Here is a 576,716-nt window from a genome sequence, read left to right on the forward strand (position 1 = left end):
GTTTGTCATGTAGAGGAGTAGCCAATACAATAAACATATACAGTATTTAGCCTATAGTAGGCACTCTATAAAAGTTACCCTTCCCTACATTAATCCTATGTGTAAGGCTTTGCATGAAGTATTTTTTTGTACATGTAGAAGTAATACAGCTCTGCCCTTTTGGAACACGCCCTTTGGTGGGAAAGTTGACAGTATGTAACTATAATACAAATCAAGCTATGATAATTGTTGTAATGAGACATTTTTAAAAAGTAACATACTTCTAAAAAGCATTTAGTAGCTATATAGTATATGGCAAATATTCATACAACTTTTTAAATAAGTTGTTAAATCAATTAATAATGTAACCAGGATAAATTATGTTTGTTTAATCTAACAATGGAGTTACAGTTATTAACTTCTATTTCCAAATGGAATACTGGAAAATTTACCCATTATAGTTGAGAATTATAATGTAAAACACAAAAAGTTCTTTAAAATTTCAGTAACAAAGTTCTTAGAACTTCAGTAATAAAGCAAGCCTTCATTTTTGAGTGGAATATTTGGGTACACATTGACCTTCTTGAGATTTTCAAGGCGTCAAGGGTTCTCTTTCAGGTACTGCAGAGTAGATTGTAACATTTTTCTTGGTAGTATCTGAACTCAAGATTCTAGGGGACTTGGAGAAAGAAACATTCTACTTATATTTCCTTCTTTTGAAGAATTTAAAGAATGACAATCTTCATGTGTGTAACTTTATGGCCAGCTCTTGAAATATTCCAGATCCAATTATGATATTTTGTGTTATAAATATAGAAGCCCTGTACTTCAGCATTTTATAGAATACGAGGTTATCCTGAATTTTAAAAGCAGTTCATTAAGAATAATATACTTCTCATTAAATCAAAACATACCTGTGTATTTATAATAATCAGAATTGACTTTAGATATCCTCTAGTGAGTTTTATAACTCATCAATGAACATGAGTTTTTCTTTGTTCTTCAAAGACCCAGGAACTCAGAGATGCCCATGGTACTATCTTTATCATGACATTTACTGCTATTATTTCAGCTACTGACGTTCTCATACAGGTTTCGACATATCTACAGACATTTAATTTCGTTCTCTGGCAATTCCATTTCAGTGGGCAATTGTATAATATTAAATGCTTAATGATTTGATCTAATAATATATAAACACTACATTTGAGGAAGAGTTATATAAGAGAGAATATCACATTGCCTTCACAAGAGTTCTACAGAAGCTGAACACACACGCTTTGCAGTATATATATTTTAGTAAATATACAAACTCAAAATATTTTCACTCTCTGTGAATCCATGTTTTGGTTCCACATTTCAATTAGAATGTGAAGAGCAAAATGGGGTCAAAGGGAGAACAAGTTAACAGGTGAAATCTCTGATAAGTTGAAGGCTGTAGAAGAAAAACTAAGGTGATTGAATAGTTCCCACTGTACCCAGCAGTCTGTCCTTCACAACTCACCAATTTTGAACTCTTTCATCAAGACCTGCAATAAGTGTTTGTTCATGAGAGAATTTTTGAGGAAAGCCTCAATTACCTATTTCATATCGATTATTTCATATTTGAGAATTATTGTTAATAAAGTAAAAGCACAGTTATTTTTCATCTACAGGTGAATTTAAATAAAGAAATAGCCTTATACTGGCATAAGAAATCTAGACTAAAATCATATGGAATTGAGATCTAAAAATTATTGTTTTAATAGGTTGAAGCATAGCATGGTTTTAAATAATAGAAGGGAATGGATATGATATCCATACAGGTGAAGTTCTCCCACCCCGAGTTGGAAATAAAACTATAGGAGACTGTATATTGGGAATTACATTAATGATTGATTTTAGGTAATAATGTAGATTAAAACACAAATGAACTAGGCAGAGTGGAGCAGTGGTTCTCAAAGGTGTGTTCATCAGACCACCAGTACTAGCAACACCAAGGAATTTGTTAGAAACGCTCATTACCGGCTCCATCTCCTACTTACTATTACACATCTGAAACTCTGGGTCTGAGGCTGGTACTTTGGATTTAACCAGATGACTCTAGTGCAACTAACGTTTGAAAACAATTGAAGTAGAGAGGAACAATGGGATTGAATTTGAACAAATAGGGTAGCTGTGTGAAAGCTCAAATATTCTTGGTATATAAAAAAAGCTAGATAGTATTTTGATGAATTTAGGTATCTATCTCCATTTACTTAATTAAGGCAGGTCTATGTGTTTGAGTATGTTTAAGTGATACTCTTTGGTTCCTGATTCCTAATATTTTAGAAAAGTATAGTGAGAAATATAAACATTATTTTACCAACCCAATGATTCAAACCTTTCCTGTTTTCTGCAAATAATTCTCAGACAGATTTGAGGTGTTATATTTACTCTAAATATCAAGTATATAATGATAAAATTACAATTCATTTTAACTCTTTTTTATATTTACAATTTATGAGTTTAATGTTTATTTTGGTAGTTTTGTGAAGGGAAATAATATCTTCAGATGAAATTACTGATACCATCTTTGCTCTGCCAAAGGAAACATGTTTTAAAGGGTTTAGCAATTTGTAAAAGAATCCTTTATATATCTTTAAAAATATGAGGCATGAGAAATGAAAACAGAACATTAGACTAAGGATTGGAAGCCTTGAGATACAGTTTGAACTTTGCATTAATTATCTAGTGACATTAAGTAATTTATCTGACCTTGCATAATTTATAAAAAGATGATGGACTTCTAGGTCCTTTCTATAATTCGAGTTGTAGAGAATTTGAATACAATACCTCCATTAATATACAGCTCAATATGGCATTCCTTAGAGATTATCTTAATCAAGCTGGTTTTACATTCAGGATTCTATACCTTTTTATACTTTTTTCTTTTATATTCTCCTTGTATGATTTGTGAACCCCATGTTCCGTACCAGGTAGCTCACATAGCTGTTGCCTGTCTCATGATATAATACAGCTATTTTATTCCCTTTTCTCAGACTTCACAAAAACTTTGTTCAAAGTGTCAATGTGAAGAAAATAACTCAAACATGTACATTTAATATTATTCTGAGAATAAATCCTAAGATTTCTCTGAGGATTTTTTAAATGTAGCCTTTTACATACCAATTAAAATTACAAGCAAGTTTTATTGCTTACAAAAGCTTCATTTAATTTTTACAGCTATGTTTGCTTTTTGAATTAATTATGTGGATGGTATTAAATTTTAAACCCATTACATTTTTATATGTAAATTACAATTCTCAGCCTTATTTGGGCATCTGTTTGCTTTTAACCATCCCATCATATATGAACAACAATTTGAAATATTTTTACTAAGAATGTCAGTGTTAACTGAGATATTCTTGGCAGATCCATTTTCCTTCCACCTTAGCTACTGTCAATCTTCTATTTTGGCTAAGAATCTTTTCTAATATTGTGCCTCACTCAAATTAGCAGGACTTCTTCTTATCCAGTTTTTATTATGACATTATTAGTTGTACCCAAAGTTTTAGAGACATGTCTTGGATAATTTTTAAAACTCTATATTTATGCCACCATTAAGTGAGTTTTAATGATCTTATATATTTAATTTAATTAGCATGAAGAGCTTTCTCATACTTAATAAAATCAAAGCTGACATTAAAAATAGTCAAGGTAGGCTTATATTTGAATATACAATTCAGCTAACTAGTGAATTATTGAATTAAGTCTTTGTCACCATCAGCAATTAGGTGTAGAATTTTTGAGTACTTAAAACCTGTATAGCTCAATATGCTCAGTTAAATTTATCATGCATTGGAAATAACGTTACACATGTAAAATGCCTCCGAATTTCAGAAGTCATAAAATTTTAGAATGAAAGAGTCCTCTGTGAGTCACCTCTCTGAGTTCTTCTCTGTTTACACAAGGTCACTGTAGCCTTGAAGAGTTAGAGATTCAACCACGGCTGTACATCTTGAAAGTGGCAAAACTAATAGAATCAAGATTTTCTGCCACTCATCTGGGAGTTTCTCCTAAGGATGTGATAATAGCTTCTGTGTTAAGTTGCCCTTGCCCCTGTAACACTGTTTTAATGTGGCTTTTCTGTGCTTTTCCTGTTGAGTAGGTGTTTTGCATGTAAGACTCTGTGCTAGATACTGAGGATATACACCACTTAATGAAACAGTGAGCCTGTAGTTTACAAGGTGGATTTAAGAGTAGTACCTATTGTTACAAATAGACACCAAGTGTCATTTATGTGAAACATTTCGATTACTGCAAGAATGTGTTTTTAATCTCTTATGAAACAATTTTTAAATGTTAAAACTTTATCTCCAAATTTTGTGAGAGCTTAGGGATTAAGTCACAATTAATAACTGGCATGAAAGTGAAATTAAGAACTAAATATAAAAGAAATCAATACCAGATATCACATTGACTATGAGTCATGTCTGAAATATCAGTCTTAACAAATGCAAAAGTTTAGTTTGTGCTCAAGAACACAATTACAGTAAAAATCTCATTCATTTTTTCCTAATATTTCCTATTCCAACCTTTTATCATATATTGAAAGTTAGTGAAATTGAGTCAATAATATAGTCAACATATTATGTAAGTGAGACAAGGCAAACTGATATTTTAATTACAGTGACATACACAATGAAAGGTAGATCTACAACATCTATACGGATTTTGGTTGGCATCTATTAGCAAAGGAATTTAAGTATTATAGTTGCGTTTTTAATGAAATCTCCATGTAGGACTTGAACCCATGGGAAGTCCATCCAAATTTAGGAGGTCTGATAATGCAAATTGGAGATATGAAATAGTTGCAAGATTTGGGATATAAAATGAGTAAATTTACTCCAAAACAGTACTTGGCTATTATTTCTTTTCTCTCAGTGTAGATAACTTAGGATGAGTTAATCATTAACAGAGTACTTTATTAGTGAGGCTTATTTTTCCCAATTAACACTATAATTTAATAAAGGTTTTTAAACCTTTAACCCGAATTAGTTATAAATACATACCAAGTAGGTATTTCTATAAAGAAACAAAAGACAAGCTCTTTGTCAATTATCTTTTAAATATTGAAGCATTATATATTTGCAATATTAGTATATACAGAACATTGCATAAATAAATAAAATATAATCTACTTAGAATTAAGGACATTTGGAATTTCAGTTGGCTCTGAAATGAAATTATATATCATTTAAGATAAAAGTATAAAATGAAGTTATATATCATTTAAGATAAAAGATAAAAGAGTGTAGATAATTAAAGACTTTCTGAATCTAAATAAGGTATGCAATGTATGAATTGACGGTAAGAATTCATACTGTGCTCACAAGAGACCTAAAAATTTCAGAGGCAGTCTTAGTCGTTTGAAGTATTTAAATGAGAAATTATCACTTTCAATGCTCGAAAAATGTGATACTGTGTCAAATGTATTATTTAAGAAAATTATTTTTGACATGTAATATGACTCTTGCCTTAAAGATTTAGAAACTGTGCATATGGTAAAATTCACAATATTTTGAAAACCAAGTTTGTTCATGAGTTCAGTATGGAAAGAACATTACAAAAGTATACAAAAATATATTCGATTTAGGGATTTCTAGTTTTTATTATTTAAAAGACTTTGATATTATACTTTACAATTATAAAAATATTCCCTTTTTATAATTTAGAAAATTAAATATTATTTACAAAAGAAATCTGAAACTGCTAACTAAAATACCAATTATACATTAGAACAGTAATATAAAAAACATCTTAAAATGATTCATTGATAATGCAAAATTTTAATGCCAGTACTTCCATTTTCTATTCCTTAAATTTATTAAGGAAGAAAGCAAAAATGTTCAACTCAATTTTGACAACAATTTATTTCAAAGATTAGGTAACATGGAAATAATTCCTAAAGTGTTTTCAACATTCTATGTTGAAAGTTAAATATATTTCCATAACAGTTTTATTATTTACCAGGACATATTTATATTTCTCTTACCTTCCCCTTTCTCTTTCTATCTGTCTTTCTCACTTCTCTTGTAGTTCTGCCAGTGGACAAACACAGTGTACTGTTGATTGTATGGCCTGGCCTGTAGTGCAAATATCCATGTTAAGTAATTGAAACTTCGATAAACCTTTCAAAAGTGAACTTTGACAACTTCATCTTCATTTTTTTACTACAAATAACAAATATACAATAACAAATGAATTCATTTTAGCTGAGAAAGTATATTTGTATTATCTTCTTGGTTTGACATTTACTAAACTAGATTGCATCGAAAGAAACCAAGTTAGAAATTACAAGTGTAGTTAAGGAGCTCCTTGGCTTCACAACCTCCAACTGACAAAGGTTTGGAATTAGTGAATTGTTTAGTTTTGTTCTAAATAAATAATCAGCTTTTCATACATAGGTTTGCTGCCTGAAATTTCATATAGATAACAAATTATATTATTGCAAGTTACTATTATAAAATAAATCAAAATCATTTCAAAATCTTGTTGTATTTAAATGACTCCATTGTAAGGCAGAAATGAAATATACGTGTGTTAAATATAGCGATTCATTCATTTATCTTTTATAGCTCTCAAATTTTTAACAGAATTAACACTCATTTTATTTGATCTAATAATTTCATTTCTATGTGTATAAGATCTTTCTACGAGAAAAGTTATTTAAAATGTAATTATTGTATTTAAAATATGGCAGGTGTGACTAAAAGCCCAACAAGAGCTCTTGAAATAAAAAAATAGATTTTTAAAAACAATTTCTATACTTAATAAAGCCTCAGGCAATATTTCTTAAAAATGTTATGGAATTAAATTCTACTCAGACAATACATTATTAATTGCTTTTTTAAAATTCACAATGCTGAACATTTTTCTGCAAAAAGTATCATCTATTTGACTGCAGTAAATGGCAAGAGGCAAAAAATGTAATAAAATACAGACGATAATACAATGTCAAAATAGTGCTGAAACGAACAGAAAACACCATAAAGGCAAACTTTCATTATGCATTGTTTTTAATTTTTTTACTCTGGTTGCAATTTTTACTGTTTTTATGAGACTGAGAAATAATGGACTGAAATGGAAAAAAATTACAGCATGTAATTTTATACACACACACACACACACACACACACACACACACACACATAACTTAGGCTGGTTTCTACCCCAAACACAGCAATATACTCACACCTTCATAATCATTTTTTTCAGGGAATCTCAGATAAGCATATTTGAAGTTATAATTCACCTTTAATAAAAAAATTTTTCATGTGAATGTGTACAGTAATATTAATTAACAGAAAATTTATTTCCCTTTAACATAAAGCAATCTCTTTTACTTTCAGAGAATTTCTTAAAAAAAGCACTTATATTCTTTGATCAAGCATTGTTTACATAATTTGCTACACTTTAATATTTAACCGAGTTGTTTTCAATGCTTTACACATATATCCCACATTTGATTAAAATCAGATCAGATCAGTATATGTGACCGGAAACGGAAGTTGACTGTTGTTACAAACAAGAAAGATGAAATTAAAATCTGTGTTAGGTTTGAGGACAACACTCATGCTAGATTAAAATTGACATATAGGCTTAGCAAATGTTTGTATTGTTATGTATAATTTGCATAATGATCTTTCTTTTTTCATAATTGGTGCCCACATTACTCAGATCTGATAAACTCAGCTCCAAGCCCCTGATTTTGACAATCTATGTGAATATGCTGTTAAGCTTGATAAATTTATTAATGCTTTCTTAGACTTTTGTTATCTTTTTTCTCCAGATTGTTTTATTTATTTATTATTTTTATTATACTTTAACTTCTGCGGTACATGTGCAGAACGTACAGTTCCGTTACATAGCTATACACGTGCCAAGGTGGTTTGCTGCACCCATCAACCCATTACCAACATTAGGTATTTATGCTAATGTTATCCCTCCCCTAGTCCTCCAACTCCTGACAGGCCCCATTGTGTGATGTTCATCACCCTGTGCCCATGTGTTCTCATTGTTCAACTCCCATTTATGAGAGAGAACATGTGGTGTTTGGTTTTCTCTTCTTGTTATAGTTTTCTGAGAATAATGGTTTCCAGCTTCATCCATGTCCCTGCAAAGGACATGAACTCATCATTTTTTGTGGCTGCATAGTATTCCATGGTGTATATGTGCCACATTTTCTTAATCCAGTCTATTATTGATGGACATTTGGGTTGGTTCCACATCTTTGCTATTGTGAATAGTGCTGCAATAAACATACGTGTGCATGTGTCTTTATAGTAGAATGATTTACAATCCTTTAGGTATATACCCAGTAGTGGGATTGTGGGTCAAATGGTATTTCTAGTCCTAGATCCTTGAGGAATTGCCACACTGTCTTCCACAATGTTTGAACTAATTTACACTCCCACCAACAGTGTAAAAGCATTGCTTTTTCTCCACATCCTCTCCAGCATCTGTTGTTTCCAGACTTTAATGATTACCATTTTAACTGGTGTGAGATGGTATCTCATTGTGGTTTTAATTTGCATTTATCTAATGACCAGTGATGATGAGCATTTTTTCATGTCTGTTGGCTGCATAAATGTCTTCTTTTGAAAAGTGTCTGTTCAATATCCTTTGCCCACTTTTTGATGTCTTTTTTCCTTGTAAATTTAAGTTTGTTGCAGATTCTGGATACTAGCTCTTTGTCAGACAGACAGATTGAAAAAATTTTCTCCCATTCTGTAGGTTGCCTGTTCACTCTGATTATAGTTTCCTTCACTCTCCATAAGCTCTTTAGTTTAATTAGATCTCATTTGTCAATTTTGGCTTTTGTTGCCATTGCTTTTGGTGTTTTAGACATGAAGTCTTTGCCCATACCTATGTCCTGAATGGTGTTGCCTAGATTGTTTTCTTCTAGGATTTTTATGGTCCTAGGTCTTACATTTAAGTCTTTGATCCATCTTGAGTTGATTTTTGTATAAGGTGTAAGGCAGGGGTCCAGTTTCAGCTTTCTTCATATGGCTAGCTAGTCTTTCCAACACCACTTATTAAATAGGGAATCTTTTTTCTATTGCTTGTTATTGTCAGGTTTGTCAAAGATTAGATGGTTGTAGACATATGGCATTATTTCTGAGGCCTCTGTTCTGTTCCATGGTGTATATATCTGTTTTGGTACCAGTACCATGCTGTTTTGGTTACTGTAACCTTGTAGTATAGTTTGAAGTTACGTAACATGATGCCTCCAGCTTTGTTCTTCTAACCTAGGATTGTCTTGGCTGTGCGGTGTCTTTTTTCATTCCATATGAAGTTTAAAGCATTTTTTTTCCAATTCTGTGAAAGCCAGTGGTAGCTTGATGGGGATAGAGTTGAATTTATAAATTACTTTGGGCAGTATGTTCATTTTCATGATATTGATTCTTCCTATCCATGAGCATGGAATGTTTTTCCATTTGTTTGTGTCCTCACTTCCTTGAGCAGCGTTTTGTAGTTCTGCTTGAAGAGGTCCTTCACATCCCTTGTAAGTTGTATTCCTAGGTATTTTATTCTCTTAGTAGCAATTGTGAATGGCAGTTCACTCATGATTTGGCTCTCTGTTTACCTGTTACTGGTGTATTGGAATACTTGTGATTTTTGCACATTGATTTTGTATCCTGAGACTTTGCTGAAGTTGCTTATCAGCTTAAGGAGTTTTGGGCTGAGATGATGGGGTTCTCTAAATATACAATCATGTCATCTGCAAACAGACAATTTGACTTCTTCTCTTCCTATTTGAATGATCTTTATTTCTTTCTCTTGCCTGATTGCCCTGGCCAGAATTTCCAATACTATGATGAATAGCAGTGGTGAGAGAGGGCATCCTTGTCTTGTGCTGGTTTTCAAAGGGAATGCCTCCAGTTTTTGCCCATTCAGTATGATATTGGCTGTGGGTTTGTCATAAATAGCACTTATAATTTTGAGATACGTTCCACTGATACCGAGTTTTTTGAGAGATTTTAGCATGAAGGGGTGTTTAATTTTGTCAAAGGCCTTTTCTGCATCTATTAAGTTAATCTGTGGTTTTTGTCATTGGTTCTGTTTATGTGATGAATTACATTTATTGAGTTGCATATTTTGAACTAGCCTTGCATCCCAAGTATGAAGCTGACTTGATCATGGTGGATAAGCTTTTTGATGTGCTGCTGGATTGGGTTTGCCAGTATTTTATTGGGGATTTTCGCATCTATGTTCATCAGGAATATTGGCCTGAAATTTTCTTTTTTTGTTGTGTCTCTGCCAGGTTTTGGTATCAGGATTATGCTGGCCTCATAAAATGAGTTAAGGAGGATTCCCTCTTTTTCTATTGTTTGGAATAGTTTCAGAAGGAATGGTACCATCTCCTTGTTGTACTTCTGGTAGAATTCGGCTGTGAATCTGTCTGGTCTTATGCTTTTTTTGTTGGTAGGCTATTAATTACTACATAAATTTCAGAACTTGTTATTCCTTTATTCAGGGACTTGACTTCTTCCTGGTTTAGACTTGGGGGGGTGTATATGTCCAGGAATTTATCCATTTCTTCTAGATTTTCTAGTTTATTTGTGTAGAGGTGTTTATAGTATTCTCTGATGGTAGTTTGATAAGTGGTGATATCATCTGTATCATTTTTATGGCCTCTATATAAGATTCTTCTCTCTTTTCTTCTTTTTTAGTCTGGCTAGCCGTCTACCTATTTTATTGATCTTTTCAAAAATCAGCTCCTCGATTCATTGATTTTTTGAAGGGTTTTTCGTGTCTCTATCGCCTTCAGTTCTGCTCTGATCTTTCTTGTTTTCTGCTAGATTTTGAATTTATTTGCTGTTGGATCTCTAGTTCTTTTAATTTTGAGGTTAGGGTGTCAGTTTTAGATCTTTCTAGCTTTCTGTTGTGGGCACTTAGTGCTATAAATTTCCCTCTACACACTTCTTTAAATGTGTCCCAGAGATTCTGGTACATTGTGTCTTTGTTCTCAATGGTTTCAGTGAACATCTTTATCTCAGCCTTCACTTAATTATTTACACAGTGGTCATTCAGGAGCAGGTTGTTCGGTTTCCACGTAGTTGTGCGGTTTTGAGTGAGTTTCTTAATCTTGAGTTCTAATTTGATTACGCTGTAGTCTGAGAGATTTTTTTTTTACATTCTTTTATTTGTTAATCTATTTAATCACAAACATCTTTTTTTTTTATACTTTAAGTTCTAGGATACATGTGCACAATGTGCAGGTTTGTTACATATGTATACATGTGTCATGTTGGTGTGCTGCACCCATTAACTCGTCATTTACATTAGGTATATCTCCTAATGCTATCCCTCCCTCCTCCCTCCAGCCCACGACAGGCCCTGGTGTGTGATGTTGCCCTTTCTGTGTCCAAGTCTTCTCATTGTTCAATTCCCACCTATGAGTGAGAACATGCAGTATATGGTTTTTTGTCCCTGTGATAGTTTGCTGAGAATGATGGTTTCCAGCTTCATCCATGTCCCTACAAAGGACATGAACTCATCCTATTTTATTGGCTGCATAGTATTCCATGGTGTATATATGCCACATTTTCTTAATCCAGTCTATCATTGATGGACATTTGGGTTGGTTTCACATCTTTGCTATTGTGAATAGTGCCGCAATAAACATACGTGTGCATGTGCTTTATAGCAACATGATTTATAATTCTTTGGGTATATACCCAGTAATGGGATGGCTGGGTCAAATGGTATTTCTAGTTCTAGATCCCTGAGGAATCGCCACACTGACTTCCACAATACAGTCCCACCAACAGTGTAAAAGTGTTCCTATTTCTCCACATCCTCTCCAGCACCTGTTGTTTCCTGACTTCTTAATGATCGCCATTCTAACTGGTGTGAGATGGTATCTCACTGTGGTTTTGATTTGCATTTCTCTGATGGCCAGTGATGATGAGCATTTTTTCATGTGTCTTTTGGCTGCAAAAATGTCTTCTTTTCTTTAGGAATGTTGAATATTGTCCCCCACTCTCTTCTGTCTTGTAGTGTTTCTGCAGAGAGAGCCACTGTTAGTCTGATGGGCTTCCCTTTGTGGCTAACCCAACCTTTCTCTCTGGTTGCCCTTAACATTTTTTCCTTCATTTCAACCTTGGTGAGTCTGATGACTATGTCTCTTGGGGTTGCTCTTCTCGAGGAGTATCTTTGTGGTGTTCTCTGTATTTCCTGAATTTGAATGTTGGCCTGTCTTGCTAGGTTGGGGAAGTCCTCTTGGATAATATCCTGAAAAGTGTTTTCCAACTTGGTTCCATTCTCCTCGTCACTTTGACGTACACCAATCAAACGTAGATTTGGTCTTTACACAAAGTCCCATATTTCTTGGAGCTTTGTTCATTCCTTTTTATTCTTTTTTTTCTAATCTTGTGTTTTTTCTTTATTTCATTAAGTTTATCTTCAATCTCTGATATCCTTTTTTCTGCTTGATAGATTTGGCTATTGAAATTTGTGTATGCTTCACGAAGTTCTTGTGCTGTGTTTTTCAGCTCCATCAGGTCATTTATGTTCTTCTCTATACTGTTTATTCTAGTTAGGATTTTTTCTAACCTTTTCTCAAGGTTCTTAGCTTCTTTGCATTGAGTTATAACACATTCCTTTAGCTCGGAGGAGTTTGTTATTACCCACCATCTGAAGCCTACTTCTGTCAATTTGACAAACTCATTCTCTATCCAGTTTTGTTCTCTTGCTGGATAGGAGTTGTGATCCTTTGGAGGACAAGAGTCGTTCTTGTTTTTGGAATTTTCAGGATTTTTGCGCTGGTTTCTCCCCATCTTTGTGGATTTATCTACCTTTGGTCTTTGATGTTGGTGACCTTCGGATGGGGTCTTTGAGTGGAGGTGCTATTCCTTCCTGTTTGTTAGTTTTCCTTCTGACAGTCAGTCCCCTCTTCTGCTGATCTGCTGGAGTTTGCTGGAGGTCCATTCTCAACCCTGTTTGCCTGGGTATCACCAGCGGAGGCTGCAGAACAGCAAAGATTGCTGCCTGATCTTTCCTCTGGAAGCTTCATCCCAGAGGGACACCTGCCAGATGCCAGCCAGAACTTTCCTACATGAGGTGTCTGTCAGCCCCTACTGGGAGTTGTCTCCCAGCCAGAATACATGGGGGTCAGGAACCCACTTGAGGAGACAGTCTGACCTTTAGTAGAGCTTGAAAGCTGTGCTGGGAGGTCTGCTGCTCTCTTCAGAGTCATCTGGCAGGCATGTTTAAGTCTGCTGAAGCTGCGCCCACAGCCACCCCTTTCCCTAGGTGCTCTGTCCCAGAGAGATGGGGGTTTTATATATGATTCCCTGACTGGGGCTGCTGCCCTTTTTCAGAGATGCCCTGCCCAGAGAAGAGAAATCTGTCGGTCTGATTTCTTGCTGAGCTGCAGTGAGCTCCGCCCAGTTCGAACTTCCCAGGACTTTGTTTACACTGTGAGTGTAAAACCTCCTACTCAAGCCTCAGCAATGGTGGATGCCCCTCGCCCCCCCAAACTCGAGCATCCCAGGTTGATCTCAGACTGCTGCTGTGCTGGCAGCGAGAATTTCAAGACAGTGGATCTTAGTTTGTTGGGCTCCCTGGGGGTGGCACCTGCCAAGCCACACCACTTGGCTCCCTGGCTTCAGCACCCCTTTCCAGGGAAGCAAACAGTTCTGTCTCGCTGGGAAAAAAAGAACTCCTGCAGCTAGTTCGGTGTCTGCCCAAATGGCCACCCAGTTTTGTGCTTGAAACCCAGGACTCTGGTGGGGTAGGCACCCAGAGGGAATCTTCTGGTTTGTGCATTGTGAAGACCTTGGGACAAGCGCAGTATCTTTGCTGGAGTTCCTCAGGCTCAGTCCCTCACGGCTTCCCTTGGGTAGGGGAGAAAATTCCCTGACCCCTTGTGCTTCCCGGGTGAGGCCATGTCCCACCCTGCTTCAGCTGGTCCTCCATGGGCTGCACCCACTGTCCAACCAGTCCCAATGAGAAGAACTGGGTACCTCAGGTGAAAAATGCAGAAATCACTGGAGCTGTTCCTATTCGGCCATATTGCCAGCCCATATTTTGTGTTTTTTTTTTAATATGTAAAATAAAGATAATAACACTTCCTACTATTTTAAGTGCTATTTTTCAGTCTGAATAAAGAAATGAAAATAAAGTGCTCATCACATGATTGACATAAATACTTCGCCATTATTAAATACTATTATATATTGTTTCTACTCACTCCACATCATGTCCCTCAAAGAGCTTATCCACGTCTGAGATGTCAATTAGAAACTGAATGGGAAAAAAACACGAATTGTGGACTAATCAGATTAGGATCCCCAATTCTATATCTTCAAATGATAGTATTATATTTTGCATAGCAAATACCTTCCTGGGCACCCTTTTTGTCATACTTCAAATGATGTACAAGTGAAAAAATATTTCAGTTGCTCTCTAGTTTTAAATATCTAATCTGATTCTGAAATATGCATTTTCAGCTGTAACCGTTTATCTTATTTCTCACCTGGCATTTCCTAATATTTGAATGCCCCACAATTTCCTCAATATCGCCAAAAGTTGAGTTCATTTGCCTCCAATGCTCAAGGTGACTTTTATTCCCAAATTCGTCATTTCTATCACTAACGTGCATGTTCTGCAATCATGAGATTAAAAATATTTCTCATGTTTGCTCTTTTTCCTTTTCATAACCCATATTTTCATAAAAATAATAGATTCATTATTTTTTTAAATTATTTGATTTGACCCTTTTTTTCACTTTTACCTTAAGACAAGTCTAGATTCTAGTCACTTTATGGTTGGATTATTGCAATTAATTATCACTAACTTTCCTGCTTCTAATTATATGCTACCTGCAGATTTACCTGGCACAGTGTTTATTTTTATTTTTCAGTCATATTGAGGTATAACTTACAGGAAGATCTACTATTTCTAGGTTTTCAGTTCTATACGCTTGACAAGTGTATATAATCATGTAAACACCACCACAGTCAAAATGTAGACTATTTCCATCATCCGCAAAAGTTTCTCTGAGCCCCTTTGAAGTCAATTCTTATCAAACCTTAGCTTCATCAGGCAGTCAAGGCTGTGCTTTTCAGCTTTACTGTTACATATATCTGTAATTCATTATTTTCATTACTGAATACTATTTCATTTTATGCATGTAACACAACGTACTTAACCAGTCCTGACAGGATATACTTGTGGGCTGTTTACAACTTTTGGTATAAATATGGCCACAAGGTATATTTGTGTACAAGTCTTTATGTAAAATTAAGTTTTAATTTCTCTTAAGTAAATACCTAGGAGTAGGATTGCTGGGATACATAGTGAATTTATATTTAACTTGATGTAACAGAAAAACTGCCAGTTTTTATCTGATGTGAGGTAAGAATTAATTTTCATCTTTTTGCACATGTGTGTTCAATTGTTTCAGCACCATTTCTTGAAAATCTTATTGTAGATAAAATTACATAGGAAAATCTCTACCTTCATTGCCTTAGGGTCTCATATGGGTTTGAGAATTAAATTTACTTGACATAGATTAATAGGAAGAAAACACAATACAAGTTTTACATGGCATAGGGGCCCTTAAAGAGAAAGAAAGACCTGAAGAATCAATTAGAGTCTGATACCTACATACAGAATTGGACAAAGAAGAGTTAGTTGTGAAGAAGCAACAAAATTATGTGGGAAGGTGTAAAAGACAACAGTTATCTTAGCAGAGTCTGTACAGAATTCTCTTGGTTTTGAACTCTCATCTTTTAGGATAAAGATGCTGCCTTTTCTTCTAGCATGGGAAGAGCATCTTTCACATAGGCGTTTCATCTTCTACTTTTAGGAAACAGCACAAAGGTCAGAGTAATCTTTTTGCACCTGCTGTTTTTCAAGTGTCTTTAACTAAATAGTCAATCCTAGGGTGGCATATTTTTAATTCTTTCATGATTACTTCTCCACTGAACTAACTCAGGAGCTTGTCAAAAATCAATTGATACACATGTGAGTCTATTTCTGGAGTCTCTTCTGCTCTATTGTTCTATATATCTACCTTATTCCCAGGGTCATACTATCATGACTACTCTTATTTTAAATATGTTTTAAAATCAGGTAGTGCATTTACCTCAATATTATTTCTTTCTTTTTAATGGTTTTTGCCTATTCTAAGTTTCTGGGTTTTCATATAAATGTGGATTTTAAAAATTTTTAGGATTTAAACTTTTTTAAATTTTTAATGAAATGTTTATTTGTATTATATATACACATATATAGATAAATTTTGTATAATACTTATATACACAGTCTATTAATTTTATATAAAACATATATATACAGTTTATTAAAAATTTAAATGCAATTTGTAATAAAATTAGATTTTACTCATTTGTAGTCACTGCTGAATTTTGCTCTTTATTCTCCAGTATAATATATATAGACACACACACGCAAAAATATACACACACACCCCTTTGTCTATCCATGACACCCAGTGCCAAAAGACTATTAGATACACACCTGAAGTCAAACTAAATTTGACTGCAGTCCCAAGAAGGGTACAAAATTGACCTGCAGCCTCAAGAAGAATGGATACCTTAGGAAACTGACTTATAGAAAAGGAGTCAATTTAGGCTATGTCTTAGGAGGGCATTTAAGAAGTAAGGGTTTTTAAGCAGTGAATGGTCTCCAGAAAGTGGGCAATTTGGGGATAATGGCCGGATTATTGCAATGAATTATCACTAACTTTAATAAAATGAATATACAGGTATTCATTTTATTTAAGACACAGGAGCATGACTAGAATTGTAATTGGTAAAGAAGCAGTGCTTACTAATTTTAGACAGTACAAAAAGGGGTTTGTGGAGTATATTTTCTGTTTGCATAGCTTAATTTTGTTCATCTTGGGTTAAGATAGGATTACAAAGTATTCTCATATTTGAATAATTTCACCGTGGACAATAAGGATCTTGTCTAATATTGTTGACACTCTACAAAGCTGTTCATGCTCAGTGGAGTACTGTATCCTGTGTCTACTGCCAGCTTTCATGGCCATTTTTAAACTTGTTATCTTGTCTTTCTTACTGTCTATGAATGTAATATGTTATTATTGTTACATGACCCGATTCTTCAAGAATTGAGATAAAATATAAATTGTATACTAGAATATTTTAAAGTAATTTGAATCTTTAACATAGGCTTCCTTAAAACTTTGTGATATTAAAGTTTGCAATGACATATTTTATAGCTCCTACTCCCCAAATTTCAGTCACATTAACTATTAAATACATCTCTTTTTTCATCAATTTTTCCATGACAGTCTATAACATTTTGTAAAGCTAAACGCCTTGCCTACTAAGATTCTTGAAAAATAGTATTTAATTATTTAGATAGGGAGAAAATAATAGTTGTATTTGTTGCAGCTAAACTGTTTTGATTTATGCTATATTTTATATTTTAGTCAGGAATTTATTTTTTAATTGAAACAAAATTAAAATAAGCTTAATAAAAATAAAAGTTATTTCTTAGTTAGATATCTTGAAATGATACTAAGACAATTCAAACTATTGATTTTAGATGGCAGCAGCTACTTCTCGAAGGGGTTCAAGAACTATCTCATTAACCCATGTCTTATTTATGCCTTACTCTGCTTGTCTTCCTTTTGTTGACAGGCTTTATCCAAATCATAAGGAAGATGGTCAACAACCCACGATTCATATTCTCATGGCATAGAGAACCCAGGAAATAGATAGCTTATTTCCTCCAGTATCTAGGCATTAGTTTTAGTGAAAGAACCTAATTGTCCTTAATTGACAAATCATATGCTCTCCCCACTCATTCCTCCAAAGTAACCACATCTTGTTATTTGTTAGACGTGTGAAATTCTTAACCCTGGGTATACAAAGCCAAGTGTGGGGTGACAATTACACAAGATCAGTCACATAAACGGTAAAATAAAATGATATTTTTATCTTAGAAGTAAATCATAGATAATGTAAAAGTGATTTATATTTCACCTATGAAGCCTCTTCTACAGTTATTCTTTTTAATTTTTTCAAAATAGTTTTGAATAATGTTAATTTTGATATTGGAATTATTCCATGCTGGTGAAGGAGAGTGAGCAGATAAATCCTAAAAATCCTTTAAGAATAAAACCTTTTTATTTTATAAAAAATCTTAAATGTTTAATGTCTCTTACATGGGCTCTAACCTTTCACTCCTCTCTTCACGTACTCATATGGACATAAACATTATTTTTCAAACAATGTAGCAGACACTCGTGATGCTCGCATGGGTCCACTTGATTTCATAAGAACTGTGGTAAACAATTTCAACTATTTTCCCAGTACTCAGTACATAAAACTTCCAATAAAGACATTTCTCTGTTTTACAGGTTGAAACTTTGCCAGAGATGAAAAAGGTCTTCAGTCTACCTACAAGCACGACCTCCAAGTATAGAAGTATTAATTTATCTGAGGAAACACTCAATAAATAGGGAATAAAGCCATTAGAAGAGCCAGCCTCCCAATCCTTTAGTATTACAATTGTTAATCACTTTTTCTTAATGAATTTTAAGCAAGTTTGAATTACAGTTGCCCACAGCTGAAGCCAACTAATTAAAATTTCTCCTCTTTAGCCTTCCCCTATGCAAAATTTCTCAAAGTCAGATATTTGAAAAATCTCAAATGATTCCACCAAACATAGTCATGAATATTTTTATTTAAAGGCAAATAATAAATTGCCTAAAAAGAAAGAGTGCAGACAAGCATTGCGGATCTGAGAGACATCCGGACACAGACACCTTTGGCACATGCATGAGGTTTGCTTCCAGATTTAGGCAAAATGATCTGTATGATAAATCTTGATTTCACAAGAGTGTAAGGGCCTAGTTCCTAGTGGAGTCTTTTTATGTCCCCTGGGCCTTTTAGTCAAGCCAGGTTGTCTAACCAGGCATGGTAGGTAAACACTATTTGTAAACAAATCATCCCTGGGAGTCACTAGGATGTCATTATAAATGTTACTGCCCTTACCATGGTAAGATAATAAAAACTATAGAAACTTAATCAAGTTGTAGCCTCAATAGTGGATGCTGTGATGGATATGGCACTTTAAGAAGAACTAATCAACATACTTTCTGTGCTGCTATTGATCTGGATCATATCTTCTTTTCCAAAAGGATCGCAATCAGTTTGATTTCACATAATCATGACGACAACACAATATCATCCCACAGTGATTTTTATGTAGTCATTTTTGTCACTATATATACTTCAAAGACTTGATTAACTTGATGTTCCTCAGAACTTTGTTTTGCACTATACTGTTGGCAGCATACTATTAGGCTCTATTATCAGGAAGTGGAAGAAACTCTGGAAGCACTAGAAGGAAAAATGTATGCTACAGATAGAAAAAAAATCTCCACAGGGTATCAGTGTTTTTAATTACAGCAAAATTTTCATGGAACTAATAATATGGTGGCAGGGAATGGTATATCATCTAATATTCAAAATTATTTATTGTACCCTGCATGATCTATTGCTAAGAAAGGGACCCAGTCATTATTGGGGCCCGTTTGTCAACATGTATTTCCCCTCTGCATACTCCTCTGATTCATGTATCAGGTGACTCCGAAGGCTCCCATATTTGGGTAGCGATCACAGCAAGTGAGGGTTCCACATAATATTCAGAATATATTGCAAAATTTCTGTCATTTGGCTCATATGACAGAGCAGATCCAATAGTGCTAGAGGTGTTCATCATTGATACGGAGGTAGAGTGGAGTCTATGGCAAGTCTCATTAAGAGATTTGCAGTGTACACACTTGGGTTTTGCAGTACACCAGCAAAAAATTCCTCATTGTTCAAAATGCAGCTCCTGTGGCTAGTGGAGCCTGAGCACCTGACTGTGGGAAATGAAGTGACTTCAGTCAGAGCTGCACCTAGTAAACTAGATATTATTGGGTTCATCCAAATCATGTTGGACAAATGCAGTTGCAATCACTAGAAATTTTTCCTGGACAGATCCTGGGGGTCAACATATGGGTTCCCAGATCTCCATGGAAATTTTGAAATTTTTATCTCAGCTTACACATATGGATTAATGGTGGTTCCTACTACAATATAATGGAAGAAGAAAATTATTGGCTTGGTTCACAGATGGGTCAGCCTAACATGTGTGTGCAAGTCCTACAGCTCCAGTCAGTAGTGGTCCTAAAAGGTAGTAGAGCCTTTATTAGGCAGAACTGAGAGATCTGCTAGATCGTCCATCAATATAGATGAATAAGTGACCTGGTATCACTATATACACCCTACTGGGCAATGAGAATCATTTTGTTAACTAGACAGAATCTGAGGAAGAGTTTAGAAATTCAGAAACAAAGTAGTCTAGAAAATAGGAATATGAAGCAATTTATAGAAAACAGGCACAAAATTGGTAGATATTTGTATTTCATGCCAATGGTCACTAAATATCATCCACCACAGAGGAAGCACTGGCCAACTGGATGCATCATTGAAGTAGAATGGTTTGTCTTATAAGGATTATCCAGCCTATGTTCTCTACCCGCCCAGTGCTTGCACAGTGAGTATGAATATGGTAGCCAAGGGGCAGAAATGCAGGCCATTGATGGTTTTAATAGCAAGGGATGCATCTGATTAAGACTGCTGGCAAGTGCCAATGCTAGGCATTCAACAGTCGGCTGCTGAGAAGAAAGTAACATCTTGATATTGCACCATCTGTTGAGAAACCCTGCCAGTCACTTGATATCAAGTCAACCGCATTGTTCCCTTTCATTCTGAATGCGGTAGCAGTTTTTCTTATGATTGGCACTCAATTCAGTTATCTATCACCATATCATTTTGGGCTTCTTATGCTAGTGAATAAGTAGGCAAAGAAAAAAGAATTGCTCTTTGACTACTTTGACAATGTAATTAATTCTGATTATTATTAGGAGATAGTGTTGCTGAAATAAAATGAGATTAAGGTGGAGTAAATATGGAAATTGAGCCACTCACTTGGACTTCTATTCTGGTAATAACTCTAAAGGAAGAATTATAAAAACAGGTACTTCGACATCCCAAACAAGAAGACGTGAATTATCTCAATAGTAGACCAATCTAAGCTAACTGAAGAGCTGGAAAAAGGGTGAGGGAACTCTAAGTTGGATGACAGAGAAGGCAGATGACACATACTATTTTGCCTTGGGAGCAGGTACAGCTATGAGGTCTATAGTTTACTTAACTAACATCCTTTAATCTATATATCCATCTGCCATCTATCTATCAATCAAGAACCACAAATTTGAAGAGTCATTGACACTGTAGATTAAATGTGAGGCACAAATGAATCTACGGATACAATGAATGGACTAAAGCATACATCTCCCTGTCAATATCACATTACATCACATATCTGAACCCAGCACAGCTGTGGTGAGCATGTCTATACTCCTTGCCAGCATCTCACTTAAAGAATGTACCATGACAGCCCTCTATCTGTTGCTTTGAGGCTTTCATTGAAACCATATGTATTAATTATCTATTGCTGTATAATAAATTACCCCATAACTTAGTGACTTACAGCAACAAACATTTATTTTTCTCTCCGTTTCTTTGAGTCGGAAATCTGAAACAGCTTAGCTGTGGCTTCAGACTCAGAAGTCCCTCCTAAGCCTACAGTCGAGGTACTCAGAGCTGTGGTTATCTCAAGGCTTGATTGGGAAATGATCCACTTCCAGTCTGGCTGTGAATGGGATTCAACTGTGGAATGGTAGGCTTCAGTTTTTCAATGGCTGTTAGCCAGAGGACTCGCTCAGGTGTTTGTTTGGGTCACAGTTTGTTTGTTTTGGTCGCGTTGGTCTCTCTATAAGGCAGCTCTCATCACAGTAGCTCACATTATTCCATCAGAGTGAGCAAATAAGAGATCAAGAGAAGTGAGTAAAATGGAAGGCAGAGTATATTTACAAACTAATCTTGGAAGTAATATCTAGTCACATTTTTGGCAGACAATTCATCAAAACTAAGTCACTAGGTTCCTCTCCTTGCATTGCCTATAAAATAACTATCGAATATTAATAACTTGAAAATACAGTATTAGGATAGGGTTAAGATAGTATTTGGAAATAATATTGTAGTACTCATGCACAAAGAAAAATCAGTACAAACTGTATATATACACGTTTACATAGAATTGAATGATCAGTCTCCACATCTCCTCAAAATTGCTTGGTAAGCAAAGCTAGGTTATAACATGAATAGGGAAGACTAGTAAGCTTTTAATGATGGAATTAACTTTGTCATTATTATATCTTAATTAACCTTCTGGTATACTTAATATTACTCAGACTTCAGTTATTTTACATAGTTTTTTAAACTATCACTTGATTGTGTTATCAAACAGAAATAATTCTAATACTTAATAAGTATATTACCTTTGATTTTTAAATCAGTTTTCAATTTGAGTCTTTGTGTCTGCAATAAATGTTGTTATTGCTTATTTTCAACCTTGTCAAAAACCATTATAAGTGTAACTTTTGAGGTTATACAACCTGATAAATAAATGTTGTAACAAACTTAGTGAAAATAAAATATAAGTTTTAATTGGTTTCCTATTTCAGCATGCATGCAAAATAGACATGGAACAATTTTATTATCTGAGCCAAAAATTGGGACATACAGTTCAATGTGTTGTCTCAAGAAAAGGAGAGGGAGAATATTATAATCAGTTCTGTACTGGAAAATCTGACACATGTTCTTGTCCTGTGTGTATATACAATTCTCTGAAAGATACTTTTAGAGCATTTTTCTTGAGTTATTTTCTCATATTTACTGTGTCATTTTCTTCCACTAAAATTGCAGTAAATTTTACTAAACTCAGTGCATTCCTAGGAATCAAAAAGACAAAGAATATAAATTTAAAAATCAATAGCTATCATGCTTCCAAGTTATAACCATGCAGAACTTGTCCTGTTTGACAAGTGCTTGAATTTTAAACTGATGAATTGGGTTGCAAGAACATGAGCTCATAAAAATCATCCTTTTCCTGTTTCTATCTCGCACTACCATATAATCAACATTTCATCTTTCTTTTTTTCTCTATTATTTCAGTGCTTTAGAGAAAAGAAGCAAAAGTGTTTATGTTAATTTCTTTTTTTCACTGTTCCAGCAGAGAAACTCAGGACATGACTTATAGAGCCAACAACTACCAAAAAAAAAAAAAAGAAAAGAAAAAGAAAGAGAGAGCAAGAGAGACTGGTGCAAATAGAAATTACATTTAGTTTTTAAGAAATATTGTAATTAGCAACATAGGGAGCATCTGGGGACACATTTTTTTCTCCTACTGCCATTGGTTTTTATCTCTCTGCTGCCATTTCCCTTCACTAGAGTCTCTCTGTTATTACTATTGTCTGAATTCTGTACATAATTTCTTTCACACTGTGTTCATATGACTATCATTTTTTTTTCTTTGAGACACAGTTTCATCCTTGTTGCACAGATTGGAATGCAGAGGTGCAATCTTGGCTCACTGCAACCTCTACCTCCCACGTTCAAGCGATTCTCCTGCTCAGTTTCCTGAGTAGCTGGTATAACAGGCGCCCACCACCACACCTGGCTAATTTTTGTATTTACAGTATAGCTGGGGTTTCACCATGTCGGCCAGGCTGGTCTTGAACCCCTGACCTCAGGTGATCCATGCACCTCGGCCTCCCAGACCACCAATAATTTTGATGTTTCAAACACTAAGTGGCTGTGCTTCATATTTTTGTGAGACAGAATCCACCTGTGGCCCTTCACTATTCGTATTCTTAAACTTCTCATTTCCCTTCCTCCTGAATCTCTGTAACTAAGGATTGCCCCCTTTTCTCTGAGGTTTTGAAAAGACTGACAATTGATAAAATGGCCTCAAGAGATTGTAAACTAAGCACATTAATTGCCAAGTGGTTAGAAGTTGCTAAATTTTGAGATTGTGGGGTTGATCAAGAAAGAGACAGGACTGCATGAAACAAAAACATACAACAAACTTTATTGGGTGGAGCTTGGATAGGGTTCTATGAGAAGGGAAGTCCCTACCAGAAAGAGACATTTCAGAGACAGCAGCAAAAGGCCACTGCTCAGAAGGGGAATGTGCAAGGGATCTGCCTGGAGAGGAGAGGAGCGGAAAGTAGAGGGGTCTTGATGTGCCTAGGTGACATAGCTCAGCATCCAGGTAGGGAGTACCTGGGTCAGACAGCCCCAAAGTGCAGCAGCAGTTTGGGCTTTTAAACAATATATTTATAGCCACAGGGTTTGTCTAACCTATGGTTGGCAAATACTGGGTGCAGTTTTATGGGGTATGCAACGTTTGTAGGCTATAAATGGCTAAAAATATGTTTATTCTGACTATTTTTAAAACAATTATATGTAGAAATTGGGTTTGGTGCTGGTGGTCTTTGGGTTAATATAATCTAAGCTGCCGTGAAGAGGCAAACAAGATGGGGCTCATTTTAGAGTAATACACAGGCATCGTCTCTGGTCCATTTATATAACAGGGTATTCCTGTTAAAATAAAATGTTCACCACAGAATTATTTAGGGGTGGAAGACACATATAGTATTTGACATATTTATTAATGCAAGAAGCAAAAAAGGAGGTAGAGGGTAAAAATGAATTCTGGGTGCTATGATTATGCAATGAGATTTTAGTAAACTTTATTGGAAGTGTTATGGACAATAAAGGATGAGGTAATTGCAATGGAAAATAGAAAATAAGGAGATTATTGATTAATTCAGGTTACAAAGCCAAGCTTCTCATGCTCTTATCTCTCCCTTAAAAATGTCTAGAAAGAGACACTATTTATGTAGCATATTATCTCACCTATCTACTCAGTTCCTAATTACATGTGATCTGTTTTTCATTATCTCAGGATTCATGGAACATCTATTGATCATCGATTACCACAACATTATAAAATTTAAAAAAAATCCTCAACTTCAGCAAAAGTACAGCTAAAGAGTACCATTAATTCACTTGGGCTGGGGCTGGGCATGACAAAGAATATGTATTGTTATTGGCCACCAAATAATAAATCTTGGGAGGAAGATAGGAAGTTTTTGAGGGAGAATTACCAGGGTGATAAGTTGACCTGTGTAATTCAGATTTAGTGCATGTCTTAATAATTTCTGTTGTCATGAACAAGATTGCTGTGTAACTAAGAAACTTTCTTTACAGGGGAGGAAAAGCTGAAAATACGTATTTATTGGCAGATGACACCAAATATGTCAATACAGGATGGTAAGATATAAGTTTTTTTCTAATTATATTGAATAAGATTTTATTAACATCATCCCATGGACATCGATTTCTTAAGAATAATATTTTCTATATATAAGCAGTTCATTGTGCTCTGTGGTGCATTAGATCCACACAGGATAATTACAATTTGGGCTATGAGAGGTTAAGAACAAAACCACACCTGTTTGGTAAATGATTATTCTAATTTTGAGATAGAAGCCCAGGCTTAGTATTGGGTCCTAGTAGAGACTGAATGCTTAAATATGTCGTACAAAATGGCCATAAACTTCAGCTGCTCTTTGTGAAATGGATGTTTTCTTACTCAGGAAGCCATAATGCATCCATGGCCAGTAACAAAATATATTCTGACTAAAGCTGGTTGATAAATCACAAATAAGTTGCATTAGCAGGTGAATTCTTAGTGAATGTATTCTTGCTGCACTGGCAATGAAACCCTCATCTATGGACACTTGGGAATTCATAATGTACAGGGAATGAACTAGAAAAAAGAATTCAAGACTAATGTACAGATTTTCAAAATAGTATACTTATGTGAGCTGAAACACCACTACTTCATGGTGACCCTGATGGACAATAGGTGATATGGTTTGGCTGTGTCCCCACCCAAATCTCAACTTGAACTGTAGTTGCCATAATCCCCATGTGTTGTGGGAAGGACCCGGTGTGAGGTAGTTGAATCATGGGGGTGGTTACCTCCATGCTGTTCTCTTGGTAGTGAAGGAGTTCTCACAAGATCTGATGGTTTTCTAAGAGGCTTTTTCTTCACTTTGCTCTGCACTTCTCCTTGCTGCTGCCATGTGAAGAAGGACATGTTTGCTTTCCCTTCTGCCATGATTGTAAGTTTCCAGAGGCTTCCTCAGCACACAGAACTATGAGTCAATTAAATCTCTTTTCTTTGTAAATTACCCAGTCTTGGATACGTCTTTATTAGTAGTGTGAGAACGGACTAATACAATGGGTAAAGAAAACTTTTCTGGAAAAAAACAGTAATTTTACATAGGATTCACTTTTCCTGGAAGGGAAGAAGGACAGTAATAGGAATCTATATCAATTAACAAGAAGGAGTTAGCTGTTTGTCTGCATTAAAAAGGAATTGAAAAAAAAAAAGAAGATTGGTGATGAAGTGATTAGGAAATAAGTGGATGGACCTTTTGTAATAGACTCAGATTTAGAAGATTTTTGTATATCATGAGAATGCTCTCTCTGCATCACATTTCAGTCAAGTGACAGGATGATCTACCCTTTTTCCCAGGCACCTTAGTTTTGCTCCATGAGCTTGTGAACCTACAGGTATAGCACTAGAATAACTAGCTCTGGATGTGGTCCACAGTATGGACTTCCCCTCAGGAAGGCTGATAGAATTGCTGCCACCACCGAAAGCCAAGAAACCATCAGCAAAGATATATGTCAGGTTCCTGATATGGCAAACTTTCTATAATATACCAGATATCTGTTAGCATGTTGATTACAGTGGACATTGATTACAAAAGGGTTGACATTCTTCAGAGAGCAACACCATTTGTAGATCACTGAATGCTGTAATCACTATCTTTGTATTCAACATAACCTTGGCTCTGATAAAATAATTTACTTTTCAGCCAAAGGAAGTAAAGCAATGGTCTAATACCCATATGTTTCATTATTGTTTCCATGTGCCACATCATCAGAAACAGCTGACATTACAGAATGATGGAATGGCCTGTTCTATTATTATTCTATTACAGTGTAGTGGAAATGGTATCTCTGTTACGATACCATCTGAAAGGCAATGACCTGCAAGATTGTGCAGTCTACCTATGGGATGCAGAACATGCTTTAAATTAGTGACGATGTACAGAATGTTCTTTCTCCCACAGACAGAATACACAGACTGGGAAATATTTCACCTGATGAGCCACTGACAAAATGTTTGCCTTCACCCCAGGACTACAGATGATCTAATGATTTGAGATCTATGTATCAAACAGAGACATGTTTCTACCAAGGAACACAGTAACGGTTTATTGTACTAGAGACTGAGATGAAGGCTTCTTGGACTCCACATATTACTGGATCAATAAGAAAGAAAGGGAGAATAATTTTAATTGCAAGAGAAAATAAGAATGATGCCACAAACAGGTACAAAGAAAAATACGTCTTAGACACTGAATCCTTTCTGTTACCTCCTACTGACCAGTCTGATTTATTATTAGAAATAATGAATTTCTAACTTATTATTAGAAATTAATAAAATACCAGAGTGGTAAAAAATTTAATGGAAGACATCACTGTAATAATTGCTACATATAAGACCTAGCAATGCATGCTAAAACTCATTGAGTCAATGTTTTAAAAACATTAAGATATTTGCATACTTTTAAAAGTTCTTCTTCTAAACATTGATTAATTTCAAAAAGAAAATTGGTAATTTCACAGTAAAGAAACCTGGCAGACACCACCTTATCCATATGATCAAAGTTAACATCTCTTCTATTGAGACATATCAATGACGTGTAACTTTCTGTGTGACCCACTAAGAAGAGCAGATTACTTACGTGGTATTTTTATGAAAATGCATAATCTCAATATGATCATGAGAAAATAATAGGCAAGATAAAATCAAGGAATGGTTGAAAATATCCATAATTTATATTATGCAGAGCTATGTTACTGTTATTTTCACTTTTATTTTTATTTTATTTTTATGAGTACATAGTAGGTGTATATTTTTATGAGGTACATGAGATATTTTGATACAGGTATATAATACATAATAATCATGTCAGAATAAATGGGGTGTTATCACTTTTTAAGTGTAAATGTGAGAAGGAATGCACATTTCAAAATTGAGGAACAAAAGATGTGTACTCTGATAGTTACTCTACTCAACACCAATTCTAGACACTTCTAATTTGCTTTATTCTACTATTGAGACTTTTCATAAAAGCAAGCAATACATTTATCACATTATCCTGAAGGTTGGCTGCAAATGTACCCTTCTGATATTTGGATGTAGAAGGGAGCAGCCAGAGATGACAGCTGGAAGTTCGAAACTTCTTGTAAGCATGATGATAGAAGAACCTATTCTCTCTGAGTTTCTCTGTGAATATCTACTTTCTAAAACCATGGCTGTGAAATAGTGTATGGTGATAGTACTGATGCTTTTCACTCTCACAACCGTGTTGTATTTTGGGCTATACTTTCTGACTGTGATGCCCTGGGGTGCATAGCCCCTGGTTGTGTAAATGCACCATTAGAAGGCTTTAGTAAGAACAATTAAGATCACTTGATAATCCCATAGATTAATGCAAAAGTTTAAATGCAGAGGACAATAATGCTAAAATGGTGAAGGGATCCAACTAAATCAGTATATAATGTGGAGCTTGTATTCCTGTACCTCAGAAAGAAAGTACTAAAAACATGAAGCTAAACAGCTGTTGTGCTGCTCTGAGTTTACCTAAAAATTCTGCAATTAGTTACATATGTGAAATATTTTGGAGCTATACTATTCTGTTACGCAATAAATATGTTGTCTGTCCTAGTTATTGACTATATTAAACTAATAGGATATATATACATATATCTCTATATATCCTATTTTATATAAATATATAAAATTGGAGAAAGAAAGATTTTATTTATTTATTTATCTATTTTTTGAGATGGAATTTCACTCTTGTTGCCCAGGCTGAAGTGCAATGGCGCGACCTTGGCTCACTGCAACCTCCGCCTCCTGCATTCAAGTGATTCTCCTGCCTCAGCCTCCCAAGTACTGGGATTACAGGCACCTGCCACCACACCCAACTATTTTTTTTTGTACTTTTAGTAGAGATGGGGTTTCACCATGTTGGCCAGGCTGATCTCGAACTCCTGACCTCGGGTGATCCACCTGCCTTGGCCTCCCAAAGGAGAGAGATTTGTTAAGGAGTTGGCTCACGAGATTGTTGGGGCTGGCAAGTCCTAAGTCTTCAGGGCGAGCCAGCAGGCTGGAAACTCAGGTAAGAGCTAAAGGTAAAGTCTTCAGTTGAAATTCTGCAGGGCAAGCCAGGAAGACTGGAATGTCATGGAGCATTTCTGTGTTGCAGTGCTGAACCTGAATTTCTTTCTCCTCAGGAAACTGATGTCTTTGAGGCCCATCCACATTATAGAAAGTAATCTGCTTTACTCAAAGTCTAGTAATTTAAATGTTAATCACATTTGAAAAACACCTTCACAGCAATATCCAGACTGGTATTTGATGAAACAACAAAGTACCACAGCCTTTCCAAGTTCGCACTTAAAAGTAAGCATCACAATTGTCCATTAGATGCTGAGTTTCACAGTATTGAGTACAAAATTTTGTACTAAATTATATTGGGATTCTAACTCTTTTCATTCTACTTCATAAGCTAAAATTGTTTAAGAGTAAATTATAGATTATCCTATATCTCCAACCAGAATGTGATAGTCCATCCTTGTGTTGTTACCAGAGGCTGGGTAATTTATGAAGAACAGAAGTTTAATTAACTCATGGTTCTGCAGGCTGTATAGAAAATGTGGTGCCAGTATCTGCTTCTGGTGAAGGCCTCAGGGAGCTTACAATCACGTGGAAGATATCACATGGCAGATATCATATGGCAAAAGGGAATAAGAGGGGATGTTCCACACTCTTTTAAACAATCAGATAGCTCATGAACTAACAGAGTGAGAACCCTCTCATTACAATAATGTTGGCTCCAAGACATTCATAAGGAATCCGCCCCCATGACCCAAACACCTTTGATATAGTTTGGCTATTTATTTGTCTCTGCTCAAATATCATGTTGAATTATAATTCCCAGTGCTGCAGGTGGGGCCTTGTGGGAGGTGTTTGGCTCCTGGGGCAGAACCCTCATGGCTTGATGCTATATTCATGATGGTGAGTTCTCACAAGATCTGGTCATTTAAAAAAATGTGTGGCACCTCTGCCCAAGCCCCCACCACCTTCTGTCTCACTGGCTCCTGTTTTTGCCATGTGATGTGCCTGAAACTCCTTTGCCTTCTGCCATGATTGGAAGCTTCCTGAAGCCTTCCCAGAAGCAAGAAGATACCACTATGCTTTGTACCACCTGCAGAACCACGAGCCAATTAAACCTCTTTTCTTATAAATTACCCAGTATTACTTTTTTTTTTTTTTTTTTTTCAGAGTCTCACTCTGTTGCTAGGCTGGAGTGCAGTGGTGCAGTCTCTGCTCACTGCAACATCCGCCTCCCGGGTTCAAGTGATTCTTCTGCCTCAGCCTCCAGAGTAGCTGGGACTACAGGCACACACCACCACACCTGGCTAATTTTTGTATTTTTAGTAGACAGGTGGTTTCACCATCTTGGCAAGGATGGTCTCTATATCTTGACCTCATTATCCACCTGCCTCAGCCTCCCAAAGTGCTGGGATTACAGATGTGAGCCACTGTGCCTGGCCAGTATTTCTTTATAGCAGTGCAAGAACAGACTAATCCAATCATGTTTCACCTTTAACACTGGGGGGCACATATCAACATGAAATTGGAGGGAGCATCCAAACCATATTATGGAGTCAGATCTGTATCCTACAACTTGACTAGACAAAATAGGACTTAGATTGTTGCATTTCATCCACTGATGAAGATAATATGTGAGCCTGTTGGAATATAAAATACAAATACTAGCACTCAAAACTTATCAGGTAAAACAATCAAAATGAAAATTCTCTCAATTTTACGCTGGGAAAGTCTTTCATTAGAGTTTACTGGCAGGCAGTAATCTACTTCTGTACTGAAAATGTTTTGGAATACTGTATTTTTTTATTGTGAGACCCTAGATGTTTCTTTCAGAAAAATAAACTCCAAGTCTGGCAAACATTGGAGAAAACTGACCATTAATACTTAAGTAAATTCATTATGGAACTAAAATATTATATGCCCAAATATGGAAAAAGACCAGGATTTTGTTTTGTTTTATTTTTTGTTTCTTTAAAACTCTGAAGTGATTTGAGTTCAAGCAATCAAAGCAAGTTATTTGTATGATCATAAATGCTAGGGTCTCCATCATTGTGCTTATATTCCACAGCACAAAAAGTCGTGACAGGAATGAATACAATGCTTTCTGATGAGGAGGTGAAACTGTGGCAAGCAGGTGGCAAGAGGACAAAAGTCAGTGGAGATGTGTTCTGCGGTGTGGTTAAAGTAGTCTCGGAATCTAGGCTAAAAACAGAATTAAATGAAAACAGGAGAATGTTGAAAACCTTGGAAGACATATAATTTAGTGAGGTTGAAATAACTGTACAGATGGAGGGTAGAATCATGGTATCAGTAATGTTAGGAGAGTATACTCACAAAGTGGAAAACTGGGAGTAGAGCAAATTTAGCTGACGCTGGGATGAGGTCACAGAGGGAGTAGCAGAAATTGAATGCCTGGACCTGAGAATAAACGCTTGTCCAACAAACCTGAAGCTCACCTTTAGCAGTGAGGAGCCAAACCTCGAGCTGGAAAAGGGACTATAGAGCCAAGTGAAGCTTAGCCAAGCCTACAATAGTAAGTCTTCACCTCCCCTGGAAATATAACAGGGGAGTTATAAATACTTATTACATGGAAATATGATGACAATATCTAGGTGACAAAAGAATAGCAAAGAGGGGTAATATATATGTGCAGTGGATTTGGGGCAGGGGAGGTAGGTGCAAGGAGATTCTACAGTAGTGTGGGAATGGGTAGGAAAACCTAGAGGAGGCTGGGAAAACGATGACCAAATACTATATATGGTAAATATTTGACAAATGGATGCCTGTGATAACATGGAAGACAAAAATTAAATATAATAAAATTGGGCCATTACAGTAAAAAATTCATGAGGTAATATATTAAAATTTTGAGCGGGTTGCTTTTAGCTGATAAGGAACTATAAGAAAAATGTTTCCAGAAAAAAATTTTCTGGAAAAAGTACTGGGGCAGGATAATAAACAAAATTTAGGGAAAATATAAAGATCTCAGATCTTGGGGATTAGAAAGTAAATTTATATTTTTTAAATTACCAATTAGATTAGTTTTCTAAGACTGCCATAACAAAGTACCATAAACTAGGTTAACTTAAAACAATAGAAACTTATTGTTTCACATTTTTTTTTTTTTTCGAGACGGAGTCTCGCTCTGTCAGCCAGGCTGGAGTGCAGTGTGCGATTGTGGCTTACTGCAGACTCCTGTGTGCTCCATGAACATGAAATGTAGTCTTCTTTACAAGAATATTTAGTTCAAATAAAGCTAATAAGCAAGTAAAAACTTCTACTTCCAAGAAAGAACAAAGTGATGCCAATTAAATCTATCCATCTAAAGTTACTGCTAGATTTACATATAGTAAACAAAACATTATTTTAGTGATAACTATGATATTTTAAAGATGAATCCCATTATTTTCTCTTATAAATGCAGTCTTTCATCTTATAAGCTTTAATTTTTAATATGGGAGACTTTGTTTTAAAAACATGAAAAATTGGCCTGGTGCAGTGGCTCAAGCCTATAATCCCAGAACTTTGAGAGGCCCAGACGGATGGATCACTTGAGGTCAGGAATTTGAGACCAGCCTGGCCAACATGGTGAAACCCCGTTTCTACTAAAAATACAAAAATTAGTCAGGCGTGGTGGCATGCACCTGTAATCCTAGCTGTTCAAGAGTCTGAGGCATGAGAATTGCTTGAACCTGGGAGACTGGGAGGCGGAGGCTGTAGTGAGCCGAGATCACCGCACTGCACTCTGGCCTGGGCAACAGAGCAAGACTGCATCTCAAAAAAAAAAAAAAAAAAAAAAAAAAAAAAAAAAAAAAAAGAATAAAAAGAAAAGAAAAATATAACATCAATATAAAAATGCATATTTTTAAATAAAGAAATTTGGTCAATAAAGAGGGATATCTTCGAGAAGCACTAAGTTGTTCATAAAATTATAAAACTTATGATCTCATTGTTATCTAGAGTAAAATGTTTTTGCATTTAATCCATACCTGACAAACTTGAATTGTCACTATATAAAGATCTTGTTAAATTGTATTACCATAAGCATTTAACTCTTTTGGATAAAAAACAATGTTAATTGGGGAGAAGGAGATTTACAGGTGAAATTTAAGGGTTTTTTTTAGCAGAAAATTTGAAACTTCATCAAAATAGCTTTTAAAAAATTAATTAACGAAGAAAAATTATACACATGTATGGGGTACGTGATGCCTTGATATATGTATACATTGCAGAATGGCTAAATCAACTACATAACATACACACTACTTTACACTTCACATATTATTTTTGTGGTGAGAACACTCAAAATCTACTCTTATAGCAATTTTCAATTATACAATATGTTGTTATTAACTATAGTCACTATGTTGACTATAGTCACAATAAATCTCTTGAACTTATTTCTCTTAACTGTAATTTGTACCCTTTCTTCGACATCGTCCCAGTCCAGGCCTGAGTTCTCCGGCCATAGTGACCACCATTCTACTCTCCGCTTCTGTGAGTTCTTGCCTTTTTGAGATTCCACATGTAAGTGAGATAAGTGCCTTTCTATGACTAGTTTATTTCATTTAGTGTTATATCTGTTCCTCAAAGTCTAGCCTTTCCTCATTGAAGGCGAACAATATGATGCCAAAAAGTGTGAGAATTCTGTGGAGCAAACAACTCTGGAAATTTAAAAAAATTTTAAAAATTACACATGGCCCTTTTCATTTCAATGACAAATTATGAATTGTAGTGTTTTGTTGTCAAAATTTATTATTTATGAAAACATATATTAATTATGGCTCTGATGACATCTACTAATAACACATCACATGTTGGTTGTAAAAAAAACCCATCACATGTTGGTTGTAGAAAAATCTTAAGTCCCTTATTCTAGGAATGATTCTATTGTCTCACTAGATTAAATAACAGAAAATAACTCAGTTATATTTAACAGTTTCTATGAGGTTGTTTTCTTAAAGGGTCTGGGTTTGGTTCCCAGAAAATGATTTTTGCAATGAATAAAAGTAAGAAGAAATCAAAGAAGCATCATAATCAAATAAATATAAAAAACTTTATTTTAAGATAGAATAAAGTTGGTTGGGTGCAGTGGCTTATGCCTGTAATCCCATCATTTGGGGAGGCCAAAGCAGACAGATTGCTTTGAGTTCAGGACTTTGAGACCAGCCTGGGCAACGTGGCGAAACCCCATCTCTACTAAAAATACTAAAATTAGCCAGGCATGGTGGCACACACCTGTCATCCCAGCTACTGAGGAGGCTGAGGCTTGAACTTGGGAGGCAGAGTTTGCAGTAAGCCAAGATCGCACACTGCACTCCAGCCTGGCTGACAAAGCAAGACTTTGTCTAAAAAAAAAAAAAAAAAGAAAGTAGATTGTTGGAACTTAGAAGATCTGGTCTCTAATTTGTTCTGGATCTATCATTCACTACCTTGGTAGCTTCAGAAAGTATTCATCTATAAAATAAATGATTGAAAATATAAAGTCCTTATGTCCTTATCATTTCATAATTACATATATTTTTATTGTTAATGTGAAAAAATCTAGATTCACAAAGGTACATCCGGAAATGTGGATTTGCAAAAACTAAAGTACTATTGATAATATGAAATTAAACCAGACATAGGCGTGGGCAAGGACTTCATGTCTAAAACACCAAAAGCAATGGCAACAAAAGCCAAAATTGACAAATGGGATCTAATTAAACTAAAGAGCTTCTGCACAGCAAAAGAAACTACCATCAGAGTGAACAGGCAACCTACAGAATGGGAGAAAATTTTTGCAACCTACTCATCTGACAAAGGGCTAATATCCAGAATCTAAAATGAACTCAAACATATTTACAAGAAAAAAACAAACAACCCCATCAAAAAGTGGGCAAAGGACATGAACAGACACTTCTCAAAAGAAGACATTTATGCAGCCAAAAAACACATGAAGAAATGCTCATCATCACTGGCCATCAGAGAAATGCAAATCAAAACCACAGTGAGATACCATCTCACACCAGTTAGAATGGCCATCATTAAAAAATCAGGAAACAACAGGTGCTGGAGAGGATGTGGAGAAATAGGAACACTTTTACACTGTTGGTGGGACTGTAAACTAGTTCAACCATTGTGGAAGTCAGTGTGGCGATTCCTCAGGGATCTAGAACTAGAAATACCATTTGACCCAGCCATCCCATTACTGGGTATATACCCAAAGGACTATAAATCATGCTGCTATAAAGACACATGCACACGTATGTTTATTGCGGCACTATTCACAATAGCAAAGAGTTGGAACCAACCCAAATGTCCAACAACGATAGACTGGATTAAGAAAATGTGGCACATATACACCATGGAATACTATGCAGCCATAAAAAAGGATGAGTTCATATCCTTTGTAGGGACATGGATGAAACTGGAAACCATCATTCTCAGTAAACTAACACAAGGACAAAAAACCAAACACCACATGTTCTCACTCATAGGTGGGAATTGAACAATGAGAACTCATGGACACAGGAAGGGGAACATCACACTCCGGGGACTGTTGTGGGGTTGGGGGAGGGGGGAGGGACAGCATTAGGAGATATACCTAATGCTAAATGACGAGTTAATGGGTGCAGGAAATCAACATGGCACATGGATACATATGTAACAAACCTGCACATTGTGCACATGTACCCTAAAACCTAAAGTATAATAAAAAAAAGGAAAAAAAAAAGAAATTAAACCAGAAAACTTAATTAAAATTTATTTATTAAAGGAATATTTCAAAAAGGGCACCTTTGTGTATTCTTTTCTGATAACTGCTCTTTGTTATCGTTCAAACATGATGGTAATCTGAAGGAAAAATGTAGAAAGATTTTTTTTTCTTTTTCTTAGGTCTGCATTCAGGCAATGTCAAAGACACTCACTTTTGTCTTCAGTGTCATGTTCAAACTGCATGAAGCAAAGTTCTCTAAAGCTACTTAATTTGATTTTTTAAAAACACAATAGGTTTAATATAATAGCTGCTCAATGGGACTGAGTAGTCAACCAGGGATTCTTGATATTCTTGATAGATGTGTTTGTATGTGCTTGTAAGCTCCTGGGCAGAGAAAGAAGACATCACAGGAATAGGAGTTATGAAAGATTAAAATTATAATAGTAATGCACAACACAATTGTTATGAAATAGATTCAAACAATAAAGGAATCTGTGGTCTACATCCACTTGCTTCCCCAAAGGGAATTTTGTTCTTATAAGATGACATGCACACCACCACATCCTGTTTTACACAGATAAACATTTTATACAGGTACACACAGAACATACAGGTACTTATACACATTTTTACATTTATGAGATCATTAAATACACATGGTTGTTAACACATGCTTTAAAACTTTTATTTTGAAATTTTGTGTAACATTCTGCTTTGCTGTTTACAATAGTTCCATGCTATTCTATATCATGACATATTATTTGAAGCCTCTCATTGATTTATATTTATATTGTTTCTAAATGTTTATAGAAGCAAAAAAAAAGTTTTTAAAAACCTGCATGTTTGTTTAACAAGAAGGTACTTTTATAGGAAGGGTTTCTCAGTATTGTAATTACTGTGCATGAACATTTTGAGTTTTAAGGTCAGCTGGTTAATGATGAATTTCCTTGTAGAAATGATTTAAATTTCCTGGTTCACCAGCATTTGATCAAATTCCTAGTTTCTCTATATTTTAAAACTTTTGCAAAAGAGTGAGCAAAACAGAATTCTTATTGTTCATATTTGCTTTTTCAAGTAACCTTGAACATTATATAAATAATGTTAATAAATATAATAACTACGAATTAAAGATATTTGTTATTATATCCATGTAATTTATAAATCTACATCTAATTTGCCTGGATATAATCATAGCCTTTTTTTTCTTTTGGATTATGCATTCTGGATACCAGTCTTCTGTTGGTTAGGTGCAAAATTTTCTCCAAATCTTTCAGATGTATTTCATTTTATTAATACTATTCATACTTATATAAAAATGTTAATATCTAATATGTCTTATTTGCATAAAGAACACACTAAATAGAAAATAATTAAATTACTTAATACACCTGATATAACTTCTTTAAAATCTTTTTTTGTAAAAAAATTCCCTCTCCTATATATCTTCATAAGAGTAAACAATGTGCTTACATCTTGAAGTTATAGATTGACTTTATTGTACGAGGTGAGAAACCATAGCTCACATACATGATTTTCATTTCATTTCTTTCCCAAAGTTAAATCGTTATATCAATGTTTATGTTTTTGTTTACTATAAATACTTAAACCTTTATTTTGTTCTTCAGTATTTTGATTCTATCTATGTATGGTGATGGTATTAGTATTCTTATTTGCTTAAACTTTTATGGCTCTCCCACTGATAACCACCCCTCAGTGATGTCTTTATGTTGACATTCTCAAGATTTTACTATTTTCAGTATGTTCTGGAATCATTATTGAGATTCCTGAGCTTTGTTTATCAGTTGATTCCAAAGGTGAAAAAAAAACAAATTTATTATATTTATTATTAAATCCACATAATATTTGTTTCTCTTGGGCCAACTAGTTAATCATAAATTGACTTTTGTTATTCAAAGGCAAAGGTAATAGCATCAGGGTCAAAACATTTTCTTAATCCTTGCATCAATCGCTTAATGCCATGTTATATTTTAGTTTACTTTTAGTTTTAGTTCACTTTAGTTTAATTTAAATCTCTAATAATTAAAAAAATATTTTCCTCAATTCTACTTTTTTCAGCAGTCATCTACCTTCTATATTGAGAATTTCCATTCTCGATACCAATCTGCATCCACAGAATCTTGGTATGCTTCAGAACTATCAAGCAGTGACTTCCCTTCACCACCTCCTAGTTTTCTCCAAGTATTTCTTTCATGTTTTTCATTTTTTTAAGTACATGATGTCATATCTTTCATATAAATTATAAACAAAAAACCTTTCAGCCTTGTATGTCTGCAAATGTTTTCTTGTTTCCTGACACTCATTTTGCAATTTGAATGAATACATTTCTGGAGTGAAAATTATTTTTTCTCATCCCTTTGAAGGCCTTTGTTGTTGTACTCAGTATTACTGAAATGAAGTCTAGTGAAAGTGCAACTACTGAAACTTTCAAATGAATTGATTTATTTTTGTTCCTCCTTCATAAAAATTTAGAATCCACTTGTCTTTGGAATGCTATATTTCCCAAGGACGAGTCTAATGTAGTTAATTTATTCTGCTTATTATTGGATGAGTAATTTACATTTGAAATCCTATGTATTACTCTAGCGAACTGAATTTTTTTTCTCAGAATTTCTCCAATAAATTTTTTCCTCTTCATTCTCACATATCTTGCTTTCTGGAACTAATTTTACATTCCTGTAACTATAGCTGGGATTTCTCATAACGATTAGCATTTATTTTATAATTTTTATCTATTTCTACTTTTGTGCTAAATTTTGTGAATATTCACAGACATTATCTCTATGGCAAAAAAAAAATAAAAAAAAAATCTCTCTTTTCATTTAGTCTGTTTTGCTAACCAACCCATCTATGAAGGATTTTATTGTTGTAATTAAACTTTCTTCCACTAAATACACTAATTATGGTAGTATAACTAATGTTTATTGTAATGTAACTTGCTTGTTACTACAATTAGTAATAAAAAGGTACCATACATTTATGATTTATCACAAAAAAGTTGTGGTTTATCACAAAACAATTGTCCACTGAAAATCAGTTGAGAGTTCTGCATTTCAGAAAGACAGTGGCTTTTTCCATTACATGGCTCAGTCATTCTTTAGATCCTAGAGACTTTCAATGGGTCCTCTGCATGTGTCTGACAACGACAAAGAAAGGGGTATATGGAGGCCCTCAAAACAGGTTGGAGTCACAGGAGCACGGGAGAAGAAATACAATTTCTGATTAGGAGAAGTCTTTTTTTAGATTTCTTTTAACTTTTATTCTAGATACAGGGGCACATGTACAGGTTTGTTATATAGGTAAACTCATGTCATGGGGTTTTGCTGTATAGATTATTTTGTCGCACAGGTACTAAGCATAGTACCAAATGGGTACCATGGCACCAATATTTTTCTGACCCTTGCCCTCTTCCAACCCTCCACCCTCTAGTAGGCCCTAGTATCTGTTGTTCTGCTTTTTGTATTCATGTGATGTTATCATTTAGCTCCTACTTATAAGTGAGAATATGTGGTATTTGGTTTTCTGTTCCTGCATTAGTTTGCTAAGGATAATGATATCCAGGTCCATCCTTGTTGCTAGAAAGGACATGATCTCACTATTTTAATGGCTGCATACTATTCCATGGTGTATATGTACCATATTTTTTTATCCAATCTACCACTGACGGGCATTTAGATTGGTTCCATATCTTGGCTATTGTGAAAAGTGCTGCATTGAGCATACATGCGTATGTATCTTTATGACAGAATGATTTATATTTCTTTGGGTGTATACCCAATAATGGGATCGTTGGGCAAATGGTAATTTTGTTTTTAGTTCTTTGAGGGATTGCCACACTGCTTTCCACAATGGCTGAACTAATTTATTAAATATACTCTCACCAATAGTCTATAAATTTTCACTTTTCTCTGCAACCTCACCACTCTGTTATTTTTTAATTTTATAATAATAGCTGTTCTAACTAGTGCCAGATTCTCACTGTGGTTTTGATTTGCATCATTTCTGACATTGAGGATTTTTTCATATACTTCTTGGCCACATGTATACCTTCTTCTGAAAAGTGTCTGTTCATTTCTTTTGCCCACTTTTTGATGGGGTTGCTTGTTTTTGCTTGTAAATTTACTTAAGTTCCTGATAGATTTTGGATATTAGGCCTTTGTTGAATGCATAGTTTGCAAATATTTTTCCCATTCTGTAGATTGTCTGTTTACTCTGTTGGCAGTATCTTTCGCTGTGCAGAAGCTCTTTAGTTTAATTAGGTCTCACATGTCAATCTTTGCTTTTGTTGAAATTGCTTTTGGTGTCTTCATCATGAAATCTTTGCCAATTTCTATGTCCAAAATGGTATTTCCTAGGTTATCTTCCAGGGTTTTAATAGTTTTAGGTTTCATATTTAAGTGTTTAACCCATATTGAGTTGATTTTGTATATGGTGTAAGGAAGTTCAGTCTCTATCTTCTGCATATGGCTAGTGAGTTATACCAGAACTATTTATTGAATAGTGAGTCCATTCTTATTTTTGTCAGTTTTGTTGAAGATCAGATGGCTATAGATGTGCAGCATTATTACTGGGCTCTCTTTTCTGTTTCATTGCTCTATGTGTCTGTTTTTCTATCGGTACACGCTGTTTCGGTTACTCTAGCCATATAGTAGTTTGAAGTCAGGTAATACAATACCTCCAGCTTTGTTCTTTTTGCTTAGTATTGCCTTGTCTATTTGGTCTCATTTTTAGTTTCATGTGAATTTTAAAATACTTTTTTTCTAGTTATTTGAAGAATGTTATTGGTAGTTTGATAGGAATAGCATTTAATCTATAAACTGATTTGGGTAGTATTGTCACAGGATGCTTGGGGTGTTGCCTTTCCAGCCAGAAACCTCTGTGGCCCATGGTGCCTTTGCTTGAGTTTTGCTCAGGCCTGCTGGACTCATTCTGTACACTTGACCTGGTAGATTGTGCTTGGCTCGCACTGCTGAACTACATTCCATGCCTGCCAAGGGTAAGCCAGGAGCAGAGCAGTGAGGGGTGTGTGAGCAAGCAAGAATTGGGTCCAGCCACTGCACACAGCCTTGCATGCTGGCTGCAGCGGGGCAGGCAACTCCAGGCACCAGCATGGGTACTGGTGCCCTCTGAGCCTGTAGCTGAAACAGGTGCACTGCAAGCAGCTTCCACAGAGGCCACCAGGGAATGCGGTGGAACACCTGGAAGCTTGAAGATGCCAGAAACTACAGAGCTCCAAAGAGGGTGTCACAGATGTGTCTCCTAGATCTGGGCCACAGCTCCTTTCTCCTCTCTTCTCTCTTTCTTGTCACTCACAATGTGGTGAGCAAGAGGCATTTCAGCTCTGGTTGTGTTACAGATCTTTCAGTGGTGCCATTTTGCAGGTCCCAAGTTCTTGTCCTGTGCCCAGGTAGAATGAGGCATGCAGACAAGTAGAGAGTGAGAAAAGTGAAGAGGTGCTTTATTGAGTGACAGAACAGCTTAGAGGAGATTCACTCTGCAGGCACGTCATGTGCATGAGTGTGCAGATCTCAGCAGAGAGGAGACCACAGTGGGTATCTCCTCCCCAGAGGCAGGTCATCACATCGTCTGCTCAGCTCTCAGCAGAAAGGAGACCCAGTGTGGGTAGCTCCTCTGTGGGGAAGTCCTGTCATCTGCCTGAGTCTGGCTGAGTCCAGTGGTTTTTATGGGCTTCAAAGGGGAGGAAGTGCCTGCTGATTGATCCATGGACAGCCATGGGTGGGCCCAGAGAAAGCATCGTAAGTTCTCACTCACGTCTGCAGAACTGGCAGCCTGGCCCCCAGGACTCAAGCTTGAAAGAAACAACCTAATGTGAATCTTAAAGAACTAAAAAAGCAAGAGCAAACCAAACACACAGTCAAAGATAATAAATAATAGAAGTCCGACAATAAATAAATAAAATTGAAATGAAGAAAACACACAAAATGAGCAATGAAAGGGACAGCTGGTTTTTTGAAAAGACAAACAAAATCTATGAACTTTTAGCCAGACCTATTTTTTAATATAGAGAGAAGACCCAAATAAATAAAATCAGAAAGGAAAAGGGAAACATTACAATCAATAGCATAGAAATCCAAAGGATCATTAGTGACTACTATAAGCAATTATATATCAATAAAGTAGAAACTCTGGAAGAAATGGATACATTCCTAGACATATGAAACCCACCAAGATTGAAGCGTGAAGAAATCCCAAATCAGAATAGAACAATACCAATTAATGAAATTGAAGTTCTAATAAAAAGTCTCCCAGCAAAGAAAAGCCCAGGACCTGATGGCTTCACTGCTCAATTCTATGCAACATTTAAACAAGCACTAATACCAGTCCTACTCAAAGTATTCCAATAAATAAAGGAAGAGGGAATACTTCCAAACTCATTCTATGAGGCCACTATTACTCTGATACCAGACAAAGACACATCAGAAAAGTTAAACTGCAGGCTAACATCCCTGATGAACATTGATGCAAAAATGCTCAACAAAATACTTACAGATCAAATTCAACAACACATTAAAGAGATCATTCATCATGACTAAGTTGAATTTATCCCATGGATGGAAGGATACACAATATATGCAAACCATTCAACATATGAAAATCAATCAATATGATGGTAGATCTTATTGTTACCTGGAAATTATTGAATTGGACCAAAGGGAGTTTGATGTTCTTTAAAAAATATTTCTATCATGCTGTAGTAAGGAGACAAAATACCCTTTTCCCCTCTAGAGAATCAGATTATTTCTTTTTTGAATGATGATAAGAAAACCTAGGCAAATTCTCACTATATAGCTCTGTTCATAATATTCATTTAAGGCAACAAAAGTTCTTACCATTAGAAGAAAAGTCTACTGTTGCAACTTACAATGATTTAAATTATATCTAGTTTTATTTGGTTCATGAAATGGTATCTTTCTGAAGTTATTTTAGGATAGAACTTAGGAAACATGGTGATTTGGGGTAAATATTTTAGTTTCACAAGTTATGGTTAACATATTATGTCCTTATGTACATTTCCTAAAAAATTTTCTAGAAATGAGTAATGGTAAATTTTTTTCACTGTTATATTCATTTACAAAAGTATCGTTTTCTGTTCTTATTCATGAAGTGGACAGCATTTCTCTTTGTGGCCCTGTTGCCTTTTTTTTAAGAAAACGCAGATATTGCCCACTTCTGGTGATTTTCCTTGCCTCAGACATGCACTTGTGGTTTATGTCACTCATTTGGCCCTAGTTCATATCATTAGTTATTTTTTGAAGTTTGATTTCATTGAATCAACAAGGTATTTTAAACTATTTGATGTCAGGGCTTATGCTGACAATGAATTCAGAAATGGGAGAATGTCATGGATAAGAATAATAAAGAACGATTTGATAGATAAATCTGTATTTAAACTGGATCTTGGGAGATTCATCTAGGTAGAGAGGAGGAAAGATGTTTACATGCATGTTGGCACTAATGCAATAAATGCACATAAATAGTGATAGGTTCTAGGGATGTCACTGCTTTTTAAACAGTGTATGAGCAGATGTGGGTTTAAACTAAACTGATGTTATTGATCATTTTAGTTTAAACCTAATAAAAATATTTAAGGTTTAAGTTAGAGGCAGAATCTGTAAAAGAAATTCTTAAATGTGGAGAGATTTGAGCCAATCCACATCTATGTTATAGTGAAACTCTAAGAGTCTACATTCCAGGATTTTGCCAACTCGGAAGAGCAGAGGTATTGCCAAAATGAAGCACAGATTAAGTGAATCAAATGTAAAGGAGACTGATGAATAAAAATCTCTGCTTATTAATCTAATGATAAGTCATTAGACCTAAGCAATGTAGCATTATCCTGGTGGATTTCAGTATGTCTACCCAGGAAAACAATTGATAACTTTATATTAGTTTCAATAGTAATTGTGACTTATACCATGTACTTCTTCACTTTAAATTGGAAAATAGAAATTCAATTTTGGATCAGTTTTAATGCACAAACATAACAGATCCTAGGATGTTTAAATACATTTAAAATATCTTGCACATGAGGGAGGGAGATTGGGAACATGAGAATCATAGTAGTTCTCACCAAGGTATGTTTCCCTAGGGAAAATTATTGAATTCCTGCCTTTTTAACTTTAAAATTGGCTGAGCATTATAGACTGGATTAAGAAAATGTGGCACATATACACCATGGAATACTATGCAGCCATAAAAAATGATGAGTTCATGTCCTTTGTAGGGACATGGATGAAACTAGAAACCATCATTCTCAGCAAATTATCACAAGGACAAAAAACCAAACACTGCATGTTCTCACTCATAGGTGGGAATTGAACAATGAGAACACATGGACATAGGAAGGGGAACATCACACACTGGGGCCTGTTGTGGGGTGGGGGAGGGGGGAGGGATAGCATTAGGAGATATACCTAATGCTAAATGATGAGTTAATGGGTGCAGCACACCAACATGGCACATGTGTACATATGTAACAAACCTGTACATTGTGCACAGGTACCCTAAAACTTAAAGTATAATAATAATAAAATTTTAAAAAAAGTAAGGTTATTATTTTTTGAAAGATGGCCTCATACTATGAAACAGAGTTTAGACCAAGAAATACTGTAAGCCCTTTAATTTATGTGTTACTAAAGCACACACATAGTAATGAGTTTGTCGTCATTGAAAGTTACCAGTGCTCAGAAGTGGAAAATATGAAAATGCATTGCTGAGGATTTTACTGGTAAAGAAAGGCACTTAGGCAGCATGCACTTCAAAAGTGTTCTTACCTAAGTGTGTCATTTCTGGTTGAATTTTTGAATTAAAAGTTCAGAATTTTTCATATTTTTTTCTATCATCTATTGAAATATTGAGAAATTTGTTTTAGAAGATTGATTATATAAAGGTTACTTATGGAAAAACTTTTGGACTACCCCTCTCTAGAAATAGGATGATATATGTGTATGTGCATGTGTGTGTGCATGTGCATGCACAAATGTGTGTGCACTTTCTGAATATTCTTAAGGGATGTTTATCATTCCAATATATAGATTAGACCTTTTTTTTTTTGAGACCGAGTCTCGCTCTATTGCCCAGGCTGGAGTGCTGTGACACGATCTCGGCTCACTGCAACCTCCAACTCCCGGGTTCAAGCAATTCTCTGCCTCATCCTCCCTAGTAGCTGGGGTTACAGGTGCTCACCACCATGCCTGGCTAGTTTTTGTATTTTTAGTAGAAATGGGGTTGCACCACGTTGGCCAGATTGGTCTTGAACTCCTGACCTCGTGATCCACCCGCCTTGGCCTCCCAAAGCTTAAATTTTTAAAGCATATCACTCTAACCACATGCAGTGGCTGTATTCTAGGTATTAGCTAGGGCATATAATTTTGATCTTAAATTCCATTCAGTACCTTCTACATTCAGCTAGAAAGGAACAGTTTCTGGTGTTAATCATATCAGAACTCTGCTTCATGGGGACCTTGCAGAAATATCAGCTAAGAAAAAGACCCTTTCCTAGTAGAGGATTAGGAGATTTTATTGACCATTGCTTTCCAAAAGCATTTTACAAGACAAACACCAAAGTGCCTTAACCTTTCCTGAAAACATACAGTTTAATGAATACATATGGTGTGAAAGACAACACTACTTCCAGCACCACTCCAAAACATTGCTTCATCATCTTCAGTTTTAATCTCTTTCACAATTTTATAGCTACCCAAATTGGTAGGATTAGATAGCATAATAGATGTGCTGTGTGCAAGGAAGGGAGGAGTGTATGTGTATTAGTTTGTTTTCATACTGCTACAAATAACTGCTCGATGCTAGGTAATTTATAAAGGACAGAGGTTTAGTTGACTCACAGTTCAGCATGGCAGGGGAGGCCTCAGGAAACTTACAATCATGGTGGAAGGGGAAGGGGATGGGGAAGCAAGGCACCTTCTTCACAAGACAGCAGGAAGGAGAATGAATGCAAAAGGAACTACCATACATATAAAACCATCAGATCCTGTGAGAACTCACTCACTATCTTGAGAACAGCATGAAGAAACCACCCAAATGTTTCAATTACCTCCACTTGGTCTCTTCCTTGACATGGGCAGATTACGGGGATTGCAATTCAAGATGAGATTTTAGGGAGAGGAACACAGCCAAACGATATCAGTATGCATTGGTAAAAATCATCTTCTTAGGAAAGAACATCACCACTAATTTTCAATTGTCTGCCCTTCTCTGTCTTTTCACATGGATCCATCGACTTACTGTTTTTGCAGACCTTATTTCATCTACAAGAAATTTTTAAAGATTAGGGCAAGAAAGATACAGGCGATTAGCACAGACGCTTTACTTCATTAAATTGGAAGAAAACTGAATAGAAATCTACACGAAAATACCTAAGCGATCATACTTCTATTCTTTATTAAGGCAATTATTAGCTAATAAAGAAAAGAGTTAAGTCTGCTTGACATTCTTATAATTAACATTAGGCGTTTAATATTATATGCAAATATTTAGTTTATAAAAAGCCTACACATATGTAAACTGAGTTTACCAATGTATATCTATTCTATGTGCAAAAACAGTTTTTATTTATACTAGTTATCCGAGGCATTTATACCTAGAGTGGAATATTCTATGTATCTATAACAATAAAACTGTTTTTTACTTGTTTGTATTTTAAACTGTTGCCAATTCCTATTGTCTCATTGTACCATATTTTAAAATTTAAATGATATGTTAACATACAATATCAATATTAATACATACATAGGTATGCATATATACAATGCTATCTATCTGTGCAACACATATACTCTATAGTACCCAAAAGCTTTCCATAATATAAAAAGGTTTACATATTGCATGTGATTAAAATGTCTCCTAAATGTCTTTTAATGTATAGGTACCCCAACCCTCTTTGATTTTTGTATAATTCATCTTTGAAAGAAATAGATTGTATATGTGCTAGAAGAGTTTCATGTTTTGATTATTGCTTATTGCTTTCTTCTTGTGAAACATGACTTCCTAATGTATCTTTTGCAATCTGTTAGCTAGATCTAGAAGCTAAATGATATGAAAGTTCCATGTTTTGCTAAAAACCCTTCACTGATGCTACCATGTTTTTTAACAAGAGATTATTAATATACAGTTGATTTTCTCCTAATAATGTTAGTTAATGTATTATGAAACATTGGAATTATTGCTAGACACACGTTCTAGAGGTTTGCGAAAATGGTGATATTCTTTTTTATGTGTATCTTTTGTTCTTTTAACTTTTCTAAGTGAAGAAGAATGTTTTGTTAATCTCAACCTCCTTATTAAGGTATTATTTAAATTTAGTAAAAGTCAAGATGGCAGAATAGAAATTTTTAGCACTCATTGCCCTGAAGAAACAACCACTTGAACAACTTCCCATGCAGGAATGTATCTTCACAAAAGTTATGAAAATCAGGTGAGAGATTACAGCACCTCGGAGTAAAACCAAAATAAGAAAAATAAAGAAAGTAGGAAGGCCAGTTTTACATTACCCAGTCACTCCGTCCCTAATCCCAGGCAGCACAGCATGAAGAGAGATACCTTCCTCTTTAAAAAAGAGAGGGAAATGAGCATGAGACTTTGCCTCAGATCTCAAAACCAGGCCTACTCCAGTAAAACCCAGTGCTGGGAAGGCTTCCATGGCCCCAGGTCCAGACTAGTAATGCAAACTGAGTCTGTTAGCTCAGAATACTCAGATATTGTAATGGGATTGTGTAAATCACTTATAAACTTAATATTAAGATAAAAAGACAAAACTATTAAAATAATAATAGCTACAATAAAAAAGACAAAACTATTAAAATAATAATAGCTACAATAATTTACTGAGGGATACATAAAATGTTTGTAGATGGGGGTGGAGTAAAAGTAGTTTTCTATGCAATCAAAATTAAGCTGTTATTAATTTAAAATAGCCTGTTATAACTATAAAATGTTTTATGTAAGTCTCATGGCAACCACAAAACTAAAATATATTATAGCTACACAAAAGACAAATAAGAGTTAATCAAAGTGTAACACCAGAGAAAATCACTCAATCACAAATGAAGACAGAAAGAGAGAAAGGAACAAAGAACCTACCAAACAATCAAAACACAATTAAGAAAATGGCAGCAGTTAAGTCCTTACCTATCAATAATTACCTTGAATGTAAATAAATTAAGTTTCCAAAGAAGACATAGTGTAGCTGAACAGTACAAAAAAAGAAAAAAAGATCCAATAAGAAGCTGACTGCAAGAGTCTTACCCATAAGGACACACATATAGTCTGAAAGATTCTCACCACAAAAATGATAAATATGTGAGGCAGTGCATACTTTAATTAGCTGAAAGTAATATATTATTATATATAATATACATTTTATTGTATTATAAATATAATTTATATGTATATTATATAGATAGATGATCTTCTGTCTACTGTTGCAGTCAACCTCTTGCATAATTGTTCTGGCTAGGAATTGCAGTACTATGTTGGCTGCGTGAGGTTGCATGACATGAGAAAAAAAAAAGACATCTAAATAGGAAAGCAATTAAAATTTTTTTTGCAGATGACATAATCTTATTACAAAATAACCTAATAACTCTATTAAAAAACTCTTAGAGCTAATAAAAAATTTGAGTAAAGTTGCAGGATATGAAATCAACATACAAATATTAGTAGCATTCTACACACTAACAGCAAATTAACAAAAACTGGTTAAAGAAATTGATTCAGGAAAACAATTCCATTTATAATAGCTATAAAATGTTAAATATTTAGGAATAAATTTAACCAAAGAGGAGAAAAACTTTACACTGAAACTATAAAATGTTGATGAAAGAAATTGAGGAACACATAAATAGATGTCAACGTACTGGAAGGAAGTATAATATTGTTAGAATGTTCATGCTATGGAAAGCAATCTACGTATTCAAGAAAATTACTATCTCTAGCAATGGAATTTTCCACATAAATACAAGAAGCTATCCTAAAATGTATGTGGAATTACAAAATTTACATGGAATAGCAAAAGTAATATTGATCCAAAAGAAAATGAAGCTAGAGGAATCACTCTATCTGATGCCATAGTATACTGCAAAGTTTTAGTGATAAAAACATCATAATAGTGTTATAAATAGAACCATAGAAAATGGAACAGAATTGAGAGGTTAGTAAGAAATCCACATATTTACATGCAGTTGGTTTCTGATAAAATTGTCAAGACCACATAACAGGGAAATGAGTCTCCTCAATAAATGGTGGTATAAAAACTGAATAGCCACATAAAGGGGAATGAAGGTGTACTCTTATCTGACATAATTTACAAAAGTCAACTCAAAATGGGTTAAAGTCTTAATAAGACATGAAATTCTAAAACTACTAGAAAAAAAAAAGGGAAAAGATCTGTGATATTGGTCTGGGTGGTGATTTTTTGGGAGGTGTGACCCCAGAAGCATAAGCAACAAAAGAAAAATTGACAAATGGGATTACATCAAACTAAAAACCTTCTGCACAGCAAAAGAAACAATCAACAGAATTAAGAGACAACCAATGAAATGAGAAAAATATATGCAAACCATTCATCTGATAAGGGATCAATGTCTAAAATATATAAGGAAATCAAGCAACTTTATAGAAAGAAAACAAGGAAACCCTGAATAGAAATCGGCAAAGAATCTGAATAGGCATTTCTCAAAAGACGTACAAGTTGCCAACAAGCATATGAAAAAAATGCTCACAATTACTAAACATCTAAAACCATAATGAGTTATTTCATCACATCTGTTAAACTAGCGATTATCAAAAAGACTACAGATAACAAGTGTAAGAGAGAATATGGAGAAAAGAAAACCCCTGCATACTCTTGATGAGAATGAAAATTAGTACAGACAGGGTAAACAGTTTCAAATTTCCTCAAAAAATTAAAATTAGAACTAACATGTGATTCAGCAAATATACTACTGAGTTATATCCAAAGGAAATGAATTCAGTATGCTGAATAGATATCTGCATTCTTATGCTCATTACATTATTCACAATAGCCAACATACAAAAACAAAGTCCTCATTAATGGATGAATGAAGAAAATGTGTTACATACACACAGCAAAATACTACTTTGCATTTAAAAAGGAATTCTGTCATTTGCAACAACAAGGATGAACTTAGAGACATTGGATTAAGTGATGTAAGCCAGGTACAGAAAGACAAATACTGCATGATCTCACATATATGTGGAATCTAACAATGTTGAACTCACTAAAGCAGGAAGTAGAATGGTGGTTACCAGGAGCTGTGGGGCAGAGGGTTGGGGAGATACTGATTAAAGGTTTCAAAATTTCAGTAAGATAGGAGGAATAGGTTCAAGAGACCTATTGTACAACATGATGACTACAGTTAATAAAAATGTATCCTTGAAAATTACTGAATAGATTTCAAAGGTTCCCATCACAAGCATGATAAACATGTGAGGCAGTGGATACTGTAATTAGATTGATATAGCCATTTCACAATGTGTACATTACAGTCATGCAACATTTAACAACAGAAATACATTTGTAGAAATGTCTCGTTAGGCAGTTTTGTTGTGTGAGCATCATAGAGTACACTTACACAAACATATATGACAGCCTACTACAGATGTCGGCTATATCGTATAGTCTATTGCTCCTAGGCTAAAATCTGTACTGCATGTTACAGTGTAGGTAATTGAAACACAATGGCAAGTATTTGTGTATCTAAACATAGCTAAAAATAGAAAATGTACCATAAAAATATGGTAGAAAAGGTAAACACAATGTATAGCTGTATAGGACACTTACTGTGAATAGAGTGAATAGAACTTGCAGGATTGAAAGTTGTACTGAGTGAGTCAGTGAGTGAGTGGCGAGTGAACATGAAGGCTTAGGACATACTGTAGACTTACAAAGGCTATTCACTTAAGCTCCATTAAATTGATTAAAAAAAAATTTCTTCACTAATAACCTTAGCTAACGGCAACATTCTTTTTTTTTTTTTTTTTTGAGACGGAGTCTCGCTGTGTCGCCCAGGCTGGAGTGCAGTGGCGCGATCTCGGCTCACTGCAAGCTCCGCCTCCCGGGTTCACGCCATTCTCCTGCCTCAGCCTCTCCGAGTAGCTGGAACTACCGGGGCCCACCACCATGCCCGGCTAATTTTTTTTTTGTATTTTTAGTAGAGATGGGGTTTCACCGTGGTCTCGATCTCCTGACCTCGTGATCCGCCCGCCTCGGCCTCCCAAAGTGCTGGGATTACAAGCGTGAGCCACCGTGCCCAGCTGGCAACATTCTTACTTTATAAGATTTTCAAAACTTCTTGAGTCTTTTCTAATAACATTTAGCCTAAAACACAAACATATTGTAGAGCTGTATACAAATATTTTATTTCTTTATATACTTATTCCATAAGCACTTTTTCAATTTTAAAAATTTTTATTTTATTTTTTACTTTTTAAACATTTTTGTTAAAACCTAAGACACAAACATGTATATCAGCCTAGGCCTGCACAGGGTCAGGATAAATATCACCGTCTTCTGCCTTCACATCTTAGCCTACTGAGTCTTCAGGGGCAGTAACACACATGGATCTGTCATGTCTTATAATAACAATGCCTTCTTCTGGAATACTTCCTGAAAACCTATTGTACATATGTCTGTTGTTGACAAAAAGATCATTATGGAGCTCATGGCTGTATTTCAAAACACCATGATGTATATGATAAATGCATACAATTTGTTGTCCATTTAAATACAATTATTAATTTAGAAGAGGACAACATAACATTATTGAGTCTTCCAATTAATAAATACATTATATATTATTATTTAGGTCTTCACTAGTCTTTCCAAGCAATGTGTTGTAGTTCTTAGTAAAAATATCTTATGCATTTTTTTGTGGAATTTATTGTTTGGTATTAAAAGTATTTGATGCCACTATAAATGATATTTTTAAATTTAATTTTTCAATTATTGCTAACCTATAATTTTAAGAAAAGTTTATTGATCTACAGAAAAGAACAGCTCCATCTTTTCCCAGTATTTATGCGTTTTATTTACCCCACTGAATTTGCTAGAACCTAAATTATAACATTGAAGAGAAGTTTTAAATTTAAACACTTTGGCTTGCTCCTGATTTTAGGGAGCAAGAATAGTTCATCAGTAAATGTGATGTTAGCATTACATTTCAGGTTTAAATCATATTAAAGTTTTCTTCTGTTTCCAACTGGTTGAAATATAAAATGGCAATATTTTAGCTCTATCCTGCATTTCTAGGTACACCACTTTATGAAATAAAAAATCTCCCTCATTAGTTATGTGGTTACCTTAAGGGAAATTTCATATAAAAAAATCAGAAAGAGAGCCTGAATATTTCTCTTTTTTTGTTCTAGTTACAAAAGTTATGTTTTAATTCCTTTCATCCTCTGAAGATCATCAAATAATTCCTTTTTTAAATATATGTATGATCTTCTAGATTTTAATATATTTGATATGATTAACTCACTGTGGTTGTTATTCTTATTGATGCTTGGGTGTTTAAATCTTTGACAAGTGGGAAATCTTCTTATTGGCTCCTGAGTTCTCTGGAGAAAAATCTCAGCATACATATGCATATATATAGCACACATACACACACATATGTATACGTTTTAAATAAATGTATATAAATATATACATATATGTATATATACATATATATTATATACATGTACAAGAGATCGATATACATGTACAGGATATCTATTGTACAGCATGATGACTATATTAATAAAAATGTATCCTTGACAATTACTGAGTAGACTGTAAAGGTTCTCATCACAAAAATAAATATGTGAGGCAGTACATACTTTATGTAATTAGCCTGATATAGCCATTTCACAATGTATGTGAAATATGTATATATTTCACAGATTTCTGTTAGCACAATGTGTTACAGGCTCTTCATATCCATTTCATTTCTCATAAATAAAATCAGCTACTTCTCTAAGGAATCTTGGTTACTAAAAATGAGAAATTATATTTTTCAAAATTGGAATTTTTGTATTAATAATAGAAGTGCTATTATTACTGGGTTGTCCATTTTTTCTAGGCTTCTATAGTGATGAAGAGTACTCATTTGTGTTACTATTAAGATTTCATTTATGTTAAACTCTTAATATTTTCTCCTCTTAAACAAATGCTAATCTATTCTCTTACAGTTCTGGGGCTCAGAAGTTCTAACACCAAGATGTTGTCAGGGCTGCATTCCTTCTGGTGGTGGTAGGAGAGTATCTCTTTCTTTGACCCTTCTAATAATTCTAGAGTCTACCTGCATTTGTTGGCTTTTCTCTTCTAAAGAAAGTCTTTTAACATTTCTTTCAAGGCAGGCCTACTGACAACAAATTCCCTTAATTTTCAATTGTCTGAGAAAATATTTCACCTTCACGTTTGAAGGATAATTTTGTAAGATACAACATTTTACATTGTTTTATTTTCTTCCCTTTCTCCCTCAGAACATTTTAGATATTTTACTCCAGTATGTTTTTGCTTTCACGGTCTTTGCTCCTCTATAGGTAAGATGCTTTCCCTCTGTTGTTAAGAGGTTTATAATAATGTATTACTTATCATACACCTAAACCAAACTACACATAGTTTCTAGAGAGATCCTTTATTTTTAGTGTTTTCTAAAATTTTCTTGGAAGTTCCACTGAATGTTTCTACACACTAAAATATAAGAATTAAGAGTTAAAATAGGAGTTTTACTGCTGAAAAGGGGGACAATATTGCAGAAAAAAATGTTCAAGGGAAAAGACTGATTTAACAGTCAGTAACAAAATACAACTAGAAAGATTAAAATAGAATCCTAAAAAAAAAAATGTTGCCAAAATTCAGGGAGTTGTAGAGAAGGAACTGGAAGTCCCCAGAAGTGGCAATGGGAAGGAAGAAACCTACAATACCTGAGGCCTAGCACTACCGGAAGTCTGAGGACAAAGATCATTCACCACTTGACAGGCCTATCGGGCAGTGTCCTCAGGGAAAGTTGATTTTAAATTGGAGCAAAAAGGGAAAAAAAATTAGCCAGAGTCTGACAAAAGAAGGGATTTTTCCTACAACAGTGGTTGAGTTTTAGAGCCAAGTATAGGGCTTTGAAGCTGAGAAAAGGGTGAAAGATCAAGTTAGAATGAGAAGTGCCTGCAACAGCATGGAGATTAGAGTGTGGAAGATGAGGAGTTATCCTAGCCTGGACTTTTTGCTGTGAACAACATACATAGGAGTCAGGAGTTTAGTCATATAAATCTTGAGATAGATGGTGATGGTAAAGATCACCATCTATCTTTGAGGGGGATGAAAAGTGTGTATGCATTGATAGGAACAATTGGATGTTTTGAAAAGAGTAATCAAAAAGATATCTTGCAGAAAAGCTTGCCAGAGCCGTATAGTGAGTAAATGGTAAAGTGGGGCAAAATGCTAGGTCTTCCTTCTCTGGATGTTATTTATAGCCCAACAAACTAAATTTCAATTAGTGGCAGGTTGAACTGGTTCCCTTTCAATTAAATGAAAGAATAAACCCTTATAAAGCAAAAATATATTATGTACTCTTCATATGGCTGATTAGCTTAAAAGCATTTGCCCTACTTCCATGCTTTATAAACAGGTAACAGTTTATCATTGCACATTTAATGTATAAATTATAATCTAAATATAAAATTAAATCTCATTTAAATTTGATTACTAAGCAAACTGGTTATCTCCTGGATGTTAATAACTGTAAGTACTCATTCAGTGATAAATGAAATGCATATACAAATACCTTGAACTGCAAATTTTACTTATTTGAGAAACTTTTACCAATAGCTGAGAATGATGCAATTTATGATTAACTCGTCCTCTAAGACTTTAACAATATATGTATAAGTTATACATCTGTAAAATTAGGATGTTATTTACTTCTTGAATATTTTATTGCCTATTGTACAGCAGTCATATTGTGTTTAGGTAAATAAAGCCACTTATATAAATCATTTTTATAAAATTTATATATTGATTAAATATCAAGGTTATATCTGTTTATGGTAGGCAAAATTCCAAATTTGTCACCAATATTTGTGCCTTCTAATTCTAAACACTACATAGTCTCCTCACCCCTTTGTGAGTGGACCTACACTGTGGAAATAATGAAGGACCACTCCTGGGATTTGATTACGTTAGATAGCACAGTTGATTAAGAAAGAAAGTGAGAGAGATTATCATTGGCGGTCATAGATACTTACATGAAACTTTAAAAGTGACTACCAGTATAAGAAGAATTTGACATGAGGTAGAATCTCTGTTACTGACTTTGAAGATGAAGAGGGTGATGTGGGAATGATGAGAGTCACATCTGCAGCCTTATATCTCTTAGCAGATAGCTGGCAAGGAAGCAAGAACCTCAGTCTCACAAGCGCAGGGAAATAAATTCTCGACAACTATATGATCTTGGAAGAGGATCTTGAGCTTTAGATGAGAAAACTTCCTGGCCAACACCTAGACTTTGACCTTATTAGGCTCTAAGGAAAGAATCTAGTCATTCCATGTCCAGATTTCTGTCCTCCAGAATTTTGTGCTAATATATGGGTGTTGTTTAAGTTTCTAAGTGTGTAGTAATTTGTTATATAGCAACAAAAACAAATATCCTTTTTTAAAAAATAAAGATTACACATAAAATTTTTTTCTTTCAAACTTTTATTTTATGGTCAAGGGGGAACATGTACAGCTTTGTTACTGGGTAATTTGCGTGTTGTGGGGATTTGGTGTACAGATTATTTTGTCACCCAAGTAATGAGCACAATACCTGATAGGTAGTTTCCCAATCCTCACCCCCCTCCCACCCTGCTCCATCAAGTAGGTCCCAGTGTATATTGTTCCCTTCCTTATGGATTAAATATAAGATTTAATTTAAAGGGGAAACATTCCTTTAAGTCATTCAACACAGAAGAAGGTAATCAGTGTGAAAAAAGAGCAAATAATTCATGTTGCTTATTGTATCAACTCATAATAGCATCACAAACCTTGATATTGATTTGTCATTCCAATTGACAATTTTCATTAGCCATCACGCTTATAAGAATCATGTCATAAGAAAGCGGAAGAGTAGGCACTTGATAATAGAGTAAAACGTAGTCTATTTCTAAAGAACTATTTTTCTTAATTTTACAAATATGTGTCAAGCACTTAGTCATATCAACATTTACAATGCTATGGGTATAGTAGTGAATAAAATCTGCAACATCCTTACTCTCATAAAACTTATATTCTAGAAGTGAGAAGAGAGCCAGTGAACAAGGAAACAAATTGAAGGTTAAACCTTCAGAAAACGACAAGTCAGTAAAGACAACAAGCAGAGTAATGTGATAGTGATGGATGGAGGTATTAAGATTGTATGTGCAGAACAAGCCTTTCTAGGTAGTTGACATTTAATAGGAAGTCTGAAATGATACAAATATCATTCACGCAAGAAATGCATGGAAAAAATGTTTTCAGAAAATAATAGCATGGATAAGGACCCTAAGGTAGAAATAAGCTTAATGTTTTCTTAACAAGGAAATAGGCCACTGGGACTACACTGTAGACAATAATACAGAGAAGTAAGAGCTGAGTTCAGGAGAGGTGTAAACCAGATCATATATGGCCTTGAACCCTAAAGTAAGGAACAAGAATTTAAAGTGCAATGGTAAAAAATATAAGGGGTTAGGCAAGGAAGTGGCTTGTGACATGCCTTGAAGAAATCATCTATCAGATTCCTCATAAATCCAGGAGTTACTTCATCACATTTCAATATGTTGTTTTAAGTTTTGCTACAACATTTTAAAAGATTTTTACCTGTGTTTTATGTTTTATTCTTTGTTTTTCTTTTTAGCCACACTCCTATTATACCTGTGTTGCTGTTTCTTTTCCTGAGATCCCTCAAATATAAGCCTTGAAAGCATATAAATAGAAACTTAGGATCTATTTGTAAAGTTTTGAGAATATATAAAATGTTATATATGTATTACTTTATTTTAAAATTGTATTCAATTATTTTGACTTTTTTTTTTTTTTTGAGACAGTGTCACTCTGTGGCCCAGGCTGGAGTGCAGTGGCACAATCTCAACTCAATGCAACCTCTACCTCCCGGGTTCAAGTGATTCTCCTACCTTAGTCTCCTGAGTAGCTGGAATCACAGGCACCCGCCACCACGCTGGCTAATTTTTGTATTTTTAGTATAGACAGAGTTTCGCCGTGTTATCCAGGCTGGTCTCATACTCCCGACCTCAGGTGATCAGACCACCTCGGCCTCCCAAAGTTCTGTGATTACAATCACGAGCAACCATGCCCAGGCTAATTATTTTGCTTTTCATTAAAACTTAAATATGCATGTTACACTGGTTGTCAGAATATTGAAAAATAATTATATGATTATCTTTAATTTACAGGACTTAATAAAATACTGGTATTGAAAAAAACTTTTGTATAGTACAGGCAGTGTTTGGAATATTTTTGGTCCCATTATTGGAAATGATAAAGAAGAAATATGTTTGCAAGAAAGTCAAAATATTAAATTTAATATATTTTTAAATTAAAAGTAAGTTAGTGTATGTTATTCTTTTTCTTAATGAGTTACTTATTTTATCTGCTAAAATTATACAGTGTCAAATATATTGTTTATAATGAGAACACACATTACCAGGACAGTGCAAAAAAATACGAACGTACTAGTGTGGGGGGAGCAATTATTGGGTGAGAGAAGGGACAAAGTTGTAGCCTTACATGAAGTTAAATCCTACATTGGCTCTCTAATGAATCTCAACCCATTGAAGTACTTGTTTCTTGGAAACGTCCATTTGAATTTGTCACAATCACACATTCATTGTTTTGGATTAAATAGCTTATTTATTGTGTCTTTTCTTATTTGGAATGTTTTTAAAGGTATGCTAGTCTGATAAAGTTTCACCTAGATATCATTAATTTTAAAATTATATATACATTTAATAACCATTATATACAGTTCTATTGTTCCATTAAAAAGGAAGTATATATAATTTAGTAGTGTGTATATATAATTTAGTAGTCTCACCAAATAAGACTACCCAGATTCAGATTTTTATCTCAGCACACACTAGATCTGTTGAGTTGATCAAGTTACATGGCCTCATTATGATGGGTTTCAACTTTATGAAATAGGCATAATAATGGTACTACTTCCTAGAGTTAGAGGAAATAATTTTGGATGGATACATAAGTGGTTAGATATATAGATACATAGACAGACAGATAATGCTTAATATGCACCTGGCAAAAGCTAAACATTTATCAAAAGTTTGTGGTTATTAATACTATTGTTATTCTATGGTTTAACCTTCACTAATTGCTATTAAAGCAATCATTTTTATTAATAAATTACAACTGCTGAAGTTAAAGTACATAAAGAAAACAAAAGCAAATCTTTTCTGTCAGTTCATCGATAAATTGAAATTTTATAAATATAACCCATCTTCTAATCATTAATAAGTATCAATTAAACTGACATCATAAGAATTAAAGTAAGACATTTCAAGTAAACAAAAGCTTATATATTCTCTTTAGACTATATTTGGCTTTATCCCTTCAAACTTATAAGGATTCAACTTTTTTTTTTAAATCTTGATTTATGCCTTAGAGAACAAAGTATAAGCCAAGGATAATTCATTGACCTGACAAAAACTACAGCAAAAAGAGAAAAAAGTCAATGGGATTCGGTGATCGTTTATCACTCATGGTGACTGGGTTTATCTCTGGGCAAAAATCAATAATGTTGAGGAAAAAAAATCTCAGATGGAAGAATGCACTGAATGTCTACTAGTTAATGTATCCATCTGCCTTTCTTTTACTTCTTTTTTTTTTAAATCTAGTGTGTTATCCTTAATGAAGCCCTAGTGTCTTTATATATGAATAATACAGTTTATCTTTGAATAATGACAGAAATAAAATGAAAATCAATATCCCATCATTAAGTCAATTTCCCATCAAGTCGCCCATATATCTAGTCATATTTATATTAGTAAGTTAAATTTGACAAGATATTTTATTGTTTTAACTACTTTTTAATATCAGAATTAGAGCTCTGTTCATAAAATTATAGGTCAACTGGATCTTAATAAAAATTTTCATTAATCTTTATTCTGATGATAATTACTCAAAATATAAAGAATATAAATTGTTACTGCACATTTAGTCATGGAGCTTTGATTAAGTTCATTCTGCATTTATCCTATAAGATAAAATTCTCACATTCTCTTAAATTTTTTTTAACATGTATACTATATAAAAAAGGGAGCATCAACAGTTATTCACCAACCTTAACATACTGGGTAATTTTTGCATGACATAAAATATGTTTTTCTTTCAGTTACCTCACAGTTTTGGAGCTGGTCATACCTAGGATTGTACCTGAAAGAATTTTTTCTTAAGTAACTTAATACTCTCAGTTTTTATGTGGGTAAACAGGTAATGATGATTATAATGTATTGATTCCTTCATAAATGCCATATACTAGTGTCAATCGTTGGCATATAATACATTATTCAAAGCATACAAATGATTATGAACAAGACACTAATATATTCTCTACTTTGCAAGTGAGAAATTTGGTGGACCAGGTCCAAATTTTTATCTTACCTCCTATTTTCAAACCACTCCAGAGTGTACATCCCAAGTGTTAGATAGGCAGCCAATAGAAGTGGCTGCTTAACCTCTAAATTTAAAAAGAAAAAAAAAACAGAATAAAATAACAAGAGAATGTGAGTAGTTGTACCAGTATTAAGGTTACAATCCTTGTTAGAAACTGTGAAGAGTGTGATATTTTACCCTACTTGCAAGATACCAAGTTATCTTGCCACTGGTATGTACAAGCCAGTAGAAGGCACAATATTTATGAGTTAAAGATGAGGGATAGTTTATTGGTCACAGCAATAGGAATAGTCAGAGTAACAGCTTTTTTGGTCAGTTCCTCAAGTCCCAATTTGCGCAGGGTGTCAGCAAATAGACTAAGTGATATCTGCACACAGCGCATTACAGGAGAGGAATCTGTGTTTAGGAAACCTACATTTTAAAATGGGTAATATACATATCAATCCTTTGATATGACAGGATAAATGATTTCTATTTTTAAATGCTGTTTGTTGTAGGAAAATCATTTGAAAGACAGCTTAATACAAAGGATAGAACAGTGCTTTTCTTCACAAAGTATATAAAAACATGAGAGACCTACAGGAAATTGTTTCCCAACAATCCCTTTTTCAGTTCTCTAATATGAGCCAAATTTCAGATCTAAATCTGAAATCAGAACCCATTGCCTGAAGTGCTGGCCAAGTCCCCAAGAGAAAGTCCCCTTTTGTAACACATGTAATGTTACAAAACTATGGTAAGTTATACCAGGATGGTTCCCAGAGTCTTTCTGGAAAAGGACCTAAAACTGTTTACTAAGATTACTGTCCACTGGGAGAAATATCTCGAAAGCCTAACATTTCTAGGACTAATAAGTTTACTTTGATACACAAACAATCTTGGCCCACTTGTTAAGATAGGGGCCTACAGAGGCCAGATAATAAATGGAATCTTTGCTAAAGTTTGACTTACAATATGTTCACAGATTCTGTGGTCATTTACCCTGTGAGTAAGTACTTAATTTGAAGTAATGTACTTGGAATTAGGAGTAAGTTACTCACTGATCTGTATTGGAGGAGTTATCATAGAGAAGAAGGACAAAAGGAAACCTCTTAAAATATCATCCACCACTGCTGGTCAATAAACTAAAAACAATACAGTATACTCACTGGGAATAAGGGAAGTTAGTGCTAACTATGGAAACCAGATGCCTTCTGGAGAATTATGTTAGCTTACCATAATATTAAATGAGTAGTAGCTTTGATCGCAACTGCTGGGCCAGATGTAATATCTTTGCCACAGCAGATTAATAATACCCATGATTAGTCATTTGACATTGATTTAGAAAATGTATTATTTTTCACTCCATTAAAATAGAGGATCAAAAATAGTGTTTTTTTAACCGAAAATGGATTCAATATTTATTTAAAGTTTTGCATTGGGGTTACATTAACTGTCCTATTCTGCATTACAATATACAGTAGAGATCTAGACTTCTGGATATCCTATAGAACATTGCACTGATTCATTATTTTAAAAACACTGTGAAGACTTGATGTTTGGTTCATACCAAAAAGTATTTGAAACAGGTCTCAAGTAATTTAGAGGTTTATTTTGCCGAGGTTAAGGATCATGACCCATGACACAGCCTCAGGAGGTCCTGAGAATATGTGTCCAAGGTGGTTGAGTTACATCTTGGTATTGTACATTTTAGGGAGACAGAAGTTACAGTCAAAGATATAAATCAATATGTGTAAGCTACACATTGGTTTTGCCCGGAAAGGTGGAGCATTTTGAAGCAGGTGCTTCCAGGTCATAGGTGAATTCAAAGATTTCCTGAGTGGCAAATTGCTGATTTAAGCTCTTCCTGAAGAGTTTGTCAGCTTGAGTTAAGATAAGTGGGGGTTGTGGAAGCCAATGTTCTTGTCATGTATATAAAGCCTCCAGGTAGCAGGCTTCAGAGAGATTAGATGGTGAATATCTCTTATCAGCCTTAAAATGTGTCAGACTCTCCAGAAAAGAACTAGTAAGGGAAGGAGATTCTCTACAGAATGAAAATTCACCTTCCTCCCCGCAAAGAGACAGCTTTGCAGAGCCATTTCAATATATGTTAAAGAAATATATTTTGGAGTAAAATATTTTGAGTTCCTTCAGGGCCTGCTATACGTCATGTGATGCTATACCAGAGTCAAGTTGGAATTTGGCTTTTTTTTTTTTTTTTTGAGACGGAGTCTTGCTCTGTCACCCAGGCTGGAGTGCAGTGGCGCGATCTTGGCTCACTGAAAGCTCCACCTCCCGGGTTCACGCCATTCTCCTGCCTCAGCCTCCGGAGTAGCTGGGACTGCAGGCGCCCGTCACCATGCCTGGCTAATTTTGTTTTTGTATTTTTAGTAGAGATGGGGTTTCACTGTGTTAGCCAGGATGGTCTTGATCTCCTGACCTCGTGATCCACCTGCCTCGGCTTCCCAAAGTGCTAGGATTACAGGCGTGAGCCACTGCGCCCAGCCAATTTTTTGTATTTTTAGTAGAGACAGGGTTTCACCGTGTCAGCCAGGATGGAATTTGGCATCTTATTGCTACTAAGAGTCTGTTTTGTGAGTCTTAAGATCTCTGTTTTAATGGTAATGCTGGTCTAAACTACAAAGACAGGAGGGTATAATGAGGCCATCCCTTCCCATCATGGCCTGAACTAGTTTTTCAGGTTTTGATGGGATGCCCTTGGCCAAGATGGTGGCCCATTTAGTCTGTTGAGGGGTCCAGAATTTTATCTTTGGTTTGTATCTGCTACAGTGAGCAAGAAGTGGTTAGTACACTGGGGGTATTCTTAAGATATATGTTCCCAAGTGTGGGAGACCTTTTGTAGGTCAAGATGTAGCCAGTGGGCTGATTCAGGTTCTTAACTTCACCGCACAAAAGAATTTGTAAGTGAGTCCAAAGTAAAAGTAAGCAAGAGAGTTTACTGTAAACCAAAAATACACTCATAGCTGATCAGAGTAGGATGCTTAAAGGTGAGGCAGCCCCACCTGATGCTGACGGATCTCCCTTTATGGGAGATTTATATGGTTATTCATAAAGAGGTGGAAAGGAGTGTTGCTATCAAGTATGTTATGGGTGATTTCTTAGGCCTCCATGTGCAGTGACTGTGCATGCTAGTACATACATCACATGTCTCATTAATATTTTACATCTCCACACCGGGTTGTGTTTTTTACTATTATAATGAGCATAGGTCAGCTCAAGGACACTAATCATGGGTTTCTGTGCTTGCGCAAATTTGGGGATTTTCCCTTTTGCTCCCCTACCTCCTTTCTGCAAGATGTTCTAACCATGAGCCAGGATGCTGTCTGCGCACTGTCTGGTGGTCTGTTCTCTTCATCAATTGATATGTTTCTTGTTTCTTGTCAAGGAAGGCTATGACCACCCTATCTAACCTACCTCACAGAGACTGAACATTGTAATGAATTTTTAGATTCCCAGTGGTTAGGGGTTGCTGGGACAGCCTTCACAAAGTTAAAAACAACTTGTTTCATCTTAGATCTACTAACACTTACCCAACCCCACCACCCCTAACCACACATCTAATATCTGATGGATAGGCCTTTTCAGGTTCTAGAACAAACATATTTCAAATCCCAGAAATAGCGCTTCAGCCTCTACTGGGTGAAGTCTGCCTGCTTTGACTGGGATCCAGAGAAGAAATTGACACCACAGCAAGTCAAGGTTGTGCTACAGTTAGCCCTGCGACTTGAGCCATGTGATCTAGCAGACCCCATGATGTTTGATGTGTCTGTGATGAGAGAAGACTCAGAATGGACGTTACGGCAAGTTTCAGTGGAAATATCACAGTGTCTAGAAGAAGTTTCCGCCATTCAGAGCAGAGACTTATACCGCTTAAGTGATGGTTTCTGTCTGGGCGCAGTGGCTCACACCTGTAATCCCAGCAGGTTACGCCAAGGCGGGTATATCATTTGAGATCAGGAGTTTGAGACCAGCCTGACCAACATGGCGAAACCCCCTCTTTACTAAAACTACAAAAAATATTAGCTGGGTGCTGTGGCAGGTTTCTGTAATTCCAGCTATTCAGAGGCTGAGGCAGGAGAATCACTTGAACCGGGGAGGTGGAGGTTGCAGTGAGCCGAGACTGCGCTACTGCACTCCAGCCTGGGTGATAAGAGTAAAATTCCGTCTCAAAAAAAAAAAAAAAAGCCACTCAATGAACTAAAAGTAGAAGAGAACTGCCTCCGTCTGATAAAGGCCTCTACAAATGACCCACAAATAACATCATATTGAATGTTGAAAGAATAAATGCTTTCCCCCTCAGATGAGGACACCACTTCTATTAAACTTTCTACTACATGTTCTAGCAGGAGAATTAGGTAGGAAAAATAAATAAAAACCATCTACAATTGAAATGAGTAAATAATCATATTTCTATTAGCAGATGGCATAATCTTGTATAGAGAAAATCCTAATGAATCAACAAATAAATTATTAGACTATATAAATAATTTCAGCAAGGTTGCCTCATACAAGACCAATTATCAAAATGTTGATTGTATTCTTACGAATACACCTACGATGAATGATCCAGAAATCAAATTAAGAAAATAATTCCTTTTACATTAGTTTCAAAAATCATAAAATATTTAGAATAAATTTAATAAAACAAGTGAAATGCTTATACACTGGGTGCTACAAAACTTAATTCCAGGAAATTAATACATTGAAAAAGAATTGCATGCATAGAAAGACATCCCATGTTTGCATAGCCTATGTTTGTTGACTTATTATTGTTACGATAAGAATACTTTTTTTTGTTTGTTTGTTTGAAGGAGTTTCACTCTTGTTGCCCTGGGTAGAGTGCAAAGGCACGATCTCAGTTCACCACAACCTCCACCTCCTGGGTTCAAGCGATTCTTCTGCCTCAGCCTCCCAAGTAGCTGGGAATACAGGCATGTGCCACCACACCTGGCTAATTTTGTACTTTTAGTAGAGACGGGGTTTCTCCATGTTGGTTAGGCTGGTCTGGAACTCCCAATTTCAGGGGATCTGTCTGACTCGGCCTCCCAAAGTTCTGGGATTACAGGTGTGAGCCACCGTGCCTGGCCCAAGAATACTTTTTAAGTTGACCTATAGATTCACCACAATCTCTATAAAATCCCAGTTGGAATTTTGCAGAAATCGACATGCTGATCCTAAAATTAATATGAAATATTAAATTCAAGAGACTCAGAACTTTCAAAATAATTTTAAAAGAGGAATAAATTTGGGAAACTCACATCTCTCAATTTCAAAGCTATAGTAATCAAGACAGTGTTATACTGTCATTAAGATAGACCTGTAGATTAATGGAATAGAATTTGGAGTCCAGAAATAAAGACATACATTTACAGTTAACTGATATTCAGCAAAGGTGTCAAAACATTTCAGTGAAGAAGGAAAAGTTTTTCAACAGATGCTGCTGGGATGACTGTATATCTACCTGTAAAATAATGCAATTGAACCCCTATTTCTCACCATGTGCAAAAATTTACTAAAAATGGAACAAAAGGCCAAGCATAGGATACAAAACTATAAAAATACTAGAGAAAAATCTAGGGGTGAATTTATATCACCTTATATTGGACAGCAGTTTTTAAGATGTGACATTAAAAAGCACATACAATAAAAGAAAAAGTAGATGAGTTGGACTTAATCAAAATATAAACCTGTGCTTCCAAAGGAAAAAAATAAATAAAATGAAGAGACAACACACATAATAGAAGATGTTTGCCTATTATACATCTTAAGGAACTTGTATCTAGAACCTATTAATATTCTCTCAACTTAGTAATAAAAAGACAAAAACCCGGCTGGGTGTGGTGGCTCAAGCTTGTAATCACAGCACTTTAGGAGGCTGAGGCGGGCGGATCACAAGGTCAGGAGATCCAGACCATCCTGGCTAACAAGGTGAAACCCCATCTCCACTAAAAAATACAAAAAAAATTAGCTGGGTGTGGTGGCGCGCACCTGTAGTCCCAGCTACTCGGGAGGCTGAAGCAGGAGAATGGCGTGAACCCGGGAGGCAGAGCTTGCAGTGAGCCGAGATCATGCCAGCCTGGGCGACAGAGCAAGACTCCGTCTCAAAAAAAAAAAAACAGCAAAAACCCAATTTTAAAACTGGGCAAAAAACCTGAATAGACATTTCTCCAAAGAAGATATACAGCAGTAGCTAATAACCACTTACAAGACTTTTAACATGCATGCTACAACATGGATGAACCTTGACAACTTTATGATAAGTAAAAGAAGCCATTTATAAATGAGCACATGTAATATGATTCAATTCATATGAAATGTCTAGAACATGGAAATCTGTGGAGACAATGACTGAATAGGTTTGTGGTATATCGGGGAGTGATGAGGAGTGACTGCTAAGCAGTTTGGGTTTCTTTTTAGAGGTGATGAATATTGATTGATTGTGGTGATGGTCGCACAACTCAATGAATGCACTAAAAACCACTGATTTGTATTATTTAAATGAGTGAAATATATATTATGTCACTTATTTCTCAATAAAACTTTTACAAAAAATGAAGAATGAAAGAAAGGAAAAAGAATAAGAAACAGCTCTTAGTAGAACTTGTAGAGGCAGCACAGTTGAATATGGGACACCAAATGTTGTAGATTGTATTGTTTCCTCAAGAAGATATATTGAAGTACAAACTCTGGTTCCTGTAAATGCAACCTTATTTGGAAATAGGATCTTGCAAATGTACCTAAGGCAACAGGAGAAAATCCTCTACAACCAGCTGAAACAGGTGGAGAAAGCCAAAACTTGGTTTATGAATGAATAAGCCCAAGAAGTACATGCAAGCTTAAAATGGATGGCAATTAACATTACAGCCTCCTTCAGAGATGACTCTGAAAGTTAGTGGGAAACAAAAATCTTTCAAGTGGGTATAGCTGTGAGCATTCTGCCTAGTCTTCCTCTTGGTTTAGAAGGATGTGTCCAAATGTGAGAATACAGATAGATTGCTTGGCAGTGACTAATGGCTGGACTTTTACTCAGGAGTCTGGCAAGGGAGGGATTGGAATACTGGAAATAAGGAGGTCTGTATTATTAGTCAGGGATCTCCAGAGGGACATAACCAATAGGAGGGTTTTGTGTGTGTGTGTGTGTGTGTGCATGTATATACACAATTACAAAAGTGAAGTCTCATGATAGGCTGTCTGCAAGATGGGGAATGAGAAAATTCAGTAGAGAGAAAGCTAGGTAACACAACAAACTGAATGGTCATCTTTCACTTGCTTTGTTCTAGCTGTGCATGTTGACAGCTGATTGAATGGTGCCCACACACACACTGAGAGTGGGTCCTCCTCTCCCAGTCCACGGACTCACACACATCAGTCTCCTCTGGAGACACATCCAGAAACAATAGTTCATCAGCCATCTAGGCATCCCTCAATGGAGTCAACACTTAATATTAACCATCACAAGATCTGAAGTGGTTATGTCAATGGACATATGGAAGTGGAAAGACAGTAAGATTTTTATGTATTAGTGCCCAACAGAAACCATTCATCACAGAAGAGGTAGGTAGATAGGTAGATAGAAAAAATGATTGGGCCAGTGAAGGTTAATCAACCTTCATCATTGACTTCCTTAGAACAGGCATGGGGACCACATGAATGTGATGACCATTGGGGCAGAGAAAGATGCCCAACTAAATGAACTTCCATTTACCAAACAGAAGGCTGATTTAGCTATTGTTACCTCTTAATGCCCAACTCCTCATCAGTAGAGATTAGCATTGAGGCCCTGATCCAGCACTATTCCTCAAGAAGAATAAGCCACTTGCAAACAAGTTAATGAAATTGACTCGTTCCATTCACCAGGGTTTTATTTTTATGTGGATGTTGGTTTACCTTTTCTACCTGAAGGCCCTCAGTTATCATCATTCTCCAGGGGCTTACCAAATGCCTGATCTCCAGGTATGGAATTCCACACTACAAAATACCCAGCCAAGGAAACTACTTACATCAAATAAAGTGGTAGTAAACCTATGGCCATATTTATTGGTCATATTACCATAGCATATCATCTAGAGGCAAAGAACCTCATTGAAACTCTAACAGCCTTTTAAATGTGTAGATGAAGCGCAACTCAGAAGAAACAGGATAAAACAATGAGGTTACCTTTTAGGGTGTAGTGTATGTACTGAATAAGGCAATTCTATATTGTGCTATGTCATAGCAAGATTATGAATCTGGGAACCAAAGAATTCAACAGGAATAGTTCCACTTATCATTACTTCCACTGACCCAATGAAGAATATTGTATTTCTTGTCTACAAAACTCTGGAATGCACGAGGTTTGGAAGTTCTGATCTCCAAAGAGGATAAGCTTTTACTAGGGAAGAAAACTAAGGGTACCATGGAATACAAGATAGAGGTGCTTTCATAGTCTAACAGGATTTCTTATGCATATAAAGCCAAGAAGAATACTATATCGGTGAGGTATTTGACCCTAATCAGCAGGAGGCAGGGAGAATGTACATGGAACTCAAGTGATTTATGTAAGCACCCACTTGTATTTTTTCCACGAGTGTAATTGTGAAAAAAAGACAGGTAGCAACTTAAGATTAAGAAGGATATCATTATCGCCTGGTGCAGTGGCTCATGCCTGTAATCCCAGCACTTTGGGAGGTCGAGGAGGGCGGATCAAGAGGTCAGGAGATCGAGACTATCCTGGCTAAAACGGTGAAACCCCGTCTCTACTAAAAATACAAAAAATTAGCCGGGCGTGGTGGTGGGCGCCTGTAGTCCCAGCAACTCGGGAGGCTGAGGCAGGAGAATGGCGTGAACCTAGGAGGCGGAGCTTGCAGTGAGCCGAGATTGGGCCACTGTACTCCAGTCTGGGTGACAGAGCAAGACTCCACCTCAAAAAAAAAAAAACAACAAAAAAAAAGAAGGATATCATTATCAATGATTCAGATAATTCAGGTATAAAGGTGAAGATCACAAAACAGGTAAGCCACTAAGACTTACCCAAGAGAGCATGAGAAAAATGTAAAATCAATAGGGAAATTTAAAATAGAGAAAGAAGAGAATTGGTTATGGTCTGATGATCAAGTGTAGCAACAGAGTTGAAGTTCATCCTACCAACTCCTCCTGAGTTTCACATTGGGAGGAAAGACCCACAGGAACCGTGGAGAATTTGCTCCCCAAGTCTATAATGAATTTATATCTGCACAGCACAAATGGTGAACTGTGGTAGTTATAAAAATGTATGCCATAGATTTCCAACTATAGGGAACATAATTTATCAAGTGCTTCAGTTTCTGTAGATTGAAATCTATGTTCACTCCTTCACTGAGAACATATTTCCTCTTCAACTGCTTCTGGCAGAAGGCTGGTTTTAGCTTATAGCTTGTGTCCTAGGGCAAGTCCATTCCTTGGAGGCACAGGTTTCATCTGCTAAGTGACCTCTGGTTGAGAAATCCCTGATGACCTCGTTAAAATTTCCGTAGACACTATGAATATTTAACTCTCTTCCACCCACCCATCTCCTTCGCTCTATTCTTTATTCAGGGTCAGACTTGCATGGGGAGATGCCTACTCTTCAAGTTCCTTCCTACCTATCTCTTTCACATGTTCTCTCATAATACAAACTCATGCATATTAATCAAGTCTTGGCATCTGCTAACCAGAGCACCTGGATTACATATACACCATGGAATACTATGCAGCCATAAAAAATGATGAGTTCGTGTCCTTTGTAGGGACATGGATGAAACTGGAAAGCATCATTCTCAGTAAACTATCGCAAGGACAAAAAATCAAACACCGCATGTTCTCACTCATAGGTGGGAATTGAACAATGAGAACTCATGGACACAGGAAGGGGAACATCACACTCTGGGGACTGTTGTGGGGTGGGGGGAGGGGGGAGGGACAGCATTAGGAGATATACCTAATGCTAAATGATGAGTTAATGGGTGCAGGAAATCAACATGGCACATGGATACATATGTAACAAACCTGCACATTGTGCACATGTACCCTAAAACCTAAAGTATAATAAAAAATAAAAAAATAATAAAAAAAAGACAGTAATTATTATTACTAGTAGGTGTTAAGTGGATGCTAGATTGCCTTTCTTTTTTAAAAAAACACTGACTCAAGAACAAGAAATATATGTCTGCATTTTACTTCTATGGTTTCTAAACTGTTTTCCATGTAATTATAAAATTACTGATCCCATTGTCAATTATAGATTTCTGAAATTCTTATAATTTCTGGCACAGCAGTTTACAGGGCTGCAATTTCTCTAACCATGCTTAGGTATCTCAATGAACATATCTTCCTCTAACCACCTACACATTCTTTATATTTATATCCATGTTCAGGTGAGATATTAGTTTATAATATTAATTTAATATGTATATCTCATTTATATTTCAGGGTGATGTTGGTCTCATATAACTCAACTTTATAGAATTCTCTGTGAAGTATTATTTCTTCTTTAAATCCTTGATAGAAATCATCAGTGAAGCCATCTGAGTCTTGACTTTTATTTGTGGAAATTTGTTAAATTTGTATTTAACCTCAAATTTAATTTACTTAATAGATATATGGATATTTGAGTCATCTATTTCTTATCAAGTCAGTGTTGGAAGTTTATATCTTTCAAATATGTGCATTTCTTTTAAAATCAAATATATTAGCATAAAGTTGTTCATAATATTAACTTATTTTTTTTCCTAATATATGTAGGAGCATTATTGATGTCCCCTCTTTCATTCTTGATGTTGGTAATTTATATCTTCTGTAGCTTTTTTGCCTGATCATTGCCACTAGAGTTTTATCAATTTTATTAAATTTATTTTAAAAAACAGCTTATGGTGTAATTAAATTTCTGTATTCTTTCTCTCCTGCTTTTTTGTAACTTGCTCTTTTTTAAAAATTAGTACAGTGGAAGATGACATTGATTCAAGGTCTTCTTTCTTTTTCAATATAAACACTTGTGCTATCAATTTTCTTTTAAGAACTGCCTTACATACCTTAAAACACAACTTTTGACATTCTGTATTTTTATTTTGTTATCTTCAAAATGCTCTCTAATTTTTTCTTGATTTTTCCTTTGGCCTATCAGTTATTTGAAAGTATGCAGTTTGGTTTCAATGGATTACAGCACTTCCAGATATCTTTATATTTTTTGATTTCCATTTTTATAATATTGCTGTCAAAGAATATACTTTGTATAATATTCAACCCTTAAAATGAATTTACACTTGTTCGTAGCTCCGAGTGTGATAAGCGCACCTGAAAATACTGAATATTGTACTACTTTTCAGTAAAATGTTTTATAAATGTAATTTAGGTCAAGTTCAAGTGTTTCATACATAGAGTTTCTAACATTCTATTAATTATTGAGAGTGGCGTGCTGAAACATCCAATCTTTAAGAATTTGCCTAATTTTGTTTTTCACATGTCAGTTTTTGTTCCATTTATTTTTAAATACTTTCATTAGGTACCTGATTATTTAGGAATTTTGTTTATACTTGTTTCAGTCAGTTTGAGATGCTATAACAAATATACCATAGACTGTGTGGCTTAAAATAAACAAGTATTTATTTCTCATAATTCTGGAGACTGGGATACCCAATACTAAGGTTTAGTTTCAAGAGATTAGAGTATTTCCAGAAATCTTTATATTTTTTGATTTCCATTTTAATAACATTGTTTTCAAATTACATACTTTGCGTAATATACACCTCTAAAATGAATTTACACTTGTTTGTAGCCCAGAGTGTGAACTACCTTAGTATATTAGTGCGCCTGAAAATATTGAACACTGTACAGCCTATAAATATACATTATAGACTGTGTGGCTTAAACAACAAGTATTTACTTCTCATAATTGTGAAGACTGGGATGCTCAATATCAAGGTACCCAGAGATCTGCTGTCTAGTGAAAACCCACTTCCTTATTTGCAGTTGGCTGTTTTCTTTCTGCCTCCTCAAATGACAGACAGCAGAGAGAAAGAGAGGGAGAGCAGTTTTCAACATATTAATTTTCGGAGAACACAAACATGCAGTCAATAAAGTTCTTCTCCTAGCTCACCAAATATATGTTTTTCTCAAATGCAAAATACATTCATTTTATCCCAGTAGCCCTAAAACACTTAACTCTTTCCATCAACAACTCTAAAATATGAAGGCCAAAGTCTCATCTAAATATTATGTAAATCAGTTGTAGGTGAGATTTGAGGTAAAACTTATCTAAAAGTTAAATTGCTTTATAGCTGTGAACGTGTGAAACTAAACAAGTTATGTGCTTCCAAAATACAGGAGTGTGAAAGGCCTAAGATAGATATTCCCATTCCAAAAAGAGGAAATAAAAAAGAAGAAAGGAATGATGGGTCTCAAGCAAGTCCCAAACCTACACAGTCAAAGTCTATGAAGTCTTATCTGAGAATAGTTTTATTTCTCCTGATGCTCTGCCTTCTAGACCCACTGGGGGAATGGTCCTACCTGCATTGCTTTAAAGGGTAGGTGTCCTGCACCTGCAGATCTCAGTGGCACTGGTGCTACCTTCTGAAACTCAGGTGGAGATAGCCTCACGATCTAACTACCTCCCAAAGACCTAAACTCTTAGTACCATCATATTGTGAGTTAGTATTTCAACATATGATTTTGGGGGAACACAGCCATTCAGTCCATAATCGTTGTCTTATTGAATTGACACTGTTATGATTCTTAAATGACATCTTTATCTCAGGTAATATTTGTTGTCCTAAAATTTACTTCTGAGTACTGGATTAGAAACATTTATATGGGTTCTGATGAACCTAAACACTCTGAATTCCGAAGTCCCATCAAACCTCCCCTAGCAGAAACAGCAGATAACAGTCTCATTTAAGAAAGATTAGATGCCAGAATTTTTCTGGAGATTTTAAAGGAACAGATATATTGATGTTACTTATTCCTGAGTGTTTATTGGTTTGTTCACTGATGAGAGTCCCTGGGAATGGTCAAGAGCACCGGGAACCATAATCCCCCTGAGTTCCCTATGAGAACTCAGAGGAGTTGGTAGCATTGACGTCTCTGCAAAGATTCCCTTTTGGTCATCCTCAGAGAAGTCCCTGAAGTGTAAGTTTCTTCTGGCAAAGAGTGGGTCTTCAATGCAGGTGAATATGTTATGACAACAAAATGTACTGAATGTCCACTCTGTGCAAAGCACGGTGCTAAAAAGTGCGATTGATTAAAGATGCCTGTGTTACAGAGTCCAGTCTTCATAGACTCTATGAATAAGTTCAACTGTACTCATAAATAAGATTTAATACAAGTCAGAATGAGGAAAGACCTTGAATAGGGGGCTCAGGTAGAGGAAGAGGAGTGGGATCGACTCTAACTGACCATCATGGAGAAAGTTTCTTATGAATGCTCTGTTTGGTCTTAATCTTAAAAATGTATTTACAATTTTTAGATTCAGTGAGAAAGGCCAGAGCAACTTGATCAAAATCCTGAATGAAGGATATTATTTCATGGATGTTTACAAAAACCACTTTATTTGAGAGCTCACTTTCTTGGGCTATATGGTTGAAATTATCCTGGGAAGCTCTATTACGATGACATTGTGGGGAGCTGTTTTCAGAACACAATTGTCCATTCTTTCTTTACAGGAGTATTAACAAGCAGCTTAATATGCCCTAATGAGCCAACAAAAAAATAAATTATATATATATATAATGTTAATGTGTATGATTAAATATAATAATTAAATCATGTAAAAATAAAAAATAATAAAATTTACTTTGTGTGATCTTAATATAAACAATCTTAGGAATAGCAAAGAAGAGCTTTTCCCTCTTTTTCCTCTTAATCTATTGGCATTTTTATATTTAAGGTGGACTTTTCATAGATAGCATACAGCTGAAGCTTACTTTGTTTTAGCTTTTAAGTTCAGGAGTACATAGGTAAACTTCAGGTTTGTTGTACAGAATATTCATGGGGGTTTGTTGTACAGATTATTTCATCACCCAGGAATTAAGCCTAGTACCCATTAGTTATTTTTTCTGATAATAAGATAATCTCTGCCTTATAATTAGACTGTTCAGACTATTTATATTTGATATGACTGTTGATCAGCTTGGGTTTAAACTCTCCATCCTGAAAGCTGTGTTCTCTTTGTCTCATCCATTGTTTCCCTTTATTGTTTGCCTTCTTTTCATGTGATTACAGATTTTTATTCCATTTTTCTTTGACTCATTACACTTACCCCTTGTTTTATTTTAGTGGTTGCTTTAGTGTTTAGAGTATAGATTTTTATATCTTCATGTTCCATGTACATAGGTTACAAACCCCAACTACATTATTATTATTTTTGTCTATAAACCCCAAAACTTAAAAGACATTGGAGTAAAAATCCAATTATTTTATATAACTACCATTATTATTGCCTTTTATTCCTTTAGAGGAAAACCAGATTTCCATTTGATATGTTTTTTTTGTGAGTGACTTTCTTTAAAATGTCTTATATTGTAGAACTGTTAGTGATGGATTATTTCAACTTTCGTATTATTTTTTGAGACAGGGTCTCACTTTCTTATCCAGGCTGGAGGGCAGTGGAGTGACCTCAGCTCACTGCAGCGTCCATCTCCTAGGGTCAAGCAATCCTCTCATTTCAGCCTCCCGAGTAACTAGGATAACAGGCACCTGCCACCACACTTCACTATGTTGCCCAGGCTGGTCTTGAACTCTTGGACTCAAGGAATCCACTCACCTTGGCCACCCAAAGTGCTGAGATTACAGGTGTGAGCCGCTGGTCATTCTCTGTATGTAATATTTATTTTGATTAGAGTTGTTCTTAACATTTTTCTGCTTTTCATTCATTTTAAGCAGTTTGATTATAAGTATTATGTATCAATCTTCATATTTCTTATCATTGGGATTCCTTGGACTTATTGGAGTTGTAGGTTATCAATTTTCATCAAATTTGAAACATTTTCAGATATTATTTTATGAATTTTTTCTGTCTGTTTCACTTCATTCTGTCATCCAATTACTGTGTCCGTGGCATTTTTATGTTGATTCAGAACTTATTGATGCTCTGTTGTCGTATATTTTAGAAAATCTTATCGAGGTATAACTATCATGCCATAAAATGTGTATTTTTTATGTGTATAATTTAAAATTTTGGTGAAATTAACAGAGTTGTGAAACTGTTATCACAATCCAAATTTAGACTGTTTCCTTCACATTCAAAAGATCCCTCATTCACATTTGTAGTCACTTCCCACTATCAACCCTAGCACCAAACAACAATCTATTTTGTGTCTCCACAGGTTTTCCTTTTCTGGATACTTTATATAAGTGAAATTCTATAATATTTAAAATGCCTGGCTTTTTCACTTAGCATAACATTTTTGAAGTATCTACATATTGTAGCATGTATTAGTATTTTCCTCCGATCGTTGATGCCAGGTTTTGTGTAGCCATTCATCAATTTATGGACTTCTGGATTGTCTCCACTTTTTGTCTATTATAAACAGGTTGCTATAGGGTCAGGCACAGTGGCTCACACCTGTAATCCCAGCATTTCGGGAGGCCAAGGTGGGTGTATCAGTTGAGGCCAAGAGTTTGAGATCAGCCTGGCCAACATGGTGAAACACCGTCTCTCCTAAAAAATAAAAATAAAAAAAAAATAAAATAAAATTAGTCAGGCATGGTGGCGGCAGCCTGTACTCCCAGCTACTAGGGAGGTTGAGGCAGGAGAATCGCTTGAACCTGGGAGGTGGAGGCTGCAGTGAGCCAAGATCACACCACTTCACTCCAGCCTGGGTGACAGAGTGAGACCCCATCTCAAAAACATAAAAATAAATAAATAAATAAATGGGTTGCTATAGACATTCGTGCACAACTATACATGTGAATATTTGTTTTTCATTTAGATAACTTAGGAGTGGACTTGTTTTGTCATATGATAAACATATTTTTAAACATCTTAAAAACTGTCAAATCATTTTCTTAAGTGGCTACAGCATTTTATACTCCCAAAAGCAGTGTATGGGGCTCTAATTTGTCAAAATCTCATTGATACTTGTTATTGCCTTTCTTTTTTATTTTAGTATCCTAGTGGGTGTGAGGTAGTATTTCCTGTAGTTTTGACTTGCATTTTCCTTAAGACTAATGTCATCTAACATTTTTGCATGTACTTGTGATATTATATACAGTCGTCCCTCAGAATCCGTGGGGGATTTGTGTCAGGACCCCCACAGATAACAAAATTTAAATATACTCAAGTCTCCAGTGTAAAATGGCATAGTATTTATGTATAACCTATATACATCTTCTATACTTAAATAATCTTTAGGTTATTCATGACACATAATACAATGTAAATGTATGTAAATCTTTTTTACTGTATTGTTTTATACTTACATTAATTTTTATTTTAGGTTCAGGGGTATATGTATAGGTTTCTTATATAGGTAAATTTCGTGTCTCGGAGCTTTGGTGTACAGATTATTTCATCAATCAGGTAATAAGCATAGTATCAATAGGTGGTTTTTTGATCTTCACTCTTCCACCCTCACCTTCAAGTAGGCCTTGGTGAGTGTTATTTCCTTCTTCGTGCCCATACTTACTCAATGCTTAGCTCCCATTTATAAGTGAGAACATGAAGTATTTGGTTTTCTGTTGCTGTGTTAGTTTGCTTAGGATAATGACCTCCAGCTCCATCCATGTTGCGCAAAGGACATGATCTCATTCTTTTGATGGCTGCATAGTATTCCATGGTGTATATGTACAATATTTTCTTTATCCTGTCTACCATTGTTGGGCATTTAGGTTGATTCCATGTCTTTGCTATTGTGAATACAGTTTTGATGAACATACAAGTGTGTGTCTTTATGATAGAATAATTTATATTCTTTTGGGTATATACCCAATAATAGAATTGCTGGGTCAAACAGTAATTCTCTTTTAAATTCTTTGAGAAATTGCTAAACTGCTTTCCACAATAGCTAAACTAATTTACATTCCCATCACCAGTTTATAAGGATTCTCCCTTTCTCTACAACCTCACCAGCATCTGTTATTTTTTAATTTTTTACTAATAGTCAGTCTGACTGGAGTGAGAAATCTATCTCATCGTGGTTTTGACATCGATTTCTCTAATGATTAGTGATGTTGAGCATTTTTTCACAAGCTTGTTGGCCCTATTTATGTCTTCTTTTGACAAGTGTCTGTTCATGTCTTTTAACCACTTTTTAATGGGGTTGTTTGTTTTCTCTTTGTAAATTTCTTTAAGTTCCTTATACATTATGAATATTACACCACTGTCTAATGCAAGTTTGCAAATATTTTCTCTTATTCTTTAAGTTGTCTCTTTATTCTGTTCCTAGTTTCTTTTTCTATGCAGAAGCTCGTTAGTTTAATTAGGTCACATATGTCAATTTTTGTTTTTGTTGCAATTGCTTTTGGTGCCTTGTCATGAAATCTTTGGTCCTTTGTCCAGAATGGTATCTCCTACATTATCTTCCAAGGTTTTCAGAGTTTTAGGTTTTTCATTTAAGTCGTTAATCCATCCTGGGTTGAATTTTGTATGTGGTATAAGGAAGGGGTCCAGTTTCAATCTTTTGCACATCACTAGCCTGTTATCCTAGCCCCATTTATTGAATAGGATATTCTTTCTCCATCGCTTGCTTTTGTCAGCTTGTTGAAGATCACATAGCTGTAGGCTTGTGGCCTTACTTCTGGGCTCCCTCTTCTGTTCCAGTGGACTACATGTCTGTTTTGGTACCAGTACTATGCTGTTTTAGTTAATGTGGCTTTGTATTATGGTATAGTTTGAAATTGGGTAACATGATGCCTCTAGCTTTGTTCTTTTTGATTAGGTTTACCTTGGCTTGTTGGGCTGTTTTTTGGTCCCACATACATTTTAAAATAGTTTATTTTCTAATTCTGTGAAGAATGTCATTGGTAATTTGATTGGAATAGCATTAAATCTATAAATTGCTTTGTATAGTATGGCCATTTTAACAATATTGATTCTTCTAATCCATGAGCATGGAATACTTTATCCCTGGTGTCATCTCTGATTTCTTTGAGGAATGTTTTGTAATTCTTGTTGTAGGATCTTTCACCTCTATTGGTAGTTGTAGTCCTACATATTTTCCTCTTTGCGTGGCTATTGTGAATGGGATTGTGTTCTCGATCTGGTTTCAGCTTGGATATTGTTGGTGTATAGGAATGTTACTGAGTTTTGTACATTCATTTAGTATCCTGAAACTTTGCTGAAGTTGTTTAGCAGCTGGAAGAGTGGGGCTGAGACTATAGTGGTTTCGAGATGTAGAATCATACAATATGCAAACAATGATAGTTTGACTTCTGCTCTTCCTACTTGGTTGCCCTTCATTTCTTCTCTTGCCTGATCGCTCTGGCCAGGACTTCCAGTACTGTGTTGAATAGGAGTGCTGAGAGTAGGTATCCTTGTCTTGTGGTTTTCAAGGGAAAGCTTCTAGCTTTTGCACATCTAGTATGACGCTGGCTGTGGGTTCGTCATAAATGGCTCTTAATATTTTGAAACATGTTCCTTTAATGCCTAGTTTATTGAAAGTTCTTAAAATGAAGAGACATTGAAATTATCAAAAGCCTTTTCTGCATCAGTTGAAATAATCTGTGTTTTTGGTTTTCAGTTCTGTTTATGTGATGAATCACATTTATTGTTTTGCGTACAATTGAACCAACTTTGCATCACAGGGATAAAATCTACTTGATCATGGGAGATTAGATTTTTGATGTACTGCTGGATTTGATTTGCTAATATTTTGTTGAGGATTTTGGCATCTATGATCATCAAGGATATTGGCCTGAAGTTTTGTTGTTTTTGTTGTATGTCTGATAGATTTGGGTATCAGGATAATGCTGGCCTCATAGAATAAATTAGGGAGGAGTTCTTCCTCCTCCATTTTTTTGGAATAGGTTCAGTAAGAATAGTACCAGCTCTCTTTTATATATCTGGTAGAATTTGGTGGTTAATTTGGGCTTTTCTTGGTTGGCAGGCACTTTTTTTCTGATTCAACTTCAACTTCAGAGTCTTTTATTAGCCTGTTCACAGATTCAGTTTCTTCCTGGTTCAGTCTTTGAATGTTGCATGTGTCCAGGAATTTATCCATTTCTTCTAGGTTTTTTAGCTTGTGTGCACAGAAGTGTTCATAACAGTCTCTGAGGGATTTTTGTATTTCTGTGATGTCAGTGGTGCCATCCCCTTTGTCATTTCTGATGCTGTTTATTTGCATCTTCTCTATTTTTTTCTTTATTAGTTAGTGGTCTACTGTTATGATTTTTTATTCAAAAATCCAACTCCTGTATTAGTTGATCTTTTGCATAGTTTTTCACATCTCAATTTTCTTCAATTCAGCTTTGATTTTGGTTACTTCTTGTCTTTTGCTGACTTTGGGGTTGGTTTGCTCTTGTTTCTCTAGTTCCTCTAGTTGTGATGTTAGGTTGTTAATTTGAGATCTAACTTTTTTATGTGGGCTATTAGTACTATAAACCTCCTTTACAACACTACTTTAGTTGTGTCCCAGAGATTCTGATGTGTTAAATCTTTTTCTCAGTAATTTCTAAGAATATCTTGATTTCTGCCATAATGTCATTATTTACCCAAAAGTCGTGCAGGAACAGGTTGTTTAATTTCCACGTAATTATATGGTCTTTAGCAATTTTCTTCTCATTGATGTCTATTTTTATTACTCTGTGGTCAGTGTGGTTGGTAGGATTTTGTTACTATTATTATTATTTGTTTTTGAATTTGCTAATTTGTTGTTTTATATCCAATTGTGTGGATAATTTTAGAGTATTTGCCATATGCGAATGAGAAAAATGTGTATTCTGTTATATTGGGGTAGAGTGTTCTGTACATGTCTATTAGGTCCAGATGGTCAAGTGTCAAGTTTAAGTTCTGAATTTCTTTGTTAGTTTTCTGCCTCAATGATCTATTACTGTCAGTGGTGTGTTGAAGTGTCTTGCTATTAATGTGTGGTTACCTAAGTCTGTTCATAGGTCTCTAGAACTTGCTTTATGAATCTGGGTGCTCATGTGTTGTGTGTATATAGTCAAGATAGTTAGGTCTTCTTGGTGAATTGAGCCCTTTACCATTATGAAATGCTCTTCTTCATCTTTTTAAAATATTGGTTCGTTTAAAGTCTGTTCTGCCTAATATTACAGTAGTAACCCCTGCTTTTGTTTTGTCTTGGTTTCTGTTTGCTTGATCAATTTCTCTTCATTCCTTTACTTTGAGTCTATGAGTGTAATTGCATGGGAAATGGGTCACTTGAGGACAGCATATCATTGGGTTTTGCTTCTTTATCTAACTTACCACTCTGTGCCTTTTAATTGGGGACATTTAGCTGGTTTACATTCAAGGATATTATTCATATGTTTGAGTTTGTTCCTGTCATTATGTTGCTGGTTCATTATTATTAAGACTTGTCTGTGTGGTTGCTTTAGTTGCTTTATAGTTTCACTGGTCTATGTACTCAAGTATGTTTTTATAGCAGTCAGTAATTTTCTTTCTTTTCCATGTGGAGGATTCCCTTCAGGACCTCTTATAAGCAGGTCTGATAATAATGAAATTCCTTTGCATTTGGTTCCTCTGGAAAGTTCTTATTTATCCTTCTCTTGTGAAGCTTAGTTTTGCTGTGTATGAAATTCTTAATCGAAAATTGTATTGGAAACTGGCACAAGACAGGGATGCCCTCTCTCACCACTCTTATTCAACATAGTGTTGGAAGTTCTGGCCAGGGCAATCAGGCAGGAGAAGGAAACAAAGGGTACTCAATTAGGAAAAGAGGAAGTCAAATTGTCCCTGTTTGCAGATGACATGATTGTATATCTAGAAAACCCCAGCCCAAAATCTCCTTAAGCTGATAAGCAACTTCAGCAAAGTCTCAGGATACAAAATCAATGTACAAAAATCACAAGCATTCTTATACACCAGTAACAGACAAACAGAGAGCCAAATCATGAGTGAACTCTCATTCACAATTGCTTCAAAGAGAATAAAATACCTAGGAATCCAACTTGCAAGGGATGTGAAGGACCTCTTCAAGGAGAACTACAAACCACTGCTCAATGAAATAAAAGAGGATATAAACAAATGGAAGAACATTCCATGCTCATGGGTAGGAAGAATCAATATTGTGAAAATGGCCATACTGCCCAAGGTAGTTTTTAGATTCAATGCCATCCCCATCAAGCTACCAATGACTTTCTTCACAGAATTGGAAAAAACTACGTTAAAGTTCATATGGAACCAAAAAAGAGCTCGCATTGCCAAGTCAATCCTAAGCTAAAATAACAAAGCTGAAGGCATCACACTACCTGACTTCAAACTATATTACAAGGCTACAGTAACCAAAACAGCATGGTACTGGTACCAAAACAGAGACATAGATCAATGGAACAGAACAGAGCCCTCAGAAATAATGCCACATATCTACAACTATCTGATCTTTGACAAACCTGACAAAAACAAGCAATGGGAAAAGGATTCCCTATTTAATAAATGGTGCTGGGAAAACTGGCTAGCCATATGTAGAAAGCTGAAACTGGATCCCTTCCTTACACATTATACAAAAATTAATTCAAGATGGATTAAAGACTTACATGTTAGACCTAAAATCATAAAAACCCTATTAGAAAACCTAGGCAATACCATTCAGGACACAGGCATGGGCATGGACTTCATGTCTAAAACACCAAAAGCAATGGCAACAAAAGCCAAAATTGACAAAGGGGATCTAATTAAACTGAAGAACTTCTGCACAGCAAAAGAAACTACCATCAGAGTGAGCAGGCAACCTACAATATGGGAGAAAATTTTCACAACCTACTCATCTGACAAAGGGCTAATATCCAGAATCTACAATGAACTCAAACAAATTTACAAGAAAAAAACAAACAACCCCACCAAAAAGTGGGCAAAGGATATAAACAGACACTTCTCAAAAGAAGACATTTATGCAGCCAAAAAACACATGAAAAAATGCTCATCATCACTGGCCATCAGAGAAATGCAAATCAAAACCACAATGAGATGCCATCTCACACCAGTTAGAATGGCCATCATTAAAAAGTCAGGAAACAACAGGTGCTGGAGAGGATGTGGAGAAATAAGAACACTTTTACACTGTTGGTGGGACTGTAAACCATTGTGGAAGTCAGTGTGGCGATTCCTCAGGGATCTAGAACTAGAAATACCATTTGACCCAGCCATCCCATTACTGGGTATATACCCAAAGGACTATAAATCATGCTGCTATAAAGACACATGCACATGTATGTTTATTGTGGCACTATTCACAATAGCAAAGACTTGGAACCAACCCAAATGTCCAACAATGATAGACTGGATTAAGAAAATGTGGACATATACACCATGGAATACTATGCAGCCATAAAAAATGAAGAGTTCACGTCCTTTGTAGGGACATGGATGAAACTGGAAACCATCATTCTCAGCAAACTATCACAAGGACAAAAAACCAAACACCGCATGTTCTCACTCATAGGTGGGAATTGAACAATGAGAACACATGGACACAGGAAGGGGAACATCACACTCCTGGGACTGTTGTGGGGTGGGGGGAGGGGGGAGGGATAGCATTAGGAGATATACCTAATGCTAAATGACGAGTTAATGGGTGCAACACACCAACATGGCACATGTATACATATGTAACTAACCTGCACATTGTGTACATGTACCCTAAAACTTAAAGTATAATAATAAAATGAAATAAAAAGAAAGAGAGAAAGAAAGAAAATTGTTTTCTTTAATAATGCTGAATATAGGCCGCACTTTCTTCTGGTGTAGAGTTTCTGCTAAAAGGTCCATTGTTAGCTTGATGTGGTTCCCTTTGTAAATAACCCATCTGTTCTCTGTAGCTGCCCTTAACATTTTTTTCTTTCATTTCAACCTTGGAGAATCTCATAACAAGGTGTCTTGATGATGAGCTTCTTGTGTAGTATTTCAATGGGGTTCTCTGCATTTCCTGAATTTGAATGTTGGCCTTTCTAGTGAGGTTGGGACCATTTTCATGGACAATACTCTGGGGTATGTTTTCCAAGTGTCTTGCTTTCTCTCCCTGGCTTTCAGGGACTCAAATTTGGTCTCTTTACATAATCCCATATTTCTCAGAGTTTTTTTTCATTCTTCTATATTGTTTTTTCTTTACTTTTGTCTTACTGAATTATTTCACAAAGTAGGTCTTCAAGCTTTCAGGTGCTTTCTTTAGTTTGGTTGATTCTTCTGTTATTACTTGTCATGGTTTTCGGAAATTCTTGATGTGAATTTGTCAGCTGTATCAGCTCAGTCAGGTTCTTTCTTAAAATGGCCATTTAATTTTTATCTTCTGAATCATATTAGTTTGTTCCTTAGAATCACTGGATTAGGTTTCAACTCTCTCTTGAATGTCAATGAATGTCATTCTTATCCATAATCTGAATTTAATTTCTGGCATGTTAGCCATTTCAACCTGGTTGAGAACCATTGCTGAGGAATTAGTGTGGTCATCTGCAGGTAAGAAGACACTCTGGCTTTTTGAGTTGCCAGAGTTCCTGTGCTGATTTTTTCTCATCTTTATGGGCTGATGTTCTTTCAATACTTGAATGTGCTGTCTTTTGGATTTTTTTTTAGTTTTATTTTGTTCGATGTCTTTGGGAGTTTGATTGTGGTATAAGGTGAATTCAGTAGACAAGCTTTCTTTCTTATAGATTATGGAGGGGCCAAGACTCAGCTCTGCACTCCTGGGCTGTGGACTCTAAAACTTGGGGACTGGTAAGAGGCCCCCAGATTTGTTCTCCGTCCCCTCACATTTGGGAAGCTGCTGTGCCTGCTGTGTTGGAGAGGTTGAGGTATTCCTGGATTTCTGACTGCAGCACTCCAAAGTGAGCTGCCAGCCAAAGTGCTTCATTGGGTGGTGGCAGCAGGACTTATGCTCATTTGCTCATGCTCCTTCGCTCATGTCAGCAGCAGCAGTAGCACCACCATGGCGAGTGCACGGGACCCTGGGAGAGGCCAGCATACACAGGGGCCCTCAGGTCAGACTGGCCCTGTCTCACGGGCAAAATTGCCCTGTTAAAGTCTGAAAGGTCCCTTAAGGCTAGAGTCTCATAGCGGGGAGAAAAGCAAGCCTTCGGGGATGGGCATCCCTGTCCATGCTCCCTTGCAGACGTTTTTGTCCCAAATCCTCTGGGCTCCACATGGGCTGAAGTCCTGCTCTACCAACTCTCTAAGCAGTTCTCACCCTCGGCTCAAGTGTTGGGTTTCATGGGGTCTCTCGCTACCAGGATTCCAGAGGTCAATGGAGAGAGCAGGTCACTCCTCACTGCTCAACTCACCTTCTTCCCCGGAGTACCTGGGGGCCAGGAATGAGTCCTAGTGTGTGGTAGCCTCAGACAGGGTTCTCAGCTTCCTCCCAGTTCAGCCCAGCATCTGTACCCTTTCTCTGTCAACCCTCAATGCCTTCTTTATGAACAAATGCTAGGAATGCACTAGTCTTCCCAGTGTCCCAGTACTATGGTGGCAGATGTTCAGTTGGATGTCCAGTTAGTTACTGCGACTAGTTGGACACCTTGTCTCAAATCTCATTGTATTATTATTATTACTATTTTTAAATTTTTAATCCATGGTTGGTTGAATATATGGATGTGGAACCCATGGCCCAACTGTATGTTCTTTGAGGAAATGCCTATTTACATCTTTTGTTTATTTTCTTGTCTTCATATTTTTGTGGTAGAGGTTTTTTATAAAAAATATATAAACTGTAGAAAATTTCTCATTTGATATATTTCCAAATACATTCTCCTATTCCTTGGTTTGCATTTTTACTTTCTCAGTGCTATGTTTTGAAGTGCAAAAGTTTTACATTTGATAAAGTCTTATTTATTAATATTGAAATCACTTATGCTTTTGTTATTTCTAAACAAAAAATTATGACAACACAAGATCATAGCAATATTTTCTTTTGTTTTGTTCTAAGAGTTTTAAAACTTAAATCTTATATTTTTGTCTATGATTCACTTATAGTTAAATTCTACGTAAGGTAAAAGTGCAAATTTACTTTTTAACTTGTGAATATGCAATTGTCCCAGCACCTATTTTAAAATATTTTATTTCCCCTATTAAATACCTTAGCCCTTTTGTCAGAAATAAATTTCTCATAGATGTAAGTGTTTACCTCTTTACCTCAATATCATCAGATTGCAATTTCCAGAATTTATTTCAATTTCTGGACTGCCATATTAATATGTATATACATTTTTTTTTATGTCATAGTAAGTTTTGATATCAGGAAGTATATGACCTAAACCCTTGTTCTTCTCATTTGTCTACTTCTGGTTTCTTTTTTTCTTTTCTTTTCTTTAAAAATCTTAAGATTGGCCAGCTGTGGTGGCTCAAGCCTGTAATCCCAGCACTTTGGGAGGGTGAGGCAGATGGAGCACTTGAGGCCAGGAGTTTGACAACAGCCTGGCTAACTTGGCAAAACCCCATCTCTACTAAAAATACAAAAATTAGCTGAATGTGGTGTAATCCCAGGTACTTGGGAGTCTGTGGCGCAAGAATCGCCTGAACCCAGGAGGCAGAGGTTGCAGTGAGCCAAGATTGCTCCACTGTGGTCTAGCCTGGGTGACAGTGAGACTCTGTCTCAAAAATTAAAATTAAAATTAAAATTAAAAAAATAAATCTTAAGGTCATCCTTTCTATTTCTGATGGTGCATTGGATTAAGTTGGAGAGAATTTCCACTACAATAATAATGAGTCTTCCAACATGACAATCTAATGTGACTTTACATTAGGTTTTTTTTTAAGTATTTTAGTAAGATTTTGTAGTTTCTAGCATATATAATTTCACTTATTTTGTTAAGTTTATTTCTCGTTATTTTATTCTTTCTGATGTTCTATTGTTAGTGGAATTATTTTCTAAATTTTATTTACATATTTTTTATCATTATTATATAAATATACAATATACATGTTGACATTGTATTTTCTGACCTTGGTTAACTTCTTTGTTCTAGTAAATTCGTCATTATGTATAATACCAGTTATACGTTGCTGAATTTGGTTTAGTAATATTTTGTTGATGATTTTTACATTTACATTCATGAGCTATATGGATGTATATTTAAATATTCTTGAGATTTCTTTTTTCTGGCTTTGGTGTCAGAGTAATAATCTCCTAGAAAATGAGTATTTGTTCATTTCTTATAGAAGTTTTTTACTACATATTTTATTTTGAATGGTTTCTATTACTATGTCTTTAAATTTATTAATATTTTCTTTGACAGTGTCTAATCTGTTTTAAATCTCACCTGGTAGATTTTTTCTTAAATCTCAGACATTGTAATTTGCATCACTAGACGTTTGATTTCAGTCATTTTCACATATTCAATGTTTCTACTTAACACTCATGTTCCTATATCTTCTTGAACATATGGTAAATTATAATAATCTTGATATTCTTGCCTACTAATTCCATCATCTAATTCTTTTCTGTGTTTGCTTTTATTTGCTAATTTTTCCTTTGTGGGTCATATTTTCTTTTTTTTTCATGCCTAGTAATTTCTTTATTGGAGGGCAGATACTATGAGTTCTACCTTGTTGCTTGCTGAATAGTTTTGTATACTTATAAATGTATTTTGATGTTACTTGGGCATAATAAGTTACTTGGAAATAGGTTAATCCTTTGAAACTTGCATATTAATTTTGTTAGGCAAGATAAAGGCAGGCTTTCATCAGAAGCTAATTTTCCTCAAATACCAAGGCAATAACTTTCTGAATACTTACTTACCTGATGTCTCGTAAATTATGAGGATTTGTTTCCCCAATTACTGGTAAAATTACAAATCATTTCCAGTCTTTGTGAAAGTTGGGGATTGTACCAGCTTCTTCTTTCATGTTTTTCTTTCCCCCAAATATATATAATTTCCTCATATGCATATCCAAATGACCATTTAACTGAGGACTGGATGAGAAGCTGTGCAGATCTCTCTGCATCTCTCTCCTTTTGTTATCATCATCTGCAAACTATAGCCATCTGGGACTGCCAATACCATCTCTCCATCTCCTCAACTCAAGCATATTGTCAGGCTCCTTCAGATTCCCCCATTGTGCTGTGCCAACCGGAGACTTTCACCAGACAGTAAACAGGGACACAAATGGTGATTGCTCACCTTGATCTTTTCTCCTCTGTCAGGTCACTTTGTATACTGATGAGCATTCAAAGTCTGTGCCCTGGTGCTTCTATTTTCTTTAGTTTTTAATTATTTCGGGGGCTAGTCAAATCTGTTCTCTTCCACACATTTTAAAATTTAGCCTGCATCGCCAAGTCAATCCTAAGTCAAAAGAACAAAGCTGGAGGCATCACGCTACCTGACTTCAAACTATACTACAAGGCTACAGTAATCAAAACAGCATGGTACTGGTACCACAACAGAGACATAGACCAATGGAACAGAACAGAGCCCTCAGAAATAATGCCGCATATCTACAATGATCTGATCTTTGACAAACCTGACAAAAACAAGCAAAGGGGAAAGGATTCCCTATTTAATAAATGGTGCTGGGAAAACTGGCTAGCCATATGTACAAGGCTGAAACTGGGTCCTTCATTACACCTTATACAAAAATTAATTCAAGATGGATTAAAGACTTGCATGTTAGACCTAAAACCATAAAAACCCTAGAAGAAAACCTAGGCAATACCATTCAGGACATAGGCATGGGCAAGGACTTCATGTCTAAAACACCAAAAGCAATGGCAACAAAAGCCAAAATTGACACATGGGATCTAATTAAACTAAAGAGCTTCTGCACAGCAAAAGAAACTACCATCAGAGTGAACAGGCAACCTACAGAATGGGAGAAAAGTTTTGCAACCTACTCATCTGACAAAGGGCTAATATCCAGAATCTACAATGAACTCAAACAAATTTGCAAGAAAAAAACAAACAACCCCATCAAAAAGTGGGCAAAGGACGTGAACAGACACTTCTCAAAAGAAGACATTTATGCAGCCAAAAAACACATGAAGAAATGCTCATCATCACTGGCCATCAGAGAAATGCAAATCAAAACCACAGTGAGATACCATCTCACACCAGTTAGAATGGCCATCATTAAAAAAACAGGAAACAACAGGTGCTGGAGAGGATGTAGAGAAATAGGAACACTTTTACACTGTTGGTGGGACTGTAAACTAGTTCAACCATTGTGGAAGTCAGTGTGACGATTCCTCAGGGATCTAGAACTAGAAATACCATTTGACCCAGCCATCCCATTACTGGGTATATACCCAAAGGACTATAAATCATGCTGCTATAAAGACACATGCACATGTATGTTTATCGTGGCACTATTCACAATAGCAAAGACTTGGAACCAACCCAAATGTCCAACAACGATAGACTGGATTAAGAAAATGTGGCACATATACACCATGGAATACTACGCAGCCATAAAAAATGATGAGTTCATGTCCTTTGTAGGGACATGGATGAAACTGGAAACCATCATTCTCAGTAAACTATCACAAGGACAAAAAACCAAACACCGCATGTTCTCACTCATAGGTGTGAATTGAACAATGAGAACTCATGGACACAGGAAGGGGAACATCACACTCCTGGGACTGTTGTGGGGTGGGGGGAGCGGGGAGGGACAGCATTAGGAGATATACCTAATGCTAAATGACGAGTTAATGGGTGCAGCAAACCAACATGGCACATGGATACATATGTAACAAACCTGTACATTGTGCACATGTACCCTAAAACCTAAAGTATAATAATAAAAAAAAAATTATCAAACTCTTTTTTTTTTTTTTGAGACTGAGTTTCACTGTCACCCAGGCTGGAGTGCAGTGGTGCAATCTTGGCTCATGGCAGCCTCCACGTCCCTGGTTCAAACAAGTCTCACATCTCAACCTCCCAAGCAGTTGGTATTACAGGTGTGTGCCACCATGCCTGGCTATATTTTATATTTTTAGTAGAGATGGAGTTTCACCATGTTGGCCAGGTTCCTCTTGAACTCCTGGCCTCAAGTTATTTACCTTTCTTGGCCTCCCAAAGTGCTGGGATTACGGGTGTGAGATTGCACTCAGCATTTAGCAAACTCTTATACCATAATTCATCTTGTTCCTGCCAATGTGCAGAAAAACACTGAAGAATAAAAAATGTATTTTCCTTTAAAAATTTAAGGCAGTCATGTTTATTCCAGTCTACCTATAAATAGAAATGCATAAGAGATTATATGCAACTTGCTGAAGGCTTCCAGTGTTATTAGTGACAGAGACAAGATATTAATTCAGCACTCCTTCTATTAACCCACCATTCTTTGAACTGTTAATGAAATTTCCAAGAATCAAGTGAGTTCCAACTAACAAGACTTTCTGACAATATAATTTTAAATTTAAGTTGGTCTAAATTAAGTGCATTTATGGATGAAATTCTTGTAGGCTTTTATATTTTAGTTTTCAAAATAAAATTTACCAACTCTCATGATGTTAAGACATTGAAAAATGACACTAAAATTGTTAACATAAGAAGCAATGTATTTTGGGGGAAAATTAGAAAATTTTATTTTTCTTTCTGAGTTACTAATATTAACATCAAAAAGTAAGAGGAGGAGTGAAGAAGTAAAACAAGTGAAGGATTTGCTTTACAATGTACCAATTCAATACTCTTAAGTATTCAAATGCAAAAGGACATCAGAAATAACCATCATAAACATTGCTTTTAATTAGCAACAGGCACGTATATTGTGATGATTTATTATATTTGTTTCCCAACCAAGTATGTTATTATACATCCCATTCATCTTACTCATTATGGCTTAACTTTGGGAGCATCAAATAATTTACCTTATGACTTGTTATTATAATAATTAGCTATTAGCTTACAGTAAAGTAAGTTCTAAGGATTAACAGATATATTGTTTGCAGCTGTTTTGAGCCCCAAATTTATTATAATCAATGTCAAAAGACCAAGAAATGGAGATGAATAATCTGAGAGAAGAAGGTGGCTTCCATAAGATCTAGACGTCATGTTCGTATAATAACCATTTTTACAACTAAAACATAAAGCCCCATGTGCCTGGAATTAAAACGAACTCTAAGGGCAAATCAAGCCTAACTCAGTACCTAGGTTTGCAAACACACAGCTATACCGGATAACCTGTTTGAGCAGACCTGATTACTGTGTTATCCTCAGGTTCATCTAGATTAAGACAAGATGTTCAGGAGGTTCTTAGTCACATTAGAAAAGTAAAAACATTTAATAATGTCCTAGTAGGTGCATAAGAAACCTCAATTAAAAGGATAATTTTATAATAAGAAATTTCCCAATCCATGATCAATAAATCATGATCATCTAAGGATTAAACCAGGGTAGAATCCCCTCAAACAATGAACTTATTTGAGAACTTTGAAAAGTATCAAAATTAAAAAATATCAGGATCTGTGTTTTATCCAAATAATGTGCTTTTGCCAGAACGACTACAGGGCTATCATATTGTAATATGAAGAGACACTTCATCATCTGTAAACGACTATGAAACTATTTAAGGGACTTCTTGGCTAGAGATGAGGAAAGATTTACTTCATGGCAAGCCCTAAATGAATTATTTTTTTAAGTAGTTACATATTTAGCACAGTAAAGGCCAACTGTAGTTATAGTCATTTTTCAACAAAGCCAATTAATTTTCTACTGAAGAATGAATTAATTTATATTTTAAGTTTATTAGTAGAAGGGAGATTTCTTCAATATTTTCAAAACTCTGAACAATGAGGAACCCTCTCCTGCTTTCTTAGGAGGGATAAATAATGTGAAGTTTATTGAAAAACTTCATGTACAACAGCAGTCCCCAACCTTTTTGGCACCAGGGACTGGTTTCGTGGAAGGCAACTATCTGGATGAAACTGTTCCTTCCACCTCAGATCATCAAGCATTAGTTAGATTCTTATAAGGAGCATCCAACCTAGATCCTTCACTTGTGCAGTTCACATAGGTTTCACACTCCTGTGAAAATCTAATGCTGCCACTGATCTGACAGGAGGGAGAGCCCAACTGGTAATGTTTGCTCCGCGACCTGCTCACCTCCTGCTGTGCTGCCCAGTTCCTAACAGGCCACAGATCAGAACCAGCGGCTGGGGACCCCTGACAAGATATAGTCACTGTTTTCCTAAGAGTGGGCTGACTTACAGTCTTTTTTATACCCAAAGTGATTGACAGTTATGACATGCTATTATATATTTTCCTTTCTCATTTTGATTTCTGGGGTTGGTGGTAGACAAAAACAGCTCCTTCAATGTCCAGTAAAATTATTACAAAGCACCAAGCACGCACAATCTATCATGACATAAAACAGAATATAAAAACTTCACAGATATGTTATGCTTTCTAATATGTCATATTAACTATCTCCTGTGGATGGACTAACCTAAGCTTTGTGGTACTATATCCTTTAAGTTGCAGTTTATGTTTTCTTCTTAGCTGAACTTATGTAAGATCATCTCATGGAAAATAGTCAAGAGCCTCGTACACCTGAGATATCAATGTCCTAGTTTCCCAGGCAAAGAAAAATTAATCTGTTCTCAGTAAATAGTTATTTTACTATTTAAAGTATACACAGTAATTTATCATTGTCTTCTTAAGAATTAAAATTGTTCTCATAGAACATATTTATAATGTCCCTATTCTACAGATGAGTAAACCTCTGAGTCTTAAATGAATTTCCCAAGATCATGCAACCAATAGGCAAATAATTTTATTTTTAAATTTTGTTTTATTTGTATAAGTTTGCAGAGTCCAATCATAATGTGGTTACATTGATACATTGTATAGTGGTGAAGTCATGTCTTTTAATGTATCCATCACTAGAATAACATACATTATACCCATTAAATAATGTCTCATCTTAAGGCTCTATGCCCCATATCCTATTCACAAAATCTAATAGTTGTACACTATTTTGGTACAACTTAATGTTGTGTGAAGATGGATTGTGAACTGTCATCTTTTATTTTTTAACAACATGGAGTATCATGTATATCCATTACGAATAAAAGTATCAATGTTTATTATACAGCATACATCATCATCATGTTAATTTCTTCCTTTTTTTTTTTTTTTTTTTGAGATGGAGTCTTGCTTTGTCACCCAGGCTGGAGTTCAATGGCCCAATCTCAGCTCACTGTTACAACCTCTGCCTCCCAGGTTCAAGTGATTCTCCTGCCTCAGCCTCCTGAGTAGCTGGGATTACAGGCACCCACTACCATGCCAAGCTAATTTTTGTATTTTTTTTAATCGTTCTTTTCTTTCTTTTTTTTTTTTTAATTATACTTTAAGTTCTAGGGTATTTTTACTAGAGCCAGGATTTCACCAGGTTGGCCAGACTGGTCTCAAATTCCTGACCTCAGGTGATCCACCCGCCTCAGCCTCTAAAAGTGCTGGGATTACAGGCGTGAGCCACAGTTCCTGGCTCATCATATTAATTTCTATGACATTACAAACAAAACAAAACTTTTAAACTAGGACATTTGAGATTATGGTCATACTTTTATATTGTTTCCAAAAAGAAACTGAGTAGCATATTCACAGCAAATTTATTACCTTTCTTTTTTCTTTTTTTCTACAAAGATCAAAACTGGGACTAATAATACCCAGTTAGAATTACTTTTTGGCCATGTAGCTTTTTAAAAAATGAAACATAACAATTTACTTCTAATTACTAGTTTTTCTTAGAATTATGAAATAAGTTTCTTTTAATACATAAAACATTTTAAAAGCTGGTTTTGGTATTTTCCCTTTTTCAACAGTTACTTGGAAAGAGTGTGGAGATAGAAAAAATACCGTACAAATGGAGAGAAGACGACAGAGAATGAGATGAAACTATAGAAAGAGAAATGTCAGATTGCGTAAGTTTAATGAAGGGCTTGAAGTAACTGGAACACTGCTCGTTTTTAAAAAAGCAGCTTGAATGATAGAAAATATTTTATTCATTTATTCATTCATTCATTTGAGGTCTATTTATTGTATCTTCCTTAGACAGCTGACTCTGCTGTGGAGATAGAGGAGTGGATGGAAAAGATGGTGAAAATTTTAGTTGAGCTTTTCATGCTACATTTTTTAAATTTTATGTATTTTTATGTTATTTTTGAGACAGAGTCTCACTCCATCACCCAGGCTGGAGTGCAGTGGCGCGATCTTGGCTCTCACTGCAAACTCTACCTCCCAGGTTCAAAGGATTATCTTGCCTCATCCTCTCCAGTAGCTGGGATTACAGGCCTGCGCCAACACACCCAGCAAATTTTTGTATTTTTCGTAGAGACAGGGTTTCACCACGTTGGCCAGGATGGTGTTAAACTACTGGGCTCAAGCAATCCGCCAGCCTCGCCCTCTCAAAGTGCTGGGATTACAAGTGTGAGCCACCGCGCCAAGCCTCGTGCTAAATTTAGAACGTCTTCTGAATACTTACGATATGTGCAAAAGCTTACTTGTATATTCACCTCTTTGTTCTAAAGCAAGTCTGAAAATATTTGTATCAAAGCTCAAAAATAATTTTTTAAGCCATTATTGAATAGTAGAAAATAATGAATTGTTCACCCCCAAAATGGACTCTTGCTTTGATTTTTTAACTTATTGGCTATTAATAACACCAACATGATTAACATTAACAGAAATTTCTTCCTCAAGTATTGCATTAGTTTAGAAAATATTACTATTGCTCCAGAGTAGCATCATTTAAATGTTAAGCAACTGACACACTCTAGAATTATTGTCACAGATGGCATGATAGCATTTAGGCCTAATAAAGCTGTCAGCATATATCCTTTAGAAGATATGACTATGTTACTACAAATCAGACACTTGGAACTTACAAGTGCCATCGTCTAACTTCCTTATTATTTAATTATTGAAATAATGCTAACAACTTATTCTTTCATCATACTCTAGGGCCTTTTCAAGTATGCAGAAAGTGTTTGAGAGATGCATATGCATCAGGTTTGTGTCAACCCATGATGAGCTACCTGTTTTGTTAGATATTTAAGGGAAGATATTTTCAGAAAAATATCCTGGCATATGGTATAACTACTGAATCCATCATAATGCCACTTTTCATATTGTTTTATGGACAGTGAAAAAAGGCACATTTTGACTACAGGGAGCAATAATTCACTGAGGGTTCTGTTTTTAACTTAGACTACACACTAAATTATGAAGGCAGATTGTTTCTTGGTGTATGCTGAAATTTATGGCATGAACGTATTTTTCTGTAAATGTCCTTTCAACTGAAAGATGTTATACAAAACTCAGAGGGGTTCTTGTCAAGGTGTGGGTGGGGGAAGGGTGATAAATCATTTATATGGAATTCTGACTGATGTTGTTTTAAACAATTATAGAAAATATTTTAACCTAGATTCAATAAATGTGCCAATGAAAATAAATACAATTGGTGCAGGTAGAGCACGGACAGCTTACATGACATAAATTTAGTCTCTAAGATGTTCTTTTATCTGCCTTCATCCTTCCCACCCTGTGCATTCATGTCCAACATTTTTAACTGAGCACCAATTTCTTTTACTTCTCAAAAAGTTAAACGACATAAAATGCTAACACTCTCAGCAAAGGCAAATTTGCACTTAATTTCACACTACTCTGTAACTGTATGATAGCATATCATATCCTAATGGATTGCTGGTGAGGCTTTACCTGTAAAATCTAAACATTGATAAGTCTACACCAAGAAGTGGCCAATGCTACTAAAAAGTTCACTGATCATCCCACTTTGCATTTAGATTATCAGAAGCAGTGAATAAAGTATCACATTTTTTTTTATGAAGGCAGGCAGAAAGAAAAAAATAGTTTCGAGCTTCAATTTTATTCCTTGATGATTTTTCCAATGCCTTCTTCAAACAAGTTCCTTTTTACTCAATTATATTCTTCAATAATCGGTTTAAGTGACATCAATAATGGAATAAGAATTTATAATACGGAATCACTTTGGAAAAATTTCTGGTTTCTCCACTTCCCATTAAGCAAATACAATAACCTGATCCTTGCCAAGTTATACTTCCTTGATTCATTGCCTCAAATTGAAATAACTTAAGCTGTTTGGAAATATTCTGCATTGGTCAGAAAGCCTCATACCACACGTTTTCACTTACAAGTGTGAGCTAAAAAATGCATACTCATGGACATAAAGATGGCAACAATAGACATGGGAACTACTGGAAGGAAGGAGGGAAGGAGGAGGGAAAAGGTTAAAAAACTAACTATTGGGTACTATGCTTACAACCTGGGTGATGGAATCAATAATACTCCAAACCTCAGCAGCACCAGGAATTATATGTAGGTAGCAAACCTGCCCATGTATCACCTGTGCATGTAGCAGCTCTTAATTTCAAAATAAAATTTGAAATTAAAAAATAAAACCTCATATAAACATATTTTGAAAACAGTTAAGTGAATATATTAATATCTTGAAAATCATGTTTGTGTACTTAAAATCAGTGCATGAAACAAAACAAAAATATATATTCAACATCAACAAGATATAAAGTATATATCTTGAACTTCAGAGGAAAACCTTCAGAGCAGTAAAGAAAAAAAGCAAACTCTAAAACCTAATACTTTTCAAATCAATAATTAAAACCTAAGCTTACACTAAAACATCTGCCCATACCTCAGCCTGTGTTGTTAATCTTGGACCAATGAGAGCAAATGGGTAGATAATTAATTTTATTAATTTCACTTCCAAAATTAGGTTACACATTTTTACTTTATATTTTACCATTTTTTCTAAATGATTTTATTTACAATCAGAAATAATTGATATATAGTATAAAATACATAGCAATAGTGCATTTTAAATTAATTTATACAAATATTTTTACATATTTATAGGGTATAAGTGATATTTCATTACATGCATAGACTATAATGATCAAATCGGTAGGTTGGCTATCTATCACCTCGAGTATTTATCATTTCTATGTGTTGGTGACATTTCAAGTCCTTTCTTCTAGCTATTTTTAAATATACAATACATGAGAGTTAACTATAGTCATTGTACTCTGCTATCAAACATTATAACTTATTTCTTCTCTCTAACTTCACGTTTGTACTCATTAACCAACCTCTCTTTACACCCCGTTCCCCCACACACCTTGCATAGCCTCTGGTGTATATCATTCCATTCTCTATCTCCATGAGATCAAATTTTTCAGCTCCCACATTCAAGTGAGAATGCATTTCTTATTAACTATGTTGCGGCAGATGGGATAATCTTATTCTGTTTTTTGACCAAGCAGTATTCCATTGTGTAAATATACCATAAATGCTTTATCCATTTGTTCATTGATAGACACTTATATTGATTTCATATCTTTGCTGTTGTGAATGGTGCTGCCATAAACATGAGAGTGCAGATTATTTTTATATACTCACTGATTTTACTTTAGATAAATAGACAGTAGCAGAATTGCAGGATAGTATAGTCATTCTATTTTTAGTTCTTTTGAGAAAACTTCATACTGCTTTTCATAATGGGTGTAATAATTTACATTCCCACTAACAGTGTAGAAAAGTTCCATTTTCTCTGCATCCTCACTGGCATCTATTATTTTTTGTCTTTCTCAAAATAGTCATTCTAACTGGGGTCAGATGATATCTCATTATGGTTTTGATTTGCGTTTCTCTTATGGTTAGTGATAATGAGCACTTTTTTGTATACCTTTTGTCATTTGTATGTCTTAAGAAATGGCTATTCATGTCTTTTATCCATTTTTGAATGGAATTATTTGTTTTTGTTTTCATTTTTACTATTCGGTTGTTTGAGTACCTTGTCTATTCTCAATATTAGTTTCTTGTCAGGTGAATAGTTTAGAAATATTTGTCTTCAATTCAACAGGTTTTCTCCATAAAATCTTTGCCCAGACAGATTCTGAAGTGTTTCCCCTAAGGTGTCTTCTAGTTGTTTTACAGTTTCAGGTTTTACATCTTGAGTTGATTTTTGTATATGGTTTTATTTTTCCACACATAGATATGCAATTTTAAAGAGTGTTGTTTCCCTGATGCTTGTTCTTGGTGTCTTTGTCATAAATCAGTTGGCTGCAAATATGTGTATTTATTCCTGGGTTTTCTATTCTATTCCACTGGTCTATGTATCTATATTTAGAACAGTACCTTGCCCTTTTGTTTACTATAGTCTTGTAATATATTCTGAAGTCAGGTAGTGTGATGCCTGCAAGTTTGTTCTTAATGTTCAGGATTGCTTTAGTTATTTGGGCTCTTTTCTTATTCTATTTGAATTTTAGAATTTTTTAAAAATTCTGTGTAAAATAACATTGCTACTTCAATAAGAGTTGCATTGAATCTGTAGATTGCCTTAGTCAGTCTAGCCATTTTAACAAACTGATTTTTCCTATATATGAGCATGGTATGTTTTTCTATTTGTTCGTATCCTCTTTATTGTCAGTGTTTTGTAGTTTTCCTTGAAGACTTCTTTCATCTCTTTGGTTAAATTTATTTCTAGGTATTATTTTTAGGAGGCAGATATTGTAAATGAGATTATCTTCTTGATTTCATTGTCAGCTAGTTTATTAATGATGTATGGAAATGCTACCAGTTTTTGTACATTGATTTCAAATCCTGCAGTTTATTAAATTTATTTACCAAATCTAAAAGTCTTTTGGTGGAGCAACTGAGATTTTCTAAATGTAAGATTATATCATCTGCAAAGAGAAATAGAAGCTATCATCTGCAAAGATGATATCATTTGCCTAATTGCTTTGGCTAGGACTTCCAGTACTCCATCAAATAGAAGTAGTGAAAGTGGGCATCTTTGTCTACTTCTAAATCTTAGAGGAAAGGCTTACAGCCTTTCAGCATTCATTATGGTGTTAGCTGTGGGTTTGTCATCTATGGCTTTTATTATGTTCAAGTATGTTCTTTCAATGCCTAGTTTTTTCATTTTTATCATAATGGGATGTTGAATTTTAACAATGGCATCTTTGCATCTACTGAGATGATTATATAATTTTTGCCTTTAATTCTGTTGATCTGATATATCATATTTATTGATTTATGTATGTTGAATCATCCTTAACATCTTAAGGATAAATTCCACTTGAACATGTTGCATTGTCTTTTTTATATTCTATTAAGTTTTGCTTGCTAATATTTTGTTAAGCATTTTTGCATGTATGTTCATCAGTAGTTTTCTGTGTAGTTTTATATTTTTCTTACATATTTGTCTGGTTTTGGTATCGGTAATGCTGACCTCACAGAATAAGTTAAAAAGAATTCCCTCCTCTTCAATTTTGTAGAAATAATTTGAGAAGAAATGATGTTAGTTCTTTGAATACTGGATAGAATCTAGCAGTAAAGCCATATGGTCTTATATTCTTTTTTGTTTTGTTTTAATAATTAAGTCTCAGTATTCGATATTCATTAGTTTAGGTTTGCTATTTCTTTCTGATTCAATCTTAATAGTTTGTGTGTGTCCAGAAATTTCACTATATTCTCTAGATTTTCCAGTTTGTTAGTTTATAGTTGTTCACAATTGTCTTCAGTTATCTTTCGTATTTTTGTGGTATCACTTGCAATGTCTTATTTATTTATAATTTTGTTTATTTAGGTCTTTTATCTTTTTATCTTAGTCTAGCTAATGGTTTATCAATTTTGTTTATATTTTCAAGAAATCAACTTTTTACATGCTTTGTATTTTTTGTCTCTATTATTTATTTCAGGTCTGATTTTTATTATTTATTTCTAATAATTTCGGGTTTAGCTTCTTGATCTTCTAGTTCTTTTAGGTTCACTTTAGACTTTTAATTTGGAATCTTTCTACTTTTTTGATTCAGGGGTTCATTATTCTGTACTTTTCTGTTAGCACTGCTTCTACTATATCCCATAAATTTTGTTATTTTGTGTTTCAATTTCTTTTTTGGGGGAAGTATTTTTATTTTCTCTTTAATTTCTTCTTTGATCCAATGGTTATTCAGGTTTCCCAGGTTTGTATTTGTACAGTTTTCCAGGTTCCTCTTGTTATTGATTTCTGGTTTTATTCCTTTATGGTCTGAGAAGGTATTTGATATGATTTCAATTTTTAAAAAATTTGTTGAGACTAGTTATTTTTTGTCCTAACATGCAATTTATTCTAGAGAATGTTCAATGTGCTGACGGGAAGAATTAAACTGTGTAGCTATTGGGTGAAATGTCATCTTAATGTCTGTTAGGTCCATTTAGTGTAATATGCAGTTTAAATTCAATGTTTCTTTGTTAATTTTCCATCTAGATAATCTGTTTAATACTTTGAGTGGGTATTGAAATTTCCTATTATTTTGTATTAGAGTCTCTCTCTCCCTTTAGATCTAATAGTATTTGACATGTATCTGAGTGCTCCAATATTGGGTACATATATGTTCAGAAGTAGTATAAACTGTTGCTGAAATGATTTCTTTATTATGATAACTTTGTCTCTTTTTACTATTTTTGACTTGAAATTTTTTTTCCGATATATGTACAACTGCTCCTACTCACATTTCATTTCCGTTTTCATGGAAGGCCTTTATTCCTCCATTTACTTTCAGTCTATATATATCTTTACAATTGAGATGAGTCTCATGTAGGTAGCATATAGTTGGGTTATTTTTAAAATTCATTCAGCCGGTCTCTATCTGAAGTGGAAAGTTTAATCTGTTTACATTTAAGGTCATTATTGTTATGTGATGGCATATTTCTGTCATTTCGCTAATTAACTTCTGACTGTTTTATATATATTTTATTCCTTTTTTCCTTATTATCTTTGTGGTTTGATGATTTTCTGTGGTGTTAACATTTAAGTGTTTTCTTTTCCTTATTTATGTGTGTGCTTTATCAGTGGTTTCATACTTTTGTGCGTTTTCATGAATTTGGATATCATTATCCCTTTGCTTGTAACTGTAGTCAGACTCCTTTAAGCCTTTCGTGTAGGTTCGATCTAGTGATGATAAAGTCCTTCAGCTGTTGCTTGTCTAGAAAAGCCTTTATTTTTGCTTTATTTATAATGGGTAAGTTCTCTGGGCATAGTATCTCTTGCAAGCTCTTTTTGTTTTGTTTTATCTCAATGCTTTGAATATATCATTCCATTCTCTTTTAGCCTATAAGGTTTCTGCTGAGAAATCTACTGTAGTCTGATAAGTGCACTATTATAAGTGACTAGACATTTTGATCTTGCTGTTTTTAGAATTCTCTGTTTTTGACTTTTGATAGTTTGACTATAAAATGCTATGAACAAAACTTTTTATTTGCATTGGATCTGCATTGTAGACATATAAAGGAAAATAAGGCTTCCTTTATCTTCCATGTCCCCGGAAACTATGCTTGGGCATTGGGAGAGGGAAGAACCAGAGATGGCAGCCCTGTCCTTAGGCTCCTCAGGGATACTTGTGAGCTCTGGTTGTGGTAGGCAAGGGTGGATTGATCCCCACCCCTGCATGTTATAACATTTTATAGTTAACATTTACTTCACAGATATTATCTCAAATCAGAGTAAATCTACAATGTTACTGATAACTAATATAAGGCTCTTAGAATGTTATATTAAAGCCCTTACATTTTCCATTTATCCATACTAAACATTATGTCAAAAGGGTTAACAGGGATAAAAACTGTAAAAGTAAATAGAGTTAGTATTAGCATGTTTTTATGAAAACTTAGTAATCAAGTTTACAAAGATAAACATATGTTCAATAGTTCAGTATATGTTATTTGTTTTCTTAATTCTTTTCATTATGATTAAAGTTTACCAATCTAAAGTAAACTTAAAGCAGGGTTCTGATAGAGTATCCCTATGGCAGTTTTCATTATAAGTTTATATTTATTTTCATTTGTATTTTTCACACTATGTAATGAGAGTCTTTACAAGCTGGAATAGCTTGTACTTTTGTAATATAATAAAATATAATAAATATATTTATTTATTTTCTTACTTTTGTAATATAATAAAAGCTTAGGTTATGTTCATTCTAAGTTCCTATGATAGAGACACATCACTATTTGATGATGATGCATTTCATTTGTTGGTGATTGATTAACAAATGCACAGATTATATAATTTTAATACTTCAGAGCAAAATCTCAATTACGTGTTAAAATAATATGAACTTTAATTTTAAAATATCAAAATACTATTCTTATTATAATCTTCATCACATGAAATAAAATTACATTCAAAATTTCAATTTAAAATAGATGATAAATTTTAAAAAACATTATTAAGATTTATTTAAACTTCTTGCATATCATTATACTCTCTCTTATACTATTGGAGAGTAGGCTCTAAACATTTATAACTTTAGCATAGTGTTTTACTGTGGACATGTGAACTCTTAAGGAAATTTTGTTTTTCTAATGATAAAGCTATAAATAATATAACTATCATTTTCTCTAAGAATAGTGTGATGGGTTTAAAAAAAAACGTGATTTTCCAGAATATTTTTGTGTTTCTAATTTCAAGGGCATGACTGATATTATGTGTCAATTAAAAAACAGCTCTTCAGATCCAAATCAACTTCACAAAAATACGTCTTTTTTTCCCAGACACATAACAATATGCTATTTAAAAGGATCAATTAAATGCATATTTTAATTTAATTATTATAGTCTTATAAGAATTTCCCAGTTTCTCTTTCAAATGATGTAAAACACTTCCAGACACCAACTTTGTTTTTAAGTCATAGGGGACTTCATATTTCTAATCTTCATATTTCTCATCAACTAGCATTTTTATGGTTCTGCGAATGTACCTCAGGCCTAAATATCCACTTAGGAAAACAAATAGTTCCTATTTAACATATGTGTCCCCAATTTTTCCAGGACTTCTTGAAGAGTACAGTATCTCTGTTACATATGTTGCTGGATTGCCTTATCAAAATCAATATCAGTTAGTCTCTGAGATAATCATTATTATATCAGCACGGCATCTTTTAGAATAGATTTAAAGCCAGGGTTGATCTTTCTACATTTTAGTCATATTCTCTGTTTTGAACCTCTGATATTGTATATACAACCCATGTCAGAGTTGTTTTAACAAGCTACATTTTCTTACCTTAAAGTCATTATTCTAACAAAATTCTCATTGTAAGAATATACTCTGACATTTTTCCACTAACAGAAACATTACCCATATTCAATATTTTCTGCATTAGAAACCTCATTCATATTGAATGTAATTTCCTCCATTAATCTTTTCCTTATGCTCACATAAAATTATTGTTTTTGTTTTTGTTTTTAGTGCTTGTATTATACTTTGCATGGCTAATAAGCATTTAACATATTTTTATGCTATTGTAACATACTATGCATGTCAGATTCTCTCACTTGACTATTAGCTATTTGAGGCTATAAACCATTTTTTATTGTAATTCACAGCAATATATACAGTGCTCTTTATATAGTGGGATATTATAAAAATAGTTGTTAAAATAACATATTTCCCAAATTACTAGTTAAGCTACTTCAAGAGAGGCATTGCACGTTATTCTTATTCAACAGAAAGTGAGTAAATATTAAATAAAATTTTCCAGAAAATGTCAAGATGTCGAGTCAAAATTTAGTAGTGAAAGTTTCTATAAACAAAAATTGAAAATTAATTTTTTTAACCAACAAAAATGTCTATAGAAACATGTAGAACAAGGAAAAGTGCATTTTTCTAAAATGACAGGCCAAGGCAGAGGAAAGCTCTGAATCTTTGAAGAAGGATGGTCCTGAAAGTCCAATATCAACAAAAGGCTTTAAGGTAGAAATGACAGTTAAGATAATAGAAAGACTTTGGCATGATTCCCTGGATTATGTTCTTGTCATGTAAATGGAGACTGGCCTGAGAGGCACACACCAAATGTCCTTATAGACTACCCTTCTCCTGTCTGCTAGTTGAGCTAGTTTACACCTGCTGCTGTGTCATTAAAAGCAAGATGTAAGCATCTACCATGAATCATAGCAAGTTGTGGTATCCCTAAAAACCTCAAAACTTCTAGTACACTGCATTTTAACAGATGCCTAATAAGTACTTATTGGATACTGAATATAATCAGTGGAAAGACCTGGTAAGAAATACGAAAAATAATGCTCTCATATCTATGATAAAAGATCTCTATTCAAGTTAAGGTGTGGGAAAAAATGATATTATTTCAAGACAGGAAAGATAAAAAATATTGATGAATAGTTTTAAATTAACATTTACATTAACAACAAAAAGACAGGGAACCAAATAATCAGTAAAATAAACCTTTTTCATATCATTGAAAGAAAGATATTTTACCATTAGGTTGATTTGCTTTTTAAACTAGTAGATAACGCCAGTTTCTTTATTTTTGACATATCAAGTTGTTGATGAATGACAATTTTCACCTCCCTTTTTCTATTCAAAGCAAAAAGATTCATTTATAATTTATACAGTTATGCTCATGTGAATGTGAGATAGAGATATAGCTGCTTTCATTAAATAATAATGCTTCAAATTGCTTCATATTTTTTCTTCCAAAAAATTCAAACTGTTTGACGATTACTGTATCATTATTATTTTCCAGATGACTCTTTCTTTTTTTCTTTACTTTACCTTGGAAAACATTACCTTGGAAATACGCTAAGGCACAAAAATGCTTCATAGAATATAAATTAATAGGTAGAGACAAAAGAAGAGAGAAGTTAAATTATTTGTTCTAAATCACATATATAATTAGAAGTAAAGCTTGATAAATGCTGTATTTTTTTGCTTGTGTTTAGGAATGTTATTTTTAATGCATACAGTTAATGCTGAAGTTATATTTTGTCAACTGTTACTGTGCTGCAGATCTTCTGTCTCTCTTTTGAACTCTGATCAATGGAATTTAAAGATTTCATGACAACTTGCCCCACTGAAAGCAAAAGTTTTTATAGTGGTAAGATAAAAAAAATGGCATAAGTTCTATCAGCACCTCCAAACCTTAGCTTGCAATGGTGTAAATTATGACCCAGATATAAATACTGAGAAATTAAAGATGATACAAGAAGAAATATGCTATTCAAGTACTCTATTGATCACCTAACTATACTTTTAAAGCTATTACCTTTATTCTTGTTGCAAGGTCAACGTGGAGACACCTCTTAGACCTAGATATTTTTTATTTCTCAAAGAAAAAATGAACATAATTTAAAATATGGGGCCTGGAATCTTTGGAATTACTTCAAATTGTTGTAAAAACCAAAATTTTCAAGTAACTATTGAATTTTCAAGACTATCTAATTAAACTAATTATTAAAACTCACCTTGACTCATTTTGACTACTACACTTATTACTCTGAGAACCACTCAAATGGGAAGGACAGTGTACAATATTGTGTTACTCAGGTCTGACCACAATTTTTTATTTGTATAAATTTATGGAGTACAAGTACAATTTTGTTACATGCATATATTACACAGAGGTGAAGTCAGGGCTTTTAAGGTTTCCATTACCTCAATAATATACATTGTACCCATTAAGTAATTTCTCATCATCTACTCCCCTTCCAGGCCCTCACCCTTCCAAGTCCCCACTGTCTATCACTTCACACTCTACATCTATGTACACACATAATTTAGCTCCCAGAGCATGTCTTTCTGTGTCTGACTGGTTTCATTTAAGATAATGGCACCAGTTTCACCCATGTTGCTGCAAAAATATGATTTCATTCTTTTTCATGGCTGAATAGTATTCCATTGCATATATATGCAATGGAATAAATATTATATATATTTTATATATATGCAATGGAATACTATTCAGCTGTGAAAAAGAATAAAATTATATATGTAAATATATATATAAAACGTTTAATATTACATTTTAAAATCCAGTCATCTGTTGACAGACACTTAGATTGCGTCCATGTCTTTGTCATTGTGATTAGTGCTGCAATAAGCACACAAGTGCAGGTATTTTTTTGATATAATGATTTCTTTTCCTTTGAGCGGATACACAGTATTGATAAAGTGAAATTCTTAGATTGAATGTTAATTCTACAGTTAGCTCTCTGAGAAATTTCCATACTGTTTCCCATAGAGGTTGTACTAATTTGCATTCGCATCCACAAGAGCAGAAGTGTTCTATTTTCTTTTGTTGTTGTTGTTGCTAAGACAGAGTCTCACTCTGTTGCCCAGGTGCAATCTTGGCTCACTACAACCTCTGCCTCCCGGGTTCAAGCAATTCTCCTGCCTCAGCCTTCTGAGTACCTGGGATTACAGGTGCACGCCACCACACCCAGCTACTTTTTGTATTTTTAATAGGGACAGGGTTTCACCATGTTGGTCAAGCTAGTCTTGAACTCCTGACCTTGTGATCTGCCCGCCTCGGCCTCCCAAAGTGTTGGGATTACAGGCATGAGCCACTGCTCCTGGCCAAGTGTTCTATTTTCTTTGCATCCTTGCCAACAACTTTTTTTTTTTTGTCTTTTAATATTGGCCTTTCTGACAGGTGTCAGAAGGTATTTCATAGTGGTTTTAATTTGCATTTCTCTGATGATTAGTAATATTGAGAATTTATTCATATGCCTTTTGGCCATTTCTATGTTTTATTTTGAAAAATGTCTGCCTCAATTACTCAGGAGGCTGAGGCAAGAGGATCACTTGAGCCCAGGAGTTCTTGGCTATTTTGTGCTAAGCTTGTAGGTGTTTGCACTAATTTCAGAATCAGTATGGTGACTTCCTGGGAGTGAACACCACCGGCTTGCCTAAGGAGGGCTGAACCAGTCCAGGTTGGAAACAACAATTTTTTTGTGTGTGATCCCTGTCTTATTTCCTCTAAACGTTTAAAAGTATAGAAGTTTTAGTGTATGTTATAGTGAAAATAACACGAAAATGGTAGCATGATGTGCTGGAAAAGCAAACACGGACATCTAAAGACTCATTAACTATATGCTTCTTTGCAAGTCACTTAACTTCCCTGAATCATGCTTATTCCATTGATAATGTGGGAATAACAATTACTGCCTTATTTATCACATTGTGTGTATGTGAAAATTAAATATCAGATATGAAAACATTTTAAAATTATAAATTCACATTAGAATGTTACCTGTTATAAAAATAGTTCACTCAGACTTATCTGGTTTATGGATCAAAATTGAAAAAAAAAGACTGGCATTTATTATAAATTTACCAATGAAGCTAATGCAGATATTAGTTCTTAGTCATAGAGAATTAATATCTGAGTTTTCAACCTTTGTTGTTGTTAAGTGTGAAGAATCTCACGACAATTTTGAGATTTTTCACAAGGTCACAGAGAAAATTATTTGGGGAATTATCTGTAGATTCTGGGTGTTGTGATTTGCAATTCTCTATTTTTCAACTACATGTTTGTCACTACTTATATTTTCTTTTTTATCATTGTTATATTTTTATTTTTCAAGAAATAATAATTTTAAAATGAAAGATTTCATAAGGCATTCCTCACCAGTCAGATAACTAATAAATGTTCAACATAAATTGTAAATCAATTTGATTGTCCTGTAAATCTTATTTCCATGCCCCTTTTTCCATTGATGGGGCCAGATAATTTTTTTAATAAATTAGTATATATAAAATTATTTTAAGCAACCATAGTCTACTAAAGGTAATCATTTATCATTATAATTTTCTTGTGACTAATAAAAATCAAATAAATATCATGAGTATGTAAATAAAATCTTACTTCAAAATATTGCATAGACCTATTATTAGGTGTTGTATTCATGCATGAGAAATGTATTCTTTTAAGTCATTGCTGTTTTATTGGTGTTTAAATGTCACCTCCCACCCTAGTACAACGTGAGTAAGTCTTGATGTAAGTTGAGAAACAGTTACTTAACTAGCACACGTGTTAAAAACTATTAATTGGCAATTAGGTAAGGGAGTCAAAACACTGGAGAAGAAATGGATAAAGAGGGACTTATGGAAGAGCTCTGGGACCAAGAGCAGGGCAGGAAAGCTTAATAAAATAATAGACTGGATTAAGAAAATGTGGTACATATACACCATGGAATACTATGCATCCATAAAAAATGATGAGTTCGTGTCCTTTGTAGGGACATGGATGAAGCTGGAAACGATCATTCTCAGCAAACTATTGCTTAAGGACAAAAAACCAAACACCACATGTTCTCACTCATAGGTGGGAACTGAACAATGAGAACACATCGACACAGGAGGGGGAACATCACACACCGGGGCCTGTTGTGGAGTGCGGAGAGTGGGGAGGGATAGCATTAGGAGATACCTAATGTTAAATGAAGAGTTAATGGGTGCAGCACGCCAACATGGCACATGTATACATATGTAACAAACCTGCAAGTTGTGCACATGTACCCTAAAACTTAAAAGTATAATAATAAAAAAAATTGTCACTTGCTTCCGCATATTTCTATTCTGACTAATAATAAAATAGCCAAAATATATATAGTGCTATGTGCTACACATTGCGCTAAGCTCTCTCCTCTCTCTCTCTCTCTCTCTCTCCCTCTCTCTCTCTATATATATACACCTTCCATATTGCTGTAGGGGTTTATATGTATAATATATTAATGGTATAATACTATTATAATGGATACTATTATACCATTATAATGTGTACTATTATAATGTGTATGTTACTGTTGAGGAAACAGAAGTCATTAAATTTAAGTAGCTTGCTCAAGATTGCATGATTATTATATAGCACAATTGGATTTTGAACTCAGGAAGTATAGCTCTAAAATTTGTGCTATCAACAAATAGAATACAGTTTCTCCACATTATATTTACTATGTGGAAGGCAGAATTAGACAATTCTAAGATGGCCCTAGATATTCCTGCCCTTTCCTATACATGCCTTGGAAAATTCTGTCTCCTGGTGAATATGGTGGAATATCACTCCCATAATTAGACTATTAATAAGTTGACTTTGAGTCAATCAAAAGAGAAATTATATGGGTGTCACTAACCTAATCAGGTGAGTCCTTAAATGGGACTGAGCCCTTACTGAAACCAGGCAGATTCCACAGTAGGAACATTCTCCATTGCTGGCTTTGAAGATGAGGAGTCTACGTGTTGGAGAATAGAAGGCAGTCTCTAGGGTCTGAGAGCAAACTTTTGTTATCAGCCAGCAGAAAAAACAAAAACAAACAAACAAAAAAACAACACCTCTACCCCGCAACTCCAAAGAACTGAATTCTGTCAATAATCAGTGCTTTTGGAAGAAGATCTCCAGCTCCACATGAAAATGCAGCCCAGAAAGCATCCCTTTTTCAAAACTGGTAGACACTTAACTGAAGACACTGTTAACCAGAGCCAGGCCAGGGTTTCTTTTTTTTTTTTTTTTTTTTTTTTTTTTTGAGACGGACTCTCTGTCACTCAGCCTGGAGTACAGTGGCGCGATCTCGTCTCACTGCCACCTCTGCCTCTCGGGTTCAAGCAATTCACCTGTCTCAGCCTCCTGAGTAGCTGGGTTTACAGGCACACACCACCATGCCAAACTAATTTTTGTATTTTTAGCAGAGACGGGGTTTCACCATGTTGGTCAGGCTGGTCTCGAACTCCTGACCTCATGAGCCACCCTCCTTAGCCTCCCAAAGTGCTGGGATTACAGGCGTGAGCCACCACACCCAGCCCAGTGCCAGGGTTTCTGACCTACAGAAACTCTGATATCATAAATAAATATTATCTTGGTCCATGAAGTTTTAACTAATTGGTTACCAATAGAAACCAACATAATATGTGTGATGTGTGGAACAGATAGGAGTAGCCTTATTTCAATATTCTCTTCATTGAGGTTTGCTGCCCATGTATTCAGTCTTTTGGGGGAATACAGTCTCAGAAATGAATGTCTGCTGGGTCTACTTATTCATGTAGCTCGCTAACAATGCCTGAAAAACTAATTGTATGATTGAAAGAGAAGAAGGGCCCTACCACGCCCTGGGAAAGTCACTTACTACTCACTCCACGTTCTTTCAAGTAGTTTGTGTGCTACCCAGGTCTGCCTCTTTTGTTTATTCCTATGCTTATGAACACCTATATTAGTTTACTAGGGCTGCCATAACATAATACCAGACACTAGCCTACTTAAATAACGGATATTTATTTCTTCACAATTCTGGAGGCAAGAAGTCAAAATCAAGAGTTTGGAAGATTTGTTGTTTTTCTGAGGTCTTTTTGGGTTGCAGAAAGCTACTTCCTTTGTCCTCAAAGAGGTGTCAGTAATAGCTAGGATTCTACAGAAAAAGATAACCAACAAGAAGGAATGTATTATATATATTAATTAATATTAATATAACTAATATTATATCATAATTTTTAATACAATTAATCAATAAATATATCATATAATATATAATATATTAATTGGCTTACATAAAGATGGAGGCTAATATATATTTAATATAATTAGTATATAATATACTACTATATTAATATATAATGTATTAATTGGCTAATATATATATATCAATTGGCTCACATAAAGGTGGAGGCTAAGGAGATTTATGATCTGCCATCTGCAACCTGGAGACTAAGGAGAGCCAGTGGAATTGTGCCAGTCGAAGTTCAAAAGCATGAGAACCAGAAGAATTGATGGTGTGAACAGATGGTGTAAGTTTCAACTTCAGTGCGGGATAAGGCCAATGATCCAGCTTAAAAAAACAGGAAGAGAATCTGAGTTCTCCCTTATCCCACCTTTTGTTCTATTTAGGCCTCCAATGGATTGCATGACACCCACTTACATCCGGGAGGACAATGTGTTTTACTCAGTCCCCTGATAGAAGTGCTAATACCATCCAGAAATACTCTCACAGACAAACCGAGAAATAATGTGTAACCAAATGTGTGGGTACTCAGTATCCAGGTGAAGTTGACACATAAAATTAAGCATCGTTAAGTTCAGACTTCGTCACCTTGGCACTCATGCATACTCCTTAAGCCTTACTTAATCTACAAATAAAGACAATAGCAAGGTCATAATTCTGCCCAACATGATAAAACTATCCTGTGTACAACTTAAAATGCATTAACTCCTTTCCCAGAAGAGAAGATACAGCCTTTGAGTAATGTTTACTGTTCTTCTTCTCCTTTACATTCCTTAGGTACTATGATGTAAAAGTAGTATCATTTAAATATTATGATAATAAGCCAATACATTTTATGTTACATGACGAGGGAATAAGGGAGGAAGGAAATCAAAGATATTTCTATGTATGTGTGTGTGTGTGTGTATGCAAAAGAAAAAGGAATACAGGTAACTACTACAATCCTTTATTCTATAACTGGTCACATTGTTATAGCAGGTATTTACAACTACCTTCTTCCACTACACATTCTACATTCCCTTTCCTGTATCAAGTACCTCAACTGATTGTGGTTTTTCACCTGGTGAGAAGACCCGAATTTTTATTTCCTTTTTTTTTTTTTTTTTTTTTTTGAGACGGAGTCTCGCTCTGTCGCCCAGGCTGGAGTGCAGTGGCGCAATCTCAGCTCACTGCAAGCTCCGCCTCCCGGGTTCACGCCATTCTCCTGCCTCAGCCTCTCCGAGTAGCTGGGACTACAGGCGCCCGCCACCACGCCCGGCTAATTTTTTGTATTTTTAGTAGAGACGGGGTTTCACCGTGGTCTCGATCTCCTGACCTCGTAATCCGCCCGCCTCGGCCTCCCAAAGTGCTGGGATTACAAGCGTGAGCCACCGAATTTTTATTTCTAAAAGGTCTCAGCCATTAGTAGACCTACCTGAATTTAGTTGTTGAAATTTGCCATTGACCTTAATCAGTGGGAATGGTAATACTAAGATATGCCCTAAAAAAATCCCCTATATCCAAGACCTACTCTTCTTTACCTGCACTATGGAATAGCACAGTTCTCCAAAAGAACCATGAAATCAAGATCAGGCATCTTAGCCAGCACCATAACTCCCTTCTTTTTCTGTTGATTCAGAAGCATGAAGAGTAGAAAATTGCCAGGCAAGAGTCTGAATTTCCAGTTCAATGGAATGCTTCCCAGTGGAAGCATACATGCAGATTGGCCGAAAGAAGGCAGTGTAGCTGAAGTGGGGATCACAATCATTTGGACCATTTTTTAATGTAACTTACTTGTGCCTTCAGGAATTACACATATACCGCTTCCATTCAATGATGGAGTGTTGCTATACACACCTAAATTTATGGCTTGATGGGTCAAAGAGCATCCACTTCATGATGGGCATCTCAGGTTGCATGGTGACTTGGTGACAAGAAAATTTGGGGAAGATATAAATGAATAGGCTTCTCTGAACATGACTCCTCTAAAATCCGGGAGGCAATATGAAGGATGGAATGTAATACCAGTATTCAGATAAAGAGTATTTAATTCATTCAAATGTATGTGAAAGGTATTTCTATGACATATCTACATGTCTGTGATATTTGACACTGCTAATTAACATGGAAATATTCAGCACAAAGTTAAGGTTCTGTTGGCTATGTCACGGCTTGGCAACTAACAGTTCTATGAGTTGTGTCTCATTTTATTGTGAATGGGCAATTGAAAGCTGGGTAAGACAATAGAAAAAGGTCTTGATTTTTTAGGATTCAAGTCTTACATTCTACAAAAATCTAACTATATATACCTTTCAGCAAAACTCATGCTTTAGATATTGTGTAGAGCACATGAATATTTCTTTTTAAATCCTTGTTTTAAAATTCTGATCTGCTCCTAATCAGCTAAATGATTTTAGGCAAGTGACTTTTCAGAGTTTCAATTTCATTACATATAAAATAGGATTTAAGGGTACTTATTTCTAACAGATATTATGAAAATGAGATAATGGAAAGATGCATAATATGATGCCTATACATTATATGTGCTCAAATTATTTCATCCCTATATAATCCTAAATATTTTTGTGGTTTTGCATATTTTCACATAATTATTGATAATTTTGCTTTTAGCTTTTAATGGTTGGCATAATAATGAAAACGTTGTCACAATAGATAAGCAATGGCATTGGCACCCATCTTTTTGCCTCATAAAATAAATGAAATGCCTATTAAAAGAAAAACAGCAGAATAAAAGACTACGAAAGACTGTAAAACTCTCAGATTAGTGGGGCCTAAGGAGAAAAAACTAAAATAATACAATATGGAATTCTACATTGAATTCTTAAACAGAAACGAAATACAATGAGAGATCATTGTTTCCTTAAAAGAATGCTGAGAAAATGAGTGAAATTCGAATAACCTCTGTAGCTTAGTTAGTAGTTTTGACTCATATTAATTTCCTGGTTTTGATACACATACTATGATTATATAAGGTGTTAAGATTAATGGAAGAGGGGTGAACGTATATGAGAATATTCTGTACTTTCAAAAACTTTTATCTGAGCCTAAAACTAGTTTAAAATAAAGCATTTTAAAATATATTAGCAAAAACACCTAAAAAATCCATAGCTTTAAAGGAAAGTTATTTTAGAATTTAAACTATGTTTGTTAAAAGAACATGGCTCAGGACACTTCCTTGACCTCACTCTAAGATCGGTTTACTGTATCAATATTGTGCAGACATTCTATAATACATTTCTAAAATGTGTTGAAAAAGTAACTGGTGTGCTCCTCCTAATATATAACTACTTTGAATTACACAGTATATACACAGGTACACATGCATTTTATGGGCAGTTCCATGGCTACTATGAATCATTATGGTTATAATTTGAGCCAAAGTCTAAATTAAATAATCTGGAATCTTATAAGATCTGTGAACTCTGGGAATTATTTCACCCTACAAAATGCTTTGTAGGGTGACAAGCCAGGACTTTTTTTTTTTTTTTTAATGAAAACCATGTAATTTCTATGTAACTAAATATAATTTTAAGCTTTACTAAATGCATAGACATCTAAGTAAGTGAGATATTTTAGGTTTCTTTGTACGTAGAAATATTGAGCAATTTTAAGATCTTAGTATCTGTTACTTCACCTTTATGCTTGCATTTGTGTTTACTTTTGTGTGTGTGTGTGTCTTTGTGTAGTTATGCTATAAATCAGCATGAGAAAATGCTGCAACCACTTTTTGGGCTGTGTCTCCCCCCAGAGGCCCACAGAGAGGAATCTGTCTGAACATTGTTTCTGGTAATTTTTGGTTAGAGTGATGAGTACAGATAGACACAGTGTTTATAGGTTTTTATAGATTAATAATATCATTAGTCTGGTGATAGAGATGCATCCAAATTTCTTGGATTTTCTTGAAGAAAAATGATCAAATAAACGAATAAAAATTACTAGGGCTTTGTATATAACCTGTGATTTTGAGGATGATTGAAGTTTAATCTTAATTAATTTCAGAGTATATTCTTCCATGGTTCCTGATTTTGCGTTTTTGACAGCTTTTCTATTAACCTTAAGGTAAAGCTATCCTAAAATGTAAGACAAAACATATGGAACTTGCTCACTTAACAGTTTTTGTGGTAAAATGTTTTGGAAATAAACATTCCTAGAGTCATAGTATGCTAATATTAAATGTTGTTTTAAATTGATTACTTTTTATACAATTTCAATTTCCTAATGATATAGCCAGAAAAGTAAATATTTTCAACAAATCCATCTCTCTAATCACTATTATCATTTAATGGTTACTTTGTGAAGGAAAATCTTTCCTTAAAAACACGTTGATGTATGAAGTGTGGGTTATAATACATCCTGCATTTAGCAACAATTGTATGAGTGTTTTAGTCCAAGAGTCTCTGTCATGTATTGAATCTTGATTCACTTCATGGCATAACATAACTTGACTTTACTTTTTATTAGTTCTCTTATCATTACTCCCTCAAACCTCCTGAATACTGAGTAGAGGCCAGCCCATCAGATCTGCCACTTTAGAATCTTAGGCATTTCAAAAGCAGCACTGAAAAAACAGCAAATCAGGTAGTACTTTCAATTTTGCACTGAGTAAATTACTTTTTAGAGGGGGACCAAATAGCTCCTAGGATAGGTAATTGGATGCAGAACCTCTAACCTCCAGGTTGGCCTTTGCACCTAGCCTGGGTTAGTGGTGACAGAAAGCCATTAGCCTCTGACTGCTGTTTGCTGACCTGTGTGAAATGAGTTGATGGCTCCCATTCAGTTTCTAGTGGACAAGTGCATGGATCACATTTGGCATCCTTGTTGGTAGTTCCAGAAAAATAGAGATGGATTGAATAGGCTTTCAGGTTAAACTACTGACCCACCAGATTAGGACTGACTTTCTTTGGAGAGGAATTTTGCTCTTTCCTGGCCCACACTTCATGCTTACTTGTTAGGTACTAATGAAGCACTTAACGTGCTAAGAAGTATAATCCACTACTTTTAATACGCTCAAATTTTCCATAAGACTCTGAATTGATGAACACTTGATATTATTTTCAAGCGTTGTTTTCTTATTGCTGGATGAATGCTTTGGAATCAACATAAAATTTTATAACTATTAGTAAAATAATTTAGTAATCAATAAATATATAATAAGTAATAAAATAAGAAAAATTGTTTTATTTTTAAAATTACTATTAAGTATACAATTACGTATTTTCACCAGCCACTATAATTTGAGCAGTATCTTTCCCTCAGAGAGCGGAATTACAACTCCAATTTCCTTGGCTCATGTTTTGGCCTCAGCTGGAATAATTTCTCCTTTCTATGGCTTCAGGCTCCATACTCTTACACCAATCCCAAATTACAGTTCAATTTTCATAATAAACCCATCGAAGAATACTCCAATCACTCAAATTTAATTCCCTGTTTGCTTCATTTATTTGGTATTTCCTTGATTATCTAGCTGAGTAGAAATCCCACAATGTAGGCATTGGCCTTGTAGGATAAAATGTTATGCCATTTTTCTAGACCATTTATTTCTCACATAATCATAGAAGCCTATAAGCATTGTGACTTTTATTGATGTCACCTTTCCTTTAAATAGATAGATATAAGTATTACCCTAAGGGATGTAAAAAGCCATAGAAAGAACATATACCAGAAGATCATGCTTCTGTGTTTTTGTTCACAGAAACTTAATAAACCGAGGCAATATATAAACTGATAATCTCCCTGGATGCCACTTGCTTCATTTATAAAATAGACGTAAAGCGGCTGGGCGCAGTGGCTCATGCTTGTAATCCCAGCACTTTGGGAGACTGAGGCAGGCGAATCAGCTGAGGTCTGGGGTTCGAGACCAGGCTGGTCAACCTGGTGAATCACCTGAGGTCAGGAGTTTGAGACCAGCCTGGTCAACATGGTGAAACACCGTCTCTACTAAAAGTACAAAAATTATCCGGGTGTGGTGGTAGGGCCTGTAATCCCAGCTACTCAGGAGCCTGAAACAGGAGAATCCCTCAAGCTTCGGAGGCAGAGGTTGCAGTGAGCCAAGATCACGCCATTGCACTCCAGCCTGGGCAACAAGAGTGAAACTCCGTCTCAAAAAACAAACAAACCAACAAATCGATAAAGCATAAGTATTTCTTGTCGAACTAGATGGTTATGAGAAAAAAAATTAGGTGAGAATAGGTTGTGGGGAACAAAACTTTGCAAATAGTCAAGAGTCATATATATTTCAGAATTTTATTATTGTCTAAGTAATAAATATTTATTTATTTGATAATGCATCTGTTATGAGTTGAATTGTGTTCCCTCAAAAATTCATATGTTGAAGTCCTAACCCCAAGTACCTCAGAATGTGTCCTTACTTGGAATCAAGTTGTTGAAGGTTTAATTAGTTAAGTTTAGGTGAGGTCATACTGGAAGAGGGCGGGCCCTTAATTCAATATGACTGATGTTCTCATAAAAGGATGAAACTTGGACACAGACACAGACACAGGGAGAATGTAAAGATGAAGTCACAGATTAGGGTAATGCTTCTACAAGACAAGGAATTCCAAATAGTGCCAGAAAACCCTCAAAAACTAGGTGAGAGGCATGGAACAGATTTTTCCTCACAGCCCGTAAAAGAAACCAGTGCTGCCAACACCTTGATTTTCGACTTCCGGCCTCTAGAACTGTGAAATAATAAATAGCTGTTGTTTAAACCTCCCAGTCAGTAACATGTTTTTACGGCAGCCCTACAATCTATTCAGCATATTACATGAAATGAGTTATTTGTAAATAAATAATATAACCGCCAAGGAAAAGGATTGCTGCTTTTGTAAAACTTTGTTTCGAAGGACACTAAGAAGAAAATGAAAAGACAAACTACCAAACGAAAGAACATATTTTCAAATCGTATATGTGATAAAAGACTTGTATCTAGAAACTCAACAAATCAAAGACAAATAACCCAATTAAAAAATGGGCAATGGATCTAAATAGGCATTTCTTCCAAGGAGATATACAAATAGCCAATAAGTATATGAAGACATATTCAGTATCATTAGCCCACAGGAAATGTGACTATAACCACAATGAGATACTGCCTCACACCCGCTAAGATGACTAGAATTAAAAATGACAACTGTAACAAGGAGAGTATATGAAGAAATCAGAACACATGTACACCGTTGGTGGAAATGAAAAATAGTGTAGCCAAACAGTGTGGCAGTTCCTCAAATGATTAAACATAGAGTTACTATATGTTTTTGGGGATGTACCAAATACAAGTGAAGACATATGTCCAAACAAAAATGTGTTCGTGGATGTTTCTAGCAGTATTATTTATAATAACCAAAATGTATAAACAACCCCATTTATCAACTGATAAATGAAGAAATATAATGGGATATATCCATAAAATTGAAACTTATCCAACCATAAAAAGAATTTAAGTACTGATATACGCTATAACATGGATGGAACTTGAAAACATTATGCCAATCAAAATAAGTCAATTACAAAGAAACACGTATTAGCTCACTTATAAGCAATAACCAGAATAGACAAATGTATAGGGGGAGAAAGTAGAGTGGAGGTTGCTTAGGCTTTGGGGAGTGGAGTATATGGTGGTGATAGCTAAAGGGTACATACAATGTTTCTATTGAGATAATGTAAAATAGACTGTAATGACAGTTGCACTTACTTTAAATATAATAAAAATTAAATCGCATAGTTATAATAACAAAAAGTTATTTTAAAAGGAAATACTCAAATACATTAGTTTTCCCATTTACCTGATTAATGGTGTCAGTGAAACCTCACCTATTTATCTGGCTTTTTTTCTCTGAATTTCTCCCATTTTTATCAGTTATATGGCCAATTCAATTTAGGGTTTCAATTAGGGTTAATTAAAACTTTTGTGTAGTAGACAAACGCAAGGTTGTAGTGAGCATTTATGGAGTACATGATTCCTAAATGCTATACATGTACATGTAATTTTTTTTTCATTTTTAAATTTTATTTTAGGTTTAGGGGTACATGTACAGGATTGTTATATAAGTAAACTGTGTATTGTGGGGATGGTGTACACATTATTTATTCAATAAGTTAATAAGCATAGCACCTGATAGGTATATAAATTTTTTGATCCTCTCCCTCCTCCCACCCTTCACCCTCAAGTAGGTCCTGGTGTCTGTTGTTCTGCTGTTTGTGTCCATGTGTTCTTGTTGCTCAGCTCTCATTTGTGAGAATATATGGTATTTGCTTTGCTGTTCCTGTGTTAGTTTGCTTCAAATAATGGGCTCCATCTCCATCCATGATGCTGCAAAGAACATAATCTTTTCTTTTTATGGCTGTGTAGTATTCCGTGCTATGTAGGTACCACATTTTCTTTATCCACTCTACCATTAATACACACTTAGGTTGGTCCCATGTCTTTCCTATTGTGCATAGTGCTGCAATATACATGTGCATGTCTTTATCATAGAATGAATTATATTCCTTTGGGTATATACCCAATAATGAGAATGCTGAGTCAAATGTTAATTCTCTTTTAACTTATCTGAGAAACTGCCATACTGCTTTTTATAATGGCTGAAGTAATTTATACTTCCACCAGCCGTGTAAAAGTGTTCCCTTTTCGCCACAACCTCGCCAGTGTCTTATTTTTTGACTTTTTAATAATGGCATTCTAACTGGTGTGAGCCAGTGAACTTGTATTAATATACTAAATCTTCAAAACCATGCTTCATGGCAGAAGGCGTTATAGTCAATTTTTTTTTTTTTTTTTGTAGAGAAGGAAACTGAAGCCAAGGGCACTAACTTCTTGTTTAATGTCATTCAACAAATAAGTGATGAAATTGGGATATGAACCAAAATATTCTGGTTTCAGAACACTTGAGATTAATCACTAGGCAAAACTTTCTTTCAACTTGAACTGACAGAATGCAATAGCTTTGCTATAAACATGAGCAATGAATAACTTTCCATTTCAGAACATAAAAAGAAAAGCAATTCTCATTCATTAATAACAAATTAAACTTCCAAGACTTAATATTAACAGATATACTCACATATATAGAATATATATGAATATATATTCAACTCTAATTAAATATATATGAATATATACATATATATATATATTCATGTATATTCAAATTGAATAAAATAATCTAAGAAAAGACAGTGAAAGGCCTAGATGGAAACTAAACCAACTAAACAAAAATATAGGATTCAAGATATTCATAATCTTGGATGGAAAGAGTTAATACTACATACTGTAATTTCCTCCAAGTGAATTTTACATATACGTCGAACTAAAAAATTGTTATTTCTATACATCTTATATGTCTTATAAAAGGAGAAATATTTGCAATTTCAGATGGTTTTATATAGACATATAAAATATATATAGACATATAGGATATACATGAATATATATTTATTCAATTCTGATTAAATATATATTCATGTATATTCTATATATATTCAGATTGAATAAATATATATTGAACATATATACATATATATAGAGAGAGAGAAAGGGAGAACCATCTGAAATTTAAAAATACTTTTAGGATTTTTCAATTGATTAAGGAAAGCTTATCTTCCAGATGACCCACAAGAGAAAATATACAGAAAAAGAAACAAGAAAAATTGGTGAAAAAATTTTAAAAACTATGAAATAGGACTAACTATATAGCAAACATTTTATAAAGCTTAAACTATGAGAACGAAGTGGTTTTCGTAGAAGAATACAGCGGTGGATAAACAGAAAAAAAAAGAAAGAATCAAAAAAGAAACCAATTTTTATATAGTAATTTAGAATATGAAGAAGATGGCATTTCAAACTAGCGTAGAAATGAGTTAACAGAAATTATGTTGTGAAAATTGGAAAAATAAGTTAGAATTCACAAAAAATGTTTTTGCTTAAAAAGTATATATGAATTGAAAATTTGATTAAAGGGTCCGAATGTAAAAGTCAATGCTATAAAAGAACTAAAAGACAATATTGGATAATATTATTATTAACATGGTGACTTAAGTAAGACACAAAACTGAGAGTTGCTAAAGGAACATTATTAGAATTCTTAGTTTTCAAACTTGTACAAAAATAAAACCATAAGCAGTTGATTGAGAGAAAATACATTATAGTGGTGAATAGGCTGACTTATTCACAAATATTCATTTTCCCATTTTTATGACTCTTGTCATGACTTGGGGCATGGCCAGGCGACCTGCTTTGATAAGTAGTGTTTGAAAAGATTTAATGCATATGCTTTTCAAGTAGGGGTTTTAAATGCACTTATGTGATCACACTTCTTCTCTTGCACTTTTGCCACTAGCAGGAGAAAACTTTCCCAGGTAGCTAATGGTTTCTAGACTGAGGCATGAGGATGATTGCTAAATCTGATCTCCAGACTACAGTCCAGCTCATTTATGACCAAGAAAAATTTATCAAACCCAGGCAACTTGCAGACCTATAATCAACAAAAGTAATGGCTGTTTTTGTAAGCCACAGAAACTCAGGGCTTGTTTACTTTTTTTTTTTTTTTTACACTAGAAACCTGTTACATATGTACAAAATATTCAACACATATGTACAAAGTATTTAAAATAATATATACAACAAAGCTCCTACAAACCAACAGAAAAAACTAACTGTATAAAAAACTTGGCTAAATATAAAGAAAATATTACATCTTTCTGTAATATTTGAATATGTTAATGTTACCCCATTTGTTTAATGCTTGGGCAAATGTTATAAAAATAAAATGTGCAAATTGGGCAGATATGGGTATTCTAAAACAGTGTTGTGAAATGTTAAATTATATGAGCTTTTGAGGATGTAAATTAACATATGCTATCAAAGTATCAAATATGCATATTATTTGACCCAGCAATTTACTCCCAGGAATTAAGAGTTCAGGAATATATGCATTTATATCCAAATATATATTTAAAAATATCCTTTGCAATGCTGTTTTTCCTAAGGCAAAAAGAGGAAGGGAAAGGTTTATACATAGAAGGAGATATGAGGTAGACCTTTGAGAAACTGCGTGGAATTAGAGATATTATGTTGTTTCCAGGTGCGGTGGCTCATGCCTGTAATCCCAGCACTTTGGGAGGCCAAGGTGGGTGAACCACCTGAGGTCAGGAGTTCGAGATCAGCCTGACCAACACGGTGAAACCCCATCTCTACTAAAAATACAAAAATTAGCCATGCATTGTGGCGTATGACTGTAGTCCCAGCTACTCGGGAGGCTGAGACAGAATTGCTTGAACCCAGGAAGCGGAGGTTGCAGTGAGCCGAGATTGTGCTACTGCACTCCAGCCTGGGTGACAGAGCAAGATTCTATCTCAAAAAATATATATGTATATTTCCTCACAAAATATTATTTTGTGAGGAAAAAAATTACATAACAATATATCTACTATGACTTATGTACTATGATTCTGTTAAGAAGGAACTATATGAATATAAAATGTTAGAGAAAAGTTAGAAAGTTACATTAAAAACATTTAACAGTGTTTACCTGAGAGAAGTGAAGGAAAGTAGAGGATATGGAATATTGAAATAGAAGTCATAAATGTGTACTCTATATTTTTAGGGTGATTTTTTTTCTTCCTGAAAACATAAAAGAAATATTAAAAATTTAAGTTGTTAAAAATGTAAGTGAGAAAAAAGTAAAAATAGGAGGGAATATTCTCCTCCTTATTCCTAAATAGGAAGATCATTACCTCCTAGACTCATTAAAGTGATATTTAACATATTGATTTCATGACAGCATTAGAATGAAAATATTGAAACTTATTAGAAACTGGCAAATTTTAATTCATGTGGGATTTATTAAACATATTTAAAGCTGAACAATTCCAAATATAGAAGTCATCAATCTGAAAAGTAAGACTGTAGATCATTTGTTTAAGGAAATCAGTCATGGTATTACAAAGACAATCTAAGTAGCATTTTTACTTTGGAAATTTCATTCCTGAAAGTTCTATGGGTAGCTCTGGACTAAAGAGTCATTATAAAAATAGGCTTTTTGGTAATCCTGTCACTTGATTGACTGTAAAATTAATAACACAATGGTGAATATATCTTCTTAAATGCCATCTGTTTTTTGGTTTTCAAGAAAGAGGCTAGAAAATAGAATGAAATTTCTCTAGAATGTGGAAGTTACATTAAAATGTTGCAGATATTTTTCTCACATTAAATATTCAACTTTACTGTGGATTCCCTCATAGTTTTCAAATATTATCTTTTTTGACATCATTTTTCATAATGTGCTCCTGATCATAAAATCTTGGTACTCCTATTAATGTCTCAGGAAGCTGCTAAATTGTGCCTCTAATTTATGCTTTCTGGAAAACAAAGTATCTTGTATTATACTCATGGTAGTTAATGTCTATATTTCAAGATTATACTGGTTTTTATGAATCATGTTTTATATCATTAATAGTTCATATATGGTTACTCTTCATTAAAGTTCATAATTTAAATTTATTTTTCAAAGATGTGAAACGTCTGTGATTCAAAATACAATGATTGTTCTTGTGGCTGTATGCCTTGGTTTCTAAATTCATAAATTTTATGGCTCTATTTCCTTTGAGTGTCTGTATAATAGCTCCATCTCCATTAAGATGTATTTAAAAGAGGATATACTTACAAAAACAGGATGAGTAAATTTTTTTTTCTTTTTTTCTTTTTTTTGAGACTGAATCTAGCTCTGTCGCCAGGCTGCAGTGCAGTGGCGCGATCTTGGCTCACTGCAACCTCCACCACCCAGGTTCAAGTGATTCTCCTGCCTCAGCCTCCCAAGTGGCTGGCACTACAGGTGCGCACCACCACGACCAACTAATTTTTATATTTTTAGTACAGACGAGTTACTGTTGGCCAGGATAGTCTTGATCTCTTGACCTCATGATCTGCCCACCTCGGGCTCCCAAAGTGCTGGGATTACAGGCGTGAGCCATCGTGCTTGGCCAGAATGAGTAAATTTTTTAACCCATCCTTTTCATTTTGACAATATATCTTCTCTGAAAATTCTTTGGAAGATTACACAATTGCTTCTGCATTTTGAAGGAAATATTTGAACTAAGGAATATGTATAATTTTTTCTTATAGTTTGTGACACACTATGTGTTAATTTTTGGGCAAATATTATTTCTCAAGATCAATAGTGAGTCTTTCTGAAACAGAAATGCAGAGGCTTTTACCAAGCTGTGTTAAGTTATCAATTATTCACACCTCATTATTCCACTGGTATTTTTCTAACAGAACATTTAACACTAATTCTCAGAGACTATTTCTTATAAGACTCTGTAAAATATCAATTTAATCCCTTCTAATAAATTTTATATTTCCAGATTACAATTGAATATGTTTTTTGTTTGTTTGTATGTTTGTTTTGAGACAGAGTCTCACTCTGTTGGCCAGGCTGGAGTGCAGTGGCACGATCTTGGCTCACTGCAACCTCCGCCTCCAGGGCTCAAGCAATTGTCCTGCCTCAGTATCCCGAGTAGCTGGGATTACAGGTGTGTGCCACCACACCCGGCTAATTTTTGTATTTTTAGTAGAGACGAGGTTTCACCATGTTGGCCAGGCTGGTCTCAAACTCCTGACCTCAGGTAATCCGCCCACCTCAGCCTCCCAAAGTACTGGGATTACAGACGTGAGCCACCATGCCTGGCCTGAACAATGTGTGTTTCTTTTTTTATACTACTTTAAAAATATGCCTTAAAATTATGCTTGGAATATAATTCATATAAAGATAATTTTGACTTTCTTGGTCCCTGCTTTATATGAACGGAGAGATTAATTTAAATAAAGTAAGTTGATATTGCTTTTAAATCTGGAATCTTGAGGAAGCAATTTTCACTATGTGAACCACATCATCTATAAATGAATGAAATGAGCTATGGAACATATACAGTTGGACCAGATTTGGTTATCCTATGAATACTAATAGCAGTTAAAATATTATTTAAGAATTTCATTTCCACCTAAATAACAATATGGCTAAGTAACAAAAGAGTTACAGTGATCAATGTCTAAAATATTTTTATTTTATAACATTTTATGTTGTCTTAATTTCTATTGTAATTGCATAATGTGGTGTATTAGGCAGGGTTCTCCTGAAAAACAGAAGCAATGCAATATAATCAAATATGCAGGTATTTGATTATCACTTGAAAACCACTCTTTAGTGAACAGGCAACCTACAGAATGGGAGAAAATTTTTGCAAGCTACTCATCTGACAAATGGCTAATATCCAGAATCTACAATGAACTCAAACAAATCTACAAGAAAAAAACAAACAACCCCATCAAAAAGTGGGCAAAGGATATGAACAGACACTTCTCAAAAGAAGACATTTATGCAGCCAAAAGACACATGAAAAAATGCTCATCATCACTGGCCATCAGAGAAATGCAAATCAAAATCACAATGAGATACCATCTCACACCAGTTAGAATGGCCATCATTAAAAAGTCAGGAAACAACAGGTGCTGGAGAGGATGTGGAGAAATAGGAACACTTTTACACTGTTGGTGGGACTGTAAACTAGTTCAACCATTGTGGAAGTCAGTGTGGCGATTCCCCAGGGATCTAGAACTAGAAATACCATTTGACCCAGCCATCCCATTACTGGGTATATACCCAAAAGATTATAAATCATGCTGCTATAAAGACACATGCACACGTATGTTTATTGTGGCACTATTCACAATAGCAAAGACTTGGAACCAACCCGAATGTCCAACAATGATAGACTGGATCAAGAAAATATGGCACATATACACCATGGAATACTATGCAGCCATAAAAAATGATGAGTTCATGTCCTTTGTAGGGACATGGATGAAGCTGGAAACCATCATTCTCAGCAAACTATCGCAAGGACAAAAAAACAAACACCACATGTTCTTACTCATAGGTGGGAACTGAACAGTGAGAACACATGGACACAGAAAGGGGAGCATCACACACTGGGGCCTGTTGTGGGGTGGGGGGAGCGAGGAGGGACAGCATTAGGAGATACACCTAATGTTAAATGATGAGTTGATGGGGGCAGCACACCAACATGGCACATGTATACATATGTAACTAACCTGCACGTTGTGCACATGTACCCTAAAACTTAAAGTATAATAATAATAATAATAATAAAAAGAAAACCACTCTTTAAATATTCAAGTATTGACAAATGACAAAATAATCTGAGCTTTGGTTAGAAATATGTACATCCTTAGGCAGGTATATATTTATTTAGTAAATTAATTGAAAGTTCATAGTATATGAAACTTAGAGAGTGGCAAAAATATAGAAAGTGTCTGAAAAGTGTGAAATATAGAAAAAATGTGAAATAAATCCTAGATTCAAGGATGAAAGTTTTATGAGAAAACGTAAGTCTTTGATAATGTGTTTACACATAAAACATTGATTTAAAATGAAAGAAAAATTTGGAGGCTTAATCAAATGGAAATACTATATGCAAATAGTCAGCAGGCTATAACTGAAATGTAAGAATAAAACACAAAATGAAGTTTAATACTGAGCATTATATCCCTTTGCCTAATGCACATACAAATTTTTCACGTTTAAAATAAGGCTTTTTAAAATTTATGTATGTATTTATTTTTTTGAGACGGAGTCTCACTCTGTTGCCCAGGCTGGAGTGCAGTGGCGTGATCTCGGCTCAGTGCAAACTCTGCCTCCTAGGTTCAAACAATTCCCTGCCTCAGCCTCCCGAGTAGCTGGGACTACAGACACCCGCCACCACGCCTGGCTAATTTTTGTATTTTTAGTAGAGACAGGGTTTCACCACCTTGGCCAGGCTGGTCTTGTACTCCTGACCTCATGATCCACCCACCTCAGCCTCCCAAAGTGCTGGGATTACAAGCGTGAGCCACTGCACCTAGCCTAAAATAAGGCTTTTAAAATGTATTTAATCACTTTAATAATCATTACTGGGTCATAGGGACAAATATGATGGCTAATTCTTACTGAATTTTCAAAAAGTTGTTTTTAGTTATTGGTAGCAACATGTTGTTGCCCTCTCAATAATTATTCATTCTATTATTAAGGAACATATCTATACACATACGAGGGTATACTGTATTTACACATACATATGGACATATCTATATAATTTCATAAAAACTTAATGATGCTTATCAAGTTCAGTAAGAAACATTTGTCAAATTCTAGGTATAATCCATTTTAATATTATACTTTAGGTAACAGAAATAAGGGGGTTTGTTTTGTTTGTTTTTTTGTTTTGTTTTGTTTTGTTTTTGAGACGGAGTCTCGCTCTGTCGCCCAGGCTGGAGTGCAGTGGCGCGATCTCGGCTCACTGCAAGCTCCGCCTTCCGGGTTCCCGCCATTCTCCTGCCTCAGCCTCTCCGAGTAGCTAGGACTACAGGCGCCGCCATCACGCCCAGCTAATTTTTTGTATTTTTAGTAGAGACGGGGTTTCACCGAGAAATAAGTTGTTTTATGCTAATTTGGCAAAGAGACAACAGAAGATAGAAAATAAACAAAGCTTAAGCGAAATAGTTTACTTTGTGACAAGGTAGTTACAGAAACCCTACTATCTATGCCAACTCATATTCTATTCAATCTAAAATTGGTATAGCCAAAGGGATTATTAGATGTATTTATAAATGGAGGTAAGAAATGTGAAGAAGCATTTATTGGGCACTGAAACATACTAAGTGCTTTACTTATTTATTTTAATTTTAACTTCAGTTCAACACAAATGACTGAAATTGTACTCATTTTAGAGTTCAGGAAAACTGGTCTCAGATCCATTAACTACACTACTAAAGGCCATGTAACTACTTAAAAATTGTAGAAGATAGTGAGTGAACACAGCTCTCTCTAATTCCTAATGTGATTCTCAATGTGGTGTGGTTCTGCAGCTGATATTGAATTTAGATAGGTTTTTAAATAAATCTCAGACAATTACTCAAAACTAGGAAAAATATTTAGAGAATCTCTGGAAAGAGACAGCCATAACTTTAGACACATTGGAGCAAATTGCTTGAAACTGAAAACAAAAATTGAATGGAGAGTATAAACATCAGTTGCTTTCTAGCCTCATCAAAGGTGATCCCTTAAGTCATTTGTGATCTCTATATTAATAATACCTGAAATCGGCACCAACACTGTTTTCAAATGTTCACTTCTGGACCCAGGATTGGATCTCACTTCTCAACTATCTTGAAGTCAGGGGCAGCAGAGTGACTTCCTGGAGCCAGTGAAATGTGACTTAACATGGCACGTATCATTTTTAAGTGAAACGTAAGAACTAGTGCCTCATGCTGGGCACGCACACCCCTCCCCACCAGAAGTCTGATGGGTGGAGCTGTATGCTGTGAGATACACCATAAGTCCTGTGGCCACAAGAAACTTTCCCAGGCTGCAGCCACTGGGGCCTCCAGAGCACGGCGGTTCATACTGGGTAATAGCTTCTTGCTATATGCCATTACTTTCTGCAGGAACAAATATCAATGCACTAAAATCCTCCAGCCTGCTAAAAATGGACTGTGTCCAATGACAAACAGAAGAGAACACTTTCCACTGCTTTAAGAGAAACCATAATATTGTTATTTTATAGAGTTTTAAACAAAACAAGTTTTTGTTTTCTAATACTCACAGCACTGATTTGGGATGAGGGAAGAAAGCGCTGGGTAGAGAAGGGCAGGTCCCTGGCTAGGGCTTCACCCCAGGTCCTGTGCACACGGATATAGGTGAGGACAAGCGCTCCTGTTTTCATGCCCAAGTTCGCATTTTCCAAGACCACCTGGCCTGCCACGTTCCCTATCCTGTGCCTGTAAAAACCCCAAGACAGGCAGGCGGGCACACAGGTGGCTGGACGTTGAGAGGAACACATTGGCGGAAGAACACACAAGCAGCTGTAAGGCACGCACGTTGAGAGGAGCGCACGTTGAGAGGAGCGCACATTGAGAGGAGCGCACATTGAGAGGAGCGCACGTCGAGAGGAAAGCAACGGAGAAAGAACACACAAGCAGCTGCACACATTGGCGGAAGAACACACAAGCAGCTATACGGCACGCACGTCGAGAGGAGCTTACGTCGAGAGGAGTTTACGTCGAGAGGAGCGCACCGGAGAAAGAACACACCAGCTGCTAGACGTTGAGAGAAACACACTGGCAGAAGAGCACACAGGCAGCTGGATGTCGAGAGGCGCGGAAGAACACAGCAACAGGCACTGGTGTAGATCAGCGGAACGACGTGGAGTTTGGCCCGGGAGGTTAGAGAAGACTTTGGCTGCTGGGCAGCCCCACTATAGGGGAAAACCACCTTCCCACTGCGTTCCCCTTCTGATCTCCCCATCCACCTCGCTGACAGCTACCACAACTCAATAAAAAACCTTGCACTCAATCTTCAAGCCCACATGTGATCCAGTTTTTCCCGTGCACTAAAGCAAGAACCTGGGATACAGAAAGCCCTCTGTCCTTGTGATAAGGCAGAGGGTCTAATTGAGCTGATTGACTCAAGCCACCTGCAGACAGCTAAGCTGAAAAAGCATCCTGTAACACACGCCCACTGGGGCCTCAGCAGGTGTAAACATTCACCCCGAGAGGCTGCATGGGTCCGCGCCCATGGTGCCCATGATTTGCCTATTCTCCTGCTCCGGCTAAGGGTCTTGACCAGTGGGGCACTGAAGAAGCGAGCCACACCCGCATCGAACGCCCTGCGAGGAGGGTAAGAGAACTTTATCTGTTTTACCACCAAGACCAGTAGCTTTACTTCGTTGAACTCAAATATGAATCAAATTGTGTTTCGTTTGGGGAATAGCTAAGGACTGGGTATTGTCACTTCCTTCTTCTTCTAGAATGGATTTATTGTTGTTGTTGTTGTTGTTGAGACACTTTTTTTTTTTTTTTTTTTTTTGAGACAGAGTCTCGCTCTGTCGCCCAGGCTGGAGTGCAGTGGCGCGATCTCGGCTCCCTGCAAGCTCCGCCTCCCGGGTTCCCGCCATTCTCCTGCCTCAGCCTCTCCGAGTAGCTGGGTCTACAGGCACCGCCACCACGCCCGGCTAATTTTTTGTATTTTTAGTAGAGACAGGGTTTCACCGTGGTGTATATAAATTGTTTTTAATCTTGACTTACCAGTTCATCAGACATTATCATGTAACTTTGAATCCCAATAATTAACGTGGCCTGTGTATTTCTCAGGAGCTACCTAATTTCCCATGTAAATAAGTTGTTGCTAGGTCTGTTCTACCAGATATTCAGAAATTTACAGAAAAGTGGAAACATTTGCATTAGATTCACACCACATGCATGTTTCTATTATGGCTGACACTGATTTTTTTCCAGTCCTGTATTATCTTCAGTGAGTACTGTTTCACCAGCTCCGTATCTTGTTTTCTTGTTGCTAACCTCTCTATTCTGTTCTTTGCTGTTTATCATCCATAGGATAAAAACAATCAAAATATTTAAATTATTTTTCAACCTTTCTTCCCACAGCACCCCAAAACCAATTATCTGTTTCTTAAAAATTAAAAGCCATAGACGATTGTCTAAACCAGTCGTGTCCTGCCAGGCGTGCACACATGGCTTGCAACACAAATTCTTTCTCGTATTCTCAGTGTGAACCTCAATGTTTTATGTGCTGTTCTGCTACATATCCTCCCATCTCTAATTTCAAATACAACTTTCTCTTTAAAAATCCTTAGTGTTCCCAGGCAGCATTAATCACTTCTTATTCTGTGCTTCATTACATTCACCATACATAATATGATTATTATTATTTGTTTGAATGGCTGTGTCAATGAATAAAATCTGAGCTACTTATTGACATGAACCCTGTCTTTTTTTATTATTGTAGTCCAGATTTTATTGTGAGTGCATCGTAAGTACATACTATATTTCTGTTTAATAAATGCTAAGGATTTTCTAATTAGGATACCTGCTATAAAATATTTTATTTCTGTTTCTTATCTCCAGGACCTGCCTTAAGTAAAGATAACTAGTATTAAAAGATTGTATACAGCGTCATGCCCCTTATCGAACCAAATTTTTTCTTCATAAATGATCTTTCCTTTCCACCTCCACCCCTTCCTTCATAAGGCACTTACTTAAGAATTTTCTATACAATATTCTTTCCTTAACATAGGCCACTGCTCTTTAGAAGGGATGAGATAAACTTAGGTAGAGATGGGTAAAAGTAAATGATAAAGTGCATTGTTTCGTCCATTAATATTTTCTTAAATATATAATGTTCAGGTAATAGAAGAAAACTATGCTGACGGAATATAGGACATGACTGAGCTGTTTGATGGTTGCTTTTGTTAAAAAAAAGTGAGCCTTACTCAAAGCTCCTGAAATTACATCCTGTAGAGTAATGTAAACTCATTAGCTTGCTCATATTCCAGAATGTTTAAACAATTTCTGTATTGCCTTTACTAATTATTTGTTATAAAGTTTGAGTATTACCATATATTTTTTCTATCATCTTATTTGGCTGAATATGAAAAATGACACCAAAAGCAAAATATAGGAAAAGGATGCCAAGAACAATTATTATTTGTAGAGAGTTCTTTTTGGGGGAATATTCCTATATACCTCCAACAATGGAGATCATCCAGAGTTGACTGCATGACTAAATATTATCTTGGGTTGAGTTTAATGATATGCAATGAGGTCTAGAGCTTGAAATAAATTGTATTTGAAACAACAGGCAGAAAAATTAGGTGTGTTAGAGAATATATAGTGTTAGAGAGAGTTCGATATAGAGAAAGCAAGTGATATTTTAATGAGTTAAGTTTATGAATTTATCTTTCTGCCCAAGGACGGTACATATGCTTTTTAATTTGTATTTTTTTGTCCCAATGTCATGTCTGCAACTACACGCAGCTAAAAGACACTGCCTTTCCAGCTAGGTTTCGTTGTTACAGGCAATGAAATGAAAGGCTTTCCAGAACAGCCTGTTAGTGCCCTCTGTTGATGTTTTCAAATTTTCAGATCACTTCAGGAAAAGAAACCAGCATGATTTTTTTAATGCTTCTGAAATAATTTTCTTCAGAGGTAATGGGAATGAAGTTTTACTGTTTTCGTGATGAACTTTTTCACCCCTTAAAATGTGGATATGTGCAAAGGTGTTACTATCACACCGACTTTCCCTTCATCAGCTGTAGTTTTCCTTGGCTGGATGGACTTTATAAAAATAGAAAAGACACAGGAAGTTAACAAAACTGCAAACACATTATGAAATTTCACAGATTAGTGCACAAAACATAGGTTGTTGAATAAATATCTGGGTAAATTCTAGTCAGTGTTTGCAGCCTGCAGAATAATCAAATGCTACCTACATCTTTCAAAGTGATTCTTTGAAATTATTTTATCATATGTGGAAAGAAGTTATGCCTGTACACTTTATTCTGATACCACATTGATCATTACTCATTTTGGCTTTTTATTTTCTCCAGGTTGCATGCTTTAAAAAATCTGGGTCTGAAATATTTATTTAGTATTTCATTGATTGTTTTAAATGGGTGTGCCTATTTGGTCTACAATTAGATATGTAAATAAAGTTGAATCAATTTTCTAAGGATAAACCTTGCAGATACAAGGCCTGTTGATTTTCATATAATGAACTAATACAGTCTGTGCAAAATTACTTATTTGATAGGCATTTTATTCTTTACCTCCCCCAATCTTTTTTTTCTTTTTAAATTTCTCTACTGTTTTATCCCAGTTGGCAGCTCTTAAACATTTTAATGAAAATTTGGAGATAATGCAATTTAGCTGTATTAAGAACTTTGCCTTTATTTAGGTGATAAACATTCTTTCTCATAATGCGGTGAGGCAAATTGAGACGGTGAGCAGGAGTAAGGACAGAATAGGTACATTTCTAATGTCTAATGAGTCATCTCTTCTTTTTAGTCCTTCTTTATTATATTTGAAGAGCCTATTCAGAGCACTAGAAATACTCATTTTCAATATGCCAAAACAAAAACCACATCCAAGAGCCAAATACAAATTATCTGAGGTTTTTCTTTTTGTTTATGTATGAGATTACAAAGCCAGCTCTTTCACTGTATTTACAGGTGTAAGAATCTAAAATTTTAACTCTGATTTTACAGGTTATTTTATAAATAGTTATGAATCTAGTCATTTACTTGGTCAAAATATCTGTAGGTTGTACTCTGTATTTTACTCAGAGATTCCTTAATTATTTTTACTCTCAAAATAGTTATTTTTTAACAGTACTGGCTGCTAATTTGACTGCAAATTCTATGTATATAACTCTAGGTATGTTTTTACCAAACTAATTTGTCCAGTACCCCAACCTTTATATTTTATTTAAAATTTATTAATTTATAATTAAGCAATGTAATTTATTATAACATTAATAATTTATAATTAAATTAATAATTAATACTTTATTTATTTATACTTCTGTCTCTGGGAGAAATAATTCTGATGTAGAAAAAGAAGTATGGAGATATATATATGTATATGAAATATATATTTGCTTTTATTGCACTTAATGAATTTTAAATGCTTTTAAAATTATGTCCAAAACTCAGTAGCATCTGATGTAGTAATTTTTAGCCAAGTAATATTGGAAACTGTAAATGGAAAGCAAAATTTTGCCTCCTTGAAGGCTGTAGTGTTTTTATTTTAGTTTAGTTTATTTAAAAAATGGCCTCTGAAATTCATTTGAATCTGGTATTATGAAAATTTGCCTGACCTGCACTACGCATGAACTTCATAATTCCAAATAAAAAAATCTATAAATGAGTAAGAGCACTTGGAATGTAGTACAATGTTAGATGCAATGGTGAGGTATTCAGAAGCTTTATCATAGTGATTCAGTAAAACTACTACTACTGCTACTACTACAACATACAAACACACACCACACATACATACTCACAAAGAGAGATCTTAATCTAATCCACTTAAGTGTTTTCAACTTCAGCTTCTCACTTTCACAATGGTGAAAAAAAGGAGACATGAGAAAATTAGATGAAAATTAAATCTTTCTTATGTTTCGTGTTAGGTAATCATTCAAAAATATCCTAAATTATAACTGTATAAATTAAAATATACTGTAGATACAAGAAAAGATAGTAAGATAAGTGCAACAGTGTATTAATACCAGAAACTATATATATTCTTGTACAGTTGAGACCACAGAGTTGAAATTTCAAATGAATCAGGAAGGAAATAATAAAATGTATTTGAGTGAGAAACAAAACAGTATTGAATATGTTTTTGAATGCAGATGAAATCAGCTCCTGATTTTAACCAATGAATCAAATTAAGTTTTCAAAGCATTAACACTTTATTATAACATATGAAACAGTAAAATTGCTTAAAGATTTATGGATAATTACTTACATAATTCTGAAATAAAGGTTTTTGTAAGTATGATTCCATATGTAAGCCCCATGAAAAATAATGTGGCATATTTGATTATATGAATTTCAAAACTTTTGTACAGCAGAAAAGAGAGAGAAACATACGGTTAAAATAGTTTCAAATATATATGATAGGTGAATTACAGATATATTTCTTAAAAAAAGATTTAATGAATAAAATATATAAAATTAACACTCTAAAATAAAACTGAGCAAAATTGCACAATAAATAACAGGGTGAAATATATGATCTTACTAGTATTCGAAAATTAAAATAAAAGCAATGCTTAATTGTTTTGCCATTGAAAAACAAAAAACTAATGTTTTCTCTTACCAGTTGTATGGAGAAATGAACATTCTCATATATTCTTGTTTGGAATTTAAATCTGTACATAGAAAATCGGTGGTGATGATAGCTACAGGAGACACAGATTACTAGGCAGATAGGGGTAGGTCCCCAGTGAAACCCAACCTTCAAGTCAAAGTCAGTTTAAAGCCTGAAAACTGAACAGCCAGTTCTGGGTGGAGTTCATGACCAGAGTGAGAACTTTCTCAATGCCTTTTAGCCAATCAAATGGTGCTTTTGTTCAGGCCTGCCCATAGACCAATCAGCACACACTCCCCCATTCTGAGCCCATAAAAACCCTGGACTCCACCACACAAAAGCTAAAGAAAACCTAGGCAATACCATTCAATTCCTATTCTTTGCATAGGAATGGGCAAAGACTTCATGACTAAAACACCAAAAGCAATGGCAACGAAAGCCAAAATTGACAAACGGGATCTAATTAAACTAAAGAGCTTCTGCATAGCAAAATAAACTATCATCAGAGTGAACAGGCAACCTACAGAATGGGAGAAAATTTTTATAATCTATCTATCTCACAAAGGGCTAATATCCAGAATCTACAAAAAACTTAAACAAATTTACAAGAAAAAAAATAACCCCCTCAAAAAGTGGGTGAAGGATATAAAAAGACAGTTCTCAAAAGAAGACTTTTATGTGGTTGACAAACATATGAAAAACAGCTCATCATCACTGGTCATTAGAGAAAAGCAAATCAAAACCACAATCAAATGCCATCTCATGACAGTTAGAATGGCGATCATTAAAAAGTCAGGGAACAACAGGTGCTGGAGAGGTTGTGAAGAAATAGCATGGTTTTACACTGTTGGTGGGTGTAAATTAGTTCAACCATTGTGGAAGACATTGTGGTGATTCCTCAAGGATCTAGAACCAGAAATGCCATTTGACCTAGCAATCCCATTACTGGGTATGTACATGAAGGATTATAAAGCATGCTACTATAAAGACACATGCACATGTATGTTTATTGTGGCACTGTTCATAATAGCAAAGACTTGGAACCAACCCAAATGCCCATCAGTTATAGACTGGATAAAGAAAATGTGGCACATATACACCATGGAATACTATGCAGCCATAAAAAAAGATGGGTTCATGTCCTTTGCAGGGACATGGATGAAGCTGGAAACCTTCAGCTATAGAAAACTATTGCCTAGGTTTTCTTTTTTTAATTCATAAAATTTTTTTCACGATTTCTGTAAGAAAATAATAAAGAATTTATAAGAAATTATTCCACATATTTTTGTTTACATGTTGCTACAACAGTGATTAATATGAAACACTTTAAACATTGATTACAAAGAATTAATTTTTAAATATATATTAATCAGAAGCATTCCACAAATTATATGTTAGAATATTGGGTAATCTGCACAAATGCTTATTAAAGCTAGTCATTAAGCCAAATGTACATGGTAATCCCACACTTTTTAATATATGTGTGTTTCTGTGTGTGTATATATTTGTGTATGTACCCACACATAATTATATATACACATAAAATATTTTAAAATTACATATCAAAAGGTTGACAATATCTCTCACTGAGTTGATTTTTTAAATGTTTCTTTGTTGATATTTTTTAAATTTTGTAAACATCTTTTTTTAAAAATAGTACTGTTTTTAAAAAATATTTAATATCCATCCCCTTTGCTCCTTTCCAGCAGTAGGTCCACCTTTTAGTACTTTAACATAGTAATGTATTCTATATGTGCTGACAAAAAGAATGACTTCAAACAGAAAAGAAATGGCAAAAAATTGATATATAATTTTTTAATTCATGTTTATAAAGTAAGCATTAAAGCATAGTAAGTTGAAAAGCACCAATAACTCTACAACATAATAATTTTGGCTATGAATTATACAGAAAGCTTGTGTGATACAATGCAACATTAAGAATAATGATCTGTTTCTAAATCAAATGCAGTATACGTTCTTTTTTTCCACATTGATTGCTATTACAGTGAAAACTTCCTAGTGTTTTACAGCTATTAGAAAGAACACAGTTTCTGAACAAAAAAGTAATTTAAGGTTTTCTCTTAAGATTTATCACACAATGACAATAAATCTTTTTTGTTTACCATTTCTAAGAGATTTTATCTTTGCTAGTAAAACTGTTTTTTATTTTTCAAATAACTTTGTAATAAAGAATATGTACCATGAGCTCTATATGAATAGTCTGGAAACTCTTTGTCCGTGCATTCTTACCAGAAAAAAATGTTATGGCAATACCTATAATATGCATACGTCTGGTTTTTTCCTTCATTTGGTCATATTGAGTATCGTGTATGCCTGCTGATATATCTCAAACAGCATTCTGCCCTAGTGATGTTTATCTTATAATAGTTGTATATACAGCTGTCAATCTATCTGTTAAATGTGAAAAAAGTTAATTACTTTTTTAATACATGACACCATTATTTATTCATCTGATAAAATAAAATAGTGACAGTTTGTAAATGTCACATTTAATGAATTTCCTTCAAGTATGACCCCTCTATTGTTCTAATATTATCACTTTAAAAATGTCATACACAGAAGAAAAGATGAAATTGTAACCTTTCTGTGTAATGCATCTTTCTAAAGAAAACGATGCTACATTTTTAAAATAAACATCTAAATAAGATTGACTGAATTCATTTGGCTAGGACATGCACAACTGAAAGCAGAGATTGTTTTTCTTTAGTTTTAAATTTGACAAACTGTTAAGATGGGTGAGATTTTTCTCCTACTTTATAAGCCATCTTGTGGTGAGGGTACTTTCAGAGCTATCTAAAGAGAAAGCAATCAGGAAAATGTAGATTGAATTTATGGATACATAAACTTTGTATGGGAATCCAGAAGATGGTGAAATAGGCTTTATCTAACAGGAACAGCAGTGGGTCTGTAAGTATGAGTTACTTTCTTCTTGTCTGTTCTTCCCCATTGCTTTATTTCTTTTATTTCCAACTCTCATTAGTGAATTTGTTTGCTCAGTGTCACCTGATTTGAAACAAGTCATAACTTACTAGCCATCCTATAAAGAAACCAATTTTGGTTTATGCATTCAAGGGTTTTGGAGAGGTGAGCAGAATTTAGTTCTATGAAGGGTGAATGCCCACTAAAAAAGCTATGGCTATAAATTCTTTCAAAACTAGTATAAAGAAAAAGACTTTAAAAATTTCTAATGTGGTTTGATGTGATATTTGTTTATTATGACAGTAGTACTGACATATTCCTTTGTTGTCTACCTTTTCTTTATCTTTCCTTTACTAACACATTTAAAAAAGTAAATGAAGAAAAACTGCTTTCTACCAGTGCATTCTAGACATTTCTAGTAGGTTTAAGCGTATTAGACAATATATTTCACCTGTAAAAAGAGCAATTTCATATGACTTAGCCTAATACAATGCATCAATGTAATCCTTTAGTAGAGAGAGTGCTCTATTGGTATTTACTCATTATTCTTATCAAGCTATAAAGGAACTCTTTAAAAAGTGGTGAGCTACTGACAACTTTTTTTTTTTTTTTTTTTTTTTGACAGGGTCTCACTCAGTGACCCAGGCTGAATGCAGTGGAACAGTCATGGCTCACTGTAGCCTTGATCTTGAGGGCTTAAGCAATCCTGCCACCTCAGCCTGCCTAGTACTGGGACTACAGGTACGTGCCATCACGCCCAGGTAATTTTTTATTTTTGTAGAGACGGGGGCCTCGCCATGTTGCCAAAGCTGGTCTTTAACACCTGGACTCAGGTGCTCCTCCTGCCTTGGCCTCCCAAAATGTTGGGATTACAGACGTGAGCCATCATGCCTGGCCTGACAACTTTCCTTTTTGTAAAATGAAGAAGCATTGGTACATGAATAATTAATGCCTCTTTATTCAGAATATCTCTGCTGTTTCTCCACTTTTCAGAAACATCAAATATATTCAGCTCGCGTCTCTCTTCAACCATGTAAAATTATTTCAACAACTATCAGCAATTGAAGGTGAAACTGGCATGTCTGTTTGTTCTTCTCTTCCTGGTGTCAAAGACTCTTAAAGCATGCATATAAAATTGAAAGTAAATAAAATAATCAAAAATACTAACATTCAAACATTTACAAATCATTGTTCTTACTATCCCTTTTTTCTCTGGACTTCTCATAGAAATAAAAGTAGGTGTCCATCAAGTGTTAAGTGAATAAATAAAAAATTACCAAATTTTTATATTTGGTATATCTTATATTTCCATATCTATACAAAGAAACCTTATTTGGTAATAAAAAGGTATGAAGTATTGATGTGCTAAGTCAAAGATTCCAGTCCAGTATTGCAGCACTGCATTTCTATAAAACATCCTGAATATGCAAATCTATTAAGAAGGAAGTAGGTTAGTGGTTGCTTGTGGCAGGACAGGAGGGGGATATGGCATAATAGCCAAATGGTACAGCATTTATTCTTGAAATGATGAAAATTTTCTAAAATTGACCATTGTGATGGATGCCCATATGTGTGAATATGCTAAACACCATTACATTCTAATTAAATGAATTGTATGTTTTGTGAATTATATCCCAATAATACTTTTTAAAAATGAAGATTAGATTATATCATACTGTTACCAAAAATGTTTGTAAGAAGTAATCATGTCTTCCCAGGAAGACAGATTCCTTGAAAGTATGAGAACATGGAGGAGCTTATTTTCTTTGATGGACAATTTCACATAGTCCCTGTTTGTATTTGGACAAAAAATTGACAAGGAAGTAAAATTATAATCTTACTTAGAATAACAATACATATTAAAAATTATAAGAGCAAGATAATATCATAACATATTGATAGTTTTTTATTTTATCAAACATCCTTCCAGAATATTATTTTATTTCAATTTTGAAAAGTTCATTTTGAACTTTAAGTTTGAAAATGTAGTTAATTCACTCATTGAAAAACTATATTTTAATAAATTAGATATTCACCAAGATGAAAGCCTAAAATAGCATATGACCTAATGAGAGATAATAAGCAATGCATTACTTAATAAATATATTACAATAAATTGCAGAGAAGCTCCATGGAGTGCATAAGTAAAAGACGTGCCGCATTAGCTGGGCATTAACATAGGAAGAATTGGACAGAATGGAAATTAATGAAGAATTGTGGCAGATAGGCTTGAATGAGCAAAAGCAGTAAATTTTGATACAGTGGAGGTAAAATCAGACATAGTTTACATCGCCCATAGAGCAAAGATAGAAGGTTAAAAATGGAAAATTGTTGGCTAGATAAATCAGGATTAAATGGGGGGAAATTTTCAAAGTTGTCCTAGGGAGATTGACTTTTATTCCACAGTCCATAGAGAACAAAGGAAGGCTGTTAAGCAAGAAAGTAACGTGTTCACAGATATGCTTTGTAAAAGACTGGTATGTTAAGATATCCCAGAGGCAAGAGAGGCTACAGAAAGACAGATATTTGTCAATATATTGTAATAAACTGAATGGCAAATTACTGAATTTCTAAATTAATGTAGTAATCACAGGGATGGAAAGGAAAGATATTCTGTGAACTTTCAGAAATGAATAATTGAGAGATGTGACGAACAATAGAGAGACACAGTGAAAGTGATCAGAAGATTTTAAGTCTAATAACAAAGGTGGTGGGGCTATTAACAGACAGAAATTTGGTGATGGCAATGGTGTGTGTGTGTGTCTGTGTGTGTGTGTGTGTCTGTGTGGGTGTGTGTGTTAGAGAGAGGGAGAGAGAAACGAGTGAGAGAGCTGGAACAACTTTTCAGTATACTTATAACAGAAATTTCAATGAGAAATGCATAAGTGACGGAAAAATGGAAGGCTAGACATATAGTAATGAAAGTAATTCACAGAAATAGGTGGGTTGGAGTATTAGTTTATATTTCTCATGCACAAAAAATAAAAGAAAACTGAGAATTCATTCTCCTATTGAATGGATGTAACAGAGGAAAAAGATAATGCAGTAAATAAATTAAAAAGAACAGACAGGAATGTGGAAGAAATTCTAGGACATTATGTAAACATTACGCCTGGTCCAGCCAATCCATGGGCCCTATGTAAATCAGACACCGCCTCCTCAAGCCTACCTATAAAATCTGGTGCACTCCTATTCTGGGACAGATTTCCCTTTTGGGAACCCCCTCTCTCCCGTAGGAGAGAGAGCTCTTCTCCTTTCTCTTTCTTTTGCCTATTAAACCTCCCTAATCTTCTTATCCTTAATCTTCTTGGCATGAGACAACGAATGCCCTGGGTATTTACCCCAGACAATGATGCCATTTCAAATACATGATTGTATACCAATTTCCCTTATAATTCACTTTTACAATTTCAAAAACTAAATTATTGACCATAGAAATTGTAAAATACTTGAAAAATTGACTTTATGTAAGCATGTTGAAGGTAAATTATGTAAAGAAACTGATAGAGAAATAAAATTGTGCTATATTATAAAGTCTTACTATGAACATTTCTATGAACACTATGGGTAGAATATTTTCCATATATTAAATATTTTTAAAAATTGTTTTTGAAATAATATTCAGAAACACATATATAAATTTTCAATGTAATTTAGTTATCTCATACCATAAAAAATTTTAGACAAATAATGTTAACACAGAAGTTTGAAAAGCATTGTCTCATATTTATGTGCTTTATATATGACCATTTAATAGTATATGATAGTGGCTTACTAAAACCTTATAGAATACATGCTTTTTAATAAATGTACCAACTGGAATTTAATTTTTTACAAAAAAGAAGTTTATCTACATGTGAAAATATATTTTTATGGAAAATATTTCATAATTTTTTTTACTAGATGATGATTTTAAAATAGAAATTTCATGGTTGACCTAAAGTTTGATGTCAAGGGCAAACATTTCTGACTGGATTTTAAAATTCCCCAAATATTATTTCTCTGAAAAGTAGAGGAAAGTCTCAGAAAAATTTGAAGTCATGAATGTATACAATGTGGCATGCCTAATTTATGTCAGGGTGACATCTATACTTTAGATGTTTTTTATTTAAGAATTAGTACATACACCATTATCACTGTCTCACTTCTGACAAAAACAATTTTCACAGGAGCGACACCAAAACCTCAAACACACATTTCTGGAGGGAGATGTAGTAGTAAGTTAACCCAAGAGCAGAGGATCCTTTCCTACTATCCTGAGACACTGTGATCCCAAGACACTTTTACAACCTCCTCATGGCACATGCTCAGCCTTCTGTTTTGCTAGAAACCAGATGACATCACTTTTTGTTTCTATGAAAAAGTCTAATTATTAAATCACATGCATTTTGTGTGTGTGTATGTGTGTGTGTGTGTCACGGAGTTTTGCTCTTGTTGCCCAGGCTGGAGTGCAATGACGTGATCTTGGCTCACTGCAACCTCTGCCTCCTGGATTTAAGCAATTCTCCTGCCTCAGCCTCCCGAGTAGCTGGGATTACAGGCGCCTGCCACCACACTCAGCTATTTTTTTTAATTTTTAGTAGAGCTGGGGTTTCACCATGTTGGCCAGGCTAGTCTCGAACTCCTGACATCAGGTGTTTGGGAGGCCTCAGCCTCCCAAATGCTGGGATTACAGGTGCGAGTCACCATGCCCAGCTGATCATTTTGTTTAAGTTTAGAATTGTTCGAGGTGATGTACCTAGGTCAACAATCGATGTGTAAACTATGCCATCAACACTATACAGGCTTCAGAATGGAGACTATACTAGGCATAGGAAGTGATCTATTTGGATGGCTATATATATCAGCTGGACAGAGAGAACTATATAGCCAAGACTTAAAGAAAGGTGGCCAACTAAAGAGAATACCTATGGGGCCCAGAAACCCTTCAGATTACAACTTAGCTTTAGTCAGAAATGTTACCTCAATCCAGCCCAAGAGTTCTTATAAAATGACCATGTATTTCTGTTGTAGGGATAGCAATAGGTTACCTACTGTGTGGTAGCTTATATTAGTGTTCAAAAAATAATCACTCTTCTCCCTACATAGTTCTTCATAGGCAAAGTGTAGTGCTCACCCTCACTGATAGTGAGTTTTGTTTTGTGCTTTGGTTTGGCCAGTTATATGTGGGCAGAAGAGACAGCATATACCAGTTATGACCCCAGGTATTACCTATTTGTTTTACTTACTTGCTTATTGTTCCCAACTTCTGCAATGAGTAGATGCCCAAAGTAGCTTTTATTCCTTAAGTTTAGGCCCAGAAGAAAATACATGAAGCTGACTCACAGCCTGAAACAAAGATGAATTGAACCATAGCCAGAAGCAGAGCTTCTCCAGCCAATCTGTGTAATTGTTTATGCCACTGAGATTTTATATATGTTTGTTGTGTTGTTACACAGCAATAGTTAACCTATATACCCAGAGACAATGACCTTAATGTATTTTTCTCATGTTTGATCAAAGACTAAGAAGATGGTGTGAGATGTTCAAGAAATAGTATAAATGTAGGACACCTTCTACACTGCACTGCTGTTGACTGATATTTTCTGATGCCATGATTAGAACTTCTCACATATTGGAGGCATTCAGTCTGTTACCTATACCTCATTTTATGTTATTGATATTACAATGATTTCTTCAGTAGTACGTTCTCAGCCCGGGATCTAAACTTAGGAAATTGTCATGGATTTTTAAAGGGTCAACTTGAAAAGAAGAGATTCTAGAGAAGAGATTACCATTTTTTCTGAATGTAAGAGGGATACTTTGACTGAAAATCCTTTAAAGAAAGAGCCAAAAGTTTCCCTACCAGCAAGAGGAGAGAATAAATAATTTAGTAATTTCTATGAAATAACATGTTAGCCTTAACTCCTACGCCTTGATATACTTGAGAGAGTCAAATACATACTTAAGTCACAGTCTTAACAAGTCCTATGCAGGCCCAAGTATGAGAGTTTAAGTAAGTCATGATACCCTCTTGGTTAGAACCTTTAATGGCCTCCAATTGTGTTAAAAGAGAAGAAAAAGGGAGCCCCTTTCCTTGGCTATCAAAGCCCTGCAACACCTGGCCCCTGCCAGCTTTTCCTACTTTATCACTAACCAACCATTACCTCCATTTCTCATTATGCTTCAACCTAATTGTCTTTATTTGTATTCCTCAAAAATTAACAAGCTTTTTCTCACCTCCAGATGTCATCCTTATTGTTCTGTTTGTCTCAATTGATCTTCCCCCACCAGCTCTTCATATGACTGGCTGATTCTTATTCTTTAAACCCATTTCAAATGTCATCTTTTAAGAGATGCCTTCCTTGCTACACCATCTAATGACACCTTCTCCAATTTCATCCTGCATTTAAAAAAATTTTTATTTATTTGTATTTGATTAGTTTTGAGAGAGGGTCTCATCCTGTTGCCCAGGCTGGAAGGCAGTGATATGTAGCTCACTGCAGCCTTAACCTCCTGAGCTCAAGTCATACTCACACCTCCCAGAGTGCTCAAGTCACACTCAGCCTCCCAGAGTGCTGAGATTACAGGCATGAGCCTCAGGCCTAGCCTACATCCTGCTTCTTACCGTGTCCATTCCCTACTAGTATATAATAAAATAGGCAATTACTTTGTTTATTTTTAAATGTGCTTACTGCCTATCTCCCTTATTAAAATATAATATAAGAAGAATGATTTGTCTTATTTATTGATAATCGATAGATGGATATCGTAATATGGCATACTTCAACTTAAAATTAAGAAATTAAGAAGATATTTATTTCATTGGGGCTCTCCTACACCCATGAATTCCTCATTGATACACATGTTAAATTATATTCAATGATTTATATATACACCGAGAGCAAGAATCACACTTTCAGCATATTAGTAGTCCATGTAACAAGTCACCTCAGAATTTAGTGTCTGAGAACAATGAACACTTATTATGTCTGGGTTGCTGTGGGTCAGAAATCTCGAGGCAGCTTGGGTCGCTCTGACTCTCAGTCTGTTATTTGTAACCAAGCTTTCAGACGGATGGTTACTTTTCTTAGGACTGGGTTGGCATTGAATGATCCACTTCCAAGCTCACTCACGTGATTGTTGTCAGACTTCCGTTCTTCAAGGGCTCCTGGACCTCTTCACAGGGCTATATGAAGCTCTCCATAGGGCTATTCACACATGGCAATTTGTTTTTCCCAGTCTGAGAAATGGGACACAGAGAGAATGTGACAGGGGACTCTGACAGTGAGAACAGTCCTTGCCTTTTTTTTTTTTAATTCCACAGGTTCATATATACCACAGGTTAAATTATGTCTAAAACATATTTGTAGTGCCCAGTGAAATCACACCTACAGTTGATTACAGAGCGAAAGAGAGAGAGAGAGAGAGAGACTTTCTGTAGCCTAATGTCAGAACTGACATTCTTTCACATTTGCCAAATTAGAAGCTAGTACTAGGTCCCTTGCACATTAAAGGGAATGATATTACAAAAGGCATCAAGATCAGGAGGCTAGGATCATCTTAGAAGCTGCCTTCCACAATCAAGAGTATTCTGGTATTGGTTAGCAGCTTATCCTGGATTAACTCTAAATTTCTTTCAGTGCTAGTATTTTTCTATTAAATTTGTCATCACAATACTTGGAACACCAAAAAGATACGGTGATTATTTTGCAACCCCTGCTCTAGTAGAGTCAATTGAATGCAGGAAGACTGAAGAATCCAAATATGCCAGTCACTTTCAGTTATATATTCATTCACTGGACAAATGCTGGCTACGTATCTACCGTGCCAGGAACATGTTAAATTATGCAAATATACTGAAGAAGAAAAAAGTGTCTGTACTCATGGAACTTAACTACAGTGGAGAATAACCATGTTATAACCACATTAATCAAATGTTTAACTGCATTTAAACTTTGCTAGATAATGCCAATAGAGCACTTTTTTTTTAACTCCACAGATTCCATTCTAATGCAGAGTAGAATCACAGGTATGCTTGGTTAACTTATAAGTAAGTGTTTAAGGCTTTCCTCAACATTCACATTATAAAGATGTTATGCTGTATCATTATTTGTTGCATTGATAAACCAACAGCAAAACAAGCTGTGCTAGATAACATTGCCTTCATATTGGTTTGTGACTAAACGTTGTTTGATGGACTGTGAATCTCAGTTCACGGATTAAAGGTATGACAACATCAAATAGCTCTGAGGCTTACATAAAGTATCATCAAAATTCATAGTAAACACAGCAGGAGAGACTACAGATGTGTAGAAACTCATTGTCAAGAAAGTATTGCCATTTTGCCTGAAATTGATAAGGCCTATATAACCAGATCAAGGTAAAGCTCCTTCCATCTCCTTAATATTTTTTAAAGCTTACAATATGTGAGGAAGGAAAAAAAAATCTTCAGACATAGAATTATGAATCACGGAGTTATTCAGCAGACGGCCTATATAGTTTGTTGACTTATAACATAAAACTTTGTAAATTTCAGAGTATGTTATTTCTTATCATCATTGCTTGGGCTGTCTCTTTTCCTGGCCAATTTTCCAGGAGTATTCCCAGAAGAATAGAATGAAACTAGCCCGGTTGAACTTTTTCTGTGATGTGTTTGACAGAAAACAACTTTTGTCTTTCAAAGGAAAGTAAACAATTGCTGAGGGATTGAACCTGTTTCCAGGCTCATTACTGTGCATATTAAGGACTGAAAGAATGACCTAGGAAATCTTTCAATTGCTTGTATTTTTAATACAAGTTGCCTTCATTTTTTAAAAAGTTTAATGACTTGGGATTTCATTTCCACCAAATAATGAGAGCTGGTGCAGGACTGCAAATTGTGTCTTGGATATTGCCATGCACTGCTGCACTTGATAATTTATTCAGAGTCCTGGAAGAAAGCGTTTTAAAAATAACTGACATTGAGGATGCCAATAAACATCGATGCCATGCGCGTGCCAGCTGTGAAATCATTAGTAGGTGAAACACCCTACAGTGCAAACAGCTTCAAACTGATTTGAGGGATGTACTTTAGCCAAAGGCATAAATGAATTCATGAATTCGCCCTACTTACTGTTCTCTGTCTCAGTTCTGTCTTTTAAAATTTTTATTTATTTATTTCTTGTATTCATTTAGGTTGGTGGATATAGCATCTGAATAGGCAGAGTGCTCTATTTTTTCTTGATGAAAAGAGAATTGCTATTACAGTCTGTTAGCCAAAAATTACCGTAACAAATCTGCCCTTCCAATTAGCTGGTGCATGAAAAGATTAGTTGAAATTTGGCCTGGAACTTTTTATTAAGACTAAATAGGAAACCATGTGTATATATTGGTATTAGTTTGTGTTATGAGACACATAGACACACATATTTTATTTCTGCCATAAACAATTATGAGAAATAATTAGGTTGCTCTATGTATCCACAAAGGACAAAAATAGGACCTATGGACACAGACTAAACTCATTTTGAATAATGGAGAATTTTCTAATGATATAGCTGGCTGAAGAGAGGGTTTTGTTCTGTTTTTGTTTGTTTTCCCATAGCTAGTAAGTTTCCTCTCCCTGAAATAAATAGATGCTGGATACCTACTGGGTAGCAATGGTGTACTGATAATGTAGGCTTCAAATAGCAGGAATATTCTGCCAGAAGAATTCAAGGATATTTTTCAGCCTTTTGGTTTCTATCATTTTTCTGCATATAAAATTTCTCCAGGCTAATTCTAGCTTTATAATATGAGGAGAGGTAAATTGAAATATGAGAGAGAAAAGTGCAACATAGAATTTCCAACACTGTAACTGGGAATATTTAGTTTCCTCTCTTTAAATTAAAAGTCCTTTGGAACAAAAAACACTGGAAAAGCCGCTAAGAATTTGGGCCTTTTGGATGATTTTTGCAATAATCATTCAACATCATCTTTATTTTTACTTAACTATGATATCTCTTCCTTCTCTTCTTTTCATTTCTTTTCAAAAGTATCCAAATAAGCAAATAAAAATTTTAAGAGTATTTTTGTGGAATCACAATATCATCAGCTAAATGTAACCAATTTCACAATTCATAGTATAATAATTAGCATTCTGTTATATTGAATGACTTCTTAAAACATTTCTTATTACATTCATCTGATTTAACTAACAAGTTGCAACATGTAGATTTGCTGAAATTTGACCATTTTGAGTTACAAATATGCCAACTTCATATACGTTATGTTGTAGTAACAAATAAGGTATTACTGGTGTAAGACAGTTTTTTCCTTACACAAAGACTGACAAAGAACATTGGGGTTTCTCCTGCAGGCTCTGCAATTTTGTATTCTCAACAGCAGACCATTATTCTCAACAGCCATGGAAAAGGCAAGGTGTAGATGGTAAAATAGCTCTTACATTACTCAGCTTAGAAATAGAACATGCTATTTCTGTTCATAGCTTAGCCAAAACTGGTGCCATTGTCTCATCAAAATTGCAAGTAATGTCAGGAAATGCAGGCAAGGGAGCACCACAGTTTCAGTTTTGTAGGTCTAATATATGTCATAAATTTCATGCCAGATACAACTGCTATTGATGCTTTTTTCCTGATAGAACCCCGACTCCCTGATAAACACATTCATAGGTAGGTGCTATTATTCTCTTAGTGTTGCAGATGGAGAAACTTGGGACAGAGATAACCAAGGTACTATATCTTATAAGTGATGGAGCCAGGATTCAACCTCAAACTGTCCAGCAAATGGTAGTCTGCAATCCAACATGAATTTATTAAAAACCATGTTATGTTGTAGAGAGGAGAGTGTAGGGAGCTACATATAAAATGACCTGGACTTAAGTCCTAGCTTTATCACCAATTAGTGACTCTAAAACCCACTGAAGAATTCTTTCTACCACTTCTCTCATCGGTATAACAATTGAGGGATATTAGGTGATCTTTAATATTTTTCATCTTAAAAATCCTATAAATTTACTGCACTAGGCTAGTAAATTTTTTTTCTCCCCCAAATTGCACCTCCCTCCACAGAAATTTAAAAGGGTAGCTGATGTCCACAAAAACTCTGGTATGCAGGCTCTGAAGTCACAGTCTGTGCAGTTGAGTCCAGACTCTATTACTTGCCTGTGGTAGGCAGAATAATGGCCCCACAAAGATGTCCATGTCTTAATTCCTGGAACCCGTGAATATGTTATGTGGCAAAATGACTTTGTATATGTTATTAAGGATCTTGAAATGAGGAGATTATCCTGGTTTATCCAGGTAAGCCCAACATAAGGACAAAGAACCTTATAAGAGAAGGAGGTGGAAGAGTCAGAGTCAGGGAAGCAGATGCGATGATGTAATCAGTGGTAGGAGGAATGCAGAGTCAAGAGCCAAGGGATGGGGGCAGCTACTGGAAGCTGCAAAAACAACTAAATGAATTATTTCCTTCAGCTTCCTCTGATCCATTTTAGATTTGAAACCTCCAACATTTTAAGATAAGACATTTGCATTGTTTTAAGCCATTAAGTTTGTGGTGACTTGTTATAGCTTTAATCCAAAACTTATTCATTGCCTAATATTATACTACCCCATGACTCATTCCAGGGCTATCTGCTCTTTTCTGTCTATGTGCTTTCCCTCAGCGATAACGTCAACTATCACAACTATCAATGCCATTTCTATGAAGTTGAACACTTCTTCCAGCCCAGGCTTTTATGTCCAGCTTTCTAGTTTATACCTCATCAATGCTGATACTCAAATTAGATTACACATGGCCAAAATACTCTTCTCCTCCCAGGACTCCTTGTCTCAGAAAATGAAACAGTTATCTTCTCAGTTGCTAAAGCCAGTTATTTAAGAATTATTCACGATTCTGCTTTTCCTGCCATCCGCTATCTAACTAAATTTGCAAGTTCTACAATGTTATCTCCAAAATGTGTCCCTTCCTTTTTGTTTTACTGGGCTCAGCCCTAATTATTTTTTACCTGAGCTTCCACAGTAGGCTTACTCACAGGTCTCCCTGATTCCACCCCTGCCCCGTTCTGATCCATTCCACATACGGTATTTTGAGTGATGTTTATTTTTTTAATGTTATGCCAAATTATGTCACAAACTATGTTTAAAATTATTGAATGGCTCCTCATCCTTCTAAAACAAACCCCTAGCCATTTACCCTGGTATATCTGGACCTTTCCTAAGTACCAAATTATCTATTCTATTTTAGTATCACTTTGTTCTTAAACATCACACTATAAACCCACTGGTCTTCTCTATGTTGTTCCTGGAGCCCTCTGACTCTGAATTTATTCCTACTTAGGGTCTTGGTATTGCTCTTTCTCTATTGAAATGTCCTTTCTACTTTTCTGAAGATGTGGCTTGTTCTTTTCAGGTTTGATTTCTCAGCTTATCTACTCCTCTTTTGCACTTGTATTTATAATCTCTGTTTAGGTTCGTTGGCCATCTGAGGGCTACTGTCTTCACTGGCGCCTTCAGGACTCCTAAGCAAAAAGTTTAATTAGCTGCCTCTCTGTTTCTTTAGACAGAAATTTTCTCCATTCCCATGGTTGAGGATACACTGGTTCTGACAGTAATGCTGGGCTTTTTCTTTTTTCTTCTGTTTGAGTTTGTTTTTATTATTATTATACTTTAGGTTCTAGGGTACAAGTGCACATGTACAAACTTGAAGGTTTGTTACATTTGTATACATGTGCCATGTTGGTGTGCTGCACCCATTAACTTGTCATTTATATTAAGTATATCTCCTAATGCTACCCCTCCCCAGTGCTGGGCTTTTTCTACCAACAAACAGCTCTTCCTCTTCTTCTCTGATTTGTACTCTGTTTTTCCATGTGAAACATCATACTGAAGGTCGAACATGTCTAGGAATACTGCCCCTTTCAGGGAGAGGAGACACAGATCGTGTACTTTCTAGTCTACAGTATCCATATTGCCTCTCATAGATATTGTATTCTCTCGTTTTCCATTTTTCAAATACTAATCAGTATCTGGTATTTTCTTCTTTGTATATTGATTTGTCTATCTCACTCTCACTTTGTCACAATATTGGAGGCTTCAGGAAGCAAGGACATTGTCTTGTTTAATGTTGTATTCTCTGTGACTGACATAGTGCCTAGCACATTAAATATTTGTTAAGTAAAGATATATGTTTGGTAATTGGTGACTAGGCTTCCCGTAAATTCAGTTGTATCAGAATTTTACAACCGAAGTTGGGAGGGGATGCCCTATTCAATGAATGATGCTGGGATAACTGGCTGTCAATATGTAGAAGAACCTGGACCGCTACCTTTCACCATATACAAAAATTAACTCAAAATGGAATAAAAATTTAGATATAAGTCCTTAAATTATAAAAAATATCCTGCAAGAAAACTTAGAAAATACTATTCTGGACGTAAACCTTGGAAAATAATTTATGACTAAGTCCTCAAAAGCAATTGCAACAAAAACTAAAGAGCTTCTGCACAGCAAAAGGGACTATCAACAGGCTAAAAAGGACACCCTACAGAATAGGAGAAAATATTCACAAACTATGCATCTGACAAGAGTCTAATATCCACAGTCTAAAAGGAACTTTAATAATTCAACAAGCAAAACACAAATAACCCTATTAAAAAGTGGGCAAAAGACATGAACGGGCACTTCTCAAAAGAAGACATACAAGAGGCCAACAGATAGGAAGAAAAAATGTTCAACATCACTAATCATCAGAGAAATGCAAATGAAAACTACAGTGAAATACCATCTCACTCTAGTCAGAACAGCTCTTATTAAAAAGTCAAAACATTCTAGATGCTGGCAAAGCTGTGGAGAAAAGGCAACACTTATACACTGTTGGTGGGGATTGAAATTAGTTCAGCCACTATAGCGATCAGTTTGAAAATTTCTCAAGGAACCTAAAATAAAACTATCACCCAACCCAGCAATCCCATTACTGCCTGTGTTCCCAAAGGAAAATGAATCGTTCTACCAAAAAGGCACTTGCACTTACATGTTCACTGCAGCACTATGCACAATAGCAAACACGTGGAATTAACATAGGTGCCCATCAACAGTGAGTTGGATAAAGAAAATATATATTCACCTTTAAATACTAGGCAGCCAAAGAAAGAATGAAATCACATCTTTTGCACACACATGGATGCAGCTGGAGACCACTATCCTAAGTGAATTAACACAGAAACAGAAAACCAAATACTGCATGTTCTCATTTATAAGCAGGAGATAACCACTGGAAACACATGAATATAAAGATGGCAACAATAGACACTGGGGACTACTTGGAACAAGGGCTAAAAAGCTACCTGTTGAGTACTATGCTTATTACCTGGGTGATAGGACCATTCATACCCCAAACCTCAACGTCATGCAATATACCTATGTAACAAAGCTGCGTGTGTATCCCCTGAATCTACAATGAAAGTTGGAATTATTTTTTAAAAATAGGGAATAAGTTCAAGGGATCTGTTGCATAGCTTGGTGACTATATTTAATGATGTTATATTGTATTCCTGAAAAACGCTAAGAGAGTGGATATTAAGTGTTCTCACCACAAAAATAACTATGTGAGATAATACACATATTAATTAGCTAAATTTAACCATTCCATAATGTATATATACTTTAAAAAATCATGCTGTACACAATAAATGCATATAATTTTATATGTCAATTTAAATAAATACTTTTTTAATTAAAGGAAAAGAAGAATTGTACAACTGAAAGAGGATAAGCAGTTGTTTTGTTCATGGGTACCCAACAACAGATTGTGGGGATAAAGGGTCCCATGGACTTTCTCAGTAATAATTAGTTTTCCAGCCAAGCCTTATAGAACTTGCGTATAATCTTTAGAGAGAGGGAAGCTGCCTGGAGAAAATAAGAAAATCTTCATTTTTTGGGGGGAGTGAGGGCCAATCTGTATATCTGTGAAATATGCAGGCAAATGATAATAACTTTGTGCTTAATTTGACATAAAAATGGGATTAGGCATTCTTCTTGAGTCTAAGTTAAACAATTTGATAAGGTGGGCACATTAACGGTTGCTTTCTTGGTAAATTTGGGCAAGTCATACTTGCAGTTAATTACAGTGTGATTGCTGAGGATTACACTGTGAGCAGCAAGAAAATACAGATGGAAGTGAACAAGACAGCCACACAACATGGCATAAAGAAAGAGGACTGACCACTCAGCCAAACTGTGCTGATGTGTCAATGTGTTTTAAAACTATATTTCACTCTCTGATTTGTACTTTTGCTTTCAATACCTTTGAATAGAGAGAATAATAATTTCTTTTCCCTGGTGCCATTGCTCTAATTTACAAATGGTATTGTGTAGGATGATAACTGATATCTTGGTATCTCAGATGCTTGAATAGATAAATTGTTATTCTTATTAATTTTCTGCCTCTGTAGGATGCTTTTATGCTTCTTATGTAGATGATTGACTTGCATAATTACATGCGTGTCTAAGCACTGCTTTTTGAGAGATGACATCAATGAATTTAAAGATTTTTAGATTGTCTTTCAGAATTCTTTCAGATGCCTTCCCGTGTATAATTAGCTCTGCTTGTGCTGAACAAAAGTGGGCCAAATTTATGCTAAGTATCATGATGCTATTTTTCTTTGACAATATATAGTGATATAAAGCATTTATATGTCTGCTCTCTAGTTTTCCATCATAATTTTTCCTCTTCAGAAAGTCAATGCATTATTCTATTCATCCTTCAGTCTTTCCACCCACCTACTCACCCACCCATCCATTTATTCAGTCAAACTTTTTGGAGAACTCCCTATATAACAGACATGGAGGTTTGCTCTGGTGATTTCAATTAGGATGACATGATCTTGTCATTGGAGAGGTCACAGGTTGTAGAGATGTGAAACACACTAATGGATAATTTGAAAGTGATGTGATAATTGTTTTAATTATATAAAAAGCACTTCACATAGTTCCTTTTTCCTTAATGCTTGAAGAGCTTTATTAGAATTAAAAAACGAGGAGCCCTTAATGTTAGACATTAATTAGACATCTAGAAGACTAAAACATGTTAGATAATTTAAAGAAAATACAATGCTTGGCTTATGTTTATTAAAATGGGTATTAACATTTGGGAGCAAAAAATAGAAATTTATTATCTTGCTCAGTGCTCTTGTAAGAGCTCATAAGATATGCTTTACACTCTGCAACCATTATAATGAGAAAAAGCAAGGGAAGATTATTCTAAAGGAGGAAAAGAGATTGAAAAAATTTGATAGTAAAATGTATATTAAAAAGGAAATGCAACTGAATATAGATGAACTCTATCAGTAACAAGAAAATGATATCTTTCCAGCTTAATTTACTTTGGCAAACACTTGCATGTATGCAATGGGAATATAATCTAAACACCTTATTAGTATATGTATCTCTTCTCTGCAGCTTGCTTTATCATATGCATAGATATATAATGCTCCCAGGAATAATTTATGGTTAAATGTGTTTTATTAGCTGTTACCAAGAAAACCAAAGGGAGAAATACATATTCTTCAGTACTTTGAACATAATCTTTTTTAAAAAAATAATGTTCATATTTAGGAGACTCACTGATAATTTACATTACTTTCTATTGTAATCACATGTGATGAAAACAAATTAGGAAATATAAGGTAATTTAAAAATTTTAGTCTATTTACCTTACTTGTATCATGTCATATTGGAAAGTAGTTAATAAAGTACCTATACAAATTGAGAAATTGTGTGATTATGACCCTTAGTCACATTGAAAATATAGTTAAAATTATATTATGATCTTAAAAGGACCTAAAAATGGGGGGAATAAAAGATAAAAACAATTCTATCTCTTTACTTTTTAGGAGAGTTCATTTTAATTAAATAACATAATTTTCTGTTTTATACAAAATTTGTAGATTTTGATTTCTCAGTGCTTTAAAAATGCAATGCTTATTTGATGTTAATACTCATGTGAAATTTAACTACACAGAAATATTGATTCACTTACCATAATAGAAACAGCCTTTAAGATTATCCTACTGTTTTTCTTTTATTGTTTCTCCGCCATCCATCCCACCCAGTTCTTGTCAGAATGATCAGATATCTATCAGTCTTTACTTACTTCTACATTTAAGTAGAGGCACTTATCTATGGACCAAATTCTTTAGCACTTCTTTTTGACGGTCAATTTACATGTATTTTAAATGCTAATAAGCATCTGCTTTCAGCAATTAGACTTACCTTATCAGTGACAGGAGGGAAACAAAAGAAGTCCTTTGATAGGACATTTTGTGTAATATGCATAGTTCACTGCCTGGAACCATTTCAGTTTATGTTGATCTGTAATTAGCATTATACAGTTTAAATTCTGCGTATTGGAAAAATGTTACATAACAACAATTATTTAATTTTATAAATTGACTAAATTAGTCAAAACAGAGTCTCTCAAGTTATAGTCCATACACAGTTTGGACATTATGGTATTAAAATACTTGGATTGGTGTATATATTTTATAGATTTATTTGATAATAACTTTTATGTTTGATTTGGCTTACTACTTGCAGAAGAGTAGGTATATCTAATTATACTAGATAATCTAGCTATACTTAGTTTCAGATATCTAAATATTTACATTGCATTATTGTAAGAATAAAGCATCCTGGGTGTTCATGGTAATCTATGTATTTCAGGTTTTGGATTAAAAACGGTTTCAAACACTCAAAAAATTCTTTTATATCAAAAACCGTGTTCTCACTTATTTTTTATTCTTAAATTTTAATCTGTTAATATGTTTTTAACAAGAATAAACTACCTTAAAATCATGCACCTTTTAGAAATTTGGTTTCAGAAATGGTATTTATTGGTAACTTTTTGGGAAAATGCTATTGTAAACATTTTGGTTATCTCTTGATCTATAAAAACTACTCCCAAAACTTGAGGGTTTAAACAGTCATTTTATTTTTTCTCTTTTTTGGCATCAAAATTTTGGAGAAGGTTTGGCTGAATGGCTTAAGATAGAGAAAAGACAGAGATAGAGAAATTAGAGGGTTTATGTGTCATAAACTGGAGTGCCATTTCCACAACGCTTTCTCACATATCTAGGTGTTGGTGGTTACAGCTGGAAGGCTAGACTCAGCTGGACCCCTCTCTTTTCATGGTCATTTCAGGTCTTTCCATATTGTCTTTTACATAGTATATCAGGGCTCCCAGATACCAATGCAGAAACTGCCAGTCACTTCAAAGGTTAGCTAGAATTGACATTGTGTCAGTTTCACTACATTGTTGAACAGAGAGGTTACATGTTGTCCAAATTCAAAGGAGTGAAAGAAGATTACTTTCCTCCATGGACAGAGTGGCAAAGAATTTGTGGCTGTTTTTTCTCTCTCTCAACAGGGAATCTCAAAAGACTTGTCAAGTTTTAAAGTTTGGCAGAAATTCTGTTAAATAAAATCAGCTGAAATGTGTGTAATAAAATATAGTTAAAAGTAATTATCATACTGTATGTTATTTATTTTTTTGTCCAGAAACATTAAATCCATTTATTAAGATTTTGCTTCTTTTATTTAATGTGAACAAAAATATCACTGGAAAGAGTTATCTCGTGGGTGTTTATTAGAGAGTGCATTCATGCACCTCTGATATTATCCTGGCCACTTATAAATGCTTATCATTAGTCACATCGACTGGCAAAGTAATGACAGCATAGTTTGACTTATATAAGCTCACTAATGCATCTCATAATATGTCAAAATCTTAGTGATTCCAATAATAAAATTGTAGCTTCTGAAGCTCAAGGGGACCTTAAAGTTCTTTTAGTAAAAGACAACTGATGCCTAGTTATCTTTAAAGAATTTAAGTAAAGAATACGTTTTCCTTGTTCCCCCAAAAACATACATATCAAATGTAGCACATTTTCTCAATTATTAAAGACAATGAATTGATTATTATAAAATTATCAAATCTACTCATATTCAAGTGCAATTATCTGAGCTGTATTATATTTGTATGTAGAGTACAAATATTGGATTTATACTCTACATACATTATCTCATCTAAATTTATAACACTAAAAAAGATATGTACTATTTTTCCTTTTTTAGGTGACATTTGAAATCACTAAGATTATTTAAATGTTACTGCCGGGAAATAATTTTACGTTAGAGAAAAACACCATGGATAAAAATAAATTTTATTTGTAACAGAGAAAAATGTAAAGAAAAAAAAAACAGGCAATGCTTTGCAACTATTTTTCTACCTTTCATCCTGGAAGGACTTTTAAAACAATAGTAATAATAATAACACTAAAAGAAAAAATAAAGATCGATTCAATTATTAGGGAAAATATACATAGCATTTGCTGCCAGAAAAGGAAAATCTTATAGACTACAATGACCAAAAGAAACATAGTTTAAACACATACACAAATACACACACACACACACATATATGGTTAGGCTTTGTGTCCCCACCCAAATCTCATCTTGAATGGTAATCTCCATAATTCCCAGGTGTCAAAGCAGAGGCCAGGTGGAGGTAATTGAATCATAAGGGCAGTTTTCCCCATGCTGTTCTTGTGATAGTGAGTGAGTTATCAGGAGATCTAATAATTTTATGAGAGGCTCTTCCTGCATCGCTCGGCACTTCTCCTTCATGTCACCATATGAACAAGGACATATTTGCTTCCCCTACTGCTATGATTGTAAGTTTCCCAAAGCCTCCCCAACTATGCTGAACTGTGAGTTAATTAAACTTCTTTATTTTATAAATTACCCAGTCTAAGGCAGTTCTTTATAGCGGTATGAATATAGACTCACACACACACATACATACACACAGAACTTTAAGAAAACACAATAAGTGCAAAGAATAGGAACAAAAACAAAAAATTATTGAATATACATGGCCACCCCTGCCTACACCCACACTGACATCAGTCATAATGCTGAAACTTACATGAAACTTAGTAAACCGGGACTGCAGATGATGTTCCAAAATCCATACAGTTAGGCAAAGAGAAAATACATTGTGAATTCAGCATTAATTGACACCATAGCTATTGTTTTTTCCAATTACAGATCATTGCTTCTCTAAATATAGCTCTCATTCTTTGCCTATTTTGTCTAGTCGAGTTATAAGTATTGATTCAATACTAATAAGTGGCCACTTTCTAGAACTACTTTATTATCTATTTTTCTTCCCTAAAGTTTTATTTTATTTATTTATTTTTCTTCATAAAGAGCTACTTGCTTAGAGACAGAGGTAAGAAGAGAAATTGATAATAATAATGCCATGAAGCAGGCTTATGTTTATTTACCTAGTGATTACAATCTTTCCAAAGATTATTGCAAGGAGGTATGTGTATTTGTTGCTGTGCATATTGCTTAATATTCTTTTATATTGCTTAATAATATCCTTTGGTTGTGCTTAATATCATATCATAGACAGCTTTAGAAATTCTAAAGATTTAATTACAATCTATACTCTTTCCTTTTTTGTTTCCTTTGTCTCTAATTACATTGCAAAAGTTCTATATAAAGGTTTTTATCATGTTATCTGTTATGTCTCTTGCAAATATTTTTGATCAATTTGTAACTTTTATATTTATTTCTATTTATTGGTATTTAAATTTTATGTACAGAAAATTTGAACTTGTATATATCCACTAGCTCTTTTCTGATATATGCCTTTGGTATCATTTCTTCAGACATTCAATGTTAAATAAAGGTAATATAGGTAGTTCGCAAGTGAAAGTGGATGTACATGAGTATTAAACATCGGAACTTAGAGATTCTACCTACATGTAAACTCAGGGTGCAATTCTCAATTATTAACTTTGATTTGTCAGTTGATCCTGAATTGACGGTCCTGAACTTGCAATTTGTCCTTTTTTCTTCTCCCTTTCATTCTTTTTTCCTCCAAATATTCATTGATTGCTTTCTACGTAATAAATATTTAATATAACATCAGAAGATGTATAAGACACATGCTGTAATCCTAATGCACATAAAAGAATAAGTTGGTATTACTTTATCTCTCTTTCTTTCGATGTCAAAGAGTAATGGCTCAGAATGGCAGTTTTAAGATTTGTGGTTCTGTTGAACACATCGTGTTCTTGGTAGCTATTTTGGAATAGATTGTAGGTGACGTCAACTATTTTTCTTTTTTTATTAGTCTGTCTCTGGCTCTGATGAGGTATTTGAGTCTTTGCCAGGTTTATAACCTCTGTGTATCTACTTACAAACTTGGAAAATAAGGAATCTTTATTTATTCAGTCTTTATTTATTCACTACTGCTGCTAAAATTTCTAATCCTGAAACTGCCATGAGGGTTATGATATATTAACTGCTATCACATACTTTATGAGATTGAAATAGAAATATAATTGTATCACTTTTATGCTTCCAATGATCTATTTAGCCCTTTCCATATAATTTTATTAGCAGTCCTCAAAATCAAAAACTGTTCCCAAATACTAGAGCTTACTTTGACCCTGTGATATGGTTTAGCTGTGTCCCCACCCAAATCTCACCTTGAATTGTAGTTCCCATCATCTCAACATCTGGTTGGAGGGATCTGATTGGAGGTAATTGAATCATGGAGGCAGTTACTCCCATGATGTTCTCATGAATGTGAATGAGTTCTCATAAAATCCAATGGTTTTATAAGGGGCTTTCCCTCCTTTGCTTGGCACTTCTTTCCCTTACTACCATGTGAAGAAGGACGTGTCTGCTTCCCTTTCAGCCATGACTGTAAGTTTCCTGAGGCCTCCCAAGCCATGCTGAACTCTGAGTCACTTAAAAAAAAAAAAAGATTTCCTTTATGCTCTACCTAGTCTTGGGTATGTCTTTAGTAGCAGCCTGAGAATGGACTAATACAGTAAATTGGTACCTCAGAGAGTGGGATGCTACTATAAGGATACCCAAAAATGTGGAAACAACTTTGGAACTGGGTAACAAGCAGAGGTTGCAACAGTTTGGAAGGCTCAAAAAAAAGAGGAAAATGTGGGAAAGTTTGGAACCTCCTAGAGACTTGGAGGGCTCAGAAGACAGGAAGATATGGGAAAGTTTGAAACTTTCTAGAGACTTCTTGAATGGTTTGGACTAAAATGCTGATAGTGAGATGGACAATGAAGTGGTCTCAGATGGAGATGAGGAACTTGCTGGAAACTGGAGTAAAGGTGCCTTTTGTTATGCCTTACCAAAGAGACTGGGTGCCATTTTGCCCCTGCCCTAGAGATCTGTAGAACTTTGAACTTGAGAGAGATGAGTTAGGGTATCTGGTGGAATACATTTCTAAGTGGCAAAGCATTCAAGAGGAAACAGAGCATAAAAGTTTGAGGCCAGGCGCAGTGGCTCACGCCTGTAATCCCAGCACTTTGGGAGGCCGAGGCTGGTGGATCACTAGGTCAGGAGATGGAGACCATCCTGGCTAACACAGTGAAACCCTATCTTTACTAAAAATACAAAAAAAATTAGCCGGGCGCAGTGGTGGGCGCCTGTAGTCCCAGCTATTTGGGAGGCTGAGGCAGGAAAATGGTGTGAACCCAGGAGGCAGAACTTGCAATGAGCAGACATGGAGCCACTGCACTCCAGCCTGGGCGACAGAGCCAGACTCTTGTCTCCAAAAAAAAAAAAAAAAAATTTGGAAAATTGGATTGAAAAGAAAAACCCATTTTCTGGGGGGAAAATTCAAGCCCACTGCAGAAATTTGCATAAGTCAGGAGGAGCTGAAGGTTAATCACCAAGAAAATGGGAAAAGTGTCTCCAGGGTATCTCGGGAACCTTCATAGCAGCCCCTCCCATCACAGGCCTAGAGGCTTAAAAGGAAAAAAATGACTTCCTGGGCTGGGCCCAGGGCTCACCTGCTCTGTGCAGTCTTGGGACATGGTGCCCTGTGTCCCAGCTGCTTCAGCTCCAGCTGTGGCTACAAGGGGCCAAGCAAGGTACAGCTTGGGCCATTACTTGAGATGGTGCAAGCCCCAAGCCTTGGCAGCTTCAATGTTGTGTTAAGCCTGTGGGTGCAGAGAAGTGAAGAATTGAGATTTGGAAACCTCACCTAAATTGTATAGGATGTATGGAAATGCCTTGATGTACAGGCAGAAGTTTGCTTCAGGGACAGAGCCAACATGGAGAAACTCTTCTAGGGCAGTGTGGAAGGGAAGTGTGAGGCCAGAGCCCCCACACAGAGTTCCCACTGGGGCACTGCCTAGTGGAGCTTTGAGAAAAAGGGCACCATCTTCCAGACCCCAGAATGATACATCCGCTGACAGCTTGCACTGTGCACCTGGAAAAGCCACAGGCACTCACTACCAGCCCGTGAAAGCAGCTAGGAGAGGTGCTGCACCCTGCAAAGCCACAGGGACAGAGCTTCCCAAGGCTGTGTGAGCCCCCCCTTTGCATCAGCATGCCCTGCATGTGAGACATGAAGTCAAAGATAATTATTTTGGAACTTCAAGGCTTAATGATTGCCCTACTGGATTTCAGACTTGAATGGGGCCTGTGGCCCCTTTGTTTTGGCCAGTTTCCCCCATTTGGAATGGGTATATTTACCCAATGCCTGTACCCCCATTTTATCTAGGAAGTGACTAACTTGCTTTAAATTTTATAGACTCATAGGTGAAAGGGATTTGCCTTGTCTCAGACGAAGCTTGGACTTTTGGGTTAGTGCTGGAAAGGCCTAAGATTTGGGGAGACTATTGGAAATGAATGATTGTGTTTTGAATTTTGAGGACATGAGATCTGGGAAGGGCCAAAGGTGGAATGATATAGTTTGGCTTTGTCCACACCCAAATCTCATCTTGTATTATAGTTCTCATAATCCCTATGTGTGGTGGGAGGGACCTGGTTGAAGGTAATTAAATCATGAAGGTGGGTATCCCATGCTTTTTTCATGATTGTGAGTTCTTATAAGATCTGATGGTTTTCTGAGGCCTCCCCAGACATGCTGAACTGTAAGTCAATTAAATGTCTTTTCTTCATAAATTACCCAATCTTGGGCATGTCTTTATTAGCAGCGTGAGACTGGACTAATACACCGTAAGTGCTAATTATACTTGTAATTTCTCAATGGAGAGAGTAGTTTTATGTGTATATTTGATCCTGATTTCAAGTGGTTTCCTTTTCATGTTGCTGTTACGTGTTGCTGTTGGAAGCTGGTCACTCAAAATCTCAGACTTGCCCAATGCTCTTGCTCCTCCTCATCCTTGCTTAGGCCACAGGTCTTGTTAGCTCTTGTTCGTTTATGGTTAGCATGTATTCCCAAACCCAAATTTAATGACAATATTACTACCGCAACCATATGCTGGCTGAAACTCGTTCCTTTCTGTAAATCTCTGAGCCCTGAAATGATGTTTAAAATCAGTAGAGATGATTGTCTTTTGTGATATGCCTTGTTTGAAGGTTTTTTTTTTCTTTTTCACATTTTTACTGGTACTTACCATTTGAGACCATCTCAATTTATCAGAATTTGCAGCAATAGTATTACTCCAAAAAGAAGAGATCATCGTAATTCCTGAGACAGCACCCTGGTTTTTACAAAAATTTGCTAACCTCAGTGAACAGCATGCATATTGTAGTTGATAACTTCACAAGACATTTTGTTACTATTTTTTCTCAGATAAACATTTTGTGACATCTAATACGTTTAAATTTGCAGTATTGAGGAGTTTTTTTCACAAAACTATAAAAGAACAATGTACAGGAAGCTTGTCCCCAAAACAAAGGAATATCTAGAAGCATTTTTTGGAGAAAAAAATTATTTCTGGGATTCCAGCTACATATGAAAGCTGAAATTATTTCATTTTTTTACATGACTGATACAGTTTGGCCGTGTCCCCACACAAATCTCAAACTGTAGCTCCCATAATAACCATGTGTAGTAGGACGTACCCAGTGAGAAGTAATTGAATCATGAGGGCGGATTTTTGCCATGCTGTTCTTGTGATAATGAATAAGTATCACGAGACATGATGGTTTTATAAAGGGGAGTTCCCATGCACATGCTCTGTCTCTCACCTGCAGTCATTTAAGATGTAACTTTGCTTCTCCTTTGACTTCCACCATTATTGTGAGTCCTCCCCAGCCACGTGGAACTGTGAATCTATTAAACCTCTTTTTCCTTATAAATTATCCAGTCTCAGGTATGTCTTTATTAGCAGTGTAAGAACAGACTAATACAGTGACCTCAAACACTCACATGCATGGTGTGCATCTGAAGATGCAGTGAGTTATTTTTATACATTTATGGACATAAATTACACAGTCACTTTTTCATTTGCGTAAGCGTTACTCTCCACTAGTAAGATACACTTTTGTAATTCACAAGTATAATTAAAATCTGAAATTAAATCTTCATTGGAATTAGTGCATTAAAAAAATTAAAAGACTGTATAAGATTGGAAGTTGTTGATATATTACATTATTCCTGGATGACTTAAAATTTATCCTCTATCACTATATACTCATATTTTTGTAGTCTAAATTTATTTCTCCATGTCATTACTGCCTTTATCAACCCCAGTTACCATCAGGCTCACATCAGTTGAGCACTCCAGGCATAATTGTATAATTACAATTTTATGTGAATTATTAAGATCTGGGTTCCCAGCTCCAAATACATCTTTATATATTTCACATGATCATTCCAGCATTGGAATCTGCAAATGTCATTTCTTCTTTGTCAGCTGGCTACCTCTTAAGATCTGCAAGTAGAGTGCAGGGAGTGAGGTTGGAAGGCTGGAAGAGTGAAAGGAGACTTGCTCCTTCCTCTTGTCTTCTGTCCTTGCTGTTATTGCTCCACCAATAACCCTTCTCCCTGACTTCAATACACTCATATCTGGAGATCTTGCAAGTTTGGTCCCAGACATGTCAATAAACTGAATATTACAATAAAGCAAGTCGCACATTTTTTTTTTGGTTTCCCAGGGCATATAAAGTTATGTTAACACTATACTGCAGTCTATCAAGTGTATACAATATTGCTTACAAAACAATATACATGCCTTCCTTAAAAATACTAGATTGTTAAGAAATGCTGATGATCATCTGAGCCTTCAGGGAATCATAATCCTTTGGCTGGTGAATGGTCTTGCCTCAATATTAATGGTTGTGGACTAATCAGACTGGTGGTTGCTGAACGTTTGGGTGGCTATGGCAATTGTTTACAATAAGAAAGAAAGAGGCAAGAAAGTTTGCCTCATTAATTGACTCTCCTTTTTACAAAATATTTTTCTGTAACATGGGGTGCTGATAGCATTTTACTCACAGAACTTCCTTAAAAATTGGAGTCAATTCTCTCAAATTCTGTTACTGCATTATCAATTAAGTTTACGTAATATTCTAATTTTTTTGTTGTTATTTCAACAACGCTTACAGCCTCTTCAACAAAAGTAGATTTCATCTCAAGAAACCACTTTATTTACTCATCTGTAAGAAGTAAGTCCTTATCCATTCAGGTTTTATCATGAGATTGCAACAAATTCAGTCACATTTTCAGGCTTCTTTTCTAATTCTAGTTTTCTTGCTATTTCCACCACAACTGCAATTAATTTCTCCATTAAGTCTTGAGCCCCTTAAAGTCATTTAAGAGGGTTGGAATCAACTTCTCCCAAACCTTTGTAAATATTGATATTTTGACTTTCTCCCATGAGTCATGAGTATTCTCAATAGAATATAAATTGGTGATTTTTTTTCCGGCAGGTTTTCAATTGACTTTGCCCAAATACATTAGAAGAATCAGTATCTATGGCTGCAATAATCTTATAAAATGTATTCTTAATAAGACTTGAAAGTCAAAATTACTTATTTTCTTATGGACTGAAGAATGGATGTTTTGGTAGCAGACATGAAAACAAAATTAATCTCCTTGTACATCTCTATCAGAGCTATTGGTTAATTAGGTGCATTGTTCATGTGCAGTAATATTTAGAAAGAAATATTTTACTTTTTCTGAGTATTAGGTCACAATAATGGGCTTAAACTATTCAGGAAACCATGCTGTGAACAGATACACTTTCATTCAGGATTTGTTTTTCCATTTATAGAACACAGGCAGAGTAGCTTTAGCATAATTCTTTAGGGCCCTAGAATTTTCAGAGTGATAAATGAGCATTAGCTTCAACTTAAAGTCAGATCTACATTTAGCATTTTACCCACAGCACTTCTTTCAAATTGAAGTCAATTCTCTCAAATTCTGTTACTGCATTATTAACTGGGTTTATGTAATATTCCAAAATTTTTGTTGTTGTTTCAACAATGCTCACAGCATCTTCAGCAGAAGTAGGTTTCATCTCAGGAAACCACTTTCTTTCCCACTGTGGGTAAAATTCATGTAGGAATTTTATGGTTGGAGAGGAGAAGTCAATTCCTTGCTTCAAAGCTTCAAAGGACAGGCTGACTTTTTTTTAGGGGTTAATGTAGATCTGAATTTAGAGAAGTCCCATAGAGGACTACTTCATCTATAATGAAAATCTATTGTTTAATGTAGCCACTTTTGTTACTGGAAAGTGGTCCCAATCCAGACCCCAAGAGAGGGTTGTTGGATTTCATTCAAGAAAGTATTCAGGGTGAGTCCATAGAGTAAAGTGAAAGCAAGTTCATTAAGAAAGTAAAGGAATAAAAGTATGGCTCCTGCATAGGCAGTGCAGCCAGAGGGCTGCCGGTTGCCCATTTTTATGCTTACTTATTGATTATGTGCTAAACAAGGGGTGGATTATTCATAAGTTTCCTAGGAAAGGGGTGGGCAATTTCTGGAACTGAAAATTCCTCCCCCTTTTTAGACCATAGAGGGAAACTTCCTGATGTTGCCATGGCATTTGTAAACTGTCATGGCACTGGTGGGAGTATAGCAGTGAGGAAGACTAGAGGTCACTCTCATTGCAATCTTGGTGTGTTTTAGCTGACTTCTTCACTGCAACCTGTTTTATCAGCAAGGTTTTATTACTTGTATCTTTTGCCAACCTCCTGTCTCATCCTGTGACTTAGACCCACTGACTGGGAGTGAAGCCCAGTAGGTCTCAGCCTTATTTTACCCAGGCCCTATTCAAGATAGAGTTGCTCTGGTTCAAACACCCATGACAAATTCATCAATGGTCTTAGCTAGATCCTCTAAATTGCTGCAGCTTCTACATCAGCACTTGTTGCTTCAACTTGCACTTTTATGTTATGGAGACAGCTTCTTAAACATCCTGAGCCACATTTTTTTCTGCAGCTTCCTCGCTTTCTCAGCCTTCATAGAATTGAAGAGAGTAAGTAGGATTTTGCTCTGGGTTATGCTTTTTCTTAAAGGAATGTTGTTGCTGGTTTGATATTCTGTCCAGACCACAAAAACCTTCTCCATGTCAGCAATAAGGCTGTTCACTATTTTAACCATTTGTGTGTTCACTTGAGTAGAATTTTTGGTTTTGTTGAAGAACTTTTCATTTGTTTCCTTTGCATTTACAAGTTAACTAATGGTACTGAAGCAGGAAATATAAGAAAGAAAAACAAGTAAAAGGAAAACAAGTCCTTCCCTGACCAGGCTGACTCACTGCAAAGTCCAGCTGGAGCTATGATAACATTATCTGAAAGGCCAGGCAGGGGCCCTGAATAAATGGGCTCCAAGTGCAGAGACAAGAAAAACAAGTTCTTATCAGTTTCCCCCTGCAAATCTCTCCCCATGCCATCATTCTTTGTTCTGCTCTCATAACTAGTTTGTAACTATTTCTGAAAGTTTGCAAGGATTTTGTAAGTTCCTGTTTTCCCATCTGTGCAGGATGATAAAGGTCACAAGACATGACTGATTTGCAAGACCTGTCACAGTGTGATTAACTACCCGAGTTCTGCTTCTGCAAGTGTGTTTTCCCGCCTCAGGCTTCACCCCACAGACCTGACCTAGCCCCTGTCAAATGCTTGTATAAAAGTCAAGCCTTGTCTTTGTTCCTTGCTCAGCCTTTGGATGTTAATCCGCTGAGCCAGAGGACACCTAAATAAAATCCTCTTGTCTCACCCAGTGGTCTCTCTGGTCTCCTGATTCCTGCAACAGTACAAGAGGTCTAGTTGTTGGCCTATTTCAGCTTTGGATGTGCCTTACTAGGCTTAATCATTTTTAGCTTTTTAATTTAAAATGAGAGATCTGTGAATCTTCCTTTCACTTGAACCTGTAGAGGACATTGTAGGGTTATTAATAAAAGAACTTTAACTGAAATCTCATTCATTTCTAACAGCGAAAGCCAAACATTCCTGACCCTGTATTGCAAGAAATAGAAATGTAGTATGTTTAGCCATAGATTATTTCTGAGACTCTTTTATAAAGCCTTCCATGGAAATAAATTGATTGTGAAGAAAAAAGATTCTTACACAGCTTTTACTTATTCTGCTTAAGTTGGATATCTACATTTGTACTTTTCCCTCTTTTTCTTGGGAAGTGTTGTGTAAATTATTTCAAGAATAACAATAGCTTATTTATTAATATTGTATCTACAAAACTAAAACTTGTCAGTTAATAAAATTTTAAGATTTTATTATTTGGAATGACACAATAGAATAGTTTTAAAGTCTATGTTATCAATTGAAAAGTGTTTTTTTTCACATTTTAATATAGTAGTACTGTTATAATACATTTAAAAGGCTTCATTTAATCAGGAATATTCTAATGGGGCCCAGCACTTTCCTTATTATACTTAGGCTTCATGCAAACCGCAGGTTGGATTAGAAAGAAATCAATAATTCCACTCAAGGGTTTTCTATTTTACAACAAGAAAAGACTATTGAGTGTGAATTGTAAAGTTCAACAATAATTACTTGCTAATTTTGAGGTAGTAAGCTCTACCTATTTAATAAACATATTGCTTAACTCACATTTTTTTACTATGAGAGACAATAAGGATAGAAAATTAAATAACACCTCCTGCTGCTGTAAAGCTTAAAATATAGCCAGAAAGCTAAATATAGAAAATAGAAAATATAGAATGGATTAAATATGGCAATATTTTAATAGTGAAAATAACTGATATTGATAATTTAATATATGCCAAGCATATTTCTAAAACCATTGAATAAATTTTAATGAAATAATTTCCACAACCCCATGATGTGTGTTAATATTTCCTGTGGAATGATGGCAACAAAAAATTTGACTCTTTAGTATTCTCATATTGTGGATTATGATATCAAGACACAGATATATCGAATTCTCTCAAAGTCACACAGTAAGTGAGTAGCAGAGCTTGGTTTTCATACAAGGAGCCTAATTTTATGGTCTCCCTTTTAAATTTGATGAAGGCATAGAAAACAACTAATTTATCCTGGGAGAGTCAGAGAATAATTCACTAAGGAAATGTGTCTATAAATGTATAAATAATAATTTGATAAAAGAAAAATCACACAAAGAAAAATCATCTAGAGACAGAAAGGATATATGCATAAAAACAAAAAACCAAGTATACCATTACATTCAGAGATTAGTGAGACATTGAGAGAATAAGGAGCAGCGGAAGATAAAGCAAAATAACTGAAATAGAAACATATTATGGGAATTCTTATTGTGTTATAATTTATTATAAAAATTTCCAAGGAAGGAATGCTGAGAGAGGTCGGAGGTTAGGAAGGAGAAAATCTGAAAACCAATCGAGGGGGGAATTGTGAGGTGTGTGAGATGATACAGTGTAAAACAATGTGCAACAGTCCATTATAAGGAAGAGCGAGCCAAGACTAATGAAAATATCATTCCGAAAGTTTATGAGTCCTGTAACATCTAAGTTGAGACAGTTTTCAATAATGTGGAGCATCTTGTATGGATTTTGTTATGTTCAAATCAGAAAGTCTAAAATTAATGTGGCATATAGAAATATAATCTTTAGAAATTAATGAGAAAATAATTGAAGAATGGAAATTTTTTTCTCCCATTTTTATACCAAAATGTGAAGTCAGATGAGAAAACATAGATTATGGTATACATTGTCAGTATAGATATTTTAAATGACATAATTATCGTTTCCATTATGGCTCCTTTTATAGGCAATGTATTTTAAACATATAAGCAGATAATACAAGGATTCAAAAGATCATCAAGCTCAAATATTCAATAACACACCTAGCTTTCTATACTTATACTTCCTATAATTCAAAATGTAGGATTTGATGGCACTTATTATAAGGGGAATAGATAGAAGCACAAATTACGTGTTCATATCCAAAAAGTATTATATGTGCATATATTATATTTCATATGCACACATATAAGTTATGTATATATAAACACACATATAGTTTACATATGTACACACAGATAAAAAACCTCAAGGTAATATTCAAACAAAAAAAAGATAAAAAATGAATGACAAGGTAATAAAAGGAAGCACTAGACAACCCAGGTTAATTGTTACTGCAAATAAATGAAAAAACTAATTTTAGGTATTCTTGGTTGCCAAAGCATAAAAATAATTCTTATTATTTAACATAAGCAAATTCATAAATTAATTATGTTTATTTGAGAATGATTAATTGAATGAATCTATAAAATGTAGCTTTGAAATACTTATTCTACTTCTGTTCTAATACAATAGAATTTTTATTTTGATTCATTGAATTTTTTGTCAAGTATTCAGGAAAATTTCAAAAACAGTAGTTTTATGAGGATGAAGCAAAAATTATTCTTATTGCTATTTTAAATATTACCCTCAATAAGCTTATAAAAATAACCAATTGTTTTTAGGAATGCAAGGTGAACTGGCATGTTATATTCCAGGCATGTAAATATCTGAGATCATAAGATGATAATATAATGCATCAAACTCTAGAGATAGTAAGGGAAAGCATGCCACATAGAATTTCAATATACATTGTTTCAGTTGAGCTTTGAGGTGTTAGTAGGTAATATAGGATTCCAAACAGATAATTAATTAAAATGACATTTTTTGAATGTAAAAGTTTATGTTTTACACAATAGGTACATAGGTGACCAAGTTACCATTTTTTTCTATAAAAGTAAAGTTTTCAATGCTATTCAAAATAAAAATAAATATATTGTACTTACATATGATAAAGTGTAAAATCTTAAAAAGTTAATATTGAAGAAATAAAATACCCCCAACATACATATCATGTCTATACACTTATAAAGTTCCAAAAACAATTAAACGTCATTATTTAGAATATAAATATGATTATTTTTATTTTTATTTATTTTTTATTTAATTAATTTTTTTTTTTTTTGAGACAGAGACTCACTCTGTCACCCAGGCTGGAGTGCAGTGGTGTGATCTCGGCTCACTGCAAGCTCTGCCTCCCGGGTACATGCCTCAGCCTCCCGAGTAGCTGGGACTACACCTGCCCACCACCATGCCCGGATAATTTTTTTTTTTTATTTTATTCTTAGTAGAGACATGGTTTCACTGTGTTAGCCAGGATGGTCTCCATCTCCTGACCTCGTGATCCACCCGCCTCGACCTCCCAAACTGCTGGGATTACAGGCATAAGCCACCTCACCCAGCCACATGATTCTTAATTAAGAACAAAATAATACTATTTAGAAAGTCTTAAGATGCCGAGAGGAGGTTGTCATTGGCAAGAGCATCTGGAGTCCTCCGGGATGTTGGGAATGTGCTATTTCTAGATAGAGGTGATAGATAATATCATAGTTTAGTTTGCAGTTACTTTAAATGAATTTTACATTTTCTTTGTGTATATTTCACACAATTTAATAAGGAAAAAATAAAGGTTTAATTATATTATCTGCATAAAAGTAGAATATTTAAGTATTCCAATGCCAAACCAAGGCTTTTCTATATAAATCTTTTATGATCTTAAAAAGTTTTGGAACATATACTCAACTGCAACTTCAAACATCCACTTCAAAAAGTATAGAGGAGAGTACATTGACCAAGAAAACTTCAGTAGCATTTGACTCCAATTTTTGGGTAAAACTGCTAAAAATAAGTGTAACGTGATGTTAATGTTAACATATTATTTTTTGTGTAAAAGTTGATATCTAATATGTTTATTTCTTCATGAAATGCATTGTTAAATATCAAATTAAATGTTTTAGAGTGTCAGCACAGGCAGTGACATATTTTGGCAAGGCTATTGTTAAGTTCTTGTACTGGATACTGTTTGAAAAAAAAAAAAAAAAAAAAGATATTCCTGAAGCCAGTTGCAGAATACAACACTAGGACAAACTAGACCAGAGGATTTTTTTTCTTATCTTTCCTTTTTATAAAAGAATGTGGGTAAATGACTGTTTTTTCTGAATTCTGACAATTTGTCCTTGTGCATAGGCATATATACTTTTTGTCATTTAACAGTAAAAATTAATATCTTGAGAATCCATGTGACCCATCTAATTTGTTGAGGTGTTGTTGAAGAAAATATCTCTGAATGAGCAATTGAATCTTTAGATTTACATATCCTCACAAAGTATTCTGGCCCATAAGTTGTTACAATCTATGAAATTATAATTTTAAAAAAAATCAGTGAATGCCCTAAATAATTTAAAGTTGTTCTTAATAGCCTTCTAATGTCTGAAAGAGCACAAACAATCTAAGGTCACACCTCAAGGAACTACAGAAACAAGAACAAACAAACCCAAACCCAGTAGAAGAAAGGAAATTACCAAGATCCGATCAGAACTAAATGAAATTGAAACAAATAAAACAATACAAAAGATAAATAAAACAAAAAGCTGGTTCTTTGAAAAGATGAATAAAATTGATTGACTGTTGGAGGCCGCACAAATGTTTTTTGTGATTAGGTACCTCTGAAGCCTGTTAGTAGTAATATGAACCTGTGATCAACTAAGCAGCTGACCAATCATTACCTCCTCCTCCTTGCTCTTGTTACCCAATAAATAAGAAGGGCTGTGGGATCTCAAGGGGGGATGCCTTTGCTCACTAGAAGCAGGGAGTGCTCTTCTTCTCCCCATGTTGCCTTTCCTTAGAACAGTTTCTTTTGTTTTAAGTTTTCATTTCTACGTTCCTCCCTTCCTTCAGTCTTGTAATGACGGTCTCAAGTGGTAACAGTAGTAACTGCTGTAATGATGGTCTCAAGTAGTAATAGTGGCAGCCAGCTACAATAGACCATTAGGAAGATTAACCCAAGAAAAGAAGAGAGAAAATCCAAATAACCTCACTAAGAAATGAAACAGGAGATATTACAACTGACACCACTGAAATACAAAAGATTACTCAAGGCTACTATGAACACCTTTATGCACATAAACTAGAAAACCTAAAAGAGATGAATACAATCCTGGAAAAATGCAACCCTCCTAGCTTAAATCAGGGAGAATTGATACCCTGAACAGACCAATAACAAGCAGCAAGATTGAAATGGTAATTTAAAAATTACCTACAAAAGAAGTCCAGGACCAGATGGATTCACAGCAGAATTCTACCAGACATTCAAAGAAGAACTGGTACCAATCCTTTTGACACTACTCCACAAGATAAAGAAGGAACCCTCCCTAACTCATTAACTAAGCATCACCCTAATGCCCAAACCAAGAAAGGACATAACCAGAAAAGAAAACTACAGACCGATATCCTTCATGAACATAGATTCTAAAATCCTTAACAAAATACTAGGTAACAAAATCCAACAAAATATCAAAAGCATAATCCACCATGATCAAGTGGGTTTCATACCACGGATGCAGGGATGGTTTAATATATGTAAGTCAATAAATGTGACACACCACATAAACAGAATTTAAAACAAAAATCACATGATCATCTCAATAAATGCAGAAAAAGCATTTGACAAAATGCAGCATCGCTTTATGATTAAAATTCTTAGCAAAATTAGCATACAAGGGACATACCTTAATGTAATAAAAGCCATCTATGACAAACCCACAGCCAACATAATACTGAATGGGGAAGAGTTGAAAGCACTTCCTGTGGGAACTGGAACAAGACAAGGATGCCCACTCTCACCACCCCTCTTCAACATGGTACTGGAAATCCCAGCCAGAGCCATCAGACAAGAGAAAGAAATAAAGGGCATCCACATCAGTACAGGGGAAGTCAAACTGTCACTGTTTGCTGACGATATGATCATTTATGTTGAAAACCCCAAGAATTCCTCCAGAAAGCTCCTAGAACTGATAAAAGAATTCAGCAAAGTTTCTGGATACAAGATTAATGTACACTAAACAGTAGCTCTTCTATGCACCAACAGTGACCAAGCAGAGAATCAAATCAAGAACTCAACCCATTTTACAAAAGCTGCAAATATGTATATATATCTATCTACACACACACACATATATGTGTGTGTGTGTGTAGATATATCTACATACACATATATGTGTGTGTGTGTGTATGTGTAGATATATATATATATACTTAAGAATATATTTAACCAAGGAGTTGAAAGACCTCTACAAGGAAAACTGCAAAACACTGCTGAAATTGTAGATGACACAAAGAAATGGAAACACATCCCACGCTCATGGATGGGTAGAATATTGTGACAATGACCATACTGCTAAGAGCAATCTACAAATTCAACAGAATCCCCATCGAAATACCACCATCATTCTTCACAGAATTAGAAAAAACAATTCTAAAATCCATATGGAACCAAAAAATAGCCCACATAGCCAAAGCAAGACTAAGCAAAAAAGAACAAAAGAAGGCATCACAATACCTGATTTTAAAGTATACCATAAGGCCACAGTCACCAAAACAGTGTGGTACTGATATAGTAATAGGCACATAGACCAATGGAACAGAATAGAGAACCCAGAAATAAACCCAAATACTTACAGCTAACTGATCTTTGACAAAGCAAAAAACCAAAAAAAAAAGGACACCCTTTTCAACAAATGGTGTGCTGGGATAATTGGCTAGCCACATGTGGGAGAATTAAACTGGATCCTCATCTCTCACCTTATACAAAAATCAAAATGGATTAAAGACTTAAACCTAAGATCAGAAACTTTAAAAATTTCAGAAGATGACATAGGGGAAAAATACCCTTCTAGACATTGGCTTAGGCAGGATTTCATGATCAAGAACCCAAAAGCAAATGAAATAAAAACAAAGATAAATAGCTGGGACCTAACTAAACTAAAGAGTTTTGCATGGCAAAAGGAACAGCCAGGAGAGTAAACAGACAACCCACAGAGTGGGAGAAAATCTTCACAATGTATACGTCTGACAATGAACTAATATCCAGAATCTACAACGAACTCAAACAAATCAGTAAGAAAAAAATCAAACAATCCTATAAAAAAGTGGGCAAAGAACATGAATATACAATTCTCCAAAGAAGATATACAAATGGCCAATAAACATATGAAAAAATACTCAACATTACTAATGATCAGGAAAATGCACATCCAAACTACAATGTGTTATCACCTTACTCCTGCAAGAATGGCCGTAATAAAAAAAAAAAAAATAGAAAAACAGATGTTGGTGTGGATGTGGTGAACAGGGAACACTTCTACACTGCTGGTTGAAATGTAAACTAGTAGAGCCACTATGGAAAACAGCGTGGAGATTCCTTAAAGAACAAAAAGTAGAACTACCATTTGATCCAGCAATCTCATTACTGGGTATCTATCTCCCCAGAGGAAAAGAAGTCATTATTTGAAAAAGACACTTGCACATGCACGCATGTTTATATCTGCACAATTCACAGTTGCAAAATCGTGGAACCAACCCAAATGCCCATCAATCAATGAGTAGATAAGGAAACGGTGGTATATATATGATGGAAGACTATGCAGTCATAAAAAGGAATGAATTAACAGCATTTGCAGTGACCTAAATGAGATTGGAGACTATTATTCTAAGTCAAGTAACTCAGGAATGGAAAACCAAACATTCTGTCTTCTTACAGATATGCGTGAGGTAAAGTATGAGGTTGCAAAGGCATAAGAATGATACGATGGACTCCAGGGACCTGGGGGGAAGAGTGGGAGGGGCGAGGGATAAAAGATTACAAACACGATGCAGTGTATACTGCTTGGGTGATGGGTGTAAAATCTCACAAATCACCAGTAAAGAACTTACTTGGGTAAACAAATACCATATGTACCCCAAAAACTTATGAAAAAATAAAATTAAAAAAAATTAGGTGAAACTCACCATAGCAATAATCAATTACAAAGAGTTGTGGTCAGGTGCGCTGGCTCATGCCTGTAATTCCAGCACTTTGGGAGGCTGAGGCAGGCGGATCACAAGGTCAGGAGTTCAAGACCAGCCTGGCCAATATGGTGAAACCTCATCTCTACTAAAAATAAAAAAATTATCCGGGCGTAATGACGGGTGCCTGAAGTCCCAGCTACTTGGGAGGCTGAGGCAAGAGAAGAGCTTGAACCCGGGAGACAGAGGTTGCAGTGAGCTGAGATCGTGCCACTGCACTCCAGCCTGGGCGACAGAGCGAGACTCTGTCTCAAAAAACAAAAAACACAGACAAACAAACAAAAAAAGAAGAGTTGCAACTAAAACTACCTATGTCTCAGTGAGTTATTGGAGACTCAGTCATGCAGCTTATTAAGGAGAATCAGCATAGTGACTTGAATGGATACAGATTATTTACAACTCTTCATTGTGTGTGTGTGTATGTGTCTGTGTGTGTACATTCACAAACTCTGTGTGTACATTCACAAACATTCACATACTATATTTCAGGACTTTAGAAAAATATGAAAGAAATTTCATATTACTCAACCCCTAAAATTTTGCCACAACTATAAAATTTATTTCAAGTAAAAAAAAAATTTTATTGAATTGGTTTCATTTCCTTAGTGACATTTGAATGGTATTTATGTCAAGTGCATTGGACAAATAAAAAGATTATCATTTATTATTCCTTAATTTAGGTCTAATTAATTATTTGACAATGTTGAAATGCTGATTTTTTTTAGAAAACTTATTTTTAATATTTTAAAATCTTGTTTCTATTATAGGAAAAATAAATTATAGGAATTTTATAATTATTAAAAAGTCATTATGTTAATTACCTGATTTTGAATTCACTTAGATGTATTGTGGCTATATGCTTCACGTTTTCTTATAGTTGCACATTGTTTATTCAAAGCATTATATAGTTCTCACTCAAAAGTGGGAGTTGAACAATTAGAACATATGGGCACAGGGAGGGGAACATCACACACCAGGGCCTGTCGGGTGGTGGGGGGCTAGGGGAGGGATAGCATTAGGAGAAATCCCTAATGTAGATGACGGGTTGATGGGTGCAGCAAACCACCATGGCACATGTATACCTTTGTAACAAACCTGCACGTTCTACCATGTATTCCAGAATGTATATATATATATACACTATATATATACACACACACACATATATATACACACATATATATACACATATATATATACATATACACATATATACACATATATACATATATACACATATATACACATATATACACACACATATGTGTGTGTATATATATGTGTGTGTGTATATATATGTGTGTGTATATATATGTGTGTGTGTATATATATATGTGTGTGTGTGGTTTTTGAGGGAGCAGGAGTAACTCTGTTACTGCCAGAGTTGACATTAAATCTGTTTGTGGGTTACATTTCAGTCTAAGTGGCATGAATCATGTAATGATGGAGAAAGTTACTCATTAAAAGTTGCTTTAGTGATCTATCTTGCAGCTGCCTTGGAACATGATTGTGGGTTGCAGTTTCTTTAAATAAGTAGTCATGCTTGTATTTTCATGCAGAGAGGAATGGCATGGCTGTAACAAATAAAAAACTAAACTGTAGAAACCACAACAAAAAGCATTACATAGATGTTTCTGGCAACTTATTCAGCATTAAAATACGTATACTTTCATCCATTTAATTTATTAAAATATATCAAAATATCTTTATATACATTACGTCTAATGTAATTTATATGTATACATATACACAACTGTTAGAATGCCTGGGAAGTAAGTTTCAGGACATCCAGAGTCCAAGCATTGGCAGAAAGCTTATACTGTGCTGGAGGGCTTCTCAGCTCTCTACAACAGAAAAGCAAGTAATTTACAAGGACCCTTTCTGATCTTAGCCTTAGCTTCCTGCTGAGAATTGTGACTTCTTCGCTTTTCACTTTCCAATTGTGCACGATTTTCTGATTTGCGGTATCTGACCAGAAAGTATAAAACAAAAGGACTTTCTGGAAAATACAGTAACAGGTTTTTTCCTGTAAGAAGGAGAAAAAAAATACATAAGGGCATTAAATAGAAGATAAAAAATATATGGCCCTTTAAATATTAAACATTTAGAATAATTATTATTTCCTGGAGGTATATTTTTAATTACATCTTAAAGGTGATTAATTTGATTTACTGCCTTATTCAAACTTATTATGAAATTTTATTCTTAATACATAACAGAGACGCCTGGTTTATTGCCACACTTTAAAAGACAACGAACAAGTTATGTGAGATAGACACACAATTATTTTAAAGTTAAATATAAATCATTGCCATAATGTTGTTAGAAGAATATTATACTAGAATTGGATTTTATCATAATATGGAATGGGTGAATGTGTCTTGTTCATTTTCTTGTGAAAGCCAAATATAATATGTTTTGCCAGTATGTTTTGTCAAAACAAAAGAAAAAATATTTTAGTTTTGTTGAAGTAAATATTCCTTTGTGATTCTGGATAAATCTTCTGATTTTATGACAGTGAACTAAGAGTATACTGCAGTCTTTCCATTTCATGTCACATCTTAGAAATAACTAAAAGTTTTAAAAATAAAGAAATGGATACATTAGTAATCAAAGAGGAAAAATCTTGAAGGGCCAGAAATCGTGAGTAATCATTGAAAAACTGAAAACTGTTGAAATACATAAGCCAAGGTAAAAACTTAGGTTTACGTCTATGGAATGTAGGATCCACACCAAGGGGGTTCTGGGTGTGCAGATGATGACACAAGGATTAAGGATGGGGGCAGAAAAAGCCCAAATGTTACTTGAGTTGGTTACTGTAGTGAGAGATATTAGTGAAGAGAAAGGAGATCTGTTCACTAGGCAGAAACAGTGTTTAGGAGCTTGGATGAAAGGCAGAACAAACCGTCTGATGACTGGTAACATGAGCTTTTTCATGACACTGAGGATATGGGGTTTCTGCTTCTTAGCAAGTGGTAGTCCATTCTCATGCTGCAAAGAAAGACAAACTGAGACTGGGTAATATATAAAGGTATTAATTAATTGACTCACAGTTCAGCATGGCTGGAGAGGCCTCAGGGAACTTATAATCATGGTAGAAGGGGAAACAAGCAAGTTCTTCTTTGCATGGTGGCATCAAGGAGAAGTGCTGAGCAAAAGGGAGAAAAAGCCCTTTATAAAACCATCAGATCTCATGAGAACTTACTATCATGAGAACAGCATGGGGGTAATGATCCCCATGATTCAATTACCACCCACCGGGTCCCTCCCACAACACCTGAGGATTATGGGAACTACAATTCAAGATGAGATTTGCATGGGGACACAGCCAAACCACATCACAGGGTAAATAAAATTCTGGACTTATGGACATGGATGTTAGCTTTCTTTCCTGGAATTGTCAATGAACTTTATATATAAAGATAGTCTAGCAGTCAATCTTAACAGGTCAAAAGCAAAAGGCCGATGAGACAGAGAGACATTTTTCAAAACCCGCAAATAAGTATGTCACTCTTTGGGGAAGTGTTAAAGGATTCCAAATTTTGTCTTCTCAACATAGAAACAAACATCAAAATTGTGGAAAAGCATTTCCCCCAATCAACATAGACTAGATGTTTAAAAATTGCAACATCAATTGTGTAGCGGTCCCAGAAGGAACACTATTGGGAGGAGATGAAAAGTAATATTTGAATAAGAAAAAGCCAAGTATGTCCCAGGCTGAGAAGACAGACAAAGGTAAAACCACATGCAAATATATACATCCATATATGTATATACGTATTACACACACACACAAGCATATACATACATGTACACCACATGAGAGTTTAGTTTCAAATCAAGCAAGTAAAACAAAATGCTAAGAGTTAACAGGGAAATGCATTGAGGATTTGTGGGGCAAATAGGTAAAAGATTGCCTACCTATTACAACAAACTTTTCTTATCAATTTTTATTTTTTAATCTTTTATTTTTAATTTTTATGGGTACATTGTAGGTGTATATATTTATGGGGTATATGAGATATTTTGATTGAGGCATACAATGTGTAATCATCACACAGGGTAAATGGGGTATCCATCACCTGTAGCATTTATCATTTCTTTGTGGCTTTATCAATTATTGGCACAAAAGGAGAATAGAATAGTATTCAAAGTGCTGAAGGGGAGGTAGATTTGAACATAGACTCTTTAAATTATAAAAAAAACAAAAACATCATTGTAATATGAGGCAAAATGATGACATTTTTTACAAAGCTGGAAAATATAAAAGCTTATGACCTGCAACCCTTTTTTGAAAGCGTTGTTAGAGAATATCCCCTAGCAAGAAAAAGAAAACAATGCCACACTGAAAAAGTTATTGACCATCTTTCCAAATATACAGTAGGAATGGCGAACTCCTTCAGTGTTCATCTGTAGTCTCCCTAAATAGCTCCCAGAATCTTGAATTAGAGGTGTTCGGAGCATACTTCCTTGGTCTGTTTTCCTAGAAGTATAGGTTGCCTTTAAATTTAAATTGAATTTTCAGCCAAGCTGTCAATATTACATATTTTTTTGTAAACAGGGTCATACTGAATTTGCATCATGGTATTTAAATTAAAGCATTTTGTCAGTGCTTTGTATTATAATAATGTGCAAGAAAATATAATAAGAAATATAAATTATATTCTAAGTAAGATTTTTCTTAATATCTGGAAAAGGAGGCCATCAGTGGATAGCAAGGAAAAATATTCATTCAAATATATATCCCTAATATCCCAGCTTATAACTACGATTTTATTCTGCTTAATTTTTCTTATTAGTAGTTATCACTACTGGAGGTGTTAGTATATATTTGTTACTTTATTTATTACGAGTCTCTACAACTGCAATGTAAGTTCCATGGGACACATACAGAATATCTCTAGCCCGTGACAAATCACAATGTCCGAAGAATAGAAATCACTCACTAAATATTTAGTAAAAGAATTAATAAATTCGTTAGTGAGTAAGTGTCCTGGAAAGAAGTGTTGATAAACCAGTTTATTTATTTTCTTAATTAGAATATACATTGCAAAAAACACACAAAGATTGATAATTTATTTGTGAACTAGAACAAAATGCATCCAGACAGAAATATCACATTACATTTGAATAGTATTGTTGCCTGTTATTAAAGTATGACCCCCTATCACAGGATCAGGAGTAGAAAATGATTATAGTATGTTCTTCGCTTTGTAGAAATTGATACTCAGAAATTTAAAATAGCTGTGTGTGTGTGTGTATGTGTGTGTTTCCGTGTATGTGTATATGTACACAGTTATTGATATTGATATATAGATATTCAAGAAGAGTTGAAACCAGAAAGTGAGTACCAGGACTCTTAAATCCTAGCATACATTTCTTCTTTAAGTTGTCTTTTAAATACAAATTTTGTTTTCTTTCAACATTGCTTAATTTGTGTAAATAGAAACGTAAGAGAAGCTTTGCCAGGTGACAGCTGAAGCCATAGTAGGAGGGGCATTATCTTAATTGCACCACTGGTCTGACTGATAGAGACCAATAGTGGCTAGATTCATTTGAGCAATTGTTTATGCCATTCTCACAGTCCATCTGGGTACTAATGGGAATGGTGATGCCAGTGCCATGCTAATGACAATCAGAGTTCTGCAAGTAATAACACTTTGGACTGATCTTTTGGGCAGAGTTATTTGCAGGGTATGCAAACGGAAAGTCCTTTATTAGTATTCTCAAGTTCTTCCTTCCTCTCTCTGTAACCCCTCAGCATCATTGTTCCCTCTTGAATATTCACATGCATGTCTTAAGTTACTTTTTCCCCAAAAACAACTCTGTGAAGTAAATTACATTCAGGGTTCTTAGTCACGGAAGGCTTTTATTTTTTTCTGTGATCGAGGGGATGTTACCAACAGGGCAAACACTGAAAAGCAACTGCTTTCAAACAGCATGCCACAGAACATAGGGTGAATACATTTGATAATGAAAGATTTAGTAATTTACAAATCGTTTGGTATATTGACAATCTCTAGGAGGTTTTCTGTTATTGCCACTCTTCACTGCATCTGTTTGTTTTGTTGTCTTAGCAATTAACCTTATAGCTTACATATAAAGGAAAAAAACTAAGCTGCAAGTTTCTCATGCTTTTATGATTCTGCGAGAGAGATTTTGAAATATTTGACTGCTATACAAACACAATAAAGGTTTATCCGGGCTATGCTTCCTAAAGGTTCATCCCGAAAACCTATAAATTATAACAAAAATGATAATTTTATTAGGATAAATGAAGGTTTATTCCAAAAACCTATAAAATATAACAAAATGATAATTTTATTAGCATAAATGAAGGTTCATTCCAAAAACCTATAAAGTAAAATAAAAATGATGATTTTATTAGGATAAATGTATGCCTAGTGTTCAGTCCCAACTTAAATAGACACACACACAAAAAAAGAAATAGAAGCCATTTGCTTGGAAAGATTATAAGCAGTGATATATGGACTATAGTCAATTAAGTATATTGAATATACCCTCATAATTAGAATTCTTTTATATTGAATGAATTGCTTAAATTTATAATTTACATTTCAAAGATCAAATTATTTTAAACTGGAATGAATAGAATATCATATCGTTATCTATCAGCTGTAGCATAACATTACACTTTTGCAATAAGCTAAGAAAACTTTTTTTCAAGTCATGAAAGAAACATTTAAATTCTTTCAGCATTTACTGAAAGAAACAAAGAAAGTAACGTATTTTAGAAGCTCACTTATTTATGTATGATATTATTTATAGATTCTTTTCAAAAGGCATGGCATCTCTTTGGAATTTTAGTTATTGCATATATAATCAGGTGAATATTTAATATGAGAAACATTCCAGAGAAAGCAACGTGTTTATTAATGCCATCTCTCATCCAAAATAAACTCTTCTATAACTTTGCTGTAAGATGTGTCTAAGCCCTCTTTGAGGTTTTTCTGGTATTAGCAATTGTTTTTTATCTGCCACCCATCAGATGCATTTTATTTTACTATTAAGTTATTGTTTTTCTTTAAGAATATCTATTTCAAGCTTACTTAATGTATCCTAATATCAAAAAGTACTTTGTAGTGAATTTTGTTCTTAAAACAAAGTAATGCTTTGTAAAGTGAAAAGCGATATTCTGATTTTTGAGCAGTTTAATTTTCTTGTACTGGTTATCTGTAGATTGTTTTTCAGGACATAATAGTTTACTGTTACACTTTGAAAGAGATTTGAAAGCATATTTTAAACTTGGTTGCTTGTCTGTATAAAAATGATTGTATTCCTTCTCATTCAAATCTGTCATTAAAGATCACAAATATTCCCTCTCTCCTATAACTTTCTTCTATGAAAACAAATTCTATAAAAGTCTTCATTTTCTATATTTGAGGGAAATTAATATAATTGTGGAAGTTCCCTTTTAGAATTTTTCTTACAATTAAAAAAAATAGATGTCAAGCAATGGTGAATATACTGTGTAAAAAGCAGCCATATAATGTTTTAAGTTATGGTATTGCCATAAAAGACTTATAACACTAATTTGTCTGAAATATAATCAAGGGAATTAGAAAACAATATTGTAATTTTAAGATATGGAGATATTTCAGAAAATTACATAAATAACTTCACAACTCCACTGACATGACTAAGTAAATTCTTGCTGTGCCTCTTTGAATAAAAAAAAGTTAGTGTTACACAAAGGTAAATATATAAACCTTGCTCTGCTTTGAACCTCTGATTCATTTTGTTTTAAAAATTAATATTTTATGCTAGGTGTGTGTATCGGCAACTTTCTGCCTATTCCTGACCAATAATGAGTTTCATATGGAACATTGCTAAACTTATAAAAGATTCAAACATTGAGCCATAACTAAAGGACACATGAATTGTACTATGTATAATTCTGAATGTAAATCAAAATAAGTGTATATATATATATATATATGTATATATTATAGGTATGCCAAGTATTATAATTAATGCTGATATTAACCACCATAATTAGGTTATCAAGCACCAATCTCACTGTATTGTTTATAGTCCATGTATTGTGCCCCTATATTACATAAGTGTCCAATAAATATATGCTGATGGGTGCGCAGGTAAAGCAAATATAAGTAAATGAAAATCTACTGAAGAAAACACTGAAGAGTCTGAATATTTTGTATTCACTTTTATTGGATTAAAAAGCTACCATTTATTGTCCAGGCATGGTGGCTCATACCTGTAATGCCAGCACTTTGTAAGTTCGAGGCAGGCAGATCACTTGAGGCCAGTTCAAGACCAGCCTGGCCAACATGGCGAAAACCCAGTCAATCCTGAAAATAAAGAAATTTGCTGAGTGTGGTGCCACCTGCCTATAATCCTAGCTACTCAAGAGTCTGAGGCAGGAGAATCACTTGAACCCGGGAGGTGGAGATGGCAGTGAACAGAGATCACGCCACTGCATTCCAGCCTGGGCATCACAATGAGACTCCATCTCAAAAAAAAAAAAAAAAAAAAAAAAAAGGCTATTTCTCTAGTAGAATAACTTTCTATAAAAATATGACTGTTTAATATTTCCAATAATTTGGAGCATTTATGATATTAATTTTCTAGGTGTCTTTTCACTCAGAAATATTCTCAGTCTACAATGATCTTCCTCAAAATCATCCACATTAAGGAAATTGGTATCAAACAGGAGTATTAAGCTTTATTCTGTCATAAGGAATGTGCCAATCAACATTAATAATCATCTCATGCAAATTGTAGAGAAGGGAATCACCAGCAGCAAACATATCTTAGTTTTCATACTTGATTTTTTTAAATTCACAAATTTGTTACAGTATATAAGAAAGTTTGAATCTTTCCTCAAGTAGATTACATGTAGAATCTGAAATGAATGTTGGAGCCATGCTGTGGAAAATAGGTTGAAAAACAAACAGAAATGAATGACCATGAAAGAGGCGTAAACCTGTAATCTTACATTGCAAGGGGAACCTAGTTTTGCAAATAAATTACATACAGTCAATAGCACTGCTTGCCATGGACTAGGTTCCTTATGTTCTTTTGGGACTTGTTTCTCAATCTCTTCTTAATGGAAAAGTATGTTGATAATCCTTACATCCACAGGTCTCGTCAGAGTGCCTCTAAGAAGAAACATGACATAGTTGCTATAGGCAAGGGGTTGACTGCATCAGAAAAAGTCAAAGTATTTCCTCCTTTTCATTTTTTCTTATGTAATGCTATTTGGCTTGACTTATTTCTATAATAAATTATTTTTTGTGTTTTTGTTGAAATTTTTAGTTGATTCCTGTTTCTTTAGTAAACTCATTTGTAGGTTCTCAGAGAAATCTTACTTTGAAGCTCTATATGGTTCAAAAGCAATATTTAGTTTACTATAATTTAGTTAAGATTATATTTAAAATATTTTAAATTGAGGCTTTTAAATAAAACCTGATAGGAGAAATGTTTTACTTAAACACGAAAAATTTCAGAACATTAAATATTTGATAAACATTTAATTTTTTATTATACTTTAAGTTCTGGGATACATGTGCAGAACATGCAGGTTTGTTACAGAGGTATACACATGCCATGGTGGTTTGCGGCACCCATCAACTCGTCATCTACATTAGGCATTTCTCCTATCCCCCACCCCCCAATAGGCATCAGTATGTGATGTTCTCCTCCCTGTGTCCATGTGTTCTCATTGTTCAACTCCCACTTATGAGTGAGAACATGTGGTATTTGTTTTTCTGTTCTGTGTTACTTTGCTGAGAATGATGGTTTCCAGCTTCATCCATGTACCAGAAAAGGACATGAACTCATCCTTTTTATGGCTGCATAGTATTCCATGGTGTATATGTGCCACATTTTCTTTATCCAGTCTATCATTGATGTCATTTGGGTTAGTTCCAAGTCTTTCTTATTATGAATAGTGCTGCAGTAAACATATGTGTACATATGTCTTTATAGTAGAATGATTTATAATCCTTTGGGTATATGCCCAGTAATGGGATTGCTGGGTCAAATGGTATTTCTGGCTCTAGATCCTTGAGGAATTGCCACATTGTCTTCCACAGTGGTTGAAGTAATTTACACTCGCACCAACAGTGTAAAAACATTCCTATTTCTCCACATCTTCTCCAGCATCTGTTGTTTCCTGACTTTTTAATGATCACCATTCTAACTGGCATGAGATGGTATCTCATTGTGGTTTTGATTTGCATTTCTCTAATGACCAGTGATGATGAGCTGTTTTTCATATGTTTGTTGATCACATAAAGGTCTTCTTCTGAGAATGTCTATTCATATTCTTCACACACTTTTTGATTGGGTTGTTTCATGTAAATTTGTTTAAGTTACTTGTAGATTATGGATGTGAGCCCTTTGTCAGATGGATAGATTGCAAAAATTTTCTCCAATTCTGTAAGTTGCCTGTACACTCTGATGATATTTTCTTTTGCTGTGCAGAAGCTCTTTAGTTTAATTAGATCCCATTTGTCAATTTTGGCTTTGGTGCCATTGCTTTTGGTGTTTTAGTCATGAAGTCTTTGACATGCCTATGTCCTGAATGGCATGCCTAGGTTTTCTTCAAGGGTTTTTATGGTTTTAGGTTTTACTTTTAAGTCTTTAATCCATCTTGAGTTCATTTTTGTATAAGTTGTAAGGAAGGGGTTCAGTTTCAGTTTTCTGCATATGGCTAGCCAGTTTTCCCAACACCATTTATTAAATAGGGAATCCTTTTCCCATTGGTTGTTTTTGTCAGGTTTGTCAAGGACCAGATGGTTGTAGATGTATGGCATTATTTCTGAGGCCTCTGTTCTGTTCCATGGTGTATGTATCTGTTTTGGGACCAGTACCATGCTGTTTTCATTACTGTATCCTTGTAGTATAGTTTGAATTCAGGTAGTGTGATGCCTCCAGCTTTGTTCTTTTGGCTTAGGATTGTCTTGGCTACATTGGCTCTTTTTTGGTTTCATATGAAATTTAAAATAGTTTTTTTCTAATTCTGTGAGGAAAGTCAATGGTAGCTTGGTGGGAATAGCATTGAATCTGTAAATTACTTTGGGCAGTATGGCTATTTTCTCTATATCAATTCTTCCTATCCATGAGCATAGAATGTTTTTTCATTTGTTTGTGTCCTCTCTTATATCCTTGAGCGGTGGTTTGTAGTTCTCCCTGAAAAGGTCCTTTACATCCATTGTAAGTTATTTTCCTAGTTATCTTATTCTCTTTGTGGCAATTGTGAATGGGAAATCACTCGTGATTTCACTCTCTGTTTGACAATTATTGGTGTATAGGGATGCTTGTGATTTTTGCACATTGATTTTGTATCCTAAGACTCTGCTGAAATTGCATATCAGCTTAAGGAGATTTTGGGCTGAGACAATGAGATTTTCTTTTCTTTTCTTTTTTTTCTTTTTTCTTTTCTTTTTTTTTTTTTGTGATGGAGTTTCGCTCTTTTTTCCCAGGGTGAAGTGCAGTGGAACAATCTTGGCTCACCACGCCTCTGCCTCCTGGGTTCAAGCAATTCCTCTGCCTCGGCCTCCTGAGTAGCTGGGATTACAGGCATGCACCACCACACCCAGCTAATTTTGTATTTTTACTAGTGACAGGGTTTCTCCATGTTGGTCAGGCTGGTCTCGAACTCCTGACCTCAGGTGATCTGCCCACCTCAGCCTCACAAAGTTCTGGGATTACAGGAATGAGCCACCACATCCAGTTTTGATTTTCTAAATACACAATCATGTCTTCTGAAAACAGAAACAATTTGACTTCCTCTCTTCCTATTTGAATATCCTTTTTTCTTTCTCTTGCCCAATTGCCCTGGCCAGAACTTCCAATACTATGTTGAATAGGAGTGGTGAGAGAGGGCATCCTTGTCTTGTGATGGTTATCAAAGGGAGTGCTTCCAGCTTTTGCCCTTCAGTATGATATTGGCTGTGGTTTGTCATAAATAGCTCTTATTATTTTGAGATATGTTCCATCAATACCTAGTTTATTGAGAGTTTTTAGCATGAAGTGATGTTGAATTTCATTGAAGGCCTTTTCTGCATCTGTTGAGATAATCATGTGGTTTTTGTCATTGGTTTTGTCTATGTATGGATTACGTTTATTGATTTGAGTATGTTGAACCAGCCTTGCATCCCAGGGATGAAACCGACTTGATCATGGTAAATAAGCTTTTTGATGTGATGCTGGATTTGGTTTGCCAGTATTTTATTGAGGATTTTCACATGGATGTTCATCAGGGACATTGGCCTGAAATTGTCTTCTTTAGTTGTTTCTCTGTCAGGTTTTGCTATCAGGATGATGCTGCCCTCATAAAATGAGTTGGGGAGGATTCCCTCTTTTTCTATTGTTTGGAATACTTTCAGAAGGAATGGTACCAGTTCCTCCTTGTACCTCTGGTAGAATTCGGCTGTGAATCCATCAGGTCCTGGATTCTTTTTGGTTGGTAAGCTATTGATTATTGCCACAATTCAGAGCCTACTATTGACTTTTAAGTCAGCTGAAGCTGCGCCCACAGCCACCCCTTCCCCCGGTGCTGTGTCCCAGGGAGATGGGAGTTTTACCTACAAGCCCCTGACTGGGGCTGCTGCCTTTCTTTCAGAGATGCCCTGCTCAGACAGGAGGAATCTAGAGAGGAAGTCTGGCTACAGTAGCTTTGCTGACCTGTGGTGGGCTCAGCCCAGTTCGAACTTCCCAGTGGCTTTGTTTACACTGTGAGGAGAAAACCTCCTACGCAAGCCTCAGTAATGGTGGACACCCCTCCCTCCACCAAGCTCAAGCATCCCAGGTTGACTTCAGACTGCTGTGCTGGCAGCGGGAATTTCAAGCCAGTGGATCTTAGCTTGCTGGTCTCCACGGGGGTGGGATCTGCTGAGCTAGACCACTCGGCTCCCTGGCTTCAGTCCCCTTTCCAGAGGAGTGAATGGTTCTCTCTCACTGGCATTCCAGGCACCACTGGATTATGAAAAAAAACTCCTGCAGCTATCTCGGTGTCTGCTCAAATGGCTGCCCAGTTTTGTGCTTGAAACCCAGGGCCCTGGTGGTGTAGGCACCCAAGGGAATCTCCTGATCTATAGGTTGTGAGGACTGAGGGAAAAGCGTAGTATCTGGGCCAGAATGCACCATTCCTCACGGCACAGTCCCTCATGGCTTCCCTTGGCTTAGGGGTGGGAGTTCTCCAACCCCTTGTGCTTCCCAGGTGAGGTGACGCCCCACCCTACTTCAACTTGCCCTCCATGGGCTGCACCCACTGTCTAACCAGTCCCGGTGAGATGAGCTGGGTACCTCAGTTGGAAATGCAGAAATCACCAGCCTTCTGTGTTGATCTCCCTGTGAGCTTCAGACCAGAGCTATTCCTATTTGGCCATCTATAAATCAAATACTGGCACATTTCAGTGGTGAGTAATGTTATAAAGAGTTAATTGGTATCAGAGGTAGTTACTTTTTCATTATGCTTGTTTACTAGGTAGAATTCATTCATTCGGAACTTAGCAGACAGTTGTCTCATTTGTACGACAATGAAAGCCCTGATTAATAAAACTAGAATAATCTTAATCTTAAATTTAAAATTTCAAATGATATATTAAAACAAAAACTGAAATACATGCATTAGGTAGCTATAGATAGCAAAGTACATTTATAATGACATAAATTGTAAATTTCGTATAAAAGAGGTGATAACATTTCAATAAATAAATGTCATAAATTTTGATGACTAAAAATTAATTATGCTATCTGGAGTGAGTGAATAAATGAATCATTCCAATTCTATTTGAGTGTATAAATAAAGAGAAATTGCACAAATAAAATGAGATAGCCTGGGGCCACATAAAGATGTTTTGTTCAGCAGCAGACTACATGTGATGGTAATCCCATAAGATTATGATGGAGCTGAAAAATTCCTATTGCTTAATGTTTATTATACAATATTTTTGTAAACTATTACTTTAGAGTATACTCCTTCTACTTACAAAAATGAACCGTTAACTGTAAAACAGCCTCAGGCAGCCTCCTATCTCCTTTAGGAGATATCTCAGAAAAACACATTATCGTAGGTGATTCCAGCTCTGTGTGTGTTAATGCTCCTGGAGACCTTCCAGTGGGACAAGATGTGGAGGTGGAAGACAGTGATATTCATGATTCTGATCCTGTGTAGGCCTAGGCTAGCGTGTGTGTTTATGTCTTAGTTTTCTAATAAATTTTTTTAAAGTAAAAATAAATAGTTAAAGATTTAAGAATGCTTGTATAATAAGAACATAAAGAAAGAAAATATTTTTGTACAGCCATACATTGTGTTTGTTTTAAGCTAAATATTATTCCAAGAGTCAAAGGTTAATACAACTAAAAGTTTATAAAGAAAAAAAGCTATAGCTTTCCTGTCCTGCAAGCTCCATTCATGGTAACTTCCGTTTACAAGTGTACCATTTTTATTTCGTATATAATATTTTTTTACTGTATCATTTCTATGTTTAGATATACAAATACCACTGTGCTACAATTGTCTAGAGTATTTAGTTCAGTAATATGCTGTACAGTAATATGCTCTATGGGTTTGTAGCCTAGGAGCAATAGGCTGTACTATATAGCCTAGATGTGTAATAGGCTATACCATCCAGGTTTGTGTAAATACACTCTGTGATGTTCACACAATCAGAAAATCACCTAAGAATGCATTTCTCAGAATGTGTTTCTGTTGTTAATCAGTGTATGACTGTATATCTAATGTTTCCAAATTTATTATTATTAATTATATTTATTATATTTAATATGTTACCCCATTCTCCAGTTACAACTGTATATCAACTACAGGTAGTTCCAAAAGTTAAAAACGGAATTAACTGAATTACATTTATATATTCATACAAATTAATAAATGAACACACTACTATAGGTTACACATGCACATTTATGGGAGGGAGTCAAATTCGTCCGATAGGCTACCAACATCAGGAGCAAATCAGATTCTTTTTAAAATGACAAATTCCTGGGAACTTTTCCAGAAAGAATAAACCAAATCTATATGTAAGGGTTCAGGAATGTACATTTTAACAAACTTCTTAGGTGATGTTTGGTACTTTAAAGTTTAAAAATTTCTGCCCTAGTTTTTACTTTCAATTTTAGAAAAGTGTGTACTGGCATAGGGATATGTGGGGTTTCATTTACATAAAAGCAATTTAAGTTATGATCCTGTTCATTAATCAGAAATAATTAGAACTGTTAGTATGCATTAGCTGTCTAACTGAGCTCAGTGCTCTGCATGAATTATCTTAAATGTCCATAGAAAATTTGAACTGCTTAGAGGGGTTAAGTAAAAAAAGTTCAAGGAAACAAAAAAAAGATGGTGGGGACCTAGGGTCAAAATCAGATCTATGGGACTCCTAAGCCCTTGCTTTTTCTACTATTTCACACTGATTTGAATTACTGGGGAAAGGGGATTTAAGCATTTGGATATTGTGCTGAATGTTTTATCTTTGCTCTCCACATCCAGTTTTTTTTAATCTTTATAGATTTAGTGAACACAAATGCATTTGTATTTCATTGATAAATTGTGTAGTGGGAAATTCTGGGCTTTTAGGGTACCCATTACCTGGATAGCATACATTGTACCCAGTAGGTAATATTTCATTCTTTACCTCCTCCCATCCTGCCATATTTTGGAGTCTCCAAAATCTATTACTCTTCTTTGTATGTCCATTGTTTAGCTCTTACTTATAAGTAAGAATGTACCATTTTTTAACTTTCTGTTTCTGAGTCATTTCACTTAGGATAATGCCCTCCAGTTCTGTCTATGTTGCTGCAAAAGAAATGATTTAATTCCTTTTTATAGCCATGTAATATTCCTGGTGTGTATATGCATGTGTGTGTGTGTATACCCACTGCATTTTCTGTATTCAGTTATCCATCAACAGACACTTAATTCCATGACTATGCTATTGTGAATAGTATGGTCATTAACATACCAGTGAAGGTGACTGATATGGTTTGGCTGTATGTCCCCACCCAAATCTAACCTTGAATTTTAATAATCCCCACATGTCCTGGGAGGGACTGGTGGGAGGTAAGTGAATCATGTATTGTTCTCATGATAGTGAAAAAGTGTTATGAGATTTGCTAGTTTTATAAAGGAGAGTTCCCCTGCACATGCCCTCTTGCCTGCCATCATGTAAGATGTGACTTTGCTCCTCATTTGCCTTCAGCCGTGATTGTGAAGCCTCCCCAGTCATGTGGAACTGTGAGTCAATTAAATCTCTTTTCTTTATAAATTACTCAGTCTCACATATATCTTTATTACCAGCATGACAACCAACTAATACAGTAAATTGGTACCAGTTAAGTGGGGTGTGACTGTAAAGATACCCAAAAATGTGGAAACAACTTTGGAACTGGGTAACAGGCAGAGTTTGGGACACTTTAGAGGGCTCCAAAGACAGGATGATATGGGAAAGTTTGGAACTTCTAGGGAATTGAATAGCTTTGATCAAAATACTGATAGTGAAACAGAGAATAAAGTCCAGGCTTAGGGGGTCTCAGATGGAGGTGAGGGACTTGTTGGGAATTGGAGCAAATGTGACTCTTGTTATGCCTTAGCAGAGATTGGTGGCATTTTGCCTCTGCCCTAGAGATCTGTGGAACTTTGAACTTAAGGAAGATGATTTAGGGTATCTGTCAAAAGAAATTTCTAAGCAGAAAGCATTCAAGAGGTGATTCGGGTGCTGTTCAAAGCATTCAATTTTACATATTCACAAATATACCACTTGGAAATAGAATTTATGTTTGAAAAGAAAGCAGAGCATAAAAGTTTGGAAAATTTGCTGCCTGATGATGCAATAGAAAAAAAAAACCTATTTATTAGGACAAATTCGAGCCAGCTGCAGAAATTTACATAAGTAATGAGGGGCTGAATATTAATCTCCATGACAATGAAAAAAATGTCTCCAGGGCATGTCAGAGACCTTCACAGCAGCCCTTCCCATCACAGGACTGGAGGCCTAGGAGGAAAAAATGGTTTCGTGCAACCAGCCCAGGACCCCTGTGCTCTGTGAAGCCTAGGGACTTGGTGCCCTGCATCCTGGCCACCTAGGCTGTGGTTAAAAAGGGCCAAGATACAGCTTGGGCCATGACTTCAGAGAGTGCATGCCCTAAACCTTGTCAGCTTCCACATGGTGTTGAACCTACAGGTACACAGAAGTTAAGAATTGGGCTTTGGGAACCTCTGCCTAGATTTTGGAGGATGTATGAAAACGTCTGGGTGTCCAGGCAGAAGGTTGTTGCAGGGGCCTGACCCTCATGGAGAACCTCTGCTAGGGCAGTGCAGAAGGGAAATGTGGGGTTGGAGCCCCTACACTGTGTCTGCACAGGGGTACTGCCTAGTGGAGCTATGAGAAGAGGGCCACCATCCTCCAGATTCCAGAATGGTAGATTTACCGACAGCTTACTCTGTGCACCTAGAAAAGCTGCAAACTCTCATTGCCAGACTGTGAAAGCAGTTGGGAGGGGGCTGTAGCCTGCAAAGCCACAGGGGTGGAGCTGTTCAAGGTCATGGGAGCCCACCTCTTGCATCAGTATGACCCAGATACAAGACTTGGAGTCAAAGGAGATCATTTTGGAGCTTTAAGATTTGACTACCTCACTGGATTTTGGACTTGCATGGGGCCTGTAGCCCCTTTTTTGGGGCCAGTTTTTCCCATTTGGAACAGGTGTGTTTACCCAATGCCTATACCCACATTATATCTAAGAAGTAATTTGCTTTTGATTGTACAGGCTCATAAGCAGAAGGAACTTGCCTTGTCTTAGAGGTGACTTTAGACTGTGAACTTTTGAGTTAACGCTGAAATGAGTTAAGACATGAAGGCATGATTAGTTTTGAAATGTTAGGATGTGAGATTTGGGAAGGGCCAAGGGTGGAATGATACAATTTGACTAAGTGTCTCCACCCAAATCTAAGCTGGAATTGTAATAATCCCCATGTGTCATGGGAGGGACCTGGTGGGAGGTAGTTGAATCATGGGCACAGGGTTTTCCCATACTGTTCTCATGATAGTTAATAAGTCTTATGAGATCTGAATGGTTTTATAAATGGGAGTTCCCCCACACATGCCTTCTTGCCTGCTGCCGTGTAAGTCGTGACTTTGCTTCTCATTCACCTTCAGCCATAATTATGCCTTCCCAGCCATGTGGAACTGTGAGTTAATTAAATCTCTTTCTTTTATAAATTACCCAGTCTTAGGTATGTATTTATTAGCAGTGTGAGAACAGACTAATACAGTAACTTTTTACTATAATGATTTCTTTTCCATAGGTTAGATGAAACCTAGGAGTAGGAATGCTGAATCAAATAGTAGTTCTATTTTTAGTTCTCTGAGGAATCTCCATACTGTTTTCCATAGAGGTTGTACTAATTCATGTTCTGACAAGCAGTGTATGTGTCTCCTTTTCTCCGTATCCTTCCCAACATTTGTTGTTTTTGGACTTTTTAATAACAGCCATATTGACTGGTATTAAGATCTTAATAGCTCATTGTAATTTTAGTTTGCATTTCTCTGATAATTAATGATGTTTAGCATTTTAATAGGTTTTTGGGCCACTTGTATGTTTTTCTTTTGAGAATTTTTTTTATGTCATTTGCCCACTTTTTATTGGCTTATTTGCTTTTTTCTCATTGAGCTTTTTGAGTTCCTTGTAGATTCTGGATAATAGCCCTTTGTTGAATGCATAGTTTGCAAATATTTCTCCCATTCTGTAAGTTGCCTACATACTCTGTTGATTGTTTCTTTGGCTGTAAAAAGCTTTTTAGTTTAATTAAGTCCAATTTGTCTATGTATGTGTTGGTAGTGTTTGCTTTTGAGGACTTAAGTCATAAATTCTTTGCTTAGGCCAATGTCCAGGAGAGTTTTTCATAAATTTTATCTAGGAACTTTATAGTTTCAAGTCTTACATTGATAGTTTCAAGAGTTTAATTCATCTTAATTTTTATGTGATGAGAGACAGGAGTCCAGTTTTATGCTTCCGCCTATAGCTACCCGATTTTCCAAGCATCATTTATTGAATAGAGTGTCCTTTCTCTACTGTATATTTTTGTAAACTTTATCAAAGATCAGTTGGTTGTAGGTATTTCACTTATTTCTGGGATTTTTATTCTGTTCAATTGATCTCTGGGTGTATTTTTATACCAGTACTATGCTGTTTGGATTACTACATAGCCTTAAAGTACAATCTGAAGTCAGGTAATATGATATCTCCAGCTTTATTCTTTTTGCTTACTATTGCTTTGGCTATTTGATCTCTTTTTTTTTAATCCCATATGAATTTCAGTACGGTTTTTCTGAAATCTGTGCAAAATGACATTGGTAATTTGATAAGAATTGTGTTGAATCTGTTGATTGCTTTGGGCAATATTTAGATGTACAAAAAACTGGTACTAATCCTGCTAAAACTGTTCCAAAAAATTGCGTAGGAGAGAATCCCCTCTAACTCATTCTACAAAACCAGCATCACTCTGATACCAATGCTAGGCAAGAACACAACAACAACAAAAATGTAAACCTGCAGGCCAATATCCCTGATTTACATAAATGCAAAAATCTTCAACAAAATACTAGCAAATCAAGTTTACCAGCACATCAAAAAGATGGCCAGGCGCAGTGCTTCACGCCTGTAATCCCATCACTTTGGGAGGCTGAGGTGGGCAAATCATAAAGTCAAGAAATTAAAAATATCCTGGCCAAAATGGTAAAACCCCGTCTCTACTAAAAATACAAAAATTAGCTGGGCTTGGTGGCGCGTACCTGTAGTCCCAGCTACTCAGGAGGCTGAGGCAGGAAAATCTCTTGAATCTGGGAGGCAGAGGTTACAGTGAGCAGAGATCACGCCATTGCACTCCTGCCTGGAAGACAGGGTGAGACTCCATCTCAATAACAATAATAATAGTAATAATACACAGTAATCAAGTGAGTTCTATTCCAGAGATTCAAGTATGTTTCAGCATTTGTAAATCAATAAATGTGATGTACCAAATAAACAGAATTAAGGACAAAAACCATATAAGCATCTTAGTAGATGCAAAAAGGCATTTGATAAAATCCGGCATCTCTTCTTAATAAAAACACCCTCAAGAAACTAGGCATAGAAAAAACATACCTCAAAATAATAAAAGCCACATACAACAAACCCACAGCCAACATCATACTGAATGGGTAAAAGTTGAAAGCATTCCCCCTAAATTCAAGGGATTCCCACTTTGACCACTCCTATTCAGCACATCCATTCTTAATTGTTTCTCATCTTGCTGTCTACTTGGGAAGATTAAGTAGAAGGGGTTGCATTCAGTTCCCTGCTTGGATCAGACAGTGAAAGGCACTGGTAGAAAATAGGAAACCAGGAGAAAAGAGGAGTGGGGTACTTGTACCCCAGCCCCCTAGCTGATGGGTCACAGGTTGGCTGCATTTTTCTTTAGGTGCAAGTCCTTTCAAAACCCTCCTTGTGGAGCTATGCTTTGCTTTCTTGTAAGCACCTTCTCCCCTTGCCACTTCAGTCCTGGGGTGGAAATGACTTCCCAGCCCTGGTACTGAAATTTTCCTTCTTAAATTCCCTAGACCCAGCCAACATATTTGTAATAGTTTTTTATTTTTAACTTTCTTCAAATACCCAGTTTGATTGTGCCATCTGTTTCCTGCCAGGTCCTTGGGCAAATATTCATTTGGATTTAATGTATATTTTAAAAATAAACACTGTAAGTTTAATACCTCCCAGCACAATTTTAAACTGGAGAATATCTTAATAAAATTTCCTTAGGACTTATCTAGAGACAAATGTTCAGGTAGAGAAAAGATACAATATAATTTAAAGCTGTGAATAACTTTGATGAGTCAGACTAATATTGAAATTTGGGGAATAAAGCTGACTGACAGACAAACAAAATATGTTTAAGGAGAGAAGTACACAATCAGCAAAAAATAGTTGAAGAATTCAATGGTCCACTCAATAATTGATATATCAACTAGACATGATATCAAAATGATATAGAACTCTTAAACATAAACACACTTGACCTAAAAGACATCTACAAAACACTCTTGCTTACAGTGAAAAATACAGTTGCAACTCTAAAGAAATTTAAATCTGAGGAATAGGCCTAATTTCTAAAGAGGTTATTACATTGTGATATATCAACAAATTCTTGCTGTTTCTTGTAGAAATATTTTGGAAGTATTCTTTTACAGGCAATTTGTTTGAAGATATATAGTCTGGTTTCTTTACATTGAAATGTTCTGGGCACATGTAGTCTAATTTCAAGGCCTGGTTGAAATGGTTTACTGATTGAAACATTTAGCACTGTTAGAATGGTTCTTCAACATGTTCTCTAGGGAGTGCGGGAATTCCCTGTTGCTAGTAATTCCCTAGAATTCCCAATAATTGTGTTTTTGAGAGTCTTGAGAGACAACGGTGGCATTTATAAACATGCATTTACATGCCAGTTGAAGGCAGTAATTATCTTCAAGAGATATCCTTAGCCTGGAAAAAAGAACAGAACAGACCCTGGGCACACATTGGTCTGTAATTACATGTGCAATTCTCTTTTGGAAATCCCTGGATATATTCACAAGATCCTTGGCAGGGGAAATAATGTGATTTACTTTGTATCCAGAAACTGAGTAGATATGCTTATGTTAGATTTCAGTATTACCAACTGAGTATGGTGACTTGCACAGTAGCTCACAAATATTGCCACAATTTTTAGCTGTTACTAATTTGTAATTTTACTACAAAAATCACTAGTGCACCATTTTGGAACTTTCTGTAAGCAGGCACCAAGACACATGCACAATATTTACTGGGAAAATTGTATTTGAAAAATAAAGGAGAAAGGACAAAGAAGTAGGCAGTGAGAAACCTTCAGACAGTAATGTATAAAGGAAGAAGAAAGGGCTAAGGGTAACTTCTCTCACAGTGCAGCTCTGTGAAATTTCATTCCATGTCTAATGAGGAGAACCGGAGTAAAGATTTCTCATCAAAAGTTTCCTGTGATCAGCAGAATAGCTCAGTTCTGTCAACCCTAGAAATCTTAGTCACTGGCTGGGAACACCCACGAGAGAGTATGGCCTTAGCATGAATTCAGAAATGCAACAGATACTTGAAGCCATTTGCCAACTACACATATCACAGTAACTAGGTTCTCTTGATGGGAGAAATGAGTGGAGCCCCTCAATGACTATCACAAATGGTTTTGGAAAACTCTTTATACTCAAGAGTATAGGCAAAATATTATATTATTTGCACGTTCAGCGCTTACTAATATCAGGATGGAATTGAGATATGTATTGTCAAATATATAATTTATTTAGTTAAAAATAAAAATATCTTCATTACTTAAGGCAGATTATATTTTAAAATCAAATGATTGCTAAACTAAAATTAGAGGGAGATAATGAGAAAATAGAAGAAAATATGACCAAGTGTTGACAAAAATAAGAAAGAAGAGAACTTAAAAATATATATTTTGAAGGAAATGGTCCCATTTCTCATTGTTTTATGCATCTGAAAGTGGAGGACAGATTTCACAAGATCTCTCATTAGGGAGATAATGAGATACTCTTCTAAGTAAGAATAAGGGAGAAAATAAGGTGCGTAGTCACTTGTGAGGGAACAAACATCACTATTTAAAAAAAAATCTCACCGGTGAAAACACACCATCTTGTATTTACCATGTGGATTCAGTTTTAAATGATTGTAACCCATGATGAAACAACATTCACATTATAAACATTCCTAAAAATATGGATAAAACAATATTAGTAGATAAAGTGTTTTATAGCCAACTGGTTCTGGAACTATGACCCCCATAACCAAAATCATAGCTGATTTCTTTCTTTGTTACTTGAACATTTTCGTTGTATTTGACATGTTGAAAAATATTTTTTATGACACATGCATAGCACTTAGCAGTGGGAAACCAAAATGAGATTATAAAGTTTTACTAACCCAATAACACTCACTGAGAAGGTATACAAAGAGCAGTCATGAAACCATTACTCTGTGACTCTAAGCATAACACAATAACGAATAACAAATTATGAGTATTAATAATTGTTTAGTTCTCTTAGCATAATACCATATGCTCATATCTCAAAATATAAACTGGAATTTAACTGTACATGTAAGAAAACTACATATATATGTTATCGCCAAAAAAAACTGGCTTGCCTCCACTGACATTCATAGGGTTGCAGGTAATGTTATAAATGATAATTACAAAACCAACTCCTAATATAGTTAAATATACAAATGAAGTCATTTAGCAAAAAATACATTATATGGATAATTGAAAAGTAAAATTATTTAAAACTAAAAAACAAATTTATAAAAATGTGAATATTCATTTAGCATGCTATGGTATATCAAAATGAGCAGAAAACTATATGTTTTGTTGCTAATTCTGGCCAAAACTATGACAAATTTTAACTTAAAATCATTAAAAAATTATATTTTTGTAGAAAATTGGACAAGAAGTCACTGTAAATCTTTTTATTTTAGAATTAATAAATCAAAACTCTGCAATGTTTTTAACAATAGTAGTCATGTATACTGAGATAAGTACTCTAACACTATCTGTTCCTTTATGTGCTTCATATTCATTTTTACATCTACCTATATAATAACGTTTTTTGATTTTGGATATTTTAAAAGACAGTGGAGAACATTGCCCGTTTCTCTTAGTTCAGAATTGCCAGAAATTCCTAAGAGAAAGGGAAAAGAGAAAAAAGCAGCAAATCTGTGTTTACATGTGTTTGATAATGTCTGCATAACTGGTACTTCTGCAGAAGTATCTATCAAGTTTCTATAGGCTTGGGAGAGGGGAGAATGGCACAAAGGCATGAGATATTTTTTTTCTCAAGCACTTATAGAAGCGACTCTTAAAAATCAAATATAATAGCTGAGGACTATAAAAATAGTTAATACATCCTATATCTATATAAACATAGACTGGTATACACATACATCTTTGCTTCATCTCACTAAGGAAAAATACCATGGGTAGTTATTGTACAAAATAGGAGATGTCAATAAAATGTTGGAAAAAAAAAAAAACAAGCAAATGAGCAAGTGATAGCAGGACATTTCCCTAAATGGCCTTGGGACGACCTAGTTCTCCTCTCTTTCTTGCTTATAAATCTCAAGAATAACTGTAGAATGTGCTGGAAATGCAATATTTTGAATTAGGAAGGACAGCCTGGGCTTTGTTCTCTCTTTCCTAGAAGCAGGATGTCCTTCAAAGTTTTGCCCCATAAGTCACATAGTCTCTGAATTATGTAACCTGGGGTGAACTGCCTTTCAGAGTCCCTCAACTATTGTGCAAAATGGGGCACACACAGTCAAGACTTTTTCTCCTCTGTACCATTTCTTAAGCCTTGGGGAATCTGCTCATAATGGATCCAGTCTTCTGTGCCTTGCAGCTTATGAGTCAGTATTAAACCTGATTCACATAACTTGTGTGTGAGTGAATTCTGTCACACTGGACTCAGATAAATAGGTAACTAGTGCATGATGGACATAAGCAGTAGCCCAGGATGCAGTGGGAATCATTATATAGACTTCAGTTTCTGGTAGTTGGCATGATAATCATCTTTGCTATTCTCCATGCAGTGAGAGTCCTCTCTTGGGATCCGTAATTACTGAGTCTGCTTTACAGTGATACTTTAGTAGGGAAGACAGAGTTGAAAGCTAATTGCTTGCCTAGAGATGCAACACAAAGCAAGTATATTTACACATAGAACAACAGAATGTTTCTGCCATTGAAACTCCCAAATACTTGTAAAGAGAAAAGACATGAAAACAGGAAGATTGGTTGAAAGTTTGTTTGGACACCAGTTAGAATCCCGAATCCTCACCTTTGCTCCATGCAGCTATGAGTTGTTCTTTCTAACAGTGGCAACATACAGAAAATATCTTCTCCACTCTTGCTTAAGCAGACAGATGCCATATACGGTAAGAAGACAGAATAGGATGCGGGTAATGTGAGGGCAGTTGATTAAAAGTCAAAATGTAGTAGTGATACTCTTCCAACTTGTATGTCCTTTCTGGATGGACAGCTAAGCTTATATTCCCAGGCAGGGCATATCTTCACATTCTGCTATTTGGTTGCTAAAGTATTATTAATACAGCACGTAGGTATACTAAGTAGTAAGACATGTGGAGAAAGGACTGTGCTGAGTGGGAATATTTTAATGCTGGAATAAATGATTTAAAATAACATTTCAAACTACAAAAGAAATAATTTTGGAGGGAGTCCATTTTTTTTGCACCTTGATTTATCCATTTATTAATTTAAACAATTATCTATCACATACTGGGTGCATAATTTTTCCTGCTTTTAAATTGGAATATAATAATTGTAATGTACTGCAATGAAGACAAATAGAATTTTGTGAAAAATGCAGCTGGAGCACAGGATCTTTCTGGATGGTCAGGGACTGTATGTCTTGGAATTTAACTGGTCAATACAGACTCAAGCAGGTGTGGAATAGGATATAATGTTAAATAAATGCGAATAATTTAGATGAGATGGAAGATCAGTTGGCCTCTTCAACCAATGTAGATAAAACTCTGGACATTTTATGACCACAGAATATAAGTCCGTTCATATTAATGGTCAAATGGACAATATTTATTGTCACTAAATAAACGTGCATTTTTTAAGGATAGAACAACAGCTGCATTAAGAGAAACTAATGTAAAACCAAATAAGCAGTTAGAAATTGAGTTCAGATAAATAGGTTTAAAGAGAAATAAGATAGCCAAGAGAGGCCTGGAATCTGGCTGCCAAGCTACAGTAAGACATGCCAGAGGGGCAGAGTTGGAACACAAGAGGAAGTACCTCAATGTAGTCAAAGGTTAGGACTGAAACAGGTTAGGCAAGAAATAATCCCTGGAGAAGTGAAGGTCTGCAGACTTACATTACCTAGCTAATCATGCCGCACACAAATGTCTACTTAGTGCTTAGTCCACACAATTCCTCATGGCATCAAAAGTTATTGAACTTCTATGTGTCTTTAAGAAATATAGCCACGGAGATCAATGATAAACAATGGTTGGCAGAGATCCAAAATCTAGATGTTAATGGATGAAACAGACTAGTTTCTCCCCCATGAGTAAATCCTCTTTGTCATTTTCTTCTATCTTTTAAGATACCCATGTTTTTATTTATAGCATTTATAAAAATATTACCTTATTCATATTTAATACAAATTAATTTAGCAATTACAAACCACTTACATTTCCTACCTTCCTTAGCATATTTATCTTTTCCATATAATTTGTCACTTACGATGTTACATATTTATTTGTGAATTTGTTTATTATTGTCTTTTTCACTAGAATTTAAGCTCCAATTTGGTAGAGATTTTTTGTTTTAATCTTATCTCTATGGGCAACACATGGGGCAGGAGCCAAATAAATATGTGTTGAATGAAATGAATACATATCTGTTGAACAGATTGAGAGAGAACAAACATTTATTTAAGGATTAGTATTTAACGTTTGTTTTTCGTCTCTGGGTAGCCATCTCTGTAACAATTGAGAGTCTTGTAGTTGTGTTTTGCTTACCATTGCTTAATCAGAGCATAAAAAAGACTTAAAAACATTACAGATACTTGTTGAATGAATGAATAAGTGTTGGAAAATCTGATGTGTTTCTACATTCCTGTTAGGACCAAAAAAGCTGATATATTAATTAAATATTATGACATTCTGGATTCAAGAGTAATGCCTCAGAACCCAGAGGACAAATTGTGATGCAGAGTTGGAAAGAAGATTATTTTCCACCACTCAACATCCCAGGCATAGAAGTTTTGTGATATGATAGTTTAGAGGTAAAGTTTTCTGATACTATATATACATATATAATATATATAATATAAAAAGTTAAATACACATACATATATACATACTATAGGTACCCTATATATAATATATAGTATGTATATATTCATATATACTGTGTATTATATACTATATATACACAATATATAATATTCAGTATGTATATATTATATACTATATATACATACTATATATTATATAATGTAGACAGTATGTATATATGTATGTGTATTTAACTTTTTATATTATATATTATATATTGTATATATAGTATAATATATAGTATGCATATATTATATATACATATATACTATATATTCATACTGTATATTATATATAGTACACATGTATGTATATATGTATGTGTATTTAACTTTTCATATATTATATATTGTATATATAGTATAATATATAGTATGTATGTATTATATATACATATATACATATATAATGTATATATAGTATATAATATACATATGTATATATTATCATAAACCAAGGTAAGTTGTTTATTTATTTTTACTTGAATTTCTTCTATACACCTCCAAATTTCTATGAATTTTAAGTTGTTATACTTTTAAAAATCTATTTTACAAAAAACCCTTAGAGCCCATTTGTAGATATCTCCAAGTATCCTCATTTATTTTGCTATATATCCCAAAATACAAGACTTTTCAGTAGTCAAATGAAAAGCCAATAAGAAAAACAATAATTAATAATAGCTAACATATATCCTGGCTTATTTTGTGTCAGGAATTTTAGATAAACTATATCAGTGAATTACAGAGCAATTCCTAAGATTACAAAGATGGAAACTGAGACTCAGAGAGGTTAAAATTTTAGTTATAACTACTACTAAAAGAAACTAAAGCTAGTCCTCTGAAGCTGAAAGACTGGAGTCTCAGGATCTTAAAAACATCATTATATTACTAAGGATGGCAAATTTGTATATACAGTTTTTCACAGCTGTCGACCTTTGGGACCTACAACCAATTAGCAAGCTAGTTAATTTCAGGACACATAAACAGAGGAGTAGGGCCGGAGGGAGTAAGTTAAGGCACTGAGGCCAGAGCACAAGGAGGCTGGACTGAAACAGCTTGTATTAACACTTATGCAAAAGGTTATTGGTCTTTATCTTGCACTTATACAACAGCTAAAGAGAGGTTCTCTGCTTCCCAATGATACTACCTCACTCTCTAGGTTGCAATATTTAACATTTTGACCGATAGGAATTCATAGGTAGTGACCTTGATCACCAAACACACCAATACCAGATTGCGGGAGATGCTAAGTCTGGTCAAAGTATAACCTGAGAGGGAAAACTAGTGAAGGGGCCTGAATGCTCATCATATTTGGAAATAATTGTGCATCTATGAGATTGTTGAGTTGACATATTAAGCATTTCTTAATCCTTTTTTATATGAAACCTAATTCTGTTTAAGCCGTTATATGCTGACTTTTTAAAGAAAATTTTTACAAGAAGAGTAATTTGAACAGCATTCTACTTCTAACTCTTACTGCCATAGAAAGTAATGACTATATAGGTGTCTATGGCAGTAATGTAACAGCATGAGATCTTGCATTAAGTTAATATTAATATTTCCTTAAAGGATACTTATTTTATAATAATAATAAATGATAAGTGTCAAGATTAATTCTTTTTATTCCTGTACTTTATGATTAATATTTAAGGAATAAAGCATATGTAAGTATCAGAAGGTTGTTGAATGCCAACTTAGCACAGAAACTTAAAAAGGAAAAACTAATTTATTATTGTACACCATAAACTATATAAATGTGACTACATCAAACAATATCAAAAAGTTAAATAAAGAATATGCCTCCCAAAAGAAGTTACACAACATATTAATACACAATAGGCGGGTGCAGGGGCTCACACTGGTAATACCAGCCCTTTGGGAGGCTAAGACAAGCAGGTTGCTTGAGCTCAATAGTTCAAGACCACTGGGCAACATGGCAAAACCCTATCTTTACAAAAAGTACAAAAAGTTAGCCAGTCATGGTGGTGCGTGCCTGTAGTCCCAGCTACGAAGGAGACTGAGGTGAGAGAATCACTTGAGCCCAGCAAGCCATGATTACGCCACTACACTCCAGCCTGGGTGACAGAATAAGACCTTATCTCAACAAACAAACAAACAAACAAACAAAAAACTTAAACAATACATTAGAAAGATCACTTATCATGACCAAGCGGAATTTATCCCTGGGATGCAAGGATGATTCAACATACGCAAATCAATCAACATGATATATTGTATAACAGAATAAAAGATAAAAAACATATGATCATTTCAATTGATGCTGAAAAAAGCATTTGATAAAATTCAATGTCGCTTCATGATAAAAGCCTTCAAAAAACTGGGGATGACATAAATATACTTCAATATAATAAAAGCCATATATGACAGACAGACCCACACCTAGTATCATACCGAGTGAGGAAACCTTAAGACCTTTCCTTTAAGATCTGGAACAGGATAAGAATGCCCACTGTCACCATTTTTATTCAACATATTACTGGAATTTCTAGTTAGAACAATCTGACAAGAGAAATATACGAAGGACAACCAAGTTGGAAAGGAAGAAGTCAAATTATCCTTACTTGCTGATAATATGATCTTATATTTGGAAAAAACTAAAGACTTCACAAGAAAATTATTAGAACTGAAAAACAATACAGTAAAGTTGCAGTATACAAAATTAACATACAAAAATCAGTAGCATTTCTATATGCCAACAGTGAACAATGTGAAAGAGAAATTTAAAAAGTAATCCCATTTACAAAAGCTACACATAAAATTAAATACCTTGGAATTAATCAAAGAAGTGAAAGATCTCTATAATTAAAAGTATAAGACATTGATAAAGGAAATTGAACAGGACACCAAAAAACGGGAAAATATTCCATGTACATGGATTGGAAGAGTCAATATAGTTGAAATGTTCATACTACTGAAAGCAATCTACAGATTTGATACAATCCCTATCAAAATACCAATAGCATTCTTAACAGAAATAGTAAAAACAATCCTAAAATTTATATGGAACCACAAAGACCAGAATAGCCAAAGCTATCCTAAGCTAGAAGAACAAAACTGGAGGAATCACATTACCTGACTTCAAGTTACACTACAGAGCCAGCATGATACTGGCATAAAAACGGACACAATGACCAATGGAACAGAATAGAGAACTCAGAAACAAATCCACACACATACAGTAAACTCATTTTTGACAGAGGTGACAAGAACATACGCTGGGGAAAAGACAGTATCTTCATAAATGGTGCTGGGAAAACTGAATATCCATATGCAAAAGAACCAAAGTAGATCCCCATCCCTCACCATACACAAAAAAGAAAATAGATTAAAGACTTAAACCTAAGGCCTCGAACTATAAAACTACTACAAGAAACCGTTGGGGAAAATCTCTAGGACATTGGTCTGGGCAAAGATTTCTTGAGCAATACCCCACAAGCCAGAAAACCAAGCCAAAATTGGACAAATGGGATCACATCAAGTTAAAAAGCTGCTCAGCAAAGGACACAATAGAAAAACTGAAGAGACAGCCCACAAAATGGGAGAAAATATTTGCAAACTACCCATCTGACAAGGGATTATTAACCAGAACATATAAGGAGCTCAAACACGCTATAGAAAAAATACCTAATAATCTGATTTTTAAAAACGGGCAAAATATTTAAAATATTTGAATAGACATGTCTCAAAAGAAGATATACACATTGCAAACAGGCATGTGTAAAGGTGCTCAATGAGCCAGGCACGGTGGCTTATGCCGGTAATCCCAGAAGTTTGGGAGGCCAACGTGGGTGGATCACCTGAAGTCAGGAGTTCAAGACCAGCCTGATCAACAAGGTGAAACCCCGTCTCTATTAAAAATACAAAAAATAGCTGGACATGGTGGCAGGCGCCTGTAATCTCAGCTACTCAGGGGGCTTCGGCAGGAGAATCTCTTGAACCCAGGAGGCAGAAGTTGCAGTGAGCCGAGATTGCCCCATGGCACTTCAGCCTGGGCAACAGAGCAAGACTCCATCTCAAAAAGAAAAAGTAAAAGATTTTAAAAGTGCTTAACAACATGGATCATCAGAGAAACGGAAAGCAAAACTACTATACTCTATCATCTCACTCCAGTTAAAATAGCTTATATCCAAAAGACAGGCAATAGATGTGGAGAAAAGGGAACCCTTGGTGGGACTGTAAATTAGTACACCTACTATGGAGAGCAGTTTGGCGGTTTCTCAAAAAACTAGAAATTGAGCAGTTCATAAGATCTAGCAATCCTACTGCTGCATACATACTCCAAAGATAGGAAACCCATATATGAAAGGGATATCCACACTCCTCTTTGTTGCAGCACTCTTTACAATAGCTAACTTTGGAAGCAACCCAAGTGGCCATCACCGAATTAATGGATAAAGAAAATGGGGCACATATGCACAGTGGAGTCCTATTCAGCCATAAAAAATAGTGAGATCCAGTCATTTGCAGCAACATGGATAGAATTGGAGCTCATTTTGTTAAATGAAATAAGCCAGGCACAGAAAGAGAAGCATCACATGTTCTCACAATGTGCTTATTTCACATTGCATGCCTGTATCAAAATATCTCATGTACCCCATAAATATATAGACCTACAACGTACAAAAATCTTAAATAAAGTATTTTTAAAAACTCTTTTCTCAGAGAACCCACTGAAAATTGTGAAATCCCTATCAAAACAAAATTTTGGGTCCACAGGTATATTGGAACATCATTTGAATGTGTTTTTCTTTTTTTTTTTTATTATACTTTAGGTTTTAGGGTACATGTGCACAATGTGCAGGTTTGTTACATATGTATCCATGTGCCATATTGATTTCCTGCACCCATTAACTCATCATTTAGCATTAGGTATATCTCCTAATGCTGTCCCTCCCCCCTCCCCCCACCCCACAACAGTCCCTAGAATGTGATGTTCCTCTTCCTGTGTCCATGAGTTCTCATTGTTCAATTCCCACCTATGAGTGAGAACATGCGGTGTTTGGTTTTTTGTCCTTGCGATAGTTTCCTGAGAATGATGTTTTCCAGTTTCATCCATGTCCCTACAAAGGACACGAACTCATCATTTTTTATGGCTGCATAGTATTCCATGGTGTATATGTGCCACATTTTCTTAATCCAGTCTATCGTTGTTGGACATTTGGGTTGGTTCCAACTCTTTGCTATTGTGAATAGTGCCGCAATAAACATACGTGTGTATGTGTCTTTATATTTTAAATTGCTTTTATTTCTATGTATGATACAGTCATTTTTGATTGTCACTAATTGATACTCTTGAAGTATACGTCTCTTTACTAGTAGTCCATCATCTTTCCACTGATGGATCACTTTCTGTTATCTTATTAGAAAAATTAAATTCACTTCTCTGCCACAGAATGATTTATTTAAAATAATTCTTGTTTGAAAGACTTTTATTCAGAGTTCATATTTCTTTAATGAATTTTTCACTGCATCAAATCATGGTATAATGGATTTTATGTACCTTGGGGCTAAAGTACATCAAAGTAAGTGGGCAGTGAAATTTGAGGGCATCTTTCTTAGGACATTAAGAAAAAGGAGAGTATAGTTTGAAACGTAGTTTCTTATTGGTTAAAAAATATTCAAAAAATTTATATCTCAAAAATGAGGAATTTATTAAAGATGTCTGTTATGTCTAATTATTAGAAAGCATGGCAAATTATTTGAGATCAATAAGAGGAGAACATTTCTTTCTAACTTGTATATAAATAAAACATTTGAAAGAGATTATATTTAATTTTGTGGATAAGTACTGTGATAATAAATATACTGTCTTTTTTTGAATTTATGAATTATTGGTAAAAAGTTATATTCAGAAATCATGTATCTGAATCTCTCTCTGTTTCTTTCTCAATTGCTTTCTGTCTCTGTCTTTCTCTCGCTTTATCTTCCCCCCGCCCCAGCACATATATATACACCCATACACACATACATATGTCTCAATATATCTACACCTTCAGTGAGTTTCAACATGGAGTGGAGCTAATATTTTGGTTTAGAAATAAGATTTTGGTATGTATGTACTTTTAAAAAAATACTCTATATTTTCACATATAATGGCTGGTGATATTTTAGGTAGTATAACTAAACCATAGTATAGTAACACATGCTTTTTGACACCAGGATCCTTGCCTAACTCATGGCTTTATTCTTAGGTTTATTAGAGTAACAACCTTATAGATAGATAATAAATAACAAGTAAATACTCAAGTGTTTAAAAAACGTGAATAATTTCAGGAGGAGGATAGTTTTAAATGTATTTAAATACTTTGTTATAATTATGTTCATTAAATGGGAGTTTTTTTGGTTTGTTATATATTAAACTTCCTAATTTATAATATTTGAATCAAATAAAAGACCTGAAAGTATGTTACACAATCCGAAAATTAAACGATGAGAAAGTTTTCCTTACATTTATAATTTATTGCATAACATTCACATTGCTTTTTTGAAAAAAGCATTTCTGTGCGATTGAGAGAGAATGAAGAAAAAGTAGAAAAAAATAAATATCAGTTAACTCGTGGTATTCTTTTGTATTATTCTGATAAACTATTCAGAAAAAATACTCCATGTGCTATGTATTATTGATGGTGCAGATTGTGGTGAAACATTGAATAATTATTTTTTTAAAAAATAAATACTCACCTAAAACTCAATTCTTTGCTTCTTATTCATTTAAAAGCTTTGGGCTTGTGTCTTGTTTGCTTTCTATTGTATAAATACTTACAAACAATTAATAATCTCCTCTTCCAACTCCTCAGCTAATTCATCTTTCTTGTAACTGAACCAAATCTTGATTTTGAAAAATTTATCAACTTTATACATTATTATTTATATATAATACAACATATTCTATTTGCATAGAATGTATAATGCAATATATCATATTTATATATGATATATTATAAATAATATAATAATAGGTTTTTACACTTTTGAATAGTTTCACATATAGCAGAATCATACTGGCTAAAATAATCTACAAATCGACAGCAGAGGGCACCCATTTCCCGCTTTGAAGAGAAACTGAAATCCTTCCCTATAAACATTTTTCCATAAACGTGTATTGCTTTGTCAGTTTATTTAGAAAATAAAGAAAGGATATTTGCTTTTTCTCCCAAAAAACATTAAGAAAGAGAAGCAATTGATAAATGGCTTGTGGTGGAATCAATTATGAACATAAATTAAACTCAAATTATAAAACAGTCAACAGTTTCTAAAGAATATACATGTAAAAATCTATTATCTATTTACCTTCATTATCATCATGTATAATTTACCTATCATTTTTATGTATACTTATATCTATGTACCTGTAACTGTTACTTGTGCTTATTATAGTAAATCCTTACCTCCGATGTATTATTATTATTGATAACAATCTTTGTAATTTTGTAGAACAACTACACAGAAATTATCTGCTTTAATTTAAATAATTATACTCATCTACTGTGCATAGTTAAATCTGTGTATGCTCATGAGTGTGTGTGCGTGAGAGAGACAGAGAGAGAGAGAGAGACAGGAAGAGAGAGTGAAAAACTGTTTAATATTTTGGAGTTGTCAAGCATTTTGATATAAATGAATTATTAGACTCTTTTTTACACACATTTAAGAGAAAGGAATAGAGCCTTTAATGCAAATAGACACTTTTCAGTAAATCACTCGTCAGGATTTTGAATTTAATGTGGAATTCAATAAAAATTTTTGCATTCAATTTAGCTTTAAATAACTTCCTTTGGTTTACATTGTATTTTATTTAATTTTTATTTATCTAATAAAAAACAGGAGGGAATATTATTGATTTGATAGCCAGAGGCTTATATCATGCGAATCAAGTCAGTCTCTTTGGAGTTTGCCCTGCTATCTTTTTGGAATAAATTGTCCCTTAATTGGTGAGCGTAGAGAATATTATTTTAATAAATATTTAATGAAAAAAGATGTTTTATCTATTCATTAGACACCTTAGTAATATATGTTCATTAGAAGAAAATGAATAAGAGTATTTAATATTCTTTGTTTACAACAGATGACATAATAGAATATATTAATATATACGCTGTGACCTTCACACTTTGCCAGTTTTAGAAACAGGAGTAAGTTGCCCTCTTATACTCTCTTCTATGCTTTATGTTAATTTATTTTCAGCTACATAAATTAACCTTTAGTGATAGTCATATATAATCTGCAATTAGGAATATAAATATTTTAAGAGTTTTTTTCTTAAAGTTAAAAATTTTAAGGTTAAAAACATTGATCAAAAGTGAGTATTGTAAATAATGTATTTAATCTCTAATATGTTGAATTTTTAAGGAATAAATTAATAGGAAGATGTCTGCAAAGCACCCACGATTCGTTTTCTTGAAGATATAATTTTAAATTTGGAAAATACCCATTGAATTTAGTTCAATGAGAAAAATAAGTAAAATACAGACAAATTTAAATAGAAATTAAAAATTAAGTACTTAGTTAATATTGTATACGAAAATTGTCTTTTACTTATTCCCACTAATTTATTGGTACATTAAACATTTCAAATTTTTAAATTAGAATTTAATAAAATCTGTAAGATATGAATGATATGTGACTTCTATGTATAAGTTTGAATTATAGTAATAGTGGTTATAATTTCCTTTGCTTAAAATATTGATGATTATCTGACTGAAAAGTTTTTAAACAGCATTTTTGAGACAAACATCTGAAACATTCAGTTGTGAAAACTTTTTAAATATTTAAATAAATAAAATATTTAGAATTCGATTATTTTAATTTCGTAATTAGAGATAAGTTAACAAAATGGAAGAAAAGAGTTTATATTGTTTATTGAAATATGTAATTATTTTAAAGATGTTGTTGCTGGAAATAAAGTACATATTTTGAGCTCAAGTTGCTACTCTCAGAGGTAGATATTATGCTGTGAATGATGAAAAGAAATTAATACATCCTGAATAAAAATAAACAATATCACATTAGTCCTACTGCTCACAAAACACTTTTGAGATACCTAAAGTTATGAAACATACTAAACTCTTCTTAAAATTCTATGATAAATATATTATTATTTCCCATAACTAAAACAATAGTGAGAAGCAAGACATGAAACAGTTTTCTGAAGATTTTTGTTTTGGACTTTATAGTCTTATCAAATAGAAAAATTATTCCCTGGACGCTAGAATTGAGACATAAATTTATATGTTTTTAGGAAGAATATCTGCTTGCTATTAGTAAACAAAAAAGACAGGCACAGTTAGGTTTGTTTTTAACAATGTTAAACAGTTAAGGTTTTATAATTGATAACTCCTATCTGTATATATTTCACTATGTATTTTCCATGGAGCTATACATTCTAAATAACTTTCATTATGACTGTTAGCTATCTCCATATCTTCAAAGCTATTCTTTGATGTTTATTATATTCAACTTTCTTGAATAGTGCCATAGGCTTAGCAATGAAAATATGTTTAGTACGAATAGTAATGTTGATGAAATAGTGGCCTTAGTTTTCCAGTTGGTAGATGTTATACTTTTCCTTCTCTGATTTGTCTTTTGTTTTCTATTTACCATCTATTTAAAAGAAAGTTGATTTTAATCATATAGGTTTTGGCAACAGTTTTCTATGCAAAATGACAGCTGATTCAAATTGTCAGCAGTCTTACAAATCAATGCAGATAGCCACATGATTGATCCAGTTATTGCAATCAGTATAGATTTTGAACAAAGCATCAGCTGTGCCACAATCTATTTCGCCCTAGAAACTGCATCATTTTTCTAGGCCCTATCTTTTAGAAACGGAGGTGTTGGACTGAATACAAATTCACAAAAAGTCATTTAATCAATAAACCAGAAGGCAATGAGTGACAAGTAAACCTGTGTGGACAGGAACAAACCAACTGCTCTTTATGGTAGTAAATATGAGACAAAGCATTACTAGTTTTAAATAAAAACAATCGTGTTTTAGAATAAAGTAGCTTATTAGTTAATTAGGATGAATAACCAAAGTCCAATTAAAGATACTCAAAATATTGTAAGAACTAATAATGCAAGGTGTTAGAGGAATAAGAGTAGATTTTTAGCCTTATGTTTAGTTCTTTGCTTTATCACTCCCTTCACATCCAGCTTTTTCTGTTTCTTTTAATGGCTGAATCACAGAATTGCAACTTCAATCACATTCAATTTATATTTTTCTTTTTCTTCTTCCATTCAATTAATATGTCATTAGATATTCTATTACTATCTCTACTACCAGCCCCTAAAAGACAATGTACAAGTTGCTTGTCACACTGTATCTCATTTCATTTTCCTATGTTTATGAGGTAGGTTATATAACTAGTTCTTGGTCTCAGATAAAAGCATTACAATATTCTCATAATGAGTAAATAAAAAGCAAGGCCCTGAATTCAGGCCTATCTTCCTCCAAGATCATTTTAACAATGACATAACACTGTACCCTGAGAAATTCAAAACTGCTTTTCTCTTCTGTCCATCAATGCTTCTCTATTTTCTACCTCCACTAGCTTAATCTATTGTGTAATTTGTTTTGAAATTGTTTGCTATCTCTGGTTTCTCTCAAAATGTAATCTATCCTACTAAATATAATTGGAACAATCTTTCTATATCATATCTGTGCTCAAAAGAACTTTGAGAATTGCTTAGAATTAAGAATATTTAGTAAAATTAAAATGTTATTACTCACACAAAAATTGAATAGAACTTTCCTTAGGCAAACATAGCATTTTTTACTATTAGAATACAAATATTGTCAGAGTAATATTTCAGAATCAATGTCTAAATCAGGTATTTTCTCCTTAGAAGTTGCTCAAGTATATTTTTTCTGAACTGGATTTATACTATAACAAATACTTTTATAATGTCTTCAAGAGAAGTATTCTTTATTATATGATATAAAACACTTGAGAGCAAAAGAGGATATGTAGCTTTTTTAAGTTGGCATTTGAGAACAACCACCAAAAAAGTCCCTACATTATTTATATTCCGAAGCAGAGTGATAAGAAGCTTTCTACTGAGAAAAATGCTTCATATAAGTAAGTTTGAAATAGCCTGATTTGGCTTTCATGGTTATAGAATAATAAGTATCAAAATGGTGAAAAACATTTAATAGCTCTCTGTTGCAGGAAGAAATAGAGAGTTATTTACATTGTTCCCTTAAGTCTTGATATTTTAGATAGTTTAGTCAAAATAATTTCATATATTTTCATTATGAAAGTGAATACTTTTTCTGTAAGCCTAAACATATTATAAACTAGGAAAAGTTATTGGGCACTGTCAATCTCATGTGAGGCTGTACAAAAATTACTTTGACATGAATAATGCCAAAATTTGAATAAGTGGACTGTGGCCTTTGAATTAGAGAAGAATATGTACCAAATCACCAATCAGCACTGTCTAGTTCAAATAGAATCCTCCTTGAAAAGTGTCTGAAATGATTTCTAATCATAAGAGGAAAGATGATTTGACTTTTAATTCATTTTCAAGCCCATTATTTTTTAATATTGATGTACTTCTTTTTTTTTTTTTCAGACAGAGTCTTGCTCTGTTGCCCAGGCTGGAGTGCAATGGTGTGATCTCAGCTCACTGCAACCTCCACCTCCTGGGTTCAAGCAATTCTCTTGCCTCAGCCTTCTGAGTAGCTGGGACTACAGGCGCCTGCCACCACACCCGGCTAATTTTTGTAATTTTAGTAGAGATGGGGTTTCACCATGTTGGCCAGGCTGGTGTTGAACTCCTGACCTCAGTTGATCTGCCTTCCTCAGCCTCCCAAAGTGCTGGGATTACAGGCGTGAGCTACCACGCCCAGCCAGTGTACGTCTTGAGCAATAAAAATTTAAATTAAAAACTTTAAATTTTAGTTTTCCAATTAAATAAAATGTATATGGACTTAAAACTTGAATTATTGTTAAATCAGAATTATATACCTTATTATTTTTACTATAATATTAGGAATTTTTTTAAAGTCAAAATTTTAGCATTTTTTTCCAACAATTATTAAGCAATTTTAACCTCATTTAAGGACTCAAATACACAGCTAAATATCATCTGTGACTTCTTTTATTACTAATATCCACCCCATATTTAATTTAATACACTTTGTACTGTTTTATTGACTGAATCTGTATGTCTCTACAGTCAAGTGAAATATTGTTATACCCCAGCATCTATGCATGAATGTAATATAAAATATTTATTGACACTTAAATATCTGCCAACCTCAGAAACATGTTCTATACCTATAATATCACATCTTAGAAACATAACCCAGTTAAGTAAATGTGACTATGTGACAGATGGGATTATGTTTAGACAGCTAATTAATTTCTATAATTTTATAATGCTTGTGACAAAAATGAGTTTTGAACCCAAATGTGTTTGTGTCCAAAGACCAGGTTATTAAATACGTTACAACCTTATAACCAAACAATATCAAATAAAATAGCTTCTCACTAAATGCTTAATGTGTTTATACTTATCTAAACCAGGGATCAGAAAACTCTGGACCATGGGTCAAATGCTGCCCACTTCCTGTTTTTGTAAATAAAGTTTTATTTGAACATATTCCTATTCATTAATTTATGTATTGCTTGTGGGTTCTTTCCCAGTACAGTGGCAGGGTTTGTCAGTTACACTAGACATAACATTACCCACAAAGTCTAAAATAGTTACCTTTTAGAAAAAGCTTGCCAATCCTTGATGTAAACTATATTACATCTGTAAAAAGGTACCTGTGACTGTGTATCAACATAAAGAAGATGACCACCTAGATTTTATGATTTTAGTGATTATAAGTTATGTAATTTCCTTCCTTAAATACCTCCTTAATCCACTGTGGTAGACTGAATAATGCTACTCCCTTCCAAAAATGTCCACACCCTAATCCTCAGAATCTGTTAATGTTACCTTATATGGCAAAAGAGATCTTGTCAATGGGATTAAATTAAGAATGTTGATGTCGAGGGGATATTCCTGGATTATTCAGGTGGGTCCCAAATGTAATCATGAGGGTCCTCCTAAGAGAGAGCAGATGATCAGAGTGGATCATAGAAGATGTGACTGCAGTAGCAAACACTTTGTGATATGCTTTGAAGAGGAGAAAAAAGCACTGGCCAAGGAATACAGGGGACTTAGAGAAGCTAGAAAAAACAAAGAAATGGAATCCCTCCAGAGCCTCACGAAGGATCCAGACTGGTGACAACTTGACTTTGGCCAAATGAAATTGATTTCATACTTCTGCCCTCAATTGGTGTGGTTTTAAGCCACTAAATTTATGGTAGTTTGTTACAGCAGCCACAATAAACTAATACACTCTCTAACTGAGACCTGAAATCTTTTGAATTTGTAAGACACATTTTCTATCAGAAAATTCTTATTGGGTAACAATGACACCTTTGAACATCTGACAATGGCAATGGATAATTTCCACAGAAAATTTTGAACATACATATATACATAATTTTTTGCATTTAACTTCAGAGTTTAATAGATCCCCCATATAACTAATTTGTGGACTTCCTCGAGTTCTATGGGCTTCAAATGCTATACCTGTAATTAATTGGCTTGGTTATAGCTATCAAGAAAATGATGAAAATTGTGCTTTATCTATTTCTTTATCAATATATGTTGGTGTTGTTTATCTGATTTTATATCTCCTCTCTCTAGAAAGAAAACACTCTGAGAACACAGGCTTGGTATTTTGTTTCATCAGTCAATCAATAAGTATTTCCTAAAAAAACCACACATATACTTAATAAGTCTTTGTTGAAAGAATGAATGAATAAATAGATTGATGAGCAAATATTGAGCTGTTTTGGACTTCTTTAGGAATCCTAGATATTTATTAAATAGGGAGTGGACAAAGATAAAGTTGACAGCAGTGTAGAGTAGAAAATGGATTAAATTCAAAATGACAATGTGTAAGTATTCTAGTAAAATTAAATTAAATTAAATTAAAAACTGTTAGGAGTCTAAGTGATGCAAATTTAGTGATTTATCAGAGCAATTTTTCATCTCAGCTCTCCAAAAAGCTCTCAGATATATTCAGACAAATTGAATACAAATTTGATTTGGGAAGCTTTTAAAAGATTATGATTCCTAAAGTTTCTTAAACAGGTACATCTACAACAAGGCCCCCAAATCTGGGTTTTATAGAATTTCCCAAGTGATCTTATGGAGAAATCAGATTTGACAAATCTGATTTGATAAGCAATGCTTGAATGCACGTTTCTCTTTCCGTCCATACCTTTCTTATTGACCACTAAGGAAGAAATAGTTCCCAAATTTATCTGAGTAATAAGACACCTGGGGAAATGATTACAACTTAGACCCATAATCCCTTCTTGGGATATTTTGGTTCAATGTCTCAGAATCAGTACCCAGAAATAAGAAAATATAGTAGACATCTTAGGAATTTACAATGGCCTAATAACTTGAGAAATTCTATTCTAAGTAACATATTTTGATGAAATAATTGGTATATATAACTGCACTCTTCATTTTGACCAGACAATAGGTAGTATGTATTGAAAGGCTTTTCTTTTTTACGCTTTTCAACTAGAAATGCTAAACATTTTCAACTAAGCTATTCAAAGTAACAAAATCTTTCATTTTCTACTAAACAGTGAGCAAATGTGAACCTGTTTTATTGTAGCATACACACACAAACACACACAGAGATACATATCCATGCACACATACATATATAGCATTTTTTAAATCAAAGCTTTATTTTGGCTTTTCAAGGACAATATGTAAATGGGCTATTATTTTAAAAGTCATCAGCCTCTCAGGACTTAGTACGAAGAAGATCCAGTTTCTATTAAAAAACTGGGAATTACTGTGTAAACTAGGTAGCACTGGAAATTTTAGTACATGTTAGCAATTGCCCGTTACCTTAATTTTTGTGAATTAAAAAAAATGAGAAAACGATTATGTTGATCTGAAATACTACTCAATTCTATGGTCTCTTTTCTTGTCATTAACTTAGTTCTAGATCTCCTCCACCTTTTAGCAAACTGAACCTAAGTTTGGCATTTTTTAATGTCAGTGCCCTCCAACTGCAGGTTGAATATTCCCAATCCAAGATGCTTGGTACAAGAAGTGTTTCTTATAGATTTCATATTTTGGGGGGATCTGGGAATATTTGAATATACATAACGAAATGCCTTGGGGATGGGACCAAAGTTAAAACACAAAATTCATTGTTATTTCATATATACATAACCTGAACGTTATCTTATATAACATTTTAAATAATTTTATGCACCAGTCACATGAGGTCAAGTGTGAATCTTTCACTTCTGGTGTCATGTTGGCACTCAAAAAGTTTCAGAGTATGGGGCATTTTGAATTTTATATTTTCAGATTAAGGGTGCTCAACCTGTATATGTATGGCTCTATGGTATAAATGTTTATGCCCCTCCAAAATACGTATGTTGTAATCTTCACTCCCAAAATGATTGTATTGGGTGGTGGGGCCTTTGGGAGGTGATTATGTCATAGGAGAGGAATCTGCACAAATAAAATCATTGCTCTTATAGGAGAGGGTCAAAAGATACCCCTCACCCCTTCCACTACATGAGGTTAGGATGAGAATATAGCTAAGAGGAAGCAGGTTCTTACCAGACACTGAATCTGCTGGCACCATGATCTTGGACATTCCAGCCTTCAGAAACAAATTACTGTTGTTTGTCATCACATAGTTTGTGGTATTTTGGTACAGGAGCCCGAATGGTTTAAGAAATATGACAATAGTTAAAATAAAAGCCAGAGAAAGTTATGTCTATTCATCTATATTTTAGGAATATAGGTATCAATATAGACTTGGAAGAAATAATTTTCATGTGGCAATTATTGGGTGAGGTTAGATTGCTGTATTTTATTTAACCAAAATTAAGTCTTCCAGCCAAGGCATTGTTACCAAAAGATTCTTTTTAGACTTTCATGTGTGCCTGTGCACGCTGATATTTTCAACTTTATATGTATTATATTATAATTTACATATATATAATTTTTACATAATTATAATACATTATATGTAATTATATACTTATTTATTTTCCATTTTTGTACATGGAAATTTGACAGACTACATCTTTAGGATACTTAAAAACCATAGTCCTTTTGTGAATTAATTCTTCATATTCAGGTTTTTTTTTTTTTTTTTTTTTTTTGAGACTGAGTCTTGCTCTGTCGCCCAGGCTGGAGTGCAGTGGTGCGATCTCGGCTCACTGCAAGCTCTGCCTCCTGGGTTCACGCCATTCTCCTGCCTCAGCCTCCCAAGTAGCTGGGACCACAGGCGCCCGCCACCACACCTGGCTAATTTTTTGTGTTTTTAGTAGAGACTTGTTTTCACCCTCTTAGCCAGGATGGTCTCCATCTCCTGACCTTGTGATCTGCCTGCCTCAGCCTCCCAAAGTGCTGAGATTACAGGTGTGAGCCACCGCACCTGGCCCATATTCAGGTTTATTTATGTATATTTATATTTGACCTTTTGTTTTGTTTTGTTTTATTTTGTTGAGTTTCACTCTTGTTGCCCAGGCTGTAGTGCAATGGTGCGATCTTGGCTCACTGCAACTTCTGCCTCCCAGGTTCAAGCAATTCTCCTGCCTCAGCCTCCTGAGTAGCTGGGATTACAGGTTCATGCCACCACGCCCGGCTAATCTTTGGTATTTTTAGTAGAGACAGAGTTTCACCATGTTGGCCAGGCTGGTCTTGAACTCCTGACCTCAGGTGATCCACCCGCCTCAGCCTCCCAAAGCGCTGGGATTACAGGCGTGAGCCACTGGGCCCAGCCTATTCTTGACCTTATAATATTTTACTGTTATGTGTTTGTTTTTTCATTAAGGATTTCACAGTATTTTTCCATGTATTTAGTCCCACAAATATCTAAAAATTAATTTTGAACATAGAACTTCATTTTACAATCTTTCAGTTCCTAGTAGTAAATTTTTAAAAGGCTGGTTTATAAAAGAAGCTCAAAAATGTTATGGAATACATGAATTAATTCTTGATTGCTATTCTTGACTTCCATCATTTATGCAGTAAACTCGGGAACTCTGTAGTGTTCCAAAATTTATCTTCTCCATATCAAATTTGTATGTTTACACAGAACTAAATTTCTGGCTTTTTAAACTCTCTTTTATTTTTTTCTTTCATTGTAATGGACCATTTTTGGAACTGACACTATTGAATATGTGACATGCAAATAGTGAAGTCATTAGAGTACAGTGCATACTCTGGATATGCATTTTAGGCTAAAAAGAATGGTTAGTTGTTAAGGTAACTTCAGTAAATATATATTCATTAAGAGCAGTCAGAAAGAGAGAAAATCATCTATGTTGCCGCCTTGGCAGGCCTCAGCAGAGGTTGTAGCGTGTGGAAGAGTCTGCTTGCGCTTTCTGGAACAGTAATGCGTGTCCTGCTCCAGAAGCTCGACTCCCCTGCTGCCACCCAGAGGTTTTTCAGAAGCGTACACTTCTCCTCTTACTGCAGTTCTCCCCTATTTGGTATTTAAGCTTCAAGCATCTTTGCTTCATTGGCTCTGCTCTTCGGGACTTGTTTCTTCTGCTTCCTCCTGGATTCTTCCGTCTTGAACTTCTCTGTTGCCTGCATTCTTGCCTTTTACTCCACTCTGCCACCTGGATGAGAGGCCGAGGACCAGTCTTTGTCACAGGAACATCCTTCTAATCCCTAGAGTAAGAAGCTGTGATCAGAGTGGTGACATATTGATGCTAGAAACACAGGAAACTGCATGAGTCATCCTTCAGAATAGGATATAAGCATGGCCAGTGCATGCATTTCCTCAGATGAATACACATCTATTAAACAAGCTGCATAAATTCTCCAGAGCGTTCAATATAATTTTTCTCAGTATTTTTTCTGTAAAAATACGCCATTAGACAAATGAATTGAAACATTTTTACCAAAGCTTCAATGCAGAAATCACGTCTGCACAAAACTACATGAAATGGGGAGGTCACATCATATTAGTGATCAGCTGTCATAATCAGAAGAGGCCATGTAAGTATTTCCTCTCATAATTTAATAAAATACAGGAAATCATCCTCTAATTGGTGGTGGGGGATCCTTTTCATAAGATATATGGGAAATACTAAGAGGGATTTAAAGCAACCTCCTTACTTGTGGCACTCTGAGATATACATACACATGGATTCTTTGGAGGCTCTGCTTTCCAGAGAGAGGCTAAATTGTCAGTGATTTAATTGCTCCTGGGATTGAAAAGGTGATCTTGTATTTTGCCTCCAGTGACAGGTGCTATCCCTTTATTATAATTTGAACCCCTGGGTGTTAAAACATTCATGGCTTTTCTATTAGGAAATCTGCATACTCCTCCATCCATGTTTATTCATAATTCTCTAATGAGTTGCAGACAAGCTCACTGAGAACTTAGACTTTGACATGTTAGTCAGAAATTACTACCACACCCACAAATAGAAAAAACTAGGCTCATTTGCATCTATATTTAAAAAATTTATGAAATAGTTTATGTTAGTATTTTGGGTCTTTCGAAATTAAGTATATTGTGAATTGTTGTACTTTCTAATGGAATTTTTAAGCAATTAGTATGTAGTGAATATATATGTAAAGTCTGTATTAGACTGGTTCTAAAATGTGTGCACACCAGAGGGCATCATAGCTTTTATTCAAAGCTTCTTTAGACATTTTCTTTTAAAGTGAGCTTTATATTTTTTTAACCTTTTTCTCTTTAGAATTATTACTCTTTTTCACTGTAATATTCATAAAACATGTTTAAACAATATTTTATCCAAGTATATTGAATGAACAGAAATATCATAATTAAATGAGAAAATTAAAGCAAACAAGCCATTATAATGACTGTCTAACAGCTTAAATTTCTTCCTATTTTTGGCCTTCTTTTTCTTTTATCTCAGGACAATTACTACTGTTTGTATTTTTCTGAAAATGTGTAAACTGTTCCAATAATTCTCTTCCTAGACTACTTTTGATATCCCCTCCGTTTTAAAAACTCCTTTGTCTTCTTGTTTTGCATGGTAAATTCTTATTGAAACACAGCTCCATTTGATTGATCCATTCAGACAGCATTCATTGAATGTTGGAGGAATAGGACTCAGATACAGCCTTCCAGAAGCTCACTTTCCTGCAGAGAAAAAAATAGGAACACATATGATGACCCTTCAATGTGATGAGTACTGTGTCCCAAAGTGCTGAGAGAACTCCTCAGATGGGTCCCTAATTGAGCCTAGCAGCTATGGAGAGTGAAGTGATATATGGACAGATGGTTAAAGCTGAGCCAAGATTTAAAGTACAATTAAAAAGTTAATCAGATACTATGACAAGCCTTCTTATTTTTTTCCAATGATTGTAAAATAAAATTTGGAAAATAAAAGCACAGATAATTAGAGATAAAGAAAATGTTCTTTTCTTTGTTTGGATTTCACAATTGTCATGCAAAAATAAGAGCAAATTGAAAGGCTAGAGAAACTTCTAAAACCAGGGGATTTTATTAGTTGCTTTTTTTCTTTTATGTTTTTAAAACATGATATGATTGTAACTTTTAAATGATAAACCTTCTGGGTGATTATAAATTTAGCATGAAATAAAATATTTATAGCAACAACAAAAAGGTATAAAGGGCAGAGTCAGAGGAAGCAGAGTTGCGAGAGTCACATATCCTTGGCAGGACGTTCAAGTAGACACGTAAGTTGTAAGTAAGCCTTTGGCAGGGAAAAGGTGAATCTATTTTAAAATAGATTCACATCTCAAAAAGAGTTTATCTAGGGAGTCTTTTCCAGTTGTATTCAACTAAATGTGATCTTTCCTCTTAGGAAATGTTGTTTGTCTTATAATTCTAGTCTTAATTTTTATTTTTTTCTATTAAATGATAAGCTTCACGAAAGTATTGATTTATCTGTTGATCTCCGACAGTGTTTAGTTTAATTCTTAGAATAGAAGAAGCAATGCTCAAAAAATATGTTCATTGCTTAAGAGGTATCTATCAACTTGAATATAAGAATTGAACATAATTCTATTTAAAATGTAAATTTCAAAATGCCAAGTTTCATACTTTTAATTACAATTTTTCTGCCAATTAGCCTTGTTACCCTAATTAAGCAATTTAACATATTTCTAGTTCTTACTTCACCTGTTAAATAATGGAGTTGAACTAGTTAATCATATGCTTGATCATTTAATTTGTGCCAGGAACTGGAATAAAGCATTTGCACATATTATCTAATTTACCCTTGATAACAACTCTTATGAGATGGTGTGGTAATAATCTGCATTTATTCCAAAAGCCCTAAAGTTACTTGGATCGTAGTGCCAAGTAGCTTAGCAGATATCACACCAATAGTATCTGGTGGAGTCAGTCACACTGCAGACATCATTTCAGTTCTTATTTGAAAGCTCATTCTTGAGTGTCCGTCCACCTCTGAAATGTTATAGTTCCATATAAAAAAAAATCCTGTAGTTACTGTTCAATGAAAAGTAATTTGATTGTTCTGCAATATGCCTCTCTTCTTCTCTGGAGATAATGGTTTTTTTTTTTTCTATTATTAACTTTGGAAAAAGAGACATCGATTACTTCTTCAAACCTCAACTATTTGAAGTTTAACATTTAGCTAGCCTCAATTTTTTTAAAAAAAGAAAAACACTTTAATCATCTAGACTATGAAAATTGAATAGAATAGGTATTCATAAATAATCTCAACACTCGACTAGAAAGTGCTTTATCTTAGACTCTTTTCTATTACCTTCAAGAAGAGAACAAGAGTATCTCCTTGCTAATTCGTTTTGCAAAATGTAAGTCATTGCCCTTCACAAAGGGAGAAAAAGATGTATAAAAAAGCCATGAACACTATTCAAATTCATTGCCTCTTCCAGGTGCGGGTAATTGAGTTGCCTCAAGATCAATATGAAACTGCCTAGGATACAGAAAGTCAATAGCTAACTTCCAAAGTCAGGTCTGTCTAGTTTAGGTATCTACAAAAGCAGAATCTTCAGCTGCTGCTTTAGAACAAATCCGAATCTGCATAACAAAACTTGAAATTGAATTCTATAAAGCAAGAGCTCCCTAAGTATCAGACTTTGATACAAAAACGTTTAGGGGGTCCCCTGTTGAGCAAATAACATTCCTTGATATTTTCTGGACCCTGAAGTGATGCTGAATGAACCATATCTTTGATTGCATTTGATGACATTTGATTTTAAATACAAGGTCTCTGTCCAAGGTTAGTATTTCTAGGTTCCTAGAATTAGTTTAAAGTATTATCTTTGAAAGAAAAAGTAATTCAATGTTACTATGTTTTCATGAAAACAATTTACTGTCTTATTATTATAACACTGGAATATTGCATAATAACCTCTCCTTTGTTTACTATGTGTTGGAAATGAATGTGATAATATCCAGAATACTTTAATTTTGTGAAACTCTCACACTGGTAATTTTGGGGAGTAGAAAACACTGCCACCTCCCTCAACAAAAGAGTTTCCATTTGACGATAAATGGAAAACTGCATATTGGAATTGGTACTTGAAACTGGAATACTAATTTTAATCCCCAATTCTCACATTCTCCTGGGGACCACTTGCTAATTACCACTGCAACCACCACCTTGTCCTGTGTGAGGGTGCTGAGAATACTACTTTCTGTTTGTAGTTCTGTAACCATTCCACAGAACCAATGTTAATTCTGCATAGTCCAGTTGAACCTTTTGTGGAAGGCAAATAAATCAAAATAAGCAATGAACACATAGAATTTTGTGTGATAACAATATAAAATAGAGCATTAACATTCTCTGGCATAGCATCTGAGGCCCATGGGCTATTATCTTTCTCTGACTCCTCACTTATATTTATGTGATGGTAGCAACATATCACTTTTTCACTTAAAAAGGGGCTTTGAAAGACACAGATGTTTTTAAGTGCCATTTTTGTACCTTCATTCCCTGTATCTTTAAAAAATGGTTAACAGTGGAATTTCCAACTTGTCCAAGGAGGCTCAGAATCACCTAGAGTTTGCACTACTGGAAAGACTTATCTGTGGGAGTAATGTATGTGTGTAGCGCAGGATGGAGCAGAAGGAAGATTCCTTGATAAAAAGACTCAAAGTCTATGCAACGATCTGGTAGTTCCTAAGATTACATAGTTCATTTTATTAGGTAGTTAAAGTCAATTAACACTTAACAATTAGGTCTGTAAATAATGCTTCCTAAAAGCTGAGAAATATTTTTATTGGATATATAAACTTGGACAAAAGAAAATAAAAGAAACAACTATTTTATTCATTTTTTTTTCCTAAATCACTTGAAACATCTACCTCTGGATTCCAGATGCAGAGTCCATATTTTCTTACCCTTCGGTTTATTCACTGGTGATATACTGGCTTATTTTGAGTGGCCCTCTTTAGTTCTTAAATATATTGTAAGTTTCTACAAAATAGGAGAAAGCCCTGTGTTTATAAACCACTCACTGCGTCCGCCAGTATAAGTTTTGAAGGAAGAGCAAGTCAGCTTTGGCAATAGGCTTCACGTTGATTCTTGCCTCCCTAAGACAACAGCTTGTGATATTGGCAACTGAGGAATGCCTGAGACTTCGTTTCCTCTTCTGTGAAATTAGAAAACTAACTACCTCACAGAGTTCTTGTGAGACTTGAAAATGATACATACATCAGATGCCTAGCTCAGTGTCTGGAACAAAACAGGTGATTAATAACCAATTTCAAATTAATATGATTAAAGGGATATATCAAAACATTTTATGACCTCTGCTGCTGTATGTCATTTCCATTCCTCAGTGGATTATAGCAAGTTCCATTTTTGTGCATGAATTTAATGTTAGAAATAACAATATATCAGATGATTTTTTAATATCTGCAGGTTTTTTAATGGTTAGAATGTGCTAGAGCACTTTACCAAAAAGGCTTATAGGACTCTTTTTCTATTGCCTTGCACCTAGAGATAAGGAAACCACATCAGCAATTCTGAGAGAGTGTCCTGCTTTATAGTGCTAAAATTAAAGCACCAAAATCATTTTTTCTTACTTTCTCCCTTCCTCCTTTCCTCCTTTCATCCTTTCCTCTCTTCCTCTCTCTCTCTCTTCCTCTGCCCTACTCCTACCCTCTTTCCTTTCCTCCTACTCTCCTTTTTCTCTACTTTTCTTTCTTTTTCTTCTTTGGAAAGAATGAAGCTAAATATAAATGATGGGTTATCTGTTTCTTCGATTTTAATTAAAACAAAAATTCTGACAGATCTTTCACTTTATTATTCTGAAATTTCTAATTGAAATAATTTGTTTCTCAGCTTTCTGTTAAAATAAAAAGGAATACTTAAAAATACCTGTGATGCTGGGTTTTAGGGACCACATTTATTGTAGGAGTAATGAAGACACTCTATTGAGCTTTTTAAAATATCTGAGTATTTTAGAAGTATAATAAGGAGCAGATTATATTATCTTGATAAAATTATATGTATGGTATGTCTGTTATGAAATATGTCATAATCACAGCTCTATTTAGGGAAAATTGTTCTAACTCATTGACTCCTTTTTTGATAGAATTACAAGTCCACTTATACTGTAATGTGGACAAATACGTGGAAAGGGCCAAAGAGAAACAGTAGATTGAACAGATGTCATTTGTGAACTAGCACCATTAGGCCTTGAATAGCAAAGATACCTTTTGAAGGTGGGTCTCTAGTTTTGCCTTGTATTCCATGACAACTTCAGATGAAACAGATCCTAGCTGTATGTACTAGAATTTCTTCTGCTTGGTAATTTGTCCTTTATTAGGTTCCCTGCACATGCATTACCTCCTCTAACCTGAGGTGAGTCATGAAAATGTATGGCTTGCATACAGATATTTCTAAACTTTAGTGAGACACATTGTCAGTAAAGACTCATTTTGATGTAACAGAAGTAATTAAAAACAGATTATTAAGTGCATTCAATACATTATAATAACATATGGGCTGTAGATGTGTTTATTTTTTTTAAAAAGCATTGGTGATAAAATTATAATGCTCTTAAACATTTCTAATTCAATTATTTACTTAAAATTCTCTAATTAAAGTATTTAAATATTTAAAATTATTAGTTATAACAAGTTATCTGCAAAAGCAGAAAGACCTACATTCTCTACCATTAGTCTTCATTCTTACTTTCTTTTCTGCAACAACACAGAATACTCTGGAGTCTAAATTATCTTAATTAGATGCAATTAAAGTAGATTGCTTTATCTGTTAATTAACAAACCTGGGATTTAGCAATACTGCAATAAGCATTATGTTATCTCTCTGAGAAATTGTTACATTTTTGATATAATTTATCTAAATTTCATTTAACCTGATTTCCCCTGAATTTTAACCTATTTTCTGATTCTAATCCATATTTCAGCAAAAATGCATACAAGTTCAATCCGTAGACTTTTCTTTATCCCCAAATGTAAGCTGGCATTGCACCAAATCATCTGCTTTAGAAATATGTTGAAAAAATACTAAATTCAGGTATCATGCATATATTCTGTACTTCAAATGTTGTTTGAGTATAAATGTTATCCCAATGACTTGGATTACAGGTTAGGTAAGCAATCTGTTAGGAACCCATAATAGCTCTTTTAAGGCAGGGACTTATAGTTGATACATCTTTCTTCATCTTTTGTTTCATATCAAAGTTTCCTTTATTGGCCTGGCTATGGGCCACCCAAGGCCACAGTATTGAGCAGTGCTGGTGAAGAATGGCATCAGCATCAGCTTTATATATTAGAAATCAGATATCTCCTAACTTTCTCTTTTATCTCTCTTTCTGTGCCTCCTTTTAGAACTTTTTTGGACTTGATTTATTTCATTTATGCTGAAAAGAGTTGACCATTTTTAAAGCATATGATAAAATTCTTGCCTTGAAGCCATTTATTGATGTTTTAGTGAAATAATGCTTACATGCACACAACCCTTGGGGAATATGATAGTTTTTCCACTGATCTCATTGCCACATCTCTCTCATTGACTGAATCTTCTCTACATTCTTCCCAGAAAATTTATCGTCTTAAATATACCTTTCTTTCTGTCATTTCTCTTTTCAAAAACCTTCAGTCACTCTCAAATGGCTGAGTTACTCCCCAGAGTGTTACAAAGAATTGTAAATTCATGTAGACATCATGTGCTGAAGGCAGACTAAATAAATATCTTGCACAAATAGGAGCTATTATATTCCAAATATGTGGGTTGATGTTAATTAAATATTCATTTTAAATGTTGCTTAATTTTTTAACTTGTGGATATTATACATATTTCTCAATAGTCAGCTTTACCTATATTCCTAGCACACTCACAGGCACACACACAAATTCACAAATACAACCACTCAACAAATGCACACACAGAGACATGATTGAGAATGATACACATATGATTGCTATTTTCTTTTTTTTCTTTTTTTTTTTTGACAGGGTCTCACTCTGTCGCCCAGGCTGGAGTGCAGTGGCACGATCTTGTCTCACTGCAACCTCCACCTCCCAGGTTCAAGCAATTCTCCTGCCTCAGCCTCCTGAGTAGCTGGAATTACAGGCATGTGCCACCATGCCCAGCTAATTTTTGTATTTTTAGTAGAGACGAGGTTTCACCATGTTGGCCAGGCTGGTCTCGAACTCCTGACCTCAGGTGATCCGCCCGCCTCGGCCTCCCAAAGTGCTGGGATTACAGGCGCGAGCCACCGTGCCTGGCCTGATTGCTATTTTCAATTTGCAGTTGAGAAAGTGAAGTAAAGAGACGTTAAATAGCTTGCACACTGTTACACATCTAAGTAGTAAATTGGGAATATGTAAACTTAGGAATTTCAGTTCAGCTATGAATACTTTAAGTTACACATCCAAACCAACTACTATTTTATGGGGGGGTCCATAAAATTATTTTTTATTTTTAAAATCCTCATACTTGAAAAGTTTGAAATCCAATACTGTAAATAATTAAGCACATAATTATTATTTCACAAATTATTAAAAATTGTGCTACAATAATTTCCTAAATTGGGTTTCAAATAGAGTAGTTTCAGGGAATATTAACAAAGATGCAATGTAAGAAGTTGTTTGTGGTCATATAATCTTAGAAAAAAGACTGAAACCATGTATTAGTTTATTCTCATGCTGCTATGTAGGACTGCAGATGAGTGGATAATTAAAGGAAAGAGGTTTAATTGACTCACAGTTCTACATGGCTGGGGAGGCCTCAGGAAATTCACAATCATGGCAGAAGTGAAAGCAAACACATCTTTCTTCACAAGATGGCAGGAAGGAGAAGTGCTGAGCAAAAGGGGAAAGAAGCGCTTATAAAACCACCACACCTCATGAGAACTCACTAATATGAGAACGGCATGGGGGTAACCACCCCAATGATTCAATTACATCCCACTGGACCCCTGCCATGACACGTGGGGATTATGGGAACTACAATTCAAGATGAGATTTGGGTGTGAACACAGACAAACCATATCATTATGCTCCAGGCCCCTCTCATATCTCATGTCCTTACATGTCAAAACACAATTATGCATTTCCAACACTCCCTCAAAGTCTTAATTCATTTCATCATTAACTCAAATACCCAAGTCCAAAGTCTCATCTCTGACAAGGCAAGTCTCTTCCACCTATGCTCATGAAAAAATCAAAAGCAAGTTAGTTACTTCCTAGATGCAATGGGGGTATAGGCATTGGGTGAATATGCCGGTTCAAAAGGGGAGATAATGGCCAAAACACAGGGGCTACAGGTCCCATGCAACTCTGAAATTCAAGAGGGCAGTCATTAAACCTTAAAGTTCCAGAATGATTTCCTTTGACTCCATGTCTCACATCCAGGTCACGCTGATGCAAGAGGTGAGCTTACGTGGGCTTGGGTAGCTCCACCCCTGTGACATTTCAGGTTACAGCTCCCCTCTTAGCTGCTTTTGCAGGCTGGCATTGAGTGTCTTTGGGTTTTCCAGGTGCACAATACAAGCTGTTGATTGATCTACCATTATGGGGCCTAGAGAAAGGTTGCCCTCTTCTCATGGATCTACCAGGCAGTGCCCCAGTGGGGACTCTGTGAGGGGGCTCTGACCCCTCATTTCCCTTCCACACTGCCCTAGCAGAAGTTTTCCATGAGAGCTCTGCCTCTGCAGCAGACTTCTGCCTCAACATCCAGGTGTTTCCATACATTCTCTGAAATCTAGGCAGAGATTCCAAAACCTTAATTCTTGTCTTCTGCACACATGCAGGACCAACACCATGTGGAAGCTGCCAAGGCTGGAGGCTTGCACCTCTGAAGTAACATTCTGAGCCCCTTTACTTGGCTGGAGTGGCAGGAAAGCAATCCAGAGGCGGCATACAGTAGGGGGGCCCTGGACCTGCTGAAGAAACCATTTTTTCCTCCTAGGCCTCTGGGCCTGTGATGAGAGGGGCTGCTATGAAGTTCTCTCACGTGCCCTGGGGACATTTTCCCCATTGTCTTACTGATTAATATTCAGCTCATCATTACTTACGCAAATTTCAGCATGAGGCTTAAATTTCTCCCCAGAAAATGGGGTTTTCTTTTCTATTGCATTGTCAGGCTGCAAATTTTCCAATCTTTTATGTTCTGCTTCCTCTTGAATGCTTTGATGCTTAGAAATTTCTTCTGCAAGATACCCTAAATCATCTCTCTCAAGTACAAAGTTCCACAATCTCTAGGACAGGGGCAACATGCTGCCAGTCTCTTTGCTAAAGCACAAAAACAGCCACCTTTGCTCCAGTTCCCAAGAAGTTCCTCATTTCTGCCTGAGACCACCTCAGCCTGGACTTCGTTGTCCATATCACTATTAGCATTTTGCTCAAAGCCATTCAATGAGTCTCTAGGAAGTTCCAAACTTGCACACTTCATTCTCTCTTCTTTTGAGCCCCACAAACTGTTCTAGCCTCTGCCTGTTGCCCGGTTCCAAAGTTGCCTCTGCATTTTCTGTTATATTTATCACAGTGCCCCACTTCCAGTACCAATTTACTGTATTAGTTTATTCTCACACTGCTATAAAGGACTGCCTGAGACTGGGTAATCTATAAAGCAAAGATGTCTAACTGACTCACAGTTCCACATGGCTGGGGGAAGCCTCAGGAAATTTACACTTATCGCAGAAGGTGAGGCAAACACATCCTTCTTCATATGATGGCAGGAAGGAGAAGTGCCAAGCAAAAGGGGGAAAAGCCCTTATACAATCATCAGATCTCATGAGAATTCATGATCACCACAAAAGCATGAAGGTAACCACCCCCATGATTCAATTACGTCCTACCAAGTCCCTCCCATGACATGTGGGGATTATGGGAACTACAATTCAAGATGAGATTTGGGTAGGGACACAGCCAAACCATATCATACTGTTATTCACATAGTGGAGATTCACAATGTATATCAGTATATTAAATTATGTGGGGAGCTCAGCATTAATACAACTGTTCTTCATTTTCCTATTTCTGTATCTTCCACTAATGGGAAAATAACTCAAATTTTGGAGTATACTTATTGAATAGTGTTTTGTAGCAGAACAGCTGGGGAAACCAGAATCCAAAGACAGTTTCCAGTCTTTCATTCAATGACTGTCCCAAAGAGCCTCCAAAAGTGTAACCTTGAGCAGACCTCACTCCTTCTCATTTCTGTGCATTTCTTCACTCTGTTAGCCACTAAATGTATTTTCCACCCCAAATCTAAAATTTACCATCACTTAATGTACTGTTAATTTCCCACATTGTTCAGGAATATTTGACAAAGAAGTCTCCAACCCATGGGAGCCTCCTTTACAAAACTTAATTGGAAAGGAATCACACATTGCCTTGTGACATTCTTACACTCCATGTTCCTGTCTTATTACACAAACTGTAGTATTAGGTCCTGTTCACAACTATGGCTACTTATCCTTTACAAATAATTTACATACTTAATCCAGTTTGTTTGTCTGTTTGTTTTTGCAAATAGTAGGTACTCAAATATGTATTGCTATGATAGAAAATGTATTGCTATGTATGCAGTGTAACTAAATGTTATTTTATTAAGACAATATAAATTTTGAGTGCCCAGAGAGAGGGAAGAGTGACAATTTAGTTTTTCTCTTTTAGCTACATCTATCAGTTTATTCTAGAATCATTGTGATGATAAACAACTCTAGGCCGGGCGCGGTGGCTCACGCTTGTAATCCCAGCACTTTGGGAGGCCGAGGCAGGCGGATCACGAGGTCAGGAGATCGAGACCACGGTGAAACCCCGTCTCTACTAAAAATACAAAAAAAAAAAAAACTTAGCCGGGTGTCGTGGTGGGCGCCTGTAGTCCCAGCTACTCGGAGAGGCTGAGGCAGGAGAGTGGCAGGAACCCGGGAGGCGGAGCTTGCAGTGAGCCGAGATTGCGCCACTGCACTCCAGCCTGGGCGACAGAGCAAGACTCCATCTCAAAACAAAACAAAACAAAACAAAAAAAAACAACTCTAAACCTCAGAGACTTCCAACAAAAACAAAAACAAAAAAATGTCTGTATCTATGCTGGGCAGGCTGGAACTCTGCTATGGTTTATTCATAATTTGGAAGCTGAGGCTAAAAGAATAGCCCCTATCTGGGACTTTGCATGTATTATGGCTCAGAGAACAGAGAACTTGTTGAAACTAATCAATGGACTTGAAAGTTTCTGCTTAGAGGTGCATATAACTGATAACATTTCATAACCAAGCCAGATGTGGATGAGATAAATATAATTCTCTAGGAAGAAAGAAAAAGGCATATTATCTTAAAATAATGCAATCTACTACAAAATCTAATTTTTGATGCTAAGTAAGCCTTTGGTAAAGTTTGTTTTTTGAAACAGAAAGATTGAGTGAAAATATTTTTCTGAATAATAAATAGTGCAGATAAAAGCCTGATTGAGTTGAATTTTGAATATATTTTATTCAAAATAGTTATTTACGGAGGTAAATATATTTTGACTACAAGCTTTTCTTTTAGGGAAAGTTATTAACTAAGTAACAAGGCAAAAGTTGTCCCTGCTCTATGTCCATTACCAGGATAAGTGTGGTTAAATTAGAAACCCTGCAAGTTAATATCTATCTTCACATGAAGTATACATTCTGCTATATGTTCTTGGTAAAGCTAATGGTGAGTTAATTTTATATAACATAAACATATTTTTTTGGAAATTTAAAACATTGAAATAACATTATATAAAATAAAATATATTGATTAGTTTTGGAGTCATTGGTGGTAAAAACACACAATCACTTTTTTTCTAAATTATGTGCAAAAACACATTTTTGCCCCCACATGAACGTTCAAAATTCACTTGTGTGCTAGATATATAAAGCCTAGGAAGTTCATTACTGCTATTCCCTAGTGATTTGTCTAGAGGAAAAAATTAACAGCATTTCAGAGAAGCATCAAAGTAATGACATCGAAGGTTTTTTAAATGCTTTTATTCTCATATTCAAAGCTGCAAAAAATGACAAAAACAGTTATGTAGGTCAATGGTGGATAAATTGGCTTGGTGTGACATTGATCATTCTACAGCCCAATTAAAAAAGTGGTAGATGGGGACGGGAGTACAGAATATAACGAGGAGAATGCTGGCATTTTCTGTATCTCGAGAAAAAAAATGCAATTGAATTTCCTCATTTATATCAAGTGTCACTAATTTGCCCACATTTCTAGATAAATTGCTATGTAATCTTTGCATGTTAAAAACAGATACGTGGATAATTTAAAAACTTAACACCAGCCACTAGTATGCTGTACAACTTTCATAAGGTTTTGCTAGGCATCTGATCTATAAAATGAGAACAACAATATATCCTGAAGTATTACTAATATGGAGGTTTAGTTTATACTACTTCTAATGTATTAATATTATTTTTATTTCATAAATATGTCAGAAAGTAATTATATATATATACAGTTGGCTCTCCGTGTCCATGGGTTCTGCACCTGCAGATGCATCCAACCATGGATTAAAAACACTTGAAAAAAAATAACAGAGCAATACAAATGAAAAATACAGTATAACTATTCACATAGCATTTACATTACATTAGGTATTATAAGTAATCAAGAGATGATTTAAAGTACATGGGAGGATGTGTGTAGGTTATGTGAAATACTACATCATTTTATGTAAGAGATTTGACCAGCCTCGAATTTTGGCATCTGAAGAGGTTCCTGGAAGCAATTCCCCAGGGATAAAGAGGAAAAAGTGTATTAAGTTTAAAACTACTCAATATATTAGATGCATAAATTACTTAGTGAGTACCTTTAAAAAAAACACTTTGCACTTATAAATTTGAATGGAAATAATTATTTTGATAATTGCTTTTTAAAGTATTTTGCATACCTATCTATTGCCAATGCTTTTCTGAAGATAAGTTTAAATCACTCATAAATTAGACATCAAAATACCTATTGCATTCTAAAATAAAGTACTAAATGTAGAGATTATACCTGTATACCTAACATTTTAAATAAAGTATTAAATCTAGAGATTATACCTATATATCCAGATATTATTTATATATACCTACATATATATATATATATATACATATGTATATATATAGGTATATATTATATAATATATATATAATATATATAATATAATAATATAATATATAATATATAATGTATAACATTATTCAGAACATTTACAAGCTTAAATGCTTTAAACTTAAATATGTCAAGAGGGTTATGACTTATCAAAAAATTTACTGATGAAATTGAAAACAATATATGCTTAATTCTTTAAAATCAAACTTTCTCTCTAAGCTGTGAATTCAATGCTGGTAACATTTTTTCAAATTTCATGTTTTGGTGCCTAAAGTCTGTTGAGTTTAGTGATGGAAACCAAACTCTATTGGACATGACAACCAACTTGATCAGGGTGTAAATCAATCTAGAAAACATGGAAAAAGCTTGACATTTTTGTTCTTTAATTAAGTGATCTGTAGGGTTTTTCTTTTTTGCCTCAAAGCAATTGCTACCCACTCACATTTTTTAATGCATATGAGTAAACCTATATTGTTCTCTTAAGCCAACATATTTAAAAGCCATTGAAGCCATTTCTTTTGTTGTTTCAATGTCTTAGGACATAGAATGTTCATATTGAAATCTTTTAATGTTTAAATAAAAGTAGATGCAATAAATGGCCACTCCCATTTTCTGATTAATAACAGGGCTTTGAATGAGGGGGAAAATGCCACCCACATACTATTGTCTTTTTCCTGCAGCCTAATCACTCACTTGTATTGTCTTTCCTGATTGATTTGTCATTTGGTGGCAGCCAAACTGTGTGTTTGAAAATCTTTTGTATAGATTTAATCAGGAAATGGAAATCACGTCTTTGATTGACACTAATAATTTATAATCATTTGCCCTAGCTGAAACAGCTGCATCACTTTAAGTTTCTGTAAAAGAAAAGCCCTTTAAATGTCTTTACCTTTTCATTTCAAACCAATTATGTAGGTAGTCATGGGGGAAAAGCTGTCAATTTGGAATAATGCATATTGCATTACAATTTTTAAATAATAAAGTAAAACATTTCCCTGTTTGTGCATAAGCATACCTTAAATAATTCCGTTAAAATTTTAAAGTAAAATTCAGAAAGATGGTATTGAGATGCATGTTGCTAAAAAATGCTTGCCTTGTAGTGTGAGTATAATGCAATTTTCAACTATTCTAAACATAGTAAAAGAACATCATTTATCATAGAGTTACTTTAATTAAGGCTGAAGTTTTATGTGATTTGAGTTCTCTTAATATGATGCAGAGAAAATGTAGACATGCCCTCCCTAAACTATCAATAGTTTGTTGATCAATGTATAGTTACCATAGCTTCTGACACCATGTACACTGAGACTTTCTGCTGGGTTCTTTGTCATTTTCAAAATTTTTGTTGTTGTAGTGTATTTATAACAGGGTCATCTTTATTTGATCACTCCCATGTACTTATAGACTTGCATTTATAAGTTGTACAGTAAATATATTTTTGATTGTACATTTGAGTTACATTATGTTAATACATGTGTATCTCTGCTTGCAGCGAAGTATGTATTTTTATACAAGTTAAATATTTGAGGCCATTTGCCTTTATCTATTAGATAATTCAGTAGACACACCTAGTAATCGCTTGGGGAAAAGGGGAGCCTATGGAGTAGTTTTTTTCTTGGTCATATTTACATTACATACTACTTTTAAAACAAATTAATCTCCTCTTCTAATCATTTCCCAGTCCTATTAGAAATAATTCCTCCCTCTAGATGACAGCAAGATTTTCACAGATATAATGCATTCTATCTAGGTCTGTGGATATTTTAACGAGCACTTAATCTTCTTCTCCTTAGGGATCACTGTATACTGCAGACAGGAAATACATATTTGTTTAACAAATAATAGCATCAATAAATCAGTAACTACATGAACGTGGTGATGCTTCAAGATTCCTCCAAAGTTGATAAATGTCAAAATGACTGAAACCCCTAGAAAGTCGACTGTAATAAAAAAAAATTATGAGAATTGATCATCTGAAATGTTATCTAGCATATTATTTAGGTTTTGGAAGAACATGTGTCTGTATTCTTGTTATTTTTGTATTTAATTTTTGGCTGCTTATATATCAGTATATATGGTACATGTTATCTGTAACATGAAAACTCAAGTCTACCTTATTTCTTCAGTTTTTAAAAATTATTATTTCAGTAGTTTTTGGGGAACAAGTGGGGTTTGGTTACATGGATAAGTTCTTTAGTGGTGATTTCCGAGATTTTGGTGCACCTGCGACCCAAGCAGTGCGCACTGTACCCAAAGTGTAGTCTTCTATTCCTCACCTCCCCTCACACTTCCCCCCAAGTCCCCAGAGCCCATTATATCATTTTTATGTCTTTGCATCATAATATTTAGCTCCCACTTGTAAGTGAGAGCATACGTTTGGTTTTCCATTCCTGAGTTACTTCAGTTAAAATAGTGGTCTCCAGCTCCATCCAGGTTGCTTTGAATGCCATTGTTTCATTCCTTTACATGGTTGAGTAGTATTCCATGGTGTGTATGGACATACATAACATATCTATGTGTGTGTATATATGTGTGTGTGTGTATATACGTGTATGTATATATGTGTGTATATATGTATATCTTTCATTTGGTTCATCCACTCATTGGTTGATGGGCATTTAGACTGGTTCCATGTTTTTTTGCAATTGTGAATTGTGCTGCTATAAATATGTGTGTGCAAGTGTCTTTTTCATATAATGACTTATTTTCCTATGGGTAGATATTCAGTAGTGGGATAGTTGGATAAATAGTAGATCTACTTTTAGTTCTTTAAGGAATCTCCATACTGCTTTCCAAAGTTGTTGTTCTAGTTTACATTCCCACCAGTAGTATAAAACTGTTTCCTTTTCACCTCATCCATGCAAACATCTATTTTTTTTTATTTTTAAATTATGGCTATTCTTGCAGAAGTAAGGTGGTATTGCATTGTGGTTTTGATTTGCATTTCCCTGATAATTAGTGATGTTGAACATCTTTTCATATGTTTATTGACCATTTGTATATTAAAGAGATGGATTATTATCTTCTGAGTAATCATGGAACATTAAGAAGTTTGGGAATTGGGGATGAATGCTCAGGCAGATTGCTGTATTACTTAAACATTTCTGATAGAAAAAAATTCTTGTTCTTTACAACAATCCACATATTCCTATTTCATAAATATTTTTAATGAAACAAGCTTAGTTAAAACATTACAGACTATGAGACAATTTTAATTTCAGCATTTTTTCCTGTGTCATTTCTAGGTTTTCTTATCTACATTTTTCATCTAGATATGCTTTTCTCTTTGAAAAACAAGTATTTTTGAAAACAGTATTTTCACTTGAGAGAGGAGGAAAGTCAGGCTTCATGTTTAATTCACAGAGTCACCTCAATTCAACAAATGTTTGGACTTATGAAAATTACACTTTGGTCTCCAGGCATATTTTCCACAGGGATTTCGGATGCGATCTTTAAGCTCTTTGTGAAAAATCAATAGCTTTTGCAGTTTCATGAGATTCAGAACAATCTTTATCTCAAACACAGAGTGTATCTGAGGATGTTCAGTTGGCATAATGAATATATAAAGTAAAAACATGTATAAGAAAACAACTCATGAAAATATGGGAGATGGAGGTAAATTGTATATGGGACTCCATCAATTATCATAAAATACTCAATTATAAGAAATAATACAGATTACTTGTGAGTCTTTTGCTCACTTTTCTCCAATGGCACCATCTTGTTAAACTATAGTACAATATTATAGCAGGGATACTGACATTGATACAGTCAAAATATAGAATAATTCCATCACCACAAGGATACTTTCTGTCACTGTTTCATAGTCAACGACTTTTGTCTCCTTATCTCTAACCCTTGGCAAGCATGAATCAGTTCTCCATTTCTAAAATGTTGTCATTTTAATAATGCTACATAAATGGAACCTTACAGTAAGTAACCTTTGGGATTGATTTATTCAATCAACTCAGTGTAATTCCATGGAAGTTCATCCAAGATGATTCACATGTCATAATTTGTTCTTTCATATTACCAAGGAGTATTTCATGTTATGAATATACCACAGTTTTTAAACAGTTCACTCATTGAAGGACATCTGGGTTGTTTCTAGTTGTTGGCTATTACGAAAAAAAATGTGCCCCTTTTCTTGTCTTTTTTGGGGTTACTAGAATATTTGAGGGAATTCTGTGTTGATATAGTTTCTTTAGTAGTTGTTCTATACATTGCAATTCACATATGCTATTTATCACAGTCAACCGGTATCAACATTTTATCACTCTGAGTGGGGTATGGAAGCCTTACTTCATTTAGATCCATTTACCTTACTCACTATTAAATATCATTATCTTGAGATTTGATTGTGTTATATAATTTTTATTTCAGTCATCACATATTATTTTTTCAAACTTAAGTGGAGGAGGATGGTTAGTTGTACTTACACATATTTCTACATGTTTAATTGCTATTTCTTCTCTGATGCTCCGAGATTCCTATTTTCTCCTTTCCTTTGTGTTGCAAGAACATCATTTAGTCATTCTTTAAGAGTAGGTCTGATAGTACAAATTCTTGTAGGTTTTTTTTTTTGTCTAAGAATGTTATTATTTCCCCCGTGTTTATGAAGGATAGTTTCAAAAGTTATAGAATATCCACAATTGATAGTTCTTTTCTAACATCACTGGAATAAATATGCCACTTCCTCCTGGTTTTAGATGAGAAATCGAGTCATGAGACTTGATGTTCCCCTATAAGTCACATGTCATTTATCTATGGCTGCTGTTAAGACTTTTTTGTTGTTCTTTTTATTTCAGAAGCTGAGTTATGATATTTCTTGGTATGTTAGCTTGTTCTTGCATTGCTATAAAGAATTACCCGAGACTGGGTAATTTATTCAGAAAAGAGGTTTAACTGACTCACAGTTCTGCAGGCCGTACAGGGAGCACGGCTTGGGAGGCCTTCAAGAAACTTATAATCATGGCAGAAGGCAAAGGGGAAATGGGCACATTTAACATGGCTGGAGAAGGACGAAGAGAGGGAGGGGGCAAGTGCTCTATAAATGTAAACAACCAGATCTCAAGAGAACTCACTATCAAGAGAACAGCGCTCAGGGACATCCGCCCCCATGAGCTTATCACCTTCCAGCAGGCCCCAGCCCCAACACTGGGGATTACAACTCAAGATGAGATCTGGGCAGGGATGCGACTTGGTGTGCATTTCCTTGGTTTCGCTTTGTTTCAGGTTTGCGTGTTGCATGTGTGGGTTTATGTCTTTCACGAGATTGGGGATGTTTAAGTTTTTAGTCATTATTTTCTTTGGCTGATCTCTTTTTTTTTTGTTTTTTGTTTTTTGTTTTTTTTTTGGTTTTGTTTTGTTTTGAGTTGGAGTCTCGCTTCATCTCCCAGGCTGGAGTGCAGTGGCGCGATCTCGGCTCACTGCAAGCTCCGCCTTCCGGGTTCACGCCATTCTCCTGCCTCAGCCTCCCAAGTAACTGGGACTACAGGCGTCCACCACCACGCCCAGCTAATGTTTTGCATTTTTAGTAGAGACGGGGTTTCCCCGTGTTAGCCAGGATGGTCTCGATCTCCTGACCTCATGATCCACCTGCCTCGGCCTCCAAAAGTGCTGGGAATACAGGCGTGAGCCGCCGCGCCCGGCTAATTTTCTGTATTTTTAGTAGAGACGGGGTTTCCCCGTGTTAGCCAGGATGGTCTCGATCTCCTGACCTCGTGATCTACCCACCTCAGCCTCCCAAAGTGCTGGGATTACAGGCGTGAGCCGCCCCGCCCGGCCGGCTGATCTCTTGCTCTGGTCTTTTGTTTCTTTCAGAGCCTTCACAGTACAAATGTTGGAAAATTTGCTATTGTCTCATTGGTCTCTGAGGCTCTGCTCTTTTTGTTTTTTCCTTCTTTTCTTTCTTTTTTTCCCCTGAGGCTCTGTTTCTTTTTTCAGTCTTCTTTTTTGCCTCTGTTGTTCAGATTGGGTAAATTACATTGTTTTCCCCAAAAGTTCATTGATTCTATTCTCTGTCATCTTTACTCTGCTGTTAACCAAAATAACACATTCTTATTATTTATCTCGTTTTTCAAATTGAAATAATTTCAGTCTAATTCACTTTAAAATTTATAATTCTTTGCTAAGATTTTCTATTTTTTCACATCAAGATAATTTTTAATTGTTTACATATTTTTGGATGGCTGATTTCATCTCAGTGATGGCTTCGTTTGACTGTCTTTTCTTTCTCAAGTTGATGTTTTTTCAGTCGCTTGTATGATGAGTGATTCTCAAGTGATGCTCAACTTTACCTTGGACATTTTGGCTATTGTGTTCAAAGACTCTGGATCCTATTCATTCTTTTCTTAATAATTTTAGCAGGCTGTTTATCACAGGGACCCTGACCCACTTTTGTGGGCTGTGGGCTGTGGTCCCTTTGTAAATCCAATTAAAGAACTTTGCTTTGCTATTTGTTTTTTTGTGTTTTGTCTTGGGCATCTGGGGCTTCCACTGCTTCTTGTAGAGGAGGTGGCAGGAGTTTCTCCAGGCCAAGTTAGCAAGGGGGATTATGCTACAAGTGCCTGGAACCAGGAAGCAACCCCTCCTTCCCCACCAAGTCCAACACTCCCAAATCCCACCAGAAGGAAAGGGTAAATAATTCCTGAAGAAATCTTGTTCTTGAAATTGTCCTTGCTGGTTCTTCCTGCAAGGATAATTCCTGAAGAAATCTTCATACTTTTGAGATGGGAAATCTTTTCTCTAACTTAGAGGCAGTGATGGGTTTATTTTTCATTTGAATCCCTAAAATCTAACAATTTATACATCATATATTAATTTTACTTCCATTCCTTTTTCTCTTATTCTATGTTAGGCAACTTGACATAGTTTAGTATACCATATAATTTAGCACTTAAACAACCTTATGAGGAAAATTATCTTGAGAACCTTAGTTCTAAAAAGGAACAGAGAGGGCTGTCACGTGGAATAGAAAGGGAAATGAAGGGAGAGTTTCTATGAGTTTATTTTCACAACATAGTAAACTGATATGAATGCATTAGCTTTATATTTGCAGATGAGGGGCAAATGCGTTTCTAGTTCCCTGCACAAAAAGAGGAGATGGAAGATAATTTGGATTTAGAGCAGGTGGGCATGAGATGGCAAAGGCTTCAACTAAATAGGGAAGTCCAAGGGAAATAAAGGAGTAGGAGCAGAGAGGACTAAGGAAAAATGAAGATGCAGCTGCAACATTTAAAAAAAAATTCAGCCTTTCCACTTTCATCTGGTCACTAGGCTCTTCATCCCAGTGCACCATGCAGTAATGAATTACTTTCAGATGGTAATCAGAGTTGTTTGGGATTCTCTTGTGCCTGCCTTGGGAAATGCATTATAATTATTAGTACTGAAATAATCATAACTCAAAATGTTTTCTCAAAAAGTAGTTCATTTTTTGTATTTTGCTGTCAGTTATATAATTCATTCTCACTCTAGCCGTTTCAACTATATCATCTGGGAAACATTCAAAAAGCAACACTCCCTTGTAAGCCCATAAATTTAGATTGATCACATCACATTCTTCTATCAAAGCAAGCCCTTGTCTCCCTCATTCCAGCTTCTTACACCTGTATTCTGTTGCATTTGTTTCAGTTTCCCACTCCATTTGTATGCTTTTTATTCCTTATTGGGTAACACAACATAAAATGTCGCCTTAATTCCTTTTTGGGTGATATAAATATAAAATGTTAACTTAAAGATATGTGCACTGCTTTCACATACTTTGGGCTCTAAGACATGTTTCCTGGCCTGCTCAGATGTAAGTCAGTGATCTCTTTTGGTAGACAATTTAGAATTTTAGTTTATATTGTTGCCTTTGCCATAGATTCTGTGGTAGGCATTATATTCAAAGGAGCTCCCCAAGGCTTCCTGTTCCTTGTCCTACATAATCCCTGGGACTGTTAATATGATGGGATTTACTCCCATGATTATGTTATATGGCATAGGTGACATTTAGAAAGAAAGATTATCTGCATGTGCCTAATTTGATCACATAAATCCTTTGAAGTAGAGAGTTTACCTTCTACTGGCTGCAGAAGAAGTCAGAGAGCTTGAGACAGATTTCATGTGAGAGAGATCTCCCCAGCTGAGATGAAGAGGGGCCATTACTATTGAACTGATTTGAAAGTGGTGGAACTGAGAGAAGTGCTAGACCCACAGCCAGCAGCACAATGGGGACTTTTGGGTTAATGCTGAAATTAGTTACGACTTTGGGGTACTATTGGGAGGGCACAATTGGTTTTGAAATGTGAGGACATGAGATTTGGAGGGGCCAGAAGCGGAATGATATGGTTTGGCTGTGTCTCTAACCAAATCTCAACTTGAATTGTATCTCCCAGAATTCTCACATGTTGTGGGAGGGACCTAGGAGGAGGTAATTGAATCATGGGGGCTGGAAAGTTCCACAACTGCAAGGAAATAAATTCTGCCAACAGCCCGAAGAAACATTCCCTAGTCCAGCTTCCAGATGAGAACAAGGCTGGTGAACACCTGAACCAGATACTGAACTAAAATGTGCCACACCATAGCCCATGGAACTATAGAATAATAATTTGCTATTGTTTTATAAAACTTTGTGACAATTCACTATGCAGTAAGAGAAGTCTAAGCAATTTCAATTACAGATTAGGCTCTTTCAGCTGAAGCTCAAACCTGTTGAAGTATCAGTACTAGTCAAAATTGACTTTAAACTTGCTGATGTTCTCTGGATCTTTCTGCAGACTGAAGGCAAATGTGTCATTGCTGATAAAATGCCAGAAAATTCTGAACACTGGGCATGGCTTTAGATTAGAGCAGGAGAGTATGCTGCCATTGAACCTTTAGCACATTGTGTGCACTGGCATCTGCTCATCTCATTGCTGCAAATAATTGCCACCTACACAGCCTGCAGTAAAAGATCAATTGTTTTGTTCCAGTCTCCAGCAATTCCCTCCTACAGATGTGACTGGTGTGTTAACATTGACATAAAAAGGCCATGATGTTGCCTATTCCCAAACAAGGTCTCTTTTAACGCTCTATTCCTTCTGGCCCAATTTGCGAATCGTAATACGTGAATTGGATATGTACAGAGAGCCACATTGCTTTAAATCCAGCTTGTTGGACTGATTTGCATGGGTCTTTCTGCAGCTGAACAGATGGTTTTACGCTTGTGAGCTTAATTCTTCTCAGTTAATCAACCATTGCCATAGGTAAATTAGGCTCAAAAACATTCTCTAAAATTCAGAGGCCTATACAGTTAATATCAAATTCTTTTTACATATTATGGAAATATAATTGTTTTAAGCACCTCAGTTTTCTTAAAATATTTTTCTAGAATCACCCAAGAGATGACTGAATTTGTTCTCTTAGTGTTATTTAACATCCTGTGGTGGTAAGTACAGTTCTGCCTATTCTTAAATAATAGCCTAATTGTCTTTTTAAAATAAATAGTGAATGGTGTCTTCAAGCAACTCTCAGGTGAAACAGCCTAGCTTCTGCGGCTATAGAACTGCTTTCCTGGAGCCTTCATTCAGTTTGTAGCTTTGTAGTTGATACTTCAAATATTATAGGATCACTGGTGTTATATTAGTCCATTTTCACGCTGCTGATAAAGATATACCCAAGACTGGGAAGAAAAGGAGGTTTAATAGGACTTATAGTTCCACATGGCTGGGGAGGCCTCAAATATCATGGCAGGAGGTGAAAGATACTTCTTACCTGGTGGCACCAAGAGAAAATGAAGAAGCAAAAGCAGAAACTCCTGATAAACCCATCAGATCTCGTGAGACTTAATCACTACCCTGGGAATAGCCTGGAAAAGTCCAGCCCCTATGATTCAATTGCCTCCCCCTGGGTCCCTCCCCCACACATATGGGAAGTCTGAGATTTGACTGGAGACACAGCCAAACCATATCATTCTGCTCCTGGCCCCTCCAAATCTCATGTCCTCATATTTCAAAACCAATCATGCCTTCCCAAGAGTACCCCAAAGTCTTAACTTATTTCAGCAATAACCCAAAAGTCCACAATCTAAGGTCTCACCTGAGACAAGGCAAGTCTCTTCCACCTATGAGCCTGTAAAATCAAAACAAGCTAGTTACTTCCTGGATACAATGTGGGTACAGGTATTGGGTAAATACAGCTGTTCCGAATGGGAGAAATTGGCTAAAACAAAGGGGTTACAGGGTCCTGTAAGTCCAAAATCCGGCAGGGCAGCCAAACCTTAAAGCTCCAAAATGATCTCCTTTGAATCCATGTCTCACATCCAGGGCATGCTGATGTAAAATGTAGGTTCCCAAGGTCTCGGGCAGCTCCATCCCTCTGGCTTTGCAGGGTACAGTCTCCCTCCCGGCTGCTTTCATGGGCTGGCATTGAGTGTGTGTGGCTTTTCCAGGCCCACGGTTCAAGCTGTTAGTGGTTTTACCATTCTGGGGTCTGGAGGACGGTAGCCCTCTTCTCACAGCTCCAGGGGGCAACACCCCAATAGGGATTCTGTGTGGGGGTTCCAACCCCACATTTCCCTGCCACGCTGCCCAAGCAGAGGTCCTCCATGAGGGCCCTGCCCCTGCAGCAAACTTTCACCTGGGCATCCAGGCATTTCCATACATCTTCTGAAATCTAGGTGGAGATTCTTGACTTCTGTGCACCCACAGGCTCAACACCACATGGAATCTGCCAAGGCTTGAGGCTTCCACCCTCTGAAGCCATAGCTCAAGCTGTATGTTGGCTCTTTTCAGCCACAGCTGGAGTGGCTGGGACACAGGGCACCAAGTCTCCAGGCTGCCCATAGCATGGGGACCCTGGGCCCAGCCCATGAAACCACTTTTTCCCCCTTGGCCTCCAGGCCTGTGATGAGAGGGGCTGCTGGGAAGGTCTCTGACGTGGCCGGGAGACGTTTTCCACATTGTCTTGGGGATTAACATTAGGCTCCTTGCTACTTATGCAAATTTCTGCAGCCGGCTTGAATTTCTCCCCAGAAATGGGTTTTTCTTTTTTATCCTATAGTCAGACTACAAATTTTCTGAGCTTTTATGCTGTGTTTCCCTTTTAAAACTGAATGTCTATAACAGTACCCAAGCCACTTCTTGAATGCTTTGCTGCTTGGAAATTTCTTCCACCAGATCCCCTAAATCATCTCTCTTAAGTTCGTAGTTCCACAAATCTCTAGGGCAGAGGCGAAATGCCACCATATTCTTTGGTAAAACATAACAAGAGTCACCTTTGCTCCAGGTCCCAACAAGTTCCTCATTTCCATCTGTGACCACCTCAGCCTGGATTTTATTGTCCATATATCACTATCAGCATTTTGAGCAAAGCCATTCAACAAGTCTCTAGGAAGTTCAAAACTTTCCCACATTTATCTGCCTCCTTCTGAGTCCTTCAAACTGTTCCAATCTCTGCCTGTTACCCAGTTAAAACATTGCTTCCACATTTTCAGGTGTCTTTTCAGCAACACCCCACTCTACTTGTATGAATTTACTGTATTAGTCCGTTTCCACACTGCTGATAAAGACATACCTCAGACTGGGAAGAAAAAGAAGTTTAATTGGACTTACAGTTCCACATGGCTGATGAGGCCTCAGAATCATGGCTGGAGGTGAAGGGCACTTCTTAACATGGCAGCAGCAAGAGAAAATGAGGAAGAAGCAAAAGTGGAAACCACTGATAAACCCATCAGATCTCATGATAAATTATCACAAGACTAATAGGGTAAAGACTAGCCCCCATGATTCACTTACCTCTCCCTGGGACCCTGCCACAATATGTGGGAATTCTGGGAGACACAGTTCAAGTTGAGATTTGGGTGGGGACACATACAAACCATATCACTGGGCTCCATGACATGCATAAGGTATGCTTGCTCTAAAAGTTTTATAGATTCCCCCAATGACCACTGCAACACTGTTCACTTCAGTTTAAAAGAAACACTTTATTATCTTTTAAATTGGTACTTAGGTTCTAATAATTGGTGTAGGTCTTAGAAATTATTTCTTCAAACTCTAAATATTCTTACTACCTCTGTGTTTCATTCTCATCTCTGAATATTTTCAGTGATCAACAATTTATGGTTTACCTTGCTAGACTATCCCTAAGTGGCCTATCAGCTCCAGTCCAAGGTACACATAGCAAGGTAATTTGTGAAATGATCCACATATTCTTATATTTTAATCAGAACAATCTGACAAACTCAAAATATATTTTGATACTTTTACCAGATCAAAACGCTTTTCTGCCTCTGTCCACCTTACTACCTTATTATCAGCATAATGGATAACCATATAAATGATGAACATCTCTATCAGAATTCTTTACTAGTTTAGAAAATTCTTTACTACTTGAGAAAATAATAAGAAATAATAAGCATACTTGAGGCAGGCCTGTAACAATATGTGGCATTCTTTCTGGTGGAAAAGCAGATTGCTCTATCTTTGCAAAAGAGATGAAAAAGAAGCTGTCAGTAAGTTCTATCTAAAAAGACATTTTCCTTGAGTTTGCTAAACTTTGTTTTCTATGGTGGGTGACAGGCAGCCTCTAAGATGGCCACCCATGATCCCTGTCTTCTGGTATCGATTCTCCTATAGAAACTTCTTCTGTTGCAGATGGAATGAACTTATAGACTGGCTTCTTAAAAATACAGCAAAGTGATGACACTTCACTTCTGAAGTCATGTCTGTAAAGATATTAGATTCTGTATTGTTGTTTCTCCTTTCTTCTACCTCCAGTGTTGGGAGAAGCAAGGTGCTACATTGCTGTGAATGGCCCTATGCAGAGGCCCATGTGTGAGACAGTGATGCCTTAGCCCTAAAGCCCAGGAGGAACAAAGGAAGCCATGAGTGAGCATAGAAGTGAATCTGTCAGGCCTAGTCAAGACTTGAGATGCTTGATTACTGGTCAACAGCTTGCTACAATCTATAGAAAATTTTAAGTCAGAAACACCCAACTATGCTATGCCTTGATTTTTGACACACAGAAATTGAGAGATAAGAAATGTTTGTCATTTAAGCTGCTGCATTTTAGAGTATCTTCTTTCACAGGGATACAGAACTAATACAATCACAATCACGTATCTGGAGAAATGACTATTGTTCTCTTTATGTAATTTCATCTCATTGCTGTTCTTGCTTACTAGCTAACCAAGGCTATAATACAAGATTTATGCAGTCACCATTTTTGCAATAAAAGTCTTACTTTTTATTTCTCCAGGAGTATGTAATGGTGAGAATAAATCTTCCTCCAAGTTTATAGTAGTCAGGGTAAACTTAGCTTTTATCTTAACTACTATGCTTTTACCTTGCTTAGCTTTTACTTTAATAACAACAACAAAAACTGATTATAAAATGTAATGGCTTAAATAAGATAGAAGGTTCTTGTTATTGTTCTTGCTGTTTTTCCTTTTACTTCATAGTCTGGAAGTTAGTGGCTCTATTTGGAGGATTACCTCAATTTCACAAAGACGTTAGCGTCCCAAGCTCTTTTTGTCTCTTCACCAAATAGTCTCCTATTCATGTGGACACTGTCTTCCATATCCATATCTATATGCACGAAAGGAAAATGAAAGGAAAGAAGAGCACCCATATGTTACAATCAAGACGCAGAAGTGGCATGTACCAACCCAGCTTTTATCACATGATACGAGGGGAGCTGGAAAATGTAGTCCATGCTTAGGTGTATGAGCAACATTCAACTATTATCATAAAAAGTAAAACAAAACAGACATTGAACAACAATTAGAAGTCTGTCAGGGAATTTGCAATGTTTCATATTATCCACAGTCTGTATCTTTGATGCAACCTCACTCCACAAAACCAATTAAATATCAGGAAGGAAGATGTTATAACCTGTTCATTTAGATAAGAGTGGCATTAAAAAACATATTTATTATGTACACATCAATAGTATTCCATTATTGAAATTACAACAAATTCCTTGGAATACATGTTAGCAATTTGTGTATGTAGTGCTTCCTTTTGCCTCACATCCACAGATAGGCTTATGGAACGCTGCAGCTTTTATCACAGTGACTGGGAATGACTGCATATGCACTACCAGTATTTAGAATCCCGAGGAAGCACTCCTCTTTATTCCGAACCCAACTGACCTTGACCCAGTACGCAGCCTTTGTTATTTTCCTGGATACATAGTTAGGAAATCCTGGTCTTATCAGTTATAGAATTACGGTTATTTATTGCTGTATAACAAACAACCACAGGCTAAGGATTAGAATAAAATTTAATACTAACTTTTATATTTCTGTAGATTTTGCTCAGCCCAACAGTTCTTGTGTATGATCTGTAATGTGTTTGCTATCAGATGGTGGCTAAAGCTGCAGTCTTTTGAAGGCTCATATTGGCCGGATGAGCCAAGATAGCTTTCATATGAACATACATGTCTGGAACTTCAGATGATGTGGTAGAATAGTGCCCCTTTCACACCAGAAATAAATGTGCATACCTAATAATCCCTGCACCACGTGGATATTTCACAAAAGGGACTTCCCACATGTGACTATCTAAAGGATCTTAAAATGAAGAATATGTTGGACTATCTGGGTGGACTGATATAATCACAGGGGTACTTAAAAGAAAGGGGCAAGACAGAGGGGGAAAAAAGAAAAGATGTGACTAAGCAGCAGAGGTTGAAGAGATGTCATTATTGAGAAGTGGCCTAAGGAGCTAAGGTGTGACTAAGCAGCAGAGGTTGAAGAGATGTCATTATTGGGAAGTGGCCTAAGGAGCTAAGAAATGCAGGTAGCCTCTAGATTCTAGAAAAGACAGAGAAAGAGATTTACCTCTCAAAGTCTCCAGAAGGAATCGGCCTTACTGACACCTTGACTTTTAGCCCACATTTTTACTTCTGATCTTCACAATTTTAAGATAATAAATTGTGTTGTTTTAAGCCACTGAATTTGCAGTAATTTCTTACAGCAGCAATAAGAAACTAATTCTAATGTAAGGAGTGGAACAATTGTGTTCTCTCTCTGTCTTGCTCTATAAGGACATTCCATATGACAATCTTGGGCTGTTTTGCAGGGAGCTACTCTCAGGTCAACAGGACTTTAAACTTGGCAGTTGGCTACTCCCCAGTCTTCCTAGACATTAGGAAACAGAAGTTCCTCTTACTCTTTATTCTGTTTTCATTTTTTTTTTTTTTGAGATAAGGTCTTGCCGTGTTGCTCAAGTTATCCCCCCACCTCAGCCTTCCAAAGCGCTGGGATTAGAGACATGATCCACTGTGCCCCTCCCCACTTACTGTCAAATACTAGAACTGAAACTGACACAGCAAGGCTCATAACTAACACATTCTGTTAGTTATAGAGTAGTCACAGGTCTGATGCAAATTCAGCTTTTGGTGGAGACGTCCATCTTTAACCTACTGTCTGGATATACATTATTTGCGTTTCTTGTAAATGCAAAATACATTCACCCCCTCCTAAAATTCCCAAAATTTCATCCCGTAATGAAATCAATTTCAGTTTTTAGTTCCCAGATCTTGTCATTTAAACCAGCTCCAGGTGACAATAAGGATATTTTGGAACAATTTTTTGTATTTGGATTGTTAGGTATTATTTCTGTTTACCTAAAGTTGCAAACTATAGGAGCAAGTCATCTGTCCTCCTCACACCTGACATACAAAGGGAAGAGATGTGGGAACCTGCAGTAGATGTCTCTTATTCCAAACAAAGGAGAAAAAGGAAGGCATGGAGAAGTCACAGGTCCAGGAGAATTCTAAAATACAGTCAGTCTCATGTTACTTGTTCCTTGATTAGAGCCCAGCCCTGCTCTGGGAGGGTGGTTCTATGTGGATCTTCACTCCACCTGCTAAGTTCTGTTTTTGGAGTCATATTTTTTGCATATTAAATTGTCCTACTTCCTTGCTTCCATCCCTCCCTCTCCTCTCCCTTTCTCTCTTTTCTTTCTGTCAAGCTGAGTAGATTTCATAGCCTGCTTCTGCCCATGAAAAATTGATGCTACTATTATAATTGTTTTAGGGCATCACAAACTGCATCCATAGAAGATGGTGAACTTAATTTATACATAAGTTAGCCAAAATAGGTAAAATTACTTTAAAAATGTTTGGACTTTAAATTATAATCCACTTCATTAGACAAGTCACCCAAGTCAGAGCATCTTAGGACAATACCCTTGAGAATATTACAGGACTGCTTGTCTAGCAGAGAGGATTTATGAACCACTGCATTACATGTTTCTGAGGGTTTAACTGAGAGTCTCAGAGTGTCATTCTTGAAAACATGACCAGTGTCCCGAATTCATTCGTTGCCCTCAAGACATTTTTTATTTTAAGAGTATTTTCCTGGGAGAGATTGGAGATTAGAAAACATTTCATTTTTGAACACAACAAATGCTGCCTCGAAAATATTTTCTCTATTTTCTACTTTGAGACAGAACATTTCCTTCTTCAGTTTTTCTCTCTACCTGTACATTATCAAGCAGACAAGAAACCAGATGGACTTTTTAAAGTTTTACCTGGAAATCTACTTAGCCAAGTCTACAAACTCAGCAGAAACGTATTCTACTTCCACTTTACCACACATGAAGGTATGACCAATTTTTGTCACTAAAAAACACATTTTTGTAAATAGCCTCATAACAAATTGCTACCTGTCATTTATGAACAGTCTTTTTAAGGCCTTTCAAACAGGTCTGCTGCCCATTCCCAAGCCAATCTCACATGCCTTCATTAAGGAAAAGAATTCACAGTAGCAATTCACTCTCACAAATTAATTTCTTTTCTGATTATCTATGTCTTTGTAAAAAATCACCCCCAAACCTTATATGACAATCTTCTCAAAGCCAAAATTTGTCATCATCTCTCATATTTCTGATGGTTAATTGTCTCAGGTGAATGTTTGATGCTTTTTATTTCTCGTGTGGTTGCAAATAGGAGGCAAATAGGATTAGAGTCGTGTAAGCTTGACTGAGCGAATAGGCAAGATGTGTTCCTTACATATATACCTAGAAACACAGATTGGGTGCCTGGAACATCTGAAGTTTAGGGGTTTCGTCTCTCTCTCTCTCTCTCTCCCTACTGCTCCGTCCCTCCATGTGATCCCTTCATTTGGCTTCTCCATGTGGCTAGCTTAGGTTTCCTCACAGCATGCTAGTCTAGTGTATTCAAATCCTTTACACTGAAGCTGGCTTTTACCAAAGCATGTATGCTAAGAAAGAAGGATCAGAGGTTGCTAGTAGCATTAACAAACTGGCTTAGTTTGTTAACTATGTTTTTTTATTGGTGAAACAGTCACAGAACCAGTGTGTGTCTACCAAAGTGGTAGACAGTGTACCAGTTTTAACCTGGGACATGATATTTTGATTCTTTTTTCAAGGAAATTTCTCTTGGACAAGGATTAAATTCTGCTCTTGTATATGCCTTTATTCTCTACCTCATTTATAAATGATTCAAGGCTAGGACAAGTGTATTAGTCCATTCTCACGCTGCTATGAAGAAATACCCAAGACTGGGTAATTTATAATGGAAAAAGGTTTAATTGACTCACAGTTCTGCATTGCTGGAGAGGCCTCAGGAAACTTACAATCATGGTGGAAGGCAAAGAAGAAGGAAGCACCTTCTTCACAGGGTGGCAGGACAGAGTGAGTGCAAGCAGGGGAAATGCCAGAGGCTTATAAAACTGTCAGATCTCGTGATACTCACTCATTGTCAAGAGAAGAGCATGGGGAAAACAGCCCCCCATGATCCAATTACCTCCACCTGGTCCTGCCCTTGACACGTGGAGGATTATTAAAATTCAAGCTGAGATTTGGATGGGGACACAGAGCCAAACCATATCAACAGGTAATGTAAGTAGGAATGTGGACCATATGTGATATCACCGTAGTGGCTGAATTTTCTTAATTCAATAATCTATGGCAGTCATGTTGGGAAAACCTGTTAATACATGCCACTGGGTAATTTCCCTGTTTCAGTATTTTTCAACTCCACACTGTTTCTCTTTTATGCAAAAGCTTGCTTTCTTTATATTACTCACTTTCTGTTTATTTGATCAAAGCCTCTCAGTCCCAGGTGAGTACAATTAAAGGGTCATATGAAAACCTCACTATCTGAGGAATGCAAAATAATTGAGTCTGAATTTGAGAAAGATATATGCCATTATCCACATTATGCTGAACATTTAAAACTTAGTATACTTATAGATACAAAAAGTAAAAATATGTAGAAAACTGGACACTTATAGATATCAAAAATTAAAAATACATAGAAAACTGGACACAATAAAAATTTTTATATTTCTTGCTCAGCCCAAGAACTTTCTATTCTAAGAAGAGCAAAACTATAGTTACCAACTTTGTTGACATGTTGTTAGATATACACACATATATAGTCACAGATGCACATCAGCAATTAAAAATATATATACACACATATAAATGTGTATATGCACACATATACATATGTTTATGTGTGCTTATATATAAAACCATATGTATGTTTTCCATGTGTCTTTATTTTACAAATAATAGCATACAGTGTGTACACTGTAGCACACCTTGCTTTTCTTTGGTGATAGCAATGTAACTTAGAAGTTTTTCCATATTAGTTCTAAAAGAGCTTCATAACTGATTCATTATCAGTCATGCTAAAATAAATCAGTTTTCTTTAAACTAAATTTTTCTTAGTTTATTTACAGATATAGAGTATGTCACTGCTTATCATAGTGTACAATAGATTATTTAATCAATTTTCTATTGCTGAACATTCGTTAATATTTTCTATGAAAAATAATGTTGCAATAAATAAGGCCAAAAATACATCATTATTTTAAAAATATGAATATAGTTTTAGGATATAAAATTCTTCAATCATAGGGTATGTATACTTTTAATTTGGAGCCTATAGCAAAATTACCCTTTGTACAGAAAATACCAGTATATTCAATCTATTGCAGTATCTCTTATGTTAATTATTGAATACATAGATAATGTCAAATATTTGATCTTTGTCAACCTGAGAGGTGAAAAATGGTAACTGGTTTTATTTTAAATTCAAACTTATCTTATAAAAGACTTTGAACATCTTTTATATAATACAAATATTTACATTTTATTTTCCATTATTTAATTTTTATGATATTTTGCTCATTTTTGACCATGTTGCTATTTTCTTATTGACTTACAGAAGTATATATATATACACACACACATATGTATGTTAATACATATATATGTATTATATATACATATATACATATACATGTATAGACATATATATGTATGTTAATATACATATACATGTATATATATATGCATATACGTGTGTGTGTGTGTATATATATATATATAAAGTTCTGAATTTTGTCAATAAATTGGATTTTTTTAACTCATTGTATCTATCAGGTTCTCCAGAAAAAGAGAACCAATAAGAAAATTAACAGAGAAATAGAGACAGAGACAGAGACATATAATTTATTTAAAAAATGGGCTCACATGATTATGGAGGCTTGGAAGCTTTGATATTCTAAGATCTGCAGCTGGCAAGCTGGAGACCCAGGAGAACTGATATGTAGCTGCTGTCAAAATCTGAAGGCCTGACAATCAGGAAAGCTGATGCCATAAATTCCAATCTGTGTATGACTCTGAAGACAGAATATCAATGTCCCAGCTGGAGACAGTCAGGCAGAGACAAAGAATTATTTCTTACTCAGCCTTCTGATACTATTAAGGCCATCAAGGAATTGGATGAGACCCACCCACTCTCGGGACGGTAATCTGCCTTATTCAGTTTATCAAATCGAATTCCATCTAGAAACACCCTCAAAAATACACTAGCATAATGTCTAACCAAAGATCTGGGCACCCCATGGCCCAATCAAGTTGACACATAACAGTAATCATCACACTCATTTTTCATCTATCCTTTGCATATTTAGCATAGATTTTTCTTTAATATTGTGAGATTTATCAGGATATTTTATAGTTTTAAATTTTCTGTTTTGTTTTAACAGGCTGCCTTTTGGGTGAGGTAGAATGAAAACTATTTTTATATTATTTTTTCACACTTTATGGTAAAATTTGGATTTATTTTGTTGTAAAATGTGAAATATATAATAGTTTTCCAGATGGCCACCTAGTTTCACAAATATTGATTGTTGCATAATCCAATTGATACACCTCAATTTTTAAATATCTGTTTTACCATATTCTAAATTTCCATACATGTGTATATCTATTTCTGGAGTTTCCTTATTCTTGGGGCTTTTTGTTTGTTTTTGTTTTTCTTTTTCTTTTTTTTATCCAAGTAGCAGTACCACATCAGGTAACACTACATATTTGTTAGACCAGTTCTGCCTTGAAGAGGTAAAGTTTGGCTAGGAGGAAACAATCTGTTTCAGCAGAGTTGTAACCTTCACTTAAATAGATGTTACCATAAATGACAAAGTCGTCCCTGGAGGAGCACTTTAGATCCTGTGTTATTTTCCTAGGCCTCCCATAAGAAACCACCATGAACTGGGTAGCTCAAAACAACATAAATGTATTCGGTCACAGTTCTAGGGGCTGGAAGTCTAAAATTAAGGTGTGGGCAGGCCTGAGCTCCCACAGAAGTCTGTAGGAGAATTCTTCTTTGCCTATTTCTAGCATATGGTGACTTGCTGGCAATCATCGCCATTCCTTGGCTTGCAGTTGCATAACTCTACCTACGATTCTGTTGTCACATAGCATTCTCACTGTGTGTCTCTGCCTTCACATGGCCACATTGCCTTTTTTATGAGGACATCTGTCATATTGGATTAAGTGCGTACCCTACTCCAGTATGAGTTCATCGTAGCTAGTTACATCTACAATGATCCTGAAGCACTGGGGATTAGCACTTCAACATATCCTTTGAAGGAATGGGGGAATGCAAATTGTTCCCGGAGTTTGATAACATTTTTGGCCTTCTGCTTTGTGTCTTGACTCCACTGAATTCCTTCAGTAACTTCTGGATATGTAAATCTTGTATGATTACCCAAACTGTTTCAGTGACTAGTCTATCTAAAAATCCGTGGCTACTATTGACATTTATGAATAGCATGATTATGTAACAGATGATTTGTCCTACAGAAAATATTTTATATACATGCATGTTTATACAGCCATATCAACTTATTTCATACACTTGCCTAATTACCAAATTTTTAGTACTTCATATCAGTGAACATTTGAAGGTATTAGAAATGTTTATTTTCGTAGGCCGGGCACGGTGGCTCACGCTTGTAATCCCAGCACTTTGGGAGGCCGAGGCGGGCGGATCACGAGGTCAAGAGATCGAGACCACGGTGAAACCCCGTCTCTACTAAAAAATACAAAAAATTAGCCGGGTGTGGTGGCGGGCGCCTGTAGTCCCAGCTACTCGGAGAGACTGAGGCAGGAGAATGGCGTGAACCCGGGAGGCAGAGCTTGCAGTGAGCCAAGATTGCGCCACTGCACTCCAGCCTGGGTGACAGAGCGAGACTCCGTCTCAAAAATAAATAAATAAATAAATAAAAATAGAAATGTTTATTTTCTTTTTTATTCAAAGTCCACTCTGTGGTCACCATTATGTCCTAAAAACAGCCATGGGGTTGTCATTACAGAGTAAAAGCCAAACTTCTTACATTCCCCTGTAGAAATTGTCACCGATTGCACCTGCCTCTCACACCTCTGATCACATCTTCAACTATGCTTTACTTGCTACTCTGTTCCACATTTTCTACATTGGTTTTGTATGTAATAGTCAGAAGATAATATTGTAGAAAACAGAAAAACACGGTGAGCCATCACTTTCTAAGTAGGACTTCATGTATAATTTACTTCATCTATAGATAAATATAAATTCCTGTTAATGATAACCAACGAATCAAATTCTTACAATTTGTAACTGATTAGTTTTAAATAACACAACAAAGTTGTGTTCCAAAGCAATGCAACTTATTACTGGTAATGTTTTTGGTCAATACAGCAAGTCTCAATTTTATAGAAATGCAGTGTTTTAATTATATTTAGATTATGTTATATAGATTTATCTTTTGTCCATTTTGAACACAATTCTTGCTTAGACAATTATATCAAACCAAGTTTAAAGATGACTACCTTTAAATAACAGAGATAATCTTCTGGGGTCTCCGTAGTGAATTGTGTGCCCTTTAAATTCCTATGTTGAAGTTCTAACCCCAAATTCCTCAGAATGTGACTATATTTGGAGATAAGGCCCTTAAAAAGGTTATTGTTTTAAGATGAGCCATTATGGTTGGCCCTAATCAAATTATGACTTGTGTCCCTATAAGAAGAGGAGATTGTGACACAGAAACACACAGAGGGAAGACCACGTGAAGACAAGGGAGAAGATAGCTAGGTACAGGGCAAGGAGAGAGGACTAAGCCTCAGAAGAGACCAACCTTCTTGACACATTTGTCTCAGATTTCTAGCCTCCATAATTGTAAGATAATACATTTCTGTTGCTTAAGCCATCCCAAATGTGTGCTATATTATTATGACAGCCATAACAAACTAATACAGTCTTCAAAAGGGAAACCAAGCAATGAAAATGTGGCATTGACATCTAAGTCTATTCAGGCAAGAAAGCCTCTGAATCCAGCAGATACCTGTTCTGAAAATGAGATTATTTGGTATCATAAGAATATCTGAACAGGTGTAACATCATGTATCTGCATGAATCATCTTTCAGCACTCAGTGATTCTAGACTTAAAAATCGACGTTGTGAAGAAATTTTCTGGCTGCAAATTCTGTTGATCTTAGGGAGTAGATGCACTTAATATCAAGCACAGGCAATTAGATGATCAGAAAGCTATATATCTTTCCTGAATATCCACAATTGACACTATTTTATATTTCTTGCCAGTGTGTAACGACAAATAAAGCTTCTATATCTGAATATGATAAAATTTCAGAATCTTCCACATAGTTAGCAGAAGAGGGCAACTCTGGTGCATGGTAACCACTCTACGGGAAGAGGAACACTCTGGTGAATTGTGACCATGGCAAGAAACTGACCACCATTACGCCGTTAATGGCAGTAATCTGGCCTTGCAAAAGCCACCACCCTAACTTGATGTTGTCAAACTGTGATGACATAGCATTTCATAACCTTGGACTATCCAAACTAGTACTATCATTGAAATGATGGCGAAGATGGCCAAAAACAAATTGAAATGATAAAGGAGTGATAACCTTTGTTACAGGCTAACATTTGAATATGAATTAACAATAGATGAAAGTTTAAAAGGGTTTTGTGCCTCTTAATAGAAAAAGAAATATTGGGTTAATTTTTGCCTATTTGAAATAGATTCATTTTGTTTTGTCTTAAATTCACTGAAGTAGAAAATTAGCATTAGGTTATGAAAATAAAGAAAAAACTCACTGTGAACTAAAATGAAAAGTAATTAATTGGCACACTTTCAGCTGCTTCTAAGAGAGAATGCATTACAAAAAAAAAGAATTAACACTGGAAAATAATCTAAACAGCAAAGGTCAAAAGTACTGATTTCATTGAATTGAATTCTACTTCTTTCCTTTGAAGTATTTTTACAAGTTCTTAAATGAATATGTTCTAAGAGTATTTTTAAATTAAATAAATGATCATTAGATAATATTTGACTGCACTCAGATGACTGGCAGTGCTATTTAATAAGCCACAGATGTTACTCCTTTTGTTCTTGAACTGTCAGTAAAGGATCCTTTCACTGGTTACTGTGGTGGATCATTTAGTGCTCAGATAATTGGTCTAACATTATTCTGGATGTTTTCATGAGCATGCTTTTGGATGAGATTTAATTGGTAGACTTTGAATAAAGCAGATTGTACTTTATAACATTGGCTGACCTTATCCAATTAGTTGAAGGCCTCAATAGAACACAAGGCTGATCTCCCCAAACGAGAGAATTCTCCAACAGACTGCCTTCAGACTTCAAGTGCAGCATTGGCTGTACCTGGTTTTCCAGCTCATTGTCTTTGGACTTGAACTGCAGCTCTCTCCTGAGTCTCCAGCCAATCAGCCTCCCACGTCAGATTTTGGATTTACCATGCCTCCACAATCACATGAGCCAGTTCCTTAAAATAAATCAATCAATCTGCCTATCTATCTGTCTGTCTGCCCACCCATCCATCCACGCATCTAGCTACATCTTATCAATTCTGTTTCTCTGGAGAATCGTGACTAGTAAGTCACTAAAAATGTTTTTCAATATTCTCCTCTCTCTTGACTGGCCTAAAGTTTCTGCTTAAGATACTAGATTTGAGGCTATTCAGAAATCCTAAGAAATTACCCAGTGTTTCTGTTTAGAAGTCAGTTTTTAATCTTATTTTGGTTCTATTGTATGTAAGAAGGAGTTTTTGTTTCTTTCATGATTTTCTCTTTGTCATTGTCTTTCAACATTTTAACTATTTTGTGGCTGGGTGCACAGGACCTGTTTGCATTTATGCTATTTGGAGTTTGTTGAATTTCTTGTTTGTGCATGGAAATATTTTCATGAAATTGGTGAGATTTTCAGTTTATTTCTTTTTCTTATCTCCTTTTTTTTTTTTTTTTTTTTCTTTTTGAGGCAGATTCTCTAGTCCAGCCCAGGCTGGAGTGCAGTGGCGTGATCTCAGCTCACCGCAAGCTCCGCCTCCCGGGTTTACACCATTCTCCTGCCTCGGCCTCCCGAGTAGCTGGGACTAGAGGTGCCTGCCACCACGCCCGGCTAATTTTTTTGTATTTTTAGTAAAGGCGGTGTTTCACCGTGTTAGCCAGGATGGTCTGGTTCTCCTGACCTCGTGATCCACCTGCCTCAGCCTCCCAAAGTGCTGGGATTACAGGCGTGAGCCACCACGCCTGGCCTCAGTCATTATTTCTTTAAGCATTTTCTCTACCCCTTCCAATCTCTCTTCTCCTCTGATATTCCCATTACTGTGATGCGCTTAATGGTGTTCCACATTTCTCTGAGACTCTATTGATTTTTCCTCATTCTCTTTTTATCCTTCTGGTTTTCAGATCGCTTAATCTGTATCAATCTGTCTTTAAATTTATTGTTTCTTTTGCCAGCTCAGAACTACTCATGAGAGGCTGTAATGATTTTTTTTTATTTCAATTATTGTACTTTTCACCTCAAAAATTTTTATTTGATTCTTTGTTATAATTTTAATCTCTTTATTGATGTTCTCGATTTAATGAAAGTGTCATTATACCTTCCTTTACTTCTTTAAGCTTGGTTTTCTTTAGTGTTTTTGAATATATTTGTACTATCTATTTAAGCCATTGTCTGCTGATACCCCAGCCTTTTCAGAAAGTCTCTTTTGCTTGTTTTTCTTCTTGTGTATCAGATTCCTGTTTCTTTACAGGAAGCTGTATGTTGAAAACTGAATATTTTAGATAGTATGCTATTGCAATTCTGCTGAGTTGCTGAACCTGAACTCACTTCCAGAGCCTGTTGTTGTATTTAGATTATTGGCTGCACTACTTTAGTGAAGCCCGTTTTCCCCGAAGTATGTAGCCTCTGATTTCATTTCTCAGAGCATGCAAACCGTGGCTCACTCATAGGGCATAAGTAGCATGCTGAAAAAAGTTGTTCTAAGGCGGCACGCAGCCACCCTAGGATGACAGTACTTTAGCAGGGTTCCCTTTGACTGACTTTTTCCCTGATGGTCTGTTAAAAATCTAGCAGATCTACCTCTGTTGACATCACACCCATCTTGTAGCCTCCACTATTTGCACACTGAAAACAAAAACAGTATTGTTGTACATATCCCAGGCATAAACTCTTCCAAAACCTAAAACAGTGAAATTCGGGATCTTTGCAGGGAGAATCATTGAGTCATCTTGAATCCTGTTTTGATATCAGGAGATCTCTCTTTTAGCTGTTTCTTTGCATGGTTTTCTCTTTTAATGTCTAAACTTGTTTAGCTTGTTGCTATTATGTAGCTACCAGACTCCTTATAATTACTTTTCACAGAAACCACCATTGTTTTTGACGGTATCCTTAGGCTTGACGTTCTCACAAATAAAGTTAGTTCATTCACAGAGGGCAACAACCCTGTTTTTCCTTCTGGGATGATACTGTATACAATTTCTCTGAAGCTGGTGGCAGGAGCAGTGGCTGATTTCTCTCAAAATGGCGGCCCTTTTTTATACATGGGTTATTCGGTCAGGGCAATAGTCCCAGGTCTTCTCAACGTCTTCCAGCACACCCTATGAATGAGGCATGGCAGGCTGATTGGGGTCCAAGATTCTTGTCTTGTAGAAGTAGACTTTCCACCCTACCAATGAGGGTGAGATGTCAACAGCCTTCCCATTCTAGGGAGAGACCCTTAGCCTGGGAACCTGCAGGGAAAGGGAACCATTTGTTCTTGACAACACATTCCAGAATAGAGCCTTCAATGCCTGGGCTGGGACATCAGACAGGGAATAGCAGATTGCAGAACAAGTGCACAAGATTCTGTTTTTCTTACCAAGATTTAGAAGATTTTCTTTAATGTTTCTTCATTTGCTATATGTTCTATGGGTTGAGATTTGAATTTTTTAAAACATAGTTTTCAAAACTTATGGTTTGTTTTCCAAGGAAGACATATAAAACACATAGACACAATTAAAAAGTACTGAAATATCCAAGCTCAGATTAAAGAGTTGCAAAAGAAGCAATTTGTCTGTGACTTGTAAACCGCCAATATGTTCAAGGTATTTCATTCTCAGATAAAGATACAAATATAGATATAATGAAATATTTTATATCCCACTGGTTACATATCCCAAATGAGATGCAGATGATGAAAAATTATTCTATGCATTGTTAATAAACAATATATACAGGTTTGCACAAGGAATATCCAGCATGATTTCAGGACTTATTAAACAGTATATTATAAATCAATATTATTACATTTTAATACTATCTCGGCCAGTTGCTCAGTGCTGTAGTTCCATACATGTCTGGACATAGCCAAAGAGCTATTTCACATCAGCTGCAAGTTAATCCTAATTTTATGTAGTATGTTATATAAAAAGAACTGGAAGAGACAGCCGACTCATACTAGAAAGAGAAGAGTATGCATGCAAGCATATTTGTTTTTAATTTTCTTTCCCCTTTTTAAATTAGAGGTGATTCATTACTCTGTCTAAATGAGTTGGAAAAAAGTAAATAGATTGAATAGAAACCAGAAGATTTTCAATATTGGGTAAAGGATTATATTAGTAGCTTAACAAAGTAAATGTATGACTGTCATTTCTTTACATTAAAAATAATGGCAAGATAATCTTAGAAGTGCATTAGAGGTACAGTTTTTCATAGGGTTTTGAATGATAATAAACATTCTATAGCACTTAACATGCACAATTAGTTTATTAATTTGAAATAATTTCAAGGCTTTTTTGTATTTATAAGATAATACATGTATTCAGTTTACACATTTTCTACAATCTTACATATTTGTGCTGGATGGTTTTTAAAGGTTAACACATAGATGTATAACTTGTTTTATTGAACTTCACTTTATTGCTCTTTGCATATAATGCATTTTTTACAAACTGAAGATTTTTTACAAATTGATAGACTTGCATTGAGCAAGTCTATCAGCACCATTTTTACAAACAGCATGTGCTCTCTTTTTGTCTTTGTCACATTTTGATAATTTTCACAATATTTTTAACTTTATATTATGATTATATATGTTATGGTGATTATATATGTTATGGTGATGTGCGATTAGCAGTCCTTGATATTACTAATTGCTTTGGGGTGACACAAACTGTGCCCATGTTAATAGTCAAACTTAATCAACAAATGTTTTTTTTTTTTTTTTTTTTTTTTTTTTTTTTTTTTTTTATTATACTTTAGGGTTTTAGGGTACATGTGCACAATGTGCAGGTTTGTTACATATGTATCCATGTGCCATGTTGATTTCCTGCACCCATTAACTCGTCATTTAGCATTAGGTGTATCTCCTAATGCTGTCCCTCCCCCTCCCCCCACCCCACAACAGTCCCCGGAGTGTGATGTTCCCTTCCTGTGTCCATGAGTTCTCATTGTTCAATTCCCACCTATGAGTGAGAACATGCGGTGTTTGGTTTTTTGTCCTTGCGATAGTTTACTGAGAATGATGTTTTCCAGTTTCATCCATGTCCCTACAAAGGACACGAACTCATCATTTTTTATGGCTGCATAGTATTCCATGGTGTATATGTGCCACATTTTCTTAATCCAGTCTATCGTTGTTGGACATTTGGGTTGGTTCCAACTCTTTGCTATTGTGAATAGTGCCGCAATAAACATACGTGTGCATGTGTCTTTATAGCAGCATGATTTATAGTCCTTTGGGTATATACCCAGTAATGGGATGGCTGGGTCAAATGGTATTTCTAGTTCGAGATCCCTGAGGAATCGCCACACTGACTTCCACAATGGTTGAACTAGTTTACAGTCCCACCAACAGTGTAAAAGTGTTCCTATTTCTCCACATCCTCTCCAGCACCTGTTGTTTCCTGATTTTTTAATGATGGCCATTCTAACTGGTGTGAGATGGTATCTCACTGTGGTTTTGATTTGCATTTCTCTGATGGCCAGTGATGATGAGCATTTCTTCATGTGTTTTCTGGCTGCATAAATGTCTTCTTTTGAGAAGTGTCTGTTCATGTCCTCTGCCCACTTTTTGATGGGGTTGTTTGTTTTTTTCTTGTAAATTTGTTTGAGTTCATTATAGATTCTGGATATTAGCCCTTTGTCAGATGAGTAGGTTGCAAAAATTTTCTCCCATTCTGTAGGTTGCCTGTTAATTCTGATGATAGTTTCTTTTGCTGTGCAGAAGCTCTTTAGTTTAATGAGATCCCATTTGTCGATTTTGGCTTTTGTTGCCATTGCTTTTGGTGTTTTAGACATGAAGTCCTTGCCCACGCCTATGTCCTGAATGGTATTGCCTAGGTTTTCTTGTAGGATTTTAATGGTTTTAGGTCTAACATATAAGTCTTTAATCCATCTTGAATTAATTTTTGTATAAGGTGTAAGGAAGGGATCCAGTTTCAGCTTTCTACATATGGCTAGCCAGTTTTCCCAGCACCATTTATTAAATAGGGAATCCTTTCCCCATTTCTTGTTTTTGTCAGGTTTGTCAAAGATCAGATAGTTGTAGCTATGCGGCATCATTTCTGAGGGCTCTGTTCTGTTCCATTGATCTATGTCTCTGTTGTGGTACCAGTACCATGCTGTTTTGGTTACTGTAGCCTTGTAGTATAGTTTGAAGTCAGGTAGCGTGATGCCTCCAGCTTTGTTCTTTTGGCTTAGGATTGACTTGGCGATGCGGGCTCTTTTTTGGTTCCATATGAACTTTAAAGTAGTTTTTTCCAATTCTGTGAAGAAAGTCATTGGTAGCTTGATGGGGATGGCATTGAATCTATAAATTACCTTGGGCAGTATGGCCATTTTCACGATATTGATTCTTCCAACCCATGAGCATGGAATGTTCTTCCATTTGTTTGTATCCTCTTTTATTTCATTGAGCAGTGGTTTGTAGTTCTCCTTGAAGAGGTCCTTCACATCCCTTGTAAGTTGGATTCCTAGGTATTTTATTCTCTTTGAAGCAATTGTGAATGGGAGTTCACTCATGATTTGGCTCTCTGTTTGTCTGTTATTGGTGTACAAGAATGCTTGTGATTTTTGTACATTAATTTTGTATCCTGAGACTTCGCTGAAGTTGCTAATCAGCTTAAGGAGATTTTGGGCTGAGACAGTGGGGTTTTCTAGATATACAATCATATCATCTGCAAACAGGGACAATTTGACTTCCTCTTTTCCTAATTGAATACCTTTTATTTCCTTCTCCTGCCTGATTGCTCTGGCCAGAACTTCCAGCACTATGTTGAACAGGAGCGGCGAGAGAGGGCATCCCTGTCTTGTGCCAGTTTTCAGAGGGAATGCTTCCAGTTTTTGCCCATTCAGTATGATATTGGCTGTGGGTTTGTCGTAGATAGCTCTTATTATTTTGAGATACGTCCCATCAATACCTAATTTATTGAGAGTTTTTAGCATGAAGGGTTGTTGAATTTTGTCAAAGGCCTTTTCTGCATCTATTGAGATAATCATGTGGTTTTTGTCTTTGGTTCTGTTTATATGTTGGATTACATTTATTGATTTGCGTATGTTGAACCAGCCTTGCATCCCAGGGATGAAGCCCACTTGATCATGGTGGATAAGCTTTTTGATGTGCTGCTGGATTCGGTTTGCCAGTATTTTATTGAGGATTTTTGCATCAATGTTCATCAAGGATATTGGTCTGAAATTCTCTTTTTTGGTTATGTCTCTGCCAGGTTTTGGTATCAGGACGATGCTGGCTTCATAAAATGTGTTAGGGAGGATTCCCTCTTTTTCTATCGATTGGAATAGTTTCAGAAGGAATGGTACCAGTTCCTCCTTGTACCTCTGGTAGAATTCGGCTGTGAATCCATCAGGTCCTGGACTCTTTTTGGTTGGTAAGCTATTGATTATTGCCACAATTTCAGAACCTGTTATTGGTCTATTCAGAGATTCAATTTCTTCCTGGTTAAGTCTTGGGAGGGTGTATTTGTCGAGGAATTTATCCATTTCTTCTAGATTTTCTAGTTTATTTGCATAGAGGTGTTTGTAGTATTCTCTGATGGTAGATTGTATTTCTGTGGGATCAGTGGTGATATCCCCTTTTTCGTTTTTTATTGCATCTATTTGATTCTTCTCTCTTTTCTTCTTTATTAGTCTTGCTAGCGGTCCATCAATTTTGTTGATCTTTTCAAAAAACCAGCTCCTGGATTCATTAATTTTTTGAAGGGTTTTTTGTGTCTCTATTTCCTTCAGTTCTGCTCTGATTTTAGTTATTTCTAGCCTTCTGCTAGCTTTTGAATGTGTTTGCTCTTGCTTTTCTAGTTCTTTTAATTGTGATGTTAGGGAGTCAATTTTGGATCTTTCCTGCTTTCTCTTGTGGGCATTTAGTGCTATAAATTTCCCTCTACACACTGCTTTGAATGTGTCCCAGAGATTCTGGTATGTTGTGTCTTTGTTCTCGTTGGTTTCAAAAAACATCTTTATTTCTGCCTTCATTTCATTATGTACCCAATAGTCATTCAGGAGCAGGTTGTTCAGTTTCCATGTAGTAGAGCGGTTTTGAGTGAGTTTCTTAATCCTGAGTTCTAGTTTGATTGCACTGTGGTCTGAGAGACAGTTTGTTATAATTTCTGTTCTTTTACATTTGCTGAGGAGAGCTTTACTTCCAACTATGTGGTCAATTTTGGAATAGGTGTGGTGTGGTGCTGAAAAAAATGTATATTCTGTTGACTTGGGGTGGAGAGTTCTGTAGATGTCTATTAGGTCCACTTTATGTAGAGCTGAGTTCAATTCCTGGATATCCTTGTTAACTTTCTGTCTCGTTGATCTGTCTAATGCTGACAGTGGGGTGTTAAAATCTCCCATTATTATTGTGTGGGAGTTTAAGTCCCTTAGTAGGTCACTCAGGACTTGCTTTATGAATCTGGGTGCTCCTGTGTTGGGTGCATATATATTTAGGATAGTTAGCTCTTCTTGATGAATTGATCCCTTTACCATTATGTAATGGCCTTCTTTGTCTCTTTTGATCTTTGTTGGTTTAAAGTCTATTTTATCAGAGACTAGGATTGCAACCCCTGCCTTTTTTTGTTTTCCAGTTGCTTGATAGATCTTCCTGCATCCCTTTATTTTGAGTCTATGTGTGTCTCTGCATGTGAGATGGGTTTCCTGAATGCAGCACACTGATGGGTCTTGACTCCTTATCCAGTTTGCCAGTCTGTGTCTTTTGAATGGAGCATTTAGCCCATTTACATTTAACGTTAATATTGTTATGTGTGAATCTGATCCTGTCATTATGATGTTAGTTGGTTATTTTGCTCGTTAGTTGCTATAGTTTCTTCCTAGTCTCGATGGTCTTTACAATTTGGCATGTTTTTGCAGTGGCTGGTACCGGTTGTTCCTTTCCATGTTTAGTGCTTCCTTCAGGAGCTCTTTTAGGGCAGGCCTGGTGGTGACAAAATCACTCAGCGTTTGCTTGTCTGTAAAGTGTTTTATTTCTCCTTCACTTATGAAGCTTAGTTTGGCGGGATAGGAGATTCTGGGTTGAAAATTCTTTTCTTTAAGAATGTTGAATATCGGTCCCCACTCTCTTCTGGCTTGTAGAGTTTCTGCTGAGAGATCAGCTGTTAGTCTGATGGGCTTCCCTTTGTGGGTAACCCGACCTTTCTCTCTGGCTGCCCTTAACATTTTTTCTTTCATTTCAACTTTGGTGAATCTGACAATAATGTGTCTTGGAGTTGCCCTTCTCGAGGAGTATCTTTGTGGCGTTCTCTGTATTTCCTGAATCTGAATGCTGGCCTGCCTTGCTAGATTGGGGAAGTTCTCCTGGATAATATCTTGCAGAGTGTTTTCCAACTTGGTTCCATTCTCCCCATCATTTTCAGGTACACCAATCAGACGTAGGTTTGGTCTTTTCACATAGTCCCAAATTTCTTGGAGGCTTTGTTCATTTCTTTTTATCCTTTTTTCTCTAAACTTCCCTTCTCTTTTCATTTCATTCATTTCATCTTCCATCAGCGATACCCTTTCTTCCAGTTGATCGCATCTGCTACTGAGGCTTCTGCAATCTTCGCGTAGATGTTTTATGTGTTCTGACTGCTCCACTGAGCAGTGTTTCCCTTGTCTGCCTTCCTCTCCTCAGGCCTGTCTATTCTCTGAGACACAACAGTATTAGAATTAGGCCACATAATAACAGTACAACAGCCTCTAAGTGTTCAAGTGAAAGGAAAAGTTGCATGTCTTTAACTGTAAATAGAAAGGTAGGAATAATTAAGTATAGTGAAAAGGGTATGTCAACAGCTGAAATAAGCTCCAAACTAAGCCTCTTGTACCGAATAGCTGTATTATGAATGCACAGGGAAAGTTCTTGAAGGAAATTAGAAGTGCGACTCCAGTGAATGCGCAAATGAGGAGAAAGTGAGACAGCCTTATTGTTGATATGGAGGAAGTTTTGGCTGTCCGGACAGAAGATCAAATCAGCTAGAATATTTCCTTTAGCCAAAGCCTAATTCAGAGCAAGGCTCTTACTCGCTTTAATTCCATGAAGTCTAAAGGAGAGGTGAGAAAGGTGCTGAGAAAAAAAAAAAAAAAAAAAGAGCTTGAAGCTAGCAGAGGTTGGTTCAGAGGTTTGAGAAAAGAAAGCAAAACATAAAAGTGCAAAGTGAAGCAGCAAATGCTGATGTAGAAACTGTAGCAAGTTATCCAGAAAATCAGGCTCGGATCATTGATGAATGTGGCTATAATAAACAACTGATTTTTAATATAGACAAAACAGTCTTTTATTCGAAAAACTTGCCATCTAGGGCTTTTATAGCTAAAGAAAGGTTACTTCCTGGCTTCAGATCTTCAAAGGACCGATTGACTCTCTGGATAGAAGCTTATGCAGCTGGTGGCTTTAACTTGTCACCGATGCTCATGTACCATTTCAAAAATCCTAGTGCTATTAAGAATTACGCTAAATCTACTTTGTTTGTGCTCTACAGATGAAACAACAAAGCCTGGATAAAAGCATACCTGTTCACAGCATGGTTTACTGAATATTTTAGGCCCAATGTTGAGCCTTCTACTTAGAAAAAATATTTCTTTTAAAATATTACTGCTCATTGACAATGCACTTGGTCACTTGGTAGCTCTAATAAAGATGTCTAGGGAGATTAATGTTGTTTTCATGCCTACTAACACAACATCCATTCTGAAGCTCATGGATCAAGGAGAATTTTGATGTTCAAGTCATATGATTTCAGAAATACATTTTCTAAGTCTATGGTTGCCAAAGATAGTGATTCTTCTGATGGATCTGGGAAAAGTCAGAAAGGATTAACCATTCTAGATCTCATTGAGACCATTTATGAATCATGGGAGGTCAAAATATCAACATTAACAGGAGTTTGGAAGAAATTGATTCAGCCCTCATAGATACCTTTGAGGAGCTCAAGACTTCAGTGGAGGAGATAACTGCAAATGTGGTGGAAATAGCAAAAGAACTAGAATTAGAAGTGGAGCTTGAACATGTGACTGAATTGCTGCTATCTCATGGTAAAACTTGAATGGATGGGAATTTGCTTCTTTGAATAAACAAAGAAAGTAGTAGTCTTGGTGAAGATGCTATGAACATTGTTGAAACAACACAGGATTTAGGATATTGCATAAACCTAGTTTATAAAGCAATGGTAGGGTTTGAGAGGGTTGACTCTAATTTTGAAAGATGTCCTACTGTGGATAAAGTGCTATCCATAGCATTGCATGCTACAGAAAAATCTTTCATGAAACGAAGAGTCAATTGATACAGCAAATTTTGTTGTTATCTTATTTTACAGAAATTGCTACAGTCACAACCTTCAGCAACCACCAACTTGATCAATCAGCAGCCAATAACATGGAATCATGACCATTCACCAGCAAAAAGTTTATGATTCACCAAAATATCAGATGATCATTAGCATTTTTTAGCAATAATGTATTTGTAATTAAAGTATGTACTTTTTTTAGACATAATATTATTGCATGCTTAGTACACCACAGTACAGTGTACACATAACTTTTATATGCATGAGGAAGCCAAAAGAATTCATAGGACTTGCTTTATTGTGATATTCACTCTATTGCAGTGGTCTGAAAACAAACCGACAATATCTCTGAGGTGTGTTTCTCCTGGAGTAAAAATTTTGATATAAGTAAATAATGATGATAATTGAGGATATGTTTATATTTTTAAATGGCACACACCCAATTATCCTATCAAGATGTATACTGATGCTCAAAACAGTAAAAAATTGCTGTTGCTTAATTTGAAGTGGATAATGTATTATTTCCTTAAGAATCTTTAATTAATTTAGTTTATTAAGTGGTAGAGAATATAATTTTTAAAGTATTAATTTAATTGTCTAACATTATCAGTGTTAACCAAAGTACACCATAATTTCTATATGTACTAAAACAGGTACTCAACACTTTTTATATTAAAAAAAACTACATGGATAATTACTTGAAGGACTGATCATTTAAATGCAAATCAATTCTCTTGAGATAAAGGGCATTCAACAATTAAATACTACTCTCCAAAAAGAACTTTATTCTGAAATAATATATTCATTAGACATTAAGGTTATTATGTGGCTCCAGTAGCCTGAGTTAATAATAAGGATTAAAAGCCATTAACTCTATGTATTTTATCCATTATATTATTTCCATTTACTCTGAATCTAAAAAAAGGAATTAATATCTGCTTTTTCTAATAGAATTAACTTTTTTCAATAAGTATTAAATAAAAATTCCACATAATAATTTATTTTAAAATTGATTTTTATACTCCCTTGAATCCTTGAGTTTTCCCTAATGACTGTGCTTAATACCTGGGTGATGGGTTGATCTGTGTAGCAAACCACTGTAGCAAACCATGTTTACCTACGTAACAAACCTGCACATCCTATACATGTACCCTGGAACTTCAAATATGAGTTGATATATATTAGAAAATAAATTTTGTACTGTCTCCCTCTCCTTCCTGTCTTGGGCCAAATTGGGAAGTGGGCTCAGATTGTCTGCTCTGTCCACCCCTTCCTCTTGCCATTATTCTCCATGGTGCCCTCCTCAAGGCACCATGCTGTTGTACTTGTTCTTAGCTTATTTGTATGAAGGGCATGTATTATTTTCTATCCTAAGACCCCACCACTGCGTTTTCAACCCATGACATAAGCATTTATATAAATGTATGCCTCATAAATGTCATTGCAGATACCATAAAGTGTTTTAAACACTGGTCATATTACGCGCGATGGCTTACAAGAATAAAAATTACGTTTCTTGGATGTTTAAAATTTGTAAAAACCGGCTGGGTGCGGTGGCTCAAGCCTGTAATCCCAGCACTTTGGGAGGCCGAGGCGGGCAGATCACGAGGTCAGGAGATGGAGACCATCCTGGCTAACACGGTGAAACCCCGTCTCTACTAAAAATACAAAAAATATTAGCTGGGTTTGGTGGCGCGCACCTGTAGTCCCAGCTACTTGGGAGGCTGAGGCAGGAGAATGGCGTGAACCCGGGAGGTGGAGCTTGCAGTGAGCCGAGATCGCACCACTGCACTCCAGCCTGAGCGACAAAGAAAGACTCTGTCACAAACAAAAAAAGAAGAAGAAAAAAGTAATTAGAGACTTGCAGCCCACAGGGGGAGATAAACCATCAAAGAGCCCCATCCAGTTTAGTGGCATAAGACTCCTGTGAGTGCAGAGGGAAAGTGCATTACAAAATCCAGGGCTTCAGATTAAGAACTGCATTCTGGACAGTAACACCTCCAGTCTCCTACCCCTGTGATTTTCAGAACTCGGGGAGCCAAACACTTACCTGCTTAGCAGGATATAAGGGAATCCTCTGAGGACATGGACTTGCTTAAAATAAAAGACATACTGATAACGACATTTGTGGAATAGGTTAAGTCTAGTTCTATGACTCAGGCATGGAAGAACAAGAAAGGTGGTAGGAGAAAGAATTGAAGCTTGAAAATAAAAGAGCCACAACGTAAAAATTAAAGATAAATTAGAAGATTAAATGTAAGTGAAAAAAATTAGAAGATTAAATGTAAGTGAAAAAAATTTGTAAGAACTTCCAAATATCTTTTAAATTAAAATATATCAGTGTTCATTTATTACTGATATGGTCAGTCTTAATAATCTTTAGAAGGAGATTCTGCTAAATCAAAATTGACAAAGTGAAAGAAATCCTAAATTTTATATTTTATTTGTTTTCTCATTATTACTTTGTAAATTTAGGAAAATATGTATCAATATACATTAGCTGTAATATGACAAATGCCTATGCCTAAGCCAGAATTAAAGGATTTGCAATTATATATAAAAATCGGAAACCACTGTCTAGCTATTTCTTTTCATGCACCTCCAGGCTAGGAAAAAAGAAGGGGTCAATGGACAAAATTACCTATTGATTTCTCAACAATGTGCATCCTTTTTTTATTATAATAAGTTTTATTTTTCCCTTCTAGGTGTTAGTGCATTGGAAAATCATTTAAAGAATGCATCAGCTAATTGAAGGCTTAAGTGTGAGTTTGATTTTTTATGATTATATAGAAATATATTTCCAAGTGTCTTTCCTTAAAAATGTTAGATACTATTTTAATTTGCATAGTATAGGTAAGACTTTTATCATTATTTACTTACATTGGATCTGCAAGGGAAACCCTGCAGTCAAGTTTTATACCCACTTGATGCCGAGACGAGATTGGCTGGTTGGCTCATTAGATGTTATTGCTGATTTTCTGCTCTTGCCTAGAGTCTCTATATATTCCGTCATGGGTCAATACAGGGTTTCTTACTTTCATGTTCAGTTCACTGTGCCAGAGTCAGTTCCTTTCAACAGAACCAGAGCAAAAACCAGAGACTTGGGGCAATGTAATCGTGTGTGTGTGTGTGTGTGTGTGTGTGTTTGGAGACTAGTATAGGTTGAAAGAATGTCAGTTAAGGATCTATTTTGCATAGCATAATGTGAAGAGAATAATCGTCTGGAAGTTAAAATTATACAGTGTTCAGATGGTAAATTGCAGAAACTTATGATACATAAAAGGAAGGCCCTAAAAAATAAGAGGATGTAGTGCTCATGAAATAAAAACTGAATAGTCAAACCGAACATCAAGTTCTCCCAGAAAGTGAGTTAATTAAATGAAAAGAAATATTAATGGTTGAGCTTTAACATACAGTGACCTTAGTTCTTCTCTCCTCTCCTCTAAACCTGGGACTTTCATTCACAGAGTAAGTGGAATATGATATAACTTCTAGTCTTACAGGATTTGAATATTGTAGATAATTTACAAATGATTCAGGCCATTTAGAAAACTATTGTTTTGCTCTCCTGATTCTTTGACTCTGGCGTTCTTCTCCTTGAGATCATGTATTAGCTAAACCGATTCTTATTGAAAACACTGGTGCTGAGGGTAACTCAAATCATGTATATAACTGACGCACAATGTGAATTTTTCTGTATCCTCCTTGTATGTCTGTTGGCAGATGTCACTTATACCATCTGCTTTTATCTTTAGGTAAGCAAGATTCCTGCCAAGCTTTGACTTCTACTCTTGGCCTTCCTATACAGGGTTGTAAAGAATCATCATGATGTGGATTTGAAATTATGTTTAACAGTATTACAGTCAATATAGACTAAATTTTGATGCAGTAACAACCTCAGAACTTTCACAATCACTGCTGGAGTGAGAGAGAGAGAGAGTGAACAGAGAATGTCACATGAGCAGAGAATGTCAATTATTGTGCAATATTATTGTAAAGCTTTAAAATGTAAAAAAATACAAAAACAGATAAAATTTACATTTTATATAAAGATACAATTCATAAAATAATTTAGAACACATTATTCTATTACAATAAATTATCCTACTAACTTTTAGGGTTGTTCTTTGCTTCTAATATCCCATATGAGAATTTACTAATCTTAATCTGTCAGATCCTAGTTTTCTCACTTCCTTAACCATATTTTCTGCCTTCATCACACCCTTGCATTCTCAAGCTTTCTTGACCTATGGCAAAATAAATATTAATATGAATTCATAGACAGATGTATATTTATAGATCTGTGGAAGATTAATATCTCATGTCCATTTTTGTTGTATTTATTTATGAATTTATTTATTCATATGGCCCAGTTTGGCTTTTTGAAATGGTAGCCTCATGGAATGTTTCATAATGATATCTTTATTCTGTGACTGGATTAAAATTTATGTTGTTTCTGTAAACCCAGTTTGAATTACTCCATCTTTGATGTCTATAGTATGGAATTAACACAGCGGAGTTTATGTGCTTCATGGGACCCTTAAGTGCAAACTTGTAAAATCTTTCATTATTTCAGTAATTACACATGATAATAATTTAGAGACATGAGTGACATCTAAACTTTGAAAACGGCATTGTGCTGTTTCTAAATGTATTATGGAGGATTTCTCTCATTATCCTTGTCTTAATTGTTTAAATGCATTTGAGCAAAGTTTCCGTTTACCTTGCTAGTTGTTGTAGATGGCTGCCAGATCGCTATTCATGCAGGAAGGACTAAGAGATGGAAATGCGCTACTGACTTCAGTAAACCTAAATTGTCCGAAAGTGGTAGAATAAGACAAAGGTTATGAATGGTGATGACACTGAGCCCAGGTTGAATCCAGGAAGCCAATACCCAGTTTTATGTATGAAGTTTGAAAGACGTAAGATGAGAGAAAGGCATATTGTCAGTAATGAATCAGTGTAAATCAGAACTTGGGAACTGATACTGTTCATTGTCTTCTGGAGGCCCACTTAATTGTGGTTTCTGAAAATTACGAAAGATTAAAGATGGTTGATTAAATGAAATATGAAATTCTAAGTTTAAAAATATAGGAAAATTGTAATTATAGATATTATTTCATTTAACAGCCTTTGCTATAGAAAGTTAAAAGGATTGTTCAGAATTGAAGTAAGTGATCACTGGTCCGCCTTGAACTAAACAACCATGGAAAAGTAAACACTTTAGTAGGAAAAAACATTTTATTCTTATTTAAATATACAAAGTGAGTTCAATAATACTATGAGTTTTTAATTGTATTCTCAACAATTTGCTAATATTGAATTCACAGTATAAATAATGTAAAAACAAACTCTTTTTTTATAAAAGTTCAGAATATATTACAGTTAAAGTTTCCAATTTAGTCGACGAAAATGTCTACCTTTATATAATACATGCAGTGTATTAATAATTTAATAACTTTAAACAATAAATTTTATGTAGTAAAATGATGAGTTAAAATGTTTCTATTTACATGAGGTATGAACAATATGCTTGTGGCTGGGCATGGTGGCTCATGCCTGTAATCCCAGCACTTTGGGAGGCCGAGGCAGGTGGATCACGAGGTCAGGAGATCGAGACCACGCTGGCTAACACGGTGAAACCCCATCTCTACTAAAAGTACAAAAACAAAAAATTAGCCGGGCATGGTAGTGGGCATCTGTAGTCCCAGCTACTCAGGAGGCTGAGGCAGGAGAATGGCGTAAACCTCGGAGGCGGAGCTTGCAGTGAGCTGAGATCACACCACTGCACTCCAGCCTGAGTGACAGAGTGAGACTCCGTCTCAAAAAAAAAAAAAAAAAAAATGCTTGCAAGAGATCACTTTTGGATACTAAAATGTAACAGTTTTAGCATATTACAATATTAATGTGTAGAATGTTGACATATTTATTTCTATACTGGTGTATAGAAAAATGAATTGTAGAATTAAGACTTTTGACATTGTTTAGAGATGTGCTGCTTCTAAACATTTTTTCTTCAGATTCACATATTTCATGGTGTACTTAAATATACAGATCTACATTAATCTACAGATCCACATATTTCATGGTCAATTTAATATACATTATATTTGCTACCTTATATATAAATATTTGTGTATCCTATATGTAGACACACATACGTATATATGTATATATACACACACACAATATTGTTTTTTTAAAGGGCAAATCTCTATTGTTTTTAACACAGCACAATAGTAATATGCCATACAGTTATAGGAAGCTATGTTATTACATAACTTTGAAAACAAATATTTTCAGGTTTTGCCTGCTTTCTGTCTCTGATTGTTTACAATAGACATCTAAATATCTGCAAAATCTGGCCCCTAATATTTGTGGGAAATTCTAAGATGTTTCTGCCTTGGTCATAACAGTGTCTGTTTCTACCAGAAATTCTAGTACTCCACCAGCCAACAATATCTTTTTTGCACCCTACAGGGGACAGCAATCTCTGCTTGCTTTTGACATTTAGGGGATCCCTGTTTTTCCTCTGAGTACAGCAGTTGCCCAACTAAGGTGCCACTGTCTGTCTTTTCTTTTCCAGGTACTCATGTCTATGGGAAAGTGTGTGTGTGGTGGGGGCAGGGGTGGTGGTGGGAGGACAGTCTGATAAAAGCCTTCTCTTTACTTTGGAATTGATTATAGGGGCCTCGATGCTCTACAAATGTGTTCAATATTTACATGATTTCTCTTGAGCTTTTCTTTTTTATGTCCTTTTCTCAAAAACAAACTGACCAGTACAATTAAGAAGTATACTAATAGTATTTTATGGACAAACATTTGAATCATAATAAAGAAACAATGATTCCCACAGAAACATATACACACACACACACATACACACACACACACACACAAGTATACATATACACACATACATATATACACACATATATATATCACAATTCACGGATTATTTAGTTGTCCCATGAATCAAGGCAAGAGATTCAACAACGAAAGAAACTCCTTCCTTGGTGTCCTCTTTCATTAAATCATTAGATGCCCCAAGTTAAAAGGCCTGAGCTTTGGCATCAGTTATAAGCCATGTGATTTAAATCCATTATCTAATTTTCCATTCACTACTTAATCAGATGAAAAAAACTAATATTTTTCTAGGGACTATAATTTGTTCAAAATCACTTATCTAATAAAGGTTAAAGCCAAAATTTAAACATATATCTGCCAGATTTCAAAGTCTCTGCTCTCCCCTTAGTGATATGCTGCTTGCCTTCAGAAAATATATCTAATGACCAGGCTTTTGCAATATCAGGATTCAGTTAAATTATGAAAAGAGTTATCTGAATTTCAGAGAAAAAGATGTAATATTTTTCATGGTACAAAATAAATTGACTATCCTATGGACAGTAATGCCAGCTGTACCAGAAGAAAAAAATATTAAAATATTTATAATACAAGGTTTAATAACTATTATTTTTAGTAGCAAGTATATTTAAAAATGACTTGAATGTCATCCACCTTTCTGATATGTTTATCATATATAATCACACAATGTGAAAAATATTTGGTTTGGGGAAAACAGAATACAAATGTTTAAAACATTTTTACCTTCTTTTAAACCCTAATCCATTTGGAAAAAGTATCTTCAATATAATTGTGTCATTAAATCACAAAAATGGAAATTATGTTAACAGCAGGATGTTATCTTTTATTGAGGGCAAACAGCAGGGTTGCTGCTAATGAGAACATCATCAATTTATCAGTAAAAGGTCAGTCTAAAGAGCTCTTTACCTAACTTCTCCCTAAGTAGTTATTTTCCCCTTTTGATGGCATATTGCACTGACAAGCCAGACTCATATGTGGCTATATTATTAGGAATCAATCTCTATTATAACAAGAAATACGTAATTGCAAGATACACATTGAGGTTGGTACAATACTCCGAAGTTAATTTCTTTCTCTATACAGGATATTAAGATAATTGTGGTAATGTTACTTTCTTGTTCATTTATTTTTTAACAATTTGAAATTATATTTTAGTATGTTTTCATGCAAACATTTGGAAGGTGTAAAAGTATATTATGTAATGCATAAGTTTATGCATGGATTAAGATCGGCCTTAGTTCACACTGACCTGATTTTTATTCTTATTCTCCTACTTTCTTGCTCTTCTAACAGAAAGATAAAGTGGTAATCAAAATAAAATATCATTTATTGTGAATGTGCCATCTGCCATGCACTAGTCTGTTTTATAAACACCTTTCATTTTTAATTCATAATGACCTTGTAATACTTACAATGATAAATTTTTCTTTGCTTTTCTGTAGATATTTGAAGGCTGTCACAAGAGTTTGTGAATATTTGATTAGAATTGCTTTACTATTGATATTCAATAATTTAGATTCAGGTCTTTGGAATATAAGGCTGTGGAAGTTGTTGATTACATCACTTGAAAGTCTGTGCTTATAACAGCAAAATACAGCACAGAATTACTCTAATTAATAACAGGAATACTACTATGAATAAAAAGTAGCTATTAATTCTTCCAAAGTAAGGCCTAGGGCAGGCAGATTCCATCGGGCACCTCATTTTCCAAAACCTGGTCTCATTATGACTTTTGTTTTGAAATGAAGGAGACTAAATAACTGGCCAGTGGGCTAAAACCTAGACAGAACAAATTAATTCAAACCTGGCTTTTCTAGTCTTGTGATGGTTAAATTTATGTGTCAACTTAGGTAGGTCCTAGTACCCAGATATTTGGTCAAATGCAAGTCTAGATGTTGCTGTATAGTTATTTCTAAAGGGTAATATTTAAATCAGTAACTTTAAATACAGCAGATTACCTTCCATCATGTGGGTATGCCTCATCTAATAATTACTTGAAGACTTTAAGAGAAAAAAAGACTGATGTCTTCTGAAGGACAAGGTATTGGGCCAGCAGATTACTTTTGGACTGGAGCTGCAACATGACTTCTTCCCTGGGTCTCCCAACTTCTGGTCTACCTGGCAGATTTTTGACTTGCCAGGCTCCAAAACTACATATGGCAATTCCTTAAAATAAATCTCTCTCTCTCTCTCTCTCTCTCCCCCTCTCCCTCTCTCTGTCTCTCTCTCTGCCTATCTAATCTATGCCTAATATTCTATTCTTTATGTTTCTCTGTATAACCCTGGTTAACACAGTTAGTGAATATGCTAGTGTAACTGAATTTTTGAATTTTTTTTCTTCTCCAAATGTATATATATGTATACTCAACTTTTATAATTTCGGGTGCTTTTCACCCAGTTTTATTGATAGCATTTTGGCCTTTCTCTTTTATCACCATAAATGTTTTTCACTTCATCTTTCAAAACCTAGACTGGTGGCCCTCAAACAATTTAGATAGGGATTAGTCTACAGTCCATATCATCTTCTGGCATGCCCCAATGCATGTTGTTTTTTGCATATCATCTTTATTTTTCTCTTTCTGATGGTTATTATATGAGATAAAAATATAGAGAACTATTTCTCATTGATGTTACAGATGAGTGGAGAGAGTATACATATAAGTAAACCCAGAATTGTAACACAACGTGAAATATGTCAGGGCACACAGCTGTTGCACATTTGGGATGTAAGCATACTATTAGAAGGGCCACAGGAGACTTGCAGATGGAAATGATTCTTGGGCAGGTATCCGTAGGGTGAGTAGTAATATTAAAAATAATATATATGATCCTTTGTATGTTTCTGGAACTATCCTATGTGTTTTGCAAGCATTAACTCACTTAATTTTATCACAAAAAATAATGCTAATTGTTATGATTTCCTTTTTTTTTTTTTTTTTTTTTTTTTTGAGACAGTCTCCCTCTGTCGCCCAGGCTGGAGTGCAGAGGCCGGATCTCGGCTCAATGCAAGCTCCGCCTACCGGGTTCACACCATTCTCCTGCCTCAGCCTCCCGAGTAGCTGCGACTACAGGCGCCGCCACCATGCCCGGCTAATTTTTTGTATTTTTAGTAGAGACAAGGTTTCACCATGTTACCCAGGGTGGTCTTGATCTCCTGACCTTGTGATCTGACCACCTCGGCCTCCCAAAGTGCTGGGATTACAGGCATGATATGATTCCTTTTTAAGATAAGGCCGGGCGCGGTGGCTCACGCCTGTAATCCTACACTTTGGAAGGCCGAGGAAGGAGGCTCACCTGAGGTCAGGAATTCAAGACCAACCTGGACAACATGGGGAAACCCCGTCTATACTGAAAAAAATACAAAAATTAGCTAGGCGTGGTGGCGGGCACCTATAATCCCAGCTACTTGGGAGGCTGAGGCAGGAGAATCGCTTGAACCCAGGGGTCAGAGGTTGCAGCGGGCCAAGATTGTACCACTGCACCCCAGCCTGGGCAAAAGAGCGAGACGCTATCTCAAAACAAAACAAAACAAAACACCAGTGAATGGGGAATGGGGATAGTAAGCAACAGTCCCAGAGTAATAAGCAGAGAACATGTTCAGCTTTTTGGACTTTACAATAAATTTTCATATCTTTACATGATACAAAAATTTAATATTTTCTTCTATGTATTTTATTTGTTGGGAATTGCATCCTGATTTTAAAATATAAATTTAAATTATGATTGTCTTGCTGAGTGTATTTTTCTGTACGTAGTTATAAACATGCCTACCTGGTGGTGGTATTGTGAAGATTTTCAGCAGTTTTAAATTTAAACTTTCTTATCCACTGTTACAAATATTTTTACTAGACTTTTACTTTTCTTTCCCACTTTTTGTTCAGTATCCCATATGAATTTTCAAAGAAAGAGCACTTAAAATTTTCTGGCTTCAATTACTAATTGACTGACTATATTACCAATGGAGATGATTTATGGGTAGGTTTCTATTTGCAAGTGTGTGTCCCTCGCATTATCTTGAGGACGTGCCTAGGCTGCTGTCCTGGATGGAGCATTTGAGATGTATGATGAAGGACTGAGTTAAACCAGCTGCCCAGCGTAGACAAGCTGAGCAGGATAACTTAATTTTTTCATTAAGTTTATTTTCCAATTAACAAAAGGAACGTCTGTAGCAATGCTTTTGCCTTTGTTAGCTATAGCAAACTTGCTCGTTTATGCAAAAGTGTAAAAGTGTGACACATATAGATCCAGCTAAACAATAAGAAGAAACTGGTATTTATATACACAAGTATATTTATATACATAAACCATCACATTGAGTAGTTTGATCTCTTTTCCCTACAGGAAGACATATAATCAGCTTTCTTCTGATACAACCATTCAAAAAAGAAAAACAAAGGAAGGAGAGATGAGTAATATGTGGAAAAGCTGTACTACCAGCAAAGATTTGGTAGTACAACTCTTGCCATCTTCCAATCACACATTGTTCAGATGTGCTTTGTAAAAGAGTGTTTTGATCTTTAACTAGAATTTCAGAGAGTTTTTCAAAGCAATATGGCTCTTTATAATCTTTGTGTCAACATCATTATCTTTTTTACTTATAGGAAGACCTTTCCCCCTTCATGATGCATAAAAGAAAAGCAAACATTTAAACTTCCTACCTCAGGCAATAATTGCTTCCTGCAAAGTGTCAACTCGTTTGTGAGCTGTTTCATGTACTCGCCAACATAATGAAGTTGTTTTATAATGTTTAGAAAGGCTCTAAAGATGATCCTTCATAATCTAGTTCAATTGTCCACCAACACTGACTTAATATGTTAATATCGACTTTACTTGTTTTTCTCTAATTTTTTTGTTTAAAGGAAAATCTTCACCATGATTTAAATTAGCCCTCAAAATATACGTTGCAGAGGTAAAGTTTGTGTGTGTGTGTGTGTGCGTGTGTGTGTGTGTGATGTAACACCCAATACTTATTTAATTTGGAACTAATACTTTTTCTATTTATGTGTTTTATAGCAATTTTAACTATGTATTATTTGGATTAGAAATAGCAGACAACCTTAAGCAACTTCTGAGGAATCAAAATAATTCAATTCCATAAATAAATATTAAATATATATTAAATACCAGGCACTTTTTTAGTTCAATAATTAATAGGAAAAAAGCCTTTCCTTTCCTGGAAATTATACTCTAGTTGAAATTTTCTACAGTTAGCACATAATTGTTTTATGATTAATTAATTTATGGCACAAGAACTTATGTAATAATACTATGTGTGAAGTTCTTTTTGACGTTGGGGTGTAGTATAAAAAAGAGGTATAATACATGTCAACATGGAGTACATTGATTTGTGGGTTGTGAAACAGAGGATGTAAACAATTAATAAATAATTAGGCAAGACAGTACAAGTTGTGATCAGTGTCATAAAGGACATTTTCAAAGAGATGAGAAAAAAGTAATTAGAAACCACATATAGGATAATCCAAACTAACCTCTCTAAAGCAATGTTATTTGTGTTAAGATCTTGTAGATGAGAATGAGAAGGACCTGCAGAAAACTGAAAGGATATTTTGACATATTCAGAGTATTAAAAAAGAGTATAAAATACAATGAACCCTAAGAGTAATGAAAGGAGCACAAATCAAGCAAAAATTAGGTATGATTTAATATATTAGATTGGCAAATTATTATCTGATAACTTTTGAGAAATGAAAACTCTCATACATTGAAGAAGTTACAGTAAATTGATTATCAGTTTGGAAGTATATACTATTACTATTTAGTAATATTTACTAAACTACTGTATTCTTTGGAAGTGGGTAATGGGTAGAGGCTGGAAAAATTTTGGAGTGCATGCTAGAAAAAGCTTCTGTTGTCCTGAATGTACTGGTAAGGATCACTCTGGTGAAGAATCAGAAAGAAGACTATTGAGAAAGACTCAACCTTCTTAGAGAATACTTATGTAAGCCTGAAGAGAATTTGTTAGAAATAGGAATGGCAAAGACCATTCTGATGAAGTATCAAATGGAAATAAAGCACATATTATTGGGTAATGAAGGAAAGGCCATCCTTGTTATAAAATAGCAAAATAAAAATGATTGAATCACATTCTGGTGTTTAAGGTAAAACTCGTGAGTGATAAAACTGGGTATCAGAGGCTTTGGTTCTCAAAGGAAACAAAGAGAAATCAGTTTCTCTTATGATGGATGGGAATTAGTGTTAGGAAGATGAATAGCAGCTTACGAACGAGGCAGAATGAAAGAAGTCTCTTAGGCTATGTTTGATTAGAGGCTATCGCTTGGTTGTCACATGCTGTGCATCTGAGATTGCAGATAAGAATTCTAATCTGCAGATCAAACAGATTAAGTAATGAATGATAGACTGTTATTTAAAAAGGGAGAGGAAAATTCGTGTGTAAGTATGGGTTATTGGGAATTAAAATTTGATTGCTAAAAGAAAATATCAGGATTAGCTAAAAGACAAAATTAAGGAAATACAATAAAATTCACACTTTGAAATACAAATCAATCATGATAATGAATCCAGGAAATCCAATACTGTTAATAGCCATTTCAGAGAACATAGAGAAAAGGATGGTTGAAATAATTTGTACAATCCCCTATCCACCTCCTTGCTGCCATAGCCCTCTTTTGGCTGGAAAATTGTTAAATGAAATGAACTAAAATTAAAATGAAAGACTTTGGATATACTACAGATTTTTTTTATTATACTTCAAGTTCTGGGATACATGTGCAGAACATGCAGGTTTGTTACATAGGTAGACACGTGCCATGGTTGTTTGCTGCACCCATCAATCTGTCATCTACATTAGGTATTTCTCCTAATGCTATCCCTCCCCTTGCCCCCCAACCCCCAACAGGCTCCCCAACCCCCTATCACTGGTGTGTGATGTTCCCCTCCATGTGCCAATACGTTCTCATTGTTCAACTTCCACTTATGAGTGAGAACATGCGGTGTTTGGTTTTCTGTTCCTGTGTTAGTTTGCTGAGAATGATGATTTCCAGCTTCATCCAAGTCCCTGGAAAGGACATGAACTCATCCTTTTTTATGGCTGCGTAGTATTCCATGGCATATATGTGCCACATTTTCTTTATCCAGTCTATCATTGATGGGCATTTGGGTTGGTTTCAAGTCTTTGATATTGTGAATAGTGCTGCAGTAAACGTACGTACGCATGTATATTCATAGTAGAAAGATTTATAATCCTTTGGTATATACCCACTAATGTGATTGCTGGGTCAAATGGTACTTCTAGTTCTAGATCCTTGAGGAATCACCCCACTCTCTTCCACAATGGTTGAACTAATTTAAACTCCCACCAACAGTATGAAAGCATTCCTATTTCTCCACATCCTCTCTAGCATCTGTTGTTTTCTGACTTTTCAATGATTGCCATTCTAACTGGTGTGAGATGGTATCTCATTGTGGTTTTGATTTGCATTTCTCTAATGAACAGTGGTGATGAGCTTTTTTTCATATGTTTTTTGGCTGCATTAAGTGTCATGACTAAAACACCAAAAGCAATAGCAACAAAAGCCGAAACTGACATGTGAGATCTAATTAAACTAAAGAGCTTCTGCATAGCAAAAGAAACTATCATCAGAGTGAACAGGCAGCCTACAGAATGGGAGAAAATTCTTGCAATCTATCCATCTGACAAAGGGCTAATATCCAGAATCTACAAAGAACTTAAACAGATTTACAAACAACCCCATCAAAAAATGGGTGAAGCATATGAACAGACACTTTTCAAAAGATGTTGTTTTTTCATAAACCTTGTCGTTGAAATGATTTATTTTCATTCTTTGTTTCCATGCTTTACTTGTAAGTGTTTGAACTTGAAGAGTCGCATGCAGTAATTAATTTATGCTGTTGGTTTCAGATAGATCTAATGCCACTTTTAAGAATCACTCCTTAAGCCAACAGGAGTTTATTATTTGCTTTACTCAGTAACACATGCTTAATTATATAAAATTATATGTCAGCATCTATTGATGTGATCTACATTCATTTCTTCCCTTAAAGTATCACACCAGTGAAATATATTACTATACATCTTAATATACAAATATACAACATAATACATATTATTAGAATAAACATTATTTGGATTGTATAGGTTTTATTATAATATTGAATACTTTTTAGACATATTAAAAATTATTTTCTACTTATATTCATAAATGAAATTGCTCTCTAATTTTATTTGAGATAGTTTGATTGATGGTTGCTATCAATTTAATAATAATCTGAAAAATAACTTTAAAAGATCATCTTTTTCTATAATGTGGAATGCTGTTACTTATAGAATATTGATGTGATTGTGATAATTATACATAAGTTTTACTATTAATATATATTTTGTTTTACTTATTTATTATATTAGTTAATTAATTAATATATTTTTTTATTTTGAGACAGAGTCTTGCTCTGTTACCCAGGCTGGAGTGTGGTGGTGTAAGCTCCACCTCCTCATTTCAGGAGATTCTCCTGCCTCAGCCTCCTGGGTGGCTGTGATTACAGGCATACACCACCACGCCCGGCTAATTTTTGTAATTTTATTAGAGAGGGGGTTTCACCATGTTGGTGAGGCTGGTCTCGAACTCCTGACCTCAAGTGATCTGCCCGTCTCAGCCCCCCAAATTGCTGGGATTACAGGAGTGAGCCACCGTGTCCAGCCTAGTTTTACATTTTATCTCATGACTAGGAAATGTTTTATTCCTAAGTGTTTATAAGCAACTTATATAATTTTCTTTGAGTTGATTTACTCATCTATAAGTAGAAAAAATGCCTCAATTGTTTTATGTTTGTGTTTTACAAGAATCTGAATTTCCTTTGAAAATTAATGTATTAAATTATTTGCCATAATTATATTCTCTGCTTTTAAGTTAACATTTAAAATATGATTTAGGCATAATTTGCTATGTTTACTATCATTTCCTATTTAATTAATGCTTACATAGAAAATTAATATCTATATAGTTACAACTATATCCATTCATATATAGATCCATATCTATATATATGGATAAAAAAAGACAAATTGGAAATAATTACCTTTGTAATTTTAAGTATTATATTTATTGATTTTTTTAAATGAATAAATTACTCAATACCTATAAAAAGCTCAAAGTAATACTTTACCCATGTTTATTGTGGAATACATGTTATTATTTATTTTTGCTATTTAAACTTTTAGATTTTCTTTACGTGTCTGTATCTTTGTTTTTTTTTTCCTGTGTGTTCAGACTTACAGACCTAAGTGTTCTTTGTTCCATAACAGAAACCAAGTAAGGCTCCTAAGTGACTGTGGAAATCCTTCACACTTTATTCAATATCAGAGCAAAACCAATGGGAAAGGGATTATAGTTATTGTGATTTTCAGCCTCCTAAAGATTCTATTATTTGTGTGGAGAAGAAGTAATATTGTAAGGTGATAGGTCATTGAATTTTACATTCATTCAACACAACCTCAATTTGGCTGCCTGTTAAGGTTAAATCCAACATGAAAAGAGACCTTTCAAGCCAGTCTATGAAATGTGCATTATTGGATGTCTCATTACCATCAGTCCCTCTTCACCAGGTCACTCATAATACCTGTAGCTTCAGCTACTGACTAGGTAGTGCTTCAGTTCTCTTGCCCCGTGTAGGGCTCCACAGAGTCTGTCTATTTTTTGACAAGAGGCATCACTCAAAATCAAGATACACTGATGAATCTGTGTGTGTTTGTGTGTGTGCACGTACAACACAGGATTGGGAGTAGTACAAATAATCTATTGCGCCTTCCCCTTTTCCCTTCCCCTTTGTTTTGCAATTATGGTATTTGCAGCAGCACAATCATCCTATGTTTTCCATCAAAATATTTTCTAACCTAATTCCTTCAAGTTTCACATATTTGGGAGGGGATCACTCTTTTAATCTCTAGTGACGATTTGAAAATCTCCCTTTTACACTGTGTGACTCATTTATGTAGAAAAAAGGAAAAGTTAAACTTGAGATTAGGATGACATGCACATGACATATAATACAATGTAGCTTCTTAAAAAGAAGTTTATGTTAAATTAGCAAGTGAATAAAGACTATGAAATTTTATAACATATTTAAAGAATTTAAATTAGTAGCTGATAATGTATAATTATCATCTTTATGGTAAAATAACATGAACCTATACTAGCAGATTCCAAAGAGTACTTTATCTAGCAAAATTTTTATCATCTATCTAAATTAAAATATTAAAAATGTGAAACACAAATCAGTATTTTTATCTTCTATCTGCCTGTTATCCAGAGATCTGTATTCTCTTTTAATTGCCAACTTCAAATACTTAAACTTTAAAAAGTCCTTAATGACTATATTATTATTCATTCATTCATTCAATTGATTGATTCAAAAAATATTTATTTTGCTCCCATTGTGTGCCAAGAACTCTCGTAGGTGCTGCAAATACAACTGGGAAGTAAATTCCTGGTCTCCCAGAGTTTACATTCAACTGAGAACAAACAGAATGTAAACAGGTCAATGTCTATTATGTTAATGGCAATAAGAGCTACGAAGATGAAAGCTGCTTTACAGCATGGGAAACTGTGGGTTGAGTAGGGTACTATTCCAGATATAGAAGCATTTGAGCAGAAACCTGAATGAAGTGATAATGAAGAAGTCTTTCAGACGTATTAGGAAAAAAATTTCAAACCATAAGGAACAGTGAATGTAACACTGCAATAAGCATGATTGGCACATTCAAAAGTGTACAAGGAGATCAGTGACTGAGGCCCACTGAGTAAAACGAGGAAAGATAGAAGTTCAGGTCTGGGAAAATCATCGTAAGGTTGTAGGAACTGGGACCACCTGGCAAGCTAAGGTAGGGGCCTGAGATTTTATTCTGAGTGAGTTAGGAGAGGGATGGGGATTTTATTTTTATTTTTTTTCCAAGAAGTGATATGATTTGGTGTATGTCTTCACTTTAAAATGATCACAACTATGACTGAGAATAGACTACTATAAATCAGTTTTAAAATATTGATAATTGAGCAAAGTGTCTAATTCTAAAAGAATATATTAGCCAGTAATTTGTCCAAATTATATATTTGTTTAATGTAAAATCTATTTAGCAGATAGCTCGATAATATTAATCACCTTCTGCCTACCCTTTCCGTAAGTGTGATTAATATATGTAACTAAGTAAACTAGAGAAATTATGTACTATTTCCTATTCAAAATCTTTGGGGTTTGTACTCTAATGAAAACTGATCCTGTTTTTGTTTGCTTCTTAATGTGTGTTGGTTGGCTTTTGCAAAGGTCTGAACGTTTTCGTGCCCTCAAAATTCATATATTCAAATGTAATCACCAATGTGATGATGTTAGATGGTGAGACCTTTGAAAGGTGATTAGGTCACGAGGATAGAACCTTCATGAGTGGGGTTAATGTCCTTACAAAACAGGCCTGAGAGCGCCCCCAGTATTTCTTCCATGTGTGGATGTAGGAAGAAGGATGCTGTCTGTGAGGAAGCTAGGCCTTCATCAAACACCAACTCAAGATCAGTGCCTTGATCTTGGACTTTCCAGTCTCCAGAACTGCAAGAAATAAATTTCTGTTGCTTAAAAGCCACCTCATTTATGATATTTTGTTACAGTAGCCCAAATAAACTAATACAGCTTTATCATTTTGTTTTGTTTAATGTTTTAAGAAACCCTGAATCCCAGCTATTGCAGAAGTAACAATGTTTAGTGCCTATATATCTATTTGTTTTTGCTTAGTGCTATTCCTACAAGAAGAAACAGAATCCAAATTTTTAAAATAAAACAAATCTTCGAATAACTGAAATATTTGATGTAAGGATGTATATGATCACATATTTTTGGTGTGTGTATGTGTGTTTACTCTGTTTTTGAAAGGTCCATTCGATCAAATCAGTTTTATTTGCATAGCAGAGTTTCTTTTTGTATTTGATATTTCATTAACATGGCTTTTTAAATTTCATAGAAGAAACAGAGCTATAGTATTATTTGTTTGGATTTTTAGAGATAAAACAATCCAAATAAGCAAAATATACTGTTTCTCTAGCTATCTAGGGAAGTTTAGTACAGTTTTTCCAAACTAACATCATAAGTGTGACCATTTATTAATTATTGTAATTTAACATTGAACATTTATATTCTTGAAATCATAATCCTTCTAAATGTCTCAAATAAGTGAATATGACTGTAATTTTCATTTTACTGGTAGAGAAATTGAGACTCAAAAAGAATGTATAATTTTCCAAAGATCACACAGATATTTTGGGGGTATAGATTTTACACTCTACTACTATGTGGTTTCGCACTTCCATGGAAGTATAGTAGGCCACACTTTCCATAAAACCATATCCACACCTGAGTGCTGGTGGCTGTCTGCTCTTTTAATCAAATATTTATCCTTTCCAAAATAGAGAGCCTAAGTGGGCAACTTGGTTGCCATGCTACTTGGCTGTCTTGTAGAAGCGTTCTTGGGCCTTGGTCTAATATGTCAACATTGGGGTTTGTTTTACACAACATATGAAATATAAGCCAAAGATTTTCAGAAAGAGAACAATTTGAGTCTACCAAACAAATTCATGATTTAATAATGATCTTAAATAGCAGGTTTCTAGAGGCACTCTATTTGACTAAAAACTGGTTTGCATAGATTATTATTTATTTTTAAATATCTCTTATTTTAAAGTGCCAGCAGAATGAACTAAACAGTAGAAAGAAAGATGGAAGCAGTAGGTTTTGGGAATTTGTCCGTAAGCCGAAGTAATATTTTGTGATAAGATTTGCTAAGAATTTTTTATAATCTTTGCTTAAACTAGATCTGTGATTATTGATAGAGAAAAAGTATAGGCAGGAAACAAATATGTAAAGATCCAGTTCAAAATCTAAGGTGGTGTTGTAAATCATAGAGTAGAGCTCATCAGAAGAGAAAAAATCAAGAATAAAGAAGTCATAACAATTTTTGAATGATATTGAAAAGTAAAAGTAAAATGATATCTAAATATATCTGGCAAAAGTAATGAATAATCTTAGTGAGAACTATAGAGCGACCAGAGTAAAAGGCAAAGGGAACTGGGAGGCATGGGCGTAGCAAGTACAGCTGCATAAGACAGAATTTTTTTTTTTTTGAGATGGAGTCTCACTCTGTTGCCAGGCTGGAGCGCAGTGACACGGTCTTGGCTCACTGCAAGCTCCGCCTCCCGAGTTCAGGTGATTTCCCTGCCTCAGCCTCCTAAGTATCTGGGACTACACAGAAAATAGATGAGAAGAAAAAGAGAGCTGTGTAGTTGAAGAGGATGCAGGATTATCAAGTTCTTATTTATACATTTAAATATTTATTTAATGGTAGAAATTTATCCATAATGTTGAATAGAAAACAATTTGAAGAAGGCTACATACAATATGATAAAATTCACATACATTTTTTAGTGAAAAATGTATCATATCTACATATCTATTTTTAATGGAAAGATAAGCCTTGAATTTATTAACACAGCCCATGAGCATAAGGGGAAGTACACAGGTCGGGCAGGGGCACAAAGGGGCATCAGCTGTATTTGTAGCCACTTAGTTTAAAACTATGTATATGTATATGGTGATTATATTAAATATATAAAATATATTTTAATTCCTATTGTCTGTAATTGTACTGAAAATTTTTGCATTTGGAATATCAAGTAAACAATCAATGATGTTAGATTTCTGAGTTGTAAATTTCAATGTTATGGTGAAAACCTAGGTATAGCTTTTTACTTAATCATTCATAAATAATATATCTATAACCCTGTACAGGCAGAACTTGAGGACTAGATATCTAGGCAAATATTTTCATCATATACCTGACAAGGCTAGACAATCAATTTTAATAATATGACCTAGAGGCTGGGTGCAGTGGCTCATGCCTGTAATGCCAGAACTTTGGGAGGACGAGCCGGGTGGATCACTAGGTCAGGAGATAGAGGCCATCTTGGCCAACATGGTGAAATCCCATCTCTACTAAAATACAAAATATTAGCCAGGTTTGGTGGCACATGCCTATAATCCCAGCTACATGGGAGGCTGAGGCAGGCGAATCACTTGGACCCAGGAGGTGGAGGTTACAGTGAGCTGAGATCGTGCCACTGCACTCCAGCCTGGCAACAGAGCAAGAATCCATCTAATAATAATAATATGACCTAGAGTAGTTAAATAAAAGAGATAAAATATATAATATTGGGGATGGATTTCTAACTTCTTAGAGTATGCTGAAACCATCCTTTTGTTGAATTGAAAATGATATCTTCAAAAGATCTACTAGCTACCATCAAATGAATTTATCTGAGTAATACCCTACAAAATAATAATGTAGGTTTTTTAATTGATGCCACATATAGAAAGTAAAATTTCATAACGTGCACATCGAATCTGCAACAATGTGATGATCAGAAATATTTGAAACCATAGACAGTTTAAAAATGTGGTCTTGGAGGACAGAAGAGACTTTCTCTTTTCTTTTCCCTTTTTACCCTCCCTCCCTCCCTCCCTCCCTTCCTTCTTCCCTTCCTTCCTTCCTTCCTTCCTCTCTACCTTCTTTCCTTCCTTTCTTCCTTCTTTCCCTCCTTCCTTTCTTCCTTCCTTCCTCTCTACCTCTCTACCTTCTTTCCCTCCTCCTTTCCTTTCCTTTCTCCCTCCTTTCCTTCCTAAAAATTTCATAACACGCACATCGAATCTGTAACAATGTGATGATCAGAAATATTTGAAACCACAGAGAGTTTAAAAATGTGGGCTTGGAGGACAGAAGAGACTTTCTCTTTTCTTTTCCCTTTTTACCCTCCCTCCTCCCTCCCTTCCTTCCTTCCTTCCTTCCTTCCTTCCTTCCTTCCTCCCTTCCTCCCTTCCTTCCTCTCTACCTTCTTTCCTTTCTTTCTTCCTTCTTTCCCTCCTTCCTTTCTTTCTTCCTTCCTCTCTACCTCTCTACCTTCTTTCCTTCCTTCTTTCCTTTCCTTTCTCCCTCCCTCCCTTCCTCCCTCCTTCCCTTCCTTCCTTCCTTCCTCTTTTCCTCTCTACCTTCTTTCCTCCCTCCCTTCCTTCCTCCTTCCCTCCCTTCCCCCTCCTCCCTCCCACTCCCCTTCCTTTCTTTCCTCTCTTTTCCTTTCCTCTCTTTCTCTTCTTTCTTTCTCATTCCTTCCATTTTTCCTTTCTTCTTTCTTTCATTTGTTCCTTTCTTCCTGTTTTCTTGCTTGTTGAAATGTTGAAAGTCAGGAGTCAGACTAAAAAAATAGATAAATGCTCACTTTAATGAATTAGCTTTATTTGAACTAAGGTAGATTATAATTTTTCTCAAATTGAAATTAAATAACATTTCATTTTTAAATGAATATTAGAATAAGGTGCTCTTTGGTTAGACAGACTGGGTTAAAATCTTGTTTCTGCCACTTCCCAGCTTTGAAATCTTAGAAAGTTCCCTTTCCTTCCTAGAGACACAGTTTCCTTCCTGTAATATGGAAGCTATAGCATCAACTTCAAAGGGATGTTGTAAAACTTGGAATACACACACACACACACACACATGCATGCACATACATACACAAATACATGTATGTAAACACACGCATATACATACACATACAAATACACACACATATATGTATACACATATATACATGTACAAAATACACATATATCTGTGTGTATACATACATACATATAATAGTGTCTGGCATATAGCAAAACAAATACATAATATTTTTACTATAATGTTTTCTTTTTCAGGCATTTTCCACATATTTCATCTTTACAATAGCTTTGTAAAGTAGGTAGACTATTGTGCCAATTTTTTTTCTCCTACATTTTTTGTCTTCCTGCCTCCTCATCTGCATTCTTCTTTCATTCTTGCTTCCATTCTTTCTATCAGCATGAGAAGAGCAAGAAACTATGCTAAGCTTTAGGCCTACAAAGATAAATACAATTTTGTAACTGATTTAGAAGGCAAAAAGTCTAGGAGGAAAGAAAGGCACAGTGTTTGAAAATATTGAGAACGGAGTTGTCTATTGCTTCATTTTATGGTCCTATGGCTGGGCAGTGATAAGGGAGACTCAAATGTTCATGAATCATGACTTTCAGAAAGAATTAGTCCCTGTAAACCTCAAATGTAGGTAACCAAAACTTTTTTGGTTTGTTTATTTTGTTTTTTTCTTGCGCTCCACCGCAGCCTTCCCCCAGTAATTGGAATACTGGTATTACCTATGTGAGCAATATATGGTAAAGAGGTTATGTAATATTAAAAATACCTTTTAATTCCCAACATATTTGAGGAATATTATATTTTAGTAAATTGAAATTAGAATGCTATACTACCCACCCGTTTGTAGTAAAGTGTGAGCTGAATTTCATTTGCTTGAAGAGATAACTTATTCTGCTTTTTAAGATTCATCTTTCTGTGCATCTTTTATTCAGTTCACCTGAAGGACAGAATAGAATAAAACGAATAATGAGCTAGGAGCACATAAGACTAACCGTTTTGAATAATAATAATAAAAAAGTACGTTTGCTCCCTTAGGTTATGTTTCAACAGAAAAGACATGTATCCATAGAGTCAAAAAAGGATGTTAAGGGGTCTCTAAACAGCAAAATGAAAGATTCAAAGTGTATTATTATTATCGAAGAAAGAAAATGTCTGGTTAAAGCATGTAGGAAAGAATTGCATAACAAAACTAACAGGAAAACTGGGTACTGCAGGCATGTTACGGATTTAGGAATTATCATAAGAAAAAATGCAACAATGAATTGAGATACTTGAGAACTTTTAACAGTAGGTCCTAATTCCTAATACCAAGTAGAGATTAATCAAACTATTGAGATGGAAAAGAACAGCAAATGGGCCACAGACAAAAATAGTGAATTCCTTATACAACAACACCCCCAACAGGGATTTGCTTAAACTTCAACCACATGCAGATATTCTTAGTGTAGTAGATTGGTGGAAAACATGTAAGGCAAGATTTACAATTATCTATATAAGAATTATTTAATTCCGAAGTCAGAAATATTATATGTTAAGAGTGGCTGTCAATTTTCTCAGAACTGACATTTCTGTCAGTTTTTATAAGGTAAATTTTTAAGTTGAATTAACATGACTTCTATAAAGGTATTCAGAAACTCACCGTCAAACTTCTAATATATCTAATAAACTGGATTACTCTTAATAGTTACTATATTAGTAAAAGTACTAGTACTTTACTAGTCTCAACAATAGGAATACTCTTAATACTTACTTGTGTCAAAAAAAGTAACTGACAGACACCTCACTCAAAAGTCTTCAGTGTATATCATTATTAATTCTTATGGAATGATTCTATGCAAGATAAATTCCCTTCATGAACGTCAAATGATCATTTAAAATATTAAAGGAAAGTCCAGGCCTCCCAGCTGTCATTTTACTGCCTCTTGATAACACTCTTTCTGTTCATGTTTCTTTTAGTGGCTATAAATGTGAATAATTTACAAATTATAACTAGGGAGAATATGCAAAAGAACAATAGTGTCTCCTGAAGTTAAATTAGAAAATAGCTGAGTTGATTGTGTAACTCTCCTAAAACAATTAATGCAGGGTTCTATTAAACAGCTTTTCATTTTAGAATGTCTAAAATGGGAAGAAAATTGAAACAGATATGAAATCTTAAGTAACTCAATTTTATGTAAATTTATGTATGAAACAAAAAGCAGAATGGCAATGAAATCTTCTGGGCTTTAATTTGATTTGAGGTCTGATACATATTTTGACCATCTTTCTTTCATGCAAAAAAGAAAATACTCCAGATAGAACAAGTCATTGACTGCCCAAAGTACATCAATCAAATTTCTAACTTATGATGTTTCTCAAGGGTATTGGCTCTTTGGTAGTCGTCAGAAATATAAATGGACAGTGTAGCATGGGTGTGCTGTGCAATGGAGCAGAGAGGCATGATATTTGATGTGCCATATTCCTTCATTTCAAACAATTAATTAATGGGCTGCTACATATCCTGTTTCTCAGGGGTCAGAGGTATTGTTAAGAATCCTCTATGTTGCCTGTTTAAATTAAAAAAAGATGACAGACAGATGCATCTAGGGTGTTAAGCATAAAGAGAGGACAAAGTCTTGTGTCTCCAGAAAGCTAATGCCAAAGAATGTGAGCATCTAAATCCAAATGACATAGTTCCCTTTGGTAAATTTTATTAAATTTTAACAACATAAAGGAGAAAAATTAAAAGTAGCTAATTCTAAGAAAATAATTAATTCAATATATTTTGTCTGGAAAGCCATTTCTCTGAATCAATTTTCTGATTAAACCACTTGTTTAAGAAACAGAATATTTTTAAAATAAATCATATTTCTGAGAAGAATGGTCTTGGCAGTCGTAGACTTTTCTCTTTTGCAAACCAAAATACATTGTTACAGTGAAAATTTAAGTGTTTGAACTAACATTTAGATGTTGGGTATACACATATTTGGGTTATAAGAAAAGAAAATCAATAAGCTTAGGCCAGATAACATGTATTAAATAGGGCTCAGTTCAAAAAGAACTCCAATTTTATTAAACAGAAATATAATCTTAATATTTATGTAAAAAGCAACTTTTGCTTGGGCATATTTTAATCATTTTATTTTTTTCCTTTACTTAACACTATTATAAATTGAGATTCATTCTTTTCTTTTCTTTTTTCCCCTTTTATACTGAGGGTCATTCAAAGATAAGCTACCTGATGAAAAAATAAAGGTTAATGAAATTCAACATCGAAATTAATGCTGCAAATATCTCTCTTCTATTTTAGACATTCTTTTAACTGCTGGAACTAATAAGATATGAATGATGAAGCTTATATTCTTCTAGGAATGATACATACTTCACATAAATATAAATAAAAAGCCTAGATAATTACAAATAAGTTATGTGAATGAAGTCGACAGTAACTGAAAGAAGTCCGTTTAAATATGGTTGTCAGAAAGCCTCTATAGAAGGTACCATCTAAACCCAGATGCAAGGGATGCCGCTAGACTAGCTGTACTAAGAACCACCGAGGGAGCGTTCTAGAGTGTCCATGTTCAGAGGCCGAATAGAATGAATGAGTTAGACACATCTGGGAAACGAAAAGGAAGCCAATGTGAATGGAAAACAAGGAGCATTACTGTAAGCCATGAAAACATTTTCTTTCTCTCCCTCTCTCTCTCTTTTTTTTTTTTTTTTTGTTTGTTTTTTGAGATGGAGTCTCGCTCTGGCTCCCAGGCTGGAGTGCAGTGGCGCGATCTCGGCTCACTGCAAGCTCCGCCTCCCGGGTTCACGCCGTTCTCCTGCCTCAGCCTCCCGAGTAGCTGGGACTACAGGCGCCCGCCACTGCACCTGGCTATTTTTTTTTTTTTTTTTTTTTTTTTTTTGTATTTTTAGTAGAGACGGGGTTTCACCATGTTAGCCAGGATGGTCTCGATCTCCTGACCTCGTGATCCGTCTGCCTCAGCCTCCCAAAGTGCTGGGATTACAGGCGTGAGCCATCGTGCCAAGCCTCTTTCTTTCTTTCTTTCTTTTTTTTCCTTTCGTCCCTAAGCAGAATGGTAGCCATTAGAGCATCTGAGAAGGGATGTGGGCAAGCCTGGTTTTAATTCTAAAGTTCCCTTCGGCTAATTTGTGACAAACTAGATTGTGAATGTGTTTCCGTGTATAGTGGGAAGGAGAATATAGAGGTGGGAGTGAATAGCAAAGATACACATAAGAAGACTCTTTATGACGTTTTTTGGATTCTCTGTAAATATACACTATCACAACACTGAAAAGTTATGCTGCAACTTTCATTCCAATCTATTTTCTTTTTCTTTTTTTGCCACTTCAAATGAATGAGCGTATTGTGAATTCTTTTGAAAGGCTTTGTATTTTTGTCTCTGTGATACTTCGTGGCTTCATATTTGTTTATCTTTTACTATTTGGTTGTTCAGTTATATTTATTTGGTTCCACTAAAATGTCCCATTCCGAACAGGTATGCCTTCTGAACAATTAATGCAGTGTACCTAATGTACATCAATCAAATTGCTAACTGATGATGTTTCTCAAGGGTATTTCTGCCTTGGTAGTTGTCAGAAATATAAATGGTATATTTCAGTATATATCACAGTATACATTTTCTCATGTCATCCCCACAATAACTCAGCAAAGTATGCCTTATCATCACCTCAATAGAAGAGTCAGAAAGTTTAAGCTACTGCATCTAGATAACTATGCAAAGCCGTAAATAGAGAAGAGTGGAAAAGACACAAAATTCAGATTTGAAATATTTTTTTTTCAGTTCTTTGCTCTTCACTTTATTACGTCAACATACAAATAATAATATATAAATGGATTTGTCTTACAATTGTATTTTCAGGTTATATATTTAGAACCTGATCATTAATGTTTGCATTCATGTGAAATAAATTATGAAACCATAGAATTGTCATTCTATTTGATTAGTGATAAACTTCCATCTCCTTGCCTTCCTCCTTCTCCCTCCCTCGCTCCCTCCCTCCCTCCCTTGTCCCCTCCCTCCCTCCCTCCCTTCCTTCCTTCCTTCCTTCCTTCTTTCCTTCCTTCCTTCCTTCCTTCCTTCCTCTTATCGTAGACCAAATGGCGCTTTTACATTTAGAGAAATTTTAATAAGCAAGGGGATAGTTTTAAATGAGATTCTAGACTTTATATGGATAATCAAGTTTAGAAATTCTTCTCCTAATTATTTTTCTTTTTTACTATTAACATTAAGTTAATATTTTCATATAAATATTCAGTGGGAATTTTTTTTGTATAAAGTTCCATGAATTTCAACACGTAGAGATTCACGTCACCAGTAGCACAGTCAGGACAGCACAGTTACACCATTCCATAAACTCCCTCTTTGCTATTTGTTTTCAGTGGCACACTTTCCACACATCCTTAATTCTTACAATCACAGAATGATTCTCCCTCACTATAGTTTTGCCTTTTCAGGGATATAATATAAATGGAAACATATAGTATGTGACTTCTTGAGACTGGATTTTTTTCATTCAGCATATGTCTTTGATCTCCACCCAAGTTGTATGAATAACTAGCCCATTCCCTTTTACTGCTGTTATATTCTATTATATGGATGTACCAAAGTGTACCCACTTTTACCCACTAAGGGGCATTTCAGTAGTTTCCAGTTGTTTGCAAATATAAAAAGGAAGTTTTATAAGCATTTGTGTACTGTTTTTTATATGAACAAAAGTTTTTATATTTCTTGAGTGAATACCAAAGAATGAAGTTCCCACATATGTGTGCCTCTTTATAAAATACTGCCTAACATTTTTTTTCCAGAGTGGCTGTACTAGTTTTTAGTCCACCAGATTTGCATGAGAGATTGAGTTGCTCTGAAGCCTTGTCAACACTTGGTATTTTCATCATTTTTCACTTAAACCACTCAGGCAGTTATGTAGCAATATTCTTTTATAGTTTCAACTTACATTTCTATATTGGCTAATTATGTGCTAATTTATATTTCTCTATTGGCTTTATTCACTTACTGTCATTTTCATAGATATCTTTAAATTTTTTATAAAGTTCAATTTATCATTACACATTTTTCTTGTCATATCTAAACACTATTTGCCTAGCCTCAGCTCACAGATATATTTTCCTACCTTTTCTTGTAAGTGTTTTATAGTTTGCGGTTTTAAATTAAGGTCTTTGATTCATTTTGAGTTCATTTTATATACAGCTTGTGTTTTTGTGTAGAAATTCATTTTTATTTGGATGTCCAATTGTGCCAGCCTGACTTGTTGAAATCGTCTTTGTACTTTGATCAAAAATTAAATGGCCATATTTGAATGTGTCTACATTTGGATTCTCCACACTTCCACTGATGTATGTGTTTATCCTTTTGCCAATACAGCACTGTCCTCATGTATAGTAAGTCTTAAAATTAGCTACTGTCATTCCTCCAATTTCATTTTATTTTTCAAACTTCCTTTGGCTGTTTTTGTTTCTTCGACTTTCTTTAAGCATTTAAAAACTGGCATATATAAACCTACAAAAAAAATCCTGCATGAAGTTTTACTAAAATTAAGTTAAATCTATAGATCCACTTGGAGAAAATTGACATCTTTACTAATCTGAATCATAAGTTCATGAACTCAGTTTATCTTTACATGTATTTATGTTTTTCTGGATCTTTTCCATCAGTATTTTATAGTATGCATCATACAGGTCTTATAGAAACCTTTTAGACTTACCTAATTATTTCATTTTTGTAGCTATTGTGAATTTGTTTTATGATATGGGTATTCAATTACTTATTGCTAGTTTATATAAATATATATTTTTTGTTATATAGAACTTGTGTACTGAAACATTCCTAATCCCACATGTTTGTATATTGAGTGTTTTGTAGATTATTTGGGATTTTCAATGTAAATAATCCCATCATCTGTAAATAGGGACAATTTCCATTTTTAATTTTATTTTAGTTTTTTTGCCTTGTTGTATTATCTAGGACATTCCAGTATGATGCTGATTAGAAATGTTGAGAATGGATACACATGCCGCGTTTCTAATCATGAGTGGGAAGTTGCATTGTCTTTCACCATTCAGTAAAATGTTAGCTGTAATTGTTTTTGTTGTTGCTTTTTGTTTTGTTTTGTTTGGCCGATATCTTTTACTAGGTAGAAGATGTCTTCTCTATTCTTACCGTGAAGAGAGTTTCTATTATTGAGGTACAATGAATATTATTTTTTTCTGCATCAGTTAATATGATACATTAATTTTTTTTAGGCTGTTAATGGTGTATTGCATTGATTTATCTTCATATATGAATCCAACCTTCCATTGGTAGTATAAACCTCACTTGGCCATTATGTGTTTGTATGTGTGTGTTCGCATCTGTATATATGTATATACATATATTTATATATATATGTATAACATACAACTTTGATTTGTAATAATTTTTCTCATAACCGTTGTGTCTATATTCGTGAAAGATAGTTGCTTCCAGTTTTCTCTTCCTGTTCTCTTTTGGCCTGGTTTTGATGTCAGGATAAGACTGGCTTTGAAAAATGATTTGGGAAGTGTTGACTTCCCTCTGTCGTCCAAAAGAAATGTGTCAATTTGGCGTTATTTTGTCTTCTGAAACTCATGTGAAAGTATTTCTGGGCCTAAAGATTATTTTTAAAGATTTTGAACTAAAAATTAAGTTTATTTAAGAGTTATAGAAATATTCAGATTATCTCTTTTTGTTGGGTGAGTTTTGAAATTTTTTGTTTTCTGAAAAATTGCTTTATTTTTATTTTATTTATTTATTTTAATTTTTAAATTATACTTCAAGTTCTGGGGTACATGTGCAGAATGTACAGTTTTGTCACATAGGTATACATGTGCTATGGTGGTTTGCTGCACCCATCAACCTGTCACCTACATTAGGTATTTCTCCTAATGCTATCCCTCCCCTAGCCCCTCACCCACCAACAGGCCCCAGTGTGTGGTGTTCTCCTCCCTGTGTCCATGTGTTCTCCTTGTTCAACTCCCACTATGAGTGAGAACATGTGGTGTTTGTTTTTCTGTTCTTGTGATAGTTTGCTGAGAATGATGGTTTCCAGCTTCATCCATGTCCCTGCAAAGGACATGAACTCATCCTTATTTATGGCTGTATAGTATTCCATGGTGTATGTATGCTACATTTTCTTTATCCAGTTTATCACTGATGGGCATTTGGGTTGGTTCCAAGTCTTTGCTATTGTGAATAGTGCTGCAATAAACATACATGTGCATGTGTCTTTATAGTAGAATGATTTATAATCCTTTGGGTATATACCCAGTAATGGGATTGCTGGGTCAAATGGCATTTCTGGTTCTAGATCCTTGAGGAATCACCACACTGTCTTCCACAATGGTTGAACTAATTTACATTCCCACCAACAGTGTCAAAGTGTTCCTATTTCTCCACATCATCTCCAGCATCTGTTGTTTCCTGACCTTTTAATGATTGCCAATCTAACTGGTGTGAAATGGTATCTCTCTACAGTTTTGATTTGCATTTCTCTAATGACTGATGATGAAAAGCACTTTTTTTGTATGTTTGTTGGCTGCATAAATGTCTTCTTTTGAGAAGTGTCTGTTCATGTCCTTTGCCCACTTTTTGATGGGTCGTTGGTTTTTTTTCTTGTAAATTTGTTTCAGTTCTTTGTGGATTCTGGATATTAGCCCTTTGTCAGATGGATAGATTGCAAAAATTTTCTCCCATTCCGTGGGTTGTCTGTTCACTCTGATGATAGTTTCTTTTGCTGTGTAGAAGCTCTTTAGTTTAACTAGACCCCACTTTTCAATCTTGGCTTTTGTTGCCGTTGCTTTTGGTGTTTTAGACATGAAGTCTTTGCCCATGCCTATGTTCTGAATGGTGTTTCTTCTAGGATTTTTATGGTTTTAGGTCTTATGTTTAAGTCGTTAATCCATCTTAAGTTGCTTTTTATGTAAGGTTTAAGGAAGGGGTCCAGTTTCAGTATTCTGAATATGGCTAGCCAGTTTTCCCAACAACATTTTTTATATAGGGAATCTTTTCCCCATTGCTTTCTTGTGTCAGGTTTGTCAAAGATCAGTTGGTTGTAGATGTGTGGTGTCATTTCTGAGGCCTCTGTTCTGTTCCATTGGTCTATATATCTGTTTTGGTACCAGCGTCATGCTGTTTTCGTTACTGTAGCCTTGTAGTATAGTTTGAAGTCAGGTAGTCTGATGCCTCCAGCTTTGTTCTTTTTGCTTAGGATTTTCTTGGCAATGTGGACTCTTCTGGCTCCATACAAACTTTAAAGTAGTTTTTTCCAATTCTGTGAAGAAAGCTATTGGTAGCTTGATGGGGATGGCATTGAATCTATAAATTACCTTGGGCAGTATGGCCATTTTCATGATATTGATTCTTCCTATCCATGATTGTGGAATGTGTTTCCATTTGTTGGTGTCCTCTCTTATTTACTTTAGCAGTGGTTTGTAGTTCTCCTTGAAGAGGTCCTTCACATCCCTTGTAAGTTGTTTTCCTAGGTATTTTATTCTCCTAGTAGCAATTGTGAATGGGAGTTCACTCATGATTTGGCTCTCTGGTTGTCTGTTATTGGTGTATAGGAATGCTTGTGATTTTTGCACATTGATTTTGTATCCTGATCATCTTAAGAAGATTTTAGGCTGAGACAATGGGGTTTTCTAAATATACAGTCATGTCATCTGCAAACAGAGACAATTTGATTTCCTCTCTTCCTATTTGAATACCCTTTATTGCTTACTCTTGCCTGATTGCCCTGGCCAGAACTTCCAATACTATGTTGAATAGGAATGGTGAGAGAGAGCATCCTTGACTTGTGCCAGTTTTCAAAGGGAATGTTTCCAATTTTTGCCCATTCAGTATGATATTGGCTGTGGGTTTGTCATAAATAGCTCTTATGATTTTGAGATACGTTCCATCGATACCTAGTTTATTGAGAGTTTTTAGCATGAAGGGGTGTTGAATTTTATCAAAGGCCTTTTCTGCATCTATTGAGGTAATCATGTGGTTTTTGTCATTGGTTCTGTTTATCTGATGGATTACGTTTATTGATTTGTGTATGTTGAACCAGCCTTGCATCCCAGGGAGGAAGCCGACATGATTGTGGTGGATAAACTTTTCGATGTGCTGCTCGATTCACTTTGTCGGTATTTTATTGAGGATTTTCTCATCGATGTTCATCAGGGGTATTAGCCTGCAATTTTCCTTTTTTGTTGTGTCTCTGCCAGGTTTTGGTATCAGGATGATGCTGGCCTCATAAAATGAGTTAAGGAGGATTCCCTCTTTTTCTATTGTTTGGAATAGTTTCAGAAGGAATGGTACCAGCTCTTCTTTGTACCTCTGGTAGAATTTGGCTGTGAATCCGTCTGGTCCTGGACTTTTTTTGGTTGGTAGGCTAATAATTACTGCCTCAATTTCAGAACTTGTTATTGGTCTATTCAGGGATTCGACTTCTTCCTGTTTTAGACTTGGGAGGCTTTATGTGTCCAGCAATTTATCCATTTCTTCTAAGTTTTCTAGTTCATTTGCATAGAGGTATTTATGGTATTCTCTGATGGTAGTTTGCGTTTCTGTGGGATCAGTGTTAATATCCTCTATATCATTTTTGTTGCATCTATTTGATTCTTCTCTCTTTTCTTCTTTATTAGTCTGGTTAACTGTCTATCTATTTTGTTGATCTTTTCAAAAAACAGCTCCTGGATTCACTGATTTTTTCTGAAGGGTTTTTGTGTCTCTATCTCCTTCAATTCTGCTCTGATGTTAGTTATTTCTTGTCTTCTGCTAGCTTTTGAATTTGTTTGCTGTTGCTTCTCTAGTTCTTTTAATTTTGATGTTAGTGTGTCAATTTTAGATCTTTCCTGCTTTCTCTTGTGGGCATTTAATGCTATAAATTTCCCCCATGCACTGCTTTAAATGTTTCTCAGAGATTCTGGTACCTTGTGCCTTCATTCGCATTGGTTTCAAAGACCATCTTCATTTCTGCCTTCATTTCGATATTTACCCAGTAGTCATTCAGGAGCAGCTTGTTCAGTTTCCATGTAGTTGAGTGGTTTTGAGTGAGTTTCTTAATCCTGAGTTCTAATTTAATTGCACTGTGGTCTGAGAGACTGTTATGATTTCCATTCTTTTGCATTTGCTGAGGAGTGCTTGCAATTATGTGTTCAATTTTAGAATAAGTGCAATGTGGTGCTGAACAGAATGTATATTCTGTTGATTTGGGGTGGAGAATTCTATAGATGTCTATTAGTTCTGCTTGGTCCAGGGCTGTGTTCAAGTCTTGAATATCCTTGTTAATTTTCTGTCTCATTGATCTGTCTCATATTGATACTGGGGTGTTAAAGTCTCCCACTATTATTGTGTGGGAGTCTGAGTCTCTTTGGAGGTCTCTAAGAAGTTGCTTTATGAATCTGGGTGCTCCTGTAATGGTAAAGGGATCAACACAGCAAGAAGTGCTTTATTTTTAATAATTTTTAAAAATTTATTTGGGTAGAAATGTTCATGGTATGTACTTACTATTCTTTAAATATCTGCAGTGTTCAGGTAGTGATATTCTCTCTTTTATTTCTAATATTGTTAATTATTATCTCATTATTTTGTCCATCGTAATAGCAATTTACCCATTTCTTGCTACTGTTAAGAAATTTTGTTTCATTGGTTTTTCTTTGTTTATTTTAAATTTTGTAAATCTCTGCTCTCATGTGTATGGTTTTCTCCCGTGATTTTTTTGGTTTATTTTGCTGATGTTATCCTACTCTCTTAATATAAAGCTGATAATATTACTTAAAAAAGGTATTCTTCCCTGTTCTAAACTGTATATTTAGATTGCTGTATATATCCAAATCTATACTGCTTTAGCTATATCACATAAAACCTTATGTATTGTATTTTCATTTTTATCAGATCAAAATATTTAATAATATACATTGAAACTTCCTTATTAATCTATGCATTATTTAGTAGTGTTGATTAATTTTTAGATAAATGATATTCCTGTTATCATTATGACATTGATTTCCAGTTTAATTTGAGTACAGTCAGAGAAGATTTTTGGTATGATTTCAATTATTTTCAGTTTAAAATAATTTATTCCATTACATACAATATCGTCTATCTTGGAGAATGAATATTTGAAAAGAATCTGTATTCTACTCTTGTTGAATGCAGTGTATCATAAATGTAAACTAAGTCCAAGTGGTTGATTTTTTTTATCAATCTTTTCTTTTCTTGAATGTTGATTTTTTGTCTACTAGTTCCACTGATTAAAAGCTCAGTGTTGAAGTCTCCAAATATATTTGCGGACTTGTTTACTTCTTTTAATTTTTGCTTTCTGTATTTTGAGATTCTTCTGTTCTGTTTACCCATAGGGTTTTTTGCCATCTTGAAACATTAACTCTTTTACTACTATTCAGTTACATTCTTTATCTCTTATAATTCACTTTCAGCAATTCATTTAGAAAAGATCTGCTAGCATAAAATTCTTACTATTTTTTTTTTTTTTTTTTTTTTTTTTTTTTTGAGACGGAGTCTCGCTCTGTCGCCCAGGCTGGAGTGCAGTGGCGCAATCTCGGCTCACTGCAAGCTCCGCCTCCCGGGTTCACGCCATTCTCCTGCCTCAGCCTCTCCGAGTAGCTGGGACTACAGGCGCCTGCCACCATGCCCGGCTAATTTTTTGTATTTTTAGTAGAGACGGGGTTTCACCGTGGTCTCGATCTCCTGATCTCGTGATCCGCCCGCCTCGGCCTCCCAAAGTGCTGGGATTACAAGCGTGAGCCACCGCGCCCGGCCACTTATTCCTTCATTCAACTTCTTTAATGAAGGATCTTTTTTCTGAATGTAGCATTCTGGGTTATAAGTTCCTTTCATTTAGATATCTTAAAACATTAATTTTCAGCTGACTGTAATTTTTCTAGGTCTGTATTTCCTTGGGGTATTTTCTTTAGGGTTTTCTGAGTTTCTTGTAGGTTTATGTGCTTTTTATTTATTTGTCAAATTTGAGTTATTTTCAGCTTATAGATGTTATATATTTCTTTTTTCTTTTTTTTTTTTTTTTTTTTTTTTTTGACGGAGTCTCACTCTGTTGCCCAGGCTGGAGTGCAGTGGCATGATCTCGGCTCACCACAACCTCCACCTCCCAGGTTCAAGCAACTCTCTTGCCTCAGCCTCCCGAGTACCTGGGACTACAGAAGCCCGCCACCACACACAGCTAATTTTTTTATTTTATTTTTATTTTTTTATTATGATTTTTTTTTTTTTTTTTTTTTTTTTTTTTTTTTTTGAGACAGAGTCTCGCTCTGTCGCCCAGGCTGGAGTGCAGTGGCGTGATCTCGGCTCACTGCAAGCTCCGCCTCCCGGGTTCACGCCATTCTCCTGCCTCAACCTCTGGAGTAGCTGGGACTACAGGTGCCTGCCACCACGCCCGGATAATTTTTTGTATTTTTAGTAGAGATGGGGTTTCACTGCATTAACCAGGATGGTCTCGATCTCCTGACCTGGTGATCTGCCCGCCTTGGCCTCTCAAAGTGCTGGGATTACAGGCGTGAGCCACCACACTTGGCTAGGTGTTATATATTTCTATATATATCACCTAAAGCATATACTCACACATACATATTTATAGTCATATGACTGAAAGTTGGCAGAATAACAGAGGTGATGGGATTTAATTATTATTTTACGTTGTCTATTCTTTTAATGGAGAGTTATATTATGATGACAAAATACTTTCATAATTAATAAAATATTTGTTTCTTCCGTAGTGTGTATATAGTATATATATGATGTTTTTATATTAGAAAAATCCCTAATTATGTTTTTATTAACATGACTTCACATTATGACTTTACATAAATTCCTTTGAAAATAATTCTAAATTACAGTTTGAGTCATTGTAGTTCTTTCATTTTTAAAATTAAATTTGTTTTAGCAAAGCTGCTTTTACAGAACTAGTAGCAATTATAGTTACTTTTATGAATGTCACTAAATTTCTCACCATGTGCAATTTATGCTTTCTCAGCTATCCATAGGAATTACAAATAAAATGCACACGATTTTACAACGTGTTATTATATTATGTATATGGATGGGTAATATCTACCTATATTCATGATAATTGATAACTTATAACTCTAATTAAAATGTCAAGAATTTCAAAGACACAAATAAGCAAAGTAAGTCATCCACAACTTTATTTCTGAGACCATATGTAGTCCTTTTGCTCAGATTGTGTCTATTTTATGAGCTTGTCATGATTAAAAAATAAAATAAGGAATTACAAGCTTGTTATTAAATACAAGAAATATGTCTTCATGCTCTGTACATTTAATATTTCATACTGTGAAATCCTGTTCAGAACAGAGATTAAGTAAGTCATATTAAATTTGCTGTGAGCTTGACCCTCTCAATCTCTGACATTCTTCATTTTACCAACAAAGAAAAATGAAGGAGCAGAAATTGTAGCATAACATTGATCATTTTATCACTGTCAACTGCAAACAAAATCATTTACTTAATACACATTCTTCAAAAATACTATTTATTATACTTTTAATCTAGCCAATTAATACCTAATTGCAACAAAATATTTCCTGATAATTAGAGCTATAGATCAGGTGGGGAAAACATGAATTTTTATGTTAATTAGTTTTAAATATTATGCTTGAAATCTTTCCAAACATAATAAAATTTAATTAATTTAATGAATATTATTGGTGTCCAGTTTTCATTTCAATGGTTACCTATAATTCTTACTTTATCCAATGATACAAAATGACCTTACTATTTTATAGCTGATAAGGCATTTTTAAAGTAGTGAAGGATACTGTAGAAGATAACATTTCCACATCAAATGTTCTTATGGCTAAACACTCACTTCAATTTCCAGTTTGATTAAAACTCATTATAATAAAAAGGAACTCTAATCATGAAAATTGTATTATAATGATTGTGAGTAAAAGCATTAAAGATAGTTGTAGGAACTTACTTAAGCATTTTAAAAATATGGGTAATTATAAATAAAATATGGGTAATAAAAATACAATTTCAGTAATTTGTATTATCTAAATTATATTAATAAAATATGGGTAATTTTTGCTGCTTAAAATGTTATATCATTTAATTTAATTTAGATAGCATATGTAGGCTTATAAAATCTTGGGAATAATTTGATCTATGAATACATAAATCAAACAGATATAAACATATCTATATTTACATTTAATAAGATGGGAACAAAACCTTTCATAAATGAATTTTCTCAGAATATAAAGACCTTGTTCATTTCAATGAGTTTCTGATAAACATAGACTGTATATATTCAGTGTTTCTGTCCCTGCATAATTGCTTGTGTTTCTTCTTAAATAGATGTTTATTGAATATTGATCTATGTTTTTTTGTGTATTTTTAAAATATTGGTTCATCATGGCATATACAATCTGCACCTAAAATACATAATTACATACTATATTATATATTAAATAAAGTTAAGCCTATTTTTTGACATATATAAATATACCACGTAAAAAGCTGTTTTATTTAAACAGCAAAAAATAAGGAAACTGTTGCTGACATATTAGAGGTCCTTTTTTTGTGCTGTATCTTTTCTTAAGTCAACATGGATATTTTTTACATATTTATCTATGCCTTCATGAAGTGAGAAACAACGAAGAGACTCTCCAAGATGTCTGTTGTAGTGGCCCTCGCTTTTGAGATTTAAATATATTGGTTCAATTCCTAAGAGGCAAGCCTAATGTCCGCCATGTTTTCAGGTGACTTCTGCCTTCAGTTTTAGGGTTTTGGTTTACTCATCCTCACTTGAGTTTCAAATCATTTTGAGGTTCTTTCCTTTGTTTCCCACTGAGACAAATTTGGAGTCCCTCTCTTATTTTTGTTCCCTACTTTTCTTAATACCAACAACTTTTACAATGTATTTTGGTGCATAGCGAGCTCTAGAGATTTTCACGTGGAGAGTGAGTGGCACCTCACAGGTTTTGGTCACCTTTCTCTTTGGGTTACAACTTTCTGCCACTCTGTCTTATTTCTCCACCCTTTTTCCTGCCTCTTTTCTTCCCTAACCCAGATTCCTATTATTTCTCAGCTTACAACTTTAAAAATAAAATATACAAAATTAGTATTTAAATACGTGTGGGCATTCCATTGAAAAACACCGTGTGTACTCATCTCATATTTCACCTCAGTAATGGGCTTATATTTTACATGTAATATATATAAATCTCTGTGCTTAATTTTAAAAGCTAAAAAAATCATTGAAGTAAGATGCACTTATTTTAAGTGTGCAGTTTCATAAGTTTTGACAAATTAGTAAACACATGTAAAACACCACTACATTTAACATGTAAAATATTTATGTCACCTCAAAATTTCCTTTTTGCCAGCTAATTCTACAGTTTCCAAAACTGGGCAACTGTTAATTAGCTTTCTGTCTTCATAAATCATACATTTCCTAGAATGCCAAATAAATGGAATTATATAGTATGTTCTTTCATGTGTACAGCTTCTTTCATTCAACATAACATTCTTGAAATTTATGTTGGTAAAGTAGCAACAGTTCATTAATTTTCATTGCTTATTGGTTATCTACAGGATGGATATAGCACAATTTATTTATTCATTCCCCTGTTGATAGACATTTGAGTTGTTTCCAGTTTTTGCCTGTTGTAAAACAATTGCTACAAAATATAAAATACCTAAGGATGGAATTGTTGGGTCATACCGTAAATGTATATGTAACTTTGTAAAAAAATTTCCAAACTCCTGTCCAAAATTTTAGTCTTAGAACAGTCATGTATGAAAATTTCAGTGGCTATAAGTCCTCACTGATATTTGCTATATTCTTTTACATTTTTTGCTGAATTTTATATATGTAGAAGCTTGTATATTTTTCTGATGAAGAACATTTAGTATTTTTGTCTTATTATTCTGTTGAGTCATTTATTGTAATATATAAATCCATGTGTTTTTTAGAAAAACTTGTTAATTGCTACAAGGTGTTTTTGATTGAGAACACATTAATTGTATAAATGAGTTTTACAATAATTAACATTTTATATATTTGAGTTTTCTAATCCATAGACGTATGATTTTTATCCATTTACTTTGGTCTTTCTTAATTTCTCTCAACCATGCTTTCTAATTTTTAGTGTACAGAGCTTACATATAGTTTTTTCAATTTATACGTAAATACTTTGTTTCTGATGCTAGTTTTTTTTTTTGTTATTTGTTTTTTTTTTGTTTTTTGTTTTTTGGTTTTTTTTGAGGTGGAGTTTTGCTCTGTCGCCCAGGCTAAAGTGTAGAGGCATGATCTCTGCTCACTGCAACCCCTGCCTCATGGATTAAGCGATTCTCATACCTCAGCTTCCCAAGTAGCTGGGATTAAAGGCATGCACCATGATGATGCTACTTTTAAATTGTATTTTTAAATTTCTATTATTTTATTGCTGTTATATTAAAACATACTTGAATTTTATATTTTGATCTTGCATCTTGTGATCTTGTTAAGTTCACTTGTTATGTCTGATAACTGTTTTAAAATTTCTTAAAATTTGTCTAATGTCTTCTATAAACTAAATTTTCTCTTTCTTGTTTATATGCTATCACTTTTTTCCTCTTCCTTTTTCTTTTTTCTTGTATTTTTTTATGTAGAACTTCAGTAAAATGTTGACTATTAATAGCCAAAGTGGATATTTTGTTTTCTTCCTGATTTTTAATTAAAACCACTATATTTAATACTAGAAATGGGGATTTTTTAGATGCCATTTCTCTGATTGAAAAGCGTTACATTCAAATTTTTTGAGAGTTTTCATTATAATTGGAGGTTACATTTTGTCAAATGACTTGCTGCGTCTGTTGAGATTATGATACAATTACTCTGACTTTTAGAAAATTAAACTAGCCTTGCATTCCTATCCTCCTGATAGGCATGTAGCATCCTTTTCATATATGCTTGTGTTTCATTTGTTAATATGTTAAAAGATTTTTTCATCTGTGTTAATGAAGAATATTATATTTGCTATTTTTGTAATATATTTTTTCCTAGTTAGATCAATAAACTAAACCTCTAATTTTTTATGTTGGAAGAAATTTTTATTAAAATTGAATTTATTATGTATCTATTGGACCATTTGTGTTTCATCAGTCAGTTTTTTAATCTGTATCTATTGAAGAATGCGTCATTTTGTTGATTTTATTGGCATACAATTGTTTATAATAATTTTTTAATTTTAGATCTGTTGATAATTTGGAAGGACTAGCTTTTGATTTCATTAATTTTCTCCATTGTTTGTCCATTTACTGCTTCATTGGTTACGCTTTATTTTAATAATTTTTTTGTACTTATTTGAGATTCATTTGCTTTTCTCACTTACTGTTGCAGGAAGTCAGATCATTGATTTCAGATGTTTCTTCTACTCCAATACATTTATTTTAAGCTCTCATATTAATAACCTTTGAGTATAACTTTAGCACATTTTACAAATTTTTATATACTATAATTTTTTTCATTTATGACAAAGTACTTTTTTTTCTTTTGTGAAATAATCTTTGAAACATGAGTTATTTAGTGGTGTGTTGTTTAGTGTCTTCATATGGTGAGAATTTTAAGGTATTGTTCCATATTAGTTTTCTAAATTACTTATATTTAGGTAAAGAAATATACCCTGAAAAATTAGATCTTAGTAAATTTATTGAGACCTATGATTTTGGGGACTCCTGTATGGTTATTTTTATGAATATTCCACATGCATTTGGATGTGTGTTCTCTTATTACTGAATAAAATAAAGATGACTGTGAAAGTTGAATGAAAAGTTAAATCTTCAGATCTCTTTCACACTCTGGATGAGAAAATATAAACTGGTAAATACCTTTTACCCAACTCTAGCCAGAGACTGAAGATTGAGTTTGGGGAGTGTATAAAAATAGGCTTTCTGGAGAACATCAAGCACGGCTGATGACTGGGGAAGCAAGATGACATGAAGATAAGTGAGTATAAGCATCTGAGATGCTGAAACACGCAGCCAATTTCATACACTCAAGTTCTAAACCATGAACACTATGGTGTTATCTTTCATACTAGGTACTGAAAAATTCTTCTGTAAGTATACTGATCACCCATCAGGCAAAAACTAGACTATCATCCTACAGAGGAAATCCCATCAACAAACTCCCAACAAACTTTCAGTACTCCAATTTTCAAAATAACAGACAAAGAAATGGAAGAACATTACATGCTCATGGGTAGGAAGAAAGAATATCGTGAAAATGGCCATACTTCCCAAGGTAATTTATAGATTCAATGCCAACCCCATCAAGCCTCCAATGACTTTCTTCACAGAATTGGAAAAAACTACTTTAAAGTTCATATGGAATCAAAAAAGAGCCCACATTGCCAAGTCAATCCTAAGCCAAAAGAACAAAGCTGGAGACATCATGCTACCTGACTTCAAACTATACTACAAGGCTACAATAACCAAAACAGCATGATACTGGTACCAAAACAGAGATATAGACCAATGGAACAGAACAGAGACCTCAGAAATAAGGCTGCATATCTACAACCATATGATCTTTGACAAACTTGACAAAAACAAGAAACAGGGAAATGATTACCTATTTAATAAATGGTGCTGGGAAAACTGGCTAGCTATATGTAGAAAGCTGAAACTAGATCCCTTCCTTACACCTTATACAAAAATTAATTCAAGATAGATTAAAGACTTAAATGTTAGACCCAAAACCATCAAAACCCTAGAAGAAAACCTAGGCAATACCATTCAGGACATAGGCATGGGCAAGGACTTCATGTCTAAAACACCAAAAGCAATGGCAACAAAAGCCAAAATTGACAAATGGGATTTAATTAAACTAGAGAGCTTCTGCACAGCAAAAGAAACTACCATCAGAGTGAACAGGCAACCTACAAAATGGGAGAAAATTTCTGCAATCTACTCATCTGACAAAGGGCTAATACCCAGAATCTACAGTGAACTCAAACAAATTTACAAGAAAAAAAACAAATAACTCCATCAAAAAGTGGGTGAAGGATATGAACAGACACTTCTCAAAAGAAGACATTTATGCAGTCAAAAGACACATGAAAAAATGCTCATCATCACTGGCCATCAGAGAAATGCAAATCAAAACCACAATGAGATACCATCTCACACCAGTTAGAATGGCGATCATTAAAAAGTCAGGAAACAACAGGTGCTGGAGAGGATGTGGAGAGATAGGAACACTTTTACACTGTTGGTGGGACTGTAAACTAGTTCAACCATTGTGGAAGTCAGTGCGGCCATTCCTCAGGGATCTAGAACTGGAAATACCATTTGACCCAGCAATCCCATTACTGGGTATATACCTAAAGGATTATAAATCATGCTGCTATAAAGACACATGCACACGTATGTTTATTGCGGCACTATTCACAATAGCAAAGACTTGGAACCAACCCAAATGTCCAACAAGGATAGACTGGATTAAGAAAATGTGGCACATATACACCATGGAATACTAGGCAGCTATAAAAAATGATGAGTTCGTGTCCTTTGTAGGGACATGGATGAAGCTGGAAACCATCATTCTCAGCAAACTATCACAAGGACCAAAAACCAAACACCGCATGTTCTCACTCATAGGAGGGAATTGAACAACGAGAACACATAGACACAGGAAGGGGAACATCACACACCAAGGCCTGTTGTTGGGTGGGGGAAGAGGGGAGGGATAGCATTAAGAGAGATACCTAATGTTAAATGACGAGTTGAGAATTGATGGGTGCAGCACACCAACATGGCACATGTATGCATATGTAACTAACCTGCACGTTGTGCACATGTACCCTAAAACTTAAAGTATAATAAAAAAAACAGACACAATTCATTACTTTTCTTAATACATCTTTGACATGAATGAAACAGATGGATTAAAAATAGCAACCTCAAGGCAACAGGAACCTATACAGATGAAATAAAACCCCAAAAATGAAGAAATTTTTTATAATATTCTTGAAGAAATGAGGAACTATATCCTAAAAACAAGACAAAGATAGCATTATAATATGCAGAAAAAGGAAAAGAACTCTTAGAAATAAACAAATATATACATAGAAGCAGATATAAAAAAACTCAAAGTAATGTTTAAAATGTAAATTTGGAAAAATCTCCCAAAAAGTTTCCAAAGAGAAAAGAAAACCACAAATGTAAAACATTAGCCAATCATATAACTTTCAAAGCTGTATGATATCTGAATAATATGGTATTGGCATGCCCTACTTCATGCACTACTTCATGGAATGTTCCATGCTATATAATAGTGATAACAAAAAGAGACAGGCGTCTATTAAAACTGAAATGACCAATGGCTCATCATTTGGTTGTTATATAAATTCTTACTTTTTTTCAAATTATGAAAAAGAATTAACTAGAGTGTGGTGAGATAGTTTTTATTTCTTAAGTGAAAATAATTTATTTAATATATAAGTTGCATATATAAATTTGAATTCTATCTTTAATTATATATGCATGTGTTTTTGTTATAAAAGTGATAGTTTTGTTAAATATATATGTAACATTTATAGTCTTACTTTGTTTTATATGCAACAAAGATCTATTTAGAACTTATAATATGCCAGGCATGGTGTTAGAATTTTATGCATTTTAATTTGAACATGTAATTTGAACACAAAATTTAAGACATAATCCCTGCTAGGTATTCTTTTAATGTTCCTATCTAACTGATATAGGAAGCGAAACAGAGAGAGGTTGTGTCACTTGCTGTGACCACCAAACAAGAAAATGTTGAATTCAGATTCAACACCAGGCAATCAGACATCAGAACTCATGCTTCTGGTCACAAAGATATTCTGCGAAAAAAATAGCTCTAGGAAAAAGAGCTCTATCCGTAACTGATTCTATGGTTTGCATTTTTTTTTTTTTTGCAAAATCAATTTTCAATGGCTATATCCTTATTACATTCTTTCTTGAGGTGTTATTTTTTTAAAATGGGAAGAAAATACCGAATTTGATATATGCTTAATTCCATTTTATAATGTTTGAAATATTTTGTTTGACTTACCTATATATCTGAAATGTATTTGCTACCTTGCATAAAATAGTTTTTTACATTTACTGAATATTCATTGAATGACCTTTTTATTCTCTTAATGCTATCTGAATGCTATTTGATGCTCTCTTTTTCATTCATACAGATAATTTATTCCTGTGGAAATGCCCATTCCATTGCTTTCACTATTCTTAAGCCATTACTGATGTTTTATTATGACCAGCCTGTCTCTTTTTATAGAAAATGTATTATATATTTGCTATTTATTTTAGTCATATAATTTTTAGAAACATTTTTCCAAGTTCCAAAAACATACTACTGGTATTTTATTTTAAATTCACATAAACTTTAAAGTAATTCAAACAATGGGCATGTATAAAATATATTTTTATAGGCAAGAATATGGCATATCTATCCATTAGCATATGTAAAATAGTATGTGCATTAGTTCATTAAGTGTTGAAAAAACAATAAAAACCTGCTGGGAGAGCAGTCAGGAGCAGCCTGCAGACCCTTGCTTAGTTGCATAAGAGCTTGCCTTGGGCCAGCAACATTTTCTAATGTGGAGATAAGGAGTTGTGTGCTGGACGTATCACCTTTTGGAAGTATATCTTTCCCTATCCTGGACTTGATGTGCATTTCTTTAATTTGCTTAGAAGCATGTGAATCAAATAGCACCTGCCCAACCTCACTGCTATATCTGTTCCCAGTGGAGAGGGAACAGGGTCCCTCACCCGCAGCACAAGAGGGGTGTGTGCAGATAATCTCCTTGTGTTGGCTGTGGAATGAGACCCACGGGCCAGAGGGGACTGATACTCACTGTTTAAGCCGAGTCTTCCCTGTCTCTCTATTGGAGTAAATCATTGTTCTATCCAGTGCCTATATGCATCTTCTTACTTGCATATCATACAGTGGCCTGACATCCCAGGACTGCTGCTCCTGGCGATAACCATTGTCATGCTTTTTGCTATCTTTCCCTCAGTGGGACTTCTCCCCTGAAGGTGGTAACAAGTGTCACTTCCTCAATAGAAGCTCAATAGTAGCCACTATTAGACCCATTTTGTGGTGAAAAATTATTTTAAAAAGTATTTCTGACTCTCTCATATCACCAAGCTATTAAGAAGTGGTTAATAGCATCAAGTTAATTTCTTTTTGACACCAAAGTTTATGCCTGTAGTCATCATGTTTCCTTTTTTTTTCTATCATTGTCATTAATACATTGTTGATTTTACCTTTCCATAATGTTATGGCTACTGTGTGTATAGTATTTATCTATTTTTTTATTAAAGCATGCTGATTTAGAAGACATTAATAGGTAGATATCAAGGATAACAAATGCACATTGGGCCAAGAGAAACTAGAGAGCAGCTATTAATATTTATATTTCCTGAACAATGATTAGCCTTGGAATTTTGTTACTTAGTAACATGGAAGATTCTTGATTCATTCACACTTGAAATGCAATCATTTAAATTAGTTCAGACAAATACCTAAGACACCTATCTTTTTTAACCTTGCAAAAAATAAGATTGGACTGCCCATCAAATTGCTCCTGTCTTATATGAAATTACTAATCCGCAATCTAAGGAGAGTGATTTATGTAAGTAAGGCAGTTTAAAAGAGAATAAAATATGAACAGTGAGACAAAATGAAATTATAAAATTGTGCACACGTTTTACAAAGAGATAAAAAGGTCAAAAGAGTTTTCCTGGAAAGAACAGTAAAACCCCTGCAGTAATATGTTCCAATCCATAAGCTATAATTTCACAACAATGCCATAAAATATAATATGACTCATCAATCAGAATAGAATTTTTTGAATTAATTACACATAAATTCAAAAAGTTTTAGAAAATGGTATTGCAATTGAACTATTTTTTCTTAATCAGTATTATCAGTACATGCAAAGACAGGTTATATTACCATTCTCTAATTAAAATATTACCAACAAATGCAAATAATACTTCAAGGGAAGATAACAAATATAGTTGGAAAGGATCTACAAGGTACGATTCATGCCATGTCACCAGGAAGCTACTATATGAGCAAGGATCAGTTATTTCTTATTTTCATACCTCATCTTAAAATTGTGCTGATGGGTAATCAACATTTTGTCTTAAAACAGACCTTGATTTCTGATGACTATAAGGTAACTAAGAGCCTTGGCAGCCCCTTAGTTGGTACTTTTGTTCATGTGTTTTATTGGCAGTATATTTGCCTAAAAAACAGAAAATGACCCTTTTTAATATACATGAATCCAATAAGGGAAATAACAAATTGCAAAACAACTAATATAATCCTCAGAATTGAGCATATACTCTGGGTCAGTCGCCACTTGATACAACTCATTTAGTTCAGTAAAAAAATTAATGTTGAGAAAATATGAAAGGCAACATGGGATAATGATTAAGAGCAAATCTTTACTGTCAGACTTCTATTTTACCACTGACGATCTGGGTAATCTTCCTGAAGTTAAAATCTTCTAAGTTCCTATCTCTATATCTTTAAGATGGATGCTTACAAAAAGACGGTGAACCATTTATTAGCTACAGTTTGCTAATTTAACAAAATATATTTTAGTGTCATTAAGTAAGCATACCCTTGATTATTGACACGATTAATTTATCCATAAATGTGATGCTTACAAAAAATGTGCAAAAAGAAAATAATAATCTGTCTTAGTACAGATTAAATATACAGGCTATATCTAATAATTTATTGAGGATGTTTATTTGAAAATGCTCCTTGAGGGCAAGGCTCTGAGACTAGGTTCCAATTATAAAACTCATATACTCAAAAAAATTTTGTCACTTAGGATTCTTTGACTAGGTGATTGCTATCCTTGGGCAAATTTTTAAGTAGAAAATATTATAATCCAAATATTGTTGGTGGACATAGTAGGATGCAAATTGAGGGAGCATCTCATAGACTGGACTAATGATTTTGCCAAAGGACAAATTCTCACCTTATATCCCCATGTCATACAAACTTACATAATGCCAGTGACAAGTAAGGCAGCCACCTCTATTTGGTTAACCCAAGCTGACTACTTATTACATTTATCTAAGAATTTCTCCAGCATCTCTCATAATATCCTGAGGGTAAACTGTAGGCCAACCAAGAGTATTACTGGTATCTGGCTGTAGACAATCATGCCATACTTCCTAACTGTGATATTTTACTGCCATTTTCCAGTTCTTCACTTCTTTGTTCCTTTCTAAATTACAAAGGCAATAAGACAGAATTTAAATAATTGACTTTCCACATTATAATTTGGTCTGACAAACAATTGGTAATAAAAGCATACATTATTATGGTATGCATGGTATTTCTAACAAAGACAAATTGTGTTGTGTAGCAAAACCTAGTTGGAAGAAATTCGTGTTTGGAGCAACGTAGAGTTTTATTCTTTTCAAAAATGTTCTCAGGAAATTGGAGAAGGAAAGGCTAAATGACGTCTGGGAATTGATAATGTATTATTTGTAAAACACTCAGTTGTACCTTCTTTTGGTCACTTGTATATGGATATAAATAAAATAGCAGTTTGTGAAATATCCACATGTATAAAATCAAACAACACAGCCGCATCCATATTGGCACTAATGAAACCTTTAATTTGACTTCATAGCAAAGGAATGCATTTCAGGCTTTATATAATCCGCAGTGTCACACCGTACTAATTTAATTCACCAAGCAATATATTGATTTCATTCTTTAGTTTACTTCAATAGCTATATTCCACAATATAGAGATGTTTTAAATAGATAGCAATTATTTGATTTTTTCTTTTGATTTATTATATCAAGCCTTATTTCAAATTGAAATGCAAACACCTATAGCTTTTTACTTAATTATCTGATAAATTAGTGCTTGTTGGACGGGTACATATACTGCCTTTCCAGACTCAATAGGAAGTTGCCAGTGCTTTTATGGAGAGGCAATATTTTCTCTTGTTTTGAATTTCTCAAAGGATCAGCAGTTAATATAGTATTTTCTGTAACAATTAAATTAAAGTGCTAGAGATTCGTTTCTCCATATATTCAATTTTTTTGATTAAGTAATGCCTTAAAGGGCCATTTTAATAAGGTAAGTGCACTACCTTCATGAGCCAGACTTCACTTGTTAAATGATGAGTGGCTTCCTGCCACTGCATTTTCATGCAAAAATATTGGTTATACAAGCTTTATGCAGTAGAGAAAATATGTACATCTATATAGACCAATTCGCAAAGACCAATGCCAAAAGAATGTTTGCATATTCTACAGAAAAAGTTTAAAAATTATAGATAACAGTTTTATAAGCTATAAAAATAAAATAGCAACATTTATGAAATGAAAAGTTAAACAGAAAACATATAATGTTCTGGAAATAAAAGATTACATAATGTGGCATTCATTTGACAATTTATTGTGTACTCTATCAAAATTTTAAAAGATTCCTATTAAAGCAAAGTATGATTAATAATCACACCACTAGAATATAAGAGACAAATTTTTAAATTTATGCAAACCTGCAAGGTCAAACAAAAGCTTTCATAATAGGTGTAAATTCTCTTGAGAAAATTCCAGCAGAGAAGAGGAAATTTCAGCACATAACAACATTCAAAAGCCTTTTACTTGTGGCCATGATGGAGTTCTTGGCCACCACCATTACCTTCCTCCGTGAGCAACTAAAAATCTGGTAAAGTACATATGATAGTTAATACTGAGTGTCAACTTGATTGGGTTGAAGGATACAAATTATTGATCCTGGGTGTGTCTAGGAGAGTGTTGCCAAAGGAGATTAATATTTGAGTCAGTGGGCCGGAAAAGGCAGACCCACCCTTAATCTGGGTGGACACCATCTAATCAGCTGCCAGTGTCTAGAATATAAGCAGACAAAAAAGTGTGAAAAGAGAGACTGGCCTAGCCTCCCAGCCTACATCTTTCTCCGTGCTGGATGGTTCCAGCCCTCAAACATCAGACTCCAGGTTTTTCAGTTTGGGAACTCGGACTGGCTCTCCTTACTCCTCAGCCTGCAGACAGCCTATTGTGAGACCTTATGATTGTGTGAGTTAATACTTAATAAACTCCCCTTTAGTTTAGAATAAATTCCATTAGTTCTGTCCATCTAGAGAACCCTGACTAATACAGTACATTGTTTTTAAAAAAAAAAAAAAACAACTTCAGCACATGACTGTTGAGGAATAAGCTCTGATTTTTTGTTTTTTTTAATCTTGACCACATTTCTATCTAAAGGGTCTGGGGAGTCATGCCCTACAAACCATAAATTCTCCTCAGATGGGTTTTATTTAAATCTATATATTGTGAGTTACTTTCCAACCTGACTCTGGCATAACATTATGAGACGAGGAAAAAAATAAAAATATTTTACCCCAAAACATGTTTCTTTGCCATCTCTTGAAATGTCCCTGCAAAGCTGTCCTAGGCAGGGGAAAATGTGCATGTGTAAAAAATCTCTATTTACATAGGGAGATCTTTTTCTTCCATGACCTCCCAATCCTGAAGGGATTAACTGAGAGTCCAGCACCTTTTAAAGGTCTGAATAGAAAACACTTGTCATCTATTGTGTCTAAGGGCAGCCACAGTGAGACTTCAGAACTGTGGTGTCCCCAGTCTTTTATCTTATCCTGAACATTTCCTTTCTGTTGATCCCAGGTCTTTAGAAAAACTCAACCAATTGTCAATCAGAAAATGCTTAAATTTACCGATAGCCTGGAAGCCACACCTCCCACCCCGCCCCACTTCAAGTTGTCCCACTTTCTGAACCAAACCGATGTATTTCATAAATGTATTTGATTGATGTCTCATGCCTCTTTAAAATGTATAAAACCAATCTGCGCCCAGACCAACTTGGGCACATGTTTTCAGGACCTCCTGAGGGCTGTGTCAGGGGCCATGGTCACTCATATTTGGCTCAAAATAAATCTCTTCAAATATTTTACAGAGTTTGACTCTTTTCGTTGACACAATAGTTCATTAGAAAAAGAATTTCTTTAATGAAAACTGATGAATCCTACAATGTCCTTGGCTTTCTGCCTGGAGGTAGTTTTTGGATAATGATACAGACTAGTAGCTTCAGTGGTTGAGGAAAAGATCAGAGTTTGAGAAGGTGGATGCACCTATAGTATGCACAGTAGAAGACCAGACAGAGGGAAGGTACACAGAAAAGAGCATCTCCAAAAACCAGATGTGTTTCCCCTTGGATCTGTAGCCCAATAATGAATAACAAGTGAGTAGGCTGTAACCCCATTAAAATAGACAAAGAATGACTTGGGAGATACAATTTGATCAATTTCCAGAGCTCATGTTAGGCTGGAAGATATTCTAGTGTGCTGACTAGTTGGTCTGGAGAATCCTAAGTGAAGAACATCTACTGGACACTTAGTGGACACTGGGTGAATTTAGTGGATACACAATACAGACCAAGCCTTAGTAAACCTGAATTATTCCTAGAATGAAACCTACTTTTCAACTCACTAGCAGAGCATAAAATGAACCTCAAAAGAATCCAGGTAAAATGCAAGTATCAAAATTGCCAATTGGCCGAAAGAAGTCCTATACTCTTTAAGGACAGACAACAACATTTAGTACTCAATCATGTAAATTTTACAATGGCCAAACTCCTGCCAATATTTACTGGATTTGTACTAGTTCTGCGTCAGCTTAGAATGAGGAAAGCCAAGGTCACTCCCAACCTAACAAGAGAGAAATCTGGAAAATCTACAAAATCACATGTTTTGAATCCACTGAGATTGCAAAGCAACAAGTGAACTGAATTCCAAAGGCTTATAAGCCGCTGAGGACAGAGAGGGAGCGTGAACTTTTTTTTATCACTGGAAAATCGTAGAAGAAGGATGTGGCAGTCATAAAAGTAAATAACACATCTGAAATTTCAGTGAATTATTAAAGACTGAGCATAAACTAGCGTTAGAGTTTTGAACTGGTGGAAGTCCTAGGGACAAGAGGTGTTCACAACCACTCACTAGCCCTCTTCAGTGGGCCTCCAGTTAGTATCCATGAGAAAGGCTGAGAGCAGGGAAGGAGGTCCGAGAAATCCCACTTGTTGGAATAGGTATGCAGAGGCTACCGAATTCTGAGATTAAAAGTAAAAGTACTAAGTAGAACCATTTGTGCTCTAGGCCCTACATAGTTTAAGGTAGTGATTAGCTGCAGCTTAGAATAAACATAATATCTGCCAGCACTGTGATCCTTCTTGGAAAGGAAGCAAAATCTGACCGATGCTGGAGAAAGAGCACCACTAACCTGATGCTGCTTGGCATGAGGAGAGGCAAATATTTGCAGAGAGATTAAGTCTGTGAAGCCAGTGTGCAGTTCTAGCTGAAAACTGAATATGAAGCAAGAATGATAAGAAAGATCATCTAGCACTTTTGGCCTCATATTTAAAATAATGTAGAAGCTGTCAACCACAGAAAGAATGTGAAGCTTATTATACACTGAATGTAGTTATGGCAACAATAATACTTAAACGAATATTAATTACAATCTAGATTGATTCAAGCCTACCAAGGAGAGAGCTGAAGGAAGAAGCAGATCCATTTGTAAGAATACATATTAACTCTATTTCTATAGTTATTTTGCACACAATATCTGGCATATCATAAAAATCTATGAAACACACAAAATAAGCAAGGATTATCTACTCCTTAGGAAGAGATAAAGTAGTCAGCATATATAGAAATAGATATGTCCAGACATTGAAACTATCAAATGTGGTTGATAACGTAAGTACAATTAATGTGTTAAAAATATAGTGAAAAAAGTAGACAATAAAGATGAAGAAGTGAGAAATTTCACTGGAATAAAATAAAGTATAAAAAGTCAAAATACTCAAAGTTAAAAATATGATATCAAAAATGAAGAATTTCGATAGTTAGTGGCAGTATCAACAAACCAGACAACTGGACTCACTAGGGGAGTGAGTAAACTTGAGGATAGGTCCATCAAAATTACACAAACTGAATCACCTAAAGAAGCAAGCAAGCAAACACACAAAGAATCAGAACAGATCAGAGATTCCGAAAAGAAAATATCAAATACCTAATATCCATGTAATTTTAGTTGTAGAAGCAGCATAGAGAGAAGATAAGAAAATATTCACAAAATATATTGGCTAACAATTTTTCCAGCTTAATGAAAATTAGTAAATTTCATGTCCAAGAAGTTCAGAGAATCTCAAGCAAGATAATTATATTAAAAAAATACACCGAGGCAAATTATAGTAAAACTGTTGGAAGTCAAAGATAAAGAGAGGTTTTTGTTTTTGTTTTGATCAACAAGAGTGAAATGAGCCATTATATAAAAGTGAAAATAACAAATTCCTGTTTCTGGCCAAGATATAGAAACAGTGGCCTGAATTTCCTCACTATTTGCAACAACTATAAAAGAAAGATAAAATATCTTAAACAAAGATAATACAAGCTATTAGATTTTAATCAGCAAAAAATAATAATGTTTGAAGACAGCAAACAAATGAGGTAAACTCTACAATTATCTCAGCTTATTATACTGCCTGAAAGGATCCGCCAATGTAAACTATGCTAAGAACGTTTCATTTGTAATTGATTTTTATTCTCCCCAGAATGTAAGAAGTAAGATTGCTGAACCACATCACATATATTGTCAAGGTTTTTGATACAATTTAACAAATTTCTCTTCAGGTTGTCCATTTCAATAAGTATACATATCACCAGTATCTAAGTGTATTACTTTGAAATTGTGTTACAATTGCCTCGTTTTTGTTTGCATCTAACACATCTGCAAGGGAGAATTCTATTCAACTTTTGTATCCCAAAGCCTAGTATAGCCTAAACTTTTAAAATATGCAGTAACTGGCATTCAGTAAGACTACATAACAGTACATGAAATGCACATGACAGGCATTCTACAAGTACAAAATTATACCATATAACCTGTGACTGCAAATATCTCTGAATTAAGAAAGACGACATGCATACTGACTACCAGCTGATGAGTCAGAAGTATCAGATGAGGTGGTATGAAATCTAAATATTTAGGAAGTAGAATAAAATGATCAAAGTACATCAAAAATGGCGTACTAAAAAGTTGATATTTAAGCTGGTTCTTGGATGAACATAAAATATCAGTGTGGACAATGAGTTTTCAGAAGGCATTTTGCCTTAAGAAAAATGGCAAAACTGGTTAAGGTCGTTAAGTATTTTTGCCAGGGACTGGTAGTAAAGCTGGCTGAAAAGTTGCTTAGAGAGAAAATATGTAAGTGTTTGAAAACCAAACCTAGGAGCTGAGACTTTCTTTTTGTGTTTATTGTTGGTTGGTTGGCTGGTTGGCTGGTTGATGCTGATAGTAGTGTTTTTGCTTAAACAGTAAAGAGAAGTGATCAAAAATTTTGCTTGCTTATTTTATTTATTGATTTTTAGACTAATCTGCTAACAATATGCAGGGTGAATTAGATGTGAATAAAATGATGAAAGAACACTAGAGAGACAAACTGGATATTAGGAGGCTATCTAAATGAGGTAAATAAAATATTAAATCAACACACACTGAGTTATAGCATAACATAACTTATACTGGAAGTAGATTAGCTGATAATTAGAAGGCAGGCACTCAAGCAGATTTATGTAGTTCTTCCTTTCACAATAAGAAAATCTTCCCTTGGCTTTTCTTATTCTTATTCTTATTTTTTTTTTAAGATGGGGTCTTGCTCTGTTCCTAGCTTTTCCTATTCTTAAGATTAGTGTCACCTGTTTATAATTCCTCAGCCATGATAAAATATCATTTATTGGGTGAAAGTCTTGACTTAGTCTAGTTTGTATTAGAGTCTAATAATTTTGCATATGCTAGTTTGAGTCTCCTGAAAAATAAGTAGTGCAATATAGTAGGATAATATTGTCAACAGAAAGGGATCAGTGATGCACATAATTGAGAAAGAGAAAATAAGAAAGTAATCCTGATTTTGCTTTCATAACCAAAATTAATGAAGTGGATTATTGCTCAATTATTTGGATACTGAGTCAAATAAATAACTACATTACTAATAGAAAGATTATTTAGGCAAAGCAATATACACATTAGTTAACCAATGACTCAGAAGCACTGAGAAAATGATGGACTTATTACTTCAATTTTCATAAAAAAGTAATTTAACATGGGAAAATAGAAAGAAGTAAAACAAAATTAAATAGAAATAAGAATTAGAGTGAAAGAATAAAATATGTCTTTCATAATAAAACTTTACTTTTTTTGATAATACGTCATTGTATTTAACCTACTCAGAATTGTATTGATCTTGTTAGAATGAACATAAAATACTATTCTATTGTGAATAAATTTTAAAATCTACTGGCTTCAGATTACAATTGAATAATCTATAATCACTTAAGTTAAATATTATAAGGCTAATTATATACTAAAGCAATATATTTTTTCATCCTAAGTAATGCACAAAAATAGTTAAAGTACTAGAAAGCTAATGATGGTAGGAGTTAAAACATTAGCTTTATGAAAGCAACTAGCTAAGTAGCTGGATTTTATATTTTACGTGTGTGTCTGTGTGTATAATGCTTGATAAGTGATAGTAATTATGTGAATCTTACGTTGAACTTAACCTAAGAAAGACATCAAGAAGTTAATCAAGAAAACAAGTGAGAAGTTATGACTTGCAAATTTAAAGACTGTATATACACCTTTCAAAGAGGTTATTAGGGTTATTAGTCTGAATTTTCCAAAGAGGTTATCAAGGATACATATTTTGAAGTTTCTTTTGAATTTAAATTTTTCAGATAGAAAAATATAATTTATTTATATGAATCCTTATTTTTGAGTTCTTGAAGCTTACAATATAAGGTTAAGTAAAAAATAATATTCACAACTTTATACAAAATATTTTCCAAAATTAAAACATACCTTTTAATATATTCATGATTAATATATATCACCCAGATAATAAAGATTCCATAATCTTTCTCCTCTTCCTTCTCTTCTTCCTTCTCTTTCTCCTCCTCCCCTTCTTCCTCATCATCATTGCTTCTGGAGGAGTAGAACTAAGCATTCATTCTTCATTCATTCCTTCATTCATTTTACCTTAATCATAGATTATGTAAAAATAAGAACATTACATTTAAAAATGCACTTAACAATTTTATTTTGCAATCAAATATGGGAAATAGGCAACTTTTAAATTGCATCAACATTAAAAATACTCCATAATAGAATGAAGCAAAGACAACATTCACATATTCTAAAGCTAGCCAAAATAATTTTGTTCTCAATGTAATATACAACCAATATTCTATGAAATATTAATTTCTGAAAAGATAGTATTAGGGCTTCATTAATAAAATTATCTTTTTGCAAAACTGAATAAAACTAAAAGAAATTGTATTAGAAAATATTGGGGTAGCGCAAGAAACTCAGAGGGGCATGAAAAATCAACTGTCATTAGTGCAAGGACTTCAGAAACCCTAACGTATGTTGGCTTAATTCTATCAGCAAATTCTCTCAGCAACAAAATAGAATCCCTCGAAGTCTGTATGTGATATTTTTACAGAGTTGTGTAAATGTATATTGTGTAAAAGACTCTTCTGGTTCTATTTTGAGAAACTCTAGGAAATTATTCCACTGGTCTGATTAGGACAAGGTGTGTTTCATCAATGAATCAATCTCACTTTTACCAGAAAAGTGAGGGTGGTGATGACAAGGCTCATATAAAGAGACTGTCACTCCCTTTTGGACAACTTAGCTAGATCACAGAAAGTATCCATTCTCCAAATAATGAGAGGCTATTTTAGAAGTAGTGATTGCACCAAATTGAGAAATTAATTAATGTACAGTCACAATTTTGCACGAAATTTCACATACATACTAACAATAGTTTTGAATTATATTACTATCAGGTTGGTGCAAAAGTAATTGCACCAACACACAATTACTTCCTAATATGTGAGAAATTGAGCAAATTCTTAAAGAAATATACAAGTTTTGAAAAATAATGGAGTGAAACAAATACATGTGAGTTCCAATGAACTAAAAGTGTTCTTTGGATCAATAGTAGGTCCAATATTATGGGTCCTTTGTCAAATGCATAGCTTGCGAATATTTTTTGCCATTCTGCAAGTTGTCTCTTCACTCTGTAGATTAAAAGCTTTTTCTTTAATTAAGTCTCATTTATCTGTTTCTAGTTTTTTGCTTTGGTTTTTGAGGTATTTTTCATGTATTTTTTGCCTATGTCATTGTCCGTAAGTGTGTTCTCTAGGTTTTTGTATAAGATTTTTATAGTGTCGGGTCTTACATTTAATTTTTGGATCCATTTTGCATTGATTTTTGTCTATAGTGAGAGATAGGGGTCCAGTTTTATTATTTTGCACATGGCAATATTCCTAACACCATTTAATGCAAAGAATGTCCTTTCCCAAGTGTATGTTTTTATTGACTTTGTCAAAGATTAGTTGGCTGTACATATGTGCCTTTACTTCCGGTTTATCTATTCTTTTCCATTGGTCTATGTGTCTGTTTATGTACTAGTACCATGCTGTTTTCCTTACTGTAGTCGTATAGTATACTTTGAAGTCAGGTAATGTTATGCCTCCATCTTTGCTTGTTTTGTTTAGGACAGCTTTGGTTAGTCAGGCTCTTTTGTGACTCCATATGAATTGTAGCACTGTTTTTCTAATTCTGTGAAAAAAGATATTGGTATTTTGATAGGGATTGCATTGAAACTGTAAATTGCTTTGGGCACTATGGTCATATTAACAATATTATTTGTTCTGATCCACGAGAATGGGAAGAGTTTGTTTGTGTTATCTATAATTTGTTTGTCCATTTATTTGTGTTACCTATAATTTCCTTCATCAGTGTTTTGTAGTATCCCTTGAGCAGATATTTTTACTTCCTTGATAAAATATATTCCTAGATATTTTATTTTCTTGTAACTATTGTAAATAAAATTGCCTTTTGATTTGGTCCTAGCTTGGTCTCTGGGGTATAAAGAAATGCTACTGATTTTTGTACATTAATTTTGTACCCTGAAACTTTACAGAATTAATTTATCAAATCTAATAATTTTTGGAGGAGTCTTTCTGGATTTTTAGGTACAACATCATATCATCAGCAAGCAGAGATAATATGACTTCCTATTTTCCAATTTGGATGCCTTTTATTTCTTTCTCTTGCCTGATTTATCTGGCTAGAAATTCTGCTACTATGTTGAATAGGAGTAGTAAAAGTGGGCATTCTTGTCTTGTTCCAGTATTCATGGGAAATGCTTTCAACTTTTCCACGTTCAGTATGATGTTGGCTATCAGTTTGTCATCTACAACCTTTATTATTTTCAGGTATAGTTCTTCAGTGCTGCATGTTTTTATCAAGAAGATGTGCTGAATTTTATCAAATGCTTTTTCTGCATCTATTGAGATGATCATATAGTTTTTGTCCTTAATTCTACGTGACGAATCACATTTGTTAATTTTCATATGTTGCACCATCCTTGCATTCCTGAAATAAAACCCAGTCTCACCCTGATACCAAAGCCTGACAAAAATACAACAAAAAAACGAAAACTACAAACTCATATCCCTGATAAACATCGATGCAAAAATCTTCCCCCAAATACTAGCAAACCAAATATAACAGCGTATCAAAAGGAAATACACCATGATTAGGTAGGTTTTAACACCCTGTATTTCTATTAATTTTCTAGACTCTAACTATTTTCCCTGTGCTTTCTGTTCCTCTCAACATTACAGGCACACTGGCTTTTAATTTCCTGAATGTGCTATGTCCCCTCCTGCAGTCTTTGCACAATCTGATCTCTGTTTTGAAGAATTATAACTTTTTTAATACTCTGACTTTGATCACCATTTTATCTCTTATGCCTAAGTAAGGATATAACCCATGGTTAGTGATCGCTAGATATTTAGTGAATGAAAGAAAAAAATCATCAAATAAGAAATGAGGCATGTTCTAGAATCATGAGCATGGCTTAATGTATCATCAAACTTGGAAGAAATGGTGGTGCTAGATATATTCAGGAGATACTTAAGGCTGCCAAATATTACAAGAAAGACAAGCAAAACCATACAATAAAATAAAATGTCTTAGGTGGTACGATTGTTTTTTGTACTAGAAAAAGTACTAGGGATTGAGAAGCTAGGACAATGGTGAGGGCCTTTCTGCTGATTAACTTCATATCCCTTTCTTTTGGACTTTGCAGTACTATATGTAATGCAAGTCAAAGGGCATTTAGGATGTGGTTACAAATGTACCACTATATAGGGACTGTCAGATTCCTGCCCCCACCCCAACCACCATTGTGTTCTTTTCTTCTTTTTTAATATTAGCTCTCCAAAAATCTTGTAGAAATTGTAATGTCTGTGAGAGGCTTTTATTAAATCATGAATGATTTTGGTAAAACTTTGGTGATTAATTTTCTCTCCAATATCATTGATTCTGCAGTTGTAAGGACAGGGTTTGTGTTTGTGGAAAAGTAGGGAGAAGGACCCTCTCCTAATCTCTTTAACTCAATTCCTTATTAGACCCAATTCTGTTTTAGATTTCACTATTCCTTTAGCTCCTTGTGTTCTGACCCCTCCTTCAGATTACTAAGGAAACAATCCTGGTGGGCTATAAATTCTTTGCCATCACCTCCATTGTCTGTGCATTCTCAATCCTGTCTAGTCTCCAACTAAAATGAAAATAATAATAACGGTAACAATAATAAACTTAATGTCACTTTTTATAGCAATGCATTTAAACAGATAAGGATTAAAGCAATGGTGGAAGGAGTTGAGTCAACGCCGTAATGTCTAAGTCTCATCTTTAGCAGCCAGAATACTCTGTTATGATGAGATAATTCTACCCACTTCAGAGACTACCAGGATGACCAAATAATCACTGTGCTCTTAACACTTATCTCCTACTCAAAGCCATTGCTCTAGTATTTGTCTAATTTCCTTCAAGATCATTAATTTTCTTCTTTTACTATATATTATGCCAAAGCATATAAACATGTCCCAGTTTGTCCCACATTGAAAAAGGAGAAACTCTCTTTATTTTAAATACCTTTATTGCTGCTGTCATTTTTTTGCCTTCTATCAGTGCTCTTCAATACAGCAATCTGTACTCTCTGTCTGCAATTTCACTCCTCTAATTGTTTCCTGAACTTAGTGCAGACACACTTTATTTCTACTGTTACATCAAAACACCTCTAGTAAAGGCCAACAAAAATCTCCTGGATGTTAACTCTAATAATTAATATTCAGGACTCATAATTGAATTATCTGGAGCATTTGGCACACATAATTACTCATGTCTTTTTTTCTACTTGGTTTTCAATACCATACTTTCTCTCATTTCTTTGAATGCTCCTTCATCATCAGCTTTTTTTTTATTCCTTCTGTATCTCCCAGTCTGTAAATTTGGTATGTCCTAGGCTCAATTCTCAATCCTCTTTGTTTCATTGTCTATACTTCCTACTTTCCTGAGATTTTTATTGATCTCATGGTTGTAAATATCCTCTAATCCCTATTAGTCCTATGCATCATTTCCCTGAAGATCTCCTCTTGGAATTTCAGATGTGAATGTCCAGTGGTTTAGATGACACCCACAATAGCTTCCTGTCTCTGTTTCTGCTATGGTCCTTCTACAGTGATTCTCAAAACAGTAGCTAGAATTAGCCTTTTGAGAAGTTCAATCACTTCCTCTGTGTTAAAAAAAAAAAAAAAAAGTATAGACTTTCATCTTATCCAAAATAAAGACAGGGCATGTTAGATGGTCCAGGTGCTACTTCTGCCTCATCTCCTGCTACATTCCTCCCTGTTCTTTCAGGTCCAAGAATGCAGCTACCATGCAATGTGATTCTTTATACACACACTCATAACACTCTTGTATTATGGTCGTTGTACACATAATTTTCTCTTCTTGAAAGTATTTTCCCCTTGATACTCTACATGGCTGGCTTCTTTGTCTCTTTCAGATCATTATTTAATATCACCACTTCAAAAAGGCCTACCCTAATCTAAAGCAATACCTTGTTTGCTGCACAAGAGTTATTGGCCTTCGCTGAGTTTATTTTTTTCCTGTAGAACTTCTTACCATCTCACATTCCATCTATTGACTTGTTTGTATTTGCTTATGTTTATTTTCCCAACTAGAAGATAAATGCAATGAGTTACTGTATTAGTCCATTCTCATGCTGCTATGAAGAAATACCCGAGACTGGGTAATTTATAAAGAAAAGAGGTTTAATTGACTCACAGTTCCACATGACTGGGGAGGCCTCAGGAAACTTAACAGTCATGGCAAAAGGCACATCTTCATAAGGCAGCAGGGGAGAGAATGAGTGCCCAGTAAAGAGGGAAGCCCCTTATAAAACCATCAAGTCCTGGCCGGGCGCGGTGGCTCACGCTTGTAATCCCAGCACTTTGGGAGGCCGATGCGGGTGGATCACGAGGTCAGGAGATCGAGACCACGGTGAAACCCCATCTCTACTAAAAATACAAAAAAAAAAAAAAATTAGCCAGGCATGGTGGCGGGCACCTGTAGTCCCAGCTACTCGGAGAGGCTGAGGCAGGAGAATGGCGTGAACCCGGGAGGTGGAGCTTGCAGTGAGCCGAGATTGCGCCACTGCACTCCAGCCTGGGCGACAGAGCGAGACTCCGTCTCAAAAAAAAAAAAAAAAAAACAAGTCCTGTGAGGCCTAACTCACTATCACGAGAACTGCATGCGGGAAGCTGACCCATGATTCCATTATCTCTACCTGATCCCTCCCACGATACATGGGGATTATGGGAACTACAAGATGAGACGTTGGCAGGGACACAGCCAAACCATATCAGTTAGTAATGCTTTTTTTTTTTTTTTTTTTTTTTTGAGACAGAATCTCGCTGTCTCCCAGGCTGGAGTGCAGTGGCAGGATCTGGGCTCCCTGCAAGCTCCGCCCCCCGGGTTCACGTCATTCTCCTGCCTCAGCCTCCTGAGTAGCTGGGACTACAGACGCCCGCCATGACGCCCGGGTAATTTTTTTTTTTTTTTTTTTTGTATTTTTAGTAGAGACAGGGTTTCACCGTGTTAACCAGGATGGTCTCGATCTCCTGACCTCGTGATCTGCCCGCCTCGGACTCCCAAAGTGCTGGGATTACAGGCGTGAGCCACTGTGCCCGTCCAGTAGTGCTTTTTCTGTTGTTAACTGCTGTAAAACCAGAGACCAGAGCAGTGCGTGGTATACTCACTAGTCTTCTAATTAATGAAAATAAGTAAGATATCTAAAAATGATCTGTACAATTAAATTACATTTTAGAAATAGTATATTTTAGTTTTTAACATTAATGGGGAGCTGGCCATTACCTTTCCCTGTTTCTCTCTCTGCAGTGAGGGAGTTAAACTAGATAATATTTAAAGATGTGCCTTTAATATTCTATAATTGCAATATCTAGTAGAAATAGCTTTTTGATGCCTTTCTCTTCTGATTGATGCCTAAATTAACTTAATTACCCAAACAGGAAAATTATGTTTGTAAGATCATAATTTTGATTTCATATGAAATGAAAGCAATAAATTAAAAAATCCTCATACAAAAATTTACTTGAAAGTAACTTCACTAAAACATATCTAGATTATCACATAATGGGCTCTCAAGACTCTATTTACCATCAGGTAAATTGCTATTTTCTGTTGTATTTCAAAAATGCTAATTTTTTAGTATTTACTTTCAGTGTAATTTTTGTGTATTTACCTAAGCTAATATAGAGTCTCTATCTGTATAGTATAAGCTTTTAAATGTCTGAGCTTGTTACTTTTGATTTAAAAGAAATACCTTCAAAATGTAAATAATTTTTAATACTTAACCAATACATAAAGCACATGTATCTCTGTAAAAGCAACGCTTCTGACATTTGCATTTAACAAGAGAAAATTATGACAAACCTAGACTTATTGGATTCTTGATAGTATGAATCAATGCCCTTGTGGAAAAATAGGTTACAGCAAAACTATAAAATATTTACAATGTAAAAATAACGTACTAGGTGCATCAAGTTCAATAAAAAGCCATATAAACTCATCATGTTAACATGCACATTTTGTTAAACACTAAATAATTTAACACATATGAAAAATTCAGAGAATGTTAAATAGCTATGCTGTTCCTTCACTCATTTCAGTTTAACTGATTCTGCTGCTATCCAAGTAAAGCTTAATCATAAAAAAATAAAGGTGGTTTATTGCCTGTCTTTCTTACAGATTTCTCATAAGAGCGCAGATGCACAAAATAACAATATTTAAGGAAAAAACAAGTTTTTATCCTTCAGCCCGTTCTTAATTTATTTTACATTTTTCCAAATAATTCAACACCTGCCATTTTCTTGTTTTTCTGACTAAATTTGAAGAAAATAGACCATTTTATTGTATGGATAAATGCAACTTACCCTTTCATAAAATATTACATCTTTCAAAATTTTTAAATTATCTCCAACTGTATTTATGTTTTAGGAATTGATACTTTGTAACCATGTCAGAATAGTTTAATCAATTTGTATTTCTATTTTGATATTTCTTTCTATGTTTAATCATAAATAGGGTTTACTCCAATGTCTCTTGCTTCCCCTTAGCACTTTCATCCTTGTTGCCTCATCTGTCAACAAAATCCTCTCCAAACTCTTTTCCTTTCTTATTTCCTGTGTATTCTTACGTATTTTAATTTTTAATATTACTCTTTTGGGTATGTGAAATCTTCATTCAAATTCATTACAGACATTCCAAAATCTGACCTGAGTCACATTTTGTATTTCTTTTATGTTATTTTTTTAAAATAATAATAGTAATAACACTGAATAGTAATAGTTATCCATTCTATCTAACTATCCCAGCTGTCTAGTTGGGAAAATAAACAGTACATATCTATTGCTATTACTATTACTATCTAAAAAACTGAATGCCTAGTTTTGGTATGAAAATAAAGCTGTAATGAAGTTTCAGTTTATGGCAAAACCCTCCATCTTCCCTACAACATTCTAAAGCTTTAAGTCTATTATTACATCTCTTTATGAACCATTATTGAAAATAAAAGAGATGAACTTCCAGCAGTAGAAATCAAATCAAAATTAAATATTTATAAATTGAGTCATGGTTGTATAAAACATTACAAAACCTTTTCTAACTTCCTTTGGACTATAAAATTTAGGAATTAAGTACATTCTACACTTGAAGACTCACACTACTGTCCTTATTTCCTATCATATTTCTTTTAGAAGTACCAGAAAATGATTTTTTCACCAAAAAGTTTACCACAAAATTCAGATGGACTTTTATGCATTATTAAAAAGATAAATTAATAATAATTCTTACTTTATTTTCTGTCAATTTGTCCATATTTCCATTTTCATATTATACACTATTCTTCAAGAAAAATTCTATTGAACACAATTTACAATTTCTTATCTCAATTTATTCGTTATTAAATTATCCTCATTTGTAATACCTTTTTCCGTATATATCAGCTGTTACATTGCACTTTATCTGCTGATTGAGAATAGATAAAATGCAATATCTATCTATCTATGCATCTATCTATCTACATTCTATCTATATACATTCTATATTTCTACTCTGAGATATATATCATACTGTATATTATTTCATATCAACTCTATTATATATATATCAGAGTAGACATAAATATGTCATATATTGCTTATGTTTTATATTTGTGTGTATGTGTGTGTATATATATATATAAAATGTATGTATATAAACACCCAGATGTTTCTGTATTTCTACTCTGATAAATATATAGAAACATCCAAGTGTTTGTTATTTTGTTCAGTTAGTAAAAAATATAACATGGATTTTAAAGATTTTATTGTTGAAGTTGGGTGATTCTTTAAATAATAATGATAGTAGTGGTATAGAAGAGCCATATTATAATTTTTTAGCAAAACAGTAGAGGATTTTCTTCACCATAAAGGGTTAGAGAATAGTATGTGTTGGTGGAAAAAATAAGAAAAGATGAGTTCCTTTACGTAAGTGACAGGGACAATAGTTTAGAATGGTGATTCGAATATGTTGTAATGGGGCATGGGAGGATAGTAGTCTAGATTTTAAAGGACCTTAGGGAAGACAATATCCTCACAGTCCAGGATTGGATTAAAGCATGATTTTGCTTGAGGACATACCATGACTTTCAGAAGACACAGTTGAAAATACTATGGGAGTCAAAGAGGGCAAGAATATTGAATAAAATAGGAGGTATAAAATAAACAAGAAAGATGAAAGTCTGGGTGATGACGGATTATCAAAGGTGATTAGATTTCACATGTTAAGTTTAGAAGTAAGAAAAACATGAAGGAATTATTTCTTATGACTTCCTAGGGGAAGCAGGCCTCTTCCTTGGAATCCACTTCTTAAAACTTGTAAAGTAGGACCATTTGTAACTTGAGTAAGGGATGAGTAGCTAGAGGAAGAACTTGGGATCTGTGGGCATTGCTCATATTTGTCTGTGAATAGTGTTAGTAAAGCAAGCAATTTTCTGACTACTGGTATTTGGAGCGCTGAAGATCTAGCTTGAAGTCAATACATTTTGGATTATTTAGGCTTCCTGTATAAATATGAAGGCCAAGGTGTTAAATGCTGATTCACGGTCAAGTAAGTCAAAAATAGACAGCGTTCCAAATACTTCTGTCAGTGGTGTAGGAGAAAACGATGGAAGTCATTATATATCTTCATATAATTCTCTCAAGCAGCTAACATCAGGGAGAAAAACTAAATAGATAGATCTATCTTGTGCCCAGGCTAAAAAAAAGTTCTAAAGTTAGTATTTTCCCCTTCACATTAGCTTAATTAACTGGACCTCTATCATCGATATGCTACTTTTAAATGAGGACTTCAATAGGATTCTGCCTCACAGGTGTTCTCCTTTTAGTGTTTGACTGTTTATCTTTCTTATAATAGTGGAAGTTAACTGGTGTTGATAAATGCCTGAGATACTTCAGGCAATTATAGCAAAAATAACGTATACTGAGTAGCATAAACTACAGAAATGTATTTTTCATAGTTTCAGAGGCTAGGAAGTCCCAAATCAAATGCCAGCAAACCCAGCAGATCCAGTGTCTAGGGAGGGCACATTTCCTGGTTGGCAGATGGCTGTGTTCTCGCTGTATCCTTCCATTGTGGAGAAGGATAGAATTCCTCTAGTGCCTCTTCTTATAAGGGCACTGGTCCTATCCATGAGGGTTCCAGTCTCATGGTGTAATTATCTCCCAGATGTCCCACCTTCAAATACCATCATACTGGCTATTAGTCTTAAACAGCTGAAGAGGTACCATACTTATACCACACTCTTCCCCTAAGAAGAGTACATCTTATTTTCGTTTTTTACTTTGTATTTTGTGTTGATATTGAGGTTACCTAATGCATTTATGAGTGGGAGAAAAATTTAAGTTTATCTTGTGAGGTGATGTTTTCTAAATTAAAATGAAGCGAATATACGGTAATACTTTAAGAAACCAGGCAGCTGTGAAGGGGATATTTTTGAAGATTACTATCACAACGTTATTCTTAACAAACCTGTCACAGGCGTTGTTGTTTTTTGCTTGTTTGTTTTGAGACAGCGTCTTCCTCTGTCGTCCAGGCTGGAGTGCAATGGTGTGATCTCTGCTCACTGCCACCTCCGCCTCCCAAGTTCCAAGCAATTCTCCTGCTTCAGCCTCCCAAATAGCTGGGAATACAGGTGTGCACCACCACGCCCAGCTAATTTTTGTATTTTTGGTAGAGATGAGATTTCACCTTGTTGCCCAGGCTGGTCTCGAACTTCTGACCTCAGGTGATCCACCTGCCTCGGCCTCCCAAAGTGCTGGTATTACAGCCGTGAGCCACAGGCTGGCAGGTTTTTCTGTAATATTCATGACTGCCTATTGTGAAGGTTCTAGTTAAAATGCAAATATGCTCCCTGAGACAAGTAGTGGCTATGCCAGTTTGACATGAATCAGTTTATCAGATTAACCAACATTATACACTGTAATATTTAAAGGATGTAGAATAACAACAATTTAGAAATAGTATTGAAAATATTGGTCTAAGAATAAATACAAACAGGAATCTTCCTGTGAAATTTTTCAATAAAGTGCTCATAAGTGCTATATTTCTCCCTTCTTTGTTATGATTAATATGTAAGAAGAAAATAAACTATCCCACTTACAGTGTTTGAAATGTCCTAGTGCTTTGCTCACATTGAGTTCACTAACTTACAAAGCATCCCTGAGAGATAGACATTTTACAAAGAAGTTATAAGCACAAGTAAGGTAACTTTGATACATATATAAATTTTAAACGATATATTTTTAACATCAAAATATATTTCTGAAATTTTGTGATGTTAATTTTTAGAAGAAAAATAAGGTTTATTCATCTACTCTTGGATAATTAAAACTATGAATATATAATAAATATAAAAGGATGCTGCATTTATGGTACATTGCATATGATTTTGTGGCTCTCAAAAATATTATTGATCAATCTTTAATTCTGGAGAAAAACATTGCTATTCAACTTTCTTACGAATATCAAAAACATAGTTCTTGAATGGAAACATAGTTCCTTTCAAGGTGACAAGCCCTTGAAAGGAACATAATGTGATTATTTTGCAAAGATAAAGTGAAGTAAATCTGATTACCTATAACAAGTTTAACCAGTGATGAGTGCCTGCTGGTGCAGAATGTCCTGACATAAATGCAAGATAAAATAAAAAAGTACAGATAAAGGATTTTAGATGGAGATACCATAAATTCAGTTGGTAAACAACAACAACAAAAAACTTGTTTTGTAGAATCTGCCTGAATTCTGCAGATGTTGAAGTATTAACTTTTTTCCTCTCATTAAATATAATTTTAAAATAAGTTTGAAAATGGAATAATTATCAAACTATGGAATTTAATATGCATTTTATGTCCCAGTTTTAAAATTATTTGATGCTATCTAAAACAGGTATAAGTTGGATCTAAATATAAAACATATCTCTTATATATTATATTTAGATCATACATATGTTTAGAATATACATATATATTTATATATGCTTTTTAAAATATATACTTATATATTTTAATATGCTCTTGCTTACATATAATTTAATATACTTTATGCCTACATATTTTAATATACTTTTTAACTATAGAAAAACATTAGTACTTACTAGTGTTTGTAATAAATATACAGAGGTAAAATTTTCAAGTTAATATTTTTGTTGATAGCATCATAAGTTCAGGCACAACAATAGCAAAATAAAGCTGGGTAAATTAGCATTGTTTCAGGAATTTATTCATAATTAAATATTGTTGAAATACAGAATTATTAGGCAATTGGCAACAAAAGATTTTTTTAGAAATGTCTGTTTATATCCTTTACAAGTTTTAAATGGGGTTGTTTGTTTCTCAGGGGGTCTTGTTTAATTCTGTGGAAATTTTAGAACTGTTTTCTCTAATTCAGTGAAAAATTATATTGGTATTTTGATGGGGATTGCATTGAATCTGTAGATTGCTTTGAGTCTTACGTTCATTTTAAAAGTATGTATTTTATTTTTTTTCCTAGATTTAGGGGCACAAGAATATTTTTGAACGTGGATGTATTGTACAGTGGTAAGTCTGGGCTGTTTCTGTGCGGTTATTGTAACCATCATCTGAATAGTGTACATGGTACCCAATAGGTAATTTCCCACCCCTCATCCACCTCCCAAACTCCAACGTTTTGCAGCATCCCCTGTTTATTATTTCACTCTATATGTCCCTATGGACATATTATTTAGTTACCCCTTGTAAGTGAGAACATGCAGTATTTAACTGTTTCTCTGTTATTTCAATTAAGATAATGCCCTCCAGTTCCATCCACATTGCTGCAAAAGACATGACTTCATTATTTTTTGTGGCTGAGTAGCATTTTATGGTATATATGTATTTATACCATGCTTTCTTTATCCAATCAATCATTGATGGAAACTTAGATTGATTTCATGATTTTGCTATTGCGAATAGTGCTGTAAGAAACATGCTAGTGCAGGTGTCCTTCTGATACAATGATTTCTTTTCCCATTGGGTAGATGCCCCGTCGTGGGATTGCTAGATTGAATAGTAGTTCTATTTATAGTTCTTTGAAAAATCTCCATACTAATTTTACCTTCCCATCAAAAGTTCATAAGCATTCTTTTTCTCTGCATCGTCACCAACATCTGCTGTTTTTTTAACTTTTTAATAATAGCCATTCTGACTGGCAGAAGAGAATATCTCATTGTAGTTTTAATTTGCATTTATCTATTATTGGTGATATGGTGCATTTTTTAATTTGTTTGTTGGCCACTTGTATGTCTTCTTTTGAGAAATGTTTGTTCATATCCATGCCAGTTTTAAATGTTTTTTTTTTTTTTCTTATTGAGTTGTTTGAGGTCCTTGTGGATTCTGGATATTACTCCTTTGTTGTACGCACAATTTGCAAATATTTTCTCCCATTCTCTAGGTTGTCTCTTTATTCTGCTATTTCTTTTGCTGTGTAGAAGCTGTTTTGTTTAGTTAAGTCCCTTTTATCTATTTTTCTTTTTATTACACTCACTTTTGGGGTGTTAGTGATAAATTATTTGCATATTCCAATGTTCAGAATTATATTTCTACATTTTGTTCTAATTTTTTATAGTATTGGGTTTTAAATCTAAGCCTTCAATTCATCTTGAGTTAATTTTTTTATATGGAGAGAGACTTGGTTCCAGTTTCATTTTTCTGCATATGGCAACCTATTCTCCCAGCACCATTGATTAAATGGGGTGTCTTTTTCCCAGTGTATATTTTTGTCTATTTTGTTGATGATCAGTTGTTTTTAGGTGTTTGGCTATCTTCATGTTGAATTATATTCTATTGACCTATGTGTCTATTTTTATACCACTATCATACTGTTTTGGATACTATAGCCTTGTCATATACTTATGTTAGGTAATATGATGCTTTCAGCTTTATTCTTTTTGCTTATGACTGCTTTGGCTATTTGGGTTCCATTTGAATTTTAGGGGTGTTCTTCCTAATTCTGTGAAAAGTAACATTTGTATTTAGATAGGAATTGAATTGAACCTGTAAATTGTTTTGAGCAGTATGGCCATTTTAAGAATATTACTTATTCCAATCCATGAGCATGAGACATTTTTCCATTTGTTTTTTTGTGTAATATTCAATTTCTTCTATTGGTGTTCTATACAGAGATTGTTTCCTCCTCTAGGTTATCTAGTTTATTTGCATAGAGAACTCAAAGTAGTCTCTGATGATTTCGGTGATACCAGTTCTAATGTCTCCTTTTTCATTTCTGATTGTGCTTATTTGAATTTTCTGTTTTTTCTTGGTTAATCAACCTAGAAGGCTATACATTTTATTTATTTACTGAAAGAAAAAACCTTGTTTTGTTGATTATTTGCAGTTTCTCGTTTCAATTTTATTTACTTATTTTCTGGACTTTGTAATTTTTTTCTGCTAGCTTTGGACTTGTTTATTTCTTGTTTATCTAGTTCCTGAATGTGTGACGTTAGGCTGTTAATTTGTAACCTTTCCATATTTGTTGATGTAGGCACTTAATGCTATGAACTTCCCTCTTAATGCTGATTTTTCTGTATTTAAGTTTTGGTATATTGTGTCTCTATTTTTATTTGCTACAAAATATTTTTGATTCTCAGCCTAAACGTGAGCATTGACGGAAAGATCCTTCTGGAGCAGGTTTTTTAATTTCCACGCATTTATATAGTTTTGACAGTTCCTCTTGGTATTAATTTCTAATTGTATTCCATGGTGCTTTTGCAAGATGCTTGACATAATTTCAATTTTTTAAAAGACTTGTTTTGTAGCCTAATATATAGTCCGTTTTGGAGAATGTTCTATATATAGATAAGAAGAAAGTATATTCTGTAGTTACTAGGTACAATGTTTTGCAAATGTCTGTTAGGACCGTTTCATATAGTCCAATTAAAGTCCATAGTTTCTTTGTTGATTTTCTGCCTTGATAATCTGTCTAGTGATGTTACCGGAGCTTTGCCATCAACCACGATTGTATTGCTGTCTGTCTCTCTTCTTGGGTCTAGCAGTGTTTCTTTTATGATTCTGGATGTTCTGGTGTTTAGTACAATATATATTTAGGATTGTTAGCTCGTTTGTTGAATTGATCCCTTTATCATTATATAATGACTTTCTTTGTCTTTTCTTATGTTGTTGGTTTAAAGTCCGTTTTCTCTGGGATTGGTAGAGTTATTCCTGCTTGCTTTTGGTTTCTGTTTGCATGGAATATCTTTTTCCAGCACTTTATCTTCAGTCTATAAAGGTCTTTACCAGTTAGGTGAGTTTTTTAAAAGCAGCGTATGGTTAAATCTTGGTTTTTTTGTTGTTTGTAATCCTTTCTGCTAATCTGTATATTTTAAGTGAAACATTTAGTTCATTTACCTTCAAGGTTAATATTGATATGTAAAGTGCTCAAAACATTTAACATCTTATTCTTTCTTTTTCTCTCTCAGGAATATCTATGACCCATAGGGTTGTATGCTGTACATAATCTACTATTTCTTAAAGGCTTTATTTTTTAATCTTTTTTTTTCTTTTTTCTCTGATTTGGGTGAATTTTTAAAACCTGTCTTGAAGCTCTGAAATTATTTATTCTGCTTAGCCTGGTCTATTGGAAAAGCTTTCAGCTATAATTTATAATTCCATTTTATTTCCAGAAGTTCTATTTTTAAAAAATACTTATCTTTTAGTACATCTTTAATTCATATCCTGAATTGTTTTTCTTACTTCTTTGTGCTGGCTTTCAACTTTCCTCTGAATCTCTTGTGTTACCTTAGAATGCATATTTTGAACTTTTTCTTTGACATTTCAGAATTTCCATTTTGGTTAGTATCTACTGCTAGAGATTTAGGAGAGTTAATGTGATCCTTTGGGGTGTTGTGATACCCTTTTTTTTTTGTACTGCCAGAATTCTTATACTATTTTTTTCCTCATCTGGAGAAGCTATTCACTGTTAGTTTTTGAATTTACTTTCTCTTGGATGAAACTTTTTCCCCTTTGAGCACATGATCTTAATGTATGTTGAGCAGTGTCATTTGGTTTTGCTTCTGGGTGTTTTTAGGGATCCAAGGCTCTGTATTAATTCCTTGGTTACAGATGGCCCTGATGTGGTGGCTTTCTCACATGCTGGTTGTAGTAGCAGTGTACTAGCATGTGAGCAAGTTCACGGCCTCCTACAGAGAGGGGGAAGTAGATGTTGCAGAAAACTTATCTTGACCCCCAGGAGTGTGCATTTCTGTCAGCAGATATTACATTGGGTTGTGCAGCTCAACCTCCAGGCCAGTAGGTGGCACTTGCATGTTAGAGCAAGCTGACTACTGTGCAATTGTGTCAGCAGAAAACACAAAGCAAGAAAAGGACATCCCATTTAACAAATGGTGCTGGGATAATTGGCAAGCCACATGTAGAAGGATGAAGCTGGTTCTTCATCTTTCACCTTATACAAAAATCAACTCAAGATGGATCTAACACTGAAACCTAAGACCTGAAACCACAAAAATTCTAGAAGATAGCACTGGAAAACCCTTCTTGACATGGGCTTAGGCAAAGACTTAATGACCAAGAACCCAAAAGCAAACACAACAAGAAAAAAAAAGTTAAATAGGTAGGACTTAAACTAAAAAGCTTCTGCACAGCAAAAGAAGTAATCAGCAGAGTAAACAGACAACCCACAGAGTGTGAAAAAATCTGCAATTCATACATCTGACAAAGGACTAATACCCCAAATCTAAAAGAATCTCAAACAAATCACCAAGAACAAAACAAACAGTCCCATCAAAAAGTGGGCCAAGGACATGAATACACAACTCAAAAGAGGATATACAAATGGCCAACAAACGTGAAAAAATGCTTAACATCACTAATGATCAGGGGAATGCAAGTCAAAACCATAAAGTGGTACCATCTCACTCCTGCAAGAATGGTCATAACAAAAATTCAAAAACTAATAGGTGTTGGCAAGGATGTGGTGAAATGGCAACACTTTTACAGTGATGGTAGCAATGTAAACTAGCACAACCACCGTGGAAAACAATGTGGGGATTACTTAAAGAACTAAAAGTGGAACTACCATTTGATCCAGCAATCCCACTACTGGGTATCTACCCAGAGGAAAAGAAGTCATATGAAGAAAGGTACTTACACACAGGTTTATGGCAGCACCATTTGCAATTGCAAAAAGATGGAACCAGTCCAAATGCCCATCAATCAATGAGTATACAAAGAAATGATGGATTTGAGTGGAGGCACATCCAAAACATTTCATTCCACCCTGGCCCTTCCCAAATCGTATGTCCTCACATTTCAAAACCAATCGTGCCTTTCCAACAGACTCCCAAAGTCTTAACTCATTTCAACATTAACCCGAAAGTCCAAATCCAAAGTACTATGTAAGACAAGGCAAGTCCCTTCCACCTATGAGCCTGAAAAATCAAAGGTAAGTTAGTTACTTCATAGATACAGTGAGGGTACAGGCAATGGGTACAGGACCAGGACACTGCTGCAACACATAAAGCAACTATGTGATAACAACTACAATAGTCTGAATGTAAACTCCCAAATTCATGTGTTGAGAACTTAATCCCGAATGCAACAGTGTTGAGAGGCGTGGCCTAATGGGAGATGTTTCAATAATGAGGGCGAAAATCTCATGAATAGATTCAAGGCAGTATAAAAATGGCTTTGAGGTGTGAGTTCACCCTCTTCAGCTCTACTGCCTTGTGGGTGCACAGAGTTTCTCTCTTGCCCTTTTGTCTTCAGTCAACTGAGGACACGGCAAGAAAGCCCTCACTAGGTGCTGGTACCTTGATTTTGGACTTGCCAGCCTCCAGAGCTGTGAGGATAAATTTCTGTTTTATATTTTTAAAAACACTGTGTTTCTAATTAATACTTACTCCATAGCCTAATACTATTTTAAGTCTCTCTATATATAATTAATAGAATCTCAAATATATATATATGGTTTATAAATCTATATATATCTCATATATATTCCATTTGTATTTTCATTGCCTTAAGGATTAGTTTATGTGAGACAATACACATCAAAAATATCATCTTGTAATTCTGCGTCTCATTTTAGGCATATTGCAGGTAAAATATCTATTTCTTTATATAAAACAACATTATTTAACCCTTGCAAGGAAAATAGCATATAGTATATAAACAGAGGCAATTAAAGGCATGTAGTAAGTTGTTCAACAAGTGTTGATTAAATGAGTAAGTAAATGCATTCAGTATATATTAGTAAATGTGTAACCCACGAAGATCAATTAATGCATTAGGAGGAAAATAACAGTAAATGGGTTTTGCTTATTGTTGCTAAGATTTTATATGGATAATTTTAGGTGATGATACATGTCATAAATGGTGTTTTCTAACTGTCATTCATTTGATATTGATAGAGATGTTAAACAGTGTTTCAGATCTGATCACAAAATGTATTATATCTACAAATTTACATAGCTAACTTAAAAGTATTTGATACTGTATTTTTAAGAAATTATCAGCCTAAGGCATTTTTTTCACTGAAATTTTGTTCTTTCTTTTATATTATGTTGCAATTTTCCAAACTATCACTAGGATAGTTTTATAATTTATAGTCATTAAATAAACAATGTATCAGTGAAGTCTCTCTCAGACTCTATTCTGAGTATGTGGCAGGTAATACATAATTCACAATCAGAATCTGAAAAAAATTACAGTAAATCTTTCTCAAACCCTTATGTCATTATCTAAAATACCCTAAAATCAAGAAATTATGGCTGATAGATTTGAGTCAGGAATTAAAAATTTATATTTTATTATACCTATACATTTTCTTATACATATTTTGTGCATACAGAGATCATCAAAAATTTAATTTACTAGTAAAAGAGACTAAAAGGAAAGAAGCATATTCTAGTGGGAAGTGAAGAATACACTTTATTGAGTGTTTTGCCCATAGAGGTTTTCATTTAGATCAATACAGCCTCCTTCAAATCCATTTTTTTTCAGACAAACTCATAAAGATTTATTTCTTTGTTTATTTGTTTCTTGTTTTCTACAGGACAACAACCCTACCCTTGATTTTGGTTAAGTATAATAGTTGTTACCTAATATTGCTGCAATTATTTTATGAATTAGACCTCTTTATGTTTTTAATTATGCAATTTGTTCAGTTACTTTGTGCTTTCCAGTCTCAGTTATTCTGTTTTTACAGCAAGTGTAGTTAATGGTCACATTTACTGAGTGTTGCCTGGTGTTTAACTAAACCCTAAGATAGTGGAAAACTAAAATTAAACATGTTTATCACTTGTAAGGGAAGAGATTGCCTTTCAAGCTGTTGCCCCAAAGTTTATTGGCTCTAAATCACCATTACCTACATGTCATAAACAAGCCTTGTCCTGCAATAGGACAAGTTGAGACTTTTCATTCAAAATAGGAATAGCAGATGGGGTGGCGAGCTAAGAATTATTGAGCATTACTGAGTGCTCAGCACTCTGGCATGTGTTTACCATATATTATCTATTTTGTCCTTGAAACAACTTCATGAGAGGGATATTTTATGCATGAAAAATCTTTAGTGAGTAAGTCATGCAAGCCACTAGCAATTTGAAAACAGACACAGACAAAGCCTGAAAGGTATTGCAGGAAAGTATGTAAAAATAATTTATAATAGTGAAACCTAAGGTAAATTCTAGATAAGGAAAAAAGTTATGGAGGGCTTCTAATAGATAAAAGTGTTGGGCTGATTGTAAATATCATTAGCTAAAGATATAAACTATAATAAATGAATGAAAATAAATATGTATTTGCATAGGCATTTCATTTTGTAAATACTTGTGGAGTGCCAGGCACTGTTTAACCACTAATGACTATTAACTCCTCTAATATTCAAAACAACCCTATATGGTAGGCATTTTGTAATCATTGTCTATGTTATAGAAAAAAAGTGTAGACACACATGGGATAATTAAGTAAATAATCCAAGTTAATATAGATAGTCAGTAGTTCCAAATCAGTTAGTTTTGTTCTAGAGTCCAAACTTTCCAGCAGCAGAGTATAAGCAGCAGAATTTTATGTTGTGCTCAATTGGAGATTATAGGACACAATGCAGAATAGAGACAGCATATTTAAATTCCAGTGTTTGAACCAATCAAGATTTAAGGGTAGGATATTCATTCTATGGGGGAATTAGGTAGCAAAAGAAAATTTGAGGCTGGGCGCGGTGGCTCACGCCTGTAATCCCAGCACTTTGGGAGGCCGAGGCGGGTGGATCATGAGGTCAGGAAATTGAGATCGTCCTGGCTAACATGGTGAAAACCCATTTCTACTAAAAACACAAAAAATTAACTGGGCATGGTGGCAAGCACCTGTAGTCCCAGCTACTTGGGAGGCTGAGGCACGAGAATCTCTTGAACCCGGGAGGTGGAGGTTGCAGTGAGCTGAGATCGCGCCATTGCACTCCAACCTGGGTGACAGAGCAAGACTCCGTAAAAAAAAAAAAAAAAAAGAAAGAAAAAAAAAAGAAAAAAAGAAAATTTGAGTAATAGGATGGGCTAGTACAACAAAGCAATGGTTTGGCTTGACTTCTAATAAACCACGGTAAAACATAACGGACCTCAGAATGAAATCGTGATACACCAAGGGAAGAGAAGAGCCAGTAGTAATTCTGGCTCAGAAATGAACTAGAAGTCTACTTTAAAAGGACATGCAATGACAGAAAAAAAAAATGTCCAGAAATCAGTGAAGCCTTTGCAGGCAAGTCATGACAAAGGATAACCACCTAACATGCCATAGTAAATCAAGCCCAGTGGAATTTCCAGTTTTTTCTAATACAATAGTCTTAACAACTTCTTACACATTTGACCTTTTTAAAAAAAATTCATTTGAATATTGTGCAATTTTATATTTATGACTAAATTCTCTGGACATAGAAAATAGACATCAAGCTATATCCTTCCTTTAAATGTGCACAGAATTTGTACTAGCTGTATTACAAAAAGAGCAAATCCCAAGAAAATCCTCATGGGATTTTAACGTACATGTTCCATTTAAAATTATCCTGATGACTTGGATCCCTGGATAAGAGTAAGAGGCAGTGGCTACTGCACAAATTGTATATCATTAGAGTATCACAATTGTTTGATTATCTTCCAGCATGCATGTGACTTCATACAAGTATTGCCGAGAATATGAATCACAATGTCAAGGAAGTGCAGGTGAAGCCAAATAAACAAGTTGTAGATTCAGTTCATACATCATTGATCAATGAATGTTATCAATTTTCACACAGCCCAGGATCCTGATAACTTTCCTGTTGAGTGAGTAGCATAAATTTTAAATGACCTAGGCTCACCATGAGGAGAATTGCTAAAAAGCACTCTCGATGCTCTAAAAATATTCTGAATCACTACTCCACATAAAGGAAAAAAACTTTTAATGCAATTCTCAAGAGTCATCTTAAATGAATAGAAATATGTTTCTTTACAGTTAAATTTTCTAAACATCAATTTCCAAATAAAAGTTATGATAATATAGGTAAATATAAATTTTTTTCTAGTTAACTCTGCAGTTTGAAACTATTAAATGCTGATTAAATTTAACAGATTATAATTGAAAATTCTGACTATCCCAAATTATATTTTTATTTATTGTGCATTTAGAAGTTACAGTTCATTCATAAAAATGTAAATCCACAAAATATGCTGATCTGTTTCATTTCAACCATTCAAGACTATTTGGAGTTCAGACCTGGTGTGCACAACATACAAACGGGCTGTCCCATTGAAATCATTGGCAAGATGCTTTTGGGAAACTATCTTTCTGGGCCTTCCTCACCTGCAGCCCCACTTCTTCACATGCACGACCGTAAGATGGATACTTGCTAGCTTCTTATGACTCATTCATGCATTACTCAAAGCTTTCAACACCGTAGGAATTGAAAGTTACATTCAAGCTCATACTACAACTATAGGGAATCCTTTACAAGGCAGCCAGAGAATCTGTATCTTCCTGGAGTTTGTGGATGTAAAATTTTCTGTGCCTCTACCCTGTTATTTTCCTGTACCTTTCTGACAAAAGTAGATCCCTCTTTCTTGCATCTGTCCAAAGTAGAAGGATATTTACTTTACATTTAACCTCTTTGTTCTTTTTCTCCACTAATTAAAACCTCTTTCTCTCCTTGTATCCCAACTCCTTAGACTGAGCACTCTGGAACTCTCAGTCATAGTCAACAACCTCCCATATATACATGAAGTCTTCTTTAGCAGTGATTTTCCTTATTCTCTCACCCCATGCCTACCAGGGTTAGAAATGTGATTGTTATCCTCATTGTTCTTGAACGCCAGTTTCCAAATAAAGAAAAACGAATGCTTTTCTTTAAATCCCACTTTTTCAAGACTCATAAAACTCAAACACGAGTTTCCTTTTTATTACAGTCGACTTCTGAGCTCCTAAATATATCCCCTCATTTATTTTAGATATTAGTGCCTGACATACACTCTTAATTTTCGTGATTGTTCCTTTCGTTTCTCAGTATGATTCCATTATCCTCACAGATTATTCATCTAAAATGTGGACATTTCAGTTCTCTGACAACCTCTTCCTTTGACTACTTTCTCTGCCATTTTCCAATAAAAAGACCCATGTTTATAAATTTGAACTTACAGAAGCCAAGATGCAATCATTTCTGAAATTAATAATTTAAATAATCTTCAGTAGAACAAGGTAATCCTCTTGTCACAGCTACCCCAAAACAACTTTATTTTGACTTTATCAGAAATTATAGCTTGATTTATTTTCTTACTTATTATTTATACATATTTCATCACCAATTACTATATTTTGTTTCTCTCTTAAGCCAGCACATATTCCACGATCTGCTGTTTCCATTATTATCCTCCTAATAAAAGATTCTCTCCTAATCTCTGTGCCAGTAAAAAGCACCAACATCTACTCAGTTCTTTGGCCAGGTGCTTGTGAGTAATTTTAGATGTTGCATTCTCTTTGCTCCTCATATTCTGTGACTCATCAAGTCCTATAAATTCTATTGTGTAAATATACCATGAATTCACATATTTTTCTCCCTTATTATTCTCATCCCAGTGTTTTGTACCATTGCTACCTTCCACCTAAGTAGCATGAACCACATACTAAGGCATAATACATAAAATGAAAAAAACATAGTTCTATAATTCATGGGTCTGGTAAAAGTTTGTTGTTGTTACTTTAATTGTACCACTTGATTCACATGCTTATTTAGTATATTTCTTTTTTATTTTTACTAATGTAGCAATCAAGGGAAAACAACTTTTGTGTCATGAACCATAGATTCATGATAATGGGCTCAATATTATTATTATGAGTACTGATTTGATTTTGAAAAATAATTACAAGGTAAAATAGTTTCTGCACTGCATTTTTTTTATTCTAATCTTTTTTGTTACGCTGCTCTAAGAGTGATCTTTTTCTCTTAAATACTCAACTTTCTTCCCTAGAGTAGTTTTAGGTTTACAGAATAATTGAACAGAAAGTAGATTCCCTACACAACCCACTCTCAGTCACTACAGTTTTCTTTATTATTAATCTTACATTAGTATGATACATTTGTTGCGGCTGATAAAGCCAATATTGACACATTATTATTAATTAAAGTTTATAGTTCACATTAGTGTTCACTCTGTGTTATATATCTGCTTGGTTTCAAAAAAGTGTAACGACATAATTCCACCATTACAATATCATACAAAATAGTTTCAATTGCTCTAAAATTATCCCTTCCATGTCTTCCTCCCTCAATTCCTTTCTCCTAATCCCTGGAAACCATGGGTCCTTTTACTCTCTTCCCAGTTTTATCCTTTTTAAAATGTCATGTAGTTAGAGTCAGATAGCATGTAGCCTTTTCATACCATCTTCTTTGACTCAACAATATGAATGTAAGGTTACTCTGCATTTTTTTCACAGAGCAATCTTATAAAAATAAAAATCACATCTGTCACTATCCAGCTTAGAATTCCTTGATACCTTCCCGTTGTTATACCAATACAGTTTAAAATTCTCAGCCTAAAACTGTGCTACTCAAAGTATGGTGTATAGATAAGAAAATGCAATCACCTAAGAGCTAAAGATTCTCAGGCATCACCTTAATAACCCTAGTATTAGGGTCATCACTGATATACCGTCAAGATCCCAGGATGACTTGGATGCATACGGAAGTTCAAAGGCACTGGTTTTGAAGTTTCTCCATGATTTTTCTCCACATCCTTCCCCTATCCCTAGTGTGGACCATCTTCCCACCCGGTAGCCACTTCATAAGAAAGAATCTCATTGTGCTAAAAACAAAGGCTTTTATTATTTTTCAGATGAATAAAAAGTTACAAAGGTGATCACTCATTAAAATAATAATTATGAAAATAATAAAATTAGTAATAAAAATAATTTCTACTTTTAGAGTAGTACATATTTTCTCAGTGGCAACTTACTTGGAATTTTATCTTCTAAGGCACCTAAATATTTTAACTATTTTATCCCATAATAAAAGCCTATGCAAATATATTTTTCATGAAAAATTTCACTTTCCTTTCTATTTTTCCTCGAAAAATAACCTAAATTATTTGAATCTGTAGAGACATTCAGCCCTACAGTGAAAAAAGACTATAAAGACTAAAAAAATACTATAAAGAAAGAAACACATTCATTTTTCTTTATACATACTCTGTAGTTCCCTGATGAAGAACAGAGCTATTTCAGCTAGTAAAACAGAAAGCTATGTATGTGTCAATAAGACTATAAAGGCATAATAACGCAGTGTCCTCAAACCTCCCCTAGCTAACTTTTATCCACCCATCAGATAAAGGCTTGAATATAATTTCCTTAGGGAACCCTAGTTTGGACCATCGGCCAAGGTTAGATCCTTCTATTGTCTCCTTCCATGAACCATAATATCCCTTATAATATAACACTTGATACTTTTTTCTGTATATGCCAATGTCCTGGTACATTATAATTCTATTAAAAACTTAGAACAGAGGCCATAGCTATCTTACTTATTTTGCAGTATGCTCAAGAACTAGGGCAATGCTTAAATCGTGAATGATACAATTGATTGATATTTTCTCAGTAAATGGAAGTGTGATTTCTGGGTGATGTTATAAAAATTCATACCCAAATCTCATACCTTTAACGTATTTGTCCACTGCCTTGTACAGAGATAATTTATGTCCAAAACAAATACCATCAATTGCTTCTAAAGAAAGAGTCAAAAATACAAATATCTTCCTTAAAAGTTTATGTAATTTAATACCTCTTTTGCATATAGAATAAAACCTAAATATCCCTTCTTTTATTCAAGTTGAATATAGTCTACAAATTATTTAGTTGTATTTATAAATCAGATATGTACTTAGAAAATATATTGATGATGTTTATTTCTTCCCTTAAAATACAATCTCTTTTGAGGCAAAGACCAAGAGATTTTGCTGTTGCTTATTTTGTTTTTACGTTTGCCATTTTTTACCAAGCATGAAGCAGTTGCTCAATAAAAATTAATTTCCTTTCTCCTAAATATTTCAAAGCTCCTTTTAGAATTTATTTTATAAGCTTTATAACGTCTCCTGTTTCTAGAGAAATGTTTGTCCTTTTTCTTGTATATAAACATGCTGGAATAAAATGGAAAGTTCAATATCACACAATAAAACAAATGTGAAACAAAATATAGCTCTCCTTTATCCCGCTCACTACTCCCATCACAGCACCAAATTTCTTCATGGAATAATAACGGAAAACTGTATTTGAACTTGCAGGCCAACAATAACCAAGATCATAATAGGATGCACAGCTCCAAAGAAAAATGCCTAGTGCATCAGCAATAAACATAGGATAGATCCCTGAAATACTGCTTTCCTTAGGATTCAGAATTTATACTCAAAACATTGCAGTTGCTGTGAGACACCACAATAACAATTCTACAGTGCAGTTTCAAAGGTCTAATAAATTAGATTCTTCCTTGGCTCAGTCAAAAATACTGTGTTCAGCAGTTTCAACAATGGAAGCCTCATCTAATTAAATTAAGTGCTGCAAAGGCTCACGCCAGCAACACCACCTCGAGCTGATAGACTCAGGTTTGCAATATTGCTAATCTGGCTTGCAGCCACTGGGATGATCATAGACACTGAGCCAACAATTTAATCTTAAGTAACTAAAAGACTAGAAAGGAGCAATTTTCCTCTTAATGGTGTGGCCATCGTAACATGTATATTTATATTTCTCCCCTCCCATATATCTAGAATATTTTTGGAAGGCCCACTTATTACTAAATTGACATTTAATTTTAAAAAAGACTGTGAGCTCATCACTATTTTAATATGCCAGCTAATTTTCTTCTAAAAGCATCTGCACTGAAAATGACAAATTTTGTTTGAAGATACAATTTTTTAATACCGATAGTTCTCATAGTATATGGGAGATTTATTACTTTCCTATTTGTAGGTTTGCTTTTTTAACTTATTTTTGGCTTGTTAGTATGTTTGATGTGATAGTGTAAGTAATTAAATTCAAAGTAAAACTTGCCACTGTGAACATTTCTAATTAGAAAACTGATTTAATTACTATATTTGTTGGTGCTATTTTAAAATCCAGAATAACATATTTTTATGATTTTAGAGCACTGATTTTTTTTTCAGTGAGCATATATTTAAATAGTTTTATTTATTAAAACTCATAAAAGGCCAACTTGGTTATTATCTGACTATTAATTTGATTAATAATATAAGATATTTTTAGAGAAAAATTTTGCAATAAAATAAGTATATTATTGTGTTCATTTCAGTCAGGGCTGCATCAAACTGCTAGAGTTTATAAATGAAAGTAAACAAAAAGTAGAGTGCAGAGTTATTTGGCTAATAAACTGAATAATAATATTAAACTGCAAATATATTAATCAAAGAAAATGGGTAACATATAGTTATCATTGCAGGAAAAAATGTGGCATAATGTCTTACTCTGGTTTTTGAAACATACAAAAGAATACGTGGTTTCAAGTGGAATCAAGAACACAGTCTGAAAAAAGTCACCATGAAAGCATATGTGAAATGTACGGAGGACTTTAAATGTCAGGGCAAAAGACAAAAGCTTTACACAAAGGGCTGGCTCTCACTGAAACCCTGAGATTCAAGGGAATAGGTGAAAAGCTTTTGATGCTGCTACGTAATAACAAGTCTAATATCAGAAAAAATGGACAATTTAGTATAACATTATAATGAGTAAACAACAGGAGATGAGGCTGAAAATGTCAAGTATCAATGAATTTGGAAGACAAGACCAGGAAGCATGGAGCAATCTTAAAAATGCTTAACATGAGGTGCATTTTAACAAGATCTATAGGTAATTGACATAAAAGTTAAAGTTGGGAAAGCACAGGATTACACGTTGCTTCTGCTGATTTAGTAGACTGTGAAGTCTATCTAGATAACATGCCTGATGTATTCACTTTCATAGCTATATATTAATTAATTGATTGATTATTGCAACAAATCACCTGAAATTAGTATTATGTCTGTTAGATGTTTCATGGTGATCCGGGGCACAAGTTTGAGAGAGAAAAAGAAAGGATATGGTAATGTTTGTAACAATAATGAATGCATTGAACATTCTTTCTCTAATCACTCTTCATAGTTATTTATTTTTAATAAGACAGGTTATATAAGTGCTCAATTTATTTGGCTTCTTTACATTAAACAGAGTTATCAATGATTTTTGCTCTAATGTAAATAGTATACTTTAAATGTTTTTTTCAGATATTAAATCAGGATTATAATGAAAATTTTGAATTCTATGCTGTTGGGTGGCTATATAAAAAATTGAAGAGATTGCAAAAAGACTTAAACAGTATTTAAAATGCAATTTAAAAAACAGTTAGAGATTAGTAATGTTTATTAACATAACCATTATTACATTAGAGCCAGAAGGAAAGAACTCCTGACTCCTGCCTTTTTCATTTTCCTTCTCTCAGATTCCTCACCAAACAGACAAGTAACAATAGAATATGGAGACATAAAATAATCTTTCTTTAGAAATAGTATGATTCAGAGTAAGAATCAGATTCACAGGTGCTATAGTCTGAAACTTTGAGTGTCCCCAAAATACTCACATGTTGAAAGCTAATCCCAATTTGATGGTTCCAGAAAATGAGGGCTGTGGGAGTTTATTAGGTTATGAAGACAGAGCTCTCATGAAAGGCAGTAGTGCCCTTAGAAAAGAAGCCCCAGAGAGAGCCTTTGTCCCTTCCACCATATGAAGACTCAGGTACAACACACCACTGCTGAACCAGAAAATGTGCCTTCACCTGTGACATATTTCCTATGTTCTTCATTTTGTTATATGTTTTTCTACTATGCGGTCTCTCCGTCGTGGCATCTTGTTTTTGCTAATGTACGTGTCATGGAATCCCAGGATTAAGAAAGACCTCAAAAGTTTCCTGGCATAGCCACCTATACGCCAGGTTTACCACTTGGCACAGCATGACTGTCAAGTTCCCATCAATACCATGCATGTTCTTACTGCCTTACATCCCATGGGAAACATTTCTATACTTAAAAATATCAAACTTTGAAAGTTTTGTAATATTGAGAGGGATATTGTATCACGGAAACATCCCACCAACCACTCTAATCTTAGGTCTAAATCTTAATTCTAAACATTTTTCAAAACAATTATGTCTTCTTGTTAAAGGTTAACAACATTTATCCTTGTAATCTTTGAAAATCTTCTTATCATGAAGTATTTTATTCTGCAAGCCACTGACTTTCAGATTTTAGTCTTTCAACATGTTTATTGATTTATTTATTCCTCCTCAATAATTCACAATTGCACATTTGGAATTCCATCTTTCATATTTCCCCCAGTACACATTTCATAATTATATTCAATTATTTCTCTTTCTTCTTATTTTAGACTTGTACTTCCAATGTGCACAGTGAATAATTGCTGTAAAAATTCATAAAAACTTATGTAGGTATGTAGGTTTGGTCTACTAGCATGCAAGCCCATGAATGTATGATAGCAAATGGCCCCATAAAAATACACACATTAACTGTGAAATGTTAACACTGGTTAATGACAGAAATGATATTTTGTTTGCAGTACATGTAGAGCCATCCATTTGTTTCTGAATCAAATCTTTAAAATTTTAAGAAATCTAAGAAGTGATAAGCTAGGCACAGAAAGACAAACATCATAGGTTCTCACTTATATGTGGGATCCAAAAGCCAAAAGCAATTGAACTCATGAACATAGACAGTAGAAGGATGGTTACCAGAGGCTGGGAAGCTTAATGGGGTGGAGTAGGGATGGTTAATGAGTACAGAAAAAATAGTCAGAAAGAATGAATAAGAGCTACTATTAGGTACCACAATAAGGTGACTATAGTCAATAATAACTACATTTTTAAATTACTTAAAGTGTGTAATTGAGTTCTTTGTAACCCAAAGGATAAATGCTTAAGGGTATGCATGCCCCATTCTCCACGACATGCTTATTTCACATTGCATGCCTGTATCAAAATGTCTCGTGTACCCCATAAATATATATACCTATTATGTACCCACCAACATTTTAAAAAATATAAAAACAGTAATAAATAAAAATAAAATAAAATTTAAAAATTAAAAAGTTAAAAAAGAAATCTAAGGACAGAATTGCAAGAATCTGAGACATACTGAACAAATACTAATGAAACAAGAAAATCAAATAAAGAATGAAAATAATAACCAAGAATTACAACACAAGAATTAACAGGGACCATAACAACTAAAGTGAAAATAGAGTGAGAAAAAGAGCAAAAAGAACTATTAATAACAAAGATCACGTAGAAAAAGTTTAATAAAGACAACATCACAATTGTGAACATTGCACAAACTTAGCTGCAGTTCTGATCTCGTGTTTATATCTCATTTCATGCTATAAATTATCTTTTTCACATTAGTAAGAGATAATCTTTTCTAAAGATTAGAGCTTTCCAAACCACTCTAACAAGTCTTCGTACTAGGGAAGTCTGTACACAGCCTTTGTTTTTACCCTTCAAACCTTGTATTTAGACTCAGAAAAATCTATTCTTTCATTGGACTCTCTGAGTGAAGAATAACATTGCTCAGTGTGCTTACAGTGGTTAAAGAAGACACAACTAGGCCAGGCGTGGTGGCTCATGCCTGTAATCCCAGCACTTTGGGAGGCTGAGGTGGGAGAATCACTTGAGATCAGGAGTTCAAGACCAGCCTGGCCAACATTGTGAAATACTGTCAGTGCTAAAAATACAAAAATTAGCTGGGCCTAGTGGCGTGTGCCGTGATCCCAGCTACTGAGGAGGCTGAAGCATGAGAATCGCTTGAACCCCAGGTGGCGGAGGTTGCAGTGAGATGAGATCATGCCACTGCACTCCAGCATGGGTGATAAGAGCAAAACTTCATCTAAAAAAAAAAAGAAGAAGAATACACATCTAAAACTGCTAATATTTTATCAGTCATTGTTAATAATTGCTAGAAAGCCATATATTATCAAACTTTTTCTAAATATTCCATCAGGATTTATGTGTTGAAAACAGGGTCCATAGCCAAGATTACCAATTACGTTATCCCAGATACTAAAAAATAATCCACTCACTAATACTCTTCTAAATGTAAAATATTATTAGGTTAATTTAGTTAATTATTACTTTATAATATAATGATTTAATAAGGGTATATGTATTAAATATTTAAAAAAATTTCAGATCACCTATAGATTATAAAGTATAATGAGGATGCTTCAAATAATCAAGATTAAATATTGATAATGACTACAATCAGGTATGTATTTAATTTTACAATAGAAAAAATCTATCAGATACACAACATTGCTTATAACGTCCTGTTGGCCCTACTCTTGCTCAGGCCACTGTTGCAGCAAAGTGGTGCCAAGGAGGCTTTGAACAGTATAGCACATGGTCAGCTCTGGTCTTTTGTGGAAGAAATATTCATTCCTGTTCCAAGGCTCTTAAGACCCTGCAATGAGGGACACCCAGGGAACCAGTTCAGTGCTCTTTTACAGACACCTTAAAAGATAAGAAAATCAAGTTCAATAGGCAACCTTTATTTAACGGAGGAATTGAAATCAAGAAATAAAAGCTTTTCACTTCTGCCTCCCTGGTTCTGAAATACATTTTACAAGTCTCCTCAGACCATCCAATCACATCAAGCAACAGTTACACGTAACAGGTGCAAAATGGATCATACATCCTCCTGTCTTGCCCTGCTCCCTTCTCTTTCTACTTCCCTATGTTTGTCACTCATGATTCCTTGGATCACTTTTTAAATAAATCTGTATGAAACCCTTTGTTTTGGGGTCTGCTTTCAGCGAATACGGAAAACATATACAGTCATGAACCACATAACAACATTTTGGTCAATGATGGACTGCGTATGCAACAATTGTCTCATAAGCATATAATATATTTTACTGTACATTTTCTACGTTTGGATGCACAAATACTTAACCATTGAATTACAGCTGCCTATAGTATTCAGTACAGTAACATGATGTATAGGTGTGCAGCTTAGGAACAATAGACTGTGCCACATAACCTAAGTGTGTAGTAGGCTACACTATTTAGGTTTGTGTAAGTGCACTCTGTGATATTTGCACAATGACAAAATGACCTAAGATTTCCCAGAACAAACTCCTGTCATTAAGTAACATGTAACTATTTATGTGTGTGTGTGCTTGTGTGTGTGGGTGTGTGTGTGTGTGTATAGCATGTTCATGTTCAACTATTCACTTCTTGCAAGCCTTTTCTCTCTCAAATGTTTACTCTTATGTGAAAGAAATGAAAATACCATCTCAAACAATCTTTGGGCTCCCCATTAGAGATTATGAAATTCCTAGGTCTATATCTCTGGACTCTACTGGCTAGGTCATTTTCTTTCATAGGTGCTGAGTTTTCTGGGTATGCCCTCTTTTGACAGCCCATCAGATAAACCATCAAAGAAATCATGCGGATGCCGTGAAATAGCCTTCTCTTTCATTACCAAATTTAAACCTTCTCGCTTTTAGACTTATTTATATATAGTAGAGAGCAGTAGCTGAAATCAATAAACCCCTCAATCAAGCTATGAAATAACACCACATCATCAGACAAATGTAATAGAGTTGAGAAGGGTCAGAAAAGGGCAGCCAGGATGATGAAGGGGATGAAGTGGCTTTCATATGGGTTTAAACTAAATCATCTAATCATAATGTGACTTAGGCTTAACTTTTTCAAGAGTCCAAAGGCTATTTAAAGTCAAGAAAAGTGCTGAAGAGGACAGTATGTTCTCCAAGTTTTATAATATTAGAAATTCAATGCATGCTTCAGGATTAAAATGCATTTTGAAGGCACATTATTAAAAGTGTCTTTATGAGTGGTGCAGTTATTATTATCCCAAGAGGAGGTATCTATAGAAAATATTGATAAGATCATATAAAAGTTTGGCTGATATTTTCCTCACTGTATATAAAATATATATAAAGATATTTTATATTTATATATATATATATATATAAAAGAGTCTGGTATATTGAAGAACTTATCATTGATCTGCTAAGGTCATTTTTATGGTGGGAGATACACATATAAAATGTATGTTTAGTTCCCTGGCAAAGGAGTGAATTTCAGAATACTCTGTTGAATTGGAAGATCAAACTCTGACAGAGTACAACATATATTTAAATGTCTATTTTATGTCTTCACTGAGGCAAAGTCAAGACCATTGTATGATTCATAAAATGCTGTTTATATTTCATTTACCCTTTTCTACTTCCAGAATTAATGCTATCACTAAATTTTATCTGGAGGAAATAAGAATAGTCCAAAAAGAAAGCACCCTACCCTTGAGTGTGAAATCCCACAGAACCCTGGAAAAGTTCACTTCACGGAGCGTGTGAGCTGTCACGAAAGAGAGCAAAGAGCAGAGTTTGATTGTTATGTAATGCTTCACTTACTGAATCTGGAGTATTTGATAAATTGAATTAACCACTTCCTGGGACCAGATATAAAATCAGATACTGCTTATCTCTCTATCTATACTTCACTGATATTTTCAAGACCATTTTAGAAGGGATAGACCTATTTAAGGTGGTACTTCAATAACCATTGCCAATAATTTTTTAAATGCAAAGTGCATATCTAAACAAAATGCTTTATTATTTCTATTGAAATTGGCTATAACATTTCATAAATGTAATTCTTATTCACGGCTTGTACATATAATACATTCACATGTTCCTGTATCTGGAGACAACCAATGTTAACATTTTCTTGTGATTTTTCATACACATTCTATGCATACACAAGAAAACTATCTTTTCTTTGTAGATGTTTCTTATAATTTGAAAGACATATGCTTTATCTAACAGCAACTTTTAAAATATAATTGTGTAAAAGTTTTCTATATTAATATATTTTACTCCTTACCCTGAGTAGTAAGGGAAAACAGTATATATCGTTCCTTTTAACCACCAATTTGTACTGATTTGTTTATGGTTTGTAATGTTGACATTTGGTATTAAGGTCATTAGTTCCGGTTTCTTAAAGAAAAATCTCAGCTGCTTAATGCAACACAGGTTCATTTCCCACACACATAAAGATTGATGGGGGTTGGGAAGCCTCCTACCATCTGGATGTGACACCATCTGGAATATGTGGCCTCCAAGGACACCATGGCAGTGGAAAAGAAAGACACAAGAAGACACGAGGTCTTAAAAGCCTCAGCCCAGAAGTGGCACATACTAATTCTGCTCACTGTCTACTCTGCTCACAAGTCTCAAAATTAACTGCAAGTCAGGCTGGGAAAAGTAGACAAAAGCAGGGAATATTTAGTGAGCAAAAATAGTCCTGCAACATGTTTGTTTTGCTAAATATACTTAAAACCTTATTGTTTAATGTATTAACTTCAAACAGCATCATTTGATGCCAAGGTAAAAATGCACCGAACATGTATACACTGATGAATGAATCGTCACATCAACCAAACATATAACCACCATAGATCAAAAATTAGTACATTATTGGCACCCTAGGGCTCCCTTTGTGCCCACCATCAATCACGACTCATTCTCCCCTTTCTGGAGGCACAGATATCTTGATGTCAAATACTATAATTTAGCTTTGCTTATTTTAGAACTTATGTAAACAGTATAATCCCATTTGTATATTTTTGTGAGTGGCTTCTTTTGCTTAACATTATGCATATAAGTTTTATCCAAGCTGTTATGGCAGGCAAGTGCATCGCAGCCACAAAACTCTAATCACATACAGTGTGGATATAACATAGAGTATACTGGGGGGAAACTTACATCCAGAGAAGTGGGAAAGCACAGGCAGTCTCATGAATGCTAATTTTTTTAGAAGCATAAGCAGGGCCTACATGTTCTGTGTGTATTGTGGCCAAAATTTGAGCAGAAAGGGTTCAGGTTTGGCTAGCAGGCCAGGCATGCAACAAAAAAACCGCAAGAGACAACACAAATGGTCTCCCACACCTCTTTGCTTGCTTGCTTGCTTGCTTGCTTGCTTTCTTTCTTTCTTTCTTTCTTTCTTCCTTTCTTTCTTTCTTTTAGAGACAGAGTCTTGCTGTGTTGCCTAGGCTGAAGCACAGTGGCTATTCACAGGTGCAGTCATGATGAACTACAGCTTTGAACTCCTGGGCACAAGTGATCTCCCTGCCTTGGCCTTTCCAGTAGCAGGACTACAGGCATTCACTACCGTGGTGGCTCACCTTGCTTTGTTTATAGGCTAGCTGAAAGTAGAGTAGGGAATACTGTCCTTCTGTAAGTAACAAGAGCTATAGTGAGGGATCCTAAGACCAGGAACAATACCAGGAACTAAGCAGTTCGTGTGGCAAGATCTGCACACCAAGGGCCCATTTAAGGGAATAGTTTTCAATGGCAGGTATATTGAAATGAACTTCCCAGTCTCTTCAGATTTCTTAGTCTAGGTAAGCCAATTCTCTGCTAAGTTACCAAAAGAAGGAAGTAAGTGAGCCTTCAGAGTCCCCAGGTTTACCTGCCATCATGTTGCCAATAGATGAGTTCATTTAGTTTAATTATCACATAGTATTCTATTGTATGAATAGCCCAGCCTTTATTTACCAGTTCTACTCCTAATGGACACCTAAGTGGTTTCCAGATTTTGGCTATGAAGAATATAGCTTCTCTCTGAGTATTCTCATACATGTCTCTTGGTACAAATGTGCTCATTTCTTTTGGGTCTAAATCTACGAGGGGATTCCTGGCTCAAAGAAGATGTGTCTGCACACATTTAGTAGATATAATGCATAAAATTTGATATGAAAATGGAATGGGAAAAAGAGGATATATACTAATTTCCTTATATATATTAAGTTATGTATTACTCAAGGTAAAAAAAAGATATTAACATAGGAAAAATATTTAATTATATTTTCTAAGTTGTTGCTGAATCAAAAATATATTTTAGCATTTTACACTCGTACTTACAGAGTATTAGTGTTCCTATCGTACTGAATTTTCAACAACACTGCTTTCAGATTTCTTCATTAGTTATTCAGGTAGGAACATAGAGTTATCCTGCAGAGATTTTAATTTTTATTTATCTAATTAGCAATGAGAGTGAGTGCTCCTTCATATATTTCTCATTGTGGGGGTAACCTACCTTGTAAATAGCTTATTCACATACCTTGACCAATTTTTTTGGATTGTCAAGTTTTTGCTGTTGTTTTATACTAGTTAATATACATTTACGATAAGAGTCTTTGTTGAGTATATCTGTTACAAACATCTTTTTTTCAACTCTGGCTTGACTTTTTACTGTCTTAAGCAAAGACATTGGTGCTGTTGTTGTTGTTGTTGTTGTTGTTGCATACCAATTTAAAATTGTTGCGGCTTCCTGGTGAGCCCAACCTTTTGGGATTGTGAAAGTTTCCTTGCATTTCTTATAGCCTTTTCCCTAAAAGTCAACCTCCCTCAGATGTTAAAATAGTTACACTCGCTCTTTTGATTATTGTTTGCATAGTAAATATTTTCCTCCTGTTTATTTTAAATCTTAGATTACCTTTATATTTTAGATGTAGCTCACCTAAGGAGCATGTAGGAGATTTTTTTAAAAATGCATAATTGACAGTACTTATCTATTATTTGGAGCAATTCATCCATTTATAGACATATTTTGTCTTAAATCTACCATTTTGCTGTTAGCTTTCCATATTTATCCTGTCTATTCTATGTTCTTTTTAATTCTTCGTTTTCTTAACCTTCTTTGGTTTTGACCAAATAATATATATATATTATTATTATTATTATTATTATACTTTAAGATTTAGGGTACATGTGCACAATGTGCAGGTTTGTTACATATGTATACATGTGCCATGTTGGTGTGCTGCACCCATTAACTCGTCATTTAGCATTAGGTATATCTCCTAATGCTTTCCCTCCCCCTCCCCCCACCCCACAACAGTCCCCGGAGTGTGATGTTCCCCTTCCTGTGTCCATGTGCTCTCATTGTTCAATTCCCACCTATGAGTGAGAACATGCGGTGTTTGGTTTTTGGTCCTTGCGATAGTTTACTGAGAATGATGGTTTCCAGTCTCATCCATTTCCCTACAAAGGACATGAACTCGTCATTTTTTATGGCTGCATAGTATTCCATGGTGTATATGTGCCACATTTTCTTACTCCAGTCTATCATTGTTGGACATTTGGGTTGGTTCCAAGTCTTTGCTATTGTGAATACTGCTGCAATAAACATACGTGTGCATGTGTCTTTATAGCAGCATGATTTATAGTCCTTTGGGTATATACCAAGGACTATACTAGTAATGGGATGGCTGGGTCAAATGGTATTTCTAGTTCTAGATCCCTGAGGAATCGCCACACTGACTTCCACAATGGTTGAACCAGTTTACAGTCCCACCAACAGTGTAAAAGTGTTCCTATTTCTCCACATCCTCTCCAGCACCTGTTGTTTCCTGACTTTTTAATGATGGCCATTCTAACCGGTATGAGATGGTATCTCATTGTGGTTTTGATTTGCATTTCTCTGATGGCCAGTGATGATGAGCATTTTTTCATGTGTTTTTTGGCTGCATAAATGTCTTCTTTTGAGAAGTGTCTGTTCATGTCCTTCACCCACTTTTTGATGGGGTTGTTTTTTTCTTGTAAATTTGTTTGAGTTCATTGTAGATTCTGGATATTAGCCATTTGTCAGATGAGTAGGTTGCGAAAATTTTCTCCCATTTTGTAGGTTGCCTGTTCACTCTGATGGTAGTTTCTTTTGCTGTGCAGAAGCTCTTTAGTTTAATTAGATCCCATGTGTCAATTTTGGCTTTTGTTGCCATTGCTTTTGGTGTTTTAGACATGAAGTCCTTGCCCATGCCTATGTCCTGAATGGTATTGCCTATGTTTTCTTCTAGGGTTTTTATGGTTTTAGGTCTAACATGTAAGTCTTTAATCCATCTTGAATTAATTTTTGTATAAGGTGTAAGGAAGGGATCCAGTTTCACCTTTCTACATATGGCCAGCCAGTTTTCCCAGCACCATTTATTAAATAGGGAATCCTTTTCCCATTGCTTGTTTTTGTCAGGTTTGTCAAAGATCAGATAGTTGTAGATATGCAGCATTATTTCTGAGGGCTCTGTTCTGTTCCATTGATCTATGTCTCTGTTTTGGTACCAGTACCATGCTGTTTTGGTTACTGTAGCCTTGTAGTATAGTTTGAAGTCAGGTAACGTGATGCCTCCAGCTTTGTTCTTTTGGCTTAGGATTGACTTGGCAATGTGGGCTCTTTTTTGGTTCCGTATGAACTTTAAAGTAGTTTTTTCCAATTCTGTGAAGAAAGTCAATGGTAGCTTGATGGGAATGGCATTGAATCTATAAATTACCTTGGGCAGTATGGCCATTTTCACGATATTGGTTCTTCCAACCCATGAGCAAGGAATGTTCTTCCATTTGTTTGTATCCTCTTTTATTTCATTGAGCAGTGGTTTGTAGTTCTCCTTGAAGTGGTCCTTCACATCCCTTGTAAGTTGGATTCCTAGGTATTTTATTCTCTTTGAAGCAATTGTGAATGGGAGTTCACTCATGATTTGGCTCTCTGTTTGTCTGTGATTGGTGTACAAGAATGCTTGTGATTTTTGTACATTGATTTTGTATCCTGAAACTTTGCTGAAGTTGCTTATCAGCTTGAGATTTTGGGCTGAGACAATGGGGTTTTCTAGATATACAATCATGTCATCTGCAAACACGGACAATTTGACTTCCTCTTTTCCTAATTGAATACCCTTTGTTTCCTTCTCCTGCCTGATTGCCCTGGCCAGAACTTCCAACACTATGTTGAATAGGAGTGGTGAGAGAGGGCATCCCTGTCTTGTGCCAGTTTTCAAAGGGAATGCTTCCAGTTTTTGCCCATTCACTATGATATTGGCTGTGGGTTTGTCACAGATAGCTCTTATTATTTTGAGATATGTCCCATCAATACCTATTTTATTGAGAATTTTTAGCATGAAGGGTTGTTGAATTTTTTCAAAGGCCTTTTCTGCATCTATTGAGATAATCGCGTGGTTTTTGTCTTTGGTTCTGTTTATATGCTGCATTACATTTATTGATTTGCATATGTTGAACCAGCCTTGCATCCCAGGGATGAAGCCCACTTGAACATGGTGGATAAGCTTTCTGATGTGCTGCTGGATTCAGTTTGCCAGTATTTTATTGAGGATTTTTGCGTCAATGTTCATCAAGGATATTGGTCTGAAATTCTCTTTTTTGGTTGTGTCTCTGTCAGGCTTTGGTATCAGGATGATGCTGGCCTCATAAAATGTGTTAGGGAGGATTCTCTCTTTTTCTATTGATTGGAATAATTTCAGAAGGAATGGTACCAGTTCCTCCTTGTACCTCTGGTAGAATTTGGCTGTGAATCCATCAGGTCTTGGACTCTTTTTGGTTGGTAAGCTATTGATTATTGCCACAATTTCAGAGCCTATTATTGGTCTATTCAGAGATTCAACTTCTTCCTGGTTTAGTCTTGGGAGGGTGTAGTTGTGGAGGAATTTATCCATTTCTTGTAGATTTTCTATTTTATTTGCGTAGAGGTGTTTGTAGTACTCTCTGAGGGTAGATTGTATTTCTGTGGGATCGGTGGTGATATCCCCATTATCAATTTTTATTGCATCTATTTGATTCTTCTCTCTTTTCTTCTTTATTAGTCTTGCTAACAGTCTATCAATTTTGTTGATCTTTTCAAAAAACCAGCTCCTGGATTCATTAATTTTTTGAAGGGTTTTTTGTGTCTCTCTTTCCTTCAGTTCTGCTCTGATTTTAGTTATTTCTAGCCTTCTGCTAGCTTTTGAATGTGTTTGCTCTTGCTTTTCTAGTTCTTTTAATTGTGACGTTAGGGTGTCAATTTTGGATCTTTCCTGCTTTCTCTTGTGGGCATTTAGTGCTATAAATTTCCCTCTACACCCTGCTTTGAATGTGTCCCAGAGATTCTGGTATGTTGTGTCTTTGTTCTCGTTGGTTTCAAAGAACATCTTTATTTCTGCCTTCATTTCATTATGTACTCAGTAGTCATTCAGGAGCATGTTGTTCAATTTCCATGTAGTTGAGTGGTTTTGAGTGAGTTTCTTAATCCTGAGTTCTAGTTTGATTGCACTGTGGTCTGAGAGACAGCTTGATATAATTTCTGTTCTTTTACATTTGCTGAGGAGAGCTTTACTTCCAACTATGTGGTCAATTTTGGAATAGGTGTGGTGTGGTGCTGAAAAATATTTATATTCTGTTGATTTGGGGTGGAGAGTTCTATAGATATCTATTAGGTCTGCTTGGTGCAGAGCTGAGTTCAATTCCTGGATATCCTTGTTAACTTTCTGTCTCGTTGATCTGTCTAATGTTGACAGTGGGGTGTTAAAATCTCCCATTATTATTGTGTGGGAGTCTAAGTCTCTTTGTAGGTCATTCAGGACTTGCTTTATGAATCTGGGTGCTCCTGTATTGGGTGCATATAAATTTAGGATAGTTAGCTCTTCTTGTTGAATTGATCCCTTTACCATTATGTAATGGCCTTCTTTGTCTCTTTTGATCTTTGTTAGTTTAAAGTCTATTTTATCAGAGACTAGGATTGCAACCCCTGCCTTTTTTTGTTTTCCAGTTGCTTGATAGATCTTCCTCCATCCCTTTATTTTGCATCTATGTGTGTCTCTGCAAGTGAGATGGGTTTCCTGAATACAGCACACTGATGGGTTTTGACTCCTTATCCAATTTGCCCGTCTGTGTCTTCTAATTGGAGCATTTAGCCCATTTACATTTAAAGTTAATATTGTTATGTGTGAATGTGATCCTGTCATTATGATGTTAGCTGGTTATTTTGCTGTTAGTTGATGCAGTTTCTTCCTAGCCTCGATGGTCTTTACAATTTGGCATGTTTTTGCAGTGGCTGGTACCGGTTGTTCCTTTCCATGTTTAGTGCTTCCTTCAGGAGCTCTTTTAGGACAGGCCTGGTTGTGACAAAATGTCTCAGCATTTGCTTCTCTGTAAAGTATTTTATTTCTCCTTCACTTATGAAGCTTAGTTTGGCTGGATATGAAATTCTGGGTTGAAAATTCTTTTCTTTAGGAATGTTGAATATCGGCCCCCACTCTCTTCTGGCTTGTAGAGTTTCTGCCGAGAGATCAGCTGTTAGTCTGATGGGCTTCCCTTTGTGAGTAACCCGACCTTTCTCTCTGGCCGCTCTTAGCATTTTTTCCTTCATTTCAAGTTTGGTGAATCTGATAATTATGTGTCTTGGGGTTGCTCTTATCGAGGAGTATCTTTGTGGCGTTCTCTGTATTTCCTGAATCTGAATGTTGGCCTGCCTTGCTAGATTGAGGAAGTTCTCCTGGATAATATCTTGCAGAATGTTTTCCAACTTGGTTCCATTCTCCCCATCACTTTCAGGTACACCAATCAGACGTAGGTTTGGTCTTTTCACATAGGCCCATATTTCTTGGAGGCTTTGTTCATTTCTTTTTATTCTTTTTTCTCTAAACTTCCCTTCTCGCTTCATTTCATTCATTTCATCTTCCATCACTGATACCCTTTCTTCCAGTTGATCACAATGGCTACTGAGGCTTCTGCATTCTTCACGTAGTTCTCGAAACTTGGCTTTCAGTTCCATCAGCTCCTTCAAGCAGTTCTCTGCATTCGTTATTTTAGTTATACATTCATCTAATTTTTTTTCAAAGTTTTTAACTTCTTTGCCATTGGTTTGAATTTCTTCCTGTAGCTTGGAGTAGTTTGATCGTCTGAAGCCTTCTTCTCTCAACTTGTCAAAGTCATTCTCCGTCCAGCTTTGTTCCATTGCTGGTGAGGAACTGTGTTCCTTTGGAGGAGGAGAGGTGTTCTGCTTTTTAGAGTTTCCAGTTTTTCTGCTCTGTTTTCTCCCCATCTTTGTAGTTTTTTCTACTTTTGGTCTTTGATGATGGTGATGTACAGATGGGTTTTTGGTGTTGGTGTCCTTTCTGTTTGTTAGTTTTCCTTCTAACAGACAGGACCCTCAGCTGCAGGTCTGTTGGGGTTTGCTAGAGATCCACTCCAGACCCTGTTTGACTGGGTGTCAGCAGCGGTGGCTGCAGAACAGCATATTTTCATGAACCGCAATTTCAACTGTCTGATCATTCCTCTGGAAGTTTTGTCTCGGAGGAGTACCTGGCCGAGTGAGGTGTCAGTCTGTCCCTACTGGGGGGTGCCTCCCAGTTAGGCTGCTCAGGGGTCAGGGTCCCACATTAGGAGGCAGTCTGCCCGTTCTCAGATCTCCAGCTGTGTGCTGGGAGAACCACTACTCTCTTCAAAGCTGTCAGTCAGACAGAGACATTTAAGTCTGCAGAGGTTACTGCTGACTTTTTGTTTGTCTGTTCCCTACCCCCAGAGGTGGAGCCTACAGAGGCAGGCAGGCCTCCTTGAGCTGTGGTGGGCTCCACCCAGTTCGAGCTTCCTGGCTGCTTTGTTTACCTATGCAAGCCTGGGCAATGGCGGGCGCCCCTCCCCCAGCCTTGCTGCTGCCTTGCAGTTTGTTCTCAGACTGCTATGCTAGCAATCAGTGAGACTCCGTGGGCATAGAACCCTCCAAGCCAGGTGAGGGACACAATCTCCTGGTGTGCCGTTTTCCAAGCCCTTTGGAAAAGCGCAGTATTAGGGTGGGAGCGACCTGATTTTGCAGGTGCCATCTGTCACCCCTTTCTTTGACTAGGAAAGGGAACTCCCTGACCCCTTGTGCTTCCCAAGTCAGGCAATGCCTTGCCCTGCTTCGGCTCACGTACATTGCGCTGCACTGACTGTCCTGCACCCACTGTTTGGCACTCCCTAGTGAGATGAACCTGGTACCTCAGATGGAAATGCAGAAATCACCCATCTTCTGTGTCGCTCACTCTGGGAGCTGTAGACCCGAGCTGTTCCTATTCGGCCATCTTGGCTCCACCCTCTGTCCATGGAATAGTTTCCTTCCATTAGCACATTTATGCATTATTTTACTATTTACTGCTTATCCTAGAGTATGTATATCTCAATAATTAATTATATTTACTTTTTTCCTAATAATACAATTACTGTACTGTAGAACACTTAAAAACCATTGTTGACTGGGTGCGATGGCTCATGCCTGTAATCCCAGCACTTTGGGAGGCCGAGGCGGGTGTATCACAAGAGGTCAGGAACTCCAGACCAGCCTGGCCAACATGGGGAAACCCCGTCTCTACTAAAAATAAAAAAAATTAGCCTTGTGAGGTGGCATTTGCCTGTAGTCACAGCTTCTCCGGAGGATGAAGCAGGAGAATAGCTTGAACCGGGGAAGCAGAGGTTGCAGTGAGCTGAGACTGCGCCACTGCACTCCAGCCTAAGTGACAGAGTGAGACTTCATCTCAAAAACACAAAAAATTGTCCAGATCTATTTTAATAAACCATCAACACATGAACAATGCAATGTTACTTATGATAGTCAATACTAATTTATATTTATCCATATATTTAAAACTTTCGCTGTCCTTCATTCTTTTCCATTAGCTGAACCACTCCTTAGTATCAGATATATTCTTCCTAAAAAATAACTTGGTATGTTCTTTGAAACACAACCACAGATGACAAGTTGTGTTTTTGTTATTTGAAAACATCATTAATTTACATGTATTCATGATGAATATTTTCACTGGATATAAATAGAAGTCTCGGTTTTCAGTAATGAATTTTCTGCTCAGAAGACATTTTGTCATTGCTCTCTTGCTTCCATTGTTTTTGTTGTTGGAAAGTTTGCTGTCACTCTGTTGCTTCTATGAGTGTCGTCTGTCCTTTTCTCCAAAATTTTTAGCAGTGTTATTTCTTTATCTCTGGTTTTCAATTCTTTGTCTACGTGTTCCAAGTATATCTATGTGTTTCTTTTTACTTTTCTTGATTGGAGATGGAGGGCTTCTTGAATATATAGATTAAAATCTTTCATCAGTTTTTAAATTTTCTCAAAAATTACATTTTTAGGTATATGCTCTATCATGTGGTCTCTCCTCTCCTTCAGACCGTCCCACTCTATGTCTCATATCTCCTGGACTGATTCCTGAACTCCTCATCCTTTTTTTCACTGTACGAAGTTCTGGATATTTTATCCTGATATATTTAGTTCACAGATTCCAAATTCTGTCTTCAACAGGACCTGATCTACTATTAAATGATTCTACTTTAGCTCTTGTTTTGTATACTGAATTTTTCTTTTTTTTTTGAGAAGGAGTCTCATTCTGTTGCCCAGGTTGGAGTAGAGTGGCTCAATCTTGGCCTACTACAAACTCCGCCTCCTGGATTCAAGCGATTCTACTGCCTCAGCCTCTCAAGTAGCTGGAATTACAGGTGCCTGCCACCATGCCTGCCTAATTTTTTTGTATTTTTTGTAAAGATGGGGTTTCACCATGTTAGTCAGGCTGGTTTTGAACTCCTGACCTCAAGTGATTCGCCCACCTCAGCCATACTGAATTCTTAAACTAGAAATTTCTATTTAGTATCTATCTATCTAGTGAAACTACAGAATAAAGAGCCCCAAATATTTGCCATATTTCTTTATGGTTTCTTCTCTTTGAGGTCGATTGCATAATTCCGCATTGCCTTGATGTCTCTCAGATATGATACAGCATATATATATGTGTGTGTGTGTGTGTGTCTGTGTGTGTGTATATATATATGCTGTAACATATCTACGCATATATATAGATGTATATGTATTTGTACATATAAATATGTGTATATATAAAATATATATGTATATCTATTCTTTCAAAATATTTCCAAAATAGTGTATATTATTTTCTAAATTTTCTATTTTAAGCAGGAGATTGGTCTTAGTTACTTAGACTGAGTTATCACCAAAACATAGTCTATGTTCTAGGTGATATAATCTCAGTATTTGTACCCTCCAAATCTCATGTTGAAATGTGATCCCCAATATTGGAGGTCTGGCCTAGTGGGAGGAGTTTGGGTCCTGGGGGCAGACCCCTCATGAATGGCTGGGTGCCAATCTCACTGGATTGGGTGAGTTCTCACTCCTAGTTCTCATGCGATCTGATTGTTACAAAGTGTCTTTCACCTCCCTCCCCTCTCTCTTCCTCCCTCTGTCACCACATGATGCCAGTTCCCCTTCCACCATATGTGGAAGTTTCCTGAGGTCCTCACCAGAGCAGATGCTGAAACCATGCTTCTTACACAGCCTGTGGAACTGTGATCCAAATAAACTTCCTCCTCATAAATTACTCAGCCTCAGGTAATTCCTTTATAGCAACTCAAATGGACTAATGGGCTGGTAGGAGCATGTGTGGAACAAATCCCTAGTCCCACTCATGTCTTTTCTCTCACTCTCTTAATAGCAACTTAGATGGACAGAGTTCTTCATTTTTGTATAGTTCTTTCTGATAATTCATTGTATGCCTTTTTTTTTTTTCTTGTTTTGAGACGGAGTCTCACTCTGTTGCCCAGGCTGGAGTGCAGTGGCATGATCTCGGCTCACTGCAATCTCCACCCACCCAGGTTCAATGGATTCTCCTGCCTCAGCCTCCTGAGTAGCTGGGATTATAGGCTCCCGTCACCACGCCCAACTAATTTTTGTATTTTTAGTAGAGTTACTTTCTAAAATCTTATTTTATACTTTCTAAAATCTAATTTTACTGTTGACAGTTATGACTGTAATCTATTTCAAATAGACTTTTGTGTATGCCATTTTCCCTGAGATTGTTCAGATTCTCCAGTGCTACATCTTAGATAATTTTGGCTCCTCTCATTTTCAGTGTCATTTTTCATAAAGCAGGGATATGTGTGTATATATGGCTGTGTGTATGTACATGCAGATGTATAGATCTGTATGTATATAGATTAATTCTATCTTTTCTCTTACATTTACACCAATAACACACCTGCTGCTTTTACCTTACCATAACATTAAATCTCTTTTGTAAATTCTATAAATAAAGTTCTATAACTTGTTCATCCTCAAGTGTTTCTTCTGGGCATTTCTTGGTTTTTGCATTTATACACACAGTTTAGGAAAGTTTTTCTAGGTCTTCAAAAAACCTTTTGGAATTTCTGAACGAAATACATTAAACCTATATATCAATTTGGGAAAATGACATTTTTATAATATTAGGCATGGCAATTAATGAATATGGCTTATTCTTCATTTATATAGGTATTATTTAAATCAATCATATATTATGTTGTAATACATGGAAATCTTGCACAATTTATGTTAGATTCATTCATATTTGACATTTTTGACGCTATAGTACATAACATTATTTTAATTTCCTGTTCGTTGATAGTATAACACAACTAATTTTCATATATCATCTTTATGCTTAATAAATTTGCTAAACTTAAGTAATTTATCTGTATATTATTTTAGATCATGTGAATATGCAATCATATCTGTAATAACGCCACTTTTTTGTCTCTCTGCAGAGCAAAATTTTTTAACTTTTGTTTATTTTCTTGCATAGTTGTGCTGGCTGGCACTTGTAGTAAAATACTTTTACCAGTTTCACAGGGAAAAATTCAGTATTCTTCTTTTTTATTTATATGATTATGGCAAGACACAACATTTAGAGCTCATATTTTAAAGCATGTTTAGTAATTTGCAAAAGTGTGAATAGAATATAAGGAACCAATAGTAAAAGTATCATACCACCCTAAGAGCAGTGACAGTGGAGGACTAACCGTTAACACTTAGGCATGATGCCACAATGTGGGAAACTGAATACAGAGCTAGCACCTCTAAGAGGAGAGATATCTAATAAGAGCCGTCATCTTTCATATCTAACGCCCATAATGCCAGAGGGTTGTGACAGGAAACAAGCACTGAGAGACTAGGAGGACATACCATGAATATTCTAATAACATTTTTGTACAAAAAAAATGGTGCCTCCTAGACAAGATTTGGCTTAGTCTTATATGTATCATTTCAATGCACAATGAAATTATGTTATTTGAGTCTAATTTTATGGTGTGGTGGATCAGATAATACTCACTTAGGGTAACCACTTTGTGTCCTTCAGTTAGGTATGTAATTTTTCCAAGAGACTAGTAGAAGTTGTAGAATTGTTTTGCAATAAACACAGTTTGTCATAGAATTTGAAATGGCGTGAATCCAAAATTCCAGTTCTTCACAATGGAATATTATTTTGGGGGCTTGACAAAAGCAACGCTGAACATCCCTATCTGTAACATGCTATATATCTGAAAACATTGGATCTATTATATCACATAGCACATGTAGCAGAATAATTGGTACTCAAGGTCAGCAGACGAAAACATTTCTTCTTTTTCTTTCTCCCTCCAAACACCTTCCAAAAGTTGCAGCCTTTCAGGCTATTTCAAATGTGATATATATTGCCATCAAAATACTAAAAGAGCCTCTTTTTTCATGGTGAACACTGTAAGATTTATCAACCTCCCTCTTACCTTAGAAGTAATATTATAACATTCTACAAAACACTGGAGCCTGGGCAACTTAATTAATGTGTCAAGCTGCTTTAGTTCCCTGGGGATTATCTCTGATCCTCTGTCAGACATGTATTTTAGAAGGGTATTTAAAGCATCTCCTACTTTCTGCTCACTAGGAATTAGCATAATCTCATCAATGAAATTGACTTGCATGATGTTTTTTGGGATATCATGATAATCAAGAACCCTTTGGAATATAACACTGAGCCGACTGGGCATATCCTTGAGGTAAATATATAAAGGCATACTGTTGTCCTTACTACATGAAAAGAAACCACTTCTGATTTTCTTTTTCCTAATAGTGATAGGGAAAAAATATTAATAGGTTGATGATAACTTCATTTTTCATTCCAGAGTTTGCTTAATTTGCTCTAATATATATACCCCCTTTCTAAATTCAGGTTGAAATGGTGTCTCCAAATAAGAGTTTCAATAATTATTAGAATTTATTCACAACCTACCTGTTGTTATTTTTTTTTTCACTGCCAAATAGTCAAGTTAAATGGGTATTTGGTCATATTGAACAATCCTGCAATTTTCAAGCCTTTCATGATCTCATTAAATCCTACAATAACCTCCCTAGAGACAGAAATGTTTTTATTATCCTGTTTGAGGGGGGAGCATTTTTTGGGGCTTTCATTTCTCCCTTCCTGCCATTTCTGAGTTCAGGAGTTTGATGCAATAATTCTGCCAACTATTAAGTACATTTATTCCATTGCATATTCTCTGATTGGAAAATAAACCATGAGATAAGTCTGTGGTTCCAAATAGAGAGAAAGACAGATGCATGACTGCACTCCATTTAATCAAATTTGACTTTAATAAGTTCATCTTTAGTGGATCACAGTGATTTTTCTAAGGCATCATAAATTAGAATCAGCTAAAGCTAGTATCTGAAAATTACCAGAAATTTTAGCTTTTTCTTGTCTCTGTACAAAATTACTCTGATAACTTTCAAGTTTTTCTGGAGAAATCCTGGGATAATATTCATGGCATAACAATGTGGCTGTTACTAAGAGTCCTTCCTCAGAGGAACTGTAAACTGAACTGTTATTGTATTAGTCCATTTTCACACTGCTAGAAAGAACTTCCCAGGCTGGGCACAGTGGCTCATACCAGTAATCCCAGCACTTTGGGAGGCCGAGGCAGGCAGATCACCTGAGGTCGGGAGTTTGAGACCAGCCTGACCAACATGGAGAAACCCCATCTCTACTAAAAATACAAAATTATCTGGGCATGGTGGCACACGCCTGTAATCCCAGCTACTAGGGAGGCTGAGGCAGGAGAATCGCTTGAACCTGGGAGGCAGAGGTTGCGGTGAGCCGAGATCGTGCCATTGCACTCCAGCCTGGGCAACAAGAGTGAAACTCTGTCTCAAAAAAAAAACAAAAAACAAAAAGAACTTCCCAAGATTGGGCACTTTATAAAGAAGTTTAATTGACTCGCAGTTCCCTATGGCTGGGGAGGCCTTAGGAAACTTACAAACATGGTGGAAGGGGAATAGGCACATTTTACATGGCAGTAGGTGAAACAGAAAAGAGTGAGGAGCAAAGGGGGAAGAGTCCCTTATAAAACTCTCAGATCTTGTGAGAACTCACTATCATCAGAACAGCATAGGGGAAATTGCCCCCAGGATCCAATCACCTCCCACCAGGTCTCTCCCTAGATACATGGGGATTATGGGGATTACAATTCAAGATGAGATACGGGTTGGGACACAGACCCAAATCGTATAAGTCATGCTGTAACTGAGCAATAGACTATAAATAGTTTTCTTCCCAGGAAACTCAAAACTCTTTTTGCCTTCATATGGCAAGTTGCATCTTAGTTTTTTGCCAAACAATTTCATTCCTAATGATTGACCAATGATGAATCATTCATCCATTGACTGAGACATGAACAAATGTTTCCCTTTTAAAAAATCAAACCTTTTATTTTGAGATAATTATAGATTCATGTATAAATGGTCTCCAGAGAAGCAGAGTCAATAAGATAAATATTTGTACTTATAAAAAGAGATGTATTATACAAGAGTTTGGCTCAGGTGGTTATAAAGGTTAAGGAGTCCCGTGATCTCACTGGAGGCACAGGAAAGACAGTGGTGTAGTTCTAGTCAAAACCTACAGGCCTGAGTTTTGGTCACAGGGGAGTCAATGGTATAAATTCTGGTCCAAGTCTAAAGACCCAAGAACCAAGAGCACCAATGCCTGTGGGCAGGAGAAGATGATGTCCCAGCTCATGCAGAGAGCAGATTTCCCCTTCCTTTCCGTTTGCTTCTGTTAAAACCCTCCACAGATTGAGTGTGCCCACTCTCTAGGTAAGGGTCATCTTTATTCAGTTTACTGATTCAAACAGTAATCTCTTCTAGAAGCACTCACAGACACACACAGGAATAATGTTTTACCAGCTACCTGAGCATTCCATAACCTACCCAAATTGACACATAAAATTAACCACCACAATCCACATGCAGGTGTAAGAAATAATACAGAAATCTCATATGTGTACCTTTACTCAAATTCATTAAATGTTAACATCTTGCAAAATTATACTGCAGTATCACAACCAGGGTATTAATATTGATACAGTTAAGATAAATAACACACTGGACATTGTGGCTCACGCTGGAATCCTAGCAATTTGGAAGGCTGAGGCAGGAGGATTGTTTGAGCCCAGGAGCTTGAGACAGCAGTAAGCTATGATTTTGCCACTACCTTCCAGCCTGCACAACAAAGCAAACTTCTGTCTCCAAAATAAAACAAACCAGGCTGGGAATGGTGGCTCACACCTGTAATCACAGCACTTTGGGAGGCTGAGGCAGGCAGATCACAAGGTTAAGAGATCAAGACCATTCTGGCCAACATGGTGAAACCCTGTCTCTACTAAAAATATGAAAATTAGCTGCATGTGGTGGTGCACACCTGTAGTCCCAGCTACCTGGGAGGCTGAGGCAGGAGAATCAATTGAACCAGAAAAGCAGAGGTTGCAGTGAGCCAAGATCGCTCCACTGCACTACAGCCTGGTGACAGAGTGAGACTCCATCTCAAAAAAAGAAATCCCTCAATATTATCTTGGGCTGGGCACAGTGGATGACATCTGTAATCCCAGCACATTGGGAGGTTAAGTGGGGGCTAATCACGAGGTCAGGAGTTCGAGACCAGCCTGGCCAACATAGTGAAATCCTATCTTTACTAAATATACAAAAATTAGCTGGGCATGGTGGCACATGTCTGTAATCCCAAATACTCGGGAGGCTGAGGCAGGAGAATCACTTGAACCCAGGAGGCAGAGGTTGCAGTGAGCCAAGATCACGCCACTACATTCCAGCCCAGAGAGCAGAGTGAGACTGTCTCAAAAAAAAAACATAATAATAATATTAAATAAATAAATAATAAATAAATAAATAAAACCAAAAAAGATAAACCACATTTTCTTCACCACGGAAATCCTGTAAGTCACCCTTGTATAGCTTCATCTACTTATTTCCTTCCCCCTTAATCATTGGCAACCACTAGCCTGTTCTTCATCTATAAATTATCATTGCAAGTATAAGTGATACTATACAGTATGTAACATGAGGGTTGGCTTTGTTACACACAGTATAATTCTATAAAAATTCATCCGTGTCATGTCAATAGTCAGTTTCTTTTTAAACACTAAGTAGTGATTCATGGTATGTGTGTCCCACAGTGTCTTAAGTCATTTGTTCATTTAAGGAAATTGGCTCGTTTTCTACTTTTTACTATTATGAATAAAGTTGCTTTAACTTATGTGTATTTAAATTTTTTAAATTACTATAGCTGTATAATAAATCTTGGAATCAGGCAGAATGATTCTTCTTACTTTATTCTTTTTGAAAGTTGTTTTAAGGCTGGGCACGGTGGCTCACGCTTGTAATCCCAGCACTTTGGGAGGCCAAGGCGGGTGGATCACGAGGTCAGGAGATCGAGACCACAGTGAAACCCCATTTCTACTAAAAATACAAAAAAATTAGCCGGGCGTGGTGGCAGACGCCTGTAGTCCCAGCTACTCGGAGAGGCTGAGGCAGGAGAATGGCGTGAACCCGGGAGGCAGAGCTTGCAGTGAGCCGAGATCACACCACTGCACTCCAGCCTGGGCGACAGAGCGAGACTCCGTCTCAAAAAAAAAAAAAAAAAAAAGGAAGTTGTTTTAGTAATTTTACTTCTTTTGTCTTTCATATAAAATTTATAATAGTATTTTCTATGTCATAAAATTCTTGCAGTGATAAAAAATGTGTTAAGTTGTATGCCAATTTGAGGATAACTTTTATCTTTACTACACTGAGTCTTCTAATATAAGAACATAGTAGGTTTCTCTATTTATTTAGAACTTCTTTGATTTTTTATCAGCATTGTATATATTTCAATATAAAATTTCTGTACATATTTTATTAGATTTATACATAACTATTTTGATTTTTAGTGATTATAAGTGCTATGATACATTAATTTCTATGTCTATGCATTCATTACTACCATATATAACTACGAAAAATTTTTATACTTATGTAGCCTGCAATTTTTCTACACTCATTTGTTATTTATAAGCTTTTTTTATAGATTCCTTGAAATTTTCTACATAGTGAACCCTGTCATTTCTAATTAGCAATATTTTATTTTCAAAATATAAGTCTTGCACTTCACTTATTAAATTTATTATTGTGTTTTATATCTTTAGATACTACTGAAAATAGAATTATTTTCTTATTTTTAATTATAGAATGTTTATTTTTAATTTTATAGAAATATAACTGATTCTTGAGTGCTGATCTTTTAAAATGCAACTTTGGTAAAGTCATTTATTATTTCTAACAGTTTATGAATTCTTTGTGATTTTCCTATATATAATATTATCTCATTTTTAAATACAGATCATTTTAATTTTTCCCTTCTAGTTTGGAGGAATTTTATTTATTTTACTTTCTTAATTGTTCTATCAAGAATGTCAAGCAAAATGTTGCAGAGAAGGGGCAAAATGGCCATCCTTGTCTATTCATGATCTTAAGGGGAAGCTTTCAGTGTTTTACCCTTAAGTATAATGTTAGCTGGGGTTTTTAAAAAAGTAATTACACCTTTATAATAATGAGGAAATTTTTTGTTTTTATAGTTCTAGCTTCTTGAGTATTTTTGTAATGAAATGTCATTGATTTGTGTGAAATACATTTTTATACATTAATTGCAGTTATCTTTCACCCTTCTTCTATATATTAACCTGTTGTATTACATCAATTATTTTTGTATGTTGAACCACCTTTACACCCCTGGAATCCAACTTGGTCATGGTCTATAATCTTGTTATTACTCTGCTGGAATCAATTTGTATTTGGTTGAAAAATTTTAAATCTGCATTAACAAGAGGAATTTAAATACAGCTTTCTTTTCTTGTGATGTCTTTGTTATCAGAGTGTAACCACCCAGTGGGTTCACCTTGCCCATTGCCTAGATGGAATCGATTTATCAAGACGGGGGAATTGCAATAGTGAAAGAGTTATTCATGCAGAGCCCCTGTGTAGGAGACCAGAGTTGTGTTTACTACTGAAATCTGTCTTCCCAAGCATTCAGGAATAGAGTGTTTAAGGGTAATTTGGTGGGTAGGGGTCAGTGAGTCAGTAGTGCTAATTGGTTGGTCTTGAGATGAAATCATAGGGAGTTGAAGTGCTGAGTCAGTTCCTGGGTGGGGGCCACAAGATCACATGAGCCAGTTTATTGATCTGGGTGGTGCTAGCTGATCCGTCAAGTGCAGGGTGTGCAAAATCTCTCAAGCACTAATTTTTGGTTTTACAATAGTGATGTTATCCCAGGACCAATTTGCAGAGGTTTCGAATCTTGCAGCCTCTAGCTCCTAAACTATAATTTCTAATCCTGTGGCTAATTTGTTAGTCCTACAAAGGCAGTCTAGTCTCCTGACAAGAAGGGGGTTTGTTTGTGGCAAGGTCTATTATAATCTTTGTTTCAACGTACAAACTATAAACAAAGTTCCTCTCAAAGTTAATTCAGCCTACACCCAGGAATGAACAAGGACAGCTTGGAGGTTAGAAGCAAGATGGAGTTTGTTAGGTCAGGTCTCTTTCACTGTCTCAGTTATAATTTTGCAGTGGAGGTTTCAAGGGCAATGCTTAACTTGGTTAATGTTAGGAGGTGTTCCCTCCTTTTCTATTTTTTGAAAGAGTTTGAGAAGTTTGGATATAAATTATTTAAATCATCATTAGCATTCAGACATGAAGCTATCTGGTTTTGGACTTTTCTTAACAGATAACTTCTGAATAGTGATTCAATTTCTTTACTTGTTATACTTCTCAAATTTTCTATTTCTTTTTGACTCAGTTTTAGATAGACTGTGTCTTTCCTGACAGCTGTCAATTTCATACAGGTTATTTAATCTGTTGGCATAAAACTTTTCATAGTATTCTCTACTCTGTGTTCATGGCCTTGCTTTAAATTCAGATGTTGGTCCCTTGATTCTTCTCTTTTTTTCTTTGTCAGTCTAGCTAAGTTTACCAATTTTGTCGATCTTTTCCAAGAAGCAAACTTTAGTTAAATTAATTCTCTTTAATTTTTTTTATATTTTGTATTTCTTTTATCTGAGCTCTAATCTTAATTATTTGCTTCTTGAGGTTTATCTTGACCTTCATATTCTAGTTTCTAGAGGCAGAAATTTTTAGGTTGTCCATTTCAGATCTTAATTTTCTTTTAATATAGGTATTTGAAGCTCCAAATTTCTCTCTGAGCATTGTTTCCACTAGATTCCATTAGCTTTGGAATATTATGCTTTTGTTTTCTTTTTTATTCAAGTAAAAGTATTTAACAATTTACTTGCAATATTTTCCTTTACTCATTGGTTGTTTAAAAGATCTCTGTGTAATTATCACATTGTAATTTTTCTTTTTTTCTATTTGATTTAAAACAAATGCATAAAATCATAATTAAAACTTAGTAGACACACAGCATATATAATTTGTGACAATAACAACATAAAAGGGGGTGATATGGTTGGGCTGCATCCCCATACAAATCTCATCTTGACTTCCCATGTGTTGTGGGAGGGACCTGGTGGGAGATAATTGAATCATGAAGGCAAGTCTTTCCCGTGCTGCTCTTGTGATAGTGAATAAGTCCCATCAGACCTGATGGTTTTATAAGGGGAAGTTTTCCTGCACAAGCTCTCTTTTTGCCTGCTGCCTGCCATCCATGTAAGATGTGACTTGCTCCTCCTTGCCTTCCACCATGATTGTGAGGCCTCCCCAGATATGTGAAACAGTGAGTCTATTAAACCTTTCTCTTGTATAAATTAACAAGTCTCAGGTATGTCTTTATTAGCAGCATGAAAACAGACTAATACGGGGAATAAATCTGTAAAGGAGAAGAGCTTTTGTATAGTATTGAACCTATTTAGTATTAATTCAAACTTGATTATTGTAACAGTAAAATGTTAATTACCACAGGATTAAAAAGCCAATATGCAATAATATTTGCTATGTTTTAAATTTATCCTTATATTTACCATTACTGTTTTTATATTTATTCATTTGGCTTCAAGTTATTGTTGAGTGTCCCTTCATTTCTATCTGAAGAATTTTCTTTAGTATGTTAAATCGAACTAAATATGACCCAAGAAGATATCTGTAATTCTACATTTGAGTCCTTGTGGACAAACTGCAACCTAACTTAATAGGTAAACAAGATTGAAAACCTAATTTAGGAGTATGCACTTGTAACAACAGCAGAGTCTGGCCAATCACAGCAGCCATACTTCAACCACTCATACACTACTGAGTGTTCACACTGTGTTCAAATATAGCAAACACCAACCTATAACCAATTCAGCTGTTTCTGTATCTCACTTCTGATTTCTGTATGTCACTTTCCTTTTTTTGTCTATAAATTTGTTCCATGCATGAGGCATCCCTAGAGTCCCTCTGAATCTGCTATTATTCTGGAAGCTGCCTGAATTATTATTTTTTTGCTCAATTAAACTCCATTAAATTTAATTTGTCTCAAGTTTTCTTTTAACAAGTATTTTGTGGAAAGTGGGTCTATTCATGATGAAATGTCTCATTTATTCTTTGTCTGGGAATGTCTTAATTTCTCCTTCATTTTTGATTTTTAGTTTCGCCAGATATAAGAATTCTCAGTTCATAGTTTTTTTTTTTTCTTTCAGCATTTATACAGGTTATTCCACTTTTTTGGTCTTAATATTTTCATTGAGAAATTAGCCATTAATCATTTGGGGATCCATTGTACATTAAAAGTCAATTCTTTCCTGACACTTCAAGATTCTCTGTCTTTGGCTTTTGACAATTTTTGACCATAATGTTTCTTGATGTGGGTATCTTTGTGTTTATACTGCTTGGAGTTTGCTGAGTTTCTTGAATGCATAGCTTCCTGTCTTTCATTAAATTTTGGAATTTTTTGAGCACTGCTTTTCAAATATTTTTAACCCTTCATTTTTCTTCTCTCTTTCTGGGACTTTCCTTATACATATACCATTCTGCTTGATAGTTTTCCACAGCCCTCTAAACCTGCATATATTATTCTTTTTTGTTGTTATGTTTGCTGTGGTTTTTAACCTTTGTCCTCAGACTAGATGATCTCAAATAACTTATCATCAAGTTTGCTAATTCTTTCTGGTTTTCACATCCTTTGTTAAACCTCTCTAGTGAATGTTTTAATTTTAGTTGGACTTCCTAGCTTCAGAATTTTTGGTTCATTTTTATAATTTCTGTTTTTTAATTGATATTTTCTATTTAATAAGCCATTGATTTTCTAGTTTCATTGAGTCCTTTGTTTATAGTTCTGTTAGCTCTTTGAAGGTATTTAGGACAGTTGATTTAGCATTGTTTTAGTCTATTCAGGCTGCTGTAACAAAGTATCATAAACTGGGTGGCTTATAAACAACAGAAATTTAAATCTTACAGCTCTAGAGGCTAGGAAGCCCAAGACGAAGGTGCTGGCAGATTCAGTGTCTGGCTCTACTTCCTGCTTCATAGAATAGAACCTACTATGTCCTCACATGGTGAAAGAGACAAGGCATTTTGCTGGGGCCTCTTTTATGAGCCCACTAATCCCATTCATAAAGGCTCCATCCCCATGACTTAATCACCTTCAATTGCTTTACCTGTTAAGACCATCACATTGGGGATTAGATTTCGACTTGTGAATTTTGGGAGGACACAAATATTCACACCATAGGAGGTGTCTTTTTCTAATAAATCTAATGTCTGCACTTCCCTCACTGTTATGAACATGTGCCCAGCCTTGGGCATGCATGTGGCCTTCTGTTATTTCCTGATATACCTGGGAGCTTTATAAGTCCCTTATTTCTAATGATTCTCCTTTTCTAACCTCTTCTCAAAATTTTTGGTCTGTCTATTATTTGTCCTGTTCTCTTTCTCCCATCCCCAGGCTACTACAGTCAATAATTTATTTAGCATTTGAATGTTTTCAGCAAAAAGTCCCCAGTAAGACACCCCAGCTCTGTGAATGTTTCAAATTAGGTGAAACAAAGGCAATCCCTTGGGTCCTTCTAAAGGGAGCCTCCAGAAAACAGGCAGAAGGACACAGCCACAATTCTTTGAGAAGATGGTCTGTTTTGCTAACTCTGATACTCAAAACCTGCACCAAGAGTGTAGGCTGCTGTCTTCATAGCTTCTGACCATCTGAGAAGGGTGAAATAGTAGGCAGTCATTTTTAAGAGCAACGGAACTCTTACTGCAATGCACAAGCTTCTTTCTCCCTTAACTTTGGTATTGTCTGTGTAATTTTCTGACTGGATTCCGGAGTCTGCAGAAGCAAATTCAGTTTTTCCTCACTTATTAGTTGCAAATGTGCAGAGACAGAGCCCTAGAGTTCCCTATTCTGCCATTTTTAGTAATATCAATCCACTGCTCACTTTTATATCCTTACTTCTGCATGGTACAGTGAGTGCTCTGATCCTCAGAAGACGCTACTACTGTTGTTTTACTATATTATCATAATAACACATTTTTCCAATTATAATTCATGCATTCACTGCTACTTTCCACTCTGGGAAGTGAAATGGAAGATAATTACAATGGAAAATCATATTTTTGCCTCAGCTGGCAAGAAATAATGGTAGTAGGCATCATATAAGCAGAATCCATAAATCAAAATAAGATAAAATGAAACTAAAATTATTACAGTGACTTCATCAGCAAAACATAATTCAAAAATTACATTATATGGTGCAATTAGCCTATATAGATTCAGGCATTCCTTGTATGTGGTGCTTGAATATTTTTGTCAACTGACATTATATTTCCCTGAGGAAACTTCATGTTAGAAAATGTATTAAGAATTAGTGCCAGTTTTTCTCTGTGGAGTGTTACCTTTCTGTGTGCAGAAATTATGTGACTTACAAAACCTATTTCATTTCCAATATTGGTACCTCTAATAAAATAAGGAAATAGAAGAAAATTGACATAAAGAAGGCTTATTTAACATTTATTTATTTGCCTTTCCAATAATCCTTATTGTTAATTGCTTTTGTAATATTGGTTCTTATATGAATGTGAAATATTTATGAAATTAGAGAATACGAACTTTTTTAATTCAATATTTTTTAAAATCTAAAGGTATGCAATAACTGCCATAATTAGAGATCAAAATCAAAGTTTATTTTATTACTCTTCTTTTGTTTTTCTAAAAAGAGGATGCATATTACCAGTGTTACCAGGGAACAATATTTTTCAGTAGGTTAAATCTCTGCTGATGGTAGATTACTAATCCAAAGTTAAAATGTATCATTGTCTTGGCAACTCCAATTAAAAATTAGTGCATACCTTCTTACTAGTTCAACATATATGAAAATAGAGTAGTTATTCATAGCAAATTTTACCAAAAATTTTGTTGCTAAAATGATACATTTCTTTCACCACATAATATGTTATATAGTATTAATCTCATGATATTTTACTCTTTCCAAATAAAGGAAAATATATAAAGATAATTGAACAGTGGACTAGTTAACTTTTCTCTTGGCTGGCTCAAAAAAATCACCTCATATTCTTGATTATCAAAATATAAAGACATACTAATTTGACACATTTAAATCTTCTCTAACTTTCTTTGAGATGATATACTTATTTCTTTCCATAGAAGTTAACTTTCAAATATTTCAACACTGCTAAGGAATTATCAGGGTCTATTTCATCCTTCTGTTCTTCCCTGTATTAATCTGTTTTCAACCTTTTTCTCTTTTCCATTTTTCTCTTTCTCACTGATTTTTAAAATAAATTTGATGCCGTGCTCGTTGGCTCATGCCTGTAATCCTAACACTTTGGTAGGCCAAGGCAGGTGGATCACCTGAGGTCAGGAGTTCGAGACCAGCCTGGCCCACACGGTGAAACCCCGTCTTTACTAAAAATACAAAAAATTAGCTGGGCACGGTGGCGGGCACCTGTAATCCCAGCTACTCAGGAGGCTGAGGCAGGAGAATCGCTTGAACCCGGGGGGCAGAGGTTGCAGTGAGCCGAGATTGTACCACTTCACTCCAGCCTGGGCAAAAGAGCCGAACTCCATCTAAAAAAAAAAGAAAAAAGAAAAGAAATTTGTTTTAAGGACAGAATTTTGAGAACTTCTCCCCCCAAAATATCTCCATCCTGTAAGACTGATAGCCACTCATGATATTTTAGTACACCCTATTTAATAAGAATTTACTTCCCGACAGGATTCTTTTCACATGCTTGCTACAATCTATAGCTAATTACAAACTGTGTTGAGGTTTATTTATTTCAATAATATTCATGTATTTATGCTCAAGCTTCATTCAGGGTTTTTGTCACACAAGCAGTTTGTTTAAAAAATAGCTCAACCATTTGCAAATTGAGGGGAATTCCAAAATAGAAGGAAAAGAGGAAAACAGTGATAATTAAAGAATAAAAATAAAGATCTCAACTTGAATAGAAAGAAGAGAAAAATATAACCCGAAGACGATTTGGGAATAGTAAGTCTTGGTTTGTATATTACAATGAGTTGATTCGCTGCTGGCTCACAAAAAGTCCATTCTGATCAGTCTACTTTTAGCAAGCTGACTAGTGACATCAAGTAAAGGAATTCTAGCTGTTGTAAATTCTCCCAAGCCCTTGAACTTTTAGATGTGCAACAGCCAAAGTTCTCTAAATACTGCCTAGTTTCTTCCATTAATGGTTCCTCCTTACTTAGGAATATTATGCACCCTCTCCTCTTTAAGACTATCTTAAGATAAAGTTTTTATAGTACTTAATATTTTTCAGCAAATGATCACTATTTCCCTATGGGATCACCCATTCCCCTATGGGTGAAGTATACTTCTATATCCCATTATGACAAAAAAAAAAAACCTCACAGTTTCTTAGAAAGAAAGAGTGATATTAATAGACAATATTCTCTCTGATACCCAAGGTTTATTTCTTTTCATGAAGAGGAAGAAAAGGAAGACATTAAAATCATGACTTTGCAGTCAATTAGTATCTTCAGTTAGGGGTCCTAGAAAAGAGCCTGATTTAGGGACTGGGGTGCATGTGATTTGTTGAAGGAGTGCTGCCACGAAAAAGTGGTTGAGGAAAACAGGATAAAGAAAGAAAGGACAATCAGCAAAAATGGGATTCCAGCTAGAATCTGGCTTCAGGTTTATCGTGCAGGGTGCTCTGAAGCATGAATTATACCATAGAATTAATTTCACATTAAAGCAAGGAGTTCACTACATTTATACGCTTATGCCATTCAGTCTTTGGCTGAAGGATTCCACCCCCACCACCACCACTCGGAATTATGTAAAGTAGCTCCTCATTTGGTACAGTGGAATGCTTTTGATTTTTTAAACAATGCCACGACTTCTGTTCTGATTTTTTATTATTTATTTGTATTGAGGTATCTCTGACAAATAAAAATCATATATATTTACAGAGTACAACATGATACCCTTATATATAAATGCATTGTGTAATAGTTAAATCGAGTTAATTAACATATCCTTCATCAGACATATGCATCATTTTTGTGTTGAGAAATGTTTTGATCTTCTGTCAGCAATTTTCAAGTATACAATACATTATTACTAACTGTAGACACCGCGCTCTGTAATAGATCTCCAGCCCTTGTCTAATGGAAAATTTATGTGGTTTGACGTACATCTTCCCATCTCCTTTGACCCCCCAGACTCTAGCAAACCCCATTCTACTTTTTGTTTCTATGACTTCCAATTTTCTAGATTTGACACATGAGTGAGTTGGTATAGGAAATGTCTTTTATGTGTCTGGCTTATTTCATTTGTCATAATGTCCTGTAGATCCATCCATGTTATTGCCAATGACAGGATTTTCCCCTTTCTTAAGGCTGAATAGTATTCCGTTTTTAGCAAAAGGATTTATCTTGAAAAGATACCTCAAAATATTGAAATGTATAATTTTATATTACATAAACATTTTTGATCAGGAAAGAGTAAAAAAAAAAACCCTTGGAAACAACAAAAACAATAATGTGAGTTAAAAGTATCAGAGTGGTAAGCTAACTCTGAAGGCATTTCTGCCATTGGAGAATTTTGCTAGTATCAAGAAACAGTAAACTGGTATATTAAGGACTAAAAATAACAGCTGATGTTTCCTTGGATGAATTTGAAAATAATACAATATTCAAAGTGGGGGCTTTCAAATGTCAAATCCTCAGTGAAATAATGAAATTATTTTTAAAATAAAAATCAAAGAGGAACAGGACAAAGAAGTCTGTCTGCCTTCATATGGTTCTAGGCAGAAAACAAAGTCTTCTCTGGAAATATGTAACTGAGACTTACTTCTGTAGTATTTTATAATTTAAATTTGCATAATCTAGCAAATCATAACTGATAATATAATAAAAATTTTTCCAAAATTGGTAGCGCCCTAGAAAATCTAATAGAAATAAATATAGAACAGCTCTAGAGGTTCCCCAAAAGATTCCCACAGATAAAACCCATGGCTGTCACACTCCCAAAATCCAATATTACAGGTGTTGTTGTGTCTGCTTCCAAGTATGATGAAATAAATTACCAGATGACAAACCCCGCAAACTAAACAATAAAACCTGCGTGCGATACAAAAACAAACAAAAACGCCCCAACTAGCTAAAAGAACTGAAGAGTGAAGAGAAGCAAACTGACCGTGGTAGGAAGTATGTGCTTGACTGGAGGAGAGGAGGTGAGGAGCCATTACAGTATGTTACTCTTTGCTAGGGGGTTTACAGCTACAGAGGAAGCACTTGTGGAAAAGTCCACTTTCTAGCCTGAAAACCAGAAAATTAAAAGGCAAAATAGTTTATATGTAGCACCGTTTTTTGTTTTGATTTTTTTTTTTAGAAGGAGTTTCACTCCTGTCACCCAGGCTGGAGTGCAATGGCACTATCTTGGCTCACTGCAGCCTCTGTCTCCCAGGCTCAAGTGATTCTCCTGCCTCAGCCTCCCAAGTAGCTGGGACTACAGGCATGCACCACCACCCCTGGCTAATTTTGTATTTTCAGTAGAGACGGGTTTTACCATATTGGTTATGCTGGTCTTGAACTCCTGACCTCAGGTGATCCACCTGCTTAGCCTTCTGGAAGTAATGGGATTACAGGCGTGAGCTGCTGCGCCCAATCAGCACCATTTCTTTATTAGGCTGCGTGTTCTTTAACCCAGCCATCATGTTGTAAGTGTTGGGATTCAGAAAGCAATACCCCCAAATACGGCATTTTGACATGCTAAACTGAAGAAGCCTCAAGGTCTCTCTGACCTCTCTCTTCATTTTCTCTTCCAAAGAACTTGAAGTTCCTGTATCTGCCTATGATCTGGTATCTTGCCCACCAAAAAGGACGACCGTGTTTTTCTTTTCTTCCCCTCTGTGTTATCTCATTATCTGTAGCAGAAAAGAAGACCAAGATGTGGCTATACCTGAGCAGACCTTTTTCCATGTATAAAGACTGTCTCCAAGGATCATTTAAATTTTACAAACTATTTACAAGTTAATAGTTTGATTGTTCCTGGACCCGACTATTCTCCCTATCAATCATTTAAAATTAATGTTAACATTGTGGTAGTAGATTTTTTCCTTTAACTGGTATCATATTAAAAAATTCCACAATTGAACACATATTAACTCTTAAGTATGTATAGCCTCCCATGACCATTTGTATATCAAATCCATTCAAACCATACAATGTCACAGTCTAAAGCTTTTTACTTATAGTCATGATATAATACTCTGGATTTAAGTCTTACTTTTTATGGTTTACATATCATATTCTATAGAATAGCTAAGCCTAATATTAGAAATGAGACTTTTGTGCAATTTTCACCCACGTTCAATTTATAGGCAAACCGATATTCTTTTCACACAGCAAGAGAATTCAGCCTGGCATCTTTAGGAAATGAAAAACTGGTTGCCAGAGGGAAGGAACCTAAATCTTTTCAATGTGGTTATTACACATATTGTAGGCCATGCCTTTTTCCCAAGTAAGGAGAAAGGGAGACTCGTATATATATATTTTTATTTTTAATAAAAATTTGACTTGGGAAATTTATGAATTTATTATAGTGACTCAGTATTAACACAGTATTTTAATTAATTTTGTTTTATTGCAGAACCACATACAGTTTTTAGAAATAAGAAAATGAAATATATAATACTTCTAATATTTTCATGGTCATGCAAGAAACTACACCTTTACAATATTAGCTGATATTGGCAGTGCTTGAAATAAGATATTCTCATGTATCAAAATGAATGACTAACAAGGGACATAAATTGACTAAGAAAACAAGATAAACTGCCAATAATTGTTCAAGAAGGAAAGTTTACTAATGCACTTCTCTATGCCATTTGGCTGCAAATGAAGTGATGGTTATCTTCATCACTGCTGATACAGTGGCCTTTACATTATTAGACTACATGACAGTATACTATAATTACTTTCCCTTTTCTCCTATCCCTTTACAAATGAAATAATTGCCTTAGGAAATAATTGCCTCCATATAACTGTATCTAGTATAGATCAATTTTATCTTCATGCATACAAAGATACATGGACAGACTTCTGTGTTATTTTTCTGAATGCTGTTGTCCATTCCATCTCACAAACATCACAAAATTTCTTGAAATCAAATTAAAGGCATTCCTTTTTGACTCAGAGAAGTAAATCATTATTTTCAAAACAGCTCAGGTGACAAGTGTATCAAGCTCTCAAGACCTGTTGAACATGTCATGTGGGAGATAACTTGAGGTCATTCACATCAACTACATTTCCAGGCAACCTCTGATGACTCTAACAGGAAGTTTCCAGGTGTCTTCTTGGAAACTGCTACATGATTCTATGCATGTGACACAGTTGTTCTTTCATACTGCACCCCCAAGAGGGAATGATTTGGATTCCTCATTACTTGTTCTGGAATATCTACCCATGGGAGAAAATGTGAATATATTGAAAGTATATTATTTACACTTGTATTTGTGTATGTGTGTGTATATAATATTACATTTATATTCATACAACATAAATATATTACATCAAGATATGTTTTGCAGCAATGAGAATTATCAGTAAAAAATGCCAGAAAGTTTTACAAGTCAATTGAGATGAACTATGTCATCAGTCTAAGACCTTTTTTCAACTATTTGAGTTAATTAAATAACTTTTCATTTCCAAGATAATTTTCAATATTTTGTTTATTTTCATAGATTCATCCCCTCGCTTACATTCTATTACATATCTTTTACTACTTGGGATCTGATCGATATGAAGCGTTAATACCATTCTTAAAAACCTTTAACTAATAGTACTTCCCAGTACATGTCCTTTAGAAATCATTGCAATAAAAACTACATCATTCCTGAGTACTTCTCATGTAAAAAAAATTCAGTGTTAACTTCTGCAAGGTTCCTAAATATGAGTATATGAGTCTTGGGCGTAATATTGTGACGTTTGTATGCAAATATTCTATAATACAGTATTATGATCATCTGATTTGAAAAATGAATTTGCTTTGGGATTAAAAAAGCAATAATCTTTCAGACTTAAAAATCCTTTTATGAAAAAAATTATAACATTATTATTTTCAATTATGGGCAACATATTCAAAAGAAGGATTGGGAGAATTATATAGTTTTTAAATGAATATCATTCACTGTATGAATTATTTGTACTTATTCTAGATATGACTTTGTTCAAGTTTATACTTTGAGGTTCCACATCTGCTCCAAACTCAGCAATGAGGGATACTATATAATAGTATGATTTAAAAAATAAACATCGAAAATGAAAACTATGTAATCAAATAGTTTATATAGAAAATGCAGGGCAACTAGAACTCTCCTACACGCCTGGTGGGATTGTAGACTGGTGCAGCTGCTGTGAAAACTGGAAGTTTTTTTAAGTTTAAATTTACTTAGAAATATTTGGATGTAACTCAGATTTCCTCCGTCAAGTCAGAGGCTGAATGTTTAATTAAAACAAACATTACATCTGATATCTAAGATTGGATTTATGAAAAGTCACAGAGGCAAAATTAATAAAACATTGTAATCAGAAGACAAGGGACTGCAGCTGGAGAAACAATATTCCACATATTGTGATGAGGCAGCCGTCATAAGCCTGGATCTGAACCATAGCAAGATGTCTGATAGAAGCAATCACAAAATCCTTAGAAAGGAGGAATGATATTGAATAATAGATAGAAATAAAGAAATCAGGCTGGCTGGGAAGTGTATTTTCTTTTAAAATATTATTTCCCTCCAGGCACATTTTATGAACACAAATCAGACTATTGCTGTGTTTATCATATACATGACCCTTATGATGGCCAGACACTATGATAGTTACTTTGTAAATATTAACTCATTCAATCCTTTAATAAATTCTATGACATAGTTGGTATAAATATGAACCTAAGTGAGGTTGACTTCTCTTTCTTTGCATTCACTTAAAATTGTTCTTTGCTAATTTATGTAAAATAATTCAAACACTGGAACAAGTAAAAACAATATGTATAAATGATAAGTATTTGCCTTTTGATGCCCAGTACACAACATGAGGAATATAATATGGTTATTTGGGTTCAGTGTCTAGCAGTTTGCTGAACTAACGGGCCGGAAAATTTTCCAAATTGTTATTTGGCATGTGTTGGCAGGTAAGAGGGCTTTTGTTTGGATTGAGAAAAGAAATAAATAAGATTTTAAAAAATATTGTTAGGTGTTTAAGCTTTTATCTATTTGTGTGCCTGGGGTCATGTGTGTTTGTGCATGTGTGTGTGTATACAGGAGTCTGGAAGGAAGGATAATGGAGATAAGGACAGTGAAGGAAATGGTATTCTGCCAGTTTTATCTCTGAGGTGTCTTTTGAGCCTCATTACAGAGGCTTGAGATATGGCAGCTGGTTAAAAGGGTGAACTTACAAATGAGTATATGTCAAGCATTGTTGATTTGGGTGCTGATGGGAAGGGTTGAATACAGGGCTATTCCTTCCTTCTGTCCTGCTGTGTCCACTGGGAGCCCAGGTGGTGGCCTGGGTAAGCTACAGCTCTTAGCAGATGGAGGTGAGTAACTATAAACATCAGAGGACTGACTTTTTTTTCACAGGGGACTGGAAGCTGTGAAAGTAAAACAGTTCATTCAGGTTGGAAGCAAATCTTCAATGAGAAGATTCAGGCTAAATGACATGACATCGCCAAGTTGCAAACAAAAATAAGTGGGGAAAGTTTAGTGATAAAGACTCTCAGGTCCAGGCAGTGGCAAGAGCAATACGTGAACAATATTTGTTTATAAAGTTAATCCTACCTCTTATCTAGTAAACAGGAGTAAGGGTCTATGGACATTTTGATTATAGTTTTAAGAATTTACACTTGCATTAAGAAATAGTAATGGTTATACTATCCTGTATACTCAGTTATATGATATCTTAAATTATTATTTCTAATACAAAGTTTTACAGTTATTAGGTTGGCACAAAAGTAATTGTGGTTTTTGCCATTACTTTTAATGTATTTGTTTATACTTTATAAACAAATACTGGTCACATATTCCATTAAAAGTAATGGCAAAAACTGCCATTACCTTTGCACCATCCTAATAAATTTGAACTAGTAAGAAAGAATAATGTAATCATATTAAGTAATCAACACTAGTCTCCTCAATATCAGAATGTCCTTCCTTCTGCCCACGAAATGATTTCCTATTGTTTCTTGCATAGATTGCAAAAAGTGTGTTTTGTCTTAAATTTTTAGAAGAAACTTTATGTAGTACAGCTAATACTTAAATTACATTTTCAATTTCACACTTAATTTTAAAAGGATTTGCACATTGATGTCTTGATCAAAGAGTAGTTCCAGTAAAATTGAAGATTATTCTCTTTTTGGTAAAGGTGATGATAGCATTCATATAATTTGTTTTATTATCATTCTGTAGAACTTATCAATTCATCACTTAATATAGTTTACCATAATTCAGCAATCAGTTTTTACCACCTTAATTATATATCAAAAAGGCAAGCAATTTGCTGGCATATTTAGGTAGACTATATTAAAACTCACTGTTACTTTCCTATTCTTTTTATAATGTTCATAAAAAGGCAAGTCAATAAATATGGATGAGATGGAGAATTTGTAGTATTTAGCAATTTGAACAGATTTATATATTTGTATTCTCTTAGTTTAGATAAAATGTGTTCTCTGTATACATTTAGGCCATAAATATATACGTATATTTATACATGTGTATATGTGTGTGTATCCTCAATGTTTGCTTCTTTGCTTTTTTTGGGGTAAGTTTTCAATTTAAACTAAGATACACTGCAAAATAGCATGAATTTACCTGCAATTTTTCTCAGGAATACAATAGTAATAAAAGAATACCTTGAAGGGATTGACAATGCTATTGCATATTTTAAAAAATATCTTCCTTCATTCATCAAATGTTTATTGAAAACCACTATACGCAGTGTACTGTGAAAAGCACATACAGGCCACAAATATAAGTTAGTCTTTATCCTAAACCTGAAATACTTCAGTTTAATAAGCAGCATCAGACACAAAATCACCGTAATAAAATGTAATATGCAAAATGCAATGAAAACACAAAGGGAAGAGTAATTCATTATGCTATGAGCAAAGAGAAAGGAGTTTACAGGAGAACAACAATGAGGTGGAACTTAAAGATGAGCAGGAAGTCATTGGAGGCAAATGGCAAAAGGCATGTCTGGTACACAGAACTGCAGGTGAAAGACACAGGAATTGGGAGGTGATTCATGGTTTGGGAATACCAATTCACTTAGCGCTCATGTGTGTGGGATAAATGGAGGGTGTTAAGTTGGCCAAATAAAACTTGCTCAGAGATCATCAAAGATCTTGCATGCTAGGCTATTATCTTCATAAGTTTTACCTTTCAGAACACATTTTTTCATGTTGGTGTCTCCTATCCTCATTGGATTTTTTTTTTCCTCTTAAACCTGTTAACTTTCAGGACCCCTCAAACCTTATATACTACTCAAAAATTGATCCTCTCAAACAGATAAAATAATTTGCTCCATTATATCAATTCTGTCACATCTAATTTATATTTTATGGCTCTCATAACATAGTTGCCTGTTTTTATAATCTCTGTAACATGTACTATCATTATTCTAAACTGCTATATAGATTGAGGGAAAATAACCAGTGCATTGAACATAATAGGCCCTTAATACATATCTGAAAAGTAAAGTGATTCTCACTAATCCAGATGTCACAGTTGTCCAAGCAATTTTGCAAAGGGGCACAAATTAAAATGCCTAAATCTTGATACTCATTCTCAGTATCTTTAAATCCAGACTTGTCTATTTCAGCTTTTTATCTGTTGCTTTTCCCTCCGTTTGTTTCATAGCTTGGCTATGGCCAGCTGCTGTTCAAAGGCATATGGTTTAACGAAGCTTAATCTACCAAACCCCTCACTTTTACAAGGGTTCCTTTCTAGGCCTAGAGAATCGCTATAGCAATATACTCTCATGGTCATATATTTTTTGTAAAATTTGCAAAAGTAAGATAATAATTGCAATTGTTTAAGACATCTTCTTCATACTCTAATTTTCCATGTTTTACACTTTCTATAACTCTATATGGTATGAGAGAGACTATGGCTGATAGGAGTTGGCTGTTCATTTAGTTTGAATTTTGTGTTGCATATTTATGTGATTCATAGTCTCTTATATTTCAGCTAGATTATAGCTAAACATCCAAGAATAGCAATAACTTTCAGGAATATTCCTAGCAACCGTCCAACCGCTTTGATGTTGCGAAGAGAAGGCGCAGGATGGGAGATCAGACAGAACTGTGAACAGGTCCTATGGTGCCCAGCACCAGACGTATGCACTCAGTGGGTCCTGTCAGTATGCATTTAACGGGTACTGTCAGTTATGTAAAGGTATTTAAGGCCAATCACGTTGTAAGAAAACTTGAAAAACATTAAACCTTCATATATATTTAAAACGTTGTCTAACAAGTGATTCTTTAATTGAACAAAAATACCAAACATTTACAAATTACTGGATGACCTTTTGAGACATTTGCTTGTTCTTTATTACGATAATGAAGAATATCCTTTTCAAATACCAACCGCTCACCAGCATTTCCATAGCTGTAATGCCCACTTCCATTAATCGCAAAATGCCTGTAACAATCGCATTTCAAAACATGTGATTATAATGTATTCTACTTTGAGCCTCAGCTATATTAGAGAAAGTTAAGATAAATGGAGTGTGCTCGGGAATAGAAAATTTTGAAAAAGAAATGTGTTCTATTTCATTAATCTTTTAAAAATTTTGAATCTCCCTGTTCACTAACCTAAAAAAAAACTCTAGTCTTTTCAAGTACAACTCACAGAAAACCCTAATAAAGTTACTATAATCAACTAGTACCCTTAGTTAATAGAGTATTCATTAATACCCAACTTCCTACACTTCCTATCTTGAGTCTGTTTTCTCCCTACTGGAAAATATTTAGTCCCCTTGAGAGGCAGTAACTTCCCTGTTATCATTTGAGATTTTATTTTATTATTTGTTCATTAATTTTAGTAGGATTGATTATAAATATATGAAATTATTGTGAAAGGGACTGACACAATCAGAAAAAAAATCTACAAGCATAAAGTGAGATTTTTACAAGTAAGCTGAAACATTAAAATAAAAATTCAATAGGAAGTACCATCAAAGTGGAAACAAATTCATTTGAAAACATGCAAAAAATAGTTTAAACAACATGGATTTTTTTTTTTATTTCACAGAATTGTGAATGAAAACTTTAACAGTGGGTGTGAACAAATATTTCTATTAGGGAAATCCAGAATAAAATAACTGGATTATGAAATTGGAAAAAAATAGTAACTATGAAGCTGGTAAGACATCTTATCAGGCCAATATTATGGAGGTTCCTGAGTGCCATACTGAAGTGTTTATCTGGTATTTCATTTTTGGAATAGTCATGCATCACTTAAAAATGAATATATGTTCTGAGAAATGCATCCTTAAGCAATTTCATCACTGTACAACAGCATAAGAGTGTACTTACACAAATCTAGATGGTATAGCTTCCTACACACCTAGGCTATATGGTATAACCGATTGCTCTTAGGTTCCAAACCTATTCAGCATGCTACTGTACTAAATACTGTAGGGAATTATAACACAATGGTAAGTATTCATGCATAGAAACATCTAAATGCAGAGAAGGTACAGTAAAAATACAGCATAAAAGGTAAAAAATTATACTTGACATAAATGGAGCTTGCAGGACTGGAAGTTGCTGTGAGTGGGTCAGTGAGTGAGTGGTGGGTGAATGTGAAGCCCTAGTACATTACTACAAAAGACTGAAGATTTTATAAATACTGTACCCTTAGGCTAAAATAAATTTATTAAAAACATTTTTCTTTATTTAATAATAAATGAACCTTAGCTGGTTTTAACTTTTTATTTTATAGACTTAAATTTTTTAACTTTTTGACTGTTTTGTAATAAAACAGCGTGAAACAAAAACACACGTATAGCTGTGCAAAATTATTTTTGATGTCCTTATTCAACAAGCTTTTTTAATATTTTAAATTTATTTCAATTTATTTTTTACTTTTTAAATTTTTCTTAAAAACTAAGACACACACACATTAGCCTAGGCCTGGACAGGAACAGGATCATCAATATCACTGTCTTCCACCTCCACATCTTGTCCCACTGGACGGTCTTCAGGGACAATAACGCTCATGGAGCTGTTATCTCCTATAATAATGATGACTTCTGGAATATTTCTTGAAGGAACTGCCTGAGACTGTTTTGCAGTTATTTTTTTTTGTAAGTACAAAGAGTACATTCTAAAATAATAATAAAAATCGTAGTAGAGTAAATACACAAATCAGTAACATAGTTGTTTATCATCATTATCAAGTACTATTATACTGTACATAATTGTATGTTAGACAAATTTTTACTACTGGCAGTACAGTAGGTTTGCTTACACCAGCATCACCACAAACATGTGAGTAATGTGAGTAGTGAGTTGAGCTATGACATTGCTATAGCTAAAATATCACTAGGTGATAGCAATTTTTCAGCTCCATTATAATCTTACAGGACCATAAACATATACGTGGTCCATTGTTGACTGAAACATTGTTATGTGGCATATGACTATATATGTGTGTGCATATATGTATATGTAGGTTTACACTTACATGCAAACATATGTGATACATATACATACATATGTATGCAATTGTACATATAATTATATTTTTAATGTTGATTGTTGTTAGTCTATCAGGATTACATTTTCCTACCTCTCACTTTTCATTGTTATAAACCTAAGATAACAATTGTAGAGCTTTATTTTACTACATTTTTGTCCTCTAACTGAATTGCAATTTTTTCCTTACTCCTTTTTCTTAATTATGATTCACAAAAATTTGGATTTACTCATTGTTCTTGTTTGCACACAGGAATGGTGCTTCTGAACCATTAAATGTGAAAGCTTCTTACTACACCCATCAGTAGTTGAAGTAATACTTTTCTTCTGCAGGATGATTTTTTTAATATCTGGAAAACTTGGAGCTCTTTAATGAGATTTTAAATGTTATAGTACTGAATTACTTTCATTGTGAAGGCATATCAGACTATCTCTTTCTCTTTTTAAATTTTATATGCAGCCTTATTCCACTTGGTTTTCCAACTCACCGACCATCCAGTTTCAAACTCATGATACTTGAAGTTCATTGTATAGTTGTTTTGAAATGAGATCACAGGTTTTATTCTACATTTTAATGATTGCTCAGAAAAATAAAATGGTTCATAGGAGAGAAATGTGATTCATTTGTATATATGGTACACATGCATGCATATTAATATCTTGAATTAATATAGTGGTAAAATTAAAGTTGAATTATTTCCTAATACTATAGTTCCCTGAGATATGGATCCTTAATTAAAGACACAAGTATTTTTTATTGTTACAGTTGATCTAATTGTATTTATTATTTGGTGAGAAGGTAACAAACAAAATTAACTTTGAGTTTGATAAAAGAATTAATGACTGTCATCAATTCCAGTTTCTCCATGAAGTTACATGATGGACAGGAAAAGGTAATTAAAACTGAATATGTAATGAAACAAAACACAAAAAAAATTCTTAAGTTGGTATATGGAGGTTTGAGGTAACCCTTGAGAGACAAAAAAAAAAAAAAAGAGCAATTAATTGTGCACCCATTGCCCTAGGTTGCAATCACCTTATATAAAAAATGCAATAGAGATACACTATAAAGGAATTATAATTCATATTCTAAATTCTTCCATTAAATAATATATCTAGTAACTTACCATTATCCTTACTTTATATTTAAAAAGGCAGTCTATTTCTTTCCTTCCTTCCTTCCTTCCTACCTTCCTTCCTTCCTTCCTTCCTTCCTTCCTTTCGAGACAGAGTCTTGCTGTCACCCAGGCTGGAGTGCAGTGGCATGATCTCAGCTCACTGCAACCTCCACCTCCTGGCTTCAACCTATTCTCCTGCCTCAGCCTTCCCAGTAGCTGGGACTACAGGCATGCACCACCATGCTCGGCTAACTTTTTTGTATTTTTAGTAGAGATGACGTTTCACCATGTTTGTCCGGCTGGTCTCAAACTCCTGACCTCAAGTGATCCCCCCGCCTGGGTCTCCCAAAGTGCTGGGATTACAGGCATGAGCCACTGCTCCCTGCCAAAAAGGCAATCTCTTTCTGAAGTTACTATTGTAATATTTTTATGTGCAAAAATTGTTATTCCAGTAGAGAAGTAGACTACACAATCCAAGAGCTAATGTAATTTTGTCACTTTTTTCTATGAAAAAATAATTTATTTCTTAGTAATTAAGATTTTATATCAAAAATTTAAATAGTAAACACAGCATTTTAAAAAGCTTTTGCACTGAAAACATTTAATGTATATTCATTCTTCAGTTTATTAAAATGTTTAAGGTCTTCTAGGATAAGCAAATCACATATCAAAACACAACAGAACTGTTCTTTTAACTGTAATACTTTTTAAAGTTTTTGTTGCATAGTCTAACTAGGCTGTATGGTCTAATTTAAAATTCATCCATTAGCTATTATTTTTGATGGTTTCAAATTCTAAAATCTTACTAAATCTTTTTTTTTTTTTTAGACAGAGAGTCTGGCTGTGTTGCCCAGGTTGGAGTACAGTGACACCATCTAGGCTCACTGCAATGTCAGCCTCCTAGGTTCCTGAGATTATTGTATATCAGCCTCCCGAGTAGCTGGGATTAGAGGCACACCACCATGCCCAACTACTGTTTGTATTTGTAATAGGGATGGGTTTCACCATGTTGGCCAGGCTGGTCTTGAACTCCTGACCTCAAGTGATCTGCCTGCCTCGGCCTCCCAAAGTGCTGGGATTACAGGCATGAGCTAAAGTCTTTCTAAATCTTAAACAACCCTTTAAGTTGGACTGTTTTCATTCCCTACCTTGTTGGTTAAATTTTGCTCAGAACCATCATATTAATATTTTTAAAGTAAAATCAAGATCATGCACTTCAACTGCTCAAAATCCAGCCATAGAGTACTACTTTTCACTAGATAAAAGGAGCACAACTTTTCTGTTCACTAATTTTTACTTAGGAAAACTGTATCTTGACATTTGTTACTATTTCTGATGAAATTTTACCCTTCTTGTCCTTACAGCATCTTGTGCCACTATTACTGTGCTTACTTTAATTCTAATACTTAAAATCATAGAAACAAATGGCATTATACTATTTTCAATAGCTATTTTGTTTTCTAAATTAATTTTATGCTCTTAGACCAACATCATTTTTTCTCATTTATTTGTGGGATCTAAAAATCAAAACGGTTGAACTCATGGAGATAGAGAGGAGAAGAATGGTTACCACAGGCTTGGAAGGCTAGTGCAAAACGTGGGGAGGAGTTGGGTATAAAAAATAATAGAAGGAATAACACCCCACTCTTTGATAGCACAGTAGCATAACTATAGTTAATAATAATTTAATTGTACATTTTATTTATTTATTTTTATTTATTTTTTATTATTATTAAACTTTAAGTTTTAGGGTACACGTGCACAATGTGCAGGCTTGTTACATATGTATCCATGTGCCGTGTTGGTGTGCTGCACCCATTAACTCGTCATTTAGCATTAGGTATATCTCCTAATGCTATCCCTTCCCCCTCCCCTCACCCCACAACAGTCCCCGGAGTGTGATGTTCCCCTTCCTGTGTCCGTGTGTTCTCATTGTTCAGTTCCCACCTATGAGTGAGAACATGCGGTGTTTGGTTTTTTGACCTTGCGATAGTTTGCTGAGAATGATGGTTTCCAGTTTCATCCATGTCTCTACAAAGGACATGAACTCATCATTTTTTATGGCTGCATAGTATTCCATGGTGTATATGTGCCACATTTTCTTAATCCAGTCTATCGTTGTTGGACATTTGGGTTGGTTCCAAGTCTTTGCTATTGTGAATAGTGCTGCAATAAACATACGTGTGCATGTGTCTTTATAGCAGCATGATTTATAGTCCTTTGGGTATATACCCAGTAATGGGACGGCTGGGTCAAATGGTATTTCTAGTTCTAGATCCCTGAGGAATGGCCACACCGACTTCCACAATGGGTGAACTAGTTTACAGTCCCACCAACAGCATAAAAGTGTTCCTATTTCTCCACATCCTCTCCAGCACCTGTTGTTTCCTGACTTTTTAATGATGGCCATTCTAACTGGTGTGAGATGGTATCTCATTGTGGTTTTGATTTGCATTTCTCTGATGGCCAGTGATGATGAGCATTTTTTCATGTGTATTTTGGCTGCATAAATGTCTTCTTTTGAGAAGTGTCTGTTCATGTCTTTTGCCCACTTTTTGGTGGGGTTGTTTGTTTTTTTTCTTGTAAATTTGTTTGAGTTCATTGTATATTCTGGATATTAGCCCTTTGTCAGATGAGCAGGTTGTGAAAATTTTCTCCCATTTTGTAGGTTGCCTGTTCACTCTGATGGTAGTTTCTTTTGCTGTGCAGAAGCTCTTTAGTTTAATTAGATCCCATTTGTCAACTTTTGCTTTTGTACATTTTAAAATACTCAAAGAGTGTAATTTGTTTGTAATGCAATGGAAAAATGCTTGAGGGGATGGATACCCCATTCTCCATGATGTGCTTATTTCACATAGCATGACCGTATCAAAATATATCATGTGCTCCATAAATATATACACCTACTGTGGACCCACAAAAATTAAGAAATATAAAAGAAAGTATGTTGTAATATTTTCAACAGCCATCATTCAGCATTCATTTGGCAACTCAACAATAACAATTGACCAACTGAGCAAATGTTAAGTTTTAAGAATTAGAAAAAAATAAAATATTGGCCCACTTCTTGAAAAGCTCACCTTGAGTTATGGCAGTCAGCCATTTAACCATATAATTACAATTATATCTCATTGTGATCCAGGTTATAACAGAATATATAAAAATTGTTGTATTTGCATTAAATCAGAAGGTATAAACTTTGTGGGAATTTTGGGCTTCATCTATTGAGAAAAATTACAAAGAGCAGGACTAAAGAATGAAAGTGACTTTTCAAGATAGATAAAAGTGGAATAAGAAATTTGAGGAAGAATGACTAATATGAGCAGCACATTGGGATAGAAAACTCCTCTCTACTAATATTTTCTTCAATAAATGAGAATTTTAAATTATTAAGTTGTAATTATAAGTAAAACAAAGGGAGCCAAGCTTCATTCATAAAATTTCTTGGCACATCTAAAATTATTTTCAAAGTGCTGCTAGTTCAAATATTTACAATACGTTCCTATTTTGCTAGCAACTGAGTGGTCAGGTCCCTTGGGTTCAGTATCTTCTCCTCTGAAAATGTACTGAGGTCTGAAGCAACAGATTTTAGTGCTCCTCACTCCCCCTTTGATGCCATAAATTGACAATGTAGCCTCTGTTCTCATATGCATTCAACAAGCTGGCACAGTAATATCCCTACATTTCACCTTTTACTCTAGAGGTTTTATCCTAACAAGCAACTGTTGCAACTTTATCGCTTTGAAAAGGCATGTTGACAACTTCTGACTCATCATCTTCTCTCTGCTGAGTGGCATTTTAATAATGAAAAGAGAGATATAGTAGGCATGTAGATACTGAATAAGAGAGAAGGGGATAGAAAAAATTGCATTCAATTGGAATATCACAAATGCCACATTACTATTTTAGCATTGAAAATTCAAATAAATAGCTTTTGTTTACCTTTGTTTTAAAACATTCAGGTAGGAAAGAATGAAAATTTTATAAGTTAAAAAACAAACAAAAAACAGAACCAAAAGATATAGCATCTTCCTCTCCAAGATAGACAGCATTGCCGTCATCCATTTCACTACTACTAATACATTCTCTGAGTCTGAAAAGCTAATTTTTCACTTCAAATATCAGTATTTCTAATTTCATTTTCAATATCTGTTTTATCCTTTTTTGGCTTCAGTTACAATAGGGGTTTGAGACAATTGGGTCACATATGGAGTGCAATAGTCCTTGAATCGAGTTCTTCTTATGACTCATCTGAAGATGGACCATTTTCTGTTTTTCAACACTGTCGCTACCAAAAGTGGGACAAATATAGCTTTTGTTTTTAACTTTCATACAGTGCTTAATGTTTTTGTAAATTTCATTATGAAAATAATAGTTTTTGAAATAATGTCTTTTCCCTGGAAATGGGTATTATTAAATGAAGCCAACATTGGATTAAATTGGATTAAATTCATTTGTAGCAAATAATGGCTATGGAAATATAAATACTTTTGAGTGCTATATTTATATTTCCTAATGAATAAACTAAATAAATATGTATTATTTATAAGACACTGCTAAGAATATTTGTCAGTGACATTGTATTTATCAATAAATTGTTTCCATGTAGTTAAATAACCATAGCATTGAATTAAATTGAATTAAATTCCTGTTAATAAAATATAAACTACAATGTGAATAATTACTATGTACTAGCACGAAGCAAATATATATATAATGTAAATATATATATTATATAAATATATATATATTTATATATAATATAAATACATTTATAAATATATATTTTTTAACTAAGATAGGTTAACATTGAGAAAATCCTATGAGTGGCAGGAAGAAATGTGTGTGGAGAAGAGAATCATATCAAAATTGGAGGGCATGAAAAGAGAGGGCTGAACACACAATTCACACAATGCCCTTGATCACTTTACATAAGAAGCTGTTATAGTATATTTTAAGTGTAAGCCTATGCAATGTGCCAAATTCATACTTACTTAGCCTAAACAGATAATAGTATTCTCTAATTACACATATTCAGAAAAGCATCTCATCTGTTTTTGTACCATTTCTTTATATAAAAGAATGTTAGGATTAATGACAAGGTAAGCACTAATATAATAACCAAATATAATCAGGTCAGGGATTATTATGTGTTTTGTCTAAATATGGTGTCCATGCAACTTTGGAAATTATTTTTTAAATTCTTAGTCTCAAATAAATTCCTCCTTGAGATAGTACTGAATATTTTTACTATTCTAATTGAAACTCAGGAATACCCACGGTGATGCCAACTTACTTGACAAATAAAAAATGATTATACATAGAATATGTTTTCCCTAAAATCTATAATATTTTCCAAGAAAAAGAAGAACAAGTTCTGGGTAGCATTTCTGTTTTACAATATCATAGAAGTTGTTTATAACCTGCCTAATTTTTTGTTTAAAAGACCCAGAAAATTTAAGGACAAAATCTACCAGAATTAGAGATTTTCAAAAGATTTTACAGTACTACAGATTGAATTAAAAAAATGGTAGTACAAATAATTAAATAAAGAGATATTTAAATTTAATGTATAAGAAGAATTGTTATTGTTAAGATATTATTTCTTTCCAATTTGATCCATAGTATCAATACAATCCCAATAAAAATCCCAATGAGCTGTTTTTTGGATATTGACAAACGGATACTAAAGTTTACATGAAAAGGCAAAAGACCCAGAATAGCCAGCACAAGATTGAAAAACAACAAAGTTGGCGGACTGACAATACACAACTTTGACTTATTTACTATACCATATGTTGCAAAGATGTAGTAATCAAGACAGTGTGGTTTTGGTGAAAGAATAGACAGATCAATGGAACAGAATAGAAAGCCAGAAATAAATTCACATAAATATACTCAACTGATCTTTCATAAAGAAGCAAAGACAATACAATAGAGCAAAGATACTTCTTTTAATCAATGGTGCTCAGCAAGTAGAGATCCACATGTAAAAAATAAAAATAAATAAATAAAATAAATCCAGACACATACTCTAACACCCTTAACAACAAAAAAAATCAAAATGGATTACACACCTAAATATAAAATGCAAAACTATAAAACTCTAGAAGGTAACACAGGAGAAAGTCGATAATGACTTTCAGATTTGTGATGACATTTTAGATATGACACCATAAGCACAATCCATGAAAAAAATTGGTAAGAGGGACGTCATTAAAATTAAAAACAAACTCTGCTCTGAGAAAGAAACCATCAAGATAATAAACAGACAAGTCACAGAATAAGGGACATATTTTAAATACATATCTGATAAAGTACTGTTTCCCAAAATGCTCTGAAAATTCAATAAGAAAAGAAACAATTTCATTAAAATAGGCCAAAGACCCACAGACATATATCATCAAAACAGACATACAGATGGCAAATAAACATAGAAAAACATGCTGTACATCATATGGCATCAGGGAAATGCAGATTTAAACAATGAGATCCCAATACCTATCTATTAGAATAGCCAAAATCCAGAACAGTGATGAAACCAAATGCTGGCAAGGATGTGGAACAATGGTAGTTCTCATTTATTGCTGGTAGAATGGAAAATGGTAGAGCTACTTTTGAAGACAGTTTGGCTTCCTCTTATAGAACTAAACACGCCCTTACCACACATTCCAGCAATCATACTCCTTTATATTTACCCAAAGAGGTTAAAAACGTATGTCCACTCAAAAGCTGCACATGGATGTTTATAGCAGCTTTGTTCATAACTGCCAAACTTGGAAGAAACCAAGATGCTCTTCAGTAGGTAAATAGATAAATAAGCTGTGATATAGTTAGGCAATAAAATGTTAAGCAATGCTAAAAAGAAATAAGCTATTAAGCTATGAAAAGACATTGGGAAAACTTAAATGGTTATTATTAAGTGAAAGAAGTCAATCTGAAAAAGTTACATATGATATGATTCCAACTACAGCTGACCTTTGAACAACATGGGATTAAACTGTGTGTGTCCACTTAGACAAAGAATTCATTTTCAAGCAAATGCATATTGAAAATGCAGTATTCAAGTGATGCTTCAGTATGCACAGATGTTGGTAAACAAGCTGTGTCCTGGAACCATTCCCCCATGCAAACCAAGAGACGACTGTATATGACATTCTGGACAAGGCAAAAACCATGGAGACAGTAAAAGAGTGAGGGATTTGCGGAGAGGGAGGAATGAATAGGCGAAGCATAGAGGATATTTTACCTTTGTGAAAATACTGTGTAGAATACCAAAATGGTGGAAACATGTCAATATACATTTGTCTAATCTCACAGGACATACGAAACAAAGAGTGAACTCTAAAGTGAACTATGGACTCGGAGTGGCAATGATGTGTTAATGTAGATTCATCAGTGGTAACATGTTCCACTCTGGTGGGGGATATTGGTAACTGCTAAGACTATGCATGTGTGGAGGTAAGAGGTTTATCAGAAATCCCTGTACCTTCCTCTCAATTTTGCTGTAAACCTGAAACTGCTCTAAACAAGTCTTTAAAAAGTGTATTTATTTTATGCTAAAAGTACAATTAGTTTTATATATATATATATATACACACACACACACATATATATATATATATAAAACCTGAAGCTGCTCTAAACAAGTCTTTAAAAAGGTGTATTTATTTTATGCTAACAGTACAATTAGTTTTATATATATATATATATAAAATTAATCCTATTTTGAGCCATTTAAAGAATAAAAGATAAAAGAGTGGCATGGCTTTTTCTAATATCTGCTAAGTATTTTTTTTATGTTGCACTTGTAACAAGTGTCTTAGAGCATTTTCCAACAAATAAAACCTTATCTTCCACAGGGACTTAGTAGCAATAACAAAACAACTGATCTTCAGTGTGCTAGCCAGCTACACAGCTCTCTGCCTGCAAGGTGGCTTGCGTCACAATGAAAAATAGGCCTTAGTTAATTGGTTTCTCTGTAATAATAAATTAGTGTATTGATACCATTGTAAAATTTATGTATCTAGAATGTCAATTGGAAAGAAGTTCTTTCTAATCAAGTTTCAAAAGCAAGAATTTGTTTTAAAGACCAGAGAAAATGTTATAAAAATTGTTCTTAGTTGTTAGCGCTCCTGGTCACCCAAACTTTACAGCACACATTTCCTCTCTGGAAGCCATTTGATTATCTCGATCTTGTTTACAGTCTTGAATTGTGTGTGTGTTTGTGCTCCTTACATTTCACCTCAGAGCAAGTAAACTGACATGTACACTGTCTTCTGTTGGAACAAATAAATAGATGAGGATATAAATGACCCAGAGCAGACCGTTGTTAATATAATACTATCATAGAGGGACATGGAGTTGCAGAATCTGTCTTTCAAATTTCTACTGATGGAGGTTTTTGGTCAAGAAAATGAGTCAACACAGATAAACTGAGCAAGAAAGTATATTGGTGCAATAAGTATTTTTGTCATGACATTGTTTTGGTTATACAGTACTCAGAAAAAAATTGTTATATGATTATAGAATTACAGAAGCTTAGGCTTGAGCCTCCAAAGCCTAAATTTGGCACTGTTCTCAAAGGAAGAGGGGAGTTAGAAAAAACCTAACAGAGATAAAATCATGTTTATATGCTTTCTCTTAAGAATGTGAATGTAAGGTACCACTGCTACCACCTCCAGTGGTCAGGAGTCTGGTATGAGAATAGTAACGCAAGCACAAGGAAATGTTATATAAAGGATATAGTGAATTTGAAATGAAGTCAGAAAACTGCCACAGAGACATGGAGTGGACTAAATTTCAGTTTGTATCACTGTATTATTTTTTTCATGCAGGAATCAGAGGAACTAAGGTGAGGACTAAGAAGCTCATGGATGGTAAAAAAAAAAGAGGGACAGGAGTATCTTTTGAGAAGCTCAGCTGTGAGGAACTGAATGATATAAGGAAGATAGAAAGCGTGGAAGGGGAGATGTGTGCACATGTGTGTGTGGGTTTATACAGACATGAAACTCTTAGGAAAAAATGAGAGTTCCTAGACACAGGGAGGGGCACATCACACAGTGGGGATTGTCAGGGGATGAGGGGCTAGGGAAGGGATAGCATTAGGAGAAATACCTAATATAGGTGACGGGTTGATGGGTGCATCAAACCACCATGGCACGTGTATACCTATGTAACAAACCTGCACATCCTGCATAGGTACCCCAGAACTTAAAGTATAATTTAAAAAAAAGAAGAAAGGAAAATGCAAGCAATTAAAGGAATACTAGAGTGGGCAAAGTCCAGAGAATGTTGAAAAGGAGAGAGTAATAAACAAAATGGGCACTTTAAAAATTGTATAAATTTAAGGGGTACGAGTGCAATTTCGTTACATGGATATATTGCAGAGTGGTGAGGTCTGGTACTTTTAAGGGAGAATAAATATTTAAGTTAAGATGGGGCCAGGCCTAGAAGGATATGAGGCTGGGGAATCCAAACAGTACATGGGCCCAATTGATTGCCCATAAACAGAGCCCTCATTTTAATTTCTTTTCTATCTCTTGGGAATAACTTTAAAGACAGAAATGCTAACTATTTTCTTACCATGAATATTAAGAAAACAAAGGTAGGGTGTCTTGAGAAAAATGGCTCAGAAAGATTGAGATGAGGGAATCATTTCGATGGCTAAATGTGCAGGAGAAAGAAGGTCTCGTAGACTTTCCCACTATAAGGTTCATTTCCCATTGCAAGATATGTGTGAGATTTGAGGAAAGTATAGTGTAACAGTGGAGAATATGATCATTAGAATAGCCGTGTGAAGAATACAGAACATGATCACATTCTGCATGGCATCGATAATCTCAGTGAAATAGAAGGCACTGTCACTTTGTGCTGTGGTCTGAACATTTGTGTCTGCCCACAATTTATATGTTGAATTACCAAGGTGCTGGTATTAAGAGGTGGAGCCTTTGTGGAGTGATAATATTATCAGGATGAAGCTCTCGTGAATAGGGTTAGTGTGCTTCTGGCCAGGCGTGGTGGCTCATGCTTGCAGTCCCAGCACTTTGGGAGGCCTAGGTGGGCAGATCTCTTGAGGCTAGGAGTTCGAGATCAGCCTGGCCAACATGGTGAAACCCCGTTTCTACTAAAAATGCAAAAATTAGCTGGGCTTGATGATGCACATCTGTAATCCCAGCTATTCGGGAGGCTGAGGCAGGAGGATCACTTGAACCTGGGAGGTGGAGCTTGCAGTGAGCTGAGATCACGCCACTGCACTCCAGCCTGGGCAACAGAGCGAGACTCTGTCTCAAAAACAACACCACCACCCTGCCCTGCCCCTTTTATCACATGAGGACACAGTTAGAATGCATCATTTCTCAACCAGAAATTGGGCCCTACCATACACCAAATCTGCCAGCACCTTGATCTTGGATTTCCAAGCCTCCGAAACTGTGAGAAATAAATTTCAATCACTTGTAAGCCACTCTGTTTATAGTATCTTGTTATAGCAGTCTGAATGAACTAAGATACTTTATAAAGACCATGGCTCTGCCTCCAGATTTCGGCATTTGAAATGTGAGCCCACGGTGCACTCCTGGAGGTCCCAGCTCCCCTCCTCATTGCCTCTGCTTATTTCTACCAAGTTAGCGTGTTGTCATATTAAATACTACATTTTTCTCTCAGCCTTCAGGGTGTTTCTCCAAGTAGTAAATTAGGAATATTTAAGTTATCTTCATGGTGATCCTTATCTATCAAAAAAGTTTTTAAAAATACATGATAAATTAAACAATTTGTTACCTTTATTACCCAGAAATCAGTGTAAGGTTTAAAAGTCTTGACAAAAATAGTAACATTTTATCTTTTACGGTATTATAGAAACAATTGTGCATATCTCTGAAATTTCAGTGATTTTACCTACCAGGTAAAAGGAGACAAGCGAGATGAATATTTATATTTGTTCCAAATAAAGCTTTATCTTTGGGCTGTAATCAGTAAATTATAAACTTACAGATAAATGAGAACTATAGAAAAACATTTGTAGTAAGAATTTAAGTTTTCAAAATTCCCATTTCTACAGTTGTGATCTCAACCTCAAGTTTCACATATTAAATTACAAAAACAGTTATTTCCTCACAAGACATTATATTCGGAAGAAACAAAATGACCCTGATAGTATCTCTTCTATTTCTCCATTATCAAACTAATCTAGACTATAGAAAGAGGCTAGTTGTCTGCAAGATTATCAATGATGGAAAGTCTAACATCTTCCTTGAAATTCTTATTAAAATTTCACTAGCTTCCACCTAAATCATCTCTATTTATTATAATCTTGGTGAAGACAGAAAATAGTAGATCAACACCTTCAATGCAATTGAGGACCAGAAATTGCCCGTTCCTTGCCCCCATTTGTCCTCACCTACCCTGCACATGCCATGAATGTTGCATCTAATTCTTTGGTATTCCTGACAACACTATGCCCTTTCACTCTTTGTCTTTCTAGAGAGTGCTTTCTCTTTCTTTCCACAAGTACAATGTTAGCTCAATATTAATGATCAAAACTAAAGGTCATCCCTGCAAAAACATTTCTGTCTTATCCTAAGAGTCTTCCCCTTGTTCTTGCTCATGCAACAGAGTGACATGTCTTGGAGTTGTTTGTTTAGATGCCAATCTTCCCCATTAATTATGGGTCATTTTATGACAGGAAGTCACTTTACCCAGAATTGAGCATGTATCCCTGCAGATTAGTGAGGACTTAATAAGTGAATTAATGCACACTTCCATTCTCCCTAAACAATGACTTTCCAGCTCCATCTAAATCTGTAACTATTTTTCCCTATTCATATAAATACTGCACAGTTTTTTTAAAAAAGAGTATTCTGAACCTTTAATTGGAGTACAACAAGCTTAAATAAGGGAGAAAACTCAGTGAAATTTCAAATTTCATATCTTAGTTTAATTAATCACTTAAACATTATTTGCAACAAGTATTTTGCTAGGCTTTATGTGGCTAGTGGTGAATGAAACAAAATCCTCACTTTAAGAGTTTATCAAGTGGAGGAGGCAAACCAGAGATAAGTGAAGAGTATTTTAAAAATGTGAAACACATTAAAAGGAACAAGCCAGAAATTAAAATAAAAAATATGGGGTGAGACATATTTAGATTTAGTGTTTGGAGAAGGTCTCACTGATAAGGTTGCTTTAACGCTGAGTATTTCATCGTTCTGCACCAATTTATTTACATTTTAAAAGCAATTACACACACACACACAAACACACATTGGTATTATCTTTAAACTATTACACATTTGCTAATAGTCTCCTGAGGAATTATCCCTTACTGCTTTGTAGCCATGTTGATTTATTGCCTTCAGTGAGAGATGATTTATTTTACTTCTTTTGATTCTTCTTCTGGAATCTACAAAGTGATATTCAGTCACTTAAATAATGTTAAGTGGTTGTTTAAAAAATGAATGAAGGTGGTATAAGTAGGAATCTGAGGCCAAGGATGTGATCAGTTTAGGAAAATATGCCGCAGCAGCTTCTTACAGTTGAATTGATTAAATGGTACACCCTCTACATGTGTCTTTTCTCTGCTCTCTTACTTATACTGTTATTTTGTAATTTTGCTCCTTCCAAGGCCACACTGATACTAAGAAGATGACCAGTGCTCTCGGGGCAGAAGGATTCAGAATCAAGATCAGAGAACTTGGTGAAATTTAGATTAGACTTGAAATGAGGACAGTAAGAGAAATAAAAAGGCTTCTTAAACTAGAAAAGTTTGGTGAGGAGGGACTACAGTTCTCAAAGTGCAAGATGAAAGAAGCATTTCCTATCAAGAGAGCAAGGGAACAGAGATGAGATTCTCTATTTAACATTTTCTATTTTGATTATTAGCTATGAACAATTTACATTTGACAATCCTGGTTCCTCAAGCCTTGTCAATTTTCAAGCTTGACTTAAGCCTCCTAAAAATGTGTGTGTGTGTGTGTGTGTGTGACTGTGTGTGTGTGTGTGTTAAAGGCAGGACAACTTTCATCTCAATAAATGCATAAAAGGAAAGACTGGCAACACGAAGTGGAGATAAGTATAACCAGTTGAAAAATTACCCATGAGTCAGGGCAGCAGTGGTCGCATCCTACTGTTACTCTGTGATTCACTAGAAACCCCCTGGGGTTTTGGAATGGGGTGTAATGACAATCACCCTGTTGAGATGGCACTGCTCACTCTGTCCTACAGAAGTCCTGAATCTCTTCCTCCCTGCTTGGAGAGAAAATCTTACACAAAACAAACTCAAGCTACTTTTATCCTGTGGGCTTGTTTTTTGCAGCCTTCTCTGCTTAAGAATTCATGCAGAACTACTCACAAGTCTAATTGAAAAATAACTGTAGCATACTACCAAACTCCCATATTTTTATAACCTGGGAAACTGTTCACAGGAAAATGAATTAAATTCCGAATCAACGGCCTTCATATGGCACACTCTTAGAGTAGAATAACAGTATCTGTATTTCTTGGTTATAAGTGATGTTGGTGGCAGCCCATCTAGAGCAGCTGTTGCAGGGACACCAGCTGCAGTGATGGAGGCATGGCTGGACCTGTGTGCTCTGTGGAGCCCATGGGGGCTGGGGACAGGTGAGAGCCCTGCCCCCTACTGAATTGGCTGAGGGGGAGCCCTGAGCTCCTGGGCACAGCTGCAGTTGTCCAGCTGAGATCCAGACCTGGGCATCCCTGCACTGTCAGGGGCCCAGGAAGCCCCTAACCTCTGCATACGTGAAAGTGTGTGCTCCCACTCCCTGGCCTTTACCCTCTCCCAGCACCGGCTGTGGGTCAGAGCAAAGTTGTGGCTGAGCCTGGTTGCTGCTGGAACCCAGCTGGGTGTGCACGTGCTCAGGGTGGCTCTGATACACCCACCCGCTGTTGCCTTAGCCCCCTCTGGACTTTAGGAGCACATGAGCATGGGAGGGGAGCTGGGAGTGCTGAGGGTGGCTCAGCATGGAACTGCAAGCGCCTTTTGGCATGGACGGCCTGGGTGCCATGTAAGCATGTTAAAGGTAGACATTCTCCTAGGCAGGAATGCGAAGGTCCCCAATGAAACCACACCTTCAGGCCAGGGACAGCCTGAAGCCTGGAGGCTGGGCTGCTAGTTCTGGGCCAAGTCTGTAGTTCAGAGTCAGGACTTCGTGGATGACCATTTGGCCAATTGGATGGTGCTTTCTGCAGGCCCTCCCGTGGCTGCCCATGGACCAATCAGTACACACAGTCTTCATTCTGAGCACATTGAAACCCCAGACTCAGCCAGACTAACACACAAATTGGGATGACCTTCCTGTGGAAAGGAGCTACCTACTATAGGTTTCCTCTCAGCTGAGAGCCGGACAGTCTGTGGGATGACCATCCCGTGGAAAGGAGCCACCCACTTCAGGTCTCCTGAGAGCTGTTGTGCTGCTCAGTGAAGCTCCTCTCTGCCTTGCTCACCCTCCAGTTGTCTGCATACCTTATTCTTCCTGGATATGAGGCAAGAACTTGGGACCCTCCAAATGGCAGAAATGAAAGAGCTGTAACACAAACAGGACTAAAACTTGTCCCCTGCTTGCCACGTTGTGGACTACAAGGAGAGAAGAGCTGCTACCCTCTGGGAGCCCAAACCTCAGGATGCCCCCATCCAGGGCTGTGACACATTGGGGCTCTGCTGTTCCCAGTGTCTCTGAACTTTTGGGTGCTTGTTCCCCTTGTCCCGACATTGCTGCCCACAGTGGAAGCTGCTTGTGTTGCATCTGGTCCAGCCACAGCCTCACACAGAGCCAGCGCCTGCGCCAGTGCCTGGAGCTGCCCATGCCACCACAGCTGGCCCGCCTGGCTGTGCACAGTGGCTGGATCCCACATTCACTCACTCACACACCCCTTGGCACTCTGTGCCTGGCTCACCCTTTGCAGGCATGGGATCCAAGCAGGTAGCACAAGCTGAGCTCAGCCTGCCCGACCAAGTGGACAGAACTAGCTTAGCACATGCAAGTGAAACACAAGCATAGGTGCCGCCAGCCACAGAGGTTCTGCCCGGTGAAGCAACACCCTAAGGATCCCGTGACACAAGGGCAACTTGTGAAGGTGAAAGTGATCTGTTTCTCCGTAACATATTTCATCTCTAAACATGTTATTAATGCTCATTAAATAATTATAAATAAATGAAGAAATGATTTCAGAATGTCTTATAAATTTCACTTGATGGAATTAATTATCAGATCTAGTCAGATATATAAATAAAGATTTTTCTATATACTTAGAAACGTGTCCATCCGAAGAAGTCAATAAGACCAACCGTTACCCAGATCCTGGCATTTAATTCAAAATGGAATTCAGATAGGCCTGTCTTGGCTTATTCCTCCCAAAATATATCATCTTCCAATTATTTTTCCATATGTGTAAGTTAAGCTTTGTGAACCCTTACTTCCATAGCAATGTATCCCCTTTTATAGGAAATGTTGGTCTTTATGACTTTATTCATCTTACATATGACACAGGAAGAATATTAAATTATTTGTTGATACTGTCACAACAAATTCTATTTGAGATTCTAGAGGTAACGTCTATGGATTCTTTGGAGAAGGAAAATCTATAAAGTAATTCTAACAATGACGAAATAAAAGAAATAGTTGGAAACCATATTCATTCTTCTTCCCTTTCCATATCCAGTGAAATTGACCGCATATTTGCATTCACTTTATAAAACTGTTGACATAAATATAAGTTACTGGGCGAGCCATTTTAAAATAATTTGTAACATAAGAAAAGAATGCACTTACCCAAAAGGATCGCTGATGAATTAAATATATAAAGAGATACTTTGGGGAGTGTCATATCTTATACTTCTTGCCTAATCAACACAGGTACCTTTTTTCTTATGTTATGCAGCCCCCAGCTAGTTTGATGGTATAGTGAATATATATATATATATATATATATATATATATATATATATTATAAGGAAACAGGTTCAGCTATATTCCACATGTTCTTTTTATTTATGAAGCATGAATTTTTGTGAGGCACATCTCTCATTCATTCGACAACAAGTGTTTATTGAGCACCTATAATATACCATGCATGAAAACAGCTCTAAGTTTCAACAGAGAGGATTTCTTCTTCTGACAGAGCTTGCATCACACTAAATCTCTTACCCCATCTTTGCAGAATCCCTCCAACATAAGCATTCATTATTCTTACCCTATCCTCATTCAGCTCTTCATAAATGTCGCTAAGTCATTTCAATATAAAATAAAGTAGCGAGGATTTTTAATTAGGCTCTGTATTTGGAGGGTGACTATCACAGGTTGAATTGTGTTTCCCACCGAATTTATATGTTAATGTTCTAATGCCCACTACTTCCGAATATGACTGTGTTAGAATATAGACACTTTAAAGAGGTAATTAAATAGGATAAGGTAAATACAGTTGTCCCTAAACCAATTTGACTGATATCCTTATAAAAAGAGGAAATTTAGAAACAAGTGATGAGGGAAGACCATGTGAGAACACAGGGAGAAGACAGCCGTCTTCAAAGCCAAGGAAAGTGAGCTCTGAAGAAACCAACTCTAATTTCCGAAGAAATTCAGTCTAATCTCTCGCTTCCAGAAGGATGACAGAATACATTTCTCTTAAGTCACTTGCCTGTAATACTTTATTAAGACAGCCTAAGGAAACTAAGACAGGAGACAAAAAACAAAAAAGAAATCTATGTCTTAATCTCCAAAACCTGTGAATGTGAGCTTACTTGGGAAAATAATTTTTGTTAATATAATTAAATTAAGACTCTCAAAAGAAAATCATTCTGGATAATCCACATGGACCCTAAATCCAGTGTGTCCTTAAAAAGAGAAGAGACACACGGAGAGAAGGAGGAAAAGGTTACGTGAAAGTGGAGGCAGAGTTGGAGTTATGCAGCTGCCAGATAAGGAATGATTGGCACCACCAAGGACCAGAAAAAGCAAGGAAGAATTCTCCTCTAAAGCCTTTAGAGCAGTGGTCCCCAAACTTTCAGTCACCAGGGACTGGTTTCATGGAAGAAGTTGGGGGTGGAGGGCTTGGGGATGAAACTGTTCCACGTCAGATTATCAGGCATTAGATTATCATAAGGAGTGTGCAACCTAGATCCCTCATATGCACAGTTCACAACACTCTTCATGCTCCTGTGAGAATCTAATGCACCTGCTGATCTGACAGGAGGTGGAGCTCAGGTGGTAATCCTCTCTTGCCCACAGCTTACCTCCTTCTGTGAGGCCCCGTTCCTAATAGGCAACAGACCAATACTCGGCCACCTGTCCACGTCCCAGTGTTGGGGACCCCTGCTTTAGAGGGCGTTTGGCTGTAATGATGCCTTGATTTGGAACTCTGACCTCCAGAACTGTAAGATAATATTTTTCTCATGTTTTAAGCCACCCAATGTGTGATAATTTGTTACTGCAGCCCTAAAATAAGAAACTCTGAATTCTTCATTTGAAGAATGCCACTTCTGAATTTTAAAGCCTGAACACTCTGCTACGCTGAGTTGCCTTTACTTCAGTGCACCATACTTACTGAAATTTCTAGAGAAAAGACCACAGGTGAATTGTTAAAATGTCAAAAGTGACGATTGATTTTATATATGCCTTCAAGCTTGATCCACTCGTGATTCCCCTTTTAAAAATAATTTGTGGACATTTTGTTTCCTAATCTACTCTGTTATTTATATTAAATCTTGGTACTGTCACCTTTCCTACTGCCCCAAACTTCTAATTTAGTCTAAACAAGAAATAAGTTTATTGTAAGTTAAATTAGATAAACAGTAACTTTTTAAAAATAACTATATCTGACTATGCAAATAGTCCCTTCTTCAGTATTTCCAATTCCCTCCACAACTTTGCCACATCAACCTAAATAGTATTTTGCCCTCTGCTATTGATTGTAATCTATTATGAAAGAAAATAGATCCTAAATCTAGAGAAGACACCTAGAAGAAGTAAAGACATAAGATAAATGGATGTGAAGAGAAACTCAAATACAATTATTTGATCACTGCTCATGGTGCTCTGCAGAGAACTTGCACGGTTATGTAGAAGGGAAAGCAATTCTACTGAAAATCCAGCTCATTCCCTGTATCATGCACACAAGAACTCTTGAGTCTAGACAGACTTTAGTTGTATATCTCTAAGTAGAAGAGAAGCTCCTTGTACCCATTCCTTTTCCAGGCAGTAAAGCAAGACCTCAAAAATTAGAGGCTACCTTGCAGACAGAAGGGCTCTGATTGTACTGGTTGTAGGAATTTCAGTGGGATGGCTTCATGTGATTCAGAGAGGCTGGTCACCATCAAGACTCTGCTTACTGGAGTGCTCCTTAATGAATCTGCTTCAGGAAGAACTACTTTAGCCAATATTTTCTCTTACTTAAATAAGTAACAGGTGGTAGAAAAAAACAAACAAAAATTATATATAAGAAGAACTGGGTGCTAATACTTTGCCACTAACTAGCTTTGCAGCCAACTAGCTTTGCAAGCAATTAGCTTTGCAACCAACTAGCTTTGCAACCAACTAGCTTTGCAAACAAGATCTGCTGACTTCATTTATCTGAGCATCAACTGACTTAATAATACCTACTTTGAAAGAGTTATGTAAATATTGGAGACATTCTAATAGTTGAAGACAGTATGTAGACATATACAATAAATTGTATCATTAAATTTTCTTTTGTATTGTAATTAAGGATTTTATTAGAGAATAAGCTGCTGTCACAGTCCCAAACTCATGAAGAAACCAAAAAGTAGCAGGGGCTGAACTTTCATTTTGCCACTTCAAGTTTTTAAAGAGGTAAAACAAAGATGGTGATAAAAAGTTTCCCATCTCCCACTATTCTTACTATAAAAATGTCTGACATTTCATGAGATTTTCTTGTATAATGAAGGTACACACAATCAGAAGCATAATTCTGATTAACTGGCTACCAATTGCAATGCCAATGAATGGAAAGGTCCTTAAGAGTACAAACAATCCAGGTCTCCCTTCTTACCTAGGAGGAGCCCTTTTATATTAAAACTTGATATCTTGAGAAGATGACTGCATTGAGGCAGGAAGTAAGTCCTAGCCTGGAATAAGACCAGATTCCAGATTCCTGGAATATAAGTCAGGATGAAGAGAGGACAGAGCTGAGCAGAAGGTATGTCAGGCAGCAGTCCAGTGATATATATATATCTCCAAACCATGGCTAAGTCTGTCAATCAGGGAATCATTTAAATGAGGCCAAAACAGCTTGTGGCAAAAACAATAGTAATAAAAACTTCAGGGACCAAAGAACTCTGGAACATGGAAGATGTAAATACAGAACAAAAGCAAGGATTTTCATTTATGTTTCTTGCATTTATGTTTCTTGTAGTCCATATATGTGTATATATGGAGACTTTGATTCCTTCATGATTTAGTAGACTAATGTGGCTCTCTGTGTATTATCTGTGGGCTCATTTTGAATACACATGCCAGGACATGGTCTAGAATGGGCAACTTGAGGGAAATAAATACGTATAAAATTGACATGATGTAAAACCAAACTTCACTTTAATCTTTCACTTTTGCTGCTGTTGAAATAAGATTCAGAGAAATCAAAAGCAGAGACGTGACCAGAACACAATGATTCTGATATCAGGTTCAGTGTGTGTTGCATTAGCTGACAGTTGACTCACTACCACATTTATGTCACTGAAGCACCTAACTATTTAGGGAGAACATAATTCCTTCTATTGTGATATAAGACATTATTAACAAGCATTGCTAAAAATCTTGGAGATTTAAATAAATGGACACATTTAAAATTAAAAAAAATATAAGACTCTTATCTTTTGGTTTTCAGGTTTTTACCATCCCTGTGTTTATACTCCCTGTTTTTGTTTTTAGTCTGTTGCTAGACATAAAAAGAAACCTTGTGGTCATCAGGCTGGGAAAAAGAAAGGTGCTGGTTTAAGACAATTTTTCTGTACTCCCAATAGGAAGTAAAAATATAGGGCCACTGAAAACCAAAAGATAATAGTCTTACACTCACGCAGACAACCAGTGTTGTATCCACTGAAACAACTAAGACAACTTGAAATAATTTATGCTTAAACGTAAATAACTTTGCTATTTTCTATAGTTGCCTTTTTTATATCTAAAATATAAACTCCAAATGCTATCTATTTCAATAGAATTTATTTAAATGTGTACTCATCTTTTGTAAGAAAATTGGTAACATTATTTATACAATCAAATATGAAACAAAATATAATTTTATTAAATTTTTAAACCTTTATATAACAATTTTTTTTTTGGTTTTTGTATTGCTACTTAGAAAACATTTACCAAGAGTATCTGACAACAAAAATATATATTTCAACAGTATTAAAACAGTCAAAGCAGTAACAAGGTATGGAAAGATACTTCAATATAATTTCATTTGATGTACAATTTAAATCACTTGTGCACCAAACTCCAGTGACACGCAATTTACCCATGTAACAAATCTACACATGTAGCTCTTGAACCTGAAATAAAAGTTGAAGCAGAAAAAAAGATTGTGTTTATATTTACTCTAAAGTGGCAGTCATAAAAATTCAAATTATCACTTATTCTAAACTAGAAAACACAAATAAGTAAAACTGCCAGCAAACATAAATTTTTTAAAATAAATAATTTGCCAGAAAGGAAATATTGAACTCTGGGAATTTAAATTTGTAAGTTGTCTTTAAAACTCATATATGATTTTTAAATATAAGTAAATTTTAAAAGCTGAACATTGTTTCTGCCATAACTACTTTGTTAGAAATAATAACGATACAGTGTGTCAGCAGGCCAAAATTATAGAAAGAAAGAGTTGAAAATGATCATAGCATGAAGAAAATAATACTTTTATAGTCTACGTTTGTAAACCTAGGAATAAATTCTAATAAAAAGTTCAAGAGAGGAAGGGAACAAAAAATTCTCAATGGAAAAATAAAATCTGTGTTTTCTGTTGAAAATAAATTAACAAGTCAAGGAATACCCAAGTCATGACTGCAAGAAACATAAATGAAGATCTGTGCTTTTGTTTTGTATTTACATCTTCCATGTTCCAGAGTTCTTTGGTCCCTGAAGTTTTTATTACTGTTGTTTTTGCCACAAGCTGTTTTGACCTCATTTAAATGATTTCCTGATTGACAGACTTAGCCATGGTTTGGAGAACACCACACAGCCCAGAGCATTAGGGGATTCAGTGAGCAGGTGTTAAACCTATTACAGAATATATTTCTTTTTATCAACCTCTAATCTTCCCACTTCGGAATTTTTGAACAGGTGTTTTGGACAGATTTTCTCTACTTCTCATGTTTCCATGGGGTTGTCTCTCACCTGCTTAATTGCTTCTTTGCCTAATAAAGAAAAACAAAAGAACACAAAACACACATTCTAACATCCCCTGTGAGAAGAAAGTTTCCTTTTTGATTTCTATACTTTTGTTTACCTTTCTTTTAAGGGTGACAAGTTAGTAATAGAGCCAAACTCAGCTTATCTCCTGGATGTTAGGACTCCTGAATACATAGATTACCTCCTGTGTCCCCAGGTTTGGCGTTCCCTCAGTGTTCACAATTTCTTGAGTGCTACAGCTCTTTAACCTGCCTTTACTTTGTCTAGCCTGACGACCACACGGTTTATTTTTAGTTCAAGTTTAGCAAAAGACTGAAAACAAACAAACAAAAACAGGGAGTATAAATATAGGGACGCTGAAAACCTGCTTTAAAAATTTGATAGGGTTCATTTGAAAGCAACAAAGGAATGGAATGCTTAGGACAAAGGAAACTATATGTTATGTGTATTTGGGTTCTTCATTTGATATTACATAGAAATAACATTTCTGTTTTTTTTTTTTTTTTTTTTTTTTTTTTTTTTTTTTTTTTTCGGAGTCTCGCTCTGTCGCTGGGCTGGAGTGCAGTGGTACGATCTTGGCTCACTTCAACCTGCATCTCCCAGGTTCAAGCGATTCTCCTGCCTCAGCCTCCTGACCAGATGGGCCTACAGGTGTGTGCCACCATGCCTAGCTAATTTTTGTATTTTTAGTAGAAACGGGCTTTCACCATGTTGGCCAGGATGGTCTCGATCTCTTGATGTTGTGATCCATCCGCCTCACCCTCCCAAAGTGCTGAGATTACGGGCATGAGCCACCAATAAATCACATTGCTAAATCACATTTCTATTGATGTCTGGCACACAGGTAGAGTAGGTTTGACAGAACTTTATATATAAGTATATATGTGTGTGTGTGTATATATATAAATACATAAAACATTTATATACATAAAGTTTATATAATGTTTATATATATAAATATGCATAAGATTTACAAAGTTATACATAAAGTTTATACTTACATAGAGGCAGATTGGAATGCTAAATAGCACTTTTCTGAATTGCTATATCCCTGAAATTGTAGTTTATATGTCTAAACTTTACAATATATCATTTAAGTAAAGTGTATATCACACTTTTATACTTTAACACTAAAATATACTAAGTATATATTTAGACTTTATTTTTATATTATTGATGTTTCAGGGTTCTTTATACTTTTGTAAGTATATATAAAGTTTATATCTATATAGAATATGCATATATAAATTCTCTGTGTATAAATTTACGTATGTAAGTACTCTGAGACTTTATAAACAAATGTAAATATATAAGTGTAAGGAGATATATATATATACGTATATGCGTGTTTGTGTGTATATATATATATATACACACATACATACATAGACACAAACATACATACGCACACAATCTAATGTGCTGCTCCATTCAAATGCAAGTAGCCAAGTAGAATGAGCTTGAAGTCAGCAGAAATGCTTTAGACATACAAATAAGGTACTGATGCTGAGTGCAGTATAATACTATCATCAACCTCTATCTCTGCCCTAACCACATGAAAACAGACTACTATGTTTCTCTGCTGGACCCTACAAAAAGGTGTCTGAAAAATTCTTTTCAGGTACCCCAAAAATAGGAGCAATTGTATTTCTTCAAACTTTCTTTACTGCAAAGCTTTGTTACCATAAAGGCTTTTATACTTGGGTATGTACTGCCATCAAGTTGGAAAGATGCAGCAGTTGGAGAGAGAACTTGGACTACCTAAGTGGAAATAAAAGTGCCAGATGGATTTCTTGTAGAAATGCTTGTTGAGGATTTTGTATAATGTTATAGAGTCTAAAGTAGCAATTGAGGGTGAGGGTTATTGAAATTTAAACTATATCATATAGATGTTCAATATTGAGGTCAGTTTCCTTCTAAAATCTTTTCTCATTTGGAGAGGTTGGAATACGAAATATTACTCTTCCAGAATTTTTTTTTTTCTTTTTTTTAGATGGAGTCTCGCTCTGTCACCCAGGCTGGAGTGCAGTGGCGCGATCTCTGCTCACTGCAACCTCTGCCTCCCAGGTTCAAGTGATTCTCCTGCCTCAGCCTCCCTGGTAGCTGGGATTACAGGCACCTGCCACCATGCCTGGCTACTTTTTGTATTTTTAGTAGAGACGGTTGCCGTGTTGGCAACTATGGTCTTGAACTCCTGACCTCAGGTGATCCGCCCACCTTGGCCTCCCAAAGTGCTGGGATTACAGGCGTGAGCCACCACACCTGACCACCTTTCCTGGATTTTTGTGTCCCTGAATTTGTAAATTTGATTTTGATTCTGAAATTTAATACAGTGAAATCGGAAGTGAAATGTGAGGCAGAACTGGTCTAGTGATGAGGCCAACAGCAGTGATCTTGTTTTCCCGAGCAGAGGACTTGAGATGGTTACGGGAACAGCAGTGACATCTCTGTCCGATTTCATAACGTGATGTTGGTAGCGTGCTTTCTGTGAGCTCACCCACCAATCTGCATCTTAGTCTTTCTCGTGATTCTGTAATCCAATTTATACCCTGAGGAATCTATCCATGCCTACATTTTCTAAAGAGGCACCAACACTTTGAAACTGAACTCTAACAAATATATACAGTAAATGTATTTCCATCACTACCTACAGACTGCCAAGGGATAGGAAAATAAGATTACATACAGCACAGGGAAACCAAAGTGGATTGAGCTATTACAATAAGGAGAATATACAAATAAAAAAGAGAAATCAGATTTAACATGGGCACATGCCACAAAGGAAACTTGTATACACACTAAACGTATCACTTTTCTGAATGGAATATTGTCTGTGGCTGTCTGGAGCCCACAAACATTTCTTGCAGCCTCACTGGGGAGAAATTCTAATTGCCGCCATTCATTGTTGGTGTGTTAATGGGCATAGTATAGTCTCCTTAATATGCACAGTGCCTCATTCTCCTTAACTTCAGTGACTCCTCCCTACTCTGTCAGCCAATTATACGTAAGCCACAATAAGCTCTCATAACCCAGCAGAAACTCTTCAATTTAAAGCTTAAAATCATGATTTTCCTCTTCTTCTTATAATGATTCCTCAGGTTTATTGAACTTTATCTTTGATAACAATGGTTTTGTTGTTGTTTTGCTTTTGCTTTTTTTACCTCTCTTCCCTGCACCCACAGGCTATCATGACTCCCTGTCCTTTACTTGTCTTCCTTTTTGGTGCATATCAGATAATCAGCTATTTTCACTGTTGTCTTTGCTGTGAGAATGGCATATTTAGTTTGTTCAGGACAAATTGGCCTATCGAATGTGGAATGAGCATTTATCGCATCATTACAATAATTTTATTAATACACTTCAAAGGTCTAGTTGGTTTGTTACAAGTCAACAAAAATCTGCTACTCTTCTTCAATCCTGAGAGAACACAGGTCTTTCCGTCTCCCTAAAACGATGAAGAATATCGTATGTGGGGGGGTGGAGCCAAGATGGCTGAATAGGAACAGCTCCGGTCTACAGCTCCTAGCGTGAGCGGCACAGAAGACGGGTGATTTCTGCATTTCCGTTTGAGGTACCGGGTTCATCTCACTAGGGAGTGCCAAACAGTGGGTGCAGGATAGTTGGTGCAGTGCACTGTGCGCGAGCTGAAGCAGGGTGAGGCATTGCCTCACTCGGGAAGCACAAGGGGTCAGGGAGTTCCCTTTCCTAGTGAAAGAAAGGGGTAACAGACTGCACCTGGAAAATCGAGTCAGTCCCACCCCAATACTGCGCTTTTCCAATGGGCTTGGAAAACAGCACACCAGGAGATTGTGTCCCGCACCTGCCTCGGAGGGTCCTATGCCCACGGAATCTCGCTGATTGCTATCACAGCAGTCTGAGATCAAACTGCAAGGTGGCGGCAAGGCTGGGGGAGGGGCGCACGCCATTGCCCAGGCTTGCTTAGGTACACAAAGCAGCCAGGAAGCTCGAACTGGGTGGAGCCCACCACAGCTCAAGGAGGCCTGCCTGCCTCTGTAGGCTCCACCTCTGGGGGCAGGGCACAGACAAACAAAAATTCAGCAGGAACCTCTGCAGACTTAAATGTCCCTGTCTGACAGCTTTGAAGAGAGTAGTGGTTCTCCCACCATGCAGCTGGATATCTGAGAATGGACAGACTGCCTCCTAGCGGGTCCCTGACCCCTGAGCAGCCTAACTGGAAGGCAACCCCCAGTAGGGACAGACTGGCACCTCACTCGGCCAGGTACTCCTCTGAGACAAAACTTCCGGAGGAACTATCAGACAGCTGAATTTGTGGTCTCACGAAAATCCACTGTTCTGCAGCCACCGCTGCTGACACTCAGCCAAACAGGGTCTGGAGTGGACCTCTAGCAGACTCCAACAGACCTGCAGCTGAGGGTCCTGTCTGGTAGAAGGAAAACTAACAAACAAAAGGACATCCACACCAAAAACCCATCTCTACATCACCATCATCAAAGGCCAAAAGTAGATAAAACCACAAAGATGGGGAAAAAACAGAGCAGAAAAACTGGAAACTCTAAAAAGCAGAGCACCTCTCCTTCTCCAAAGGAATGCAGTTCCTCACCAACAACGGAACAAAGCTGGATGGAGAATGACTTTGACGAGTTGAGAGAAGAAGGCTTCAGATGATCAAACTACTCCGAGCTATGGGAGGAAATTCAAAACAATAGCAAATAAGTTAAAAACTTTGAAAAAGAATTAGATGAATGGATAACTAGAATAACCAATGGAGAGAAGGGCTTAAAGGAGCTGATGGAGCTGAAAGCCAAGTTTCGAGAACTACGTGAAGATTGCAGAAGCCTCGGGAGCTGATGCAATCAACTGGAAGAAAGGGTATCAGTGATGGAAGATGAAATGAATGAAATGAAGTGAGAAGGGAAGATTAGAGAAAAAAGAATAAAAAGAAACGAACAAAGCCTCCAAGAAATTTGGGACTATGTGAAAAGACCAAATCTACGTCTGATTGGTGTACCTGAAAATGACGGGGAGAATGGAACCAAGTTGGAAAACACTCTGCAAGATATTATCCAGGAGAACTTCCCCAATCTAGCAAGGCAGGCCAACATTCAGATTCAGGAAATACAGAGAACGCCACAAAGATACTCCTCGAGAAGAGCAACTCCAAGACACATAATTGTCAGATTCACCAAAGTTGAAACGAAGGAAAAAATGTTAAGGGCAGCCAGAGAGAAAGGTCAGGTTACCCACAAAGGGAAGCCCATCAGACTAACAGCTGATCTCTCGGCAGAAACTCTACAAGCCAGAAGAGAGTGGGGGCCGATATTCAACATTCTTAAAGAAAAGAATTTTCAACCCAGAATTTCATATCCAGCCAAACTAAGCTTCATAAGTGAAGGAGAAAAAAAATACTTTACAGACAAGCAAATGCTGAGTGATTTTGTCACCACCAGGCCTGCCCTACAAGAGCTCCTGAAGGAAGCACTAAACATGGAAAGGAACAACCGGTACCAGCCCCTGCAAAAACATGCCAAATTGTAAAGACCATCGAGGCTAGGAAGAAACTGCATCAACTAACGAGCAAAATAACCAACTAACATCATAATGACAGGATCAAATTCACACAGAACAATATTAACTTTAAATGTAAATGGGCTAAATGCTCCAATGAAAAGACACAGACTGGCAAACTGGATAAGGATTCAAGACCCATCAGTGTGATGTATTCAGGAAAACCATCTCACGTGCAGAGACACACATAGACTCAAAATAAAGGGATGGAGGAAGATCTATCAAGCAAACGGAAAACAAAAAAAGGCAGGGGTTGCAATCCTAGTCTCTGATAAAATAGACTTTAACCCAACAAAGATCAAAAGAGACAAAGAAGGCCATTACATAATGGTAAAGGGATCAATTCAACAAGAAGAGCTAACTATCCTAAATATATATGCAACCAACACAGGAGCACCCAGATTCATAAAGCAAGTCCTGAGTGACCTACAAAGGGACTTAAACTCCCACACAATAATAATGGGAGATTTTAACACCCCACTGTCAACATTAGACAGATCAATGAGACAGAAAGTTAACAAGGATATCCAGGAATTGAACTCAGCTCTGCACAAAGTGGACGTAATAGACGTCTACAGAACTCTCCGCCCCAAATCAACAGAATATACATTTTTTTCAGCATCACACCACACCTATTCCAAAATTGACCACATAGTTGGAAGTAAAGCTCTCCTCAGCAAATGTAAAAGAACAGAAATTACATCAAGCTGTCTCTCAGACCACAGTGCAATCAAACTAGAACTCAGGATTAAGAAACTCACTCAAAACCGCTCAACTACATGGAAACTGAACAACCTGCTCCTGAATGACTATAGGTACATAATGAAATGAAGGCAAAAATAAAGATGTTCTTTGAAACCAATGAGAACAAAGACACAACATACCAGAATCTCTGGGACACATTCAAAGCAGTATGTAGAAGGAAATTTATAGCACTAAATGCCCACAAGAGAAAGCAGGAAAGATCCAAAATTGACACCCTAACATCACAATTAAAAGAACTAGAAAAGCAAGAGCAAACACATTCAAAAGCTAGCAGAAGGCTAGAAATAACTAAAATCAGAGCAGAACTGAAGGAAATAGAGACACAAAAAGCCCTTCAAAAAATTAATGAATCCAGCAGCTGGTTTTTTGAAAAGATCATCAAAATTGATAGACCACTAGCAAGACTAATAAAGAAGAAAAGAGAGAAGAATCAAATAGATGCAATAAAAAATGAAAAAGGGGTTATCACCACCTATCCCACCGAAATACAATCTACCATCAGAGAATACTACAAACACCTCTATGCAAATAAACTATAAAATCTAGAAGAAATGGATAAATTCCTCGACAAATACACCCTCCCAAGACTAAACCAGGAAGAAGTTGAATCTCTGAATAGACCAATAATAGGCTCTGAAATTGTGGCAATAATCAATAGCTGACCAACCAAAAAGAGTCTAGGACCTGATGGAGTCACAGCCAAATTCTACCAGAGGTACAAGAATGAACTGGTACCATTCCTTCTGAAACTATTCCAATGGATAGAAAAAGAGGGAATCCTCCCTAACACATTTTATGAGGCCAGCATCGTCCTGATTCCAAAGCCTGGCAGAGACATAACCAAAAAAGAGAATTTCAGACCAATATCCTTGATGAACATTGATGCAAAAATCGTCAATAAAATACTGGCAAACCGAATCTAGCAGCACATCAAAAAGCTTATCCACCATGATCAAGTGGGCTTCATCCATGGGAGCAAGGCTGGTTCAACATACGCAAATCAATAAATGTAATCCAGCATATAAACAGAACCAAAGACAAAAACCACATGATTATCTCAATAGATGCAGAAAAGGCCTTTGACAAAATTCAACAACCCTTCATGCTAAAAACTCTCAATAAATTATGTATTGATGGGACATATCTCAAAATAATAAGAGCTATCTATGACAAACCCACAGCCAATATCATACTGAATGGGCAAAAACTGGAAGCATTCCCTTTGAAAACTGGCACAAGACAGGGATGCCCTCTCTCACCACTCCTATTCAACATAGTGCTGGAAGTTCTGGCCAGAGCAATCAGGCAGGAGAAGGAAATAAAGGGTATTCAATTAGGAAAAGAGGAAGTCAAATTGTCCCTGTTTGCAGATGACGTGATTGTATATCTAGAAAACCCCATTGTCTCAGCCCAAAATCTCCTTAAGCTGATTAGCAACTTCAGCAAAGTCTCAGGATACAAAATCAATGTACAAAAATCACAAGCATTCTTGTACACCAATCACAGACAAACAGAGAGCCAAATCATGAGTGAACTCCCATTCACAATTGCTTCAAAGAGAATAAAATACCCAGGAATCCAACTTACAAGGGACGTGAAGGACCTATTCAAGGAGAACTACAAAGCACTGCTCAATGAAATAAAAGAGGATACAAACAAATGGAAGAACATTCCATGCTCATGGGTTGGAAGAATCAATATCGTGAAAATAGCCGTACTGCCCAAGTTAATTTATAGATTCAATGCCATCCCCATCCATCTACCAATGACTTTCTTCACAGAATTGGAAAAAACTACTTTAAAGTTCATATGGAACCAAAAAAGAGCCCGCATCACCAAGTCAATCCTAAGCCAAAAGAACAAAGCTGGAGGCATCACGCTACCTGACTTCAAACTATACTACAAGGCTACAGTAACCAAAACAGCATGGTACTGGTACCACAACAGAGACATAGATCAATGGAACAGAACAGAGCCCTCAGAAATAATGCCGCTTATCTACAACTATTTGATCTTTGACAAACCTGACAAAAACAAGCAATGGGGAAAGGATTCCCTATTTAATACATGGTGCTGGGAAAACTGGCTAGCCATATGTAGAAAGCTGAAACTGGATCCCTTCCTTACACCTTATACAAAAATTAATTCAAAATGGATTAAAGACTTACATGTTAGACCTAAAACCATAAAAACCCTAGAAGAAAGCCTAGGCAATACCATTCATTACATAGGCGTGGGCAAGGACTTGATGTCTAAAACACCAAAAGCAATGGCAACAAAAGCCAAAATTGACAAATGGGATCTAATTAAACTAAAGAGCTTCTGCACAGCAAAAGAAACTACCATCAGAGTGAACAGGCAACCTACAGAATGGGAGAAAATTTTTGCAACCTACTCATCTGACAAAGGGCTAATATCCAGAATCTACAATGAACTCAAACAAATTTACAAGAAAAAAACAAACAACCCCATCAAAAAGTGGGCAAAGGACATGAACAGACACTTCTCAAAAGAAGACATTTATGCAGCCAAAAAACACATGAAAAAATTCTCATCATCACTGGCCATCAGAGAAATGCAAATCAAAACCACAATGAGATACCATCTCACACCAGTTAGAATGGCCGTCATTAAAAAGTCAGGAAACAACAGGTGCTGGAGAGGATGTGGAGAAATTGGAAGACTTTTACACTGTTGGTGGGACTGTAAACTAGTTCAACCATTGTAGAAGTCAGTGTGGCGATTCCTCAGGGATCTAGAACTAGAAATACCATTTGACCCAGCCATCCCATTACTGGGTATATACCCAAAGGACTATAAATCATGCTGCTATAAAGACACATACACACGTATGTTTATTGCGGCACTATTCACAATAGCAAAGACTTGGAACCAACCCAAATGTCCAACAACGATAGACTGGATTAAGAAAAGGTGGCACATATACACCATGGAATACTATGCAGCTATAAAAAATGATGAGTTCATGTCCTTTGTAGGGACATGGATGAAACTGGAAAACATCATTCTCAGTAAACTATCGCAAGGACAAAAAACCAAACACCGCATGTTCTCACTCATAGGTGGGAATTGGACAATGAGAACTCATGGACACAGGAAGGGGAACATCACACTCCTGGGACTGTTGTGGGGTGGGGGGAGGGGTGAGGGACAGCATTAGGAGATATACCTAATGCTAAATGACGAGTTAATGGGTGCAGCAAACCAACACGGCACATGGATACATATGTAATAAACCTGCACATTGTGCACATGTACCCTAAACCTAAAGTATAATAATAATAATAAAAAAAGAATATCTTATGTGAGCTTTTCCCCTTCGTTTCTGTGTGGAAGTCAATATGATCATACATTCTGCCCTGCTTTTAAAGCTAATTTTTCATCAGAGTACATGATCCTTTCTCCTTCATTTTCCTCTGGGATTTTCTTTTATGTTTTTTTTTTACCTTTCTCATTTATATTTTCAGTTGTTCAAATTCTATTGGCTTTTACGTCTTAATATGTGTAAATAATTCCAAGACTTCATATTCCTGAGAAACAAGTTAAAAAATGAGAAAACAAAGAATATTTACCACTCTCAATTTTATAATAGGAATGTGACGATATTGAAAGATTACTCTGTAAGTAGCAAGTATGGTAGATAAAGAGGGATGTCAATGAGACAAGAAAGGTATCTGGGACTCGAGTAAAGAGGAACTGGAACAGGGGCAGAGGCAGTTGTATGGGCCCGTGTGAATGGGAAACAGAGAGACAATGAAAGAATAAGGGCAACAGGAGTATAATTACAGTGTGCAGAGTGTCAGGATTTGATGCTATGTGGCACAACACTTTGGCAGGAAAGAGAGTTATAGAGGGTTGTTTGGAAATTTTGCTTTTGTTTTTGTGAAGTAATTATCTACATATTTGTTTTCTACTGGACATGACACATATTTAAGGCTGGATAAATGTTCTGCTGTGTTTGAATTCCAAATAAATTATATTTAGTATCAATGCTGTGATTCTTTTATAATGACTGAGAGCTCATATCTTAGAAATTAGCCTAATTCTAACATAATTAAATGCAGTTACTGCTCTGCTTAAATATATAACACATTTCTATAAAAAATACACATTAAGAAAGTAGAATTGTCACCATTTGGTGAGAATGGGGATATGAATGATAGATACTTCTTGTGTATATTACCGGTTATAAGAGAGTAAGCTTTTATATTATAAGGTCAGTTAGAAAAAGCTGCTGCATCAAAAGGGCTGCTTTTCATCTCAGTTTTTCACTTGTATGATTGAGAAGTTAATCCATGAAACTTCAGTAGTAAAGCAAGGCTGATGCTTAATAAATTTAATGACTCAAAAAAATGGAATAATTTAGGTTGTGAAACTGTGGCTACATTAAGTGATTTTAATTAAAGAGAGAATTTGCATAAGCAAATAGTAATTATGCAAGTTGAAATTTAGTCAAGCCACTAAGGTCATCTGAAAGTGCTGATCCTAATATATACGTAGGAAACAAAGTGGCATGTGACTATATTTTTTTCTGAATACCCAAAATAGCATGTATAAATTTACATTTTATCAACAAGGCATGATAGAAGGAGAATCACATAATCTCTATTTCTTACAAAGCCTTCCATTTTAAAGACTATATATAAACATTTCCTTGAGAACGGCACTGTTAATGAGAAAAAATAAATCCTGGTAAAAGAGATTACTAGGTCACTCTGATGACAACAGACATTGCAAAATAAAGAAGAGAGAGGTAGTGAAAAATAAAAAAAAAATGCTGTGGTTTTTGTTTTGCTATGTCTAGTAAAAAAAAGTATTTTTTCTTTGCAAGAAAGGAATAGATACAGCATCTTAAATCTGCTGCTGCCATGTGACATCTTAAAGCCTTAAAACTATTTTATTTACATATTTTCCTTCATATAGAATGAGCATCAATTAGTTTTAAATGATTTTATATGCCAATATTAGGTAAGCTAAAGAATGGGTTAATGGAGGTTAGAATGCAAAACTCAGATATAATTTTGTATAAGTAAATGAAGATTTTCTTTATTGAAAGCCTTTTTAACCTAGAATAATGAGTACAGCTGTCAAGATAGGTTATGAATGAAAACGTAATCAGCTGGCAGCTGAGTTCAGAATGTAATTATGTTACTTGTATAAGCATGTTATGGTGGCCCAGGGTAAACCAGGCTCTGACAGGACAGGTAGTTTATCCAAAAGAGAATTTGAGATTAAAATGTAAAAATCATTTTAAATGAACTGACACATTTCTAAGTTGCAAATAAAAAAAATTTCTAGAATATTATTTGAACTTATAATTGCTTTTCAACGTAAGGCTTTATTAAATTATTAATTAAAATGCATGTATTATCTAGATGAGCTAGCTGCACCAATCTGGATGGTACAGTAGAGTCACAACAGTGTTAATAAGATAAATATCTTCCAGCTTGTCCCTATCACAAGCAGCATTTGTTTCAAGGCCAAAGACAGAAAGTTTAACCATCTTTTCTGTAGCATTTTAAGCATACACAAAAGAAGAAATTTCTAGGAATAATAAAGTGGAAAAATGATTATCAATTATATATTAAGAATGTCTCTCCATTTCTATTCATTCAGTGAGCAAATAGAAAAATGTGTTTAGGTAGAAGTTTTCAGATTTAATCTCAAGGAAGAAATATAGTATGTTTTAGATGAATAAATCACAAATGAAAAATGCTCCCTGTTAACAATATCTGTATTATTTACCTGACTATTCTCAAATATGATCCCTTATTTTGATCACCTTCATGTTCAGTTGACATTACTGCTGAGTATAAAATAAAATTTTTGGTTATTTAAAAAATTATAATTGACATAATTTTGCATATTTATGGGGTACAATATTATGCTTTAATGCATGTATACATCGTGTAATGATCAAATCAGAGTAATTACCACATCCAACACTGTAAATATTTATCATTTCTTTCTGGTGATAACATTTGAAATATTTTCTTCTAGCTCTCTGGAAATGTACACCACACTGTTATTAGCTATAGTCACCCTACTATGTAATAGAATGCAATAACTATTCTTCCTGTTTGACTTTTATTTTGTACCCTTTGATCAACCTCTCCCAGTACACCCACCTTCTGCCCCCATCCCCAGTCTTTGGTACACACTATTCTATTCTATACTTTTATGCAATCAACTTGTTCAGATTCCACGGATTAATGAGATAATACAGTGTCTTTCTGTGCCTGGCTTATTTCATTTAACATTGTCTTCCAGAGTCGATGTTGCTGTGAATAACACTATTTCATTCTGTTCTATGACCCAAGTAGTATTTCATCATATATATAACACTATACCGTATACAATGAAACAGTATTCCATTGATTAAATACATACATACTTACGTACATATATATATGTGTGTGTGTATATATATATGTACATATGTATGTATATATTTAGTCAATAGAATACTATTTCATTGTATATGGTATAGTATTCCATATGTGATGGAATACTATATATATATATATATATATATATACACACACACACAATGAACAGAATAAACATTAAGTGATTTTATGTCTGTGTATATATATATAAATACACACACATACAATGGAATATTATATATATATTTACACATCACATATTCTTTATTCATGTGAGATGAGCATTTAAGTTGATTCTATTCTTGGTTATTGTGAATAGAACTGCAATGAAATTAAGAGTACAGATAATTCTTTAACAAACATACTCTACTTCCTTTGGATAGTTCTGTTTTTAATTTTTTAAGAAACTACCACACTGTTTTCTATAATGGTTGTGCTAATCTATATTCCTACCAACAGAACATAAGTGTTCCCCTTTTTCCACATCTTCCATAAGGTTTGTTATGTTTTGTCTTTTTCATAATAGTCATTTTAGTTAGGGTGAGGTAATATCTCATGGTTTTGATTTGCTTTTTCCAATGACTATTGATGTTGAATAGTCTTTCATATATCTGTTGAACATTTGTATGTCTTCTTTTGAGAAATGTGTACTCAGATCTTTTGACCGTCTTTTAATTGGATTTTTTGTGGATCCATCTTTTGTTTGCCATTGAGTTGTTTGAGTTCCTTATATATATTCTGGATATTAACCTTTTGTCAAATATATAGTTTGCAAATACTTCCTCCCATTCTATAGGTTGTCTCTTCATTATCATGATTGTCTTCTTTGTTGTACAGAAGCTTTTTAGTTTGACATAACCCTATTTTTCTACTTGTTGCTTTGGTCGCCGGTGCTTTTGAATTTTGTTGAAAAAAACATCTCCTAGCCTGATGTTCGAAAGTGTTTCTCTTATGTTTTCTTTCAGTTGGAGGTCATATATTTATGTCTTTAATCTATTTAGAGTTGATTTCTGAACAGAGTAAGTGAGAGGAGCCTTGTTTAATTCTTCTGCATGTAAACATTCAGTTTTGTTTGTGCCATTTTTTAAAGAAATGACTCATTTTTCAATGTGTGTTTTGGCACCTATGTTAAAAAGCAGTTGGCTATAAATGTATGGATTTACTTCTGAACTCTGTATTCTGTTCCATTAGTCTATAAATCTATTTTCGTGCTAATACCATGCTGTTCTGGTTACTATAGCATTATAGTATATTTTGTTATCAGGTATTGTGATGCCTCCAGCATTACTTTTTTTCTCATGATTGCTTTGACTATCCAGGATCTTTTGCATTTCCAAATGAATTTTAAGGTTTGTTTTCTATTTCTGTGAAGAATGCTATTGTTATTTTCATAGGGATTGCATTGAATCTGTAGATTGCTTTGGGTAATACAGACGTCTTTAAAATATTAATTCTTCCAATCTGTGAACACAAAATATCTTTTTATTTATTTGTATTTTCTTTAATTTCTTTCATCAACGTTATCTAGTTTTCACTGTAGAGATGTTTTGCCCCTTGGTTAAGTTTATTTCTAGGTATTATTCTTGTAGATATTGTGAATAGAATTGATTTCTGGATTTCCTTTGCAGATCATTTGCTATTGATGTGTACAAATGCTATGGATGTTTGTATGTTGATTTTGTATTCTATAAACTTTACTAAATGTATAAAGTCTAATAGTTCTTGGATGGAGTCTTTAGGGTTTTGATGTACATAACAATATGAGAAAACAAGAGCAATTTGACTTACTGTTTTCCAGTTTGGAAAATTTCCCTTTATTTCTTTCTCTTGCCTAATTGCTCTGGCTAGATCTTTTAGTACTAGGTTGAATAAAAGAAGTGGAATTGGGTATCCTCATCTTGTTACGGATTTTAGAGGACGTTAAAATTATAAGTTGTTTTTGGTAAGCCTCATGGTAACCACAAAGTGAAAATATTTAATAGAGTAAAAATAAAAAGCAAAAAGGTAAATATAAAAAATAACTAATTTAAAACATATTACCAAAGAAAATAACTTTTTTTTGTCACACAAACTATTTTTTTAATTATACTTTAAGTTCCAGGGTACGTGTGCACAACATGCAGGTTTGTTACATATGTATACATGTGCCATGTAGGTGTGCTGCACCCATTAACTCATCATTTACATTAGGTATATCTCCTAATGCTATACCTCCCGCCTCCCCCCACCCCACAACAGGCCCCGGTGTGTGATGTTCCCTTTCCTGTGTCCAAGTGTTCTCATTGTTCAATTGCCACCTGTGAGTGAAAACATGCAGTGTTTGTTTTTTTGTCCTTGCGATAGTTTGCTGAGAATGACGGTTTCCAGCTTCATCGATGTCCCTACAAAGGACATGAACTCATCCTTTATTATGGCTGCATAGTATTCCATGGTATATATGTGCCACACTTTCTTAATCCAGTCTATCACTGATGAACATTTGGGTTGGTTCCAAGGCCTTGCTATTGTGAATAGTGCCACAATGAACATACGTGTGCATGTGTCTTTATAGCAGCATGATTTATAATCCTTTGGGTATATACCCAGTAATGGGATGGCTGGGTCACATGGTGTTACTAGTTCTAGATCCCTGAGGAATCGCCACACTGACTTCCACAATGGTTGAACTAGTTTACAGTCTCACCAACAGTGTAAAAGTGTTCCTATTTCTCCACATCCTCTCCAGCACCTGTTGTTTCCTGACTTTTTAATGATCGCCATTCTAACTGGCGTGAGATGATATCTCATTGTGGTTTTGATGTGCATTTCTCTGATGACCAGTGATGATGAGCATTTTTTCATGTGTCTTTTGGCTGCATAAATGTCTTCTTTTGAGAAGTGTCTGTTCATCTCTTTTGCCCACTTTTTGATGGGGTTGTTTGTTTTTTTCTTGTAAATTTATTTGAGTTTTTTGTAGATTCTGGATATTAGCCCTCTGTCAGATAAGTAAATTGCAAAAATTTTCTCCCATTCTGTAGGTTGCCTGTTCACTCTGATGGTAGTTTCTTTTACTGTGCAGCTCTTTAGTTTAATTAGATCCCATTTGTCAATCGTGGCTTTTCATATCCAGCCAAACTAAGCTTCATAAGTGAAGGAGAAATAAAATCCTTTACAGACAAGCAAATGCTGAGAGATTTTGTCACTACCAGGCCTGTCCTACAAGAGCTCCCGAAGGAAGCACTAAACATGGAATTCTACACCAATAAGAGACAGAGAGCCAAATCATGAGTGAACTCCCGTTCACAATTGCTTCAAAGAGAATAAAATACCTAGGAATCCAACTTACAAGGGACGTGAAGGACCTCTTCAAGGAGAACTACAAACCACTGCTCAACGAAATAAAAGAGGACACAAACAAATGGAAGAACATTCCATGCTCATGGGTAGGAAGAATCAATATCATGAAAATGGCCATACTGCCCAAGGTAATTTATAATTTCAATGCCATCTCCACCAAGCTACCAATGACTTTCCTCACAGAATTGGAAAAAAATACTTTAAAGTTCATATGGAACAAAAAAGAGACCTCATTGCCAAGTCAATCCTAAGTCAAAAGAACAAAGCTGGAGGCATCACGCTACCTGACTTCAAACTATACTGCAAGGCTACAGTAACCAAAACAGCATGGTACTGGTACCAAAACAGAGATATAGACCAATGGAACAGAACAGAGCCCTCAGAAATAATACCACACATCTACAACCATCTGATCTTTGACAAGCCTGACAAAAACAAGCAATGGGGAAAGGATTCCCTGTTTAATAAATGGTGCTGGGAAAACTGGCTAGCCATATGTAGAAAGTTGAAACTGGATCCCTTCCTTACACCTTATACAAAAATTAATTCAAGATGGACTAAAGACTTAAATGTTACACCTAAAACCATAAAAACCATAGAAGAAAACCAAAGAAACTAACTTAATCACAAAGTAAGATGAAAAGAAAAAAGAAAGAAAGAAAGGGAGTAGTTACCAAACAACCAGAAATCAATAAAACGTCAGCGGTAAGTTCTTACCTATCAATAATAACCTTTAGTGTAGATTGACTAAATTATTTAATTAAAAGACAGAGAGTGGCAGAATACATTTAAAACAACAAAAATATGACAAACCAAGACCCCAGCTGCCAACAAGCAACTTACTTCAACTATAAACACATAAATAGATTGAAAACCAAAGAAAGGGATGGAAAAAGACATTCCAGGCAAATGGAAACTAAAAAAGAGTAGGGGTAGCTAGACATATTGAATAAAACAGACTTTATGTTAAAAATGATTTTTAAAAAGACAAAGAGGGTCATTGTGTAATGATACAACACAGCAAGAGGATATAACAATTGTAAATATATATGTACCTAATATTGGAACACCTAAATGTATAAAGCAAATATTTACAGACCTAAAGGGAGAGACTGATGGTAATACAAAAATTACTAACTTCAGCACTCCACTTTCGGCAATAGATAGATCGCCCAGACAGAAAATCAACAAGGAAACGTTGAGTTAAACTGTACTCCAGATCAAATGGACCCAACAAACATTTACAGAGCATTCCACCCGAGAGCAGCACAATATATATTCTTCTCAATAGCACATTAAAATTATCCAGCATGAATTATGTTAGGCCACACAAAAATCTTACCAAATTTTAAAGCTGAAATCATATCAAGCATATTTTCTGACCACAATGACATTAAACTAGAAATTTATAACAAGTGGAACTTTAGAAACTTTATGAATAAATAAAAAGCAAACAGCATGCCTATAATCCACCAGTGTAGCAATAAAGAAATAAAAAAGGAAATAAAAAATTCCTTGAGACAAAAAAAGAGGAAATACAACGTACCAAAACTTGTGGGGAAGAGTAAAAGCAGTTCTAAGACAGAAGTTTACAGCAATAAATGCTTAACTGAAAAAGGAGAGGGATTTCAAATAAACAACCTAACCTTACACCTCAAAGAACTAGAAAAACACAATCTAAAGCCAAAATTAATAGAAGAAATGAAATACAAATGATCAGAGCATAAATAAATGAAGCAAAAACTAAAAAATACAGAATATTAATAAAGAGCTGTTTTTTGAAAAGATAAATAGAATTAAAAAAAAAACTTTAGCTGACAGGAAAAAAGAAAACAAATAAATGTAATAAAATTTAAATTATTGATCTTTTTTATTATTGCATGCTATTTTTACTTTTTTTGTTATTCCATCAGTTGCTTCATTTGAGAAATTTGGATTCAGTTAAATGGGAATACTTTGCTATAGTAGTAGGTTAGTTGGATACTAATGTTTGGTTTACAACATATCTTTAAAACGTGACATTTTGTTAAATCATCAAAACTTATAAAGATAGTATTTATAGTTTTTCTAAAGGAGCTAAAGTTCTGGGAAATATTAACATTAAACATTAAACATTATAGGGTTTCTTAATTGTAAAACAGACATTTGGCCAAAGTATTTTTTTCCCCCAGTGTTCCTTCTTCTCTAGAATACTACTAATTTGGCAAAATGTCAATGAATCTTGTTAGATTCCCACACTAGTTTCAAAATAAAAATAATGACATTTAAATCATAGGAACTAACTTGCCAAGGCGTGGAAGCAGTTTAATTACTAAGGTCCACACCAATGATTTTGGATTGTTAAAAGGGCATAGACCTCAGGCATTGCTTTTTAATTTTATTCTAATGAGATAAAGGCTAACTGAAACAGCTGTATGATGAGAACATATTTGAGAGCTTTTTTGTAATAAAAGTATTGATATCAGAAAAAAATTTAGTTGTGAGTGGAGAGGCAGCTGGAATCAAAGTTTATAAATTTCTACTATAGCCAAAAATAAAAATCATTTTATATTTTTAGTATTTACCTCTAATGTTATACTAAGTCTTTAAGATCTAATGGGATTAATTAAGAAGGAATTAGTTATCTGGCTATAGAGTCAATTTCTTCCTTTACCAAATCAGTGCCTAATAGATTTTATTTTTTACTTCTTTTTTTTTTTTTTTTTTTTTTTTTTTTTTTTTTTTTTTTTTGAGATGGAGTCTCGCTCTGTCGCCCAGGCTGGAGTGCAGTGGTGCAATCTCGGCTCACTGCAAGCTCCGCCTCCCGGGTTCACGCCATTCTCCTGCCTCAGCCTGTCTGAGTAGCTGGGACTACAGGCGCCCAATCGTAATCTTACTTACTCAAAAGTGTTTGTTTTTCTATTCATATAATTAACTAAATCTAGTATTTTACAAAATTGTACAGTTTTCTAGGGATTGTGCGAGAAGAAAAGTTTTCATTAAGAAGTTATATGAATGTTTCTGCTCTGTCTTTTAAATATTTCAAAAATATTTTTACATTTTTAATATTTGAGGACACAACAGCAATGTAAAGAGACTAGACTTGGTGTAAGACCGAAAGTCAATTTCCAACTCGTATGCTTTTATTTGTATAAATTCACAAAGTCCCCAAGTATTTCAGAAGAATACAATTATTCATGTTATGAATCAAATTATGATGGGGTTAAGTAAAATTAAAATTCATGTCCTTGGTAAACATATTAATTCAAATCTAGCCATGTAATTAGAATGCTGAATTATTAGATGGAGATTAGATGAGTTTTTCTTGGAAGAATGAATATTCACTATATATCCCAAGACACATTCCAATTTCATCAAGATTGTAAATGTGCTCTTATCACTGTGCTCTCCTGATTTATAATATTTTCCTTAACCACACTTCCTATATTTTAACAAACTCTATGTCTATCATTTACGTTATTGAAAGTGATGAATTCAGCTCAATCTTTTTTTCCTAGTTAATTTTATTCCACATAATACCCCTTGCTTTAACAACTGGGAAGGGAGTTGTTATCCAAATGTTTTAAATATATGAATATGCTGGAATGCAACTAAAATCACTATGCAGTTACTTCCTTTCAAAATGGTTCAGAAGATTTCAAACAAACTGTTCAGAATATTTAACAGAATAACTAAATGTTTTAACTTAAAATTCATTAAACCATACTGTGAAACAGTGAAGAGAATTATACATATTTGGGAAATTTATAGACATGCCATTCATACTTGCTTAAAATCAAATAGTTCATACAATGTACTAATTTTATTCTGAGTAGTAATATTTATACATTTTAATTTATAGATATCAAGTAACATGCAACTCAGACACTAATATATTAGGAGAAAAGTAGAATATCCAAGATAACTTTAAAATAAAGCAATGTTTCAGACTCACTTTCACATCAGCAAGATGATATTAATCTATTTTTTAAAATTTTACTTTAATCTCTGGAAGTACAGATCCAAACTAATATTCTTTTTGCTATGTTTTTGTATTAGTGATTTTTTGACAGATAAATTGTAAAATATAATTGCTGGAATACATGATTAGCATGATGTGGAGTCAGGAAGCCTAGGTTCAAATCCACGTTCTCACACCCAGTAGAGTAAGGACTTTGGTGAGGTTATTTAGTAATTTTATATTTGTTTTCTCACAAGCAGAACAAAGACAGTAGTGGCTTCCACTTCTGAGAGCTCTTCTAGAGAGATTGAATAAGTTGTCACGAGTAAAGCACTTAAAACACCACTTCATACATTGGTACCCTTTAAATAGAAGCTATTCTTATACCACATTTTGTGATTTTCAAATCACTTGAAATTTTTGCAATATGCATGTTTCGACGAGGAAAACGTTTTTCACTGCCCTTGTACTGTGAAAGGGCAGTGAAATGTTGGAAACATTTCCAAGACAATCAATAATGTGAGTCTCAGAAAGGACATTACTGGTACCTTTAGAGGAGCCTTAGTGCAAAGGCATTTCATTTCTAAGCACGAGTTCTGATTCTTCTTTTGTTACAGTGTTATATAGCAAGCAAATCAATTCAAGTCTAATATAATTTTAAATGTAAGGTAAACATTAATGGTAAATATAACTAAAAATAAAGAAATAAATATGTTTATCTCAACTGGTGTCTGTATTTTTACTATTTATCATACTGAAATGCAATATGTTGGTTAGAGAAAAAAGTTACGTTTTATTTTGCCGAACTGAATATTTTATGAATTGCCTTTTATCACTAAGTCTGAATGGATTTTTTTTCAATATAAATTGAATTAGATACCACTTGACTAACAAATGGATGTTTTGGGGAAAATTAGCACATTTCCATAACACAATTTTGTAAAAATGTACACAGGTATGCCTTTCAGGTGAAAACTTTGGCGAAATGTATGCTTTTGAAAATCTATCAAGAGAAAATAAAGAGAATCAAAGGTGAATTTGGGCAGAATACAAATACTGAAGTATATGCCAACATTTTAATTCAAGCAGTAGTCGCTTTTCACAGTCCCAATACGCATGGATTTTCATTACTAATTTTTAGTGGTTTAATTAAATAACACCAGTGCAACAATAAGAAGGTACAAATTTCAGCTACTACAGTATATTAGCTGAGTAATTCCATGAAGTACAAACTTTGCTGCTAGCTTTTCAGTCCAAAATTCATGAAGTGAAACCAGAGGTACATAATAATCACCAAACACATCACTTATCTCAAAGTCTGCATATCTGTAATTCAGTTAATACATAAATAGTAGAGCATACAGTTGTGCTGTTTCCTTGTTCTCAGTAATAAATACAGGTGATATTTTATTGAAGAAATAATCAAGAGAAAAAATTAGCCAACAAAAATAAAAGGGCACAAAGAAGCAAAGAGTGATAATTCTGGTAGTAAAATTCTAATCAAATGTAAATTAACCTATAGAAGAAACAGACTGACCATTTGTTCTGGGAATGTTGACACTGCTACTGTTCAAGGGATTCTAAACATGGAGGCAGAAATAGTTAATGAAGGCAAAAGTATTGACATAAATGAAGGGGAAAGTTTCAATAAAAAAGATGATGTCCCAAAGAAAGTGATTGGAGAAAATTTCATAGTAAGGACAATCTTGAAGATATTGCACAACATTGAAACAAAAAAAATTAAATGTTGGAAACTGAGCCAAATTTAGAAAGAATATGATAACTGGCCAAGTTATAAAAAGGATTCTTATTTCATATTGTGCATTATAAAATGAGAAGGCAAACACTGTTCAAATTACTCTTGATAAGATTTTTTCAAAGAAATAAAACAATTATCAATGTTTCGAATGTTGTATATAACTGTGCAAAATAAATATTTGATTATATTTTAATTTTCCCATATATTTATCATCAACAATAAGAGAATTTCAGTGTTCTGACACAATTATTTAAAGGTAATAAGATAATCCTCTTTTTTCATTGGTAATTAAGATTATTTTGCATGTATTTAGCCTGCTTCATCAATTTGTACTCTTATAATGTCATAAATTGCGAACTGTGTATACTTATTATTGGTTATTTACAAGTGAAGAATTGATATGATATTTATTGCTTACAATAAACATACACTATTTTTGGTAAATATATGCATACCAATAAAATAATATATAGTATATGTATATGTATTCATAGACATATATTGTATTAGTCTGTTTTCACGCTGCTAATAAAGATATACCCAAAGCTGAGTAATTTTTAAAGGAAAGGGATTTAATTGACTCACAATTCCACATGGCTTGGGAGGCCTCACAATCATGGTAGGAGCTTATTGAGGAGCAAAATTGCATCTTACATGGTGGCAGGCAAGAGACTGTGCAGGGAAAATGCCCTTTTATCAAACCATCAGATATCATGAGACTTTTTCACTATCATGAGAACAGCACAGGAAAACCTGCCCCCATGATTCAATTACCTCCCACTGGGTCCTGCCCATGACACATGGGAATTATGTGAGCTGTGATTCAAGATGAAATTTGGATGGAGACACAGCCAAACCATATCATTCCTCCCTTGGCCCCTCCCAAATCTCATGTTCTCACTAATCATGCCTTTCCAACAGTCTCACCTATGAGCCTGTAAAATCAAAAGAAAGTTAGTTACTTCCTAGATACAATGGGGGTACAGGCGTTGGGAATACACCCATTCCAAATGGGAGAAATTGGCAAAAACAAAGAGACTATGGGCCCCATGCAAGTCCAAAATCCAAGGAGGGAGTAAGTAAATCTTAAATCTTAAAGTAAATGTTACATTCAAGTCACACTGATGCAAGAGGTGGCCTCCCATGGCCTTGGGCAGCTCCACCCCTCTGGCTTTGCAGGGTACAGGCCTCCTCCCAGCTTCTTTCACAGACTGGGGTTGAGTGTCTGCAGCTTTTCCAGGCACATGGTGCAAGCTGTTAGTGGATTTACCATTCCGGAGTCTGGAGGACAGTGGTCCTCTTCTCACAGCTCCACTAGGCAGTGCCCCAGTGGGGACTCTGTGTAGGGGCTCCAACCCCATATTCCCCTTCCACATGCCCTAGCAGAGGTTCTCCATGAGGGCTCTGCCCTTCAGCAGTGTTCTGCCTGGACATCCAGGCCTTTCCACCCATCCTCTGAAATCTATGTGGAGGGTCCCAAACCTCAACTCTTGACTTCTGTGCACCCACAGGCTCAACACCACATGGAAGCTGCCAAGGTCTGGGGCTTATGCCCTCTGAAGCCACAGCCTGATCTATACTTTGGTGCCTTTTAACCGTGGTTGGAGTAGCTGAGATGCAGGGCACCAAGTTCCTAGGCTGCACAGAGCTGGGAGGTGGGGAGGTGACTGGGCTTGGGCCACAAAAACATTTTTCCTCCTAGGCCTCAGGGCCTGTGATGGGAGGGGCTGCTGTGAAGACCTCTGACATGCCCTGGAGACATTGCCCTCATTATCTTGGTGATTAACATTTGATTCCTTCTTACTTATGCAAAATTCTGCAGCAGGCTGGAATTTCTCCTCAGGATTTTTTTTTTTTCTATTGCATCATCTGGCTGCAAATTTTCCAAACTCTTATGCTCTGCCTCCCTTTTAAACATAAATTCCAATTCCAAATCATATCTTTGTCAATACATAAAGCTGAATGCCCTTAATAACATGCTAGTCACCACCTGAACACTTTGCTGCTAGGAAATTTCTTCCACCAGATGCCTAAATAATCTCTCCCTAGTTTAAAGTTTCACAAATCTCTAGGACAGAGCAAAATGCTGTCTCTTTACTAAAGCATACGAAGAGTCACCTTTGCTCCAATTCCCAACAATGTCTAATCTTCGCCTAAGACCACTGCAACCTGGACTTCATTTTCCATATGTCTGTCAGCATTTTGGTCGAAGCCATTCAACAAGTCGCTAGGAATTTTCAAACTTTCCCACATCTTCCTGTCTTCTGAGCCCTCCAAGTCTCTAGGAAGTTCCAAACTTTCCCAAATTTTCCAGTCTTCTTCTTATCCCTCCAAACTGTTTTAACCTCTGCCTATTACCCAATTCCAAAGTCAATTTCACATTTTTCGGTATCTTTACAGCAGCACCCTACTCTTTACCCGACCTACTCTTTACCGCCCTACTGCAGTACTAATTTAATGTATTAGTCAGTTCTCATGCTGCTGATACATACCAGAGACTGGGTAATTTATAAAGGAAAGAGGATTAATTGTCTCACAGTTCCATATGGCTAGGGAGGCCTCACAATCATGTCAGAAGGCAAATGAGTAGCAAAATCACATCATATGTGGTACTGGCAAGAGAGCATATACAGGGAAACTGCCGTTTTATCAAATCATCAGATCTCATGGTACTTATACACTATCAGGAGAACAGCACAGGAAAATCTGGTCCCATGATTCAATAGCCTCTCACTGGGTCCGTCCCATAACATGTGGGAATTATGGCAGCTACAATTTGAGATGAGATTTGGGTGGGGACACAGCTAAACCATATCATATTTGGATTGAGCTGATGGTTTTAAGGTTTACATTAGATAGAAGCTATCTTCTTGTTTCTTATGACACTAATGATAAAACTGTTGAAATAATCTGAATTATTTTATCATTAATACAAAGAAAATGAGGCAATCTCAATAGCTGAAACAATACTAGTATTTTAAAGCTAAATACATATTCAGAGAAAAGTTTCAACTATATCAGTGACTCCCAAGAAAGTCATACTGAAAACATCACAATGATAACATGACAAATGTTGCTCCAAATTAAAGGTAAAATATTCTTACAATTATATAATCGTTTCCATATAAGGTAGTTTCCAATGAATCTTTAAGGTTATAACAAATGACAGAGACATGTTGTATATCTTTATCTATATCACTAAACAAATCATCTCTAAAAGAAGAGACTCCTAAGATCTAAGAAATAAAGAGGAGCAAGCATGAATATTACCACCCCTTCAACTTTTTGAAAGTTGGCTAAAAATATCCATAATAACAGTATCTATAACATGCCTACAAGCTAGAAAAATAGTTGAAAAACAGGCAAATGTGATGAAAGCAAAAGGTCCAGAAACTATACATGACTAAATAAAAAGTGGTTGTGAGTGCATCCCCGTGCTGAGCTAGGCACAAGACCAGGGGCATATATTTTTGCATCTCTAAATTTCAGTTTTGTTGACTATAGAATAATTTTAAATCTGTGCACATCAGGTGTTTATAATAGGGTATAAATAAAATGCAACTATGAAATCGTTTGCAACCTTCAAAGTGTTGTCCAAAAATAGATCATTATAATGTATTTATTCCCTTAGTTTAGCTAAGTAACACATTAGCTACTGTCTTTATCAATATCAACCCTAAAATATACCGAATAGATGCTTTTCAGAGAACTTACCAAAATATGTGTTTTGAGGAAATAAAATACATCAACATTTCTTTCCAGTTTCATCTTCCTTTGCCATTTTCAGCATTAGCTTAGATGTTAAACAATGGATCACAGATGTGTAGAATGAACAAGGTGCAATTCTAATATGGGTCAAATGTATTAACTTCACTCTTGGTATTATTGAGATGTACTGGAGGGGAGGGCAATAAAGATGAGTTTCAACTGCAGCTTACTACACACTAAACTGACCTAACTGACTACAGTACATTTTTATTCACAAGTGATGACAAAGGGCTGTTCGTATGTACATGCCACACATTCATTTCAAAGTTCATGTCATTTTTTGAAAGCAGTGCTTGTTTTATAATTTATGAAGTATTACAATGCATTATTTTCTGATAAGATGTGTGAAGGAACCAAATCCCCTGAAACCGTTTCACTGTTAGAATAAAAATTGTACTGCCCAGTGGCTATCCTGACCTGCTAATTGCTTCAAAATCTGAATTCATATTTATATCACATTTTCTAAGGTATGTACATGCTATGAACCTTTCTTTCTAGTGTCTTTCACTACATGAAGTAATATATGAGGTACTCTGAAGAAAATCAAAGTTTTGGCAAGACATTTTTCAAAAGAATACTTCTACCTACATTATTCATTTTTGAAAAGATATTAGTAAAAGAATAAGAGGGTTATTCTTTGTGCTATAAAGTTCTATAGATTTTGACAAATGTTTAATGTTTTGTATTATACAGAATAGTTTCACTGCCCTATATTATCCTAGGATGGAATTCAGAATGAGATAAAAGAATTTAAATGTATCCTAAGTGTCTGTAACATCTGCGCTGAAGGGAGAGGAGGAATAAGGTGATGACATTAGTGCATTTGAAAATGAATGGAGTCTGTTAAGAATAAAGGGGGAAAAGTATTTTAAAAGGAAGGGAAAAGGGAAGATGATATTTTACGTAAGGAATTATGTAAAATGAAAAAACTAGTAAACTGAAAGCTTAGAGTCATATTTTTTGTATTTAGTGTTAAACATTTTCAATATAACACAGTGATTAAGTACACAGACACACAACTACAACTAGCCATTTAACCTTAATACAGAGGTTGAACTCTCCATTCTCTCTTTTCTGATCTGTAAAATGATGATGAAAATAGTACCTACCTTAGTTAGAAGTGTGAAATATTTATAAAAGATCACAATATATAAAGTAAATGCTACATCAGATTTTACAGTTATTATTACAGCTTACAAGGCAGCATGGACAGAGGTGACTAAAGAATCGTGATAAAGGAAGTCTTCAAGAGAATAAAAACAGACTGTGACTCTTCTGATAAGTGGAAGTGTGAACAGTTTTTGTTAGAGCAGGGGATATCCAGATTTGGTGAGCACAAGTTTACACTTTTTGGATTCTTCCTTTAGGAAAATAAATATAACCTTTAAAATACTAAACGAATTATAAGAGGGTATGTTTAATTTAGAATGAGAAATAAGTCACCACAAATTATATTTCAAATATTTAACAAAACCAATAAACACCATCAAGTTCAAAAACATAGAAAACTATTTTTAATTGATCACATGGAATTTCCATAATAATCTCAAGATTAACTTCTGGCTCCAGATGACTCAAGCTTTTCTTCTCCTCTCCTATGTACGTACTTCTGATGTGGGTGGCCACTGAACACTTTGATACGGGTGCTAGACTCCTGCAGGACCTGTGCCTTCATCTCATAGTGCAAGGAAAGTAGAAAGTAATTGTTACAAACCACACAAACAGTGGACCATATGACTTTCCTATCTAAGGTTTCTTTCTTTGCAAGTGAAGGGAGGATACATTAGAATCAGAGAGAAAGTAAAATGAACTATTAACAAAGGGGACACACGAGTAAAATACCTTTTATTTATCCCCTTATCTCCACAAAAGTCATAGTTTGGCAGATTTCAGAGGAATTCAAAACACTAATACATAGCTGTGTATGCAACAATAATGGTATACCAACCAATAGGTATCAATAACGGTGAAAAGCAAGTAACACCAAAACTCTTATATTCTAGTGCATGCATTGAGAACATGAGAACCACAGAAAAAATGGCATTTGTGAAGAATGATAAAACTTGATAAGATTTCTTCAGGCTCAGATTTGCAATTCAGTCTCAGATTTTAGAACATAGGGAGAATATTTTACCTTGGCAATTTTATAATCATATAATAGCCCATATTTGGAATTCTAGTGGAATTGTACATGAGACCTTACAATACCCAAGTAAAGAATGATAAAACATTTTTCTATTTTGATTGTAATAGTGGCTATTTATCATTTATCAACATTTATTAGAATTGTTCACTATAAAGGATAATTTATTTGTATATAAACGGTATCTTAATAAAAATGTTTTCAAAACCTATTTGGCAATAATAATTATAATTAATAATAATAATGAAAATAATACCAAAGTAAAAATTAAAACAGAGACAAAAATATTTTCTATTTCAATCACAAGAGCTAAAATCCAAAAACGAAAAGACTTAAAATTTGAAGAGAAAAAAAATTGTTGTAAGGGAAAAAAAATGTGAACAGAAATTTCTTGTAAAATATAAACACAAAACACCTCCAACAAATAAAAAGATGTTCAACCTTATGAAGTTTTTTAGTTCAACCTAAACCTAATTATATTTTTAAAGTTATATGTGATTACATAATCTATTGGCAAATCTCTGAGGAAATAAGCATTCTCATAAATTCAGAAGATTCTCAGAGACTATTATGAACACCCATATACAAACAAACTAGAAAATCTATAGAAAATGAATAAATTCTTGAAAACACACAATATCTCAATATTCAATCAATCAGGAAGAAATTGAAACCCTGAACAGACCAATACTAAGGATCAAAATTGAATCAGTAATAAAAAACCTCCCAACCAAAACAAGCCCCAGACCAGATGGATACACAGCAAAATTCTACCAGATGTGCAAAGTACTGCCACCAATTCTATGGAAAATATTTCAAAAAATTGAAGTGGAGGAACTCATCTCTAATTCATTCTATGAAGCCAGTATCATCCTGATACCGAAACCCAGCAAAGATAGAAAATAAAAATAAAATATAAAAAATAAATAAAAAAAACTACAAGTCAATGTCCCTGATGAACATAGATACAAAAGTTTTCAACAAAATACTAGCAAACCGAATCCAGCAGCACATCAAAAATGTAATTCACCATCATTAAATAGGTTTCATTCCTGGGATCTAAGGTTGGTTCAACATAAACAAATCTATAAATGTGATTCACCACAAAAACAGAGCTAAAAACAATAACCATGATTATCTCAATCGATGCAGAGAGGCTTTTGATAAAATCCAACATCCTTTTATGTCAAAAACCCTCAGCAAACTAGGCACTGAAGGGGCATACCTCAAAATAATAAGAGCCATCTATGACAAACCCACAGCCAACATCATACTGAATGGGCAATAACTAGCAGCATTTTCCTTGAGAATGAGAATAAGACAAAGATGTTTACTTTCACCATCCCTGTTCAACATAGCACTGGAAGTCCCAGATAGAGTAATCACTCAAGAGAAAGAAATAAAAGGCATCCAAATAGGAAAAAAAGAAGTCAAACTATCTGTGTTCTCTGAAGATGTTATTCTACACCTAGGAAACCCTAAAGGCTCTGCCAAGATGCTCCTGGAACTGATAAATGATTTCAGTGAAGTTTCAGATTACAAAGTCAATGTACAGAAATCAGTAGCATTTCTATACAACAATAGCATTCAAGTTGAGAGTCAAATCGGGAATGCAATCTCATTTACAATAAGCACACACACACACAAATACTTAGGTATACATCTAACTAAGGAAAAAAACAGATCTCAGCAAGGAGAACTTAAAATGCTGCTGAAAGATATCACAGATAACACAAACAAGTGGAAAAATATTCTATGCTCGTAGATTGGAAGAATCAATATTGTTAAAATGTCCATACTGCCTGAAACAATCTAGAGCTAGCGTTATTCTTATCAAATTACCAATGCCGTCTTTGTAGAAGAAAGAACAACAACAAAAACTATTCTAAAATTTGCATGGAACGAAAAAAGAGCCTGAATAGCTTAAGCAATCCTAAAGAAAAAGAAGAAAGACGGAGGCAGTAGAATACCAGACGTTAATATACTACAATGTTAAAGTAAACAAAATCATATGGTGTTAGTACATAGATGGAAATGTACACAGTTGGAACAGAATAGAGAACCCAGAAATAAACCCACAGACCTACAGCCATTCTTATCTTTGACAAACTTGACACAAATGAACAATTGGGAAAGGATTCCCTATTCACTAAATGGTGCTGAGATAGCTGGCTAGCTATATGTGGAAAAATAAAACTGGACCCCTTCTTTTCATCTTATACAAAAATTAAATCAAGAAGGATTAAATATTTAAATGTAAGGACTCAAACTAAAAGGATCCTACAAGAAACCCTAGGAGATGTCGCTCTAGAAATCAGCATTGGGAAATAATTTGTGACTAATTCCTCAAAAGCAATGGCAACAGAAACAAAAATTGAGAAGTGGGCCCAATAAAACTAAAGAGCTCCTGCACAGCAAAAGAAACTAGTAATAAAGTAAACATACAACCTAGTAGATAGAAAAAAAATTTGATAATTATGCAGCTGAAAAATATCTAATATCCAAAGTCTATAAGAAACTTCAACAGTCATGCACGCCAAAAACAATCCTGTTTAAAATGGAGGCAAAATACATGAACAAACGCCTCTCAAAAGAAGACATACAAGTGGCCAACAACCATGAGAAAATCCTCAATGTCACTAATTCACTAATCATCAGATAAATATAAATTAAAATAATGCAGTACCATCTCACACCAGTTATAATAGCTATTATTGAAAAGTAAAACATAATAATAATAACAGATGCTGGCAAGGCTGTGGAGAAAAGGGAACACATACACTGCTGGTGGGAATGTACATTAGTTCAGCCTCTATGGAAAGCATTTTGGAGATTTCTCAAAGAACTTGAAACAGAGCTACCGTTTGATCCAGCAATTCCATGAAAGGGTGTGTATCCAAAAGAAATTATTCTACCAAAAAGACTCAAGTCCTTTAATGTTCATCACAGCACTATTCACAATTGCAAAAACATGGAATCAACTTAGGTGCCCATCAATGGCGCACTGGATAAAGAAAATGCGGTACGTATACAGCATGGAATTCTAGGCAGCCATAAAAAAAAAAAAAACAATGGGGAACATTTCCTGCCATTATTTTACTTTATATGATTAGAATGGTTAACTAGTATGCTAGCGGACAATCAATCAAAACAAAATAAAGAAACAAACAAACAAAAATCCCAGGCTGTTGAAAACACAAATTCAGACTTGCTTTTCAGAGAAACTGAGATCCCCTTACTGATTTCACAGGATTTAGGAGGGTTAATTGAATAGATTAATATATAAAAGACACTCAGAAAAATGCCTTGCACATAGAAAGTACTATATATTTATTCCATTGCTATTATGGAATTTAAACATGGCATGGCATTAAAGATGATTTGTTCTAGTAAATAGTAGAAACTCCCATGCACTAACATGAAAGGCCCAACATATAATACATTAATTTGTTATTAGTACCTAAGCTTATCTTTTTGAGTAAATGTTTGTAAATTTTTTTCTTCTGTTACATTCATTGGAACTGTGGTATTTGGATAATGAAAACTTATGTTGGTAAGAGGGAGAGTGAAAAATGGAAAGAAATGAACACTGTCGGGAAAGTTGAGTCAAAGATATCAGTAAGGAAAATAAGGAGGGAACCAACATTTGCTGAGTGCTCAGTACGTACTGGGCAGAGCATTATGAACTCATAATAAAATATTTTATATAATCTGAAAGTTAGCCCTGAATATAAGTATTGATATAAATATTGTTAGACGAAGAAATTTTAAGTATTGATATAAATATTGTTAGATGAAGAAATTTAAGAATCACAAAATTCCCGACCTAAAATAGCTTGTAGGTGGTAAAGCCGTATTTTGAAATAAGATTATTTTTTAAATTAATAAATGTAGTATTTAATGATTTATCCTACTTTTAGCTAAGGTCAAGAGTGATAAGGCCGGGCACGGTGGCTCACGCCTGTAATCCCAGCACTTTGGGAGGCCAAGGCGGGCGGATCACGAGGTCAGGAGATTGAGACCAACCTGGCTAACACAGTGAAACCCCGTCTCTACTAAAAATACAAAAAATTAGCCGGGTGTGGTGGCGGGCGCCTGTAGTCCCACCTACTCAGGAGGCTGAGGCAGGAGAATGGTGGGAACCCGGGAGGCGGAGCTTGCAGTGAGCCGAGATCAGGCCACTGCACTCCAGACTGGGCGACAGAGCGAGACTCCGCCTCAAAAAAAAAAAAAGTGATAAATACAGTGTTTATTAACAGTTCACACGTAATAACACATCTATTGTATTATTAACTTTTTACTATATTTATAATAAAATGAGAGTATTATTACATCAGAGTTATAGTGATGAACATCACATGTTCACTAACTCAGCTGGGAACAGTCAAGTAAGTTAGGTACTTAAAGTTAAGAGAGTTGCCACAAATTGGTTACTAATTATAATAATAGTGATCATTTTTTATATACCTTATTTCATTTACTAACAATCTTAATAAAATACATAGTTATTGAAGTAATAATTTTAAAGTTAATGAGTTTGAGGCACAATAAAGTTAAATAGAATGTTATGAGATCAAATCTCTACTCAGATCTCCCTGGCTATAAATCCTTTCTAATTTAAATGGTATTATATAATTCAAGTAAAAGGATAAAATTAATATATGATTTGAATGTTCATTTCGTAAGTATATAATAAATATGATGAACGTTTCCTTAGAATAAAAGCATACTTAGGCTTATAGGCAAATGTCAGTTAGCCTAAAAATATTTAGGTATGGTCTGGGCGCAGTGGCTCACACCTGTAATCCCAGCACTTTGGGAGGCCGAGGGGTGCGGATCACGAGGTCAGGAGATCGAGACCATCCTAGCTAACAGGGGGAAACCCTGTCTCTACTAAAAATACAAAAAATATTAGCAGGGTGTGGTGGCACACACCTGTGGTCCCAGCTACTCCGGAGACTGAGGCAGGAGAATTGCTTGAGCCCGGGAGGTGGAGGTTGCAGTGAGCTGAGGTCGTGCCACTGCACTCTGGCCTGAGCAACAGAGCGACACACAGGCATATATTTACTGATAAATAAATCTATGGATACAGACATACATTTATTGTTAATAGATGTAGATATAAACTAAAAGATAAAATAGTTCCTATATTACATTTTTACTTGAGCTTATTTCAACAATATTCATGAGTTCATATAGAAGGATAATGAAATATGTGTGTAACCCACTTTAAATAGTCCTGGAGATTTTTATGGTTCAGGACAGGCCAGCTGGAATAATAAAAATCTCAGTACCTTAATGCAATAAACATGTATATGTTATACTAGGTTTATACTATTTGCTAGCATACTTTCTTCTATGCAATCATTGAAGGCTGCATTCTTAGGTCTTCCAGTGAGGGCGCCATTGCCTGGGACCTTGGAGCTTCCTTACCAGCACTCCACATTTAGCCAGGCAGGGAAATGAGGGAATAGTGAACGTGAAGTATTGTATATCCACCTGTATAGGTTAGGCTGAAAGTTTTCCATTCTTACTTTTGCCCACATTCCTATGGCCAGAATTCAGTTGCATGGCCATACCTAACTACAAGAGGTGTCAGGTGATCCCATGAAGAACACAGGAGGAGTTTGTTAAACAATTAGCCAAAATAAATTATAACATTTAAATAAGAAAAAAATTAAATAATCAAGAACAAACATTAAACAAATAAAAATTTAAAACAGGGCAAAAATGTAATTTATTTGATATTGTTTCTTACCTGGTCCATATCTCAGACAGAAGGACCCACAAACATAAGATTACGGAAACTAGGGTCACAAGCTATGAACTTTAGATACAGGAAAAAATATGAGAAAACACGTGGGGGAGCAAAAGTGCCTAATTTGCAAAACATTTATCTGATAAGGGATTAATATCCAAAATATGTAAGGCACTAACTCAATAGCAAGAGAACAAATAATCTGATTTAAAAGTAAGCAAAACATCTGAATAGATATTTCTCAGAAGAAGACATAAACATGGCCAGTAGTTTTAAGTAAAAATGCTCAACAACATTAATCATCAGGAAAGTATAAATTAAAACCACGAGATATCACCTCACATGAGTTAGAATAGCTATTATATAAAAAAAATATAAATATGAGTGCATACATACAGAAAAGGGAACCCCTGTACACTGTTGGGGAAAATGTAAAATAGTACAGCTATTATTGTAAAAAAAAACAGTGTGGATGTTTCTCAAAAAATTAAAAATAGAACTACCACATAATCCAGCAATCTCACTACTGGATATGTATTTTAAGGGATATATATATATATCTGATATATCTATGTCAGAAATTGAAATCTGTATGTTGAAGAGATAGCACTCCCATGTTCATCGCAGCGCTACCCATAATAGCCAAGATATGGAATCAACTTAATTATCCATTGATGAATGAATGGGGTGTGTGTGTGTGTATACACACTATATTTTCTTTATTCATCCACCAGCTACTTGATTCCATTCACACATACATAAAATGTGTGCCTTGAAGAAAAAGAAACTTTTCGGTTGGATTGATCAGTCTGGAGTATTATTCAGTCTTAAAGAAAGGGAATGCTGGCATTGGCAACAACATGGATAAAACTGTAGTACATTACAGTAAGTGAAATAAACCAGGCACAGACTGACAGATATTGCATCATCTCACTTATATGTGGAATCTAATATATGGAACTTACAGAATGCTAAAATGGGAAGATGTTTCCCGAAAAGTACAGTTTGAATTAAATAGAATGACTAAGTTGTACTCAGTCACTTAGTATGGTGGACTATAGTTAATAATAACGTATTGTATGTTTGAAAATTGCTATAGGAATATATCTTAAATGCTTTCACTGCAAAAAATAGTAAGTGAGGTAATAAATATATTAATTAACTTGATTTAACCATTTCACAGTGTTTACTTATATCAAACATAATGTTGTTGTCTTTGTTTGTGTGTTCCTATAAAGGAATACCCAAGGCTGGGTAATTGTAAAGAAAATAGGTTTATTTGGCTCATGATTCTGCAGGTTGTATAAGAATCATGGCACCAGCATCAGCATCTGGTTAGGGCCTCAGGCTGCTTCCACTTACAGCAGTAGGCAAAGGGAATTTGGCATGTGCAGACAGCACGTGGACCAAGAGGAGGCAAGAGAGTCAGGGGCAGGTGCCAGGTTGTTTTTCCTTTTGAGACGGAGCCTCGCTCAGCCACCCAGGCTGGAGTGCAGTGGTGCGATCTCTGCTCACTGCAACCACCATCTCCCGGGTTCAAGCGATTCTCCTCTCTCAGCCTCCTGAGTAGCTGGGATTACAGGCACCCGCCATCATGCCCAGCTAATTTTTGTATTTTAGTAGAGACGGGGTTTTACCATCTTGGCCAGGCTGGTCTTGAACTCCTGACCTTAAATGATCCACCTGCCTCGGCTTCCCAAAGTGTTAGGATTACAGCCATGAGCCACCGCGCCTGGCCCAGGTTCTTTTTAACAGGCATCTCTCTCAGGAGCTAATAGAGTGAGAACTCACTCACTACCCCGAGAATGGCACCCAAGCCATTCATGAGGGATCTTCCTCTATGACCCAAATACCTGTCACTGGACCCCACCTCCAATAATGAGGATCAAATTTCAACTTGCTGTTGGAGGGACCAATATCCACACTGTAACAGTTGTACATGATAAATGTATGCAATTTCATTTATAAATTATATCGTAACCAAACATACTTGGATAAAAAGCGCATTTTCAAAAGTTAGGTGGGAAACATAATTGGAAAGATAATTTAAGTGTAGCTAAAATTCTGTACTTTCTCATGCAGCAATTGAAAGTTGTTGAATAATTTTTTTTAGATGAGAGTAAATGGTCGCATGTGTAAGTTGTGAAGATAATTTTCATTTTGGGGGGGCAAATAATATAAACAAATATTCTCAAGAAAAGATAATTGATGAGAAATGTACCCTAGAAGTTTAATTCAGAAATCTAAGAGCCTGAACTTGACTGGCATTGTGAAGATGAAAAAGACAAATTGGAGATATTTCAGAGATAGAATAGAGATGTGAAAATTTATTGAATAAATCAAAGAAGAGTTATAATCTAGAATGTAAATTTTGAAAGTAAAGATGCCTTCCCTTAAGTGAAGTCATCTATGAAATGTTCCTGGGTCTAACTAAAGTTATTTCCCAAGTGTCAGGAAAATAAGTCAAAATAACTACAAATAGGACAGGTTACAAGAGCAAATGAATTAAAGGAAAGAGTGACATGACTGCTAATGGCTCCCATTAAGTCCTTGCTATTGGTGTCGTTGATAAAGTTATAGAAAAAATACATTTGACTATGCTTTTATTTAATGAAATCATACTGAGCTTAGCACTATGTTATTAATTCTCGATATTAAATAGATGAAATATGTCTCTTGAAATCTATGTCAGCTTTAAATCTTGCAGATGCATTGATGTATAACTATATAGAATTAAATAGATGTCACCTAGAGAGGACTTGAGGTGTTTGTGATATGGAAACATCTTACATGGGAGAAAAATTATTATTGAAACTTTTTCAGTTGGTTTGGTAAGTCTGTTTGGCAATTTGTATGAAAACACAAGTTTCATTGTATACATATTATTTATTTTTATAATATTGACTTGAGAACACCTAAAATTGAATACCTTATAATAATCATAAGCATTACATTAGTTTATAATAATTTATTAAATATGACTTCAATGTATAATTGAAGGTCTGGAGCAAGAGATCATTTCATTTGCTACAATAGAGCCCATGAAAAGAAATATATGCTCTTCCTAACAGAGATTTTTATTTCAAATAACAGGATTTTTGTATCTTTCAAATATTTCTCTTTAATTCAATAGGACACTTCTACCCAAACAACAGACTGTCCTGTGACTTCTACCAGTTAGTATTGCTTGTTTATTTTACTATATTTTGCTGACAATGTAATGCATACTTTCAATGATTCTATACCTTCTTAAACAATGTCCTCTATAATCTGTATACAGACCAACGCCTGTGCATAAAGGATCTTTCTAGGAACATGTAGCTCATTCTCATTTACATTTTATAACAAGTTCACATGATTTACCAAACAACAGGAAAAGCTATGTTTTAAAAATATTTTCTATTTGTGTTTTAAAATCTTAGGCATCATAAGGAAATTATTTGTTCTTCTAAAATTTTAATTTAAAAATTAAACATCATTTAATTTTTAAACAATGTTTCTGAAGAGAAAAAAGATTCTGCATTTATCTGGAAGATAGCTTTTAACCAGTTTAATGAGTTTCAACTATGAGATGATTAAAATGAGTTATATGCATCTCACTTATTGAGTTTATAAAGAAATCATGATAGGCTATTAAGTATAATGATCATTAAAGCAAGTTCAAAATATAATGTTGCTTTTTTAACATAAGTGCTATTTTGCCATATAGTAATTTGTGATAACACTGTGAATCTTTGATGTCATAATTGGATCATCGTTTTTATGATTATATTACTAATATTCGAGGAGCTTTATCTCTATGTATTATATCTAGTAATTAAAAGCTTAATAATGATGTTTAAAAGAATAAAGTGGAAAAGGAAAAAGTTGGAAGTTCTAAAAACATGGCATTGATATCTGATTCTCAATTAGAAAAATAGTAAAGAATTCATTCTGGCTAATACTATTGAATTTATCTTTCTTGGCGCTGAGTAAGTATGAATGAAATTTTTAAATTTTTAAAATAAGCTCCCATGGTTTCAATAAAAGTAATGAAACTCACTGTCATAGAAAGAGACAAATCTTGAGTGAGATGTTTGAATGGATATTTTCTATAAGATTGTTGAATGTTTCCAGGTTGAGTTCAAAGAAGAAGTTAATTACTTCCTTTATAGTAATTATTTTTCTGAGGAAGAAAATATTCTTTTCAGGCATCCACAAAGCAAGCATTCATATATATTAATTACCAGAATGAAGGATTAACACAAAACAATTTCTTCATTTTTCACTATGAACGTAAGTGTAATTACCAGAAAGTAGATTTAGTGTCCTAGGAGCCTTCTAGTGCAACCTCCCTCATTTTACAGGGGGGAAGAATATGTTTCAGAAATGATGAGTCATATTTAAAAGCCATAGAGTGAGTATACTTTCCATTGATTTCCCTGAAGCTGCAGAGCAAAGAATGAAGAAAACACCAAGAGATCATTACATTATGTAACTTTATTAATCCATGTAAAGTAAGCTGATATAGTATCAAGTTTACAAGCATTCATTTTATGTCAGACATAGAAAACCCTTGTATTTTTTATTTATCTTTTTCTTTTAGCATAATATTGATTCTATTTGTGTTATTTGCCTATCAAGCAAAGTTTGGTCAGCTGTTTGACTAGAGTTAATATTACTATTCTTTTGTATATGAAGTTTTCTATATAAAGTATCCTTATATGATGACTGTATTAGCTTTCTGTAGAGAAAGAGAACCAGCTGAGAGGGAGGAGAGGACAGAAAGAGGGAGAGAGAGAGAGTGAGGGAGAGAGAAATTGAGATTGATTGATTTTCAGAAATTGGCTCACAAAATTTTGTATGCTAGCAAGTCAAAAATTGGTAAGCAGAAAACAGGCTGGAAATTCAGACAGAATTTCTATTTTACATGCTTGAGACACTCCAGACTTTTGCCCTGAAGACCTTAAACTGACTGGATGAGGCCTAACCACATTATGGAGGATAATCTGCTTTGCATAAAGTCAAATAACTGTAAATGTTAATTACATTTACAAAATACCTTTACACCAATATTTAGACTAATGTCTAACCAAAAACCTAAGGAACATTGTCAAGCCAAATTGACATATAAAATTAATCATCACAATGATTAGAGGACATAAGTGAAATATTTAAAATGTTAGGCAACACTGGATGCTCAGGGAAATTAAGAGTTAGTAAAAACTGAATGTTTATTAGGGCTCCTAACACTTTTGAATGACTAGTTCAAGTTATTTTTCAGCAATAGATGAAGCTGAATTTCAGCAAGTCTTTTATATTTGTAATTAAAATTTAATAAAATAAACCTTGTAAAGCAATTAGTTTCATTCTAGACATGTAATACATATTCAATTAATGGTAGCTATAATTAAAATGAAGTTTTTACATTCAGTCTATTGCATTCATAGTGCTACTATTTTTTCCATTTTATAGATAAGAGAAATGATATTCATAAAGCATAAGCAACTTGCAGAAAATCACAGAATAGAAGAGCTTCTTGTATTTAGATCAGAAAATAAAGGAAATATTTTACAAGTAGACTTTAGAATGTCTAACAATATCTATGAACTGGAAAAATATTGCTACATAATAGAAAACAGTCTGAGACGGAATCAGTGTTAGGTGATACTGAAGCCAGGAAACAAAATGGCAATAGCCTTAAAACAATATATTGAATAGGCTTTTATGAATACAATGTAAAAAGACAGCATTTAAATGTATTAAAATAATTTATAAGATTTTTTTCTTCACTTCTGAATGGCATATGTTGTTAAAAACTTGGCAAAAAAAAAGCATGCATGAGAAAATGAAATTATCAGTACTCTCATCCAACAGAGATTGCCACTATTAGTTTTTACACATAGACACACTGTGTTTGCTTTTTCTGTATACTAAACAATGTATTATAAACATTACAATAAATCGATTTCTTTGGTTTTCTGACCACAGTCTAATAAGCATAATAATTACGAATATTTTTAAGTCACAGAAATAGTAATCACACAAGAAAGGAATTACATTCATTTTATTTTTAACAATTCAGTGGGTTTAAGTGGTAGCTCACTGTTATTTAATCTACTTTTGCACTACTTAGATTATTAGAAAGGCTGAACATTTTTCTTCTTTATTGGCCGTTTATATTCCTTATCTTGTGGATAGCCTGTCCAGATGCTTTAGTCCCAACAAAACTCAAATAATTATCAGTCACACTTTCAATTTCCTAGGAAATAAATATAAGTACAACTATATATTTGAGTAAACAATTTAAATGGCCTGCATTTTCCTATTATAAAAGAGACTGATTTTCGCTGTAGAAAATTAAAAGAACATAAAAAAGGGTGAAAAAGAATTTTTAAAAAGACACAATCGCCATCTATTGTTGTACCATTCTGATAAACTGAATAATAATGGCTAATATGTTGTCTTTTATTGGTGTTTTTCACATACATATATGATTGCATATTTCTGCAAATAGATGATACATAAATCAATGATCTTTCACACGTCCTTTATACAAATTCTTAAAAGCAAACTCATATCTTAAAACTGTATGTCATGTTACTTTTTTACTAAACTTCTCCAGACTTTAGGCAAGATTTCCATGTATGAGTATACCACATTTTATTTATCCATTCACCTGTTAATGGAGAGGTGGTCCTGCCTTTTGAAGTATATAATTTTGAAGTATATAATTTCATATTTTGAAATTTCTTCTAAGAAAATAATTTGATATGGATACAAAGTTTTATAAGTAAATGCATTGAAGAAACTTTTAACAGTTACTTATTGCCTACTATGCGCCAAACATTATGTTAGCCATTGGATTAAAACAGTTAATGGCATTGACAAAATTTCTAACTAACTCCACTGAGATGAAACCCTAATGAGAATGATAATCAATAACAAAAGAACATGTAAATATATACATATGCATATACATGTTGTCATATCGAGTATTGTTTAGCATGACATACTTACATGTAATAAAATATATAATTATAAAAATAAAATGAATTAATAGCATTGATCAATCTCAAGATTATTATGCTGAGTAAAATAAGCCAGACAGCAAAAGAAATATTCTGTATGGTACCATTTTAGTAAAATTATACAAAGCCAATTCAATCTGTAGAGATAAGAAACAAATCTGAAGTTGCCTTTACCCGAAGGCAAAAGGACAAATGGATAATTTTAAAATGTTAAAAATTTAAAAAATTATTTTTAATGTTTTAATTTTTTTCTTTTGGTTATTATGAGGATGAAAATACTTTGTTTGTACATAATTCATAAATTATCTTTGCCATTCTTTGTCTTTTTTTCCATGAGAGGGTTTTTTCTTATTGATTTGCAGAGATTTTCAGATTAAAAAATACATATTTCATATATTTATTAAAGATTTTAATAAATTATCTTTTACTTTTCATGTTTAAAATCTTACTGAAATAAAGAAGTTTTTTTTTCTTTCTTTTTTTTTTTTTTTCTTGAGACAGATTCTCGCTCTGTTGCCAGGCTGGAGTGCAGTGGCACCACCTCAGCTCTCTGCAACCTCCAACTCCCTGATTGAAGCAATTCTTCTGTCTCAGCCTCCGGAGTAGCTGGGATTACAGGCACGAGCCACCATGCCCAGCTAATTTTTGTATTTTTTGTAGAGACGGGGTTTCACCATGTTGGCCAGGATGGTCTCGATCTCCTGACATCGTGATCTGCCCGCCTTAGCCACCCAAAGTGCTGGGATTACAGCGTGAGCCACCACGCCTGGCCAAAATAAGGAAGTTTTACAGTCATAAAGTATCCATTCCACTAAGCTTAACTCAATCCAACCCAATTTAATTTTTTTCATTCTTTCAGAGAATATTTATTACTTACCTATGTTGGAGACTGAATGAAAATATTATCCTTATTGCAAAAATCTTAGTTTCCAAAGAAAAGGGCATGGATTATAATTATAAGGTGTGTTCTGTTTCGGTTGATTTTTTTTTTTTGAAATCCAAACAAGATTCTTTATTATATTCAAAAACGGGTTAAAAATGTAAGCAAAGGTTTTGGTACATTTCAAGCATTCAAATTAATCACAGTTGTTGTCAACCCATTATAATTTTTAAAATAAGCGTTTTTATTATTGTACCTTTTGTTAAAATAACAGTTTTAGCTCTCCTTTTGTTCTGCTTAGGGGTTATTACATTGATCTTTAAAATCTCACTTAGACTCTTATACAAAGTGAAAGGTGTATCATTGGATCCTTCTGAAGCCAGTAACTCCAGAGACAAGAGTTCCATTTTGAGTGATTTTAGAAATGTCAGAGTGTACACAGAATTGTGAGTAGTTGTATTGCCTTTGGAATCCTCACCTGCCTAAGAATGAGGAAATTTGTACGTAAACGTACAGTCATCTCTGTAAATTACCAGAGCTCCACCAGCTGAGTGACCAGGAAGAATCAATTTGTACTTGAGAGATTGTTCTTGGTTTCACAGCAAATAAAAATGGTAATGTTTGAACACATTTACTAAATTATAAAGAGGACATCTTGTAATTTCAATCTTCACTTATCAATCAAAGGCAACCATATATTCTACTAATTCAAATTTTAAAATTTATCGTCTTTTTTATAATGCTAACATAGAACAAATGAATTACATCTTTAGGATGCTAAGGCAAAGACAGGAAGAATGAGATTAAACTTGGCTAGGTGTCAAAGTAGACACCATTGCATTGAGTGCTTGACACAAAAATACTGTGAGTACAATAATCAATAAGGGCACAGTCTAAAATAATTAATGTGAATTAGTTTTGCCTTCTATATTAACTCTCATTATTTTAATTTTTGACAGTTTAAAAAATGTCCACACTTTTCTATGTTCATAAATCACGATAGCATTTGCTGTTAAATTATTGTGGATAGATAACCCTCTATATGAAAAAAGACTTTTATTCAAACCTGAATGTATGTTTTGTTGTGCAATATGTTAATACTAAAACTTAAAACCCTTGTAATAGTCCACCTGTTTTAGCGTTTACTTTTTGAAGTACTAATAAGCACTTCCCAAAACACACACACACACGCACACACGCACACGCTGCACATTGCGCATGTACATGTGAACACGGAAAATGTTTCCATCTATTAAAGAAATATGAATTAACTTGGAGACAGAGTCAGATATGCAATCATTATCAATCAAGTTATTTTCCTATGCATACTTTGGTGAACACTGAGAGCTTTAGGCTGATAAACCAGATGAGGTAAAATTGGGATTCTTTAGAAAACATTGGTATAAATAGCTGACATAAAAGGACACAAGAGTGGGGAAATTCTAGTTCTATTAAATGAAAGACATATTTTAAAAGGTCATATATTCATTAATTCATTCATTATATGTATTTTTAGCATCCTGTTTGTCAGTCTTGTTATCATACTTCTGTACTTTGCAGTATGGTAGCCACTAGCCACATGCAGCAATTAAGCACTTGCAACAATACAATGGGATTGTGTTTACTTTAAGTAATTTTATGTAAAATTAAAACTAATATTCTATTCAGTTATTGGAAAGCATATATTTGGAACGTCTTGACTACATGAATCCATTTTTTCAACTAAACTTTATAAAATCTAAAGGCAGATCAATTATAGCTCTATGAAAATTTAACATCTTAATTAAGATGTGCTTTATGTATAAAGAACACACCGACTTTCAAAAACTAAGTACAAAAATAACGTAAAACATCTCCATCATGATTCTTATATTGATTACATATTGGAGTAATAACTTGGATTTATTGGTTTAAAAAACATTTATTCTCAACACTAATTGTACTTTTTTCCTTTTTACATTTTTAATGTGGGTATTAAATATTCTAAAAGAGTAAGTATTAAAAGAGTTAATGTTGGTAAAGAACTTAACAATTTGCATCACACAGTTAAGTTATTAATATTCATGATTTACACTAGGATCCATCTCCTTTTAAAGGTAAAGAGGTATTTTCTTTTATAACTTGAAGGTTAACAGTAAAAAACCTGCCGTAAAGTGTTACCTTATTCTAGCATAACCTGGAGCCTAGATTTGCTTTTCATGAAGACTTTCAATAGGAGCAAGAATATTTTATTAAAATGCATATCTGGAACTAATGTCTCAAGTGTTTTCAAACCCAGCTAAGAGAGCGGCATTAACTGCATTTTCTGTAGTGTCTTCACTGTTACAACAGCTCAGTGAGATGGGTGGCACTACTTAACTCTAATACACAGAAAAAGCAATTAACATGCCAAAAGACACAGGTGCAGTCATTCCACAAATGTCTTTTTAGTATCCCCTTTGTCCTTGGACTGTTTAAGGCATATGAATATCACCAATGAACAAACTCAATGAAGAATCCTGCCCATTTGGAGTTTATTTTATTTTATTTTTCTAGGTAGTGATTAAGAATTTAAAGCTAAATGTGTCTTATTAAACTTCTCTGTCTTCCTTAAAAGATACTACTCACATTAGTTTGGTGATTTGGGACTAGTAATTTAATACCTCAGCTTTTTATAGACTTCATTTCTAGAAAGATTAATATCAAAATTAATTTTTATACAAATACAACCATGCAGAATTTGGGGTAAAATATCACATGTAAACACCTCCATATTTACTATGTATCTATTTACTTTTTAAAATATTCATGTTACTTTAAAGCTATTCATCATATGAAATATCATAGTTTATGACACACCGATATTCAGCTTGTCTGAATTTTATATTTTAGTACTAAGAGTATTATCTGATATTATAAAGTTTGTACAATAAGTTTATTTAAGTTTGCTTTTATTTTATAGTTTCGACCTTATTTTTGTTTATCATTTTCCACAGTGGTACTTGCTCAAGACTAAAAGTTCATGAGGGCTTTTGATTAAAAGCAAATAATGTTATCCTAAATAAAATTTTACAGTGGTGTGGGATGTCAGAATTAGACTGCCATTAATTTCACATAAATGAAGCTGCAAAGTAATATTCATTCAGTCTAAAACTTTTGAAGTAGAAATTCAACAAATTAATTTAAAATATCATTTTGATTCATTGCATTGTTTTAAAAATTGTAAATTATAAATATTACAAAGGTTTACATGTATTCCAGTATATAAGGATAGTCACATCATAACAGATGTAAGAACAATTTCATAATATAAATCCCCAAGATTTTAAGCATGAAGTATGAAAATACAGAATGAAACCACATATATTTTACCTATGTGAGATAATTTCAAATGGAGCACAAATTTTAATGGCCTTAATTACTGAAATTTTTATCATAAATTTCAGAGATTTTTGTTTTTATTTGGGAAGTCAAAGCATTTTAATTGATTTGCTTTCACATATAATCTAAGAAAATCCTCTGGATTTCCATTACATCAGGTATCAAACAAAGGAATGTTGATGTCTTCTAGGGAGAAGTATTATTTTTATATCTGCTTCATTTTTCTAACCATATATTTGTCCTATTGAAAGACATGCAGATTCAAATATATAAAATATAATTTGTCTCCTGTAGCCCTTATTTTAAGAAGTAAAGACCTTAAGAAAATCATGAACAAAATATTCTTAGGGAATTTTAAATTGGTGGTACTTAGAGTAAAAGTTCAATAAAATGATTGTGTTATTCAAAGGAACATCATGATTTTTAGTGGGTTTAAAAATATGTACAAAATGACTTCTTATGAAGCTAAAAAATAAAAACTAATAATCATCTTTGAATCTTGCAAGTGAACTTATCATTTAAAAAACAGATAATTAAAAAGCTTGCCAACAAAACCTGAACATAGGATGCATGTTTTTAAATTAATAAATGAAATTTGGCCTACATATTAATTAGATGTAATGGTCAGAATCCAGCTATTCTAATGCTGTAGAAAACAAACTTGGGAACAAGGGACTCACAATACCTTCCACAAATGACATTTTACAAGAAATAATTCAGAAGCTGAAGATACATTGTTTTGTCTATTAATCGAGGTCTCTGATTGATTTAGCCTAATCTTATTTGGCCAAAAGAAAAAAAAATGAGCAGTCCATAGTTGAAAATGAAAGTAATCTGGCTACAGAGAAATCTTATCACTTCAGGCAGTGACGTGTGGTAATTTGTTCAATATGAAGAAATAAGTAGAAAAGAGTCGCTTTAAGGGCTTTGATATTTTATTGAAATTGATGTTTTTTCTTAAGAAACAAATGGGTAATAGCAGTGAGCCATTAGAAATTGCGACGTGTTGTTTCCAGTTTTGACTTCCATGAAGATTTATTTTACATACAATTATGCCCTGATGTCACAAAATGCTATTAACGGATATGAAAATGTTGTCATCAAAACCTCAACAAGCACGATGTGCCCTCAAACTTCATTTTATATCTTGCTGTGAGTTGTACACTGCGTGTTAATGCGATTCATTATATGTACTAAATCTTAGTATATCAGCTAACATGGGATATACAAAATATTAAAAGGCTAAAAACAAAAAGAAAAAGCAAAAGGAAAACTTTTCATATACAGAGGAGTAATTTCTTCTGTTCTGAAAAAAACAGAAACTACTGCCTACAACATCCGGATGGTTGTATTATAAATGAAAGCTTCTTTTGTTAGACAAAAGCTGTAAAATCAGTATCCACTTCTGATAAATGCATACCGCATGGTGAAAACTGGGCATGATAGTAGGGTGTTCATACAATTTCACCAACCACTGAATTAATTTATTAATTTATAAGAAAATAAATTAATTTTCGCTAACCACTGAATCAATTTATTAATTAACTTTTTTTAAAAAGTCTGTCCTATGCCAAAGACAAAAACACAACAGGAGGTAGTCATTTCATGTGATCAGTTTAGTATTCATCTGTGGTCAGAGTTCCCTGATGTGATGTTATATTGTCCTTCTCTATATAAAAAGAAATGTCCAATAAAGCACAATGAGTAAGAGGAAGATGTTCCAGGAGTTCAGAATTACTCCTGGTCCAAATATGAAAATCTTTAAACAAACCATGGAATGAGACTGCATTTGTCTCTAGTAGAAGTTCTAATAAATTAAAAACAAAACATTGTATTTCTGAATATTTGAATGAGAATGGGAAAGAAAAAAAGAGAAGAAAACTTATTTAAAGAATTCGACAGAAAATTCTAAGCAAAGAAAGATATGTTTATTAGAATTCAAAAGTAAACTCACAGGTAGTTATGTTTATAGAGCTACATTATCATGTAAGAACGTCAAGGAGTCATCAATGCTGTGATCATTTCTAGATGAGAAAACAAAAGCTGAGAGGTTAAATGACTTGTGGGAGCTGACTGTCCACTGGTGAAGGAGCAAGGATGGAAGTATAGGTCTTGTAACCAAGATATTGTCTCGTTAACAAGAATGATGCAGTAAAAAGATCTTTCCTCTTTTCATAGTATCATCCCTGTTAACCTGCTGGTACTTAATAGTGCTCTAGAGATGTCTAAATAATTTGAGTTTCAATTGCCTTGTAAGAGAACTGGGAATGTGATTTGGACTTTAAGACTCTTAAGTTTTGCTTCGTAAAGTAGTATACACCATATTGTCACAGTGTTTGCACCATTTATCTCATTTTTCTTATTATTTCAGCAATGAGGCTGTATATATAAAGCCATATAACATACTTCATTCAGGCTGTGTCTAAAGCAAGCAAAAAAATAAATAAGTAAACACATTAATTATCAGGTTTTTACTGCTATTTGGCCTGAAGAAAATATTGTATTATATTGCTTTCTTTTTCCTCACGAATTAAAGATTTTTGTAAAAGAGTATGAGTAGTAAAAACATTATTGATCTATTTATAGTCAATGTATATTTTACCTTAGCATTAATAAAGGTTATAAAAAGATAACCTTGGATGAGGTAAAGCATTATTTATTATTCTAGATCCATTTTAAATCTTTGCAGTTTAAGAACAAAAAATCAAGTAATAGATTACATCAATACTAAAAGAAAGGTCTGCAATTTTTTTAATTAAAATTATTAGAAAACAAACGCATCCACTTTTCAAATGGCTTTTTTTAGTTTCAGTTCTTTGTGCTAACAAAAAATACTGTGTTAAAACGACGAAGGAATGAAAAAGCGATTCTGATTTAGAGTTACTAAAACTATGCAGTTGGTGATGCTTTGCACACAATTTAAATATTGGTCAGAAATTATGCAGCTAAGAGATAAAATGGAGTTGATAAAACTTATAGACAATGCTGTCTTTCATTCTATCTCATTTGCAAATTGAATACCTGGGTCATTTAAGCTCCCAGCTTTTGTTTCTCGTATATATATATATATGAAATCTCCCATAAATCAAACAATTCTAAGAAAAAGTCAAGTAAAAGTTGATTTGTAGTTAAAAATTGACCATAAAAAATTTCTCTTTAAAGTTTCTAGCCTCGCCTTCTAAATTCCAACATTAATGTATTTTCTTCTAAGTAATAATTTTTTATGCCTGAAGAACTTATAGAAAGCTCTAGATGTACGATGTCCAGAACCTTGAGCTGTTGAGAATTATGTTCTCTATCATGCCATATTTGGTCTGCAATCTTAGAAGGCATTTTCCTTTGTTTATTTACCTCTTCTTGTTGATATATTTATGTACTTGCCCTTTAATTTATGGAATATCTCATTTCATCTTGCACTTACATATATCCATCCTACTTTTTGATAGAAAAAGACAAATGACTTTTATGATAATGATAATTAATAAGTCCAGGATAAAGACATTGGTTAAAGAAGCAATATAATTCTATGAAAATATGTGGTTATTTCATCTGGTGCTAAAAAAAAAAGTGACTCATCGATAAAAAAGGAACACTTAGAGATATCTTTTCATTTTTATCAACTTTTATTGACATCTGCCTGTTAATAGCCACTAAATATAGGATCCATTAAACATAGAATACATTTCTTTTTACTTTTTACAATTACCATTCCTGACAACAATATCATTTAACATCTAGGAATAAACATTCGTTGTAAATGCCAAATGCAAGATGGATTTTGACTGCCCATCTCCTGTTACTGTCTCTTTTGTCATTTCTAAATCAGGATCTACTTGTCAGTTTGCATTTAACATGCATTATAATTCATGTTAGCATTTGGGATGCTCCTTGGAGCACACAGTTATTTTCCCTTCACTCGCTTTTGTGTTTTTACAGCTAAGTTGTTTACTAATTTGGGGGCACTTTGGGCCAAATATGAGGTGTTATGGATTTTCCTTTTACTTCCATTGAATAAAATCACTTTATTTGACTTAAATATTTAAAATATATTTTTGAGAATAAAAATTATCACTTCTATATACAGTGAACACTTGTATATACAGTAAAATTATTTTATTCAACTTAAATATTTAAAATATAGTTTTGAGAATAAAACTTAGCACTTGTATATACAGTGAACAGCCTTGTAAATTTAAATGGAAGACAAAGCAAGGACAAAACGCTCTGGTAAATATTAAATAAGTGTCATTGCATTCATTTCTTTTTAAAAAGTGATATTTGAATGCCAACTCTACACTACTGAAAATATAGTGTCATAAGTACTGATTCTGACCAGAAAGAGCTTATTGTGTCATGGAGGCAAACATAATGACATTACAACACTGAAAGGTACATTCAATTTTGGAGCTACTCTGTGTAATGGGTAATGAAAAATTCAAAAAAGGAATCCCTAATTTAATTTGAAAAGGTTAGGAAAAATTTCACAGAGAACATGACATCTGAACCTTTGAAAGAAATGTATGAGTTTGAGCAGAATACACTACATTGAAGGTTAGAAATTCCAAGTAGAATTCAACAGTCATTGCCAAGCTTAGAGGGTACCGTGTGTTTATGAAAGTAAACAACTTCATTCAACTTGATTGTCACCTCTGGGGTGGCTACTCTGCTCAGTGTTTCCTCTGAGTAGCCTATTGCCGCCTTTCATGTGGTGCAGTTTGATTTCTGCCTTGTGATTTTCTAGAGAACATGTTTGTTGAAGATGCGGATTAAAGTAACTGAGTTAAACATTATAAATTCATAAAATACTTAGAATTGCACAACAGACAGAAAGAAATAAAATAATCTTTTTTTAAACCAGAGATGTCATTGGAGAAAATGAAGCTATTCACTGATATAAATTAGGAATGTAATAGAATGTAATATTATTAATGTTGGGAGAATAAGCAAATTAGAATTTTTATGACTATAACAAATGACACAAAATGTTGTACTTGTTATTCCTTCTGAATCCTATTATGCATTGGAATTTCCTCTTTTGCATAGATTTTCTGTCTTTTCAAATATTATCTCCACTTTTCCCTTATAAAATTATTTTGTTGTGAGAGAGTAGAATAATCTGCCAGTCAATGCATTGATATTGAAAAGGTCAAAAATTTTTCCATGAAAATGGAAAATGTTCAGTCATTGTATTCTTTGTTCCTCAGATTCTTTTGAGCAACAATTAATTCGATTAAACCAAATCTAAAGCTATGGATTGTCATAGATCATAACCTTTCAAAATGTCTGTGTGTTGTTCCTTAAATTCACCTTAGTTAGCATATTTTAATAGTATCACACAATGGAATATGATTAAGGAGTCTTGGGGTTAAAAAAGCATACTATGCCCCTGCCAATTACATAATAAAGGGAATGAGAAGGATGGTAGTTCAAGACAGACAGAAATCAACATACTGAATAACACACAAACAGATCCAGAATGGTGGGGATAAATATACAAGGTGACAAATCAGCCTGAAACATTTATTATGTTGGCATCGTGATTCACCTTTATTTCTTCAGATACATTTATAAGGAATGGAATATTATTGAGTGAGTAAAAGAATCTTTCATTTTAATGAACACAAGCAGGAAGAAAAACTCGTATCAATATTTTTAACTTTAAAACGGGTATATTTTCATTAGTGAATTATCTGGCACTTTCATTTGCTCCTACTAGTGGAAGATCATTTTTATCAGGGATCTGTTATGTTAATTACATGTAGTGCTGGATTATCCTGAACCAAGTAGGGTTCCATAAGAAGACTGAAATGCTGTGAATATGATACTAGTTTGAAAACTTTTCTGAAGCCTATAGTACCTTATTTTCAATATAGTTTGAACAACAAATTTTTAAATAGAAATTATATTTCTGAATTTTCATGGTTATAAAACTTTGTAATCACAATTTCTAACTTAATGTAAGTTTTATAAATCACATAGGTGACAATTCAATGATACAGAAATTTTGGAAAATTGAAAAAAATCTCTTATTCATAATTTTTTTCAGTAATATCCAAAATTTTGTAGTTCTATGTAGTTCTTCCCCAAAGTTTACATATGGTTGTGTACATTTTGATATTTTAAATTAGACCTAGTAGGTGTGTTATGTTTATTTAATCATACCTATGCTTTGATTTTTTTTACTGTAATAATTCAGCAATAAACATATTTCTTCTTAGAGTTTTTTCCCCATGTTTTGAATTATTTACTTATAATTTGTTCTCAGAAGAAAGATTTGATGGGAACTGCTGTACAGATTTGATGGGAACTGCACCCCAATATTGAATGGGATGCAGTTACTTGCTATTTTCCTTTCAATCAGGTTGCAATATTTTGATATATCTGTGATGACATTTGATTTATTTTATATGTGCATATGTGTATATGTATATTTTTATTTATATATTATATATACTATATATGCAATATTTAGTATTTTATAATAATAAATATATATTTATATATAAATATTATTTTATAATAAATATGTAGACATATTTTATGTGTATATATATTTATTATACCATATTCCATTTTTATTTAAAAAATGGCTTTATAAATAGGCTTGTTTATGTGTTGAACTGTATCACCTTAAAAAATATATTAAACTCCTAACTCTTGGTATTTCACAATGTGACCTTAATTGGAAATAGGGTCTTTGCAGATGTGATTATGTCAAATGGGGTCATACTGCAGAAGGGTGGTGTGCATCCAAGAAGAGAAGAGTTACAGAAACACTCAAGTGTAGAACACCATGTAACAACCAGGGCAAAGACTGAAATGCTGCAGCTGCAGTCCGTGGAATGCTAAAGACACTGACAAGCCCCCGAAGTCTGAAAGAGGCAACACTAGAGATTTCAGAGGGCGTATGGCCCTGCCAAACCTTGATTTCAGACTCTAGCATCTAGAACTCTAAGACAGTAAGTTTCTGGTTGTTTTAAGCCACCCAGTTTGTGGTACTTTGTTTTGGTAGCCCTGGGAAACTAATGTAAGGGTTACCCATTTTTTCAAAGTCAACAAATTTTGCAGATTGTCAGTATTGTAAGGTTTTATGAGAAATATTAATGTGCAATATATCAATAATCTGAGGAAGTAAAAATATGCTCCATTCTCATTCCCAAGTCTCCCACAGTATCCCTTTAAGAATAAATGAAACGATAATCCAAATCCTTATTGGCATGTTGCAAAGCACCTATCACAGAAGTCAAGGTATATGTGGACTAAGGAAATGACCAGCACCATTAAGATCCTACTGAACATTGCAACTGAGAAAAATGAAGATAGTTTGTAGAGAAAACCACATAATTATGAGCAAGAAAGCAGGGTTTATTTATAATATAATTAAGATGAGGAAAAAGAAACACTGAATTTAGCCATTAAAGACTCTTGAAAATGGCAGACTCATATGATCCCCTCAGCTGGACACAGCAAAAATAAGTGAGAGGGTTTTATGGAACATCTATAAGAGTTATTGCTGACCATACCCAGACATTTTTAGGGCTCCTGAATAAAAATCTAGGAAATTTAATGATTTCCATTTGCCCAGGTGAGAGTTTAGTCATGGATGAGCCAGAGCATTTGCCAGGGTGACACTGCAGGGTGTGAAAGCACCACAGATGGTAGTAACTTAAGAGTTATGATGTAATCAGTGGGGAGATATAGCAAGAATCTCAGGAGGCTAGGTGCATAGGAGACAAATGTGTGCCTTCAGTCCAAATGATGTTTAACTCCCATGCTAGTATCAGGCATCATCAAAGGCAAAAGTAAACTGTTCTCTTCCTGTTACTTATAAAAGACATCCCGAAACCTTCTGGAACATCCCCAAAACTTCCATGCTTGGAGGACACTTGGGCCTGCCAAGATGGTGAATCAGCTATGTAAAGCTGGGCTGGCATCTTAATCTGTCCTGCAGGTGTATATTAAATCATGAATTGACATGACAAATTATAGGATTTAATTAGAAAAATAGATTGCAATCCATTAAATTTTTTTCTACTGAGGTTTTCAATCTAAGTTGTGTACAGGGCAATGAAGTCTTGGATTTGCGAAAGTGATTGAGTGTGGACGTCAAATTGGTATCATGACTTAACTTTATTTCTTAAGGTATATTTATAAGAAAAGAAATATTATTGAGTAAGATTAGCTTCCTTTATTGAACACAAGAGGTAGGGAAAAATAGTATCAATATTTTTAACTGGATTATATTAATTATGGACTATATTAGTTATGTAGTAATTTTTAACACATTAGAAAATAGCCATGACCCTTAACATAAATAACACACCTTTAATTCAATGGAAGTACCAACTTCTTTCCTACAGAACTCTGATAATTCAGATAAATGTGTGTTAAGTATAACAGATGTAGCAGGCCTTCTTCTCAACTAACAGTTCTCTTTCCACTGACAATTTTCTAGCTTTAATCTGAAATTAACTGCCTCTTTTTGGAGAGCTAAATTTTTTATTAAGTGGAGAAAGTGACTTGTTTTCTAGAAAACCCTATCATTCAAAATTTATCGCCTCTTCAATAATGATATAAACCAATATTTTCCTAGTAATTGAAATACTTCTTTTAATAAAAAAGCTGACTCTCTTTTAACTCTTCTTTCAAAGTTGAGCTGTTAGGAAGCTCTAAAATTGCTCTGTAACACGTACTCATTTTCTGGGGCAAAATCACATTTTCATTGCTGAACTTTATTCAGAATCATCTGGAACAGCTGCAACTTTTGTATAAAGTATTTAAATGCATTTTTTTCTGTCTTAATGATTAACATATGATTTCTCTTCTCTCCTGAAATTCTTAATTATAAAACTAATAAAGTTACTGTTTAAAATTTTCTGATTATGGTTTCACACTTACCCACAAAATATAGTTGTCTCTGGTTACCAAATTACAAATATTACTTTTCTGAACAAGTATAATAACATTTTAATGACATACCCCTCCCTTTGGTGCACTAAATAAACACATATTAATGTACCTTTAATAAAATAATTGCCTTTAGTATTCATCAGCTTCTACGCTTTGGAAATGTAGAACAGAAAACAGTGTTTTATAACTGCATACATAGATAACCCATTTAAAAGCAGATTAAAATATTTTTTAAAATGTCCCTACAGAAGGCATAAATGTTTAAATGATGCATTATTTATTCAAATATGTGTTCAACTATCTCTCATACAATTGCAAAAAATATTTTGCCGTTTAAGTAATGATCTTTTTTTTCTAACTCTCAGAAATATTATTTTTTAAGTCTTTCTGTGTGCCGTGTTATAGGCATGGTTAAATCAATGGGCAAAGTTTTCTTATTCCAAGAATATAACTTGGTTTTTATTGTAAATAATGAAAAATTTTCCTGTGTTATTGGAGAAATTCAGATGAATGGTGCCTGTGGCTATAAGTATCTTAAGTGTAAAACTTTTCCTCAAAACATATTTGTGCCTTTTCATTCATATTTCTTATTCTGAAAATTCTGTTTTATTTCTATACAAGTCTAATATTTACTAAATATTAAATTGATATAAACATTTATGTTGCTTGTATAGGAAACTGTGGATCCTCACTATATAATGTAATTAACCTTCAAATAAATATTTTGTATGCAAAACCATTTATTTAAATTTTAAAATGTCTACTACTCTAGTAAAAACAATTTCTGAGAAATATCTATAAAATATTTAATTTAATAAGTATAAAACAAATATTCATATTTACTTAATAAAGTAAAGAAGAATATCAAGCAAAAAATATTTTTATGTAAAAAGCCCTGCAGAATTTGGAATATTTAGATATGGAAGATATTTCAATATAAACAGTATAGAAATAAGGAGTAAGAAGAAGATAAAGGTCTCCAATTATCATCTGATATGAATGGAAAATAAATAGATGGAGGTGTCAACTTCAATGATAAATACTGTATTTTCTGACTGTCTAAGAAAAACTAGCTTTGTTTTAGCTCTATGTTCACCTGCCTTATGATTATGTGTATTCACCACTTTTGTCATTTTGCACTCTCACCATATGTAAGTCAGATGTGAGGGAGTAGCTAACCTCACTTTAATTTTTTTTTGACATTGTATTCTCGAGATGATTTTTTTTTAGATTCAACTTATCATCAGATACACTTTAAACATCTTGAATTTACATTTAGACAGCCTGACCAATATTAGGCTTGGTGATTGGCTTGGAAACACATACTCCCTGTAATGTATTGGATATTATATATAAAGTAAACTATCAGGAAGCAGGGAACATAGGTAATGGCAAGTTGAAACAAATCATTTAGCATGGCGACAGTATTTGTAAAAGCAGCGCCCTGTGTGTGATGCTCTTGTCATGCATATGTCTGATGTGGTTCTGGAATGCGTGATTGGTGAGCTGGCCATGTCCCCTGTGTTTGGAGAGTAGTGAAGCGTGACAGTCCATGTGCTATCTTAGCCTTTTTCTGTTATCCTTGATGACAGCATGATAGCATGTCTGGTTTTAACCATTTCCCTGAAGCAAAGCTAAATGGTTGTGATGTCTTTCCAATTTCCCACCAACCAATTCTTTGGGAACTTTACTTTTATTAACCCCAAAGGTCTCTCCATTTGTTTAGTTCTCCCAAACTGTATCCAACTTTCAGAATTCAGCAAAATTGATGGGGCACAGTCTTGTACAATACACTGCTTTGTAGGATTTCCTTAAAAGCTTCAGCACTTAAGGAAAATCAATAGTGCTTGATGTGGTTTTGTGACTTTCAGTCTCTTAAACACCAAATTCAACTTGATCCATTGCTATCAGTAATTTAGGGTTATAGTTCAGCCATCTAGAAAGGTTTGAGTTTCGTGGTCCATCACCTGCCATGAATTCACCCACACTGACAAGGTTAATGAGTTTTAATTTATATATATATATATATGTATGTATTTTATAAATAAATAATATCAAAGAAATGCTCTATTATATGTAGCCACAATATGAAATGGAAAGCTACTTTATTTATTAACAAAGCTAGTATTATCAGAGTTTTCCACAAAAACATAATCAATAGGATATGCATATACATCGATGAAGGTTTATTATAAAGAACTGGCTCACACTATTATGGACATGGGAAGTCCAAAATCTGCAGGGTGGTTCAGCAAACTGGAGACCCAGAAAGAGCTGATGTTCCAGTCCAAAAGGCATTCTGCTGCAGAACCCACAAGAGCCAATGCTACAGATAAAATCCGAAGGCAATCTGCTAGAGAATTCTCCCTCACTCCTGGGTGGGCAGTCTTGTTTTTCTATTGAGACTTTCAGCTGACCTGAAGCCCACTCACATTATGGAGGGCAATCTTCTTTACGCAAAGTCCACTAATTTAGATGTTAATCCTATCCAAAAAACACCCTCACAGAAACACCCAGAATAAAGTTTGAACAAACGTCTGAGCACCCTGTGTCCTAGCCAAGTTAACACATAAAATTAACCATTACCAAGCTCATTTTGATGTTGGTGGAATTTAAACAAACCTGGACATACTTGGTAAATCTGTGTCATGAACACACCATTAGTATAACTGTATGGAAACTGGGGACCCTCAACAAAGGGAAACCACATTGCATCTCTGAGGCTTCAGACATTGCTATGCCTACCCTTTGGAACTGACGCTAAAGAAGTCAATTGGCATGGGAATAAGCAGTTGTCCTATTATTTAAAAGCAAATTAGTAAATAAATGACTACTATGGTTCACAGATAAGGCCATAGTATTTATGTACGGGGTGGGCCAAAGTTTCTGAGTGTAATATGATGAACACATGCCTAGACTGCAGTAAGAGAAAAGTTTATGTTCAGGAAACTATAGCACAAGATGATATTTATATGAAGGGAAGGGCAACAGTCTCTCCAAGTTTATCACTTAATATCTGTCTCCCTGAGAGTCCAGTTTGCATGGTTCAGGGCTCAGCAAAATAGATAGAGGATTGCCAGGCAGAATACAAGTGGAACCGGGCAGGTTACTCAAACCCAGGTTGTAGTAAGAATGAGGTAATTCATGGTTGTGTCTTATAACTGGGTACATTACACAGACACTGTAAAATTGAATTGGTGTGTATGTGTAAGAAAGTACTAAAAATTCAATAATGTCTTTATGTAATGGAATACCATCACTAACATGCAGTGAGCTATATCTATGCATATGGGCATGGAACCATCTCCGCCTTATGTTTGGAGCTTTGAAAGAAAATTAGTGTCATATTTGGTAAAAGGTAAAAGTAAAAAAAGCATATATACCCCAAAATAATAATAATTTAAATTGTATGCTTTGTCTTCAGAAATCATACCGATAAAATTATTATATACTATTCCCATAAATGTTAAAATTATAAATTCATTTAAAAGACATCAGTCAATATCATTTTGATATTGACACAATTTTTATGACATGCAATTTTGAAGTGACAAGTACAGAAACAATGTTACATAATTTAGGTTTATTGCTGTTGTTGTTACTGCTATATTTTGAGATGGAGTCTCATTCTGTCACCCAGGCTGGAGTGCGGTGGCCTGATCTTGGCTCACAGAAACCTGCATATCCTGGCTTCCAGCGATTCTCATACCTCAGCCTCCTGAGTAGCCAGGACTACAGGCATGCACCACCACACCCAACTAATTTGTTGTATTTTTAGTAGAGATGGGATTTCGCCATGTTGGCCAGCCTTATCTCGAGCTCCTGGCCTCAAGTGTTCCGCCTGTCTTGGCCTCCCAAAGTGCTGGGATTATAGGTGTGAGCCCCCATACCTGGCCCATAATTTAGGTTTTGAAAGCCAGATTTCAAAATGTTTGACAAGTGAAGGAACTATTAATTAATTCATTTGGTAGACAATGTTTTAACAAAATAAGAAATATGTTTTACTTGAATAGTTTTAGAACTTTGATAAATTTATGGTGAAATGGATGTAGACGTTTAGTTTAAAAGAACATATATATATATATATATCAAAAAAATCTACTTTCAGTAGGTTAGAGCTTTTATTATTGAACACAATTTTTAATATACATTATGTTATAATTTTCAGACAAAGAGAACATTAAATAGCACCTATTATACCCCCAGGTTTTATGTAACAATTTGTATTGATTGCTAGATATGCGCAATCTATTATTAATATTCACCATTGCAATCATGGAATAAAAAACAATTGAACTTAGAAATCTAGATTTTTCAAATTTTCTTATTTCTTAGGATGTGTACAGTTGGTTATTTTGCTTAACTGCTTTAACTATCAATAAATTAATCTGTAAAAATAAAAGAAGAAAAATTTTATCTTTCATATTTATCTCTGGATTTTTGTGAGCCACTTAAATGATGAAAGGTAAAAGGTTTTGAAATATTGTGAAGAATTATCATAATTAAAATCTATATCCTTAGTAAGAACTAAAAGTATGTGTCTATGCACCCTAACACATAATATGTACTATTCACAGTCTATATATACACAAAGAAAAACAAACACTTACTAAATGCCAATTACATGCCAACCTTACTGGAAGCTCTTAGGACCCATTAACTCATGTAATCCTAAGAACAATCCATTGATTTAAATACAATTTATTTCTTCAAATTATAGATGATAAAACCAACCCTAAACATGTTGCAGCATAAACGGATGCCTAATTTATTACTTTTAGAAAACCATGATACCAAGATTTAATCCCACTTATTTTATGAAAGTCATTGAAGCAGAAACCAATTTCTCAGTAATAACCTCATAAACATATGACTTTGAAATACTCTAAAAATATTCTAGTTTTTTTTAACAAACCTCTAAATTACTGTTTTTAATACTGTTGTTTAAGAAGCTGTAATTTTAAAAAAATTACTGAAAACGTACTAGGAAGGAACATGAGAGGATAAAATATGAGTAATAGTCTCTATTCTGAAAAAGTTTACAATCTTGTGACCATTGTTACTTTTATTCAGGACAATTGTTTCTCAAAAGCTTTAGATGAGTAATGCATAATGTCTTTTTTGTTGTTGTTGTTTTGATGTTTAATTAGGAAAACATTTGTTTAATCTTTTCATCAATGTTCTTAATTTACCTTTTCTACTTATTTGTGATATAGCCTCAAAAAATTAATGTAAGAATTTTACAGATCAGAAAGTCTAATGCAAAATAATTAAGATTATTTTTAATCAATTATTTAAAATAATATCTCTAAAAGGTAATACATGCCGGCATTAATAAATATGTTATTTTTGAAAAACTAAACCTGAATTATTAAACATAACAAAATATAGTAAAAAATTAACAAAACAATGGAGATCATTTTATTTTTGCTTTTTAAAAAATTTACAACATAAATAAATATCAGGTTACATTTTTTCACATACAACAGTTCTGGTCTATTTTAAAGAAACTGAAACAAGAAAAAATGCCAGGGACTCTACTAAGCAATGATTGTTCTATTTAAGATCCCACAGGAAATTGATCAATATCAGTCAATCCATGTTTTAATCCAGGACTACAAAGCATCACAAAATCATAAACATTTGTACACCTATGTACATTTGTTTTCTTTGTACAAATATTGTCTTCTGTTTAATAAACTATTTTCAAATTTATCTATTATCTTCGTCTGATAAACTTACATACCCTTTGTGTAAATTTCAAAATATTACTTTGCTTATTATCAAGAAATTGCATAGAAGTGCTACTTGCCTGGGAAAGGAGGAAACAACACTTAAAAGTGTGTTCCAGTGAACTGCCTTACTGTGTTCTAAGTTGGTTTTACTATATTATGGCATTTTGTTCACTCTGACATTTTTCTTTACTTGCTGTTTTGTTGCATTCCTTTTTATAAACACATGTCTCTTTTTATCCACATATTCAAATGTATGCCATGGGTCTATTTGGTTTGAACATCTGCTTCGCATATTTCATATAAGAATCCTACAAGTACAAATTTAAAGAGTCTAACACTTATTTTGTTGATGAAATATAAATCTAAACTATCTTCTCTTTATAAATATACTGTTTTAAAACAACATTTTTTCATAAATCCCATTGTTTGGTTTATGATAACCTGAGAAGGAACAAGATCAATAAATCTTAGGAAATAGTCACATACTTTGTGAAATGTTCTCGGTTCACAAGACCACAAGCAATTAAAGGCTGTGTTTTCAACCTATATATTTAATATTTCTGTGTTGGGGAAATTTGATTTAATTTATCATTGATCTTCACACAGTAGTAGAAAATGATGTTAAAATAGTATCATTTTATGGACCATACATACTGTTATGTATCTATAAAAATAAAAACAAACGCAAAAACAAAAAATAGAGATTGAAAATAACTATGCACCATTATGAAAGTATTTTTTGGGAATTAGCTCACTCACCCCCTTAATGAATGTCTGTAACTACTGTGATGGCAATCATTTATTGGACTTTTCAAGAGTGACTTGTCTGTGGAAGAATGATAATGTTTTTCATGCAGTCCCTAAACTTGGAAAGAAAATTAAGTCAAATATTCACAAGTGCCAACTTCAAAGCAAGTTTTCCATGGTAACCGTACCTCAAAAGCCGGTGGTTACAGATTTTTGCCAATTAGCAACTCCAAAGGGTGCTATTAGTTCCTTCAGAAACATAAGGGACATGGTTTTCATCTGCGACTGCTATTCCTCTTTTAGAGCTTGCCATGATAAAAGATGGAATACACGACAGCATACTATTTAGTTCTTAATTATAATCATATAAATGGTTCTAACGAGAACAGTACATATTATGATGTAGTGCTTTTCAATAAAGAATAATTGCCCTTGTTAAATCATCAGCATTAGCCCAGCAGACTGCGTTATACCAAATGCAAAAATCTAATCCACATTTAACATCTAGATTATGCACTTTTCTTAAATGTCTATCATCTAGGCTGTGAGCTAAGAATAAATGACACATACATAATAAAAAGCTTTACTACGATGAACATGGCAACCTGGGATCTTCTAAGAATTATTCTTCATAACTAAACATTGACTACATATTTGGATTGCAATTACATGAATATTCAACTTCCAATTTTTTTCATTTCTACTAATTTTCCTGAAATCTTATGAGATATTATCTTCTACAGATGATGCTCTGTATTATTGAGTCAACCATAATTATAAAATTATTATTATTCTGATGTATTAGTAGATATAATTTTACGCAGCTGCAAGCAAACATAAAAATTTTTTAACTTAAAAGCATTTTGTCTCTTTATTATTAGCAAAATTTAAAAGCAGTTTGCATGTTTATTATCAGCAAAACTTCCCATTCAGTCAAATGAAAAAAATAATCCCATTGTTATAGGAATAGCATTGGGGTATATTTAATGGTTTGGGCAACTCTGCAATAATAACTTTGTCTTGTGAATATTAATGTTATTAGAATGATGTATTATTATGGCGTAGTTCTAAAATTAAGAAATTAAATAATTCTTATGCTAGACTATTAATTGTAGATATTCAAAATTAAGGAGAAAAAATCTCAAAATATTTTTTTAAAATCTCCTTCGAAAATTAGATCTCTATTTCTTTACCAAATATAGTTTTCTACTAAACTGCTCCATAAAATAACATAAATAACCTAGATTGAACACCAGTTTTGAAGAAGCTCTTTTAATACGAGTTCTCAACCCAACAAATTCTTACAAATGAAATATGTAGAAAAGGCCTGTTAGTTTTCAAGTTCTGCTTTAATTAAGGCAAAAACAGCATTTTAATCACATCCAAGATAAGCAAAATTGGAGAGTGGCAACTTTTACTGCACACTTTTATCTTAGCATTTTTATACTATGATGTATATGTGCAAATATGAAGTATGTATAATTTCCATTTTCTTAGAAGGTTGTAGCTATGAATTGCCTTTAAAATTATTTCTTAGGTTAGTGCTCATATAAATATGTAACAGAGAGCACATAAATACCTCTGAGAGAAAAAAAATGAAAGAAAAGATGTGAATAATAGGAGAAAAAATTGAAAAAAAAAATTTCAAGAACCATCATGTGTCAAAAGGAAAGGTGCTGATGATACTAGGAAGTCTTGTTATTCTGGAAAATCTACTGTGGAGGAGATAAAATATCAAATACATGTTTCAAACCAATCTAAATTTACTATTTACAGAATGTTGATCTTCTTATAGTTTTATATGCTCTGCTTGTCACCTTTTCCTCAAAGAGAAAAGAACATAGTGTTTTTTTTAACTGACAATTAAAAATTATATATTTTTATGGTGTATGAAGTGATGTTTTGATATACATATGTATTACAGAATGGCTAAATCAAGATATTTCACAAATGTATTACTTCACATATTTACTTTTTGTTATGATAACACTTCACAGCTACACTTTTAGCAATTTTAAAATATATAATATATTGCCATTACCTGTGGTTAATTTCACAAACAACAAATTTGTTGAACTTATTTCTTCTAACTGAAATTTTTTGTCCTTTAACCAACATCTCCACAATCCCAAAAGAGTATAGTCTTAAAAGCGTACCCCTATCTGAAATAGACACAATATTGTATGGATTAAAACATGCACGCAAGTTCCTATGCCCAGAATGTTGTTGCCTAGGTTGTCGTCCAGGGTTTTATGGATTTAGGTTTTAGATTTACATCTTTAATACATCTTGAGTTGATTTTTGTGTATCGTATAAGGAAGAGGTCCAGGTTCAATCTTCTGCCTATGACTAACCAGTCATCCTAGCACCATTTATTGAACGAGAGAGCTTTCCTCTTTGCTTGTTTTTGTCTGTTTTGTCAAAGATCAGATGGTTGTAGGTGTGTGGCCTTATTTCTGCGTTCTCTGTTCTGTTCCATTGGTCTATGTGTCTTGTTTTTGTACTAGTACTATGCTGTTTTGGTTACTGCAGCCCTGTATTATAGTTTGAAGTCAGGTAACATAATGCCTTTAGCTTTATTATTTTTGCTTAGGATTGCCTTGGCTATTTGGGCTCTTTTTGGTTCCAGATGAAACTTAAGATAGTTTTTTCTAGTTCTGTAAATAATGTCATTCATAGTTTGATAGGTATAGCATTGAATCTATAAATTGCTTTGGGCAGTATGGTCATCTTAATGATGTTGATTCTTCCAATACAAGAGCATAAAATGCTATTCTATTTATTTATGTCATCTTTGATTTATTTGAGCAGTATTTTATAGTTCTCATTGTAGAGATCTTAAACCTCCCTGGTTAGCTGTATTCCTAGGTATTTTCTTTTTGTGGCAGTTGTGAATGGGATTGCCTTCTTGATTTGGCTCTCAGCTTGGCTGTTGTTGGTGTACAGGAATGCTCATGATTTTTGCATGTTGATTTTGTATGCTGAAACTTTGTTGAAGTTGTCACCTGAAGGAGATTTTAGGTCAAGACTACGGGGTTTTCTAAGTATAGAAACATGCCATCTGCAAACAGAAGTAGTCTGATTTTCTCTCTTTCTTTTTGGTTGCCCTTTCTTTCTTTCTCTTGCCTGATTGACCTGACAATGGTATCCAATACTATACTGAATAGGAGTGGTGAGAGAGGGCATCCTTGCTTTGTGCCAGTTTTCAAGGGGAATGCTTCCAGCTTTTGCTCACTCAATCTAATGTTGGCTGTGGGTTTGTCATAGAAGGCTCTTATTATTTTATGTTCCTTCAATACGTAGTATTTAGATAGTTTTTAACAGGAAGGTGTGTTAGATTTTATCAAAAGCCTTTTCTGAATCTATCTGAGATGATTACATGGCTTTTGTTTTTAGTTCTGTTTAGTAATGAATCACATTTATTGATTTGCATACGTTGAACCAACCTTGCATCCCAAGCACAAAACCTACGTGGCTGTGGTGGATTAGTTTCTCGATGTGCTGCTGGATTTGGTTTGCAAATATTTTGTTGAGGATTTCTGCATCAATGTTCATCAAGGATATTGACCTGAAGTTTTCTTTTGTGTTGTGTCTCTTCCAGGTTTTGGTATGAGGATAATGTTGGCCTCACTGAATAAGCTGGGGAGGATTTCTTAGTTCTCAATTTTTTTTGCTATAGTTTCAGTAGGAATGGTACCAGATCTTCTTTGTACATCTGATAAAATTTGGCTGTGAATCCATCTTATTCTGGGCTTTTTTTAGATTGTCAGGCTATTTATTACTAATTCAATTTTGGAGCTCAATATTGGTCAGTTTACGGAATCAATTTCTTCCTGGCTTACTCTTGGGAGACTGTATATGTCCATATCTCCTCCAAATTTTCTGGTTTGTGTGCATAGAGGTGTTCATAGTAGTCTCGGATGGCTATTTTTATTTCTTTGGGGTCAGTGGCAACATCCCTTTCGTCATTTTGATTGTGTTGATTTGGATCTTCTCTCTTTTCTTCTTTATTAGTCTACTAGTGGTCTATCTTATTATTTTTTTTCAAAAAAAACTTCCGAATTTGTTGATCCAGGCAATACTGTTAATCTAGGCAAGACCATTCTGGACAAAGGAACTGGCACAGATTTCATGATGAAGGTGCCAAAAGCAGTCACATCAAAAGCAAAAATTGACAAATGTAATTTAATTAAAGTTAAGAGCTTCTGCCGGGTGCAGTGGCTCATGCCTGTAATCCCAGTAATTTGGGAAGCCGAGGCGGGCGGATCACCTGAGGCTGGAAGTTCGAGCTCTGTCTACGAACATGGGGAAACCCCCTCTCTACTAAAAATACAAAATTAGCAGGGTGTGGTGGTGCATGCCTGTAATCTCAGCTACTTGGGAGGCTGAGGCAGAAGAATTGCTTGAACCCGGGAGGTGGAGGTTGCCGTGACTGAGATCGCTACATTACACTCCAGCATGGGCAACAAGAGTGAAACACTGTCTCAAAAATAAATAAATAAATAAAATTAAGAGCTTCTGCACAGCAAAGAAACTATCAACAGAGTAAATACGCAGCCAACAGAATGGGAGAAAATATTTGCTAACTCTGCATCTGACAAAGGTCTAATATCAAGGATTTATAAGGGGAAACTTATAAGAAGAAACAAATATATAAGAATAAAACAAATAACCCCATAAAAAAGTGGGCAAAAAACATGAACAGACATGTTTCAAAAGAAGACATACATGTGGCCAACAATCATATGAAAAAAAGTTCAAAATCACTGATCATTAGAAAAATGCAAATCATAACCACAATGAGATATCATCTCACACCACTCAAAATGGTTATTATTAAAAAATAAGTAACATGCTGATGAGGTTGTAGTGAAAAGGGAAGACTCATGCTGTTGGTGGGAGTATAAATTAGTTTAACCATTGTTAAATGCAGTGTGACAATTCCTCAAAGAGCTAAAAACAGAACTACCATTTAACCCAGTAATCCCATTACTCAGTATATGCCCAAAGGGGTATAAATCATTTTACCTTTATAGGTAAAATGCACATGTATGCTCATTGCATCACTATTCACAATAGCAAAGATGCAGAATCATCCTAAATGCCTATCAATGGAGACTAAATAAAGAAAATGTGATACATAAACAAGATGCAATACTATGCAACCATAAAAAATAATGAGATCGTGTCCTTTGCAGAGACATATATGGAGCTGAACACCATCATCCTTAGCAAACTAACACAGGAACAGAAAACTAACTACTGCATGTTCGTACTTATAAGCGGAAGCTAAATAATGAGATCACAGAGACACTAAGGGGAACAAAAGACACTAGGGTGTACTTGATGGTGGAGGGTGGCAGCAGGGAGAGGAACAGGAAAAATAACTATGAGGTACTAGGCTTAGTAACTGGGTGACAAAATAATCTGTATGACAAAATGATCTGTAAGACAAAATCCTGTGACACTAGTTTACCTATATAACAAACCTGCGAATCCTTGAACCTAAAATAAAAGTTTAAAAAATAAGATGAAAATAAGCTCAAGTTAAAAAAATACAAGAATCTGCCATTATAGATTCACATTTCTTTAGTTTTATTTGGCTTCAATAAGAAAAATAAAAATATTTATTTCTCTTATAGCATAATAATCAGAATAGAATTTTCAATGGTGACCCTCTTTCTACCTTATGCATGTTGGATGCTTAATTGTGTAAAAGGTATGAAAGGATTTATCCTAAGGGTAAAGCAGGAGAAATGACGCAAAAAATAATTCTTTAAAAGTTCATTTTTACTTATAAGTGGGAGATGAACATTGAGAACACACGGACACAGGGAGGGGAACAATACACACTGGGGCCTGTCAGGAGAGGGAGGGTATGGGGAGAGCATTAAGGAAAGAGCTAATGCATGCTGGGCTTATTACCCAGGTGATGGGTGGTTGATAGGTGCAGCAAATCACCATGGCACACGGTTACCTGCAGAACAAACCCCAGAACAGTAAACAAATTAATAAAAATAAAATTTAGGGAAAAAAGTTCATTTTTACTAAAGTGTTCAGAATGGACTGAGCAGGTATGGGTGTAGGACAGCAATTTAAACAGGAAATCCATTTGGGTGACAATTAGTATGTTAGATGGTTTTGTATTTTTCTAAGTAAGGAATCATCCTGAATTTGACTAAGTAGGTGCCATTATGAAAGGAGATGAAGTGATAAATGTGATTGATATGTATGTGATGGTTAATTTTATGTATCAAGTTGACTGGACTAAGTAATGCCCAGATGGCTGTTAATACCTCATCTATAGGTGTGTTTATGATGATATTTTCAGAAGAGACTAGCATTTGAATCAGTGGACTAAGTAAAGAAGATCCCTCCTCACCAATGGGGGTAGATATCATCCAATCCATTAAGAGCTGAAATAGAGCAAAAAGGCAGAAGAAGATCAAATTTGCTGTCTCTCTTCTGGAGATGAGACATCCATCTTCACATGCCGTTGGGCATTGGACTCCTGGTTCTCAGACCTCCAGATTCTGGGATTTACACCACAGGACTCCCCCTATTGATTCCCCGCCCTTCAGACTGAGACAGAATAACACAACCAAACTTCCAGATTCTCCAGCTTGCAGACAGCAGATGGTGAGATTTCTCAACCTTGATAATCTTGTCGAAAATTCCTGTAATAAATATGAATAATAAATATACATTGGTTCTGTTTCTCTGGCAAACCCTAACTCATACAATTTATGAACTAGATGGAATACAATTGAGTATTAATTGGATGGGATGCAGAAAAAGAGATTAGAAAGAGCTATATATATGCTTCTAATTTTCTACAATTAAAATAGGTAGTCCCTGTATTTTGATAGGAATTGCATAGAATCTATAAATTGCTTTGGGTGGTATTGTCATTTTAACAATATTAACCTTCCAATCCATGAACATAAAATATATTTCCACTTTTTTTGTGTCCCCTTCTATTTATTTCATGAGAATTTTATCATTTTCCTGTATACATTTTTCACTTTTTTAGTTAGATTGATCCTAGGTATTTTATATTTTTGTAGCTATTATAAAGGGGATTACTTCCTTAATTTTTTTACATTGTTTCCTGTTGGCATATATAAATGCTGCTGGTTTTTATATGTTGACTTTGTATGCTGCAACTTTACTGAATTTGTTTATCAGTTCTAAGAGTTTTTGGTGGTTTTAGGTATTTTTAGTTATAAGATTATGTCATCTGCAAAGAAGGCTAATTTGACTTCTTTGTTTCCAATTTGGATGGCTTTTATTTATTTATTTTGCCTAATTGATCTGGCTGGACTTCCAGTATTATATTGAATAATAGCAATGAAAGTGGGCATCCTTGACATTCTTCATAGAAGTAGAAAAAATCCAAAATTTATATCAAAATTTATAAATCCAAAATTTATATCAAATCACCAAAAATCCTGAATAGCTAAAGCAATCTGGAGCAAAAAGAACAAAGCTGAAGCATTATACAACCTCACATCAAACTTTATTACAAAGTTGTAGTAACCAAAACAGCATTGTACTTGCATTAAAACAGACACAAAAACCAATGGAACAAAATAGAGAACCTACATATAAATCCATGCATTTACAACCAACTGCTCTTCAACAAAGGTGCCAAGAACTTACAATGGGATGTACTAGTCTGTTCTCATGTTGCTAATAAAGAGATAACAAAGACTGAGTAGTTTATAAAGGAATGATGTTTAACTGACTCACAGTTCCACATGGCTGGGAAGGCCTTACAGTCATGGTGGAAGGTGAATGAGTAGCAAAGTCACGTCTTACATGGAGGTGAGCAAGAGAGCTTGTGCAGAACTCCCATTTATGAAACCATCAGATTTCATGAGACTTATTCACTATCATGAGAACAGTATAGGAGAAACCACCCCCATGATTCAATTATCTCCACTTGTCCCTGCCCTTGACATGTAAGGATTGTTACAATTTAAGGTGAGATTTGGGTGGGGACACAGAGCCAAGCCAAATCATTGGAAAAAAAATAAATGATACTGGGAAAACAGGATAACTGTATGCAGAAGAATAAAACTAGACCTCTCTTTCCCAACATACACACACAAAAAAAGTCAAAATAGGCTAAAGACTTGAGTCTAAGACCTTAAACTATGAAATTACCAGAAAAAAAAAAAGACTGAAGGAATGCTTCAGGAGATTGGTTTGGCCAAGAATTTTTTGTAGAAGACCTCAAAATCACAGGCAATCAGAGCAAAAATAGACAACTGAGATTACATCAAGCTAACAAGCTTCTGCATAGCAAGGGAGTAATAGATAAAGTGAAGAGACAACCCACAGAATGGGAGAAACACTTGCAACCTATTTGTCTGATAAAGCATCAATAACCAAAATATATAAGAAAGTGAGACATATAGCAAAAAATAATCATAATAATATAATTTAAAAATAGGCAAAATATCTGAACAGATATCTCTGAAAAAAACACACAAATAGCCAACAGGTGTATGAAAAAAATGCTCAGTATCACTAATCATCAGAAAAATGAAAATCAAAACTATAATGAGATATCGTCTCTCCTCATTTCAGATGTCTTCTATCAAAATAACAGATTCCGATTGAGAATGTGTAGAAAGAAGAACTCTTACACACTGCTGGTGGGAATGTAAATAAATATAGCCACTATGGAGAACAGTACAGAGGTTCATCAAAAATTAAAAATAGAACTTCTATATGACCGAGCAATTCCACTACTGGGTATATATACAATGGAAAGAAAATCAATATATCAAAGATTTATCTTCACTCCCATGTTCACTGCAGGATTAGTACTATTCACAATAGCCAAGATGTAAAATCACCCTAAGTGGCCATCAACAGATGAATGGATAAGGAAAACGGGGAGTACATACACAATGGAATATTTTTCATCCGTAAAAATGAATAAAAATCTTTCATTTGCAGCAACATGGATGGAACAGGAGGCTATTATGTTAAGTGAAATAAGCCAAGCACACAAAGACAGATACTGCATTTCCTCATTCATATGTGGCAGCTAAAAAAGTGGATCTCATGAACATAGAGAAGACTGTTGCCTGCCAGAGCCCAGGAATAGGAGAGAAGAGGAGGGAAAGAAAGAAAAAGAAAGAATAGAAATTGATTTATGACCACTGAACTGTACATTTAAAAATGGCAAAGATGATAAACTACATATAAATATTATACCTCAATTAAAAAATTAAAAAATATATGCTCCTGCAATTTTTTTCATATAATCATTTGTGGAGACAAGGGCCATCAAAAGTAACCCAAAAGAGTTTTTTTAAGTTTGCACAAATTGAATTTAAGTTTATTATGGGTCATGACACGTAAATATTAATCTCATCAATGAAAATGTAAACCTGAAGTTTGTGACTGAATTAACTAAAAGTCAATTTTGCTAAGAACAGCTGAAAGGAGAGATTATTTTGCTAAGAAAGTCTCTGTGGATAATGTAGAATCATGTTAATAAGCCAAAACAATGTTTTTCCTGAAACTAGTCTCCCTAATTAAGTAGCAGAGAGTACATTACAAATCATTTCTCAGTCATGGACGCAAAGGTCAGAACGAAATATGTTGAGCAATGAATAGCAATAATGGAGTGAAGACATTGCCAATAACAACAAAGGAACATGAAGTCCGTATATATTTTGTCTTTTCTTTTGTTGATGACACTTTTTTAGATCAGGTTCACACTGCTTTAATATGTAGGAAACCTGTAATTACTTAAATGAGAAAGAGTTGATAGAGAACTGAAGTTGAGAATTCTAAAGAAGGGACTGCCCAAAGCACCACTGTACTTGAGGGAGTAACAAAATTAAAAGCATGAGCAGGTGCAAGACAGATTTTAGTTTGAGTAACAGATGCTAAAATGTTTTTATTAAATGTCTTCATTTTGTTCTCAGAAGTTGAAGACAAAGTCATCTTTAAGAGGAAGAAGATATGCAAGAAGTTTTGAGAAGAACGGAGATTACTTATTATAGCCACTCTGAAGATTGATTTATATATATGAAAAGGAATAAAATATTATAATTGCAATGTTATATTTAGGATCCAGGGAGGAGTCTGGATCATTACTTTATATTGCTATAAATCTTCCTAGATCTGCAGTTTTCTTAAGCTGTGTTTGAGAATAAAATGGATAGATACCACACTCCTCAGTGCCAACTTGTAGAACTATTCCTGCCCCCAGCTCTTATGCACTGGGGCAGAATTTTTGCCCAGAATAGGCATAGCAGAAAGCTCCACAGTTATGCCCTAGAAGACTGTCTTTATTTGGAAAAGAACATGCAGAAATGTGTGCTGTAGAGTATTGTCAAAATAACTCCATGATATTCGTAGAAATAAGCAAAAGTAATAGAGCAGTCAGAACTGTAACAGAAAGAACCAGGGAAAGAAATAGATAAGAAGAGCTTTCTTGGAACCCTCCTAAATGCCCTAAACCAATCCTGGAGGTTAGGGAGGTTTTTCATGCACAAGGCTATATTCCTTCAGGAGTGATCAGAGCAGGACAGACTTAATATATTCCTCATGATACAAATAGCTCCATCAACAGGGGGCAGGATGCTCAATGGCAAGAAGAGCATAAGAATAAACACACGATTAAACACTGGCTGAACAATAAGCTACTCTGACCCAAAGGTAACATCTAGGAATCCAAGATTAAACATAAAATTGCATTTCCATTTAAAAGTCTAGAAAACTGCATGCATGCTTAAGTCTGTGCCCTATCAGGAGTGATGAAGGAGGAAAAATCTAACTTATTGTGAAGCAAAACCATAAATTCCTTGAACTATGACAGCAAATTTCAAGTGATACATAAATTAAATAGCAAAGAGTAAATTTACGAGAGAATCTTAAGCCTAGCCACTGTTGTAATCCAAATGTTTGCATTCTCCCAAAATTCATGTTAAAATTTTAAACTTCAAGGTGGTGGTGCTAGGGGTGAGGCCTTTTGGGAGGTGATTATGTCCTGAGGGAAAAACTCTCATGAAGGGGATTGGTGCTCTTATAAAACAAGCTCAAGGGAGCTTGTTCACCCCTTTCACCATGTATGGACACAGTGAGAAGATGCTGCTCTATGAATTAAGAACTGGGATTTTACTGGACACAGCATCTGATAGCACCTTGTTCTTCGACTTTCCAGCATTTAGAGCTGTGAAAATAAATTTATGCTGTTTATAAGCCACACAGTTTATGATATTTTGTAATAGCAGCCCAAACACGCTAAGACAACGTTTGTCCTGTAAGTGGCTTATGTTAACTCAGGTAAGAAACCTAGGTAGCCAGAGAAAAAGTTGAAAACAAAACGAAAACAATCTTAGTAGCAACATCAGAGGCTGCACAGCACAAAAAGAATAAATCTCACAGAATTAGTTCAGATAAGCCACTAAATAAATAAATAATGAAGAAAACAACCACCAGCCATGGTCATAGTGGTGATGAGTAGTGTGTAACTATTCAGAGTTGCTACAATATATTATTTTAAATAATATAGTCCCGTTTTCTGCAAAAACCTTGGGAGACATGGAAAGAAATGTGAAATATGACCACATATACTAGATGGGGTGGGGAAGATCAGTCAATAGGAACTGGCTTTAAAGGAGCTGAGATGTTGAATATAGAAAAAAAAAAAGGGAAAAGAGACCATATCTAAAAAAATTAAATAGAGATAAGAGGACAATGTCTCATCAAATGCGCAATATCAAGGCATATAAAAAACTATAAAAATAAACCAAATGAAGGTCTGAAATAGAAATGTACAATAACCAAAATGAAAATTCACCAGAGATTCAACTGTAGATTCAAGCAGTAGTAAAAAAATAGTGAACTTGTGAATAGATCAATATATATTTTACAATCTAAAGAAAAGAAAGAGGCTGAGTGGGGTGACTCATGCATGTAATCCCAGCAATTTGGGAGGCTTAGATGGGCGGATCACTTGAGGCCAGGAGTTCGAGAGTAGCATGGCCAACAAGGTGAAACCCTGTCTCTACAAAACATACAAAAATTACCTGGGCATGGTGGTGCACATCTGTAGTCCCAGCTACTTGGGAGGCTGAGGAATGAGAATTGCTTGAATCCAGGAGGTGGAGGAGGTTGCAGTGGGCCAAGATCATGGCACTACACTCCAGCCTGGGCAACAGAGCAAGATTCTGGCTCAATAATAATAATAATAATAATAATAATAATAATAATATAAAGAAAAGAGAGAAAATGGAATGAAAATACGCAAACCGAGGCTAGGAAAAATGTGAGGTTATATTAAATGTAGCAACATACATGTAATAGATTTCCAGAGAAGAACATAGAAATAGAGAAAAAGGAAGTTTATGCAGAGAATGGAAGGCTGAAAACTTTACAAATTTTATGAAAAAGTGTATTGCTGACATTTAACAAGATCAATCAGCTCCTATTAGGCTAAACATAAAGTGACCCACAAAAAAGACACATAACAATCGAAAACATGAAAGCCAAAGGTAAAATCATGAAAACAGCAACAGAAAATGATGCATTATGAAAAAAGAAATCCCAATAGGATTAATAGCTATCCCGTCATCTGAAACTACACAGGACAAACGACGCTGGTGTGATTTATTTAAATTGCCAAAAAAAGAAAACCCTAACCCAACACTGTCAGACAAGAATCATATAGCCAGCAAGACAGTATTTCAAAAATGAAGCAATAATCAAGACATTCCAAGATAAACAAAAGCCAAAAGAAATTGTTAACTGGCAAATCTACCTTAAAGAAATACTAAAGGATGTTGCTATGGATTGGACTGTGTTTCCAAAATATTTACATGCCTCTCTCCTAACCGTTAATGTTACTATATGTGAAGAAAGGACCTTTAGGAGGTGATGAAGGTTAAATGAGGTCATAAAGGTGGGACCTTGATCAGATAAAACTGGTTGTCTTATAAAAAGAGGAGGGGTGAGGGATTTCTCTCCCTGAGCAGCCATCTTCAAGCCAGGAAAAGAGCCCTTTCCTAAAACCAAAACCTGCTGCAACCTTGATTTTGGACTTTTCATCCTCCAAAACTGTGAGAAAATAAATTTCTGATGGCTAAGCCGTGTAGTCCGTGGTATTTTGTTATGGCAGGTCAAGAAGACCAAAAAAATTTGGCACTGAAGAAGTGGGATGCTGCTATTAAAAATACCTAAACAATGTGGAAGTGACATTGAAACTAGGAGATGACCGAGGCTGAAAGTGTTTTGAGGTCCATGCTAGAACAAAAGCTTAGATTTCCAGAAGTACTTTTTGGTATAAATATGCACATTAAAAGGTGATTCAAGCGAGGGCTCAAGAAGAAAAGATGAAACCTATAGAGAAAGCCTTTATCATTTTAGAGAATACATATATTGTCATGAACAGAATATTTATAGAAATAGGAATGTTAAAGACAGTTCTGTTAAAATTTCAGACAAAAATGAGAAACATGTTATTGGAAACTAAAGGAAAGGTGATCTTTGTCATAAAGTTGCAAAGAACATGGCTGAATTGTGTTCTATCCTTTCATGTAAGGTAGAATTTGTGAGAGAAGAAACTGGATATTTAGTTAAAGATATTTTGAAGCAAAGTGTTGAGGGAATGACTCGCTTTTTCCTGACTATCAACAGCAACAAAAAATCAATTCTATCCAAGGATTGACTCTCAGGCCTAATTTCCTCCTGTGCATGGTAAGAATGATTACCTGCCTAATTGAGCTGTTGTCAGATTAATTAAGTAACTAAGTGCAACTCCAAATTTATTTTGAACAATGCAGAAGATGAGTCCAGTACCACACCCAACATGGCATTCAGAAATGACACTCACATTTATTGAAAATTTAATAGGTGGAGGTGTCTGTGCTAAATACTTCCTAAGAGATTATCACCCAGCTTTACAGGCAGAATGCTATTAGTCACTACAAAAGCTGCATGCTTCCAGGGAAAGCAAAGAATAAATAACATCAAACACACACACACACCTTTTACAAGTCACACAAATATTTGCATTCTGGGCAGGATGTGAGGAATCAAAACAGAGGAAAACATTCCCCTTTACCCTACAAAGCTTATTTTTTTTTTTTGATGTAATACCCAAAAAATCATTGCCAAAGCCAATGTCAAGGAGCTTTTCTCCTATGTTTATTTATTCATTTATTTATTTATTTTTATTTTATTATAGTTTAAGTTTTAGGGTACATGTGCACAACGTGCAGGTTTGTTACATATGTATACATGTGCCATGTTGGTGTGCTACACCCATTAACTCGTCACTTAACATTAGGTATATCTCCTAATGCTGTCCCTCCCCACTACCCCCACCCCATAACAGGCCCTGGTGTGTGACGTTCCCCTTCCTGTGTCCATGTGTTCTCATTGTTCAATTCCCACCTATGAGTGAGAGCATGTGGTGTTTGGTTTTTTGTCCTTGCGATAGTTTGCTGAGAATGATAGTTTCCAGCTTCATCCATGTCCCTACAAAGGACATGAACTCATCCTTTTTTATGGCTGCATAGTATTCCATGGTGTATATGTGCCACATTTTCTCAATCCAGCCTATCATTGTTGGACATTGTTGGTTCCACGTCTTTGCTATTGTGAATAGTGCTGCAATAAACATACATGTGCATGTATCTTTATAGCAGCCTGATTTATAATCCTTTGGGTATATACCCAGTAATGGGATGGCTGGGTCAAATGGTATCTCTAAGTATAGATCCTTGAGGAATTGCCACACTGACTTCCACAATGGTTGAACTAGTTTACAGTCCCACCAACAGTGTAAAAGTGTTTCTATTTCTCCACATCCTCTGCAGCACCTGTTGTTTCCTGACTTTTTAATGACCGCCATTCTAACTGGTGTGAGATGGTATCTCATTGTGGTTTTGATTTACATTTCTCTGATGGCCAGTGATGATGAGCATTTTTTCATGTGTCTTTTGGCTGCATAAATGTCTTCTTTTGAGAAGTGTCTGTTCATATCCTTCAGAAGAAAGGGTATCAGTGATGGAAGATCAAATGAATGAAATGAAGAGAGAAGAGAAGTTTAGAGAAAAAAGAATATAAAAGAAACGAACAAAGCCTCCAAGAAATATGGGACTATGTGAAAAGACCAAATCTATGTCTGATTGGTGTACCTGAAAGTGACGGGGAGAATGGAACCAAGTTGGAAAACACCCTGCAGGATATTATCCAGGAGAACTTCCCCAATCTAGCAAGGCAGGCCAACATTCCGATTCAGGAAATACAGAGAACGCCACAAAGATACTCCTTGAGAAGAGCAACTCCAAGACACATAATTGTCAGATTCACCAAAGTTGAAATGAAGGAAAAAATGTGAAGGGCAGCCAGAGAGAAAGGTCAGGTTACCCATAAAGGGAAGCCCATCAGACTAACAGCTGATCTCTTGGCAGAAACTCTACAAACCAGAAGAGAGTGGGGGCCAATATTCAACATTCTTAAAGAAAATAATTTTCAACCCAGAATTTCATATCCAGCCAAACTAAGCTTCATAAGTGAAGGAGAAATAAAGTCCTTTACAGACAAGCAAATGCTGAGAGATTTTGTCACCACCAGGCCTGGCCTACAAGAGCTCCTGAAGGAAGCACTAAACATGGAAAGGAACAACCAGTACCAGCCACTGCAAAAACATGCCAAATTGAAAGACCATCGAGGCTAGGAAGAAACTGCATCAACTAACGAGCAAAATAACCAGCTAACATCATAATGACAGGATCAAATTCACACATAGCAATATTAACCTTAAATGTAAATGGGCTAAATGCTCCAATTAAAAGACACAGACTGGCAAATTAGATAGAGTCAAGACCCATCAGTGTGATGTATTCAGGAAACCTATCTCATGTGCAGAGACACACATAGACTCAAAATAAAGGGATGGAGGAAGATCTACCAAGAAAATGGAAAACAAAAAAAAGGCAGGGATTACAATCCTAGTCTCTGATAAAACAGACTTTAAACCAACAAAGATCAAAAGAGACAAAGAAAGCCATTACATAATGGTAAAGGGATCAATTCAACAAGAAGAGCTAACTATCCTAAATATATATGCACCCAATACAGGAGCACCCAGATTCATAAATTAAGTCATTAGAGACCTACAAAGAGACTTAGACTCCCACACAATAATAATTGGAAACTTTAACACCCCACTGTCAAAATTAGACAAATGAATGAGACAGACAGTTAACTAGATATCCAAGAACTGAACTCAGCTCTGCACCAAGTGGACCTAATAGACATCTACGGAACTCTCCACCCCAAATCAACAGAATATACATTTTTTTCAGCACCAGACCACACCTATTCCAAAATTGACCACATAGTTGGAAGTAAAGCTCTCCTCAGCAAATGTAAAAGAACAGAAATTATAACAAACTGTCTCTCAGACCACAGTGCCGTCAAGCTAGAACTCAGGATTAAGAAACTCACTCAAAACCGCTCAACTACATGGAAACTGAACAACCTGCTCCTGAATGACTACTGGGTACATAACGAAATGAAGGCAGAAATAAAGATGTTCTTTGAAACCAACGAGAACAAAGACACAACATACCAGAATCTCTGGGACACATTCAAAGCAGTGTGTAGACGGAAATTTATAGCACTAAATGCCCACAAGAGAAAGCAGGAAAGATCTAAAATTGACACCCTAACATCACAATTAAAAGAACTAGAGAAGCAGGAGCAAACACATTCAAAAGCTAGCAGAAGGCAAGAAATAACTAAGATCAGAGCAGAACTGAAGGAAATAGAGACATAAAAAACCCTTCAAAAAATTAATGAATTCAGGAGCTGGTTTTTTGAAAAGATCAACAAAATTGATAGACCACTAGCAAGACTAATAAAGAAGAAAAGAGAGAAGAATCAAATAGACACAATAAAAAATGATAAAGGGGATATCACCACTGATCCCACAGAAATACAAACTACCATCAGAGAATACTATAAACACCTCTACGCAAATAAACTAGAAAATCTAGAAGAAATGGATACATTCCTCGACACATACACCCTCCCAAGACTAAACCAGGAAGAAGTTGAATCTCTGAATAGACCAATAACAGGCTCTGAAATTGAGGCAATAATTAATAGCTTACCAACCAAAAAAAGTCCAGGACCAGATGGATTCACAGCCGAATTCTACCAGAGGTACAAGGAGGAGCTGGTACCGTTCCTTCTGAAAGTATTCCAATTAATAGAAAAAGAGGGAATCCTCCCTAACTCATTTTATGAGGCCAGCATCATCCTGATACCAAAGCCTGGCAGAGACACAACAAAAAAAGAGAATTTTAAACCAATATCCCTGATGAACATCGATGCAAAAATCCTCAACAAAATACTGGCAAACCAAATCCAGCAGCACATCAAAAACTTATCCACCATGATCAAGTGGGCTTCATCCCTGGGATGCAAGGCTGGTTCAACATGCACAAATCAGTACACACAATCCAGCATATAAACAGAACCTACAAAGCTTTTATGTTATACCCAGACTACTTCCAACAAAGTTTTTTAATTATGTCTCAAAAGTAACCCAGGACTTAGAGACAAAAATACTGACTTCATATTCCTACTTTACCTATTGGTGAAGTTGTTTCTTGAACTTTACTGCTCACTGCTAAATTGAGGCTGATAATAAGAATATTGACCATATTATATGGTGGTTATGAAACTGTAATGAAATAATACACATGGCTACTCTGTATCTGGTAAATTACTATGCTGCACAGGATAATAGTCGTCACCATTGCAGTTGGAGTAGTTGTTTGACAGTAATATAGTGGTGGTGATAAAAAGATTTTAAGTAAGTCTTAAAATAAAAATATAAAGCAAGACTAAAAACCCATACAGGGTTGAAGAGACCAAGGCTAATACTATATTTAGTTTAGTTCTGGCCTCCCTGGTAACCAAATTAAAAAAAAAAAAAAGTAAATGCTGAATCTCACTTATAAAATTCAAGTGAAGATAGGAAAACATTTTCTGATGCTAAGCTCAATGCAATTTACCTAGGTTTTTAAAATTAGAGTTAACGATTATACAACATAAAGGACGATGTCTTCAACTGTATTTTTCATAATATACATAATTCTTATGAATATGTTTTATGATAATCCCTAACAAAAACTGATGTCAAACATGAAAACATTGCTTTATAATAGCCTTTCTCTGAGGACTAAACTGCTGAGATTTAGGAATATAATTTTCTGATGAAGATTGTCAGTATTTTTTTTTTATTGAGCTCTTCTAGTACCTCGGAAGTGGGGCCAGCATGTTGCATGCATTATCCCTAATCTTTATGATTTCTTACAAGGGAGAATTATTGTTCCTTATAGGTGGTAAAAACATCATAGCCTTGCCATTAAACAAGAGAATCTTAAACTTTTGACACATGGGTTAGTTTTATATGAATGACCAGTATGATCCTTAGCCTGTCTTTTTCAAATATTAATGACTTACAGTCAGGTGTTGGAGAGAAACTGGACAAAAGGAAGTTCAAGGTTCAGTTCCCTGGTGAGTGTCCAGGGATCAGACACTCTTTTCTAATTAAATGGAGATTCTACAGCTTCTTTTTTGCTTCTATCTTACTCAACTTTGATCATTTGATGATATGAACTACAGTTTCTTTAGAAAGAAAATTTAAACAGTTAAATTTAATAATATTATGTACACTTCTTTTGTTTCTTCAAAGTGATGATTTACCTCTCTGCATCCTCAAATGTTTTCCTTCTACACATACACACACCTGAAAAACTAAAGATATACTCTAGCTCCCAGGACTATAGGAAAGTCAGAGAAAAAATAAGGGCGATTCAGTAGAGTTTATCAATCAAAATATAATTGGCCTATGTTTCTCCCCTTGTCTTCCTGTAGATTTGTGAATCTGTGTTTTCTTACCCAGTAAGAGTGCTTCTTTCCTCCCTGTACACATCTCCAAGAAAGTGGGGGAAAGCTATGCTAACTATTTTTAACTGAGTATCCTGAGATGCTAACTCCCAAATGCAATGCAATGTATGCACAGTGAGTGTGCGCTTCTCCAAAGCTCTCTTGAGTTTCTGTTTGTTAATTCCCTTTTCTTGTTAAAGTTCTTATCCTCTACCAAAGGTTGATTATTTTCTTCCAGGAAGGTCTATGTTAATTCAATTCTGGTTACAGCCCTTAAAAAAGCTTGACTTTCCTTTTGTGGAACATACCCTGAGCTGGAATAAGCCTCCATTAAATAACAAGGAATACACAGCTATCTTTGCATAAATGGTAGGAAGTAACCAAACTTTCCAATTATGGCCTCTTCCTCCTTGGAGTTTCTATAATTTGGATGTCTCTACTGAGCTGGAAAAATGAAGCCATCCATGTAAGACTAGATCCTTGTTGATTCACAGAGTTTCTTTGGATTTGTTAGGTGCTCTGTACTGGTTAATATTGAGTATCAACTTGACTGGACTGAAGGATGCAAAGTATTGTTCCTTTAGGTGTCTGTGAAGGTATTGCCAAAAAAGATGTACACTTGAGTCAGTGGACTGGGAAAGGCAGGCACATCCTCAGTCTGGGTGGGCACCATCTAACCATCTGCCAGTGTGGGTAGAATAAAAGCAGGCAGAGGAACGTGGACAGACTAGACTGGCTAAGTCTTCCAGCCTCCATCTTTCTCCTGTGCTGGATGCTTCCTGCTCTCGAGCATCAGAGTCCAAGTTCTTCAGCTTTTGGACTCTTGGACTTACGTCAGTGATTTGCCAGCGGCTCTTGAGCCTTTGGCCACAGACTGAAGGCTGCACGGTCAGCTTCCCTACTTTTGAGGTTTTGGGACTGAGACTGATCCACCACTGGCTTCCTTGCTCCTCAGCTTGCAGACGGCCTGTCGTGGGACTTTGTCTTGTGATCATGTGCGTCAATCCTTCCTAATAAACTCCCCTTCATATATATATATATATATATATATATATATATATATATATATATATCTGCTATTAATTCTGTCCTTCTAGAGAACCCTAATACATGCCCTAATATATATTTTATATCTATGTGATTCATGTGTTCTCCTTATGGATACTGCTTGTTTCAAACTGTTTTTTTTTCTAATATCAACTAAGTTAAAAAGAATCCAATGCTGCTAACTCTTAGATGACAACTTGATTCATTACATGTGTAGATCTGTATAGTATTTTTTAAGATTTTAGACTTTGATATAAGCAGGGCCAAGTGCAAAATGAAAATGAGATACTTTTTGCTCAAAAATTAAGAATTTTAACAAAGCAAAAGCAGAACCTCAAACCAAGAACAAGTTCCTGTCAACCTGCACAGGTTACACGTCTCTGCAGCAAGCCCTGGTGTCTCTCTTTGATTGTGTTTCCTAAAAGCAAAGCCTGAGGTTGGGAATCAGATTCAAGTGATTTATTAGAGGCATCGTCCTTTAGAAAGGGTATTTGAAGGAAACAAGTAGAGGGAAAAGCTAAGCAAAAATGTGGTCTCAGCTGAATATTAAGCTCTAGCTGATCTCACAGGGAAAGCTCTGGAGCAAAAATCTTTCAGAGTTAGTCAAATCTTGGGAAAAGAGGGCCAGAGTTACATTTACCTAATTATGGGTAATTCTCCAGAGATGGGAGTAACACTCACAGCAGCTGTAAATTGGGTGAAAAGGCTGGTAAAAGGGATCTGGGTCGGCAACATCTTCCACCACAGTCCCTTCCTTTAATTCTGTGATACTCACAAGTCTTGTAATCCAGTGTATCAATGTCAGACTAAAGCATGGTGCAACAAGAAATGTTACAGTTTGGCAGTACATGGATCATCATCCAGTAGGAACAGTGTAGGTTCTCATGCAAATTCAATTTCTTATAGAGTGATTTTAAAAATCACATCACCCAATCCTCATTGTTGTTTTCTAGGGATTATCTCTAGAACTCAGATCATTTAAACTCTTCAAATAAATTAACAAGATTACATTTGGCTGTTTGTTTCATTATAAAACACCTGAATCTGCAAGATACATTAATGCTTTCTATCATACTTTATCACCGTGAATCTCATTACAGCCTACTGGTATTTCTGAAATCACAAATATAGTTTCCGAGAATACATCTCATCTCTGCATATCACCATTTTTTTTTTCAGGGTTATACCCCACGTCTGGGAACAACATTCAACCGATAAGGAAAGATTCATTGCTAACTAAATTCTCCTATTTCCTAGCCCTCAAAGACATAATCCTGAAGCACATTATGTAGGTTTCTCAGAAAGTGCCGCAGGTGCAGGTACTAAACCCCATTTGCCATAGAATGACCGGTTCAACAACGTACACTTTCCTAGCTTTCCCTCATTTTCACTTTTATTTTCTTCTTTAGGTTGTCGTTATCCGAAGAGCATATCTGTACTCAAGTCCTTGAATTAGGCTCTGCATTGGCAGAATTAAATAGATCAGAAATAAAATATATCTCTATGAGAGCAATGTTTACCTAAAGGTCATGTATAGTAAAATCTACCACATAAATATTTTCAAACCTGTAATATAAATTGATCATTTTCCCCCAACAAGTAGTGAGAATCAAAAGTGTGATCTAAGGAAGATTGATTTTAAAGGATCTATTGGAGTGATAAAATTTTCTGAACCTGGATAATGGTGATGGTTGTAAAACTTGATAAATTACTTAAAATTATTGAAATATACAATGAAAGTAGATGAATCTTATGGAATATAAACTGGGTCTCAATAGAGTAGTTAAAATCAAAGTAAAAGCCCACGAAGGGGAACAGCAGTTCAAAAGCATATTAGATAAAGCATCAAAACAGAATGTCTCACTCAGTTTTTCCTCAGGACTCTTGATTCATTACGACAGGATTTCTTAAACTGAGATCAGAGGACGTCAGTGATCTTTAGACATTCCCTTATCCCAAAGTCTAATGTAATTAAGGTTTGGGAGACTTTCTTTGTCATCTCTGCCATTTGACCTGGGAAATTTAAAAGGAAAATGTCTCTATTTTGCCTTAAGTAGGCAGACACAATAGAATTCAGAAGCTCAGCTATAAATAAGTGGGGACATTCTTTCCCTGAGTTGTGGGAAAGGAAGTGACCAGATTCAGGGAGAGACGTTAGTGCAAAACCAAAAAAACTCAGGCATGATTTGTGAACTAGAAAACTCTTTGTGAGAATTCTAGATTTTAACTGTCTAAAGACAGTTAAAACTGTCTGAAATTTCTGGCTCAATGTGATTTGAAGCATCAAATGGATTGGGTTTCAGACAAAAAAGTCATTCCAAATATGGGCATTTATGTACAGTATAATTTTATTGTACATAGAATTTAATATATTTGCTTTATAATTAGATGATATTTTAGAAAGAAACAGCACTAACTAGTTTAATCAAAATAAACTTTTCTATTTAGAGTAGGCAATTTTTCTCCTTAAACAGTTATTTGCTATGTAACTTAAGTTCAAAAGACACTATACTGTGTGTGTTATAGGATAATTATCACTATCTGCTATACCAAATCTCCAAATCGTAATGACTGTTTACACTAAAAAGAACAGTTTCTCCACATGCAAAGAAAAGGTTAATGTACTACCCAGGCCCAGTGACTTTAACATGAGTGATAATTCAGTGATACGGATTCCTTGGATTCCTTTCTTGCAGTCTTCAACACATGGCTTTAAGATTCCCCTGATGTTATGATGCCAACTGATGAAAGGGAGAGAAATTAAGGAAGATCTTTGAAGATGTTTAAGTAATAAGGACCAGAAATGACAAACATCTTTAAAATGCAAATTCCATTGCTCTAAATTTAATCAGAAATATCTCTCTAACTGCAGAGGAAGCAAGAAAACATAGCTGAGATGTGTACCCAGGATAAAGATGAATAGATTTTTTAGTCCTTTTATATGTAGAATCCTCTCTACCAAATCCCATCAACTATTTCAGGCCATTCTGTGGTCCACTATCCCACTCAGAGAAAACCGCAAAAGTCCTAGAAGAACATCTTCAAAAGAGCATGGTACACTCTTCCTCCCAGCCACAGCTGATTGGACAAGATTGCACTTGGACCCCTTTTGAAGTTCCTAGAGATGCCTGGAATCTGCAATGGCCTTTTAGTAATTGTTCTGCAAGGTCTTGCTTAATGGAATTTTCTTGCATGTTCATTTGGATGTACATCTTTATATTAAAACCACATAAGTTGTAGTAACTTAAATAAGTCCCCATTCTTTAAGAAAATATCTGATTACAACATTCTACATTAGTCCTTGTCTCTCCGTCTGAACGGTTCAGCTGTAATCATCATAAACATTTTAAACTCGACACAGAAACTGATATCCTAGCTGTTACATATTTTTCAATGGCAGAATCTTCTAAGCTCCTTGGACCAGAGATCAAGTTTAACTCACTTATCCTCTTCCTTGGAAACTGTACACATAACACACCTTTTTGGCTCTCTTTGTTTCTAATCCCTGTTCATTTGCTACCATTTGAAAATCATCCCTCTGGTACTTATCGCATAAATTATGGTACTTATTGTATCTATAGAAGTCATCCTTTACCTCAAACCATTGCAAATCCATTTTATACACTGTTGATCTGATTCTAATCATGTCTCTCCCAATTAAAAATGTGCAAATCGCTATCTAGTGTCCAACTAAAAGTGTTCATAATAGTTCGTTTAGAATTAGTATTCCTTTATAATAAAGCTGTGGCCCATCTTTTCTTTTTAAATTATACTTTAAGTTTTAGGGTACATGTGCACAACGTGCAGGTTTGTTACATATGTATCCATGTGCCATGTTGGTGTGCTGCACCCATTAACTCGTCATTTAACATTAGGTATATCTCCTAATGCTAGCCCTCCCCCCTCCCCCCACCGCACAACAGGCCCTGGTGTTTGATGCTCCCCTTCTTGTGTCCATGTGTTCTCATTGTTCAATTCCCACCTATGAGTGAGAACATGCAGTGTTTGGTTTTTTGTCCTTGCGATAGTTTGCTGAGAATGATGGTTTCCATGTCCCTACAAAGGACATGAACTCATCATTTTTATGGCTACATACTATTCTATGGTGTATATGTGCCGTATTTTCTTAATCCAGTCTGTCATTGTTGGACATTTGGGTTTGTTCCAAGTCTTTGCTATTGTGAATAGTGCCACAATAAACATACATGTGCATGTGTCTTTATAGCAGCATGATTTATAATCCTTTGGGTATATACCCAGTAATGGGATGGCTGGGTCAAATGGTATTTCTAGTTCTAGATCCCTGAGGAATCGCCACACTGACTTCCACAATGGTTGAACTAGTTTACAGTCCCACCAGCAGTGTAAAAGTGTTCCTATTTCTCCACATCCTCTGCAGCACCTGTTGTTTGCTGACTTTTTAATGATTGCCATTCTAACTGGTGTGAGATGGTATCTCATTGTGGTTTTGGTTTGCATTTCTCTGATGGCCAGTGATGATGAGCATTTTTTCATGTGTCTTTTGGCTGCATAAATGTCTTCTTTTTAGAAGTGTCTGTTCATATCCTTCACCCACTTTTTGATGGGGTTATTTGTTTTTTTCTTGTAAATTTGTTTGAGTTCATTGAAGATTCTGGATATTAGCCCTTTGTTAGATGGGTAGATTGTAAAAATTTTCTCCCATTCTGTAGGTTGCCTGTTCACTCTGATGGTAGTCATTTTTTGCTGTGCTGAAGTTCTTTAGTTTAACTAGATCCCATTTGTCTATTTTGGCTTTAGTTGCCATTGCTTTTGTTGTTCTAGTCATGAAGTCCTTGTCCATGCCTATGTCCTGAATGGTATTGCCTAGGTTTTCTTCTAGTGTTTTTATGGTTTTAGGTCTAACATTTAAGTCTTTAATCCATCTTGAATTAATTTTTGTATAAGGTGTTAAGGAAGGGATCCAGTTTCAGCTTTCTACATATGGCTAGCCAGTTTTCCCAGCACCATTTATTAAATAGGGAATCCTTTCCCCATTTCTTGTTTTTGTCAGGTTTGTCAAAGATCAGATAGTTGTAGATATGTGGCATTATTTCTGAGGGCTCTGTTCTGTTCCATTGGTCTATATCTCTGTTTTGGTACCAGTACCATGCTGTTTTGGTTACTGTAGGCTTGTAGTATAGTTTGAAGTCAGGTAGCATGATGCCTCCAGCTTTGTTCTTTTGGCTTAGGATTGACTTGGCAATGAAGGCTCTTTTTTGGTTCCATATGAACTTTAAAGTAGTTTTTTCCAATTCTGTGAAGAAAGTCATTGGTAGCTGTATGGGGATGGCATTGAATCTATAAATTACCTTGGGCAGTATGGCCATTTTCACGATATTGATTCTTCCTACCCGTGAGCATGGAATGTTGTTCCATTTGTGTGTATCCTCTTTGATTTTGTTGAGCAGTGGTTTGTAGTTCTCCTTGAAGAGGTCCTTCACATCCCTTGTAAGTTGGATTCCTAGGTATTTTATTCTCTTTGAAGCAATTGTGAATGGGATTTCACTCATGATTTAGCTCTCTGTTTGTCTCTTATTGGCGTATAACGATGCTTGTGACTTTTGCACATTGATTTTGTATCCTGAGACTTTGCTGAAGTTGCTTATCAGCTTAAGGAGATTTTGAGTTGAGACCATGGGGTTTTCTAGATATACAATCATGTCATCTGCAAACAGGGACAATTTGACTTCCTCTTTTCCTAATTGAATACCCTTTATTTCCTTCTCCTGCCTAATTGCCCTGGCCAGAACTTCCAACAGGATGTTGAATAGGAGTGGTGAGAGAGGGCATCCCTGTCTTGTGCCAGTTTTCAAAGGGAATGCTTCCAGTTTTTGCCCATTCAGTATGATATTGGCTGTGGGTTTGTCACAGATAGCTCTTATTATTTTGAGATATGTCCCATCAATACCTAATTTATTGAGAGGTTTTAGCATGAAGGTTGTTGAATTTTGTCAAAGGCCTTTTCTGCATTTATTGAGATAATCATGTGAAACTATTCCAACCAACAGAAAAAGAGAGAATCCTCCCTAACTCATTTTATGAGGCCAGCATCATCCTGATACCAAAGCCTGGCAGAGACACAACAAAAAGAGAGAATTTTAGACCAATATCCCTGATGAACATCGATGCAAAAATCCTCTATAAAATACTGGCAAACCGAATCCAGCAGCACATCAAAAAGCTTAGCCACCATGATCAAGTGGGCTTCATCCCTGGGGTGCAAGGCTGGTTCAACATATGCAAATCAATAAACGTAATCCAGCATATAAACAAAACCATCGTTTCATTTTCATCCATTTTCAAATTAATTCTATATTCTCTATAAATTGATATATACTTCTGCTCACTGGCATCCTAATGCTATGGTTTGAATGTGTCCCCTCCAAAATTCAGGTGTGACAAATGTGATAATATTAACAGATGAGGACTTTAAGAGGTGATTAGGCCATAAGAACTCCTCTCTCATGAATGGCATTAAGGACCTTATAAGAGAGGCTTCAGTGTTCTTCTTTCTTGCCTATCTGCCTTCCACTACATGAGGACACAGCTTCCTCCCTCCAGAGGACAAAACAATAAGGTACCATCTTGGAAACAAAGAGTAGTCCTCACCAAGCCAGCATATCTGCCAGAGCTTTGATCTTAGACTCTCTGGCCTCCAGACCTGTGAAAAAATAAATTTATGTTCTTTATAAATTTCCCAGTCTCAGATTTTTTTATAACAGCAAAAACAAACAAAGCACCTACTTTAAGTCAAAATTGTATATTGCTTTCATGAAGATGATTTTCTTTATTCTACTCCAGACAAATTTAATATATTGCTCCTTTTTGAAATGTATTGACCTGTTTTATATTTTTCAAAAAAAATCATGTGTGTTATTGCTCTGAAGGTATTTGTGTACATAGTTAAATTTCCTTTAGTTTAGCAATAATAATATTTTATTTGAATGATGCCATAAACCAAAACAGATACTAAAAAGTAGCTGCATTTTATTTAATGTGTATTGAATGAATGAATGGACCCACTCTACTGATGAAGCAAATTATTTCAGAATACGTAATATTGCTTTGCCAATAATTACTTGAAACACATAATTCTCTTTTATGTATACCTCAATTAATGTCAACTTGGGATGTCATATTTTCTGTTCTTGAGATATAAACCTATAGCATTTTTTTTTTTGAGTTTCCCTCTTGTTGCCCAGGCTGGAGTGCAATGGCGTGATCTCGGGTCACTGCAACCTCTGCCTCTCATGTTCAAGCTATTCTCCTGTCTGAGACTCTCGAGTAACTGGGATTACAGGTTCATGCCACCATGCCTGGCTAATTTTTGTGTTTCTAGTAGACAGGTTTTCATCATATTGGTCAGGCTGGTCTTGAAATCTTGACCTCAGGTTATCTGTCTGCTTCAGCCTCCCAGAGTGTTGGGATTACAGGTGTGAGCCACGGCGTCCAGCCTTTTTGTTTGTTTGTTTTTGAGATGAGTCTATCTGTGTCACCCAGGCTGGAGTGCAGTGGTGCAATCTTGGCTCACTGAATCCTCCATCTTCCGGGTTCAAGCAATTCTCCTGCCTCAGCCTCCTGAATAGCTGGGATTATGACGTATACCACCATACCTGGCTAATTTTTTTGTATTTTCAGTAGATACAGGGTTTCACCATGTTGGCCAGGCTGGTCTCAAACTGCTGACCTCAGGTGATCTACCCGCCTTGGCCTCCCAAAGTCCTGGGATTACAGGCGTGAGCCACCACACCTGGCCAAACCTATAGTATCTTAAAATCTGTAATATTTTCTCTTTATCCTATTTATCTCAATCAAATCATTTTTGTTCTGACTCTTCCTTTACATTGTAAATTGAGCTAAATGACATTAATTATGGTTTACATATAATAGAAATAATCTAATGTATCAAATCTAAAAATTAATAAATGAGATGAGGCATTATCCAACTTTAGGGCCATCAATGTCTATATCACTTACAGTGTTTAAGAATTATTTTCAAAAACTTCAATAAAGTCACTTTTCCTAATTATGTTATCTTTCTTCAGAGAATCAGCATTCATTTCTTATTATATTTTGCTTATTAACTTGTATTTGTTCCATTTAATTACTTGTTTTGCAACAGTATTTTCCTACGATGTTTCATTGCTAATATGAATTACATTGGGGTCATGATACATTAAATAGTCTTTGATAGATGAACCTAAGAAATTGTTCCTTATATCTGATATTTTGTCCTAAAAGCAAAATGCATTATAAACTTCAAATAATTGCCTTATAAATGAATATTGGAATTAGCATATTTTTATGAGCAGAAATCTCTCATATTTTCACTGTCTTATTGGAATAATGATTTGATAAATGCTTAGGCACATACTGAAAATATTACTGTTTCTATTATACAAGTAATCCTTATATATAAAAAACACAAGATTTGTTTTTTTGCAGTATCATCTAAGCTTTGTGAAAATGGTAATTATGTGAAAAAACATTAATAGAAAGTATGTTTATTTACATTTATCACACGGAAATTTAAACCTCCATATTTTCAACAAATGCAAAACAAACTCTAATAAGCAAACAAAGAGAAATTTACTTCATAGTCCTAGATGCTTATAATTATGTAAATAACACCTCAGTAAAATAGCGTATTTATTCTTTATATCTTCAAAATGGCTTAAAAAGTGCTTAAAAATAAAAATGCAAATAGATTACCTAATTAATAATAATATGAAATCAAGCCTAAAATTGTAACTTTTTAATTATCTTTGTAATCATAATGTCTTTTAAAGGTTATTTACCAATTTTCTGATGTTGATAATATACTGTAGATATGAGAAGTGGTTTCATCAGGGGAAGAGGGATGACAGGTACGCAGTTCCTCCCTGTAATGTTTTTGCCTCTTCTCATAAATCTGTCAAAACACAAAGTTTTTTTTAAGTAATTAAGAAAACCATTGCATTATTTGCCACAATTTTCTATTATTAGTCAGTCGTTATTAAGTGAGTTTCTATGTGTACACCACATACAAAACCTTCTGATCTGGGGTGTTCAAAGAGGGACATAGATATTTTAATGAAATTAAAGAAAACGATTGATTTGTTGCTTTTCTTTTCAGTTGACTTATTTCTATGCATAGTCTCCCTGTTTCTTTTTTCTTTTTCATTCTTTTTGAGACAGAGTCTCACTCTGTTGCCCAGGCTGGAGCGTCCTCCTTTGTAAAGCTGTATATGGTTTTGGACAGAGTTGATGATCTGTTGGAGAGCCATGCCAGGTTTGAAGGCAGAAATGCCATTTTCATTCATCCTGCCTTTCCTAGCCATGCTGCACATAATTCACTCCCCTCGTGTGAAGCAGAGGTTACCTGCTGTGTAAGTGAGAGAGGAAAGCACCCTTAGGGTGTATTTGAATAACGAACATGAGGTTCCATGAGGTTACATTACACAGTGAGAGGTGTGAGGTTAGAATAAGGCTGAAAAGGCAGATGGGGGCCAAGCTGAGCGCAACCTTTTCGCGGTAACAGGCCAGTGTGAACGGTATGTGACAGGCAATAGTGAAACATCGAAAGCTTTTTCTTTCATTTTTAGAACCATTTTATTTAACAAATATGGAGGAGAGTAATGCAATCCCAACTGTAATACTTCCGTCAGTCTTAGAGAGAAACTTAGTAACTTACGGGATCAGTGGGAAGGAAGAACAATATAAGCTAGAAGGAAATAAGATTGCTCTTAAAAACTCTTGGCACAAAGAGATAAGAGTAATTCATGAGAATTTGTTTGTTAGAATGTATTTATTTGTATATTATTAAAGTTTGAGGATTATTGCCCTGTCTTTTGTTTCATGCTGAATATGGATTTCAATAGACTTTGTGGCCGGGTGGGGTGGCTCACACCTATAACCACAGTACTTTGGGAGGCCAAGGAGGGCAGATCACTTCAGCTCAAGAGTTTGAGATCAACATAGGCAATATAGTGAAACCCCTGTTTCTATAAAAGATACCAAAATTAGCCAAACATGGAGGTGCCTGCCTGTAGTCCCAGCTACTTGGGAGGCTGAGGCTAGAGGATCACATAAGCCTGGGAGGTCAAGGCAGCAGTGAGCCATGTTCATGCTGCTGCACTCTAGCATGAGTGACAAAGAAAGGACCTGTCTCAAAAAAAAAAAAAAGAGAGAGAGAGATTATTTTGCTCTGAATGGCTTGGAGTCCTCCAGCATCTACAGCAGTGCTATAGATATTCTAGATGTTCAATCAAGTTTAGTGATTGGCTAGAAGCCTGTATGCCAATCCTTCCCCTACTCATTGAGCCAGAAATACTCAATTAGCTTATTTGTCCCTAATTCCTGAAGAAATTGAGATGTACTACTGAAAACAATTTTTGTATTTGAAAAATGATTTTCAAATTTGCGCCTTCTTTACTTAATGAAACTACAATATGCCCAAATGCATTTGTATGATATGAACTAATATAAGCAATTTACAATATCACCAGTCTGTGACCCTCAGTACGATAATCTACGGTCTCAGTTCTAGGGTCCAACTATGTAGTAATTTTTAAATCTTCCAGTGTAATGTTACTGTTTATAAGATGTCTACAATAAAGAACATTGCTTGATTTTCTGCTTGTGTTACTTTTCTTCTGATACCCCACTTAATTATTAATATCAGTAACTTGTATTGGAAAGATTTGCATAAACTACTGTAAGTCCTCCAGTACACACATGAAGTCTAGTAAGATTAAATTGTGGTGAAGATAATTTTTGTATTGGAAGAGTGGCTTCATTTACCTTTCTGTGCTTTAGTTTTTTTTATGCTTTATAATATTCTAGAGAAACTATAAATGATTTATGAAAAATATTTTTTTCAGACTTGTTATTTATTCTTTTAGTGAAGTACTGGTGCTGAACTCTGTTTTTAAAATGAGTTACATTTATTTATTTATCTCTAAAATTTCTCTCAAGGTGAATATTTGTTGGATGGTTGACGGTTGGTATGTCAGAACCTAAACACCAAATTAGATACATTTGATGCACTTAACCTAAGACAGATGTTTGAACAACAGAAAATTTGTATTTATTTATACATGTGATCAGGTCTACTATGTTAATCAATTTTGGTTTTCATAACAAAATGCCAAAAAGTGAGTTGTTTATTGTATTAGCGTTCTCCAGAAAAACAGAGCCAACAGGAGGTAGCTACATATATATATATAGATATATATATACACACACACATATATAATATATAAACACATATATAATATATATACACACATATATAATATATATACATATATAATATATATATTTATACATATACAGAAATTTATTATGGTAATTGGCTCATATAGTTAGAGAGGCCAGTAAGTCCCGAGATACACCATCTGCAAACTAGAGACACAGGAAAGCTTGTGGTTAATTTGGTTTGAGCCCAAAGTCTGAGAACCAGAAGCCCCCATGTCCAAGGACAGGATAAGAAAGATGTTCCACCCTAAGGGGACAGAGGGAGAGAGAGAGGCAGAGAGAGAGAGACATTGAGAGAGAGAGAGAGAAGTAGCCATTCATCTGACTTTTTTTTAATCCAGGCCCTCAATTGATTTGATAATCCTATCCCCATTGGTGAGAGTGATCTTCTTTACTCAGTCTACTAATTCAGATCTTAATCTCTTCCAGAAACATCCTATAGACACAAGCAGAGATAATATTTTACCAGGTATCTGGTCATCCCTTATTTCAGTCAAGTTGATGCATAAAATTAACCATAACATTTATATATATGGAAATTTATTTCTCACAATTCCAGGGATGGAATTCTGGGATTAAGGTGCCAGCATGGTTGCACTGGTGAGGGTCCTCTTCTGGGTTGCAGACTACTGACTACTTCTTGTTTCACATGATGAAGGGTAGAGAGAGCTTTCTGCGGTCTCTTTGATAAGGACACTAAAGTCATTAATGAGAGTTCTGCCTCCATGACCTAGTTCTCTCCCAGAGGCCCCATTTCCTACCCATTTCCTAATTCCAACACTTTGGGGGTTAGAGTTTCAAAATACTAATTTGTCAAGGATATGTTAATAAATATTCAGTCCCTAATAGATAAATATTTAGTTCTTCTTTGTCTTGTTAAGGACTAAAAAGTGGTAACTTATTCAAAGTATATTAAGAAAACATAACCATGGATTTGGAGGGTTTTTAAGTTACGATCAACTTTTAAAGATAGCTAGTGTATTCCCAGATTTTACAGTTGAAAATACTGAGCAATGGTTTAGAGAAAAGTTTGATGAGGACAATTTGTTATATTGGCATAGGCTTAGAAAAACAGTGCAGACCTTCCCAATAACAACAGCTGAATATTTTTTCTCTCTTAGCACATTGACTACTCCATAATTCCCCAAATGTAGACAATTTAATGCAGGAAATTGTGCCAAAGGTTTTAGAATAGCTGAAGGGGTGAGAATATACTCTAACATATTAAATAAAAATAAATGAAACATGCTTTTAACACAGGATCAATAATCTACTAATACTTTTTTCTGTTCAGAAACCCCTAATTAACACCTTCTGCTCTTCTGTGGGATGCCGACACTGCCATTGAAATGGCCTCATTGTCTGGAGAAACACCTGAGGTTCATTGTCTCATGGCCACAAAGAACAAGGACATAGACGCACAAAGAGTGATGTTGACAGTGAAGTTTAATAGGTGAAATTAAACTAAATTAGACGTTCCAATTAAATTAGAAGAGAATAGCTCTATGCGGCAGAGAGGGGTGCCAGAAAAATATGTTGAGGGATTCATGGTGAAATGAACCGGGTTTTATAGATGAGCTGGTGAGGAGGCAGTGTCTGATTTACATAGGGTGTAAAAGACTGGTTGAACCAGGTGTACCATTTGCATAGGGTGCAAATCTCTGGGATCCCTCATCCTAATCTTTTATTTTTTTATTTGGCAGGCGTGCAGGCGGGTTCTCTGCCTGAGCTGCCCATGTTGGCCATTTCTTTGGTTCTGTACACGTGATAACAAAAGGGAAATGAAGCCTCCATGTTGGATTGTTGGATATGCCTGACCCCTGACCCCCAGGTAGCCGTTTTTCTTTTTTTTTTTTTTTTCTTTTCCGAGACTGAGTTTCGCTCTTGTTGCCCAGGCTGGAGCACGGTGGCGCTATCTCGGCTCACTGCAACCTCCGCCTCCTGGGTTCCAGCGATTCTCCCTCTGAGTCTCGCGGGTAGCTGGGATTACAGGCGCACACCACCACGTCAGGCTAATTTTTTGTATTTTTGGTAGAGACGGGGCTTCGCCATGTTGGTCAGGCTGGTCTAGAACTCCTGATCTGGGGTGATCCTCCCGCCTCAGGCTCCCAAAGTGCTGGGATTACAGGCGTGAGCCCCCACGCCCGGCCGGTAGTCATTTTTTATTGGCATAGATGCAGGCAATCCTCCACGCAGACTCCTGGCTTGCTTATCTGTGTATGCAGCTCAATTTTTCAGGCTGCTGTTTAGGAAAGAAATGATTTGGGGTCTGCATTTTGTCAGAAGGGAAGCTCTGCTGGGTACTCTTTTGCCCTTACTATCTGCCTAAATAATTTCTATCTCCTGTATCAACATCAAAATAATATAGCAGCTAAGTCTAGAACAGCTGAAGAAAAGATAAAACTGCTGTATGTGGAACAGGCACACTACATTGACGGTTGCTGTGCCAAAGCAACTATTAGCAACTTCACCACTTTTGGAACAGAAGCAGAATTGCCTCTTTATTCTTCTTTCTTCTAACCTTCCCATCATTAGCAGAAATATTTAGGAAGTCTGAGAAAAGTTTCGGCACACTGCCTCACCGATACAGAGGAGAGTGAAAAAGGGTAGATGAGTAGGACTTCGGGGCAATAGACGCATAGCTGCCATAGGATGTACTGGCCATGTTTGGCTGCCTAGCTTTCATACATACCCTTTTATATGCGTTGAAACGTTCGCATCTCTACGTGCACCACCACCGCCACCCGCCGCAGCCGCTTCATGCTTCTGCCCAATGTGATGCAACTATTCTTCACACAAAGATATTCACCATTTGCCCACGAAAGATGAACACAAAATTCCGTAGTTATTTTTTCACATATTTTTGCTCTGTTTATCTCTATTGGTTGTTCTTTCGTTAGGTTTTAATACTACCTAGCAAGTGGTGCCTACTCAACATTTCAGAAAACCAAATCAGCTCTGTTAAGGGGCCATATTATAGGCTGTACATAAACACTACCTCTGCCACCCTAACTCATTTTTACATGGATTCATTGAACAGACACTGTGGTGCCTGATGAAAGACCCAAGAGAGTAAATAGACAAGAAGCCCATGTGATGATTGAGACCCTTCTCTGTAGTGGATTTATTTGATGGGCACTTTTATGGAACACAGAAGCCTCAGACTGCGTGCCCCCTTCCAGAGGTCCATACGTATTTCTCTCCATCAGAATTTTGTCATCAGTCTTCCAAGCTTCCTATTTTCAGTCCTTGACTATCTGGCAAAATTGTTGGATATTTCCCATTAATCCATATCATAAAATGGACAATCATATCCATTGCTTAGGCAATTTTGCCCACTGCCATGATTTTTGTTCTACACTATTTTTTTCAGGGCCACTGCAATAAGAATATAATGCCATGGCATATGCGCTTTTGGCTAGTGCCACCATATTGTGCAGAATTATCAATAAATCAGGCCAAAGCATTTTCTCCCTCAGCCAGCTAGTTAACGAAGTAACTCTCAATGTCCAGCAATTTGAAAGAAAGGTTGCATTACAGGAAGAATATTCACTACGGGAATCAGTCACTGGTTCCTGCAATTTATTTGTGCATGCAGAACATACTAGTGTCTGATCTTGCTTATTCCTGTTCTATTTAAGGATAAGGTACTGCTGTGTATACTTATGTAGCTTGGTGGATCATGATAGGTAGCTCAAATTACAAGGTCATTTGGTTACATTTTGAGTCTGTTTCAGATTCTTGCAGCCAATCAAGATCTGTTTCTCAAAGGAAAATAGTTGTTTGCAGAAGAGAGTATAATTTTTTATCTCCAACATAGGCTCTTCGCTGGCATTGTCCTAAGGAGATTGCGAGGGACACTGCAGAGCATCTCTATATGTCTTAGACACTTTGAGGACCATAATATGTGTGGGTCCTAAGGGTGACCTGGCAGAACAGCTTATTGTGCTGCCTAGATCTGCTCTATAGCTGTATATTCTCTAAGTACCCCAAATTTGATTAAAACATTATTACAGATTTGGGAACAGAATATGCCCTCTTTTAAGTCATAGCTCAGTGTTCTTTCTGCATTGCACCCAGTCATCCAAGTGTGTTATAACAAAATGGTATAACTGCATTAATTTAATCACAAATTTTGGGCCTTCTCTTTTCTTTAGTAAGTTATTGAGTCAAACATTTAATGAACTATTCTGGGAGTTCTAAAGTTTCAAAGAAGTATAATGTAGATTATTGTATACCCATACAATATTTACATTCAATCTTCTATAAAAGATAAATCAAGTATATGAATAAACAGAAAAGTAACAGAACGTGCTAAGTGACATAGAAACAAGTTTCCTTTAATATTTTGACTATTCAGAAAAGAGAAGTAACTTGGGAAGACACAGAGAGATCTCTATGAAGGAGCTTAATATTTATCGTTTATGAACAATTTATCTTTTTCTCTTCCTTGCCAAACAGTAGAAAAAACAATATGCTAGAGGAATACTCTAGCAATCCTAATAATCCTAGTGGTGTTAGTACTATATTTCATTCAGCTTAGGTATTGGCAGATATAAATAATTTGGAAATTTTACAAAACAAGCTGTAGTGATTCTGAACTTTAAAGGAAAATAGTAACTTAAATTTCTAAATGTATAGCTGAAATTCTTATAGAAAGTAGATCATTTTAGGGTGATTTTAACATGTTTATTTTTTACTTGTGCATGCAGTGTTAATTCTCAGATAACTTCCATTAATAATAATTAATGCAGAAGAAATTTTCCATTGTATAAACTCACTGTAAATCTTTAGACAAATGCCTTTTGTATATGGCCATATTTTAGTGTAAACGTCTTTTTATCCTTTATAGGTAAGTTCAATACATGGATTATATTAAAAACAATGCATGTAAGAGAATTTTTTATATCTGTTTGATAATATCAAGAGCTAAGGCCACCATAAAATTTTTCACGTTGAAGTTTTAAAGGATTTTTAAAAAATTGTTGCTATTGTATTTTGTTTTCACTACGTTAAGTTGACAACATATCAAATGCAAAAGTAGATATTTTGTATATTGTTAGGTTTCAAAAGGAAGCTGAGGGTGAAAGGAAGACGGAGAGAGAGAGTTGGTGGCCCAACAGCAATACATATTTATTGAACAAAGGCCTGTGGGGGGACACCAGCTAGCGCAGAAGCCTGCCCCCACTTACAGACTGGGGTAATTATAGGTCCAAGTGGGAGAGGTCTGGGCTTGTTGTGAAATGGGGCAGGCATACGGGCTGGCTGCTGATAAGGGAAGGGTTTTCTTCAGTCAGGTGGTTAGACCTGGGACTTGTGTGGCAGGGTGTTTCTCATGGCCTGAACCCTAGTGAAATTTTCCACTCTGACCAGGGTCTGCAAAATGGCAGGGGTTTACAAAATGGTGCAGCTTGGGCTAACATATATAACATTTGAATATATTCTATACCCTCCCATTCAAAACTAACCATTTTAAACTAGTGCTATGTATTCTGGAAAATACATAAACTCCAAATTTTAGTCAAATTTTCCTTTACTAGATATACTTACATAACACAGTAGATATTAGGCATTTATCCAATACATATGATGAATTTTGATAGCTTATAAAGTTAATAGGATAAATTTAGATAATTAATGCATTCAAGTATATCACATTTATGCTAATGTGGTACGTCTTAGCCCCTACATTATTACATGTGATAAGTTTACGTTTGCTTTGAGCTAGTATATGTCACTTACAACAGTACATATATACACACACGTATACATTTTAAAGTCAGAATAATAAATTTAGAACTTATAGATTATCCCCATTGCATTAATTCTGGCAGTTTCAGTTTCTAAAGAGGTTTCCTCAGTTTTCACATGTTCACTTGACAATTCATAATTTAAAATTGTTCCTTTCGGTAGCAATGGCAAGGAGAATTAACAAGGTAGATGTGCTTTTCATTTAATTAATTTTATGTTAGACAAAAGATAAATGGTGAATATTTAATTGTCTCATACATTATAAGTTGTTTAAAATAATAGCATTTCAAGTTAAGCTTAGAGACTGACCTACGCAAAATGTTTTTATATAAAACTGTTTTTATTTTACAAAATAGTATGCATAATCCTAAAAACTTATTTTAATTATTATTAACTTCATCTGTTGTTGAAGAGCAATTAAATTATATTAGTTTAGCTCATATAATATGGTTAAACCAATCAAAATACATCATTATATAAGAACTGATTTCAGAAGTAATTTCTTTTTATTGAATATATACATGAGTTACATTAAATTGTAAGAAAATTAGTAATTCCAGTAAATGGGTTAGATGCTGCATTAACTCAGCACCCTTAGATGCCTCCTTTAGTCTATATCTCTCTATATATATTCTTTGGTACTTTTGTCTGTCCATCTATACTTTTTTTTTTTTTTTTTTGAGACAGAGTCTTGCTCTTTGCTCTGTCACCTAGGCTGGAGTGCAGTGGTGAAATCTCAGCTCACTGCAACCTCCATCTCTTGGGTTCAAGCGATTCTCCTGCTTCAGCCTCCTGAGTAGCTGAGATTACAGGCATGTGGCACCATGCCTGGCTAATTTTTGTATTTTTAATAGAGATGGGGTTTCACCATGTTGGCCAGGCTGGTCTCGAACACTTGACCTCAGATGATCCACCCACCTCAGCCTCCCAAAGTGCTGGGATTACAGACGTGAGCCACCACGCCCAGCCCATTTACGATTTTATCTGTTAAGATATTCTGATACCAATTGTGTTCATAGACTTTAGCTTCTTCATTTAATAATTTACCTGGTGTGAGACAGACTAACAAGTATTCAAATAATAGTAAGGAGCTAAATACTGATTTAATTGGGATATAAACTAAAAGTTCTGTTCAAATTTATTGTTTGCCTTGCTTGTAACACTGCCTTCATTGTTTTAATTTGTCTCATCAAGTTCAAGTAATGTGTCTTTGTCTATTTTTATTTATTTGTTTAGAGATGGGGTCACATTATGCTGCCCAGACTGCTTTCGAAAACCTGGGCTCAAGCAATCATCCTGCCTCTGCCTCACTAGTAGCTGTGACTACAGATGTGCACCACCATGCATAACTTGTGTTTTTGTTAAATCTAGAAATGAAAATAGACAGACGTTGAATGAGCAGTAGGCTAAGAAAAAGTCCATTTTGACCTATGCTAAAATGGCGCTAAGCCACAGTTTCTAATGTGAAATATAATTGGAATTAATCTTTCATGTCATCACAACTTATTTTATTTTTCAATCTAAATGTGTTGCTTCTGATATATAATAAAACCACAGAAGCAGTGAAGAAAGTATAAAAAATTGATTTATGCTTTTTATGTTTTCTTTCTTTTAAAGAGTTTCTTCCAGAAGGAGACACTTCAAAATGTAAAATCATCATATATTAAAAACTTCAACTTAAAAAGTATTCAGATACCACCCTATATCTTTTATATAAGTGCACTGAGGTCGAGAAAATTTAATTGATTTTCCCAGGATTACAGAGTTAGTGTAAAAAAGAATTGGAAATGAAACTCTTGGGATGAGCAGAATGCCTCTCCAACAGCATGCATGAATAATATGCATGTAAAATAGGTAAGGGAGAGAGGGAAGATCACAAGAAAGTTATAGTTGGAAGATGCCTTTTTAGTGTATTTCTTTGCCACTTCTCTTACTAATTTGTGTAGTTTTGAAATTGGTAAACCAAAATTCATTGAGGTATCAAGGCAATGCAGTTGATTGCTAGTGTTGTGAAGCCACGCCGCGGAGTGATTAATTTCTGGATACAAAGGTTTCTTTCAAGTCATTTCATCTAGACCATATTTTTTCCACCTAAAGCTTCCACCACAGAGAGAGAACAGTCTAGTGTCTTGGTTATAATCACTTTATAAAGTAAGTAGTAAAACGAGAAAGGACTTTACGTTTATTAAATCACTAATATGGGCCAGGCACAATGCTAAATGTCTTACATACTTTATTGTGCAAAACCACCTTTCATAAGCTCGACATTTCCCTTAAACCTTAAACTATGCCTCTACTCTTTGCTTTTCTTCATCATCAAACATCATTCTGCAGTTCTCGATTCATCATGTCCAAATCTGTTTTCAATCAACTTTAATCTTCCTTCGCTTACATGTATTGCATTAATAATAGTCTTCAGTTTCCAGTTCTGCACTTCTCAATGTTAATAATGGCATAAATATGGCTGAATAAAGCAACACATTTACTGTTTCACCTCATGTTATGCAACTTCCAGCTACTGTAGCCACATTTGGTTTATATTGTCAATGGGAAAACATCCTTTTTGCCTACCATAATTTCCTATTTTCTTGTTTTTTTTCCTCCAGTCATACTAGCCAATGTTATCTATACTCCATTGAGCATTTAAATATCAAAATGCTAGGGCCACTTCTTTATATACAGATTTTCCCTACAAGATACTAACTTTTCTCATTGCTTCAAATATCATCTAGATATCTCTTCTGAGATTCAGGTATGGATACCATTATTTTTATTTATTTGTATTACAATCTCTAAATTGAGACCAAATCCATGTATTCTCCAAACATTTAACTTTATCCACCTCAGTGTGCCTCTTGTCAACACTCTTGGCCTCACCAACATGATGTCACCCCTTAACCATCCTCTGTCTGAGATAGTGAAATAAAATCTCATATCTGGTCAGCCCCGCATCCATTCTTCTGTTTCTCAGTGGAGTAAGATTATTCAATTGTAAATTAGATCACGTCCCTTTTCCCCCACCTGAACATCCATTGATCTTCAAATAAAGTGTAAGTTCCTTTCTAGGCCTAAAAATCTATAACTGATCTCTCCATATCCAAACCTTCTTTTACTACACTCAAACTACACATGCCTTATTACAGCTTCTTAAACAAGTCACTTTTTTTCCTACTCCTCGGATGATACTATTTATTCTGTTTGAAGAATTATGTCCCTTTCCCTTCCTGGTTCTTCTCCTGGTTTGCTCCTTCACACCCTTCAGATTTAAGTCCTCGGAAAACTATCTGTCTTCTGAAAGGCTGCTGCACATTAGTTCACGTGAAATAGATTTTCCCCACGTAATTCTATTTCTTAGCAACCTGTTTATTTCTGTTTTATAATGCATTGATATTTGTAACTAATTTTTTGCCTTGTTTACTTTGTTGTTATCTGCTGCCACACTGGATTTCTAAAAAGTAACTTAAAATAGTGGAAGTATGTATTTGTTATTCATTCTAACATCCTCCACACCTATGTGACAAAAACACACTATGTTAATCCCCAGTCACATTCTTCTATAATCTCTTTACCTAAGTTTCTGTAATTACCAGCAGAACTTAAGACTTGTTTCTAAACAATAGAAGAGGCAAAGATAATAGGAAGTCACCTCCATGATTATGCTGTGTTATGTAAGACCCTGTCTCAGTGGACTGCAGTGGGAACTCCTCTTTCTGCTCTTGAGGAAGAAAACAGCCGTGTTGCTAAGTGCTTGTGGACAAGGCCATGATGCCGGGCAGTGTGGGTCATCTCTAGGTTCTAATGGTGATCTACACACTACAGCCCGTAAATTCTGGGCTTTTCCTTGCAGTTGCAAGGATATAAATTTGGCCAACTCGCTATATGAGCTTAGATGTGGATTATTCCATTATTGGGTGTCTAGATGAGAAGGCAGTCCAGCTGACGTCTTCACTGTAGCCTTGTGAGACCCTGATAAGAGAACCTGCTTCACAAAAGGGGTAAAATAATGCATTTGTGTTCTTTAAAGCTGCTAGTTTTGTGGTAATTTGTTATGCAGCGTGATGGTTAATATTGAGTGTCGATTGGAATGAAGGATGTAAAATATTGCTCCCGGTGTCTGTGAGGGGGTTGTCAAAAGAGATTAACATTAGAGTCAGGGGTCTGCGAAAGGCAGACCCACCCTCCATCTGGGTGGGCATCATCTATTCAGCTGCTGGTGTGGCTGGGATAAAAGCAGGCAGAGGAACGTGGAAAGAGGAGAGTGGCTGAGTATTCTGGCCTCCACCTTTCTCCCTTGCTGGATGCTTTCCACCCTCAAACATCAGACTCCGAGATCTTCAGCTTTCGGACTCTTGGACTTTCAACCACAGACTGAATGCTGCACTGTCGGCTTCCCTACTTCTGAGATTTTGGGACTCAGACTGGCTTCCTTGCCTCTCAGCTTGAAGAAGGCCTATTGTGGGACCTCACCTTGTGATCCTGTGAGTCAATACTCCATAATCCACTCTCCTTTATAGATACATCTATACTATTAGTTCTGTCCCTCTAGAGAACCCTGATTAATACATGCAGCAACAGAAAATTAGTGCAATCTAAATTGCCCTTCTGAGGTAACTGACCAATATTTATGAAATCTTCTATGCATTACCTCTAAACCTACTTAGAGTGAAAGGTTATGAATTGATGTTCATTGTTTGTTATTAACATATTGTTTCACATAAAGGGTTTTTATCCTATTATCTAAAAATTGAATATCAGAGAGATAATCTTAACCCTTTTCTGATACCATTTGCCACCAAATAAACATTTTGGGTGATATCATATCATTGCCAATAGTTTAAAATAAAATAACATTTGGTAACATCATATATTTGTCAAGTAATTAAAAAGAAGTGAGAAAACAGATTTTAGGAGACTAAATTTCTGTGTTATTCCTATATAGTGCAGTTGTTTCCAGGTACACCATAGAGCTGCTTTTCCAAAGGAAATCTGTTTTGCAATATCTACGTGAATTGGCCAAGTTTTATTTTGAATAAAATGTAGTATCTCTAGAAACATGCAATAATACTCGTTTCTTTATTCTTATTTCAAAATGAAGATTTTAAAAATTGAGGCCACCGAACATAAGTTAATGTAATAAATAGCTATTTGGTTAATGTGTTTTCAATTTTCCACCTTCCAAAATTTTATGGACCTAGAATAAATTGTCAATTAAAAAGTAAGTTAAATAAAACATTTTAAAATAATTTTCAAAAAACTGTTCAAACCATATTAAAATCAGTAAACTGACTATCCAGTCAATAAAGTAAGCCTTTCTCTCTCTAACATTAACTGCTCTTAGGCTGGAACACTCAAAATGAAAACCAGATTGCAAAACTGACATTTAGAACTCAGCTGAGCTACAACAAAGATATACAAAGTGAAACAGAAAATGAGAATGAGTGAAGAGTAGTTTTTATTGATCTCAGAGAGTGTATTATATTGGCTGCTTTAGCTTTGAAATCTCTTATCAAAATTGATTGCATTAGCCTTGTTGTGGTCAAATAGACAAACTGGCCAAAGACTAAAAAAAATCTCAACCAAAGGATTTATTTTGTCTTATGTGTATAAACTTCAATCTCAGTACAAGAGAAAGTACAGAAGGAACTTTGAATATGAAAATAGAAAAAAAAAACCCTGCATATGTGTAAACTCAATTTTCAAAAAGCCTAAGAACACACACATAAAACAATTTGCTGTTATGATTAAGACATTGTTGTCATTAATATGGAAATAAGTCTATTGTTTCCTGTCATGTGCGTCCGTTTGAAGAGATCACCAAACAGGCTTTGTGTGAGCAATAAAGCTACTTAATCACCTGGGTGCAGGCGGGCTGCGTCCGAAAAGAGAGTCAGCGAAGGGAGATGGGGTGGGGCCATTTCATAGGATTTGGGTGGGTAATGGAAAATTACAGTCAAAGGGGGTTGTTCTCTGGCAGGCAGGGGCGGGGGTCAAAATTGAAAACACACTAACCAAATAGCTATTTATTACATTAACTTATGTTCGGTGGCCTCAATTTTTAAAATCTTCATTTTGAAATAAGAATAAAGAAACAAGTAATATTTCATGTTTCTAGAGATACTACATTTTATTCAAAATAAAACTTGGCCAATTCACATAGATATTGCAAAACAGATTTCCTTTGGAAAAGCAGCTCTATAGTGTACCTGGAAACAACTGCACTATATAGGAATAACACAGAAATTTAGTCTCCTAAAATCTGTTTTCTCACTTGATTTTTAATTACTTGAGGAGAAAAATTAGCCATGAGGGACCAAAGTTGGAATGCTAGCTGCTTCTTTAGCTACCTTATCAGCATAAGCGTTGCCCTGAGTGATGGGATCTGATGCCTTTTGGTGGCCCTTGCAGTGAATGACTCCAGCTCCCTTTGGAAGTAAAGCAGCCTTGAGAAGAATTTTTATTAAAGAAGAATTAATGATGGAGGACCCTTACGTAGTGCAGAAACCTCTTTCTGCTCATATAACAGCATGGTGGTACAGGATATGGAAGGCATATTTAGAGTCACTATAAATATTGACGGGTAGTCCCTTTGCAAGAGTGAGGGCCTGAGTTAAGGCAATGAGTTCGGCTTGCTGAGAGGTAGTGGAGGGGTGCAGAGCGGTAGACTTAATGATAGATGTGGAAGATACTATAGCATAGCCTGCCTTTGCTGGTGAGTGGCAATTAGGCCTGGTGGAACTGCCATCAATAAACCAAGTGTGATCAGAGTGAGGAACAGGAAAGAAGGAAATATGGGGAAATTGTGAATGCCAGGTGGATTAAAAAGATACAGTCATGGGGGTCAGGTGTGTTATCAGGAATAATGTGGGGCCAGCCTAAAACAGTAAGGTCACTTCTTCCTTCTTCTCCCTTAGCCTGTGTTCTCATCAGATTTCAGATTCTATGGCAATTGCACATGAGGATTTGGTTCATGTTTATAGAAAATTTATAATCAAATTGAGGAGACAGAGCTAGTGCAAAGAAAAGAAAATTTATTGGTAAATGTTAGGGATAAGCTGATTGCTGAAAAATAATTGTTTACAAAATAAACTTTACACAGTTTTCAAAATTCAGAGGTCAAGAACTTAAAACCTCTTCAACTCACACCTGACCTAAAACCTAAATGCCTTATTTTCTTCTGCAATGCCACTTGACCCCAATACAAACTCAACAATGGTTCCAAATAGCCAGAAAATGGCACTTTCTATTTCTCCATCCTACAAGATCTACATAATTTTTGTCGTAAAATGGGCAAACGTTCTGAAATGCCTGACGTCCAGGCATCCTTTTACACATCGGTTCCTCCCTAGTCTCTGTTCCCAATGCAGCTCATCCCAAATCTTCCTTCTTTCCCTCCTGCCTCTCCCTTCAGTCCCAATACCAAACATCGTTGAGTCTTTTCAATTGGCATCATTCTCCTACCAAAATCTGGTGAAGACACAAGAAAAGAAAACTACAGGACTATATGCCTGATGAACAGAGATGCAAAAATCCTCAAAAATTACTAGCAAACTGATTTTAGCAGCAAATCAAAAATTTAATTCACCATGTAAGCTTCATTCTTGGAATGTCAGGTTGGTTTAACATATGCAAATCAATAAACGTAATTTACCAAAAACAGAATTAAAAACAAAAATCATATAATCATATCTCTCTATATAGGAAAACCTTTGATAAATTCGATGTCCTTTCATGATAAAAACCTTCAACAAACTAGGCATCAAAGTAACATACCTCAAAATAATAAGAGTTATCTGTGACAAACCCACAGCCAGAATGATACTGAATGAGCAGAAGCTGAAACTATTTCCCTTGAGAACTGGAACAAGACAAGGCTGCCCAATCTCATTGCTCCTATTCAACATAGTATGAGAATTCCCAGACTAAGTAATCAGGCAAGAGAAATAAATGAAAGGCATTGAAAGAGGAAAAGAAGCAGTCAAACTATCTGTGTTCTCTGATGGTATGATTATATACTTATAAAATGCTAAAGACTGCCAAAAAGCTCCTGGAAATGATAAATGACTTCAGTGAAGTCAATAAAAAATCAATGTACAAATATCAGTAGCGTTTCTATACAACAATAATGTTCAAGCTGACTGCCAAATCAAAAATGCAATCTCATTTATAATACCTATACGAAAATAAAATATTGAGAAAAACATTTATCTAAGGAGGTGAAACAGAATTATAAAATACTGCTGAAAGAAATCATAGATGACACAGACAAATGGAAAACACTCCATGCTCATGGAAAAGAAGAATTAATATCATTCAAATGGCCATACTGCCCAAAGCAATCTACAGATTCAATGTCACTTCTGTCAAACTACTAATACCACTTACCACAGAATGGGAAAAAATATTCTAAAATTCATATGGGATCAAACAAAACCACAATTATTCAAAGCAATCCTGAGCTAAAAAACCAAAGTCAAACGCATCACATTTTATGACTTCAAACTGTAATACAAGTTTTAGTAAATAAAACATTATGGTATTGGTACAAAAACAGACACAGAAAATATTCCAGGAAATATGATACTGTTGTGGGAGAATGAGATGACCACGGCTGTTGCAACAATGTTGGAATAAGTCATACATATACTTATCATGTTGAAGATGGAGGTCACAGAATGAGAAATACGGATTCTTATTTTAATAATATCATCAAGTTGGAGACCAGCCTGGCCAGCATGGTGAAACCCCGTCTCTACTAAAAATACAAAAAATTAGCCGGGCATGGTGGCAGGTGCCTTTAATCCCAGCTACTTGGGAGGATGAGGCAGGAGAATCGCTTAAACCCGGGAGGCAGAGGTTGTAGTGAGCTGGGATAACACCATTGCCCTCCAGCCTGGGAAACAAGAGTGAAACTCCATCTCAAAACTCCATCTCAAAAATAATAATAATAATAAAATGTAATTGAACTGCCAATTTAGCCATTATCTTCTCTCAAAACTCCTAGTAATATGACACAATATATTTTTTTCTGAACTTTCAAATTAGATGAATTAGAATTTTCTGTTTTATGTAGATGAAATCAACAGATACCGTAATCTAGCAGGTATATGTTTTAAAAGTTGACTAGAACAGATATAAATATTTTTTAGATACAGAGATGCCAATGCACCAGCTGTTTTAACACCAGCAGATATTTAATTATTTAGTTTGCCAAATGGCTATTTTGATAATATGGAAGATACGTTATTTTGCTTCTAAAAAACATAAAACAAATAAAAATAACTAAAGAAAATTGTATTTATTTTGAGGACACTTGATATACTGAATCCATTAAAGACTTGACAAATCACTCCCAAGGAAATAGTTATCACATATTGTTCTAGGTAATTAATTTAAGACCTTTGAAGAATGTCCTTCTTTATTCTCTATCATTCATATAGTTTGTCTCAATCACAATCATTAAAATTATTATTTTAAATTGCCATGTGAGAGAACTCAGTTCACCCATATTGAGCCAGTTTTCTTTCCTTACTCCAATTATTGTGGTCAAAAATTCAATTAACTGGCCAGACACTGTGACACACGCCTGTAATCCCAGCACTTTGGGAGGCCAAGGTGGGAGGATCAGAAGGTCAGGAGATCGAGACCATCCTGGCTAACACGGTGAAACCCCATCTCTACTAAAAATACAAAAAACTAGCCAGGCGTGGTGGCAGGCGCCTGTAGTCCCAGCTACTCAGGAGGCTGAAGCAGGAGAATGACGTGAACCCGGGAGGTGGAGCTTGCAGTGAGCCGAGATCGGGCCACTGCACTCCAGCCTGGGCGACAGTGAGACTCCGTCTCAAGAAAAAAAATAAAAATTTCAATCTAACCTTACTTGAATTTCACAATGTTCTATGATGGCAAAGATTTAACAGTATTATAGAAAAACTAAGATACCCATGGTTAAATTATTAAAGATTTCCTCATGGGATTTTTTTCCAGACCACAAACATACTATAAAACACAGTAAAGATAAATATTTTCATAAAAGGAAAGCGGGAAGAAATGGAAAGAAAAATTGGCAAAGCATAATATTTAAAATACGCTTGTGAAAAGTTTTATAATTTTTAGCATAGAGCTTATTAGATTAAATAAAACAATGAATTTGTGAAAATATATTTAATAATCTAATAATGTAAGAAGTATAAAATCGGTTTCTTCTAAAAATATGTTTTCTAAACTATTACCAGAGTGATCTTGATAAAGTCTTAGAAGTATAAATGCCTTTTGTGATTACAATATTTCAGTGCCTTCCTGCAGCTCTAAAAGTGTGAAAGATGAACTCATCTCCAGAGACAGAGGGATATTTTATGTTTTGGAATTTCCTGTCCTCTCTAGCCTCATCTGTCATTACCATGCCCCTTGTACTTCATACCACAGCCATTGTAAACATATTTGTCAAAGAAACAATATATTTTAATAATGTTTTAATAAAAATATTCAGAAAGTTTTTCATCGATCTCATATTATAATTTTTCTGAGTTTGTTTCTCTCATTTGAACCCAGATATAGGCTCTGGAAGACTTTCATGGAATCCTCATTGCTAACCCTCACCAGTATTATAATGGTCATAATTGAAAAGGATTCTACATGATAAGCAAGTGTTCAGAAAGTGAATGCTGTCATCATTCTTTATACCCCCATACATACTCATATATACTAACGAAGGATTTTAGGAAATCCTACCCCAAAATATGCTGCTTTGGTATATTGATTACTTCAAGCTGATGCCATTTGAATAAGAGCAAATGCAGGGAGAGGGTATCTCTGAACTCCCCTTCTCTACTTAAAGACAGATCCTCCAAAAGAAACTCAACTATCATCAATCTCCTCCTCAAAAGTTACATCAACTAAGGAAGATTAACTCTTCAAATCACAGGAGAAGAGACTAGCACCCAAACTTTGAGAGAAACTATTATTTCCTCTTTTAAGGGTTTATTAGTCTTTTGTAAAAATCATTTCCCCTCCACTAAATTCCCTATATCCTCCCTCCCCTTTCCGCTATGAAGAGGGCATATGAACTCCTAAGTCTTACTTTTGTTGGGGTATTCATATAATAAATTTGGCAACCTTTTCTCCTGTTGATCTGCCTTGTTTATTTCATTGACTGGGTTACTGAAGCCTCGGAGGTTAAAGGGAAAGCTTTCCCTCCTACATCACATATAACCATAATATGGAATTATTTTAAGAGAAATATGAAGTTGGTAAGGAACTGTGGTTAAAATAAAGTCAGCGACTCAGGACTACATGTCTAATTTAAAGCTATTGAGTGATTACTCATAGAGATAAGGCAATTATATTCTGTTTATTATGATAATTTAATTTGCTTTTTGATGGTTTATTACGTGTAAATTAGTAGAAATTAACCTTGGTAACCTCATTCTTTCCCACTACTTTATTTGGAATATCAGTTACAACTAATCTATATTGTAATTTCCCTACCTTCAAAATAGCCTCCACAGTTACAAGTAGATGAATCAATGCTAATTAGGAAAAAAAATACAGCTACTGATTATTTCAAACAGTTCATTATTCAGATAAAATGGGCTCTGGGTGACATAAGTAAGGAGATTTTCATAAACATTAAAACTGAGAAAGATAACTGAATGCCATACTTCAGATAATTAGAGTGTTAACTACAAAAATTATTAGTGATGAAATAACATGGTTTTTGTCAAGTGTACAAAACTTTTTTGAGCTATGACAGTCTTATAATTTCAGAACAGGGTCCAACACTCACATTACCTACTAGTGGTTTGTAGCCTAAGGGGAGTTTCCTTCAAAAGAGCATTTGAAAAATAGAAGTTTCTGATTCTCACAATCACATATGGGTCCAATTGGACTTGAGTGCTCAGGTGGCCACGTGTGCTAAGTGCCTGCAATACGCAGTAATGCACCTCACAACTAAGAGTCATCGTGCTTCAAATGCCAACTGATAAATCACAAATTTAGAAACCAGGAAAAGAATATTATAAATGCTACAGGCTTCATGTTTGTATTTCTTTCTAATGTTTATTTTGAAATCTAATCATCAGTGTGATGGTAGTGGAAAGTGGGACTTCAAGTTGTGAGAGGAGAGTACTCATGAATGGTTCTAGCCCCCTTATAAAAGAAGCCCCAGATAGCTGCCATTCCTTTTTTTGTCATGTGAAGACACAGCTAGAAGGCACTGTCTATGAATCAGAAAGAAGGTCCTCACCACTCATCATATACGTCAGCATTTTGATTTTGGACATCTCAGCCTCCAGGACTGGGAAAATTAAATTTTGTTGTTCATATGTTGCTCAATTCATGGAATTTTGTTAATACAGCACAAATGAACTAGGACAAGAAGAACAGTGGGAGAAACAGGATTGGAACTGTGTTCTGTTTCAGCGGAAAAAAATTTCAGTATTTTTTTTCTTATGAATAATATGAATATAGTAAGATCTAAATAAGGATATCGTTACCTTCAGAGGGAAATTTTATATTCCCACTACATTCTTCAGCTACACATGAAAAATTTAAATAGCTATAGGTACAAAAAGTTTCAAATTCCTCTAGTCTGGTTTTTGTCTCCTGACTTTGGCCTTCACTGGATACTCTGCCTTCAAGGGACCCTTTGACCTGCAGCCCTTTCTGCTATAACTGTTGTTTTGTGCTGGAGTCCTGCCAGGGTGATGGTAAGATATGGGGATTGTGGCTTGGAGCTGTGACATTCACAAGTGTTTCTCCAGTGCTATTGTTTGTTTGTTTGTTTTTCCTCATCCCCCTGGCTGCAAGACTTCCAATCTATTTTTGAAGCCTTGATACCTGTTGAAAATGATTTTTTCCTCCTTAGGTAAAACAGCAAGACTGAAAGCAGCTGGAGGCAGAGAAATTTCCTTTCCCAGAAGGATAAACACTATCCACCTTAGCCCTAGAAAGCAGTCCATTTATATAGTGAAGACTCTGATCTATCTAAAGGATAACTCCTCTCCTCCTTGTCAGATCCGGGAAAGGATCTTTCTCAGATTCTTACTGGTATGGCTCCTGCACGGAAAGCCCACAAAAGTGTAGGGGCTGCAATAAGACTGCATCACCGAGAAACTTTTTTATTCTTATGCTTGTCTGTATTCAACATTTTATCAACATTATCATTTATATGGTCCTATTAGTTTATGGCTCCAGTGACTTCTCCTCTGGATAATGGATCTCAGTTTCTGTGTATCTTTTGATGTGCCTGTCCTTCCTGATTTTAGAGTAGTTGAATGTCTTGTAACATCTGTTTTCTCAACAGATGCAAGAAAAGTTATTTTAAATTTTATTCTTGAATGACCAAGAGTGACAATTTCTAAGCTCTTTGCTTGTTGGATTTTGTCAAAGCTAGAAAGAAAAAGCTGTTTGTTTTCTGACTGCTTATAAATTTTTTCCTCTTGCCAGAGAGAATTAACAAGTACAATTCTGACATTCCTCAGTTGCTTATGAAAAATGTGTCACATTTTAAAAAGAAGTACAGTAGGCCAGGTCTGGTGATTCACGCCTGTAATCCCAGCACTTTGGGAGGCTGAGGCGGGTGGGTTACCTGAAATCAGGAGTTCAAGAGCAGCCTGGCCAACATGGTGAAATCCTGTCTCTACCACAAATGCAAAAACTAGCCAGGCATGGTGACGCACGCCTGTAATCCCAGCTACTTGGGAGGCTGAAGCAGTAGAATTGCTTGAACCCAGGATGCCAGAAGGCGGAGGTTGCAGTGAGCTGAGATCTTGTCACTGCACTCCAGCCTGGGCGATAAAGCAAGGCCCTGTCTGTCTCAAAGAAAAAAAGAAGCAGCAGCAGCAGCAGCACAGTGTGGGCATATGAAATGTAAGCTAGCTAGCTCAACAGCTTGGGAAAATCATCATAAAAGAACTGGCAAGCAAGGAATTGGTAACAACATAATATTAAAAATATAATGCAAAACACAATCCAAAATGGGCATATGGAACAGGCAAAATATCAACTTATGTGGGAAAAGATAAAACTCAGATGTCACTACAGCTATGAGACTGAGGGTGGAATTCAATAACAACAATTTTCAAGCATCCATTATAAAAGTCTTCCAAAAATTGCATAAATACTCTTGAAATAAATTGAAAGGTTGAAGTCTAGTAAGTAAATACACACTACAACAAACAAAATGGAAATTTAATACTTTTAAAATATAATAACTTTAAAAAAAATAAAACCTTGAATATATCAATAGCAGCATAACAATGATGGACAAAAGACTCACTAATCTTGAAGATAGATCAATAGAAAAAATTCAATTGAATAACAGATATAAAAAGGTAAAATAAAACAAATAGTCTCAGACATCTGCAGGAAAACAACATAAGACCTAATATCTGTGTTGTTGGTGGTCCAGAGATACAAGCAAAAGAATGTGGTATAGGAAAAAATAAGTGAAAAATAATGCCTGAAAACTTCTCAAATATGATAAAATATATAGACTTGCAGATTAATGAAGCTCAGAAAGGCCCAAACAGAATGAAACCCCAAAAACACCTTCCTGAAATATCATAATTGTGAAGGCTAATATTGAGTGTCAATTCGATTGGCTTGAAGGATGCAAAGTATTGTTCCTGGGTGTATCTGTGAGGGTGTTGCCAAGGGGATTAACATTTGAGTCAGTGGACTGGGAGAGGCAGACCACCTTCAATCTGGGTAGGTACTATCTAAATAGCTGCCAGAACAATTAGAATAAACCAGGCAGGAGAAGATGGAAGGGCCGATTTGCTGAGTCTTCTGGCCTTCATCTTTCTCCTGGGCTGAATGCTTCCTGCGCTCGAACAACAGACTGCAGCTTTTGGACTCTTGGACTTACACCAGTGGATTTCTAGAGATTCATAGGCCTTTTCCACAGAGTGAAGGCTGCACTGTCAGCTTCCCTACCTTTTAGGTTTTGGGACTGAGACTGATGCACCACTGACTTCCTTGCTCCTCAACTTGCAGACGGCTAATCACGGGACTTCGCTTTGTGATCCTGTGAAAAATTTCTCCTTAATAAACTCCCTTTCATATATGCATATATCCTATTAGTTCTGTCCCTCTAGAGACCCTGACTAATACAATAATTAAACTTTTAAAAACTAAAGGTAAAATTAAAAAAACTAAAGCTAAAAAAGGGAAATAGAAAATTCTCGAAAGCAAAGAAACATCACACATTATTTATAGGAGGACAATGGTTTGCATGAATATAAATTTCTCATCAAAAACTATGGAAGCCAAATGGAAGTGGGAATCATCTATAGAGTCAAAAACAGTTAAACCCAGAATTCTACATCCAATGAAAATATAGTTTATGAAGGGAAGTTAAATATATTCTCAGATGAATGAAAACTAATAGAAGTTAATGTCAGTATAACTGCTCCGTAAGAATTGCAAAACAAAAAAAAGGTTTTCAGATGGAAGAAAATGATATGAAAAGGAAACTTGGAATATCAAGAATTAATAACAACAACAGAAATATTAAGTATCTAGTTAAAATTTTCAGTAGATAGGCCGGGCACAGTGGCTCACGCCTGTAATCCCAGCACTTTGGGAGGCCGAGGTGGGAGGATCACGAGGTCAGGAGATCGAGACCATCCTGGCTAACATGGTGAAACCCCGTCTCTACTAAAAATACAAAAAATTAGCCATGCGAGGTGGCGGGCGCCTGTGGTCCCAGCTACTCGGGAGGCTGAGGCAGGAGAATGGAGTGAACCCAGGAGGTGGAGCTTGCAGTGAGTCGAGATGGTGCCACTGCACTCCAGCCTGGGCAACAGCGAGACTCCATCTCAAAAAAAAAAAAAAAAATTCAGTAGGTAGATAAATATACATATCATGTATATATAGAATATAAAAATGTATATGTATATATAGTGTATATATATAGTATATATATAGTATATATGTATATACATACACACATACACACACACACAAACAATATATAAATGAACTAAACACAAAGGAGGGAAAGTGACGGGACATTTTTAGTTTCAAGGTTACTACATTCTGCTTGATGTAGTAAAATACATATTGCACGCAAAATGTGAAGTATGTAAAACAATTAGACCAAACTCTAAAATGTTTGACTAAAATTTAGCCTGAAAAGGAAAAGCAGGAGAACCATCCATGTGTGTGTGTCTGTATAAATATATTTATATTTACAATACAATATTTAATTGGTGAGCTTAGGTCATTACATTTTAATATACTTTGATGTTTGATTTATCGTTTTCTGGTTGTGTCCTCTCTTTATTAACTAATTAAATGTAATTAGTTATATTCACTATCAATAATTTAATTACTTAGTAATTTATTTTTAATTTATAATTAAATTTTAATTATTATTTATTAAATTTTAACTATTTTAATTATTAATTTAGTATTAATTATTAATAAACATGTAGATAGCTAATAAGAGAGCTTCAAAATACAAGATGGAAAAACTCACAGAATTGAAAGGACAAATCTACTGATCTATAATTACAGATGTAGGCTACAACTTTTCTCAATAATATATAGAATAGTAAACAGAAAATCTGCAAAGTATAGAATAATTTAATGGCATCATCAGTCCAGAATTACAATTAACATGTGTTGAATACTTCACCAAATAAAAAAATGCACTTTCTGTATATTCTAAACTTAAACATTTAAAAGAATGAAAAAAAAAAAAAACCCGAGATATTCTCTGACCGTAATGGAATTAACAGAAAGGTAATATAATTGTATGCAATCATTTTGAAATAAAACTACCTACTTCTAAATAATTCATAGGTCACTAAAATAATTAGAAAATACTTTGAACTGACCAAAGATAGAACTATAACATATCAACATTTATGATTAATGTTTAGAGTAGAATTTGTATTATTAAATGCTTATATTAGAAAAGAAGAAAAGTTTGACATCAATAATCTAAGTTTACACCTTACAAAACTAGTAAAGAAAAGCAAAATAAACCCAAGTTTGCAAAATGAAGAGAGTAATCAAAATGGAAGGAGAAATAAACTGAAAACAGAGAAACACTTTGAAAAAAAATCAGTAAAATAGATGACCCTCTGACAAATGAATAGAAAGAAAATGAGAGGCCGGACGTGGTGGCTCACTCCTGTAACCCCAGCACTTTGGGTGGCTGAAGCAAGCGAATCACGAGGTCAGGGGATCGAGACCATCCTGCCTAACATGGCGAAACCCCATCTCTACTACAAAAATACACAAAATTATCAGGGTGTGGTGGCACACACCTGTAGTCCCAGCTACTCGGCAGGCTGAGGCAGGAGAATTGCTTGAACCTGGGAGGCAGAGGTTGTAGTGAGCCAAGATCGTGCCACTGTACTCCAGCCTGGGTGACAGAGCAAGACTCTGTCTCAAAAAAATGAAAACGAGAAGACACAAGTTAACAATATGAAGAATGAAGGATGTGATACTACTACAACCCTACAGACATTAAAAGTCAACATGAGGATGACTCTGTCTCCAGTACTATTCTAGGACAAAAAGTCTGAGGCTGAAACTCTTTCTTTTACTAATATATTTTACAGATCTTTCTCTACTTATAAACATAAATCTTCCTTTCCGTAGTGTTTATCAATACAGATTTATACTACGTAATGTAACCATTTTGTGAGTGATGGACAGTAATTTTTCTCAATTTTTAAATCAAGTATTGCTTCTGCAGATGTCTTTTGAAATATCTCTGCATAGTTATCTCAATAGAATAAATATATAGAACTTAGGGTGAATCTTGTAGCAACAGCCCAACTTATTGTCCCAAAATACAAGCCTAATAATGTATCTCCTTCAATACCGTCTTTCAATTATTTTCCTTAAAATTAAATTAAAATGCTTTTACTTATTTATGTATCTATATCCAACCTAACCTGCTGTATTATCTTCTATTTCATGTACAATATTATTCTATCAGTAATATGAAAACAACTCAATGGTTCTTTTTTAGAACAAGAAGTCTTCACACTTATGCTCTAATATGATTTTAATCCCACAGAGATTTTCTCATAGAAAATTGATTCTGCATTTATGCTTATTGTTGTTATTGTGAATAGACATAAGAAACAACTAGATGAAAATATAATACCTTGTGACACTGATATTGAAGGCATGTTTACTAGGCTGTTCAAATACATTTATGTAATGATTATCTGTTTACTGATAGAGTCAGGAAAAGTTTATTTTCTTTCTTTTTATGAATGTATTTACTTCCTTGTATTAGATAATGAGAGAACTTTAATCTCTTTTCAATTTCTGTTTTAATTGATAAGAAGTCTTAGACAGATTTTGTGTTCCAAATTATAATGCCAACTTGGATTCTGTTGGTGCCTCTTTCTATAAAATTATTGACCAACTACAATATTCAAGACACTATGTTAATTATGGCACATATAAGTGACTGTAGCTCAAATCTTTTGTTCTTGCAGTACTTATTTACAGCTACCTTGGAGAAAAATGACCCAAAAATCTGAAGCAGTGAAATACAATATAATGCATAAGAACAGTTCAGGAAAATGAATTACTATGACCTGGAAGAGTTTTAAAAAATATGAGCAGTTTTTATATTTCATAATACATAAATTAAGAAGAGAGGATGAGATTAGGAATAAGAAACAGAATATCAGCATCTCCAAGACATGTTTGAAGGACAGTGAGATGACTTTTTATTCTTATAAGTAAAAATCTTAAAAATAAAATATAATTTGGCTTTGGTTATAGTTAATAAAAATTACTTGTTATAAAAAGACTTCAAGGACCAGGATCTTATAAAACCAAATACTGTTAATTATCAAAGAACTAGGCTATAAAATATCAATAAGATAGAGGAAGTTATAGAGCATAGGCACTCTAGAGATTATGAAAGAACGAAGAAATAAGGGCTAATTATAAATAAGATAATTTAAATGTATACTACTTTATTCTTATTATCTTCAATAAGGCAAGGCAATAAGTAGAGATTTTCTACTTCTTTTTTTTTTTTTTTTTTTTGACAAAGTATCACTCTTGTCGTCCAGCCTGGAGAGTGCAATGGCGTGATCTCAAGAGCCTCACTGCACCTTCCGCCTTCCGGGTTCAAACAATTCTCCTGCCTCAGCCTCCCGAGTAGCTGGGATTATAGGCACGTGCCACCACGCCCAGCTAATTTTGGTATTTTCAGTAGAGACGGGGCTTTGCCATGTTGGCCAGGCTGGTCTCGAAATCCTGACCTCAGGAGATCCGCCCGCCTCAGCCTCCCAAAGTGCTGGGATTACAGGAGTGAGCCACTGTGCTCGGCCAAGATTTTCTGCTTCTTCAATGCAAGTTATTAATTGGAATAAGTTTTCAAATATTAAACAAAAATACTTTTGCAATTTCAGAGGAAACTAAACTCATCTAGAAGCATATCAAATATATTTTTATTTTAATTTACAGAACACATTATGCAGAAAAGGTAATTTGTGCATCAAAATGGTGAATGTGTTAAATCTGACTTTTGCATAATCAAGTATGTTGACTCTTAAGTCAACATAAGAAAACTTATATTCCTTAAGTCCCCTTGCAGACCACATTTTAAAGTGTGCTTTACTGATTAAAACACAAAGGCAACACAATGCTTTGATTGATGGATTGATTGCTTTCAAATATGAAGAATTAAGACAAAATGTGTTAGCATTAGTTAGATGACTAGTGATAAACCTGCGAACCCCAGGATAAGATATTTTGGCATCCTCACATATGCAGAAATATTCAACAGAAATATGACATTGAAAACTAAAGATATTCATATCATTTGTATCTTTGCAGGAAAAGCTGAGAGGTTCATTTTTTTTAGATATGAGCTACCAATAGTCTCAATTCCATAAATAGCATAAGAAAAAATAAAGGAAAATTGCCATAAATATGTCACAAGTGAGTACAAACTAGTTAATATAAGATTTCATTTCCCATGACAATTCAAAGTATCTAAAACTACACCCTTTTTGTGCAACAATTACCTGGACATGAGTAGTAGCTGCCTCCTTTATAATGGCAAAAATAAATGTTTAGCTATACTCCTCCCCACATTGTGTATTGCACACCAGGCTTGTTTCATTCAGTTATTTTATTTTCTTTCAATTATACTACTTTCTAGTCCATTTTGGTATGTGTCTTTGTTGCTCTTGGTTTAAATTCATCCTTGTGAATATTTAAAAATATCACCTTGGTGTCAGTCAGAGTGACATGATCTATAGCATATATCAAAATGAGACTTGCATAAAAAATAACTCTAAAGAAAATGGTCTGTGGGACACAAATGTAGATTTTCTTGAATATAAATGTTTTCTAACCTGGATTTTACACAATAGGTTTAAATGCCTAACATTTCTGAAGAGGCTCCTTTGGAACAGGTGCTAGGCTAGATGCAGATACACAGACATAAAACAGACTTCCCAGTGCTGATAGTATGTGGGGCTATAGAAGAAAATACCTCATGCAAATGCAATAGAAGGGTGCAATAGCACTGTGTTATCGGTACTCGGGGGAAAGCAGCTTATTATGCTTAACTGAGTGTGTGGTTTGGGGCAGGGTTCGGGTGAGAATGTTCAGCAAGGCATCTCAGAAAGAGTAACACTGGGACTATCTGGAAGGACTGTAATGTTAAAAAGACAAGAAAGCAAAGGGCAATTTGGACAGAAAGAACACTAGTGTCCCTTGATGCATTGGTGATAAACGCTCAACAATAAAAAGGTGATGTTGGTATTTGCACATGACACAAATGAAGATTGTTGAAAAATAAAATAGCCAATTTACAAACTATTCTGTTTGCTAAATAACATAATAATGGTTCTTTTCTCTGAACATGATGATTCTTATTGGTTTCTTGATTATTTTTAAAATTCTCCAAATGCACTTAAATAGTCATTAAAAAAGAATCATTAGTAAACTCTCACCAAATATAAACCAAATGTCTTATTGTACTATTTTCTAAACTTCTTCATGAGAACAATATTTTTCTGCCTCTCTTCAGAAATTGTACACCTTTAATATTGTTGCATATATAGCATTTCCAATTTTTAATAAGATTGTTGTTTAAAATAAAAGACATGGTATGGGAGAAAATGACATTTACAACCTATTTCAAAATCTATTTTACCTTCATCTGTTACTTGTATTTTATTATTAATATAAGTTTGTTTGCAAAGCAATACCTTTTAAAACATCCCTCCTTTACACTTCTTTCTTTATAAAGTAAGTAACATAGAAAAAAAAAAAGTGAAACTGAAAGCCTCTGTTTGTTTGTTTGTTTTTGAATTGCAATGTCTTTCTTTTAGCTATGTTGAAATTCATTAAAGTGATTGTACTAGAGGATTTGGCAGAGTTAATGTCAGGCTTTAATTTATCAGGGTAAATTTTGTAATAAACTAATGCTGTGCTTTGTCTAAGAACTGACATTTTATGTATGATTAAAAGCTAACGTGATTTAGTTTGGAAAGAGAATTATGGAACATATTGTGTGAAAACAGATTCATGCCATAAAATGTTTTAAATAAAAAAAAAGTTGGTGTCATGCTTCTTTCTCTTAATGTGTTGATTTCTAATTCCCTCTCTCTACCCCTCCCTTCCTCTGTTAAGATGTGAATGCTTAAATTAGATAAATTCAATTATGCCTCAATTTGTCTTTTGCCTTTCGAAAAACTAATTAGAAGTTATTGAGTTAAAAACCATTAGTGATTTCAAAATATATTAGAACTTTGGAATTTAAGACACTGCTGTATACATAAACTTTCTGACTTCTAATCTGCCCATGCATATGTTATTCATTGAAGCAAATATATCCATTATAAGAATGGCATATACATATCTAAATATTGTAATGATTAGCTGAGGTGAGTCTAGGAATGGAAGTGGAGTGAAAAGTTTAGGCAGAGGCAGCATTGGGTACACAAACTTTCTGACTTCTGATCTGCCCATGCATATGTTATTCACTGAAGCAAATATATCCATTATAAAAATGACAAATACATACCTAATACACTAAGGATTAGCTGAGGTGAGTCTAGGAATGGAAATAGCATAAAAAGTTTAGACAGGGCAACATTGGAATAGTGAATTCTATTTATTTATTTATGCCATTTGTTGAGTTCTTAGTGTGTGTGAAGCACAGTTGCAGATTCTAGGAACAGAATAACAGGCATAATTTTTGAACTCACAGAGCATGTGATCCAATGGAAGAGACTTAATAAAAATGATATTTTAGGCTGCTGGCCACTCCTCATTTTCATGATGGAAGTATGGAAGCTTTGTTTTCTTCCCCAGTGGGTAGATTCATTGAAATTTCCATGGAAGGAACAGACCTGAAAACATGAGGTAAGCATGGAGATGTTTTAAATGTCAGGCATGCATGACACACATTAAAATGATACTAAATCTCTCCTAGTCCAAGGGAGCCCAGACCCCCAAAACACTAAAGTCTTGCTCTGGTGTTTTGTTTGCTATAGTTTAAAAAAATTGTCTTCTCATACATTTATTAAAATATCATACTTATCAATTTTGATAAACTATAAAGTAAATGTGTCATGAACAGTTATACTATATAATGAGTGGGAATTCTGAGTTTTGGGCAATAAAGAAGGTTATTGAGGGAATGATATTTAAACCTTGCAGGAGGAGGGGACATTGTTTAGTAATAAATAGGCAGGAAGGCATGCTAGGAAGCAGTTAGCCTTTGAGAAAATCCAGAGTAAAATGGAGAACTGTGCTTTGGAAGAACAGATAGAAGACCATGCTGATGGAAGGAGAAAGATAGGCAGGAGATAGATAATAGGCCAGGTAGTATGTGCGTATATGTATATACACTGATATGGGTTGGCTCTCTGTCCCCATCCAAATCTCTGTTGAATTGTAATCTCCTGTGCTGGGGGAGGAACTTGGTGAGAGATGATTGAATCATGGGTGTGGCTTCCCCTTCCTGTTCTTGTGCTAGTGAGTGAGTTCTCCTAAGATCTGATGGTTTAAAAGTGTGGCACTTCCCTCTTCACTTGCTCTCTCTCCTGCTCATGATGATAAGACATACTTGCTTCTCTTTGGCCTTCCATCATGATTGTAAGTTTCCTGAGGCCTCTGCAGCCACATGAAACTGTGTCAATTAAATCACTTTTCATTATAAAATGCCCAGTCTCAAGTAGCTTTTTGTAGCAGTATGAAAACGGGATAATACTTACACATATATGCACAAACATGAATATGTGTATGCATGTATATTTAAAAATAGCAAAAGGAAGCAGCAGCTCAAAGATTGTAAATAGTGTCATGAGATGATCTCACTTGCATTGTGAGTAGATCTCTTGCGGGCTGTGTGAGAAATGGATTACGAGGGCTTAGAGTAGACGTGAGGAGAAAGAGAAGGGAAGCCATTGCTGTAGATGCTAGTCCCTTAGCCTGAGGAGAATTAGATGGATGTGAAATATATTCAGAAAGTAAAAATGAAAAATTTTGATGATGATTGCATATAAGAGACAGAGAGACGCCATGAAGATTTTGTTTATAAATCTAACAAAGAAAAAAAATCTGTAATATGTCTAGGTAGAACAAAGTATGCTTTGCTTATCATAAGGCATATTATCACTTTGAAAAAAATGTGAAATCAAAGAAAACTCAAGATCAAAATTAGGATATGGTTCTCTGTCTAGTTAATGTACCATATTAGGAAATGACCTGGGTGTATTGACTAGTTGTGAAGTTGAATACATTACTAAAAAAAACTTTACAAAAATTCCAATGGACACACAAGTATGGATAGACTTTTTTTTTTAGATTTTCTATGAGCAATTTAAAAAATTCCTTATTTACTGAGGTGGCTTTTCAACAGAAACAAAACAAACCAACAATATAGAAAGCAGTAACAATTTTTTATTGCATCTCTAACAAAGTTAGCATAATAGAATTTCACAGTATCTTCTGGTCTAGTCAGCTTCCTTTAAGCATGTGCCATGTTATTACACCTATGCCTTATTCATTTTTGTATCCCCAGTGCCCAACAGCCTCCTGGACACATCAGTATGAAATGTTAACTAGCGTACAAGTGTGGAATGTCAAGTAGCTTAATCAAGGTCACAAGGCTAATTAGAAAGATTTTGTTTTAAAAAAGAAAAATAGATGTTTTGCCTCCTTTGTCTTAGTGTAATATTCCTTCTGATGGGCTTAACCCATGAATCAACGTGCTCTTCCCCTCCTCATTTAGCCAACATCTACTGCTATGGACAGATTCCCGGGAACCTCTGGATTATTCAGACTTTTCTTGGAATGATAGCCTGACATTGGTTTGCCTTATTTTTCTCCAGTTCTTCATCTCCTCTGGTTTTCATCTTGCTTCATTAAACCTTTGCATTTATACTGCTGTGAATATGAAGATTAGTGTTTTATAGTTATCAGGCCTTGAAAACTTCAGATTTATCTACAGCCCCTTTCGGTAGCTGCTAGCCTTCTGTTGTTCAGCTGTCCCTGCAGCCTGACTTAGCCCAGTCTTGGGCCTATCCAGGTTACCAGCCAATATGTTCAATGTGTTCTCTACCACACTTTGACCTGCCTCAAAAATGGAAAATCTATGACATTCCATAATACCTTAAGGTAGAACTGTATATTAATGGTGACAATTAGATTAAGAATCGCCTGAATAAATGAATGAAGAAGAAAAAACTCTTACAAAGTCTTCAAGAACAAGGGATTAAGTCTGGAATAAATAGTGCGCCTCACCAAATTTATCAAATGTGCAATATATGCTACTTACTTTTTCAATAAATAACAGTTTTCCTTTTTGTAGACTATTATCCCCTTCTCTAAGATTCTTTTCACAAATGTGGTGCTTATATTACATTCTGTTTTTGGCTTGGTGGCTAATACCTGTTGAGATCTTAACTGGTAATTCAGATAGAAATGAATGATGTCTAGGAGTATTACAAATCAAAAAATATTTTTATTTTAAGAGAACATATTAAATTTTAATGAACAAAGTCAAGGAACAGGATTTCTGGCCCCACAGGCTATGATTTTTAGGCAGAGAGAAGTTTTCTCACTTATCCTTAGATTCTTGTATGCATTTTAGGCTTAAAATAGAAAGCTAAATTTTGTGGCTATTTGAGATGGATTAAGATAATATCAGACTTCCTTAAGGATAGGCCTACAAGGGGCATAGAAAAATTTTTAGAAAGAGACTGAAGTGGGTATCTAGAAAGAGATGACAATCTCTGAAACGTTAATACCTCCTGTATGATAGTGTTTCGTTTAGGAGTATTTCCTGTCAGGGGAAAAATAAATCCATAAAAAAGAATTTGAAGTATGGCAGTACTTCTGCATTACTGGTAAAGCTGGTTAATAAATATAGTTAGTTGATGAAAAATAGAAATTGACTCATTTTAAACTGTTGCCTTACATATACTGAATCGTTCCAGGTGATTATAAAATGTTGTGCCACATTTTTTTAGGAAATCTTTCACATTTCCTAAAAAAAAGGTGAACTATTTTAAACCAATGCTGTTAATATACCACAGGTTAAAATAAAATTCTGATCACTGAACAACATTTCAAGAATATAAATGTTAGATTCATTCATTAGGTTTCATAACTTAATAATAATTGATCCAATATAATTTTTCTTTGTCTCAGGTAACATTTCCTATTCCATTCCCTACTGCACTGTAATATGGTGCCATAGTGTTCGATCATATTTCCTGTTTACCTCCAGCAGTTACCAGGACATCCTGATATTAAACCATGATAATGTACACTCTATGCCTTTACATTTTTTCATTCTCTCTGCAATATCATCACTTCCCCAATTTCACCTTCTTAGCAGAGGCTAGGGTTCTATGTCTGTATCTCCCATCCCAGAAGAAAGTGAAACAGGCAAAACCTAAGTCCTATTTTATGAATACATAAAAGAAGCCTTTCACAGCTACTTAGCTGCTGGTGATCTTTTCATCCTTGAAGACCTAATACATAATTTTATATCTAATAGCATAAGCCCTTATGAAAAGGGTCATTCATGTCAGTAATTATATCCTGTAAATTTTTACCTGTTTTTTAATAGGTGATTATTTTATATTCTTGTTCTATACCTGACATCACCGAGAACAACGATTGAATGTTTTTTGATAAATTACTCTTTATCATCTGGAGCACACATAGCTTTACTACACGCAATTCAGTATAATTATTCTCTTTGTACCTAGCTGTATGCTAAACTCTGAGATAAATTAAGAGACATAAAATATGCTCCCTTTGCTTACGTAAAACAAGTTATATTTCGAAAGAATATTACATAGTAGAGAAATATTTAATAACAGTATATTCTATTCTTGAAAAATCCTGTAGACAGTAGATGTAAACTGTTCTCACCACAAAATAACTATTATAACTATCTGATAACTATGTGAGATAATGCATATGTTAGTTAGATTTAGTCATTCCATAACAGAGATATACTTCAAAACATCATGTTGTATATGATAAATACATATAATTTTATCTGTCAGATTTTTAAATTAAAACGTAAAAAGAACAAAAAATAAAAATTCCAAAAAGAAAAAATACAGATATTATAAAATTAACGTTTTATTTCTTTAGTATTTTTAATTTACTTAGAAAGTATTCTCAAAAATATTATTGAATTTAATTAATAAAAATATTTTAACATAAATGTGTATTTTACAAATTGACATTGAATTTTTTTTAATTAAGCAAGTTTATTAATTGTACAAAGGATTTCTAATTTAAAGGAAGTTTTCTTTTTTCTGTGATAGAAAAATTATAATTCTAAAAGGATTAATTTGTATTAGACTTCTGTTTTAAGATATAAATAATCTAAGAATGTACATAAGTATTCATTCATTTTCCAGGATTCAAATTCTGTAATCCCCATGACAACTTGCTTGAGTAACTAAATACCATCATGGTTAAACAAAATTTTTCTTCCATGTATATAATTAGCACTATAGCACCAACTTATGCTGATTTTACCTTTATCCTGACCTTCATCATTTTAGAAAATATGGTCAACATGACTCTTATAATCAAGCGTAGTACACTTGAAAACAGGTATCAATTATCCCCTTAACCTTCTATTTTGTAATCTAAATATATATCGTGGTCACTGGACATTTTTTCATAGGACCATTTTTTCTTATCCTTTTAATTATCTTGGTAATTTTCTTACACATTTTGAAGTGCAGGAAACATTACTGAGATAAATTCAAAGTACATTACAGGCCAGGCACGGTGGTTTACCCCTGTAATCCCAGCATTTTGGAAGGCTGAGGTGGGTGGATCACCTGAGGTCAGGAGTTTGAGACCAGCATGGCCGACATGGTGAAACCCTGTCTCTACAAAAATAGAAAAATCAGCCGGGCATGACGTCGGGTGCCTGTAATCTCACCTAATGGGGAAGCTGAGGCAGGAGAATCGCTTGAACCCGAGAGGTAGAGGTTGCAGTGAGCCAAGATCGCACCGTTACACTCCAGCCTGGGAAACAGAACAAGACTCCATTTCCAAAAAAAAAAAAAAAAATTACAAACAAAACTTACTTGGGTTTTTCAATGTATTACAATAATTTTTTAAAAAAAACTTTATATTACATTTTTAATAGAGTACACATTTTATTAAAATGTTTAGAAACAAACAAAACTCTATCAATACCCACCAAGCGGCTACTAAGCTGAAGACACTAGCCTATGGGTCTTGGGGGTGCTCTTAAAATTTAGATGCACTCTTACTCGGAAAGCATTTGTATTTTAGTTCTGGTGACATAGCATAAAGAAGCAAAAAGGTAAATTGAAATATAACAATAACATAAAAAGACAAAAAAGAATGAAGGTAGGAAGGGAGAAAAGAAGGGAAAAAAGTCAAGAAGGCAGTAAAGATTTTCTGCCAAATCAGTGATCGTGGCAGAGCAGTTAAGCAGTTCAGAGTTGAGAGCTCCCAGGAAAGGAGAATATTAAGTTTCCTTTACTGTTTTTATTTATTATTTATTCAATTCCTGTGTTGTTCTGATTACTCAAGACCTAGTTGTTCAGTGAAGATGTCTTCACTAATCTCTCTCTGAATTCATTATAGTGTCATCTCCCTTCCACTCTTCACTATATGCCACCCACATTTTCTCCTCTAGAAAAGCCAAACTCATCCTTGCCTCAACTGTTCCTGTGGTCACCTTTACTGAAACACATCTGACCTAGATCCTCACATAGTTGAATTCTCTTGCCATTCTTTTTTCTGCTCAGATTCCATCTCTTCAAAATCCTTTCTTTTCCCTGTGCACTCATCATCACTATCATTCTCTATCAGAATTTTGATTCAATGGAATCAAATAGTATGTAACATATTGAGATTGTTTTCTTTGCTCAGCATAATCTTTTTGAGATTTATATAAATTCTTATTTGTATCGATAGTGCATTCCATTTGATTCATGAATAGTATTCCATTGCATGTATGTACAACTGTATGCATATTATTTACTTGTTAAAGTACATTCATGTTGTTCAATTTTTGTAATTATAAATAAAACCACTATACACATTGATGTGCAGGTTTTTGAATAGAAATAAGTTTTCATTTTCTCCAAGGTACATGACTGAAATTTATATAGCTGTGTCATAGAGTAACTTCATGTTTCAATTTGTAATAAATTACCAAACAGTTTTTCAGAGTAGCTCTATCATTTTACATTCTCACCAATACAGTAATGCATGAGACTTCCAATTGCTCTGTATTCTCACCAATATTTGGTACTGTCTTTCTATATTTTTTTTAAACTTCAGCTATTCCAGAATGTGACTACTGGTATCTCATTGTGGTTGTAATTTGCATTTCTGTTAACTCAGAGGATGTGGGGCATCTATTACATGCTCATTTACTATCCTTACGTCATATTTGGTACAGTATCTTTTCAAGTCTTTGTATATATTTTTAATTGAGTTGCTTCTTATTTTCTGAGATTAGTCCTTATATATTCTGGAAAAGTCTTTGTTACATATGTCATTTGAAAACATTTTCTCCCAGTATGTAGCTTGTATTTCATTCTCTTTATTCTCTTTTATATTGTTCTGATCTTATTTTTCATAATACTTGGCATTCTCTGAAATCATCTTATTACATTCTGTACTTTCCAAAGTGTATAAGCTTTATGTTTGCAGATAACTTCTTTATTCCTACAGTGATGAAATAGTGTTAGCATTATTAGCACATCATTATTAATAAATACATAAAAATGAATTTAGGAATACACCCTTGACTGCTGCAATAAATTACCACAGACTTGGTAGTGTAAAAATAACACACACTTATTCTCTTACAGTTTTTGAGGTCAAAAATCTAAAATGGGTTTTACCGGGTCAAAATCTAGGCTTTGGCAGAGCTGTACTCTCTTTGGAGGTTCTTGAAAGAAATCAGTTTCCTTGCATTTTTCAGTTTCTGGAGGATGTCCTCATTTTTTGGTTCACAGCCCCTCACCATATTGACTTTTGCCCCTTGCTTCCATTGTTACATTCTTCTTATACTGTAGTCAAATCGCCCTCTACCTTCCTCTGAAAAGGATACTAATATTACATTCAGAGCCAGCCCAGACAATCCAAGTTAATCTATCCATCCACCCATCCCAAGATTTATAACTTAATCATTTCTGCAAAGTCCCTTTTGCCATACAAGGTAACTTTCACAGCTTCCACAGATTACAACTGGGTATCTTTAGGGTCCATCCGTAAGCCTATTACATATCCCAAACTATGGTGATCCTTCTCTTACCTAAATTGCATGTGATTATACATTTTAATAATTTATGATCTAGTTATTATATGTATTAATAAATTTTTTCTCTCTAGTGAGATTGTTTCTTAAAAACCAAGTTTGTACCTGCTACATTACCAACATTCAACAGAGTAATTTTTTTAGACCAGACAATGGATTAACAATCTGAAAATCAAGCACCTGAATCCTTAGTAAAGCCAGCATTTATCTAGGACTGCAAATCTTCCTAGGCTCCAAACTTATGAGTTGGGATTAATTTTTACAATACATTTGCTTTCATTGTTTGCTTTCCTCACCTAGAGACTTCTTTCCTTTGTTCTATTTTTCGTCTTTATCTCTATCCCCTTCTTCTTCCTCTTTTTCTCTCCAAGATATGAGCTCTATATTAGACAAATTCTAGTTACTACAGTACATTTTTATTTATTAGATTTGATTTATAATTGATGCTATCATTCCTTTGACCCACCTTCCACAAAAACAGTTTCATAAGAATGAACTTCTATTATTTTTTCTCAATAATATTGTATTTCAATTTTATCAGATACCTGTCTCCATATAATAAATATGAGTAAAACAAAAAAATGCTTGGTCTATAATTTTCATCTTTCTAACTATATTTTCAGATGTCACAGAAAGTATATTTCAAGAGTATTAGCTTACATAATTATGTAACTTATTCTGTCATCTTCTAAACTTTCTTAGTATAGGTGGTCGATGTGTCGTTGAAAAATAATACGATATAACAGTAAAAATGACCTTTCATATATCTCTAATGTAGACATGAATTCATATTATTTATTTCAATACAAACGAATCTAATTTTCACCTTTGTGTCAGTGAGTATGCTTGTATAAAGAAATAAAATAGAAATATGATTAAAACATAATTATAGTTTTACATATTTAAGAAAATACTTTCAAAATCATTTTTAAATATTATCACTATTGGCCTTTGTTATTCGCAATCTCAGATGAGAGAATTTTGTATTTTTCTAACAAAAATTTACTTTCTACTGTTTGTATATCTTTGAGTGAACTGAAAGTTCAGAACATTGAATTTCAAGAAGTATCTGAGAATATTTCCATTCCATATAGGGTTATAACCCCAGGAATATATTTTTCTATATTAAATGAAAGTTTAAAAGGCAAAAAGTCAAGCAAACAAGATTTTAGAAATGAATGAATAATCAAATAAAATATATTCATAGTTAATTCTTTTTCTCAATCTGTCATCATGTACTTAACAGATGCATTGTCTGAAGCAGTATTAAATCACTTGGTCATATAATCTAAAATATACAAATGTGAAATGTCATATTCTTTTTTATTCAACAAGCAGGAATGCATGATTACATTTTTAACTCACATTGACAAATTCACGTAGTTGAAAGCATTATTTGAATAATTTCTTCCCAGATGTTATATCAAGTTTGAGAATTTGTCCCATTGAAAATGAGTAGAACTGACTTCTTGAGTGATGAATATAACAACCTCAGCAGATGGAACAGCAAATAAAATTTGACTTTCTTAAAAAATTGCTTTATATATGATATCTGACCGTTTTTATTCTTCTTTTTAACATCTGGAGTTTAAAAATGGATGTAGCTACTTATTTTGGAACCCCATGAATACAGCTGATAATTCTTAAAATGCCAGGGAAAATTACAAGTATGTTAAGGTAGTTCCTTAAGAGAAAAAGAATAATCCATAATTAATTTCCATTAGAAAACCAGTGTTTGAGTTTTTATGGAGTATATTAACAAAGATGAAGTGGACAATCTTATTTTATATTTAAATTAATTTAGGTATCTCATATACTTTTTTTAGAAATATATACTCTCATTACTGATGGATATTAATATTCACAGGGTAGTCGTACCAGAATGTGTATCTTTACTTCCAGTCAAAATCAACGAAGACTTACGAATTCATTAAACGTAGGATGTGCGTCCAAGTGTTAAAAAGACAGATAGTTGGGTTATCATCATAACAGTTTAATACGGACTATAGACTCTGGGGGACTGGAACTGTGTCTTATCAATTGTGCATCTGCAATACCTCTTACAGCAAAGAAAGAAGTGTAGAAAGAGAGAAACAAGACCTATTGGGAGATTGGGGCTCAGGTGCAGGAATCAGTCATAAGGGAGAAATACAGTAGGCAAACCTGAGATTCCATTTCTGAGAGGAAGACACAGGAACCCAGGAATTTGGTTAAGGTTTTCTGAAAAATTGGTTATGATAGTCAGGATAGAACTTGTACCAAGATTATGTTGCAGTCATAAAGTTACATTACTTCCAGTGACTCAAACCTAAATCAATCACTCAGTTCAGGAATGAGATGTAGTCTACATCTTGTATTGACTTCAATGGGTAAGTGAATTTGCCATCAGGAAAAGTTAAAAAGTAAATAAATAAATAACCATGGTGTGTTAGATTAAAAAAACAAGCACACTTTGGAGTCTAATCGTGTTTGTGTCGGAGCACACAAAGGAAAGATCACCCTTGAGAAAGTTATTTATATTCTCTCTGAATCTCAGCTTCTTCTTTTATAGAAATTGAGTTAAGAAAAGCTGTAGGTCAGAACTCCTTCAGGACAAATAGCTCTACTCAATATAGCTTAAAGAATAATAATAAAATGGTGACGGGAGGTGGGAGTGAGACAAATAATCTGTTAAACCACTTGTAGAAGAGAAAGATGTGCAATCCTCTGTGTAAGGAAAATGAAAAACCTAACATGATCAATTGAATTTTTTTATTTTCTCTCCAAAGTAAACACTGAAATTTTAGAAATATACTTAGAATTTAGACTTGTCAGTGTAAAAGCAGCCGAGAAAAACAAGCCCACTAAACTGTAATATTTTCTCTTATTTTTTCTCCCTTTCCATTAACAATTTAAATGATTACCTATATGATATGACATGGAATTGACAATGATTTCTGAATATAAATATTTCAGAATTCAAAGCATAACCAAAGAACAGAACATATCCAACAGAAATTTATATATATTGTTCTTTTCTACAGAGCAAAATACTATATAAATCTTCCTTTTGCTATTACAAGGTACAATAAAATGCAAATGAAAATTGCTTTCACACAAAGTAAAATACAGGAAGCTTGCAGGAGTAATAAGTGATTTTTGCAGTTGTTTTTGAGGATTTTGTGTGTGTGTGTTTTGCGGGGTTCTATTTCAAGATAATGTAAGAAATAAGGTACTTCACTGCTTCTTCAGGAAAATTTCCCACAGAACATATTTTAAGAAATAATAATTTCTTATCAGTAATGAAAAGTTCTATGGTTAAACTTCATGTTGTGCTATAGAATATACAGTGTCACCTCGCAAGACTGTATCAATCATCTTTTCATTTTTACTCTGCCAAAATACATGCATAGAAGTGTTTTTGAGTATGTGCATGTGTGTATGTGAAGAGAGAGAGAGAAAGAGAGAGAAAGGAAGGTAGGAAGGGAAAAAGAAAAACAAAAGACAAGAAGCAAGCATGGAGGGAAGCAGCTAAAAAGAAACATAAAGAAACAAAGAAATCAATTAAGATTTAAGAAACCTGATATTGGGCCTGGCTGGCTCACGCCTATAATCCCAGAACTTTCGGAGGCTGAGCTGGCGGATTACTTGAGCTCAAGAGTTCCAGAACAGCCTTGGCAACAGGGTGAAATCCCATCTCTACTAAAAATACAAAAATTAGCCAGGTGTGGTGCTGCACACCTGTAATCCCAGCTGCTTGAGAGACTGAGGCAGGAGAACCACTTGAATCCAGTAGGAAGCGATTGCAGTGAGTCGAGATTACGCCACTGCACTTCAGTTTGGGCGACAGTGAGGCTCTGTCTCAAAAGAAAACAAAAAGAAAAAAAAGAAACAGTGCAAACAAATGAAATACTTTTGTTTTTAAAAATGATTTGATTAAAATTATGTGACTGAAATTGTGAAAATAAAATTGCCTCTGAAATATAAATCTTCAGTGATTATTTTATTAAAGTAATATGTTTCACAGACATAGGATACTTCTTTATGAATACATTATTTTCAAATTAGGCTACCTTGTGAAATGAATAACTTAACTTCTGAGAAGAAAACAAAATGTTAGAAAATGTTAAACCTTTGCAAAGTGAGAGACCTTGAATTGAAGATCATACTATCAGATAAATGTCTTTTATGTTTCAGTAAAACACTCATGAAACACAAAAGAAAAAAATGTAATTTTGTAGTATAATACAATTTTGACTACTTGAATGTTGCCTAACTTATTTTTATACATGTAATCAGTCTTTTGAGTACCATTAATTATAGCGCTAGGACAATGCTTTGGGAGAAAAAGAGAAAACTACATAGGTTTCAGCATACAACTCGAATTTGTTTCACTTCTTAAGACTTACGTAACTTGAAAAAAGTTAGAAGATATTTCATTCTTAGTTATTTTATTCTCGATCAATTTTAAATTCAAAGACGAAAGAACTATATATTCCAGAGAATTGAAGAGCTATCTTCTTTGGTTATCTTTGTGGAGCTCTTTTGTGTTTCATGTTCCTAAATATAATAAACAATTTTTAATGTCAACTTACTTTACTTTTCTGCTGCATTCATTGCATTCCTTAGTTTCTTGGCTCTTTAGATACCTACATACAATGTTAACCAGTCTATCTCCTTTTCTGCTCCTCCCTCAATTAACCTACTTTCAAAATACTTGGGACCCTATTATATGTCCCAGACCCTCTACTGACCTATTTCCACACTTTTACTCGAACTACATTATAAGCCAGTTGCTCCTGCATTTGCCTGGTATCTATTGCAAAAACTGAAGAAGCACTAACCACAAAACCCCCAAGCATTTATTTCTCCAGCGAGTCTGCACATAGCTGTAGTTCTACTCAGAACAGTTTGTTTTGCCTCCAATTTGTGTATTGCTCAGGCTTGCTCCAAGCTTCCTCATTCTCCTTGAACTGACAGTTATGCAAGGTATTGTTCCCTGGTGGTAAATGGCAAAAAGAGCAAGGTAACAACATTGAGTGAGAAAGTATCTGCTTGTATTACCTTTCTTACTGTTACACTGGCCACAGCAGGGCATATTCACCAAGTCTAAACTCATTTGGCTAGGGGGGTACTTAATTCACTTATTCTACCAGGTAATATGGAAGAGGAGGGAAGTGAAGAACAATTCACAATAATCCAGTATACAATCCATCTATATCTATACCCACTTTACTAAAATTTAAACTCATATATCCAACTATGCTATGTAACATGTAATAGGCAACTGAAATAAAGTGGCAAAAATCAAATTCTTGATTCCATCCCCACCCAGCTCTTGTTTTCTGCTAGTAAATTGCACCACATCAGGTCCAAAGGTTATCTACAGTTTTCTTTCCCTCAATTCTTGCAATCATTCCTGTCTGCTTTATCTAAAAAATATATTGGAAATATCTCTAAATCTTTTTATCTGTATTGCACCACTACAGTCCAAATCAACTTCATTTCTTTTCACGACTGTACCAATGTGTTTCTAAAATAATTTCCTAACATTCTTAACCTCTTAGGTATAAGCTGTTCTCTTTATAGTAGGTATATTGGATTTTTAAGGCTTTTAATATCTAATCAACAATTAAATGTTTTGGCATTCCTAGAAGTAAAACAGTGTACTCATTGTTGGGAAGAGCAAAAAAAAGGATTTGGTAAAATTTTACATTGTTAAATTTGTATATCCTGAACAGTAGTTATTTAAAGTTTTAAATACCAGAAGTATGAATAAAATAATGGTGTTCCCTCATTAGAACAAATGAACACTGCAAACAACAATAGCAGTAACAAAACATACAAATAGGAATTTGGGCTAGGAGTTGTGCTTCTGGTTTTCAAAACTGATATGTCAACAAACCAAAGATAATGTGGATTAAATAAGAAATCTAGAATGATCTATTCATGATTTTGCAAAGAAAAATTTTTTTCATCTAGTCATCTATTTAGTTCTAATGATGATTAACGTGCTTAGAAAATAATATTGTAGAAGCAAGAAATAAAAAATAAAATTGGATGAGTCGGAGTAAAAACAAGTATCTGAAAATGATCTACTATAGGACCCAAAATAAAACAAAGGAAACTCTATTATACTATAAATGATGTGCCTCTGTTAGACAATAAGAAGATGTGGCTTTTATGAAAGATAAGATATAAATAGTGAAGAGAGTGTGGTATGTAAATATAGGATGAGCTATAAATGAACATAATAGAGAAAGAAAGGTTGCAATAAGTAAAATGGAAGAAAAGGGTTAAAACCCACAAAGAAGTGGTAGAATTCATGTTAGGGAAAAGAAAATTAGTACAGATAAAGAAAACTTGTGATGTTTTCTCAAGATGCAGATAATTCAGAAAAAGTTACAAGATAAATATGATGAGTAACATGGCAAATCTAGACAACAAAAAATTGATAAATTATACATGGAGAGTAAGTGTACTGAATAAGATTTCAGTTCAAAAGAAAAGAAGAAATATCAAAGACGTAAATGAAGACTGTTGCCAATTAAATGGCTCACTGCATGCCAAAAAATACTTGATAAAGAGTCCTGTTGGCATCATTTTTGGAAACATATAGAAAAAAATCTGAAAAGGTCACATGAAGATATAGCAGGCTACATGGGGAAAAAGATTAGATTTTTGTCACAATTCTCTGCTTCATTAGCAAATTTAAGAATAAAATGTATATCAAAATGATTAAGTGTCTACTCTCAAGCCATATACACTGGATTCAAATCCTGTCCTTGTTTATAAGGTATGATACTGAGCAAATCAAAGAATTTCTCAGTTCATCAGTTTCCTCATCTATAGAAAGTGACTTTTGTCCTTTTGATGATTAAATGAGTTGAAGTATATAAAGTACTTAGAAAATTCTTGACACATAATTTCCTGGTACCAATTATTTCAGTTTTGAATTGAGTACATGTCATGTGTTAGTTAAGGCAATAGAAAAACCTATTCAGAAAATAAAAGGCATAGAAAACCTTCTTTCATAATCTAAGAAAATAAAAAGACCCTTAATTTCTGCATTCAGAATAGAAGCAAAACTATGTGAAGTAAAAGGAAGTTTTTACATTTAGAATCTTTTTGGGTAACATGGAAAGCTTGATGCCTAAACCATTGCCTCATTATGATTATATTGTCATATTTAATTGTAAACTGCAAAAGAAGAAGGACATATCCAAAGATTTTATCATGAAGGGTAAAATGTTTTTATAAAGACGTTTATATAAAGACTGAAAAGAAAGGGTAGCATAGATAAATGTAATTAGGAGTAGGCATAGATAATATAATTAGAATTGCATCTATTTGATAATTGCATGTGTATTCAAAATATTTCCCACAATGAAGACATCACACCAAGATGATTCCAATGTTGAATTCTGTCCAATAGTTCAAGATAACAAAACATTATCATTGGACAAACTCTTTTTTTATATTTTTTCAAACTTCCTCTCCTACTTTATTTTCCACATCATGTTTATCACTCCCCTGTGAAGTAGGTACCGCATGTTTTATTAGATGATTATGGCCATTCAATATATTATTTTGGGTTTAGTTGGAACAGACTTAATATTTTGGAAAATTAATTTTCATTCTCCAACTCCACTGTAAAGGGTCAGTACCTATCAGCTAAATCAGTGAAAATAAATGGGTGTGCAATTTAATAATAAAGTAAGTACTCTTTGCCTCTTTGGCATCATTAGGACTGGTTGCATACTTTTTAGGCATGCTGAAGTACACTAGTGTTTTATCAACATTTCCTTTTTGACTAAATGATGATTTTGCTTTTTCTTCATTTGGATCACGTATTGCTGGAAGTTAAATAGTCTTTGTTCAAAATGAGAAGGAAGTTTCTGACAACATGATATTTATCTCCCTGATGAGTCATTTACAAATCATAAGTTGGTCAAATCAACCTCCCATTGCTTTGAATTTATTTTCATCTATTCCAAGGATTGGTAATTTCTCCTGCCATAGTGGCATTACATGGTTTGTAATAGAAAATATATCGCTCATATATAAATGATACAATATAACAACGTTGGGTAAAAAAAAGTAAGCTTCATACTTTTAAATAATTATCATAAGCCTGATTGTTTTGTTATTGTTGTTGTTATTGCTTTCTGTTTGCTCATTTGATAGTGTTTTTACATGTGGCTGGCTATGATCATTTGGGCTGACTCCAACATCACCCCATATTCATTTCCAGGGTAGGATCAGCATATGATATCTACTCTGAAGGAGGTATACCTTAAAAAGCAAAAGGCAGAATATCGCATGAGATTAAGCTTAGTGGAATATCATAAAAATTCCAAGCAAATTTTGTTTTTACATAGCAGAAGTTTGGTTTTCTCTTACATAAAGGAATTCCAGAGGATAACGGTCCAAAGCTGGGTTGGCATTTCTGTGCCATGAAGGAGTTATGTTCCTTCTCTCACGTTCTGTCAGACTTTACTGCCACTGAAATAAAATAGCTGTTCAACGTCTAGGCATCACCTTGTATTCCATCTAACAGGAACTGGGGGAGTGGGGAAGGAACAATAAAAGGCCTTCCTTTTACAGACACTTGTGAGAAATGTTACATATTACTTCAAATTACAACATTATAGCCAGAAAGACTGATGAACATAGTTGTTGAACTCAGTTACTATGTTCTCAGCTAAAAATCATCCTTCAACTACTCAGGGAAAAGTAGAGAATAGATATCAGGAAACAACTAGCAACTCTGCCCCAATGCCGCACACGTAGTCTCTTTCTCAAGTGTTAATCACATAAATCCATTCTTCCAGGAAACAACAGTGTTAAGTAATGCACCCAGATCAAAGTCCACAGTATTGGGGTATGTTGGAAATCCTTACTAAGGCTCTACTATGGCTCCCTGTGGGTTTTTTGTTTCTTTGTTTTAGTTTTTAGTTTTGGGGGTACAGAGTAAGTATATATGTTCAAAGGGTACATAAGATGTTTTGAGGCAGGCATGCAATGTAACATAAGCACAACATGTAGAATGGGGTATCCACCCTTGTGGTTTGATGATGAAGAAATTATACAAGTATATACAGGTGGTTCTCTAGATGACCTTGGACCAACTAAGTTCTCCCCCTTTTTTCTCACTTGCAGTTCTCAAGAATGACTGTAGAATATTCTGGGAATGCAATATCTTGAGATAAGGAAGAGCTTGTTGGAAGAGTCTAGGCTCTGTTCCAGCTCTTCACTAAAAACAGAATGTTTTTCAAAGTTTTAGCCCAGCATCTCATGTGTCCCAGAGTATGAAACCCAGGTGGGCTGCTGTCCAGGGTTTCTCAGCTGTGGTTCAAGTGGAACACATATAGATCTGACTCAGAGAACTTTCCTGAGCCTGCAGGACCAACTCAGAAGGAATCCAAGGCTTTTGTCCTCCCTTGCTGCCTATCTGTTATCTATCTTGTTGTGTTGCAATGTCTCCACCTCAGTGGACTCAGACAAGTTGGTAACCAGTGTACAACAAGCCTTCTTCACAGGATACCTTATCAGGAGCTTCCAGGACAGTGCCTGAAAGATAATAGGGAATTAACAAATACTTGTTAAATAATTTATTATAACTGGAGATATAAATTATCACATATTTCTTGAATAGGTGTAATATAGAATTAGATAGCAAAGCCTAAAATAAAACTCTTCAATTCAAAAAGTTCACTTTTTTGACACCATTTCCCAGAGCTACAATTCCTATAGAGCCAGAAAAGTTGATATTATAGGTGTGTTTTATTAACATAGAAATATGCATGCCATAAATTTTGGGAAAAGATTTTTAAAAAGCAGATTTCCAAGTATTTTAAATACTTTCTATTTCTCTCTAACATAAATGTGAATTTAATGTATAGTAAAGGTGTTGGTATAAGATTTAAGATTAAAAGTAAAAAAAACAAAAAAAAAAACAAAAAAAAACCCAGCTTTTGTATGACTCCAACAGAAAAACCCAGAACCACCTATAAGGTAATCTTGTCCAAACTTTCAAACTTGAATTTGTTCAAGAGTCTAAATCCAAATATCAAATCATAGAAATAGAGAACACAGAGGAACACTACACCAGAAGACATAATCAGCAAAATACAGATTGTGGTAAACCATATCAAAACATCCCTGTTTCTTCAACAAATATGTAACAAGAATGACAAGCAAAAAATGCAAAGGAAGCATTAAGATTGTGACCATATTTGGAGCTTGATTTAAAAATACAATTAACTGTAAAAACCAAATCTGTAATTCTTATGAGATAATTGAAAGTTTCAAGACTGGATAATATATGATATTAATAAATTGCTACAAATTTTTTATGTGAAAATGGCATTTAGGTTATGTTTTAAAGATAGCATTATTCTATTTTAGATTATTTCTGCTGGTGTGGGGAAGCCACTTTCACCGGGGTTGGGGAGGCCCATTTTGCTGTCAAACAATGCCCATCAGAATTTAAGGGCTCGGTGTTCCCACCTTCATCAGGGTCATTTCATACATTTCCATCTCAACTTATAGGATCCTGTTATGTCCCAACCACTGCTCCGACATTAACAATAGATACCTTGTGAGGCTAGGAGTTTAACCTGCCTTGTAATTCAGCTAGATGCAAAATGAGATTTTGCATATGATTTTCAGCAATTTCAGCCCTGTGGCTATAGGAGGTGAGGTTCTACTTTAGGGCACAGATATATGCCTTCAGGTCATTTATGCTGCACTTACACTAAGAATTTGAAACCCTGAGCTCATCTTTTTTCCCCCTACCACTTCATACAGTGATTTTAAGAGCAACATGCTAACCTAATTCTATTCATCAGTGTTCTAAAAAATGTTCTTAAGTTTTATGTACACAGTCACTCAGCTCCTTCTTATAAATGGCTGATTAAGAGTATTTGATTAAGATATTTTGCATATCAGTTATTACCAGTTTACAGCATGAACCATCAGTGCTTTCTTGACAAGTGGAAATAAAGTTATTAATGTCTTTAAATCTAGTCAGATTAGTAAGCAACATCAACAAACCTCAGAAACAATTCAGAAAGCTCATCCTTAATATTTTGTTATCTAGAACCACTCTTGACAATAAAATCTATATTATTCATTGTTTTCCAGGAAAATCAATATATTATATAAACACACAAAAATATTATTTGAAATTGGCTCATTCAATTATGCAGGCTGGGAAGTCCCATGGTCGGCTGTCTGCACACTGGGGACCTAGGAAAGCCAGTGGTATAGTTACAGTTTAAGTCTGAAGACCTAACACCCAGGAGCACCAATCATGCAAGTTCTAGTCTGAGGGCTGGAGACTGATGTTGCAACTCCAACAGTAAAGCAGAGAGAGCAAATCTGTGCTTCCTCAGACTTTTTGTTCCACTTAGGCCCCCAGTGGACTGGTTAATGCCCACCCACACTGGGGAGGGTAATCTACTTTACTAAGTCTGTTAATTCAAATGCCAATCTGATCTAGAAACTCCTTCAGACACAAACATGAAAACAATGTTTAACCAAATATCTGGGCACCCCTTAACAGTCAAGATAACAGATAAAATGAATCATTACACACCTAAATGCTGAAATATTTAAGGTGGAGTCAAAAAGAAATACTTGTTAGGAAACAAATTTAAAATCACAGTATTGTTAAGATATAATGCATATGAAGTATAGATTATTTGCTTATTCAACATTTACCAACCATCAATTTCTTAACTATAGTTGATGATAGAAATGAAGATGAGGCAGAAAGTGGAATAATTTCTTTGTGCAAGAAAGAGACTGTGCAATTGTCTCATATAGAGTATCTTATTTATTCTAAGTACAAGGTGCTATTACATCTTGAATTTTGAAAACAAAAATAACAACACATCACCCTTCAACTTTGTTTAAGAAACATATATCAAAATAAAATGTCATTATAGGAAAAATGTGTTCATTTCTTAATAATTATTTTATGTCTGCTTTAAGATAGAAAAAGTTAATATAAAACATAAGCTATAATGCTAACCCATTTATGGTAGGCAAAATTCTAAAATGGTCCCAAAGATTGTGGCCCCCTGGTATACATGCCCTTCCCTCAGTAAAGGAAAAACTTGTGAAGATGATGGAATTTCTAGCCCATAACTATGTTACTTCGTAAAGGAGAAGAGATTTTTCAGATGTCGTTACTGTAACAAATTGACTTTCAGTAATTACAAAGGTAACTCACCCTGTGGACCTTACCTCCTCAGATGAATACAATCCCCTCCTGGAGAAGAGATTCAAAGACTGAAAGAGACTATGGAGGGGGCAATGTGGCAAGAAACTGAACTCTCCGCCTCTAGAAGCTGAGAGTTCCTGTGAGCGAGAGAATGGGAGCCTCAGTCTTACAATCACGAGAAATTGAAATGCCAATAGGATTTTTAAAGCAGGCCTGGAATTTCAGCAAAGAATACAGCCCAGCAGATACTTAGATCATAAGACCTTGCAAGACAGCAGATAATCAGACTCAAAGTCCTGACACTCAGACACTGGGGGTTAATAAATTTGTGTTGCTTAAGCTGACAAGTTTATAATCATTTTTTTAATTTTTTGATAATTTCTTATGTAGCAACAGAAAACAGAAATGGACTTTTAACGATATTCTGAACATATTGCTTACCATTGACTTTCAGTACTACTTTGAGAATATTTTGTTTGTAATGTAGTCATCTCTCAGTATCCACGAAGAATTGGGTTCAGGACTTCCTGTGAATATTGAAACCTGCAGATGCTCAAGTCTGTGATATAAAATTGTGTAGTATTTGCATATAATTCTGGTGCATCTTCCTGCATATTTTAAATAATCTTCAGATTACTTATAATATCTAATACAATGTAAGAGTTATGTAAATAGTTGTTATGCTGTATTGTTTAAATAATAATGACAATAAAATAGTTTGTACATGTGTAGTACAAATGCTTTTTTTTCCCCAAATACGTAGTATCTATAGTTGGTTGAGCCCATGGATGTGGAACTCACAGATATGTAAAACCAACTGTACTTTTAAGAAAAGTATGTGCATTTAGAGGGACCGAGCAAGATGGACGCATAGAACCCTTCGGTAGTCATCCCCCTCACAGGAACACCAAATTGAATTGAATCTGTGCAAGAAATGCCTGCATAAAGACAAAATATCAGGTGAGTGATTACAGTACCTGGTTTTAGAATCATATAAAGAAAGGAGGCCCAGCGCCCACCTGGGCCAGCACTTTGGGAGGCCCAGGTGGGAGGATCACGATGTCAGGAGATCGAGACCATCCTGGCTAACACGGTGAAACCCCGTCTCTACTAAAAACACAAAAAATTAGCCGGGCGTGATGGCGGCGCCTGTAGTCCCAGCTACTCGGGAGGCTGAGGCAGGAGAATGGCGGGAACCCGGGAGGCGGAGCTTGCAGTGAGCCGAAATCGCGCCACTGCACTCCAGCCTGGGTGACAGAGCGAGACTCCATCTCAAATAAACAAATAAATAGAAAAGAAAAGAAAAGAAAGGAGGTACTGAAGAGGGTAGGAAAAGTCGTCTTGCATTGCCTACACCACCCCTCTCACACTCCCCCAGAGGCAAGTGGAGAGGGAATTTGTGCGCATGGGGGAGGAAGAGTGAAGTGATTATGAAACTTTGCATTAGAACTCAGTGCTGTCTGGCTACAGCAGAACACAACACAAAGCAAGATCCTGCCCGTGCCCATGAATGACGCATTTAGAAAAGCCCTAGCCAGAAAATATTCTGCCCCAGCAGTAAGAAGCTGAGTTCTGTCTAGCTCCACCACTGGCTGACTAAAGTGCCATGGGGTCCTAGATAAATGTGAAAGGCAGTCAGGCCACAAGACTGCAGTCCTCGGGAAAGTGCTAGCGTTGTGCTGGCTTAGAGCCAGGGGGCTTAGGGTACACAGAGTCCAATCAGAGACAAGCTGTGGCAGCCAAGGGGGTGTGTGCATCACCGTTCTCCCAATACTAGGCAGTGCAGCTTGGGCAGAGACTTCTCTGCTTCAGGAAAAGAGAAGGAAGGATAAAGAAAGAGGACTTTATTTTGCAACTTGGGTACCGGCTCTGCTATAATAAAATAAAGCATCAAGTAGATTTCTGAAGCTCTTTATTACAGGTGCTAACTCATAGATGGCAAGTCTAGACCCAGCCTGAGAATCTTCTGCCCAGAAGAAAAGGACCCAGTAAGCAGGATTGCCCACCTGCTGACCAAAGAGCCAGTAGGCTTTGAATAAACATCAGCGGTAGGCAGGCAGTAGTCCCCTTGAACCTTGGGCAAGATCCAGTACTGCTCTGGCTTCAGAGGTGGCCCAGTATAGTTCTAGCTCTGGTGGCCATTGGAATGCTTGCATCACCTCTCCCAGAACTCCAGACAGCCAAGCACACAGACACGGGCTCTTTCTATTTGGAGGAAAGTGAGCCAGGGCTGTAAGACTCTGCTTGGTAATTCAGGAGCTTTCCAGGATCTTAATCAAGTCCACCAACGTGGTAGGAATCAGCAAGAGTCACAGTGATACTGGCTTGGATCACGCCCTAGTGCAGATGTAGCTACGGTGACTATAGACTAAGATCACAACACTCAACTTCCCTTGAGTATCTGGAAAGTCTTCTCGAGAAAGATGAGTATAATCAAGCCCAGACTACGAGGACTAGAATAAATCTCCAATTCTTCAACTCCTGGACATCAATGAGCATCCATAAGCATCAAGAATACCCAGTGCTGGCTACAGTGGCTTACAACTGCAATCCCAGCACTTTTGGAGACCAAGATGGTATCTCATGAGGCCAGAAGTTCAAGACCAGCCCAGGCAACATAGAGAGACCCCATCTCTATAACAAATAAAAATAAAAAGTTAGTCAGGCATGTTGGTGCCTGCCTGTAGTTCTAACTATTCAGGAGGTTGAGATAACAGGATCACTTTTGCTTAGAAGTTCAAAGTTACAGTGAGCAATGGTCATGCCACTGCACTCTAGCATGGGTGATAGAACAAGACTCTGGCTCTAAAAAATAAAATAAAATAAATTTTTTAAAAAAGAACATCCAAGGAAACATGACCTTACCAAACAAACTAAATGTGTCCTTTAAATTAAACAACATTTTATGTATAATTTAATTTGTCATTAATCAAACACATATCAAACATAGTGAAATTAAGCCTTTAGTTGGTCTTTGTCACCAAGGTAAATGCACTGTTTTTTTAAAAAAATTATTTCAATCTTGGTTGGGTGCGGTGGCTCACATCTGTAATCCCAGCACTTTGTGAGGCTGAGGTGGCCAGATCACTTGAGGTCAGAAGTTTGCAACCAGCCTGGCAAACATGGTGAAACCCCATCTCTACCAAAAATATAAAAAATTAGCTGGGCATGGTGACGTGTGCCTGTGGGTCCCAGCTAATTGGGAGGCTGAGGTGGGAGGATTGCTTGAGCTCGGGAGGTGTGGGTTGCAGTGAGTCAAGATCGGGCCACTGCACTCCAGCCCCGGTGAGAGTGAGACCCCATAGCAACAAAATAAAATAAAATAAGAATTGTTAATAATAAGGCTAACAGAGCCTAAAACATGAACGTAACAATCTGTTTAGCCAGGATTTGCTGATTTTAGAAACATTACTTTAGAGCCATGTTTATTTTGAACCTATTGAATATCTAATAGCGTGCTAGATGCTTCAGAGGGAGTAAAAATTAGTAAGGTAAAAATCTCTATCTTTAAAGTACTTGCTAGTTTAATGGTGAAGACAGGGGGTGGTGGAGAGATGAAAATAAGACAAAGCAATGACTATAAATGCAGGTAATTATAGGTGTCGTCATAAAACAAGAGGAATATAGAGGAACAGAACAGAACGGAACTCTCCGAAGATCAAGTAATATCGTTATGTTACACAACTGATATAAAAGAAATGAAACAAAAGGGACATAACATATGGAATGAAGCAATGAGCAAAATTCTTGTTCTTAAAGCTGTCACTGTAACTAAAGGAAGTGAGAAAGGGGAGGAAGATGAGTCGTAACAAAGAATGAGAAGTCTTAAGCAATGACATGTAGAGTATAGTTAAACAGACTGGGAAAGTTGGGAAGCAGGTTTAATTAAGAAGACTATATTTTTGGTAGGTTTTTTTTAAAAGTATGAGATGGAATTGGTCAAAGAATGGACTATTACAGTGGACAAACAAAGGTTTTTTCAGTCTCCACAATGTAGAGAGCTTCATGTTGCATATGTCAGTGACATGAATGAGATAACAATTGAAAGTTAAGCTAGAGTAAGATTTTAAAAGTCTGTGAGTGGGAAACCATAAAAGCTGGTGCAGTTTCAAAGGCAGATGAGAATAAATAATGAAGAATTAAGTTTGGTTTTAATTGCTCTCAATTTGTTTAATAACAGACTAATAAACCATACAAAGTATATTCACTAGATCAAGGGTGCAAATGAGTCTATAAGGCAACTGTTATTGTCTTCTTTGTTTCACAAAAAGGCTATCACTGGAAATTAACAAGATAGCATTTATGGAGTGAGAAATCTGTCAAAACTAGGGAACCAGGAATACCAATAGGACAGAGGTTTGGCTCTGTCAGCAATAAAGATTCTACCTAATTATCATATAAAATATTCCGTTGTGTGTGCTGCAGTTAGATTTATCTGTTTTGTTTCTTAATGCACCACTGGGACTTGCATAGTAGACTGGTCATATCCTGTCATCATTCAGGTTGCCAGTTTATGGCATAAAAATATTATTTAAAATGCTATCATCTGAATGATATAGTTTGAACAGTTAGAAATATAGTGACATGACCAATTTTATCTTCTGGTAAGACAATGCAAGCTGTGTTGTCTACTAATTTGAAATGGAACAGGAGAATAGGCTGATGATAGAGATTGAACTGCAAAAATAATGAATGGAAAGGTCCAACATTAAGGCAGTGGAGGTGAAAATGGAGAAGTTAGATGTGAAAGTCACCTGTGAATGTGAAATATAGAATTTAATGAACATGTGGATAATAAAGGAAGAGAATAATAATTCTTGCAGTTTGAGAGAATGGATGAGTAACTAGTAGAACATCTATTTTCTTCAAAAATATTGGATTTGATAAACACCTTGCGCAGAAAGGTTGGTTGAAACTCTGGCACCAGCTCTACCATTTTCCTGTGTGATATTGAGCAGTCATTTAACTTTCTTGTGTCTCTATTTGCTTATCCAAAGTAGAGAATAATAATATAACTAGTCAAAACTTTTTAGGACATTGAATGAGATAATATATATAAAACATTTAAAGCAGCAACAGAAGCTTAAGACAGGGGAAACATTCTTTTGAGATTTGAAATTTAATGAAATTAATGAATATGAAAATAAGATTATAAGATCACTAATGGTTGAATGAAACATAAGATAAATAACAAAACTTACACAAGCTTCATATTTAAGAATTTCAAGTAAGAAAGAAAAATATTTCAAATTAGAAATTAAAAAGTTAGAGAATTAAGATGAGAATCAGAAGAAAGCAATAAAAAGCCAGTGGGGAGGACATGGACTGTTAAAAATGCAAAAAAAAAAAAATGGTTTTGTGAGAGAAAAGAAGCAAAATATACTTTCAAAAATTTGGACTTACTCGAAAGCTATGCAATATTCGGTAATGTATCAGTAAAAAGAGAACTTGTTGAAACTTAGGAACGAAATCTCTAGTAAATAATTGTTTAGTATATTGGTAAGCTTATAACAGATGTGATTGTGATATAATATTTAAAATCATAAAATGAACAATTTTAGAAAGAGATGTGAACAACTTTGATATGCTTTGGCATATCTTCCAATAGTAGAAATACTGTAGCTGTCGTTTCACAGTTGGGAAAATATACACACAGGAAGCAAAGAAATTAGATAAGCAAGAAGGAATAATCATTAAGAAATGTAAGACTTGGGGAGGGATTTTTTGGAGGTACTGTATTTGTCATTTTTAATATTTATTTGAATATCATATTTAACAAATTATGTCCTAAAATATGGATCACTGATTCAGAACGCACACATTGTTATATTTTGTTTTTGCTTATATAATGTAACTGATGGTACATAGCATAATTATAGTAAATACTAAAATCTTTTCATATCCAAAATAACCAAAAGTTAATATTTGGTTCACTTTCCCCAAATGTCTTTCTCAAATAGTCTTAATTAGCAATGTCTAATTCTATTCTTTTACTTTTTTCTAGTTTTAAAATAAACAACCCTATTAAGATCATTGCACTGAAAATCTTTAAAAAAATAATCACTTCATTAGGAATATTCAGGCATTCATGAAGTATTGAAATACGGATAATGACTTGAAGATGTCACTAAAATGATCATCTGTCCCCAATTAATACTGATATATTACAGTCGAGAGGTCTTTTAATGATCACATTACTGGGAAATTATTGCTACTCATATAATTTGTCCTTATAATCATGTATTTATCAAAGATACAAAAGACAAGTCTCCCAGGAGGCTTATTAAAATTCTTATTCTCCTTGATTTTTAATTGGTAAAGAAGATAATTTTTCCTTTTATTTCTTCTACAAAACCAACTTGGGTTTTCATCAACATAAGTATCATTTAAAATTATGCAATTGTCATATACATAAATCTCCATTTTCAAAGGGCAGAAAATAATATGCCAAAGTGAAGAACCACTTTAAAGCACTGTTCCTAACTATTAACTTATAATCAAATAAAATGAAACATTATTTATTAAATATCTATAGATGGTAGGCAATTTATTAACCACTAAATTTACGCAGTACTAAAATAATAAGATAAAGTTACAATGCAGAAAACCATTTGCATATAACCTTTATATTTGCTTCAAAATTATTTTTGTAAATTTTTGTAATTTTAAGTAACTCCAAATTACTAATTTTTGGAAAATAAATTTCAGATTCCATGAATTACGTTTGATTCCCCAGGATACTGCCCAATATTGGCAAAATCTCTGGCAAGACAGCACCTTAAAATACAACCATTTTATAAAAGCCTTTCAGGCACCCATTCTCAGTTCTAACGCCTTGATTTATCTGGTGTCTAAGCCTGCCAACAATATTGACACCATGTCCACAAAATTTTTATTTTGTTTTATTTTATTATTTATTTATTTAGAGACAGGGTCTCTTTCTGTCACTCAGGCTGGAGTGCAGCGGCACGATCACGGTTCACTACAGCCTCCATCTCCTGGGAGCAAACAATCCTCCCACTCAACCTCCCTAGCAGCCGGGACTGCAGGCACGCACAAACACACCCAGCTAATTTATGTATTTTTTGGAAAGATAGATTCGTGCCATGTTGCCCAGGCTGATCTTCAACTCCTGGGCTCAAGTTATCCGCCTGCCTTGGCCTCCAAAAGTGCTCGGGTTACAGGCTTGAGCAACCATGACTGGCCCGACAACAACTTTTAGATACTATTGCAGGTTGGTAGAGTAACCAATTCAGAATAGCAAAGGATTCGTGACTTCTTGTTGGCCCTAAGCACTGGCGAGGTTTCTGCAATGTAAAGTTACTCTCTCCCTTCCTTACTCCCTCTCTACCTTCCACAGGGTACACTTGGAAGTCACTCTGCCCAGCCCACACCTAAGGGGTGGGGAGGAGAGTTATACTCTCCCACCTTGAGGAAAGAGTCCCTACATAAAGTATTTGGAATGCTTCCTTATCAAAGATTTGTCTCTTTTTCCCAATTTGTTAATTTGTTTGATCATTTATTGATGAGCTGTGTGTATTCATAAGAATTTATTTTATACTTTGTGTTACAATATTTTTAAATTGCTCAAATTGTTTGGCTTTGTCTGAGTATTAAGGCTCATTTAGTTGGCTCCTTTATAATTCTTTGACATACCTTTCTATCAATTGTGTGCGTGGTGTGGGTGTATGTGAGAGTGTGTATATGTGTGTGGGCACTTTCTTCCTTTCCAGCATTATGTAACACACCAGGCCCATCTTGTACATTGCCTCCCTCAGTCATACACTCAGACATTTCTACAGTATCCTGCTTTTTTTATTGGAGATGACTGTTAGAAAACAAGATCTGAGTAGGAGATGTCCTAATTGCTACTGGACTTTTGTTGCTGTGTTTCCTGATTTGGGCTCACAGAACAAAAATTAGATGTTGGGAGAGGACTTCAAGACGGCTGACTAGAGACATCTAGCACTCACCTACTCCACAAAGAAAAACCAAAATAGCAAGTAGATAAGCACATTTTGCATATAGCATCTAAAACATAACACTGGGATTCAATAAAGAAGAGACAGACAATCTCAGAGTCATGGAAGAGGGAAGTGAGGCAGCTGACTCAGCCAGGATCTGCTGAAAGCCTGAAGAACCACTCAATATAGGGAAACAGTAAATGAGAGATCTCTAGTGGTCCACATTCCCAACATGAACCCCTGTAACCCTAGCCACAGAAAAGCCCCTTTACTCTTGTCGGCACTGAGATTCATAAAGGAAGCTTCCTGAAGTCGGTGTTGTGGCACCGTTCAAGAGAAGGAATGCATGGTGAGTCCCTATGCCCCAAGTCCCAAGGAACTACATCACAGTGCCATTTTGAAAGCCTGAATCCCACAAGACTGCATTCTGCCCAGGGGCCCGACAGCTCCTGCATTTTCACATCCCTGGAGCCCCACTGACATCCCCCTGCATCTATCCATAGAGAAGCAGCAGCATAATACTAGTTGGACTCAGTGGTGCAGCAGGGTCCTCAGCACTCTATCACACACAGTCTCCTGCACTCCAGGGAATGTGTAACAGTGCACCAAGGAAGCTGCACCTGGGACTAAGGGAGCCAAGGTGTATGCTCCATAGAGCATGAAACCTGCCTGCCTGGGGCCACCGCCACTTACAGCAACTCTGTTCCCACCAGAAGCAGGGCCACAGTGCACTTGCGTGTGTACTGAGGACAGATTCTCCTTGCTCACAGCCTCCACTGCTGCCAGTGCTAATGGCTAAAGCATGCACCACTGCCAGTGACCCTGCCTCCTGGTATTACAGGCACCACACCCTTGTATGTGTCCTGAGAACTGGCTCTCCCTGCTCACTGCTGCAGCCATTGCCACTGTGGTCCAAAGTGTGTGCTCTTCAGAGAGTTTGAGAGCCACCTCCTTGAGGCTGTTGCCACTGACAGAAATCCATTCTCATTCAGCAGCAGGGACATAGTGGACTTACACATACACCAAGGATGGGCTATCCCTGCTCACCATCACCACTGCTGCTGTTACCCTAGCACTTTTCCAGGGACCTGGAGAACACTTCACCCTATGCACCACATCCTGTTCCCATGTGCACCTCTGGGGCCCCTGAGGACAGATCTGCTGGGCTTGGCATCACTCCTTCAATGCTAAGCATGCCTGGAGATGGCCCCACCCTGTCCACCACTGTTGGCATCAGTGCATTCCTCTCAGGGGTTTGAGGATAAGCCTACCCTGCTGAGGATAAGTCTCTGCTGCTGGGCGTTGCTACCATTATAGCTGGCTCATCCCCAAAAACACCATGTGGGGACCTAGGAAGTGGCTCACCCTGCCCATCACAGCCAATACTAACACAAACACGTGCTGCCTGGGAGCTCCAGGGTTGTTGCATCATTGCTACAGTCATCACTTAGACCCTGTGCAGTGCTCGGGGTACTAAGGATCTGCCCATACACCTAGCCCACTGCTGCTACTGCCAGCACCCAAGCAAGCCACTTGGAGGGCTAAACATTGGCCCAGTTTGACCATCTAGCACCAATTCCTGCATATGCTGCCCACGGGCCCAAAGATAAGCATGCTCAGCTCACCATTGCCACCACTGGGGCCTGAGAACTGGCCCATCTAGTGTTGCCTTCCCAACAGCACCTCACCACAGCCTCCACTAACAATGGTATCCTAAGCTACAGAGAAAATCAAGGGCATCGCTGATGCTGTTTACAGCTGAAGAAGTCATATGGAGACTGTACTACTGCACCTACTCCAAATCAAGGCTAAAGTGCCCAATCCAACCAACATCAAAGATACATCTTTAGGAAAAAGTCTGCCCCTATGAATGCCAATACAAAAACTTGGAAGAAGTGGCTATTGCAGCAGATGAACAGATATAAATGTAAGGATGCACACACACACACACACACACACGAAAAAAAGGAAATATGACACCTCTAAAAGAACACAAAAATTCTTCAACAGATTTCAAAGAAAATAAAATGCCACAAAAATTTAAAATAATGTTATTATAAAAGATCAAAAAATACAGATAAATGATTCAAGATATAAGTAAAAATTTTACCAATGTAACAGATATTTAAAAGAGAAACAGAAATCTTGGAACTGAAGATTTCAATGAAATAAATTAAAAATTCATTTGAGAGTTTCAGTAATAAAGTAGGTCAAGCAAACAATGAATTTCTGAACTTGAAGACAGGTCTTTTGAAATAATTCTGTCAGACACACACACACACACACACACACAAAGAATAAAAAAGAATAAGCAAAGTCTATGTGACATGTGGGGCACCATAATTGACGAAATATATGAATATGGGTATTTCAGAAGGTTCAAGAAGTCCAAAGGCATAGATAATTTAACTAAAAAATAATAGTGGAACATTTTACAAGTTGAACAAGAGATTTATATATCCAGATTGGGGAAGCTCAGAGATCCCCAAATAGATACAACCCAAAAAGTTCTGCTCTATTGCACATTGTAGTCAATCCGTCAAAAGTAAAAAAAAAAAAAATAATAAAATAAAATAAATAACAATAATATTAATGAAAAACAGTAAGAGAAAAGCATCTAGTCACATATAAGGGAATCCCAATCAGGCAAACAGTAGATTTCTTAGCACACACCTTACAGGCCAGGAGAGAATGGGATGATATATTCAAAGAGATGAAAGAAAAAAAACCTGCCATTCAAGAATGCTGGGCCCAAAGCGATGGCTCATGCATGTAATCCCAGCACTTTGAGAGGCCGAGGCGGGCGGATCACGAGGTCAGGAGATCGAGACCATCCTGGCTAAAACGTTGAAACCCTGTCTTTACTAAAAGTACAAAAAATTAGGTGGGTGTGGTGGTGGTGCCTGTAGTCCCAGCTACTCGGGAGGCTGAGGCAGGAGAATGGTGTGAACCCGGGAGGTGGAGGTTGCAGTGAGCCGAGAGCGTGCCACTGCACTCCATCCTGGGTGACAGAGCAAGACTCCGTCTTGAAAAAAAAAAAAAAAAAGAATGCTGCATACAGCAAAGTTATTCTTCATAAATGAAGAAGAAATAATGTTTTTCCCAAATAAGCAAATACTGAGAAATTCATCACTAGACCAATCCTAGAAGAAATGCTTAAGGGTATCCTACACCTGCAAAAAGGGCAATATCTACCATCATGAAATACACAAAAAAGATAAAACTCACTGGTAAACACACAAATGAGGAAGATAAAATACTCAAATGTCGCCACTGCAGAAAATCATGAAACCACAATGATAAACAACAGGAGCGACATAAAGGAACAAAATATACACAAAACAACCAGAAAACAATTAACGAAGTGACAGGAATAAGTCTTCACATATCAATAACAGTCTCTAATGTTAGTAGATTAAACTGTTCACTTAAAAGATAAAGCCTGGGTGAATGAATAGAAAAATATATTCCAATTATATCCCATATACAAAAAAACTCACTTCACCTGTAAATATACATACAGACTAAAAGTAAAAGAATGGAAACAAACAGTCCATGCAAATGGAAACAAAAAACTAGCCGGAGTAGCTATGCTTATATCAGATAAAACAGATTTTAAGTCAAAAAATGTAGGAAGAGACAAAGAAGGTCGTTATATAATGATAAAGGAATCAATTTAGCAGGAAGATAAATAATCATAAATGTATATGCACCCAACACCAAAGCATCTAGATATATAAAGTAAATATTAGTATATCTAAAGGTAGTGATAGACTTCAATACAATAACAGCTAGAAACTTTAACTTCCCAGTCTCAGCAGTATCTACACAGAACATTAACAACAATAACAAAATTGAACTTAAATTTCCCTTTAGAACAAATGAACCTAAAAGATGTCTGTAGAACATGTTATCCAAAAGCTGCAGAATACCCATTTTTTCTCAACATCTCATGGAACGTACTCCAGGACAGATCACATATTTGACTACAAGCAAGTCTCAACAATTTTAAAAATCAAAATTATATTATTTTTTCAGACCACTGTGAAATAAAACTAGCAACCAACGACAAGAGAAACTTCGGAAACTTTACAAGTACATGAAAATTAAACAACATGCTCCTGAATAACCATTGGGTCAATGAAGAAATTGAGATGATAATCAAAAAAATTATTAACAGAAATGAAAAAGAAAATAATACAACATATCAAAACCCATGTAATTCAGTGAAAACAGGGTTATTAGACAAGTTTATAGCAATAAATGCCTATGTCAAAAACGTAGAAAAATTTCAATTAACCATTTAATGATGAATTTGAAGGAACTAGAAAAGCAAGAACAAACCAAAATGAATCTCAGTAGAAAAAAATAATAAAGCTTGTATCAGAAATACATGAGAGACTAAAAAATTACAAAGGATCATCAAAATGACAAGTTGATTTTTTGAAAAGATAAAGAAAATTGATACTAGGTAGACTAACAAAGAAAACAGAGAAGACCCAAAGAAACGAAATTAGAAACAGAAATATAAGAGATCATCAGAGACTATTACGAATAACTATACGCTAACAAACTGGAAAACCTAGAGGGGCTGAATACAGTATGTACATATACAATCTAGGAAGATTGAATCAGGAAGCAGTAGGAAACCTGAACAGACTAATAACAAGCAAGAAGATTGAATCAATAATAAAAAGTATCCCCAAAAGGAAAAACCCAGGACCAGACGACTTCACTGTCAAAAGTTAGCAAACTTATCAAGCAGAACTAACACCAGTTCTCCTTAAATTATTCCATAAAATTAAAAAAGAGGGAATTCTGCCTCACTTCTACAAGGCCAGCATTATTCTGGCACCAAAATCAGACACAAACACAACAGCAAAAAATATACACCAAGAACGGTGATGAACATAGAAACAACAATTATCAGTAGAATACTAGCAAACTGAATACAACAGCCAGCACATCAGAAATATAAAACATAATGATCAAGTAGGATTTATCCCAAGGATGTAGCAATGTCAACATGCACAAATCAATAAATGCGATATATCACATTAACAGAATGAAGGACAAAAACCATATGATCATCCGAAGAGATACACAAAAAGCATCTGATAACATTCAACATTTCTTCATGTGAAAAAAACTCTCAACAAACTAGGCATAGAAGGAACATACTGCAACCTAATAAAGGCTTTGTATGGCAAACCTATAGCTGACATCATACTGAATGAAGAAAAACAGAGTCTTTCCTTTAAGAACTGAAAGAAGGCAAGGATGGCCACTTCCACTATTCCTATTTGACATAGTACTGAAGGTCTAGCCAGAGAAATCAGACAAAAGAACGAAATATAGTAAAAGGCATCCAAATTGGAAAAGAGAAAATCAAAATATCTCTATTTGCAGATGATATGATTTGATATCAGGAAAAATCTAAAGACTACACTAAAGAATTTAGGTCTGAAAGACAAATTCAGTAAATTTGCAGAATACAAAACTAATATACAAAGTCAGTATTATTTCTATATGCTGATAATTAAATAGCTGAAAAAGAATTCAAAAAGTCAATTTTCTTTATAGAAGCTACAAAAAGAAAATACATAGGAAAAAGTCGAACCAAGAAGGTGAAAGTTCTCTACAAGAAAAACTACAAAATTAGAAGATGACACAAACAAATAGAAAAACATCCCATTATCATGAGCCAGAATAATTACAATTGTTAAAATGATCATACCATCCAAAGCAATGTACAAATTAAATACATTCCCTTTCAAAATGCCAATGTAATTTTACACACACACACACACACCGCAAATGTAATAAAAGTTGTAAGATTAATCTTAAGGAAAAAGAACAAATCTGGAGGCATTACAGATTTGCCTTTAAGATATTTTACAAGACTATAATGTTGAAAATATTTAGATTTTTTAATATTTTACAATATTTTTATAACTTTAAAATATTTTATAAGGCTATCGTACCCAAAATAGCATGGTACTGGATGAAAAACAGACATATAGACCAATAGAACAAATAGAGAACCAAGAAATAGTCCCACATATTTATAGCTATATCAATTTGTTCTCACACTGCTAATAAAGACTTACCTGAGACCGTGTAATTTATAAAGAAAAAGAGGTTTAATGGACTCACAGTTCCAAATGACTGAGGAGGCCTGACAATCATGGCAGAAGGCAAAGGAGGAGCAATGGCACGTCTTACATGGTGGCAGGTGAGAGAGTGTGCAGGGCAGTTGTTCTTTATAAAACCATCAGATCTCATGAGACGTATTCACTATCACAGCCAAACTGTATCAATAGCCAACTGATTTTTGACTCAAACACCAAAGCATACATTGGGGAAAGGATCCCTATTTAAAAATGGCGCTGGGAAAATGGGATATCTCTATGAAGGTGAAAGAAACTAAACTATTTTTCACTATATACAAAAATCAACTCAAAATAGATTAAAGACCTAAATCTAAGACCCCAAACTATAAAACGACTACAAGAAAACATAGAGGAAACACTATAGAACACTGGTCTAAGCAAAGATTTCATACCTAAGACCACAAAACCACAGGGAACAGAAACAAAAATAGACAAATGAGACTATATTGAACTTAAAAGCTTCTGCACAGCAAAGGAAATAATCAATAAAGTGAAGATACATTCTGTTGAATAGGATAAAATGTTTGCAAACTGTTCATCCAACAATGGACTAATATCCAAAATATACAAGTAACTCAAATTAATCAACAGCAAAAAATATAAAGAATCCCATTAAAATGTGGTTTCAGGATCTAAACAGACATTTCTCAAAAGAAGTTGTACAAAATGCCAACTATTCATGAAAAAATTCTCAACATGACTAACCATCGGAGAAACGCATATCAAAACAACAGTGAAATACTATCTTTCCCCAGTTAGAATGATTATTATTAGAAAGCCAAAAATAACAGTTAATGAGAATGTGGAGAAAAGAAAACTCTAACACACTGTTGGTAGGAATGTAAATTATTGTACATCCATTATGGAAAACAATATGGATATTTCTCAAAAAATTAAAAATAGAGCTACCATACAATCCAGCAATTCCACTACTCAGTATTTACCCAAAGGAAAGAAAATCAGGGTATCAAAGAAATACATGTGCCCCATGTTTATTGCATCACTATTCACAATAGCAAAGATGTAGAATCAACCCAAGGGTCTATTAATGAATAAATGGATAAAGAAAATGTGCTATACCTACCATGGAATATTACTCAACCATAAAAATAAGGAGGTCCTGTCATTTACAGCTACATAGATGAAACTGTAAGGTCATTATGTTAAGTGAAATAATCCAGGCACCAAAAGAAAGATATTGTATATTCTCTTTCATAGATGGGATTTAAAATCAACTCCTGAATGTAGAGTGTAAATTATAGCTACCAAGGGCTGGGAATGGTTTTGGGGGGCTAGGGTGAGGAGAATTAGAAGAGATTGATTAATGGGCACAAACATACAGTGAGATAAAAGGAGTAAGTTTTAATTTTAAATAGCAGAGTAGGATGACTATAGTTAATGAAAATGTATTATATATTTCAAAATAGCTAGAACAAACAAGTTGAAAATTTCCCAACACATACAAGGAATAAATACTTGAGGTCATAGATACCCCAGAATGTCCTGATAATTAAACATTCTATGCACATAACAAAATATCATATGTATTATATGTACCCCATAAAATGTACAAATGTTACATATTAATTAAAATTTCAAAAAATTATATGTATTTAATCCAACTCATATATATACACACACATAAATATTTCTATACGTAACCATCTGTGTCTATATTAAGCTCAACTTGAATTTATACTGATGTGTCCAATTCATTACTACATCAATCATTCAAGCTTTCTGCCTTTGCTTATCTGTAAACTCCCACTCCAACAGTGAACATCCTGGCTCCCACCGTCTGCCATCCATTTACTTAATTGTTCCATTCCATTATACATGCATAGCAACATCACCAGTCATAAATTATGATGATAAATATATACATTTGATAAGTTGTAATGACAGTGACATTTTACCTCTGTAGTCTTCTTTGTAGTAACCCATAACCCCAATCATTCTACAAAATACCCATACTGCTGAAAACATTCAAGGCCGTAAAAGCAAGGAAATTGTTCTCACTTATAAGTGGGAGTTAAATGATGAGAACACATGGACACATAGAAGGGAACAACACACACTGGGGCCTTTCAGAGGGTGAAGGGTGGAAGAGGGAGAGGATCAGGAAAAATAGCTGGTGGGTACTAGGCTTAATGCCTGAATGATGAAATAATCTGTACAACAAACCCCCATGACACAAGCTTACCTATGTAACCAACGTGCACTTGTACCCCTGAAGTTAAAAGTTAAAATATTTAAAAATTAAAAATAAAAAAAGAATGAGCCGATGCCAAGAGAAGCCTAAACAGATATGAAAATTAAATGTAAGGTGATAGTCTGGACAGTCTCTTGCAACAGGAAAGGGACATTAGGTTAAAACTAAGGAAATCTAAATAAACTATGGCCTTAAATTAATAACAATGTATCAATATTGGTTCATTAACTGCAGCAAATGCATCATACTAATGCAAACTTTTAATTATGGGTGAAATAGGAAAATCTGTACTATCTTCTCCAATTTTTTGAGGTACAAAACTATTCTAACAATTAATATCTGATATAAAGATTTTTTAAAACAACACATTTCAACGTGGCTCAAATTATGCTGCTTATATACATAAATATCCACAATTAAATTGTGGCACATGATACGAAGTAAATAAAGAACTGTTGTTAACTATTTAAATAATGCCATGTATGTGATATGGTTTCAGGAAAAAAAAATTCCTTTTTTAAAACCATTTTCGGTAATAAATTGTTGACAGCTGAAGCATTGCTCTGTGGTAGATTTCATATTTAACTGGCATCAAAAACGCTCATTTATCATAGAACAAAAAACTGAAAAATCAAAATCTTAAAATGTATGATGAGTAGTTTTTATACTGTATAAAACATTTAAACTAAAAACTAGATGTAGTTTCAGTATACAGAAGAATATTTATAAGGTCAGTCAAAACTTTTAGTATCTTGGTGTAGAGTTGATATAATTATATCATGCATATATTAGTTGTCTTTGATGTGTAACAAAAACATCATCAACTTTGCACTCTGAAATAACATAAGTTTATTATCATAGCTTATGTGGATCCGTAGCCTGGACAGAGTAGCTGGGTTCTCTTCCCAGGATCTTTCAATGATGCAATTAAGCTATTGTCTGGGCTTTGTTCCTTCTGGAGTTTAGGTTTCTCATCCAAGCTCATGTGATTTTTGGAAAAATTAAATTCCTTGCAATTGTAGGGCTGAGGTTCCTCATTTTCTTGCTGGCTCTCAGCTGGGACTCCTCTCAGCTCCTAGAGGGCCCCGGATTGCTAGTCATGATCATTTCACAGGTTCTTGTAGAATGAGGCAGCTTTACTTCTTCAAAGCTGGACGAAGAATCATGCTCATCATGAATTTCTCAATTTCTCTTTGAAAGCTTTCATCTGAATAAATCAAGCCCACTGTGTTAGTTTGTTCTTGCATTGCTATAAAGAAATACCTGAGGCTGGGTAATTTATAAAGAAAAGAAGTTTAGTTGATTCATGACTCTTCAGGCTTTACAGGAAGCCTGGTGCTGGCACCTGCTCAGCTTCTGCTGAGGCCTCAGGGGGCTTAGAGTAATGGCAGAAAGCAACAGGGAGCCAGCATGACACACGTGAGAACAGCAGTAAGAGAGCCAGTGGAGAAGGTCCCAGACTTTCAAACAACCCGATCTCATCTGAACTAACTGAGTGAGAACTCACTTCACCAAGGGGAAGGTGCTAAACCATTCTTGAGGGATCCTTCCCCATGATCCAATCACCTTCTACCATGACCCACTTTCAACACTGGAAATCATAGTTTAACATGAGATTTGGAAGAAACAAATATGCAAGCCATATCACCTGCTTAGGATAACCAGTGATTTGGATTAACTCAACATTAATTGATTTAGGACCTTAATAACTTTTTCATGATCCTGTCACTGTTGCCGTATAAAGTAACACAATCATGGGAGGGCCGTTTCATCACATTTATAAGTCCTCTCACACTCAAGGGTGGGGATTATACAGTGCATGTACATCAGGGGATGAATATGCTGTGGCTATATTAAAATTCTTTCTGGCACGTATGTATTTACTGTTTAGTGTGAGAGTTGTTAGGCTGTGTGTGTGTGTACCTGGAGGAATGTTTCATTTTAATTTACTGTGTCATGCTTGTGATGTTGTTGGGTTCTATGACTTAGGCAATATTAAAATGCTCGTTTTAAAAATTAAGAAACCATACAAAGGTAGATTTAATAATTTATTCATTGATACAGAGCCAGGAAATGATGTAATGTGGATTTGAACTCAAATCTGTGAACTTCAATTTAAACCTCTGTGATATCAATTACCTATTTAATTATTCACCAATTATTACTGTAACAACCTGTGGAAAATGCTATGCTATGTAAATTTATTAAAATTATGCATTTTCTACTAGTAAGCAACTTTCAAAATTTATTCTATATGTAAAATGGGAGGATGACTCAGTTAAATATGAAATAATTCTGATAGAATTATCAATGTTAGAAATGTTTCAGTTGAAATTTTAATTTTTAAGGTTTCATTGAAAATAACTTTAGATTTATTGAAAAGCTGCGAGAACAATACTATTAATCTAGGTACAGGATAGATTTCTAAAGCATCAACATGTTTCTAGTGTGTAGATCCTAGCAAACCAGGACATTCTCTTAGATAAACACAAAAGAAGAAAGCTGACATTAGCACAATACCTTAGTCTTCTCTATAGGCCTTATTTATAGTAAGTTCTAATAGTTTCACTTAAATCAAAAGGAAGTTCCACATTAGCTGTTTTATTCCATTGTCAAGACTCTTGTCTTTAATCTCAAGCAGTTCTTCTTTTATCTGTTATGACATTAACATTTTTGGCCAGTTACTTCATAATATATTCCTCATTTTTGGTTTGTCTGATTATCCCTCACGATTAGATTCAAGCATTACATTTATGGATTGAATAGTCCAGAAATTATGTGTTTCTTTCAGTGTGTTTTCATGAAGAGACTTATGAGGACTTTTGGCCCTACTACTGTAGATCTGAATTTTAATCATTCAGTAAAGCTGATGTATGCCAATCTTCTCTACTCCAAAAGCATTATTTAACCCAGTCTAATTCATAAGTATTTTGTGGTGATATATTTTTGGATGATTGCTAATAAGCTATTCCTCTTCAAACTTTCAAATGCTAATTTTGGTATTCATTTATGATTCCTAACTGAGTCAGCTATTATTATTTTCATGGTTTTCAAATGACGATGTTTATTATTCTGTCAATCCTCCTACATATTTTATTTATCTTTCCACTGTAATGAAGAATCTTATTACTTATTTATTTTTGTGTTTACTAATTTATTTATATCAATATAGGTTCATAGATTCTTATTTTATTCAACGTGTTATAATTACTTACCTACATTATTTATTTGAAACTCAAATTTTCCTGAATGACCCACTAGATACTGTCTTCCATTGACTTTCATGTCCTTTGATGTATCCCTGTCATTCTTTAAAGTGCTTAAAGATACTGCATTAACTGGAAAACATCATTCTCAGTAAACTATCGCAAGGACAAAAAAACAAACACCGCATGTTCTCACTCATAGGTGGGAATTGAACAATGAGAACACATGGACACAGGAAGGGGAACATCACACTCCGGGGACTGTTGTGGGGTGGGGGGAGGGGGGAGGGATAGCATTAGGAGATATACCTAATGCTAAATGACGAGTTAATGGGTGCAGCACACCAACATGGCACATGTATACATATGTAACAAACCTGCACATTGTGCACATGTACCCTAAAACCTAAAGTATAATAATAAAAAAATAAAAAATAAAAAAAGACAATTAACATGTCTTAGTCTTGAGGAAAACCGGAATTGTAACTTAAGTTTTATCTACTTTATAACCTTGTAATGGCATGGCAAAGGAGACAGGGTCTCACAGGATTTTACAAATTGTGTTTACAAGGAATCAGAATTGGGGGCATAGATAAGGTCTGCTGGGCACAGAAAAATGGGCTTTTAACATTCCTTTTAGTTTTAGGGGAGGGGAAGGGAGAGAGGGAGCGAGGACACAGGGAAGCTTACAGCAGAAGTTTGTTTATCGCTTTCTTGGGGCAAAAAACACATGCAGGAATTCTGATGTTAGGAATATTTTAAACATATATCTTTAATATCATTCATCTAGGACGAAAGTAAGTCCTGATGCATGAAATGAGTGAGTTTCATAGCTTTCAGAGCCCCTACTCACCCCGAAGCCCAGCTGGAAGCTCCTCTCACTAGGATTGGATTCTGACTCTCTCCTGAATGTTGATCATCTTCATTCCTATCTGTAATCCGAATTCTACTTCTATCATTTCAGCCATTTCAGTCTGGCTAAGTGCCATTTCTGTGGGATTAATGTGGTTGTCTGGAGGTAAAAAAATACCCTTCTATACTCCTCAATCTACAGGATGTAAGTGGCAGCTTATTCAGTTTAAACTAACCCCAACCTTTAACTAGTTGTTCTATGTATAAAGCAGGTATGAATGTTAAAATATAATTTAATTAATGCTGTGAATATATATATATATATATTTATACTGACTCACAGATATGGTGGGGTCAATTACAAAAAGTAAACTACAATTTGGAAACACGAGGCTGGTGTACAGATGAAGAAAAAAGTGTTAAAGTGGGCACATAAAACTCATCCACATATATATTCAAATATAGTAAAAAATCTATAGGTAAGTATACAAAGGCAGAGCCAACTCACTGATGATCTTTGCGGTCATAGAAGATGGTCACATTTAGTAGGGTCATGCCAGTGATCAATTTAGAAGTTGAAGTTATCAATAATGGAAGAATTGTTAATAGAGAGAGAGATCTAGAAGAGAGCAATAGTATTTACAACAGTAGGAAGAACTACAGAGCAAAACCTGAAATGAATTGAATACAAGAAACAGCCATCAGCTGGGGTTCAGAAAAGAGGCATAATCTCATATTTTATATGAGTCAGTGTGTCAGTGTGTCTATAGTAAAATGTTTATCATGGAGGGTACTGAAAGCCCTTTTGGTTACACAGTAGAGGTTCAATTATGAAAAAAGAAAATGGGAAAAAAAGAAACTAACTGGGGAAATATTTCCAGGTTACTAAGATTTGTGTGGTAGCATTAATGTTATAGACGAGATGATACAAATACAGACTGATGGGAAATGGCAATATTTGTTGAGTAATTTGATGTGAATAATAATGATAAAAGAGACACTATAATAAGATTGACTTAAATCTTTGATCAATTGGGTAGACAATGTTACATATAAATTAAGATGAGAAAGACTGGACAACACAATTGTTTATGAAAGAGTATTTCAAAGTAAGAACTCTATTTTGATTATATTAAATATGAGACGTCACATTAAAAGTTAGATACCCAGTAGTTTATCATATGAGATTCAAGCTCAAGGGAGTTATTGAGACTAGAAAAGTACATGGAATAATTTTGGAGGTGGTATGTAAAGTCAGGGGCTTGGGTAAAGTCAACAGTGAGTACAGAGAATAAAGAAATAAAGTAAATAAAGAAAGGTTGATAGTAGCCATGGTTTCAAGCATACATTGGGGGACATGGAATGTATTCAAGGAGGGATTACTGTATTTTACTTTATAGAAGAGAAAAATTAACTACAAAGATTAATAGGGAGAACCATAAAAGTGTAATGTCACTAAAACTATAAAAAATGACAAGAAGCAGAGAAAACAATTAGATTCAAATGAAATGAAAATGTTAGCTATATGGTGATATAGTCACATTAATAGGAGGGGTTATATTAATAGTCCAAATTTTAAGTCAGTGAGCTAGAGTAGGGTCAAGCTACAATTTTATGTAATTATGAGGAGTAACAAGGAGTTACATAGAGATAGCAGAAGAAAATACTGTGACTAACCTAAATATATAGCATAATTTTAAAAGAGAGTGAAGTACATTAAGAAATAAGAAAAACAAATGTTTGGATAGCAGAAGTAGAAAATCTGAAGGATATTCATGACTGGAGCAAGTAGGAATGATTAAAAAAGAAACTTCAATTGATTAGTATATCGATTAGGGAGAAATCCCCAAGGATTAGTAAATTCAAGAGGGTGAAATAAGTATTCAATGAGGAGATTTTCAAAAACGTAGTAAATGCACATGTATTGTTCCAGTGAAAGGACTTAAGAAGACAGGCAAAAGGACTGTGTAAGACTGAGATGTGCAAACGAATATGAGAATAAAAGACTCAAAGATAATGGCGGAGGTTACATGTGGTAACAGAGGAAAATACATGTCAGGTAGGATATAATTACAACTCATATTTTGATGATGGCACATTTGCCGATAGTTCAAACAAGTCTTAATTATATTATATATTATATCTTCATTACATACTAACTTCATTACATACTAACTTTTAAAATATATTATTTCTTTATAATATATTATTTCTTCATTGTAGATTAACTTTCTTCTTACTTCTTTGACACAAAGCCATCATGACTATCACAGTATCTAAGATGGAATGTTAAATATAGTCTTTTAAACTGGAAGAAAAAAACCCAGCTACAACTAATCAAATTGCTGCAACTCATAAAACAACCTTGCATAAATAATGCTGTAATCCTGTTAAATTTTCTTGTTTTCTGCCTGTACAGGCAAGACCTTATCTTTCCAGCTTTGAAGCAGTAACTCCATTTCTTTGAAGTCTGTGTTACCTTAATGACCATTCTCATCTTTGCACTTAAATAAACAGTTTTAAAATAGATTCTTATCCTGTTATTTCAGCTTGATGGTAATTTAAAAACTTAACTAACTTAAAAACAAGTGTTACAAGATCTAGATGATTCACACATAACTAATCTGTCAGCCCAAACAAATACCTCCACTTTAAAAAAAATAGTATTTAGCCCCATGAAATTCACAATACATAGAAACCAATTAAAACTCACTAAATATATAAAAATGTAAAATATAACCCATAAAACAGTAGAACAAATAATAGAGTTTTTTAA

The sequence above is a fragment of the Nomascus leucogenys genome, chromosome 21 (genome assembly GCF_006542625.1).
Source record: "Nomascus leucogenys isolate Asia chromosome 21, Asia_NLE_v1, whole genome shotgun sequence".
In the NCBI taxonomy this organism is placed as follows: domain Eukaryota; kingdom Metazoa; phylum Chordata; class Mammalia; order Primates; family Hylobatidae; genus Nomascus; species Nomascus leucogenys.